General features: G+C 48.3%; 12 protein-coding genes, 2 long non-coding RNA genes and 3 pseudogenes across 29 annotated transcripts; 3 read left to right on the top strand and 14 right to left on the bottom strand.

The window, feature by feature from the left end:
* Window positions 1-24,212: 24,212 nt before the first annotated feature.
* LOC148116177 (H-2 class II histocompatibility antigen, I-E beta chain-like) lies at window positions 24,213-277,079 on the bottom strand. 3 transcript variants are annotated; one of them, XM_087884949.1, is made up of 6 exons: window positions 276,903-277,079; window positions 129,074-129,364; window positions 26,153-26,434; window positions 25,899-26,012; window positions 25,633-25,656; window positions 24,213-24,591 (listed from the first exon to the last, which is right to left on the bottom strand). In XM_087884949.1, exons 1-6 carry the CDS (start codon window positions 276,985-276,987, stop codon window positions 24,578-24,580), a joined length of 810 nt encoding a protein of 269 aa, XP_087741075.1. In that variant the 5' UTR covers window positions 276,988-277,079; the 3' UTR covers window positions 24,213-24,577. The 3 variants fall into 3 exon arrangements, with proteins under 3 accessions (XP_087741075.1, XP_087741074.1, XP_087741076.1); XM_087884948.1 differs by lacking the exon at window positions 276,903-277,079 and adding an exon at window positions 130,533-130,701; XM_087884950.1 differs by lacking the exons at window positions 129,074-129,364; window positions 276,903-277,079 and adding an exon at window positions 30,663-31,428.
* Window positions 34,158-39,689, bottom strand: LOC148116178 (rano class II histocompatibility antigen, A beta chain pseudogene; annotated as a pseudogene). Its single transcript, XR_015732836.1, has 3 exons — window positions 39,407-39,689; window positions 39,137-39,250; window positions 34,158-34,180 (listed from the first exon to the last, which is right to left on the bottom strand). The product of XR_015732836.1 is annotated as a rano class II histocompatibility antigen, A beta chain pseudogene (transcript).
* On the bottom strand, window positions 90,064-90,690 carry LOC148116179 (rano class II histocompatibility antigen, A beta chain pseudogene; annotated as a pseudogene). Its single transcript, XR_015732837.1, has 2 exons — window positions 90,409-90,690; window positions 90,064-90,248 (listed from the first exon to the last, which is right to left on the bottom strand). The product of XR_015732837.1 is annotated as a rano class II histocompatibility antigen, A beta chain pseudogene (transcript).
* On the bottom strand, window positions 100,142-118,677 carry LOC148116180 (H-2 class II histocompatibility antigen, A-K beta chain-like). The gene is made up of 3 exons (XM_087888756.1): window positions 118,532-118,677; window positions 101,500-101,790; window positions 100,142-100,152 (listed from the first exon to the last, which is right to left on the bottom strand). The coding sequence occupies exons 1-3, from the start codon at window positions 118,614-118,616 to the stop codon at window positions 100,142-100,144; spliced, it is 387 nt and encodes a 128-aa protein (XP_087744882.1). The 5' UTR covers window positions 118,617-118,677.
* LOC148116181 (H-2 class II histocompatibility antigen, E-S beta chain-like) lies at window positions 171,460-211,796 on the bottom strand. The gene is made up of 4 exons (XM_087888757.1): window positions 211,682-211,796; window positions 204,070-204,342; window positions 172,049-172,330; window positions 171,460-171,888 (listed from the first exon to the last, which is right to left on the bottom strand). Exons 1-4 carry the CDS (start codon window positions 211,794-211,796, stop codon window positions 171,704-171,706), a joined length of 855 nt encoding a protein of 284 aa, XP_087744883.1. The 3' UTR covers window positions 171,460-171,703.
* LOC148116182 (H-2 class II histocompatibility antigen, A-Q beta chain-like) lies at window positions 212,194-253,316 on the bottom strand. Its single transcript, XM_087888758.1, has 8 exons — window positions 253,142-253,316; window positions 244,113-244,403; window positions 240,526-240,656; window positions 222,882-222,897; window positions 221,862-222,134; window positions 215,274-215,555; window positions 215,019-215,132; window positions 212,194-212,357 (listed from the first exon to the last, which is right to left on the bottom strand). Exons 1-8 carry the CDS (start codon window positions 253,314-253,316, stop codon window positions 212,194-212,196), a joined length of 1,446 nt encoding a protein of 481 aa, XP_087744884.1.
* LOC148116183 (H-2 class II histocompatibility antigen, E-S beta chain-like) lies at window positions 253,981-267,063 on the bottom strand. The gene is made up of 6 exons (XM_087888759.1): window positions 266,938-267,063; window positions 263,471-263,837; window positions 261,282-261,388; window positions 259,490-259,769; window positions 259,228-259,341; window positions 253,981-254,147 (listed from the first exon to the last, which is right to left on the bottom strand). Exons 1-6 carry the CDS (start codon window positions 267,061-267,063, stop codon window positions 253,981-253,983), a joined length of 1,161 nt encoding a protein of 386 aa, XP_087744885.1.
* A 10,406-nt stretch (window positions 277,080-287,485) lies between the features above and the next one.
* On the bottom strand, window positions 287,486-380,916 carry LOC148116184 (H-2 class II histocompatibility antigen, E-S beta chain-like). The gene is made up of 5 exons (XM_087885415.1): window positions 380,912-380,916; window positions 378,688-379,082; window positions 288,091-288,372; window positions 287,836-287,949; window positions 287,486-287,595 (listed from the first exon to the last, which is right to left on the bottom strand). Exons 1-5 carry the CDS (start codon window positions 380,914-380,916, stop codon window positions 287,543-287,545), a joined length of 849 nt encoding a protein of 282 aa, XP_087741541.1. The 3' UTR covers window positions 287,486-287,542.
* LOC148116185 (DLA class II histocompatibility antigen, DR-1 beta chain-like) lies at window positions 295,218-298,505 on the bottom strand. Its single transcript, XM_087888760.1, has 3 exons — window positions 298,228-298,505; window positions 296,936-297,226; window positions 295,218-295,249 (listed from the first exon to the last, which is right to left on the bottom strand). Exons 1-3 carry the CDS (start codon window positions 298,475-298,477, stop codon window positions 295,218-295,220), a joined length of 573 nt encoding a protein of 190 aa, XP_087744886.1. The 5' UTR covers window positions 298,478-298,505.
* Window positions 306,330-316,144, bottom strand: LOC148116186 (H-2 class II histocompatibility antigen, E-S beta chain-like). The gene is made up of 4 exons (XM_087888761.1): window positions 315,955-316,144; window positions 314,637-314,927; window positions 306,679-307,065; window positions 306,330-306,514 (listed from the first exon to the last, which is right to left on the bottom strand). Exons 1-4 carry the CDS (start codon window positions 316,037-316,039, stop codon window positions 306,330-306,332), a joined length of 948 nt encoding a protein of 315 aa, XP_087744887.1. The 5' UTR covers window positions 316,040-316,144.
* On the top strand, window positions 322,241-327,125 carry LOC148116187 (uncharacterized). The gene is made up of 2 exons (XR_015732725.1): window positions 322,241-324,104; window positions 326,019-327,125. It is a non-coding gene; the product is annotated as an uncharacterized LOC148116187 (long non-coding RNA).
* LOC148116188 (rano class II histocompatibility antigen, A beta chain pseudogene) lies at window positions 353,891-369,528 on the bottom strand (annotated as a pseudogene). The gene is made up of 3 exons (XR_015732838.1): window positions 369,249-369,528; window positions 356,607-356,720; window positions 353,891-354,033 (listed from the first exon to the last, which is right to left on the bottom strand). The product of XR_015732838.1 is annotated as a rano class II histocompatibility antigen, A beta chain pseudogene (transcript).
* Window positions 380,917-388,373: 7,457 nt separating the features above from the next.
* Window positions 388,374-413,497, bottom strand: LOC148116189 (uncharacterized). Of its 2 annotated transcripts, XM_087884992.1 has the most exons (7): window positions 410,264-411,825; window positions 409,917-410,031; window positions 409,733-409,800; window positions 407,599-407,728; window positions 392,050-392,340; window positions 388,722-389,003; window positions 388,374-388,565 (listed from the first exon to the last, which is right to left on the bottom strand). In XM_087884992.1, the coding sequence occupies exons 1-7, from the start codon at window positions 410,675-410,677 to the stop codon at window positions 388,381-388,383; spliced, it is 1,485 nt and encodes a 494-aa protein (XP_087741118.1). In that variant the 5' UTR covers window positions 410,678-411,825; the 3' UTR covers window positions 388,374-388,380. The 2 variants fall into 2 exon arrangements, with proteins under 2 accessions (XP_087741118.1, XP_087741117.1); XM_087884991.1 differs by lacking the exons at window positions 388,374-388,565; window positions 388,722-389,003; window positions 392,050-392,340 and adding an exon at window positions 402,090-404,143 and having other exon boundaries at window positions 410,264-413,497.
* A 4,840-nt stretch (window positions 413,498-418,337) lies between these two features.
* Window positions 418,338-453,706, bottom strand: LOC148116190 (uncharacterized). 4 transcript variants are annotated; one of them, XM_087884960.1, is made up of 6 exons: window positions 453,556-453,706; window positions 452,765-453,369; window positions 452,418-452,532; window positions 452,234-452,301; window positions 422,912-423,041; window positions 418,338-422,395 (listed from the first exon to the last, which is right to left on the bottom strand). In XM_087884960.1, the coding sequence occupies exons 2-6, from the start codon at window positions 453,176-453,178 to the stop codon at window positions 419,967-419,969; spliced, it is 3,156 nt and encodes a 1,051-aa protein (XP_087741086.1). In that variant the 5' UTR covers window positions 453,179-453,369; window positions 453,556-453,706; the 3' UTR covers window positions 418,338-419,966. The 4 variants fall into 4 exon arrangements, with proteins under 4 accessions (XP_087741086.1, XP_087741085.1, XP_087741083.1 ...); XM_087884959.1 differs by having other exon boundaries at window positions 453,470-453,593; XM_087884957.1 differs by lacking the exons at window positions 452,234-452,301; window positions 452,418-452,532; window positions 452,765-453,369; window positions 453,556-453,706 and adding exons at window positions 423,610-423,677; window positions 423,794-423,908; window positions 424,141-424,745; window positions 425,554-427,235.
* LOC148116191 (uncharacterized) lies at window positions 428,065-466,363 on the top strand. 5 transcript variants are annotated; one of them, XM_087884964.1, is made up of 7 exons: window positions 428,065-428,167; window positions 428,551-429,149; window positions 429,287-429,401; window positions 429,518-429,585; window positions 430,214-430,343; window positions 431,968-433,614; window positions 463,236-466,363. In XM_087884964.1, exons 2-7 carry the CDS (start codon window positions 428,736-428,738, stop codon window positions 465,020-465,022), a joined length of 4,161 nt encoding a protein of 1,386 aa, XP_087741090.1. In that variant the 5' UTR covers window positions 428,065-428,167; window positions 428,551-428,735; the 3' UTR covers window positions 465,023-466,363. The 5 variants fall into 5 exon arrangements, with proteins under 5 accessions (XP_087741090.1, XP_087741087.1, XP_087741089.1 ...); XM_087884961.1 differs by lacking the exons at window positions 428,065-428,167; window positions 428,551-429,149; window positions 429,287-429,401; ... (1 more) ...; window positions 430,214-430,343; window positions 431,968-433,614 and adding exons at window positions 455,856-456,970; window positions 457,758-458,362; window positions 458,595-458,709; window positions 458,826-458,893; window positions 459,521-459,650 and having other exon boundaries at window positions 462,849-466,363; XM_087884963.1 differs by lacking the exons at window positions 428,065-428,167; window positions 428,551-429,149; window positions 429,287-429,401; ... (1 more) ...; window positions 430,214-430,343; window positions 431,968-433,614 and adding exons at window positions 455,915-457,377; window positions 457,758-458,362; window positions 458,595-458,709; window positions 458,826-458,893; window positions 459,521-459,650 and having other exon boundaries at window positions 462,849-466,363.
* On the bottom strand, window positions 454,784-455,755 carry LOC148116192 (uncharacterized). The gene is made up of 2 exons (XR_015731865.1): window positions 455,695-455,755; window positions 454,784-455,232 (listed from the first exon to the last, which is right to left on the bottom strand). It is a non-coding gene; the product is annotated as an uncharacterized LOC148116192 (long non-coding RNA).
* A 7,698-nt stretch (window positions 466,364-474,061) lies between the features above and the next one.
* Window positions 474,062-484,253, top strand: LOC148116193 (uncharacterized). 3 transcript variants are annotated; one of them, XM_087885000.1, is made up of 6 exons: window positions 474,062-474,827; window positions 476,207-476,811; window positions 477,044-477,158; window positions 477,271-477,338; window positions 478,671-478,800; window positions 480,352-484,253. In XM_087885000.1, the coding sequence occupies exons 2-6, from the start codon at window positions 476,398-476,400 to the stop codon at window positions 481,536-481,538; spliced, it is 1,914 nt and encodes a 637-aa protein (XP_087741126.1). In that variant the 5' UTR covers window positions 474,062-474,827; window positions 476,207-476,397; the 3' UTR covers window positions 481,539-484,253. The 3 variants fall into 3 exon arrangements, with proteins under 3 accessions (XP_087741126.1, XP_087741124.1, XP_087741125.1); XM_087884998.1 differs by lacking the exon at window positions 474,062-474,827 and adding an exon at window positions 475,882-476,090; XM_087884999.1 differs by lacking the exon at window positions 474,062-474,827 and adding an exon at window positions 475,921-476,002.
* The last annotated feature ends 6,836 nt before the right edge of the window (window positions 484,254-491,089 follow it).

Consider the following 491,089-nt stretch of genomic DNA (forward strand, 5'->3'; position numbering starts at 1 on the left):
GGACAGGAGGGGCGGACTAGATGCCCTCTGAGTTCCCACAGTGACCAGAAGGAGCCTAAGCTGGAGCTGCCGAGAGTCCAGGAGGGCAAAGTGGATCCAGAGCTCGAGGGTCCTTCGGGGCTCAGAAGGGGAGGAGGGAGCCCCCAGCAGCTGCCCTGGATGACAAGGGGGGAGGGGCAGCCCCACAGCCAGCCAGGACTTGGGGGTCACACGCTCCCCCCAATCCGAAGGGAAGCCAGGAAAACCCTCAGCTGACAGTCCACGCAAGAAGAGGCGGAGGGGATCTGCAGGGATCCCTCCTAATCCATCCGGTCCATCCGTAGGGATCTCTTGGCTTTACAAGAGAAAAGGGAACCCCGGTTGTGTAGGAATCTCCCTCTTCCTTTCTGTGGGTGGGGATCCCCCTTTTCCTTGCAAAGCAGCCCCGGATGAAGATCCCGGAATGAAGTTTGGCCGTTTCTCCTCCGCTTTCCGCTCCTTTCCTCGGAGAACGTCCACATCTTCTCCCATAATGCACAACAATCTCTACTTTCAGCAGAAAAATATATAAAGTGACATTTTGGAAGAAATTTTGCCATCTGATTGTGCAGATCATGATGAGATTTGGATATTTTGACTGTGGGACAGGAAGGCCCCTAAAACAAAAGGCTCCTTTTTATGTTTTTTTTTTTTTAAGATTATAAGGGCATCAAAGAGAGAATAAAAGTCTTAGGGAAATGGGGAAGGGAAAGAAAAGGGAAGGAGAAGTGGGGGATAAAGGACAAAAGGAAAAAAGAGAGGAAATTTTTTTTCCCCAGCACAATAAAATACAAAGTGAAACTGTAGCCTCGGTTTTTATTTCTTCTGTAAGAAAATATTAACCATTTCTATAACAACAACTTAATTTAATCAGTAAATCCCAAAGTCCAGATTTCATTTTTTTTCTGCCTCAAGCACAAAATCCAGAATTGGCTTCCAGGTAGAAAAACAGCTGGAAATCTCTTCTTTCCTCTGCTCAAAAAGTTTATTTTGCCATTTCTGCCACATTTTTCATTCCATCACTTTGTCCATCCTGGGGATGGAGGTTTCTTTCCATTTTTGCATATAAGGAATTCTTGCTGCAGTCAGCATGTGCAGTAATAAAGTCATAAATTTATATTTCAAGTTCCTTGTCCAGGAATCCTGAAAGGAAAACTTCTGGTTTTCAACAGACCCAGAGAGATAAATCACATTTACACCCCATTCGAAAAAGACAATAACAAAGCTCTGAAGGGAAGAAAAAGACCTGCCTCCCCTCCAACAGACAACAGATATGCAGGATCCATAAATCTCACAAACATTTTATATTATGAATGAGCCGGATTCTCCATTCTGGCCGTTTGTTCTTTTTTTCTAGTCTTTGGGAGAGATTCGGGTTCTGCTCAGTTACGCAAAGGCGGCTTAGAGAGATCCTGAATTCCGGATCCTGTTTCAAGAGCTTTGGGGGTCCAGAGGTGGCCTGGGTCCTTTCCAGGGATGGGGGGGGGGCTGGAGGGGTCAAACTCCCCCCTGGCCCAGCACCAGCCTCAGCAGCCCAGAGCCAGGTCCCCCCCAGCATCTGCCCCACAGTTGTGTATCTGACACAGCCACTCACACACAGTCAGCCCCAGATCCAGGCAGCCTCTGTGGGGCCTCCCTCCCTCACCTGACCCAGGCAGAACCTCTGGGCCCCTTTCATGCTTCCAACCCCCCAAATATTGTGCTCTTCTCCGAGTTCCCTCTGTCCCCCCCCACACAGTTTCTTTCTCCATCCCCCAAGAGCTGCAGAGGCGCTTGGGCTTCGCTTCCCCAGCCTGAAGCTTTGGGCTCCTCCGAAGCGGAACTGAGGAACCGGCCAGGATCCAGCAGGCAACAAGCCTCCATTCTCCCTCAGGGCAGCTCAGGGACTCCCCTCCTCCTCCTCCTCCTCCTCCGCCCCATGGCTGAGTCTGCAGGTGGGGCAGCCACAAGGTCCTCTGCCCCATTGGAGGAGGCTGAAGGGGCCCTTCCTGACCCCCGAGGAGACCCTGGAGAGCCCAGGAAAGAAACCGATGGAGGGTTGGAGAAATGTCACTCAAAGGACCCACATTCTCCCCCTTGGGACCCTTTGTGGGGAGACTCTCCCGGCTCTCTGGGGAGGCTCTGACGGAGGAAGGAAGGGAGGGAAGAGGGGAAAAGGGGACCAGCATGGAGGGGGAGGGGCTCAGTGGCAGATCCATAGGGATCCTGAGCTTCTCTTCTGGGGTTGTGGCTACTCCTGCCAACTTAGCCTCCTCTGCAAATCTGACGAGTTCCCCCCTCCCCACTTGGGACTCCAGGACTCTGACTTTGTTGCTTCTTCCTTGCGGTTTATATGGATTTTGATATTGTTTCCCAGGATGATTTGATTGCTTCTTGTGCCGTATGACTGTCACTGGGTGTTGTGCCCTCTGATTCTGGACGAATGTATCTTGTCTTTTAGAATAGAATAGAATAGAATAGAATAGAATAGAATAGAATAGAATAGAATGGAATGGAATGGAACGGAACGGAACGGAACGGAACGGAACGGGACGGGACGGGACGGGACGGGACGGGACGGGACGGGACGGGACGGGACGGAACGGGACGGGACGGAACGGAACAGAACAGAATAGAATAGAATAGAATAGAATAGAATTCTTTATTGGCCAAATGTGATTGGACACACAAGAAATTTGTCTCTGGTGCATACGCTCTCAGTGTACATAAAAGAAAAGATACATTCGCCAAGAATCATCAAGTACAACACTTGAGGATAGTCACAGGGAACAAATAAGCAATCAGGAAACAATATCAATATAAATCAAAAGGATACAAGCAACAAAATTACAGTCAGGCAGTGATAAGTGGGGGGAGATGGGTGGTGGGAACAATGAGAAGATTAATAGTTGTGCAGGTTTAGTAAATCAATCAAGGGTTGAGGGAATTATTTGTTTAGCAGAGTAATGGCGTTTGGGAAAAAACTGTCTTGCATCTAGTTGTTCTGGTGTGCTCTATAGCGTCCGTCATTTTGAGGGTAGGAGTTGAAACAGTTTATGTCCAGGATGCGAAGGGTCTGTAGATATTTTCACAGCCCTCTTTTTGACTCGTGCAGGATACAGGTCCTCCATGGAAGGCAGGTTGGTAGCCCTTGTTTTTCTGCAGTGCTAATTCTCCTCTGAAGTCTGTGTCTGTCTTGTTGGGTAGCAGAGCCAAACCAGAGAGTTATGGAGGTGCAGATGACAGACTCCATCATTCCTCTGTAGAACTGGATCAGGAGCTCCTTGGACAGTTTGAGCTTCCTCGGTTGGAGCAGAAAGAACATTCTCTGTTGAGCTTTTCTGATGAGGTTTTTGATGTTAGGTGTCCATTTTAGGTCTTGAGATATGGTAGAACCTAGAAATTTGAAGGTCTCTACTGTTGATACTGGGTTGTCTCATACTGTGAGAGATGGAAGGATGGGAGGGTTTCTCCTAAAGTCCACCACCATTTCTACGGTTTTGACTGTGTTCAGTTCCAGGTTGTTCCGGTCGCACCATGAGGCTAGTTGTTCAACCTCCCGTCTGTATACGGATTCATCGTTGTCTCGAATGAGACTGATGACTGTTGTGTCATCTTGCAAACTTCAGTAGTTCAACAGATGAAGGGGGGGTCTCTGCTGGTTGGGGGGTCCGGGGTGACAGGCAAGCCTGGGCCAGACTAGATGGCCTCCACTCCCTCCTCCCTCAGAAGAAAGAGAGGAGGCCGGGGAGCCTCAGCAGGAGAAGCTCCATCCGTGATTCCAAGCAGCTGTGGAAGAAGGGGAGATCCGTCTCCCAGAGACTGAGGTTCTTGGGCTATGCCCCTGGCTCCAAGGCCTACCGATTCCTGGGAGAAGGGGGCAGGATTGTGACCTCCCAATCTGCCTCCTTCGAAGACAACTCCAATTCGACCCAGATCCACTCAAATGATCTGGGTCCAGCAAAGCTGTACCAACCATGACACCGCCTGAGACAACCACAGACCCTGCCACCGATGAGAGCGAGGAACAGGACGAAGAGGTTAGCCTACCTGGTCCAGATGAGGAGGGTGAGCCGTCCAGTCCTGAGGGGGGAAGACACGCCATCTTCACCTGACTCTTCGCCTCCAGCGACGCTTCAGAGGCCCATGATGCCCAACGCCTGGGACCGAGGGCCTCCGCATCCCGGTCGTGAACAGCCAGTTGGTGAGGAACCCGCAGAGGAAAAGGGTGGTGAGTGGCAGGAGGTCAGAAGGTCAAAGCGGTCCAACAAAGGGGTCCCACCTAAGAGAATTGACATTGGGCACGTCGCATCCGTCAACAGCGTTGTGGTCACCCCAAAGACTTTCTCTGCAATCCAAGAGCTGCCCATTAAAGAACAGGAGAGGTGGCAGGACACCTGCTCACCCTCTCAGACATATTCACCGTCACCTGTCATTGGCTGGCAAGAAGGGGAATTGTTAGGTGTTTTGTGCCAGCCATGGCAGTCCCTTCAAAGGCCACCAGATGGGGGCAAAGAGGCACCTTTGATCCCACTGGTGGGTCAAGGGACTCCGGCCCCTGCAGCCCTATTAGGGAAAGTTAATGGCCCTCCGGCCCCCTCACACACCTTGTAAGGGAGGGGCCAGGGGCCCCTATAAGAACCCCTGCACAGGGGCTGCTCTCCCTTTTTCTTCCCCTTTTTGCCCTTTTTACCCTTTTCCCTTTTGCCTTCTCTTGTTCTAGTCTCCGATGGGACTGAGCCATGGGCTCAATCCAGGCATGGATGCCTCCATGCCTGGGACCTTATTTTACTCCACTTTTACTTCTCAATAAAGACTTAATTTGATTGCATTCTTGCGTGCTGACCTTTTCTTGGAAGCGCCCTCAACGAACCATCATTCTTCGTGAGATCCCTCACAGGCAGGGAGGACTGTGGGGCGGCTGTGGGGCTGAGTGGGGAGTCCTGGAAAAGGCCTCTCAGGGGGTCTCAGGTGACTGAAGGGCCTTCATTGCTGCTTCTCCAAGGAGAGTCTCTCCTCTGTGTGTGTGTGTGTGTGTGTGTGTGTGTGTGTGTGTGTGAAGACCTGTGTGCCTGTTCAGCAGAGCCTTTCCTGAGATACAAATATGGGGAGGGGGGCTGAGTTTTCCCCCCTCATCCCCCTCGATGGCTTCTCTGCCCTCCCAGCGTCTCTCAAGGGACCCGTTTTCTGCTCCTCCTTCCCAGAGTGAGGGGAGTTCTGTTGTTTTTTGGGGGGGCTCATAAAGGTTGTGGGGGAAGAATGGGGGATCCCAGCCGAAGTATTTTATGGGCATAATTATGGGGAGATGTTGAGGAACCTGTCAGTAGAGGAAAGAGATCACGTGGTCTCTCAAAGTCGCTTGGGATTAGCCGGGATCAGTCACTGGATCCGATGGAGGAGAGGCGTGGGGGGGGGGAGGCGTGGGGATAGGGATCTATCAAATGGAATCTTTTTGAAACTTCAGGTGAGGCTTCCTGGCCCAAACTCCTTATTGAGGTCTCTCCTGGGATCCCCCCCTATTTTATTATTTTCTTTGAATAAAGTCTCTTTGTTTTCATCAACCGAAGTCTTTGTTGCCTGGATTCATTTCCAACAATGGGAGTTGCTGGAAGGAGAAAAAAGAGCCAATCAGGGCCCTTCCAGGGGGTTGGACTGGATGTCCTCCAAGGTCCCTCTCCACTCTGTTATTCTGGATCCCGTGTGTTGCATTTCCAGGTGTCAGAAAAATCCCCAAATACATTTCTCCACCCTGACCTCGACCTACCTAGGCAGGGTGGATCTCCCAGGGGTCAGACTTCCTGGCCCAACAAGACCTTCCTCCACCAGAGGACCCCCTTCCTCTCCAGCCCCACAGACTCCCCTTTCCTGCCCTTCAGGGTGAGGGTCAGGCATTGACCAAATCCCCCTCAGTCAATTGCGGAAGGCAGCTCTGCTTGCAACTGCTGAAATCCCGCCAGGAGGAGACCTTTGGCGCCATCAAACTCCCACCTCCGCCTCTCCCGGGTCCTCGGAAGGGCTCGATGGGCGGACAAAAAGGCCAAATCCAGGCTGAAGAGCTGAACATCCCCCGGCCCCTCCGAGAACCATCTCCCCCAAAGGACCCCTCGGAGGCTCCCCTGCCTGGAGACGGATGACGCTCACAAAGCTCCATTTTTCATTGGGTGAATCCGATGTTTGAGTTTCTGGAAGTCAGAAAGAGAATTCCGCGGCTCTGCTGTTCCCCCCTCTTGATTTCACCTCCCTCTCTCCCCCCTCGCTTTTCCCCTCCCCCTCACTCTCCTCCCTCCCCCTAACTCTCCTCCCTCCCTCGGCCCTCCACTCCTCATCCCTCCCCCTCACTCTTCCCTCTGGCTCCCTCCCCACTCCCTCCCACCCCCAGTTCTCTGTCCTGCTCTGCGTGGGCAGCCTTTCCTCCCTCTTGGCCCAGGACTGGGGGTCGGCTTCCTCATGCACCTGAGGCTGGCAGGAAAGGGGGGAGGGCTCCCAGGGGAGGAGCATAAAGAGGGTCTTGGAGACCCCCAATTTCCTCCCTTGCACCCTGAGCCTCAGGAAGGTGGGAAAGACTAAAAGGCTACTGTGTTTAGAGGTGGGGGCAAGGACCAAGGAAGGTGAGACCCCCACTCATTTTAACCTTGTCCCCTCTCTCTGGACAAGGGGAATTGGGTTCCCACGAGGTCTCCCAAAGGGCAGGAACTGAGAAAGGGGGGAGGGGGAGGAGAGATCCAGGGAGATCAGGCAAGACTGAGAGAGGAATGGGAAGGGAATCTTTTGAGGGAGGGGAGTTCGAGGAGGGCCTGAAGCTTCTCCCTCCTTGTCTTGGAGGAGTTTCAGCCTCTACAGCAGCCCAGAGGCTTCCTGGTGGTCTCCCATCCTCAGGCTCACCAGGCCCATCTCTCTCAGCTGGGTGAGGGCATCGGAGGCTGGGCAGCTGCCAGCTGTTGAGGGCTGAGGATCAAATGCCAGCTAATGGTTGGTGAGGCCAGATCAGAGCCCCCACCCTCTCCCAGCTGCAGCAGGCAGACATCCCACAGGGCGCCTATCCTGAGGCGGCCTGGATCCTCTCCTGGGATGGGGGGAGGGGCAGCACCAGCCTCAGCAGGCCAGAACTGGGTCCCCTCCTGCAGCTGAAGGAGGCGGCAGAGTCCGAAGCTGCCCCACAATTGTGTGTTTGGACCCAGCCAGTCACACAAAATTGGCCCCAGATCCAGAGAGACTCTGGTGGGATCCCATCGCTCTCCTGATCAAAGCAGAACTTCTGGGCTCTTCTCAGGTTTCCCCTCCCCCACAAGAGTTTGATTGAGTTCTTCCTGACATCACATACACACATACACACACACACACACAAACAAACACAGACACACACACACACAGAGCAGCCCTCCTTTCTCCAGCCCCCAAGAGCTGCAGAGGCGCTTGGGCTTCGCTTCCCCAGCCTGAAGCTTTGGGCTCCTCCGAAGCGGAACTGAGGAACCGGCCAGGATCCAGCAGGCAACAAGCCTCCATTCTCCCTCAGGGACTCCCCTCCTCCTCCTCCTCCTCCGCCCCATGGCTGAGTCTGCAGGTGGGGCAGCCACAAGGTCCTCTGCCCCATTGGAAGTGGCTGAAGGGGCCCTTCCCCACCACCTCATTAGAGCTCTCCATCAGTTAAAGCCCATTGAAGAAAGGAGTCCCTGGCTTATGACGGTTCATTTAGTGACCATTGGAAGTTAAAATGGCACTGAAAAAAGTGACTCTTTGCCTAATATTCCTTCTTTTTAAAATATTTTTATTTGAGAAGAGACAGTAGAAGCTTATTCGTTCACATCAGTATGTTGTCTGTTCGTTGCAGCCTCTTTAAATATGTTCCAATTTCTGCCCTTGAAGGAATCTCCTCGTAGAGCCTCCACGGCTTCTGCCGGCCACAGCCTCCCTAGTTCTCTCCTGGGTCCTCTCTGATGAACCTCAAAGGCTTCTCTGCTGACCGGAGCCTCCCAGAGAGAGGATCGGAGGGGCCAGGAGGAGGAGGGGGAGGGGCGGCTTCAGAGGCTCCCTGGGGGTTGGAGAAGGCCCCGTCCAGGGTCTCCCCTCCCCTGGTGGCAAAGGCCCCGTATGGGGGGAAAGGAGGGGGGGCTGCTTCCAAGGCGGCCTCTGGTCTGCTGGGTTTCCCAGGAGCCTCTTTCCTCTTCCACCAGGCCCAGAACCTGCCTCCCAGGTGAGGCCAGGGGAGTCCAAGCCCCCCATGACTCTTGGGGGGAGCTTCCTCCGGGCCTTGGCTAAGTAACAGAAACTTCCATCTCTTTCCTCTGGTTGGTTGGGAGGCTCCGAATATTCCCCCATCCCTCTTTTCCCCCTTTTATCTCAACCCAAATGCATTGAAGGAGGTTTTTCTTTCTTCTGTTGAGTTCAGTTGGTTATTTCTTATACAGTATATAGAGGCTCAGTTGGAGGGCTGTCTAGGGGCATCTAGAGGTGATGGGGAGAAGGGAGAGGTCTTCCACTTAGGGCTGCCCCATTGAACTCCCCCCCTTTTATTCCCACAGAGCAGGTCTTCCCCTCCGTGACAATGTCTTCTGCACCAGGAACGGCTTCAGATGGATTCCTTGGAGGTCATCTAGTCCAACCTCCTGCTCAGGCCTACACCATTTATACCATCGAGCAGGAGACTCTATACCATTGGAATCTGAGCCCCAAAGAGGCAGGGAGGCATTGGGTGCCCAAATGGGGCAGGACCCTCCAGTTGTGAAGGAGAGAAATGGCTGAAATGGCTGGGTGAATGTAGGGGAGTCTCGGGTGCCCCCCAATGGCTCCCCACAAACGCTCAGGGAGGACCGTGCCTGCTGCCCTTCTGCTCCTCCAAAGGGGGCTTGAGGGGAAGCAGAGCAAGGGGGCCTCTGAGCAGAAAGGGGGGTCCTGCCCCTTCGCCTCCCTGGATCTGCCCACCCTCCTCCTGAACCAGTTCTGGCTTCGGACCAAAAGTAGCCTGGATGGTGGATCCAGAGGCAGCGGAGGGAGGAGCCTCCTGCGGGGGCAGCAAAGAGGAAGAGGAGGAAGAGGAAGGAAGGATTCCAGGGTTTTCTTACATCTGAAGTTTATTCTTTGATAGCAAAGCGAAGGGAAGGGAAGTGAGTGGGAGGAAGAATAATGTGGATGAAGCTGCTGTGGGTTCAAAGCCAGGAGAGTTGAGGGTTCTGGAGTGACAGGTCCACCTAGCATCCCTGGGGACAGTCTAGATGGTCTCCACCCCTCCCTCACAAGGAAGAGCGGCCCTGAAAGGAAGCTGGGGTGTATATGTGTGTCTCAGCAGGAGAAGGTCCAGGCTGCCATTCTCCTCCTCCCCCCAAACTGCCACCTTCAGCCTCCATTTCTCACAGGTTGCAAACAGGACAAAGAGTCATCAGCTGTTAAATAAAAAATATGCTTTTGCATCGGAGAGCAGGATTAATTCATGAGTGCTGTAGAAAAAGAGATGGGGGAGAAAATCAGAATATAAAGAGACACTTTTCCTGTAAATAACATATTCTTCTTCCCTTTCATCCCCCACCCCCAAGGCAGACCCACACTGCAGGGGGGTGGTTGACAGGCAGGGACACATAGAGAGAGAATCCGCCCATTTCAGGGAGGAAAAGGCTGGGATGCTTCATATGAAGAAAGAAGACGGGGCTTCGATGGGGGTGGCAGCTAAGGGGGGAGCCTGGGCTCACTTGGCCAGAAATTGTGGGAATTCTCACAAGGAGAAGGGGGGTCAGGAAGAAGAGCCTGTCCAGGTTCCAACTAATGAACCCAAAGGAGTCTGCATGGGGTGCCAAGAAGGATCCTCTCGGACCGGAGGGTGGGGTGCAGTTCAGGGAGAAGTTTTGGAGGGAGTTCATTAAGTTGATAGGTTCATCTCAAGGGCTTAGCTCCACCTCCCACCCGAGGACGAACGGAGGTATAGAACGAGCGAACGCAATGATAGAACAATACCTGAGATGCTATGTTAATTATCAGCAGTTTAGCTGGGCAGATCTCCTGCCATTTGCTGAAGTGGCCTACAATACCGCAGTGCATATAGCACGGGATTCACCCCTTCTAAAATAGCCACAGGGTGGAATTTGTCTCCTGAATACCCTCGGGAACCCCCCTCCACAGTGACCCTAACAGAATGGGTGGGGTGTTTACAAAATCCGTGGGGGAATCTAAACCTGGGGTGCTCCCTCCCCAAGGGAGGAATGGGAAGGAATGCCCCCCACCTTCCCTTCCCTTTTGCAATTTCCCAAAACTTGAAAAAATTTTGGGCAAGATTTTAGCATTTGGGTGTGTTTTGTTTTTGATTGCAATACTTTTTCAGATCTCTGTAAAGAAATGTTGCCCAAAATCCAAAAAACTGCTCTATCCACAACAAGGAGGCAAGTTTTTTTTTTTTAAAAAGGAACAATTAATGTATTAAAAAAAGCCACCTATAATTTGTAGGAGAGGTTGAGATGAGGGGGAAGAGGAGAAACTCACCTGCAGGAGGTTGGATGGGAATTGCTGGAAGGAGAAAAAGACCCAATCAGGACCCTTCATGGGCTGGAGGACTCAGGGGGACCCCCTCCCCATTGATAGCCCATAATGGGTTGTGTGATCCTCACTTATAGCCCCTCAAATAAGTGAAGCTGCCAAAAACATTCCTCAGGGAGACCCTCTTGGCCACCTGCTAAGCTTGAGGAGAGGCCTCCCCTAGATGGTCCCCTCCCCACAACCTCCCCTCCAGGCCCCCAGACTCACCTTTCTTGCTCTTCAGGTAGGAGAAGAGCCCCACAGCCAGGAAGGCCACTCCTATCACGGCCCCCATGATCCCCGTCCAGAGTTTGCTCCTGGCAGAGCTGGAGGAACGGGGCTCTGGGGAAGGAGAAGGAGCCTCACCTGAGCAGGAGGATCAGGCCCACCTTCCCCCAGGAGGCTCCATTCCGGCTCTCCCCACAGGGAGGGTCTCTCCCCTTTCTCACGGCAGGATGGGGTCCCCAGACCGGGAGGGGAGGGAGGGGAGGGAGGGGCTTACCCCACTGGACAGTGATGGGCGCCTCCAGGCTGGCATGCCCCACCTTGCAAGTGTAGACGTCCCCCCGTTGGGGCTGGGTCTCCAGCATCACCTGGAGCTGATAGGTCCAGTCCCCGTTCTGGAGCTCCTCCCCAAAGGCCACGCCCTCCTCCTCCAGCCGCCCATTCTTCAGCCACTGGACCTCGATCTCCACGGGGTAAAAGCCGGTCGCGGTGCAGAGGAGGATGGTGTTGGGGGAAGAGGGCTCCATCTTGGTGGGGGAGATGGAGACGGTGGGCTTGGCTGGAGGGAAGGAGGAGAAAGAGCCACATGAGAGACACAACAGGAAAGAAATAACACAGAAGATGGGAAGGACAGACGCAGCACGAGTCGGATGATTCTTGGGATCTCGTTGAAAATGAAACCACACTTTTAATTAAGTGTAATACCACAATATTTGTTTGTTTGTTGTTTGCTTAGTAAATTTAGTTATTTATTAAATTTATTTCCCAAAGTGGCCACAACTAACCCAAAGTCTTACAGACACTCTCCTAGCCGTGACTGCCACCTGCTCTCCGGGAGTCCAGGAGAATCTCCAGAATTGCCAACTGGGTCTCTGGGACAATGCAGCTCCACCCAGAAGGAAGTTGGTTAAAGTCCCCCATCTTGGGGCTCCCAACACCCAAAGCCCCTTTGGCCTTTCCAGGGTTCAGCCGAAGCCCCTAATCCCCCACTCAGCCCCTCCCCCCACAGCCTCCGGGACCCTCGAGGGGGCAGCCTCAGCATCTCCTGGGTCCCCAGAGGTGGAGATGAAACCTTATCACATCAGCAGACGGAGGAGACCTCCAGCCCTGGTGACGGATGGCCTCACCCAGCGGCTTCATGCGGAGGTTATAGAGGAGAGGAGAGAGGACGGAGCCAAACGCCTCTGGGCAGCCCTGAAGGTGATCAACCAAGTTTGCCAAAGAAAGAAAGAGAAAGAGAAAGAGAAAGAGAAAGAGAAAGAGAAAGAGAAGAGGAGAGGAGAGGAGAGGAGAGGAGAGGAGAGGAGAAGAGAAGAGAAGAGAAGAGAAGAGAAGAGAAGAGAAGAGAAGAGAAGAGAAGAGAAGATCTTTGTCCCAATTTTCTTTGGTGTTTCAATCACTTTTCAAAAAGTTTTATTTGGAGAGAGAAAATTTCTCCTTCCACTTTTCCTTTTCTCCCTTTAGGATCCACAAGATACACAAAAAATCAGCAGAAGATTTCAGGGGGAAAAGTGCAAAATGTGATGTGGCTGCAAAACCCCCCAATTTTAGGCAGCCTCAACAGAAAGAGGCATTTTGAAGGAAAGGGCAAAGGAGGCCAATGGGGGGGGCAGCCCTTTGCTCCCCATAACTGCCAGAATCCCCTGAAGGAAAAGTTTCTCCCCCATTGAAGATGAGAGACCCTGGATCCCCCCTTCAGAGCAGGAAGGACAGAAGAGGTTTTGGGGGATCTCATGATCTCTCTCAAGGATCCTTCCTGGGGGGGGGGCTTTGGGGGGATTCAGAGGGAGACCCACCTCAGACCAGGCTCTGCCTGCACCCAGCCGGCCTCCTTCCCAGCCGCAGGAACCGGCCATTCCTGGGGAAGGAGGTGGGGAGGGGTCCCTCTGACTCCCAGAGGGAAGCTTCTGCCCTGGATGAGGGGGGCAGGGAGTGGGGAAGGGATCCAGAGGGGATCTGGGATCTTGATCTCCTCCTTCAGCAAATGCTCCAACTGGCACAACTCTTGGATGGATTAATGGGGGGGGGGTTTAGTCTGGATGAGCCCCCCAAGAGAGTTGACAATAGATCCATTCCAACTCTTGAGTCCTTTGCTAACCATTTTTTTTTTCTCTTGAGGGATTTTCTTATTAACAGTAAATTCTATGATGCTTAAGAAGAACCCATTTTTAAATGGTTATTTGTAATTCCAACCTGGGATCTGGTCAGGTTTCCACGCAGACAAATAGCAGCATTTCAGGTGTGAGTTTTTTTTATTTTCCAGGAAAATCCCATTTGCCTCTTGGGACATTAAAGGCCTTTGTGGAATTGCTAAAAGAAGGCAGAGGCTTTACAAACTGAAAATGGCTTTTTTTTTTCTCAACAGGAAATGCAAATTTTGGATGAGAAAAAGTCTTTTAGCAAGAAAATGGAAGGATCAGATTTTAAAGCTGCAATTTGGTATTTTTCCATGTTTATTTTTATAGCCCATCCCAAACCTCCTTATTTACAAGACTGCCGTGTGAAGATTTTGGGGTTCCTATTTGGCCAGATGGGAGTTGCTGGAGATTTTAATTGGATCGGAAAAAGGTATTTTTTCCCCTTTTAAATACCTCCCAAGGGACACAACTTTCTCCCTCTGCCCATCCAAGAATCCAATTTAATAGACAAATAGAGACCTCTTGATTTAAAACAGCAGGAGGACAAAGTACATTTTACCTGCCCCACATCATGTCATTCAAGATTTCTTTTTGATATCAAGCTTGATGCCTAATGTAGTAAAATAATGTAGTAAAATAGGAGACAGATATAAATCAGAGTTTCTTGTAAAAATCAAATCCAGAAAGCACCCACAGGCAGACTGATTCAGCTGGATTCATTAAGTTCTTTATATACATATATATAATTGTGGGGAGAGTTCAGGGAAGGTTGAGAGCCTCTCTTGGTGGCCGGAGAAAAGCTTTGGCCTCTCGGGGGAAGGAGACGCCCGGATCTCTCCGGAGAGAAAAGTCAGCTCAGAAGTCAAAGAAAAAGGAAGAGAAAATCCCCCCAAAGAGACTCAAGAAACATCCGATGATTTCAGGTCTCCTCAACTGGAGCCTGACCAACAATTGGCTCTAAATACATGGAATATTTATTCAAAGAACTGGAGAATTATTGGCCTCTTGTCTGAAGTATTTTCATGGAAGTAAAAATAATACTTTTGATGAAGAAGAAATTATATGAATCACAATGAAATTCAGGATCACCATTTTGGATTTATAATAAAAATTCATTCTATTTATGTGGATGAAGCTTCTGAGCAGCTAAAGCAACAAAACATCCAGAGATTTTGGTCCTGTCCCTGAACCAGGTAGGGAGGAAGGGAGGAGGGAAAGGAGAAAAAGAGGAGGGGAGGATGGTCTTTGGAGTCTTTGGGCAGCTGATGAAGCTCCTTTCCCTGAAGGTAAAATCCCCCCAGAGACCCTCAAAAGGAGGGAGGAGGTTTACCATATGATAAGAAAGTGGATAAGACTTTTAAAAGTCACATATTAAGGAATGCTTTATTGCGTGTCTGGAAAAAGTATAAGTATAAATTAAACGAATAGTTACCAATGTGGGCAATACCCAGACACGTGATAGACAATATAAGTGTAGAACAAAAACAAGATGTGATTACATACAAAGAGCTTCTTAACAAGGAAAGAGGTATACTACAACTAAAATCTTTGAATCAACTAAGAGAAGAAAGGATAATTCAAACATGGTTTCAATATGTACAGTTGCAAGCTAGATGGAAAGAAGATCACAAAATTGGTATTTTGCAAAATGAGGAGAACTTGGTAAAACAGATTAGAGATCAAAGTCAAATGCATATAAAAAGGTTGCATAATGCATTGGTAGAAATAGATTCAGAAACGGAGTTAGTTAAGGACTTTATGATAAAATGGGCACAAAACATTGAAGAACCAATAATGATGGAAACGTGGGAAAAAATATGGGTTAGAAATGTGAAGTTTAAGCAAGCCCAAAACTTAAGAGAGATTTTTTATAAAATGTTTTATAGGTGGCATCTGGATCCTAAAAAGCTAGCCTGTATGTATCCAAGTGTGCAACCCAAGTGTTGGAGATGTGAATGTGATGATGCCACGTATTATCATATATGGTGGACATGTAAAAAAATTAAGGCATTTTGGATAAAAATATGGTGGATTATTCAAAATATTCTCAAAAAGAAGATAAAATTTACTCCACAGTTCTTTTTGTTAGGCATAATTAGAGATTGTACGGTTATAGAGACTAAGTTGATTTTAAATTTAATAAGAGCAGCCAGACTTTTGGTGGCACAGTACTGGAAGAAGGAAGACTTACCTACTATTGAAGAATGGACACTAAAAGTAGTGAATTTAGCAGAGATGGCAAAAATTTCAGCGTATTTGAAGGACCATTCAAATGAAAGATATATATCGGAATGGAGAAGATAGATTGACTATATTCAAAACAAATATCGGGCTAAAAAGCTTCAAATAGCTTATGAATGAAACCAACTTTTTCTTTTTGAATTATGTTTTGTTAGTTGAAAGGGGAGTTAAAGAGCAAGAGGGAATTAAGAGCCTACAGAAAGTTAGCATATTTTAGTTTATGTTTGTTAAATGTTACACCCTGTATTTGCTCTGGGAAGTCTGAGGTGGGGGGAGGGGGGTTGGAGGGAGAGGGGGGATGGGGGATGGGTGGTGGGGAGGAGGGAAGGGGGGGAGGAGGGACAGGGAAAAATGTTGTAATGTTTGATAAAACTTTTTAATAAAAAAAAAAAAGGAGGGAGGAGGGTGGGAGGCCCTGAGAGGCCCACAAAAGAGACACACTCACAACACCAACACAATTGGCACTTGGGGCACTTTCGGAGGTTATCAAAAATCACTAGATAAATGAATAAAAGTGAAGGTGAAATCTCCATATTAAATATTATTGGAATGAGAATTATTTCAAGTACTGTGCCAGATGATAAGAATGTTGGGCTGTTTGTAGGGGAAAAATGAACTTTAAATATCATCCAGAAACAAATTAAATAGCTGAATATTATTATCTCCATGAAAATATCCTCTTTGGTAGTAAAAACATTTCCAAATGCATCTTATGTGGCAGGTGAAAATCCTCCCAGGTTTCGCAGGGAAGAATTTAGGAGTGAAAATGAGTTTTGCCTCCAGACTGAATAAGTGGAGAGCAAAATCTCTGTCGGTTCCACTAAAACATTCAATAATTTCCGGAAGGAGCAAATGCTCCAAGAGGCTTTTCTCTCTTAGGATCTGGAGGTTTTCCTCTTATGGAAGAAAGATCTCATTGGATTCTATGTTGAGTCGTTATTTTTGGAGAATCTCTGCAGTTACAATGGGAACATTCAACTTAACCAGTTCTTAAGTGATGATGCTTTCAAGACTTCTCTGATTCGAATAAAAGGAATATAATTTCCCTGGAATGGCCGAATGGCAACAAGGGCAGCTAAAATCCTTGATTGGCCTCTGAAACCCCATCAGTCGATAGAAATATAGAAGATTTTTATTAGGGAAAGAAATAAAAGGAGAAAAAGAAATGTAGGCAACATTGAAGGAATCTGGAAGAGAGAATGAAAGAATCTGAGGCTTCAGGGCTGAATGGAGGCCCAATTTCTTTCTTGTGACCCCAAATTCAGTTTTAAGGTTTGTGGGTGTTTTTGGATTCTCCCCCCAAATCAGGAAGGAAGACGGAAGCGATCAGGGTTCCTATCATTGGGGTTTTTACATCTCGGTTTAAGCATTGAATCATGATTACAAATTCTAGCCTGCTTCCATTACTCATCTGTTTCTTTATTGGATTGAAAAGCTGCTGGACTGGAAATGACTCTGACTGAAGAAAGATGAAAAAAAAGCAGAAGATCCATAGAAAGGGGTCGACAGGTGAAAAAGTGTCCACTAATTCTTTTTTTTTATTTTGGGTAAAAAATAAGGTTTTATCCCAAAGTGCCAAAAAGTGAATCACTGCAGTTGTTAAATGAGTAACAGGGTTGTTAAGTGAATCCAGCTTCCTCATGGACTTTGTTTATGGGAAGGTCGCTAAAGGGGATGACGTGACTCCGGGACGCTGTGACCGTCACAAGTACAAGTGTGTTGCCAAGCATCTGGATTTGGATCACGTGGCCCTGGGGAGACTGCAACGGTCGTAAGTGTGAAAAACAGTCACAAGTCATTTTTTTTCACTGCTGTTGTAACTTTCAACGGTCACTAAACGAACTGTTGTTAAGTGGAGGACTGCCAGTATTGAGCAGGAGAGAGAGAGACCTGGCTGGATTCCCCTCCCCCACCCCCACCCAAAAAACCCTTATCTGGATGGATTTTCTTGTGGGGGGGAAATGGATCAAAGGGATCCCAGATTCCAGGCAGGAGGAGAGTTTGGAGCCTGGGAAGAAGATTTTGTCCATCTGAGAGTGCAGAATAAATAAATAAATGAGGAGTAAAACCTCCATCCGGGAGGATCCCAAGGAATGAAAGGAATGAAATGAAAGGGGGGGTCCCCTCCCAGGGAAGAGCCCCCCTCCCCCAGACTCACCTCTCCGGCCAATCAGGCGCTCCTGGTAGTTGTACACTGTATACAACTGTTGTATAAATTCTATCTGGATTGATTGATTGATTTTATTGTTTAGTTTATTTATTGCTATTATTAGTTCATTATTTATTCTATCATTTAGTTAGTTTATTATTTATTAAATTTATTTTATTATTTAGTTAATTTATTATTATTCTTTCTTTTAGTTTATTTTATTAGTTATTTATTTTATTTATTAGTTATTTCTTTATTTATTTAGCTTTTCATTTATTGATTCTTCATTTATTTATTTAATTTTATATATTTGTTTATTTTACTTACTTACTTATTTATTTATTGGATTGAAAAGATGCCGGAGTGGAAATGACTCCAAATGAAGAACAGAGAGAATGGAGACCTGGAGAGAAAGGATTTTTTTAATCCCAAAATCCCAAAGACCCCAGAGGAGGAGGGAGCCCCCCCCTTATTGGCCTTCTGGAAAGGGCTCCCAATGGGGCTCTGGGGCTTTGCTGGGGGGGGGCAGAGAGGGGGAGGCAGCCTGAATCCCCTGAAGCCTTTTGATTAATCTTTTCATTAATTGATTGATTTTTCCACTGAATTGGAGTCATCCTTCCTTTTGAAACCACCACTAAATCTTCATCCGGGAGAGTCTCAATCAAGGGAAGGAAAAGGGGGTCCCCTCCCCCAAACTCCCCCCCCCCCACGAACTCACCTCTCCGGCCAACCACAGAATTGCTCTGGGCCACCTGGTAGTTGTTCCGGCAGAAGCGATCCACTTCGGCCTTCCGGTGCTGCAGCTCGACCTCATCCCTGTTCCACCTGTCCACATCCACCTTCCCCAACTCCGTGACGGCCACGTATTTCCCGAGGTCACTGTCGAAGCGGAAAAACTCCTGCCGGTCGTAGAGTTGCCTGTACAGGTATCTCACCCGCTGCGTCCCGTTGAGGAAGCGGCACTCGCCCTTCTCCTGGGCCAAGAAATGGGCTGCGAGGGGAAGGAGGACGGGAAGGAAGGCCGTCAGGAGGGACTCCAGGGCCCATCGTTCCCAGCCGCTGGGAGAGGAGGGGGGATCCTAGCGGGAGGGGGGAGTTGCGGGAGTCCTTCCGAGAGAGACTGGGGGAAGACGCCCCCTGGAGGAGGGAACGGGATCTCTCTCAGTCCCAGAGAGGAAGGGAGGCTTCCTGGGGGGTCTGGAGGGGGGAGGGGAGGAAAGAGGGGGAGGGGTGGGAAAAGGCAGGCAGAAGCTCAACCGGTCCAGCGATCCCATTCAGTCTCTGCAGGGAAGGTGGGATCTCAACGGGCAGGAAGGATGGGGGGGGGGCTGGAGGGAAAGTAGCTTCCATCCCCCCCACTCTCTCTTCCTTTGGGAGGGGATCTGGGGAGGGGCCACAATGAGGACATCTAGACCGACTCTCCTGGGGTCTCCCAGCCCTTCAACCCCCACTTTCCCTCCCTCTCACCCCCCCTTTCTTCTTCCCCCCAATCTTCGGCCCAGCTCCCTCCCTTTGGGGGACTGTGGAGGATCACCCCCCTTTCCTTTCCTCTCCCCCTCCCCAAAAAGACCCCCAAGAGCCTCTCAAAGGGAGGGTCTCCCGCCCCCTTCACAAAAGACCCCCAACATCCTCCAAGCTCACTTCCCCCTCCCCTCCAGGGGGATTATGGGGGTTCTTGGTCTCCTCCCCAAATTCAGGGCCTCCCCAGAAGGGCCGTAAACCCCCCTCTTGCCTGACCTTCAGAGCCCCAAATCTGAGATTGAGAAGAAAAACGGAAGTTTCTGAAGAAGGAAAAAGACTTTTGCTCAAATGCCTCTTTTCCCTTCTGGGGATTCAGGGCTGAAAATGCCTCAGTTTCCCTCTTTCACTTTCGCTTTTCCTCCCCTTCCTCTTTCCATGCAGCCCCCTCCCACCCAGACCGTGGGGGTGCGACCCCCACTGCGGTTACAATCGTGGAAGGGGGGAAGGGGTCCCTCTCCGTCCTCCTGGGGGGTGGGGGATGGTGGATGTGGGGAGGAAGGGAGAGGAGACCACGCAGAGATCGAGGTTGTTGGAGGCTCCGGAGACCCATCGGCTTTCTTCCCCTCTCCGGGGTCCTTCCCAGCCCCCTCCTCCCCCCAACCCCCCCTCCCCCGCCCAGCCCCCTCCTTACCGGGGGTCTCCTCCCCCCCTTCGCTCCCGGGGATCCGGGCCAGCGCCCCCAGCAGCAGCATCAGGGGGAGCCCAGCCAAAGCCATGGAGGCTCCCCACAAGCGCCCCAAAGGGGGGAGAAAGACGCTCCCAGCCCCAGAGGAGGAATCGGAGGGTCTGGAGGGGGGGAGGAGTTTTCCTGGGACTTCGGAAGAGGGAGAGTCCAGAAAGAGCAGGAGGACCAATGGGAATCCTCCCTTCTGCAGCGTCATCGGTCTCCGGGCAGAGCCTCCCTTGACTTCGCCCGATGCAGGAGAGAGTTCTGCGCAGAGAGAGAAGCGGAGAAAGTGGGGGAGGGGGATCCCTTCAGTCTTGGGGGGCTGCAATCTGGGGGGTCTTTCATGCCAGCCCCGGAGGAGAATCTCGTCTTCCTTTTGCCCCCCCCCATGATTCTCCTCCAACCTCCCTTTCTCTGGGCGCCTGGACTGGAGGGGCGGACTAGATGCCCTCTGAGCTCCCACAGTGCCCAGAAGGAGCCTAAGCTGGAGCTGCGGAGAGTCCAGGAGGGCAAAGTGGATCCAGAGCTCGAGGGGTCCTTCGGGGCTCAGAAGGGGAGGAGGGACCCCCAGCAGCTGCCCTGGATGACAAGGGGGGAGGGGCAGCCCCACAGCCAGCCAAGACTTGGGGGTCACACGCTCTCCCCAATCCGAAGGGAAGCCAGGAAAACCCTCAGCTGACAGGCCACGCAGGATCTGCAGGGATCCCTCCTAATCCAGCCGGATCTTGTGGGATCCCAAGTGAGCGAGGGAGATCCCAAGGGCTGGAGGCCAGCCAAGACCCTCCATCCCCCCTTCTCTTCCGGCCCAAGCCCAGAATTCAGGGAGTCCCCCCCCCCCGTCTGAGCAGCAGCTCTTCCTCCGCCCCCCCCCCCCCCAATTCTCAGCCAAAGGGCCCTCAAGGCACTTTTTCCTCCCTGGAAATTTTGAGGGCGTTTTTGTCCTCCAACTTTTGTAGGTGTGTTCATACAAAATGTCTTTTGAAGAGAAATATCGTTTTCACATAAATGCAGCTTTTCCCTCCTTTCCAAATCTCTGCCGTGATTTGAAATAAACCTTTAAGCTCCATAAATCTCAGAAACATTTTATATTATGAAGGAGCAGATTCTCCTTTCCTCCCTTTTGTTCTTTGCCAGGGAACTCAACTCACTCATTTTGCCTGCAGGGATCGTGTGAGAAAAGGGGATTTTAGGGGGAAAGGAATCAGTCCTGGGACTCCCAAGTCCTAAGAATCAGCCTCTGAGATGAATTTAGTTCTTCTGGAGGGAAGTTGGAGGAAACATTTTCCCAAAAGACGGAGAAGAAAATCCATATCCACGGATATGATGTGTCAGAGGATCTGAGTGGATTTTTTTCCTTGTAAAAGATTTCAGGAAGGATGGAGGGACAGTATATTAAACCGAAGAATAAATTTATAATTTATAGAACAACCTGGAATTTTAATAGAAATCCTGGGGACTTCAGGGATCCTATTTCCTCCACTATAGGATTACACCCTTTTCACCATCACAGTCAGGAAATCTCGCCCCCCCCTCAAACTATCCCAAAAGGAAACCTTCTGTTTCTTCTTCTCCTCTTTCACTTCATCCATAGAAAACATTTTTTCTAGTCTTTGCGGGAGATTCGGGTTCTGCTCAGTTACGCAAAGGCGGCTTAGAGAGATCCTGAATTCCGGATCCTGTTTCAAGAGCTTTGGGGGTCCAGAGGTGGCCTGGGTCCTTTCCAGGGATGGGGGGGGCTGGAGGGGTCAAACTCCCCCCTGGCCCAGCACCAGCCTCAGCAGCCCAGAGCCAGGTCCCCCCCAGCATCTGCCCCACAGTTGTGTATCTGACACAGCCACTCACACACAGTCAGCCCCAGATCCAGGCAGCCTCTGTGGGGCCTCCATCCCTCACCTGACCCAGGCAGAACCTCTGGGCCCCTTTCATGCTTCCCCCCCCCCAAATATTGTGCTCTCCTCCGAGTTCCCTCTGCCATCCCCAGCTTCACACACACACAAATACACACACACACATACACAGAGTTTCTTTCTCCAGCCCCCAAGAGCTGCGGAGGCGCTTGGGCTTCGCTTCCCCAGCCTGAAGCTTTGGGCTCCTCCGAAGCGGAACTGAGGACCTGGCCAGGATCCAGCAGGCAACAAGCCTCCATTCTCCCTCAGGGACTCCCCTCCTCCTCCTCCTCCTCCGCCCCATGGCTGAGTCTGCAGGTGGGGCAGCCCCTTGGTCCTCTGCCCCATTGGAGGAGGCTGAAGGGGCCCTTCCTGACCCCCGAGGAGACCCTGGGGAGCCCAGGAAAGAAACCGATGGAAGGTTGGAGAAATGTCACTCAAAGGAGCCACATTCTCCCCCTTGGGACCCTTTGTGGGGAGACCCTCCCTGCTCTCTGGGGAGGCTCTGACGGAGGAAGGAAGGGAGGGAAGAGGGGAAAAGGGGGACCAGCATGGAGGGGGAGGGACTCAGTTGCAGTGAGGGGGGGGAGGACACTGTTCAGAGGACCTGGAGTAGGGGGATGGGGAGGGGTCTCCCCAGAGAAAGTCTATCCATGGGTGGCTAAACATTGACACCAACTTGAAGGCACGAAACCATCATCCAACAAGCTGATTAGAGGAGTTCTCCCGTCCTTTTCTCCCTCCGTTGAAGCAGATTGAAGAAAGGAGTCCTTGATTTACATCGGTTCATTTAGTGACCGTTTTACGTTGGGTTGGGTGGCTTCCAATGGCTCCATCCTTCTTTTCCCCCTTTTATATTATCTGAAATGCATGGAAGGTTTTCGTCTTTCTTCTGTTGCTTTTCTAGAGCGGTTTGGTTATTTCTTACCTATCCTGCAATTTCACCTCCTCTTTTTTTAGGTCTGTTTCTTATTTGTTTATTTATTTATTTCATAAACCGCAAAGAAAAACAGAAATAGGAAATCAGGGGAAGGAGAAAAAGAGGGGAAAAGAAAGTCTGAGGTTCAAGGGGCAAAAGGGAAAAAAGGCTTTGACTTCCGGCTCTTTTCAGCACAGTTGAAGATTTTTTAAAAAAACAACTTTTTGCTTTTACACCTTAATATGTCAGCAGCCATTTCTAGAAGGACAATTCAATCTAAGGGACAAAAGCAAAGTCATTTTAGGTCCGTTTCCTTTGAACACTTTAAATGTGTTCAATTTAACAGCTGGGGAAGGAAAGTCTAGAATGATCCAGAACACCCCTTTGTGGCTGAGGGAGGGAGGGAGGGAGGGAGGGCTCCCGCCTGAGGGAATCTGCGCTCTGATTGGTTGCTGTGGGTGGAAAGGGGGCGTTTCCCTTTTTTCCCGCCATTTTCTTCTAGGCGCCTTTGAGAAGGAGATAGATAATAATATGGAATAAGATGAAGTAAAAATTTGTATAAATAGTAAACAATAAGGAAGGATCACTACGAAAGAGCTGTAAAAAGAGTTTGTATATATAAATGTTGTATGTTTTGTTTTAATGTTTCATAATAAAAATTATTTTTTTAAAAAGAAAACAGCGCTGAGCTGCGGAGAGCGGGAAACTCCGGAGCCGAAGGAGGCTGAGGAGCGGCAGGGCCGGGATCGGAGTCAGCCGGGGGGAAAGGGAGGGAGGTGTGTGGTGCCGCTTCCCCCTACAAGCGCAGCGTCCGCCTGCCCGTTTCTCGGCGAGGAAACTTCCCAGCCGCTCGCTTCGAAGTAGCCGAGCCGTTCCCGTGGAAGAGAAACAAGCGGCTCCTGGGCTCGTGATTGGCGGCCTCTGCATGGAGCTTTCGGCCGCCTCTCCCCAGAGCTCCTAGGCATAGCAGCTGCCTGCTCCTCCCTCTCCGCCTCCCACCCGCCCTCAGCCCCGCCCCAAAGTTTGGGAAGCACCGGGGCAGCTTGTGCGCTGTGCTCGGGGCAGGAAAGCTCATGGTGAGCAGGCCAGCTGGCTCCTTCCCCAGAGAAGGGAGGGCGGCATGCAGCGGAAGTGCTCTCGGCCCCAACAGGGAAGCTCCGAATGCGCGGCTTGCTTGGGCTCCTCTCTGCTGGGAGCTGCAGGCTGCACGGGGAAGGGTAGGAGTGACCGGCCAGATCAGGCGCACGGGGGAGCATTTGCTGGCTGGGCAGAGGCTGCCCCGCCCGCTCTTCCTTCCCTGGTGTTGCCTCGAGCTCTGGACAGCATCCAGCATGGCCATTCACGCCGGCAAAGGTTGGTGCAACCCTCTCTTGCCACTTCTTCCAAGGGAGCATGACTGCTTTCCAGCCGGTGTGCCTCTTACCGCTTACCGCACTCTCCTCCAGTCCTCCTGGAGGCAGCTCGCTTCTCCTTCTCCTGGCTGACAGGGGTGAGAGGGCACGCCGGAACCCAGAAGAAGAAAAGGAGCAGAGCTGCCCGCTAGGCTGGGGCTTCCCTTCCTCTCTGCGGCATCCCATGTGGATCCCAGGCAGTGCAGCTTCGGGGCCTTTCCTTGCAGTGTCGATGACAAGGTAGGCAGGCAGGCGAGCGGGTACAGGGGAGCGACTGGGGCAGTGATCCTGGCTGGCAAGGGGGTGGATGTCCTGGGGCACGCATGTGCACCGGCCAGCTAGTCTTCTGTTTACTAGCACGCATGCGTGCGCGACAATCAGGACGATGCACATGCGAGTGCCAGAAACCCAGAAGAGGAATGGGTGTGCCCTGCATGCCAGGTGAAATGGCTCTGCGTGCCACCAGTTCTGACTTCGGACCCAAAGTAGCCTGGATGGTGGATCCAGAGGCAGCGGAGGGAGGAGCCTCCTGCGGGGGCAGCAAAGAGGAAGAGGAGGAAGAGGAAGGGAGGATTCCAGGGTTTTCTTACATCTGAAGTTTATTATTTTATAGCAAAGCGAAGGGAAGGGAAGTGAGTGGGAGGAAGAATAATGTGGATGAAGCTGCTGAGGGTTCAAAGCCTGGAGAGTTGAGGGGTCTGGAGTGACAGGTCCACCTAGCATCCCTGGGGACAGTCTAGAGGGTCTCCACCCCTCCCTCAGAAGAAAGGGAGGCCCTGAAAGGAAGCTGGTGTGTATGTGTGTCTCAGCAGGAGAAGGTCCAGGCTGCCATTCTCCTCCTCCCCCCAAACTGCCACCTTCAGCCTCCATTTCTCACAGGTTGCAAACAGGACAAAGAGTCTTCAGCTGTTAAAGAAAAAATATGCTTTTGCATCGGAGAGCAGGATTAATTCACGAGTGCTGTAGAAAAAGAGATGGGAGAGAAAATCAGAATATAAAGAGACACTTTTCCTGTAAATAATATATTCTTCTTCCCTTTCATCCCCCACCCCCAAGTCAGGCCCCCACTGCAGGGGGGTGATTGACAGGCAGGGACACATAGAGAGAGAATCCGCCCATTTCAGGGAGGAAAAGGCTGGGATGCTTCATATGAAGAAAGAAGACGGGGCTACGATGGGGGTGGCAGCAAAGGGGGGAGCCTGGGCTCACTTGGCCAGAAATTGTGGGAATCTTCAGAAGGAGAAGGGGGGGTCAGGAAGAAGAGCCTGTCCAGGTTCCAACTAATGAACCCAAAGGAGTCTGCATGGGGAGCCAAGAAGGATCCTCTCGGACCGGAGGGTGGGGTGCAGTTCAGGGAGAAGTTTTGGAGGGAGTTCATTAAGTTGATAGTTTCATCTCAAGGACTCACCTCCACCTCCCACCCGAGGACGAATGGAGGTATAGAACGAGCGAATGCAATGACAGAACAATACCTGAGATGCTCTGATAATTATCAGCAATTTAGCTGGGCAGATCTCCTGCCATTTGCTGAAGTGGTCTACAATATCGCAGTGCATAGTAGCATGGGACTCACCCCTTCTAAAATAGCCACAGGGTGGAATTTGTCCCCATGCCTGAATACCCTCAGGAACCTCCCTCCACAGTGACCCTAACAGAATGGGGGGGTGCTTACAAAATCCGTGGGGGAATCTAAACCTGGGGTGCTCCCTCCCCAAGGGAGGAATGGGAAGGAATGCCCCCCACCTTCCCTTCCCTTTTGCAATTTCCACAAACTTGGAAAAATTCTGGGCAAGATTTTAGCATTTGGGTGTGTTTTGTTTTTGATTGCAGTACTTTTTCAGAGTTCTGTAAGGAAAAGCTGACAAAAATCAAAAATCTGCTGTATCTACAGCAAGGAGATATTGCCCAGGCATGTTTTTTTAAAGGAACAATTAAGGAAATTTAAAAACCTCCAATAACTTGTAGGAGGGGTTCAGATAAGGGGGAAGAGGAGAAACTCACCTGCAGGAGGTCGGATGGGAATTGCTGGAAAGTGAAAAAGACTCAATCAGAAACCTTTATGGGCTGGAGGACTGGGGGGGGTAGTCCCTATCCCCTTTGATAGCCCATAATAGTTTGCAGGATCTTCACTTAATAACCGCTTGAGGAACAGAAGTTCCCACAAATATTCCTCCAGGGGCCCCTCCTGGCCACCTGCTAAGCTTGATGAGAGGCCTCCCCTAGAGGGTCCCCTCCCCACCACCTCTCCTCCAGCCCCCCAGACTCACCTTTCTTGCTCTTCAGGTAGGAGAAGAGCCCCGCAGCCAGGAAGGCCACTCCTATCACGGCCCCCATGATCCCCGTCCAGAGTTTGCTCCTGGCAGAGCTGGAGGAACGGGGCTCTGGGGAAGGAGAAGGAGCCTCACCTGAGCAGGAGGATCAGGCCCACCTTCCCCCAGGAGGGTCCATTCCATCTCCCCCATGGGGTGGGTTTCTCCCCCTTCTCAGGGCAGGAAGAGAGGGAGGGGAGGGAGAAGCTTACCCCACTGGATGGTAATGGGGGCCTCCAGGCTGGCATGCCCCACCTTGCAAGTGTAGACATCCCCCCATTGGGGCTGGGTCTCCAACATCACCTGGAGCTGGTAGGTCCAGTCTCCGTTCTGGAGCTCCTCCCCAAAGGCCACGCCCTCGTCCTCCAGCCGCCCGTTCTTCAGCCACTGGACCTCGATCTCCATGGGGTAAAAGCCGGTCGCGGTGCAGAGGAGGATGGTGTTGGGGGAAGAGGGGTCCATCTTGGTGGGGGAGATGGAGACGGTGGGCTTGGCTGGAGGGAAGGAGGTGAAGGAGGCACATGAGAGACACAACAGGGCCCAGAATGGAAGACCAAGTTGGTTAGTTCAGGCCAAGATCCCTTTTCACTCCTGAAAATATACTGTGTTTTAAGTCATCTTCCAAAGTAAATTGCAGCAAGAAATTAAAAGGGATCCTGAAAGAGGGAAAAACGTTAAATCCTTCCTGATTGGGACCAATTACAGTCTCCAAAAAGAATTCCCCCAATAGGCATGTCTGACAGGGATAAATGCTGGAAACGCCCAGAGGTGGAAGGAACCTTCTGCCAGATGTGGTGGACATGGAAATAAGTAACGCAGAAGACAGGAAGGACAGACGCAGCACGAGTCGGATGATTTATGGGATCTCGTTGAAAATGAAACCACACTTTTAATTAGGTGTAATACCACAACATTTATTTGTTTGTTTGCTTAGTAAACTTAGTTATTTATTAAATTTATTTGCCAAAGTGGTCACAACTAACCCAAAGTCTTACAGACACTCTCCTAGCCGTGACTGCCACCTGCTCTCCGGGAGTCCAGGAGAATCTCCAGAATTGCCAACTGGGTCTCTGGGACAATGCAGCTCCACCCAGAAGGAAGTTGGTTAAAGTCCCCCATCTTGGGGCTCCCAACACCCAAAGCCCTTTGGCCTTTCCAGGGTTCAGACGAAGCCCCTAATCCCCCACTCAGCCCCTCCCCCCACAGCCTCCGGGACCCTCGAGGGGGCAGCCTCAGCATCTCCTGGGTCCCCAGAGGTGGAGATGAAACCTTATCACATCAGCAGACGGAGGAGACCTCCAGCCCTGGTGACGGATGGCCTCACCCAGCGGCTTCACGCGGAGGTTATAGAGGAGAGGAGAGAGGACGGAGCCAAACGCCTCTGAGCAGCCCTGAAGGTGATCAAGCAAGTTTGCCAAGGGAAAGAAAGAAAAAGAGAGAGAGAGAGAGAGAAGAGGAGAGAGAGGAGAGGAGAGAAGAGAAGAGAAGAGAAGAGAAGAGAAGAGAAGAGAAGAGAAGAGAAGAGAAATAAGAGAAGGGAAGGGAAGGGAAGGGAAGGGAAGGGAAGAGAAGAGAAGAGAAGAGAAGAGAAGAGAAGAGAAGAGAAGAGAAGAGAAGAGAAGAGAAGAGAAGATCTTTGTCCCAATTTTCTTCGGTGTTTCAATCACTTTTCAAAAAGTTTTATTTGGAGAGAGAAAATTTCTCCTTCCACTTTCCCTTTTCTCCCTTTAGGATCCACAAGATGCAGAAATAAACAAAAAAATCAGCAAAAGATTTCAGGGGAAAAAGTGCAAAATGTGATGTGGCTTCAAAACCCCCCAATTTTAGGCAGCCTCAACAGAAAGAGGCATTTTGAAGGGAAGGGCAAAGGAGCCCAATGGGGGGGGCAGCCCTTTGCTCCCCATAACTGCCAGAATCCCCTGAAGGAAAAGTTTCTCCCCCATTGAAGATGAGAGACCCTGAATCCCCCCTTCAGAGCAGGAAGGACAGAAGAGGTTTTGGGGGATCTCATGATCTCTCTCAAGGATCCTTCCTGGGGGGCTTTGGGGGGATTCAGAGGGAGACCCCCCCTCAGACCAGGCTCTGCCTGCACCCAGCCGGCCTCCTTCCCAGCCGCAGGAACCGGCCATTCCTGGGGAAGGAGGTGGGGAGGGGTCCCTCTGACTCCCAGAGGGAAGCTTCTGCCCTGGATGAGGGGGGCAGGGAGTGGGGAAGGGATCCAGAGGGGATCTTGGATCTTGATCTCCTCCTTCCGCAAATGCTCCAACTGGCACACCTCTTGGATGGATTAATGGGGGGGGGGTTTAGTCTGGATGAGCCCCCCAAGAGAGTTGACAAGAGATCCATTCCAGCCCAGAGTCCTTTGCTAACCTTTTTTTTTCATTGAGTTTTTTTTAGTAACAGTAAATTCTATGATGCTTAAGAAGAACCCATTTTTAAATGGTTCTTTGTAATTCCAACCTGGGATCTGGTCAGGTTTCCACGCAGACAAATAGCAGCATTTCAGGTGTGAGTTGTTTTCTTTTCTCAGGAAAATCCTATTTGCCTCTTGGGACATTAAAGGCCTTTGTGGAATTGCTAAAAGAAGGCAGAGGCTTTACAAACTGAAAATGGCTTTTTTTAAAAAAAACAGGAAATGCAAATTTTGGATGAGAAAAAAAGTCTTTTAGCAAGAAAATGGAAGGATCAGATTTTAAAGCTGCAATTTGGTATTTTTCCATGTTTATTTTTATAGCCCATCCCAAACCTCCTTATTTACAAGACGGCAGTGTGAAGATTTTGGGGTTCCAATTTGGCCAGATGGGAGTTGCTGGATTTTAATTGGATCAGAAAAAGTTTTTTTTTCTCCTTTTAAATACCTACCAAGGGACACAACACAGCTGAATATTATTATCTCCATGAAAATATCCTCTTTGGTAGGAAAAACATTTCCAAATGCATCTTATGTGGCAGCTGAAAATCCTCCCAGGTTTGCAGGGAAGAATTTAGGAGTGAAAATGAGTTTTGCCTCCAGACTATGAATATGTGGAGAGCAAAATCTCTTTTGGTTCCCCTAAAACATTCAATGATTTACGGAAGGAGCAAATGCTCCAAGAGGCTTTTCTCTCTTAGGATCTGGAGGTTTTCCTCTTATGGAAGAAAGATCTCATTAGATTCTATAGTGAGATGTTATTTTTGGAGAATCTCTGGAGTTAAACTTAACCAGTTCTTAAGTGATGATGCTTTCAAGACTTCTCTGATTCTAATAAAAGGAATATAATTTCCCTGGAAAGGCCGAATGGCAACAAGGGCAGCTAAAATCCTTGATTTGTGCAATGCTTTTGGCCTCTGAAACCCCATCAGTGGATAGAAATAGAGAAGATTTTTATTAGACAAAGAAATAAAATGTAGAAAAAGAAATGTAGGCAACATTGAAGGAATCTGGAAGGGAGAAGGAAAGAATCTGAGGCTTCAGGGCTGAATGGAGGCCCAATTTCTTTCTTGTGACCCCAAATTCAGTTTTAAGGCTTGTGGGTGTTTTTGGATTCTCCCCCCCAAATCAGGAGCCTACCCAGGAAGGAAGACGGAAGCGATCAGGATTCCTGTTATTGGGGGTTTTAGATCTCGGTTTAAGCATTGAATCATGATTACAAATTCTAGGCTGCTTCCGTTACTCATTTGTTTCCTTATTGGATTGAAAAGCTGCTGGACTGGAAATGACTCTGAATGAAGAAAGATGAAAAAAAAGCAGAAGATCCATAGAAAGGGGTCAACAGGGGAAAAAGAGTCCACCAATTCTTTTTTTTTTTATTTTAGGTAAAAAATAAGGTTTTATCCCAAAGTGCCCAAAACAGCATTTCTGGAGCAGAGGAAGGGAGGGAGGGGCTTCTGGGTGGGAAGAGGGAGGGAGACGGGAGGTTCCTGAATAGGATAGAAATGAATCAGGGATAGAGAGAAATATATATGTAGATACAGGGAGTCCTCGACTTATGACCACAATTGGGCCCAAGATTTCTGTTGCTAAGTGAGACGTTTGTTCAATGAATGTTGCCCCATGTTACGATCTTTCTTGCCACAGTCATTAACTGAATCACTGCAGTTGTTAAATGAGTAGCAGGGTTGTTAAGTGAATCCAGCTTCCCACGGACTTTGCTTATCGGAAGGTCGCAAAAGGAGATCACGTGACTCCGGGACGCTGTGACTGTCACAAGTATAAGTCAGTTGCCAAGTATCTGGATTTGGATCACGTGACCCTGGGGAGGCTGCAACGGTCGTAAGTGTGAAAAAGGGTCAGAAGTCATTTGTTTTCACTGCTGCTGTAACTTTCAACTAAACGAACTGTTGTTAAGTGGAGGACTCCCTGCATTGAGCAGGAGAGAGAGAGAGAGAGACAGAGAGAGAGAGAGAGAGAGACAGAGAGACAGAGAGAGAGAGAGAGAGAGAGAGAGAGAGAGACCTGGTTGGATTCCCCTCCCACCGGAAAAAAACAATATTTGGATGGATTTTGTTGGGGGTGGATGGGAAATGGATCGAAGGGATCCCAGATTCCGGGCAGGAGGAGAGTTTGGAGCCTGGGAAGAAGATTTTGTCCATCTGAGAGTGCAGAATAAATAAATAAATAAATGAGGAGCAAAACCTCCATCAGGGAGAATCGAAAGGAATGAAAGGAAATGAGGGGGGGGTCCTGGCCTCCCCCTCCCAGGGAAGAGCCCCCCTCCCTCCCTCCCTCCCCCTCAGACTCACCTCTCCGGCCAATCATGCGCTCCGCCTTGGGCGCCTGGTAGCTGCCCACCTTGTAGGCCCGTCGGCAGAAGGAATCCACTTGGGCCTTCTTGTACTGCAGGAGCTGCTCATCCCTGTTCCACCTGTCCACATCCCCCTTCCCAAACTCTGTGACGGCCACGAACTTCCCGAGGTCGCTGTCGAAGTGGGCGAACTCCTGCCGGTCGTAGATGTATCGGTCCAGGAACCTCACCCGCTGCATCCCGTTGAGGAAGCGGCACCCGTGCTTCCACTGGAGCAGGAAAAGGGCTGCGGGGAGGAAAAGGAAGAAAGCCGCTGGGAGAGGAGGGGGGGTCTACGCGGGAAGGGGGAGGGTGGCGGGGGACTTTCCTTGGAGGGACTGGCGGAAGACGCCCCCTGGAGGAGGGAACGGGAACTCTCTCAGTCCCAGAGAGGAAGGGAGGCTTCCTGGGGGGTCTGGAGGGGGGAGGGGAGGGAAGAGGGGGAGGGGTGGGAAAAGACAGGCAGAAGCTCAACTGGTCGGCCAGATCTCCTCTCTGCAGGGAAGGTTGGATCCAAACAGTCAGGAATTGGGGGGGGAGGGGCTGGAGGGAAAGTAACGTCCATCTCCCCCATTCTCTCTTCCTTTGGGAGGGGATCTGGGGAGGGGGCACAATGAGGACATCTAGACCGACTCTCCCAGGGTCCCCCCCTTTCTTCTTCCCCCATATCTTCAGCCCAGCTCCCTCCCTTTCAGGGACTCCTGATTCCTCTCCCCCTCCCCAAAAACAGCCTCTCAAAGGGAGGGTCTCCTGCCCTCTCCTTCTCCCTTACTTCCCCCTCCCCTCCAGAGGGATTATGGAAGTTCCTGGCCTCCTCCCCAAATTCAGGGGCTCCCCAGGAAGGGCCCGAAGCCCCCCTCTTGCCTGACCTTCACAGCCTCAAAGTTGAGATTCAGGAGAAAAAGTGAAGTTTCTGAAGAAGCCCAAAGACTTTTGCTCAAATGCCTCTTTTCCCTTCTGGGGATTCAGGGCTGAAAATGCCTCAGTTTCCCTCTTTCGCTTTTCCTCCCTTCCTCTTTCCCTGCAGCCCCCTCCCACCCAGGCACAGGAGAGGCTGAGACCCCCACCTGGCTACATGGGGGAAGGGTTAGGATTAGGGTCCCTCCCCGTCCTCCTGGGGGGGGGCATGTGGGGAGGGAGGGGGAGGAGACCACGCAGAGATCGAGGCTGGTGGAGGCTCTGGGGACCCATCGGCTTCCTTCCCCCTTCCCAGCCCCCTCCTCCCCCGCCCAGCCCCCTCCTTACCGGGGGTCTCCTCCCCCCCTTCGCTCCCGGGGATCCGGGCCAGCGCCCCCAGCAGCAGCATCAGGGGGAGCCCAGCCAAAGCCATGGAGGCTCCCCACAAGCGCCCCAAAGGGGGGAGAAAGACGCTCCCAGCCCCAGAGGAGGAATCGGAGGGTCTGGAGGGGGGGGAGGAGGTTTCCCCGGACTTCGGAAGAGGGAGAGTCCAGAAAGAGCAGGAGGACCAATGGGAATCCTCCCTTCTGCAGCGTCATCGGTCTCCGGGCAGAGCCTCCCTTGACTTCGCCCGATGCAGGAGATAGTTCTGCGCAGAGAGAGAAGCGGAGAAAGTGGGGGAGGGGATCCCTTCAGTCTTGGGGGGCTGCAATCTGGGGGGTCTTTCATGCCAGCTCCGGAGGAGAATCTCCTCTTCCTTTTGCCCCCCTCCCCCCCCGATTCTCCTCCACTCTCCCTTTCTCTGGGCGCCTGGACTGGAGGGGTGGACTAGATGCCCTCTGAGTTCCCACAGTGCCCAGAAGGAGCCTAAGCTGGATCTGCCGGGAGTCCAGAGGGGCAAAGTGGATCCAGAGCTCGAGGGGTCCTTCGGGGCTCAGAAGGGGAGGAGGGAGCCCCCAGCAGCTGCGCTGGATGACAAGGGGGGAGGGGCAGCCCCACAGCCAGCCAGGACTTGAGGGCCACACGCTCCCCCCAATCCGAAGGGAAGCCAGGAAAACCCTCAGCTGACAGTCCAGGCAGGATCTGCAGGGATCCCTCCTAATCCAGCCAGATCCTCTCCCCAGCCCCCCCCCCTCTTCACGGGGGAATCTCCGTAGGGATCTCTTGGCTTCACAAGAGAAAAGGGCGATTTCCTTCCTTGAAACACGCGTCTCCCTTGCTCAGAACGTCTGGACGGACCGGCTCCTTCAGGTTTCCGGCCCTTGAATCCCGGTTGTGTAGGAATCTCCCTCTTCCTTCCTTTCTGTGGGTGGGGATCCCCCTTTTCCTTGCAAAGCAGCCCCGGATGAAGATCCCGGAATGAAGTTCGGCCGTTTCTCCTCCGCTTCCCGCTCCTTTCCTCGGAGAACGTCCACATCTTCTCCCATAATGCACCACAATCTCTACTTTCAGCAGAGAAATATATAAAGTGACATTTTGGAAGAAATTTTGCCATCTGATTGTGCAGATCCTGATGAGATTTGGATATTTTGACTGTGGGACAGGAAGCGCCCTAAAACAAAAGGCTCCTTTTTATGTTTTTAAAATTAAGATTATAAGGGCATGAAAGAGAGAATAAAAGTATTAGGGAAATGGGGAAGGGAAAGGGAAAGAAAGGGGAAGGAGAAGTGGGGGATAAAGGGCAAAAGGAAAAAAGAGAGGAAATTTTTTTCCCCAGCACAATAAAATAGAAAGTGAAATTGTAGTCTCTGTTTTTATTTCTTCTGTAAGAAAATATTAACCATTTCTATAACAACAACTTAATTTAATCAGTAAATCCCAAAAGTCCAGATTTCATATTTTTTCTGCCTCAAGCACAAAATCCAGAAGTGGCTTCCAGGTAGAAAAACAGCTGGAAATCTCTTCTTTCCTCTGCTCAAAAAGTTTATTTCGCCATCTCCGATCCCTTCCAGGTCAGATCTCCCTCGGAGGATGATCCCATTTTCCCTTCCAGGCAGATCGACCTTCTCTGGGCTTCAGCTTCTGTCAGTTGAGGGGTGATCCCTGGAGACGCTGCCCTACTCCGGGATCTGCTTGTGAGATCCCAAGTGAGGGAGGGAGATCCCAAGGGCAGGAGTGGGACTCCAGTCGGTCTTCCCCTCCAGGAAGGGTCCCAAGTGGAGTTTCCCCCCACCCAGAGCCCAGCCAAGACCCCCCCATCCCCCCTTCTCTTCCGGCCCAAGCCCAGAATTCAGGGAGGTCTCCCCCCGTCTGAGCAGCGGCTCTTCTTCCGTCCCCCCCCCCCCAATTCTCAGCCAAAGGGCCCTCAAGGCACTTTTTCCTCCCTGGAAATTTTGAGGGCGTTTTTGTCCTTAAGTCCCTCCAACTTTTGTAGGTGTGTTCATAAAAAACGTCTTTTGAAGAGAAATGTCGTTTCCAAATAAATGCAGCTTTTCCCACCTTTCCAAATCTCTGCCGTGATTTGAAATAAACCTTTAAGCTCCATAAATCTCAGAAACATTTTATGTTATGAAGGAGCAGATTCTCCTTTCCTCCCTTTTGTTCTTTGCCAGGGAACTCAACCTTTTGCCTGCAGGGATCCTGAGAGAAAAAGAGATTTTATGGGGAGAGAAATCAGCCCTGGGACTCCCAAGTCCTAATAATCAGCCTCTGAGATGAATTTAGTTCTTCTGGAGGGGAGTTGGAGGAAACATTTTCCCAAAAGAAGGAGAAGAAAATCCATATCCACGGATATGATGTGTCAGAGGATCTGAGCGGATTTTCTTCCTTGTAAAAGATTTCAATATTATTTAGGAAGGATGGATGGAAGGACAGTATATTAAACTGAAGAATAAATTTATAATTTATAGAATAACCTGGAATGTTAATAGAAATCCTGAGGACTTCAGGGATCCTACTTCCTCCACTATAGGATTACAGCCTTTTCACCATCACAGTCTGGAAATATCTCTCCCCCCCCCAAACTATCCCAAAAGGAGACCTCCTGTTTCTTCTTCTCCTCTTTCACTTCATCCATAGAAAACTTTTTTTTCTAGTCTTTGGGGGAGATTCGGGTTCTGCTCAGTTACGCAAAGGCGGCTTAGAGAGATCCTGAATTCCGGATCCTGTTTCAAGAGCTTTGGGGGTCCAGAGGTGGCCTGGGTCCTTTCCAGGGATGGGGGGGCTGGAGGGGTCAAACTCCCCCCTGGCCCAGCACCAGCCTCAGCAGCCCAGAGCCAGGTCCCCCCCAGCAGCTGCCCCACAGTTGTGTATCTGACACAGCCACTCGCACACAGTCAGCCCCAGATCCAGGCGGCCTCTGTGGGGTCTCCATCCCCCACTGACCCAGGCAGAACCTCTGGGCCCCTTTCATGCTTCCAGCCCCCCAAATATTGTGCTCTTCTCCAAGTTCTTTCTTACACACACACACACACACATACACACACACACAGACACACACACAGAGCAGCCCTTCCTTCTCCAGCCCCCAAGAGCTGCAGAGGCGCTTGGGCTTCGCTTCCCCAGCCTGAAGCTCTGGGCTCCTCCGAAGCGGAACTGAGGACCCGGCCAGGATCCAGCAGGCAACAAGCCTCCATTCTCCCTCAGGGACTCCCCTCCTCCTCCTCCTCCGCCCCATGGCTGAGTCTGCAGGTGGGGCAGCCCCTTGGTCCTCTGCCCCATTGGAAGCGGCTGAAGGGGCCCTTCCCCACCACCTCATTATAGTTCTCTGGTCCTTTTCTCCCTCAGTTAAAGCCCATTGAAGAAAGGAGTCCTTGACTTATGACGGTTCATTTAGTGACCGTTCGAAGTTACAATGGCTCTTCGCCCAATATTCCTTCTTTTTAAAATATTTTTAATACTTTCATGTAAATACCTGTTTTTATTTTTGTTGTATGTGACCCAGAGTCACTTGTTGTGAGATGGGTGGCTACATAAATTTGATAGATAGATAGACAGACAGACATATATATACTGTAGATGGATGGATGGATAGATAACTCCAACCCATATACTTTGAATATAAGCAGAGACAGTAGAAGCTTATTCGTTCCCATCCGTGTCTTGTCCGTTCGTTGCAGCCTCTTTAAACACCTTCCAATTTCTGCCCTTGAAGGAATCTCCTCATAGAGCCTCCACGGCTTCTGCCGGCCACAGTCTCCCTAGTTCTCTCCTGGGTCCTCTCTGATGAACCTTAAAGGCTTCTCTGCTGACCGGAGCCTCCCAGAGAGAGGATCGGAGGGGCCAGGAGGAGGGGGAGGGGGAGGGGCGGCCTCAAAGGCTCCCTGGGGGTTGGAGAAGGCCCCGTCCAGGGTCTCCCCTCCCCTGGTGGCAAAGGCCCCGTATGGGGGGAAAGGAGGGGGGGCTGCTTTCAAGGCGGCCTCTGGTCTGCTGGGTTTCCCAGGTGCCTCTTTCCTCTTCCACCAGGCCCAGAACCTGCCTCCCAGGTGAGGCCAGGGGAGTCCAAGCCCCCCATGACTCTTGGGGGGAGCTTCCTACGGGCCTCAACTAAGTAACAGAAACTTCCATCTCTTTCCTCTGGTTGGTTGGGAGGCTCCGAATATTCCCCCATCCCTCTTTTCTCCCCTTTTATCTCAACCCAAATGCATTGAAGGAGGTTTTTGTCTTTCTTCTGTTGAGTTCTGTTGGTTATTTCTTATAATTATTCTTCCTGTGGTGGCCCCAAGACCCCAGATGAGGAAGGGGAGGGGGAAATTCTGCCTCGGTGGTTGAGGCCACTGGAGTCCTGCAGAGTCAGTCTGGATGACCTCTGGAGGGGGAGAGGCTCAGTTGGAGGGCTGTCTAGGGGCATCTAGAGGTGATGGGGAGAAGGGAGGGGTCTTCCACTTAGGGCTGCCCCATTGAAATCCCCCCCTTTTTCCCCCAGAGCAGGTCTTCCCCTCCGTGGCAATGTCTTCTGCACCAGGAACGGCTTCAGATGGATACCTTGGAGGTCATCTAGTCCAACCTCCTGCTCAGGCCTACACCATTTATACCATCGAGCAGGAGACTCTATACCATTGGAATCTGAGCCCCAAAGAAGGAGGGAGCCATTGGGTGCCCAAATGGGGCGGGACCCTCCAGTTGTGAAGGAGAGAAATGGCTGAAATGGCTGGGTGAATGTAGGGGAGTCTCGGGTGCCCCCCAATGGCTCCCCACAAATGCTCAGGGAGGACCGTGCCTGCTGCCCTTCTGCTCCTCCAAAGGGGGCTTGAGGGGAAGCAGAGCAAGGGGGCCTCTGAGCAGAAAGGGGGGTCCTGCCCCTTCGCCTCCCTGGATCTGCCCACCCTCCTCCTGAACCAGTTCTGGCTTCGGACCAAAAGTAGCCTGGATGGTGGATCCAGAGGCAGCGGAGGGAGGAGCCTCCTGCGGGGGCAGCAAAAAGGAAGAGGAGGAAGAGGAAGGGAGGATTCCAGGGTTTTCTTACATCTGAAGTTTATTCTTTTATAGCAAAGCGAAGGGAAGGGAAGTGAGTGGGAGGAAGAATAATGTAGATGAAGCTGCTGTGGGTTCAAAGCCAGGAGAGTTGAGGGGCCTAGAGTGACAGGTCCACCTAGCATCCCTGGGGACAGTCTAGATGGTCTCCACCCCTCCCTCACAAGAAAGAGCGGCCCTGAAAGGAAGCTGGGGTGTATGTGTGTCTCAGCAGGAGAAGGTCCAGGCTGCCCTTCTCCTCCTCCCCCCAAACTGCCACCTTCAGCCTCCATTTCTCACAGGTTGCAAAGAGGACAAAGAGTCATCAGCTGTTAAATAAAAAATATGCTTTTGCATCGGAGAGCAGGATTAATTCATGAGTGCTGTAGAAAAAGAGATGGGGAAGAAAATCAGAATATAAAGAGACACTTTTACTGTAAATAATAAATTCTTCTTCCCTTTCATCCCCCACCCCCAAGGCAGACCCACACTGCAGGGGGGTGGTTGACAGGCAGGGACACATAGAGAGAGAATCCGCCCATTTCAGGGAGGAAAAGGCTGGGATGCTTCATATGAAGAAAGAAGACGGGGCTACGATGGGGGTGGCAGCAAAGGGGGGAGCCTGGGCTCACTTGGCCAGAAATTGTGGGAATCCTCACAAGGAGAAGGGGGGGGTCAGGAAGAAGAGCCTGTCCAGGTTCCAACTAATGAACCCAAAGGAGTCTGCATGGGGTGCCAAGAAGGATCCTCTCGGACCGGAGGGTGGGGTGCAGTTCAGGGAGAAGTTTTGGAGGGAGTTCATTAAGTTGATAGGTTCATCTCAAGGACTTAGCTCCACCTCCCACCCGAGGACGAACGGAAGTAGAGAACGAGCGAACGCAATGACAGAACAATACCTGAGATGCTACGTTCATTATCAGCAATTTAGCTGGGCAGATCTCCTGCCATTTGCTGAAGTGGCCTATAATATCACAGTGCATAGTAGGGGTGAAATGTAAAATTTGTTACTACTAGTTCTGTGGGCGTGGCTTGGTGGGTGGGTGTGACTGGGTGGGTGTGGCCAACTTTTTTTTTTAACTTTTGAAAGCATTTTTTAACCACCTCTTCAGCCAAAGAGGTTATAAAAAAATTCTTTGAAAAGTCTCTGATGATCCCAGCTGAGCCGCGCGATCATCAGAGGCTTTTTAAAAAAACTTTTAAAAGCATTTTTTTGGCGGAAGAGGTTGTAGAAAAAAATGCTTTTAAAAGTAAAAAAAAAAGCCTCTGATGATCATGCGGCTCAGCTGGACATGGGGGGGAGAGGGATTTTCGCTACCGGTTCTCTGAACCACCCGCTCCCATCGCTAGCGGATCGGGTGATCCGGTTCAAACTGGGAGCATTTCACCCCTGGTGTCACCCCTTTTAAAATAGCCACAAGGTGGAATTTGTCCCCATTCCTGAATACCCTCAAGAACCCCCCTCCACAGTGAGCCTAACAGAATGGGTGGGTTGCTTACAAAATACGTGGGGGAATTTAAACCTGGGCTGCTCCCTCCCCAAGGGAGGAATGGGAAGGAATGGCCCCCTCCTTCCCTTCCCTTCCCTTCCCTTCCCTTCCCTTCCCTTCCCTTCCCTTCCCTTCCCTTCCCTTTGGCAATTTCCCAAAACATGGAAAAATTCTGGGCAAGATTTTAGCATTTGTGTGTGTTTTGTTTTTGATTGCAATAATTTTTCAGATGTCTGTAAAGAAACGTTGCCAAAATCCAAAAAACTGCTCTATCCATAACCAGGAGATATTGTTCAGGCAAGTTTTTTTTTTTTTTTTAAAGGACCAATTAAGGAATTTTAAAAGCCACCTATAAGTTTTAAGAGAGGTTGAGATGAGGGGGAAGAGGAGAAACTCACCTGCAGGAGGTTGGATGGGAGTTGCTGGAAGGAGAAAAAGACCCAATCAGGACCCTTCGTGGGCTAGAGGACTCAGGGGGACCCCTCCCCATTGATAGCCCATAATAGGTTGTGTGATCTTCACTTATAGCCCCTCAAACAAGAGAAGTTCCCATAAATATTCCTCAAGGGGCCCCTCTTGGCCACCTGCTAAGCTTGAGGAGAGGCCTCCCCTAGAGGGTCCCCTCCCCACCACCTCTCCTCCAGCCCCCCAGACTCACCGTTCTTGCTCTTCAGGTAGGAGAAGAGCCCCACAGCCAGGAAGGCCACTCCTATCACGGCCCCCATGATCCCCGTCCAGAGTTTGCTCCTGGCAGAGCTGGAGGAACGGGGCTCTGGGGAAGGAGAAGGAGCCTCACCTGAGCAGGAGGATCAGGCCCACCTTCCCCCAGGAGGCTCCATTCCGGCTCCCCCCACAGGGAGAGTTTCTCCCCCTTCTCAGGGCAGGGTGGGGTCCACAGACCAGGAGGGAAGGGAGGGGAGGGGCTTACCCCACTGGACAGTGATGGGGGCCTCCAGGCTGGCATGCCCCACCTTGCAAGTGTAGACGTCCCCCCGTTGGGGCTGGGTCTCCAGCATCACCTGGAGCTGGTAGGTCCAGTCTCCGTTCTGGAGCTCCTCCCCAAAGGCCACTCCCTCCTCCTCCGGCCGCCCGTTCTTCAGCCACTGGACCTCGATCTCCACGGGGTAAAAGCCGGTCGCGGTGCAGAGGAGGATGGTGTTGGGGGAAGAGGGCTCCATCTTGGTGGGGGAGATTGAGACGGTGGGCTTGGCTGGAGGGAAGGAGGAGAAGGAGCCACATGAGAGACACAACAGGAAAGAAATAACGCAGAAGACGGGAAGGAGAGACGCAGCACGAGTCGGATGATTCTTGGGATCTCGTTGAAAATGAAACCACACTTTTAATTAGGTCTAATACCACAATATTTGTTTTTTTGTTTGTTTAGTAAACTTAGTTATTTATTAAATTCATTTGCCAAAGTGGCCACAACCAACCCAAAGTCTTACAGACACTCTCCTAGCCGTGACGGCCACCTGCTCTCCGGGAGTCCAGGAGAATCTCCAGAATTGCCAACTGGGTCTCTGGGACAATGCAGCTCCACCCAGAAGGAAGTTGGTTAAAGTCCCCCATCTTGGGGCTCCCAACACCCAAAGCCCTTTGGCCTTTCCAGGGTTCAGCCGAAGCCCCTAATCCCCCACTCAGCCCCTCCCCCCAGAGCCTCCGGGACCCTCGAGGGGGCAGCCTCAGCATCTCCTGGGTCCCCAGAGGTGGAGATGAAACCTTATAACATCAGCAGACGGAGGAGACCTCCAGCCCTGGTGATGGATGGCCTCACCCAGCGGCTTCATGCGGAGGTCATAGAGGAGAGGAGAGAGGACGGAGCCAAATGCCTCTGGGCAGCCCTGAAGGTGATCAACCAAGCTTGCCAAGAGAAAGAAAGAAAGAAAGAGAAGGAGAAGGAGAAGGAGAAAGAGAAAGAGAAAGAGAAAGAGAAAGAGAAAGAGAAAGAGAAGAGAAGAGAAAAGCCGATATTTGTCTCAATTTTCTTTGGTGTGTCAATCACGTTTCAAAAAGTTTTATTTGGAGAGATAAAATTTCTCCTTCCACTTTTTCTTTTCTCCCTTTAGGATCCACAAGATGCAGAAATAAACAAAATAATCAGCAGAAGATTTCAGGGCGAAAAAGTGCAAAATGTGATGTGGCTTCAAAACCCCCCAATTTTAGGCAGCCTCAACAGAAAGAGGCATTTTGAAGGGAAGGGCAAAGGAGCCCAATGGGGGGGGCAGCCCTTTGCTCCCCATAACTGCCAGAATCCCCTGAAGGAAAAGTTTCTCCCCCATTGAAGATGAGAGACCCTGAATCCCCCCTTCAGAGCAGGAAGGACAGAAGAGGTTTTGGGGGATCTCATGATCTCTCTCGAGGATCCTTCCTGGGGGGGCTTTGGGGGGATTCAGAGGGAGACCCTCCCCAGACCAGGCTCTGCCTGCACCCAGACCAGCCTCCTTCCCAGCCGCAGGAACCGGCCATTCCTGGGGAAGGAGGTGGGGAGGGGTCCCTCTGACTCTCTCAGGGAAGCTTCTGCCCTGGATGAGGGGGGCCGGGAGTGGGGAAGGGATCCAGAGGGGATCTTGGATCTGGATCTCCTCCTTCAGCAAATGCTCCAACTGGCACACCTCTTGGATGGATTAATGGGGGGGGGTTAGCCTGGATGAGCCCCCCAAGAGAGTTGACAATAGATCCATTCCAGCCCAGAGTCCTTTGCTAACCATTTTTTTTTCTCTTGAGGGATTTTCTTATTAACAGTAAATTCTATAATGATTAAATGCTCCAAGAGGCTTTTCTCTCTTAGGATCTGGAGGTTTTCCTCTTATGGAAGAAGGATCTTGTTGGATTCTATGGTGAGACGTTATTTTTGGAGAATCTCTGTGCTCCCAATGGGAACATTCAACTTAACCAGTTCTTAACTGATGATGCTTTCAAGACTTCTCTGATTCTAATAAAAGGAATATAATTTCCCTGGAAAGGCCGAATGGCAACAAGGGCAGCTAAAATCCTTGATTTGCGCAATGCTTTTGGCCTCTGAAACCCCATCAGTTGATAAAAGAAATATAGAAGATTTTTATTAGACAAAGAAATAAAAGGAGAAAAAGAAATGTAGGCAACATTGAAGGAATCTGGAAGAGAGAAGGAAAGAATCTGAGGCTTCAGGGCTGAATGGAGGCCCAATTTGTTCCTTTATTGTTCCAAATTCTAGCCTGCTTCCATTACTCATTTCTTTCTTTATTGGATTTCAAAGCTGCAATCCAATTCCAATCCAATGGAAATAACTCTGAATGAAGAAAGATGGAAAAAGAAAAAGCAGAAGATCCATAGAAAGGGGTCGACAGGTGAAAAAGCGTCCGCTAATTCTTTTTTTTATTTTGGGTAAAATGAAACCTGTTATGTAAATAGGTTTGTTTGGCGGGAAGTTCGAAATAACTGACCCTCAGCTGATTGGCTGACCACTACTGCTGTAAGGTATATAAAGGGAGCTGGCTCCCTGGTTTAGTTGCTGGAGTCTCACCATACAATAAAGAGCTGTTGTCACGAACTACTCTGGCTTGCTGCGTCCTCATTCACCCAACGTAACAAAACCCACATTTTTTTATCCCAAAGTGCCAAAAACAGCATTTCTGGAGCAGAGGAAGAGAGGGAGGGGCTTCTGGGTGGGAAGAGGGAGGGAGACGGGAGGTTCCTGAATAGGATAGAAATGAATCAGGGATAGAGAGAAATATATATGTAGATACAGGGAGTCCTCGACTTAGGACCACAATTGAGCCCAACATTTCTGTTGCTAAGTGAGACCTTTGTTCAATGAATTTTGCCCCATGTTACGACCTTTTTTGCCACAGTCATGAAGTGAATCACTGCAGTTGTTAAATGAGAAACAGGGTTGTTAAGTGAATCCGGCTTCCCCATGGACTTTAGTTTGATATTTGATGATATTTGTGTAATAGGGGATTATAATGCAATAGTAAATGCAAAGAAAGACTACAAAACTGGGGAAAAAAAACAAAAGAAAAAAGAAATACTTCCAAAAGAATTCTTTACTATGGCTGAAGAACTAAACTTGGCAGACGTATGGAGGGAAACACATGAAGAAGAGGCCCAATACACCTTTTACTCCCATCCGCATAACTCCTGGTCAAGATTGGACATGGCATGGATGACCCCAAGTATCAAAACAGAAGTAGAAAAAATTGAGATAGGCACAAACCAATGGGCAGACCACAATCCACTATTCATAAACTGGAAAGGGGAAAGAAGACGTAAGAGATGGACAATGAACCAAAGATTATGTAAAGAAAAAGAATTTAATTTGATGTTAGAAAAGGAAGTAAAAATATTCTTTCAGATAAATAAAATAGAGGAAACCTCTTTACAAAACACATGGGATACTTTAAAAGCATATATAAGGGGCCTAGTAATAGCATATACGAGGAAAAAGAATAAAGAGAAGAAAAAACAATTAGATAAATTAGAGAAAGACCTAAAACAAATAGAACAAAAACTCCAGGAAAAGCCCCAGAACAAAACAATAAGAGAAGAATGGGAAATGATTAAGCATAAATTGAATTTGATAAACCAAATAGAACTAGCCCAAAAAATAAAAATGGCGAAACAAAACTATTTTGAGCACGCAAATAAAACGGGCAGATGGCTAGCCTATAAACTGAAAAAAGAACAGAAAAAAAGAATGATATACCAATTGAAAGATGATAAAGGAGAAATTCAACATAGTAAAGAGGCCAAAAAAGATATTATTAAGAAATTTTATGCGAATCTATATAATCAGGGGAAAATAGAGGAAGATAAAATAAAACAGTACATAGAGAAATCAGAAATGCCAAAAATCACAGAAGAACAAAGAATTACTCTCAATAGGCCAATAACCAAATTAGAACTAGACGAAGTACTGAAAAAGCAAAAAAACAATAAAACACCGGGTCCTGACGGGCTACCGGTAGAAATATATAAAACAATGCAAGAAGTATTGGGAGAGAATATGTTGCGATTATATAATGAAGCTATGGAGAAAGCCAAGATACCAAATTCATGGACAGAAGCCATAATAACAATGATTCCAAAAGAAGACACAGATCTCCAGTTAATACAAAACTATAGACCTATTTCATTATTGAATGCCGATTACAAAATATTTGCAGCAATCTTGGCAGAAAGAATTAAATTAGTATTAAATACATATATACACCCAGACCAAAATGGATTTCTGCCGGGACGCCAAATAAAGAACAACATGAGAATAATACTTAATGCTTTAGAATACTATGAATCACACCCGGAGAAGCAGGCAGTGTTGGTTTTTCTTGACGCCCAAAAGGCCTTCGATAACCAAAATTGGAAATTTATGATTGAACAACTACAAAATATGCAAATTGGGGAAAAATTTGGGAAAATTATAGCAGAAATCTATACCAAGCAATCAGCAAGGATAATTATGAATGATGATATAACAGACAAATTTAATATAACAAAAGGAGTTAGACAAGGCTGTCCACTTTCCCCCTTACTATATATTCTATCATTGGAAACCCTGTTGAAAAAAATCAGAGAAGATCAAGGAATTGAAGGTTTAAGGATTAATAGAGAAGAATACAAAGTTCAAGCCTTTGCTGATGACTTAGTGTTTTTGACAGAAAATCCTATGGAATCTATACCTAATTTGTTTCAAAAAATAGAAGAATTTGGAGAAGTGGCTGGACTAAAAATTAATAAAAATAAATCGAAGCTAATTGTTAAAAACCTTACGGAAATCCAAACAAAAGATTTGATAGATAATATACAAATTCAAACAACAAAAAAAATAAAATATCTAGGAATCTGCTTATCCACAAGAACATCAGCAATTAAAGAAAATAATTATGATAAATTACTAGAACAAACAAAGAAAGATTTAGAAAAATGGGAAAATTTACACATTTCATTCCTAGGAAGAATTTCGGCTATCAAAATGATTATATTACCTAAATTTCTATATTTGTTTCAGGTCACCCCAATTAAAATAGATAAACCGTTTTTTGAAAAGCTGAATAAAATAACATCTAAATTTATTTGGCAAGGGAAAAGGCCACGAATAAAATTTAAACTGCTTCAGGATACAAAAGATAGAGGAGGAGCTGCACTCCCTGACTGGGAGATATACTACCAAGCAGCAGTACTATCGTGGGTCAAAGATTGGATAGAATTAAAGGACTCTAGAACTTTAACAATGGAGGGACACGAACTTCAAACTGGCTGGCACTCCTTTATGTGGGATGAGAAATACAAAACACATTCATATTTTAAAACACATACAATAAGGAACTCACTATTACAAATTTGGCTTAAAATTAAAAAACAACATTATATGAAGATACCAAATTGGCTAGCACCGGCGGAATCAATTAGACACCCAAACTTAACAGATAAGACAAAAATAATTAGATATAAAGATATAATTGACTATCAAGGCAAACTAAAGACAAAACAACAATTGGAGACAGATTTACACAGAGGAATAGACTGGTGGACTTACACTCAAATACAATCTAAATATAGAGAGCATATAAAAACATATGAAATTTACAATCAAAAACAAGAAATAGATAAAATTATATTAGATTCAGAAAATAAATTAATTAGTAGAATTTATAAATTTCTCCTACGCTATAAATTGGAAGAAGAGACAGTCAAAGAAACGATGATCAAGTGGGCTCAAAATATCAAACACACAATACCTTTGGAAAAATGGGAAAAGTTCTGGCAGGTAAACCTAAAGTTAACGAAAGCAACGGCGTACAAGGAAAACCAACTGAAAATGTTTTATCGGTGGCATATGTCTCCAACCAGATTGGCAAAAATACAACCTAAAAATAGCCCAATTTGTTGGAAGTGCAAAAAGGCGCAAGGGACTTTCTATCATTTATGGTGGACGTGCCCGGCAGCAAAGAAATTTTGGTCTAACATCAAAAAATGGTTGGAACAAATAACAAAAACACAGATTGAAAAAGAACCAGAAACATTTTTATTAGGAATATTTAACAAATCATACCCTAAGGATATCAAATATCTTACAATCCACATATTAACTGCTGCAAGAATAACCTACGCAAGAAATTGGAAGCAAGAAAAAACACCAAGTGAAACAGAAGTAATAGAAATTTTTTTAGAATGCGCTGAAATGGATAGGTTAACCAAAGAATTACAAGAAAGAGAAGAATCAGACTATTATAAAATATGGAATAATTGGTATAATTGGTTAAAAATTAGAAATATACAAAAAATATAGGGGATATATTACCGATTGATACATATATATGTAATAAAAAATATTATTAGATTAAAGAGAGGTGAAGGAATATATTATAAGTAGAATTGTAGAACGTCACTCTGAAAAAATGCTTAAGAAGAAATTACACTCTTTTTGTGTATATGTTGTATAAATGTTTGTTGTGTATATGTTACGTATGTCTTTTTTAATATTTATATTCAATAAAAACTATTTTAAAAATAAAAAAATAGAGGGTTAATCAAGAGGGGAAGCCCCCCTCCCTTCAGACAATTCATGTGAACAGAGAAGATGGGGCTGGGATGGGGGTGGAGCAAAGGGGAGCCTGGGGGTCACTTGGCCAGAAACTGAGTGAAGTGTCACAAGGAGAAGGGGGGGTCAGGAAGAACAGCCCACAAACTTGGGGCGCTCCCTCCCTGAGGGAGGAGTGGGAAGGAATGGCCCCCTCCTTCCTTTCCCTTCTGCAATTTCCCAAAACGTGGAAAAATTCTGGGTGAGATTGTAGCATTTGTATGTGGTTTTGTTTTGATTGCAATACTTTTTCAGGTCCCTGTAAGGAAAAGCAGCCCAAAATCTCTAACATTTGCTGTATCCACAGCAAGGAGATTTTGTTCAGGCACGTTTTTTTTTTTTTAAAAAGGAACAAATATGGCATCTTAAAAACCACCAATAACTTTTAGGAGGGGTTCAGATAAAGGGGAAGAGGAGAAACTCACCTGCAGGAGGTTGGATGGGAATTGCTGGAAGGAGAAAAAGACTCAATCAGGACCCTTCATGGGCTGGAGGACTCAGGGGGACCCCCTCCCCATTGATAGCCCATAATAGGTTGCATTATCTTCACTTATAGCCCCTCCAAGAACAGAAGTTTCCATAAACGTTCCTCAAGGGGCCCCTCTTGGCCACCTGCTAAGCTTGAGGAGAGGCCTCCCCTAGAGGGTCCCCTCCCCACAACCTCCCCTCCAGCCCCTCAGACTCACCTTTCTTGCTCTTCAGGTAGGAGAAGAGCCCCACAGCCAGGAAGGCCACTCCTATCACGGCCCCCATGATCCCCGTCCAGAGTTTGCTCCTGGCAGAGCTGGAGGAACGGGGCTCTGGGGAAGGAGAAGGAGCCTCACCTGAGCAGGAGGATCAGGCCCACCTTCCCCCAGGAGGGTCCATTCTGGTTCCCCCCACAGGGAGGGTCTCTCCCCCTTCTCAAGGCAGGATGGGGTCCCCAGACCGGGAGGGAAGAAAGGGGAGGGGAGGGGCTTACCCCACTGGACGGTGATGGGGGCCTCCAGGCTGGCGTGCTCCACCTTGCAAGTGTAGACGTCCCCCCGTTGGGGCTGGGTCTCCAGCATCACCTGGAGCTGGTAGGTCCAGTCTCCGTTCTGGAGCTCCTCCCCAAAGGCCACGCCCTCCTCCTCCAGCCGCCCGTTCTTCAGCCACTGGACCTCGATCTCCACGGGGTAAAAGCCGGTCGCGGTGCAGAGGAGGATGGTATTGGGGGAAGAGGGCTCCATCTTGGTGGGGGAGATGGAGACGGTGGGCTTGGCTGGAGGGAAGGAGGAGAAGGAGGCACATGAGACACTTTTGAGGGTCTGTGGAGATTTTCAGTCATGCAGGTCATGGTTCTCCCAAAGGGGCTTTTTTTCCAAAAGGCAACTGGATTTTGTTTTTCCTTGAAGACATTTCGCTTCTCATCCGAGGAGCTTCTTCAGTTCTGACTGTCCCAGTTGAAGCTTCTTGGGTGAGAAGCAAAAGGTCTTCAAGGGAAAACAAAGTCTATTTGCCGTCTGAAGAAACTCCTGTGGGACGGTGTTTGGAGTCCTCTTCCAAAGCGAATGGCAGCAGGGAATGAAAAGGGATCCTGAAAAATGGGAAAACCTAAATCCTTCCGGTTGGGATCAGGTGATCTCATCCAAAGGGAAGAATCCTCAAAATAGGCAAATCCGACAGCAGAATAAGAGAATAAGAGAGTTGGAAGGGACCTTGGAGGTCTTCTAGTCCAGCCCCCTGCTCAGGCAGGAAACCCTCCACCACTTCAGACAAATGGTTGTCCAATCTCTGCTTAAAGACCCCCAGTGATGGAGCCCCCACGATCTCTGGTGGCAAGCAGTCCCACTGGTTAATTCTCCTCACTGTTAGGAAGTTTCTCCTTAGTTCCAGGTTGCTTCTCTCCTTGATGAGTTTCCATCCGTTGTTTTTTCTCTCAGTCAAAATGAAGCCACATTTTTTAAAATTAGGTGTAATATTGGAATATTTATTTACTTATTAAAAGTATTTGTCAGCCATCTTATGATGAAATGTCTCTAGGCGGTTTACAGAATTAAAACATTACAATCCTCACATAAATGTTTCCATAGCAACAAAACTGGAACTCCCAATCGAGATAAAATCCTAGGGAAAAGAAGGGGAGGGGGAAGAGGAAGTGTTGGGGGAGGGGAGATTGCCTCTTAATTCAACAACCACCTTCAGTGTGAGGCTCCCCATGAGGGTCTCAGGTCATCCAGCAGAGCCAGGTCTCCGGCTTCTAAAGGGGGGGCATCCCACCTCGGGGGGGGGGGGGGGGACCAAGTGTTCCAGGGGGAGGAGCCACGGGAAAGAAGGCCCTTCTCCTGGACCCCCAGCTGGAATTCCTTGACCAAGTGGGTCAAGGTGAGGTGGGCCAGGCCCAGTGGGGTGAAAGGGTCCCTGAAGGAGCCTGGACTCAGGCCGTGCAGGGTTTGGGAGGCCACGGCCAGCACCTTGACTTGCACCTGGAAGGAGACTGGCAGTCGGTGCACCTCACGGAGCAGTTGTGGCACATGGGTCCCCTTAGTGACTGCAAAAATGGCTCATGTGGGGGCAATAAGCTGACTTTGTATAAAAAAGAACACCGCTTGTGGGGGGGGGGGGCAAGCCATACTAAGCAGGTATATACAAAAGTATGAAGGCTATTGCTTAACACATTGTAAGCCGCCCTGAGTCTCCGGAGAAGGGCGGCATATAAATTTAACCAATAAATAAATTGAACCAATAAATTCCTGGGGGAGGAGGTGGGGAGGGGTCCGACTTCTTGATGGCAGCCTCTGCCTGGATTGGGGACGGCAGGGGTAGGGATCTTTAGGGGGAAAGGGAAGGTGGGGGCAGTAGGAGCCTGAGATCAGGCAGAACCCAGGATCACATCTGAGCCTTGGAGAGGATCCCTCTTGATCTCCTCCTTCCCCAAATGCTCCCACTGGCACAACTCTTGGACGGATTAATGGGGGGGGCGGTCTGGGTGACTATTTGTTTGAACAAAAATGCAAATTCTGGATGAGAAAAAAATCTTTAAGCAAGAAAATGGATGGAGCAGATTTAAATCCGTGGAAATTGAAAAGTTTGAATTTGGCATTTTTATTGAAAACATCTTCAATTCATATAGATTATTTTTAGTAGGTAAACAAGGAGACTATCAGGTGGCAGGAATAATTTTTATGGCCCAACCCAAAATAAATTTAATTTTATACAAAAATGTACTATTAACATTTGGTGGTTCCAATTGGATCAGATGAGAGTTGCTGGAGAAAGGTTTTAATTCAATTATGCATCCACTGTTGGATCAGAAGAAGATCTTTTCTTCTTTTTAAACACCCCTCCCCCCCCCAGACACACAACTTTCTCCTTCTGTCCATCCAGGAATTTAGTTTAATCAACATTTGGAGACCTCTCAACTTCAAACAGCAGGAATACACAATACATTTTGTCTGCCTCACACTGTGATATTCAAGATTTATTTTTAATATCCCCTTTGATGCCTAATGCAGTAAAAAAATGGGACCCAGAATTACATTTTTCTTTCTGGTCAAGAACATATAGATTCAATGCTGATTTTGGAAGATTTGGGATAAAAGTATTGCCATTAGGGAGATGCTCCTTTGTTCGGGTCCATTGAATATAGATAAAGTAACAGAAGTGAGGAAATTTCCATGTTAAATATTGCTGGAATGAGAATTATTTCAAATGTGCCAGACAACAAGAATGTTGAATTGATAGTAAGAAATAATTAAATCTTGAATATTATCAATGAGGGGATTATTATCTCCAGGGAAACATCCTCTTTGGAGGTAAAGATATTTCAAACCATCTCTCAAATTGGAGAGAATATCGTTTATTTCTTTACTAAATTATATGCACCAAGACAAATTCCTTGTGTCTCCAATCACACTTGGCCAATAAAGAATTCTATTCTATTCTAAATTCCAATATCCTATTCCAGGGATGTGATCCTCCTCCTAGCTTTGCTGGGAAGAATTTAGGAGTGAAAATGAGTTTTGCCTCCAAATTAAATATCTGGAGAATAAAATCTCTGTCGGTTCTCCTGAAAAGTTCAATAATTTAGGGAAGGAGCGAAAGGATCTCCCTCTAAAAAATCTTTCTCTCTTAGGATGGGCTGTTTTTTTTTCTCTTATGGAAGAAATTTCTTATTTCATTCTGTGGCAAGAGATTATGTTTCCAGAGTTTCCTGGGCTCCCAATGGGAAGCTGAGATTTAGGCAATTCTTAAGTGGGGATGCTTGAAAGATTTTTCCATCAAAGGGGTAAAATTTCCCTGGAAAGGCCGAATTGCAAAAAGTGCAGCTGAAATCCTTGATTTCCACAATGCTTGGCCTGTGAGTCTCTTATCAATTGAGAGAAATAAATAAAATTATGATTACACAGAGAATGTAAATTACAAAAACAAATCTAGGCAATTTGCAAGGAATCTGGAAGAGAATTAAACAATCCCTGCTTCAGGGCTGAAAGGAAGGAGGATGTGTTTCTTAGGACCCAAAATTCAGATTTAAGGTTTGTGGGAGTTTTTGGAGTCTCCCCCACAAATCCGGAGCCTCCCCAGGAAGGAAGACGGAAGGGATTTGGCTGCAGGGGAAGCCGAGTCTGTGACCAAAAAGGGGGCTTCAAGGGGGGCTTTTCTCTCAGACCCCCAAAATTGGCTGAAGGAAATTTCTCAGCCTCTGAATCAGCTTCTGCTCAAGGCAGAGGAAACGCCAGACCAGGATTCCGCCTGATCTGGGTTTGATTCACAATTATAAATTCTATCTGGATTGATTGATTTTATTCTTTAGTTTATTTATTGCTACTATTAGTTTATTATTTATTCTATTATTTAGTTAGTTTATTATTTAGTTAATTTCTTTTATTATTTAGTTAATTTATTATTATTCTTTCTTTCTTTAGTTTATTTTATTAGTTATTTATTTTATTTATTAGTTATTTATTTTATTTATTAGTTTTTTATTTATTTATTTAGGTTTTCATTTATTTATTTAATTTATTTATTTAATTTTATATATTTGTTTATTTTACTTACTTACTTATTTATTTATTGGATTGAAAAGATGCCGGAATGGAAATGACTCAGAATGAAGAATAGAGAGAAGTGAGACCAGGAGAGAAAGGATTTCATGGATTCCCTTTGAAGATTCTTTTTTTTTAATCCTAAAATCCCAAAGGCCCCAGAGGGGGAGAGAGCCCCCCCCCTTATTGGCCTTCTGGAAAGGGCTCCCAATGGGGCTCTGGGGCTTTGCTGGGGGAGGGGCAGAGAGGGGGAGGCAGCCTGAATCCCTTGAAGCCTTTTGATTAATCTTTTCATTAATTGATTGATTTTTCCACTGAATTGGAGTCATCCTGGCTTTTGAAACAACCACGAAATCTTCATCCGGGAGAGTCTCAATCATGGGAAGGAAAAGGGGGTCCCCTCCCCCAAACTCCCCCCCAAACTCTCCCCCCCCCACAAACTCACCTCTCCGGCCAACCACAGACATCCTCTGGAGAATCCCGTAGTTGTACCGGCAGAAGGGATCCACTTCAGCCTTCTTGATCTGCAGGAGGAGCTCATCCCTGTTCCACCTGTCCACATCGGGTTGCGCCAACGGAGTGACGGCCACGTATTTCCCGAGGTCGCTGTCGAAGTAGTCGGTCTCCTGCCGGTCGTAGAAGCTCCTCTGCAGGAGCCTCACCCGCTGCGTCCCGTTGAGGAAGCGGCACTCGGACTTCACCTGGGCCAGGAAATGGGCTGCGAGGGGGAGGAAGGCGGTCAGGAGGGACTCCAGGGCCCATCGCTCCCAGCCACTAGTAGAAGAGGGGGGGCGGGGCGGGGGACCTTCCGAGAGAGACTGGGGGAAGACGCCCCCTGGAGGAGGGAACGGGAACTCTCTCAGTCCCAGAGAGAAAGGGAGGCTTCCTGGGAGGGTCTGGGGTGGGGGGAAGAAAGTGGGAGGGTGGAGAGGGACCTCCTCCAGCGTCCCACGGAGGAAAAAGGCAGGCAGAAGCTCAACTGGTCGGGCAGATCTCCTCTCTGCAGGGAAGGTTGGATCTCAAGGGGCAGGAATTGGGGGGGGGGAGGGCCGGAGGGAAAGTAACGTCCATACCCCCCCCACTCTCTCTTCCTTTGGGAGGGGATATGGGGGAGGGGACACAATAAGGACATCTACACTGACTCTCCCGGGGTCTCCCAGCCATTCGAACCCCCACCTTCCCTGGGTCCCCCCAGCTTTTCTTCTTCCCCCCAATCTTCAGCCCAACTCCCTCCCTTTGGAGGATTCTCGGGGATCACCCCTGTTTCCTCTCCCCCTCCCCAAAAAGACCCCCTGCCACCCCTGTACCTAAAAGGGAGGGTCTCCAGCCCCCTTCGCAAAGGGGAGCCCCCAATCTCCTTCTCCCTCAGTACTCCCCCCTCCCCTCCAGGTCCCGATACAGCAGTGGGAGATTATGGGGGCTGGGGTGTTCTGTGTCTCCTCCCCAAATTCAGGGTCTCTCCCAGAAGGGCCCGAAGCCCCCCTCTTGCCTGACCTTCAAAGCGTCAAATCTGAGATTCAGGAGAAAAAGTGAAGTTTCTGAAGAAGGAAAAAGACTTTTGCTCAAATGCCTTTTTTCCCTTCTGGGGATTCAGGGCTGAAAATGCCTCAGTTTCCCTCTTTCGCTTTTCCTCCCTTCCTCTTTCCCTGCAGCCCCCTCCCACCCAGGCACAGGAGAGGCTGCCACCCCCACCTGGCTACATGGGGGAAGGGTTAGGATTAGGGTCCCTCTCCGTCCTCCTGGGGGGGGGGGCTGTGGGGAGGAAGGGAGAGGAGACCACGCAGAGATCAAGGCTGCTGGAGGCTCTGGGGACCCCTTCCCAGCCCCCTCCTCCCCCGCCCAGCCCCCTCCTCACCGGGGGTCTCCTCCCCCCCTTCGCTCCCGGGGATCCGGGCCAGCGCCCCCAGCAGCAGCATCAGGGGGAGCCCAGCCAAAGCCATGGAGGCTCCCCACAAGCGCCCCAAAGGGGGGAGAAAGACGCTCCCAGCCCCAGAGGAGGAATCGGAGGGTCTGGAGGGGGGGAGGAGTTTTCCTCGGACTTCGGAAGAAGGAGAGTCCGCAAAGAGCAGGAGGACCAATGGGAATTCTCCCTTCTGCAGCGTCATCGGTCTCCGGGCAGAGCCTCCCTTGACTTCGCCCGATGCAGGAGAGAGTTCCGCGCAGAGAGAGAAGCGGAGAAAGTGGGGGAGGGGATCCCTTCAGTCTTGGGGGGCTGCAATCTGGGGGGTCTTTCATGCCAGCTCCGGCTTCCTTTTGCCCCCCTCCCCCCTCCACGATTCTCCTCCAATCTCCCTTCCTCTGGGCGCCCTGACTGGAGAGGTGGACTAGATGCCCTCTGAGTTCCCAGAGTGCCCAGAAGGAGCCTAAGGTGGATCAGCCAGGACTTGGGGGTCACACGCTCCCCCCAATCCGAAGGGAAGCCAGGAAAACCCTCAGCTGACAGTCCACGCAGGATTGCAGGGATCCCTCCTAATCCAGCCGGATCTTCTCCATTCACGGGGGAATCTCCGTAGGGATCTCTTGGCTTCACAAGAGAAAAGGGCGATTCCCTTCCTTGCAACACGCGTCTCCCTTGCTCAGAACGTCTGGACGGACCGGCTCCTTCAGGTTTCCCTCCCCTGAACCCCAAATGTGTAGGAATCTCCCTCTTCCTTTCTTTCTGTGGGTCGGGATCAGTGGTGGGATTTTTTTAACAACCGATTCTGTGGGCGTGGCTTAGTTAGGGGTGTGGCTAGCTGGTCATGTGACCGGGTGGGCGTGGCTAGCTGGTCATGTGACCGGGTGGGCGTGGCTATCTACATAGGGACTACAGAGGGCTGAAAAAAGTCATTTCTGACTCGTCCTCGCACTTATGACCATCCTCACATTTTTGCCCATTGTGGCATTCTTAACAACCATGTCACTCATTTCACCACTACTTCTCTTCACCACGGTGACAAGATAGGGCGTAAAATGTAAAATGTGAGGACAGTCGTAAGTTCAAGGACTGGTCAAAAGTGCAAGGACCAGTCAGAAATAACTTTTTCAGCCCTCTGAGTAGTCCATGTGCATAAAAGGATACAGCAATAGAGTGGGATGAAGGAAGGAGAAGAGAGATGGAAGAAAGAAGGAGAGAGAGGGAAGGAAGAGAAGGGAGGAAGGAAGGGAAATTAGAGTAGGAGTGAGGGTAAGAGAGGGAGGAAGAGAGGAGGAGAAGGAGAAAGGAAGAGGAAGTAGGGAGGAGAAGAAGCGGGGAGGAAGAGAAAGTAAGAAGGAAAGAAAAGAGAGAGATGGTAGGTTTGAGGAGAAAGATTGCTGTACAGTAAAAAAGATGAAATGGAAGAAAGGCAACCCCAAACAAATATAAAGATATTAAGATAAAGGATGAATTGTTAAACTTTAAAGAATAAAAGAGAACAAATAGCAATAAATAGCAATAATTAGAAACACACATACAAACATACAATGTATTTTCTTTGAACAGAGTATTTGGCCGGTTCACAAATTTAAACAGTATTTAATCATTTCAATTAAATTTACAATTTCTATATTTCCTTTTTGCCATATTTAGTCCTCATCTATTTTTTAAAAAAACCAATATTACCCTTCATCCTCATCTCTAATCTTAATCAAATTCAATTTTTCCCTTCTATTCTATTTTATACCCCTTCCCATTGTCATCTATTTTTATATCCATCCTCACATTGGTTAATTATGTAATATTACAGTTGTTTAATATGAATTCAACATTTTAATATAAATCAATTAGTTATATAACTATCTTTTTTGTATATTAATCAATATGAACATGAATATTCCAATTATTTCCATGCCATCCAATTTCTTACAAATCAATTAATTATATTTACCAATAATAATAAACCAAATAATTTCCCCCATATATTCCTCCAAACCACAACTTAACCATTTCTGCTTTCAACACAATATACAATTAATAGTATCTCAATTATTACAATTCCCTAGTTAAATAGAGCTTTTTTCTTTTGTGTTTTAAAATCTTGAACTCTTCTCTTTTTCCCTAAATTTCCCATTGTTTGCACCTACCTTTTTTGGTGAGGAAAAAGAAAAGAAATCTACCTGCCTAATTTTCCAACGTTGCAGGAACAGCAAAGCCAACAGCCTGCTTTACTTTCAGTTTCGTTTTTCAGCATAGCTGGGGGAAAAAAATCTGCTCTTTGCAAGCAAGCAGCAGAGCCCTGAGCAAAACAGCTGAGAGTCGGGAGGCCGATCTAATCAAGGGGCTAATTAGCCTATGCTGAAGCTCCGCGGGCCAATAAAATTACAAAAAAACACCGAACCGTTTGTTAAATTGCTGGCTCGCCCGCCCCTCGCCCACCACTATTTATTGGCAATAGAAGAAATTTTGCCATCTGATTGTGCAGATCCTGATGAGATTTGGATATTTTGGCTGTGGAACAGGAAGCGCCCCTAAAACAAAAGGCTCCGCTTTATGATGTTCCATGAAGATTATAAGGGCATAAAATAGAAAATAAAAGTAATAAGGAATTGGGAGAGGGAAAGAAAGGGGAAGGAGAAGTGGGAGATAAAGGGCAAAAGGAAAAAAGAGAGGAAAAAAACTTTCCCCCAGCTCAATAAAATACAAAGTGAAATTGTAGTCTCTGTTTTTATTTCTTCTCTAAGTAAATATTCACCATTTCTATACCAACAACTTAATTTAGTCAGTAAATCCCAAAAGTCCAGATTTCATTTTTTTTCTGCACAAAGTTCAGAAGGGACTTCCAGGTAGGGTTAGGAATAAATCTATTCTTTCCTCTGGTCAAAAAGTTTATTTTGCCATCTCTGCCACATTTTTCATTCCATCACTTCGTCCATCCCTTTGTGTGTGTCTGTTCTGGTGTTTGAGGGCACCTCATGGTGGAGTTTTGGGTAAGGAAAATCTGGCTGAAATTTCAAGGCTTTCCTTCGTCTGGAGCACGGAGGCCCTGCAGGGAGAGCTTGAGGGCGGTTCGATCTGTTCAGAAACCATTTTTTGTAAAGAAAATGGAAGAATTAAAGGGTTTTTAGAAACTGGGGTGGGGGAGGGGTTCAGGTGAGGGAGGAAGAGGAGAAACTCACCTGCAGGAGGTCGGATGGTACAGGAGATGAGAAACTCCAAAAATAAGACAGTGTGTAGGTATATAGGTTAGAAATACATATTTCAATTTTGCTCAGGCAGGGGTTGGACTGGATGACCTCCAGGGTCCCTCTCAACTCTGTTATTCTGTGTTACATTTCCAGGTGTCAGAAAAATCCCCAAATCCATTTCTCCACCCTGACCTCGACCTACCTAGACGGGGTGGATCTCCCAGGGGTCAGACTTCCTGGCCCAACAAGACCTTCTGTGCCACCTTGATGAGAGGCCTCCACCAGAGGACCCCCTTCCTCTCCAGCCCCACAGACTCCCCTTTCCTGCCCTTCAGGGTGAGGGTCAGGCATTGACCAAATCCCCCTCAGTCAATTGCGGAAGGCAGCTCTGCTTGCAACTGCTGAAATCCCGCCAGGAGGAGACCTTTGGCGCCATCAAACTCCCACCTCCGCCTCTCCCGGGTCCTCGGAAGGGCTCGATGGGCGGACACAAAGGCCAAATCCAGGCTGAACAGCTGAACATCCCCCGGCCCCTCCGAGAACCATCTCCTCCAAAGGACCCCTCGGAGGCTCCTCTGCCTGGAGACGGATGACGCTCCCAAAGCTCCATTTTTCATTGGGTGGGACGGACGTTCGACTTTCTGGAAGTCAGAAATAGAATTCCACAAAGCTGCTGTTCCCCCCTCTTGATTTCCCCTCCCCCCTCACTTTTCCCCTCCCCCTCACTCTCTTCACTCCCCCTAACTCTCCTCCCTCCCTCGGCCCTCCAATCCTCATCCCTCCCCCTCACTCTTCCCCCTGGCTCCCTCCCACCCCCAGTTCTCCCTCCTGCTCTGCGTGGGCAAAATTGCCTCCCTCTTGACCCAGGACTGGGGGTCGGCTTCCTCGTGCACCTGAGGCCGGCAGGAAAGGGGGGGTGGCTCCCGGGGGAGGAGTGTAAAGAGGGGCTTGGAGACCCCCAATTTCCTCCCTTGGGCCCTGAGCCTCAGGAAGGTGGGAAAGGCTAAAAGGCTACTGTGTTTAGAGGTGGGGGCAAGGACCAAGGAAGGTGAGACCCCCCACTCATTTTAACCTTGTCCCCTCTCTCTGGACAAGGGGAATTGGGTTCCCAGGAGGTCTCCCAAACTGTAGGAACTGAGAAAGTGGGGAGGGGGAGGAGAGATCCAGGGAGATCAGGCAAGGCTGAGAGAGGAATGGGAAGTGAATCTTTTGAGGGAGGGGAGTTCGAGGAGGGCCTGAAGCTTCTCCCTCCTTGTCTTGGAGGAGTTTCAGCCAATTTATTTTATTTTTATTTTATTTTATTGAATTTCTATACCGCCCTACTCCCGAAGGACTCAGGGCGGTGCACAGCCATGAAATAAAACACATACATATACAAAATTTAAAATTGAATAAAATGAATTAAATAAATTTGGCTGAATTAATACCCATAATTTAAAATACCCATATTTTAAAATACAGTAAAAATTTAAAATTTACACTTAAAAGCGAGAAGATTTAGGCGAGGCCAGCTTGATGGAATAAAAGAGTCTTCAGCTCGCGGCGGAAGGTGCGCAGATCCGGAATCCTCCGTATCTCTGGGGGGAGCTCATTCCAGATCGTCGGTGCCCCCACAGAGAAGGCTCTCCCCCTAGGGGCCGACAGCCGACATTGTTTGGCTGACGGCACCTGGAGGAGCCCCTCTCTGTGGGAGCGTACTGGTCGGTGGGAGGCTATTGATGGTAGTAGGGGGTCCCGTAAGTAACCAGGTCCTAAGCCATGGAGCGCTTTAAAGGTGGTAACCAGAACCTTGAAGCGCACCTGGAAGACCACCGGGAGCCAGTGCAGCTCGCGCAGGAGAGGTGTTACATGGGAGCTCCACGCTGCTCCCATAACCACCCGCGCGGCCGCACTCTGCGCCAGTTGGAGCCTCCGGGTGCACCTCAAGGGGAGCCCCATGTAGAGAGCGTTACAATAGTCCAGACAAGAGGTGACGAGGGCATGAGTGACTGTGCGTAACGAGTCCCGATTTAGAAAGGGACACAACTGGCGAATCAGGCGAACCTGATGAAAAATCCTCCCGGTCACGGCCGTCAAGTGCTCTTCTAAAGACAGCCGTGAATCCAGGAGGACGCCCAAGTTACGAGCCCTTTCCGTGGGGGCCGATGATTCGCCCCCAATAGCCAGCGATGGCGCCAGCTGACTATATCGGGACGTCGGAAACCACAGCCACTCGGTCTTGGATGGGTTGAGCCTGAGCCCGTTTCTCCTCATCCAGATCCGTACGGCCTCCAGGCACTGGGACATCACTTCAAGGGCATCGTTGGGGTGGTCCGGGGTGGAGATGTACAGCTGGGTGTCGTCAGCATACAGATGGTACTTCACCCCGAAACCATGGATGATCTCGCCCAGAGGCTTTACATAAATGTTGAACAAAAGGGGCGAGAGAACCGATCCCTGCGGCACCCCACATATAAGGGGCCTCGGGGTCGATCTGTGCCCCCCTGTCAACACAGACTGTGATCGGTCAGAGAGAAAGGAGGAGAACCACCGTAAAATGGTGCCTCCCACCCCCAACCCTTCCAGCCGGTGCAGCATGATACCATGGTCGATGGTATCAAAAGCCGCTGAGAGGTCTAACAGGACCAGGACAGAGGAACAACCCCTGTCCCGAGCCCTCCGGAGATCATCAACCAACGCGACCAATGCCGTTTCCGTGCTGTACCCAGGCCTGAAGCCCGACTGGAATGGATCTAGATACGACGCTTCATCCAGGTACTGGGGAAGCTGTCGCGCAACCACACTCTCAACAACCTTCGCAACGAAGCAAAGGTTGGAGACTGGACGATAATTAGCCAATACTGCCGGGTCCAGGGAAGGCTTCTTGAGGAGGGGCCTTACCACCGCCTCTTTCAGGGCAGCGGGGAAGACACTCTCACCCAACGAAGCATTTATAATCCCCTGGAGCCAGCCTCGCGTCATCTCCTGGGAAGCCAGCACTAACCAGGAGGGGCACGGGTCCAACAAACATGTGGTCGTGTTCAATTTGCCCAGAATCCTGTCCACGTCATCTGGGGTCACAGGATCAAACTCATCCCAGATAACAGTCTCAAGACCTGCCTCCGTCACCCTCGCTGGATCTATCCAGTCAGAGTCCAGACCTGCCCGAATCTGAGTGATTTTGTCATGCAGATACTGAACAAAATCCTCGGCTCTTCCCTCCAAGGGGTCCTCCCGCGCTTCTTGGTGGAGCAGGGAGCGGGTCACCCTAAACAGGGCGGCCGGGCGATTATCTGATGACGCAATAAGAGCAGTAAAATGGGTACATTTTGCTGCTTTTATCGCCACTAGGTAACTCCTAATATGAAATCTTACCAATGTTCGGTCAGATTCAGAAAGACTAGCCCTCCAACAGCTCTCTAGGCATCTTTTCTGGCGCTTCATCTCCCTCAGCTCCTCGGTAAACCAAGGAGCCAGGCGAGATCAGCGCCGGGTCAGAGGCCGCAAAGGCACGACTCGGTCCAGGGCTCCAGCAGCCGCCCTATCCCAGGCAGCCACTAGGTCCCCAGACGAGGCGTGAGCCAGAACCTCCGGGATTGGCCCAAGCTCCATCTGGAACCTATCAGGTTCCATCAGGCGCCTGGGGCGGTACCATCTTATCAGTTCCGCCTCCCTGCAGCGGGGTGCCGCGGTTCGAAGGTCAAGGCGAAGGAGAGAGTGATCTGACCATGACAATATCGATGACTATATCCCCTATCTCGAGATCACTCAACCACTGTCCAGAGACAAAAACCAAGTCCAGTGTGTTTCCCCCAGTGTCAGTAGGGCCATGAATTAGTTGGGTCAGGTCCATGGCTGTCATGGAAGCCATGAACTCCCGAGCCACCTCAGACCTCACCCACGGATGGCAGGTTGAAATCCCCCATGACCATAAGTCTGGGGGTATCAACCGCCACCGCGGCAATAATGTTGAGTAGCTCGGGCAGAGCTGCCGCCACGTGGCAGGGACCCAGGTACGTGATCAGCAAACCCATCTGAACCCCGTGGCCCCACTTCACAAGGAGGGACTCACAACCAGCTGTCTGAGGTGCAGTGGTCTCCCTCGGCCTAAGGCCTTCTCTAATAATAACCGCTACTCCCCCGCCCCTCCCCTGTGACCTTGGCTGATGGAATGCGTGGAAACCTGGTGGGCACATTTCTACCAGAGGGACCCCTCCCTCTGGGCCCAACCAGGTCTCCGCAATACCCGCCAGGTCCGCTCCCCCCTCATAAACAAGATCACAGATGAGGGGGGTTTTATTTACTACGGACCTGGCGTTGCACAACATCAGGCGAAGGCCCGGGCCCTGAAGGTCTGTACTACCTGGAGAACAGGTGGAGCCTTGGGGGCCGGAGCACCCTACCGCTTGAAGAAAGCAGGTGCGTGCTCCCTTAACATGATATGGCCCCCTGCTCCCGCCATATCTACCTCTCCCACACATAGTACCGATGGTAAAAACATAGCTTGGACCAGCTAGACCCCCTCCGGATACCCCCCCGCCGAACGTCCTGGCCAAGCCCGACTCTCCCCCTAGAGGCTTCCTGGTGGTCTCCCATCCTCAGGCTAACCAGGCCGATCTCTCTCAGCTGGGTGAGGGCATCGGAGGCTGGGCAGCTGCCAGCTATTGAGGGCTGAGGATCAAATACCAGCTAACGGTTGGTGATGCCAGATCAGAGCCCCCACCCTCTCCCAGCTGCAGCAGGCAGACATCCCACAGGGCGCCTATCCTGAGGCGGCCTGGATCCTCTCCTGGGATGGGGGGAGGGGCAGCACCAGCCTCAGCAGGCCAGAACTGGGTCCCCTCCTGCAGCTGAAGGAGGCGGCAGAGTCCGAACCTGCCCCACAATTGTGTGTTTGGACACAGCCAGTCACCCAAAACTGGCCCCAGATCCAGAGAGACTCTGGTGGGATCCCATCGCTCTCCTGATCAAAGCAGATCTTCTGGGCTCTTTTCAGGTTTCCCCTCCCCCACACAGAGTTTGATTCTGAGTTCTTCCTGACATCACATAAACACACACACACACACACACACACACACACACACACACACACACACACCCAGAGCAGCCCTTCCTTCTCCATCCCCCAAGAGCTGCAGAGGCGCTTGGGCTTCGCTTCCCCAGCCTGAAGCTCTGGGCTCCTCCGAAGCGGAACTGAGGACCTGGCCAGGATCCAGCAGGCAACAAGCCTCCATTCTCCCTCAGGGCAGCTCAGGGACTCCCCTCCTCCGCCTCCGCCCCATGGCTGAGTCTGCAGGTGGGGCAACCCCTTGGTCCTCTTCCCCATTGGAGGAGGCTGAAGGGGCCCTTCCCCACCACCTCATTATAGTTCTCTGGTCCTTTTCTCCCTCAGTTAAAGCCCATCGAAGAAAGGAGTCCTTGACTTGTAACGGTTCATTTAGTGACCTTTCAAAGTTACAATGGCACTGAAAAAAGTGACTCTTTGCCTAATATTCCTTCTTTTTAAAATATTTTTATTTGTGAAGAGACAGTAGAAGCTTATTCGTTCACATCAGTGTGTAGCAAAGCGAAAGGAAGGGAAGGGAGTGGGAGGAAGAATAATGTAGATGAAGCTGCTGTGGATTCAAAGCCAGGAGAGTTGAGGGGTCTGGAGTGACAGGTCAGCCCAGTATTCCTGGGGACAGTCTAGATCAGGGGTCCTCAAACTTTTGAGCAGGGGGCCACTTCAGGGTCCCTCAGACTTTTGAGGGCCGGACTGGCTAGGTGGGTGTGGCTGGGGGGGAATGTGACTTGGTGGGCGTGGCTAGGTGGCCATGTGACTGGGTGGGTGAGGCTGGGTGGGCGCATCCAATTTAGCAGTCCATTAAATAATACACACAAATGAAACTTTAATTGGTTTTCCTCCTGGGAGTCTTTTATTTGCTTTTGTTTGACTTTTCTTTTGACTAGATTGTTTTTTAAATTGTTTACAAGTCTAGTGGGCCACTTCAAAAAACTCAGTTTTGCAGCAATTCACATCCATCTCTCTCTCTCTCTCCCTCTCCTTCTCTCTCCCTCCTAGAAGAGCAAATGGGGATGGGGAAGACAAACCTTGCTCCATCCCATCCCATTCGCTCTCTCCCTCCCATCTCTCTCTCAGGAAAGAAACGTCAGCCGCTTGCCCAGGTCCATTAGGCTGCGGCCACCGCAAGTGGGGAAGCCAGATCCCCATCCGAGTCTTGGCTGCCCAGGCTCAGCAGAGATCGGGTGGGGGGTGGGGGGTGGAGGAACGCAATCCCGGCTGGACTTGGGCAGCCATAGCACCAATGGGGATTGAGCTTTCCCCACTCGTGGCCGCAGCCTAATGGACCTGGGCAAGCTGCTGACAGCCTTGGTGGTTTTTCGAGAGGAACACGCCTTTCTAACTGGCCTCTTCGCCTCCTTCAGGCTGCACAGGTCGGCTGAGTGGCAGTGGAGTTGCCACCCAGGAGCTGCCAGGAGTAGAGACCCCCAATGATGTGCCTCTTTCACTGCGGCTGTTCAGCAGAGAGAGCAGCACCCCGCCCTGTCCTGCCAGGCAGCAGCTCCACAGTGCTTTCGGGACGCTGCCCGAGTGACACAGCTCCTCCTGCGGTCCCTTCCCTGGACTGAAGGCAGCCTTCAGCCTTGCAGCCCTCCCCCACCACCACCGCATCTCCATTCCGAGCTCATGCACCTCTTGGCAAAGCGGGACTGGTGAGAGGCGAGCGAGCTAAGGAGTGGGCGCTGCAACAGCTGCTGCCTTCTCCCTCCCCCCACCGTCGCTCAGCTGCCCGCTCCTGAAAGAGTTCAGCCGTCTCCGCCACTGGAGAGGGAGGGTGGCAGCCAAATTCCGGGAAGGCATGGCTCGGGAGTAGCCGGGCCTCCTTCCGTGTGAGCAGGCGAGTTGGCAAGGCGCCACCCAAACTGGTGCCTAAGGCTCAAAGGCTCTCTTCCTCCAGCCTTGGGGTGAGTGCTGCTTCTTAACACGCCCCCGTCCCCCGATGCTCAGGGAAGCCCAGATGGCCCCACATGTTCTGTCTGGTAGCAGAGAGGGAAAGGCCGGGCTCCCCTCCCCATTTCCTGCAGGGTCTGCTGGCAAAGCGCCCCTCTTGTGCACCCACGGCTGCAGTTGGGTGCGTGAGGGGAACATGCTTCATGCATAGGCCAAGGGCAAGACCCTCGAGGGGACCAAGGAGATGACCAGCAGTGACGTGATCTCCAACTGCAGGGCAAAAGAGATGGGAGGCAGTAGGCAGCAGCCCCCCCACCCACTCCTCACCTTGTCTTCCCCCGCAATGGGAGCAGTAGCCAAAGACAGAGGCGCAGGGGAGAGGAATGCCGTCCCGCGGGCTGGATGCCTCGGACAACCATGTGCCTTGTCCCAACCACATGGGATGGAGCAGGCGTGTGATCCGTATCACGTGCCTCACCCGCCCCCGCCCCTCGGCCTGCTGCCGCCACCTTGCCTGTTTCTCGGAGGGCCAGCTGCGGAGTCCCTGCTGCCACACAAGGACCGTGCAGTCCCTGGCCGTCCCCCGGACCCTCTGACAGCCACAGCAGGTGAGGCACCTCTTCCCCGGGCACCTGTCAGCTAGGAAAAGCCAGCCATGCGAGGAGTGGGTGGGAGTGGTGGGGCAGCGGGCGGGGCTGAATCCCACCACTGTGTGGGCTGGATACATTGTGTCAGTGGGCCGTACTCGGTCCGCGGGCCGTAGTTTGAGGACCCCTGGCCTAGATGGTCTCCACCCCTCCCTCACAAGGAAGAGAGGCCCTGAAAGGAAGCTGGGGTGTATGTGTGTGTCTCAGCAGGAGAAGGTCCAGGCTGCCATTCTCCTCCTCCCCCCAACCTGCCACCTTCAGCCTCCATTTCTCACAGGTTGCAAACAGGACAAAGAGTCTTCAGCTGTTAAATAAGAAAAATGCTTTTGCATCGGAGAGCAGGATTAATTCATGAGTGCTGTAGAAAAAGAGATGGGGAAGAAAATCAGAATATAAAGAGACACTTTTACCGTAAATAATAAACTCTTCTTCCCTTTCATCCCCCACCCCCAAGGCAGACCCACACTGCAGGGGGGTGGTTGACAGGCAGGGACACATAGAGAGAGAATCCACCCATTTCAGAGAGGAAAAGGCTGGGATGCTTCATATGAAGAAAGAAGACGGGGCTACGATGGGGGTGGCAGCAAAGGGGGGAGCCCGGGCTCACTTGGCCAGAAATTGTGGGAATTCTCACAAGGAGAAGGGGGGTCAGGAAGAAGAGCCTGTCCAGGTTCCAACTAATGAACCCAAAGGAGTCTGTATGGGGTGCCAAGAAGGATCCTCTTGGACCGGAGGGTGGGGTGCAGTTCAGGGAGAAGTTTTGGAGGAAGTTCATTAAGTTGATAGGTTCATCTCAAGGACTCAGCTCCACCTCCCACCCGAGGACGAACGGAGGTGTAGAACGAGCGAACGCAATGACAGAACAATACCTGAGATGCTATGTTCATTATCAGCAATTTAGCTGGGCAGATCTCCTGCCATTTGCTGAAGTGGCCTAAAATATCGCAGTGCATAGTATGGGTTGACAAATGCAAAATTTGTTACGACCGGTTCTGTGGGCGTGGCTTGGGGGGGGGGTAATATGACTTGGGCGTGGCCTAACAGAATGGGTGGGTTGCTTACAAAATGCCTGGGGGAATGTAAACCTGGGATGCTCCCTCCCTAAGGGAGGAATGGGAAGGAATGCCCCCCACCTTCCCTTCCCTTTTGCAATTTCCCAAAATGTGGAAAAATTCTGGGCAAGATTTTAGCATTTCTGTGTGCTTTTGTTTTTGATTGCAATACATTTTCAGATCTCTGTAAAGAAACATTGCCCAAAATCCAAAAAACTGCTCTTATCCACAACAAGGAGATATTGTTCAGGCAAGTTTTTTTTTTTAAAAAAAGGAACAATTAAGGAATTAAAAAAAACACCTATAATTTGTAGGAGGGGTTGAGATGAGGGGGAAGAGGAGAAACTCACCTGCAGGAGGTTGGATGGGAGTTGCTGGAAGGAGAAAAAGACCCAATCAGAACCCTTCATGGGCTGGAGGACTCAGTGGGACCCCCTCCCCATTGATAGCCCATAATAGGTTGTATGATCTTCACTTATAGCCCCTCAAATAAGTGAATCTGCCAAAAATATTCCCCAAGGGGCCCCTCTTGGCCACCTGCTAAGCTTGAGGAGAGGCCTCCCCTAGAGGTTCCCCTCCCCACCACCTCCCCTCCAGCCCCCCAGACTCACCTTTCTTGCTCTTCAGGTAGGAGAAGAGCCCCACAGCCAGGAAGGCCACTCCTATCACGGCCCCCATGATCCCCGTCCAGAGTTTGCTCCTGGCAGAGCTGGAGGAACGGGGCTCTGGGGAAGGAGAAGGAGCCTCACCTGAGCAGGAGGATCAGGCCCACCTTCCCCCAGGAGGCTCCATTCCAGCTCTCCCCACAGGGTGGATCTCTCCCCCTTCTCAGGGCAGGATGGGGTCCACAGACCAGGGAGGGAGGGAAGAAAGGGGAGGGGAGGGGCTTACCCCACTGGACGGTGATGGGGGTCTCCAGGCTGGCATGCCCCACCTTGCAAGTGTAGACATCCCCCCGTTGGGGCTGGGTCTCCAGCATCACCTGGAGCTGGTAGGTCCAGTCTCCGTTCTGGAGCTCCTCCCCAAAGGCCACGCCCTCCTCCTCCGGCCGCCCGTTCTTCAGCCACTGGACCTCGATCTCCATGGGGTAAAAGCCGGTCGCGCTGCAGAGGAGGATGGTGTTGGGGGAAGAGGGCTCCATCTTGGTGGGGGAGATGGAGACGGTGGGCTTGGCTGGAGGGAAGGAGGAGAAGGAGCCACATGAGAGACACAACAGGAAAGAAAGACGCAGAAGACGGGAAGGACGGACGCAGCACGAGTCGGATGATTCTTGGGATCTTGTTGAAAATGAAACCAGATTTTTAATTAGGTCTAATACCACAACATTTGTTTATTTGTTTGTTTAGTAAATTTAGTTATTTATTAAATTTATTTGCCAAAGTGGCCACAACTAACCCAAAGTCTTACAGACACTCTCCTAGCCGTGACTGCCACCTGCTCTCCGGGAGTCCAAGAAAGAAAGAAAAAGAGAGAGGGGAGGGGAGGGGAGGGGCAGAGGCAGAGGGAGGGGAGACAAGAGGAGAGAAAAGCTTATCTTTGTCCCAATTTTCCTTGGTGTTTCAATCACTTTTCAAAAAGTTTTATTTGAGAGAGAAAATTTCTCCTTCCACTTTCCCTTTTCTCCCTTTAGGAGCCACAAGATACAGAAATAAACAAAAAAATCAGCAGAAGATTTCAGGGGGGAAAAGTGCAAAATGTGATGTGGCTACAAAACCCCCCAATTTTAGGCAGCCTCAACAGAAAGAGGCATTTTGAAGGAAAGGGCAAAGGAGCCCAATGGGGGGGGGGCAGCCCTTTGCTCTCCATAACTGCCAGAATCCCCTGAAGAAAAAGTTTCTCCCCCATTGAAGATGACAGACCCTGAATCCCCCCTTCAGAGCAGGAAGGGCAGAAGAGGTTTTGGGGGATCTCATGATCTCTCTCGAGGATCCTTCCTGGGGGGCTTTGGGGGGATTCAGAGGGAGACCCACCCCAGACCAGGCTCTGCCTGCACCCAGCCGGCCTCCTTCCCAGCCGCAGGAACCGGCCATTCCTGGGGAAGGAGGTGGGGAGGGGTCCCTCTGACTCCCTCAGGGAAGCTTCTGCCCTGGATGAGGGGGGCAGGGAGTGGGGAAGGGATCCAGAGGGGATCTTGGATCTTGAGCTCCTCCTTCAGCAAATGCTCCAACTGGCACAACTCTTGGATGGATTAATGGGGGGGGGTTTAGTCTGGATGAGCCCCCCAAGAGAGCTGACAATAGATCCATTCCAGCCCAGAGTCCTTTGCTAACCATTTTTTTTTTCTCTTGAGGGATTTTCTTATTAACAGTAAATTCTATGATGCTTAAGAAGAACCCATTTTTAAATGGTTCTTTGTAATTCCAACCTGGGATCTGGTCAGGTTTCCATGCAGACAAATAGCAGCATTTCAGGTGTGAGTTGTTTTTATTTTCCAGGAAAATCCCATTTGCCTCTTGGGACATTAAAGGCCTTTGTGGAATTGCTAAAAGAAGGCAGAGGCTTTACAAACTGAAAATGGCCTTTTTTTTTTCAACAGAAAATGCAAATTTTGGATGAGAAAAAGACTTTTAGAAAGAAAATGGAAGGATCAGATTTTAAAGCTGCAATTTGGTATTTTTCCATGTTTATTTTTATAGCCCATCCCAAACCTCATTATTTACAAGACTGCAGTGTGAAGATTTTGGGGTTCCAATTTGGCCAGATGGGAGTTGCTGGAGATTTTAATTGGATCAGAAAAAGGGTTTTTTTTTCCTTTAAAATACCTACCGAGGGACACAACTTTCTCCCTCTGCTCATCCAGGAATCCAATTTAATAGACAAATAGAGACTTTTGATTTAAAACAGCAGGAGGACAAAGTACATTTTATCTGCCCCACATCATGTCATTCAATGTTTATTTTTGATATCAAGCTTGATGCCTAATGTAGTAAAATAGGACACAGATATAAATCAGAGTTTCTTGTAAAAATCAAATCCAGAAAGCAGGCAGACTGATTCAGCAGGATTCATTAAGTTCTTTATATACATATATATAATTTTGGGGAGAGTTGAGGGAAGGTTGGGAGCCTCTCTTGGTGGCCAGAGAAAAGCTTTGGCCTCTCGGGGGATGGAGACGCCCGGATCTCTCCGGAGAGAAAAGTCGGCTCAGAAGTCAAAGAAAAAGGAGCAGCTAAAGGTTTTTAACAAACTATCCAGACAGAAATTTAGGTCCTGTCCCTGAACCAGAGGAAGGAAGGAAGGAAGGAAGGAGGGGAGGGAGGAAAAGAGGAGGGGAGGATGGGCTTTGGAGTCTTTGGGCAGCTGATGAAGTTCCTTTCCCTGAAGGGAAAATCCCCCCAGAGACCCTCAAAAGGAGGGAGGAGGGAGGGAGGCCCTGAGAGGCCCACAAAAGAAACACACTCACAACACCAACACAATTGGCAGTTGGGGTACTTTCGGAGGTTATCAAAAATCATTAGATAAATTAATCAAAGTGGTGAAATCTCTATATTAAATATTATTGGAATGAGAATTATTTCAAGTACTGTGCCAGATGACAAGAACGTTGTGCTGTTTGTAGGGGAAAAATAAACATTAAATATCGTCCAGGAACAAATTAAACAGCTGGATATTATTATCTCCATGAAAATACCCTCTTTGGTAGGAAAAACATTTCCAAATGCATCTTATGTGGCAGGTGAAAATCCTCCCAGGTTTGCAGGGAAGAATTTAGGAGTGAAAATGAGTTTTGCCTCCAGACTGAATCTACGGAGGACAAAATCTCTGTTGGTTCCCCTGAAATAAGAATAGTAAAGACAAAAAGAAAAAAAGGGATAAATTACCAAGAACCTTCTTCGATTTAGCGGATGAATTAAACTTAGTAGATATTTGGCAGATCTTACATCCAATCAAGAAACAATATTGAAGACATGGGTCTTCCGTCAACTCAACTGATCCGTTTGGGGGTATACTGTCATAATTTTAAACTGTTTTAATAGGGTTGCTGATTTTAATTTTATTTCATTGTGATTTGTATTGGAATTTGTCATTTTGTAAGCCGCCTTGAGTCCCCAGGGAGAAAGGCGGCATATAAATCGCAATAATAAATAAATAAATATACTTTCTACTCGAATCCCCAAAAATCGTGGTCGAGAATTGATATGATGTGGGTTAGTAGGAGCTTGGGGATGGAAATCGAATCTGCAGAAATAACACCGAACATATGGGCAGACCATAACCTTTTAGAAATAAGATGGAAAAATTTACAGAGGAAAAAGCATAACAGATGGAAGTTAAGCACACAATTTTTGAGGGATAAGGAATACATTGGGAAAGTAAAGGGAGAATTAAAACTATTCTTCGAAGAAAATGAAAATCAAGTAACACCTCGAGTAATTATATGGGTCACGATGAAGGAATAGTTAAGAGGGTTGGCAATATCACACAGTGTATATAAAAATAAAGAAAAAAGGAAGATACAGAAGGAATTTTTAGAGAAACTGGGAGAAGCAGAAAAGAACCTGCAGCAAAACCCAGGAGATAAGGTGGCAAAAGAAAGCTGGATGATATTAAGACACATATTGAATATTTTGGATCAGGAAGAATTGGCTTACAAGATAAAACGATCAAAACAATATTACTTTGAAAACGCTAACAAACTGGGCAGATGGCTGTCTTATAAATTAAAAAAGGAGAATGAGAAAGGGATCATTTACCAATTGGAAGATACAGAGGGACATATATTAAATAAAGAAGAGGACAAGCTAGAAATTGCCCGGGATTACTACGTTGCACTATATAAGGAGGAAGAAATCCCAAGAAAAAAAATTGAACAATATTTGGCAGAGGAAGAACTCCCTTTGATAGGAGAGGGGAAAATGCTGAATAGGGAAGTCACAATAGCGGAATTAAAGACGACAATCTCTAAACTTAAAAATAATAAATCACCAGGCCCAGATGGTTTCCCAGGAGAATTGTATAAAAATTTGGATTTGGAGGAAATACTTTTACCGAAACTATTGGAAATTTGTAATGAGGCCTTGATAGGATCCAAAATTCCGGACTCGTGGAGGGAGGCATATATCACGCTATTGCAAAAAGAAGGTACCGATCCAAAACAAATAAAAAATTATAGGCCAATTTCCCTTTTAAATACGGATTACAAAACCTTTATGAGTGTAATGGCAGAAAGAATAAAGAAAATATTAAATAATTTGATACACACTGACCAAAATGGATTTCTCCCCGGAAGACAGATAAGGAACAATATAAGAGTAGTGATTGATATGCTAGAATACTATGAAGCCCATTCGGATAAGCAAATGGCACTTGTTTTCTTAGACGCCCAGAAAGCATTCGATAATTTGAATTGGGAATTCATGGTTCAACAAATTAAAATGATGACATTCGGAGTAAATTTTGAGAAAATGATAACAATCTATGACAAACAAAGAGTGAATATTTTATTAAATGGAGATAGGACAAAAACTTTTCAAATCAGAAAGGGGGTAAGACAAGGATGCCCATTGTCACCACTGCTGTTTATATTGGCCTTAGAAGCTCTATTAAGAAGAATTAGGAATAATAACGAAATAAAAGGATTGAAAATTAGGAAAGAAGTATACAAAGTCCAGGCATTTGCCGACGACATAACTTTGATTATGGAGGAACCATTCGAAACGGGACGAAAAAATTTGGAGGAATTGGGAAGGTATGGAGAAGTGTCTGGATTTAAATTAAAAAAACCAAAACTAAAATGTTGACCAAAAACCTGTCGGAAGAGCAAAAGAAAGCACCAGAAGAAACCCTGGGTTTGCAAATAGTTAAAAAAATAAAATATTTGGGAGTCTGGATAACGGCAAGATGTTCGGCTTTAAAAGAAGATAATTACGTGCCCCTGATTAAAAGCATCAAACGAGATCTGGAAAGGTGGGGGAAATTACAGTGATCACTTCTAGGCAGGAGAGCCTCAAGAAAGATGAGCGTCCTGCCTAAGATGCTATATTTGTTCCAAACTACGCCAGTTAACCTAGACAAAAAAATTTTCTTAGAACTGAACAGCATTACTAGGAAATTTATCTGGGGAGGGAAAAAACCTAGGATTTCAATCCGAACACTACAGGATAAAAGGAATAGGGGTGGATTTGGACTCCCAGCATGGGAAGTGTACCATAAAGCAGCCAGCTTGGTGTGGCTAAGGGAATGGGCTACCTTGGAAAACAAAAGAATTTTGGCCTTGGAAGGGCACGATCTGCAGAAGGGTTGGCATGCTTACCTATGGGATAAAGCAAAAGGACAAGGACATACAGTATTTTCACAGGCATAAAATAAGAGATACATTAATGCAGACCTGGAGGGAAATTAGGCAAAAGCAGTACACGAAAGTCCCGAAATGGCTCTCTATGGAAATTGGGATCGTAGAAACACCCAGGAGCATAGAAGAGTCCAAAGGCAGATGCATGGATAACTGTGATAAGTGTATTTATTCATATAACAAAACATATTAACTATATACAAAGGCTGTCTTAATATCCATTAGGATAGGGGGCACACAGCGTGTGTGACCACCCCTGTCAAAGATCATGTCTCATGGAGAACAAACGTATAAGAGAGCGCGTGGTGGAAAGGTTAGAGGGGGTTTTATACTCAGTGTAAGCCCCTCCTCTCCACATAGGGGTGGGGGCACTTTCTGCCTCCACTAGTGTCTGTATGATATATGTGCCAATGGCTTGCAAATACTTGACAGTTCCCCTCCTTGCGAGCCGATGGCATGCAAACATACAAATGCAATGCACAACAGATTTTACCCTGTGAGACATAACTTTTTACACAGATCTTTGTGCCTATCTGCTGGTAGAGGTTTTGTGAAAATATCAGCTGTTTGATATTCGGTCTGACAATGTGATAAAGATATAAACCCCATCTCTACTAGTTGCCTAACATTTTGATAGCGGATATCAATATGTCTGGACCTTTTTCCCACCGCATAGGCTTTGGCAATGCCTATGGCCCCGGTGTTGTCTTCTATAATTTGGATGGGCAAAGTCGGTGGTGTCCAGATGCTAGAAATTAAGGCATCAAACCATATCAGATCGTTCCCTGCCTCTGATAAGCATGCATATTCGGCCTCAGCAGTGGAGCACGAAACAAATTTCTGTTGCCCCACATGCCAATGGATGGGTGCCTCATTTAATAGTACCAAGAAGCCTGAAGTACTCCTACGTGTCTTGGTATCTCCGGCCCAGTCCGCATCTGCGAAGCATTTTAATTGGCCCTTGTCTCTATTCTCAGGTTCCAAGCGAAGCACGTAATCTGCTGTGGTCTTGAGATACCTTAATAGCTTTTTAATGGCCAACTAGTGGAACTGGGTAGGATGTTCCACTTGTCTAGATAGCAGGTTTACGGCCAGGGCAATATCTGGACGGCTCCAGTTACTTATATATAGTAATGAGCCGATCACTGACCTAAATAGAGTATTATTTTGGAACTCTGGGCTATCCTTGTGTGCCAATCCATAATAGTCGGTCTGCATTGGGATAGCTGTTGGCTTGCTATCTTCCATTTTACATTTCACCAAGAGTTCCTCTATCTTTTCCTTTTGTGAGAGAGCAAAACCTTTTGGTGTAGTGATGATTTGTACGCCTAGGTACTTGTCCACATATCCTAAAGACTTTAGAGTGAACTTTTTTTGTAGGGTCCTGGCAAATATAATACTTCCCCCCTTGTCAGGCCCTATATATAAAAGATCATCGACATACACTAGGACTTTCTCCAGCCCCCCTTTGGTATCCCTTGTGAAGGTACATTTATCAGCTGGAGATGGATGGAAACCCAGTGATGTGAGAGTTTTAGTCAGGCATTTGTACCACAGTCTGCCTGATTGTTTGAGGCCGTACAAACTTTTCTTCAGAAGCCAGGTGCGGCCTTCCTGCCGTTGAAATCCGGGGGCACCTCTGACGTAAATTTCTTGTTTTAGATGTGCGTGTAAATAAGCAGTTTGCACATCAAATTGAAAAATGTGTTCCCCATGTGCTGCTGCGGTGACCAAAGCAGCCCTCACACTTTCCGCTCTCACGGTGGGGGAGTATGTTTCATCAAAGTCCTGCAAGTAGCGCTGTGCGTAGCCTTGTGCTACCAGCCGGGCCTTATAGAGGAGTTTGTTGTTGGGCATTGGCTTGACCTTGTAGACCCAATGGGTGCCAATTGCTTTCCTCTTTTTGGGGACTTCCATGGGGATGAAGACTTTCAATTTTTTGAGACTGTCCATTTCCCGCTCCATTGCCACCCTCCACCTGCGCTGTTCTTCCTCGGGAAGCTGAAGGACATCTGAGTACGTTTTAGGGGCCATGGTAATGCTGTTGACCGAGGCAACACAGCCAATGTCCAACCCTTTGGGTGGCACCCCTTTATTGGAGCGTTTTGACCGTCTGGGAAATTGCCACTCACCATCATCATTGTCATCCGGAGCATTGGTGTCAGAATTGGAGCTGCTGGAAGTATCTTTCCAATCAAAATGGGGCGGGCCTCTGTCCCAGGCGCTGCGAAGATATGGTCGTTTAGGTGAGGCAGGAGGTGTGAAGTCACCCAGGGATTCCTTGTCTGAATCGTCAGAGTCAGGTAGGGATTCATCACCATCTGGATCTTCGCTGGTCAGTTGCTTGGAGTTTGTTGGTTCATCCTCTTCAGGTGGTGCTGCTTGTTCAGTGTCGCTTCTAATAGGGGAATAACCGGGTTCATTGGAATGAATTTTTGACCAATTTGACCCCTCCTCAAAGGAAGCTGATCTAGAGACAATGACAAGGTTGTTTTTGTCTACAAACCTAGAGGCCTTGCTGCCGGTTGCATAACCTATAAATCTGAGCCTCCTTGATGCCTTGCCCCCCTTTCTTCTGAGGTGCTTGGGAATATGGACCCAGGCATAGGAACCAAAAATTCTCAGGTGTGAGAGGCTAGGTTTCCTTCCATGGACCAGGAAGTATGGGGTTTGGTTAATGGCGCTACTCCACGTCCTGTTGACTAGATAATTAGCCATTTTGACCGCTTCTGCCCAAAAAACTTGGCTCATGTCAGCATCTGCAAGTAGGCAGTTCATGACATTCTGCAGCACGCCATTTCTCCTTTCTACAATGCCATTCTCGGATGGAGTTCGAGGGGATGATTTAAAATGGAGGATACCTCTCTCCTTCATCCACTTTTCAAAAATTTTGGATGTAAACTCAGTCCCCCTATCACTCTGTACCTGGGCGATGCACACCTTGTGTTGCGTTTGGATCTGGTTGTAAAGATATTTGAAGTTGGTAAAGACTTCAGTTTTGTCCTTTAAAATAAATACATGGCCATAACGAGAGTAATCATCTACTACCGTTAAAAAATAACGCCCCCTACCGAGGGAGGGTCTAAAAGGACCAACCAAATCCATGTGTACCAGCTGATAAGGATACCTTGCACGACGGGAAGAGACCTTAGGTATAGCAGCAGGTTTAGATTTTGCTGCCTTACAGATGGCACATTCCAAATAGGTATTACAATTTTTTATCTTAAGCCCATTAGAAAAATCTTGCATTTTCTTAATAACCGGGAAGCTGGCATGGCCAAGCCTGCGGTGTAATATATGAGCACAATCCAAATGTAAAGGTTTACCCATGCATACTTTGTCAACCTTATGTATCTTACTATTACAAGCCTTGGTGTGTTCAGTAATGAGAGTAGGCACTGGATTAATGGTCACCTTAGAGTTCCTCAGGGTTGGCTGAGGAGTTGTGACCTTAATGGGCTCAGCCTTAATGGCTTTGGATGTCCTAGGAGCTGGTTTAAAAGCTTCATTGGTTTTAGGTCCAGGGTCCTTGAGTTTGGACAACCTGGGGGCTGGCACAGAAGCTTTCTGCTCTATCTGGGCGTTAGCTCCCTGAGCCCTCTTGTTAGGTTTCTTGTGCCTTTTGACCTGTGCTTTTGGGGAAAAATAAGGCAAATTGTTGATTTTTACAATATCGCCAACAACACCCCCATTTTCGGAAACATAACCTCCACCCTTCTCAAAAACCAGTTTTACATTTTTATCCTCAGTCAATTTTAAGATGCTTAAAAGGTTGTTCTTGATTGAGGGAACATACAGTGCCCCTATGACATCTCCTATCCCAGGCACATTGATCACGCCTTCCCCAGTTACCTCTGCCTTGTCCCCAGTGGCAACTTTTACTGAGGACTTGAGTGGGTGTAAAACCTTAAATTGTTGCTTCGTGTTGGCTATATGCGTTGATGCACCTGAATCAAGAAGCCACAGCCCCTCAGCATCCTTTACCTGGGAGGTGTGATTGTCACTAGTGATACTACAGAATTGGTATCCTTTATGACCACCTCCCCCTCTTCCACGGCCTCTTTTATTTTTATTGTGCTTAAGTCCAGCCGTGTTGGCCCTAGAGCGAGGGCACTCCCTTGTAAAGTGACCTTGTATGCCACAGTCAAAGCAGGTGGGAAGGGTATTAATCCTTTCACTTGTGTCCTGGCGCCTCCTCTGAGGCCTAGGCCTGTGATATGCCTCCTTCATTTCTTGTTGTTCCTCATCTCTGCGCCTTAAATCTTCCTCAATAAAGCGGCCAGAAAAGTATTCTATATTTCTTTGTTCCCTAGAAACCCCTTCTAGAGAAATAATAAAGGGACTCCAGGATTTGTCTAGGGAGTTCAACATCACACTAATTAAAGTGGATTCAGGAACAGGCTCCCCCCTCTGTATAAGCTCATCCCTCATGGCTTTAAGCGTTGCCAAATGTTCCCCCATTTTGACACCAGGTTTGAGTTTATAGTTATGGAAAATTCTTGACAATCTGCTGGTTGCAGCCATATTGTCACTATGGAACAAATTATATAGGGCAGTCCAAACTTCCTGAGCTGTGAGGCCATCTGAAAGACTGGCATACAGAGCTGTGTCTATAGAACTTAACAGGGTTGTGTAAGCTCTTTTATGCAGGAACTCAATTTCAGGGCTCCAAGGTAAAGGGGGTGGTCTTTTGATTATGTCCAGAGTATTTTCTCTTAAGAGAATTATCTGAATCTCTTTACACCATTTTTTAAAATTCTGACCACTTAAATGTAATTTTTCAAAATTATTTGGCAAAGTTACAAAATTATTGCCATTAAACTGCATGGGGAGTTGTTTAAATGGCTGAAAAAAGCCTGTTGTGAATGGCATTGGGATCCCTAAGCCTGGGATCGATTGCATAGGTCTGGCTCCTTTTTGTAGTCCTTCTGTAGTTTGAAGCAACTGGGCACGTGCAGGAAATGGAGCATGCTCCAAAGCCTTTTCTTGTTGGAGCTCCGATCTCCCTCTCTGAGCTCTGAAGTCAGGTCTGGCTGGAGCCTCAGAATAGGCCCGAACATCAGCTGTGTGGCGGGGAAACCTTGGAGGAGTGGGAAGAAGGCCTGGAGATCTTTCTGGAGACTGGAGGCCCATCAGATGAGGTCCATGGGCTGGATAGGCCTGGAAATGTCTCTGGATCTCCTCTTCTCCATCAGAGGAGCAGGATTGCAGCTCCGGATCATCCCAGCAGGGCCGGAAAGGTGCGGAGGCCTCAGCCTGGGCCTCCCTGGAGCATTCAGTGAATGGTGAGCGCCTCTGCAGTGGGGGGTGGGAGGTTGCAGGTCCATCTGGGTTCCTCCGGGGGTGGGAGGTTGGATTTGGGGCCCTCCTTGAGTGGGCAGCTGGGTCTGGGGCCTCGGGGGGGCCAGTGGGTGGTTGCTCCATAAGTTGCAGAGCAGCGACCAGGGCCTCTATGGCCTCTTTGATGTTTGCCATGGCAGGCGGGGCCTGGCAAGGGGCTTGTGGGTTCGGAGTGGTCCTCTGGGCCGCTGGAATGCTGAACTGGCTGGCTGGCGTTGTAGGCCTGGGCTGTGGAGCTGGGGATGGCCTGGCTCGTGGTTCTGGCAAAGTGCCCAGGGGAGCAGCCATCTTGGAGGAAGTTGCCTCCGGAAGTGGCCTGGCGGCCATTTTGTTTGGCGGGAAACCGGGTGGGGGGGCAGTCTCTCTGGCGGCAGGCGCCATCTTGGAGAGATCAGGCAGGGGAGTCCTTACCGGGATGGCAGGCATCTCTGGTGCTGCTTCCTCAGGCCTCTTTCTGGCTGCTGCCCTTGTCTTCAGGAGGCAGGCGAGCGCTGCTCGGCACTCCTCTTCTGACATCTCAGCCACTTGCCTGTCCAGGCTTTCATCTGGTCCTTCTGCCCCCTCTTCGTCAGTGCTGAAGAAGCCTTCTCCAACATTGCCTGGCTCGGCCCCTGGGATCTCTTGCTGCATCTGGGTGGCCTCTGGCTGCCAGGGTGTAGCTGGATGGAAACCCCCTTCAATGTTTTCCATCGTTGATTCAGGCTGGGGCTGCTGTGAAGTTCTCCTCCGTTGAAGGCCTCTGGTCACAACAGGGGAGCTTCTCTCACAGGTTATTTTGGAGGGCATCTCGCCTTTTCAACAGCTCCTGGAGTGGAGTTCTGCTACCATTCCCTCTGCTACCATTCTGTGGAAATTGGAGTCGTAGAAACACCCAGGAGCATAGAAGAGTCCAAAGGCAGGTGCATGAATAAATGTGATAAATGTATTTATTCATATAACAAAACATATTAACTATATACAAAGGCTGTCTTAATATCCATTAGGGTAGGGGGCACACAGCGTGTGTGACCACCCCTATCAAAGATCATGTCTCATGGAGAACAAATGTAAAAGAGAGCGTGGTGGAGAGGTTAGAGAGGGTTTTATACTCAGTGTAAGCCCCTCCTCTCCACATAGGGGTGGGGACACTTTCTGCCTCCACTAGTGTCTGTATGATATATGTGCCAATGGCTTGCAAATACTTGACATAGTAAAATAGGAGACAGATATAAATCAGAGTTTCTTGTAAAAATCAAATCCAGAAAGCACCCACAGGCAGACTGATTCAGCAGGATTCATTAAGTTCTTCATATACATATATATAATTTTGGGGAGGGAAGGTTGAGAGCCTCTCTTGGTGGCCAGAGAAAAGCTTTGGCCTCTCGGGGGAAGGAGATGCCCGGATCTCTCCGGAGAGAAAAGTCCGCTCAGAAGTCAAAGAAAAAGGAAGAGAAAATTCCCCCAAAGAGACTCAAGAAACATCCTGTGATTTCAGGTCTCCTCAACTGGAGCCGCACCAACAATTTGCTCTAAATACACGTAATTTAATAAATATTCCTGTTCTTTTAATAAAGAACAGGAACCCCTGGAGAATTATTGGCCTCTTGTCTGAAGTATTTTCATGGAAGTAAAAATAATACTTTTGATGAAGAAGAAATTATATGAATCACAATGAAATTCAGGATCACTATTTTGGATTTATAATAAAAATGCATTCTATTTATGTGGATAAAGCTTGTGAGCAGCTAAAGGTTTTTAACAAACTATCCAGACAGAGATTTCGGTCCTGTTCCTGAACCAAAGGAAGGAAGGAAGGAGGGGAGGGAAGGGAGGAAAAGAGGAGGGGAGGATGGGCTTTGGAGTCTTTGGGCAGCTGATGAAGCTCCTTTCCCTGAAGGGAAAATCCCCCCAGAGACCCCCAAAAGGCGGGAGGAGGGAGGGAGGCCCTGAGAGGCCCACAAAAGAGACACACTCACAACACCAACACAATTGGCACTTGGGGCACTTTCGGAGGTTATGAAAAATCACTAGATAAGTTAATAAAAGTGAAAGTGAAATCTCTATGTTAAATATTATTGGAATGAGAATTATTTCAAGTACTGTGCCAGATGACAAGAATGTTGGGCTGTTTGTAGGGGAAAAATAAACTTTAAATTTCATCCAGAAACAAATTAAACAGGTGAATATTATTATCTCCACGAAAATGTTTTGGAAATGGAAATGTTTTAAATTATGGGCCAAATCTTATTTAATTATTTTAAACTTATTTTAATGTTTGTGCACAAATGTTTTATTTTTGGCTGTTCATCGCCCTGAGTCCGAAAGGAGAAGGGCAGTATAGAAATTTGAATAATAAATAAATAAATAAATATCCTCTTTGGTAGGAAAAACATTTCTAAATGCATCTTATGTGGCAGCTGAAAATCCTCCCAGGTTTCGCAGGGAAGAATTTAGGAGTGAAAGTGAGTTTTGCCTCCAGACTGAATATGTGGTAAGTGTGAAAAACAGTCATAAGTCATTTTTTTTCACTGCCGTTGGAACTTTCAAGGGTCACTAAACGAACTGTTGTTAAGTGAAGAAGTGCCTGCATTGAGCAGGAGAGAGAGAGAGAGAGACCCCCCCCAAAAGAAACATATCTGGATGGATTTTCTTGGGGGGGGGGAATGGATCAAAGGGATCCCAGATTCCAGGCAGGAGGAGAGTTTGGAGCCTGGGAAGAAGATTTTGTTCATCTGAGAGTGCAGAATAAATAAATAAATAAATGAGGAGCAAAACCTCCATCCGGGAGGATCCCAAGAAATGAAATCAAATGAAAGGGGGGTCAGGTGTCCCCCTCCCAGGGAAGCCCCCCCTCCCTCCCTCCCCCCCCCCCGACTCACCTCTCCGGCCAACCACCCGCTCCTCCCTCTTGGCCGCCTGGTAGCTGTTCACCCCGTAGTTGTATCGGCAGAAGCGATCCACTTGGGTCTTCTCGTACTGCAGGAGCTGCTCATCCCTGTTCCAATAGTCCGCACTCGCCTTCCCCAACTCCTTGAGGACCACGAACTGCCCGAGGTCGCTGTCGAAGCGGGCGATCTCCTGCCGGTCGTAGATGTACCTGATCAGGAGCCTCACCCGCTGCGTCCCGTTGAGGAAGCGGCACTCGGACTTCCCCTGGACCAGGAAATGGGCTGCGAGGGGGAGGAAGGCGGTCAGGAGGGATTCCAGGGCCCATCGCTCCCAGCCACTAGTAGAAGAGGAGGGGGCGGGGCGGGGGACCTTCCGAGAGAGACTGGGGGAAGATGCCCCCTGGAGGAGGGAACGGGAACTCTCTCAGTCCCAGAAAGAAAGGGAGGCTTCCTGGGGGGGTCTGGAGGGGGGGGAAGAAAGTGGGAGGGTGGAGAGGGACCTCCTCCAGCGTCCCACGGAGGAAAAAGGCAGGCAGAAGCTCAACTGGTCGGGCAGATCTCCTCTCTGCAGGGAAGGTTGGATCTCAAGGGGCAGGAATTGGGGGGGGAGGGCCGGAGGGAAAGTAACGTCCATACCCCCCACTCTCTCTTCCTTTGGGAGGGGATATCGGGGAGGGGACACAATGAGGACATCTAGACTGACTCTCCTGGGGTCTCCCAGCCATTCGAACCCCCACCTTCCCTGGGTCCCCCCAGCTTTTCTTCTTCCCCCGAATCTTCAACTCAATTCCCTCCCTTTGGAGGATTCTCTGGGATCACCCCTGTTTCCCCTCCCCCTCCACAAAAAGACCCCCTGCCACCCCTGCACCTCAAAGGGAGGGTCTCCAGCCCCCTTCACAAAGGGGACCCCCAATCTCCTTCTCCCTCAGTACTCCCCCTCCCCTCCAGGTCCCGATACAGCAGTGGGGGATTATGGGGGCTGGGGGGTTCTTGGCCTCCTCTGCAACTTCAGGGGCTCCCCAGAAGGGCCCGAAGCCCCCCCCCCCTTGCCTGACCTTCACAGCCTCCAATCTGAGATTCAGGAGAAAAAGTGAAGTTTCTGAAGAAGGAAAAAGACTTTTGCTCAAATGCCTCTTTTCCCTTCTGGGGATTCAGGGCTGAAAATGCCTCAGTTTCCCTCTTTCGCTTTTCCTCCCCTTCCCCTTTCCATGCAGCCGACTGAGACCCAGACGCTGCGGGGGGGGGCAGAAAGGGGCCCGGCTGAGACCCCCACCTTGGCTACAATTGGGAAAGGGGGGGATATGGGGAGGAAGGGGGAGGAGACCACGCAGAGATCGAGGCTGTTGAAGGCTCTGGAGACACAGCAGCTTTCTTCCCCACATCCAGGGGTCCTTCCCAGCCCCCTCCTCCCCCCAGCCCCCTCCTCCCCCCCAGCCCCCTCCAGCCCCCTCCTTACCGGGGGTCTCCTCCCCCCCTTCGCTCCCGGGGATCCGGGCCAGCGCCCCCAGCAGCAGCATCAGGGGGAGCCCAGCCAAAGCCATGGAGGCTCCCCACAAGCGCCCCAAAGGGGGGAGAAAGACGCTCCCAGCCCCAGAGGAGGAATCGGAGGGTCTGGAGGGGGGGAGGAGTTTTCCCCGGACTTCGGAAGAGTCCAGAAAGAGCAGGAGGACCAATGGGAATCCTCCCTTCTGCAGCGTCATCGGTCTCCGGGCAGAGCCTCCCTTGACTTCGCCCGATGCAGGAGATAGTTCGGCGCAGAGAGAGAAGCGGAGAAAGTGGGGGAGGGGAATCCCTTCAGTCTTGGGGGGCTGCAATCTGGGGGGTCTTTCATGCCAGCTCCGGAGGGGAATGTCCTCTTCCTTTTGCCCCCCTCCCCCCCCCATTCTCCTCCAATCTCCCTTTCTCTGGGCGCCTGGACTGGAAGGGTGGACTAGATGCCCTTTGAGTTCCCACAGTGCCCAGAAGGAGCCTAAGGTGGATCTGCCGAGAGTCCAGAAGGGCAAAGTGGATCCAGAGCTCGAGGGGTCCTTCGGGGCTCAGAAGGGGAGGAGGGAGCCCCCAGCAGCCGCGCTGGATGACAAGGGGGGAGGGGCAGCCCCACAGCCAGCCAGGACTTGGGGGTCACACGCTCCCCCCAATCCGAAGGGAAGCCAGGAAAACCCTCAGATGATAGTCCATGCAGGATCTGAAGGGATCCCTCCTAATCCAGTCGGATCCTCTCCCTTCACGGGGGAATCTCCATAGGGATCTCTTGGCTTCACAAGAGAAAAGGGCGATTTCCTTCCTTGAAACACGCGTCTCCCTTGCTCAGACCGTCTGGACGGACCGGCTCCTTCAGGTTTCCCGCCCCTGAACCCCGATTGTGTAGGAATCTCCCTCTTCCTTTCTGTGGGTCGGGATCCCCCTTTTCCTTGCAAAGCAGCCCCGGATGAAGATCCAGGAATGAAGTTCGCCGTTTCTCCTCCGCTTCCCGCTCCTTTCCTCGGAGAGGAAAAAGTTACATTTATAAAGTTACATTTTGGAAGAAATTTTGCCATCTGATTGTGCAGATCCTGATGAGATTTGGATATTTTGGCTGTGGGACAGGAAGGCCCCTAAAACAAAAGGCTCCTTTTTATGATGCTCCATGAAGATTATAAGGGCGTGAAAGAGAGAATAAAAGTCTTAGGGAAATGGGAAAGGGAAAGGAAGGCAAAGGAGAAGTGGGGGATAAAGGGCAAAAGGAAAAAAGAGAGGAAAAAAACTTCTTCCCAGCACAATAAAATAGAAAGTGAAATTGTACCCTCGGTTTTTATTTCTTTTCTAAGTAAATATTAACCATTTCTATAACAACAACTTAACTTAATCAGTAAATCCCAAAACTCCAGGTTTCATTTTTTTTCTGCCTCAAGCACAAAGTCCAGAAGTGGCTTCCAGGTAGAAAAACAGCTGGAACTCTATTCTTTCCTCTGCTCAAAAAGTTTATTTTGCCATCTCTGCCACATTTTTCATTCCATCACTTCGTCCATCCTGGGGATGGAGGTTTCTTTCCATGTTTGCATATTAGGAATTCTTGCTGCAGTCAGGAGGTGCAGTAATAAAGTCATAAATTTAGATTTCAAGTTCCTTGTCCAGGAATCCTGAAAACCCAACCCTCAAAAAAGACAATAATAAAGCTCGGAAGAGAAGAAAAAGAGACGCCTCCCCTCCAAGAGCCAACGGATAAGCAGGGATCAGCACCAGACAAAGAGGAAGGCAGGAAACAGGAATTCCAATCGAGGCTCCATCCAGGACGGAAAGACACCAACTCTGGCAGGGCGGAGAAACAGGCAGGAAACCCCCCTCGCCTTGGCCCTCAGGATCTTCCCTAGGGAGCCTCAGCCCTTCGACTTATACACCGCTTTCTACGCGGCTTTTACAGCCCTCTCTAAGCGCTTGACAGAGTCAGCCTCTCCCCCCAACAATCTGGCTCCTCCTTTTACCCACCTCGGAAGAAGAGAAGTCTGAGTCCAGCCTTGAGCACCCTCAGGATCGAACTCCTGGCTGTGGGCAGAGGTTGCCTGGTGGACTAGATGCCCTTTGAGTTCCCGCAGTGCCCAGGGGGAATCCAGGTTGGGGCTGCCGAAACTCCAGAAGGGCAAAGAGGAGCCAGGCTCAATTTGGGGGGAGGGAGGGAGCCCCCAGCAGCACCTGGACTCTGCAGGGGGTGGGGATGAGCTGGTGACTGTGGACACGAACACACACACGCACACTGACCCCTCCCCACATTTCCTGGCCCCCAGGTGAAACCCCCAGGGAAGCCTCTGACCTTTGACCCCCTTCCTTCCTGGCACAGGGGCTGCCGTAGGGGAGGTCTGACCCCCAGCGCTGTGGGGTTTAGGTCGGTTTGGGTTCCAGAATGGCTGCTGTTGAGCTCAATGGGGGGAGGGGGTGAATCAGAAGGGGGGGGAAGAATCTCCCCCTGAAGGACTGCTGGAGCGGAGCCTGTCGGGGGTTCAGCCCAGAGTCTGGAGGGTCTCCGGCTGCTTCCTCTTTTATGGACAGTCCCAGCCTTTCCTCCCCCTCCCCCCACAAGCAGGAGGGGGTGGGTGGGTGGGTGGAAGGCTGGGGGGGAGGGCCGATGGGGAGACTCAAAGGCAGGAAGGGACCTTAGAGACCTTCTAGTCCAATCTGGTGGCCTCCAGGGATGCAGCCCCCCCTCCTCCCCGCACAATTCCAGGTGGGGGGGGCGCTCCATTGAATCATTGGTTCTCAGGGTCAGGAAATCCCTCCTGATCCCTTCCAGGTCGGATCCCCCTCGGAGGATGATCCCATTTTCCCTTCCAGGCAGATCGACCTTCTCTGGGCTTCGGCTTCTGTCAGTTGAGGGGTGATCCCTAGAGATGCTGCCCCACTCCAGGATCTGCTTGTGAGATCCCAAGTGAGCGAGGGAGATCCCAAGGGCAGGAGTGGGACTCCAGTCGGTCTTCCCCTCCAGGAAGGGTCCCAAGTGGAGTTTCCCCCCACCCAGAGCCCAGCCAAGACCCCCCCATCCCCCCTTCTCTTCCGGCCCAAGCCCAGAATTCAGGGAGGTCCCCCATCTGAGCAGCGGCTCTTCCTCCGTCCCCCCCCCCCCAATTCTCAGCCAAAGGGCCCTCAAGGCACTTTTTCCTCCCTGGAAATTTTGAGGGTGTTTTTGTCCTTAATTCCCTCCAACTTTTGTACGTGTGTTTGTACAAAACTTCTTTTGAAGAGAAATATCGTTTCCACATAAATGCAGCTTTTCCCACCTTTCCAAATCTCTGCCGTGATTTGAAATAAAACTTTAAGCTCCATAAATCTCAGAAACATTTTATATTATGAACGAGCCGGATTCTCCATTCCAGCTGTTCTTGAACTCAACTCAACCCAAAAACGTGAACTCAACCTTTTGCCTGCAGGGATCCTGAGAGAAAAGGGGATTTTACGGGGAAAGGAATCAGTCCTGGGACTCCCAAGTCCTAAGAATCAGCCTCTGAGATGAATTTAGTTCTTCTGGAGGGAAGTTGGAGGAAACATTTTCCCAAAAGGAGGAGAAGAAAATCCATATCCACGAATATGATGTCTCAGAGGATCTGAGCGGATTTTCTTCCTTGTAAAAGATTTCAGGATTATTTAGGAAGGATGGATGGAGGGACAGTATATTAAACCAAAGAATAAATTTATAATTTATAGAATAACCTGGAATTTTAATAGAAATCCTGGGGACGTCAGTGATCCTATATCCTCCATTATAGGATTACAGCCTTTTAACCATCACAGTCTGGAAATCTCTCCCCCCCAAAAACTATCCCAAAAGGAGACCTCCTGTTTCTTCTTCTCCTCTTTCACTTCATCCATAGAAAACATTTTTTCTAGTCTTTGTGGGAGATTCGGGTTCTGCTCAGTTACGCAAAGGCGGCTTAGAGAGATCCTGAATTCCGGATCCTGTTTCAAGAGTTTTGGGGGTCCAGAGGTGGCCTGGGTCCTTTCCAGGGATGGGGGGGCTGGAGGGGTCAAACTCCCCCCTGGCCCAGCACCAGCCTCAGCAGCCCAGAGCCAGGTCCCCCCCAGCATCTGCCCCACAGTTGTGTATCTGACACAGCCACTCACACACAGTCAGCCCCAGATCCAGGCAGCCTCTGTGGGGCCTCCATCCCTCACCTGACCCAGGCAGAACCTATGGGCCCCTTTCATGCTTCCCCCCCCAAATATTGTGCTCTTCCCCAAGTTTTCTCTGACATCCCCAGCTACACACACACACAAATACACACACCCAGAGTTTCTTTCTCCAGCCCCCAAGAGCTGCAGAGGCGCTTGGGCTTCGCTTCCCCAGCCTGAAGCTTTGGGCTCCTCCGAAGCGGAACTGAGGAACCGGCCAGGATCCAGCAGGCAACAAGCCTCCATTCTCCCTCAGGGCAGCTCAGGGACTCCCCTCCTCCTCCTCCTCCTCCTCCTCCTCCGCCCCATGGCTGAGTCTGCAGGTGGGGCAGCCACAAGGTCCTCTGCCCCATTGGAAGTGGCTGAAGGGGCCCCTCCCCACAACCTCATTATAGCTCTCTGGTCCTTTTCTCCCTCAGTTGAAGCCCATTGAAGAAAGGAGTCCTTGACTTATAACAGTTCATTTAGTGACCATTCAAAGTTACAATGGCACCGAAAAAAGTGACTCTTTGCCTAACATTCCTTCTTTTTAAAATACTTTTTATTGTTTGAATGTTTTTTAATACTTTCATGTAAATACCTGTTTTTATTTACCTCACTTGTTGTCAGATGAGGGGCTACATAAATGTGAGAGAGAAGATGAGAGAGAGAGAGAGATTTGATGGGTGGATGGATAACCTTATTATTTTGAATATAAGCAGAGACAGTAGAAGCTTATTCGTTCCCATCAGTGTCTTGTCCATTCATTGAAACCTCTTTAAATACCTTCCAATTTCTGCCCTTGAAGGAATCTCCTCATAGAGCCTCCACGGCTTCTGCCGGCCACAGTCTCCCTAGTTCTCTCCTGGGTCCTCTCTGATGAACCTTAAAGGCTTCTCTGCTGACCGGAGCCTCCCAGAGAGGATCGGAGGGGCCAGGAGGAGGAGGGGGAGGGGCGGCCTCAAAGGCTCCCTGGGGGTTGGAGAAGGCCCCGTCCAGGGTCTCCCCTTCCCTGGTGGCAAAGGCCCCGTATGGGGGGAAAGGAGGGGGGGCTGCTTCCAAGGCGGCCTCTGGTCTGCTGGGTTTCCCAGGAGCCTCTTTCCTCTTCCACCAGGCCCAGAACCTGCCTCCCAGGTGAGGCCAGGGGAGTCCAAGCCCCCCATGACTCTTGGGGGGAGCTTCCTCCGGGCCTCGGCTAAGTAACAGAAACTTCCATCTCTTTCCTCTGGTTGGTTGGGAGGCTCCGAATATTCCCCCATGGCTCCATCCCTCTTTTCCCCCTTTCCCCCCCTTTTATCTCAACCCCAAATGCATTGAAGGAGGTTTTTCTTTCTTCTGTTGCGTTTCTAGATCAGTTTGTTTATTTTTTATATACATAGTGCAACTCCACCTCCTCTTTTATTAGGTCTGTTTCTTTGGAGCACTTTAAATGTGAAGATATTAAATGGAATAGCTGGAAGAGAAAAATGCACAATGGTCCAGAACACACCGTTGTGGCAGGCTCCTATATGAGGTGATCTGCGCTCTGATTGGTTGCTTTGGGTGGAAAGGGGGAGTTTCCCTTTTTTCCCGCCTTTTTCTTCCATGGGCTCAGAATGCTGTTTGAGATTTACCTCACAATCTCCCGGCATTCCCGACTATCTTGTCTGCTGTGAATGTAGATGTGAAATACATTTATTTACATAAAACTACAAGTTTGTGTCCGTGTCTCCCACTTCCTTTGGACAGCTGCTGCCTGATTCCTCCGCATTAAATCTCTTTAGTTGCACCTTCCAATTTTGGGTTTCATCCCCTGAAGTTTTGGTGATTGCAACAATGTCACACCTGCCTTTGGGCTCCACCTTCACCCCGTTTATTCCTCGTACTATGAACATCCGTGCAGAGGCATCCGAGTCCCTCTTTGACTGACCCCATATTTGCTTTCTACATCTCCTGCTCTGTCTCCGAGTTTCCCTTCTTTCTTTCCATTCGGTTGATTCCCCTGAGATTTGAGCTTGAAATTTGCTTCTAAAACTTTGTCTCCCTCTCACTTCGGTCTCACTTTCAAGCCCTTCAGATGAGGAGAGCCGGTTGGTGTCCAAAGCCGACCTTCTGGGTTCTTCTGAGGGGCAGCTCATCTCCTGCCAGAAGCCCCCCATGTGGGTGTTGTGGACCATGGTCCAAGAATCCCAATTTCCCTCGAGAGAACCATCCCCTAAGCCAGGCTTGACTTCCAAGGTGCTGCCTTCCCTCCTTGTATGGTTCCCTTTATTGGGAGAGTGGAAGAGAAATCCCCCTGTGCCCCCAACTCTTGGGCTCCCTTGCCCACCTGCTCCGAGTCTCTTGGCATCGTTTCCAGGGACTTTTTCATTCCTCCCAACATGAAAGAGGAAAAAGGGATCAAAGAATCTGTGGGCTTCATTATTTCTGTAAGCCCCTCAGTCACGTCTTTGATAGTTGCTCCTGGGAAACAACCAACCACCTTAGTTTGATTGTCCATCTTAGAAACGGCTGTTTCAGTTCCCCTAAACAATGAATCAACACAAGACTTTCTTTTTTTCATAAGGAAGAGGAAGGAAGGATTCCAGGGTTTTGTTACATCTGAAGTTTATTCTTTTATAGCAAAGCGAAGGGAAGGGAAGTGAGTGGGAGGAAGACTAATGTAGATGAAGCTGCTGTGGGTTCAAAGCCAGGAGAGTTGAGGGATCTAGAGTGACAGGTCCACCTAGCATCCATGGGGACAGTCTAGATGGTCTCCACCCTTCCCTCAGAAGAAAGAGAGGCCCTGAAAGGAAGCTGGGGTGTATATATGTGTCTCAGCAGGAAAAGGTCCAGGCTGCCATTCTCCTCCTCCCCCCAAACTGCCACCTTCAGCCTCCATTTCTCACAGGTTGCAAACAGGACAAAGAGTCATCAGTTGTTAAAGAAAAAATATGCTTTTGCATCAGAGAGCAGGATTAATTCATGAGTGCTGTAGAAAAAGAGATGGGGAAGAAAATCAGAATATAAAGAGACACTTTTACTGTAAATAATAAATTCTTCTTCCCTTTCATCCCCCACCCACAAGGCAGACCCACACTGCAGGGGGTCTTCTGTCCCCAACCCATGCACACCTACCAACAGACGTTCAGGAGTTAAAGACCAAACCAGTCGGCAAAATCCTTTTCCTTATGATAACGGAACTTGGCAACAACCTAGTGGCTGCCTGCCAAGAGTTTATTATTTACAAAGAGGAGAGATAACTTCTCCCCAATTCTGATACATCAAAGGAAAGCAGCTCAATAATTACGGAACTAATCAAGTCCAGAGATACTCCAGCAAAGTCTTAAAGCTAGCAATGCAGAATGGCGTGGAAGCTTTCAGCTTTGTTCGTCACAAGGTTTGACTGGGCCCTATCTCTTGCCCTTCGGCGGACACCGAAGGCATTGCCAGAGAAGAGGGTCCTGGAGAGGGAGGCCTTGCCAACTCCTCCCCTTCACTCTCGGAGTCCTCTCCTGACGATGACACAGGCTCCGGTAACGGAGCCACAACAGGGGGGTGGTTGATAGGCAGGGACACATAGAGAGAGAATCCACCCATTTCAGGGAGGAAAAGGCTGGGATGCTTCATATGAAGAAAGAAGACGGGGCTATGATGGGGGTGGCAGCAAAGGGAGAAGCCTGGGCTCACTTGGCCAGAAATTGTGGGAATTCTCACAAGGAGAAGGGGGGGGTCAGGAAGAGGAGCCTGTCCAGGTTCCAACTAATGAACCCAAATGAGTCTGTATGGGGTGCCAAGAAGGATCATCTCGGACCGGAGGGGGGAGGGAGTGCAGTTCAGGGCGAAGTTTTGGAGGGAGTTCATTAAGTTGATAGGGTCATCTCAAGGACTTAGCTCCCCCTTTCATCCAAGTACGAATGGAGGTATAGAACGAGCTAACGCAATGACAGAACAATACCTGAGATGCTATGTTCATTATCAGCAATTTAGCTGGGCAGATCTCCTGCCATTTGCTGAAGTGACCTACAATACCGCAGTGCATAGTAGGGGTGAAATGCAAAATTTGTTACTACCGGTTCTGTGGGCGTGGCTTGGGGAGGTAATGTGACTGGGTGGGCATGGCCAACTTTTTTTTTTTTACTTTTAAAAGCATTTTTTTGGCGGAAGAGGTTGTAGAAAAAATGCTTTGAAAAGTAAAAAAGAGCCTTGGTACTACAGGGGTTTAAGGGGTTTAAGGCACCCTGTTATTAAGCTTATTAAGACCAGCTGCCTGCAATTACTGCAGGGTTCGAATCTCGCCAAGGCTCAAGGTTGACTCAGCCTTCCATCCTTTCTAAGGTAGGTGAAATGAGGACCCAGTTTGTGGGGGCAATAAGCTGACTTTGTATAAATATACAAAAGGATGAAGGCTATTGCTGAGCACATTGTAAGCCGCCCTGAGTCTTCGGAGAAGGGCGGCATATAAATCAAATTAAAAAAAAAAAAAGCCTCTGATGATCATGTGGCTCAGCTGGGAATGGTGGGGGAGGGGGGCGCGGGGCTTTTTGCTACCAGTTCTCCGAACCACCCACTCCCATCGCTACCGGATCGGGCTATCCAGTCCGAACTGGGAGCATTTCACCCGTGGTGTCACCCCTTTTGAAACAGCCACAGGGTGGAACCCCCCTCCACAGTGAGCCTAACAGAATGGGTGGGTTGCTTACAAAATGCGTGGGGGAATGTAAACATGGGGTGCTCCCTCCCCAAGGGAGGAATGGGAAGGAATGGCCCCCTCCTTCCCTTCCCTTTTACAATTTCCCAAAACGTGGAAAAATTCTGAGCAAGATTTTAGCGTTTGTGTGTGCTTTTGTTTTTGATTGCAATACTTTTTCAGATCTCTGTAAAGAAACGTTGCCCAAAATCCAAAAAACTGCTCTATCCACAACAAGGAGGTTTTGTTCAGGCAAGTTTTTTTTTTTTTTTTTTAAAGGAACAATTAAGGAATTTTAAAAGCCACCTAAAACTCTTAGGAGGGGTTGAGATGAGGGGGAAGAGGAGAAACTCACCTGCAGGAGGTTGGATGGGAATTGCTGGAAGGAGAAAAAGACCCAATCAGGACCCTTCATGGGCTGGAGGACTCAATGGGACCCCTCCCCATTGATAGCCCATCATAGGTTGCATTGTCTTCACTTAAAGCCCCTCCAAGAACAGAAGTTCCCATAAACATTCCTCAAGGGTCCCCTTTGGCCACCTGCTAAGCTTGAGGAGAGGCCTCCCCTAGAGGGTCCCCTCCCCACCACCTCTCCTCCAGCCCCCCAGACTCACCTTTCTTGCTCTTCAGGTAGGAGAAGAGACCCGCAGCCAGGAAGGCCACTCCTATCACGGCCCCCATGATCCCCGTCCAGAGTTTGCTCCTGGCAGAGCTGGAGGAACGGGGCTCTGGGGAAGGAGAAGGAGCCTCACCTGAGCAGGAGGATCAGGCCCACCTTCCCGCAGGAGGGTTCATTCCAGCTCTCCCCATAGGGTGGGCTTCTTCCCCTTCTCAGGGCAGGGTGGGGTCCCCAGAACAGGAGGGGAGGGAGGGGAGGGAGGGGCTTACCCCACTGGAAGGTGATGGGGGCCTCCAGGCTGGCATGCCCCACCTTGCAAGTATAGACGTCCCCCCGTTGGGGCTGGGTCTCCAACATCACCTGAAGCTGGTAGGTCCAGTCTCCGTTCTGGAGCTCCTCCCCAAAGGCCACGCCCTCCTCCTCCAGCCGCCCGTTCTTCAGCCATTGGATCTCGATCTCCACGGGGTAAAAGCCGGTCGCGGTGCAGAGGAGGATGGTGTTGGGGGAAGAGGGCTCCATCTTGGTGGGGGAGATGGAGACGGTGGGCTTGGCTGGTGGGAAGGAGGAGAAGGAGCCACATGAGAGACACGACAGGAAAGAAACGACGCAGAAGACGGGAAGGACAGATGCAGCACGAGTCAGCCCCTCCCCCCACAGCCTCCAGGACCCTCGAGGGGGCAGCCTCAGCATCTCCTGGGTCCCCAGAGGTGGAGATGAAACCTTATAACATCAGCAGACGGAGGAGACCTCCAGCCCTGGTGACGGATGGCCTCACCCAGCGGCTTCATGCGGAGGTTATAGAGGAGAGGAGAGAGGACGGAGCCAAATGCCTCTGAACTGCCCTGAAGATGATCAACCAAGCTAGCCAAAGAAAGAAAGAGAAAGAGAAAGAGAAAGAGAAAGAGAAAGAGAAAGAGAAAGAGAAAGAGAAAGAGAAAGAGAAAGAGAAAGAGAGAGAAAGAGAAAGAGAAAGAGAAAGAGAGAGCGAGAGGAGGGGAGGGGAGGGAGGGGAGAGGAGCGGAGCGGAGCGGAGCGGAGCGGGGAGCGGAGCGAAGCGAAGCGAAGCGAAGCGAAGCGAAGAGAAGAGAAGAGAAGAGAAGAGAAGAGAAGAGAAGAGAAGAGAAGATCTTTGTCCCAATTTTCTTCAGTGTTTCAATCACTTTTCAAAAAGTTTTATTTGGAGAAAGAAAATTTTTCCTTCCACTTTTCCTTTTCTCCCTTTAGGAGCCACAAGATACAGAAATAAACAAAAAAATCAGCAAAAGATTTCAGGGGGAAAAAGTGCAAAATGTGATGTGGCTGAAAACTCCCCAATTTTGGGCAGCCTCAACAGAAAGAGGCATTTTGAAGGAAAGGGCAAATGCTCCAACTGGCACACCTCTTGGATGGATTAATGGGGGGGGGTTAGTCTGGATGAGACCCCCCAAGAGAGTTGACAATAGATCCATTCCAGCCCAGAGTCCTTTGCTAACCATTTTTTTTTTCTCTTGAGGGATTTTCTTATTAAGAGTAAATTCTATGATGCTTAAGAAGAACCCATTTTTAAATGGTTCTTTGTAATTCCAACCTGGGATCTGGTCAGGTTTCCATGCAGAGAAATAGCAGCATTTCAGGTGTGAGTTGTTTTTATTTTCCAGGAAAATCCCATTTGCCTCTTGGGACATTAAAGGCCTTTGTGGAAGTGCTAAAAGAAGGCAGAGGCTTTACAAACTGAAAATGGATTTTTTTAAAAACAGGAAATGCAAATATTGGATGAGAAAAAGACTTTTAGCAAGAAAATGGAAGGATCAGATTTTAAATCAGTGGAAATTCAAAATCTGCAATTTGGTATTTTTCCATGTTTATTTTTATAGCATATCCCAAAGCTAATTATTTACAATACTGCAGTGTGAAGATTTTGGGGTTCCAATTTGGCCAGTTGGGAGTTGCTGGAGATTTTAATTGGATCGGAATTTTTTTTTTCTTTTTAAATATCTACCGAGAGACACAACTTTCTCCCTCTGCCCATCCAGGAATTCCATTTAATAGACCTCTTGATTTAAAACAGCAGGAGTACAAAATACAGAATGCAAAATTAACACTAGTGGCGGCATACAAGGAAAATCAGTTGAAGATGTTCTACAGATGGCATCTGTCACCGACAAGACTGGCAAAGATACACCCAAACAATAGGGCAACATGTTGGAAATGTAAGAAATCTCAAGGAACATCTATGGTGGACGTGCCCGGCAGCAAGAAAAAATGGGTCAAACATTAAGAAATGGATTGAACAAATAACAAAACAGCAAATAGAAAGGAAGCCAGAAACATTCTTGTTAGGAATTTTTACAAAATACTCCAAAGAAATATAATATTTGATGCTACACATCTTAACAGCAGCACGAATAACATATGCAAAAAATTGGAAACAGGAAAAACTCCCAATGGAGGAAGAACTGATAGATAAGATCTTAGAATGCGCTGAGATTGACAGATTAAGAAAAGAAATTAAGGAAAAAGAAGAGAGAGATTATTATAGAGTATGGAATAAATGGTATATTTGGCTCAAGACTAACAATAAAGAACAATAAAGAACAATAAATATAATATAAACTTTGCGAGTTCATTTTCCTGATCCGAAATAAGGTTCCAGATAACCTTATGGCACTCATCAGATCCAAGAGAAATAAAATACGATTTTAGAGGTATCCAGTTTAAAAGAAGTCTTTCGACCGCTTTAAACAAACTTAACCAACGTGTTGGAACATGGCGCAAAACTTCATGGAATTCTGACTCGCAAAACTCAAAAAATGATTTCAACTCTTCTCGTTTCTTCGCAGAATTCGAAAATTCGGCAAAAAACTTCAGCACTACGTTTTCGATATCAAAAGATAACTGCTTTAATGCATTTTTTGCGCTGTTGTGTAAAATGTGATTATTGCAATGAGCAGCTACAATATTGTCATTTTCCAGCAATAATTTTTGGTAAACAGATTTATTCACTCCATAATTGACCGATGCATTATCTGCTGAGTAAGCTGAAACATTATTTATTTCCAATTCGTTATCACTAAGAACTCGACACAGCTGATTTTTTATTGATGTAGAATCTTCGAAAGAATCCTCATAAAAGTCTAAAATTTTCACACACAGTCCTTCTTCACAAGTAAAATATTGTGCAACAACGGGATACATTTTGCGATTTCCCTTGTTTGATGTGTCAGTAGAGAGAGAAAATGGAATTCCAGTTTTAAGATCATTGAGCACCAACTCAATAGAAAAAGGATACAAAACCTCATTGACAATAGCTGATGATTTGGTTCTTCCACAAGACATCTTTTTTACAATTTCTGAATCATCAAAAATTTGCTTCATTAACTTAATACCGCAATCTTGAGCCAGGAAAGAAATATGGTGTTTGATCCCATGGTAAGTTTTAGCCATTTCAGCTACAGTCACTTTCTCACTGAAAGAGGAGTCTTTAACAATGAAAAACGAATTGATTCACTTGTTGCTGGAAGCTATTTTCTCCTTATTTAAATGATTTTCTGTGCTTGCATGCTGTGTGACAGCTTTTATACCATTATATTCAATTGTGAACGATTTCTGACACAATTTACAGTAGGCCGTCATATTTGTTCTGTCGGTTTCGTTGTTGGTAATCCATGCAAAAGTAGCTTCCCAGTCTTTGGTGTATTTGCACTCTCCTCTCTTTCGTTTTAAAGAATTCTAAATCTCGCCGCTGTCACTCTCATCACTCAACGCCATTTTAGGTCAGTCGACACAAGCTACAATACATTTTAAAAATGTGAACTGTACATAATTTTATAATATATTTTTATTTTAATCTCATCATTAATTTTTTCGGAGAATCGAGCTCAATGGATATTCGATCTTTGTCTCATTCTAACTTATGAAAAAAAAAGACAAGACGCGATTCTCCTATCCTTATTCTCTTAGACTGTACAGCTTTAGATTACGTACCATTTCACCATAAAGCTTTTGAATAAAAAAAATGTCCACTATTTTGTGAAAAAAAATAGTGAACATAATGTGGAAAAAGCGGACTGTCCGCTCAAATAGTGTGTTGCTAGTTTGGTTATCCTGGTTAGGCCCATATATAAGAGACTGTAGGCTTTCTTGTAATAGTAATATTTATTTCTTTTCTTCCTCAGGAACACAATTAGACAGGCACTAATCTGGGAGGAGCAAGAACTTATATACAGAGAAGGCGGGGCTAATGGTAAGTACTAACCAATGGTAAGTGACACAATGACATCACACAATGACATATAAACAAGCACACATATTTACAGATATCAGGTTAGGTATTTTCATCTGTAACAAATCCCCCTCTAAAATACCTAACTAATGGTGGGTTATTAAGATTATATATGCACATCAAGTTTGGAAGTCAAATACATATGTTGTTTGGTTGGCAATGGCTTAGTGAGGATATCAGCAATTTGTTCACTAGTATTGCAATGGATAGCTTTAATAAATCCTATACTTGACAGTTGTCTTACATGTTTATATTTTATATCGATATGTCGAGATCGTTGACCTATTGCTTCGGAAGCTGATATATCAATTGCTGCCTTATTGTCCTCATTGATAATAATTGGATAAACAGGTTCATCCCACACATTGGTTAACAAGTCATCGAACCAAGTTAGATTGTTGACCGCTTTGGATAAACAAACATATTCGGCTTCCGCTGTGGAAGTGGCAATTAAATTCTGTTTGCCTGTGTACCAGTGCACCGCACAGCCATTTATAAGAAAAACATATCCAGAAGTACTTTTTCTGGTTTTTGAATCAGTAGCCCAATCAGCATCAGCGTAGCAGGTCAAAGTTGGTTTTTCAGAAATGAATGGTTCTAAGAATAAGCACATATCAATGCTAGACTTTAGATATTTTAGAATCCTCTTAATTCCTTCCCAGTGGTATGAGTTAGGATTGCTTACATGTCTTGACAACAAATTTACAGCAAGGGTGATATCAGGCCTGGTCCAATTAGATATGTATAATAAGGACCCAATAATTGATCGATATAACGTGTTATCCTTGAATGGTTCGTACTCATTATACACATTCCTAAAAAAATCAGTTGACATAGGAGTATCACAAATTTTTGAATTAATTAAGTTACATTTTTGTATGAGTTCCATAATCTTGTCTTTCTGAGATAATTTGAACCCCTTATCTGTTTTGTCAATTTGGACTCCTAGATACTTATTTACCTTTCCTAATATTTTTAAGTTGAAATTTTTGCCTAGTTGTTCAGCGAAATTATCACATTTAATTTTGTCGTGTCCAAAATACAATATATCATCAACATAAATCAAAACATATTCAATAGAATCATTATTTTTTTTTGTGAAAAAACAAAAATCAGATGAAGTAGCTACAAAACCCATATTTTTAAGTATCTTTGATAAGCACTCATACCACCGCTTACCGGACTGTTTTAGTCCATAAAGGCTCTTGTTTAATAGCCAAATTTCTCCCTTTTTTGTATCCTTTCCTGGGGGTGCTTTCACATAAATTTCTTTATCTAGATCAGCGTGCAGATAGGCTGTCTGCACGTCAAATTGATATACTTCCAGATTTAAGATAGAAGCTAACACTAGTGCTGTTTTCACGCTTTCTGATCTAACGGTTGGGGAGTAAGTGTCTTCATAGTCATCCGGAAATCTTTGGGCAAAGCCTTGAGCCACCAACCTGGCTTTGTATAGGAATTTACCATCCTCTAGCTCCTTGATTTTATAGATCCACCTAGTGCCAATAGGGGATTTCTCAGTGGGCAGGTCTGTTGGTGTATATACATTTAGTTCTCTCAAACTGTCCATCTCTTTTTTCATTGCTTCCTCCCACTTACTTTTTTCTTCTAGGGGTAGCTTAAGTATGTCATCATATGTGTTAGGAGTCAGGTGTTTAGCTTGGATAGACAGTACGTAATCATCTAATCTTTTAGGAATTATGCCCCTATTGGATCTAATGGGCCTATTCTGGGGATGTTCATCGCTATGCATATACTTAGCTTCTTTTTCGGTTAATTGGTCTACTTTCAAAGTGGGGTGTCCTTTTTTCCATTCATCATTAACTATTACTGGGCATTTGATTCTGTTAGTAGATGTGGATTTGGGGTTCGTATCTGATGTGTGATGTTTTGCGTGCGTGTGTGTAATATTTTTTGATTCTGGGTAAATTTCATTGAGATGTAATTTTGACCAGTTCATGTGTTCATGAAACACGGCAGATCTGGATACAATGAAGTGATTATTTTTATCAATGAAGCGATATCCCTTGGTTCCTGATTCGTACCCCATAAATATCAGTCTTTTGGATACTTTCTCTCCTTTGCGCCTTAACTGTGAGGGCACATATACATCAGCAGATACACCAAATACGTGTAAATGCCCAATTTTTGGTTTCCTTCCATACATGAGTTCGTATGGGGTCTTATTGATTGTACTGGACCATAAGCGATTTATAGTGTAATTGGAATAATTAAGGGCTTCAGCCCAGAATGACTGGTTTAAACCAGCATCATCTAACACACATTTAACCATGGTTTGTAGCAAACCATTCTTCCTTTCAGAGACTCCATTTTGGAATGGGGAAAATGGACAAGATTTAAAGTGCAATATTCCTTGTGATTTTAGCCAAGTTGAAAATTCGTTGGATAGGAATTCCGACCCCCTGTCAGTCATTATTTGTTTGATTTTGGTATTGTATTGTGTTTCTACCATTTTAAAGAACTCCTTAAATTTTTTGAAAACCTCACTTTTGTGGTTAAGGGTGTATACAAAACCAAATCTACTATAGTCATCGACTATGGTCAGGAAGTATCTTTTTTTGTATTTAATTGAAGGTTTTAATGGGCCTACTACATCCATATGAATTAGTTGAAAGGTTGATTGTGTGGTGCGGGTGGCTTTTTTGGGTTTTGGCTTGTTTTTAATTTTGGAAGAATTGCATACAGAGCATTCTAAGTAATTTTTACAGTTCTTTATTTTTAAATCTTCGGAACACTCTAACATTTTTCGTATGACTGGAAAGCTCGCGTGTCCTAGCTTTCTGTGGAGTAAGTGACTACAATTATCGTGAATAGGTTTTCCATTGTTTAAATTTTCAGACATATTAGTATCAGTGTTTGATGCATTCTTATCATTATTTTCATCATGGCTATCTGAATTTGGTTTTTTGTTTCTTAATTGATAGTTTGCATAGACTAGTTCGTTATCTTGTGGCAGTAGGTATGTTAGTCCATCATTTGTAAATAGTTTACCTATGTTTCTGTTGTTCTTAGTCATGAATACCTTTCCACCTCTGAAAGTGGTTTCTATTGCATTGTCTATGCTTAACTTTAGGGTTGCCAATATGTTATTTGGAATTTCGGGCACAAATAGTACCCCCTCTATTTTTCCTATACCTTTTATATGCGTGTCTCCTATTCCTCTCACTAGGACTCTATTTTGGTTTGCTACTTTAATATAATATTTCTTTTCAGTGAAGTTACTTAATATTTCTCTATTATGAGTTGTATGGCATGTGGCTCCTGAATCTATGAGCCAGGTGTTGAGTGAATCAGATATCAAAGTGTTATTATTTCTTATTCCATATAGTGATCCTTTCTTATTTTTTCTAGGGTTATTTCTGTATGTTTGTCTTTCTCTAGAGTGTGGTGATTCTCTTCTCTTATACCTGTAATCTGGGGAGGTTCTGTCTAAAAAGTGTATTCTTCTATCCTTGTGTTTATATGAGTCACTGTATCCTATATTCTTGGGACAGTCTCTACTCTGATGTCTTTCAGATCCACATGTGAGACATTCATGTGGGTATCTGTCTCTGGCCCTGAAATCAGTCCTTCTTTGATTTCTACCTTCTCTTTGTTGTGTATATCGCTCTCTTCTAAGTCTATCTTCAGTAATAAGCTTATTGGTAAGGTTTTCTAAAGTAATTTGCTCTATACTTAGGTTATCTATTAGTGTAATGTAGTTATCCCAGCTGTGATCTAGTGAGTTAATTATAATGCTTTTCATGGTGTTGTCAGAAATGGTTTCTCCCCTTTGAATAAGGTCTGCTCTTACAGCGTTTAAATTCAAGATATGCTCACTCATGGATGTATCATGTTTTAGTTTGGCAGAATAGAATTCCCTAGAGATTTTTGTGGTAGTGGCTACATTTTTGCTATAGAACAGTCTGAATAATTTTTGATATACTTCAAATACAGTTAAATTATGCTCTATACTGGGGAGTATACTTGGGGAAATAGAAACAATTAACATATAGTATGCTTTGTGGTGGAGGCAGTCTATTTCATAGGTCCAAGGCTTATTTGGTGGGTTATCAATAAAAAATAAAACATTTTCTTTCATATATACAATCTGTAAACACTGATCCCATTCCATTAAGTTGCTTCCATCTAATTTCAATTTTATAAAGTCTGGAGGTATTGTCCCTGAGTGTAGTGAGGTGTTATTCATGTTTAGTAGCTGTCCATGATTTAAGACCTTAGCATACTCACAATAAGGCCTGGGTATGGTAGATGTATGTCTGTATTTACTTATCTCTATGTTGCGCTGACTCTGCTTTGTTTCCGGAGGGCCTCTGGTGACTGAAGAATGCCTGGGGTGCTGCTCTGCTCATCGGGGAGTCTTCTCTGAGGTCGTCAGTAAGTGGAGCTTGAGGCGGGCCACCATTGCCAATGGAGCCGGGTTGTTCAGGGAGCTGCTCTTCAGTAGGTAAGTATGATTGCCAGCTTGTCTTTCTTCGGGTGGCTAGGCCTTTCTTTAGACAGTCTATTTCTTTTTGGCCTTTGGTAGATGGTAGTTTAGAATTTTCTATTTCATTTTCTGGTTGTTTGTTTGGTATTGTTAGTTTAGTCCCGAGTGCTGCAGTTAGCACCTGTATAGCATTGTCTATTTCTACTTCAGTAGGTTGAGCTTTGTTTTGTTTAAATAATTGTTTTTTATTTGTTTTTGGACTCGGGTAATCATCTTCTTGGTAGGTTTTGTTTTTTATTTCGTAGTTTGAGGTTTGGAATTCTTTTAGTAATTGGTCAGGCATTTTAGAGGTATTAGGTGGGTAAGATGGCTGCCATGAAAAAGGCGGGAAGCTGTCGCCATCTTTGGTGTCATTTTTGAAGTCAGGGGTTGAATTTCTTACCTTGCAGTTTTCTTGTTTGTTATTTTCGTTATCTGCTGCTGTTCCGTGGTCGTTTATTATGCTGCGGATTTTCACAAGCAGATTTGATTCAGCTGTAGTTGTTTCTATTAATTCTAGTATTTTACTTTTTACCTCATCTTCTTTGTTTGGTGTTAGCAGTTCATTTTCTTGTAATTGCGTTTGTTTCTTAATATTTTCAAGTGGTGTATATTTGTCAGGAGTTAGTTGAGCTGCCATTCTTTTCGTTATGTATCTGGTGGCAGGTCTTCTTTTGTCGTTATGTGAGTCTTGCATCTTTATGTTCGGTTGGGCCTACCAAACCATCCTCTTGCTACCAATTTGTTGCTAGTTTGGTTATCCTGGTTAGGCCCATATATAAGAGACTGTAGGCTTTCTTGTAATAGTAATATTTATTTCTTTTCTTCCTCAGGAACACAATTAGACAGGCACTAATCTGGGAGGAGCAAGAACTTATATACAGAGAAGGCGGGGCTAATGGTAAGTACTAACCAATGGTAAGTGACACAATGACATCACACAATGACATATAAACAAGCACACATATTTACAGATATCAGGTTAGGTATTTTCATCTGTAACATAGTGGACACCTGGCAAGGGTACAGACTGAATATGTGGAGAGCAAAATCTCTGTCGGTTCCTCTAAAACATTCAATAATTTCCGGAAGGAGCAAATGCCCCAAGAGGCTTTTCTCTCTTAGGATCTGGAGGTTTTCCTCTTATGGAAGAAAGATCTCATTGGATTCTATGGTGAGACGTTAGTTTTGGAGAATCTCTGGAGTCACAATGGGAACATTCAACTTAACCAGTTCTTAAGTGATGATGCTTTCAAGACTTCTCTGATTTGAATAAAAGGAATATAATTTCCCTGGAAAGGCCGAATGGCAACAAGGACAGCTAAAATCCTTGATTGGCCTCTGAAACCCCATCAGTGGATAGAAATATAGAAGATTTTTATTAGACAAAGAAATAAAATGAGAAAAAGAAATGTAGGCAACACTGAAGGAATCTGGAAGGGAGAATGAAAGAATCTGAGGCTTCAGGGCTGAATGGAGGCCCAATTTCTTTCTTATGACCCCAAATTCAGTTTTAAGGTTTGTGGGTGTTTTTGGATTCTCCCCCCCAAATCAGGACCCTCCCCAGGAAGGAAGACGGAAGCGATCAGGATTCCTCTAATTGGGGTTTTTACATCTCGGTTTAAGCATTGAATCATGATTACAAATTCTTAAACTGCTTTTGTTACTCATCTGTTTCTTTATTGGATTGAAAAGCTGCAGGACTGGAAATGACTCTGAATGAATAAAGAGGGAAAAAAAGCAGAAGATCCATAGAAAGGGGTCGACAGGTGAAAAAGTGTCCACTAATTCTTTTTTTTTGTTTTGGGTAAAAAATAAGGTTTTATCCAAAGTGCCAAAAGCAGCATTTCTGGAGCAGAGGAAGAGAGGGAGGGGCTTCTGGGTGGGAAGAGGGAGGGAGACGGGAGGTTCCTGAATAGGATAGAAATGAATCAGGGATAGAGAGAAATATATATGTAGATACAGGGAGTCCTCGACTTAGGACCACAATTGAGCCCAAGATTTCTGTTGCTAAGTGAGACGTTTATTCAATGAATTTTGCCCCATGTTACGACCTTTCTTGCCACAGTCATTAAGTGAATCACTGCAGTTGTTAAATGGACTTTGCTTGTTGGAAGGTCGCAAAAGGGGATCACGTGACCCTGGGACGCTGTGACCGTCACAAGTCCGAGTCTGTTGCCAAGCATCTGGATTTTGACCACGTGATCCTGGGGAGGGTACAACGGTCGTAAGTGTGAAAAATAGTCATAAGTCTGTTTTTCACTGCTGTTGTAACTTTCAATGGTCACTAAATGAAATGTTGTTAAGTGGAGGACTGCCTGCATTGAGCAGGAGAGAGAGAGAGAGACCTTGTTGGATTCCCCTCCCCCACCCCAAAAGAAACATATTGGGATGGATTTTCTTGGGGGGGGGAAATGGATCGAAGGGATCCCAGATTCCAGGCAGGAGGAGAGTTTGGAGCCTGGGAAGAAGATTTTGTCCATCTGAGAGTGCAGAATAAATAAATAAATAAATGAGGAGCAAAACCTCCATCCGGGAGGATCCCAAGGAATGAAAGGAAAGGAAAGGGGGGTCCTGGCCTCCCCCTCCCTCCCTCCCCCCCAGACTCACCTCTCCGGCCAACCACCCGCTCCTCCCTCTTGGCCGCCTGGTAGCTGTACACCCAGTAGTTGTGCCGGCAGAAGAAATCCATAGCCGCCTTTGCATCCTGCAGGTAGAACTTATTTCTGTTCCACCTGTCCGCACTCGCCTCCCCCAACTCCGTGAGGGCCACGACCTTCCCGAGGTCGCTGTCGAAGCGCACGAACTCCTGCCGGTCGTAGAACCACCTGATCAGGAGCCTCACCCGCTGCGTCCCGTTGAGGAAGCGGCACTCGGACTTCTGCTGGTACAGGAAATGGGCTGCGAAGGGGAGGAAGGCCGTCAGGAGGGACTCCAGGGCCCATCGCTCCCAGCAGCTAGTAGAGGAGGGGGGACCCACGGAGGAGGGTGGCGGGGGACCTTCCTTTGAGGTACTGGCAGAAGACGCCCCCTGGAGGAGGGAGCGGGAACTCTCTCAGTCCCAGAGAGGAAGGGAGGCTTCCTGGGGGGTCTGGAGGGGGGAGGGGAGGAAAGAGGGGGAGGGGTGGGAAAAGGCAGGCAGAAGCTCAACCGGTCCAGCAATCCCATTCAGTCTCTGCAGGGAAGGTTGGATCTCAAGGGGCAGGAAGGATGGGGGGGGGCTGGAGGGAAAGTAAACTCCATCCCCCCCACTCTCTCTTCCTTTGGGAGGGGAAATGGGGAGGGGCCACAATGAGGACATCTAGACCGACTCTCCTGGGGTCTCCCAGCCCTTCAGTCTTCACCTCCCCTCCGTCTCTCCCCTCCCCTTTCTTCTTCCCCCGAATCTTCAGCCCAGCTCCCTCCGTTTGGGTCACTGTCGAGGATCACCCCTCTTTCCTGTCCCCCTCCCCAAAAAGACCCTGCAGTGCAGCCCCCCCAAAGAGCCTCTCAAAGGGAGGGTCTCCCACCCCCTCCTTCTCCCTCCCTTCCCCCTCCCCTCCAGGGGGATTATGGGGGGTGGGGGTGTTCTGTGTCTCCTCCCCCAATTCAGGGTCTCTCCCAGAAGGGCCCGAAGCCCCCCTCTTGCCTGACCTTCACAGCCTCCAATCTGAGATTCAGGAGAAAAACTGAATTTGTGAAGAAGCCCAAATGCCTCAAATGCCTCTTTTCCCTTCTGGGGCTACAGGGCTGAAAATGCCTCAGTTTCCCTCTTTCGCTTTTCCTCCCCTTCCTCTTTCCCTGCAGCCCCCTCCCACCCAGGCACAGGACAGGCCGCGACCCCCACCTGGCTACATGGGGGAAGGGTTAGGATTAGGGTCCCTCTCCATCCTCCTGGGGGGGGGCTGTGGGGAGGAAGGGGGAGGAGACCACGCAGAGATGGAGGCTGCTGGAGGCTCTGGGGACCCATCGGCTTCCTTCCCCCTTCCCAGCCCCCTCCTCCCCCGCCCAGCCCCCTCCTTACCGGGGGTCTCCTCCCCCCCTTCGCTCCCGGGGATCCGGGCCAGCGCCCCCAGCAGCAGCATCAGGGGGAGCCCAGCCAAAGCCATGGAGGCTCCCCACAAGCGCCCCAAAGGGGGGAGAAAGACGCTCCCAGCCCCAGAGGAGGAATCGGAGGGTCTGGAGGGGGGGAGGAGTTTCCCTCGGACTTCGGAAGAGGGAGAGTCCAGAAAGAGCAGGAGGACCAATGGGAATCCTCCCCTCTGCAGCGTCATCGGTCTCCGGGCAGAGCCTCCCTTGACTTCGCCCGATGCAGGAGAGAGTTCTGCGCAGAGAGAGAAGCGGAGAAAGTGGGGGAGGGGATCCCTTCAGTCTTGGGGGGCTGCAATCTGGGGGGTCTTTCATGCCAGCTCCGGAGGAGAATGTCGTCTTTCTTTTGTGCTCCCCCCGCCCACTCCCCATGATTCTCCTCCAATCTCCCTTTCTCTGGGCGCCTGGACTGGAGGGTGGACTAGATGCCCTCTGAGTTCCCACCGTGTCCAGAAGGAGCCTAAGATGGATCAGCCGAGAGTCCAGGAGGGCAAAGTGGATCCAGAGCTCGAGGGGTCCTTCGGGGCTCAGAAGGGGAGGAGGGACTCCCAGCAGCTGCGCTGGATGACAAGGGGGGAGGGGCAGCCCCACAACCAGCCAGGACTTGGGGGTCACATGCTCCCCCCAATCCGAAGAGAAGCCAGGAAAACCCTCAGCTGACAGTCCACGCAGGATCTGCAGGGATCCCTCCTAATCCATCCGGATCCTCCCCCTTCACGGGGGGAATCTCCGTAGGGATCTCTTGGCTTCACAAGAGAAAAGGGCGATTTTCCTTCCTTGAAACACGTGTCTCCCTTGCTCAGAACGTCTGGACGGACCGGCTCCTTCAGGTTTCCCTCCCCTGAACCCCGGTTGTGTAGGGATCTCCCTCTTTCTCTCTGTGGGTCGGGATCCCCCTTTTCCTTGCAAAGCAGCCCCGGATGAAGATCCCGGAATGAAGTTCGGCCGTTTCTCCTCCGCTTCCCGCTCCTTTCCTCGGAGAACGTCCACATCTTCTCCCATAATGCACCACAATCTCTACTTTCAGCAGAGAAATATATAAAGTGACATTTTGGAAGAAATTTTTTCCATCTGATTGTGCAGATCCTGATGAGATTTGGGTATTTGGGCTGTGGGACAGGAAGGCCCCTAAAACAAAAGGCTCCATTTTATGATGCTCCATGAAGATTATAAGGGCGTGAAAGAGAAAATAAAAGTCTTAGGGAAATGGGGAAGGGAAAGGAAGGAGAAGGAGAAGTGGGGGATAAAGGGCAAAAGGAAAAAAGAGAGGAAAAAAACTTTTTCCCAGCATAATAAAATACAAAGTGAAATTGTACCCTCGGTTTTTATTTCTTTTCTAAGTAAATATTAACCATTTCTATAACAACAACTTAACTTAATCAGTAAATCCCAAAACTCCAGATTTCCTTTTTTTCCTGCCTCAAGCACAAAGTCCAGAAGTGGCTTCCAGGTAGAAAACCAGCTGGAAATCTATTCTTTCCTCTGGTCAAAAAGTTTATTTTGCCATTTCTGCCACATTTTTCATTCCATCACTTCGTCCCTCCTGGGGATGGAGGTTTCTTTCCATTTTTGCACATAAGGAATTCTTGCTGCAGTCAGCAGGTGCAGTAATAAAGTCATAAATTTATATTTCACGTTCCTTGTCCAGGAATCCCGAAAGGAAAACTTCTGGTTTTCAACAGACCCAGAGAGATAAATCACATTTACACCCCATTCGAAAAAGACAAGAATAAAGCTCTGAAGGGAAGAAAAAGACCCACCTCCCCTCCAACAGCCAACAGATATACAGGATCCATAAATCTCACAAACATTTTATATTATGAATGAGCCGGATTCTCCATTCTGGCCGTTTGTTCTTTTTTTCTAGTCTTTGGGGGAGATTCGGGTTCCTGTGAGTTACGCAAAGGCGGCTTAGAGAGATCCTGAATTCCGGATCCTGTTTCAAGAGCTTTGGGGGTCCAGAGGTGGCCTGGGTCCTTTCCAGGGATGGGGGGGCTGGAGGGGTCAAACTCCCCCCTGGCCCAGCACCAGCCTCAGCAGCCCAGAGCCAGGTCCCCCCCAGCATCTGCCCCACAGTTGTGTATCTGACACAGCCACTCGCACACAGTCAGCCCCAGATCCAGGCAGCCTCTGTGGGGCCTCCACCCCTCACCTGACTCAGGCAGAACCTCTGGGCCCCTTTCATGCTTCCAATCCCCCAAATATTGTGCTCTTCTCCAAGTTCTCTCTTACACACACACACACACACACACACACACACACACACACACACACACCGAGCAGCCCTTCCTTCTCCATCCCCCAAGAGCTGCAGAGGCGCTTGGGCTTCGCTTCCCCAGCCTGAAGCTTTGGGCTCCTCCGAAGCGGAACTGAGGACCTGGCCAGGATCCAGCAGGCAACAAGCCTCCATTCTCCCTCAGGACAGCTCAGGGACTCCCCTCCTCCTCCTCCTCCTCCGCCCCATGGCTGAGTCTGCAGGTGGGGCAGCCACAAGGTCCTCTGCCCCATTGGAGGAGGCTGAAGGGGCCCTTCCTGACCCCCGAGGAGACCCTGGAGAGCCCAGGAAAGAAACCGATGGAGGGTTGGAGAAATGTCACTCAAAGGACCCACATTCTCCCCCTTGGGACCCTTTGTGGGGAGACCCTCCCTGCTCTCTGGGGAGGCTCTGACGGAGGAAGGATGGGAGGGAAGAGAGGAAAAGGGGACCAGTATGGAGGGGGAGGGGCTCAGTGGCAGATCCATAGGGATCCTGAGCTTCTCTTCTGGGGTTGTGGCTACTCCTGCCAACTTAGCCTCAGCTGCAAATCTGACGAGTTCCCCCCTCCCCACTTGGGACTCCAGGACTCTGACTTTGTTGCTTCTTCCTTGCGATTTATATGGATTTTGATTGTTTCCCAGGATGATTTGATTGCTTCTTGTGCCGTATGACTGTCACTGGGTGTTGTGCCCTCTGATTCTGGACGAATGTATCTTGTCTCTTAGAATGGAATGGAATGGAATGGAATGGAATGGAATGGAATAGAATAGAATAGAATGGAATGGAATGGAATGGAACGGAACGGAACGGAACGGAACGGAACGGAACAGGACAGAACAGAATTCTTTATTGGCCAAATGTGATTGGAGACACAAGGAATTTGTCTCTGGTGCATAGGCTCTCAGTGTACATAAAAGAAAAGATACATTCGCCAAGAATCGTCAGGTGCAACACTTGAGGATAGTCACAGGGAACAAATAAGCAATCAGGAAACAATATCAATATAAATCGTAAAGATACAAGCAACAAAATTACAGTCAGGCAGTGATAAGTGGGAGGAGATGGGTGGTGGGAACGATGAAAAGATTAATAGTAGTAGAGATGTAGTAAATCAATCAAGGGTTGAGGGAATTATTTGTTTACCTTATCCCCGCTGAGGCCATACAAACCCATAAGGACTGGTGGATTACTGTCCTTACTGAGGTATTTAATGCGATTAATCAAACAGGCATTATCCCTAAGGTCTGGGAGGATGCCATCATCATGCCAATTCATAAGAAAGGTTCCCCCTCCAATCCAGGCAATTTTCAAAACATCCGTTTATTGTCAGTACTGGGGAAACTCTATGCCCGGTTCCTCCTGTCCAGGCTGGAGTGCTGGGTCGAGGAGGCCGGTCTGCTCGGTCATGAGCAGGCGAGGTTCAGAGCAGATCATTCTACTGTTGACCATGCTCTGATCCTATACCATCTAGCCTTAAAATACTCTACCCCTAGGAAAGGCCGTCTCTGTGTTGCCTTTATAGACTTAAAGGCTGCTTTTGATAGTATTCCCAGATACAAACTGTGGGGCAAACTCCTTTCCTGGGGCATTGATAGAAGACTTCTCTGGCTCATCTCCCAACTGCACGAGGGAACGGAGGCAAAAGTGCGCCTTACCCCCCAAGGGGACCTTTCCAACGCCATCCCTGTTAATAAGGGGGTCAGACAGGGATGTATATTGGCACCCCTTCTTTTTAACTTATATATTAGCGATTGGAGAAGGGCATTAATGGTCCAACTGGAGTATATCCATGCCCCCAGATTAGCTGACTACAGGTGCCCGCTCCTGCTCTATGCGGACGATGCTGCGATTCTTTCATTCTCTCGGGTGGGTCTGCTTAGAGCCCTTAAAATCCTTTCCAACTATTGTTGCGCCAACCAACCGTTTATCAACCATTCTAAGTCTAAGATTATGATCTTCTCAAGAAGCAGGAAAAACTATCAGTGGAAGCTCGCTGGCATACCAGTGGAACAGGTCCATAGATTCCAATATTTAGGCATTCTTTTCCAATCTAATGCCATGTGGCTTACGCAGGTCAAGTCCGTCCGCACCAAGGCCAAGGCGATTACGCATGCCCTTCTGCAATTCTTTTACACGGAGGGAGCCCAACAGATTCCCTCAGTATTGAAAGTATATAGGGCAAAGGTGATAGCTGCCATTACATACGGCGCCCCCCTTTGGGTTCAAACAAATATTTCCCTCCTCGAGTCAGTTCAAAGCCAGTTCTTACGCTGCCTAATGGGAGTCCCCCCCACTGTGTGAGCAATGCTGCAATCCGCTTGGAACTGGGCGCACCATCTCTCGCTACTGTTCTGTGGAAGCGTGCCATTGGCTACTGGCTGACCCTGTGGGTCAGACTTCCAGACTACTATTTAGGCCAGTGCTTATGGCGGGACGACTTCCACGGTCCTTGGGCCCGCAATATTCACACCAAACTTATGAAGATAGGTATTCCCCCTATTGAAGCCCTTATGCTTGGCCCAGATGCAGCCAAATCGCTGATATTTCAGCGATTGGATGATATTGAAAGACAACAGAATCTGGCACTTGGTGCGGGAGTATGTTCTCTGTTGTCTCTTGGTATTACTCCCCGAATGCACCCCCCCCCCAAATACCTCTCTACGCTATCCTTTGTTAAATACAGGTTGGCCTTTCTAAAGGCACATTTTAATGTGATCCCCTCGAATGTCCTAGATAGCAGGTGCTCGGGGTGTGTGAAATCCACCCACTGTTCATGTGACGGCCGATCTCCGGAATCGTTGGCTCACATCGTATTTACATGCCCCCATTATCGGGAGGTAAGGTCAGAACTTATCTCCCCCATTTGCCAAAGATTTCCTGGATTATCTGAAAATCTCAGTCTTCGCTTCTTACTCCAAGATACTGATTCTAAGATTACACTAAAGGTAGCAAAATTTTTTGCTGCAGTCTTGGGATGTAAGAGCTGGGGAAAGGGACGGGCTGGACCCATTGACTGAGGTTAGCTTTATTGATTGTCAGCGGTTGAGTTAGCTGGTGGCTGTATAAAGTACCGATGTGTGGATTTTATGTAAATTGCAATATGGTATTTTCTACCTATGTAAAATTTTAATTGACTATAGTACATAAAGATTGGAGCAAAAAATTTAAAATACATGAACTGTGAGTTTCACGGAGTGGTTTTCACCACTGATCTTGTCGCAGTTTTGCACTTCAGTCTGGTCGTGTGCCAGCTATGTGTCTTGGATGTTTTGGGTTTTTTTTGGTCTATGACCGCAATAAAATATGCTGCTGCTGCCCTGCTGGAGTGATTGATGGCAGTCATTCTGCTCACAGTGTTTGGACTGGAGTATCTGCAGCCAGAAGCTGCTGCAGGTTTGTGGGAGAGCTTTCCTCCAGGTTGGAGAGTAAACGGGACGTTGGGGGCAAAGTCGGTGCCAATAAAGGGACTCATACTTGTTCTCTGGCTATGTTGCCTTCGTGCCACGCCCTGGGTCATCACAGGGGAGACCCTACACCATTTATACCATCAAGCAGGAGACCCTATACCCATGATGGGGAACCTATGGCACGCGTGCCACAGGTGGCATGCGTAGCTGTAACAGTGGGCACGCGAGCTCAGCTCTGGAGTGCACACGCACGCTGGCCAACTGGCAAAAACAGCCTTCCCCACCCCCCGGAAGCCCTCCAGAGGCCAGAAACGGCCTGTTTACCAATTTCCGGTGGGACGTGTGCGAGTGCCCCCCCTTGCTCCTGGCACACGATGGCAAAAAGGTTAGCCATCACTGCCCTACACCATTAGAATCTGAGCCCCAAAGAGGGAGGGAGGGAGCCCAAAACGGGGCAGGACCCTCCGTTTGTGAAGGAAATGGCTGAAATGGCTGGGTGAATATAGAGGGAGCCTCTGGCTCCCCACAAGTGCCTGGGGAGGACTGTGTCTGCTGGCCTTCTGCTCCTCAAAGGGGGGCTTGAAGGGAAGCAGAACAAGGGGACCTCCGAGTAGGGGGGTGGGTTCAGCTCCTTCCCCCTCCCTTGATCTGCCCATCCTCCTCCCAAACCAGTTCTGGCTTCGGATCCGAAGGAGCCAGGATGGTGGATCTAGAGGCAGCGGAGGGAGGAGCCTCCTGTGGGGTTCAAAAAAGAGGAAGAGGAAAGAAGGAAGGAAGGAAGGATTCCAGGGTTTTCCTCCTTCTGAAGTTTATTCTTTTATAGCAAAGCGAAGGGAAGGGAAGTGATGGAGATGAAGCTGCTGTGGGTTCAAAGCCAGGAGTGATGAGGGGGCTAGAGTGACAGGTCAGCCCAGCATCCCTGGAGACAGTCTCCATCCCTCCCTCCCAAGAAAGAGAGGACCTGTATGAAAGGGGGGGGCAGTCTCAGCAGGAGAAGGTCCAGGCTGTCATTCTCCTCCTCTCCCCGACCTGCCACCTTCAGCCTCCATTTCTCAGAGGCTGCAAATAGGACGAAGAGTCATACTTGACTAAAGGAAAAATTATCCTTTTGCATCGGAGAGCAGGATTAATTCATGAGTGCTGAAGAAAAAGAGATGGGGAAGAAAATCAGAATATAAAGAGAATCTTTTAGTATCAATAACATATTTTTCTTCCCTTTCAGCCCCCACCTTCAAGGCAGGCCCACACTGCAGGGGGGTGATTGATAGGCAGAGACAGATAGAGGGAGAATCCGCCCATTTCAGGGAGGAAAAGGCTGGAATGGACCAGGGATTCCTCACCATTTCATCTCCAGGGGCTTCTGGAATTTTCCCTGACTTAATTAAAGGGTTCATCAAGAGGGGAGGGCCCCCTTCCCAGCTCCCTCCCTGCAGATGATTCATATGAAGAGAGAAGACGGGGCTACGATGGGAGTGGCAGCAAAGGGGGGAGCCTGGGCTCACTTGGCCAGAAGTCGTGGGAATTCTCACAAGGAGAAGGGGGGTCAGGAAGAAGAGCCTGTCCAGGTTCCAACTAATGAACCCAAATGAGTCTGTATGGGGTGCCAAGAAGGATCCTCTCAGACCGGAGGGTGGGGTGCAGTTCAGGGAGAAGTTTTGGAGGGAGTTCATTCAGTTGATATGTTCATCTCAAGGACTCAGCTCCACCTCCCACCCGAGGACGAATGGAGGTATAGAACGAGCGAATGCAATGATAGAACAATACCTGAGATGCTATGTTAATTATCAGCAGTTTAGCTGGGCAGATCTCCTGCCATTTGCTGAAGTGGCCTAAAATACCGCAGTGCATAGTAGGAGTGAAATGTAAAATTTGTTACTACCGGTTCTGTGGGCGTGGCTTGGTGGGGGGGTAATGTGACTGGGTAGGCGTGGCCTAACAGAATGGGTGGGTTGCTTACAAAATGCGTGGGGGAATTTAAACCTGGGGTGCTCCCTCCCGAAGGGAGGAATGGGAAGGAATGGCCCCCACCTTCCCTTCCCTTCCCTTCCCTTCCCTTTGGCAATTTCCCAAAACCTGGAAAAATTCTGGGCAAGATTTTAGCGTTTGTATCTGCTTTTGTTTTTCATTGCAATACTTTTTCAGATCTCTGTAAAGAAACGTTGCCCAAAATCCAAAAAACTGCTCTTTCCACAACAAGGAGGTTTTGTTCAGGCAAGTTTTTTTTTTAAAGGAACAATTAAGGAATTTTAAAAGCCACCTATAATTTGTAGGAGGGGTTGAGATGAGGAAGAAGAGGAGAAACTCACCTGCAGGAGGTTGGATGGGAATTGCTGGAAGGAGAAAAAGACCCAATCAGAACCCTTCATGGGCTGGAGGACTCAGGGGGTCCCCCTCCCCATTGATAGCCCATAATAGGTTGCATTGTCTTCACTTAAAGCCCCTCCAAGAACAGAAGATCCCATAAATATTCCCCAAGGGGCCCCTCTTGGCCACCTGCTAAGCTTGAGGAGAGGCCTCCCCTAGAGGGTCCCCTCCCCACCACCTCCCCTCCAGCCCCCCAGACTCACCTTTCTTGCTCTTCAGGTAGGAGAAGAGCCCCACACCCAGGAAGGCCACTCCTATCACGGCCCCCATGATCCCCGTCCAGAGTTTGCTCCTGGCAGAGCTGGAGGAACGGGGCTCTGGGGAAGGAGAAGGAGCCTCACCTGAGCAGGAGGATGAGGCCCACCTTCCCCCAGGAGACTCCATTCCAGCTCTCCCCATGGGGTGGGCTCCTTCCCCTTCTCAAGGCAGGATGGGGTCCCCAGAGCAGGAGGGGAGGGAGGGGAGGGAGGGGCTTACCCCATTGGACGGTGATGGGGGCCTCCAGGCTGGCATGCCCCACCTTGCAAGTATAGACATCCCCCCGTTGGGGCTGGGTCTCCAGCATCACCTGGAGCTGGTAGGTCCAGTCTCCGTTCTGGAGCTCCTCCCCAAAGGCCACGCCCTCCTCCTCCGGCTGCCCGTTCTTCAGCCACTGGACCTCGATCTCCACGGGGTAAAAGCCGGTCGCGGTGCAGAGGAGGATGGTGTTGGGGGAAGAGGGCTCCATCTTGGTGGGGGAGATGGAGACGGTGGGCTTGGCTGGAGGGAAGGAGGAGAAGGAGCCACATGAGAGACACAACAGGAAAGAAAGATGCAGAAGACGGGAAGGACAGACGCAGCACGAGTCGGATGATTCTTGGGATCTCGTTGAAAATGAAACCAGATTTTTAATTAGATCTAATACCACAACATTTGTTTGTTTCTTTGTTTAGTAAACTTAGTTATTTATTAAATTTATTTGCCAAAGTGGCCACAGCTAACCCAAAGTCTTACAGACACTCTCCTAGCCGTGACTGCCCCCTGCTGTCCGGGAGTCCAGGAGAATCTCCAGAATTGCCAACTGGGTCTCTGGGACAATGCAGCTCCACCCAGAAGGAAGTTGGTTAAAGTCCCCCATCTTGGGGCTCCCAACACCCAAAGCCCTTTGGCCTTTCCAGGGTTCAGCCGAAGCCCCTAATCCCCCATTCAGCCCCTCCCCCCACAGCCTCCGGGACCCTCGAGGGGGCAGCCTCAGCATCTCCTGGGTCCCCAGAGGTGGAGATGAAACCTTATAACATCAGCAGATGGAGGAGACCTCCAGCCCTGGTGACGGATGGCCTCACCCAGCGGCTTCATGCGGAGGTTATAGAGGAGAGGAGAGAGGACGGAGCCAAATGCCTCTGGGCAGCCCTGAAGGTGATCAAGGAAGCTAGCCAAGAGAAAGAAAGAGAGAGAGTGGGGGGGGGGAAAGAGAGGAGAGGAGAGGGGAGGAGAGGGGAGGAGAGGAGAGGAGAGGAGAGGAGAGAAGAAAAGAGAAGAGAAGAGAAGAGAAGAGAAGAGAAGAGAAGAGAAGAGAAGAGAAGAGAAGAGAAGAGAAGATCTTTGTCCCAATTTCTTCGGTGTTTCAATCACTTTTCAAAAAGTTTTATTTGGAGAGAGAAAATTTCTCCTTCCACTTTCCCTTTTCTCCCTTTTGGAGCCACAAGATGCAGAAATAAACAAAAAAATCAGCAGAAGATTTCAGGGGGAAAAGTGCAAAATGTGATGTGGCTACAAAACCCCCCAATTTTAGGCAGCCTCAACAGAAAGAGGCATTTTTAAGGAAAGGGCAAAGGAGCCCAATGGGGGGGGCAGCCCTTTGCTCCCCATAACTGCCAGAATCCCCTGAAGGAAAAGTTTCTCCCCCATTGAAGATGAGAGACCCTGGATCCCCCCTTCAGAGCAGGAAGGACAGAAGAGGTTTTGGGGGATCTCATGATCTCTCCCAAGGATCCTTCCTGGGGGGGCTTTGGGGGGATTCAGAGGGAGACCCCCCCCTCAGACCAGGCTCTGCCTGCACCCAGCCGGCCTCCTTCCCAGCCGCAGGGACCGGCCATTCCTGGGGAAGGAGGTGGGGAGGGGTCCCTCTGACTCCGACAGGGAAGCTTCTGCCCTGGATGAGGGGGGCAGGGAGTGGGGAAGGGATCCAGAGGGATTCTTGGATCTGGATCTCCTCCTTCAGCAAATGCTCCAACTGGCACAACTCTTGGATGGATTAATGGGGGGGGGTTTAGTCTGGATGAGCCCCCCAAGAGAGTTGACAAGAGATCCATTCCAGCCCAGAGTCCTTTGCTAACTATTTTTTTTTTCTCTTGAGGGATTTTCTTATTAACAGTAAATTCTATAATGCTTAAGAAGAACCCATTTTTAAATGGTTCTTTGTAATTCCAACCTGGGATCTGGTCAGGTTTCCACGCAGACAAATAGCAGCATTTCAGGTGTGAGTTTTTTTTATTTTTCAGGAAAATCCCATTTGCCTCTTGGGACATTAAAGGCCTTTGTGGAATTGCTAAAAGAAGGCAGAGGCTTTACAAACTGAAAATGGCTTTTTTTAAAAAAACAGGAAATGCAAAGTTTGGATGAGAAAAAGACTTTTATCAAGAAAATGGAAGGATCAGATTTTAAAGCTGCAATTTGGTATTTTTCCATGTTTATTTTTATAGCCCATCCCAAACCTCCTTATTTACAAGACTGCCATGTGAAGATTTTGGGGTTCCTATTTGGCCAGATGGGAGTTGCTGGAGATTTTAATTGGATCGGAAATTTTTTTTTCCTTTTAAATACCTCCCAAGGGACACAACTTTCTCCCTCTGCCCATCCAGGAACCCAGTTTAATAGACAAATAGAGACCTCTTGATTTAAAACAGCAGGAGGACAAAGTACATTTTAGCTGCCCCACATCATGAAAATTCCCCCAAAAGGACTCAAGAAACATCCTGTGATTTCAAGTCTCCTCAACTGGAGCCTGACCAATAATTGGCTTTAAATACACGGAATTTAATAAATATTCTTGTTCTTTTAATAAAGAACAGGAACCTCTGGAGAATTATTGGCCTCTTGTCTGAAGTATTTTCATGGAAGTAAAAATAATACTTTTGAGGAAGAAGAAATTATATAAATCAAAATGAAATTCAGGATCACTATTTTGGATTTATAATAAAAATGCATTCTATTTATGTGGATAAAGCTTGGGAGCAGCTAAAGGTTTTTAACAAACTATCCAGACAGAAATTTTGGTCCTGTCCCTGAACCAGGTAGGGAGGAAGGAAGGAAGGAGGGGAGGGAGGAAAAGAGGAGGGGAGGATGGGCTTTGGGGTGTTTGGGCAGCTGATGAAGCTCCTTTCCCTGAAGGGAAAATCCCCCCAGAGACCCCCAAAAGGAGGGAGGAGGGAGGGAGGCCCTGAGAGGCCCACAAAAGAGACACACTCACAACACCAACACAATTGGCACTTGGGGCACTTTCGCAGGTTCTCAAAAATCACTAGATAAATGAATAAAAGTGAAAGTGAAATCTCTATATTAAATATTATTGGAATGAGAATTATTTCAAGTACTGTGCCAGATGACAAGAACGTTGTGCTGTTTGTAGGGGAAAAATAAACTTTAAACATCGCCCAGAAACAAATTATATAGCTGAATATTATTATCTCCATGAAAATATCCTCTTTGGTAGTAAAAACATTTCCAAATGCACCTTATGTGGCAGGTAAAATCCTCCCAGGTTTGCAGGGAAGAATTTAGGAGTGAAAATGAGTTTTGCCTCCTGACTGAATATGTGGAGAGCAAAATCTCTGCAGGTTCCCAGAAAATATTCAATTATTTACCAAAGGAGCAAATGCTCCAAGAGGCTTTTCTCTCTTAGGATCTGGAGGTTTTCCTCTTATGGAAAAAGGATCTTATTGGATTCTATGGTGAGACGTTATTTTTGGAGAATCTCTGGAGTTACAATGCGAACATTAAACTTAACCAGTTCTTAAGTGAAGATGCTTTCAAGACTTCTCTGATTCTAATAAAGGAATATAATTTCTCTGGAAAGGCCGAATGGCAACAAGGGCAGCTAAAATCCTTGATTGGCCTCTGAAACCCCATCAGTGGATAGAAATATAGAAGATTTTTATTAGACAAAGAAATAAAAGGAGAAAAAGAAATGTAGGCAACATTGAAGGAATCTGGGAGGGAGAAGGAAAGAATCTGAGGCTTCAGGGCTGAATGGAGGCCCAATTTCTTTCTTATGACCCCAAATTCAGTTTTAAGGTTTGTGGGTGTTTTTGGATTCTCCCCCCAAATCAGGAGCCTCCCCAGGAAGGAAGAACAGAAGCGATCAGGATTCCCATTATTGGGGTTTTTACATCTCGGTTTAAGCATTGAATCATGATTACAAATTCTAAGCTGCTTCCGTTACTCATCTGTTTCTTTATTGGATTGAAAAGCTGCTGGACTGGAAATGACTCTGAATGAAGAAAGAAGAAAAAAGAAAAAGCAGGAGATCCATAGAAAGGGGTCGACAGGTGAAAAAGCGTCCGCTAATTCTTTTTTTTTATTTTGGTTAAATTAAACCCACATTTTTTTATCCCAAAGTGCGAAAACCAGCATTTCTGGAGCAGAGGAAGAGAGGGAGGGGCTTCTGGGTGGGAAGAGGGAGGGAGACGGGAGGTTCCTGAATAGGATAGAAATGAATCAGGGATAGAGAGAAATATATATGTAAATACAGGGAGTCCTCGACTTAGGACCACAATTGAGCCCAACATTTCTGTTGCTAAGTGAGACGTTTGTTCAATGAATGTTGTCCCATGTTACGACCTTTCTTGCCACAGTCATTAAGTGAATCACTGCAGTTGTTAAATGAGTAGCAGGGTTGTTAAGTGAATCCAGCTTCCTCATGGACTTTGCTTATGGGAAGGTCGCTAAAGGGGATGACATGACTCCGGGACACTGTGACCGTCACAAGTACGAGTGTGTTGCCAAGCATCTGGATTTGGATCACGTGACCTTGGGGAGACTGCAACGGTCGTAAGTGTGAAAAACAGTCATAAGTCATTTGTTTTCACTGCTGTTGTAACTTTCAACGGTCACTAAACGAACTGTTGTTAAGTGGAGGACTGCCAGTATTGAGCAGGAGAGAGAGAGACCTGGCTGGATTCCCCTCCCCCACCCCCACCCCAAAAAAACCTTATCTGGATGGATTTCCTTGTGGGGGGGGAAATGGATCGAAGGGATCCCAGATTCCAGGCAGGAGGAGAGTTTGGAGCCTGGGAAGAAGATTTTGTCCATCTGAGAGTGCAGAATAAATAAATAAATAAATGAGGAGTAAAACCTCCATCCGGGAGGATCCCAAGGAATGAAGTGAATGAAAGGAAAGGGGGGTCCCCTCCCAGGGAAGAGCCCCCCTCCCCCAGACTCACCTCTCCGGCCCATCAGGCGCTCCTCCGCCTTGGGCTCCTGGTAGTTGTACACTGTATACAACTGTTGTATAAATTCTATCTGGATTGATTGATTGATTTTATTGTTTAGTTTATTTATTGCCATTATTAGTTTATTATTTATTCTATTATTTAGTTAGTTTATGATTTATTAAATTTATTTTATTATTTAGTTAATTTATTATTATTCTTTCTTTCGTTAGTTTATTTTATTAGTTATTTATTTTATTTATTAGTTATTTATTTATTGATTTAGCTTTTCATTTATTTATTCTTCATTTATTTATTTAATTTTATATATTTGTTTATTTTACTTACTTACTTATTTATTTATTATAGAGAGAAGGGAGACCTGGAGAGAAAGGATTTCGTGGATTCCCTTTGAAGATTCTTTTTTTTTAAAATCCTAAAATCCCAAAGGCCCCAGAGGGGGAGGGAGACCCCCCCCTTAATTGGCCTTCTGGAAAGGGGTCCCAATGGGGCTATGGGGCTTTCCTGGGAGGGGGGGCGGAGAGGAGGAGGCAGCCGTGGGGCTGGCCAGAGCCCTGAATCACCTGATGTCTTTTAATTAATCTTTTCATTAATTGATTGATTTTTCCACTGAATTTGAGTCATCCTTGCTTTTGAAACCACCACGAAATCTTCACCCGGGAGAGTCTCAATCAAGGAAAGCAAAAGGGGGTCCTGTCCCCCAAACTCCCCCCAAACTCTTCTCCCCCCCACGAACTCACCTCTCCGGCCAACCACCCGCTCCTCCCTCTTGGGCGCCTCGTAGTTGTACACCCCGTAGTTGTGTCGGCAGAAGGAATCCACTTGGGCCTTCTCGTACTGCAGGATGTGCTCGTCTCTGTTCCAGGCGTCCGCATCCACCTTCCCAAACTCCGTGACGGCCACGAACTCCCCGAGGTCGCTGTCGAAGCGGAGAATCTCCTGCCGGTCGTAGAAGTTCCTGTACAGGAGCCTCACCCGCTGCGTCCCGTTGAGGAAGCGGCACTCGCCCTTATGCTGGTAGAGGAAATGGGCTGCGAGGGAGAGGAAGAAAGCCGTCAGGAGGGACTCCACGGCCCATCGCTCCCAGCTGCTGGGAGAGGAGGAGGGGGGATCTACGTGGGAGGGGGGAGTTGCTGGAGTCCTTCCGAGAGAGACTGGGGGAAGACGCCCCCTGGAGGAGGGAGCGGGAACTCTCTCAGTCCCAGAGAGGAAGGGAGGCTTCCTGGGGGGTCTGGAGGGGGGAGGGAAGAGGGGGAGGGGTGGGAAAAGGCAGGCAGAAGCTCAACCGGTCCAGCGATCCCATTCAGTCTCTGCAGGGAAGGCTGGATCTCAAGGGGCAGGAAGGATGGGGGGGGCTGGAGGGAAAGTAGCTTCCATCCCCCCCACTCTCTCTTCCTTTGGGAGGGGATCTGGGGAGAGTCACAATGAGGACATCTAGACCGACTCTCCTGGGGTCTCCCAGCCCTTCAACCCCCACCTTCCCTCCGTCTCTCCCCCCCTTTCTTCTTCCCCCGAATCTTCAGCCCAGCTCCCTCCCTTTGGGTGACTCCTGATTCCTCTCCCCCTCCCCAAAAAGACCCTGCAGTGCAGCCCCCCAAAGAGCCTCTCAAAGGGAGGGTCTCCCGCCCCCTCCTCCTCCCTCACTTCCCCCTCCCCTCCAGGGGGATTATGGGGGTGACAGGAGTTATGTGTCTCCTCCCCAAATTCAGAGCCCCCCCCAAGGCACCGAAGCCCCCCTCTTGCCTGACCTCCAAAGCCCCAAATCTGAGGAGAAAAAGTGAAGTTTCTGAAGAAGCCCAAAGACTTTTGCTCAAATGCCTCTTTTCCCTTCTGGGGATTCAGGGCTCAAAATGCCTCAGTTTCCCTCTTTCGCTTTTCCCCCCTTCCTCTTTCCCTGCAGCCCCCTCCCACCCAGGCACAGGAGAGGCTGCGACCCCCACCTGGCTACATGGGGGGAGGGTTAGGATTAGGGTCCCTCTCCGTCCTCCTGCGGGGGGGCTGTGGGGAGGAAGGGAGAGGAGACCACGCAGAGATGGAGGCTGCTGGAGGCTCTGGGGACCCATCGGCTTCCTTCCCCCTTCCCAGCCCCCTCCTCCCCCGCCCAGCCCCCTCCTTACCGGGGGTCTCCTCCCCCCCTTCGCTTCCGGGGATCCGGGCCAGCGCCCCCAGCAGCAGCATCAGGGGGAGCCCAGCCAAAGCCATGGAGGCTCCCCACAAGCGCCCCAAAGGGGGGAGAAAGACGCTCCCAGCCCCAGAGGAGGAATCGGAGGGTCTGGAGGGGGGGAGGAGGGACTTCGGAAGAGGGAGAGTCCAGAAAGAGCAGGAGGACCAATGGGAATTCTCCCTTCTGCAGCGTCATCGGTCTCCGGGCAGAGCCTCCCTTGACTTCGCCCGATGCAGGAGAGAGTTCTGCGCAGAGAGAGAAGCGGAGAAAGTGGGGGAGGGGAATCCCTTCAGTCTTGGGGGGCTGCAATCTGGGGGGTCTTTCATGCCAGCTCCGGGGGGAGAATCTCCTCTTCCTTTTGCCCCCCTCCCCCCCCATGATTCTCCCCCGATTCTCATCCTTCCTCTGGGCGCCTGGACTGGAGGGGTGGACTAGATGCCCTTTGAGTTCCCAGAGTGCCCAGAAGGAGCCTAAGCTGGATCTGCCGAGAGTCCAGAAGGGCAAAGTGGATCCAGAGCTCGAGGGGTCCTTCGGGGCTCAATCTGGGAGGAGGGAGCCCCCAGCAGCTGCCCTGGATGACAAGGGGGGAGGGGCATCCCTACAGCCAGCCAGGACTTGGGGGTCACACGCTCCCCCCAATCCGAAGGGAAGCCAGGAAAAGCCTCAGCTGACAGTCCAGGCAGGGTCTGCAGGGATCCCCCCTAATCCAGCCGGATCCTCTCCCCAGCCCCTCCCCCTTCACGGGAGAATCTCCGTAGGGATCTCTTGGCTTTACAATTTCCCTTCCTTGAAACACGTGTCTCCCTTGCTGAGAACGTCTGGACGGACCGGCTCCTTCAGGTTTCCTGCCGCTGAACCCGAATTGTGTACGAATCTCCCTCTTTCTCTCTGTGGGTCGGGATCCCCCTTTTCCTTGCAAAGCAGCCCTGAATGAAGATCCCGGAATGAAGTTGGGCCGTTTCTCCTCCGCTTCCCGCTCCTTTCCTCGGAGAACGTCCACATCTTTGCCATAATGAACCACAATCTCTACTTTCAGCAGAAAAATATATACAGTGACATTTTGGAAGAAATTTTTGCCATCTGATTGTTCAGATCCTGATGAGATTTGCCTATTTTGACTGGGGAACAGGAAGGCCCCTAAAACAAAAGGCTGCTTTTTATTGTTTTCTTATTAAGATTATAAGGGCGTGAAAGAGAAAATAAAAGTCTTGGGGAAATGGGGAAGGGAAAGAAAAGGGAAGGAGAAGTGGGGGTTAAAGGGCAAAAGGAAAAAAGAGATGAAAGAAACTTTTTCCCAGCACAATAAAATACAAAGTGAAATTGTAGCCTCAGTTTTTGTCGAATGCCTTCCTGAAGTCTAAGTCTATCGTGTCCACAGCATTTCTCTGGCCTACTAATTTAGCCACTTTGTGAAAGAACAAAATAAGATTTCTTTGGCATGATCTGTTTTTGGGAAAGATCTGCCAAAATCTGATCTGTCTTTGGCTATACTGGTTCTACTGGTCATATCCTTCTTCCGCTCCCTGGGATCTGCCCACTCCCCTCCCAAGCGAGTTCTGGCCCCAATCCAGGGAAGATCCACCTGCAGGTTCAGGGAAGAGGAGGGGGGGAGGGAGGGGATTCCAGGGTTTTCCTAAAGTCTAAAGTTTATTCTTTTATAGCAAAGGGAAGTGAAGCGAAGGGACTCGGAGGACGAGGAGGAGGAGGAGGAGGAGAGCAATGGAGACGAAGCTGCTGTGGATTCAGAGCTGGAAGCAGATTCGGACAGTGAGGAGGCTGGGGGGGAACCTGGGCCACTCCTGGAGTCTGGGGAAGGCTCGGATGAGGGCTCTGCGTCGGAGGCAGAGAGGGGGCCAGGGCCGTATGACAGATATCAGCTGCCTTTGGAGTCAGACATCAGTGGGGCAGAGGAACAGCTGGGGCCTGTTCCCAGTGTGGGCGTGCGCAGAGTTCCCAGGCGAAGGGAACAGCTAAGGAACAAGGGTCGACTCGGGAGTAAGGCCACAGGTGGACAATGAAGGGCCCCTCCCAGAGGGAATAAAAGAGGAGCGAACGGGGAGTGGAGTTTGCAGGAGGCAATTAGTTCATTCCTGCATTCTTGCCAAGTATTGGGGCGTCTGGAAGACCTCGGCCTGGCCGCTCCCCAATAAAGGTCGGTAACTGTGAACTGTCTAGAAAGACTGTGGGAGAGGAAAGACTTTGCTGGAGAGGAATTCACTGCCAATTAAAGAAAAGGGGGTTTTGTGGGGACAAGGACTTGGCTTCCTGCTGCTGGGGAAGCCTAGGTCAGAACAAGAGAGCGGCCCTGCAAGGAAACTGGGGAGGGGTCTCGGCAGGAGAAGGTCCAGGCTGCCATCCTCCTCTCCCCCACCTCCAACCCTGAACCTCCATCCTTCACAGGCGGAAATTCCCCAGCTCCTCCTAAAAAATGCCTTTCCCCTCGGAAAGCAGGAAGGAGGGCAGGATTAACTCCGGAGCCCTGGGGGGAAAAGAGACGGGGAAGAAAATAATATTATCACAGAATATAAAGTGAAACCCTCAGTGGGAACAAGCTCTTCCGCCTCTCCTACTGCCCCCCCCCAGGAAGGCCTACACTGCAGCGGGGGCTGATGGGCAGGGACCGGATGGAGGGAAGCTCCGCCCCTTTGGGGGAAGAAAACGCTGGGAGGGGCCAGGGGTTCCCCCCCATCTCCTCTCCTGGGACTCCAAGGGGCTCTGAGCTCAGCCGAGGGGCTGCAAAGGGGGGAACGTGAGAAGATGGGATTCTCCCCAATTGACTTAATGGGGGGGGTCAATCAAGAGGGGGGCCTCCCTCTCTCCCTCCCTCCCTCCTTCTCGGCAGAGGTTTCCTAGCAGCAGAGAAGATGGGAGGAATCCCTTCAATGCTGAGGGGAGCAAATGGGGGGGGGAGGAATCGGGTGAAATGTCATGGGGGGGGGTTGAGGAAGGGCTATGCATGACCTTGGCCAGGCTGCCCCACAAAGGGGGCCGGGGGGGGGGAGTGAGTGTTGTGGCCAGTACAGAGCTTTTATTTGGAAGTCAAATAAAAAGGGAGGGAGGGTCCCTGCAAATCTGATTCCGGAAAGTGACATCTCTGCACACCTGAGACCCCCAAGGTCCTGAGTTCAAATTCAGATTTGAGAGTGGCAGACTTGATGAGGCCTGGCCTAGATGATGTGAGTCGGGAGGGGGGTTGCTGGGGGGGTCCTGGGGAGGAGGGAGGGGCTTTCCTCTTGGGGCTGCCCCCTTGATCCCCCCCCTCTCCCACAGAGCTGGTCTTCCCCCCCCCCCATGGCGAACGTCTTCTGCACCAGGAACGGCTTCAGCCTGGACTTCCTCTTCCAAGGGGCCACCAAGGAAAACAGCCCTCCAACCCCCCCACCCACCCAGGCTAACTAGGCCCACCTCTCTCAGCTGGGTGAGGGCATCGGAGGCTGGGCAGCTGCCAGCTGTTGAGGGCTGAGGATCAAATACCAGCTAAAGGTTGGTGATGCCAGACCAGAGCCCCCACCCTCTCCCAGCTGCAGCAGGCAGACATCCCACAGGGCGCCTATGCTGAGGGGGCCTGGATCCTCTCCTGGGATGGGGGGAGGGGCAGCACCAGCCTCAGCAGGCCAGAACTGGGTCCCCTCCTGCAGCTGAAGGAGGCGGCAGAGTCCGAACCTGCCCCACAATTGTGTGTTTGGACACAGCCAGTCACACAAAATTGGCTCCAGATCCAGAGAGACTCTGGTGGGATCCCATCGCTCTCCTGATCAAAGCAGAACTTCTGGGCTCTTTTCAGGTTTCCCCTCCCCCACACAGAGTTTGATTCTGAGTTCTTCCTGACATCACATAAACACACACACACACACACACACACACACACACACACAGAGCAGCCCTTCCTTCTCCAGCCGCCAAGAGCTGCAGAGGCGCTTGGGCTTCGCTTCCCCAGCCTGAAGCTTTGGGCTCCTCCGAAGCGGAACTGAGGACCTGGCCAGGATCCAGCAGGCAACAAGCCTCCATTCTCCCTCAGGGACTCCCCTCCTCCTCCTCCTCCTCCCCATGGCTGAGTCTGCAGGTGGGGCAGCCACAAGGTCCTCTGCCCCATTGGAGGCGGCTGAAGGGGCCCCTCCCCACCACCTCATTATAGCTCTCTGGTCCTTTTCTCCCTCAGTTAAAGCCCATTGAAGAAAGGAGTCCTTGACTTATGACAGTTCATTTAGTGACCATTTGAAGTTACAATGGCACTAAAAAAAGTGGGGGAGCTTCCTACGGGCCTCTGCTAATTAACAAAACCTTCATCCGTTTCCTCTGGTTGGTTGGGAGGCTCCGAATATTCCCCCATCCCTCTTTTCTCCCCTTTTATGTCAACCGAAATGCATTGAAGGAGGTTTTTCTTTCTTCTGTTGCATTTCTAGATCAGTTTGTTTATTTTTTATGTACATAGTGCAACTCCACCTCCTCTTTTATTGGGTCTGTTTCTTTTGAACCCTTTAAATGTGAAGATATTAAATGGAATAGCTGGAAGAGGAAAATGCACAATGGTCCAGAACACACCATTGTAGTCAAGTGAGGGCGGGGCTCCTGAATGAGGTGATCTGCGCTCTGATTGGTTGCTGTGGGTGGAAAGGGGGAGTTTCCCTTTTTCCCGCCTTTTTCTTCCATGGGCTCAGAATGCTGTTTGAGATTTACCTCACAATCTCCCTGCATTCCCGACTCTCTTGTCTGCTGTGAATGTAGATGTGAAATACATTTATTTACATAAAACTACAAGTTTGTGTCCGTGTCTCCCACTTCCTTTGGACAGCTGCTGCCTGATTCCTCCGCATTAAATCTCTTTAGTTGCACCTCCCAATTTTGGGTTTCATCCCATGAAGTTTTGGTGATTGCAACAACGTCACACCTGCCTTTGGGCTCCACCTTCACCCCATTTATTCCTCGTACTTTGAGCATCTGTGCAGAGACATCTGAGTCCCTCTTTGACTGACCCCATATTTGCTTTCTACATCTCCTGCTCTCTCTCCGAGTTTCCCTTCTTTCTTTCCATTCGGTTGATTCCCCTGAGATTTGAGCTTGGAATTTGCTTATAAATCTTTGTCTCCCTCTCACTTCGGTCTCACTTTCAAGCCCTTCGGATGAGGCGAGCCGGTTGGTGTCCAAAGCCGACCTTCTGGGTTCTTGTGAGGGGCAGCTCATCCCCTGCCAGAAGCCCCCCATGTGGCTGTTGTGGACCATGGTCCAAGAATCCCAATTTCCCTCAAGAGAACCATCCCCTAAGCCAGGCTTGACTTCCAAGGTGCTGCCTTCCCTCCTTGGATGGTTCCCTTTATTGGGAGAGTGGAAGAGAAATCCCCCTGTGCCCCCAACTCTTTGGCTCCCTTGCCCACCTGCTCCGAGTCTCTTGGCATCGTTTCCAGGGACTTTTTCATTCCTCCCAGCATGAAAGAGGAAAAAGGGATCATACTCTGTGGGCTTCGTTATTTCTGTAAGCCCCTCAGTCACGTCTTTGATAGCTGCTCCTGGGAAACAACCAACCACCTTAGTTTGATTATCCGTCTTAGAAACGGCTGTTTCAGTTCCCGTAAACAATGAATCAACACAAGACTTTCTTTCTTTATTAAGGAGGTCCGGTCTAATTTTCCCCCCCTGCCATTGGTACATTTGGTGTTGTCCCTTCTCCAGGTTCTTGCACACTGTCTTGCAAGGGGAGGCATTGCTCAAAGGAGCCCAAATCTTCTCAGGCAATTTCAGACAATTCCTACAATCACACTCCGACCTATTTTTCCTGTGGTGGCCCCAAGACCCCAGATGAGGAAGGGGAGGGGGAAATTCTGCCTCGGTGGTTGAGGCCACTGGAGTCCTGCAGAGTCAGTCTGGATGACCTCTGGAGGGGGCGAGGCTCAGTTGGAGGGCTGTCTAGGGGCATCTAGAGGTGATGGGGAGAAGGGAGGGGTCTTCCACTTAGGGCTGCCCCATTGAACTCCCCCCCTTTTTCCCACAGAGTAGGTCTTCCCCTCCGTGGCAATGTCTTCTGCACCAGGATCGGCTTCAGATGGATTCCTTGGAGGTCATCTAGTCCAACCCTCTGCTCAGGCCTACACCATTTATACCATCGAGCAGTAGACTCTATACCATTTGAATCTGAGCCCCAAAGAGGGAGGGAGCCATTGGGTGCCAAAATGGGGCAGGACCCTCCAGCTGTGAAGGAGAGAAATGGCTGAAATGGCTGGGTGAATGTAGGGGAGTCTCGGGTGCCCCCCAATAGCTCCCCACAAATGCTCAGGGAGGACCGTGCCTGCTGCCCTTCTGCTCCTCCAAAGGGGGCTTGAGGGGAAGCAGAGCAAGGGGGCCTCTGAGCAGAAAGGGGGGTCCTGCCCCTTCTCCTCCCTGGATCTGCCCACCCTCCTCCTGAACCAGTTCTGGCTTCGGACCCAAAATAGCCTGGATGGTGGATCCAGAGGCAGCGGAGGGAGGAGCCTCCTGCGGGGGAAGCAAAAAGGAAGAGGAGGAAGAGGAAGGGAGGATTCCAGGGTTTTCTTACATCTGAAGTTTATTCTTTTATACCAAAGCGAAGGGAAGGGAAGTGAGTGGGAGGGAGAATAATGTAGATGAAGCTGCTGTGGGTTCAAAGCCAGGAGAGTTGAGGGGTCTGGAGTGACAGGTCCACCTAGCATCCCTGGGGACAGTCTAGATGGTCTCCACCCCTCCCTCAGAAGAAAGAGAGGCCCTGAAAGGAAGCTGGGGTGTATATGTGTGTCTCAGCAGGAGAAGGTCCAGGCTGCCATTCTCCTCCTCCCCCCAAACTGCCACCTTCAGCCTCCATTTCTCACAGGTTGCAAACAGGACAAAGAATCTTCAGCTGTTAAATAAAAAATATCCTTTTGCATCGGAGAGCAGGATTAATTCATGAGTGCTGTAGAAAAAGAGATGGGGAAGAAAATCAGAATATAAAGAGAAACTTTTACTGTAAATAACATATTCTTCTTCCCTTTCACCCCTCACCTCCAAGGCAGACCCACACTGCAGGGGGGTGATTGACAGGCAGGGACACATAGAGAGAGAATCCGCCCATTTCAGGGAGGAAAAGGCTGGGATGCTTCATAGGAAGAAAGAAGACGGGGCTACGATGGGGGTGGCAGCAAAGGGGGGAGCCTGGGCTCACTTGGCCAGAAATTGTGGGAATTCTCACAAGGAGAAGGGGGGTCAGGAAGAAGAGCCTGTCCAGGTTTCAACTAATGAACCCAAAGGAGTCTGTATGGGGTGCCGAGAAGGATCCTCTCGGACCGGAGGGTGGGGTGCAGTTCAGGGAGAAGTTTTGGAGGGAGTTCATTAAGTTGATAGGGTCATCTCAAGGACTCAGCTCCACCTCCCACCCGAGGACGAACGGAGGTAGAGAACGAGCGAACGCAATGACAGAAGAATACCTGAGATGCTATGTTCATTATCAGCAATTTAGCTGGGCAGATCTCCTGCCATTTGCTGAAGTGACCGAAAATACAGCAGTGCATAGTAGGGGTGAAATGTAAAATTTGTTACTACTGGTTCTGTGGGCGTGGCTTGGTGGGAGGGATGTGACTGGGTGGGCGTGGCCTAACAGAATGGGTGGGTTGCTTACAAAATGTGTGGGGGATTTTAAACCTGGGATGCTCCCTCCCCAAGGGAGGAATGGGAAGGAATGCCCCCCCTTCCCTTCCCTTCCCTTCCCTTCCCTTCCCTTTTGCAATTTTCCAAAACATGGAAAAATTCTGGGCAAGATTTTAGCATTTGTGTGTGCTTTTGTTTTTGATTGCAATACTTTTTCAGATCTCTGTAAAGAAACATTGCCCAAAATCCAAAAAACTGCTCTATCCACAACAAGGAAGTTTTGTTCAGGCAAGTTTTTTTTTAAAAAAAGGAACAATTAAGGAATTTTAAAAGCCACCTAAAACTTTTAGGAGGGGTTGAGATGAGGGGGAAGAGGAGAAACTCACCTGCAGGAGGTTGGATGGGAATTGCTGGAAGGAGAAAAAGACCCAATCAGAACCCTTCGTGGGCTGGAGGACTCAGGGGGACCCCCTCCCCATTGATAGCCCATCATAGGTTGCATTATCTTCACTTATAGCCCCTCAAACAAGAGAAGTTCCCATAAATATTCCTCAAGGGGCCCCTCTTGGCCACCTGCTAAGCTTGAGGAGAGGCCTCCCCTAGAGGGTCCCCTCCCCACCACCTCTCCTCCAGCCCCCCAGACTCACCTTTCTTGCTCTTCAGGTAGGAGAAGAGCCCCACAGCCAGGAAGGCCACTCCTATCACGGCCCCCATGACCCCCGTCCAGAGTTTGCTCCTGGCAGAGCTGGAGGAACGGGGCTCTGGGGAAGGAGAAGGAGCCTCACCTGAGCAGGAGGATCAGGCCCACCTTCCCCCAGGAGGGTCCATTCCAGCTCTCCCCATGCGGTGGGTCTCTCCCCCTTCTCAGGGCAGGATGGGGTCCCCAGAGCAGGAGGGGAGGGAGGGAGGGGAGGGGCTTACCCCACTGGACGGTGATGGGGGCCTCCAGGCTGGCATGCCCCACCTTGCAAGTGTAGACATCCCCCCGTTGGGGCTGGGTCTCCAGCATCACCTGGAGCTGGTAGGTCCAGTCTCCGTTCTGGAGCTCCTCCCCAAAGGCCACGCCCTCCTCCTCCGGCCGCCCGTTCTTCAGCCACTGGATCTCGATCTCCACGGGGTAAAAGCCGGTCGCGGTGCAGAGGAGGATGGTGTTGGGGGAAGAGGGCTCCATCTTGGTGGGGGAGATGGAGACGGTGGGCTTGGCTGGAGGGAAGGAGGAGAAGGAGCCACATGAGAGACACAACAGGAAAGAAACGACGCAGAAGACGGGAAGGACAGACGCAGCACGAGTCGGATGATTCTTGGGATCTCGTTGAAAATGAAACCAGATTTTTAATTAGGTGCAATACCACAACATTTGTTTGTTTGTTGTTTGTTTAGTAAGTTTAGTTATTTATTAAATTTATTTGCCAAAGTGGCCACAACTAACCCAAAGTCTTACAGACACTCTCCTTTCCCTGAAGGGAAAATCCCCCCAGAGACCCTCAAAAGGAGGGAGGAGGGAGGGAGGCCCTGAGAGGCCCACAAAAGAGACACACTCACAACACCAACACAATTGGCACTTGGGGCACTTTCGGAGGTTATGAAAAAATCACTAGATAAATGAATAAAAGTGGTGAAATTTCTATGTTAAATATTATTGGTATGAGAATTATTTCAAGTACTGTGCCAGATGACAAGAATGTTGAGCTCTTTGTAGGGGAAAAATGAACTTTAAATATCATCCAGAAACCAATTATATAGCTGAATATTATTATCTCCATGAAAATATCCTGTTTCAGTAGGAAAAACATTTCCAAATGCATCTTATGTGACAGGTGAAAATCCTCCTAGATTTGCAGGGAAGAATTTAGGAGTGAAAATGAGTTTTGCCTCCGGACTGAATATGTAGAGAGCAAAATCTCTGCAGGTTCCCCTAAAATATTGAATAATTCCCGGAAGGAGCAAATGCTCCAAGAGGCTTTTCTCTCTTAGGATCTGGAGGTTTTCCTCTTATGGAAGAAGGATCTCATTGCATTCTATGGTGAGACGTTATTTTTGGAGAATCTCTGGAGTTACAATGGGAACATTAAACTTAACCAGTTCTTAAGTTATTGATAAGACTTCTCTGATTCGAATAAAAGGAATATAATTTCCCTGGAAAAGCCGAATGGCAACAAGGGCAGCTAAAATCCTTGATTTGCGCAATGCTTTTGGCCTCTGAAACCCCATCAGTTGATAAAAGAAATATAGAAGATTTTTATGAGACAAAGAAATAAAACGAGAAAAAGAAATGTAGGCAACATTGAAGGAATCTGGAAGAGAGAAAGAAAGAATCTGAGGCTTCAGGGCTGAATGGAGGCCCAATTTCTTTCTTATGACCCCAAATTCAGTTTTAAGCTTTGTGGGTGTTTTTGGATTCTCCCCCCAAATCAGGAGCCTCCCCAGGAAGGAAGAACGGAAGTGATCAGGGTTCCTGTTATTGGGGGTTTTACATCTCGGTTTAAGCATTGAATCATGATTACAAATTCTAGGCTGCTTCCGTTACTCATTTCTTTCTTTATTGGATTGAAAAACTGCTGGACTGGAAATGACTCTGAATGAAGAAAGACCAAAAAAAGAAGGAAATGAAAAAGGAAGAAAAAGAAGCAGAAGATCCATATTAAGGAGACAAGCAGGATTGAGCAGGAGAGAGAGAGAGACCCCCCCCAAAAAACATATCTGGATGGATTTTCTTGGGGGGGGGGAAATGGATCAAAGGGATCCCAGATTCCAGACAGGAGGAGAGTTTGGAGCCTGGGAAGAAACAGAGGATTTTGCACCTCTGAGAGGGTAGAATAAATAAATGAGGAGAAAAACCTTCATCTGGGAGGATCCTAAGAAATGAAATGAAATGAAAGGGGGGTCCTGGCACCCCCCTCCCAGGGAAGAGCCCCCCCCGACTCACCTCTCCGGCCAATCGCCCGCTCCTCCCTCTTGGGCGCCTGGTAGCTGTTCACCTCGTAGTTGTGCCGGCAGAGGCGATCCACTTCGGTCTTCATGAGCTGCATGACCTGCTTGTCTCTGTTCCACCTGTCCACATCGGGCTGAGACAACGGAGTGACGGCCACGAACTTCCCGAGGTCGCTGTCGAAGTAGCTGATCTCCTGCCGGTCGTAGAAGTGCCTGAGCAGGTATCTCACCCGCTGCGTCCCGTTGAGGAAGCGGCACTCGGACTTCTCCTGGTACAGGAAATGGGCTGCGAGGGGGAGGGGGAGGGGAAGGAGGAAAGCGGTCAGGAGGGACTCCAGGGCCCATCGTTCCCAGCCGCTAGTAGAAGAGAAGGGGGCGGGGTGGGGGACCTCCCGAGAGAGACTGGGGGAAGACGCCCCCTGGAGGAGGGAAAGGGAACTCTCTCAGTCCCAGAGAGGAAGGGAGGCTTCCTGGGGAGGGGTCTGGAGGGGGGGAAGAAAGGGGGAGGGAGGGGAGGGACCTCCTCCAGCCTCCCAGGGTGGGAAAAGGTAGGCAGAAGCTCAACTGGTCGGGCAGATCTCCTCTCTGCAGGGAAGGTTGGATCTCAAGGGACAAGAATTTGGGGGGGGGGGGAGGGCCGGAGAGAAAGTAACGTCCATACCCCCCACTCTCTCTTCCTTTGGGAGGGGATATGGGGAGGGGCCACAATGAGGACATCTAGACTGATTCTCCCGGGCTCTCCCAGCCATTCGAACCCCCACCTTCCCTGGGTCCCCCCAGCTTCTCTTCTTCCCCCTAATCTTAAACTCAACTCCCTCCCTTTGGAGGATTCTCGGGGATCACCCCTGTTTCCTCTCCCCCTCTCCAAAAAGACCCCCTGCCACCCCCGCACCTCAAAGGGAGGGTCTCCCACCCCCTTCACAAAGGGGAGCCCCCAATCTCCTTCTCCCTCAGTACTCCCCCCTCCCCTCCAGGTCCCGAAAGAGCAGTGGGGTGGGGGGTTCCTGGTCTCCTCCCCAAATTCAGGGGCTCCCCATGAAGGGCCCGAAGCCCCCCTCTTGCCTGACCTTCACAGCCTCAAAGTTGAGATTCAGGAGAAAAACGGAAGTTTCTGAAGAAGGAAAAAGACTTTTGCTCAAATGCCTCTTTTCCCTTCTGGGGATTCAGGGCTCAAAATGCCTCAGTTTCCCTCTTTCGCTTTTCCTCCCCTCCCTCTTTCAATGCAGCCCACTCCGACCCAGACGCTGTGGAGGGGGGCGAGAGGGGGCCCCGGCTGCGACCCCAACCTTGACTACAATCGGGGAAGGGGGGAGGGGTCCTCCTGGGGGGTGGCGGATGTGGGGAGGAAGGGGGAGGAGACCACGCAGAGATCGAGGTTGTTGGAGGCTCTGGGGACCCATCGGCTTCCTTCCCCCTTCCCAGCCCCCTCCTCCCCCGCCCAGCCCCCTCCTTACCGGGGGTCTCCTTCCCCCCTTCGCTCCCGGGGATCGGGGCCAGCGCCCCCAGCAGCAGCATCAGGGGGAGCCCAGCCAAAGCCATGGAGGCTCCCCACAAGCGCCCCAAAGGGGGGAGAAAGACGCTCCCAGCCCCAGAGGAGGAATCGGAGGGTCTGGAGGGGGGGAGGAGTTTTCCTCGGACTTCGGAAGAGGGAGAGTACTCAAAGAGCAGGAGGACCAATGGGAATCCTCCCCTCTGCAGCGTCATCGGTCTCCGGGCAGAGCCTCCCTTGACTTCGCCCGATGCAGGAGAGAGTTCGGCGCAGAGAGAGAAGCGGAGAAAGTGGGGGAGGGGAATCCCTTCAGTCTTGGGGGGCTGCAATCTGGGGGGTCTTTCATGCCAGCCCCGGAGGAGAAGGTCCTCTTCCTTTTGCCTCCTTCCCCCCCCCCATGATTCTCCTCCACTCTCCCTTTCTCTGGGCGCCTGGACAGGAGGGGCGGACTAGATGCCCTCTGAGTTCCCACCGTGCCCAGAGGGGCCCAGGGTGGATCTGCCGAGAGTCCAGGAGGGCAAAGTGGATCCAGAGCTCGAGGGGTCCTTCGGGGCTCAGAAGGGGAGGAGGGAGCCCCCAGCAGCTGCCCTGGATGACAAGGGGGGAGGGGCAGCCCCACAGCCAGCCAGGACTTGGGGGCCACACGCTCCCCCCAATCCGAAGGGAAGCCAGGAAAACCCTCAGCTGACAGTTCAGGCAGGATCTGCAGGGATCCCTCCTAATCCAGCCGGATCCTCGCCCTTCACGGGGGATTCTCCGTAGGGATCTCTTGGCTTCACAAGAGAAAAGGGCGTTTCCCTTCCATGAAACACGCGTCTCCCCTGCACCTCCTTCCGATTCCCCAAACCCAAATGGGTAGGAATCTCCCTCCCTCTTTCTTTCTTTCTTTCTTTCTTTCTTTCTTTCTTTCTTTCTTTCTTTCTTTCTTTCTTTCTTTCTTTCTTCCTTCCTTCCTTCCTTCCTTCCTTCCTTCCTTCCTTCCTTTTTCTTTCTTTCTTTCTTCCTTCCTTCCTTCCTTCTCTTTCTTTCTTTCTTTCTTTCTTTCTTTCTTTCTTCCTTCCTTCCTTCCTTCCTTCCTTCCTTCCTTCCTTTTTCTTTCTTTCTTTCTTTCTTCCTTCCTTCCTTCTCTTTCTTTCTTTCTTTCTTTCTTTCTTTCTTTCTTTCTTTCTTTTCTTTCTTTCTTTCTGTGGGTCGGGATCCCCCTTTTCCTTGCAAAGCAGCCCGGGATGAAGATCCCGGAATGAAGTTGGGCCGTTTCTCCTCCGCTTCCCGCTCCTTTCCTCGGAGAACGTCCACGTCTTCGCCATAATGCAGAACAATCTCTACTTTCAGCAGAAAAAAATATATAAAGTTACATTTTGGAAGAAATTTTTTCCATCTGATTGTGCAGCTCTAGAATGGAATCGTGATGAGATTTGGATATTTTGGCTGTGGGACAGGAAGGCCCCTAAAACAAAAGGCTCCTTTTTATGATGTTTCATGAAGATTATAAGGGCATAAAAGAGAAAATAAAAGTCTTAGAGAAATGGGAAATGGGGAAGGGAAAGGAAGGGAAGGAGAAGTGGGAGATAAAGGGCAAAAGGAAAAAAGAGAGGAAAAAAATCTTTTCTCAGCAAGTGAAATTGGAGCCTCGGTTTTTATTTCTTCTGTAAGTAAATTTTAACCATTTCTATATCAACAACTTAACTTATTCACTAAATCCCAAAAGTCCAGATTTCACTTTTTTTCCTGCCTCAACATAAAAGTCCAGAAGTGGCTTCCAGGTAGAAAAACAGCTGGAAATCTCTTCTTTCCTCTGGTCAAAAAGGTTTTTCCGCCATCTCTGCCCACTTTTTCATTCCATCACTTCGTCCATTCTGGGGATGGAGGTTTCTCTCCATTTTTGCCTATGAGGAATTCTTGCTGCAGTCAGCAGGTCCAGTAATAAAGTCATAAATTCATATTTCAACTTCCTTGTCCAGGAATCCCGAGAGGAAAACTTCTGGGTGTCAATAAGAGCTGTGGGGTTTTCTGACCCACCGCATAGAGGTCGGCTTCAGTTCCAGAATGGCTGCTGGTGAGCTGGGGGGGGGGGAGAGAATGGGGGGGGGCGTCTTCCCCTTTTAAGGAGAGTCCCAGGGTTTCTCCCCCTTCCCCCTATGCAGGAGGGGCTGGGGGGGCCGAAGGCTTTGGGTGGGGGGAGGGCCGAGGGGGAGAGGGAGACTCAAAGGCTGAAGGGGGCCTTAGAGATCTTCTAGTCCAGCCCCCCCTGGCCGAGGCAGGAGCCTTTATCCCACCCCGGACAAATGGCTCTCCGACCTCTTGAAGACCTCCAGGGATGGAGCCCCCCCTCCTCCCCCCCCGATTCCAGATGGGGGAGGGGCTGCTGCATTGATTCATTGGTTCTCAGGTGATGCCTCCCCATCTCCTCCCCTGGGACTTCCAAGGGGGGGGTCTGAGTTCAGCCATGAGGCTGCCAAGGGGGGCTCCAGGGAGAAGAGGGAAATTGTCCCTAATTGACTTAATTAGGGGGTTAATCAAAGGGGAGGCCTCCCTCCCTCCCTTCCTCCCTCCCTCCAGAGGTTTCCTATTGAGCAGGAGGAAGATGGGGCGGCCATGGGGGAGGCAGCAAAGGGGGGAGCCAGAAATGTCAGAAGGAAAAGTGGGGAGGGGACAGGAAGGGCAGTTTAGAGCCTGCAGTGCTCCCTCCCCCTCCCCCAAGGACAGGGATCCTCCCCCCCTTCCCTCCTGCAGCCTCCCAGAACCTGGAGGAAGTTTTCGTGCTTTGTGTGTGTCTGTTTTGGTGTTTGAGGGCACCTCATGGTGGAGTTTTGCGTAAGGAAAATCTGGCTGAAATTTCAAGGCTTTCCTTCGTCTGGAGCACGGAGGCCCTGCAGGGAGAGTTTGAGGGCGGTTCGATCTGTTTAGAAAGAATTGTTCTTTTTTAAAAAAGGAAGAATGAAAGGATTTTTAGAAACTGGGGGGAGGGGGAGGGGTTCAGGTGAGGGAGGAAGAGGAGAAACTCACCTGCAGGAGGTCGGATGGGAGTTGCTGGAAGGAGAAAAAAAGAGCCAATCAGGAGCCTTCCTGGGCTGGGGGAGTCAGGGGAGCCCCCTCCCCATCGAGAGATCCCATGAGGTTTCCTGATGGGAGGAAGCTCTCCAAATAGATTTCTCCCCACTGCTTCCTACCTACCCAGACAGGCTGGATCCCTCCATCATGTGAAGAAGGGATCATCCAGATCACACCCAGCCCTTCAAGATCAGACTTTGCCCTGCAGGTGTTAGAGAGCCGGCTCCCCTCCAGAGGTTGTGGCTGCTCCATCCCTGGAGGCTTTGAGGGAGAAACTGGGCAGCCCTTTGACCAGAGGGGCATAAGCTCTCCTGCTTGAACAGGGGGTTGGACTGGATGACCTCCAAGGTCCCTCTCAACTCTCTTATTCTGGATCCCGTGTGTTGCATTTCCAGGTGTCAGAAAAATCCCCCAATACATTTCTCCCCACTGACCTCGACCTACCTAGGCAGGGTGGATCTCCCAGGGGTCAGACTTCCTGGCCCAACAAGACCTTCCTCCACCAGATGCCCCCCTTCCTCTCCAGCCCCACAGACGCCCCTTTCCTGCCCTTCAGGGTGAGGGTCAGGCATTGACCAAATCCCCCTCAGTCAATTGCGGAAGGCAGCTCTGCTTGCAACTGCTGAAATCCCGCCAGGAGGAGACCTTTGGCGCCATCAAACTCCCACCTCCGCCTCTCCCGGGTCCTCGGAAGGGCTCGATGGGCGGACAAAAAGGCCAAATCCAGGCTGAACAGCTGAACATCCCCCGGCCCCTCCGAGAACCATCTCCTCCAAAGGACCCCTCGGAGGCTCCTCTGCCTGGAGACGGATGACGCTCCCAAAGCTCCATTTTTCATTGGATGTGACAGACGTTCAACTTTCTGGAAGTCAGAAATAGAATTCCGCAGCGCTGCTGTTCCCCCCTCTTGATTTCCCCTCCCCCTCTCCCCCCTCGCTTTTCCCCTCCCCCTCACTCTCCTCCCTCCCCCTAACTCTCCTCCCTCCCTTGGCCCTCAACTCCTCATCCCTCCCCCTCACTCTTCCCCCTGGCTCCCTCCCCACTCCCTCCCACCCCCAGTTTTCCCTCCTGCTCTGCGTGGGCAGCCTTTCCTCCCTCCTGACGCAGGACTGGGGGTCTGGCTTCCTCATGCACCAGAGACCGGCAGGAAAGTGGGGAGGGCTCCCAGGGGAGGAGGGTAAAGAGGGGCTTGGAGACCCCCAATTTCCTCCCTTGGGCCCTCAGCCTCAGGAAGGTGGGAAAGGCTAAAAGGCTACTGTGTTTAGAGGTGGGGGCAAGGACCAAGGAAGGGGAGACCCCCACTCATTTTAACCTTGTCCCCTCTCTCTGGACAAGGGGAATTGGGTTCCCACGAGGTCTCCCAAAGGGCAGGAACTGAGAAAGGGGGGAGGGGGAGGAGAGATCCAGGGAGATCAGGCAAGACTGAGAGAGGAATGGGAAGGGAATCTTTTGAGGGAGGGGAGTTCGAGGAGGGCCTGAAGCTTCTCCCTCCTTGTCTTGGAGGAGTTTCAGCCTCTACAGCAGCCCAGAGGCTTCCTGGTGGTCTCCCATCCTCAGGCTCACCAGGCCCATCTCTCTCAGCTGGGTGAGGGCATCGGAGGCTGGGCAGCTGCCAGCTGTTGAGGGCTGAGGATCAAATGCCAGCTAATGGTTGGTGAGGCCAGATCAGAGCCCCCACCCTCTCCCAGCTGCAGCAGGCAGACATCCCACAGGGCGCCTATCCTGAGGCGGCCTGGATCCTCTCCTGGGATGGGGGGAGGGGCAGCACCAGCCTCAGCAGGCCAGAACTGGGTCCCCTCCTGCAGCTGAAGGAGGCGGCAGAGTCCGAACCTGCCCCACAATTGTGTGTTTGGACCCAGCCAGTCACACAAAATTGGCCCCAGATCCAGAGAGACTCTGGTGGGATCCCATCGCTCTCCTGATCAAAGCAGAACTTCTGGGCTCTTCTCAGGTTTCCCCTCCCCCACAAGAGTTTGATTGAGTTCTTCCTGACACCCCCCACGCCCCTCCCCCCCCAGAGCAGCCCTCCTTTCTCCAGCCCCCAAGAGCTGCAGAGGCGCTTGGGCTTCGCTTCCCCAGCCTGAAGCTTTGGGCTCCTCCGAAGCGGAACTGAGGAACCGGCCAGGATCCAGCAGGCAACAAGCCTCCATTCTCCCTCAGGGACCCTCCTCCTCCTCCTCCTCCGCCCCATGGCTGAGTCTGCAGGTGGGGCAGCCACAAGGTCCTCTGCCCCATTGGAAGTGGCTGAAGGGGCCCTTCCCCACCACCTCATTAGAGCTCTCCATCAGTTAAAGCCCATTGAAGAAAGGAGTCCCTGGCTTATGACGGTTCATTTAGTGACCATTGGAAGTTAAAATGGCACTGAAAAAAGTGACTCTTTGCCTAATATTCCTTCTTTTTAAAATATTTTTATTTGAGAAGAGACAGTAGAAGCTTATTCGTTCCCATCAGTGTATTGTCTGTTCGTTGCAGCCTCTTTAAATATGTTCCAATTTCTGCCCTTGAAGGAATCTCCTCGTAGAGCCTCCACGGCTTCTGCCGGCCACAGCCTCCCTAGTTCTCTCCTGGGTCCTCTCTGATGAACCTCAAAGGCTTCTCTGCTGACCGGAGCCTCCCAGAGAGAGGATCGGAGGGGCCAGGAGGAGGAGGGGGAGGGGCGGCTTCAGAGGCTCCCTGGGGGTTGGAGAAGGCCCCGTCCAGGGTCTCCCCTCCCCTGGTGGCAAAGGCCCCGTATGGGGGGAAAGGAGGGGGGGCTGCTTTCAAGGCGGCCTCTGGTCTGCTGGGTTTCCCAGGAGCCTCTTTCCTCTTCCACCAGGCCCAGAACCTGCCTCCCAGGTGAGGCCAGGGGAGTCCAAGCCCCCCATGACTCTTGGGGGGAGCTTCCTCCGGGCCTCGGCTAAGTAACAGAAACTTCCATCTCTTTCCTCTGGTTGGTTGGGAGGCTCCGAATATTCCCCCATCCCTCTTTTCCCCCCTTTTATCTCAACCCAAATGCATTGAAGGAGGTTTTTGTCTTTCTTCTGTTGAGTTCTGTTGGTTATTTCTTATAATTATTCTTCCTGTGGTGGCCCCAAGACCCCAGATGAGGAAGGGGAGGGGGAAATTCTGCCTCGGTGGTTGAGGCCACTGGAGTCCTGCAGAGTCAGTCTGGATGACCTCTGGAGGGGGAGAGGCTCAGTTGGAGGGCTGTCTAGGGGCATCTAGAGGTGATGGGGAGAAGGGAGGGGTCTTCCACTTAGGGCTGCCCCATTGAAATCCCCCCCTTTTTCCCCCAGAGCAGGTCTTCCCCTCCGTGGCAATGTCTTCTGCACCAGGAACAGCTTCAGATGGATTCCTTGGAGGTCATCTAGTCCAACCTCCTGCTCAGGCCTACACCATTTATACCATCGAGCAGGAGACTCTATACCATTGGAATCTGAGCCCCAAAGAGGCAGGGAGGCATTGGGTGCCCAAATGGGGCAGGACCCTCCAGTTGTGAAGGAGAGAAATGGCTGAAATGGCTGGGTGAATGTAGGGGAGTCTCGGGTGCCCCCCAATGGCTCCCCACAAACGCTCAGGGAGGACCGTGCCTGCTGCCATTCTGCTCCTCCAAAGGGGGCTTGAGGGGAAGCAGAGCAAGGGGGCCTCTGAGCAGAAAGGGGGGTCCTGCCCCTTCGCCTCCCTGGATCTGCCCACCCTCCTCCTGAACCAGTTCTGGCTTCGGACCAAAAGTAGCCTGGATGGTGGATCCAGAGGCAGCGGAGGGAGGAGCCTCCTGCGGGGGCAGCAAAAAGGAAGAGGAGGAAGAGGAAGGAAGGATTCCAGGGTTTTCTTACATCTGAAGTTTATTCTTTGATAGCAAAGCGAAGGGAAGGGAAGTGAGTGGGAGGAAGAATAATGTAGATGAAGCTGCTGTGGGTTCAAAGCCAGGAGAGTTGAGGGGTCTGGAGTGACAGGTCCACCTAGCATCCCTGGGGACAGTCTAGATGGTCTCCACCCCTCCCTCACAAGAAAGAGCGGCCCTGAAAGGAAGCTGGGGTGTATATGTGTGTCTCAGCAGGAGAAGGTCCAGGCTGCCATTCTCCTCCTCCCCCCAAACTGCCACCTTCAGCCTCCATTTCTCACAGGTTGCAAAGAGGACAAAGAGTCATCAGCTGTTAAATAAAAAATATGCTTTTGCATCGGAGAGCAGGATTAATTCATGAGTGCTGTAGAAAAAGAGATGGGGGAGAAAATCAGAATATAAAGAGACACTTTTACTGTAAATAATAAATTCTTCTTCCCTTTCATCCCCCACCCCCAAGGCAGACCCACACTGCAGGGGGGTGGTTGACAGGCAGGGACACATAGAGAGAGAATCCGCCCATTTCAGGGAGGAAAAGGCTGGGATGCTTCATATGAAGAAAGAAGACGGGGCTTCGATGGGGGTGGCAGCAAAGGGGGGAGCCTGGGCTCACTTGGCCAGAAATTGTGGGAATTCTCACAAGGAGAAGGGGGGTCAGGAAGAAGAGCCTGTCCAGGTTCCAACTAATGAACCCAAAGGAGTCTGCATGGGGTGCCAAGAAGGATCCTCTCGGACCGGAGGGTGGGGTGCAGTTCAGGGAGAAGTTTTGGAGGGAGTTCATTAAGTTGATAGGTTCATCTCAAGGGCTTAGCTCCACCTCCCACCCGAGGACGAACGGAGGTAGAGAACGAGCGAATGCAATGATAGAACAATACCTGAGATGCTATTTTAATTATCAGCAGTTTAGCTGGGCAGATCTCCTGCCATTTGCTGAAGTGGCCTACAATACCACAGTGCATAGTAGCACGGGATTCACCTCTTCTAAAATAGCCACAGGGATGGAATTTGTCCCCTGAATACCCTCGGGAACCCCCCTCCACAGTGACCCTAACAGAATGGGTGGGGTGCTTACAAAATCCGTGGGGGAATCTAAACCTGGGGTGCTCCCTCCCCAAGGGAGGAATGGCAAGGAATGCCCCCCACCTTCCCTTCCCTTTTGCAATTTCCCAAAACTTGGAAAAAATTTGGGCAAGATTTTAGCATTTGGATGTGTTTTGTTTTTGATTGCAATACTTTTTCAGAGTTCTGTAAGGAAAAGCTGCCAAAAATCAAAAATCTGCTGTATCTACAGCAAGGAGATATTGTCCAGGTATGTTTTTTTTAAGGAACAATTAAGGAAATTTAAAAACCACCAATAACTTGTAGGAGGGGTTCAGATAAGGGGGAAGAGGAGAAACTCACCTGCAGGAGGTTGGATGGGAATTGCTGGAAAGTGAAAAAGACTCAATCAGAAATCTTTATGGGCTGGAGGACTGGTGGGGTGTCCCTATCCCCTTTGATAGCCCATAATAGTTTGCAGGATCTTCACTTAATAACCGCTTGAGGAACAGAAGTTCCCACAAATATTCCTCCAGGGGCCCCTCCTGGCCACCTGCTAAGCTTGAGGAGAGGCCTCCCCTTGAGGGTCCCCTCCCCACAACCTCTCCTCCAGCCCCCCAGACTCACCTTTCTTGCTCTTCAGGTAGGAGAAGAGCCCCACAGTCAGGAAGGCCACTCCTATCAATGCCCCCATGATCCCCGTCCAGAGTTTGCTCCTGGCAGAGCTGGAGGAACGGGGCTCTGGGGAAGGAGAAGGAGCCTCACCTGAGCAGGAGGATCAGGCCCACCTTCCCCCAGGAGGGTCCATTCCGTCTCCCCCCACAGGGAGGGTCTTTCCCTCTTCTCAGGGCAGGATGGGGTCCACAGACCAGGAGGGGAGGGAGGGAGGGGAGGGACTTACCCCACTGGACGGTGATGGGGGTCTCCAGGCTGGCGTGCCCCACCTTGCAAGTGTAGACATCCCCCCGTTGGGGCTGGGTCTCCAGCATCACCTGGAGCTGGTAGGTCCAGTCTCCGTTCTGGAGCTCCTCCCCAAAGGCCACGCCCTCCTCCTCCAGCCGCCCGTTCTTCAGCCACTAGACCTTGATCTCCACGGGGTAAAAGCCCATCGCGGTGCAGAGGAGGATGGTGTTGGGGGAAGAGGGGTCCATCTTGGTGGGGGAGATGGAGACGGTGGGCTTGGCTGGAGGGAAGGAGGAGAAGGAGCCACATGAGAGACACAACAGGAAAGAAACGACGCAGAAGACGGGAAGGACAGACGCAGCACGAGTCGGATGATTCTTGGGATCTCATTGAAAATGAAACCAGATTTTTAATTAGGTCTAATACCACAACATTTGTTTGTTTGTTTGTTTAGTAAATTTAGTTATTTATTAAATTTATTTGCCAAAGTGGCCACAACTAACCCAAAGTCTTGCAGACACTCTCCTAGCCGTGACTGCCACCTGCTCTCCGGGAGTCCAGGAGAATCTCCAGAATTGCCAACTGGGTCTCTGGGACAATGCAGCTCCACCCAGAAGGAAGTTGGTTAAAGTCCCCCATCTTGGGGCTCCCAACACCCAAAGCCCTTTGGCCTTTCCAGGGTTCAGCCGAAGCCCCTAATCCCCCACTCAGCCCCTCCCCCCACAGCCTCCGGGACCCTCGAGGGGGCAGCCTCAGCATCTCCTGGGTCCCCAGAGGTGGAGATGAAACCTTATAACATCAGCAGACGGAGGAGACCTCCAGCCCTGGTGACGGATGGCCTCACCCAGCGGCTTCATGCGGAGGTTATAGAGGAGAGGAGAGAGGACGGAGCCAAACGCCTCTGAGCAGCCCTGAAGGTGATCAAGCAAGTTTGCCAAGAGAAAGAAAGAAAGAAAGAGAAAGAGAAAGAGAGAGAGAGAGAGAAAGAGAGAGAGAGGAGAAAAGAGAGGAGAGGAGGGGAGAGGAGAGGAGGGGAGAAGAGAGGAGAAGAAAAGAGGAGATGAGAGAAGAGAAGAGAAGAGAAGAGAAGAGAAGAGAAGAGAAGAGAAGAGAAGAGAAGAGAAGAGAAGAGAAGAGAAGATCTTTGTCCCAATTTTCTTCGGTGTTTCAATCACTTTTCAAAAAGTTTTATTTGGAGAGAGGAAATTTCTCCTTCCACTTTCCCTTTTCTCCCTTTAGGATCCACAAGATGCAGAAATAAACAAAAAAATCAGCAGAAGATTTCAGGGGGAAAAGTGCAAAATGTGATGTAGCTGCAAAACCCCCCAATTTTAGGCAGCCTCAACAGAAAGAGGCATTTTGAAGGAAAGGGCAAAGGAGCCCAATGGGGGGGGGAGCCCTTTGCTCCCCATAACTGCCAGAATCCCCTGAAGGAAAAGTTTCTCCCCCATTGAAGATGAGAGACCCAGAATCCCCCCTTCAGAGCAGGAAGGGCAGAAGAGATTTTGGGGGATCTCATAATCTCTCGAGGATCCTTCCTGGGTGGGGGTTAGTCTGGATGAGCCCCCCCAAGAGAGTTGACAATAGATCCATTCCAGCCCAGAGTCCTTTGCTAACCATTTTTTTTTCTGTTGAACTGTATTATTAACAGTAAATTCTCTTATTAACAGTAAATTCTATGATGCTTAAGAAGAACCCATTTTTAAATGGTTCTTTGTAATTCCAACCTGGGATCTGGTCAGGTTTCCATGCAGACAAATAGCAGCATTTCAGGTGTGAGTTGTTTTCTTTTCTCAGGAAAATCCCATTTGCCTCTTGGGACATTAAAGGCCTTTGTGGAATTGCTAAAAGAAGGCAGAGGCTTTACAAACTGAAAATGGCCTTTTTTTTTAAAACAGGAAATGCAAATTTTGGATGAGAAAAAGACTTTTAGAAAGAAAATGGAAGGATCAGATTTTAAAGCTGCAATTTGGTATTTTTCCATTTTTATTTTTATAGCCCATCCCAAACCTCATTATTTACAAGACTGCCGTGTGAAGATTTTGGGGTTCCAATTTGGCCAGATGGGAGTTGCTGGAGATCTTAACTGGATCGGAAAAAGATTTTTTTTCCTTTTAAATACCTCCCGAGGGACACAACTTTCTCCCTCGGCCCATCCAGGAATCCAATTTAATAGACAAATAGAGACTCTTGATTTAAAACAGCAGGAGGACAAAGGATATTTTATCTGCCCCACATCATGTCATTCAAGATTTCTTTTTTATATCAAGCTTGATGCCTAATGTAGTAAAATAGGAGACAGATATAAATCAGAGTTTCTTGTAAAAATCAAATCCAGAAAGCACCCACAGGCAGACTGATTCAGCCGGATTCATTAACTTCTTTATATACATATATATAATTTTGGGGAGAGTTGAGGGAAGGTTGGGAGCCTCTCTTGGTGGCCGGAGAAAAGCTTTGGCCTCTCGGGGGAAGGAGACGCCCGGATCTCTCCGGAGAGAAAAGTCAGCTCAGAAGTCAAAGAAAAAGGAAGATAAAATTCCCCCCAAATGACTCAAGAAACATCCTGTGATTTCAGATCTCCTAAACTGGATCCGGACCAACAATTTGCTCTAAATACATGGAATTTAATAAATATTCCTGTTCTTTTAATAAAGAACAGGAACCCCTGGAGAATTATTGGCCTCTTGTCTGAAGTATTTTCATGGAAATAAAAATAATACTTTTGATGAAGAAGAAATTATATGAATCACAATGAAATTCAGGATCACCATTTTGGATTTATAATGAAAATGCATTCTATTTATGTGGATGAAGCTTCTGAGCACCTAAAGGTTTTTCACAAACCATCCAGAGATTTTGGTCCTGTCCCTGAACCAGAGGAAGGAAGGAAGGAGGGGAGGGAGGAAAAGAGGAGGGGAGGATGGGCTTTGGAGTCTTTGGGCAGCTGATGAAGCTCCTTTCCCTGAAGGGAAAATCCCCCCAGAGACCCTCAAAAGGAGGGAGGAGGGAGGGAGGCCCTGAGAGGCCCACAAAAGAGACACACTCACAACATCAACACAATTGGCACTTGAGGCACTTTTGGAGGTTATCAAAAATCATTAGATAAATTAATCAAAGTGGTGAAATTTCTATATTAAATATTATTGAAATGACAATTATTTCAAGTATTATGCCAGATGACAAGAATGTTGTGTTCGTTGTAGGGGGAAAATACACTTTAAACATCACCCAGAAACAAATTATATAGCTGAATATTATTATCTCCATGAAAATATCCTCTTTGGTAGTAAAAACATTTCCAAATGCATCTTATGTGGCAGGTGAAAATCCTCCCAGGTTTGCAGGGAAGAATTTAGGAGTGAAAATGAGTTTTGCCTCCAGACTGAATCTACAGAGGACAAAATCTCTGTTGGTTCTCCTGAAATAAGAGTAGACAAAAAGAAAAAAAGGGATAAATTACCAAGAACCTTCTTCGACCTAGTGGATGAATTAAACTTAGTAGATATTTGGCAGATCTTACATCCAATCAAGAAACAATATTGAAGACATGGGTCTTCCGTCAACTCAACTGATCCGTTTGGGGGTATACTGTCATAATTTTAAACTGTTTTAATAGGGTTGCTGATTTTAATTTTATTTCATTGTGATTTGTATTGGAATTTGTCATTTTGTAAGCCGCCTTGAGTCCCCAGGGAGAAAGGCGGCATATAAATCGCAATAATAAATAAATAAATATACTTTCTACTCGAATCCCCAAAAATCGTGGTCGAGAATTGATATGATGTGGGTTAGTAGGAGCTTGGGGATGGAAATCGAATCTGCAGAAATAACACCAAACATATGGGCGGACCATAACCTTTTAGAAATAAGATGGAAAAATTTACAGAGGAAAAAGCATAAGAGATGGAAGTTAAACACACAATTTTTGAGGGATAAGGAATACATTGGGAAAGTAAAGGGAGAATTAAAACTATTCTTCGAAGAAAATGAAAATCAAGTAACACCTCGAGTAATTATATGGGTCACGATGAAGGAATAGTTAAGAGGGTTGGCAATATCACACAGTGTATATAAAAATAAAGAAAAAAGGAAGATACAGAAGGAATTTTTAGAGAAACTGGGAGAACCAGAAAAGAACCTGCAGCAAAACCCAGGAGATAAGGTGGCAAAAGAAAACTGGATGATATTAAGACACATATTGAATATTTTGGATCAGGAAGAATTGGCTTACAAGATAAAACGATCAAAACAATATTACTTTGAAAACGCTAACAAACTGGGCAGATGGCTGTCTTATAAATTAAAAAAGGAGAATGAGAAAGGGATCATTTACCAATTGGAAGATACAGAGGGACATATATTAAATAAAGAAGAGGACAAGCTAGAAATTGCCCAGGATTACTACGTTGCACTATATAAGGAGGAAGAAATCCCAAGAAAAAAAATTGAACAATATCTGGCAGAGGAAGATAGGAGAGGAAGATAGGAGAGGAAGAGAGGGAAATGCTGAATAGGGAAGTCACAATAGCGGAATTAAAGACGACAATCTCTAAATTTAAAAATAATAAATCACCAGGCCCAGATTGTTTCCCAGGAGAATTGTATAAAAATTTGGATTTGGAGGAAATACTTTTACCGAAACTATTGGAAATTTGTAATGAGGCCTTGATAGGATCCAAAATTCCAGACTCGTGGAGGGAGGCATATATCACGCTATTGCAAAAAGAAGGTACCGATCCAAAACAAATAAAAAATTATAGGCCAATTTCCCTTTTAAATACGGATTACAAAACCTTTATGAGTGTAATGGCAGAAAGAATAAAGAAAATATTAAATAATTTGATACACACTGACCAAAATGGATTTCTTCCCGGAAGACAGATAAGGAACAATATAAGAGTAGTGATTGATATGCTAGAATACTATGAAGCCCATTCGGATAAGCAAATGGCACTTGTTTTCTTAGACGCCCAGAAAGCGTTCGATAATTTGAATTGGGAATTCATGGTTCAACAAATTAAAATGATGAAATTCGGAGTAAATTTTGAGAAAATGATAACAATTTATGACAAACAAAGAATGAATATTTTATTAAATGGAGATATGACAAAAACTTTTCAAATCAGAAAGGGGGTAAGACAAGGATGCCCATTGTCACCACTGCTGTTTATATTGGCCTTAGAAGCTCTATTAAGAAGAATTAGGAATAATAACGAAATAAAAGGATTGAAAATTAGGAAAGAAGTATACAAAGTCCAGGCATTTGCCGACGACATAACTTTGATTATGGAGGAACCATTCGAAATGGGACCAAAAAATGTGGAGGAATTGGGAAGGTATGGAGAAGTGTCTGGATTTAAATTAAAAAAACCAAAACTAAAATGTTGACCAAAAACCTGTCGGAAGAGCAAAAGAAAGCACCAGAAGAAACCCTGGGTTTGCAAATAGTTAAAAAAATAAAATATTTGGGAGTCTGGATAACGGCAAGATGTTCGGCTTTAAAAGAAGATAATTACGTGCCCCTGATTAAAAGCATCAAACGAGATCTGGAAAGGTGGGGGAAATTACAGTGATCACTTCTAGGCAGGAGAGCCTCAAGAAAGATGAGCGTCCTGCCTAAGATGCTATATTTGTTCCAAACTACGCCAGTTAACCTAGACAAAAAAATTTTCTTAGAACTGAACTGTCAGGATTTTGATCGATCCCATCCTGGCTATGAGATAATCACCCTGATTAATTAGAGGATGGACCGTGGCTTTCTCCAAGTTGCAATATTCTGAAAATAAAACCCGAAGAAGTATTCTCTAATAAAACTCTTTTATTTGTAAAAGTAACAAAATATCTATCTATCTAATTAGCTACATCTTGGCAGCGTTCCTTCTGCCGGACCATTCCTGGCAGAGAGAACAAAGGAAAAAAAGTGTGAAGCAAGTGAAAGAATGCGGATACACGTAGCTTACTGATAAGAAGTTGGCAAGCTACGGAAAGTCTGACAGTCCAGAAATAATGAGCTCAGTTGGTAAATAAAAGAACGCAGTGACATGAACAGCATTACTAGGAAATTTATCTGGGGAGGGAAAAAACCTAGGATTTCAATTCAAATACTACAGGATAAAAGGAATAGGGGTGGATTTGGACTCCCAGCATGGGAAGTGTACCATAAAGCAGCCAACTTGGTGTGGTTAAGGGAATGGGCTACCTTGGAAAACAAAAGAATTCTGGCCTTGGAAGGGCACGATCTGCAGAAGGCATGCTTACCTATGGGATAAAGCATAAGGACAAGGACATACAGTATTTTCACAGGCATAAAATAAGAGACACATTAATGCAGACCTGGAGGGAAATTAGGCAAAAGCAGTACACGAAAGTCCCGAAATGGCTCTCCACAATGGAGGCCATAATATACCCTAACATGCTAGAAATTGGAAAAATGTTCAGGTACAAGGACATTTTAGATAGCAGTGGGAATCTTAAAATGAATGAGGCGTTGAAAGAACAAGGCATTGATATTGACTGGTGGCCGTATTTACAAATTACGTCCCGATATCAAAAAGACAAGGAGGAATTTGGTATAGAAACAGGAGCCAATGGATTTGACAAGATATGGATAGGAACAGAAAATAAGCTATTAGCCAAATTATGTAACTATTTGCTTGAATATAATAGGGTAGAGGAGATAGTCAAAGAGCAAATGATTGCATGGGCAAAAAACATCAGACACAATATACACCTAGATGAATGGGAAACAATTTGGAATAGTAATCTTAAATTGACAAGGGCGGTAGCGTATAAAGAAAAGCAATACAAAATGCTATATAGGTGGCATTTAGCCCCTATTAGGATAGCAAAAATTTACCCAAACACGAGCCCAAACTGTTGGAAATGTGGCCATCATCATGGTACCTTCTACCATATGTGGTGGACATGCCCCGAAGCGACGAAATTTTGGAAAATGATTCAAAGATGGATTCAAGAAATAACAGAGGAAAATATTGATTTGGCACCCGAAACCTTTCTCCTGGGAATACTAAAAAGGACATATGAAAAAAAATAGAGAGAAAAATATATGTAGATACAGGGAGTCCTCGACTTAGGACCACAATTGGGCCCAAGATTTCTGTTGCTAAGTGAGACCTTTGTTCAATGAATGTTGCCCCATGTTACGATCTTTCTTGCCACAGTCATTAAGTGAATCACTGCAGTTGTTAAATGAGTAACAGGGTTGTTAAGTGAATCCAGCTTCCCCACGGACTTTGCTTATGGGAAAGTTGCAAAAGGGGATCACGTGACTCTGGGATGCTGTGACCGTCACAAGTACGAGGCCGTTGCCAAGCATCTGGATTGGGATCACGTGACCCTGGGGAGGCTGCAACGGTCGTAAGTGTCAGAAACAGAAGTCATTTTTTTTCCTCTGCCGTTTTAACTTTCAACGGTCACTAAATGAACTGTTGTTAAGTGGAGGACTGCCTGCATTGAGCAGGAGAGAGAGAGACCTGGCTGGATTCCCCTCCCCCACCCCCACCCAAAAAACCCTTATCTGGATGGATTTTCTTGTGGGGGGGAAATGGATCAAAGGGATCCCAGATTCCAGGCAGGAGGAGAGTTTGGAGCCTGGGAAGAAGATTTTGTCACTCTGAGAGTGCAGAATAAATAAATAAATGAGGAGAAAAACCTCCATCCGGGAGGATCCCAAGGAATGAAATGAATGAAAGGAAAGGGGGGGTCCCCTCCCAGGGAAGAGCCCCCCTCCCCCAGACTCACCTCTCCGGCCAATCAGGCGCTCCTCCGCCTTGGGCTCCTGGTAGTTGTACACTGTATACAACTGTTGTATAAATTCTATCTGGATTGATTGATTGATTTTATTGTTTAGTTTATTTATTGCCATGATTAGTTTATTATTTATTCTATTATTTAGTTAGTTTATTATTTATCAAATTTATTTTATTATTTAGTTAATTTATTATTATTATTCTTTCTTTCTTTAGTTTATTTTATTAGTTATTTATTTTATTTATTTATTATTTATTTATTTATTTAGCTTTTCATTTATTTATTTTTCATTTATTTATTTAATTTTATATATTCGTTTATTTTACTTACTATTTATTTATTGGATTGAAAAGATGCTGGAGTGGAATTGACTCAGAATGAAGAATAGAGAGAACTGAGACCTGGAGAGAAAGGATTTTTTTAATGAGCCCCCCCTTACTGGCCTTCTGGAAAGGGCTCCCAAGGGGGCTCTGGGGCTTTGCTGGGGGGGGGCGGAGAGGGGGAGGCAGCCTGAATCCCCTGAAGCCTTTTAATTCGTCTCTTAATTAATGAACTGATTTTTCCACTGAATTGGAGTCATCCTTGCTTTTGAAACAGCCACTAAATCTTCATCCAGGAGAGTCTCAATCAAGGGAAGGAAAAGGGGGTCCCCTCCCCCAAACTCCCCCCCCAACTCTCCCCCCCCCGAACTCACCTCTCCGGCCAACCACAGAAATACTCTGGAGAACCCCGTAGTCGTGTCGGCAGAGGCGATCCACTTCGGCCTTCTTGACCTGCAGGAGCTGCTCATCCCTGTTCCACTTGTCCGCATCCGCCTTCCCCAACTCCGTGACGGCCACGAACTTCCCGAGGTCGCTGTCGAAGCGGAGAAACTCCTGCCGGTCGTAGAGGTAGCTCTCCAGGTATCTCACCTGCTGCGTCCCGTTCAGGAAGCGGCACTCGATCTTCCCCTGGTACAGGAAATGGGCTGCGAGGGGGAGGGGGAGGAGGAAGGCCGTCAGGAGGGACTCCAGGGCCCATCGCTCACAGCGCTAGCAGTGGAGGGGGGGTCTACGCGGGAGGGGGGAATTGCGGGGGACCTTCCAAGAGAGACTGGCGGAAGACGCCCCCTGGAGGAGGGAGCAGGAACTCTCAGTCCCAGAGAGGAAGGGAGGCTTCCTGGGGGGTCTGGAGGGGGGAGGGGAGGAAAGAGGGGGAGGGGTAGGAAAAGGCAGGCAGAAGCTCAACCGGTCCAGCGATCCCGTTCAGTCTCTGCAGGGAAGGTTGGATCTCAAGGGGCAGGAAGGATGGGGGGGGGCTGGAGGGAAAGTAGCGTCCATCCCCCCCACTCTCTCTTCCTTTGGGAGGGGATCTGGGGAGGGTCCACAATGAGGACATCTAGACCGACTCTCCTGGGGTCTCCCAGCCCTTCAACACCCACCTTGCCTCCATCTCTCCCCCCCCTTTCTTCTTCCCCAGAATCTTCAGCCCAGCTCCCTCCCTTTGACGGCTCCTGATTCCTCTCCCCCTCCCCAAAAAGACCATGCAGTGCAGCCCCCCCCAAAGAGCCTCTCAAAGGGAGGGTCTCCCACCCCCTCCTTCTCCCTCCCTTCCCCCTCCCCTCCAGGGGGATTATAGGGGTGGGGGCTTCTTGGTCTCCTCCCCAAATTCAGGGGCTCCCCAGAAGGGCCCGAAGCCCCCCTCTTGCCTGACCTCCAAAGCCTCAAATTTGAGATTCAGGAGAAAAAGTGAAGTTTGTGAAGAAGCCCAAAGACTTTTGCTCAAATGCCTCTTTTCCCTTCTGGGGATTCAGGGCTGAAAATGCCTCAGTTTCCCTCTTTCGCTTTCGCTTTTCCTCCCCTCCCTCTTTCCCTGCAGCCCCCTCCCACCCAGGCACAGGAGAGGCCGCGACCCCCACCTGGGCTACATGGGGGGAGGGTTAGGATTAGGGTCCCTCTCCGTCCTCCTGGGGGGGGCTGTGGGGAGGAAGGGGGAGGAGACCACGCAGAGATCGAGGCTGCTGGAGGCTCTGGGGACCCATCGGCTTCCTTCCCCCTTCCCAGCCCCCTCCTCCCCCGCCCAGCCCCCTCCTTACCGGGGGTCTCCTCCCCCCCTTCGCTCCCGGGGATCCGGGCCAGCGCCCCCAGCAGCAGCATCAGGGGGAGCCCAGCCAAAGCCATGGAGGCTCCCCACAAGCGCCCCAAAGGGAGGAGAAAGACGCCCCCAGCCCCAGAGGAGGAATCGGAGGGTCTGGAGGGGGGGAGGAGTTTCCCTCGGACTTCGGAAGAAGGAGAGTCCTCAAAGAGCAGGAGGACCAATGGGAATCCTCCCTTCTGCAGCGTCATCGGTCTCCGGGCAGAGCCTCCCTTGACTTCGCCCGATACAGGAGATAGTTCGGCGCAGAGAGAGAAGCGGAGAAAGTGGGGGAGGGGAATCCCTTCAGTCTTGGGGGGCTGCAATCTGGGGGGTCTTTCATGCCAGCTCCGTCTTCCTTTTGCCCCCTCCCCCCTCCATGATTCTCCTCCAATCTCCCATCTAGTCTCTGGTTTTATTTCTTCTGTAAGTAAATATTAATCATTTCTATACCAACAACTTAACTTAATCAGTAAGTCCAGATTTCATTTTTTTCTGCCCAAAGTCCAGAAGGGGCTTCCAGGTAGAAAAACAGCTGGAAATCTCTTCTTTCAAAAAGTTTATTTCTCCATCTCTGCCCACTTTTTCATTCCATCCCTTCCTCCATCCTGGAGGTTTCTTTCCATGGAAGGAATTCTTGCTGCAGTCAGCATGTCCAGTAATAGAGACTCTGGACTCTGCAGGGGGCGGGGATGAGTTGGTGACTGTGGACACACACACACACACGCACACACACACACACACCTCCCCACATTTCCTGGCCCCCAGGTGAAACCCCCAGGAAGCCTCTGACCTTTGACCCCCTTCCTTCCTGGCACAGGGGCTGCCGGAGGGGAGGTCTGACCCCCAGCGCTGTGGGGTTCAGGTCGGTTTGGGTTCCAGAATGGCTGCTGTTGAGCTCAATGGGGGGGGGTGAATCATAAGGGGGGGGAAGAATCTCCCCCTGAAGGACTGCTGGAGCGGAGCCTGTCGGGGGTTCAGCCCAGAGTCTGGAGGGTCTCCGGCTGCTTCCTCTTTTATGGAGAGTCCCAGCCTTTCCTCCCCCTCCCCGCACAAGCAGGAGGGGGCGGATGGGTGGAAGGCTTGGGGGGAGGGCTGATGGGGAGACTCAAAGGCTGGAAGGGACCTTAGAGATCTTCTAGTCCAATCCCGTGGCCTCCAGAGATGCAGCCCCCCTCCTCCACACACAATTCCAGATGGGGGACTGCCCCATTGATTCATTGATTCTCAGGGTCAGGAAATCCCTCCTGATCCCTTCCAGGTCGGATCCCCCTCAGAGGCTTTGGAGGATCCCATTTTCCCTTCCAGGCAGATCGACCTTCTCTGGGCTTCGGCTTCTGTCAGTTGAGGGGTGATCCCTAGAGATGCTGCCCCACTCCGCGATCTACTTATGAGATCCCAAGTGAGCGAGGGAGATCCCAAGGGCAGGAGTGGGAGTCCAGTCGGTCTTCCCCTCCAGGAAGGGTCCCAAGTGGAGTTTCCCCCCACCCAGAGCCCACCCAAGATCCCCCCATCCCCCCTTCTCTTCCAGCCCAAGCCCAGAATTCAGGGAGGTCTCCCCCCCGTCTGAGCAGCGGCTCTTCCTCCGTCCCCCCCCCCCAATTCTCAGCCAAAGGGCCCTCAAGGCACTTTTTCCTCACCTGGAAATTTTGAGGGCGTTTTTGTCCTTAATTCCCTCCAACTTTTGTACGTGTGTTTGTACAAAACGTCTTTTGAAGAGAAATATCATTTCCACATAAATGCAGCTTTTCCCTCCTTTCCAAATCTCTGCCGTGATTTGAAATAAACCTTTAAGCTCCATAAATCTCAGAAACATTTTATATTAGGAAGGAGCAGATTCTCCATTCCTCCCTTTTGTTCTTTGCCAGGGAACTCAACCTTTTGCCTGCAGGGATCCTGAGAGAAAAGGGGATTTTAGGGGGAAAGGAATCAGTCCTGGGACTCCCAAGTCCGAAGAATCAGCCTCTGAGATGAATTTAGTTCTTCTGGAGGGGAGTTGGAGGAAACATTTTCCCAAAAGACGAAGAAGAAAATCCATATGCACGGATATGATGTGTCAGAGGATCTGAGCGGATTTTCTGCCTTGGAAAAGATTTCAGGATTATTTAGGAAGGATGGAGGGAGGGACAGTATATTAAACCGAAGAATAAATTTATAATTTATAGAACAACCTGGAATTTTAATAGAAATCCTGGGGACTTCAGGGATCCTATTTCCTCCACTATAGGATTACAGCCTTTTAACCATCATAGTTTGGCAATCTCCCCCCCCCCTCAAACTATCCCAAAAGGAGACCTTCTGTTTCTTCTACTCCTCTTTCACTTCATCCATAGAAAACTTTTTTTCTAGTCTTTGTGGGAGATTCGGGTTCTGCTCAGTTACGCAAAGGCGGCTTAGAGAGATCCTGAATTCCGGATCCTGTTTCAAGAGCTTTGGGGGTCCAGAGGTGGCCTGGGTCCTTTCCAGGGATGGGGGGGCTGGAGGGGTCAAACTCCCCCCTGGCCCAGCACCAGCCTCAGCAGCCCAGAGCCAGGTCCCCCCCAGCATCTGCCCCACAGTTGTGTATCTGACACAGCCACTCACACACAGTCAGCCCCAGATCCAGGCAGGCTCTGTGGGGCCTCCATCCCCCACCTGACCCAGGCAGAACCTCTGGGCCCCTTTCATGCTTCCAACCCCCCAAATATTGTGCTCTTCTCCGCGTTCTCTCTTCCACACACACACACACACACACACACACAAATACACACACACAGAGCAGCCCTTCTTTCTCCAGCCCCCAAGAGCTGCAGAGGCGCTTGGGCTTCGCTTCCCCAGCCTGAAGCTTTGGGCTCCTCCGAAGCGGAACTGAGGAACCGGCCAGGATCCAGCAGGCAACAAGCCTCCATTCTCCCTCAGGGACTCCCCTCCTCCTCCTCCTCCGCCCCATGGCTGAGTCTGCAGGTGGGGCAGCCACAAGGTCCTCTGCCCCATTGGAAGTGGCTGAAGGGGCCCCTCCCCACCACCTCAGTATAGCTCTCTGGTCCTTTTCTCCCTCCGTTAAAGCCCATTGAAGAAAGGAGTCCCTGACTTACAACGGTTCATTTAGTGACCATTAGAAGTTACAATGGCACTGAGAAAAGTGACTCTTTGCCTAACATTCCTTCTTTTTAAAATATTTTTTTATTTGTGAAGAGACAGTAGAAGCTTATTCGTTCCCATCAGTGTATTGTCCGTTCGTTGCAGCCTCTTTAAATACCTTCCAATTTCTGCCCTTGAAGGAATCTCCTCGTAGAGCCTCCACGGCTTCTGCCGGCCACAGTCTCCCTAGTTCTCTCCTGGGTCCTCTCTGATGAACCTTAAAGGCTTCTCTGCTGACCGGAGCCTCCCAGAGAGAGGATCGGAGGGGCCAGGAGGAGGAGGGGGAGGGGTTGGAGAAGGCCCCGTCCAGGGTCTCCCCTCCCCTGGTGGCAAAGGCCCCGTATGGGGGGAAAGGAGGGGGGGCTGCTTCCAAGGCGGCCTCTGGTCTGCTGGGTTTCCCAGGAGCCTCTTTCCTCTTCCACCAGGCCCAGAACCTGCCTCCCAGGTGAGGCCAGGGGAGTCCAAGCCCCCCATGACTCTTGGGGGGAGCTTCCTCCGGGCCTCGGCTAAGTAACAGAAACTTCCATCTCTTTCCTCTGGTTGGTTGGGAGGCTCCGAATATTCCCCCATCCCTCTTTTCTCCCCTTTTATCTCAACCCCAAATGCATTGAAGGGTTTTTCGTCTTTCTTCTGTTGCGTTTCTAGATCAGTTTGTTTTTTATATATACATAATGCAACTCCACCTCCTCTTTTATTGGGTCTGTTTCTTTTGAACCCTTTAAATGTGAAGATATTAAATGGAATAGGTGGAAGAGGAAATTGCACAATGGTCGAGAACACACGTTGTGGCTGAGTGTGTGCAGGCTCCTGTATGAGGTGATCTGAGCTCTGATTGGTTGCTTTGGGTGGAAAGGGGGAGTTTCCCTTTTTCCCGCCTTTTTCTTCCATGGGCTCAGAATGCTGTTTGAGATTTACCTCACAATCTCCCGGCATTCCCGACTCTCTTGTCTGCTGTGAATGTAGATGTGAAATACATTTATTTACATCAAACTACAAGTTTGTGTCCGTGTCTCCCACTTCCTTTGGACAGCTGCTGCCTGATTCCTCCGCATTAAACCTCTTTAGTTGCACCTTCCAATTTTGGGTTTCGTCCCATGAAGTTTTGGTGATTGCAACAATGTCACACCTGCCTTTGGGCTCCACCTTCACCCCGTTTATTCCTCGTACTATGAACATCCGTGCAGAGGCATCCGAGTCCCTTTCTGACTGACCCCATATTTGCTTTCTACATCTCCTGCTCTGTCTCCGAGTTTCCCTTCTTTCTTTCCATCCGGTTGATTCCCCTGAGATTTGAGCTTGGAATTTGCTTCTAAAACTTTGTCTCCCTCTCACTTCGGTCTCACTTTCAAGCCCTTCGGATGAGGAGAGCCGGTTGGTGTCCAAAGCCGACCTTCTGGGTTCTTCTGAGGGGCAGCTCATCCCCTGCCAGAAGCCCCCCATGTGGGTGTTGTGGACCATGGTCCAAGAATCCCAATTTCCCTCGAGAGAACCATCCCCTAAGCCAGGCTTGACTTCCCTCCTTGGATGGTTCCCTTTATTGGGAGAGTGGAAGAGAAATCCCCTTGTGCCCCCAACTCTTTGGCTCCCTTGCCCACCTGCTCCGAGTCTCTTGGCATCGTTTCCAGGGACTTTTTCATTCCTCCCAGCGTGAAAGAGGAAAAAGGGATCAAAGAATCTGTGGACTTCATTATTTCTGTAAGCCCCTCAGTCACGTCTTTGATAGTTGCTCCTGGGAAACAACCAACCACCTTAGTTTGATTGTCCGTCTTAGAAACGGCTGTTTCAGTTCCCCTAAACAATGAATCAACACAAGACTTTCTTTTTTCCTTAAGGAGGTCCGGTCTAATTTTTTCCTCTCCTGCCATTGGTACATTTGGTGTTGTCCCTTCTCCAGGTTCTTGCACACTGTCTTGCAAGGGGAGGCATTGCTCAAAGGAGCCCAAATCTTCTCAGGCAATTTCAGACAATTCTTACAATCACACTCCAACCTATTTTTCCTGTGGTGGCCCCAAGACCCCAGATGAGGAAGGGGAGGGGGAAATTCTGCCTCGGTGATTGAGCCACTGGAGTCCTGCAGAGTCAGTCTGGATGACCTCTGGAGAGGGCGAGGCTCAGTTGGAGGGCTGTCTAGGGGCATCTAGAGGTGATGGGGAGAAGGGAGGGGCCTTCCACTTAGGGCTGCCCCATTGAATTCCCGCCCTTTTTCCCAGAGAGCAGGTCTTCCCCTCCGTGGCAATGTCTTCTGCACCAGGAACGGCTTCAGATGGATTCCTTGGAGGTCATCTAGTCCAACCTCCTGCTCTGGCCTACACCCTTTATACCATCGAGCAGGAGACTCTATACCATTCGAATCTGAGCCCCAAAGAGGGAGGGAGCCATTGGGTGTCCAAATGGGGCAGGACCCTCCAGTTGTGGAGGAGAGAAATGGCTGAAATGGCTGGGTGAATGTAGGGGAGTCTCGGGTGCCCCCCAATGGCTCCCCACAAATACTCAGGGAGGACCGTGCCTGCTGCCATTCTGCTCCTCAAAAGGGGGCTTGAGGGGAAGCAGAGCAAGGGGGCCTCTGAGCAGAAAGGGGGGTTTTGCCCCTTCGCCTTCCTGGATCTGCCCACCCTCCTCCTGAACCAGATCTGACTTCGGACCAAAAGTAGCCTGGATGGTGGATCCAGAGGCAGTGGAGGGAGGAGCCTCCTGCGGGGGCAGCAAAAAGGAAGAGGAGGAAGAGGAAGGGAGGATTCCAGGGTTTTCTTACATCTGAAGTTTATTCTTTTATAGCAAAGCGAAGGGAAGGGAAGTGATTCGTTGGAAGAATAATGTAGATGAAGCTGCTGTGGGTTCAAAGCCAGGAGAGTTGAGGGGTCTGGAGTGACAGGTCCACCTAGCATCCCTGGGGACAGTCTAGATGGTCTCCACCCCTCCCTCACAAGAAAGAGAGGCCCTGAAAGGAAGCTGGGGTGTATGTGTGTGTCTCAGCAGGAAAAGGTCCAGGCTGCCATTCTCCTCCTCCTCCCCCCAAACTGCCACCTTCAGCCTCCATTTCTCACAGGTTGCAAAGAGGACAAAGAGTCATCAGCTATTAAATAAAAAATATGCTTTTGCATCGGAGAGCAGGATTAATTCATGAGTGCTGTAGAAAAAGAGATGGGGAAGAAAATCAGAATATAAAGAGACACTTTTATCGTAAATAATAAATTCTTCTTCCCTTTCATCCCCCACCCCCAAGGCAGACCCACACTGCGGGGGGTGTTCTGTCCCCATCCCCACTAACAGACGTTCAGGAGTTAAAGACCAAACCAGCTGGCAAAATCCTTTTCCTTATGATAACGGAACTTGGCAACAACCTAGTGGCAGCCTGCCAAGAGTTTATTATTTACAAAGAGGAGAGATAACTTCTCCCCGCTTCTGATACATCAAAGGAAAGCAGCTCAATAATTACGGAACTAATCAAGTCCAGAGATACTCCAGCAAAGTCTTAAAGCAAAAGTCCAGCAATGCAGAATGGCATGGAAGCTTTCAGCTTTGTTCGTCACAAGGTTTGACTGGGCCCTATCTCTTGCCCTTCGGCGGACACCGAAGGCATTGCCAGAGAGGAGGGTCCCCTTCACTTTCGGAGTCCTCTCCTGACGATGACACAGGCTCCGGTAACGGAGCCACAACAGGGGGGTGGTTGATAGGCAGGGACACATAGAGAGAGAATCCGCCCATTTCAGGGAGGAAAAGGCTGGGATGCTTCATATGAAGAAAGAAGACGGGGCTACGATGGGGGTGGCAGCTAAGGGGGGAGCCTGGGCTCACTTGGCCAGAAATTGTGTGAATTCTCACAAGGAGAAGGGGGGTCAGGAAGAAGAGCCTGTCCAGGTTCCAACTAATGAACCCAAATGAGTCTGCATGGGGTGCCAAGAAGGATCCTCTCGGACCGGAGGGGGGAGGGGGTGCAGTTCAGGGCGAAGTTTTGGAGGGAGTTCATTAAGTTGATAGGATCATCTCAAGGACTTAGCTCCCCCTTTCATCCGAGTACGAACGGAGGTAGAGAACGAGCGAACGCAATGATAGAACAATACCTGAGATGCTACGTTAATTATCAGCAATTTAGCTGGGCAGATCTCCTGCCATTTGCTGAAGTGGCCTACAATACCACAGTGCATAGTAGGGGTGAAATGCAAAATTTGTTACTACCGGTTCTGTGGGCGTGGCTTGGGGGGGTAATGTGACTGGGTGGGCATGGCCAACTTTTTTTTTTTTTACTTTTAAAAGCATTTTTTCGGCGGAAGAGGTTGTAGAAAAAATGCTTTGAAAAGTAAAAAAAAAAAGCCTCTGATGATCGTGTGGCTCAGCTGGGCATGGTGGGGGAGGGGGGCGCAGGGCTTTTTGCTACCAGTTCTCTGAACCACCCGCTCCCATCGCTACCGGATCGGGCTATCCAGTCCGAACTGGGAGCATTTCACCCGTGGTGTCACCCCTTTTGAAACAGCCACAGAGTGGAACCCCCCTCCACAGTGAGCCTAACAGAATGGGTGGGTTGCTTACAAAATGCATGGGGGAATTTAAACCTGGGCTGCTCCCTCCCCAAGGGAGGAATGGGAAGGAATGGCCCCCTCCTTCCCTTCCCTTTTACAATTTCCCCAAACGTGGAAAAATTCTGAGCAAGATTTTAGCATTTGTGTATGCTTTTGTTTTTGATTGCAATACTTTTTCAGACCTCAGTAAAGAAACGTTGCCCAAAATCCAAAAAACTGCTCTATCCACAACAAGGAGGTTTTGTTCAGGCAAGTTTTTTTTTTTTTAAAGGAACAATTAAGGAATTTTAAAAGCCACCAATAACTTGTAGGAGAGGATGAGATGAGGAGGAAGAGGAGAAACTCACCTGCAGGAGGTTGGATGGGAATTGCTGGAAGGAGAAAAAGACCCAATCAGGACCCTTCATGGGCTGGAGGACTCAGCGGGACCCCCTCCCCATCGATAGCTTATAATAGGTTGTGTGATCTTCACTTATAGCCCCTCAAACAAGAGAAGCTGCCAAAAATATTCCCCAAGGAGCCCCTCTTGGCCACCTGCTAAGCTTGAGGAGAGGCCTCCCCTAGAGGGTCCCCTCCCCACAACCTCTCCTCCAGCCCCCCAGACTCACCTTTCTTGCTCTTCAGGTAGGAGAAGAGCCCCACAGCCAGGAAGGCCACTCCTATCACGGCCCCCATGATCCCCGTCCAGAGTTTGCTCCTGGCAGAGCTGGAGGAAGGGGGCTCTGGGGAAGGAGAAGGAGCCTCACCTGAGCAGGAGGATCAGGCCCACCTTCCCCCAGGAGGGTCCATTGCAGCTCTCCCCATGGGGTGGGTTTCTCCCCCTTCTCAGGGCAGGATGGGGTCCACAGACCAGGAGGGGAGGGAGGGGAGGGGCTTACCCCACTGGACGGTGATGGGGGCCTCCAGGCTGGCGTGCCCCACCTTGCAAGTGTAGACATCCCCCCGTTGGGGCTGGGTCTCCAGCATCACCTGGAGCTGGTAGGTCCAGTCTCCGTTCTGGAGCTCCTCCCCGAAGGCCACGCCCTCCTCCTCCGGCCGCCCGTTCTTCAGCCACTGGACCTCGATCTCCATGGGGTAAAAGCCCGTCGCGGTGCAGAGGAGGATGGTGTTGGGGGAAGAGGGCTCCATCTTGGTGGGGGAGATGGAGACGGTGGGCTTGGCTGGAGGGAAGGAGGAGAAGGAGCCACATGAGAGACACAACAGGAAAGAAATGACGCAGAAGACGGGAAGGACAAACGCAGCACGAGTCGGATGATTCTTGGGATCTCGTTGAAAATGAAACCAGATTTTTAATTAGATCTAATACCACAACATTTGTTTGTTTGTTTAGTAAATTTAGTTATTTATTAAATTTGTTTGCCAAAGTGGCCACAACTAACCCAAAGTCTTACAGACACTCTCCTAGCCGTGACTGCCACCTGCTCTCCGGGAGTCCAGGAGAATCTCCAGAATTGCCAACTGGGTCTCTGGGACAATGCAGCTCCACCCGGAAGGAAGTTGGTTAAAGTCCCCCATCTTGGGGCTCCCAACACCCAAAGCCCTTTGGCCTTTCCAGGGTTCAGCCGAAGCCCCTAATCCCACTCAGCCCCTCCCCCCACAGCCTCCAGGACCCTCTAGAGGCAGCCTCAGCATCTCCTGGGTCCCCAGAGGTGGAGATGAAACCTTATCACATCAGCAGACGGAGGAGACCTCCAGCCCTGGTGACGGATGGCCTCACCCAGCGGCTTCATGCGGAGGTTATAGAGGAGAGGAGAGAGGACGGAGCCAAATGCCTCTGGGCAGCCCTGAAGGTGATCAACCAAGTTTGCCAAGGGAAAGAAAGAAAAAGAAAGAAAGAGAGAGAAAAGAGGAGAGGGGAGGAGAGGAGAGGAGAGGAGAGGAGAGGAGAGGAGAGGAGAGGAGAGGAGAGGAGAGGAGAGAAGATCTTTGTCCCAATTTTCTTTGGTGTTTCAATCACTTTTCAAAAAGTTTTATTTGGAGAGAAAAAATTTCTCCTTCCACTTTCCCTTTTCTCCCTTTAGGATCCACAAGATGCAGAAATAAACAAAAAAATCAGCAGAAGATTTCAGGGGGAAAAGTGCAAAATGTGATGTGGCTGCAAAACCCCCCAATTTTAGGCAGCCTCAACAGAAAGAGGCATTTTTAAGAAAAGGTTTTTTTTTCCTTTTAAATACCTACCAAGGGACACAACTTTCTCCCTCGGCCCTTCCAGGAATCCAATTTAATAGACAATATCTGCCCCACATCATGTCATTCAAGATTTCTTTTTGATATCAAGCTTGATGCCTAATATAATAAAATAGGAGACAGATATAAATCAGAGTTTCTTGTAAAAATCAAATCCAGAAAGCACCCACAGGCAGACTGATTCAGCCGGATTCATTAAGTTCTTTATATACACATATATAATTTTGGGGAGAGTTGAGGGAAGGTTGGGAGCCTCTCTTGGTGGCCGGAGAAAAGCTTTGGCCTCTCGGGGGAAGGAGACGCCCGGATCTCTCCGGAGAGAAAAGTCAGCTCAGAAGTCAAAGAAAAAGGAAGAGAAAATTCCCCCCAAAAGGACTCAAGAAACATCCTGTGATTTCAGGTCTCCTAAAATGGAACCTGACCAACAATTGGCATTAAATACATGGAATTTAATAAATATTCCTCTTCTTTTAATAAAGAACAGGAACCCCTGGAGAATTATTGGCCTCTTGTCTGAAGTATTTTCATGGAAGTAAAAATAATACTTTTGATGAAGAAGAAATTATATGAATCACAATGAAGTTCAGGATCACCATTTTGGATTTATAATAAAAATGCATTCTATTTATGTGGATGAAGCTTGTGAGCAGCTGAAGGTTTTTCACAAACTATCCAGACAGAGATTTTGGTCCTGTCCCTGAACCAGAGGAAGGAAGGAAGGAAGGAGGGGAGGGAGGGAAGAAGAAAGGAAGGAAGGAAGGAAGGAAGGAAGGAAGGAAGGAGGGAGGGGAGGGAGGAAAAGAGGAGGGGAGGATGGGCTTTGGAGTCTTTGGGCAGCTGATGAAGCTCCTTTCCCTGAAGGGAAAATCCCCCCAGAGACCCCCAAAAGGAGGGAGGAGGGAGGGAGGCCCTGAGAGGCCCACAAAAGAGACACACTCACAACACCAACACAATTGGCACTTGGGGCACTTTCGGAGGTTATGAAAAAATCACTAGATAAATTAATAAAAGTGGTGAAATCTCTATATTAAATATTATTGGAATGAGAATTATTTCAAGTACTGTGCCAGATGACAAGAATGTTGGGCTATTTATAGGGGAAAAATAAACTTTAAATATTGTCCAGAAACAATGTAGCTGGATATTATTATCTCCAAGAAAATATCCTCTTTGGTAGTAAAAACATATCCAAATGCATCTTATGTGGCAGGTAAAATCCTCCCATGTTTGCAAGGAAGAATTTAGGAGTGAAAATGAGTTTTGCCTCCAGACTGAATCTGTGGAGAGCAAAATCTCTGCAGGTTCCCAGAAAATATTCAATTATTTACCAAAGGAGCAAATGCTCCAAGAGGCTTTTCTCTCTTAGGATCTGGAGGTTTTCCTCTTATGGAAGAAGGATCTCATTGGATTCTATGGTGAGACGTTAATTTTGGAGAATCTCTGGGCTCCCAATGGGAACATTAAACTTAACCAGTTCTTAAGTGATGATGCTTTCAAGACTTCTCTGATTCTAATAATGTACAATAATTTCCCTGGAAAGGCCAAATGGCAACAAGGGCAGCTAAATGATTTGCGCAATGCTTGGCCTCTGAAACCCCATCAGTCAATAAAAAAAATATAGAAGATTTTTATGAGACAAAGAAATAAAAGGAGAAAAAGAAATGTAGGCAACGTTGAAGGAATCTGGAAGAGAGAATGAAAGAATCTGAGGCTTCAGGGTTGAATGGAGGCCCAATTTCTTTCTTATGACCCCAAATTCAGTTTTAAGCTTTGTGGGTGTTTTTGGATTCTCCCCCAAATCAGGAGCCTCCCCAGGAAGGAAGACGGAAGTGATCAGGATTCCTGTTATTGGGGGTTTTACATCTCGGTTTAAGCATTGAATCATGATGACCAATTCTAGGCTGCTTTTGTTACTCATCTGTTTCTTTATTGGATTGAAAAGCTGCTGGACTGGAAATGACTCTGAATGAAGAAAGACGAAAGAAAAACAGGAGATCCATAGAAAGGGGTCAACAGGTGAAAAAGCGTCCACTAATTCTTTTTTTTTATTTTGGGTAAAATGAAACCCACATTTTTTATCCCAAAGTGCCAAAAGCAGCATTTCTGGAGCAGAGGAAGAGAGGGAGGGGCTTCTGGGTGGGAAGAGGGAGGGAGACGGGAGGTTCCTGAATAGGATAGAAATGAATCAGCGATAGAGAGAAATATATATGTAGATACAGGGAGTCCTCGACTTAGGACCACAATTGGGCCCAAGATTTCTGTTGCTAAGTGAGGCGTTTGTTTAATGAATTTTGCCCCATGTTACGACCTTTCTTGCCACAGTCATTAAGTGAATCACTGCAGTTGTTAAATGAGTAACAGGCTTGTTAAGTGAATCCAGCTTCCCCACGGACTTTGCTTATGGGAAGATCGCAAAAGGGGATCACGTGACCCTGGGATGCTGTGACCGTCACAAGTACGAGTCCGTTGCCAAGCATCTGGATTCTGATCATGTGACCCTGGGGAGGCTGCAACGGTCATAAGTGTGAAAAAGGGTTATAAGTCATTTTTTTTCACTGCTGTTGTAACTTTCAACGGTCACTAAACGAACCGTTGTTAAGTGGAGGACTGCCTGCATTGAGCAGGAGAGAGAGAGACCTGGCTGGATTCCCCTCCCCCACCCCAAAAGAAACATATGTGGATGGATTTTCTTGTGGGGGGGAAATGGATTGAAGGGATCCCAGATTCCAGGCAGGAGGAGAGTTTGGACCCTGGGAAGAAGATTTTGTGAATCTGAGAGTGCAGAATAAATAAATAAATGAGGAGCAAAACCTCCGTCCGGGAGGATCCCAAGGAATGAAAGGAAATGAAGGGGGGGGCTGGCCTCCCCCTCCCACGGAAGAGCCCCCCTCCCTCCCTCCCCCCCAGACTCACCTCTCCGGCCAATGAGGCGCTCCTCCCTCTTGGGCGCCTGGTAGTTGTACACCCCGTAGTTGTGCCGGCAGAAGTAATCCACATGGGCCATCCCATGCTGCAGGTACTGCTCGTCCCTGTTCCACTTGTCCACATCGGGCTGCATGAACGGAGAGACGGCCACGTACTTCCCGAGGTCGCTGTCGAAGTAGTCGATCTCCTGCAGGTCGTAGATCTGCCTGTACAGGAACCTCACCCGCTGCGTCCCGTTGAGGAAGCGGCACTCGCCCTTCGCCTGGTACAGGAAGTGGGCTGCGAGGGGGAGGAAGGCCGTCAGGAGGGACTCCAGGGCCCATCCTTCCCAGCCGCTGGGAGAGGAGGGGAGGATCTACGCGGGAAGGGGGAGTTGCTGGAGTCCTTCCGAGAGAGACAGACTGGCGGAAGACGCCCCCTGGAGGAGGGAACAGGAACTCTGTCAGTCCCAGAGAGGAAGGGAGGCTTCCTGGGGGGTCTGGAGGGGGGAGGGGAGGAAAGAGGGGGAGGGGTGGGAAAAGGCAGGCAGAAGCTCAACCGGTCCAGCGATCCCGTTCAGTCTCTGCAGGGAAGGTTGGATCTCAAGGGGCAGGAAGGATGGGGGGAGGGGCTGGAGGGAAAGTAACGTCCATCCCCCCCACTCTCTCTTCCTTTGGGAGGGGATCTGGGGAGGGGCCACAATGAGGACATCTAGACCGACTCTCCTGGGGTCTCCCAGCCCTTCAACACCCACCTTCCCTCCCTCTCCCCCCCCCTTTCTTCTTCCCCCCAATCTTCGGCCCAGCTCCCTCCCTTTGGGTGACTGTGGAGGATCACCCCTCTTTCCTCTCCCCCTCCCCAAAAAGAGCCTCTCAAAGGGAGGGTCTCCCGCCCCCTTCACAAAAGACCCCCAACATCCTTCTCCCTCACTTCCCCCTCCCCTCCAGGGGGATTATGGGGCTGGGGGGTTCTTGGTCTCCTCCCCAAATTCAGGGTCTCCCCATGAAGGGCCTGAAGCCCCCCTCTTGCCTCCCCTTCAGAGCCTCAAATCTGAGATTCAGGAGAAAAACGGAAGTTTCTGAAGAAGCCCAAAGACTTTTGCTCAAATGCCTCTTTTTCCCTCTTTCACTTTTCCTCCCCTTCCTGTTTCCATGCAGCCCCCTCCCACCCAGACCCTGGGGGAGGGGCGAGAGAGGCCGCGACCCCCACCTGGGCTACATGGGGGAAGGGTTAGGATTAGGGTCCCTCTCCGTCCTCCTGGGGGGGGCTGTGGGGAGGAAGGGGGAGGAGACCACGCAGAGATGGAGGCTGGGGGAGGCTTCCTTCCCCCTTCCCAGCCCCCTCCTCCCCCGCCCAGCCCCCTCCTTACCGGGGGTCTCCTCCCCCCCTTCGCTCCCGGGGATCCGGGCCAGCGCCCCCAGCAGCAGCATCAGGGGGAGCCCAGCCAAAGCCATGGAGGCTCCCCACAAGCGCCCCAAAGGGGGGAGAAAGACGCCCCCAGCCCCAGAGGAGGAATCGGAGGGTCTGGAGGGGGGGAGGAGGTTTCCCCGGACTTCGGAAGAGGGAGAGTCCTCAAAGAGCAGGAGGACCAATGGGAATCCTCCCTTCTGCAGCGTCATCGGTCTCCGGGCAGAGCCTCCCTTGACTTCGCCCGATGCAGGAGAGAGTTCTGCGCAGAGAAGAAATTCACGTTGGTTACTCAGGCCCCTTTTCACTCCTCAATAATATTCTGTGCTTTAAGTTCTGTTTTCAAGCCAATTGCAGCAAGAAATGAAAAGGGATCCTGAAAGATGGAGAAAAGATTCCTAGTGGGGATAATAAGTTGCAATTTCCTGTCCTGCCCCAAAACCTCCCCAGAGGCCCCCTAAGACCCCCTCAAAGGGAGGGTCTCCCGCCCCCTTCACTAAAGGGAGAGTTTGGGGGAGTTAATTTCCGAGGAGCAACTCAGACCCCCAAATACCCTTCTCTCAAAGCCCCCCTCCCCCCACCCTCCAGGTCCTGATTGAGGAATTGGGGATTATGGGGTGGGGGAGGGGTTTCTTGATCTTCTCCCCAAATTCTCCCCCGAAGAAGCTCCACTCTTGCTTGACCTTCAAAGTCTCAAATCTGAGATTCAGACGAAAAAGTTAAAATTCTTTTTCTTATATTTTTGGTGACATTTATGGATTCAGGTCTGAAAGTGCCTCAGTTTCCCTCTTTCGCTTTCCCTCCCCTTCCGCTTTTAGCGGAGAAACTTTGGGGGCTCCAAATTGATTCGGGCTTGGAAACTCTGCCTCTCTTGCCCCCGACCCCTTTCCCAAAGTCTCCCCTGGGGGTCTCCTCCCCATTTTTCCCCCTTCGGCCCCCAGCATCCGTGGGTCCCTCCCAGCCCCCTCCTTACCCGGCGTCTCCTTCCCCCCTTCTCTTCCAGGGATCCCCGACAGCGCCGCCCCCCCTGCAGAGCCCATGGATGCTGCCCCACAAACGCCCCAGTGGTGTGATTCCCAAATTTTTACTAGCGGTTATGTGGGCGTGGCTTGGTGGGCGTGGCAGGGGAAGGATACTGCAAAATCCCCATTTCCTCCTGATCAGCTGGGACTCGGGAGGCAGAGAATAGATGGGGGCGGGGCCAATCAGAGGTGGTATTGACTGGTTCTCTGAACGACTTAAAGTTTCTGCTACCGGTTCTCTAGAACTGGTCCGAACCGGCTGAAACCCACCTCTGAAGCAGCCCCAAAGGGAGAGGAGAAAGGCACGGATGCTCCCTGAAGCCGACTCCACTTGCCTTGGCACTGAGGGGGTTCCCTAGAGAGCAGAAGCCCTTAGACTTCTATCCCGCTTCCCAGGGCTTCCCGGCCCTCTCTCGGCAGTTTAGGGAGTCAGCCTCTGGCCCCCAACAATCTGGGCCCTCCTTTAACCCAGGGGTCCCCAACCTTTGGTGGCCTGGACCAGGGGGAGGGGGAAAGAGGGGATGAGCTTGTGGGAGGGGCTAGTGCTTGTGGGGCCGCAGGGGTCTCTGATGATGCTCGTGCAAGGACAGGACAGGACAGGACAGGACAGAACAGAACAGAACATTCTGTTTTGGCCAAGTGTGATTGGACACATAAATCATTTGTCTCTGGTGCAGAAGCTCTCAGTGTCAATGCAAAGCAACAGAGGAATAATAATCGCATAATCATAATTCCAATAAGAGGGTCAGTCAAAACCCTGATCGTCTCGGTTGCTCTTCTCTGCACTCCTTCTAGAGTCTCGAGATCTTTTTTCTATCCTGGTGACCAGAACTGGATTTGGGATTTCCATAGATAGCGGTAGGTGGATCTCATCATGCGGATCCTCGGGAATCTCCCTGGATCCAGTGGCCTCCACACTTGACTAAGCGCCAGGTGGATTTCAGGTGAAGCGGCTGTGAGGTCTGAATGGGGGTCTCAGCTGAGCAGGAGAGATGGGGGAGGGGGGTCTGGAGGGACAGGCAGGCCAAGAGTTCCCGGGTCAGTCTAGAGGATCTCCACCCCCTTCCTGTCCCCCCCCATTGTAAGAAAGGGAGGCCCTGAAAAGAAGCTGGTAGGTCTCAGCAGGAGAAGGCCCGCCGTCCACTCCCCCTCCCTTACCCCCAACTTCCCCTCCCACCCCCTGGACCGCAGCAGCCGCTTGAGTTCCAGAGGCCTGAGCGGTCTCTTCCGGGGCTTGGGCTCTCTCTTCCACACAAACAGCCGCCTCCGTTTCACCCCCGGGGCCTCCATCCCCCCCCCCCTCGCAGGCAATGCGTACCTTTCACGGGCTCTACGACTCTCGGTCGCCTCTCTCAGGCGTTGCAGAGCCTGGGTGGTCAGAAGAGTTTCTTTCTGCTCTTCCTGCCAGGCAGCATCTCCGCCTCGGCCTCTGGTAGTTGTTGCTCCTTGGGGGGGTCTTCTCCAGCTCCAGTAACCTCCCCACGCCCAGCGACCATCGGGCTCTCTCCGGCTTCTCCTCCGGCTGTGAATCAGCCATCCGTCCCGAAGCCTCCCAGCCACGGGGAAGTCGCGGAAGCAGCAGCTCCCATCTGCTCCTGGTCTTTGCTCAGCCCCCACGGGAGTTTTTCCGGGATGGCTGTTAATTGCAGACCTCGCTTAATGCCAGGCGTGCCTCCTCTCAGCACTCACGAAAGAAACACCCCGACTCCCGTTTCATAGAGAAAGGGACTTTTCCTGAGCATGAACTGAAGGCAACCAGAGAAAAGCAAACTCTGAGGCAAAAGGCGCGAAAATCACATATAGAAAGCAATCCTTAACCCCCCCCCCCCCAATCGTCCGGTCAGGATTATCCAATCCACATCCCCCCCAGGGGTCATGTGGGGTGCAGCTTCCATGAGCCTCGGTGGAGCAGCGGACTAAGTGCTGTTAAGTGCTAGTGACCCGAAGTTGTGTCAAATGTCACAAGGAGAGGGCCGGTCAGGAAGTGCAGCCCATGAACCTGGGGTGCTCCCTCCCCTTCCCCCAGTGAGAAGAAGCCCCCCTCCTTCCCTTCCCTTCCCTTCCCTTCAGCAATTTCCCAAAAGGTGGAAACGATCCAAGTGAGATTTCACTGCGTTTTATTGCACTGAATTTTGGGGTCCCTTCAGGAAAAGCTGCCCAAAATTTCAGCAACTTGTCTCATCCACAGCAAGCGGGCTTTGCGGGGTCATTTCAAAGGTGCTTCGTTTACCTCAGAGAAAGAGAAACAGAAGAAGATTGAAGGAATTTGAAACCCCTGGGGTTCAGGTGAGGGAGGAAGAGGAGAAACTCACCTGCAGGAGGTTGGAACCGATCCCAAAACATCTGGAGCAGCCCTTGTGACACCACGGGCATTGACCAAATCCCCCTCAGTCAATTGCGGAAGGCAGCTCTGCTTGCAACTGCTGAAATCCCGCCAGGAGGAGACCTTTGGCGCCATCAAACTCCCACCTCCGCCTCTCCCGGGTCCTCAGAAGGGCTCGATGGGCGGACACAAAGGCCAAATCCAGGCTGAACAGCTGAACATCCCCCGGCCCCTCCGAGAACCATCTCCTCCAACGGACCTGGCGGTGGATCCCCTGCCTGGAGACGGATGACGCTCACAAAGCTCCATTTTTCATTGGGTGGGACGGACGTTCGATTTTCTGGAAGTCAGAAATAGAGTTGCACAGCGCTGACGCTCCCTCCTCTTGCTTTCCCCTCCCCCAGCTCCCCCTCACTCCCCCCTCAATTTTCCCCTTCCCTCCCCCTCGCTCTCTTCGCTCCCCCTCCCTCTCCTCCCTCCCTCTCCTTTGCCCCTCCCACTTCCTCCCTTCCCCCTCCCTTTCCCCTCTCCCTAATTCCCCCCTTGCTCTTCCTTCCTACCCCTTACTTTCCCCTCCCCTCCCCCTTACTCTTCCCCCTCGCTTTCCCCTTCCCTCCCCCTCCCTCTCCTCCCTCCCTCCTCCTTCGCCACTCCCGCTTCCTCCCTCCCCCTCCCTTTTCCCTCTCCCTAATTCCCCCCTTGCTCTTCCTTCCTACCCCTTACTTTCCCCTCCCCTCCCCCTCACTCTTCTCCCTCGCGCCCTCCGCACTCCCTCCCACCCCCAGTTTTCCGTCCTGCTCTCCGTGGGGAGCCTTTCCTCTCTCCTGATGCTTCCTCATGCATCTGACTTGAGACTGGCAGGAAAGGGGGGAGGGCTCCCTGGGGAGGAGCGTAAAGAGGGGCTTGGAGACCCCCAATTTCCTCCCTTGCACCCTGAGCCTCAGGAAGGTGGGAAAGGCTAACAGGCTACTGTGTTTAGAGGTGGGGGCAAGGACCAAGGAAGGGGAGACCCCCACTCATTTTAACCTTTTCCCTCTCTCTGGACAAGGGGAATTGGGTTCCCACGAGGTCTTCCAAACGGCAGGAACTGAGAAAGGGGGGAGGGGGAGAGTTCCAGGGAGAGGAATGGGAAGTGAATCTTTTGAGGGAGGGGAGTTCGAGGAGGGCCTGGAGCTTCTCCCTCCTTGTCTTGGAGGAGTTTCAGCCTCTACAGCAGCCCAGAGGCTTCCTGGTGGTCTCCCATCCTCAGGCTCACCAGGCCCATCTCTCTCAGCTGGGTGAGGGCATCGGAGGCTGGGCAGCTGCCAGCTGTTGAGGGCTGAGGATCAAGTGCCAGCTAATGGTTGGTGATGCCAGACCAGGCCAAGGCTCAGAGCCCCCACCCTCTCCCAGCTGCAGCAGGCAGGCATCCCACAGGGCGCCTATCCTGAGGGGGCCTGGATCCTCTCCTGGGATGGGGGGAGGGGCAGCACCAGCCTCAGCAGGCCAGAACTGGGTCCCCTCCTGCAGCTGAAGGAGGCGGCAGAGTCCGAACCTGCCCAACAATTGTGTGTTTGGACACAGCCAGTCTCACAAAATTGGCCCCAGATCCAGAGAGACTCTGGTGGGATCCCATCGCTCTCCTGATCAAAGCAGAACTTTTCCCTCCCCCACAAGACTTTGATTCTCTCTTGAGTTCTTCCTGACACCCCCACCCCTCATACACACACACACACACACACACACACACACACACACACACACACCCAGAGCAGCCCTTCTTTCTCCAGCCCCCAAGAGCTGCGGAGGCGCTTGGGCTTCGCTTCCCCAGCCTGAAGCTTTGGGCTCCTCCGAAGCGGAACTGAGGACCTGGCCAGGATCCAGCAGGCAACAAGCCTGGATTCTCCCTCAGGGCAGCTCAGGGACTCCCCTCCTCCTCCTCCTCCTCCTCCTCCGCCCCATGGCTGAGTCTGCAGATGGGGCAGCCACAAGGTCCTCTGCCCCATTGGAAGCGGCTGAAGGGGCCCTTCCCCACAACCTCATTACAGGTCTCTAGTCCTTTTCTCCCTCAGTTAAAGCCCATTGAAGAAAGGAGTCCTTGACTTATGATGGCTCATTTAGTGACCATTTGAAGTTACAATGGCAGAGTCAGTCTGGATGACCTCTGGAGGGGGCGAGGCTCAGTTGGAGGGCTGTCTAGGGCCATCTAGAGGTGATGGGGAGAAGGGAGAGGTCTTCCACTTAGGGCTGCCCCATTGAACTCCCCCCCTTTTTCCCACAGAGCAGGTCTTCCCCTCCGTGGCAATGTCTTCTGCACCAGGAACGGCTTCAGATGGATTCCTTGGAGGTCATCTAGTCCAACCTCCTGCTCAAACTTACACCCTTTATACCATCGAGCAGGAGACTCTATACCATTGGAATCTGAGCCCCAAAGAGGGAGGGAGCCATTGGGTGCCCAAATGGGGCAGGACCCTCCAGTTGTGGAGGAGAGAAATGGCTGAAATGGCTGGGTGAATGTAGAGGGGGGGTCTCGGGTGCCCCCCAATGGCTCCCCACAAATGCTCAGGGAGGACCGTGCCTGCTGCCCTTCTGCTCCTCCAAAGGGGGCTTGAGGGGAAGCAGAGCAAGGGGGCCTCTGAGCAGAAATGGGGGTCCTGCCCCTTCACCTCCCTGGATCTGCCCACCCTCCTCCTGAACCAGTTCTGGCTTCGGACCAAAAGTAGCCTGGATGGTGGATCCAGAGGCAGCGGAGGGAGGAGCCTCCTGCGCGGGCAGCAAAAAGGAAGAGGAAGGAAGGGAGGATTCCAGGGTTTTCTTACATCTGAAGTTTATTCTTTGATAGCAAAGCGAAGGGAAGGGAAGTGAGTGGGAGGAAGAATAATGTAGATGAAGCTGCTGTGGGTTCAAAGCCAGGAGAGTTGAGGGGTCTGGAGTGACAGGTCCACCTAGCATCCCTGGGGACAGTATAGATGGTCTCCACCCCTCCCTCACAAGGAAGAGAGGCCCTGGAAGGAAGCTGGGGTGTATATGTGTGTCTCAGCAGGAGAAGGTCCAGGCTGCCATTCTCCTCCTCCCCCAAACTGCCACCTTCAGCCTCCATTTCTCACAGGTTGCAAACAGGACAAAGAGTCTTCAGCTGTTAAATAAAAAATATCCTTTTGCATCGGAGAGCAGGATTAATTCATGAGTGCTGTAGAAAAAGAGATGGGGAAGAAAATCAGAATATAAAGAGACACTTTTACCGTAAATAATAAATTCTTCTTCCCTTTCATCCCCCACCCCCAAGGCAGACCCACACTGCAGGGGGGTGGTTGACAGGCAGGGACACATAGAGAGAGAATCCGCCCATTTCAGGGAGGAAAAGGCTGGGATGCTTCATATGAAGAAAGAAGACGGGGCTTCGATGGGGGTGGCAGCAAAGGGGGGAGCCTGGGCTCACTTGGCCAGAAATTGTGTGAATTCTCACAAGGAGAAGGGGGGTCAGGAAGAAGAGCCTGTCCAGGTTCCAACTAATGAACCCAAAGGAGTCTGTATGGGGTGCCAAGAAGGATCCCCTCGGACCGGAGGGTGGGGTGCAGTTCAGGGCAAAGGTTTGGAGGGAGTTCATTAAGTTGATAGGGTCATCTCAAGGACTCAGCTCCACCTTTCATCCAAGTACGAACGGAGGTATAGAACGAGCGAACGCAATGACAGAACAATACCTGAGATGCTAAGTTCATTATCAGCAATTTAGCTGGGCAGATCTCCTGCCATTTGCTGAAGTGACCTACAATACCGCAGTGCATAGTAGGGGTGAAATGCAAAATTTGTTACTACCGGTTCTGTGGGCGTGGCTTGGGGAGGTAATGTGACTGGGTGGGCATGGCCAACTTTTTTTTTTTTACTTTTAAAAGCATTTTTTTGGCGGAAGAGGTTGTAGAAAAAATGCTTTGAAAAGTAAAAAAGAGCCTTGGTACTACAGGGGTTTAAGGGGTTTAAGGCACCCTGTTATTAAGCTTATTAAGACCAGCTGCCTGCAATTACTGCAGGGTTCGAATCTCGCCAAGGCTCAAGGTTGACTCAGCCTTCCATCCTTTCTAAGGTAGGTGAAATGAGGACCCAGTTTGTGGGGGCAATAAGCTGACTTTGTATAAATATACAAAAGGATGAAGGCTATTGCTGAGCACATTGTAAGCCGCCCTGAGTCTTCGGAGAAGGGCGGCATATAAATCAAATTAAAAAAAAAAAAAGCCTCTGATGATCATGTGGCTCAGCTGGGAATGGTGGGGGAGGGGGGCGCGGGGCTTTTTGCTACCAGTTCTCCGAACCACCCGCTCCCATCGCTACCGGATCGGGCTATCCAGTCCGAACTGGGAGCATTTCACCCGTGGTGTCACCCCTTTTGAAACAGCCACAGGGTGGAACCCCCCTCCACAGTGAGCCTAACAGAATGGGTGGGTTGCTTACAAAATGCGTGGGGGATTGTAAACATGGGGTGCTCCCTCCCCAAGGGAGGAATGGGAAGGAATGGCCCCCTCCTTCCCTTCCCTTTTACAATTTCCCAAAACGTGGAAAAATTCTGAGCAAGATTTTAGCGTTTGTGTGTGCTTTTGTTTTTGATTGCAATACTTTTTCAGATCTCTGTAAAGAAACGTTGCCCAAAATCCAAAAAACTGCTCTATCCACAACAAGGAGATATTGTTCAGGCAAGTTTTTTTTTTTTTTTTTTAAAGGAACAATTAAGGAATTTTAAAAGCCACCTAAAACTCTTAGGAGGGGTTGAGATGAGGGGGAAGAGGAGAAACTCACCTGCAGGAGGTTGGATGGGAATTGCTGGAAGGAGAAAAAGACCCAATCAGGACCCTTCATGGGCTGGAGGACTCAATGGGACCCCTCCCCATTGATAGCCCATCATAGGTTGCATTGTCTTCACTTAAAGCCCCTCCAAGAACAGAAGTTCCCATAAACATTCCTCAAGGATCCCCTCTTGGCCACCTGCTAAGCTTGAGGAGAGGCCTCCCCTAGAGGGTCCCCTCCCCACCACCTCTCCTCCAGCCCCCCAGACTCACCTTTCTTGCTCTTCAGGTAGGAGAAGAGACCCGCAGCCAGGAAGGCCACTCCTATCACGGCCCCCATGATCCCCGTCCAGAGTTTGCTCCTGGCAGAGCTGGAGGAACGGGGCTCTGGGGAAGGAGAAGGAGCCTCACCTGAGCAGGAGGATCAGGCCCACCTTCCCCCAGGAGGGTTCATTCCAGCTCTCCCCATGGGGTGGGCTTCTTCCCCTTCTCAGGGCAGGGTGGGGTCCCCAGAACAGGAGGGGAGGGAGGGGAGGGAGGGGCTTACCCCACTGGATGGTGATGGGGGCCTCCAGGCTGGCATGCCCCACCTTGCAAGTATAGACGTCCCCCCGTTGGGGCTGGGTCTCCAACATCACCTGAAGCTGGTAGGTCCAGTCTCCGTTCTGGAGCTCCTCCCCAAAGGCCACGCCCTCCTCCTCCAGCCGCCCGTTCTTCAGCCATTGGATCTCGATCTCCACGGGGTAAAAGCCGGTCGCGGTGCAGAGGAGGATGGTGTTGGGGGAAGAGGGCTCCATCTTGGTGGGGGAGATGGAGACGGTGGGCTTGGCTGGAGGGAAGGAGGAGAAAGAGGCACATGAGAGACACAACAGGAAAGAAACAACGCAGAAGACGGGAAGGACAGATGCAGCACGAGTCAGCCCCTCCCCCCACAGCCTCCAGGACCCTCGAGGGGGCAGCCTCAGCATCTCCTGGGTCCCCAGAGGTGGAGATGAAACCTTATAACATCAGCAGACGGAGGAGACCTCCAGCCCTGGTGACGGATGGCCTCACCCAGCGGCTTCATGCGGAGGTTATAGAGGAGAGGAGAGAGGACGGAGCCAAATGCCTCTGAACTGCCCTGAAGATGATCAACCAAGCTAGCCAAAGAAAGAAAGAGAAAGAGAAAGAGAAAGAGAAAGAGAAAGAGAAAGAGAAAGAGAAAGAGAAAGAGAGAGAAAGAGAAAGAGAAAGAGAAAGAGAAAGAGAAAGAGAGAGCGAGAGGAGGAGAGGGGAGGGAGGGGAGAGGAGCGGAGCGGAGCGAAGCGAAGAGAAGAGAAGAGAAGAGAAGAGAAGAGAAGAGAAGAGAAGAGAAGAGAAGAGAAGAGAAGATCTTTGTCCCAATTTTCTTCGGTGTTTCAATCACTTTTCAAAAAGTTTTATTTGGAGAAAGAAAATTTTTCCTTCCACTTTTCCTTTTCTCCCTTTAGGAGCCACAAGATACAGAAATAAAAAAAATCAGCAGAAGATTTCAGGGGGAAAAAGTGCAAAATGTGATGTGGCTGAAAACTCCCCAATTTTGGGCAGCCTCAACAGAAAGAGGCATTTTGAAGGAAAGGGCAAATGCTCCAACTGGCACACCTCTTGGATGGATTAATGGGGGGGTTTAGTCTGGATGAGACCCCCCAAGAGAGTTGACAATAGATCCATTCCAGCCCAGAGTCCTTTGCTAACCATTTTGTTTTTCTCTTGAGGGATTTTCTTTTTTTTTCTTTTTTTTTTTTTTTATTGAAAGAGTTTTACAACAAATACAATTTCCCCACAACCCCCACCCCGCCTCCCCTTCCCCGACTTCCCAGAGCAGAACACAAGGTATTTCTATTAAGCTTTAACAGTAAGCTAAATTGCATAACCAATTATGCTAACACCCCTAAAAGAAAAATTCCCTTAACCCCCCATATATGAAATCCTATTTCTTAAACATAATATTTCTAATATCACTTATATAGCACTTGTACAAATAATAAGAAAAAAAACATCATTCGTAAGCTATTTGATATTTTTTGGTCTGATACTTATTTTGTATATAATCAATCCATCTTCTCCAGTCCTGTATATATCTTTCTTGTGTGTGATCCTTCAAAAATGCTGAGATTTTAGCCATTTCAGCTAAATTAGTTACTTTCAATATCCAATCATCAATAGTAGGCAAAAAATCCTTCTTCCAATGTTGTGCAACCAACAATCTTGCTGCTGTTATCAAGTTCAAAATCAATTTAGTCTCTACAACTGTACAATCTGTGGTTATACCCAATAAAAACAACTGTGGAGTAAATTTCAGTTTCTTTTTAAGAATATTCTGCATCACCCACCAAATCTTTATCCAAAATGCTTTGATTTTTCTACAAGTCCACCATATATGATAATAAGTTGCGTCATCACAGTCACATCTCCAACATTTAGCTTGCACATTAGGATACATACATGATAACTTTTTGGGATCTAAATGCCATCTATAAAACATTTTGTAAAAATTTTCTCTTAAATTTTGTGCTTGTGTAAATTTCACATTTCTAATCCAAATTTTTTCCCAAGTCTCCATCATTATTGGTTCCTGAAAGTTTTGTGCCCATTTAATCATACAGTCTTTGACCAATTCCGTCTCGGAATCTATTTCTAATAAAACATTATACAACCTTTTAATATGCATTTGTTTTTGATCTCTAATTTGTTTTACCAAATTCTCCTCATTTTGCACAAAGCCAGTTTTTTGATCTTCCTTCCATCTAGCTTGAAGCTGACCATACTGAAACCATGTATAAATTATACCTTCTTCTCTCAACGTATCTAGAGATTTCAAGTACATTACCCCCCTTTCCATAGTAAGAAGCTCTTTATAAGTAATCACCTCCTGTTTTTGTTCTATACTTATATTTTCTATTGCATGTCTAGGATTTGCCCATACAGGTATCTTGTAATTTAACTTATACTGATATTTTTTCCAAATCCTTAACAAAGCATTTCTTAATATATGAACCTTGAATACTTTATCCACTTTTTTATCATATAACAAATAAGCATGCCATCCATATAACAAATCATAACCTTCTACATTCAGAACTCTACCCTCAGTTAGATTAAACCAATCACTAATATGTGATAACACCGCTGCTTCATAATACAATCTTAAATTAGGCATTTTAAGACCCCCTCTTTCACGTGTATCTTGTATAATTTTCATTTTTATTCTGGGTTTTTTCCCAGCCCAAATAAAAGTATTAACACCTTTCTGCCATACTTTTAGATTTTCGTCTTTCTTAAGCACAGGTATCATTTGGAACAAAAATAAAAATCTAGGTAAAACATTCATTTTAATTGCTGCAATTCTTCCCAATAAAGACAACTGTAGTTTTTTCCAATTTTCCATATCCTTCTGTACCTTCTGCCAAAGTACCTCATAGTTGTTTTTATATAATTTTGCATTTGAAGCTGCTATATATACCCCTAAGTATTTAACCTTTTTAACTATTTCAAAGTCTGTCAATCTTACTAATTTATCTCTTTCCAGTATAGTCATATTTTTAACTATCATCTTTGTCTTATATGGATTAACTTTAAATCCTGATACTTTCCCATATTGATTGATTAAATTCAATATATGTGGAGCCGACTCTATAGGTTGGGATAAAGTAATAACCAGGTCATCTGCGAAAGCTCTTAATCTATAGTCTTGTTGTCTAATTACAATACCCTTCACTTTTTCTGAGTCACGTATCTTATTCAATAATATCTCCAAAGTCAAAATAAATAATAATGGAGACAGAGGACACCCCTGCCTTGTTCCTTTCTCAATTTTAAAAGCCTCTGTTAAACCTCCATTAACTATGATTTGTGCTGTTTGCTGCTGATATATCGCTCTAATTGATTGTATAAAATATTCCCCAAAGTGCATTTTCTCTATTATTTTAAACAAAAATTGCCAGTTCAAACGATCAAATGCCTTCTCTGCATCCAAAAATATAAACGCTGCAGGGACTTGATTGTTTTTTTCCAAGTATTCCAGTAAATCTACGATTTGTCTAACATTATATCTCATTTGTCTCCCTTTTATAAACCCTGATTGATCATTGTGAATTATTTGTTGCATGACTGGCATTAATCTATTAGCTAATATTTTAGCGAAAATCTTATAATCAGTATTCAAGAGTGAGATTGGCCTAAAATTCTCAGGTTTAATGGAATTATGATCCTCCTTTGGGATTAGTGAAACAAAGGCTGTTTTCCAAGAAGGTGGTACTCCTCCTCCTAGTTGTATTTTATTAAATAAAATTTTAAGTGGTTCTAACATTTCAGATTGTAGATGTTTATAAAAAACAGCTGTTAATCCATCTGTTCCCGGAGCTTTACCTATTTTTAATTGTTTGATTGCCTCAACTATTTCCTCAGAAGTTATTGGCTGATTCAATCTCTCTCTCTGCTCCAACGTTAATTCAGGAATCTCCATCTTTAAATATCTATCAATATCACCATCTTGAATTAAATCTTTAGCATATAACTTTGTATAAAACTCCAAAAAAGCCTTTTTTATTAAATTCTGTTGATAAATCTCTTTACCTCTAAATTCTATCTTATCTATGACACGTGATTTCTGTTTTTTCCTCATCGTATAAGCCAACCATCTCCCAGGTTTATTAGCATTACAAAATGTATTATGTCTGGCATATTGTATGCTAGTTGCTACTTGCCCAGCCATTAACATATTAAATTGCTCTCTTAAAATATTAATCATATCTTTTGCCTTTTTATCTCCCGGGTTATTTATAAGCAGTTGTTCTTTCTTTTTAATTTCCTCCTCTATCTCTTTTCGTCTATTTTGTTGTTTTAATCTATATTTATTATTCAAAAAAATTAATGTTCCCCTCATATATGCCTTACACGCATCCCATACCATCTCCATCGAGGTTCCTTTATTCATATTATTAATAAAAAATTCTTTCAATTGTTTTTTGAGCTCAAAGAGATTATCTTCATATCTAAATAAGTTCTCGTTTAGCCTCCAAGACCTCCTTTCCCCTCTTTCCTGCTCTAGTTCCACCCAAACCGGACTATGATCAGTTAATGTTCTTGGACATATCTTCGTACTCTTCACCCTAGAAAAAAGATCATTTGTAGTTAATATAAAATCAATCCTAGAAAAAGATTGATGCCTATCTGAAAAAAAAGTAAAATCACTCTCCAACTCATTCCTTTCTCTCCATATATCTCTGAGTTCGATATCCTCCAAAATATCAAAAAAAGATTTAGGCAACTTGGCACGCATGGTGGTCTTGGAAAGACTTTTTTTATCCTTCTGGGTATTTAATACCCCATTCCAATCACCCATTAAAAGTAAAGATCTGTAATCCCATTGTAAAATTTTGGTATGTAAAAGTTTGTAAAATTTTTCTTGTTGTTGATTAGGTGCATATACTCCAACTACTAGCATCTTCCCATTCTGTGTTATTAATTCAATTGCAATATATCTACCTTGAATATCAGCCTCAATTAAATTAGCCACTAAGCCTCTTTTAACATATATAACTAGGCCATTTTTCTTTTCTGGTGCTGAAGCCACAAAATGTATACCTAATTTCGAATTTATCAAATACTTTTGATCTGAAGATTTAATATGGGTTTCTTGCAAACAAATAACATCGTTCTGAAATTGTTTCAAGTAATGAAATATTTTCTTTCTTTTTTGTGGAGAATTTAAACCATTGACATTCCAGAATAAAAATTTATTTGCCATCTCTGGGCATTCCAAGCTTTGAGAGCATCAGCTGAACCTCCTCCGCCATCTTAGATTTCGGCCTAGCTCCTCCCACTGCTTGTGTTTTTTGGACTTGTTGAGTTGGATCTTGAGGTTGTTGTGCCAAATGTTGTTTGTAAGTAGCTCTTGTAATTCGTTGATCTTCTGGCAGTTGTATCTTCGTTAGTGCCTCAAGGGTTGGTGGTTGACCCCCACTCAGTAATGAATCTTCCAAGTTAGCTCCTCCAGCTAGTGCTTGAGCATAGGTTTGTAGTTGTGCTCCACCTTTCTCTTGCTGCGTAACTTCCAGTTGCTTTCCAGCACCCCCTGGTGAGGGTGGCCTTCCAGCCTTTAAAATATTAGCATAAAAGTCTTTTGCCTTTCCAACTGTGTTTAAACGATGCCTTTGCCCAGCATATGTCACTATTATCCCAAATGGGACGTCCCATCTGTACTGGAGCTGTTGATTTCTTAATTCGTTCACCAAAAAACCAAACTGCTTTCTGTCTCTTAACATTTTAGGAGGAAGCTCTTTCAAAACCACCAATTCTTGTCCCTCCACTTTAATCTTATTTCTGTAAGAGGCTTGCAAAATGTCATTTCTAAATCTCCTTGTTGTAAAATAAATCACCACATCCCTTGGTAGTTGCTTTTGTTTTGCCAGCCAGGAATTAACCCTGTAAATTTTGTCCATTTGGAATGCCAAATCTTCTGGCCTTTCTAAAATCAGCTCTGCTAAGGCGTTGGAACAAACATCTTTTAAATTTTCACCACTCTTCTCTTTCAACCCTCTCAGCCTCAGGGCAAATTCCATTGATCTGTACTGTAACATGACCATCTCGTCATCCACTTTCTCTGTCTGTGTCATAATCTCTCCTACTTTAGCTTCAAGATCTAAGTTAGCATCATCAATCTCCCGTACTCTCTCCTCAATCTTTAACATGTGAGTAGCCAGTCCTGAAACTGCAAAAACAATGTCATCTCTTATTTCATCATGTTTTTCTTTCACCACGTTTGTAAGTTTCTTTAACTCCTCTGAGAATCCTTTCATCATTTCTGCCTGATTGTTCAGGGCACTCATTATAAATTCTTTAAGGTCTTGTGACTGTGCATCAGCCGGAAGTTGTTGTTTTGGAGTCACTACAGGAGAGCCTCCTCCCCCTTTAGAAGTTGGTGGCTTTAGTTGTTTAGCAGCCATTTTTATTTTAAAAAGAATTTTTCCTTTTTGCAGCCAGAAAGTCTTATAAACAGTCTTACAAAGTGTATTTCAAAGTTTTTCCAAAATAAACAGTCCTCTCTTCCAACTGTAATCAATCCCCAGCAGTTTATTCTTCAGGCAAAGGGTTCTTAACAAGCAATTTCCTTTTAACTTTCACTTTCCCTTCCGCCCTTAACAAAGGCTTCCTCTCCAGCCTCCAGCTCAAGAGAGCTCCGTTTGCAACAATGTATTCACGGGGTTAAGCTCAGTTTATTATTTAAAGAGGCTTGCACTCTTGCTTCCGCTCTGTCTGCCTTAAGAAATCATTAGAACTCACTGTTTGCCGGCAGAATTGGACGCAGACGTCTTGCTCTGTGAATCAGAGGCACCAGCGATCCGGAGCAAAGGGAGGGGTGAACTGGGGAGCTCTCGCCCTCCGAGTCCCTGGAATTAATCCAGTGACAATCGGGGAGCTCTACCCACCCCCTCCGACTCTCCTCTCCTTCTTTGCCCGAAGGAGAGTTTTTTCAAACCGCCAGACAGCTGTTCAGCGCTGTCAGGGCGGTTTTTTACAGATCGGGTGGCTGGCGGTCTATGGAGACCGTCTTCGAACGTCTGCGGAGCCACCGGAAGTCAGGGATTTTCTTATTAACAGTAAATTCTATGATGCTTAAGAAGAACCCATTTTTAAATGGTTCTTTGTAATTCCAACCTGGGATCTGGTCACGTTTCCATGCAGACAAATAGCAGCATTTCAGGTGTGAGTTGTTTTTATTTTCCAGGAAAATCCCATTTGCCTCTTGGGACATTAAAGGCCTTTGTGGAAGTGCTAAAAGAAGGCAGAGGCTTTACAAACTGAAAATGGATTTTTTTAAAAACAGGAAATGCAAATATTGGATGAGAAAAAGACTTTTAGCAAGAAAATGGAAGGATCAGATTTTAAATCAGTGGAAATTCAAAATCTGCAATTTGGTATTTTTCCATGTTTATTTTTATAGCATATCCCAAAGCTAATTATTTACAATACTGCAGTGTGAAGATTTTGGGGTTCCAATTTGGCCAGTTGGGAGTTGCTGGAGATTTTAATTGGATCGGAATTTTTTTTTTCTTTTTAAATATCTACCGAGAGACACAACTTTCTCCCTCTGCCCATCCAGGAATTCCATTTAATAGACCTCTTGATTTAAAACAGCAGGAGTACAAAATACAGAATGCAAAATTAACACTAGTGGCGGCATACAAGGAAAATCAGTTGAAGATGTTCTACAGATGGCATCTGTCACCGACAAGACTGGCAAAGATACACCCAAACAATAGGGCAACATGTTGGAAATGTAAGAAATCTCAAGGAACATCTATGGTGGACGTGCCCGGCAGCAAGAAAAAATGGGTCAAACATTAAGAAATGGATTGAACAAATAACAAAACAGCAAATAGAAAGGAAGCCAGAAACATTCTTGTTAGGAATTTTTACAAAATACTCCAAAGAAATATAATATTTGATGCTACACATCTTAACAGCAGCACGAATAACATATGCAAAAAATTGGAAACAGGAAAAACTCCCAATGGAGGAAGAACTGATAGATAAGATCTTAGAATGCGCTGAGATTGACAGATTAAGAAAAGAAATTAAGGAAAAAGAAGAGAGAGATTATTATAGAGTATGGAATAAATGGTATATTTGGCTCAAGACTAACAATAAAGAACAATAAAGAACAATAAATATAATATAAACTTTGCGAGTTCATTTTCCTGATCCGAAATAAGGTTCCAGATAACCTTATGGCACTCATCAGATCCAAGAGAAATAAAATACGATTTTAGAGGTATTATTTTATTTTATTTATTTTATTTATTAGATTTTTATACCGCCCCCTCTCCCGAAGGACTCGGGGCGGTGAACAGCCAAAGTTAAAAACATACAATATAAACAATTAAAAATACGTATCCAGTTTAAAAGAAGTCTTTCGACCGCTTTAAACAAACTTAACCAACATGTTGGAACATGGCGCAAAACTTCATGGAATTCTGACTCGCAAAACTCAAAAAATGATTTCAACTCTTCTCGTTTCTTCGCAGAATTCGAAAATTCGGCAAAAAACTTCAGCACTACGTTTTCGATATCAAAAGATAACTGCTTTAATGCATTTTTTGCGCTGTTGTGTAAAATGTGATTATTGCAATGAGCAGCTACAATATTGTCATTTTCCAGCAATAATTTTTGGTAAACAGATTTGTTCACTCCATAATTGACCGATGCATTATCTGCTGAGTAAGCTGAAACATTATTTATTTCCAATTCGTTATCACTAAGAACTCGACACAGCTGATTTTTTATTGATGTAGAATCTTCGAAAGAATCCTCATAAAAGTCTAAAATTTTCACACACAGTCCTTCTTCACAAGTAAAATATTGTGCAACAACGGGATACATTTTGCGATTTCCCTTGTTTGATGTGTCAGTAGAGAGAGAAAATGGAATTCCAGTTTTAAGATCATTGAGCACCAACTCAATAGAAAAAGGATACAAAACCTCATTGACAATAGCAGATGATTTGGTTCTTCCACAAGACATCTTTTTTACAATTTCTGAATCATCAAAAATTTGCTTCATTAACTTAATACCGCAATCTTGAGCCAGGAAAGAAATATGGTGTTTGATCCCATGGTAAGTTTTAGCCATTTCAGCTACAGTCACTTTCTCACTGAAAGAGGAGTCTTTAACAATGAAAAACGAATTGATTCACTTGTTGCTGGAAGCTATTTTCTCCTTATTTAAATGATTTTCTGTGCTTGCATGCTGTGTGACAGCTTTTATACCATTATATTCAATTGTGAACGATTTCTGACACAATTTACAGTAGGCCGTCATATTTGTTCTGTCGGTTTCGTTGTTGGTAATCCATGCAAAAGTAGCTTCCCAGTCTTTGGTGTATTTGCACTCTCCTCTCTTTCGTTTTAAAGAATTCAAAATCTCGCCGCTGTCACTCTCATCACTCAACGCCATTTTAGGTCAGTCGACACAAGCTACAATACATTTTAAAAATGTGAACTGTACATAATTTTATAATATATTTTTATTTTAATCTCATCATTAATTTTTTCGGAGAATCGAGCTCAATGGATATTCGATCTTTGTCTCATTCTAACTTATGAAAAAAAAAGACAAGACGCGATTCTCCTATCCTTATTCTCTTAGACTGTACAGCTTTAGATTACGTACCATTTCACCATAAAGCTTTTGAATAAAAAAAATGTCCACTATTTTGTGAAAAAAAATAGTGAACATAATGTGGAAAAAGCGGACTGTCCGCTCAAATAGTGGACACCTGGCAAGGGTACAGACTGAATATGTGGAGAGCAAAATCTCTGTCGGTTCCTCTAAAACATTCAATAATTTCCGGAAGGAGCAAATGCCCCAAGAGGCTTTTCTCTCTTAGGATCTGGAGGTTTTCCTCTTATGGAAGATCTTATTGGATTCTATGGTGAGATGTTAGTTTTGGAGAATCTCTGGAGTCACAATGGGAACATTCAACTTAACCAGTTCTTAAGTTATGATGCTTTAAAGACTTCTCTGATTCTAATAAAAGGAATATAATTTTTCTGTAAAGGCTGAATGGCAAAAAGGGCAGCTAAAATCCTTGATTTGCACAATTGTTGGCCTCTGAAACCCCATCAGTCGATAGAAATAGATAATATTTTTATTAGACAAAGAAATAAAATGAGAAAAAGAAATGTAGGCAACTTTGAAGGAATCTGGGAGAGAGAAGGAAAGAATCTGAGGCTTCAGGGCTGAATGGAGGCCCAATTTGTTCCTTCTGACCCCAAATTCAGTTTTAAGGTCTGTGGATGTTTTTGGGTTCTCCCCCCCAAATCAGGAGTGTTGCAATATTTTTAGGATCAGACTCAATAATAATAATGAGAGTTAGAGGTTTAAATATATTTCTCTTTAATTATAATAGGCATTCTATATTCACTGAATATTCACAGATAGAAGCAAAGAAAATGGTGAAGGTGGCTCCTTATATATACAAAGGGTGGAGCCAAGAGTGGGAGTGGTGAATTATGAATACATTAAGAGTCAAAGAATAAGTTAACCCCTGATATCCCATATATACATTATTTACACATTAGGGAATAAGGCATTTACATCTGACAAATCCCCCTCTAAATGCCGGTTCGCTATACAACACCAATTACATTCAGATTCAGGACAATATAATACATACAATTTGGAAGTTAAGTATTTGTGCTGTTTAGAAGGTAAAGGCTTCGTCAATATGTCAGCTAATTGTTCAGAGGTATCACAATGCACTGCTTTGATAAATCCATCTTGAGACAATTGTCTCACATGCTTAAATTTTATATCTATATGCCTGGATCTTTGTCCAATGGCATCGGATCTAGATATTTCAATGGCCGCTTTATTGTCTTCATGCATAACAAAAGGCAAAGCAGGTTTTTTCCAAACATCTGAAATTAAATCATTAAACCATACAAGGTTATTTGCAGCTTTGGATAAACAAACATATTCCGCTTCTGTGGTTGAAGTGGCTACCAGTTCTTGTTTACCAGTGTACCAGTAAACTGGACAGTCATTTAACAGAAAAATATAACCAGAAGTACTTTTTCTGCATGATATATCTCCAGCCCAATCCGCATCTGCGTAGCATGTAAGTCTTGGTTCTTTATTATCACTAGGTTCTAATACTAGGCAAAAGTCTAATGTACTTTTCAGATATCTTAAAATTCTTTTGACAGCTTCCCAGTGATACATTGTTGGTTTGCTAACGTGCCTTGATAATAAATTGAGTGGTAATGCAATATCTGGCCTGGTCCAATTAGATATATAAAGAAGTGAACCTATGACTGATCTATAAAATGTATTATCCCTGAATTCAGGGGAAGATTCATCAGTATTTCTAAGGAAATCAGTTTGCATAGGAGTGTCACAGGGTTTGGCATTGTTTAAATTGCATTTGTTTAGAAGTTCAATAATCTTATCTTTCTGAGTAAGTTTGAATCCCCTTCTAGTTTTGTTAATTTGTACACCAAGGTATTTGTTTACTTTACCTAGAGATTTCAACGAGAAATGTTCATTTAACTTGTTTACAAAGATTTCTCTTCTCTCTTTGTGTTTTCCTATATATAAAATATCATCTACATAAATCAATACAAATTCAATGTGATCATCACTCTTTTTGACAAAGAAACAGTTATCAGCAGTGGTAGCGTTGAAATCCATGGTCTTAAGTACTTTTACCAAGCAATCGTACCATCTTTTGCCAGATTGCTTTAATCCGTATAAACTCTTGTTCAATAGCCAAATTTCATTTTTATTAGTGTATTGACTGTGAGGTGCTCTTACATATATTTCCTTATCTAGTTTTGCGTGTAGATACGCAGTCTGTATGTCATATTGGAATACATCAAGATTGAGTGCGGATGCTACTACTAGAGCTGTTTTAACACTCTCTGTTCTTACTGTGGGGGAGTATGTGTCAGTATAGTCCTCCGGATATTTTTGTGCATAACCTTGTGCAACCAATCTAGCTTTGTATAAGGTATTGCCTCCTTCTAGGTTCTTAATTTTATAAATCCACCTGGTACCAATAATTGTTTTATCTTTAGGTGCAATCGTAGGTGTGAATACATTTAATCCTTGCAAACTTTCCATCTCTTTTTTCATAGCTAGTTCCCATTTTTCCTTTTCTTCACGAGGGAGTTTTAATACTTCCTCATATGTATTAGGTGTTATTTGTTCACCATCCATATGCATTATGTAATCTCTGTATTTATTTGGTATTTGATTTCTGTTGTTCCTAATAGCTCTTTCTGGTTTGCTATGGTAGTCATGCAAATATCTTGCTTCCTTTTTTGTTAATGTGTCTGTCTTTATTTTGTGTTGACTATTTGTCCATGTTTTGGTTTTGTTTTTATTTTTGTTGACATTTTGATTTTCTATTGTCCCTTCCTCACGAGATTTGGTATCTTTGCATTTATTTGGAAATATTTCATTAAGATGTAATTTAGACCAGTTGGCCTGTTCATGGAACACAGCTGTTCTGGAAACTATAAATTTATTATTATTATCAATGAATCTGTACCCTTTGGTGCCAGTTTCATATCCCATAAATCTTAGTCTTCTGGATACGTTTTCTCCCTTTCTTCTCAACTGTTTGGGTATGTGTACGTCTGCAGTGACCCCAAATATGTGCATGTGTGCTAATTTTGGTTTCCTATTATACATCACCTCATATGGTGTCTTATTCACAATACTGGACCAGGTTCTATTTTGAGTGTAATTTGAATAATGTAGGGCTTCTGACCAAAATTGTTTGCCTAAACCAGCATCCTCTAATGTGCACCTAATCATGGTTTGTAATGTGGAATTCTTTCTCTCTGCAATCCCGTTCTGGAACGCAGAAAATGGACTAGACGTGTAATGTAGCATTCCTCTATCCTTTAACCATTGGGAGAATTCTTTAGACATGAATTCACATCCCCTATCTGTCATAATTTGTTTTATTCTGATATTATGTTGTGTTTCTATGCGTTTGTAAAATTCCTTAAATTTTTGAAAGGTTTCATCCTTGTGTTTTAATGTGTAAACAAAACCATAGCGACTGTAATCGTCTACTATTGTTAGGAAGTAACGTTTTCTATAAGTGATTGATGGAGTTAATGGGCCAACTAAGTCCATGTGTACTAAGTCAAAAATTTTGTTAGTTGATCTGGTGGATTTTTTTGGCCTGGGACTAGTTTTTAATTTAGTAGATTTACATACTGAGCATTCCAAATAATTTTCACAATTTTTTATTTTGACACCTTCTGCGTGTTCAGTCATTTTTTGTACTACAGGAAAACTTGCATGTCCTAACTTCCTATGTAAGATATGAGCACACTCGTCATGAATTGGTTTACCTATTTTTGGTTTCTTCTCATTGTGTGTATCTGTGTGATCATGAGATATTTTACATTCATCATTGTCACTGTTACTAATATTTTCATTATCTGCCTCAATACAATCTTCCATATTTGAATCAATGTTATGTAACCATCTTTCTTTTGTTATCAGATAGGGTAGGCCTCCTTTAATCATCACAGTGCCTACATTTGTTTTATTCTTCTCTAAAGTTGCTTTTCCCTTTGAGAAAACTATATTGATGTCAGAATCTCTGCTTAGTTTTATGGCACTTAGTATGTTATGAGGTATTTCTGGTATTAACAATACCCCCTCTATTTTTCCTAGACCAGGCAAGGTCACATTCCCTCTGCCTAATACTTGAACTTTTTCTTGATTAGCTACCTTTATTACAAACTTATCTTCTGTAAATGAAGACAATATATTTTTGTTATTAGTGGTGTGATTAGTTGCCCCAGAATCAATAAGCCAATTATTGTTCTCATTTTGTTGCGTTTTAGTGCTGTCTTGTTTATTTAGTCCATTCAGTGAACCAGATTTTCTCTCTTTTGAATTTTCTCTGCCCCCTCTACTTTCTCTGTAATTTGGTGGGCTTCTATATTTATGTCTATCTGTGGAAGACTGTCTATAATTGTATTTGTTCCTATATTCTGACCTATGTCTTTCCTTTGAAATTTTGGGACAATCTCTTCTATTGTGTTCCCTGGACCCACAATTGTGGCATTTAAAAGTTTCATTATATTTTTCTTGGAAAGCTACCTTCCTAAAAGATTTGTGTTCTGTGTGATTGCTATAACGATTTTTTCTTGAATTGTCTTCTGCTATCAATTTGTTAGACAGACTTTCTATTGATAAATATCCTAGATTGATGGTGTCTAAGTGTGACATAAAACTATCCCATGATGAATCAAGTGAGTTGATAATAACACTTTTCATTGTTTGATCTGAAATCACTTCCCCCCTCAAATGCAGCTCAGCTCTTATTTTGTTTAAAGATATTAAATGCTCACTTATGGAAACCCCTGGTTTTACTCTGGAAGAAAAGAAGTCCTTAGACATTCTTGTGGTGGTAGCTACACTATCGCTGTGAAACAAATTAAACATGCATTGAATTATTTCTGAAACAGTTAGATTTGGTTTGATGCTATGATACATTGCAGGAGACACGCTAGATATTATTAAGAAAAATGCCTTATGGTGTAAACAATCTATTTTTAAAGTCCAAGGTCTTCTTGGGGGACTAGTGATAAAAAATAGTAAATTTTCTTTCATAAAGACAACCTGGAGCTGTTGATACCATTCTTGTAAATTAATGCCATCAACCCTAAGTTTTGGGAAGTCACTGGGTAAGTTACCCACATTATTTTGTCCATTACTTACAACCTGAGGTAGTCCGTGGTCTCGCAAGTGTAGGAAATTGCAAAACGGCATGGGGATGCTCGCAACGAGTCTGCGCGGTTCTCTGGCCAGTTCAAGTCTTTCCGGACCGTCTACGTAGTTTCGCACATGCGCGTTGTTCATTTCTTCTTTGACGTCGTCGTGGAAGGTTCTCTCCATTGTAGCTCGCTCGCTCCGCTCCTCTTCAGACGAGTCGGTCTCTGGCTCGGTCTTAGGAGTTCTGATGGCGGCGACTGTTCTTCTCTTTCTTTTGGGTGCGTTGGCACTTGCTTCGGTCTGCGGTGTAGGGCGGAATCAACATGGCTCTCTGGGCTCGGGCGTCGTCGTTCTCGAAGTCAGGATGGGAGCGTGCAGGTCTTGAAGTATCGGCTTGTTCGCTTGCTTCTTCGTTGGCGCTTTGGAAATTTTTAATTTTGGCCCAAATGCAGCAAAAAGCGTCTTCATTGCTGACTTTACTTGGGATTTCGTTAAGTCGTCTTCATTTTCTGATTCTGGCTCTTCCGAAGAGTTTGAATCCTCCTTTTCACTTTCGTTGTCTGATAACGTTTTTCGCGCCAGAAATTTTGAACTGAGCATTTTGATTGGCTCTGCTTCGCTCACTTTGGAGGCTTGTTGAAACCAAGATGGCTGCCATTCAAAATTTCGCGCGGGATCACATTTTTTCTTTTTCATAACGACTTTCTCTGTAGTCATATCACTCACAGTTTTTTGGTCTTTGGGTTTCTCTTTAGCGATGTTTTTCTCTCTCGCTGCTCCGCTGTTCTTCAGCATTTCTTGGAGGTTCGCGATGAGGCTTTCATCATTCTTCTGGCTTTTTAATAACTTCAATATCTCTGACCTGAGTTCGTTATTTTCTATTTCGATTTCCTCCTGGCCATCATTTTCATTTATTAATTCTTCTTCTTCAGTGGTGTATTCTTCGGATTCTCTCGAAATCGCGTTTGTGGATTCGTTGATTATTTCTTGTTCAGTTTCTATTTCTTTGCTGTAGGCCCTGGTGTTGGGCCTATCTTTCTTAGACATTTTTAGGTATTTATTGAGTCAATTAACCATCCTCTGCTACCAGCTTGTTGCAATATTTTTAGGATCAGACTCAATAATAATAATGAGAGTTAGAGGTTTAAATATATTTCTCTTTAATTATAATAGGCATTCTATATTCACTGAATATTCACAGATAGAAGCAAAGAAAATGGTGAAGGTGGCTCCTTATATATACAAAGGGTGGAGCCAAGAGTGGGAGTGGTGAATTATGAATACATTAAGAGTCAAAGAATAAGTTAACCCCTGATATCCCATATATACATTATTTACACATTAGGGAATAAGGCATTTACATCTGACAAGGAGCCTCCCCAGGAAGGAAGACGGAAGCGATCAGGATTCCTCTAATTGGGGTTTTTACATCTCGGTTTAAGCATTGAATCATGATTACAAATTCTAGGCTGCTTCTGTTACTCATCTGTTTCTTTATTGGATTGAAAAGCTGCAGGACTGGAAATGACTCTGAATGAATAAAGACGAAAAAGAAGCAGAAGATCCATAGAAAGGGGTCGACAGGTGAAAAAGTGTCCACTAATTCTTTTTTTTTGTTTTGGGTAAAAAATAAGGTTTTATCCAAAGTGCCAAAAAGAGCATTTCTGGAGCAGAGGAAGAGAGGGAGGGGCTTCTGGGTGGGAAGAGGGAGGGAGACGGGAGGTTCCTGAATAGGATAGAAATGAATCAGGGATAGAGAAAAATATATATGTAGATACAGGGAGTCCTCGACTTAGGACCACAATTGAGCCCAAGATTTCTGTTGCTAAGTGAGATGTTTATTCAATGAATGTTGCCCCATGTTACGACCTTTCTTGCCACAGTCATTAAGTGAATCACTGCAGTTGTTAAATGGACTTTGCTTGTTGGAAGGTCACAAAAGGGGATCACGTGACCCTGGGACGCTGTGACCGTCACAAGTCCGAGTCCGTTGCCAAGCATCCTGATTTTGACCACGTGATCCTGGGGAGGGTACAACGGTCGTAAGTGTGAAAAACAGTCATAAGTATGTTTTTCACTGCTGTTGTAACTTTCAATGGTCACTAAATGAAATGTTGTTAAGTGGAGGACTGCCTGCATTGAGCAGGAGAGAGAGAGAGAGACCTTGCTGGATTCCCCTGCCCCACCCCAAAAGAAACATATTGGGATGGATTTTCTTAGGGGGGGGAAATGGATCAAAGGGATCCCAGATTCCAGGCAGGAGGAGAGTTTGGAGCCTGGGAAGAAGATTTTGTCCATCTGAGAGTGCAGAATAAATAAATAAATAAATGAGGAGCAAAACCTCCATCTGGGAGGATCCTGTTGGAAGAAACATCCTTCTGGGTTCTGCTCCAAGTGGGGAAACAGACACTGGAGACATGGAGGCTGCTTGGAAAGATGGTTTAATGGTGGACAGGATCACATGGCTTGAGTTCCTGAACAGAAAAGGGCAGATACAGTAAATCCTCGGGTTTTTATGCTCTCTCTGGCTCTGCATTTCTTGGGGCCACGAAAGAGTATCCTGATTGGTTGTCAGACTCCCAGGGGGTGGGGGTCTTGCTGGCTGATGCAATCTTCCCAGGTGCCATGTGGTGAGCCTCGTCTAGATGGGTCCCATTGTGTTAGTTTCTGTTGCTATTGTGTAGAGGGCTAATCCTATCTTTCGCAATTCCTACTATGGCTCTGCCTGAAGGAGGTAGATCTTTGTTATGTAGAATAGACTGGCCCAAGCCTTAATGGCCCATTGACAAAGGGTGGGGGGGGCAGAAAGATGGGAGCTGCTTCAAAACATGCTTATCCCAGGGAAATATAATATTCTGCCTTTTTCGTATTTCCTAAAATTTCACTCTTCCAGGAGAGGGGTGGGTGCTAACTTCCTACAATCCCAAGGAATGAAAGGAAAGGAAAGGGGGGTCCTGGCCTCCCCCTCCCTCCCTCCCCCCCAGACTCACCTCTCCGGCCAACCACCCGCTCCTCCCTCTTGGCCGCCTGGTAGCTGTACACCCAGTAGTTGTGCCGGCAGAAGAAATCCATAGCCGCCTTCGCATCCTGCAGGTAGAACTTATTTCTGTTCCACCTGTCCGCACTCGCCTCCCCCAACTCCGTGAGGGCCACGACCTTCCCGAGGTCGCTGTCGAAGCGCACGAACTCCTGCCGGTCGTAGAACCACCTGATCAGGAGCCTCACCCGCTGCGTCCCGTTGAGGAAGCGGCACTCAGACTTCTGCTGGTACAGGAAATGGGCTGCGAAGGGGAGGAAGGCCGTCAGGAGGGACTCCAGGGCCCATCGCTCCCAGCAGCTAGTAGAGGAGGGGGGACCCACGGAGGAGGGTGGCGGGGGACCTTCCTTTGAGGTACTGGCAGAAGACGCCCCCTGGAGGAGGGAGCGGGAACTCTCTCAGTCCCAGAGAGGAAGGGAGGCTTCCTGGGGGGTCTGGAGGGGGGAGGGGAGGAAAGAGGGGGAGGGGTGGGAAAAGGCAGGCAGAAGCTCAACCGGTCCAGCGATCCCATTCAGTCTCTGCAGGGAAGGTTGGATCTCAAGGGGCAGGAAGGATTGGGGGGGAGGGCTGGAGGGAAAGTAGCTTCCATCCCCCCACTCTCTCTTCCTTTGGGAGGGGATCTGGGGAGGGGTCACAATGAGGACATCTAGACCGACTCTCCTGGGGTCTCCCAGCCCTTCAACCCCCACCTTCCCTCCCTCTCTCCCCCCCTTTCTTCTTCCCCTGAATCTTCAGCCCAGCTCCCTCCGTTTGGGTCACTGTCGAGGATCACCCCTCTTTCCTGTCCCCCTCCCCCAAAAGACCCTGCAGTGCAGCCCCCCCAAAGAGCCTCTCAAAGGGAGGGTCTCCCACCCCCTCCTTCTCCCTCCCTTCCCCCTCCCCTCCAGGGGGATTATGGGGGGTGGGGGTGTTCTGTGTCTCCTCCCCCAATTCAGGGTCTCTCCCAGAAGGGCCCGAAGCCCCCCTCTTGCCTGACCTTCAAAGCTCCAAATCTGAGATTGAGAAGAAAAAGTGAAGTTTCTGAAGAAGGAAAAAGACTTTCGCTCAAATGCCTCTTTTCCCTTCTGGGGATTCAGGGCTGAAAATGCCTCAGTTTCCCTCTTTCGCTTTTCCTCCCTTCCTCTTTCCCTGCAGCCCCCTCCCACCCAGGCACAGGAGAGGCTGCGACCCCCACCTGGCTACATGGGGGAAGGGTTAGGATTAGGGTCCCTCTCCGTCCTCCTGGGGGGGGGCTGTGGGGAGGAAGGGGGAGGAGACCACGCAGAGATCCAGGCTGGGGGAGGCTCTGGGGACCCATCGGCTTCCTTCCCCCTTCCCAGCCCCCTCCTCCCCCGCCCAGCCCCCTCCTTACCGGGGGTCTCCTCCCCCCCTTCGCTCCCGGGGATCCGGGCCAGCGCCCCCAGCAGCAGCATCAGGGGGAGCCCAGCCAAAGCCATGGAGGCTCCCCACAAGCGCCCCAAAGGGGGGAGAAAGACGCTCCCAGCCCCAGAGGAGGAATCGGAGGGTCTGGAGGGGGGGAGGAGTTTCCCTCGGACTTCGGAAGAGGGAGAGTCCAGAAAGAGCAGGAGGACCAATGGGAATCCTCCCTTCTGCAGCGTCATCGGTCTCCGGGCAGAGCCTCCCTTGACTTCGCCCGATGCAGGAGAGAGTTCCGCGCAGAGAGAGAAGCGGAGAAAGTGGGGGAGGGGAATCCCTTCAGTCTTGGGGGGCTGCAATCTGGGGGGTCTTTCATGCCAGCTCCGGAGGAGAATGTCGTCTTTCTTTTGTGCTCCTCCCGCCCACCCCCCACCCCCGATTCTCCTCCAATCTCCCTTTCTCTGGGCGCCTAGACTGGAGGGTGGACTAGATGCCCTTTGAGTTCCCACCGTGTCCAGAAGGAGCCTAAGCTGGATCAGCCGAGAGTCCAGGAGGGCAAAGTGGATCCAGAGCTCGAGGGGTCCTTCGGGGCTCAGAATGGGAGGAGGGAGCCCCCAGCAGCTGCCCTGGATGACAAGGGGGGAGGGGCAGCCCCACAGCCAGCCAGGACTTGGGGGTCACACGCTCCCCCCAATCCGAAGGGAAGCCAGGAAAACCCTCAGCTGACAGTCCAGGCAGGATCTGCAGGGATCCCTCCTAATCCAGCCAGATCCTCTCCCCAGCCCCCCCCCTCTTCACGGGGGAATCTCCGTAGGGATCTCTTGGCTTCACAAGAGAAAAGGGCGATTTCCTTCCTTGAAACACGCGTCTCCCTTGCTCAGAACGTCTGGACGGACCGGCTCCTTCAGGTTTCCGGCCCTTGAATCCCGGTTGTGTAGGAATCTCCCTCTTCCTTCCTTTCTGTGGGTGGGGATCCCCCTTTTCCTTGCAAAGCAGCCCCGGATGAAGATCCCGGAATGAAGTTCGGCCGTTTCTCCTCCGCTTCCCGCTCCTTTCCTCGGAGAACGTCCACATCTTCTCCCATAATGCACCACAATCTCTACTTTCAGCAGAAAAATATATAAAGTGACATTTTGGAAGAAATTTTGCCATCTGATTGTGCAGATCCTGATGAGATTTGGGTATTTTGACTGTGGGACAGGAAGCGCCCTAAAACAAAAGGCTCCTTTTTATGTTTTTAAAATTAAGATTATAAGGGCATAAAATAGAAAATAAAAGTATTAGGGAAATGGGGAAGGGAAAGGGAAAGAAAGGGGAAGGAGAAGTGGGGGATAAAGGGCAAAAGGAAAAAAGAGAGGAAATTTTTTTCCCCAGCACAATAAAATAGAAAGTGAAATTGTAGTCTCTGTTTTTATTTCTTCTGTAAGAAAATATTAACCATTTCTATAACAACAACTTAATTTAATCAGTAAATCCCAAAAGTCCAGATTTCATATTTTTTCTGCCTCAAGCACAAAATCCAGAAGTGGCTTCCAGGTAGAAAAACAGCTGGAAATCTCTTCTTTCCTCTGCTCAAAAAGTTTATTTCGCCATCTCCGATCCCTTCCAGGTCAGATCTCCCTTGGAGGATGATCCCATTTTCCCTTCCAGGCAGATCGACCTTCTCTGGGCTTCAGCTTCTGTCAGTTGAGGGGTGATTCCTGGAGACGCTGCCCCACTCCGGGATCTGCTTGTGAGATCCCAAGTGAGCGAGGGAGATCCCAAGGGCAGGAGTGGGACTCCAGTCGGTCTTCCCCTCCAGGAAGGGTCCCAAGTGGAGTTTCCCCCCACCCAGAGCCCAGCCAAGACCCCCCCATCCCCCCTTCTCTTCCGGCCCAAGCCCAGAATTCAGGGAGGTTCCCCCCCATCTGAGCAGCGGCTCTTCCTCCGTCCCCCCCCCAATTCTCAGCCAAAGACCCTCAAGGCACTTTTTCCTCCCTGGAAATTTTGAGGGCGTTTTTGTCCTTAATTCCCTCCAACTTTTGTAGGTGTGTTTGTACAAAACGTCTTTTGAAGAGAAATATCGTCTCCAAATAAATGCAGCTTTTCCCTCCTTTCCAAATCTCTGCCGTGGTTTGAAATAAACCTTTAAGCTCCATAAATCTCAGAAACATTTTATATTATGAATGAGCAGATTCTCCTTTCCTCCCTTTTGTTCTTTGCCAGGGAACTCAACGTTTTGCCTGCAGGGATCCTGAGAGAAAAGGGGATTTTAGGGGGAAAGGAATCAGTCCTGGGACTCCCAAATCCTAAGAATCAGCCTCTGAGATGAATTTAGTTCTTCTGGAGGGGAGTTGGAGGAAACATTTTCCCAAAAGAAGGAGAAGAAAATCCATATCCACGGATATGATGTGTCAGAGGATCTGAGCGGATTTTCTTCCTTGTAAAAGATTTCAATATTATTTAGGAAGGATGGATGGAAGGACAGTATATTAAACTGAAGAATAAATTTATAATTTATAGAATAACCTGGAATGTTAATAGAAATCCTGAGGACTTCAGGGATCCTATTTCCTCCACTATAGGATTACAGCCTTTTCACCATCACAGTCTGGAAATCTCCCCCCCCCAAACTATCCCAAAAGGAAACCTTCTGTTTCTTCTTCTCCTCTTTCACTTCATCCATAGAAAACTTTTTTTCTAGTCTTTGCGGGAGATTTGGGTTCCTGTGAGTTACGCAAAGGCGGCTTAGAGAGATCCTGAATTCCGGATCCTGTTTCAAGAGCTTTGGGGGTCCAGAGGTGGCCTGGGTCCTTTCCAGGGATGGGGGGGCTGGAGGGGTCAAACTCCCCCCTGGCCCAGCACCAGCCTCAGCAGCCCAGAGCCAGGTCCCCCCCAGCATCTGCACCACAGTTGTGTATCTGACACAGCCACTCACACACAGTCAGCCCCAGATCCAGGCAGCCTCTGTGGGGCCTCCACGCCTCACCTGACCCAGGCAGAACCTCTGGGCCCCTTTCATGCTTCCAACCCCCAAATATTGGGCTCTTCTCCGAGTTCCCTCTGACATCCCCACCTACATACACACACACACACACACACACCCAGAGCAGCCCTTCCTTCTCCAGCCCCCAAGAGCTGCGGAGGAATTTGGGCTTCGCTTCCCCAGCCTGAAGCTTTGGGCTCCTCCGAAGCGGAACTGAGGAACCGGCCAGGATCCAGCAGGCAACAAGCCTCCATTCTCCCTCAGGGACTCCCCTCCTCCTCCTCCTCCTCCGCCCCATGGCTGAGTCTGCAGGGGGGGCAGCCACAAGGTCCTCTGCCCCATTGGAGGAGGCTGAAGGGGCCCTTCCCCCCACAACCTCATTGTAGCTCTCTAGTCCTTTTCTCCCTCAGTTAAAGCCCATTGAAGAAAGGAGTCCTTGACTTACGATGGTTCATTTAGTGGCTGTTTGAAGTTACAATGGCACCGAAAAAGGTGACTCTTTGCCTAATATTCCTTCTTTTTAAAATATTTTTTATTGCTTGGAATGTTTTTTTAATATTCATGTAAATACCTGTTTTTATTTACCTCACTTGTTGTCAGATGAGGGGCTACATAAATTTGAGAGAGAAGATGAGAGAGAGAGATTTGATGGGTGGATGGATGGATAATCTTATTATTTTGAATATAAGCAGAGACAGTAGAAGCTTATTTGTTCACATCAGTGTGTTGTTCGTTCGTTGCAGCCTCTTTAAATACCTTCCAATTTCTGCCCTTGAAGGAATCTCCTCGTAGAGCCTCCACGGCTTCTGCCAGCCACAGTCTCCCTAGTTCTCTCCTGGGTCCTCTCAGATGAACCTTGAAGGTTTCTCTGCTGACCGGAGCCTCCCAGAGAGAGGATCGGAGGGGCCAGGAGGAGGAGGGGGAGGGGCGGCCTCAAAGGCTCCCTGGGGGTTGGAGAAGGCCCCGTCCAGGGTCTCCCCTCCCCTGGTGGCAAAGGCCCCGTATGGGGGGAAAGGAGGGGGGGCTGCTTTCAAGGCGGCCTCTGGTCTGCTGGGTTTCCCAGGAGCCTCTTTCCTCTTCCACCAGGCCCAGAACCTGCCTCCCAGGTGAGGCCAGGGGAGTCCAAGCCCCCCATGACTCTTGGGGGGAGCTTCCTCCGGGCCTCGGCTAAGTAACAGAAACTTCCATCTCTTTCCTCTGGTTGGTTGGGAGGCTCCGAATATTCCCCCATCCCTCTTTCCCCCCTTTTATCTCAACCCAAATGCATTGAAGGAGGTTTTCGTCTTTCTTCTGTTCAGTTCTGTTGGTTATTTCTTATAATTATTGTTCCTGTGGTGGCCCCAAGACCCCAGATGAGGGAGGGGAGGGGGAAATTCTGCCTCGGTGATTGAGGCCCCTGGAGTCCTGCAGAGTCAGTCTGGATGACCTCTGGAGGGGGCGAGGCTCAGTTGGAGAGCTGTCTAGGGCCATCTAGAGGTGATGGGGAGAAGGGAGGGGTCTTCCACTTAGGGCTGCCCCATTGAATTCCCCCCCCCTTTTTCCCAGAGAGCAGGTCTTCCCCTCCGTGGCAATGTCTTCTGCACCAGGAACAGCTTCAGATGGATTCCTTAGAGGTCATCTAGTCCAACCTCCTGCTCAGGCCTACACCATTTATACCATCGAGCAGGAGACTCTATACCATTGGAATCTGAGCCCCAAAGAGGGAGGGAGCCATTGGGTGCCAAAATGGGGCAGACCCTCCAGTTGTGAAGGAGAGAAATGGCTGAAATGGCTGGGTGAATGTAGGGGAGTCTCGGGTGCCCCCCAATGGCCCCCCACAAATGCTCAGGGAGGACCGTGCCTGCTGCCCTTCTGCTCCTCCAAAGGGGGCTTGAGGGGAAGCAGAGCAAGGGGGCCTCTGAGCAGAAAGGGGGGTCGTGCCCCTTCGCCTCCCTGGATCTGCCCACCCTCCTCCCGAACCAGTTCTGGCTTCGGACCAAAAGTAGCCTGGATGGTGGATCCAGAGGCAGCGGAGGGAGGAGCCTCCTGCGGGGGCAGCAAAAAGGAAGAGGAGGAAGAGGAAGGAAGGATTCCAGGGTTTTCTTACATCTGAAGTTTATTCTTTTATAGCAAAGCGAAGGGAAGGGAAGTGAGTGGGAGGAAGAATAATGTAGATGAAGCTGCTGTGGGTTCAAAGCCAGGAGAGTTGAGGGGTCTGGAGTGACAGGTCCACCTAGCATCCCTGGGGACAGTCTAGATGGTCTCCACCCCTCCCTCACAAGAAAGGGAGGCCCTGAAATTGTGGGAATTCTCACAAGGAGAAGGGGGGTCAGGAAGAAGAGCCTGTCCAGGTTCCAACTAATGAACCCAAATGAGTCTGTATGGGGAGCCAAGAAGGATCCTCTCGGACCGGGGGGGGGGTGCAGTTCAGGGCGAAGTTTTGGAGGGAGTTCATTAAGTTGATAGGTTCATCTCAAGGACTCAGCTCCACCTCCCACCCGAGGACGAACGGAGGTAGAGAACGAGCGAATGCAATGACAGAACAATACCTGAGATGCTATGTTCATTATCAGCAGTTTAGCTGGGCAGATCTCCTGCCATTTGCTGAAGTGGCCTACAATACTGCAGTGCATAGTAGGATGGGTGTCACCCAGGGGTGAAATGCAAAATTTGTTACTACTGGTTCTGTGGGCGTGGCTTGGTGTGTGTGTGGGGGGGGGTAATGTGACTGGGTGGGCATGGCCAACTTTAAAAAAAAAAACTTTTCAAAGCATTTTTTTAACTTTTCAAAGCATCGGCCGAAGAGGTTGCAGAAAAAAATGCTTTGAAAAGCCTCTGATGATCCCAGCTGAGCCGCACGATCATCAGAGGCTTTTTTTTTTACTTTTAAAAGCATTTTTTCGGCGGAAGAGGTTGTAGAAACAATGCTTTTAAAAGTAAAAAAAAAAAGTCTCTGATGATCGTGCGGCTCAGCTGGGCATTGCGGGGGGGGGAGGGATTTTTGCTACCGGTTCTCCGGACCACCTGCTTCCATCGCTACTGGATTGGGCGATCTGGTCCGAACTGGGAGGATTTCACCCCTGGTGTCACCCCTTTTAAAATAGCCACAGGGTGGAATTTTCCTCATGCCTGGATACCCTCAAGAACCCCCCTCCACAGTGAGCCTAACAGAATGGGTGGGTTGCTTACAAAATGTGTGGGGGAATTTATACCTGGGGTGCTCCCTCCCCAAGGGAGGAATGGGAAGGAATGGCCCCCTTCTTCCCTTCCCTTCCCTTCCCTTCCCTTCCCTTTGGCAATTTCCCAAAACATGGAAAAATTCTGGGCAGAATCACAGAAAGGGACATACTACCATCTCTGGTGGCTATGCCGAAGGGCAAAACAATACTGGCAACAAATTAAAACAATGATTGAAGAAATTACGAAACAAAAACTTGAAATGAGACCGGAAACCTTTTTATTGGGAATCATCACAGCAAATTATACCAAAGAAATAAAATATCTAATCATTCATATCCTCACAGCAGCACGTATACTCTTTGCCCAGCATTGGAAATCTGAACAGTTACCTACAGAAGACAAAATAATAACTAAAATTACAGAATGTGCAGAATTAGATAAGCTTACAAAAGAAATACAAGAGAAGGATGATACTGATTATTATTTAGTATGGCAAAAATGGTACGGCTGGCTGGAGGCAAAAATAGGAATACAAAGATAGTTTATGACTAATCAATAGAAATGTATGGAAGTAAATAAGGAATCAATTATATATATATATATATAACCGTGTAAATAGATGATTATAGACATTAATATAAATACAAAAATGGAAAATACTCCACCGTTATAGTAACTTCTAAGAGTCAGTCATTGGACTGAATCGATGTTTGTTAGTTTTGTATGTTATTTTATGTATTTATGTTGGTTTTGTTTTTTCTTTTTATTATTAATAAAAATTTAAAAAAAAAAAAAAAAGGAAAAATTCTGGGCAAGATTTTAGCTTTTGTGTGTGCTTTTTATTTTTAATTGCAATACTTTTTCAGATCTCTGTAAGGAAAAGCTGCCCAAAATCCAAAAAACTGCTCTATCCACAACAAGGAGATATTGTTCATGCAAGTTTTTTTTTAAAAAAAGGAACAATTAAGGAATTTTAAAAGCCACCTATAATTTTTAGGAGGGGTTGAAATGAGGGGGAAGAGGAGAAACTCACCTGCAGGAGGTTGGATGGGAATTGCTGGAAGGAGAAAAAGACCCAATCAGAACCCTTCATGGGCTGGAGGACTCAGGGGGTCCCCCTCCCCATTGATAGCCCATAATAGGTTGCAGGATCTTCACTTATAGCCCCTCAAATAAGTGAATCTGCCAAAAACATTCCCCAAGGGGCCCCTCTTGGCCACCTGCTAAGCTTGAGGAGAGGCCTCCCCTAGAGGGTCCCCTCCCCACCACCTCTCCTCCAGCCCCCCAGACTCACCTTTCTTGCTCTTCAGGTAGGAGAAGAGCCCCACAGCCAGGAAGGCCACTCCTATCACGGCCCCCATGATCCCCGTCCAGAGTTTGCTCCTGGCAGAGCTGGAGGAACGGGGCTCTGGGGAAGGAGAAGGAGCCTCACCTGAGCAGGAGGATCAGGCCCACCTTCCCCCAGGAGGCTCCATTCCAGCTCTCCCTATGGGATCGGTTTCTCCTCCTTCTCAGGGCAGCAAGGGAGGGAGGGGAGGGAGGGGCTTACCCCACTGGACGGTGATGGGGGCCTCCAGGCTGGCATGCCCCACCTTGCAAGTGTAGACGTCCCCCCGTTGGGGCTGGGTCTCCAACATCACCTGGAGCTGGTAGGTCCAGTCTCCATTCTGGAGCTCCTCCCCAAAGGCCACGCCCTCCTCCTACAGCCGCCCGTTCTTCAGCCACTAGACCTTGATCTCCACGGGGTAAAAGCCCATCGCGGTGCAGAGGAGGATGGTGTTGGGGGAAGAGGGCTCCATCTTGGTGGGGGAGATGGAGACGGTGGGCTTGGCTGGAGGGAAGGAGGAGAAGGAGCCACATGAGAGACACAACAGGAAAGAAACAACGCAGAAGACAGGAAGGACAGATGCAGCATGAGTCAGCCCCTCCCCCCACAGCCTCCAGGACCCTCGAGGGGGCAGCCTCAGCATCTCCTGGGTCCCCAGAGGTGGAGATGAAACCTTATAACATCCGCAGACGGAGGAGACCTCCAGCCCTGGTGACGGATGGCCTCACCCAGCGGCTTCATGCGGAGGTTATAGAGGAGAGGAGAGAGGACGGAGCCAAATGCCTCTGAGCAGCCCTGAAGGTGATCAAGCAAGCTAGCCAAAGAAAGAAAGAAAGAGAAAGAGAGAGAAAAGCGGAGAGGAGAGGAGAGGAGAGGAGAGGAGAGGAGAGGAGAGGAGAGGAGAAGAGAAGAGAAGAGAAGAGAAGAGAAGAGAAGAGAAGAGAAGAGAAGAGAAGAGAAGAGAAGAGAAGAGAAGAAGATCTTTGTCCCAATTTTCTTCGGTGTTTCAATCACTTTTCAAAAGGTTTTATTTGGAGAGAGAAAATTTCTCCTTCCACTTTCCCTTTTCTCCCTTTAGGATCCACAAGATGCAGAAATAAACAAAAAAATCAGCAGAAGATTTCAGGGGGAAAAGTGCAAAATGTGATGTGGCTGCAAAACCCCCCAATTTTAGGCAGCCTCAACAGAAAGAGGCATTTTGAAGGACAGGGCAAAGGAGCCCAATGGGGGGGGGGCAGCCCTTTGCTCCCCATAACTGCCAGAATCCCCTGAAGGAAAAGTTTCTCCCCCATTGAAGATGAGAGACCCTGAATCCCCCCTTCAGAGCAGGAAGGACAGAAGAGGTTTTGGGGGATCTCATGATCTCTCCCAAGGATCCTTCCTGGGGGGGCTTTGGGGGGATTCAGAGGGAGACCCCCCCTCACACCAGGCTCTGCCTGCACCCAGCCGGCCTCCTTCCCAGCCGCAGGAACCGGCCATTCCTGGGGAAGGAGGTGGGGAGGGGTCCCTCTGACTCCCAGAGGGAAGCCTCTGCCCTGGATGAGGGGGGCAGGGAGTGGGGAAGGGATCCAGAGGGGATCTTGGATCTGGATCTCCTCCTTCAGCAAGTGCTCCAACTGGCACAACTCTTGGATGGATTAATGGGGGGGGTTAGTCTGGATGAGCCCCCCAAGAGAGTTGACAATAGATCCATTCCAGCCCAGAGTCCTTTGCTAACTATTTTTTTTTTTCTCTTGAGGGATTTTCTTATTAACAGTAAATTCTATAATGCTTAAGAAGAACCCATTTTTAAATGGTTATTTGTAATTCCAACCTGGGATCTGGTCAGGTTTCCATGCAGACAAATAGCAGCATTTCAGGTGTGAGGTTTTTTTATTTTCCAAGAAAATCCCATTTGCCTCTTGGGACATTAAAGGCCTTTGTGGAATTGCTAAAAGAAGGCAGAGGCTTTACAAACTGAAAATGGCCTTTTTTAAAAAAAAACAGGAAATGCAAATTTTGGATGAGAAAAAAAGTCTTTTAGCAAGAAAATGGAAGGATCAGATTTTAAAGCTGCAATTTGGTATTTTTCCATGTTTATTTTTATAGCCCATCCCAAACCTCCTTATTTACAAGACTTCAGTGTGAAGATTTTGGGGTTCCAATTTGGCCAGATGGGAGTTGCTGGAGATTTTAATTGAATTGGAAAAAGGTTTTTTTTTTTTTCCTTTTAAATACCTACTCAGGGACACAACTTTCTCCCTCGGCCCTTCCAGGAATTCCATTTAATAGACCTCTTGATTTAAAACAGCAGGAGGACAAAGTACATTTTATCTGCCCCACATCATGTCATTCAAGATTTCTTTTTGATATCAAGCTTGTTGCCTAATGTAGTAAAATAGGACACAGATATAAATCAGTTTCTTGTAAAAATCAAATCCAGAAAGCACCCACAGGCAGACTGATTCAGCAGGATTCATTAAGTTCTCTATATATACATATATATAATTCTGGGGAGAGTTGAGGGAAGGTTGGGAGCCTCTCTTGGTGGCCAGAGAAAAGCTTTGGCCTCTCGGGGGAAGGAGACGCCCGGATCTCTCCGGAGAGAAAAGTCGGCTCAGAAGTCAAAGAAAAAGGAAGAGAAAATTCCCTCAAAGAGACTCAAGAAACATCCTGTGATTTCAGGTCTCCTAAAGTGGATCCGGACCAACAATTGGCATTAAATACACGGAATATAATAAATATTATAACCCCTGGAGAATTATTGGCCTCTTGTCTGAAGTATTTTCATGGAAGTAAAAATAATACTTTTGATGAAGAAGAAATTATATGAATCACAATGAAATTTAGGCTCACTATTTTGGATTTATAATAAAAATGCATTCTGTTTATGTGGATAAAGCTTGTGAGCAGCTAAAGTAACAAACCATCCAGAGATAGGAAGGAAGGAAGGAAGGAGGGGAGGGAGGAAAAGAGGAGGGGAGGATGGGCTTTGGAGTCTTTGGGCAGCTGATGAAGCTCCTTTCCCTGAATGGAAAATCCCCCCAGAGACCCCCAAAAGGAGGGAGGAGGGAGGGAGGCCCTGAGAGGCCCACAAAAGAGACACACTCACAACACCAACACAATTGGCACTTGGGGAACTTTCGGAGGTTATGAAAAATCACTAGATAAATGAATCAAAGTGGTGAAATTTCTATATTAAATATGATTGGAATGAGAATTATTTCAAGTACTGTGCCAGATGATAAGAATGTTGAGCTGTTTGTAGGGGAAAAATGAACTTTAAATATCATCCAGAAACCAATTATATAGCTGAATATTATTATCTCCATGAAAATATCCTGTTTCAGTAGGAAAAACATTTCCAAATGCATCTTATGTGGCAGGTGAAAATCCTCCTAGATTTGCAGGGAAGAATTTAGGAGCGAAAATGAGTTTTGCCTCCAGACTGAATATGTGGAGAGCAAAATCTCTGTTGGTTCCCCTAAAATATTCAATAATTCCCAGATGGAGCAAATGCTCTAAGAGGCTTTTCTAAAATCATTGATTTGCGCAATGCTTGGCCTCTGAAACCCGATCAGTCAATAAGATTTTTATTACACAAAGAAATAAAATGTAGAAAAAGAAATGTAGGCAACATTGAAGGAATCTGGAAGAGAGAAGGAAAGAATCGGAGGCTTCAGGGCTGAATGGAGGCCCAATTTCTTTCTTAGGACCCCAAATTCAGTTTTAAGGTTTGTGGGTGTTTTTGGACTCTCTCCCCCCAAATCAGGAGCCTCCCCAGGAAGGAAGAACGGAAGCGATCAGGATTCCTGTTATTGGGGGTTTTACATCTCGGTTTAAGCATTGAATCATGATTACAAATTCTAGCCTGCTTCCGTTACTCATTTCTTTCTGTATTGGATTTCAAAGCTGCAATCCAATTCCAATCCAATGGAAATAACTCTGAATGAAGAAAGATGAAAGAAAAGCAGAAGATCCATAGAAAGGGGTCGACAGGGGAAAAAGCATCCGCTAATTCTTTTTTTTATTTTGGGTAAAATGAAACCCACATTTTTTTATCCCAAAGTGCCCAAAACAGCATTTCTGGAGCAGAGGAAGAGAGGGAGGGGCTTCTGGGTGGGAAGAGGGAGGGAGACGGGAGGTTCCTGAATAGGATAGAAATGAATCAGGGATAGAGAGAAATATATATATGTAGATACAGGGAGTCCTCGACTTAGGACCACAATTGAGCCCAACATTTCTGTTGCTAAGTGAGACGTTTGTTCAATGAATGTTGTCCCATGTTACGACCTTTCTTGCCACAGTCATGAAGTGAATCACTGCAGTTGTTAAATGAGTAGCAGGGTTGTTAAGTGAATCCGGCTTATGGGAAGGTCGCAAAAGGGCATCACGTGACTCCGGGACACTGTGACCGTCACAAGTACGAGTGTGTTGCCAAGCATCTGGATTTGGATCACGTGACCCTGGGGAGACTGCAACGGTCGTAAGTGTGAAAAACAGTCATAAGTCATTTGTTTTCACTGCTGTTTCAACTTTCAATGGTCACTAAACGAACTGTTGTTAAGTGGAGGACTGCCTGCATTGAGCAGGAGAGAGAGAGACCTGGCTGGATTCCCCCCCACCCCAAAAAAAACCTTATCTGGATGGATTTTCTTGGGGGGGGGAATGGATCAAAGGGATCCCAGATTCCAGGCAGGAGGAGAGTTTGGAGCCTGGGAAGAAGATTGTGTCCCTCTGAGAGTGCAGAATAAATAAATAAATAAATGAGGAGTAAAATCTCCACCTGGGAGGATCCCAAGGAATGAAAGGAAAGGAAAGGAAAGGGGGGTCCTGGCATCCTCCTCCCAGGGAAGAGCCCCCCCCAAGACTCCGGCCAATCAGGCGCTCCTCCCTCTTGGCAGCCTCAAAATCTCCTGGCCAGGAGCGGGCACTGGGGAGACTTATTTATTTTATTAATTTTTCATTTCATTTCATTTATTTATTTATTTAATTTTATATATTCATTTATTTTACTTACTTATTTATTTACTTATTTATTTCCTGGATTGAAAAGATGCCTGAGTGGAAATGACTCAGAATAAAGAATAGAGAGAAGTGAGACCAGGAGAGAAAGGATTTCGTGGATTCCCTTTGAAGATTCTTTTTTTTTTTTATCTAAAAATCCCAAAGGCCCCAGAGGGGGAGAGAGCCCCCCCCCTTATTGGCCTTCTGGAAAGGGCTCCCAAGGGGGCTCTGGGGCTTTGCTGGGGGGGGGCAGAGAGGAGGAGGCAGCCTGAATCCCCTGAAGCCTTTTGATTAGTCCCTTCACTAATCAATTCATTGATTTTCCACTGAATTGGAGTCATCCTTGCTTTTGAAATCACCACTAAATCTTCATCCGGGAGAGTCTCAATCAAGGGAAGGAAAAGGGGGTCCCCTCCCCCAAACTCCGCCCCAAACTCCCCCCCCCAAACTCTTCCTCCCCCACGAACTCACCTCTCCGGCCAACCACAGAATTCCTCTGGGCAATCCCGTTGTTGTGCCGGCAGAAGCGATCCACTCCGGACTTCTGGTACTGCATGATGCCCTCATCCCTGTTGAAAGCCTCCGCATCCCCCTTCCCCAACTCCGTGACGGCCACGTACTTCCCGAGGTCGCTGTCGAAGCGGACGTATTCCTCCCGGTCGTAGAAGTAGCGGTCCAGGTATCTCACCCGCTGCGTCCCGTTGAGGAAGCGGCAGTCGGTCTTATACTGGTACAGGAAATGGGCTGCGAGGGGGAGGAAGGCCGTCAGGAGGGACTCCAGAGCCCATCGTTCCCAGCCGCTGGGAGAGGAGGGGGAGGACCCATGTGGGAAGGGGGAGGGGCAGGGACCTTCCTTGGAGGTCCTGGTGGAAGACGCCCCCTGGAGGAGGGAAGGGGAACTCTCTCAGTCCCAGAGAGGAAGGGAGGCTTCCTGGGGGGTCTGGAGGGGGGAGGGGAGGGAAGAGGGGGAGGGGTGGGAAAAGGCAGGCAGAAGCTCAACCGGTCCAGCGATCCCATTCAGTCTCTGCAGGGAAGGTTGGATCTCAAGGGGCAGGAAAGGGGGGGTGGGCTGGAGGGAAAGTAGCGTCCACCCCCCCCACTCTCTCTTCCTTTGGGAGGGGATCTGGGGAGGGGGCACAATGAGGACATCTAGACCGACTCTCCCGGGGTCTCCCAGTCCTTCAACCCCCACCTTCCCTCTGTCTCTCCTCCCCCCCTTTCTTCTTCCCCCGAATCTTCAGTCCAGCTCCCTCCCTTTGGGGGACTGTCGTCGATCACCCCTCTTTCCTCTCCCCGTCCCCAAAAAGACCCCCAAGAGCCTCTCAAAGGGAGGGTCTCCCGCCCCCTTCACAAAAGACCCCCAACATCCTCCAAGCTCACTTCCTCCTCCCCTCCAGGGGGATTATGGGGGTTCTTGGTCTCCTCCCCAAATTCAGGGCCTCCCCAGAAGGGCCGTAAACCCCCCTCTTGCCTGACCTTCAGAGCCCCAAATCTGAGATTGAGAAGAAAAACAGAAGTTTCTGAAGAAGGAAAAAAATTTTTGCTCAAATGCCTCTTTTCCCTTCTGGGGATTACGGGCTGAAAATGCCTCAGTTTCCCTCTTTCACTTTCGCTTTTCCTCCCCTTCCTCTTTCCATGCAGCCCCCTCACACCCAGACCGTGGGGGTGCGACCCCCACTGCGGTTACAATCGGGGAAGGGGGGAAGGGGTCCCTCTCCGTCCTCCTGGGGGGTGGGGGATGGTGGATGTGGGGAGGAAGGGAGAGGAGACCACGCAGAGATCGAGGCTGCTGGAGGCTTCCTTCCCCCTTCCCAGCCCCCTCCTCCCCCGCCCAGCCCCCTCCTTACCGGGGGTCTCCTCCCCCCCTTCGCTCCCGGGGATCCGGGCCAGCGCCCCCAGCAGCAGCATCAGGGGGAGCCCAGCCAAAGCCATGGAGGCTCCCCACAAGCGCCCCAAAGGGGGGAGAAAGACGCTCCCAGCCCCAGAGGAGGAATCGGAGGGTCTGGAGGGGGGGAGGAGGTTTCCCAGGACTTCGGAAGAGGGAGAGTCCAGAAAGAGCAGGAGGACCAATGGGAATCCTCCCTTCTGCAGCGTCATCGGTCTCCGGGCAGAGCCTCCCTTGACTTCGCCCGATGCAGGAGATAGTTCCACGCAGAGAGAGAAGCGGAGAAAGTGGGGGAGGGGGATCCCTTCAGTCTTGGGGGGCTGCAATCTGGGGGGTCTTTCATGCCAGCTCCGGAGGAGAATCTCCTCTTCCTTTTGTGCTCCTCCCGCCCACCCCCCACCCCCGATTCTCCTCCAATCTCCCTTTCTCTGGGCGCCTGGACTGGAGGGGCGGACTAGATGCCCTCTGAGTTCCCACAGTGCCCAGAAGGAGCCTAAGCTGGAGCTGCCGAGAGTCCAGGAGGGCAAAGTGGATCCAGAGCTCGAGGGGTCCTTCGGGGGTCAGAAGGGGAGGAGGGACCCCCAGCAGCTGCCCTGGATGACAAGGGGGGAGGGGCATCCTCACAGCCAGCCAGGACTTGGGGGTCACACGCTCTCCCCAATCCGAAGGGAAGCCAGGAAAACCCTCAGCTGACAGTCCACGCAGGAAGAGGCGGAGGGGATCTGAAAGGATCCCTCCTAATCCATCCGGATCCTCCCCCTTCGCGGGGGAATCTCCATAGGGATCTCTTGGCTTTACAAGAGAAAAGGGCCTTTTCCTTCCTTGAAACACGCGTCTCCCTTGCTAAGAACGTCTGGACGGACCGACTTCTTCAGATTTCCCGCCCCTGAACCCCGATTGTGTAGGAATCTCCCTCTTCCTTCCTTTCTCTCTTTGGGTCGGGATCCCCCTTTTCCTTGCAAAGCAGCCCCGGATGAAGATCCCGGAATGAAGTTCAGCCGTTTCTCCTCCGCTTCCCGCTCCTTTCCTCGGAGAACGTCCACATCTTCGCCATAATGCACAACAATCTCTACTTTCAGCAGAAAAAAATATAAAGTTACATTTTGGAAGAAATTTTGCCATTTGATTGTGCAGATCATGATGAGATTTGCCTATTTTGACCATGGAACAGGAAGGCCCCTAAAACAAAAGGCTCCTTTTTATTATTTTTATTAAGATTATAAGGGCATGAAAGAGAGAATAAAAGTCTTAGGGAAATGGGGAAGGGAAAGGAAGGGGAAGGAGAAGTGGGGGATAAAGGGCAAAAGGAAAAAAGAGAGGAAAAAACTTTCCCCAGTTCAATAAAATAGAAAGTGAAATTGTAGCCTCAGTTTTTATTTCTTCTCTAAGTAAATATTAACCATTTCTAAACCAACAACTTAATTTAATCAGTAAATCCCAAAAGTCCAGATTTCATTTTTTTTTCTGCACAAAGTCCAGAAGTGGCTTCCAGGGAGGGTTAGGAATCAATCTCTTCTTTCCTCTGGTCAAAAAGTTTATTTCTTCATTTCTGCCACAGTTTTCATTCCATCACTTCGTCTATCCTGGGGATGGAGGTTTCTTTCCATTTTTGCATATGAGGAATTCTTGCTGCAGTCAGCATGTCCAGTAATAAAGTCATAAATTTATATTTCAAGTTCCTTGTCCAGGAATCCCGAAAGGAAACTTCTGGTTGTCAACAGACCCAGAGAGATAAATCACATTTACACCCCATTCAAAAAAGACAAGAACAAAGCAGGGAAGGGAAGAGAAAGACCCGCCTCCCCTCCAAGAGCCAACGGATAAGCAGGGATCAGCACCAGACAAAGAGGAAGGCAGGAAACCAGAACTCCAATCGAGGCTCCATCCAGGAGGGAAAGACACCAACTCTGGCAGGGCCTAGAAACAGGCAGGAAACCCCCCTGGCCTTGGCCCTCAGGATCTTCCCTAGAGAGCCTCAGCCCTTCGACTTATACACCGCTTTATACGCTGCTTTTACAGCCCTCTCTAAGCGCTTGACAGAGTCAGCCTCTCCCCCCAACAATCTGGCTCCTCCTTTTACCCACCTCGGAAGAAGAGAAGTCTGAGTGAAGCCCTGAGCACCCTCAGGATCGAACTCCTGGCTGTGGGCAGAGTCTGCCTGGTGGACTAGATGCCCTTTGAGTTCCCGCAGTGCCCGGGGGAATCCAGGCTGGGGCTGCTGAGACTCCAGGAGGGCAAAGAGGAGCCAGGCTCAATTTGGGGGGAGGGAGGGAGCCCCCAGCAGCACCTGGACTCTCCAAGGGGTGGGGATGAGCTGGTGACTGTGGACATGAACACACACTGACCCCTCCCCACATTTCCTGGCCCCCAGGTGAAACCCCCAAGGAAGCCTCTGACATTTGACCCCCTTCCTTCCTGGCACAGGGGCTGCCGGAGGGGAGGTCTGACCCCCAGCGCTGTGGGGTTCAGCTCGGTTTGGGTTCCAGAATGGCTGCTGTTTAGCTCAATGGGGGAGGGGGGGTGGATCAGAAGGGGGGGGAAGAATCTCCCCCTGAAGGACTGCTGGAGCGGAGCCTGTCAGGGGTTCAGCCCAGAGTCTGGAGGGTCTCCGGCTGCTTCCTCTTTTATGGACAGTCCCAGATTTTCTTCCCCCTCCCCCACAAGCAGGAGGGGTGGGTGGGTGGAAGGCTGGGGGGGGGGAGGGCCGATGGGGAGACTCAAAGGCTGGAAGGGACCTTAGAGATCTTCTAGTCCAACCCCGTGGCCTCCAGGGATGCAGGCCCCCTCCTCCCCACACAATTCCAGGTGGGGGGGGCTGCTCCATTGATTCATTGGTTCTCACAGTCAGGAAATCCCTCCTGATCCCTTCCAGGTCGGATCCACCATCTCTGGGCTTCGGCTTCTGTCAGTTGAGGGGTGATTCCTGGAGACGCTGCCCCACTCCGGATCTGCTTGTGAGATCCCAAGTGAGCGAGGGAGATCCCAAGGGCAGGAGTGGGAGTCCAGTCGGTCTTCCCCTCCAGGAAGGGTCCCAAGTGGAGTTTCCCCCCACCCAGAGCCCAGCCAAGACCCCCCCATCCCCCTTCTCTTCCAGCCCAAGCCCAGAATTCAGGGAGGTTCCCCCCCATCTGAGCAGCGGCTCTTCCTCCGTCCCCCCCCCCCCAAATTCTCAGCCAAAGACCCTCAAGGCAGTTTTTCCTCCCTGGAAATTTTGAGGCTGTTTTTGTCCTTAATTCCCTCCAACTTTTGTACCTGTGTTCATACAAAACGTCTTTTGAAGAGAAATATCGTTTCCAAATAAATGCAGCTTTTCCCTCCTTTCCAAATCTCTGCCGTGATTCCACCTTTAAACTCCATAAATCTCACAAACATTTTATGTTATGAAGGAGTTTGTTCTGCTGTTTGTTCTTTGCCAGGGAACTCAACGTTTTGCCTGCAGGGATCGTGAGAGAAAAAAAGAGATTTTATGGGGAAAGGAATCAGTCCTGGGGCTCCCAAGTCAGCCTCTGAGATGAATTTAGTTCTTCTGGAGGGGAGTTGGAGGAAACATTTCCCCAAAAGAAGGAGAAGAAAATCCATATCCACGGATATGATGTGTCAGAGGATCTGAGCAGATTTTCTTCCTTGGAAAAGATTTCAGGATTATTTAGGAAGGATGGAGGGAGGGACAGTATATTAAACCGAAGAATAAATTTATAATTTATAGAACAACCTGGAATTTTAATAGAAATCCTGAGGACTTCAGGGATCCTATTTCCTCCACTATAGGATTACAGCCTTTTCACCATCACAGTCTGGAAATCTCCCCCCCCCAAACTATCCCAAAAGGAAACCTTCTGTTTCTTCTTCTCCTCTTTCACTTCATCCATAGAAAACATTTTTTTCTAGTCTTTGTGGGAGATTCGGGTTCTGCTCAGTTACGCAAAGGCGGCTTAGAGAGATCCTGAATTCCGGATCCTGTTTCAAGAGCTTTGGGGGTCCAGAGGTGGCCTGGGTCCTTTCCAGGGATGGGGGGGCTGGAGGGGTCAAACTCCCCCCTGGCCCAGCACCAGCCTCAGCAGCCCAGAGCCAGGTCCCCCCCAGCATCTGCCCCACAGTTGTGTATCTGACACAGCCACTCGCACACAGTCAGCCCCAGATCCAGGCAGCCTCTGTGGGGCCTCCCTCCCTCCCCTGACCCAGGCAGAACCTCTGGGCCCCTTTCATGCTTCCCCCCCCCCAAATATTGTGCTCTTCTCCAAGTTGTCTCTGCCACACACACACACACACACACACACACACACACACACACACAGAGCAGCCCTTCCTTCTCCAGCCCCCAAGAGCTGCAGAGGCGCTTGGGCTTCGCTTCCCCAGCCTGAAGCTTTGGGCTCCTCCGAAGCGGAACTGAGGAACCGGCCAGGATCCAGCAGGCAACAAGCCTCCATTCTCCCTCAGGGACTCCCCTCCTCCTCCTCCTCCGCCGCCCCATGGCTGAGTCTGCAGGTGGGGCAGCCCCTTGGTCCTCTGCCCCATTGGAGGAGGCTGAAGGGGCCCCTCCCCCCACCACCTCATTATAGCTCTCTGGTCCTTTTCTCCCTCAGTTAAAGCCCATTGAAGAAAGGAGTCCTTGACTTAAGACGGTTCATTTAGTGACTATTTGAAGTTACAATGGCACTGAAAAAAGTGACTCTTTGCCTAATATTCCTTCTTTTTAAAATATTTTTTATTGCTTTGAATGTTTTTTAATACTTTCATGTAAATACCTGTTTTTATTTTTGTTGTATGTGACCCAGAGTCACTTGTTGTCAGATGAATGGCTACATAAATTTGAGAGAGAAGATGAGAGAGAGAGATTTGATGGATGGATGAATGGATAACCTTATTATTTTGAATATAAGCAGAGACAGTAGAAGCTTATTCGTTCCCATCAGTGTGTTTTCCATTCGTTGCAGCCTCTTTAAATACGTTTCAATTTCTGCCCTTGAAGGAATCTCCTCGTAGAGCCTCCACGGCTTCTGCCGGCCACAGTCTCCCTAGTTCTCTACTGGGTCCTCTCTGATGAACCTTGAAGGTTTCTCTGCTGACCGGAGCCTCCCAGAGAGAGGATCGGAGGGGCCAGGAGGAGGAGGGGGAGGGGCGGCCTCAAAGGCTCCCTGGGGGTTGGAGAAGGCCCCGTCCAGGGTCTCCCCTCCCCTGGTGGCAAAGGCCCCGTATGGGGGGAAAGGAGGGGGGGCTGCTTCCAAGGCAGCCTCTGGTCTGCTGGGTTTCCCAGGAGCCTCTTTCCTCTTCCACCAGGCCCAGAACCTGCCTCCCAGGTGAGGCCGGGGGAGTCCAAGCCCCCCATGACTCTTGGGGGGAGCTTCCTCCGGGCCTCGGCTAAGTAACAGAAACTTCCATCTCTTTCCTCTGGTTGGTTGGGAGGCTCCGAATATTCCCCCATCCCTCTTTTCCCCCCTTTTATCTCAACCCAAATGCATTGAAGGAGGTTTTTCTTTCTTCTGTTGTGTTTCTAGATCAGTTTATTTTTTATATATACATAGTGCAACTCCACCTTCACCTCTTTTATTGGGTCTGTTTCTTTGGAGCACTTTAAATGTGAAGATATTAAATGTTGAGAGCTGGAAGAGGAAAATGCACAATGGTCCAGAACACACCGTTGTGGCTGAGTGCGTGCAGGCTCTGGTATGAGGTGATCTGCGCTCTGATTGGTTGCTTTGGGTGGAAAGGGGGAGTTTCCCTTTTTCCCGCCTTTTTCTTCCATGGGCTCAGAATGCTGTTTGAGATTTACCTCACAATCTCCCGGCATTCCCGACTATCTTGTCTGCTGTGAATGTAGATGTGAAATACATTTATTTACATAAAACTACAAGTTTGTGTCCGTGTCTCCCACTTCCTTTGGACAGCTGCTGCCTGATTCCTCCGCATTAAATCTCTTTAGTTGCACCTTCCAATTTTGGGTTTCATCCCATGAAGTTTTGCTGATTGCAACAATGTCACACCTGCCTTTGGGCTCCACCTTCACCCCGTTTATTCCTCGTACTATGAGCATCCGTGCAGAGGCATCTGAGTCCCTCTTTGACTGACCCCATATTTGCTTTCTACATCTCCTGCTCTGTCTCCGAGTTTCCCTTCTTTCTCTCCATTTGGTTGATTCCCCTGAGATTTGAGCTTGGAATTTGCTTCTAAATCTTTGTCTCCCTCTCACTTCGGTCTCACTTTCAAGCCCTTCGGATGAGGGGAGCCGGTTGGTGTCCAAAGCCGACCTTCTGGGTTCTTCTGAGGGGCAGCTCATCCCCTGCCAGAAGCCCCCCATGTGGGTGTTGTGGACCATGGTCCAAGAATCCCAATTTCCCTCGAGAGAACCATCCCCTAAGCCAGGCTTGACTTCCAAGGTGCTGCCTTCCCTCCTTGGATGGTTCCCTTTATTGGGAGAGTGGAAGAGAAATCCCCCTGTGCCCCCAACTCTTTGGCTCCCTTGCCCACCTGCTCCCAGTCTCTCGGCATCATTTCCAGGGACTTTTTCATTCCTCCCAGCATGAAAGAGGAAAAAGGGATAAGAATCTGTGGGCTTCATTATTTCTGTAAGCCCCTCAGTCACGTCTTTGATAGTTGCTCCTGGGAAACAACCAACCACCTTAGTTTGATTGTCCGTCTTAGAAACGGCTGTTTCAGTTTTCCTAAACAATGAATCAACACAAGACTTTCTTTTTTGCTTAAGGAGATCCGGTCTAATTTTTCCCCCCATTGGATGCCAAAATGGGGCAGGACCCTCCAGTTGTGAAGGAGAGAAATGGCTGGGTGAATGTAGGGGAGTCTCGGGTGCCCCCTAATGGCTCCCCACAAACGCTCAGGGAGGACCGTGCCTGCTGCCATTCTGCTCCTCCAAAGGGGGCTTGAGGGGAAGCAGAGCAAGGGGGCCTCTGAGCAGAAAGGGGGGTCCTGCCCCTTCGCCTCCCTGGATCTGCCCACCCTCCTCCTGAACCAGTTCTGGCTTCGGACCCAAAGTAGCCTGGATGGTGGATCCAGAGGCAGCGGAGGGAGGAGCCTCCTGCGGGGGCAGCAAAAAGGAAGAGGAGGAAGAGGAAGGGAGGATTCCAGGGTTTTCTTACATCTGAAGTTTATTCTTTTATAGCAAAGCGAAGGGAAGGGAAGTGAGTGGGAGGAAGAACAATGTAGATGAAGCTGCTGTGGGTTCAAAGCCAGGAGAGTTGAGGGGTCTGGAGTGACAGGTCCACCTAGCATCCCTGGGGACAGTCTAGATGGTCTCCACCCCTCCCTCACAAGAAAGAGCGGCCCTGAAAGGAAGCTGGGGTGTATATGTGTGTCTCAGCAGGAGAAGGTCCAGGCTGCCATTCTCCTCCTCCCCCCAAACTGCCACCTTCAGCCTCCATTTTTCACAGGTTGCAAACAGGACAAAGAGTCTTCAGCTGTTGAATAAAAAATATGCTTTTGCATCGGAGAGCAGGATTAATTCATGAGTGCTGTAGAAAAAGAGATGGGGAAGAAAATCAGAATATAAAGAGACACTTTTACTGTAAATAATAAATTCTTCTTCCCTTTCATCCCCCACCCCCAAGGCAGACCCACACTGCAGGGGGGTGGTTGACAGGCAGGGACACATAGAGAGAGAATCCGCCCATTTCAGGGAGGAAAAGGCTGGGATGCTTCATATGAAGAAAGAAGACGGGGCTACGATGGGGGTGGCAGCAAAGGGGGGAGCCTGGGCTCACTTGGCCAGAAATCGGACCGGAGGGTGGGGTGCAGTTCAGGGAGAAGTTTTGGAGGGAGTTCATTAAGTTGATAGGGTCATCTCAAGGGCTTAGCTCCACCTTCCATCCAAGTACGAACGGAGGTAGAGAACGAGCTAACGCAATGATAGAACAATACCTGAGATGCTATGATAATTATCAGCAATTTACCTGGGCAGATCTCCTGCCATTTGCTGATTTTTTTAACTTTTCAAAGCATCGGCCGAAGAGTTTGCAGAAAAAAATGCTTTGAAAAGCCTAGCCTCTGAAGATCAGGCAACTCAGCTGGGATCGTCAGAGGCTTTTCAAAGTATTTTTTTTACCACCTCTTCAGCCAAAGAGGTTGTAAGAAAATGCTTTGAAAACCCTCTGACTATCCCAGCTGAGCCACGCAATCATCAGAGGCTTTTTTTAAAAAAAATCTCTAACGATCCCAGCTGAGTTGCCTGATCGGCAGAGGCTTTTTTTTTTCTTTTAAAAACATTTTTTCTAGAACATACAAGGCTCTGATGATCAGACAACTCAGCTGGGATCGTCAGAGGCTTTTAAAAGCATTTTTCTACAATCTCTTTGGCTGAAGAGGTTGTAGAAAAAATGCTTTTAAAAGCCTCTGACGATCCCAGCTGAGCCGCGGGATTATCAGAGGTTTTCTTTTTACTTTTAAAAGCATTTTTTCAGCCAAAGAGGTTGTGGAAAAAATGCTTTTAAAAATTAAAAAAAAGCCTCTGATGATTGCGTCACTCAGCTGGGCATTGGGGGGGGGGGCGCTGGGAGTTTTGCTACCGGTTCTCCGAACCACCCGCCACCATCGCTACCGGATTGGGCGATCCGGATCGAACCGGGAGCATTTCATCCCTGGTGTCACCCCTTTTAAAATAGCCGCAGGGTGGAATTTTCCTCATGCCTGGATACCCTCAGGAACCCCCCTCCACAGTGAGCCTAACAGAATGGGTGGGTTGCTTACAAAATGCGTGGGGGAATTTAAACCTGGGGTGCTCCCTCCTTCCTTCCCTTCAATTCAAGGAGCCTGGATAGCTCTGCAGACTAAGCACTGTAATTTAACACCAGCTGTCTGCAATTAAAGTAAGTTCGAATCTTGCCAGGCTCAAGGTTGACTCAGCCGTCCATCCTTTCTAAGGTAGGTAAATTGAGGACCCAGTTTGTGGGGTCAATAAGCTGACTTTATATAAAATATACAAAAGTATGAAGGCTATTTTTTAACTCACTGTAAGCTGCCCTGAGTCTCCGGAGAAGGGCGGCATATAAATCAATTTTTTTAAAAAAAAAACCTTTGGCAATTTCCCAAAACTTGGAAAAATTCTGGGCAAGATTTTAGCATTTCTGTGTGCTTTTGTTTTTGATTGCAATACTTTTTCAGGTCTCTGTAAGGAAAAGCTGCCAAAAATTCAAAAAACTGCTCTATCCACAGCAAGGAGATATTGTCCAGGCTTGTTTTTTTTAAAAAAGGAACAATTAAGGAATTTTTAAAGGCCACCTAAAACTCTTAAGAGAGGTTGAGATGAGGGGGAAGAGGAGAAACTCACCTGCAGGAGGTTGGATGGGAATTGCTGGAAGGAGAAAAAGACTCAATCAGAAACCTTCATGGGCTGGAGGACTCAGCGGGACCCCCTCCCCATCGATAGCCCATAATAGGTTGCATTATCTCCACTTATAGCCCCTCCAAGAACAGAAGTTCCCATAAATATTCCCCAAGGGGCCCCTCTTGGCCACCTGCTAAGCTTGAGGAGAGGCCTCCCCTAGAGGGTCCCCTCCCCACAACCTCCCCTCCAGCCCCCCAGACTCACCTTTCTTGCTCTTCAGGTAGGAGAAGAGCCCCGCAGCCAGGAAGGCCACTCCTATCACGGCCCCCATGATCCCCGTCCAGAGTTTGCTCCTGGCAGAGCTGGAGGAACGGGGCTCTGGGGAAGGAGAAGGAGCCTCACCTGAGCAGGAGGATCAGGCCCACCTTCCCCCAGGAGGCTCCATTCCAGCTCTCCCCATGGGGTGGGTTTCTCCCCCTTCTCAGGGCAGGAAGGGAGGGAGGGGAGGGAGGGGCTTACCCCACTGGATGGTGATGGGGGCCTCCAGGCTGGCATGCCCCACCTTGCAAGTGTAGACGTCCCCCCGTTGGGGCTGGGTCTCCAACATCACCTGGAGCTGGTAGGTCCAGTCTCCGTTCTGGAGCTCCTCCCCAAAGGCCACGCCCTCCTCCTCCAGCCGCCCGTTCTTCAGCCACTGGACCTCGATCTCCACGGGGTAAAAGCCAGTCGCGGTGCAGAGGAGGATGGTGTTGGGGGAAGAGGGCTCCATCTTGGTGGGGGAGATGGAGACGGTGGGCTTGGCTGGAGGGAAGGAGGAGAAGGAGGCACATGAGAGACACAACAGGAAAGAAACAACGCAGAAGACAGGAAGGACAGATGCAGCATGAGTCAGCCCCTCCCCCCACAGCCTCCAGGACCCTCGAGGGGGCAGCCTCAGCATCTCCTGGGTCCCCAGAGGTGGAGATGAAACCTTATAACATCAGCAGACGGAGGAGACCTCCAGCCCTGGTGACGGATGGCCTCACCCAGCGGCTTCATGCGGACGTTATAGAGGAGAGGAGAGAGGACGGAGCCAAATGCCTCTGGGCAGCCCTGAAGGTGATCAACCAAGCTTGACAAGAGAAAGAAAGAAAGAAAAAGAGAAAGAGAAAGAGAAAGAGAGCAAGAGGGGAGGGGAGGGGAGAGGAGAGGAGAGGAGAGGAGAGGAGAGGAGAGGAGAGGAGAGGAGATCTTTGTCTGAATTTTCTTTGGTGTTTCAATCACTTTTCAAAAAATTTTATTTGGAGAGAGAAAATTTCTCCTTCCACTTTCCCTTTTCTCCCATTAGGATCCACAAGATACACAAAAAATCAGCAGAAGATTTCAGGGGGAAAAGTGCAAAATGTGATGTGGCTACAAAACCCCCCAATTTTAGGCAGCCTCAACAGAAAGAGGCATTTTGAAGGAAAGGGCAAAGGAGGCCAATGGGGGGGGCAGCCCTTTGCTCCCCATAACTGCCAGAATCCCCTGAAGGAAAAGTTTCTCCCCCATTGAAGATGAGAGACCCTGAATCCCCCCTTCAGAGCAGGAAGGACAGAAGAGGTTTTGGGGGATCTCATGATCTCTCTCAAGGATCCTTCCTGGGGGGGGGGGCTTTGGGGGGATTCAGAGGGAGACCCACCTCAGACCAGGCTCTGCCTGCACCCAGCCGGCCTCCTTCCCAGCCGCAGGAACCGGCCATTCCTGGGGAAGGAGGTGGGGAGGGGTCCCTCTGACTCCCAGAGGGAAGCTTCTGCCCTGGATGAGGGGGGCAGGGAGTGGGGAAGGGATCCAGAGGGGATCTGGGATCTTGATCTCCTCCTTCAGCAAATGCTCCAACTGGCACAACTCTTGGATGGATTAATGGGGGGGGGGTTAGTCTGGATGAGCCCCCCAAGAGAGTTGACAATAGATCCATTCCAGCCCAGAGTCCTTTGCTAACCATTTTTTTTTTCTCTTGAGGGATTTTCTTATTAACAGTAAATTCTATAATGCTTAAGAAGAACCCATTTTTAAATGGTTATTTGTAATTCCAACCTGGGATCTGGTCAGGTTTCCACGCAGACAAATAGCAGCATTTCAGGTGTGAGTTTTTTTTATTTTCCAGGAAAATCCCATTTGCCTCTTGGGACATTAAAGGCCTTTGTGGAATTGCTAAAAGAAGGCAGAGGCTTTACAAACTGAAAATGGCTTTTTTTTTTCTCAACAGGAAATGCAAATTTTGGATGAGAAAAAGTCTTTTAGCAAGAAAATGGAAGGATCAGATTTTAAAGCTGCAATTTGGTATTTTTCCATGTTTATTTTTATAGCCCATCCCAAACCTCCTTATTTACAAGACTGCCGTGTGAAGATTTTGGGGTTCCTATTTGGCCAGATGGGAGTTGCTGGAGATTTTAATTGGATCGGAAAAAGGTATTTTTTTCCCCTTTTAAATACCTCCCAAGGGACACAACTTTCTCCCTCTGCCCATCCAAGAATCCAATTTAATAGACAAATAGAGACCTCTTGATTTAAAACAGCAGGAGGACAAAGTACATTTTACCTGCCCCACATCATGTCATTCAAGATTTCTTTTTGATATCAAGCTTGATGCCTAATGTAGTAAAATAATGTAGTAAAATAGGAGACAGATATAAATCAGAGTTTCTTGTAAAAATCAAATCCAGAAAGCACCCACAGGCAGACTGATTCAGCTGGATTCATTAAGTTCTTTATATACATATATATAATTGTGGGGAGAGTTCAGGGAAGGTTGAGAGCCTCTCTTGGTGGCCGGAGAAAAGCTTTGGCCTCTCGGGGGAAGGAGACGCCCGGATCTCTCCGGAGAGAAAAGTCAGCTCAGAAGTCAAAGAAAAAGGAAGAGAAAATTCCCCCAAAGAGACTCAAGAAACATCCGATGATTTCAGGTCTCCTCAACTGGAGCCTGACCAACAATTGGCTCTAAATACATGGAATATTTATTCAAAGAACTGGAGAATTATTGGCTTCTTGTCTGAAGTATTTTCATGGAAGTAAAAATAATACTTTTGATGAAGAAGAAATTATATGAATCACAATGAAATTCAGGATCACCATTTTGGATTTATAATAAAAATTCATTCTATTTATGTGGATGAAGCTTCTGAGCAGCTAAAGCAACAAAACATCCAGAGATTTTGGTCCTGTCCCTGAACCAGGTAGGGAGGAAGGGAGGAGGGAAAGGAGAAAAAGAGGAGGGGAGGATGGTCTTTGGAGTCTTTGGGCAGCTGATGAAGCTCCTTTCCCTGAAGGTAAAATCCCCCCAGAGACCCTCAAAAGGAGGGAGGAGGTTTACCATATGATAAGAAAGTGGATAAGACTTTTAAAAGTCACATATTAAGGAATGCTTTATTGCGTGTCTGGAAAAAGTATAAGTATAAATTAAACGAATAGTTACCAATGTGGGCAATACCCAGACACGTGATAGACAATATAAGTGTAGAACAAAAACAAGATGTGATTACATACAAAGAGCTTCTTAACAAGGAAAGAGGTATACTACAACTAAAATCTTTGAATCAACTAAGAGAAGAAAGGATAATTCAAACATGGTTTCAATATGTACAGTTGCAAGCTAGATGGAAAGAAGATCACAAAATTGGTATTTTGCAAAATGAGGAGAACTTGGTAAAACAGATTAGAGATCAAAGTCAAATGCATATAAAAAGGTTGCATAATGCATTGGTAGAAATAGATTCAGAAACGGAGTTAGTTAAGGACTTTATGATAAAATGGGCACAAAACATTGAAGAACCAATAATGATGGAAACGTGGGGAAAAATATGGGTTAGAAATGTGAAGTTTAAGCAAGCCCAAAACTTAAGAGAGATTTTTTATAAAATGTTTTATAGGTGGCATCTGGATCCTAAAAAGCTAGCCTGTATGTATCCAAGTGTGCAACCGAAGTGTTGGAGATGTGAATGTGATGATGCCACGTATTATCATATATGGTGGACATGTAAAAAAATTAAGGCATTTTGGATAAAAATATGGTGGATTATTCAAAATATTCTCAAAAAGAAGATAAAATTTACTCCACAGTTCTTTTTGTTAGGCATAATTAGAGATTGTACGGTTATAGAGACTAAGTTGATTTTAAATTTAATAGCAACAGCCAGATTCTTGTTGGTGCAGTATTGGAAGAAGGAAGACTTACCTACCATTGAAGAATGGACACTAAAAGTAGTGAATTTAGCAGAGATGGCAAAAATTTCAGCGTATTTGAAGGACCATTCAAATGAAAGATATATATCGGAATGGAGAAGATAGATTGACTATATTCAAAACAAATATCGGGCTAAAAAGCTTCAAATAGCTTATGAATGAAACCAACTTTTTCTTTTTGAATTATGTTTTGTTAGTTGAAAGGGGAGTTAAAGAGCAAGAGGGAATTAAGAGCCTACAGAAAGTTAGCATATTTTAGTTTATGTTTGTTAAATGTTACACCCTGTATTTGCTCTGGGAAGTCTGAGGTGGGGGGAGGGGGGTTGGAGGGAGAGGGGGGATGGGGGATGGGTGGTGGGGAGGAGGGAAGGGGGGGAGGAGGGACAGGGAAAAATGTTGTAATGTTTGATAAAACTTTTTAATAAAAAAAAAAAAGGAGGGAGGAGGGAGGGAGGCCCTGAGAGGCCCACAAAAGAGACACACTCACAACACCAACACAATTGGCACTTGAGGCACTTGCGGAGGTTATCAAAAATCACTAGATAAATGAATAAAAGTGAAGGTGAAATCTCCATATTAAATATTATTGGAATGAGAATTATTTCAAGTACTGTGCCAGATGATAAGAATGTTGGGCTGTTTGTAGGGGAAAAATGAACTTTAAATATCATCCAGAAACAAATTAAATAGCTGAATATTATTATCTCCATGAAAATATCCTCTTTGGTAGTAAAAACATTTCCAAATGCATCTTATGTGGCAGCTGAAAATCCTCCCAGGTTTCGCAGGGAAGAATTTAGGAGTGAAAATGAGTTTTGCCTCCAGACTGAATAAGTGGAGAGCAAAATCTCTGTCGGTTCCACTAAAACATTCAATAATTTCCGGAAGGAGCAAATGCTCCAAGAGGCTTTTCTCTCTTAGGATCTGGAGGTTTTCCTCTTATGGAAGAAAGATCTCATTGGATTCTATGTTGAGTCGTTATTTTTGGAGAATCTCTGCAGTTACAATGGGAACATTCAACTTAACCAGTTCTTAAGTGATGATGCTTTCAAGACTTCTCTGATTCGAATAAAAGGAATATAATTTCCCTGGAATGGCCGAATGGCAACAAGGGCAGCTAAAATCCTTGATTGGCCTCTGAAACCCCATCAGTGGATAGAAATATAGAAGATTTTTATTAGGGAAAGAAATAAAAGGAGAAAAAGAAATGTAGGCAACATTGAAGGAATCTGGAAGAGAGAATGAAAGAATCTGAGGCTTCAGGGCTGAATGGAGGCCCAATTTCTTTCTTGTGACCCCAAATTCAGTTTTAAGGTTTGTGGGTGTTTTTGGATTCTCCCCCCAAATCAGGAAGGAAGACGGAAGCGATCAGGGTTCCTATCATTGGGGTTTTTACATCTCGGTTTAAGCATTGAATCATGATTACAAATTCTAGCCTGCTTCCATTACTCATCTGTTTCTTTATTGGATTGAAAAGCTGCTGGACTGGAAATGACTCTGACTGAATAAAGATGAAAGAAAAGCAGAAGATCCATAGAAAGGGGTCGACAGGGGAAAAAGTGTCCACTAATTCTTTTTTTTTATTTTGGGTAAAAAATAAGGTTTTATCCCAAAGTGCCAAAAAGTGAATCACTGCAGTTGTTAAATGAGTAACAGGGTTGTTAAGTGAATCCAGCTTCCTCATGGACTTTGTTTATGGGAAGGTCGCTAAAGGGGATGACGTGACTCCGGGACGCTGTGACCGTCACAAGTACAAGTGTGTTGCCAAGCATCTGGATTTGGATCACGTGGCCCTGGGGAGACTGCAACGGTCGTAATTGTGAAAAACAGTCACAAGTCATTTTTTTTCACTGCTGTTGTAACTTTCAACGGTCACTAAACGAACTGTTGTTAAGTGGAGGACTGCCAGTATTGAGCAGGAGAGAGAGAGACCTGGCTGGATTCCCCTCCCCCACCCCCACCCAAAAAACCCTTATCTGGATGGATTTTCTTGTGGGGGGGAAATGGATCAAAGGGATCCCAGATTCCAGGCAGGAGGAGAGTTTGGAGCCTGGGAAGAAGATTTTGTCCATCTGAGAGTGCAGAATAAATAAATAAATGAGGAGTAAAACCTCCATCCGGGAGGATCCCAAGGAATGAAAGGAATGAAATGAAAGGGGGGGTCCCCTCCCAGGGAAGAGCCCCCCTCCCCCAGACTCACCTCTCCGGCCCATCAGGCGCTCCTGGTAGTTGTACACTGTATACAACTGTTGTATAAATTCTATCTGGATTGATTGATTGATTTTATTGTTTAGTTTATTTATTGCTATTATTAGTTCATTATTTATTCTATCATTTAGTTAGTTTATTATTTATTAAATTTATTTTATTATTTAGTTAATTTATTATTATTCTTTCTTTAGTTTATTTTATTAGTTATTTATTTTATTATTTATTTATTTATTTATTTATTTAGCTTTTCATTTATTGATTCTTCATTTATTTATTTAATTTTATATATTTGTTTATTTTACTTACTTACTTATTTATTTATTGGATTGAAAAGATGCCGGAGTGGAAATGACTCCAAATGAAGAACAGAGAGAATGGAGACCTGGAGAGAAAGGATTTTTTTAATCCCAAAATCCCAAAGACCCCAGAGGAGGAGGGAGCCCCCCCCTTATTGGCCTTCTGGAAAGGGCTCCCAAGGGGGCTCTGGGGCTTTGCTGGGGGGGGGCAGAGAGGGGGAGGCAGCCTGAATCCCCTGAAGCCTTTTGATTAATCTTTTCATTAATTGATTGATTTTTCCACTGAATTGGAGTCATCCTTCCTTTTGAAACCACCACTAAATCTTCATCCGGGAGAGTCTCAATCAAGGGAAGGAAAAGGGGGTCCCCTCCCCCAAACTCCCCCCCCCCACGAACTCACCTCTCCGGCCAACCACAGAATTGCTCTGGGCCACCTGGTAGTTGTTCCGGCAGAAGCGATCCACTTCGGCCTTCCGGTGCTGCAGCTCGACCTCATCCCTGTTCCACCTGTCCACATCCACCTTCCCCAACTCCGTGACGGCCACGTATTTCCCGAGGTCGCTGTCGAAGCGGAAAAACTCCTGCCGGTCGTAGAGTTGCCTGTACAGGTATCTCACCCGCTGCGTCCCGTTGAGGAAGCGGCACTCGCCCTTCTCCTGGGCCAAGAAATGGGCTGCGAGGGGAAGGAGGACGGGAAGGAAGGCCGTCAGGAGGGACTCCAGGGCCCATCGTTCCCAGCCGCTGGGAGAGGAGGGGGGATCCTAGCGGGAGGGGGGAGTTGCGGGAGTCCTTCCGAGAGAGACTGGGGGAAGACGCCCCCTGGAGGAGGGAACGGGATCTCTCTCAGTCCCAGAGAGGAAGGGAGGCTTCCTGGGGGGTCTGGAGGGGGGAGGGGAGGAAAGAGGGGGAGGGGTGGGAAAAGGCAGGCAGAAGCTCAACCGGTCCAGCGATCCCATTCAGTCTCTGCAGGGAAGGTGGGATCTCAACGGGCAGGAAGGATGGGGGGGGGGGCTGGAGGGAAAGTAGCTTCCATCCCCCCCACTCTCTCTTCCTTTGGGAGGGGATCTGGGGAGGGGCCACAATGAGGACATCTAGACCGACTCTCCTGGGGTCTCCCAGCCCTTCAACCCCCACTTTCCCTCCCTCTCACCCCCCCTTTCTTCTTCCCCCCAATCTTCGGCCCAGCTCCCTCCCTTTGGGGGACTGTGGAGGATCACCCCCCTTTCCTTTCCTCTCCCCCTCCCCAAAAAGACCCCCAAGAGCCTCTCAAAGGGAGGGTCTCCCGCCCCCTTCACAAAAGACCCCCAACATCCTCCAAGCTCACTTCCCCCTCCCCTCCAGGGGGATTATGGGGGTTCTTGGTCTCCTCCCCAAATTCAGGGCCTCCCCAGAAGGGCCGTAAACCCCCCTCTTGCCTGACCTTCAGAGCCCCAAATCTGAGATTGAGAAGAAAAACGGAAGTTTCTGAAGAAGGAAAAAGACTTTTGCTCAAATGCCTCTTTTCCCTTCTGGGGATTCAGGGCTGAAAATGCCTCAGTTTCCCTCTTTCACTTTCGCTTTTCCTCCCCTTCCTCTTTCCATGCAGCCCCCTCCCACCCAGACCGTGGGGGTGCGACCCCCACTGCGGTTACAATCGTGGAAGGGGGGAAGGGGTCCCTCTCCGTCCTCCTGGGGGGTGGGGGATGGTGGATGTGGGGAGGAAGGGAGAGGAGACCACGCAGAGATCGAGGTTGTTGGAGGCTCCGGAGACCCATCGGCTTTCTTCCCCTCTCCGGGGTCCTTCCCAGCCCCCTCCTCCCCCCAACCCCCCTCCCCCGCCCAGCCCCCTCCTTACCGGGGGTCTCCTCCCCCCCTTCGCTCCCGGGGATCCGGGCCAGCGCCCCCAGCAGCAGCATCAGGGGGAGCCCAGCCAAAGCCATGGAGGCTCCCCACAAGCGCCCCAAAGGGGGGAGAAAGACGCTCCCAGCCCCAGAGGAGGAATCGGAGGGTCTGGAGGGGGGGAGGAGGGACTTCGGAAGAGGGAGTGTCCAGGAAGAGCAGGAGAACCAATGGGAATCCTCCCTTCTGCAGCGTCATCGGTCTCCGGGCAGAGCCTCCCTTGACTTCGCCCGATGCAGGAGATAGTTCCGCGCAGAGAGAGAAGCGGAGAAAGTGGGGGAGGAGGAATCCCTTCAGTCTTGGGGGGCTGCAAACTGGGGGGTCTTTCATGCCAGCTCCGTCTTCCTTTTGCCGCCCCCCCCAATTCTCCTCCACTCTCCCTTTCTCTGGGCACCTGGACTGGAGGGTGGACTAGATGCCCTTTGAGTTCCCACAGTGCCCAGAAGGAGCCTAAACTGGAGCTGCAGAGAGTCCAGGAGGGCAAAGTGGATCCAGAGCTCGAGGGGTCCTTCGGGGCTCAGTCTGGGAGGAGGGAGCCCCCAGCAGCTGCGCTGGATGACAAGGGGGGAGGGGCAGCCCCACAGCCAGCCAGGACTTGGGGGTCACATGCTCCCCCCAATCCGAAGGGAAGCCAGGAAAACCCTCAGCTGACAGTCCACGCAGGAAGAGGCGGAGGGGATCTGCAGGGATCCCTCCTAATCCAGCCGGATCTTGTGAGATCCCAAGTGAGTGAGGGAGATCCCAAGGGCAGGAGTGGTCTTCCCCTCCAGGAAGAGTCCCAAGTGGAGTTTCCCCCCCCCCCCACCCAGAGCCCAGCCAAGACCCCCCCATCCCCCCTTCTCTTCCGGCCCAAGCCCAGAATTCAGGGAGGTCCCCCCCCGTCTGAGCAGTGGCTCTTCCTCCGTCCCCCCCCCCAAATTCTCAGCCAAAGGGCCCTCAAGGCACTTTTTCCTCACCTGGAAATTTTGAGGGTGTTTTTCTCCTTAAGTCCCTCCAACTTTTGTAGGTGTGTTCATAAAAAACGTCTTTTGAAGAGAAATATCGTCTCCAAATAAATGCAGCTTTTCCCTCCTTTCCAAATCTCTGCCGTGATTTGAAATAAACCTTTAAGCTCAATAAATCTCAGAAACATTTTATATTATGAAGGAGCAGATTCTCCATTCCTCCCGTTTGTTCTTTGCCAGGGAACTCAACGTTTTGCCTGCAAGGATCGTGAGAGAAAAGGGGATTTTAGGGGGAAAGGAATCAGTCCTGGGACTCCCAAGTCCTAAGAATCAGCCTCTGAGATGAATTTAGTTCTTCTGGAGGGGAGTTGGAGGAAACATTTTCCCAAAAGAAGGAGAAGAAAATCCATATCCACGGATATGATGTGTCAGAGGATCTGAGCGGATTTTCTTCCTTGGAAAAGATTTCAGGATTATTTAGGAAGGATGGATGGAGGGACAGTATATTAAATCGAAGAATAAATTTATAATTTATAGAATAACCTGGAATTTTAATAGAAATCCTGGGGACTTCAGGGATCCTATTTCCTCCACTATAGGATTACAGCCTTTTCACCATCACAGTCTGGAAATCTCCCCCCCCCCAAACTATCCCAAAAGGAAACCTTCTGTTTCTTCTTCTCCTCTTTCACTTCATCCATAGAAAACATTTTTTTCTAGTCTTTGCGGGAGATTCGGGTTCTGCTCAGTTACGCAAAGGCGGCTTAGAGAGATCCTGAATTCCGGATCCTGTTTCAAGAGCTTTGGGGGTCCAGAGGTGGCCTGGGTCCTTTCCAGGGATGGGGGGGCTGGAGGGGTCAAACTCCCCCCTGGCCCAGCACCAGCCTCAGCAGCCCAGAGCCAGGTCCCCCCCAGCATCTGCCCCACAGTTGTGTATCTGACACAGCCACTCGCACACAGTCAGCCCCAGATCCAGGCAGCCTCTGTGGGTCCTCCGTCCCTCACCTGACCCAGGCAGAACCTCTGGGCCCCTTTCATGCTTCCCCCCCCCAAATATTGGGCTCTTCTCTTGAGTTCTCTCTTCCACACACACACACACACACACACACACAGAGTTTCTTTCTCCAGCCCCCAAGAGCTGCAGAGGCGCTTGGGCTTCGCTTCCCCAGCCTGAAGCTTTGGGCTCCTCCGAAGCGGAACTGAGGACCTGGCCAGGATCCAGCAGGCAACAAGCCTCCATTCTCCCTCAGGGACTCCCCTCCTCCTCCTCCTCCGCCCCATGGCTGAGTCTGCAGGTGGGGCAGCCACAAGGTCCTCTTCCCCATTGGAGGAGGCTGAAGGGGCCCTTCCCCACCACCTCATTATACTTCTCTGGTCCTTTTCTCCCTCAGTTGAAGCCCATTGAAGAAAGGAGTCCTTGACTTATAACAGTTCATTTAGTGACCATTCGAAGTTACAATGGCACTGAAAAAAGTGACTCTTTGCCTAATATTCCTTCTTTTTAAAATATTTTTTATTGCTTTGAACTTTGGGGTTGAGTGGCTTCCAATGTACACCCAAGGTTCTGTCCTTCTTTCCCCCCCTTTATCTCAACCCAAATGCATGGAAGGAGGTTTTCGTCTTTCTTCTGTTGCATTTCCAGAGTGGTTTGGATATTTCTTATACATAGTGCAACTCCACCTCCTCTTTTATTAGGTCTGTTTCTTTGGAGCACTTTAAATGTGAAGATATTAAATGTTGAGAGCTGGAAGAGGAAAATGCACAATGGTCCAGAACACACCGTTGTGGCTGAGTGCGTGCAGGCTCCTGTATGAGGAGATCTGCGCTCTGATTGGTTGCTGTGGGTGGAAAGGGGGAGTTTCCCTTTTTTCCCCGCCTTTTTCTTCTCTGCACTGTTTGAGATTTACCTCAGGATGTTCCTGACTGTTTTCTCTGCTGTGAATGTTAAATACATTTATTGACATAAAACCAGTGGTGGGATTCAAATTTTTTAACAACTGGTTCTGTGGGTGTGGCTTATTTGGGGGTGTGGATTGGTGGTCATGTGACTGGGTGGGCGTGGGTAGCTGGTCATATGATCGGGTGGCCATGGCTATGTGCATAGGGACTACTTAGAGGGTTGAAGAATGTCATTTCTGACCGGTCCTCGCACTTTTGACTGGTTCTCGCACTTATGACCATCCTCACATTTATGCCCGTTGCAGCATTCTTAACAACCGTGTCACTCATTTCACCACTGCGGTGCTTCATGTGACCGGGTGGGTGTGACCAGGTGGTCATGTGACATCGCTTCTTTGCCCTAATGTGTTTGCTGCAACGGTCATAAGTGTGAAAAACGGTCGTAAGTCACTTTTTTCAGTGTCATTTTAACTGTTGTAAATCAAGGATTACCAGTACAAAAATACAAAAAGCCTCTTTGCTTGCAAAAAGCTGCCCTAAATACCAATCATTAGATTAGAAATACCTGGAAACTGGAATTAAAAATCACGTTGAAGTCCACAAGCCTTAAAGCTGCCAAGTTTGAAGACCTCTGGTATAGATTGTTGTGCATTACGGCAAAGATGACAAAGTTCTCCGAGGAAAGGAGCGGAAAGTGGAGGAGAATTGGCCGAACTTGATTATGGGATCTTCATCTGGGGCTGGTTTGCAAGGAAAAGGGGAATCCCAACCCACAGAGAACCTCTGGAACCGGAAGTGACAGTAAGTCTAAGCATACTGCCAAAAATGTAATAAGGGTTAATGGAGAGGCAGTTTCTGGAAGCAGGGCACCAGAATGTTGTAATTCCTTACAGGATTAACCTTGTAAAGTGGAAAAAATAAAAGGAGATTTCTTCTAACAACAGGTTCTCTGAACTGCTTAACTACTTAACTACCAAACCGGTGTGAACCGGTAGAATCCCACCACTGCATAACACTACAAGTTTGTGTCCGTGTCTCCCACTTCCTTTGAACAGCTGCTGCGTGATTCCTCCGCATTAAATCTCTTTAGTTGCACCTTCCAGTCGTCGATTTCATCCCACAGTTTCAGTGATTGCAACAATGTCACACCTGCCTTCTGGCTCCACCTTCACCCCATTTATTCCTCGTACTTTGAGAATTACAGGCATCTGAGTCCCTTTTGACTGACCCCAAATTCAGTTTCTACATCTCCTGTTTTGCCTCCGAGTTTCCCTTCTTTCTTTCAATTTGGCTGACTCTTATGAGATTTGAGTTTGGAATTTGCTTCTAAAACTTTGTCTCCCTCCCACTTCGGTCTCACTTTCAAGCCCTTCGGATGAGGAGAGCCGGTTGGTGTCCAAAGCCAACCTTCTGGGTTCTTGTGAGGGGCAGCTCATCCCCTGCCAGAAGCCCCCCATGTGGGTGTTGTGGACCATGGTCCAAGAATCCCAATTTCCCTTGAGAGAACCATCCCCTAAACCAGAGTTGACTTCCAAGGTGCTGCCTTCCCTCCTTGGATGGTTCCCTTTATTGGGAGAGTGGAAGAGAAATCCCCCTGTGCCCCCAACTCTTTGGCTCCGTTGCCCACCTGCTCCGAGTCTCTTGGCATCGTTTCCAGGGACTTTTTCATTCCTCCCAGCATGAAAGAGGAAAAAGGGATAAGAATCTGTGGGCTTCATTATTTCTGTAAGCCCCTCAGTCACGTCTTTGATAGCTGCTCCTGGGAGACAACCAACCCCCTTAGTTTGATTGTCCGTCTTAGAAACGGCAGTTTCAGTTCCCCTAAACAATGAATCAACACAAGACTTTCTTTTCTTCTTAAGGAGGTCCGGTCTAATTTTTCCCCTCTGCCATTGGTACATTTGGTGTTGTCCCTTCTCCAGGTTCTTGCACACTGTCTTGCAAGGGGAGGCATTGCTCAAAGGAGCCCAAATCTTCTCAGGCAATTTCAGATAATTCCTACAATCACACTCCGACCTATTTTTCCCCTGGTGGCCCCAAGACCCCAGATGAGGAAGGGGAGGGGGAAATTCTGCCTCGGTGATGGAGGCCACTGGAGTCCTGCAGAGTCAGTCTGGATGACCTCTGGAGAGGGCGAGGCTCAGTTGGAGGGCTGTCTAGGGGCATCTGGGGGTGATGGGGAGAAGGGAGGGGTCTTCCACTTAGGGCTGCCCCATTGAACTCCCCCCCTTTTTCGCACAGAGCAGGTCTTCCCCTCCGTGGCAATGTCTTCTGCACCAGGAACGGCTTCAGATGGATTCCTTGGAGGTCATCTAGTCCAACCTCCTGCTCAGGCCTACATCATTTATACCATCGAGCAGGAGACTCTATACCATTGGAATCTGAGCCCCAAAGAGGGAGGGAGCCATTGGGTGCCAAAATGGGGCAGGACCCTCCAGTTGTGAAGGAGAGAAATGGCTGAAATGGCTGGGTGAATGTAGGGGAGTCTCGGGTGCCCCCCAATGGCTCCCCACAAATGCTCAGGGAGGACCGTGCCTGCTGCCCTTCTGCTCCTCCAAAGGGGGCTTGAGGGGAAGCAGAGCAAGGGGGCCTCTGAGCAGAAAGAGGGTTTTTGCCCCTTCGCCTCCCTGGATCTTGGCATCCTTTCCAGGGACTTTTTCATTCTTCAACAGAAGATTTCAGGGGGAAAAAGTGCAAAATGTGATGTGGCTGCAAAACCCCCAATTTTAGGCAGCCTCAACAGAAAGAGGCATTTTGAAGGAAAGGGCAAAGGAGCCCAATGGGGGGGGCAGCCCTTTGCTCCCCATAACTGCCAGAATCCCCTGAAGGAAAAGTTTCTCCCCCACTGAAGATGACAGACCCTTCAGAGCAGGAAGGGCAGAAGAGTTCTGGGGGATCTCATGATCTCTCTCAAGGATCCTTCCTGGGGGGGATTCAGAGGGAGACCCACCCCAGACCAGGCTCTGCCTGCACCCAGCCGGCCTCCTTCCCAGCCGCAGGGACCGGCCATTCCTGGGGAAGGAGGTGGGGAGGGGTCCCTCTGTCTCCCAGAGGGAAGCTTCTGCCCTGGATGAGGGGGGCAGGGAGTGGGGAAGGGATCCAGAGGGGATCTTGGATCTTGAGCTCCTCCTTCAGCAAATGCTCCAACTGGCACAACTCTTGGATGGATTAATGGGGGGGGGTTAGTCTGGATGAGCCCCCCAAGAGAGTTGACAATAGATCCATTCCAGCCCAGAGTCCTTGGCTAACCATTTTGTTTTCCTGTTGAGGGATTTTCTTATTAACAGTAAATTCTATAATGCTTAAGAAGAACCCATTTTTAAATGGTTATTTGTAATTCCAACCTGGGATCTGGTCAGGTTTCCACGCAGACAAATAGCAGCATTTCAGGTGTGAGTTGTTTTTATTTTCCAGGAAAATCCCATTTGCCTCTTGGGACATTAAAGGCCTTTGTGGAATTGCTAAAAGAAGGCAGAGGCTTTACAAACTGAAAATGGCCTTTTTTAAAAAAAACAGGAAATGCAAATTTTGGATGAGAAAAAAAGTCTTTTAGCAAGAAAATGGAAGGATCAGATTTTAAAGCTGCAATTTGGTATTTTTACATTTTTATTTTTATAGCCCATCCCAAACCTCCTTATTTACAAGACTTCAGTGTGAAGATTTGGGGGTTCCAATTTGGCCAGATGGGAGTTGCTGGAGATTTTAATTGAATTGGAAAAAGGGTTTTTTTTTTCCTTTTAAATACCTCCCAAGGGACACAACTTTCTCCCTCGGCCCTTCCAGGAATTCCATTTAATAGACCTCTTGATTTAAAACAGCAGGAGGACAAAGTACATTTTATCTGCCCCACATCATGTGATTCAAGATTTCTTTTTGATATCAAGCTTGATGCCTAATGTAGTAAAATAGGAGACAGATATAAATTAGAGTTTCTTGTAAAAATCAAATCCAGAAAGCACCCACAGGCAGACTGATTCAGCAGGATTCATTAAGTTCTCTATATATACATATATATAATTTTGGGGAGAGTTGAGGGAAGGTTGAGAGCCTCTCTTGGTGGCCAGAGAAAAGCTTTGGCCTCTCGGGGGAAGGAGACACCTGGATCTCTCCGGAGAGAAAACTCAGCTCAGAAGTCAAAGAAAAAGGAAGAGAAAATTCCCCCAAAGAGACTCAAGAAACATCCTGTGATTTCAGGTCTCCTCAACTGGAGGCTGACCAACAATTGGGTTTAAATACATGGAATTTAATAAATATTCCTGTTGTTTTAATAAAGAACCGGAACATTCTACCATATGTGGTGGATGTGCCCCATCACAAGGAAGTATTGGTGTCAAATTCAAAAATGGTTAGTAGAAATTACAAAGCAAAAAATAGATATGAAACCTGAATGGTTTTGATTAGGAATACTGGACCTGAAAATGAATAAAAACCTTCAATACATTATATTGTATATACTTACCGCAGCAAGAATCACATTCGCAAAAAATTGGAAACAAAAAAATATACCATCAAACGAAATTGTAATAAGGAAAATTCTAGAATGCGCGGAGATGGATAAAATGACTATAGAGTTGAAAGAGAGAGAGGATTCGGACTTTATGAAATATGGAATAAAATGTACAGTTGGCTCAAAAATAGAAATCAGAACAAGAAATGTTTAACTTAATATTGATGAAACTTAAAGTAACTGAACAACATTAAATAGAGGTAAATATAAACGAATATAAATGTGTAGATAAGAACCAATGAATATTATAATGTGTGTGTGTATATATATATATATATATATATATATATATATATATATATATATATATATATATATATATGTTTTCTCAGGTTTTCGCGGGTGTTTGTATGTAGGTCTTTGGTTATTCGGGTCTTCTCCCACGTAAAATTGGAAGTGTCTTGGCGACGTTTCGACGAAGTCTCATTCATCATCTTCAGGCTGGTGTTCTCGGCTTCGTGCTTCCAGGAGCAATGTGAGATCGCAGCTGTCTCTTCCTTTTAACTGCTAGTGGGGCTGTGAGCTGATTGGGTGGGAACTTGGCTGTGTTCTGATTGGGTGGAGGTGTGTTCTGATTGGTTAGGGGCTTGGCTGTGCTCTGATTGGATGGGGGGTTTGTTGTGCTCTGATTGGCTGGGGGGGTGTTCTGTTTGGGTGGGGGCTTGGTTGTGCTCAGCTTAGTCTGAGTTGCAGGGGGATTTGAGCTGGTGAGCTGCGTTGTTGTTGTTTGGCTTCGTGTTTGTGGCCGTGCGAGCTCTTCATGGTGGGTGTCAGTCTGCTTCAGACACCAGATCCAAAATAAAAGCCTCCCCCATCAGCGAAGAGATTCAGCAAAGAATCATTCCCAGAGAGAAATCATCCAGATGCCCTAAGCTTTATGGTCTCCCCAAGATACACAAAGAAGGAACCCCACTTAGACCCATAGTCAGCTCCATAGGCTCACCTCTACAAAACCTAGCCAAATTTCTCGCCAAACAACTACAGCCCTATGCAGAATCCATCACCTCATACGTAAAAAACTCATTCCAGTTCATAGACATCATAAAGCAACAAAACTTACAGCCCAGTGACCTACTCGTGAGCTTCGATGTCATATCCCTCTTCACCCAAGTACCAATCAAAGAAGCCTTGACAGTTATCCAAAACAAATATAACCCCCCCAAGCACATCTTAGATCTGACCAACCACTGCCTATCCAACACATACTTCATCTATAATGGACAGAAATACAAACAAACAGAAGGACCTGCCCCACAATTGTGTGTTTGGACACAGCCAGTCACACAAAATTGGCCCCAGATCCAGAGAGACTCTGGTGGGATCCCATCGCTCTCCTGATCAAAGCAGAACTTCTGGGCTCTTTTCAGGTTTCCCCTCCCCCACAAGACTTTCATTGAGTTCTTCCTGACACACCCACCCCACCCACACACCCACACACCCACACACCCACACACACACACACACACACACACACAGAGCAGCCCTTCCTTCTCCAGCCCCCAAGAGCTGCAGAGAAATTTGGGCTTCGCTTCCCCAGCCTGAAGCTTTGGGCTCCTCCGAAGCGGAACTGAGGACCTGGCCAGGATCCAGCAGGCAACAAGCCTCCATTCTCCCTCAGGGCAGCTCAGGGACTCCCCTCCTCCTCCTCCTCCACCCCACGGCTGAGTCTGCAGGTGGGGCAGCCACAAGGTCCTCAGCCCCATTGGAAGCGGCTGAAGGGGCCCCTCCCCACAACCTCATTATAACTCTCTAGCCCTTTTCTCCCTCAGTTCAAGCCCATTGAAGAAAGGAGTCCTTGACTTATAATGGCTCATTTAGTGACCGTTCGAAGTTACAATGGCACTAAAAAAAGTGGGGGAGCTTCCTACGGGCCTCAGCTAATTAACAAAACCTTCATCTGTTTCCTCTGGTTGGTTGGGAGGCTCAGAATATTCCCACATGGCTCCATGAGACATGAGACTCTCCACATGAGACAGTAGAAGCGTATTCGTTCCCATCAGTGTGTTGTCCATTCGTTGCAGCCTCTTTAATTTAATAGTTCCAATTTCTGCCCTTGAAGGAATCTCCTCGTAGATCCTCCATGGCTTCTGCCGGCCACAGTCTCCCTAGTTCTCTCCTGGGTCCTCTCTGAGGAACCTTAAAGGCTTCTCTGCTGACCGGAGCCTCCCAGAGAGAGGATCGGAGGGGCCAGGAGGGGGAGGGGGAGGGGCGGCCTCAAAGGCTCCCTGGGGGTTGGAGAAGGCCCCGTCCGGGGTCTCCCCTCCCCTGGTGGCAAAGGCCCCGTATGGGGGGAAAGGAGGGGGGGCTGCTTCCAAGGCGGCCTCTGGTCTGCTGGGTTTCCCAGGAGCCTCTTTCCTCTTCCACCAGGCCCAGAACCTGCCTCCCAGGTGAGGCCGGGGGAGTCCAAGCCCCCCACGACTCTTGGGGGGAGCTTCCTCCGGGCCTCGGCTAAGTAACAGAAACTTCCATCTCTTTCCTCTGGTTTGTTGGGAGGCTCCGAATATTCCCCCATCCCTCTTTCCCCCCTTTTATCTCAACCCAAATGCCTTCAAGGAGGTTTTCCTCTTTCTTCTGTTCAGTTCTGTTGGTTATTTCTTATACATTATTCTTCCTGTGGTGGCCCGAAGACCCCAGATGAGGAAGGGGAGGGGGAAATTCTGCCTCGGTGATGGAGGCCACTGGAGTCCTGCAGAGTCAGTCTGGATGACCTCTGGAGGGGGCGAGGCTCAGTTGGAGGGCTGTCTAGGGGCATCTAGAGGTGATGGGGAGAAGGGAGGGGTCTTCCACTTAGGGCTGCCCCATTGAACTCCCCCCCTTTTTCCCCCAGAGCAGGTCTTCCCCTCCGTGGCAATGTCTTCTGCACCAGGAACGGCTTCACATGGATTCCTTGGAGGTCATCTAGTCCAACCTCCTGCTCTGGCCTACACCATTTATACCATCGAGCAGGAGACTCTATACCATTGGAATCTGGGCCCCAAAGAGGGAGGGAGCCATTGGGTGCCAAAATGGGGCAGGACCCTCCAGTTGTGAAGGAGAGAAATGGCTGAAATGGCTGGGTGAATATAGGGGAGTCTCGGGTGCCCCCCAACGGCTCCCTACAAATGCTGAGGGAGGACCGTGCCTGCTGCCCTTCTGCTCCTCCAAAGGGGGCTTGAGGGGAAGCAGAGCAAGGGGGCCTCTGAGCAGAAAGGGGGGTCCTGCCCCTTCGCCTCCCTGGATCTGCCCACCCTCCTCCTGAACCAGTTCTGGCTTCGGACCCAAAGTAGCCGGGATGGTGGATCCAGAGGCAGCGGAGGGAGGAGCCTCCTGCGGGGGCAGCAAAAAGGAAGAGGAGGAAGAGGAAGGGAGGATTCCAGGGTTTTCTTACATCTGAAGTTTATTCTTTTATAGCAAAGCGAAGGGAAGGGAAGTGAGTGGGAGGAAGAATAATGTAGATGAAGCTGCTGTGGGTTCAAAGCCAGGAGAGTTGAGGGGTCTGGAGTGACAGGTCCACCTAGCATCCCTGGGGACAGTCTAGATGGTCTCCACCCCTCCCTCACAAGGAAGAGAGGCCCTGAAAGGAAGCTGGGGTGTGTGTGTGTCTCAGCAGGAGAAGGTCCAGGCTGCCATTCTCCTCCTCCCCACAACCTGCCACCTTCAGCCTCCATTTCTCACAGGTTGCAAAGAGGACAAAGAGTCATCAGCTGTTAAATAAAAAATATGCTTTTGCATCGGAGAGCAGGATTAATTCACGAGTGCTGTAGAAAAAGAGATGGGGAAGAAAATCAGAATATAAAGAGACACTTTTCCTGTAAATAATAAATTCTTCTTCCCTTTCATCCCCCACCCCCAAGGCAGACCCACACTGCAGGGGGGTGGTTGACAGGCAGGGACACATAGAGAGAGAATCCGCCCATTTCAGGGAGGAAAAGGCTGGGATGCTTCATATGAAGAGAGAAGACGGGGCTACGATGGGGGTGGCAGCAAAGGGGGGAGCCTGGGCTCACTTGGCCAGAAATTGTGGGAATCTTCAGAAGGAGAAGGGGGGTCAGGAAGAAGAGCCTGTCCAGGTTCCAACTAATGAACCCAAAGGAGTCTGCATGGGGTGCCAAGAAGGATCCTCTCGGACCAGAGGGTGGGGTGCAGTTCAGGGAGAAGTTTTGGAGGGAGTTCATTAAGTTGATAGGGTCATCTCAAGGACTGAGCTCCACCTCCCACCCGAGGACGAACGGAGGTATAGAACGAGCGAACGCAATGATAGAACAATACCTGAGATGCTAAGTTCATTATCAGCAATTTAGCTGGGCAGATCTCCTGCCATTTGCTGAAGTGGCCTATAATATCACAGTACATAGTAGGGGTGAAATGTAAAATTTGTTACTACTGGTTCTGTGGGCGTGGCTTGGTGGGGGTGTGTGACTGGGTGGGTGTGGCCAACTTTTTTTTTTTTTTAACTTTGAAAGCATTTTTTTAATCACCTCTTCGGCCAAAGAGGTTATAAAAAAATTCTTTGAAAAGCCTCTGATGATCCCAGCTGAAGTGGCCTAGAATACTGCAGTGCATAGTAGCTGGAACTCTCTTCTTTCCTCTGGTCAAAAAGTTTATTTTGCCATCTCTGCCACATTTTTCATTCCATCACTTTGTCCATCCTGGGGATGGAGGTTTCTTTCCATTTTTGCACATAAGGAATTCTTGCTGCAGTCAGCAGGTGCAGTAATAAAGTCATAAATTTATATTTCAAGTTCCTTGTCCAGGAATCCCGAAAGGAAAACTTCTGATTTTCAACAGACTCAGAGAGATAAATCACATTTACACCCCATTCGAAAAAGACAACAATAAAGCTCGGAAGGGAAGAAAGAGACCCGCCTCCCCTCCAACAGCCAACAGATATGCCAGGATCCATAAATCTCACAAACATTTTATATTATGAATGAGCCGGATTCTCCATTCTGGCCGTTTGTTCTTTTTTTCTAGTCTTTGGGAGAGATTTGGGTTCCTGTGAGTTACGCAAAGGCGGCTTAGAGAGATCCTGAATTCCGGATCCTGTTTCAAGAGCTTTGGGGGTCCAGAGGTGGCCTGGGTCCTTTCCTGGGATGTGGGGGGGGCTGGAGGGGTCAAACTCCCCCCTGGCCCAGCACCAGCCTCAGCAGCCCAGAGCCAGGTCCCCCACAGCAGCTGCCCCACAGTTGTGTATCTGACACAGCCACTCACACACAGTCAGCCCCAGATCCAGGCAGCCTCTGTGGGGCCTCCCTCCCTCACCTGACCCAGGCAGAACCTCTGGGCCCCTTTCATGCTTCCAACCCCCCAAATATTGGGCTCTTCTCTTGAGTTCTCTCTTCCACACACACACACACACACACACACACACAGAGTTTCTTTCTCCAGCCCCCAAGAGCTGCGGAGGAATTTGGGCTTCGCTTCCCCAGCCTGAAGCTTTGGGCTCCTCCGAAGCGGAACTGAGGAACCGGCCAGGATCCAGCAGGCAACAAGCCTCCATTCTCCCTCAGGGCAGCTCAGGGACTCCCCTCCTCCTCCTCCTCCGCCCCATGGCTGAGTCTGCAGGTGGGGCAGCCACAAGGTCCTCTTCCCCATTGGAAGCGGCTGAAGGGGCCCCTCCCCACCACCTCATTATAGCTCTCTGGTCCTTTTCTCCCTCAGTTAAAGCCCATTGAAGAAAGGAGTCCCTGACTTATGACGGTTCATTTAGTGACCCTTTGAAGTTACAATGGCACCGAAAAAAGTGACTCTTTGCCTAATATTCCTTCTTTTTAAAATATTTTTTATTGCTTTGAATGTTTTTTAATACTTTCATGTAAATACCTGTTTTTATTTACCTCCCTTGTTGTCAGATGAGTGGCTACATAAATTTGAGAGAGAAGATGAGAGAGAGAGATTTGATGGGTGGATGGATGGATAACCTTATTATTTTGAATATAAGCAGAGACAGTAGAAGCTTATTCGTTCCCATCAGTGTCTTGTTCGTTCGTTGCAGCCTCTTTAAATACCTTCCAATTTCTGCCCTTGAAGGAATCTCCTCATAGAGCCTCCACGGCTTCTGCCGGCCACAGTCTCCCTAGTTCTCTCCTGGGTCCTCTCTGATGAACCTCAAAGGCTTCTCTGCTGACCGGAGCCTCCCAGAGAGAGGATCGGAGGGGCCAGGAGGAGGGGGAGGGGGAGGGGTTGGAGAAGGCCCTGTCCAGGGTCTCCCCTCCCCTGGTGGCAAAGGCCCCGTATGGGGGGAAAGGAGGGGGGGCTGCTTTCAAGGCGGCCTCTGGTCTGCTGGGTTTCCCAGGAGCCTCTTTCCTCTTCCACCAGGCGCAGAACCTGCCTCCCAGGTGAGGCCAGGGGAGTCCAAGCCCCCCATGACTCTTGGGGGCAGCTTCCTCTGGGCCTCGGCTAAGTAACGGAAACTTCCATCTCTTTCCTCTGGTTGGTTGGGAGGCTCCGAATATTCCCCCATCCCTCTTTTCTCCCCTTTTATCTCAACCCCAAATGCATTGAAGGAGGTTTTTGTCTGTCTTCTGTTGCGTTTCTATGGCAGTGTGGTTATTTTTTCTATATACATAGTGCAACTCCACCTCCTCTTTTATTGGGTCTGTTTCTTTTGAACCCTTTAAATGTGAAGATATTAAATGGAATAGCTGGAAGAGGAAAATGCACAATGTTCCAGAACACACCGTTGTGGCTGAGTCCGTGCAGGCTCCTGTATGAGGTGATCTGCGCTCTGATTGGTTGCTTTGGGTGGAAAGGGGGAGTTTCCCTTTTTCCCGCCTTTTTCTTCCATGGGCTCAGAATGCTGTTTGAGATTTACCTCACAATCTCCCGGCATTCCCGACTCTCTTGTCTGCTGTGAATGTAGATGTGAAATACATTTATTTACATAAAACTACAAGTTTGTGTCCGTGTCTCCCACTTCCTTTGGACAGCTGCTGCCTGATTCCTCCGCATTAAACCTCTTTAGTTGCACCTTCCAATTTTGGGTTTCATCCCATGAAGTTTTGGTGATTGCAACAATGTCACACCTGCCTTTGGGCTCCACCTTCACCCCATTTATTCCTCGTACTATGAACATCCGTGCAGAGGCATCTGAGTCCCTCTTTGACTGACCCCATATTTGCTTTCTACATCTCCTGCTCTGTCTCCGAGTTTCCCTTCTTTCTCTCCATTTGGTTGATTCCCCTGAGATTTGAGCTTGGAATTTGCTTCTAAAACTTTGTCTCCCTCTCACTTCAGTCTCACTTTCAAGCCCTTCGGATGAGGCGAGCCAGTTGGTGTCCAAAGCCGACCTTCCGGGTTCTTGTGAGGGGCAGCTCATCCCCTGCCAGAAGCCCCCTGTGTGGGTGTTGTGGACCATGGTCCAAGAATCCCAATTTCCCTCGAGTGAACCATCCCCTAAGCCAGGCTTGACTTCCCTCCTTGGATGGTTCCCTTTATTGGGAGAGTGGAAGAGAAATCCCCCTGTGCCCCCAACTCTTTGGCTCCCTTGCCCACCTGCTCCGAGTCTCTTGGCATCGTTTCCAGGGACTTTTTCATTCCTCCCAGCATGAAAGAGGAAAAAGGGATAATACTCTGTGGGCTTCATTATTTCTGTAAGCCCCTCAGTCACGTCTTTGATAGCTGCTCCTGGGAAACAACCAACCACCTTAGTTTGATTGTCCGTCTTAGAAACGGCTGTTTCAGTTCCCCTAAACAATGAATCAACACAAGACTTTCTTTTTTTCATAAGGAAGAGGAAGGAAGGATTCCAGGGTTTTCTTACATCTGAAGTTTATTCTTTTATAGCAAAGCGAAGGGAAGGGAAGTGAGTGGGAGGAAGACTAATGTAGATGAAGCTGCTGTGGGTTCAAACCCAGGACAGTTGAGGGATCTAGAGTCACAGGTCCACCTAGCATCCATGGGGACAGTCTAGATGGTCTCCACCCTTCCCTCAGAAGAAAGAGAGGCCCTGAAAGGAAGCTGGGGTGTATATATGTGTCTCAGCAGGAAAAGGTCCAGGCTGCCATTCTCCTCCTCCCCCCAAACTGCCACCTTCAGCCTCCATTTCTCACAGGTTGCAAACAGGACAAAGAGTCATCAGTTGTTAAAGAAAAAATATGCTTTTGCATCGGAGAGCAGGATTAATTCATGAGTGCTGTAGAAAAAGAGATGGGGAAGAAAATCAGAATATAAAGAGACACTTTTACTGTAAATAATAAATTCTTCTTCCCTTTCATCCCCCACCCCCAAGGCAGACCCACACTGCAGGGGGTGTTCTGTCCCCAACCCCACACACACACACCAACAGACGTTCAGGAGTTAAAGACCAAACCAGCCGGCAAAATCCTTTTCCTTATGATAACGGAACTTGGCAACAACCTAGTGGCTGCCTGCCAAGAGTTTATTATTTACAAAGAGGAGAGATAACTTCTCCCCACTTCTGAGACATCAAAGGAAAGCAGCTCAATAATTACGGAACTAATCAAGTCCAGAGATACTCCAGCAAAGTCTTAAAGCAAAAGTCCAGCAATGCAGAATGGCATGGAAGCTTTCAGCTTTGTTCGTCACAAGGTTTGACTGGGCCTTATCTCTTGCCCTTCGGCGGACACCGAAGGCATTGCCAGAGAGGAGGGTCCCCTTCACTCTCGGAGTCCTCTCCTGACGATGACACAGGCTCCGGTAACGGAGCCACAACAGGGGGGTGGTTGATCGGCAGGGACACATAGAGAGAGAATCCGCCCATTTCAGGGAGGAAAAGGCTGGGATGCTTCATATGAAGAAAGAAGACGGGGCTATGATGGGGGTGGCAGCAAAGGGGGGAGCCTGGGCTCACTTGGTCAGAAATTGTGGGAATTCTCACAAGGAGAAGGGGGGTCAGGAAGAAGAGCCTGTCAAGGTTCCAACTAATGAACCCAAATGAGTCTGTATGGGATGCCAAGAAGGATCCTCTCGGACCGGAGGGTGGGGTGCAGTTCAGGGTAAATTTTGGAGGGAGTTCATTAAGTTGATAGGTTCATCTCAAGGACTTAGCTCCCCCTTTCATCCGAGTACGAATGGAGGTATAGAACGAGCTAACGCAATGACAACAATACCTGAGATGCTATGTTAATTATCAGCAGTTTAGCTGGGCAGATCTCCTGCCATTTGCTGAAGTGACCTACAATACCGCAGTGCATAGTAGGGGTGAAATGTAAAATTTGTTACTACCGGTTCTGTGGGCATGGCTTGGGGGGGGGTAATGTGATGGGGTGGCTGTGGCCTAACAGAATGGGTGGGTTGCTTACAACATGCGTGGGGGAATTTAAACCTGGGGTGCTCCCTCCCCAAGGGAGGAATGGGAAGGAATGGCCCCCACCTTCCCTTCCCTTCCCTCCCCTTTGGCAATTTCCCAAAACGTGGAAAAATTCTGGGCAAGATTTTAGCGTTTGTCTGTGCTTTTGTTTTTGATTGCAATACTTTTTCAGATCTCTGTAAAGAAACGTTGCCCAAAATCCAAAAAACTGCTCTATCCACAACCAGGACATATTGTTCAGGCAAGTTTTTTTTTTTTTTTTAAAGCAACAATTAAGGAATTTTAAAAGCCACCTATAACTCTTAGGAGGGGTTGAGATGAAGGAAGAAGAGGAGAAACTCACCTGCAGGAGGTTGGATGGGAATTGCTGGAAGGAGAAAAAGACCCAATCAGAACCCTTCGTGGGCTGGAGGACTCAGGGGTCCCCCTCCCCATTGATAGCCCATAATAGGTTGTGTGATCTTCACTTATAGCCCCTCCAAGAACAGAAGTTCCCACAAATATTCCTCAAGGGGCCCCTCTTGGCCACCTGCTAAGCTTGAGGAGAGGCCTCCCCTAGAGGGTCCCCTCCCCACAACCTCCCCTCCAGCCCCCCAGACTCACCTTTCTTGCTCTTCAGGTAGGAGAAGAGCCCCACAGCCAGGAAGGCCACTCCTATCACGGCCCCCATGATCCCCGTCCAGAGTTTGCTCCTGGCAGAACTGGAGGAACGGGGCTCTGGGGAAGGAGAAGGAGCCTCACCTGAGCAGGAGGATCAGGCCCACCTTCCCCCAGGAGGCTCCATTCCAGCTCTCCCTATGGGGTGGGTGATGAAACCTTATCACATCAGCAGACGGAGGAGACCTCCAGCCCTGGTGACGGATGGCCTCACCCAGCGGCTTCATGCGGAGGTTATAGAGGAGAGGAGAGAGGACGGAGCCAAATGCCTCTGGGCAGCCCTGAAGGTGATCAAGCAAGTTTGCCAAGAGAAAGAAAGAAAAAGAAAGAGAAAGAGGAGAGAGGAGAGGAGAGGAGAGGAGAGGAGAGGAGAGGAGAGGAGAGGAGAGGAGAGAAGAGAAGAGAAGAGAAGAGAAGAGAAGAGAAGAGAAGAGAAGAGAAGAGAAGAGAAGAGAAGAGAAGAGAAGATCTTTGTCCCAATTTTCTTTGGTGTTTCAATCACTTTTCAAAAACTTTTATTTGGAGAGAGAAAATTTCTCCTTCCACTTTCCCTTTTCTCCCTTTAGGATCCACAAGATGCAGAAACAAACAAAAAAAATCAGCAGAAGATTTCAGGGGAAAAAGTGCAAAATGTGATGTGGCTACAAAACCCCCCAATTTTAGGCAGCCTCAACAGAAAGAGGCATTTTGAAGGAAAGGGCAAAGGAGCCCAATGGGGGGGGGAGCCCTTTGCTCCCCATAACTGCCAGAATCCCCTGAAGGAAAAGTTTCTCCTCCCACTGAAGATGACAGACCCTGAATCCCCCCTTCAGAGCAGGAAGGGCAGAAGAGGTTTTGGGGGATCTCATGATCTCTCTCGAGGATCCTTCCTGGGGGGGCTTTGAGGGGATTCAGAGGGAGACCCCCCCCCAGACCAGCCTCTGCCTGCACCCAGCCGGCCTCCTTCCCAGCCGCAGGAACCGGCCATTCCTGGGGAAGGAGGTGGGGAGGGGTCCCTCTGACTCCCAGAGGGAAGCTTCTGCCCTGGATGAGGGGGGCAGGGAGTGGGGAAGGGATCCAGAGGGGATCTTGGATCTTGATCCAAGCAAATGATCCAACAGGCACAACTCTTGGATAGATTAATGGGGGGGGGTTTAGTCTGGATGAGCCCCTCAAGAGAGTTGACAATAGATCCATTCCAGCTCAGAGTCTTTTGCTAACCATTTTTTTTTCTCTTGAGGGATTTTCTTATTAACAGTAAATTCTATAATGCTTAAGAAGAACCCATTTTTAAATGGTTCTTTGTAATTCCAACCTGGGATCTGGTCAGGTTTCCATGCAGACAAATAGCAACATTTCAGGTGTGAGTTTTTTTCTTTTTTCAGGAAAATCCCATTTGCCTCTTGGGACATTAAAGGCCTTTGTGGAATTGCTAAAAGAAGGCAGAGGCTTTACAAACTGAGAATGGCCTTTTTTTTTCTCAACAGAAAATGCAAATTTTGGATGAGAAAAAGACTTTTAGCAAGAAAATGGAAGGCTCAGATTTTAAAGCTGCAAATTGGTATTTTTCCATGTTTATTTTTATAGCCCATCCCAAACCTCCTTATTTACAAGACTTCAGTGTGAAGATTTTGGGGTTCCAATTTGGCCAGATGGGAGTTGCTGGAGATCTTAACTGGATCGGAATTTTTCTTTTTCCTTTTAAATACCTACCGAGAGACACAACTTTCTCCCTCAGCCCTTCCAGGAACTCAATTTAATAGACAAATCGAGACCTCTTGATTTAAAACAGCAGGAGGACAAAGTACATTTTAGCTGCCCCACACCATGTCATTCAAGATTTCTTTTTGATATCAAGCTTGATGCCTAATGTAGTAAAATAGGAGACAGATATAAATCAGAGTTTCTTGTAAAAACCAAATCCAGAAAGCACCCACAGGCAGACTGATTCAGCAGGATTCATTAAGTTCTTCATATACATATATATAATTCTGGGGAGAGTTGAGGGAAGGTTGGGAGCCTCTCTTGGTGGCCAGAGAAAAGCTTTGGCCTCTCGGGGGAAGGAGACGCCCGGATCTCTCCGGAGAGAAAAGTTGGCTCAGAAGTCAAAGAAAAAGGAAGAGAAAATTCCCCCAAAAGGACTCAAACAAACATCCTGTGATTTCAGGTCTCCTAAACTGGAGCCAGACCAACAATTGGCTTTAAATACACGGAATTTAATAAATATTCCTGTTCTTTTAATAAAGAAGAGAATTATTGGCCTCTTGTCTGAAGAATTTTCATGGAAGTAAAAATAATACTTTTGATGAAGAAGAAATTATATGAATCACAATGAAATTCAGGATCACCATTTTGGATTTATAATAAAAATGCATTCTATTTATGTGGATGAAGCTTGTGAGCAGCTAAAGGTTTTTCACAAACTATCCAGACAGAAATTTAGGTCCTGTCCCTGAACCAAAGGAAGGAAGGAAGGAGGGAAGGGAGGAGAAGAGGAGGGGAGGATGGGCTTTGGGGTCTTTGGGCAGCTGATGAAGCTCCTTTCCCTGAAGGCAAAATCCCCCCAGAGACCCCCAAAAGGAGGGAGGAGGGAGGGAGGCCCTGAGAGGCCCACAAAAGAGACACACTCACAACACCAACACAATTGGCACTTGGGGCACTTTCGGAGGTTATGAAAAATCACTAGATAAATGAATAAAAGTGGGGAAGAATTTAGGAGTGAAAATGAGTTTTGCCTCCAGACTGAATCTGTGGAGAGCAAAATCTGTGTTGGTTCCCAGAAAATATTCAATAATTTCCAGAAGGAGCAAATGATCCAAGAGGCTTTTCTCTCTTAGAATCTGGAGGTTTTCCTCTTATGGAAGAAAGATCTTATTGGATTCTATGGTGAGACGTTATTTTTGGAGAATCTCTGGAGTTAAACTTAATCAGTTCTTAAGTAATGATGCTCTCTGATTCTAACAAATAAATATAATTTCCCTGGAAAGGCTGAATGGCAACAAGGGCAGCTAAAATCCTTGATTTGCGCAATGCTTTTGGCCTCTGAAACCCCATCAGTTGATAAAAGAAATATAGAAGATTTTTATTAGACAAAGAAATAAAATGAGGAAAAGAAATGTAGGCAACATTGAAGGAATCTGGAAGAGAGAATGAAAGAATCTGAGGCTTCAGGGCTGAATGGAGGCCCAATTTATTCCTTATGACCCCAAATTCAGTTTTAAGGTCTGTGGGTGTTTTGCCTGCATTGAGCAGGAGAGAGAGAGAGAGAGAGACCTGGCTGGGTTCCCCTCCCCCCCCCAAAAAAACATACCTGGGTGGATTTTCTGGGGGGGAAATGGATCAAAGGAGGAGAGATTTTGGGAATCTGAGAGTGCAGAATAAATAAATAAATAAATAAATAAATAAATAAATAAATAAATAAGGAGCAAAACCTCCATCTGGGAGGATCCCAAGGAATGAAAGGAAAGGAAAGGAAAGGGGGGTCCTGGCCTCCCCCTCCCAGGGAAGAGCCCCCCCCTCCCTCCCCCCCACACTCACCTCTCCGGCCAATCATTCGCTCCTCCCTCTTGGCCGCCTCGTAGCTGCACACCTTGTAGGCTTGTCGGCAGAAATAATCCACAGCCGCCTTCTTGTCCTGCAGGTAGAACTTGTTTCTGTTCCAGGCGTCCGCATCCCCCTTCCCAAACTCCGTGAGGGCCACGAACTTCCCGAGGTCGCTGTCGAAGTGCACGAACTCCTGCCGGTCGTAGATGTATCTTTGCAGGTATCTCACCCGCTGCGTCCCGTTCAGGAAGCGGCACTCGTTCTTTCCCTGGACAAGGAAATGGGCTGCGCGGGGGAGGAAGAGGGGAGGGAAGGCCGTCAGGAGGGACTCCAGGGCCCATCGTTCCCAGCCGCTAGCAGAGGAGGGGGGATCTATGCGGGAGGGGGGAGTTGTGGGAGTCCTTCCGAGAGAGACTGGCGGAAGACGCCCCCTGGAGGAGGGAACGGGAACTCTCAGTCCCAGAGAGGAAGGGAGGCTTCCTGGGGGGTCTGGAGGGGGGAGGGGAGGAAAGAGGGGGAGGGGTGGGAAAAGGCAGGCAGAAGCTGAACCGGTCCAGCGATCCCATTCAGTCTCTGCAGGGAAGGTTGGATCTCAAGGGGCAGGAAGGATGGGGGGGGGCTGGAGGGAAAGTAGCTTTGAGGACATCTAGACCGACTCTCCTGGGGTCTCCCTGCTGTTCAAGCCTCACCTTCCCTTCCTCTCTCCTCCCTTTTCTCCTTCCCCCCAATCTTCAGCCCAGCTCCCTCCCTTTGGGGGATTATCTCAGATCACCCCTGTTTCCTCTCCCCCTCCCCAAAAAGACCCCCAAGAGCCTCTCAAAGGGAGGGTCTCCTGCCCCGTTCACAAAAGAGCCCCAACATCCTCCTCCCTCCCTTCCCCCTCCCCTCCAGGGGGATTATGGGGCTGGGGGTGTTCTTGGTCTCCTTCCCCAATTCAGAGGCTCCCCATGAAGGGCCGTAAACCCCCCTCTTGCCTGACCTTCACAGCCTCAAATCTGAGATTCAGGAGAAAAAGTGAAGTTTCTGAAGAAGCCCAAAAACTTTTGCTCAAATGCCTCTTTTCCCTTCTGGGGCTTCAGGGCTGAAAATGCCTCAGTTTCCCTCTTTCACTTTTCCTCCCCTTCCTCTTTCCCTGCAGACCCCTCCCACCCAGGCACAGGAGAGGCCGCGACCCCCACCTGGCTACATGGGGGGAGGGTTAGGATTAGGGTCCCTCTCCGTCCTCCGGGGGGGGGGCTGTGGGGAGGAAGGGGGAGGAGACCACGCAGAGATCGAGGCTGCTGGAGGCTTCCTTCCCCCTTCCCAGCCCCCTCCTCCCCCGCCCAGCCCCCTCCTTACCGGGGGTCTCCTCCCCCCCTTCGCTCCCGGGGATCCGGGCCAGCGCCCCCAGCAGCAGCATCAGGGGGAGCCCAGCCAAAGCCATGGAGGCTCCCCACAAGCGCCCCAAAGGGGGGAGAAAGACGCTCCCAGCCCCAGAGGAGGAATCGGAGGGTCTGGAGGGGGGGAGGAGTTTTCCTTGGACTTCGGAAGAGGGAGAGTCCAGAAAGAGCAGGAGGACCAATGGGAATTCTCCCTTCTGCAGCGTCATCGGTCTCCGGGAAGAGCCTCCCTCGACTTCGCCCGATGCAGGAGATAGTTCGGCGCAGAGAGAGAAGCGGAGAAAGTGGGGGAGGGGAATCCCTTCAGTCTTGGGGGGCTGCAATCTGGGGGGTCTTTCATGCCAGCTCCGTCTTCCTTCCCCCCCCCCCCATTCTCCTCCACTCTCCCTTTCTCTGGGCGCCTGGACTGGAGGGGCGGACTAGATGCCCTCTGAGTTCCCAGAGTGCCCAGAAGGAGCCTAAGGTGGAGCTGCGGAGAGTCCAGGAGGGCAAAGTGGATCCAGAGCTCGAGGGTCCTTCGGGGCTCAGAATGGGGGGAGGGAGCCCCCAGCAGCTGCCCTGGATGACAAGGGGGGAGGGGCAGCCCCACAGCCAGCCGGGACTTGGGGGTCACACGCTCCCCCCAATCCGAAGGGAAGCCAGGAAAACCCTCAGCTGACAGTCCAGGCAGGATCTGCAGGTATCCCTCCTAATCCAGCCGGATCCTCGCCCTTCACGGGGGAATCTCCGTAGGGATCTCTTGGCTTCACAAGAGAAAAGGGCGTTTCCCTTCCTTGAAACACGCGTCTACCTTGCTCAGAACGTCTGGACGGACCGGCTCCTTCCGATTTCCCTCCCCTGAACCCCAAATGTGTAGGAATCTCCCTCTTCCTTTCTGTGGGTCGGGATCCCCCTTTTCCTTGCAAAGCAGCCCCGGATGAAGATCCCGGAATGAAGTTCGGCCGTTTCTCCTCCGCTTCCCGCTCCTTTCCTCGGAGAACGTCCACATCTTCTCCCATAATGCACCACAATCTCTACTTTCAGCAGAAAAAATATATAGAAAGTGACATTTTGGAAGAAATTTTTTCCATCTGATTGTGCAGCTCTAGAGTGGAATCGTGATGAGATTTGGGTATTTTGGCTGTGGGACAGGAAAGCCCCTAAAAGAAAAGGCTCCTTTTTATGATGTTTCATGAAGATTATAACGGCATAAAATAGAAAATAAAAGTAATAAGGAATTGGGAAAGGGAAAGGGAAAGGGAAAGAAAGGGGAAGGAGAAGTGGGAGATAAAGGGCAAAAGGAAAAAAGAGAGGAAAAAACTTCTTCCCAGCAAAATAAAATACAAAATGAAATTGTAGTCTCTGTTTTTTTTTCTTCTCTAAGTAAATATTAACCATTTCTATACAAACAACTTAATTTAATCAGTAAATCCCAAAGTCCAGATTTCATTTTTTTTCTGCCTCAAGCACAAAGTCCAGAAGTGGCTTCCAGGTAGAAAAACAGCTGGAAATCTATTCTTTCCTCTGGTCAAAAAGTTTATTTCTCCATCTCTGCCCATTTTTTCATTCCATCCTTTCCTCCATCCTGGGGATGGAGGTTTCTCTCCATTTTTGCATATAAGGAATTCTTGCTGCAGTCAGCATGTCCAGTAATAAAGTAATGAATTTATATTTCACGTTCCTTGTCCAGGAATCCTGAAAGGAAAACTTCTGGTTGTCAACAGACCCAGAGAGATAAATCACATTTACACCCCATTCAAAAAAGACAATAACAAAGCTCGGAAGGGAAGAAAAAGACCCGCCTCCCCTCCAAGAGCCAACAGATAAGCAGGGATCAGCACCAGAGAAAGAGGAAGGCAGGAAACAAGAACTCCACTCGAGGCTCCATCCAGGAGGGAAAGACACCAACTCTGGCAGGGCCTAGAAACAGGCAGGAAACCCCCCTCGCCTTGGCCCTCAGGATCTTCCCTAGAGAGCCTCAACCCTCTCTAAGCGCTTGACAGAGTCAGCCTCTCCCCCCAACAATCTGGCTCCTCCTTTTACCCACCTCGGAAGAAGAGAAGTCTGAGTCGAGCCCTGAGCACCCTCAGGATCGAACTCCTGGCTGTGGGCAGAGTTTCCCTGGTGGACTAGATGCCCTTTGAGTTCCCGCAGTGCCCAGGGGGAATCCAGGCTGGGGCTGCGGAGACTCCAGGAGGGCAAAGAGGAGCCAGGCTCAATTTGGGGGGAGGGAGGGAGCCCCCAGCAGCACCTGGACTCTCCAAGGGGTGGGGATGAGCTGGTGACTGTGGACACACACACACACACACACACACACACACGCACACTGACCCCTCCCCACATTTCCTGGCCCCCAGGTGAAACCCCCAGGGAAGCCTCTGACTTTTGACCCCCTTCCTTCCTGGCACAGGGGCTGCCAGAGGGGAGGTCTGACCCCCAGCGCTGTGGGGTTTAGGTCGGTTTGGGTTCCAGAATGGCTGCTGTTGAGCTCAATGGGGGCTGGGGGGGTGAATCAGAAGGGGGGGAAGAATCACCCCCTGAAGGACTGCTGGAGCGGAGCCTGTCGGGGGTTCAGCCCAGAGTCTGGAGGGTCTCCGGCTGCTTCCTCTTTTATGGACAGTCCCAGCCTTTCTTCCCCCTCCCCCACAAGCAGGAGGGGGTGGGTGGGTATGTCGAAGCATGAATCAGACTCGTTCCCCCCCACTTGGGAAACTAATTAATTAGAGGTGAATGGATCTTGTTTTCCATGGTGTATACTCTCAAAGAAAGAAAACCCGAAGTATATATTCTAAGAAAACATTTTTGTTATAAAAGTAAAAAAACCTAGCTAACTACATTTTACCAGCAGTTTATCAGCAGATGGACAAAGGAAGAAGTAAATCAGGAAGTTAGAAAAGAAAGAATGTAGACATGCGCAGTGGTTCAAAAATCACAAGACAGTCTTATCTCAGAGATAAGGTTCTCTGGCAAGCTACCGTAATGTTCAGAATGGAAGCTCAGCTGGCAAATACAAATAACGCAGTGACAGGGTGGAAGGCTTGGGGGGGGGAGGGCCGATGGGGAGACTCAAAGGCTGAAGGGACCTTAGAGATCTTCTAGTCCAACCCCTTGGCCTCCAGGGATGCAGCCCCCCTCCTCCCCACACAATTCCAGGTGGGGGGCTGCTCCATTGATTCATTGGTTCTCAGGGTCAGGAAATCCCTCCTGATCCCTTCCAGGTCGGATCCCATTTTCCCTTCCAGGCTGATCCACCTTCTCTGGGCTTCGGCTTCTATCAGCTGAGGGGTGATCCCTGGAGATGCTGCCCCACTTCGCGATCTGCTTGTGAGATCCCAAGTGAGTGAGGGAGATCCTAAGGGCAGGAGTGGGAATCCAATCCCCTCCAGGAAGAGTTTCCCCCCACCCAGAGCCCAGCCAAGACCCCCCCGTCCCCACTTCTCTTCCGGCCCAAGCCCAGAATTCAGGGAGGTTCCCCATCTGAGCAGTGGCTCTTCCTCCGTCCCCCCCCCCCAATTCTCAGCCAAAGGGCCCTCAAGGCAGTTTTTCCTCCCTGGAAATTTTGAGGGCGTTTTTGTCCTTAATTCCTTCCAACTTTTGTACGTGTGTTTGTACAAAACGTCTTTTGAAGAGAAATATCGTTTCCAAATAAATGCAGCTTTTCCCTCCTTTCCAAATCTCTGCCGTGATTCCACCTTTAAACTCCATAAATCTCACAAACATTTTATGTTATGAAGGAGTTTGTTCTGCTGTTTGTTCTTTGCCAGGGAACTCAACGTTTTGCCTGCAGGGATCGTGAGAGAAAAAAAGAGATTCTATGGGGAAAGGAATCAGTCCTGGGGCTCCCAAGTCAGCCTCTGAGATGAATTTAGTTCTTCTGGAGGGGAGTTGGAGGAAACATTTTCCCAAAAGAAGGAGAAGAAAATCCATATCCACGGATATGATGTGTCAGAGGATCTGAGCAGATTTTCTTCCTTGGAAAAGATTTCAGGATTATTTAGGAAGGATGGATGGAGGGACAGTGTATTAAACCGAAGAATAAATTCATAATTTATAGAACAACCTGGAATGTTAATAGAAATCCTGGGGACTTCAGGGATCCTATTTCCTCCACTATAGGATTACAGCCTTTTCACCATCACAGTCTGGAAATCTCCTCCCCCCCCCCGCATATTATCCCCCAAACAGACCTTCTCTTTCTTCTTCTCCTCTTTCACTTCATTCATAGAAAACTTTTTTTCTAGTCTTTGCGGGAGATTCAGGTTCTGCTCAGTTACGCAAAGGCGGCTTAGAGAGATCCTGAATTCCGGATCCTGTTTCAAGAGCTTTGGGGGTCCAGAGGTGGCCTGGGTCCTTTCCAGGGATGGGGGGGCTGGAGGGGTCAAACTCCCCCCTGGCCCAGCACCAGCCTCAGCAGCCCAGAGCCAGGTCCCCCCCAGCATCTGCCCCACAGTTGTGTATCTGACACAGCCACTCACACACAGTCAGCCCCAGATCCAGGCAGCCTCTGTGGGGCCTCCCTCCCTCACCTGACCCAGGCAGAACCTCTGGGCCCCTTTCATGCTTCCAACCCCCCAAATATTGTGCTCTTCTCCGAGTTCCCTCTGTCCCCCCCCACACAGTTTCTTTCTCCATCCCCCAAGAGCTGCAGAGGCGCTTGGGCTTCGCTTCCCCAGCCTGAAGCTTTGGGCTCCTCCGAAGCGGAACTGAGGAACCGGCCAGGATCCAGCAGGCAACAAGCCTCCATTCTCCCTCAGGGCAGCTCAGGGACTCCCCTCCTCCTCCTCCTCCTCCGCCCCATGGCTGAGTCTGCAGGTGGGGCAGCCACAAGGTCCTCTGCCCCATTGGAGGCGGCTGAAGGGGCCCTTCCTGACCCCCGAGGAGACCCTGGAGAGCCCAGGAAAGAAACCGATGGAGGGTTGGAGAAATGTCACTCAAAGGACCCACATTCTCCCCCTTGGGACCCTTTGTGGGGAGACTCTCCCGGCTCTCTGGGGAGGCTCTGACGGAGGAAGGACGGGAGGGAAGAGAGGAAAAGGGGAGGAGCATGGAGGGGGAGGGACTCAGTGGCAGATCCATAGGGATCCTGAGCTTCTCTTCTGGGGTTGTGGCTACTCCTGCCAACTTAGCCTCAGCTGCAAATCTGAGGAGTTCCCCCTTCCCCACTTGGGACTCCAGGACTCTGACTTTGTTGCTTCTATCCTTGAGATTTATATGGATTTTGATTGTTTCCCAGGATGATTTGATTGCTTCTTGTGCCGTATGACTGTCACTGGGTGTTGTGCCCTCTGATTCTGGACGAATGTATCTTGTCTTTTAGAATAGAATAGAATAGAATAGAATAGAATAGAATAGAATAGAATAGAATAGAATGGAATGGAATGGAATGGAATGGAATGGAATAGGATAGGATAGGATAGGATAGGATAGGATAGGATAGGATAGGATGGAATGGAATGGAATGGAATGGAATGGAATGGAATGGAATGGAATGGAATGGAATAGAATAGAATAGAATAGAATAGGATAGGATAGGATAGAATAGAATAGAATAGAATAGAATAGAATAGAATAGAATAGAATAGAATAGAATAGAATAGAATAGAATAGAATAGAATAGAATAGAATAGAATAGAACAGAATTCTTTATTGGCCAAGTGTGATTGGAGACACAAGGAATTTGTCTCTGGTGCATACGCTCTCAGTGTACATAAAAGAAAAGATACATTCGCCAAGAATCATAAACTACAACACTTGAGGATAGTCACAGGGAACAAATAAGCAATCAGGAAACAATATCAATATAAATGGAAAGGATACAAGCAACAAAATTACCGTCAGGCAGTGATAAGTGGGAGGAGATGGGTGGTGGGAACGATGAGAAGATTAATAGTAGTGCAGATTTAGTAAATCAATCAAGGGTTGAGGGAATCATTTGTTTAGCAGAGTAATGGCGTTTGGGAAAAAACTTGTGTCTAGTTGTTCTGGTGTGCAGTGCTCTAGAGCGTCGTTTTGAGGGTAGGAGTTGAAACAGTTGATGTCCAGGATGTGAGGGGTCTGTAGATATTTTCCCAGCCCTCCTTTTGACTCATGCAGTAGACAGGTCCTCCGTGGAAGCAGGTTGGTAGGAATTGTTTTTTCTGCAGTTCTAATGATCCTCTGAAGTCTCTGTCTGTCTTGTTGGGTTGCAGAACCAGACCAGAGAGTTATGGAGGTGCAGATGACAGACTCCATCATTCCTCTGTAGAACTGGATCAGCAGCTCCTTGGACAGTTTGAGCTTCCTGACTTGGAGCAGAAAGAACATTCTCTGTTGAGCTTCTTTAATGACGTTTTTGATGTTAGGTGTCCATTTTAGATCTTGCGATATGGTAGAACCTAGAAATTTGAAGGTCTCTACTGTGGATACTGTGTTGTCTAGCATTGTGAGAGGTGGAAGGATGGAAGAATTTCTCCTAAAGTCCACCACCATTTCTACGGTTTTGTCTGTGTTCAGTTCCAGATTGTTCCGGTCGCACCACGAGGCTAGTTGTTCAACTTCCCGTCTGTATGCGGATTTATCGTTGTCTTGAATGAGACCGATGACTGTTGTGTCATCTATGAACTTCAGTAGTTCAACAGATGGATGGCTAGAGATGCAGCCATTGGCATACAGAGAGAAGAGAAGTGGGGAGAGGACACAGCCTTGGGGGGCCCCTCTGCTAACTGTACAGGTCTCTGATGCGATTCTGCTTAGCTTCACCTGCTGCTTCCTGTGTGTTAGGAAGCTTATGATCCCCTTGCCAGTGTCTTCAGGTCCCTGTCGCTGGTTGAGCTCAGTTAGGAGAATGTCCGGAATGATGGGGTTGAATGCTGAACTAAAGTCTACACAGAGGACCCTTGCGTAGGTCTCTGGGGATTCAAGATGTTTTTAGGTACCCTGAGAGCTTATGCACCAAAGACAAATTCCTTGTGCGTCCAATCACTTTTGGCGAATAAAGATTTCTATTCTATTCTATTCTATTCTATTCTATTCTATTCTATTCTATTCTATTCTATTCTATTCTATTCTATTCTATTCTATTCTATTCTATTCTATTCCTATTCCTATTCCTATTCCTATTCCTATTCCTTTCTCTTCTCTTCTCTTCTCTTCTCTTCTCTTCTCTTCTCTTCTCTTCTCTTCTCTTCTCTTCTCTTCTCTTCTCTTCTCTTCCCTTCCCTTCCCTTCTCTTCTCTTAAGTCATTCATGAAGATATGGAAGAGTCCTGGGCCTAAGATGGAGCCTTCTGCTACCCCACTGCTTCCTTCCCTCCATGTGGATGTCGTCCTGTTAAGGACAACGCATTGAGTACGGTTGGTCAGCCACATTCAAATCCACCCGGTGGTGGTGCTGTCTATCCCGTGTTTTTCTAGCTTAGCAAGAAGGAGGTTGTGGTCTACTTGGTCGAATGCCTTTACTGAAGTCTAAGCATGCTATGTCCACAGCACTTCGCTGGTCTCCTAATTTAGTCACTTTGTCAAAGAATGAAATAAGATTTCTTTGGCATGATCTATTTTTGACAAAGCCATGTTGGCTACTGGTTATACTGGTTATATCCTTCCCCTCCCTCTGTCAATTGCGGAAGGCAGCTCTGCTTGCAACTGCTTAAATCCCGCAAGGAGACTTTTGGCGCCATCAAACACCCACATCTGTTCTTGGAAGGGCTCGATGGGTGGACAAAAAGGCCAAATCCAGGCTGAACATCTGAACATCCCCACATGCCTCTGAGAACCATCTCCTCCAAAGGACCCCTCGGTGGCTCCTCTGCCTGGAAACGGATGACACTCACAAAGCTCCATTTTTCATTGGATGGGACGGACATTCGACTTTCTGGAAATCATAAATGGAATTCCGCAGAGCTACCGTTCCCTCCTCTTGATTTCCCCTCCCCCTCCTCACTCCCCACTCACTTTTCCCCTCCCCCTCACTCTCTTCACTCGCCGTAACTCCCCTCCCTCGCTCCCTCCCCACTCCCTCCCACCCCCAGTTTTCCCTCCTGCTCTACGTGGGCAGCCTTTCCTCCCTCCTGACGCAGGACTGGGGGTCTGGCTTCCTCATGCACCTGAGGCCGGCAGGAAAGGGGGGAGGGCTCCCAGGGGAGGAGGGTAAAGAGGGGCTTGGAGATCCCCAATTTCCTCCCTTACACCTGAGCCTCGGGAATGTGGGAAAGGCTAATAGGCTACTGTATTTAGAGGTGGGGGCAAGGACCAAGGAAGGTGAGACCCCCACTCCTTTTAACCTTTTCCCCTCTCTCTGGACAAGGGGAATTGGGTTCCCACGAGGTCTTCCAAAGGGCAGGAGCTGAGAAAGGGGGGAGGGGGAGGAGAGATCCAGGGAGAGGAATGGGAAGTGAATCTTTTGAGGGAGGGGAGTTCGAGGAGGGCCTGAAGCGTCTCCCTCCTTGTCTTGGAGGAGTTTCAGCCTATACAGCAGCCCAGAGGCTTCCTGGTGGTCTCCCATCCTCAGGCTCACCAGGCCGATCTCTCTCAGCTGGGTGAGGGCATCGGAGGCTGGGCAGCTGCCAGCTGTTGAGGGCTGAGGATCAAATGCCAGCTAATGGTTGGTGATGCCAGATCAGAGCCCCCACCCTCTCCCAGCTGCAGCAGGCAGACATCCCACAGGGCGCCTATCCTGAGGCGGCCTGGATCCTCTCCTGGGATGGGGGGAGGGGCAGCACCAGCCTCAGCAGGCCAGAACTGGGTCCCCTCCTGCAGCTGAAGGAGGCGGCAGAGTCCGAACCTGCCCCACAATTGCGTGTTTGGACACAGCCAGTCACCCAAAATTGGCCCCAGATCCAGAGAGACTCTGGTGGGATCCCATCGCTCTCCTGATCAAAGCAGATCTTCTGGGCTCTTTTCAGGTTTCCCCTCCCCCACAAGACTTTGATTCTCTCTGAGTTCTTCCTGACACCCCCCACCCCTCATACACACACACACACCCAAATACACACACACACACACACACACACACACACAGAGTTTCTTTCTCCAGCCCCCAAGAGCTGCAGAGGCGCTTGGGCTTCGCTTCCCCAGCCTGAAGCTTTGGGCTCCTCCGAAGCGGAACTGAGCAACTGGCCAGGATCCAGCAGGCAACAAGCCTCCATTCTCCCTCAGGGACTCCCCTCCTCCTCCTCCTCCGCCCCATGGCTGAGTCTGCAGGTGGGGCAGCCACAAGGTCCTCTGCCCCATTGGAAGCGGCTGAAGGGCCCCTTCCCCATAACCTCATTATAGCTCTCTGGTCCTTTTCTCCCTCAGTTAAAGCCCGTTGAAGAAAGGAGTCCCTGACTTACGACGGTTCATTTAGTGACCATTTCAAGTTTCAATGGCACTGAAAAAAGTGACTTTTTGCCTAATATTCCTTCTTTTTAAAATATTTTTATTTGTGAAGAGACAGTAGAAGTGTATTTGTTCACATCAGTGTGTTGTTCGTTTGTTGCAGCCTCTTTAAATACCTTCCAATTTCTGCCCTTGAAGGAATCTCCTCGTAGAGCCTCCATGGCTTCTACCGGCCACAGTCTCCCTAGTTCTCTACTGGGTCCTCCCTGATGAACCTTAAAGGCTTCCCTGCTGACCGGAGCCTCCCAGAGAGAGGATCGGAGGGGCCAGGAGGAGGAGGGGGAGGGGCGGCTTCAGAGGCTCCCTGGGGGTTGGAGAAGGCCCCGTCCAGGGTCTCCCCTCCCCTGGTGGCAAAGGCCCCGTATGGGGGGAAAGGAGGGGGGGCTGCTTTCAAGGCGACCTCTGATCTGCTGGGTTTCCCAGGAGCCTCTTTCCTCTTCCACCAGGCGCAGAACCTGCCTCCCAGGTGAGGCCAGGGGAGTCCAAGCCCCCCATGACTCTTGGGGGGAGCTTCCTCCGGGCCTCCGCTAATTAACGGAAACTTCCATCTCTTTCCTCTGGTTGGTTGGGGGGCTCCGAATATTCCCCCATCCCTCTTTCCCCCCCTTTTATCTCAACCCAAATGCCTTGAAGGAGGTTTTCGTCTTTCTTCTGTTGCGTTTCTAGATCAGTTTGTTTATTTTTTATACATAGTGCAACTCCACCTCCCCTTTTATTAGGTCTGTTTCTTTTGAACCATTTAAATGTGAAGATATTAAATGGAATAGCTGGAAGAGGAAAATGCACAATGGTCCAGAACACCCCGTTGTGGCTGAGTGCGTCCAGGCTCCTGTATGAGGTGATCTGCGCTCTGATTGGTTGCTGTGGGTGGAAAGGGGGAGTTTCCCTTTTTCCCGCCTTTTTCTTCCATGGGCTCAGAATGCTGTTTGAGATTTACCTCACAATCTCCCGGTATTCCCGACTATCTTGTCTGCTGTGAATGTAGATGTGAAATACATTTATTTACATAACACTACAAGTTTGTGTCCGTGTCTCCCACTTCCTTTGGACAGCTGCTGCCTGATTCTCCGCATTAAATCCCTTTACTTGCACCTTCCAATTTTGGGTTTCATCCCATGAAGTTTTGGTGATTGCAACAATGTCACACCTGCCTTTGGGCTCCACCTTCACCCCGTTTATTCCTCGTACTTTGAGCATCCGTGCAGAGGCATCCAAGTCCCCTTTGACTGACCCCATATTTGCTTTCTACATCTCCTGTTTTGTCTCCGAGTTTCCCTTCTTTCTTTCCATTCGGTTGATTCCCCTGAGATTTGAGCTTGGAATTTGCTTCTAAATCTTTGTCTCCCTCTCACTTCGGTCTCACTTTCAAGCCCTTCGGATGAGGGGAGCCAGTTGGTGTCCAAAGCCGACCTTCTGGGTTCTTGTGAGGGGCAGCTCATCCCCTGCCAGAAGCCCCCCATGTGGGTGTTGTGGACCATGGTCCAAGAATCCCAATTCCTCTCGAGTGAACCATCCCCTAAGCCAGGCTTGACTTCCAAGGTGCTGCCTTCCCTCCTTGGATGGTTCCCTTTATTGGGAGAGTGGAAGAGAAATCCCCCTGTGCCCCCAACTCTTTCCAAGGACTTTTTCATTCCTCCCAGCATGAAAGAGGAAAAAGGGACCATACTCTGTGGACTTCATTATTTCTGTAAGCCCCTCAGTCACGTCTTTGATAGTTGCTCCTGGGAAACAACCAACCCCGTTAGTTTGATTGTCCGTCTTAGAAACGGCTGTTTCAGTTCCCCTAAACAATGAATCAACACAAGACTTTCTTTTTTTCTTAAGGAGGTCCGGTCTAATTTTCCCCCCCTGCCATTGGTACATTTGGTGTTGTCCCTTCTCCAGGTTCTTCCACACTGTCTTGCAAGGGGAGGCATTGCTCAAAGGAGCCCAAATCTTCTCAGACAATTTCAGACAATTCCTACAATCACACTCCGACCTATTTTTCCTCTAGTGGCCCCAAGACCCCAGATGAGGAAGGGGAGGGGGAAATTTTGCCTCGGGGATTGAGGCCACTGGAGTCCTGCAGAGTCAGTCTGGATGACCTCTGGAGAGGGCGAGGCTCAGTTGGAGGGCTGTCTAGGGGCATCTAGAGGTGATGGGGAGGAGGGAGGGGTCTTCCACTTAGGGTTGCCCCATTGAATTCCCCCCCTTTTTCCCCCAGAGCAGGTCTTCCCCTCCATGGCAATGTCTTCTGCACCAGGAACGGCTTCAGATGGATTCCTTGGAGGTCATCTAGTCCAACCTCCTGCTCAAACTTACACCATTTATACCATATAGCAGGAGACTCTCTACCATTTGAATCTGAGCCCCAAAGAGGGAGGGAGCCATTGGGTGCCCAAATGGGGCAGGACCCTCCAGTTGTGAAGGAGAGAAATGGATGAAATGGCTCCATGAATGTAGGGGAGTCTCGGGTGCCCCCCAATGGCTCCCCACAAATGCTCAGGGAGGTCCATGCCTGCTGCCATTCTGCTCCTCAAAAGGGGGGTCCCGCCCCTTCGCCTCCCTGGATCTGCCCACCCTCCTCCTGAACCAGTTCTGGCTTCGGACCCAAAGTAGCCGGGATGGTGGATCCAGAGGCAGCGGAGGGAGGAGCCTCCTGCGGGGGCAGCAAAAAGGAAGAGGAGGAAGAGGAAGGGAGGATTCCAGGGTTTCTTTACATCTGAAGTTTATTCTTTTAGCAAAGCGAAGGGAAGGGAAGTGAGTGGAAGGAAGAATAATGTGGATGAAGCTGCTGTGGGTTCAAAGCCTGGAGAGTTGAGGGGTCTGGAGTGACAGGTCCACCTAGCATCCCTGGGGACAGTCTAGATGGTCTCCAACCCTCCCTCACAAGGAAGAGAGGCCCTGAAAGGAAGCTGGGGTCTATGTGTGTCTCAGCAGGAGAAGGTCCAGGCTGCCATTCTCCTCCTCCCCCCAAACTGCCACCTTCAGCCTCCATTTCTCACAGGTTGCAAAGAGGACAAAGAGTCATCAGCTGTTAAATAAAAAATATGCTTTTGCATCGGAGAGCAGGATTAATTCATGAGTGCTGTAGAAAAAGAGATGGGGAAGAAAATCAGAATATAAAGAGACACTTTTACCGTAAATAACATATTCTTCTTCCCTTTCATCCCCCACCCCCAAGGCAGACCCACACTGCAGGGGGGTGATTGACAGGCAGGGACACATAGAGAGAGAATCCGCCCATTTCAGGGAGGAAAAGGCTGGGATGCTTCATATGAAGAAAGAAGACGGGGCTACGATGGGGGTGGCAGCAAAGGGGGGAGCCTGGGCTCACTTGGCCAGAAATTGTGGGAATTCTCACAAGGAGAAGGGGGGTCAGGAAGAAGAGCCTGTCCAGGTTCCAACTAATGAACCCAAAGGAGTCTGTATGGGGTGCCAAGAAGGATCCTCTCGGACCGGAGGGTGGGGTGCAGTTCAGGGCAAAGTTTTGGAGGGAGTTCATTAAGTTGATAGGTTCATCTCAAGGACTCAGCTCCACCTCCCACCCGAGGACGAACGGAGGTAGAGAACGAGCGAATGCAATGACAGAACAATACCTGAGATGCTATGTTCATTATCAGCAATTTATCTGGGCAGATCTCCTGCCATTTGCTGAAGTGGCCTATAATACCGCAGTGCATAGTAGCATGGGTGTCACCCAGGGGTGAAATGTAAAATTTGTTACTATTGGTTCTGTGGGCGTGGCTTGGTGGGGGATTAATGTGACTGGGTGGGCGTGGCCTAACAGAATGGGTGGGTTCCTTACAAAATGCCTGGGGGAATTTAAATCTGGGGTGCTCCCTCCCCAAGGGAGGAATGGCCCCCTCCTTCCCTTCCCTTCCCTTCCCTTCCCTTCCCTTTTGCAATTTCCCAAAACTTGGAAAAATTCTCTGTGTGTGCATTCTGTGCATTTGTGTGTGTTTTGTTTTTGATTGCAATACTTTTTCAGATCTCTGTAAAAAAATGTTGCCGAAAATCCAAAAAACTGCTCTATCCACAACAAGGAGATATTGTTCAGGCAAGTTCTTTTTTTAAAAAAAGGAACAATTAAGGAATTTTAAAAGCCACCTATAACTCTTAGGAGAGGTTGAGATGAGGGGGAAGAGGAGAAACTCACCTGCAGGAGGTTGGATGGGAGTTGCTGGAAGGAGAAAAAGACCCAATCAGGACCCTTCATGGGCTGGAGGACTCAGGGGGACCCCTCCCCATCGATAGCCCATAATAGGTTGCAGGGTCTTCACTTAAAGCCCCTCCAAGAACAGACGTTCCCATAAATGTTCCTCCAGGGGCCCCTCCTGGCCACCTGCTAAGCTTGAGGAGAGGCCTCCCCTAGAGGGTCCCCTCCCCACCACCTCCCCTCCAGCCCCCCAGACTCACCTTTCTTGCTCTTCAGGTAGGAGAAGAGCCCCACAGCCAGGAAGGCCACTCCTATCACGGCCCCCATGATCCCCGTCCAGAGTTTGCTCCTGGCAGAGCTGGAGGAACGGGGCTCTGGGGAAGGAGAAGGAGCCTCGCCTGAGCAGGAGGATCAGGACCACCTTCCCCCAGGAGGGTCCATTCCAGCTCTCCCCATGGGGTGGGTTTCTCCCCCTTCTCAGGGCAGGATGGGGTTCCCAAACCAGGAGGGGGAGGGGCTTACCCCACTGGACGGTGATGGGGGCCTCCAGGCTGGCGTGCCCCACCTTGCAAGTGTAGACATCCCCCCGTTGGGGCTGGGTCTCCAACATCACCTGGAGCTGGTAGGTCCAGTCTCCATTCTGGAGCTCCTCCCCAAAGGCCACGCCCTCCTTCTCCGGCCGCCCGTTCTTCAGCCACTGGACCTCGATCTCCACGGGGTAAAAGCCGGTCGCGGTGCAGAGGAGGATGGTGTTGGGGGAAGAGGGCTCCATCTTGGTGGGGGAGATGGAGACGGAGGGCTTGGCTGGAGGGAAGAAGGGGAAGGAGCCACATGAGAGACACAACAGGAAAGAAACGACGCAGAAGACGGGAAGGACAGACGCAGCACGAGTCAGATGATTCTTGGGATCTCGTTGAAAATGAAAACAGATTTTAAATTAGGTGTAATACCACAACATTTGTTTGTTTGTTGTTTGCTTAGTAAATTTAGTTATTTATTAAATTTATTTGCCAAAATGGCCACAACTAACCCAAAGTCTCACAGACACTCTCCTAGCCGTGACTGCCACCTGCTCTCCGGGAGTCCAAGAAAGAAAGAAAACGAGAGAGGGGAGGGGAGGGGCAGAGGCAGAGGGAGGGGAGACAAGAGGAGAGAAAAGCTGATCTTTGTCCCAATTTTCTTCGGTGTTTCAATCACTTTTCAAAAAATTTTATTTGGAGAGAGAAAATTTCTCCTTCCACTTTCCCTTTTCTCCCTTTAGGATCCACAAGATACACAAAAAATCAGCAGAAGATTTCAGGGGGAAAAGTGCAAAATGTGATGTGGCTGCAAACCCCCCAATTTTAGGCAGCCTCAACAGAAAGAGGCATTTTGAAGGACAGGGCAAAGGAGCCCAATGGGGGGGGGCAGCCCTTTGCTCCCCATAACTGCCAGAATCCCCTGAAGGAAAAGTTTCTCCCCCATTGAAGATGAGAGACCCTGAATGCCCCCTTCAGAGCAGGAAGGGCAGAAGAGGTTTTGGGGGATCTCATGATCTCTCTCGAGGATCCTTCCTGGGGGGGCTTTGGGGGGATTCAGAGGGAGACCCACCCCAGACCAGGCTCTGCCTGCACCCAGCCGGCCTCCTTCCCAGCCGCAGGGACCGGCCATTCCTGGGGAAGGAGGTGGGGAGGGGTCCCTCTGACTCCCAGAGGGAAGCTTCTGCCCTGGATGAGGGGGGCAGGGAGTGGGGAAGGGATCCAGAGGGGATCTGGGATCTGGATCTCCTCCTTCAGCAAATGCTCCAACTGGCACAACTCTTGGATGGATTAATGGGGGGGGGTTAGTCTGGATGAGCCCCCCAAGAGAGTTGACAATAGATCCATTCCAGCCCAGAGTCCTTTGCTAAGCATTTTGTTTTCTGTTGAGGGATTTTCTTATTAACAGTAAATTCTATGATGCTTAAGAAAAACCCATTTTTAAATATTTATTTGTAATTCCAACCTGGGATCTGGTCAGGTTTCCACGCAGACAAATAGCAGCATTTCAGGTGTGAGTTGGCTTTTATTTTCCAGGAAAATCCCATTTGCCTCTTGGGACATTAAAGGCCTTTGTGGAATTGCTAAAAGAAGGCAGAGGCTTTACAAACTGAAAATGGCCTCTTTTTTAAAAAAACAGGAAAAGCAAATTTTGGATGAGAAAAAGACTTTTAGAAAGAAAATGGAAGGATCAGATTTTAAAGCTGCAATTTGGTATTTTTCCATTTTTATTTTTATAGCCCATCCCAAACCTCCTTATTTACAAGACTGCCGTGTGAAGATTTTGGGGTTCCAACTTGGCCAGATGGGAGTTGCTGGTTGAGAGCCTCTCTTAGTGTCCAGAGAAAAGCTTTGGCCTTTCGGGGGAAGGAGACGCCTGGATCTCTCTGGAGAGAAAAGTTGGCTCAGAAGTCAAAGAAAAAGGAAGAGAAAATTCCGCGAAAGAGACTCAAGAAACATCCGGTGATTTCAGGCCTCCTAAACTGGAACCGCACCAACAATTTGCTCTAAATACATGGAATTTAATAAATATTCCTGTTCTTTTAATAAAGAACAGGAACCCCTGGAGAATTATTGGCCTCTTGTCTGAAGTATTTTCATAGAAGTAAAAATAATACTTTTGATGAAGAAGAAATTATATGAATCACAATGAAATTCAGGATCACCATTTTGGATTTATAATAAAAATGCATTCTATTTATGTGGATGAAGCTTGTGAGCAGCTAAAGGTTTTTCACAAACCATCCAGAGATTTTGGTCCTGTCCCTGAACCAGAGGAAGGAAGGAAGAAAGGAGGGGAGGGAGGAAAAGAGGAGGGGAGGATGGGCTTTGGAGTCTTTGGGCAGCTGATGAAGCTCCTTTCTCTGAAGGGAAAATCCCCCCAGAGACCCCCAAAAGGAGGGAGGAGGGAGGGAGGCCCTGAGAGGCCCACAAAAGAGACACACTCACAACACCAACACAATTGGCACTTGGGGCACTTTCGGAGGTTATGAAAAATCACTAGATAAATGAATAAAAGTGGTGAAATCTCTATGTTAAATATAATTGGAATGAGAATTATTTCAAATATTATACCAGGTGACAAGAACGTTGTGCTGTTTGTAGGGGAAAAATAAACTTTAAATATTATCCAGAAACCAATTAAACAGCTGAATATTATTATCTCCATGAAAATATCCTCTTTGGTAGGAAAAACATTTCCAAATGCATCTTATGTGGCAGCTGAAAATCCTCCCAGGTTTGCAGGGAAGAATTTAGGAGTGAAAATGAGTTTTGTCTCCAGACTGAATATGTGGAGAGCAAAATCTCTGCAGGTTCCCAGAAAATATTTAATAATCTCCAGAAGGAGCAAATGCTCCAAGAGGCTTTTCTCTCTTAGGATCTGGAGGTTTTCCTCTTATGGAAGAAGGATCTCATTGGATTCTATGGTGAGACGTTATTTTTGGAGAATCTCTGAAGTTACAATGGGAACATTAAACTTAAACAGTTCTTAAGCGATGATGCTTTCAAGACTTCTCTGTTTCTTTATTGGATTTAAAAGCTGCTGGACTGGAAATGACTGTGAATGAAGAAAGATGAAAAAAAAGCAGAAGATCCATAAAAATGGGTCAACTAATTATTATTTTTATTTTGGGTAAAAAATAAGGTTTTATCCCAAAGTGCCAAAAGCAGCATTTCTGGAGCAGAGGAAGAGAGGGAGGGGCTTCTGGGTGGGAAGAGGGAGGGAGACGGGAGGTTCCTGAATAGGATAGAAATGAATCGGGGATAGAGAGAAATATATATGTAGATACAGGGAGTCCTCGACTTAGGACCACAATTGAGCCCAAGATTTCTGTTGCTAAGTGAGATGTTTGTTCAATAAATTTTGCCTCATGTTACGACCTTTCTTGCCACAGTCGTTAAGTGAATCAGTGCAGTTGTTAAGTGAGTAACAGGGCTGTTAAGTGAATCCAGCTTCCCACGGATTTTGCTTATGGGAAGGTCGCAAAAGGGGATCACGTGACCCTGGGACGCTGTGACCGTCACAAGTACAAGTCCGTTGCCAAGCATCTGGATTTGGATCACGTGACCCTGGGGAGGCTGCAACGGTCATAAGTGTGAAAAAGGGTTATAAGTCATTTTTTTTCACTGCTGTTGTAACTTTCAACGGTCACTAAACGAACCGTTGTTAAGTGGAGGACTGCCTGCATTGAGCAGGAGAGAGAGAGACCTGGCTGGATTCCCCTCCCCCACCCCAAAAGAAACATATGTGGATGGATTTTCTTGTGGGGGGGAAATGGATTGAAGGGATCCCAGATTCCAGGCAGGAGGAGAGTTTGGACCCTGGGAAGAAGATTTTGTGAATCTGAGAGTGCAGAATAAATAAATAAATGAGGAGCAAAACCTCCGTCCGGGAGGATCCCAAGGAATGAAAGGAAATGAAGGGGGGGGCTGGCCTCCCCCTCCCACGGAAGAGCCCCCCTCCCTCCCTCCCCCCCAGACTCACCTCTCCGGCCAATGAGGCGCTCCTCCCTCTTGGGCGCCTGGTAGTTGTACACCCCGTAGTTGTGCCGGCAGAAGTAATCCACATGGGCCATCCCATGCTGCAGGTACTGCTCATCCCTGTTCCACTTGTCCACATCGGGCTGCATGAACGGAGAGACGGCCACGTACTTCCCGAGGTCGCTGTCGAAGTAGTCGGTCTCCTGCAGGTCGTAGATCTGCCTGTACAGGAACCTCACCCGCTGCGTCCCGTTGAGGAAGCGGCACTCGCCCTTCGCCTGGTACAGGAAGTGGGCTGCGAGGGGGAGGAAGGCCGTCAGGAGGGACTCCAGGGCCCATCCTTCCCAGCCGCTGGGAGAGGAGGGGAGGATCTACGCGGGAAGGGGGAGTTGCTGGAGTCCTTCCGAGAGAGACAGACTGGCGGAAGACGCCCCCTGGAGGAGGGAACAGGAACTCTGTCAGTCCCAGAGAGGAAGGGAGGCTTCCTGGGGGGTCTGGAGGGGGGAGGGGAGGAAAGAGGGGGAGGGGTGGGAAAAGGCAGGCAGAAGCTCAACCGGTCCAGCGATCCCGTTCAGTCTCTGCAGGGAAGGTTGGATCTCAAGGGGCAGGAAGGATGGGGGGAGGGGCTGGAGGGAAAGTAACGTCCATCCCCCCCACTCTCTCTTCCTTTGGGAGGGGATCTGGGGAGGGGCCACAATGAGGACATCTAGACCGACTCTCCTGGGGTCTCCCAGCCCTTCAACCCACACCTTCCCTCCCTCTCTCCCCCCTTTCTTCTTCCCCCCAATCTTCAGCCCAGCTCCCTCCTTTTGGGTGACTGTGGAGGATCACCCCTCTTTCCTCTCCCCCTCCCCAAAAAGAGCCTCTCAAAGGGAGGGTCTCCCGCCCCCTTCACAAAAGACCCCCAACATCCTTCTCCCTCACTTCCCCCTCCCCTCCAGGGGGATTATGGGGCTGGGGGGTTCTTAGTCTCCTCCCCAAATTCAGGGTCTCCCCATGAAGGGCCTGAAGCCCCCCTCTTGCCTCCCCTTCAGAGCCTCCAATCTGAGATTCAGGAGAAAAACGGAAGTTTCTGAAGAAGCCCAAAGACTTTTGCTCAAATGCCTCAGTTTCCCTCTTTCACTTTTCCTCCCCTTCCTCTTTCCCTGCAGCCCCCTCCCACCCAGGCACAGGAGAGGCTGCGACCCCCACCTGGCTACCTGGGGGAAGGGTTAGGATTAGGGTCCCTCTCCGTCCTCCTGGGGGGAGGGGTAATATGGGGAGGGAGGGGGAGGAGACCACGCAGAGATCGAGGCTGCTGGAGGCTTCCTTCCCCCTTCCCAGCCCCCTCCTCCCCCGCCCAGCCCCCTCCTTACCGGGGGTCTCCTCCCCCCCTTCGCTCCCGGGGATCCGGGCCAGCGCCCCCAGCAGCAGCATCAGGGGGAGCCCAGCCAAAGCCATGGAGGCTCCCCACAAGCGCCCCAAAGGGGGGAGAAAGACGCCCCCAGCCCCAGAGGAGGAATCGGAGGGTCTGGAGGGGGGGAGGAGGTTTCCTCGGACTTCGGAAGAGGGAGAGTCCAGAAAGAGCAGGAGGACCAATGGGAATCCTCCCTTCTGCAGCGTCATCGGTCTCCGGGCAGAGCCTCCCTTGACTTCGCCCCATGCAGGAGATAGTTCCGAGCAGAGGAGAAACTTAAGTCGGTTATTCAGGCCCCTTTTCACTCCTCACTAATATTCTGTGCTTTAAGTTCTGTTTTCAAGCCAATTGCAGCAAGAAATGAAAAGGGATCCTGAAAGATGGAGAAAAGATTCCTAGTGGGGATAATAAGTTGCCGTTTCCTGTCCTGCCCCAAAACCTCCCCAGAGCCCCCCTAAGACCCCCTCAAAGGGAGGGTCTCCTGCCCCCTTCACTAAAGGGAGAGTTTGGGGGAGTTAATTTCCGAGGAGCAACTCAGACCCCCAAATACCCTTCTCTCAAAGCCCCCCCTCCCCCCACCCTCCAGGTCCTGCTTGAGGAATTGGGGATTATGGGGTGGGGGAGGTGTTTCTTGGTCTTCTCCCCAAATTCTCCCCCGAAGAAGCTCCACTCTTGCTTGACCTTCAAAGCCTCAAATCTGAGATTCAGAAGAAAAAGTGAAAATTCTTTTTCTTATACTTTTAGTGGCATTTGTGGATTGAGGTCTGAAAGTGCCTCAGTTTCCCTCTTTCACTTTCCTTCCCCTTCCTCTTTTAGCGGAAGAAACTTTGGGGGCTCCAAATTGATTCAGGCTTTGAAATTCTGCCTCTCTTGCCCTCGACCCCTTTCCCAAAGTCTCTCCTGGGGTCTCAACCCCCCCTTTCCTCTCTCCAACCCCCCAGCATCCGTGGGTCCCTCCCAGCCCCCTCCTTACCAGGCGTCTCCTTCCCCCCTTCAGTCCCAGGGATCCCCGACAGCGTCGCCCCCATCAACAGCTGGAGGAGCCCAGCAGAGCCCATGGATGCTGCCCCACAACGCCCCCCCCCAAGAATGGGGAGACCTAGACGTTTCCAGCCCCAGAAGCGGAACTGGTGGGTCTGGACTGGGGGGCAGATAAAGAGTTTGGGGGGGAGAAGGTTTGTTCTCTAAACTTGTGGGTCGCTTTCCGAAGGTTTCCTTCCCAGGCTGGGTCCCGTCATCTTCAGCGGAGTGGAGGGGAAAGGGTTAAAAAGGAGCTTCCTTCTCTCAGTCAGGCTGGAGAGAAGCAGAACCAATCAGAATTCCCCCTTATGCAGTGTCATTGGTCTCCGGGCAGGGTCTCTCTTGATTTTACCCATTGGAGGAGACAGTTCGAAGCAGAGACAGAAGCGGAGAACCCAGAATTACAGAGTTGGGAGGGGCCTCGGAGGTCTTCTAGTCCAACCCCCTGCTCGGGCAGGAGACCCTAGGCCAATCCCACCAAATGGGCAAGAACACAGAGTTGTAGTTGATTGGTTGGAGAGTGTGGGCTCCTAGATGAGGTAATCTGCGCTGTGATTGGTTGCTTTGGGTGGAAAGGGGGAGTTTCCCCTTTTCCCGCCTTTTTCTTCCATGGGCTCAGAATGCTGTTTGAGATTTACCTCACAATCTCCCGGCATTCCTGACTCTCTTGTCTGCTGTGAATGTAGATGTGAAATACATTTATTTACATAAAACTACAAGTTTGTGTCCGTGTCTCCCACTTCCTTTGGACAGCTGCTGCCTGATTCCTCCCCATTAAACCTCTTTAGTTGCACCTTCCAATTTTGGGTTTCATCCCATGAAGTTTTGGTGATTGCAGCAATGTCACACCTGCCTTTGGGCTCCACCTTCACCCCATTTATTCCTCGTACTATGAGCATCCGTGCAGAGGCATCTGAGTCCCTCTTTGACTGACCCCATATTTGCTTTCTACATCTCCTGCTCTGTCTCCGAGTTTCCCTTCTTTCTCTCCATTCGGTTGATTCCCCTGAGATTTGAGCTTGGATTTTGCTTCTAAAACTTTGTCTCCCTCTCACTTCGGTCTCACTTTCAAGCCCTTCAGATGAGGAGAGCCGGTTGGTGTCCAAAGCCGACCTTCTGGGTTCTTGTGAGGGCAGCTCATCCCCTGCCAGAAGCCCCCCCATGTGGGTGTTGTGGACCATGGTCCAAGAATCCCAATTTCCCTCAAGAGAACCATCCCCTAAGCCAAGCTTGACTTCCAAGGTGCTTCCTTCCCTCCTTGGATGGTTCCCTTTATTGGGAGAGTGGAAGAGAAATCCCCCTGTGCCCCCAACTCTTTGGCTCCCTTGCCCACCTGCTCCGAGTCTCTTGGCATCGTTTCCAGGGACTTTTTCATTCCTCCCAGCATGAAAGAGGAAAAAGGGATCAAAGAATCTGTGGGCTTCATTATTTCTGTAAGCCCCTCAGTCACGTCTTTGATAGCTGCTCCTGGGAAACAACCAACCACCTTACTTTGATTGTCCGTCTTAGAAACGGCTGTTTCAGTTCCCCTAAACAATGAATCAACACAAGACTTTCTTTTTTTCATAAGGAAGAGGAAGGAAGGATTCCAGGGTTTTCTTACATCTGAAGTTTATTCTTTTATAGCAAAGCGAAGAGAAGGGAAGTGAGTGGGAGGAAAAATAATGTAGATGAAGCTGCTGCGGGTTCAAAGTCAGGAGAGTTGAGGGATCTAGAGTGACAGGTCCACCTAGCATCCCTGGGGACAGTCTAGATGGTCTCCACCCCTCCCTCAGAAGAAAGAGAGGCCCTGAAAGGAAGCTGGGGTGTATATATGTGTCTCAGCAGGAAAAGGTCCAGGCTGCCATTCTCTTCCTCCCCCCAAACTGCCACCTTCAGCCTCCATTTCTCACAGGTTGCAAACAGGACAAAGAGTCATCAGTTGTTAAAGAAAAAATATGCTTTTGCATCAGAGAGCAGGATTAATTCATGAGTGCTGTAGAAAAAGAGATGGGGAAGAAAATCAGAATATAAAGAGACCCTTTTACTGTAAATAATAAATTCTTCTTCCCTTTCATCCCCCACCCCCAAGGCAGACCCACACTGCAGGGGGTGTTCTGTCCCCAACCCCACGCACACCCACCAACAGACGTTCAGGAGTTAAAGACCAAACCAGCCGGCAAAATCCTTTTCCTTATGATAACGGAACTTGGCAACAACCTAGTGGCTGCCTGCCAAGAGTTTATTATTTACAAAGAGGAGAGATAACTTCTCCCCAATTCTGCGGAACTAATCAAGTCCAGAGATACTCCAGCAAAGTCTTAAAGCTAGCAATGCAGAATGGCGTGGAAGCTTTCAGCTTTGTTCATCACAAGGTTTGACTGGGCCCTATCTCTTGCCCTTCGGCAGACACCGAAGGCATTGCCAGAGAAGAGGGTCCTGGAGAGGGAGGCCTTGCCAACTCCTCCCCTTCACTCTCGGAGTCCTCTCCTGACGATGACACAAGCTCCGGTAACGGAGCCAGAACAGGGGGGTGGTTGATAGGCAGGGACACATAGAGAGAGAATCCGCCATTTCAGGGAGGAAAAGGCTGGGATGCTTCATAGGAAGAAAGAAGACGGGGCTACGATGGGGGTGGCAGCAAAGGGGGGAGCCTGAGGTCACTGGGCCAGAAATTGTGGGAATTCTCACAAGGAGAAGGGGGGTCAGGAAGAAGAGCCTGTCCAGGTTCCAACTAATGAACCCAAATGAGTCTGCATGGGGTGCCAAGAAGGATCCTCTCGGACCGGAGGGTGGGGTGAAGTTCAGGGAGAAGTTTTGGAGGGAGTTCATTAAGTTGATAGGGTCATCTCAAGGACTCAGCTCCCCCTTCCATCCGAGTACGAACGGAGGTATAGAACGAGCTAACGCAATGATAGAACAATACCTGAGATGCTAAGTTCATTATCAGCAATTTAGCTGGGCAGATCTCCTGCCATTTGCTGAAGTGATCTACAATACCGCAGTGCATAGTAACATGGGGTGAAATGCAAAATTTGTTACTACCGGTTCTGTGGGCGTGGCTTGGGGGGGTAATGTGACTGGGTGGGCGTGGCCAACTTTTTTTTTTACTTTTAAAAGCATTTTTTTGGCGGAAGAGGTTGTAGAAAAAATGCTTTGAAAAGTAAAAAAAAAAGCCTCTGATGATCATGTGGCTCAGCTGGGCATGGTGGGGGAGGGGGGCGCGGGGCTTTTTGCTACCAGTTCTCCGAACCACCCGCTCCCATAGCTACCAGATTGGGCTATCCAGTCTGAACTGGGAGCATTTCACCCGTGGTCTCACCCCTTTTGAAACAGCCACAGGGTGGAATTTGTCCCCGTGCCTGAATACCCTCAGGAACCCCCCTCCACAGTGAGCCTAACAGAATGGGTGGGTTGCTTACAAAATGCGTGGGGGAATGTAAACATGGGGTGCTCCCTCCCCAAGGGAGGAATGGGAAGGAATGGCCCCCTCCTTCCCTTCCCTTTTACAATTTCCCAAAACGTGGAAAAATTCTGAGCAAGATTTTAGCATTTGTGTGTGCTTTTGTTTTTGATTGCAATACTTTTTCAGTTCTCTGTAAAGAAACGTTGCCCAAAATCCAAAAAACTGCTCTTATCCACAACAAGGAGATATTGTTCAGGCAAGTTTTTTTTTTTTTTTTAAAGGAACAATTAAGGAATTTTAAAAGCCACCTATAATTTTTAGGAGGGGTTGAGATGAGGGGGAAGAGGAGAAACTCACCTGCAGGAGGTTGGATGGGAATTGCTGGAAGGAGAAAAAGACCCAATCAGGACCCTTCATGGGCTGGAGGACTCAGGGGGACCCCCCCCCATCGATAGCCCATCATAGGTTGTGTGATCTTCACTTATAAGCCCCTCAAACAAGAGAAGCTGCCAAAAATATTCCCCAAGGGGCCCCTCTTGGCCACCTGCTAAACTTGAGGAGAGGCCTCCCCTAGAGGGTCCCCTCCCCACCACCTCTCCTCCAGCCCCCCAGACTCACCTTTCTTGCTCTTCAGGTAGGAAAAGAGCCCCACAGCCAGGAAGGCCACTCCTATCACGGCCCCCATGATCCCCGTCCAGAGTTTGCTCCTGGCAGAGCTGGAGGAACGGGGCTCTGGGGAAGGAGAAGGAGCCTCACCTGAGCAGGAGGATCAGGCCCACCTTCCCCCAGGAGGGTCCATTCTAGCTCTCCCCATGGGGTGGGCTTCTTCCCCTTCTCAGGGCAGGGTGGGGTCCCCAGAGCAGGAGGGGATGGAGGGGAGGGATGGGCTTACCCCACTGGACGGTGATGGGGGCCTCCAGGCTGGCATGCCCCACCTTGCAAGTATAGACGTCCCCCTGTTGGGGCTGGGTCTCCAACATCACCTGGAGCTGGTAGGTCCAGTCTCCGTTCTGGAGCTCCTCCCCAAAGGCCACGCCCTCCTCCTCCAGCCGCCCGTTCTTCAGCCACTGGATCTCGATCTCCACGGGGTAAAAGCCGGTCGCGGTGCAGAGGAGGATGGTGTTGGGGGAAGAGGGCTCCATCTTGGTGGGGGAGATGGAGACAGTGGGCTTGGCTGGAGGGAAGGAGGAGAAGGAGCCACATGAGAGACACAACAGGAAAGAAATGACGCAGAAGACGGGAAGGACAGATGCAGCACGAGTCAGCCCCTCCCCCCACAGCCTCCAGGACCCTCGAGGGGGCAGCCTCAGCATCTTCTGGGTCCCCAGAGGTGGAGATGAAACCTTATAACATCAGCAGACGGAGGAGACCTCCAGCCCTGGTGAAGGATGGCCTCACCCAGCGGCTTCATGCGGAGGTTATAGAGGAGAGGAGAGAGGACGGAGCCAAACGCCTCTGAGCAGCCCTGAAGGTGATCAAGCAAGCTAGCCAAAGAAAGAAAGAAAGAGAAAGAGAGAGAAAAGCGGAGAGGAGAAAAGAGAAGAGAAGAGAAGAGAAGAGAAATCAGCAGAAGATTTCAGGGGAAAAAGTGCAAAGTGTGATGTGGCTGCAAAACCCCCCAATTTTAGGCAGCCTCAACAGAAAGAGGCATTTTGAAGGAAAGGGCAAAGGAGCCCAATGGGGGGGGGCAGCCCTTTGCTCCCCATAACTGCCAGAATCCCCTGAAGGAAAAGTTTCTCCCCCATTGAAGATGAGAGATCCTGAATCTCCCCTTCAGAGCAGGAAGGGCAGAAGAGGTTTGGGGGATCTCATGATCTCTCTCGAGGATCCTTCCTGGGGGGGCTTTGGGGGGATTCAGAGGGAGACCCACCCCAGACCAGGCTCTGCCTGCACCCAGCCGGCCTCCTTCCCAGCCGCAGGAACCGGCCATTCCTGGGGGAGGAGGTGGGGAGGGGTCCCTCTGACTCCCTCAGGGAAGCTTCTGCCCTGGATGAGGGGGGCAGGGAGTGGGGAAGGGATCCAGAGGGGATCTGGGATCTTGATCTCCTCCTTCAGCAAATGCTCCAACTGGCACAACTCTTGGATGGATTAATGGGGGGGGGGTTTAGTCTGGATGAGCCCCCCAAGAGAGTTGACAATAGATCCATTCCAGCCCAGAGTCCTTTGCTAACCATTTTGTTTTCTGTTGAGGGATTTTCTTATTAACAGTAAATTCTATAATGCTTAAATGGTTCTTTGTAATTCCAACCTGGGATCTGGTCAGGTTTCCATGCAGACAAATAGCAACATTTCAGGTGTGAGTTGTTTTTATTTTCCAGGAAAATCCCATTTGCCTCTTGGGACATTAAAGGCCTTTGTGGAATTGCTAAAAGAAGGCAGAGGCTTTACAAACTGAAAATGGCCTTTTTTAAAAAAACAGGAAATGCAAATTTGGATGAGAAAAAGACTTTTAGCAAGAAAATGGAAGGATCAGATTTTAAAGCTGCAATTTGATATTTTTAGATTTTTATTTTTATAGCCCATCCCAAACCTCCTTATTTACAAGACTGCCGTGTGAAGATTTTGGGGTTCCAATTTGGCCAGATGGGAGTTGCTGGAGATTTTAATTGGATCGGAAATTTTTCTTTTTCCTTTTAAATTCCTACCAAGGGACACAACTTTCTCCCTCGGCCCTTCCAGGAATCCAATTTAATAGACAAATAGAGACCTCTTGATTTAAAACAGCAGGAGGACAAAGTACATTTTATCTGCCCCACATCATGTCATTCAAGATTTCTTTTTGATATCAAGCTTGATGCCTAATGTAGTAAAATAGGACACAGATATAAATCAGAGTTTCTTGTAAAAATCAAATCCAGAAAGCAGGCAGACTGATTCAGCCGGATTCATTAAGTTCTTTATATATATACTCGCTGTACCCGACCATGCGCTGCTGTGGCCCAGTCTGGTGCTTCTGCTGGGCTAAAAGAGTGAGGCTGAAGTTCCAAACTCTCCACGAACATTTGGTGGGCGTGGCCAACCCTCTGTCTCCCCGTCTCTCTTTGTATCTCTCTATGTCTCTCTCTCCCTGTCTGTATCTCTGTATGTCTCTCTCTCTCCCTCCCTGTATCAATGTGTCTCTCTCTCTCCCCCTCTATGTATCTCTGTCTCTCTCTCTCCCGCCTGCCAAGGGCAGGGGAATGATTAAATCCCCTGCTCTTCTAGGCAAAACAAAGGAGGGCCGGCCAACCTCCCTCCCACCCGTTTCCGCCCCCCCGAAGCCTCCCCGGAGCCCCTTTTCTGCCAGAGGCTGAAATTTTCGTGTAGACTCTGTGAACTGCCAGAGCACCCACCTGGGAATCAAAGGCAGCGCTGGTCAAAGACGACCCCAAGGCTCCAGTTGTCTCCATCTCCCGCTCACCGACCGGATTCGCATAGCGTCGGTTAGCGGCTGATCTTTCTGACCTCAGGGCCTGTGGTAATGCTGGGCCAGGCACGATTCAGGCCAGGCGAGGGATGGAGGGTTCCCACTTGGTGGACCCAGGCAGCCTCGTTGCCAGGTGTTCTTTGGAGGGAGCCCCGAGAGCGGCTGGCGAGGGGGATGGGCAGCAGCGGCGGGTGAAGCTAGTTCGTGGGGTGGCTGGGGGAGGGGGAGGTCAGAGCCAGGCTCGGGCGGGCCTCGCCCGGCCCTAGAAGCGCTGGCTGCGAGGGCTTCCTGGCGGGGAGCCAGCTGCCTACCTGCTGAGCCTGGTGGCAGGATACGGCCCTCGGGCGTCTCTGCCTTCCAAATGCGCAGTTTCTTGGAAGCAATAGGGAGAATCTAAATATAAGGAGCAGAAATCTGTTGAGCGTAATCAGGGCTGGGAGGCTGCCATGTTGCTTTTACATCCAGCAGATGGCGCTGTTTTTCAATGTTTTTCAATGTTTGTCAATGTCTTTCAATGTTTTCCAAAGTTTTTCATGTTTTTACCTGTCACAGGTGTGACATGTATATAATATAGGTATATAAAAACACGCCCGTAGTTGAATGCAATGTTGTGTCAAAATTTGAAAGCAATCGGTGAAGAACTTTCGGAGATGTGCGGTTATGTACAAACGGACATTTACATTTTTATTTATATAGATATATAATTTTGGGGAGAGTTGAGGAAAGGTTGAGAGCAGGAGTGGGTTCTAAATTTTTTTACTACCGGTTCTGTGGGCGTGGCTTATTTTGTGGGTGTGGCTTGGAGGTCATGTGACTACGTGGGCATGGCTAGCTGGTCAGAGTCATTTCTGGAAGGTCCTCGCACTTACGACCCGACTCATTTGTTTGCTTTTAACACTGATCAGCTGTAGGGCGGCCCTTTGAAGCCCCGCGGCAAGAGTTTAAACAGTTTTTTTCCCTCTAGTCATCAGCTGGGACTCAGGAGGCAGCAATAGATTGGGGGTTGGGCCAAATAAAAGGTAAGAATAATGTGCGGGGGTGGGGGGGAGGGCGGGGGGGGGAGAACCGGTTCGGTGACATCATATCACCGGAGCCTTGGTAGTACAGTGGTCTAAAGCACCCTGTTATTAAGACCAGCTGCCTGCAATTACTGCAGGTTTGAATCTCGCCAGGCTCAAGGTTGACTCAGCCTTCCATCCTTTTTAAGGTAGGTAAATTGAGGACCCAGATTGTGGGGGCAATAAGCTGATTTTGTATAAATATACAAAAGGATGAAGGCTATTGCTTAACACATTGTAAGCCGCCCTGAGTCGTCGAACCGGACCGAACTGGGAGGAACCCACCACTGATTGAGAGCCTCTCTTGGTGGCCAAAAAAAAGCCTCTTGGGGGAAGGAGATGCCTGGATCTCTCTCAAAAGTCAAATAAAAAGGAAGAGAAAATTCCCCCAAAGAGACTCAAGAAACATCCTGTGATTTCAGGTCTCCTCAACTGGAGCCTGACCAACAATTTGCTCTAAATACACAGAATTTAATGAAGAACAGGAACCCCTGGAGAATTATTGGCCTCTTGTTTGAAGTATTTTCATGGAAGTAAAAATAATACTTTTGATGAAGAAGAAATTATATGAATCACAATGAAATTCAGGATCACCATTTTGGATTTATAATAAAAATGCATTTTATTTATGTGGATGAAGCTTCTGAGCAGCTGAAGGTTTTTCACAAACTATCCAGACAGAAATTTAGGTCCTGTCCCTGAACCAAAGGAAGGAAGGAAGGAAGGAGGGGAGGGAGGAAAAGAGGAGGGGAGCATGGGCTTTGGAGTCTTTGGGCAGCTGATGAAGCTCCTTTCCCTGAAGGGAAAATCCCCCCAGAGACCCCCAAAAGGAGGGAGGAGGGAGGGAGGCCCTGAGAGGCCCACAAAAGAGACTCACTCACAACACCAACACAATTGGCACTTGGGGCACTTTCGGAGGTTCTCAAAAATCACTAGATAAGTTAATAAAAGTGGTGAAATCTCTATGTTAAATATTATTGGAATGAGAATTATTTCAAGTACTGTGCCAGATGACAAGAATGTTGGGCTGTTTGTAGGGGAAAAATAAACATTAAATATCGTCCAGGAACAAATTAAATAGCTGAATATTGTTATCTCCATGAAAATATCCTCTTTGGTAGTAAATTAATAAGGAGCAAAACCTCCATCCAGGAGGATCCTAATGAGTGAAAGGAAAGGGGGGTCCTGGTGTCCCCCTCCCAGGGAAGAGCCCCTCCCTCCCTCTCTCCCAGACTCACCTCTCCGGCCAATCGCCCGCTCCTCCCTCTTGGGCGCCTGGTAGTTCAACACCTTGTAGGCCTGTCGGCAGAAGTGATCCACTCCGGCCTTCTGGTACTGCAGGATGCGCTTGTCCCTGTTCCACTTGTCCACATGGGGCTGAGCCAATGGAGTGACGGCCACGTACTTCCCGAGGTCGCTGTTGAAGTAGTCGATCTCCTGCCGGTCGTAGAAGTCCCTGTGCAAGAACCGCACCCGCTGCGTACCGTTGAAGAAGTGGCACTCGGCCTTACGCTGGAAGAGAAAATGGGCTACGAGGGGGAGGAGGAGGAAGGCGGTCAGGAGGGACTCCAGGGCCCATCGCTCCCAGCCATTGGTAGAAGAGAAGGGGGAGGGTGGCGGGGGACCCTCTGAGAGAGACTGGAGGAAGACGCCCCCTGAAGGAGGGAAAGGGAACTCTCTCAGTCCCAGAGAGGAAGGGAGGCTTCCTGGGGGGTCTGGGGGGGGAGAGAAAGGGGGGAGGGGAGGGACCTCCTCCAGCCTTCCAGGGTGGAAAAAAGGAAGGCAGAAGCTCAACTGGTCAGGCAGATCTCCTCTCTGCAGGAAACGTTGGATCTCAAGGGGCAGGAAGGATGGGGTGAGGGCTGGAGGGAAAGTAACGTCCATACCCCCCCACTCTCTCTTCCTTTGAGAGGGGATATGGGGGAGGGTACACAATGAGGACATCTGGACGGACTCTCCCGGGGTCTCCCAGCCATTTGAACCCCCACCTTCCCTGGGTCCCCCCAGCTTATCTTCTTCCCCCGAATCTTCAACTCAACGCCCTCCCTTTGGAGGATTCTCTGGGATCACCCGTTTCCCCTCCCCCTCCCCAAAAAGACCCCCTGCCACCCCCGCACCTCAAAGGGAGGGTCTCCAGCCCCCTTCACAAAGGGGAGCCCCCAACTACTGATCCCCCAAAGAGATCAGGCCAAGCCCGCCTACTACCACCAATAGCCTCCCACCGGCCAGTACGCTCTCATAGAGAGGGACTCCTCCGGGTGCCGTCAGCCAAACAGTGTCGACTGGCAGCCCCTAGGGGGAGAGCCTTCTCTGTGGGGGCACCTACCATCTGGAATGAGCTCCCCCCGGAGATACGGAGGATCCCGGATCTGCGCTCCTTCCGCCGTGCTGTGAAGACCTTTTTATTCCATCAAGCGGGCTTGGCCTGATCTCTTCCCTTTTTAAATACGTAAATTTTAATCTGTTTTTAAATTATTGGGGTATTTTAATTTGTCTGGGCCAAATAATTTAATTTGATTTTATCGGGTTTTTAAATTTTGTGTATTTATGTATTTTATTGTTGGCTGTTCACCGCCCTGAGTCCTTCGGGAGTAGGGCGGTATACAAATCAAATAAACTAAACTAAACTAAACTAAACTAATCTCCTTCTCCCTCAGTACTCCCCCCTCCCCTCCAGGTAGAGCAGTTGGAGATTATAGGAGGTGGGGGGTTCTTGGTCTCCTCCCCAACTTCAAGGTCTCCCCCAGAAGGGCCCGAAGCCCCCCTCTTGCCTGACCTCCACAGCCTCCAATCTGAGATTGAGGAGAAAAAGTGAAGTTTCTGAAGAAGCCCAAAGACTTTTGCTCAAATGCCTCTTTTCCCTTCTGGGGATTCAGGGCTGAAAATGCCTCAGTTTCCCTCTTTCGCTTTTCCTGCCCTTCCTCTTTCCCTGCAGCCCCTCCCACCCAGACGCTGTGGGGGGGCGAGAGGGGGCCCCGGCTGCGACCCCCGCTTCGGCTACAATCGGGGAAGGGGGGAGGGGTCCTCCTGGGGGAGTTGTGGAGAGAAAGGGGGAGGAGACCACGCAGAGATCGAGGCTGGGGGAGGCTCTGGAGACCCAGCAGCTTTCTTCCCCCCTCCGGTCTTTCCCAACCCCCTCCTCCCCCCCAGCCCGCCCAGCCCCCTCCTTACCGGGGGTCTCCTGCCCCCCTTCGCTCCCGGGGATCCGGGCCAGCGCCCCCAGCAGCAGCATCAGGGGGAGCCCAGCCAAAGCCATGGAGGCTCCCCACAAGCGCCCCAAAGGGGGGAGAAAGACGCTCCCAGCCCCAGAGGAGGAATCGGAGGGTCTGGAGGGGGGGAGGAGGTTTCCTCGGACTTCGGAAGAGGGAGGGTCCATAAAGAGCAGGAGGACCAATGGGAATCCTCCCTTCTGCAGCGTCATCGGTCTCCGGGCAGAGCCTCCCTTGACTTCGCCCGATGCAGGAGAGAGTTCCACGCAGAGAGAGAAGCGGAGAAAGTGGGGGAGGGGATCCCTTCAGTCTTGGGGGGCTGCAATCTGGGGGGTCTTTCATGCCAGCTCCGGAGGAGAATCTCCTCTTCCTTTTGCCCCCCCCCCCATGATTCTCCTCCACTCTCCCTTTCTCTGGGCGCCTGGACTGGAGGGTGGACTAGATGCCCTCTGAGTTCCCACAGTGCCCAGAAGGAGCCTAAGCTGGAGCTGCGGAGAGTCCAGGAGGGCAAAGTGGATCCAGAGCTCGAGGGGTCCTTCGGGGCTCAGAAGGGGAGGAGGGACCCCCAGCAGCTGCCCTGGATGACGAGGGGGGAGGGGCAACCCCACAGCCAGCCAGGACTTGGGGGTCACACGCTCCCCCCAATCCGAAGGGAAGCCAGGAAAACCCTCAGCTGACAGTCCAGGCAGGATCTGCAGGGATCCCTCCTAATCCATCCGGATCCTCCCCCTTCACGGGGGAATCTCCGTAGGGATCTCTTGGCTTCACAAGAGAAAAGGGCGTTTCCCTTCCTTGAAACACGCGTCTCCCTTGCTCAGAACGTCTGGACGGACCGGCTCCTTCAGGTTTCCCTCCCCTGAACCCCGATTGTGTAGGGATCTCCCTCTTTCTGTCTGTGGGTCGGGATCCCCCTTTTCCTTGCAAAGCAGCCCCGGATGAAGATCCCGGAATGAAGTTTCGCTCCTTTCCTCGGAGAACGTCCACATCTTCTCCCATAATGCACCACAATCTTTCAGCAGAAAAAAATATATAGAAAGTAACATTTTGGAAGAAATTTTGCCACCTGATAGTCCAGGAATCCCGAGAGGAAAACTTCTGCTTGTCAATAAGTGCTGTGGGGTTTTCTGACCCACCGCATAGAGGTCGGCTTCAGTTCCAGAAGGGCTGCTGGTGAGCTGGGGGGGGGGGAGAATCGGGGGGGGGGAAATCGGGGGGAGGGGGAGAATCATCCCCCTGAAGGACCGGAGGAGGGGAGCCCATCGGGGGTTCAGCCCAGCGCCAGGAGGGTCCCCGGCAGCTTCCCCTTTTAAGGACAGTCCCAGGGTTTCTCCCCCTTCCCCCTATGCAGGAGGGGCTGGGGGGGCGAAGGCTTCGGGTGGGGGGAGGGCCGAGGGGGAGAGGGAGACTCAAAGGCTGAAGGGGGCCTTAGAGATCTTATAGTCCAGCCCCCCCTGGCCGAGGCAGAAGCCCTTATCCCACCCCGGACAAATGGCTCTCCGACCTCTTGAAGACCTCCAGGGATGGAGCCCCCCCTCCTCCCCCCCCGATTCCAGATGGGGGAGGGGCTGCTGCATTGATTCATTGGTTCTCAGGTGATGCCTCCCCATCTCCTCCCCTGGGACTTCCAAGGGGGGGGTCTGAGTTCAGCCATGAGGCTGCCAAGGGGGGCTCCAGGGAGAAGAGGGAAATTGTCCCTAATTGACTTAATTAGGGGGTTAATCAAAGGGGAGGCCTCCCTCCCTCCCTTCCTCCCTCCCTCCAGAGGTTTCCTATTGAGCAGGAGGAAGATGGGGCGGCCATGGGGGAGGCAGCAAAGGGGGGAGCCAGAAATGTCAGAAGGAAAAGGGGGGGAAACAGGAAGGGCAATTTAGAGCCTGCAGCGCTCCCTCCCCCTCCCCCAAGGACAGGGATCCTCCCCCCCTTCCCTCCTGCAGCCTCCCAGAACCTGGAGGAAGTTTTCGTGCTTTGTGTGTGTCTGTTTTGGTGTTTGAGGGCACCTCATGGTGGAGTTTTGCGTAAGGAAAATCTGGCTGAAATTTCAAGGCTTTCCTTCGTCTGGAGCACGGAGGCCCTGCAGGGAGAGTTTGAGGCGGTTAGATTTGTTCAGAAACGATTTTTTTTGTAAGGAAAATGGAAGAATTAAAGGGTTCTTAGAAACTGGGCGGGGGGAGGGGTTCAGGTGAGGGAGGAAGAGGAGAAACTCACCTGCAGGAGGTCGGATGGGAGTTGCTGGAAGGAGAAAAAAGAGCCAATCAGGAGCCTTCCTGGGCTGGGGGAGTCAGGGGAGCCCCCTCCCCATCGAGAGATCCCATGACGTTTCCTGATGGGAGGAAGCTCTCCAAATAGATTTCTCCCCACTGCTTCCTACCTACCCAGGCAGGCTGGATCCCTCCATCATGTGAAGAAGGGATCATCCAGATCACACCCAGCCCTGAAAGATCATATTTGGCCCTGCAGGTGTTAGAGAGCAGCTCCCCTCCAGAGGTTGTGGCTGCTCCATCCCTGGAGGCTTTGAGGGAGAAACTGGGCAGCCCTTTGACCAGAGGGACATAAGCTCTCCTGCTTGAACAGGGGGTTGGACTGGATGACCTCCAGGGTCCCTCTCAACTCTGTTATTCTGGATCCCGTGTGTTGCATTTCCAGGTGTCAGAAAAATCCCCCAATACATTTCTCCCCACTGACCTCGACCTACCTAGGCAGGGTGGATCTCCCAGGGGTCAGACTTCCTGGCCCAACAAGACCTTCTGTGCCACCTTGATGAGAGGCCTCCACCAGAGGACCCCCTTCCTCTCCAGCCCCACAGACTCCCCTTTCCTGCCCTTCAGGGTGAGGGTCAGGCATCGACCAAATCCCCCTCAGTCAATTGCGGAAGGCAGCTCTGCTTGCAACTGCTGAAATCCCGCCAGGAGGAGACCTTTCACTCCATCAGACTCCCACCTCCGCCTCTCCCGGGTCCTCGGAAGGGCTCGATGGGCGGACACAAAGGCCAAATCCAGGCTGAACAGCTGAACATCCCCCGGCCCCTCCGAGAACCATCCCCTCCAAAGGACCCCTCGGTGGCTCCTCTGCCTGGAGACGGATGACGCTCCCAAAGCTCCATTTTTCATTGGGTGAATCTGATGTTTGACTTTCTGGAAGTCAGAAATAGAATTCCTCAGCCCTGCCGTTCCCCCCTCTTGATTTCCCCTCCCCCCTCCCTCCCCCTCAGTCTCTTCACTCCCCCTAACTCTCCTCCTTCCCTCGGGAGGATGGGGGGATGGCTCCCAGGGGAGGAGGGTAAAGAGGGGCTTAGAGATCCCCAATTTCTTCCCTTGCACCCTGAGCCTCGGGAAGGTGGGAAAGGCTAACAGGCTACTGTGTTTAGAGGTGGGGGCAAGAACCAAGGAAGGTGAGACCCCCACTCATTTTAACCTTGTCCCCTCTCTCTGGACAAGGGGAATTGGGTTCCCACGAGGTCTTCCAAACGGCAGGAACTGAGAAAGGGGGGAGGGGGAGAGTTCCAGGGAGAGGAATGGGAAGTGAATCTTTTGAGGGAGGGGAGTTCGAGGAGGGCCTGGAGCTTCTCCCTCCTTGTCTTGGAGGAGTTTCAGCCTCTACAGCAGCCCAGAGGCTTCCTGGTGGTCTCCCATCCTCAGGCTCACCAGGCCCATCTCTCTCAGCTGGGTGAGGGCATCGGAGGCTGGGCAGCTGCCAGCTGTTGAGCGCTGAGGATAAAATGCCAGCTAATGGTTGGTGATGCCAGATCAGAGCCCCCACCCTCTCCCAGCTGCAGCAGGCAGACATCCCACAGGGCGCCTATCCTGAGGGGGCCTGGATCCTCTCCTGGGATGGGGGGAGGGGCAGCACCAGCCTCAGCAGGCCAGAACTGGGTCCCTCCTGCAGCTGAAGTAGGCGGCAGAGTCCGAACCTGCCCCACAATTGTGTGTTTGGACACAGCCAGTCACGCAAAATTGGCCCCAGATCCAGAGAGACTCTGGTGGGATCCCATCGCTCTCCTGATCAAAGCAGAACTTCTGGGCTCTTCTCAGGTTTCCCCTCCCCCACAAGACTTTGATTCTCTCTTGAGTTCTCCCAGACACCCCCCACCCCTCACACACACACACACAGAGTTTCTTTCTCCAGCCCCCAAGAGATGCAGAGGAATTTGGGCTTCGCTTCCCCAGCCTGAAGCTTTGGGCTCCTCCGAAGCGGAACTGAGGACCTGGCCAGGATCCAGCAGGCAACAAGCCTCCATTCTCCCTCAGGGACTCCCCTCCTCCTCCTCCTCCGCCCCATGGCTGAGTCTGCAGGTGGGGCAGCCCCTTGGTCCTCTGCCCCATTGGAAGTGGCTGAAGGGGCCCCTCCCCACAACCTCATTATAGTCCTTTTCTCCCTCAGTTAAAGCCCATTGAAGAAAGGAGTCCTTGACTTACAACAGTTCATTTAGTGACCATTAGAAGTTACAATGGCACCGAAAAAAGTGACTCTTTGCCTAATATTCCTTCTTTTTAAAATATTTTTTATTGCTTTGAATGTTTTTTAATACTTTCATGTAAATATCTGTTTTTACCGGGTCCTCTCTGATTCACCAAGGCTTCTATGCTGACCGGAGCATCCCAGAGAGAGGATCGGAGGAGCCAGGAGGAGGGGGAGGGGCAGCCTTCAAGGCTTCCTGGGGGTTGGAGAAGGCCCCGTCCAGGGTCTCCCCTCCCCTGGTGGCAAAGGCCCCGTCCTAGTAAGATCCCATATTAGGAATTACCTAGTGGCGATAAAAGCAGCGAAATGTAGTTATTTCGCTGCTCTTATTGCATCATCAGATAATCGTCTGGCCGCCCTGTTTAGGGTGACCCCCTCCCTGCTCCACCAGGAAGCGCGGGAGGACCTCTTGGAGGGTAGAGCCGAGGATTTTGCTCAGTATCTGTATGACAAAATCACTCAGATTCGGGACGATCTGGACTCCAACTGGGTAGTCTCAGGGGGAGGGACTGGGGCAGGTCTTGAGAATGTTATCTGGGATGAGTTTGATCCTGTGACCCCTGAGGACGTGGACAGGATTCTGGGCAGACGGAATGCGACCACTTGTTTATTGGACCCGTGTCCTTCCTGGTTAGTGCTGGCTTCTCGGGAAGTGACCCGAGGCTGGCTCCAGGGGATTATAAATGCTCGTTGGGTGAGGGTGACTTTCCCGCCGCCTTGAAAGAGGCGGTGGTGAGGCCTCTCCTCAAGAAGCCTTCCCTGGACCCGGCAATGTTGGTAAACTATCGTCCGGTCTCCAACCTTTGCTTTGTGGCGAAGGTTGTTGAGAGTGTGGTTGCGCAACAGCTCCCCCAGTACCTGGATGAAACAACGTATCTGGATCCATTCCAGTCGGGCTTCAGGCCCGGGTACAGCACAGAAACGGCATTGGTCGCGTTGGTTGATGATCTCTGGAGGGCTCAGGACAGGGGGTGCTCCTCTGTCCTGGTCCTGTTAGATCTCTCAGCAGCTTTTGATACCATCAACCATGGTATCGTGTTGCACCAGTTGGAAGAGTTAGGGGTGGGAGGCACTGTGTTGCAGTGGTTCTCCTCCTTTCTCTCTGACCGGTCGCAGTCTGTGTTGACAGGGGGGCAGAGGTCGACCCCGAGGCCCCTCATATGCAGGGTGCCGCAAGGGTCGGTCCTCTCGCCCCTCCTGTTCAACATTTATGTGAAGCCGCTGGGTGAGATCATCCGTGGTTTCGGGGTGAAGTACCACCAGTACGCTGATGACACCCAGCTGTACATCTCCACTCCAGACCACCCCAACGATGCCCTTGAAGTGATGTCCCGGTGCCTGGAGGCCGTGCGGATCTGGATGGGGAGGAATAGGCTCAGGCTCAATCCATCCAAGACCGAGTGGCTGTGGTTTCCGATGTCCCAATATAGTCAGTTGGTGCCATCACTGACTATCGGGGGCGAATCATTGGCCCCCACGGAGAGGGCGCGCAACTTGGGCGTCCTCCTGGATTATGGCTGTCTTTAGAAGATCACTTGACGGCTGTGACCAGGACGATTTTTCATCAGGTTCGCCTGATTCGCCCTTTCTAGATCGGGACTCCTTACGCACGGTCACTCATGCCCTCGTCACCTCCTGCCTGGACTATTGTAACGCTCTCTACATGGGGCTCCCCTTGAGGAGCACCCGGAGGCTCCAACTGGCGCAGAGTGCGGCCGCGCGGGTGGTAATGGGAGCGACATGGCGCTCCCATGTAACACCCCTCCTGCGCAAGCTGCACTGGCTCCCGGTGGTCTTCCGGGTGTGCTTCAAGGTTTTGGTTACCACCTTTAAAGCGCTCCATGGCTTAGGACCTGGTTACTTACGGGACCACCTACTACCACCAATAGCCTCCCACCGGCCGGTACGCTCTCATAGAGAGGGGCTCCTCCGGATGCCATCGGCCAAACAATGTCGACTGGCGGCCCCCAGGGGGAGAGCCTTCTCTGTGGGGGCACCTACTATCTGGAACGAGCTCCCCCCGGAGATACGGAGGATCCTGGATCTGCGCACCTTCCGCCGCGCTCTAAAGACTTTTTTATTTCACCAGGCGGGCCCAGCCTAACTTTCTCCCTCTTTTTAAACAATTTTAATATTTTAATATTTTCAATTTTAATACTCAAAGTTTAATTTTGTTTTAAATTGATTGGGGTTTTAATCTGTCTGGGCCAAACTATTTAATTCAATTTTATTTCTGCTTTTAAATTTTGTATGTATGTATTTTATTGTTGGCTGTTCACCGCCCTGAGTCCTTCGGGAGTAGGGCGGTATACAAATTATACTTTTACAAATAAAAGTAAAAAAAAGTAAAGTCTGGGGGGAAAGGGGGGGCTGCTTTCAAGGCGGCCTCTGGTCTGCTGGGTTTCCCAGGAACCTCTTTCATCTTCCACCAGGCGCAGAACCTGCCTCCCAGATGAGGTTAAGGGAGTCAAAGCCCCCCATGACTCTTGGGGGGAGCTTCCTCCGGGCCTCGGCTAAGTAACAGGAACTTCCATCTCTTTCCTCTGGTTGGTTGGGAGGCTCCGAATATTCCCCCATGGCTCCCTCCTTCTTTTCCCCCCTGTGATATCAACCCAAATGCCTTCAAGGAGGTTTTTCTTTCTTCTGTTGCGTTTCTAGATCAGTTTGTTTATTTTTTATATACATAGTGCAACTCCCTCTCTTCTTTCATTGGGTCTGTTTCTTTGGAGCACTTTAAATGTGAAGATATTAAATGGAAAAGCTTTTCAGGTTTCCCCTCCCCCACAAGACTTTGATTGAGTTCTTCCTGACATCACATAAACACACACACACACACACACAAAACCCCCAAGAGCTGCAGAGGCGCTTGGGCTTCGCTTCCCCAGCCTGAAGCTTTGGGCTCCTCCGAAGCGGAACTGAGGACCTGGCCAGGATCCAGCAGGCAACAAGCCTCCATTCTCCCTCAGGGCAGCTCAGGGACTCCCCTCCTCCTCCTCCTCCTCCGCCCCATGGCTGAGTCTGCAGGTGGGGCAGCCACAAGGTCCTCTGCCCCATTGGAGGAGGCTGAAGGGGCCCCTCCCCACCACCTCATTATAGTTCTCTGGTCCTTTTCTCCCTCAGTTAAAGCCCATTGAAGAAAGGAGTCCTTGACTTACAACGGTTCATTTAGGGATTTTTCTGATTCATCTGTGCAGAGGCAGATTTGTGTCCGTGTCTCCCACTTCCTTTGGACAGCTGCTGCCTGATTCCTCCGCATTAAATCTCTTCAGTTGCACCTTCCAATTTTGGATTTCATCCCATGAAGTTTTGGTGATTGCAACAATGTCACACCTGCCTTTGGGCTCCACCTTCACCCCGTTTATTCCTCGTACTATGAACATCCGTGCAGAGGCATCTGAGTCCCTCTTTGACTGACCCCATATTTGCTTTCTACATCTCCTGCTCTGTCTCCGAGTTTCCCTTCTTTCTTTCCATTCGGTTGATTCCCCTGAGATTTGAGCTTGGAATTTGCTTCTAAAATTTCATCTCCTTCTCCCTTCGGTCTCACTTTCAAGCCCTTCGGATGAGGCGAGCCGGTTGGTGTCCAAAGCCGACCTTCTGGGTTCTTGTGAGGGGCAGCTCATCCCCTGCCAGAAGCCCCCCATGTGGGTGTTGTGGACCATGGTCCAAGAATCCCAATGTCCCTCGAGAGAACCATCCCCTAAGCCAGGCTTGACTTCCAAGGCGCTGCCTTCCCTCCTTGGATGGTTCCCTTTATTGGGAGAGTGGAAGAGAAATCCCCCTGTGCCCCCAACTCTTTGGCTCCCTTGCCCACCTGCTCCCAGTCTCTTGGCATCGTTTCCAGGGACTTTTTCATTCCTCCCAGCATGAAAGAGGAAAAAGGGATAAGAATCTGTGGGCTTCATTATTTCTGTAAGCCCCTCAGTCACGTCTTTGATAGCTGCTCCTGGGAAACAACCAACCACCTTAGTTTGATTGTCCGTCTTAGAAACGGCTGTTTCAGTTCCCCTAAACAATCAATCAACACAAGACTTTCTTTTTTTCTTAAGGAAGTTCAGTCTAATTTTTCCTCTCCTGCCATTGGTACATTTGGTGTTGTCCCTTCTCCAGGTTCTTGCACACTGTCTTGCAAGGGGAGGCATTGCTCAAAGGAGCCCAAATCTTCTCAGGCAATTTCAGACAATTCCTACAATCACACTCCGACCTATTTTTCCCCTGGTGGCCCCAAGACCCCAGATGAGGAAGGGGAGGGGGAAATTCTGCTTCGGTGATTGAGATGGATTCCTTGGAGGTCATCTAGTCCAACCTCCTGCTCGGGCCTACACCATTTATACCATCAAGCAGGAGACTCAATACCATTCGAATCTGAGCCCCAAAGAGGGAGGGAGCCATTGGGTGGCAAAATGGGGCAGGACCCTCCAGTTGTGAAGGAGAGAAATGGCTGAAATGGCTGGGTGAATGTAGGGGAGTCTCGGGTGCCCCCACAATTTCTCGCCACAAATACTCAGGGAGGACCGTGCCTGCTGCCATTCTGCTCCTCCAAAGGGGGCTTGAGGGGAAGCAGAGCAAGGGGGCCTCTGAGCAGAAAGGGGGGTCCTGCCCCTTCACCTCCCTGGATCTGCCCACCCTCCACCTGAACCAGTTCTGGCTTCGGATACAAAATAGCCGGGATGGTGGATCCAGAGGCAGCGGAGGGAGGAGCCTCTTGCGGGGGCAGCAAAAAGGAAGAGGAGGAAGAGGAAGGAAGGATTCCAGGGTTTTCTTACATCTGAAGTTTATTATTTTATAGCAAAGCGAAGGGAAGGGAAGTGAGTGGGAGGAAGAATAATGTAGATGAAGCTGCTGTGGGTTCAAAGCCAGGAGAGTTGAGGGGTCTGGAGTGACAGGTCCACCTAGCATCCCTGGGGACAGTCTAGATGGTCTCCACCCCTCCCTCACAAGGAAGAGAGGCCCTGAAAGGAAGCTGGGGTGTATATGTGTGTCTCAGCAGGAGAAGGTCCAGGCTGCCATTCTCCTCCTCCCCCCAAACTGCCACCTTCAGCCTCCATTTCTCACAGGTTGCAAACAGGACAAAGAGTCTTCAGCTGTTAAATAAAAAATATGCTTTTGCATCGGAGAGCAGGTTTAATTCATGAGTGCTGTAGAAAAAGAGATGGGGGAGAAAATCAGAATATAAGGAGACACTTTTCCTGTAAATAATATATTCTTCTTCCCTTTCATCCCCCACCCCCAAGGCAGACCCACACTGCAGGGGGGTGGTTGACAGGCAGGGACACATAGAGAGAGAATCCGCCCATTTCAGGGAGGAAAAGGCTGGGATGCTTCATATGAAGAAAGAAGACGGGGCTACGATGGGGGTGGCAGCAAAGGGGGGAGCCTGGGCTCACTTGGCCAGAAATTGTGGGAATTCTCACAAGGAGAAGGGGGGTCAGGAAGAAGAGCCTGTCCAGGTTCCAACTGATGAACCCAAAGGAGTCTGTATGGGGAGCCAAGAAGGATCCTCTCGGACCGGAGGGTGGGGTGCAGTTCAGGGAGAAGTTTTGGAGGGAGTTCATTAAGTTGATAGGTTCATCTCAAGGACTCAGCTCCACCTCCCACCCGAGGACGAACGGAGGTATAGAACGAGCGAATGCAATGTTAGAACAATACCTGAGATGCTACGTTCATTATCAGCAATTTAGCTGGGCAGATCTCCTGCCATTTGCTGAAGTGGCCTACAATATCACAGTGCATAGTAGCACGGGATTCACCCCTTCTAAAATAGCCACAGGGGTGGAATTTGTCCGCTGAATATCCTCGGGAACCCCCTTCCACAGTGACCCTAACAGAATGGGTGGGGTGCTTACAAAATCCGTGGGGGAATCTAAACCTGGGGTGCTCCCTCCCCAAGGGAGGAATGGGAAGGAATGCCCCCCACCTTCCCTTCCCTTTTGCAATTTCCCAAAACTTGAAAAAATTTTGGGCAAGATTTTAGCATTTGGGTGTGTTTTGTTTTTGATTGCAATACTTTTTTCAGAGTTCTGTAAGGAAAAGCTGCCAAAAATCAAAAATCTGCTGTATCTACAGCAAGGAGATATTGTCCAGGTATGTTTTTTTAAAGGAACAATTAAGGAAATTTAAAAACCACCAATAACTTGTAGGAGGGGTTCAGATAAGGGGGAAGAGGAGAAACTCACCTGCAGGAGGTCGGATGGGAATTGCTGGAAAGTGAAAAAGACTCAATCAGAAACCTTTATGGGCTGGAGGACTGGTGGGGTGTCCCTATCCCCTTTGATAGCCCATAATAGTTTGCAGGATCTTCACTTAATAACCGCTTGAGGAACAAAAGTTCCCACAAATATTCCTCCAGGGGCCTCTCCTGGCCACCTGCTAAGCTTGATGAGAGGCCTCCCCTAGAGGGTCCCCTCCCCACCACCTCTCCTCCAGCCCCCCAGACTCACCTTTCTTGCTCTTCAGGTAGGAGAAGAGCCCCGCAGCCAGGAAGGCCACTCCTATCACGGCCCCCATGATCCCCGTCCAGAGTTTGCTCCTGGCAGAGCTGGAGGAACGGGGCTCTGGGGAAGGAGAAGGAGCCTCACCTGAGCAGGAGGATCAGGCCCACCTTCCCCCAGGAGGGTCCATTCCATCTTCCCCCATGGGGTGGGTTTCTCCCCCTTCTCAGGGCAGGAAGGGAGGGAGGGGAGGGAGAAGCTTACCCCACTGGATGGTAATGGGGGCCTCCAGGCTGGCGTGCCCCACCTTGCAAGTGTAGACATCCCCCCGTTGGGGCTGGGTCTCCAGCATCACCTGGAGCTGGTAGGTCCAGTCTCCGTTCTGGAGCTCCTCCCCAAAGGCCACGCCCTCCTCCTCCAGCCGCCCGTTCTTCAGCCATTGGACCTCAATCTCCACGGGGTAAAAGCCGGTCGCGGTGCAGAGGAGGATGGTGTTGGGGGAAGAGGGCTCCATCTTGGTGGGGGAGATGGAGACGGAGGGCTTGGCTGGAGGGAAGGAGGAGAAGGAGCCACATGAGAGACACAACAGGGCCCAGAATGGAAGACCAAGTTGGTTAGTTCAGGCCAAGATCCCTTTTCACTCCTGAAAATATACTGTGTTTTAAGTCATCTTCCAAAGTAAATTGCAGCAAGAAATTAAAAGGGATCCTGAAAGAGGGAAAAATGTTAAATCCTTCCTGATTGGGACCAATTACAGTCTCCAAAAAGAATTCCCCAAATAGGCATGTCTGACAGGGATAAATGCTGGAAACGCCCAGAGGTGGAAGGAACCTTCTGCCAGATGTGGTGGACATGGAAATAAATAACGCAGAAAACAGGAAGGACAGATGCAGCACGAGTCGGATGATTCTTGGGATCTCGTTGAAAATGAAACCACACTTTTAATTAGGTGTAATACCACAACATTTGTTTGTTTGTTTGATAAATTTAGTTATTTATTAAATTTATTGTGCACAAAGTGGCCACAACTAACCCAAAGTCTCACAGACACTCTCCTAGCCGTGACTGCCACCTGCTCTCCGGGAGTCCAGGAGAATCTCCAGAATTGCCAACTGGGTCTCTGGGACAATGCAGCTCCACCCAGAAGGAACTTGGTTAAAGTCCCCCATCTTGGGGCTCCCAACACCCAAAGCCCTTTGGCCTTTCCAGGGTTCAGACGAAGCCCCTAATCCCCCACTCAGCCCCTCCCCCCACAGCCTCCAGGACCCTTGAGGGGGCAGCCTCAGCATCTCCTGGGTCCCCAGAGGTGGAGATGAAACCTTATAACATCAGCAGACGGAGGAGACCTCCAGCCCTGGTGACGGATGGCCTCACCCAGCGGCTTCATGCGGAGGTCATAGAGGAGAGGAGAGAGGACGGAGCCAAATGCCTCTGGGCAGCCCTGAAGGTGATCAAGCAAGTTTGCCAAGAGAAAGAAAGAAAAAGAAAGAGAAAGAGAAAGAGGAGAGAGAAGAGATGAGATGAGAAGAGAAGAGAAGAGAAGAGAAGAGAAGAGAAGAGAAGAGAAGAGAAGATCTTTGCCCCATTTTTCTTTGTGTTTCAATCACTTTTCAAAAAGTTTTATTTGGAGAGAGAAAATTTCTCCTTCCACTTTCCCTTTTCTCCCTTTAGGATCCACAAGATGCAGAAATAAACAAAAAAATCAGCAGAAGATTTCAGGGGGGAAAGTGCAAAATGTGATGTGGCTGCAAAACCCCCCAATTTTAGGCAGCCTCAACAGAAAGAGGCATTTTGAAGGAAAGGGCAAAGGAGCCCAATGGGGGGGGCAGCCCTTTTCTCCCCATAACTGCCAGAATCCCCTGAAGGAAAAGTTTCTCCCCCATTGAAGATGAGAGACCCTGGATCCCCCCTTCAGAGCAGGAAGGGCAGAAGAGCTTTTGGGGGATCTCATGATCTCTCTCGAGGATCCTTCCTGGGGGGGCTTTGGGGGGATTCATAGGGAGACCCACCCCAGACCAGGCTCTGCCTGCACCCAGCCGGCCTCCTTCCCAGCCACAGGAACCGGCCATTCCTGGGGAAGGAGGTGGGGAGGGGTCCCTCTGACTCCCCGAGGGAAGCTTCTGCCCTGGATGAGGGGGGCAGGGAGTGGGGAAGGGATCCAGAGGGGATCTTGGATCTTGATCTCCTCCTTCAGCAAATGCTCCAACTGGCACAACTCTTGGATGGATAATTTGGGAGGGGGGTTTAGCCTGGATGAGCCCCCCAAGAGAGTTGAGAGTATATCCATTCCAGCCCAGAGTCCTTTGCTAACCAATTTTTTTTTCTGTTGAGGGATTTTCTTATTAACAGTAAATTCTATAATGCTTAAATGGTTCTTTGTAATCCCAACCTGGGATCTGGTCAGGTTTCCACGCAGACAAATAGCAGCATTTCAGGTGTGAGTTTTTTTCTTTTCTCAGGAAAATCCCATTTGCCTCTTGGGACATTAAAGGCCTTTGTGGAATTGCTAAAAGAAGGCAGAGGCTTTACAAACTGAAAATGGCCTTTTTTAAAAAAAACAGGAAATGCAAATTTTGGATGAGAAAAAAAGTCTTTTAGCAAGAAAATGGAAGGATCAGATTTTAAAGCTGCAATTTGGTATTTTTATATTTTTATTTTTATAGCCCATCCCAAACCTCCTTATTTACAAGACTGCAGTGTGAAGATTTTGGGGTTCCAATTTGGCCAGATGGGAGTTGCTGGAGATTTTAATTGGATCGGAATTTTTTTTTTTCTTTTTAAATACCTACCGAGAGACACAACTTTCTCCCTCTGCCCATCCAGGAATCCAATTTAATAGACAAATAGAGACTTCTTGATTTAAAACAGCAGGAGGACAAAGTAGATTTTAGCTGCCCCACATCATGAAAATTCCCCCAAAGAGACTCAAGAAACATCCTGTGATTTCAGGTCACCTAAACTGGACCTGGACCAACAATTTGCTCTAAATACACGTAATTTAATAAATATTCCTCTTCTTTTAATAAAGAACAGGAACCCTGGAGAATTATTGGCCTCTTGTCTGAAGTATTTTCATGGAAGTAAAAATAATACTTTAGATGAAGAAGAAATTATATAAATCAAAATGAAATTCAGGATCACTATTTTGGATTTATAATAAAAATGCATTCTATTTATGTGGATGAAGCTTGGGAGCAGCTAAAGGTTTTTAACAAACTATCCAGACAGACATTTCGGTCCTGTCCCTGAACCAAAGGAAGGAAGGAAGGAGGGAAGGGAGGAAAAGAGGAGGGTAGGATGGGCTTTGGAGTCTTTGGGCAGCTGATGAAGCTCTTTTCCCTGAAGGGAAAATCCCCCCAGAGACCCCCAAAAGGAGGGAGGAGGGAGGGAGGCCCTGAGAGGCCAAAAAAGAGACACACTCACAACACCAACACAATTGGCACTTGGGGCACTTTCGGAGGTTCTCAAAAATCACTAGATAAATGAATAAAAGTGAAAGTGAAATCTCTATGTTAAATATTATTGGAATGAGAATTATTTCAAGTACTGTGCCAGATGACAAGAATGTTGTGCTGTTTGTAGGGGAAAAATAAACTTTAAATATTATCCAGAAACCAATTAAACAGCTGAATATTATTATCTCCATGAAAATATCCTCTTTGGTAGTAAAAACATTTCCAAATGCATCTTATGTGGCAGCTGAAAATCCTCCCAGGTTTGCAGGGAAGAATTTAGGAGTGAAAATGAGTTTTGCCTCCAGACTGAATATGTGGAGAGCAAAATCTCTGCAGGTTCCCAGAAAATATTCAATTATTTACCAAAGGAGCAAATGCTCCAAGAGGCTTTTCTCTCTTAGGATCTGGAGGTTTTCCTCTTATGGAGGAAAGATCTTATTGGATTCTATGGTGAGACGTTATTTTTGGAGAATCTCTGGAGTTACAATGGGAACATTAAACTTAACCAGTTCTTAAGTTGTTGATAAGACTTCTCTGATTTGAATAAAAGGAATATAATTTCTCTGGAAAGGCTGAATGGCAAAAAGGGCAGCTAAAATCCTTGATTTGCACAATGCTTTTGGCCTCTGAAACCCCATCAGTCGATAGAAATATAGAAGATTTTTATTAGACAAAGAAATAAAAGGAGAAAAAGAAATGTAGGCAACATTGAAGGAATCTGGAAGGGTGAATGAAAGAATCTGAGGCTTCAGGGCTGAATGGAGGCCCAATTTCTTTCTTATGACCCCAAATTCAGTTTTAAGGTTTGTGGGTGTTTTTGGATTCTCCCCCCCAAATCAGGAGCCTCCCCAGGAAGGAAGAACGGAAGCGATCAGGGTTCCTATTATTGGGGTTTTTACATCTCGGTTTAAGCATTGAATCATGATTACAAATTCTAAGCTGCTTTTGTTACTCATCTGTTTCCTTATTGGATTGAAAAGCTGCTGGACTGGAAATGTCTCTGAATGAAGAAAGATGAAAGAAAAGCAGGAGATCCATAGAGAGGGGTCGACAGGTGAAAAAGCGTCCGCTAATTCTTTTTTTTGTTTGTTTTGGGTAAAAAATGAGGTTTTATCCCAAAGTGCCAAAAAGTGAATCACTGCAGTTGTTAAATGAGTAGCAGGGTTGTTAAGTGAATCCGGCTTCCCCACAGACTTTGCTTATGGGAAGGTCGCAAAAGGGGATCACGTGACTCTGGGACGCTGTGACCGTCACAAGTACGAGTGTGTTGCCAAGCATCTGGATTTGGACCACGTGACCCTGGGGAGACTGCAACGGTCGTAAATGTGAAAAACAGTCATAAGTCATTTGTTTCCACTGCTGTTGTAACTTTCAACGGTCACTAAACGAACTGTTGTTAAGTGGAGGACTGCCAGTATTGAGCAGGAGAGAGAGAGACCTGGCTGGATTCCCCACCCCCACCCCAAAAAAACCTTATCTGGATGGATTTCTTTGTGGGGGGGAAATGGATCAAAGGGATCCCAGATTCCAGGCAGGAGGAGAGTTTGGAGCCTGGGAAGAAGATTTTGTCCATCTGAGAGTGCAGAATGAATGAATAAATGAGGAGCAAAACCTCCATCCGGGAGGATCCCAAGGAATGAAAGGAATGAAAGGGGGGTCCCGGCGTTCCCCTCCCAGGGAAGAGCCCCCCTCCCCCAGACTCACCTCTCCGGCCAATCAGGCGCTCCTCCGCCTTGGGCTCCTGGTAGTTGTACACTGTATACAACTGTTGTATAAATTCTATCTGGATTGATTGATTGATTTTATTGTTTAGTTTATTTATTGCTATTATTAGTTTAGTATTTATTCTATTATTTAGTTAGTTTATTATTTATTAAATTTATTTTATTAATTAGTTAATCTATTATTATTCTTTCTTTCGTTAGTTTATTTTATTAGTTATTTATTTTATTTATTTATTTATTATTTATTTATTTATTTAGCTTTTCATTTATTTATTTTTCATTTATTTATTTAATTTTATATATTCGTTTATTTTACTTACTTACTTATTTATTTATTGGATTGAAAAGATGCCGGAGTGGAAATGACTCCGAATAAAGAATAGAGAGAACTGAGACCGGGAGAGAAAGGATTTTTTTTATCCTAAAATCCCAAAAGCCCCAGAGGGGGAGAGAGCCCACCCCCCTTACTGGCCTTCTGGAAAGGGCTCCCAAGGGGGCTCTGGGGCTTTGCTGGGGGGGGGCAGAGAGGAGGAGGCAGCCTGAATCCCCTGAAGCCTTTCAATTAAGTCTCTTCATGAATTTATTCATTGATTTTTCCACTGAATTGGAGTCATCCTTGCTTTTGAAACAACCACTAAATCTTCATCTGGGAGAGTCTCAATCAAGGGAAGGAAAAGGGGGTCCCCTCCCCCAACCCCCCTCCCCCAACCCCCCCAAACTCTCCCCCCCTCACGAACTCACCTCTCCGGCCAAGAAGAGAAGAGAAGAGAAGAGAAGAGAAGAGAAGAGAAGAGAAGAGAAGAGAAGAGAAGAGAAGAGAAGAGAAGAGAAGAGAAGAGAAGAGAAGATCTTTGTCCCATTTTTCTTCGGTGTTTCAATCACTTTTCAAAAAGTTTTATTTGGACAGAGAAAATTTCTCCTTCCACTTTCCCTTTTCTCCCTTTAGGAGCCACAAGATGCAGAAATAAACAAAACAATCAGCAGAAGATTTCAGGGGGGAAAGTGCAAAGTGTGATGTGGCTGCAAAACCCCCCAATTTTAGGCAGCCTCAACAGAAAGAGGCATTTTGAAGGAAAGGGCAAAGGAGCCCAATGGGGGGGGCAGCCCTTTGCTCCCCATAACTGCCAGAATCCCCTGAAGGAAAAGTTTCTCCCCCATTGAAGATGAGAGACCCTGAATCCCCCCTTCAGAGCAGGAAGGGCAGAAGAGGTTTTGGGGGATCTCATGATCTCTCTCTCAAGGATCCTTCCTGGGGGGGCTTTGGGGGGATTCAGAGGGAGACCCACCCCAGACCAGGCTCTGCCTGCACCCAGCCGGCCTCCTTCCCAGCCGCAGGAACCGGCCATTCCTGGGGAAGGAGGTGGGGAGCGGTCCCTCTGACTCCCAGAGGGAAGCTTCTGCCCTGGATGAGGGGGGCAGGGAGTGAGGAAGGGATCCAGAGGGGATCTTGGATCTGGATCTCCTCCTTCAGCAAATGCTCCAACTGGCACAACTCTTGGATGGATTAATGGGGGGGGGGGTTAGTCTGGATGAGTCCCCCAAGAGAGTTGACAATAGATCCATTCCAGCCCAGAGTCCTTTGCTAACCATTTTGTTTTTCTCTTGAGGGATTTTCTTCTTAACAGTAAATTCTGTAATGCTTAAGAAGGACCCATTTTTAAATGGTTATTTGTAATTCCAACCTGGGATCTGGTCAGGTTTCCATGCAGACAAATAGCAGCATTTCAGGTGTGAGTTGTTTTTATTTTCCAGGAAAATCCCATTTGCCTCTTGGGACATTAAAGGCCTTTGTGGAATTGCTAAAAGAAGGCAGAGGCTTTACAAACTGAGAATGGCCTTTTTAAAAAACAAAACAAAACAGGAAATGCAAATTTTGGATGAGAAAAAGACTTTTAGCAAGAAAATGGAAGGAGCAGATTTTAAAGCTGCAATTTGGTATTTTTACATTTTTATTTTTATAGCCCATCCCAAACCTCCTTATTTACAAGACTGCAGTGTGAAGATTTTAGGGTTCCAATTTGGCCAGATGGGAGTTGCTGGAGATTTTAATTGGATCAGAAAAGGTATTTTTTTTCCCTTTTAAATACCTCCCAAGGGACACAACTTTCTCCCTCTGCCCATCCAGGAATCCAATTTAATAGACAAATAGAGACCTCTTGATTTGAAACAGCAGGAGGACAAAGTACATTTTATCTGCCCCACATCATGTCATTCAAGATTTCTTTTTGATATCAAGCTTGATGCCTAATGTAGTAAAATAGGACACAGATATAAATCAGAGTTTCTTGTAAAAATCAAATCCAGAAAGCACCCACAGGCAGACTGATTCAGCAGGATTCATTCAGTTCTTTATATACATATATATAATTTTGGGGAGAATTGAGGGAAGGTTGGGAGCCTCTCTTGGTGGCCGGAGAAAAGCTTTGGCCTCTCGGGGGAAGGAGACGCCCGGATCTCTCCGGAGAGAAAAGTCGGCTCAGAAGGAAAAAAAAAATAAAGAGAAAATTCCCCCAAAGAGACTCAAGAAACATCCGATGATTTCAGGTCTCCTAAACTGGAGCCGCACCAACAATTTGCTCTAAATACATGGAATTTAATAAATATTCCTGTTCTTTTAATAAAGAAGAGAATTATTGGCCTCTTGTCTGAAGTATTTTCATGGAAGTAAAAATAATACTTTTGATGAAGAAGAAATTATACGAATCACAATGAAATTCAGGATCACCAATTTGGATTTATAATAAAAATGCATTTTATTTATGTGGATGAAGCTTGTGAGGAGCTAAAGAAAGAAACAATCCAGAGATTTAGGTCCTGTCCCTGAACCAGGGAGGGAGGAAGGGAGGAAGGGAGGAGGGAAGGGAGGAAAAGAGGAGGGGAGGATGGGCTTTGGAGTCTTTGGGCAGCTGATGAGGCTCCTTTCCCTGAAGGGAAAATCCCCCCAGAGACCCCCAAAAGGAGGGAGGAGGGAGGGAGGCCCTGAGAGGCCCACAAAAGAGACACACTCACAACACCAACACAATTGGCACTTGGGGAACTTTCGGAGGTTATGAAAAAATCACTAGATAAATGAATAAAAGTGGTGAAATCTCTATGTTAAATATTATTGGAATGAGAATTATTTCAAGTACTGTGCCAGATGACAAGAATGTTGGGCTCTTTGTAGGGGAAAAATGAACTTTAAATTTCATCCAGAAACAAATTAAACAGGTGAATATTATTATCTCCACGAAAATGTTTTGGAAATGGAAATGTTTTAAATTATGGGCCAAATCTTATTTAATTATTTTAAACTTATTTTAACTTTTGTGCACAAATGTTTTATTTTTGGCTGTCCGAAAGGAGAAGGGCGGTATAGAAATTTGAATAATAAATAAATAAATAAATATCCTCTTTGGTAGGAAAAACATTTCCAAATGCATCTTATGTGGCAGCTGAAAATCCTCCCAGGCTTGCAGGGAAGAATTTAGGAGTGAAAATGAGTTTTGCCTCCTGACTGAATATGTCGTAAGTGTGGAAAAGGGTCATAAGTCATTTTTTTTTCACTGCTGTTGGAACTTTCAAAGCTCACTAAACGAATGGTTGTTAAGTGAAGAAGTGCCTGCATTGAGCAGGAGAGAGAGAGACCCCCCAAAAGAAACATATCTGGATGGATTTTCTTGTGGGGGGGGAATGGATCAAAGGGATCTCAGATTCCAGGCAGGAGGAGAGTTTGGAGCCTGGGAAGAAGATTTTGTCCATCTGAGAGTGCAGAATAAATAAATAAATAAATAAATAAATAAATAAATAAATAAATAAATAAATAAATAAATAAAGAGCAAAACCTCCATCTGGGAGGATCCCAAGGAATGAAAGGAAAGGAAAGGAAAGGGGGGTCCTGGTGTCCCCCTCCCAGGGAAGAGCCCCCCCCTCCCTCCCTCCCAGACTCACCTCTCCGGCCAATCAGGCACTCCTCCCTCTTGGCTGCCTGGTAGTTGTACACCCCGTAGTTGTGCCGGCAGACGCGATCCACTTGGGCCTTCCGGTACTGCAGATCGACCTCATCCCTGTTCCACTTGTCCGCATCCCCCTTCCCAAACTCCGTGACGGCCACGAACTTCCCGAGGTCGCTGTCGAAGCGCACGAACTCCTGACGGTTGTAGAAGTAGCTCTCCAGGTATCTCACCTGCTGCGTCCCGTTGAGGAAGCGGCACTCGAACTTCCACTGGTGCAGGAAATGGGCTGCGAGGGGGAGGAGGGGGAGGGGAAGGAAGGCCGTCAGGTGGGACTCCAGGACCCATCGTTCCCAGCCGCTAGTAGAAGAGGGGGGGTCTACGCGGGAGGGGGGAGTTGCGGGAGTCCTTCAGAGAGAGACTGGGGGAAGACGCCCCCTGGAGGAGGGAGCGGGAACTCTCAGTCCCAGAGAGGAAGGGAGGCTTCCTGGGGGGTCTGGAGGGGGGAGGGGAGGGAAGAGGGGGAGGGGTGGGAAAAGGCAGGCAGAAGCTCAACCGGTCCAGCGATCCCATTCAGTCTCTGCAGGGAAGGTTGGATCTCAAGGGGCAGGAAGGATGGGGGGGGGAGGCCAGAGTGTCTTCACCTTCCCTCCGTCTCCCCCCCCTTTCTTCTTCCCCCGAATCTTCAGTCCAGCTCCCTCCCTTTGGGGGACTCCTTATTCCTCTCCCCCTCCCCAAAAAGATCCTGCAGTGCAGCCCCCCCCCCGAAGAGCCGCTCAAAGGGAGGGTCTCCCGTGCCCAATATCCTCCTTCCTCACTTCCCCCTCCCCTCCAGGGGATTATGGGGGTTCTTGGTCTCCTCCCCAAATTCAGAGTCTCCACATGAAGGGCCCGAAGCCCCCCTCTTGCCTGACCTTCACAGCCTCCAATCTGAGATTCAGGAGAAAAAGTGAAGTTTCTGAAGAAGGAAAAAGACTTTTGCTCAAATGCCTCTTTTCCCTTCTGGGGATTCAGGGCTGAAAATGCCTCAGTTTCCCTCTTTCGCTTTTCCTCCCCTCCCTCTTTCCCTGCAGCCCCCTCCCACCCAGGCACAGGAGAGGCTGCGACCCCCACCTGGCTACATGGGGGGAGGGTTAGGATTAGGGTCCCTCTCCGTCCTCCTGGAGGGGGGCTGTGGGGAGGAAGGGGGAGGAGACCACGCAGAGATCGAGGCTGCTGGAGGCTCTGGAGACCCATCGGCTTCCTTCCCCCTTCCCAGCCCCCTCCTCCCCCGCCCAGCCCCCTCCTTACCGGGGGTCTCCTTCCCCCCTTCGCTCCCGGGGATCCGGGCCAGCGCCCCCAGCAGCAGCATCAGGGGGAGCCCAGCCAAAGCCATGGAGGCTCCCCACAAGCGCCCCAAAGGGGGGAGAAAGACGCTCCCAGCCCCAGAGGAGGAATCGGAGGGTCTGGAGGGGGGGAGGAGGTTTCCTCGGACTTCGGAAGAGGGAGAGTCCTCAAAGAGCAGGAGGACCAATGGGAATCCTCCCTTCTGCAGCGTCATCGGTCTCCGGGCAGAGCCTCCCTTGACTTCGCCCGATGCAGGAGAGAGTTCGGCGCAGAGAGAGAAGCGGAGAAAGTGGGGGAGGGGAATCCCTTCAGTCTTGGGGGGCTGCAATCTGGGGGGTCTTTCATGCCAGCTCCGGAGGAGAATCTCCTCTTCCTTTTGCCCCCCCCCCGATTCTCCTCCAATCTCCAATCTAGTCTCTGGTTTTATTTCTTCTGTAAGTAAATATTAACCATTTCTATACCAACAACTTAACTTAATCAGTAAATCCCAGAAGTCCAGATTTCATTTTTTTTCTGCCCAAAGTCCAGAAGGGGCTTCCAGGTAGAAAAACAGCTGGAAATCTCTTCTTTCAAAAAGTTTATTTCTCCATCTCTGCCCACTTTTTCATTCCATCCCTTCCTCCATCCTGGAGGTTTCTTTCCATGGAAGGAATTCTTGCTGCCGTCAGCATGTCCAGTAATAGAGACTCTGGACTCTGCAGGGGGCGGGGATGAGTTGGTGACTATGGACACACACACACACACACACACGCTGACCCCTCCCCACATTTCCTGGCCCCCAGGTGAAACCCCCAGGAAGCCTCTGACCTTTGACCCCCTTCCTTCCTGGCACAGGGGCTGCCGGAGGGGAGGTCTGACCCCCAGCGCTGTGGGGTTCAGGTCGGTTTGGGTTCCAGAATGGCTGCTGTTGAGCTCAATTGCGGGGGGGGGGGTGTTGAATCAGATGGGGGGGGAAGAATCTCCCCCTGAAGGACTGCTGGAGCGGAGCCTGTCGGGGGTTCAGCCCAGAGTCTGGAGGGTCTCCGGCTGCTTCCTCTTTTAATGTAAATTTTAATTTGTTCTTAACTTGGGGTTTTAAATTTGTCTTGGGCTAAATTGATTTAATTCGATTTTACTTCTGCTCTTATATTTTTGTATTCTATGTGTTTTATCTTGTGCCTGTTCACTGCCCTGAGTCCTTCGGGAGTAGGGCAGTATATAAATCAAATAAAATGAAAATGAAAAATGAAATGGCCAGTCCCAGGCTTTATTCCCCCTCCCCCCACAAGCAGGAGGGGGTGGGGGGGTGGAAGGCTGGGGGGGGGAGAGCCGATGGGGAGACTCAAAGGCTGGAAGGGACCTTAGAGATCTTCTAGTCCAACCCCGTGGCATCCAGGGATGCAGCCCCCCCTCCTCCCCGCACAATTCCAGGTGGGGGGCTGCTCCATTGATTCATTGGTTCTCAGGGTCAGGAAATCCCTCCTGATCCCTTCCAGGTCGGATCTCCCTTGGAGGCTTTGGAGGATCCCATTTTCCCTTCCAGGCTGATCGACCTTCTCAGGGCTTCGGCTTCTGTCAGTTGAGGGGTGATTCCTGGAGACGCTGCCCCACTCCGGGATCTGCTTGTGAGATCCCAAGTGAGGGAGGGAGATCCCAAGGGCAGGAGTGGGACTCCAGTCGGTCTTCCCCTCCAGGAAGGGTCCCAAGTGGAGTTTCCCCCCACCCAGAGCCCAGCCAAGACCCCCCCGTCCCCCCTTCTCTTCCGGCCCAAGCCCAGAGTTCAGGGAGGTCCCCCGTCTGAGCAGCGGCTCTTCCTCCGTCCCCCCCCCCCAATTCTCAGCCAAAGGGCCCTCAAGGCACTTTTTCCTCCCTGGAAATTTTGAGGGTGTTTTTCTCCTTAAGTCCCTCCAACTTTTGTAGGTGTGTTCATAAAAAACGTCTTTTGAAGAGAAATATCGTTTCCAAATAAATGCACCTTTTCCCTCCTTTCCAAATCTCTGCCGTGATTTGAAATAAACCTTTAAGCTCCATAAATCTCACAAACATTTTATATTACGAAGGAGCAGATTCTCCTTTCCTCCCTTTTGTTCTTTGCCAGGGAACTCAACGTTTTGCCTGCAAGGATCCTGAGAGAAAAGGGGATTTTAGGGGGAGAGGAACCAGTCCTGGGACTCCCAAGTCCTAAGAATCAGCCTCTGAGATGAATTTAGTTCTTCTGGAGGGGAGTTGGAGGAAACATTTTCCCAAAAGAAGGAGAAGAAAATCCATATCCACGGATAGGATGTGTCAGAGGATCTGAGTGGATTTTCTTCCTTGGAGGGACAGTATATTAAACTGAAGAATAAATTTATAATTTATAGAATAACCTGGAATTTTAATAGAAATCCTGGGGACTTCAGGGATCCTATTTCCTCCACTATAGGATTACAGCCTTTTCACCATCACAGTCTGGAAATCTCCCCCCCCCAAACTATCCCAAAAGGAAACCTTCTGTTTCTTCTTCTCCTCTTTCACTTCATCCATAGAAAACATTTTTTTCTAGTCTTTGGGGGAGATTCAGGTTCCTGTGAGTTACGCAAAGGCGGCTTAGAGAGATCCTGAATTCCGGATCCTGTTTCAAGAGCTTTGGGGGTCCAGAGGTGGCCTGGGTCCTTTCCAGGGATGGGGGGGCTGGAGGGGTCAAACTCCCCCCTGGCCCAGCACCAGCCTCAGCAGCCCAGAGCCAGGTCCCCCCCAGCATCTGCCCCACAGTTGTGTATCTGACACAGCCACTCACACACAGTCAGCCCCAGATCCAGGCAGCCTCTGTGGGGCCTCCACCCCTCACCTGACCCAGGCAGAACCTCTGGGCCCCTTTCATGCTTCCAACCCCCCAAATATTGTGCTCTTCTCCGAGTTCTCTCTTCCACACACACACACACACACACACACACACACACACACACACACCCAGAGCAGCCCTTCCTTCTCCATCCCCCAAGAGCTGCAGAGGCGCTTGGGCTTCGCTTCCCCAGCCTGAAGCTTTGGGCTCCTCCGAAGCGGAACTGAGGAACCGGCCAGGATCCAGCAGGCAACAAGCCTCCATTCTCCCTCAGGGACTCCCCTCCTCCTCCTCCTCCGCCCCATGGCTGAGCCTGCAGATGGGGCAGCCACAAGGTCCTCTGCCCCATTGGAGGCGGCTGAAGGGGCCCTTCCTGACCCCCGAGGAGACCCTGGAGAGCCCAGGAAAGAAACCGATGGAGGGTTGGAGAAATGTCACTCAAAGGACCCACATTCTCCCCCTTGGGACCCTTTGTGGGGAGACCCTCCCTGCTCTCTGGGGAGGCTCTGACGGAGGAAGGAAGGGAGGGAAGAGGGGAAAAGGGGACCAGCATGGAGGGGGAGGGGCTCAGTTGCAATGAGGGGGGGGAGGACACTGTTCAGAGGACCTGGAGGAGGGGGATGGGGAGGGGTCTCCCCAGAGAAAGTCTATCCATGGGTGGCTAAGCATCGACACCAACTTGAAGGCATGAAACCATCATCAAACAAGCTGATTAGAGGAGTTCTCCAGTCCTTTTCTCCCTCCGTTGAAGCAGATTGAGGAAAGTAGTCCTTGACTTACATCGGTTCATTTAGTGACCGTTTGACTTTGGGGTTGGGTGGCTTCCAATATACCCCCATGGCTCCATCCTTCTTTTCCCCCTTTTATATTATCTGAAATGCATGGAAGGTTTTCGTCTTTCTTCTGTTGCTTTTCTAGAGCGGTTTGGTTATTTCTTACCTATCCTGCAATTTCACCTCCTCTTTTTTTAGGTCTGTTTCTTATTCATTTATTTATTTCATAAACCGCAAAGAAAGACAGAAATAGGAAATCAGGGGAAGGAAGGAGAAAAAGAGGGGAAAAGAAAGTCTGAGGTTCAAGGGGCAAAAGGGAAAAAAGGCTTTGACTTCCGGCTCTTTTCAGCACAGAAGAAGATTTTTTTAAAAAACAACTTTTTGCTTTTACACCTTAATATGTCAGCAGCCATTTCTAGAAGGACAATTCAATCTAACGGACAAAAGCAAAGTCATTTTAGGTCCGTTTCCTTTGAACACTTTAAATGTGTTCAATTTAACAGCTGGGGAAGGAAAGTCTAGAATAATCCAGAACACCCCTTTGTGGCTGAGGGAGGGAGGGAGGGAGGGAGGGCTCCCGCCTGAGGGAATCTGCTCTCTGATTGGTTGCTGAGGGTGGAAAGGGGGCGTTTCCCTTTTTTCCCGCCTTTTTCTTCTAGGCGCCTTTGAGAAGGAGACAGATAATAATATGGAATAAGATGAAGTAAAAATTTGCATAAACAGTAAATAATAAGGAAGGATCACTACGAAAGAGCTGTAAAAAGAGTTTGTATATATAAATGTTGTATGTTTTGTTTTGTTTTAATGTTTCATAATAAAAATTATTTTTTAAAAAAAGAAAAGAGCGCTGAGCTGTGGAGAGCGGGAAACTCCAGAGCGGAAGGAGGCTGAGGAGCGGCAGGGCCGGGATCGGAGTCAGCCGGGGGGAAAGGGAGGGAGGTGTGTGGTGCCGCTTCCCCCTACAAACGCAGCGTCCGCCTGCCCGTCTCTCAGCGAGGAAGCTTCCCAGCCGCTCACTTCGAAGTAGCCGAGCTGTCCCCGTGGAAGGGAAGCAGGCGGCCCCGGGGCTCGTGATTGGCGGCCTCTGCATGGAGCTTTCGGCCGCCTCTCCCCAGAGCTCCGATGCATAGCAGCTGCCTGCTCCTCCCTCTCCGCCTCCCACCTGCCCTCAGCCCCACCCCAAAGTTTGGGAAGCACCGGGGACAGTTTGTGCGCTGCGCTCGGGGCAGGAAAGCTCATGGCGAGCAGGCCAGCTGGCTCCTTCCCCAGAGAAGGGAGGGCAGCATACAGAGGAGGTGCTCTCGGCCCCAACAGGGAAGCTCCGAATGCGCGGCTTGCTTGGGCTCCTCTCTGCTGGGAGCCGCAGGCTGCACGGGGAAGGGTAGGAGCGACCGGCCGGCTCAGGCGCACGGGGGAGCATTTGCTGGCTGGGTGGCAGCTGCCCCGCCCGCTGCTCCTTCCCTGGTGTTGCCTTGAGCTCTAGACAGCATCCAGCATGGCCATTCACGCCAGCAAAAGATGATACAACCCTCTCCCACCACTTCTTCCAAGGGAGCATGACTGCTTCCCAGCCGGCGTGCCTCTTACCGCGCTCTCCTCCGGTCTTCCTGGAGGCAGCTCGCTTCCGCTTCTCCTGGCTGAGAGGGGTGAGGGGGCACGCAGGAACCCAGAAGAAGAAAAGGAGCAGAGCTGCCAGCTAGGCTGGGGCTTCCCTTCCTCTCTGCGGCAGCCCATGTGGATCCCTGGCAGTGCAGCTTCGGGGCCTTTCCTCGCAGTGTCGATGACAAGGTAGGCAGGCAGGCGAGCGGGTACAGGGGAGCGACTGGGGCAGTGATCCTGGCTGGCAAGGGGGTGGATGTCCTGGGGCACGCATGTGCTCTGGCCAGCTAGTCTTCTGTTTACTGGCATGCATGCGTGCACGACAATCAGGACAATGCACATGCGTGTGCCAGAAACCCAGAAGAGGAATGGGTGACGCCTTGCATGCCAGGTGAAATGGCTCTGCGTGCCACTTCCGGCACGCGTGCCATAGGTTTGCCATCATGGACCTATACCGAATCTGAGCCCGAAGAGGGAGGGAGGGAGGCGTTGGATGCCAAAATGGCACAACCCTAAAGTTGTGAAGGAGAGAAATGGCTGAAATGGCTGGGTGAATGTAGGGGAGTCTCAGGTGCCCCCCAATGGCTCCCCACAAACGCTCAGGGAGGACCGTGCCTGCTGCCCTTCTGCTCCTCCAAAGGGGGCTTGAGGGGAAGCAGAGCAAGGGGGCCTCTGAGCAGAAAGGGGGGTCCTGCCCCTTCACCTCCCTGGATCTGCCCACCCTCCTCCTGAACCAGTTCTGGCTTCCGACCCAAAGTAGCCAGGATGGTGGATCCAGAGGCAGCGGAGGGAGGAGCCTCCTGCGGGGGCAGCAAAGAGGAAGAGGAGGAAGAGGAAGGGAGGATTCCAGGGTTTTCTTACATCTGAAGTTTATTCTTTGATAGCAAAGCGAAGGGAAGGGAAGTGAGTGGGAGGAAGAATAATGTAGATGAAGCTGCTGTGGGTTCAAAACCAGGAGAGATGAGGGGGATAGACTGACAGGTCAGCCCAGTGTCCCTGGGGACAGTCTGGATGGTCTCCACCCCTCCCTCACAAGAAAGAGCGGCCCTGAAAGGAAGCTGGAGGGGGGTCTCAGCAGGAGAAGATCTAGGCTGCCATTCTCCTCCTCCCCCAAACTGCCACCTTCAGCCTCCATTTCTCAGAGGCTGCAAACAGGACAAAGAGTCATCAGCCACTAAAGAAAAAATATCCTTTTGCATCAGAGAGCAGGATTAATTCATGAGTGCTGTAGAAAAAGAGATGGGGAAGAAAATCAGAATATAAAGAGAATCTTTTAGTGTAAATAACATAATTTTCTTCCTTTTCAGCTCCCACCCCCAAGGCAGGCCCACACTGCAGGGGGGTGGTTGACAGGCAGGGACAGATAAGAGGGAGAATCTGCCCATTTCAGGGAGGCCCCGCCCACCGCCCCGGATGTCGTCATCGGCGATCTGCACATGCACAGAAGCAAGGCGTACATGTGAGCAAAACAAGAGTGCGCACGCAATCCCGTTGTGAACCAGTAGTAAAGGTAAGTAGACCCCTCCCCTGCCTGAGATGCTGTGTTAATTATCAGCAATTTAGCTGGGCAAAATCTCCTGCCGTTTGCTGAAGTGGCCTCCAATACCCCAGTGCAGAGGTGGGATTCACTTACCTTCCCTACCGGACTGCAAATGTGAGTGTGCTCAAGCACTCGCTTCGCTCACATGTGCCACCTCTGCGCATGCACACGGCCTTCTGCGCATGTGCAGTAGTCGCGCATTACGTCTGGGAGGGTGGGCAGAGCCTCCCACAGTCATCGCTAGACAGAACCGGCCGAATCCCACCACTGCCGCGGTGCATAGTAGCCTGGGACTCACCCCTTTTGAAATAGCCGCAGGGGTGGAATTTGTCCCCATGGCTGAATACCCTCGGGAACCCCCCTCCACAGTGAGCCTAACCGAATGGGTGGGTTGCTTACAAAATGCGTGTGGGAATGTAAACCTGGGGTGCTCCCTCCCCAAAGGGGGGACCGGGAAGGAATGGCCCCCTCCTTCCCTTCCCTTTGGCAATTTCCCAAAACGTGGAAAAATTCTGAAAAAATTCTTCAGGAAGTGAGGGGAGCCGAATGTCAAGTGGCAAATCATCCCTGGCCTGCTCTCGAGTTGCCATAAGCAAGGGGGATGAGAAATTGATGAAACAGCATGGCAGCCAAAGACAGATGCACATTCCAGACTTATCTCTCTCAAGGCTGCATCCCAGGGTTACCCACAGCAGTTGGAGGGGAGGGATCTCTACAACCCGCAAAATTGCTCCGTTGGCAGATGTGATTGATGACACACCCTTGGGAGAGGGGGGAAGCAGGGTCATGACTGGGGCGTAAATTATGTAGGGTCAGAGCTGTCTTCACTTGGGAACGTGCGGACATGAAGCTCCTAATCAATAACTGGATTTCTTTGGAAGCTTGGCTCGAGGCTCATGATTTAATGAGGGCATCCGTCAGAACCCTGAGACTCTCCTCTTTTGCAATTTCCCAATACTTGGAAAAATTCTGGGCAAGATTTTAGCGTTTGTGTCTGCTTTTGTTTTTGATTGCAATACTTTTTCAGGTCTCTGTAAGGAAAAGTTGCCCAAAATCCAAAAATTGTTTTTTTTTTTAAAAAAAAAAGAACAATTAAAGAATTTAAAAAAACCACCTATAACTCTTAGGAGAGGTTGAGATGAGGGAAGAAGAGGAGAAACTCACCTGCAGGAGGTTGGATGGGAATTGCTGGAAGGAGAAAAAGACCCAATCAGGACCCTTCATGGGCTGGAGGACTCAGGGGAACCCCCTCCCCATCGATAGCCCATAATAGGTTGCATTGTCTTCACTTATAGCCCCTCCAAGAACAGAAGTTCCCATAAACATTCCCCAAGGGGCCCCTCTTGGCCACCTGCTAAGCTTGAGGAGAGGCCTCCCCTAGAGGGTCCCCTCCCCACCACCTCTCCTCCAGCCCCCCAGACTCACCTTTCTTGCTCTTCAGGTAGGAGAAGAGCCCCACAGCCAGGAAGGCCACTCCTATCACGGCCCCCATGATCCCCGTCCAGAGTTTGCTCCTGGCAGAGCTGGAGGAACGGGGCTCTGGGGAAGGAGAAGGAGCCTCACCTGAGCAGGAGGATCAGGCCCACCTTCCCCCAGGAGGGTCCATTCCAGCTCCCCCAACAGGGAGGGTCTTTCTCCCATCTCAGGGCAGGATGGGAGTTCCCAGACCAGGAGGGAAGAAAGGGGAGGGGAGGGGCTCTTACCCCACTGGACGGTGATGGGGGCCTCCAGGCTGGCATGCCCCACCTTGCAAGTGTAGACATCCCCCCGTTGGGGCTGGGTCTCCAGCATCACCTGGAGCTGGTAGGTCCAGTCTCCGTTCTGGAGCTCCTCCCCAAAGGCCACGCCCTCCTCCTCCGGCCACCCATTCTTCAGCCACTGGACCTCGATCTCCACGGGGTAAAAGCCGGTCGCGGTGCAGAGGAGGATGGTGTTGGGGGAAGAGGGCTCCATCTTGGTGGGGGAGATGGAGACGGTGGGCTTGGCTGGAGGGAAGGAGGGGAAGGAGGCACATGAGAGGCACAACAGGAAAGAAACGACGCAGAAGACGGGAAGGACTGACGCAGCACGAGTTGGATGATTCTTGGGATCTCGTTGAAAATGAAACCAGATTTTTAATTAGGTGTAATACCACAACATTTGTTTGTTTGTTTGTTTAGTAAGTTTAGTTATTTATTAAATTTATTTGCCAAAGTGGCCACAACTAACCCAAAGTCTTACAGACGCTCTCCTAGCCGTGACTGCCACCTGCTCTCCGGGAGTCCAGGAGAATCTCCAGAATTGCCAACTGGGTCTCTGGGACAATGCAGCTCCACCCAGAAGGAAGTTGGTTAAAGTCCCCCATCTTGGGGCTCCCAACACCCAAAGCCCTTTGGCCTTTCCAGGGTTCAGCCGAAGCCCCTAATCCCCCACTCAGCCCCTCCCCCCACAGCCTCCAGGACCCTCGAGGGGGCAGCCTCAGCATCTCCTGGGTCCCCAGAGGTGGAGATGAAACCTTATCACATCAGCAGACGGAGGAGACCTCCAGCCCTGGTGACGGATGGCCTCACCCAGCGGCTTCATGCGGAGGTTATAGAGGAGAGGAGAGAGGACGGAGCCAAACGCCTCTGAGCAGCCCTGAAGCTTGACAAGAGAAAGAAAGAAAGAAAAAGAGAAAGAGAAAGAGAGCAAGAGGAGAGGGGAGAGGAGAGAGGAGAGGAGAGGAGAGGAGAAGAGAAGAGAAGAGAAGAGAAGAGAAGAGAAGAGAAGAGAAGAGAAGAGAAGAGAAGAGAAGAGAAGAGAAGATCTTTGTCCCAATTTTCTTCGGTGTTTCAATCACTTTTCAAAAAGTTTTATTTGGAGAGAGAAAATTTCTCCTTCCACTTTCCCTTTTCTCCCTTTAGGATCCACAAGATGCAGAAATAAACAAAAAAATCAGCAGAAGATTTCAGGGGGAAAAAGTGCAAAATGTCATGTGGCTGCAACCCCCCCCCAATTTTAGGCAGCCTCAACAGAAAGAGGCATTTTGAAGGAAAGGGCAAAGGAGCCCAATGGGGGGGGCAGCCCTTTGCTCCCCATAACTGCCAGAATCCCCTGAAGGAAAAGTTTCTCCCCCATTGAAGATGAGAGACCCTGGATCCCCCCTTCAGAGCAGGAAGGGCAGAAGAGGTTTTGGGGGATCTCATGATCTCTCTCTCGAGGATCCTTCCTGGGGGGGCTTTGGGGGGATTCAGAGGGAGACCCACCCCAGACCAGGCTCTGCCTGCACCCAGCCGGCCTCCTTCCCAGCCGCAGGATCCGGCCATTCCTGGGGAAGGAGGTGGGGAGGGGTCCCTCTGACTCCCAGAGGGAAGCTTCTGCCCTGGATGAGGGGGGCAGGGAGTGGGGAAGGGATCCAGAGGGGATCTGGGATCTGGATCTCCTCCTTCAGCAAATGCTCCAACTGGCACACCTCTTGGATGGATTAATGGGGGGGGGTTTAGTCTGGATGAGCCCCCCAAGAGAGTTGACAATAGATCCATTCCAGCCCAGAGTCCTTTGCTAACCATTTTGTTTTCTGTTGAGGGATTTTCTTTTTTTTTTTTTATTGAAAAGTTTTACAAAAAGTTTACATATTTCCCCCCCCCTTCCCTACCTCAACCTCCCCCCTCCACCCCTCCCCTTCCCAGAACAAATTACAGGGTATAAACTTCAACAATCATAATCAATCCTAGTCTAAATAATTATGACATTCCACATCTCTTGTTCCTTCAATTCCCTAATTACCCGCCTAGCTTTATTACTTAAAGACACACTAAATATCTATATAATCATTCATAACCTATCTGCAATTTCTTATTCCAGTATTTATTTTGAATATAATCTATCCATCTTCTCCAGTCTCTTAAATATCTTTCATTTGAATGATCCTTCAAATACGCCGAGATTTTTGCCATTTCCGCTAGGTTTGTAACTTCCATTGTCCACTCTTGGATTGTAGGTAAATCTTGCTTCTTCCAATATTGTGCCACCAACAGTCTTGCTGCAGTTATTAAATTCAAAATCAATTTGGTCTCTATAACTGTACAATCCGTAATTTGTCCATTTAATAGACAAATAGAGACCTCTTGATTTAAAACAGCAGGAGGACAAAGTACATTTTATCTGCCCCACATCATGTCATTCAAGATTTCTTTTTGATATCAAGCTTGATGCCTAATGTAGTAAAATAGGACACAGATCTACCTTTCATTTTTGATTGCGCATCCATAGAACTGATGCTCATTTTGGGACATTTTGCATAAAAATATTAGCGAAAGATGGGAAGTTGATGCTCCTTTGCTGGGGTCCATTGAACAAGAAACAAGACTCAGATGTGATTTTTCCCAGAGAAATGGAGGCTGAACTAATTCTGGGGAGAGTTGACCGAAGGATGAGAGCCTCTCCTGTCCCTGAACCACGTAGGTAGGAAGGGAGGAAAAGAGGAGGGGAGGATGGGCTTTGGAGTCTTTGGGCAGCTGATGAAGCTCCTTTCCCTGAAGGGAAAATCCCCCCAGAGACCCCCAAAAGGAGGGAGGAGGGAGGGAGGCCCTGAGAGGCCCACAAAAGAGACACACTCACAACACCAACACAATTGGCACTTGGGGCACTTTCGGAGGTTCTCAAAAATCGCTAGAGAAATGAATAAAAGTGGTGAAATATCTATATTAAATATTATTGGAATGAGAATTATTTCAAGTACTGTGCCAGATGACAAGAATGTTGGGCTGTTTGTAGGGGAAAAATGAACTTTAAATATCGTCCAGAAACAAATTATATAGCTGAATATTATTATCTCCATGAAAATATCCTGTTTGGTAGTAAAAAACATTTCCAAATGCATCTTATGTGGCAGGTGAAAATCCTCCCAGGTTTGCAGGGAAGAATTTAGGAGTGAAAGTGAGTTTTGCCTCCAGACTGAATATGTGAAGAGCAAAATCTCTGTTGGTTCCCCTAAAATATTTAATAATTTCCGGAAGGAGCAAATGCTCCAAGAGGCTTTTCTCTCTTAGGATCTGGAGGTTTTCCTCTTATGGAAGAAAGATCTTATTGGATTCTATGGTGAGACGTTATTTTTGGAGAATCTCTGGAGTCACAATGGGAACATTAAACTTAACCAGTTCTTAAGTAATGATGCTTTCAAGACTTTTCTGATTCTAATAAAGGAATATAATTAAATATTCCTTTATATAATATAATATAAAGGAATGAACTTATAAATAAATATTTAGAAGAAAGGAGAGTTATGAAAATTTCTAGTGATCAAAAGGAAAGAACGAGTTTACCAATAACAGCTGAGGAGATTATTGCTGCTATCAAACAACTGAAAACAGCTAAAGCTCCAGGAACGGATGGTTTAACTGCGGTGTATTATAAAACTTTACAAGTAGAAATGATTGAACATCTTAAAGATTTATTTTGTAGCATACAACAAGGGGGTAAAATACCCCCTTCATGGAAAGCAGCTTTTATCTCTGATACCGAAAGAGGAGGCAGGCTCTACAAAACCGGAAAATTTTAGACCAATATCTCTCCTGAATACGGATTATAAAATTTTTGCGAAAGTATTAGCCAACAGATTAATGCCAGTTATTCAAGAGGTGATTCATCATGATCAAGCAGGATTTATAGAAGGCAGATACATGAAGGACAATGTGAGGCAAATTATAGATTTATTGGAATATCTTGAGAAGAATAAACAGACCTCTGCAGTGCTGGTGTTTTTGGATGCGGAGAAGGCCTTTGATTGAGTGAACTGGAACTTTCTATTAAACACTTTAAGAAAGATGAACTTTGGGGAGCAGTTTGTGCAGGCGGTTTCAGCAATTTATCAAGAGCAAACGGCACAAATTATCATTAATGGAAGCTTAACCACAAACTTCAGTATAGAAAAAGGCACAAGACAAGGTTGTCCGTTATCCCCGTTGTTGTTTATTCTAACTCTAGAAGTCTTGTTGAATACAATACAGGATTCGAGTACTTTGAAGGGAATAGTGATAAGGCAAGAGGATTACAGAACAAGGGCATTTGCAGATGATCTGGTTGTTACCCTATGGAATCCGATGGCCGATGGAATCAATAATCCAGATGAAAGACATTATAGAAGAATATGGTATGGTATCAGGATTTAGACTGAATCAGAAAAAAACCAAGATGATAGTTAAAAATATGACAATTGATCAAAAGAAGGAACTGGAAAGGAAGGCAGGCTTTGAAATAGTACCAAAGGTGAGATATCTAGGAGTTCAAGTTGCAGATTCAAATATAAAATGGTTCCAAAACAATTATGAGGTGTTGTGGCGAAAGGTACAAAAGGATATGGAAACCTGGAAAAAACTGCAGCTGTCTCTACTTGGAAGAATAGCAGCAGTTAAAATGAATGTTCTACCTAGATTTTTATTTTTGTTTCAAATGATTCCGGTGCTTAAAAGTGATAAACAGTTGATGGAATGGCAAAAAGGAGTGAATAAGTTTGTTTGGAATGAGAAAAAGCCAAGAGTGAAATTGAAAATTATGCAAGATGTTCGTGAAAGGGGTGGTCTTAAACTTCCAAACCTGCGATTGTATTATGAAGCAGCAGCGTTGACACAAGCAAGTGACTGGTTTGGAAGAACAAAGACTGGAATATTGAATATAGAAAGTCATGATCTTGAATTTGGTTGGCATGCATATTTATTCTATGAAAATACAGTGGATAAATATTCAACAGCCATATGCTTAGAAACTCCTTGATGAGAGTATGGAAGAAGCACCGGTTCAAATGGGATTATAAAATACCGTTGTGGTTGGATCTTGGCCATATTATACGGAATATAAATATAAACTTACTCGGGGGGTTTTTATACAAAGAAGTACTTTTTAATGATGGGGGCAAATGGCAACTAAAGACATTAAACACACTGTTGGAAGAAGGGATTAATGTAACTTGGTTACAGTATAATCAACTTCAACTGAGATGGAGAGAAGATCAAAAAACTGGTTTAATGTTGCATGAAGAAGAATCGGTTAGACAGATAAAAGAGAAAGGCCCAATGCATATTAAAAGGTTATATAATGTTTTGTTAGAAAGGGATTCAGAAACTGAATTGGTTAAAGATTGCATGATTAAGTGGGCACAGAATTTTGCAGAACCAGTGATGCTGGAAACATGGGAAAAAATATGGGTTCAGAATGTTAAATTTACGCAGTCACAGAACTTGAGGGAAAATTTTTATAAAATGTTTTATAGGTGGCATTTAGATCCTAAGAAATTGTCATGCATGTAGCCTAATGTTCATCCAAAATGTTGGAGATGTGATTGTTTGGATGCTACATATTATCATATATGGTGGACTTGCAAGAAAGTGAAGGCTTTCTGGATAAAAATTTGGTGGGTCATGCAAAATGTTCTGAAGAAAAAACTCCAATTTTCTCCTCAATTGTTTTTGTTGGGTATAGTTAAGGGTTTTTCAATGGGTGAAACAAAATTGATGTTGTACATGGTGACAGCAGCTAGCTTACTGATTGGTCAATATTGGAAAAGGGATGTCTTGCCTACTATTGATAAATGGACTTTGAAGGTGGCCAGTTTTGCAGAAATGGCGAAGATATCAGCATACCTAAAAGACCGGACTCAAGAGACTTATGCATGGGAGTGGAAGAAATGGATAGATTATGTGCAGAATAAATATCAAACTAGGAAGTATCAGATAGCTTTTAGTTGAATGTTGTGTAGAAATGTATAGTACACAGGGGGGAGAATAGAAGGGAGGTAAGGTATGATGTAATATGATGTGGATTTGGATTTCACCTTGGGGAAGTCGTGGGAGGAGGGGAGGGCTAGGGAGGGTTAGGGAGGGAAAGGGGGGGGAATGAGAAAATTTGTATTTGTAAAACTTTTTCAATTAAAAAAAAAAGGAATATAATTTCCCTGGAAAGGCCGAATGGCAACAAGGGCAGCTAAAATCCTTGATTGGCCTCTGAAACCCCATCAGTCGGTAGAAATATAGAAGATTTTTATTAGACAAAGAAATAAAATGAGAAAAAGGAATGTAGGCAACACTGAAGGAATCTGGAAGAGAGAAGGAAAGAATCGGAGGCTTCAGGGCTGAATGGAGGCCCAATTTCTTTCTTATGACCCCAAATTCAGTTTTAAGGTCTGTGGGTGTTTTTGGACTCTCTCCCCCAAATCAGGAGCCTCCCCAGGAAGGAAGATGGAAGTGATCAGGATTCCTATCATTGGGGTTTTTACATCTCGATTTAAGCATTGAATCGTGATGACCAATTCTAGGCTGCTTCCATTACTCATTTCTTTCTTTATTGGATTGAAAAGCTGCTGGACTGGAAATGACTCTGAATGAATAAAGATGAAAGAAAAGCAGGAGATCCATAGAAAGGGGTCGACAGGGGAAAAAGTGTCCACTAATTCTTTTTTTTATTTTGGGTAAAATGAAACCCACATTTTTTTATCCCAAAGTGCCCAAAAGCAGCATTTCTGGAGCAGAGGAAGAGAGGGAGGGGCTTCTGGGTGGGAAGAGGGAGGGAGACGGGAGGTTCCTGAATAGGATAGAAATGAATCAGGGATAGAGAGAAATATATATGTAGATACAGGGAGTCCTCGACTTAGGACCACAATTGAGCCCAAGATTTCTGTTGCTAAGTGAGACCTTTGTTCAATGAATTTTGCCCCATGTTACGACCTTTTTTGCCACAGTCATGAAGTGAATCACTGCAGTTGTTAAATGAGTAACAGGGTTGTTAAGTGAATCCAGCTTCCCCACGGACTTTAGTTTAGTTTAGTTTAGTTTATTGGATTTATATACTGCCCTACTTCCCGGGTGGTGAACAGCCACAAAATAAAACACATAAATACAAAAATTTAAAAGCAGAATAAAACCAAATTAAACAATTTGGCCCAAGAACAGATTTAAAACAGGCCAGTAATTTAAAACAGATTAAGATTTACATTAAAAAGAAAAAGGGGGAAAAAGATTAGGCTAGGCCAGCTTGATGGAATAGAGAGGTCTTGAGAGCGCGACGGAAGGTGCGCAGGTCCGGGATCCTCCGCATCTCCGGGGGGAGCTCGTTCCAGATAGTAGGTGCCCCCACAGAGAAGGCCCTCCCCCTGGGGGCCGCCAGTCGACACTGTTTGGCCGACGACTTTGCTTATCAGAAGGTCGCAAAAGGGGATCAAGTGAACCTGGGACGCTGTGACCGTCACAAGTACGAGTCCGATGCCAAGCATCTGGATTTTGATCACGTGACCCTGGGGAGGCTGCAACAGTCGTAAGTGTGAAAAACAGTCATAAGTCATTTTTTTTCCACTTCTGTGGTAACTTTCAATGGTCATTAAACGAACTCTTGTTAAGTGGAGGACTGCCTCTATTGAGCAGGGGAGAGAGAGAGAGAGAAACATCTGGCTGGATTCCCCCCACCTGCCCCCCCCCCAAAATATATCTGGATGGATTTTCTTGGGGGGGGGGATGGATCAAAGGGATCCCAGATTCCAGAGAGGAGGAGAGTTTGGAGGCTGGGAAGAAGATTTTGTCCATCTGAAAGTGCAGAATAAATAAATAAATGAGGAGCAAAATCTCCATCCGGGAGGATCCCAAGGAATGACAGGAAAGGAAAGGGGGGGTTCTGGTGTCCCCCTCCCAGGGAAGAGGCCCCTCCCCCCCAGACTCACTTCTCCGGCCAATCGCCCGCTCCTCCCTCTTGGGCGCCTGGTAGCTGTACACCCCGTAGTTGTACCGGCAGAAGGAATCCACTCCGGCCTTCAGGTACTGCAGGCGCTGCTCATCCCTGTTCCACCTGTCCACATCGGGCTGCCCCAATGGAGTGACGGCCACGAACTTCCCGAGGTCGCTGTCGAAGTAGTCGATCTCCTGCCGGTCGTAGAAGCTCCTGTACAGGTATCTCACCCGCTGCGTCCCGTTGAGGAAGCGGCACTCGCCCTTCTCCTGGTACAGGAAATGGGCTGCAAGGGGGAGGGGGAGGAAGGCTGTCAGGAGGGACTCCAGGACCCATCAGCCACTGGGAGAGGAGGGGGGATCTATGCGGGAAGGGGGAGGGGTGGGGGACGTTCCGAGAGAGACTGGTGGAAGACGCCCCCTGGAGGAGGGAGCGGGAACTCTCTCAGTCCCAGAGAGGAAGGGAGGCTTCCTGGGGGGGGGGTCTGGAGGGGGGAGGGGAGGAAATAGGGGGAGGGGTGGGAAAAGGCAGGCAGAAGCTCAACCTGTCCAGCAATCCCATTCACTCTCTGCAGGGAAGGTTGGATCTCAAGGGGCAGGAATGAGGGGGGGGGGCTGGAGGGAAAGTAGTTTCCATCCCCCCCTCTCTCTTCCTTTGGGAGGGGATCTGGGCAGGGGGCACAATGAGGACATCTAGACCGACTCTCCCGGGGTCTCCCCCCTTTCTTCTTCCCCCGAATTTTCAGCCCAGCTCCCTCCCTTTGGGGGACTCCTGATTCCTCTACTCCTCCCCAAAAAGAGCCTCTCAAAGGGAGGGTCTCCTGCCCCTCCTTCTCCCTCCCCTCCTTCCCCCTCCCTTCCCCCTCCCCTCCACGGGGATTATGGGGGTTCTTGGTCTCCTCCCCAAATTCAGGGTCTCTCCCAGAAGGGCCCGAAGCCCCCCTCTTGCCTGTCCTTCAAAGCCTCAAATCTGAGATTGAGAAGAAAAAGTGAAGTTTCTGAAGAAGCCCAAAGACTTTTGCTCAAATGCCTCTTTTCCCTTCTGGGGATTCAGGGCTGAAAATGCCTCAGTTTCCCTCTTTCGCTTTTCCTCCCTTCCTCTTTCCCTGCAGCCCCCTCCCACCCAGGCACAGGAGAGGCCGCGACCCCCACCTGGGCTACATGGGGGGAGGGTTAGGATTAGGGTCCCTCTCCGTCCTCCTGGGGGGGGGGATGTGGGGAGGAAGGGGGAGGAGACCACGCAGAGATCGAGGCTGCTGGAGGCTTCCTTCCCCCTTCCCAGCCCCCTCCTCCCCCGCCCAGCCCCCTCCTTACCGGGGGTCTCCTTCCCCCCTTCGCTCCCGGGGATCCGGGCCAGCGCCCCCAGCAGCAGCATCAGGGGGAGCCCAGCCAAAGCCATGGAGGCTCCCCACAAGCGCCCCAAAGGGGGGAGAAAGACGCTCCCAGCCCCAGAGGAGGAATCGGAGGGTCTGGAGGGGGGGAGGAGTTTTCCTCGGACTTCGGAAGAGGGAGAGTCCAGAAAGAGCAGGAGGACCAATGGGAATCCTCCCTTCTGCAGCGTCATCGGTCTCCGGGCAGAGCCTCCCTTGACTTCGCCCGATGCAGGAGATAGTTCCGAGCAGAGAGAGAAGCGGAGAAAGGGGGGAGGGGAATCCCTTCAGTCTTGGGGGGCTGCAATCTGGGGGGTCTTTCATGCCAGCTCCGTCTTCCTTTTGCCCCCTCCCCATGATTCTCCTCCACTCTCCCTTTCTCTGGGCGCCTGGACTGGAGGGGCGGACTAGATGCCCTTTGAGTTCCCACAGTGCCCAGAAGGAGCCTAAGGTGGAGCTGCCGAGAGTCCAGGAGGGCAAAGTGGATCCAGAGCTCGAGGGGTCCTTCGGGGCTCAGAAGGGGAGGAGGGACCCCCAGCAGCTGCCCTGGATGACAAGGGGGGAGGGGCAGCCCCACAGCCAGCCGGGACTTGGGGGTCACCCGCTCCCCCCAATCCGAAGGGAAGCCAGGAAAACCCTCAGCTGACAGTCCAGGCAGGAAGAGGCGGAGGGGATCTGCAGGGATCCCTCCTAATCCAGCCGGATCCTCTCCCCAGCCCCTCCCCCTTCACGGGGGAATCTCCGCAGGGATCTCTTGGCTTTACAAGAGAAACGGCGTTTTCCCTTCCTTGAAACACGCGTCTCCCCTGCACCTCCTTCCGATTCCCCAACCCCAAATGGGTAGGACTCTCCCTCTTCCTTCCTTCCTTCCTTTCTGTGGGTGGGGATCCCCCTTTTCCTTGCAAAGCAGCCCCGGATGAAGATCCCGGAATGAAGTTCGGCCGTTTCTCCTCCGCTTCCCGCTCCTTTCCTCGGAGAACGTCCACATCTTCGCCATAATGCACAACAATCTTTACTTTCAGCAGAAAAAATATATAAAGTAACATTTTGGAAGAAATTTTGCCATCTGATTGTAGGAAGTTAGCACCCACCCCTTTCCTGGAAGAGTGAGATATTTTAGGAAATATGAAAAAGGCAGAATATTATATTTCCCTGGATGAGAAATATGAGAAGCATATTTTACAGACAAAGCAGCTCCCACCTTCCTGCCCCCCACCCTTTGTCAATGGGCCATTAAGGCCTGGGCCAGTCTCCTCTACATAACAAAGATCTGCCTCCTTCAGGCAGAGCCATAGTAGGAATTGCCCAAGATCCAACAAAGATAGGATTAGCCCTCTACACAATAGCAGCAGAAACTCACCACATGTGACCTGGGAAGCACATGTGACCATCAGCCAGCAAGGCCCCCACCCCCTGGGAGTCTGACAACCAATCAGAGTACTCTTTCGGGGCCCCAAGAAATGCAAAGCCAGAGAGAGCATAAAAACCGGAGGATTTACTGTATCCAGGGCCGGATTTTCCTATAGGCTAACTAGGCTTCGGCCTAGGGCCTCAAGATCAAGAGGGGCCTACACAGTGGTGGGATTCTGGGGATTTTTAGCAATTTGTCCCGCGTCCCGCGGCGTTTCAAAAAAGTCCCGATTTTTCATTCTGCCTCCTCAGTCCCGCTGCCTCTTGAGCCCCAGCTGATGGCTAGAAGAAAAAAAAACTGTTTAAACTCTTGCCCGGGCTTCAAAGGGCTGCCCTACAGGCAATCAGTGTAAAGAGTTCCTGAAGCAGTTTTTTTTCCCCCTAGCTAAGCTGCAGAAACGAAACCGAAACCAGGATCTTTGGTGCAACGTGACAAAATGAGGCAGAGAGAGATTTATTTTTATTTTTATTTTTCCTCCCCAAAAAAGGTAGGTGAAAAACTGCAAACAATGGGAAATTTAGGAGGAGAGTTCAAGATTTTAAAACACAAAAGAAAAAAAAGCTGTATTTAACTAGGGAATTGTAATAATTGAGATACTATTAATTGTATATTGTGTTGAAAGCAGAAATGGTTAAGTTGTGGTTCAGAGGAATATATGGGGGAAATTATTTGGTTTATTATTATTGATAAATATAATTAATTGATTTGTAAGAAATAGGATTGCAGGGAAATAATTGGAATATTCATGTTCATATTGATTAATATACAAAAAAGATAGTTTTATAACTAATTGATTTATATTAAAATGTTGAATTTGTATTAAACAACTGTATTACATAATTACATAATTAAACAATGTGAGGATGGATATAAAAATAGATGACAATGGAAAGGGGTATAATATAGAATAGAAGGGAAAAATTGAATTTGATTAAGATTAGAGATGAGGATGAAGGGTAATATTGGTTTTTTTTAAAAAATAGATGAGGAATAAATATGGCAAAAAGGAAATATAGAAATTGTAAATTTAATTGAAGTGACTGAACACTGTTTAAATTTGTGAACCAGCCAAATACTCTGTTCAAAGAAAATAAATTGTATGTTTGTATGTGTGTTTCTAATTACTGCTATTTATTCATATTTGTTCTCTTTTATTCTTTAAAGTTTAACCATTCATTCTTTATCTTAATATCTTTATATTTGTTTGGGGTTGGCTTTCTTCCCTTTCATCTTTTTTATTGTATAGCAATCTTTCTCCTCAAACCTACCACCTCTCTCTTTTCTTTCCTTCTTACTTTCTCTTTCCCCCACCCTCTTTTTCTCCTCCCTACTTCCTCTTCCTTTCTCCTTCTCCTCCTCTCTTCCTCCCTCTCTTACCCTCCCTCCTACTCTAATTTCCCTTCCTTTCCTTCATCCCTCTCTATTGCTGTAATCCTTTAATGCATATGGACTACTCAGAGGGCTGAAAAAGTTATTTTTGACTGGTCCTCGCACTTTTGACCAGTCCTCGAACTTACGACTGTCCTCACATTTTACGTTTTTGCCCTATCTTGTCATCATGGTGAAGAAAAGCAGTTGTGAAATGAGTGACATGGTTGTTAAGAAAGCTGCACGGGCATAAATGTGAGAATGGTCATAAGTGTGAGGACCGGTCAAAAGTGCGAGGCCCAGTCAGAAATGACTTTTTTCAGCCCTCTGAAAAAAGTCTATGCACATAGCCACGCCCACCCGGTCACATGACGAGCTACCCACGCCTACACAGTCACGTGACCAGCTAGCCACGCCCACCCAGTCACATGATTGCCAAGCCACACCCCCAACTAAGCCACGCCCACAGAACCTGTTGTTAAAAAATTGAATCCCACCACTGGTGAAAGGGCCTCATAAGTGGAATAGCCTAGGGCCTCTTTTCATCTAAATCCGGCCCTGACTGTATCTGCCCTTTTCTGTTCAGGAACTCAAGCCATGTGATCCTGTCCACCATTAAACCATCTTTCCAAGCAGCCTCCATGTCTCCAGTGTCTGTTTCCCCACTTGGAGCAGAACCCAGAAGGATGTTTCTTCCAACGTGATTGTGCAGATCCTGATGAGATTTGGATATTTTGGCTGTGGGACAGGAAGGCCCCTAAAACAAAAGGCTCCTTTTTATGATGTTTCATGAAGATTATAAGGGCATCAAATGGAAAATAAAAGTCTTAGGGAAATGGGGAAGGGAAAGGAAGGGGAAGGAGAAGTGGGGGGGAAAGGGCAAAAGGAAAAAAGAGAGGAAAAAAACTTCTTCCCAGCACAATAAAATAGAAAGTGAAATTGTACCCTTGGTTTTTATTTCTTTTCTAAGTAAATATTAACCATTTCTATAACAACAAGTTAATTTAATCAGTAAATCCCAAAATTCCAGATTTTATTTTTTTTCTGCACAAAGTCCAGAAGTGGCTTCCAGGTAGGGTTAGGAATAAATCTATTCTTTCCTCTGGTCAAAAAGTTTTTTTCGCCATTTCTGCCACATTTTTCATTCCATCACTTTCTTTCCATTTTTGCACATAAGGAATTCTTGCTGCAGTCAGCATGTGCAGTAATAAAGTCATAAATTTATATTTCAAGTTCTTGTCCAGGAATCCAACAGATAAGCAGGGATCAGCACCAGACAAAGAGGAAGGCAGGAAACAAGAACTCCAATCGAGGCTCCATCCAGGAGGGAAAGACACCAACTCTGGCAGGGCGGAGAAACAGGCAGGAAACCCCCCTCGCCTTGGCCCTCAGGATCTTCCCTAGAGAGCCTCAGCCCTTCGACTTATACACCGCTTTATACGCTCCTTTTACAGCCCTCTCTAAGCGCTTGACAGAGTCAGCCTCTCCCCCCAACAATCTGGCTCCTCCTTTTACCCACCTCGGAAGAAGAGAAGTTTGAGCCGAGCCCTGAGCACCGTCAGGATCAAACTCCTGGCTGTGGGCAGAGTCTGCCTGGTGGACTAGATGCCCTTTGAGTTCCCGCAGTGCCCAGGGGGAATCCAGGCTGGGGCTGCTGAGACTCCAGGAGGGCAAAGAGGAGCCAGGCTCAATTTGGGGGGAGGGAGGGAGCCCCCAGCAGCACCTGGACTCTGCAGGGGGTGGGGATGAGCTGGTGACTGTGGACACACACACACACACACACTGACCCCTCCCCACATTTCCTGGCCCCCAGGTGAAACCCCCAGGGAAGCCTCTGACCTTTGACCCCCTTCCTTCCTGGTACAGGGGCTGCCGTAGGGGAGGTCTGACCCCCAGCGCTGTGGGGTTTAGGTCGGTTTGGGTTCCAGAATGGCTGCTGTTGAGCTCAATGGGGGCGGGGTGTTGAATCAGAAGGGGGGGGAAGAATCTCCCCCTGAAGGACTGCTGGAGCGGAGACTGTCGGGGTTCAGCCCAGAGTCTGGAGGGTCTCCGGCTGCTTCCTCTTTTATGGACAGTCCCAGCCTTTCTTCCCCCTCCCCCCACAAGCAGGAGGGGGCGGATGGGCAGAAAGCTTGGAGGGCAGGGCCGATGGGGAGAAGGAGACTCAAAGTCTGGAGGGGACCTTAGAGATCTTCTAGTCCAACCCCGTGGCCTCCAGGGATGCAGCCCCCCTCCTCCCCACACAATTCCTGGTTGGGGGCTGACGCTGTCTCACTCCAGGATCTGCTTGTGAGACTCCAGTGAGGGAGGGAGATCCCAAGGGCAGGAGTGGTCTTCCCTTCCAGGAAGGGTCGCAAGTGGAGTTTCCCCCCACCCAGAGCCCAGCCAAGACCCCCCCATCCCCCCTTCTCTTCCGGCCCAAGCCCAGAATTCAGGGAGGTCCCCCCCCCCCGTCTGAGCAGCGGCTCTTCCTCCGTCCCCCCCCCCAATTCTCAGCCAAAGGGCCCTCAAGACAGTTTTTCCTCCCTGGAAATTTTGAGGGTGTTTTTGTCCACAACTCCCTCCAACTTTTGTTCATACAAAATGTCTTTTGAAGAGAAATATTGTTTCCAAATAAATGCAGCTTTTCCCTCCTTTCCAAATCTCTGCCTTGATTTGAAATAAACCTTTAAGCTCCATAAATCTCAGAAACATTTTATATTATGAAGGAGCAGATTCTCCTTTCCTGCAGTTTCTTCTTTGCCAGGAAACTCAACGTTTTGCCTGCAAGGATTGTGAGAGAAAAGGGGATTTTAGGGGGAAAGGAATCAGTCCTGGGACTCCCAAGTCCTAAGAATCAGCCTCTGAGATGAATTTAGTTCTTCTGGAGGGGAGTTGGAGGAAACATTTTCCCAAAAGAAGAAGAAGAAAATCCATATCCACGGATATGATGTGTCAGAGGATCTGAGTGGATTTTCTTCCTTGTAAAAGATTTCAGGATTATTTAGGAAGGATGGACGGAGGGACAGTATATTAAACCAAACAATAAATTTATAATTTATAGAATAACCTGGAATTTTAATAGAAATCCTGGGGACTTCAGGGATCCTATTTCCTCCACTATAGGATTACAGCCTTTTAACCATCACATGTAGGGTTATTACAATGTTCATCTGTATGGTTTTTGGAACTGCAGTTACACGAAATTGCAAACATCAGCAATTCTCATCTTTGAGCAGTGTTTCTAGCATGTACAAGGACACAGGGTGAAACAATGTATAACCTGTAACATTTACCGCTTTCAGTGTATCTTGTGTAACTATCATTGTGTGTGAATACATGCATTTTCTCATGAAAACCAATGATGTAATTACTAACCAATTATTGTGCCTTGGAGATTTGTTAACCAATAATAAAGTAACACGCATAGTGAGAACTGAGAAACTTAGAAACTCCTCATAGGTGAGAACTGAGAAACTTAGAAACTATATAAGAATAATAAGAATAATTTATATTCTGATGCTCAATAAAGTTGCTGTTGATTCTGCTGTTGATTCTACTCTCAACTCTGCTATCCGTGGATGTTTTCCTTTCATACATCACACACATCTTCAGCCTCCGGGAAACGAATGAACATTTGGCGCCCGGAACAGGGACCCATATTTCGTCCGGCAAGGACAGGCGCGCCGTCTCGATCTTATCTCTTATAAGATTTTTGTAAGTATGGGCTCTTCGCTTTCTCAAGAACAAAGGAAGCATGTAGATGATTTACTTTATCTTCTTAAAAAGTCTGAACTTTCTGTTTCACAGAAGGCTCTTTATCGGCTGGTACGAGAAATTGCCTTAACTTGTTCTTTCTATCCTGATAGGGGTTCTTTGAAATTGTCAGATTGGGATAAGGTTGGCAAGGTTTTGCATTCTAATACAAGCTTAAAGGTAGATATTTTGCATGCTTGGCATCTATGTAGACATGCTATAGTAATGTTTGGTAGGAAGGAAGAGGAGTTTTCTTCTCCTTTAACACCTCCTTCTGAAGTTTTGATTTCTGATTCTAAAATACCTCCTTCTGACACTCTGCCTGAAAAGGAAGCTTTGACTTCTGATTCTAAAGCTGAAGTTTCTAAATCTGAAGTATTTCCTTCTGTTTCTTCTGATAAAGCTGAAGTTTCTAAATCTGACATTCTTCAATCTCCTGTAACTGTTTTAACTTCTGATTCTAAAGCTGAAGTTTCTAAATCTGAAGTATTTTCTTCTGCTTCTTCTAATATAGTAATACCTTCTGCTCCCTCTGACACTGAAATATCTTCTGCTCCTACTGACACTAAAATACCTTCTGCTACTACTGATCTTGAAAAAATTTTGAAGCCTCTTTCTGAGATTCTAAAACCTCCTTCTGATTCTTCTGTTCCTTCTGCTATTGAACAAAAGAATTTAAAATCTCCTTCTATTTCTTCTGATATTGAACAGAAGCTTTCTAACATTGAACTGAAACCTCCTCCTTCTAATAATGTTCTAAAGTCTCCTTTTCAAAAGATGGTTGAAAGTTGTAAGGCAGATGTTGCTATATCTGGGGAAGAGTTAGCTGAATTGTTGTCAGTATGTCCAGTGCAATATCAACCAGGACCACAAGATGGACAACAGATTGCAGAATGGGAAGGTTTGCCATTTCAAATTTTGCGAGAGTTGAAGAAGGCTATTTCTGCTTATGGAATTACGTAAATCTTCTCCCCCTTCCTCCTCCTCCCTCTCTTGTGCCTCCTCAGCCACAACAGGTAGCGCTGGGATCGATCTAATTACTCAAGAAGACTTGGATTTTAAATTTCCTTTAGAAGTTAAACTTGTTTCTTCTCAATACACTGGTCCTCTCCTTTCTGGATTAGTTGGTATTATTTTACCTCGCTCTTCTGCTCATAAAATAGGATGTTTTGTAGTTCCAGGAGTTATTGATTCTGATTACACTGGAGTTATTCTTATGCAAATTTGGGTTAATATTCCACAATTTCTTCCTAAAGGATCTTCTGTTGCACAACTTCTTTTTCTTCCTTATAAGGTACCTAATCCAGGTACTGGACAACGTGGTAATTCTGGCTTTGGTTCAACTCTTAATTCTATAGGACTTCTTCAGTCTATTAATTCTTTTAGACCACTTCTTAGTTTATATCTTAATAAACAACCTTTTCAAGGTCTACTAGACACAGGTGCCGATGTTACTGTCATCTCCCTTTTACAGTGGCCTGTGCAATGGCCTAAATGTGATGTTCATTCCTTGTGGGGCATTGGTGGGTCTACAACTGCTTGGCAAAGCATTCATCCTATAGTCATCACAACTTCTGCTGGTAAGTCTGTCTCTTTACATCCTTATATTTTAGATATTCATACTAACATCTGGGGCAGGGATCTTCTTTCTCTTCTAATGCTCATTTGATTCTAGATGATGGCATTTCCTCTTAAATGGCTTTGTTCTACACCTGTTTGGATTGAGCAATGGCCTTTATCTTCTGAAAAATTGATTGCTCTTCATTCCCTGGTACAGGAACAATTGATCTTCTTCCATTCCTATCTTACCTGAACTGAAAGTGCAATCTTCATATACTTTGGTCCAATGGCAAAAACTTTTAGGTACACTTAATTGGGCTCGTCCATATTTTCAAATTTCTACAGGAGAAATGTTACCTCTCTTTTCCTTGTTAAAAGGTTCTAAGCATCCTAATGATATGGTTTCTCTTACTGCTTTGCAAAAGAAATGTCTTCAAAACATTCTAAATAAACTTAAACTGAGATATGTTGATAGAATTGTCTCTATAGCTACTAAATTATGGTTAGCAATTCTTCCTACTTCACCTTTACCTACTGGTTGTCTTTATTCTCCTTTTACTGAAAAAACAATTCATATTCATGAATGGTTGAATTTGTCTGCTTCTCCTCCTAGAAATATTTTTCCTTATCAACAAGCCTTAGAATAATTGATCATGAAAGCACGACGAAGATCTTTGCAATTAATAGGTCATGATTTGGATGGTATTGCTTTCACTCGTACTAAACTTGAACATGAACATTTAATGACTGTTTCTGATTCCTATCAAATTGCTTTTTCTCAATATCTTGGTGATATTCAATATTCTTTACCTAAAGATCCTAGAATAGTTATTACAAATACATTAAATTTTTCATTTTCTTCTATTTTTACTCGTTCTCCTCTTTCTGAAGCTTTAACAGTGTTCACAGATGGATCACCTACTCGTGGTGTTGTGGTTTGGACGGATGGTCAACAATGGTTTTCTAAATTCACTTCTACTCAGACATCTGCCTAACGTTCTGAGTTGGCAGCTGTTATTTTGGCTCTGAGATTGTTTTCTGATCAGCCTATTAACTTAATTGTTGATACAAAATATGTCTTTCTTGCAATGCAATCTCTTCCTTATGCATATTGTTCTGTTTCTCTTGATGTCAATCTTTTGTCTTTATTTTTATCTTTAAAACATGTTTTGGAAGACCGTGTCTTTCCTTTATATGTTGAGCACATTAGGAGCCATACTCCTTTTCAAAATTCTTTGACTGAAGGAAACAGACAAGCTGATGAAACTCTAAAAGATGTCACAATTCTTTTTTCTGATCCTGTTGCTAGTCATTCATATTTTCATCAAAATGCTAAATCTTTGGCTAAACAATTTTCTGTTCCTATCTCCCAGGCTCGTGATATTGTTCGGGGATGTACTTCTTGTCAACAATTTGCAGTTCCTTTTCCTATGGGAGTAAATCCTCGAGGAACAAAAGCCAACCAAATTTGGCAAATGGATGTCACACAATTTGCTACTTTTAAGCCATACACATATTTACATGCAACAATTGACACATATTCTCATTTTTTATGGGTTACTGCTTCTAGACATGAACGCACTTCTGATGCAGTGTCTCATTGTCTTTCTGCTTTTTCTGTCATGGGAAGACCAAGTCAATTGAAAACTGACAATGGTCCAGCATATACTAGTAAGGAATTTACTTCTTTCTGTCAACAATGGAACGTTCAATTGATACATGGAATTCCTTACAATCCCCAAGGGCAAGCTATCATTGAGCGAGCTCATCGTACATTCAAAGCTACATTGACTAAATTAATAAAAACTGAATCTGGTCCATTCCATTTGCGAAAGATTCAAAATTTGATCTCTATTGCTTTGTATGCATGGAATTACTTAACATTTTTAGATTCCTTTTCAGAAATTCCAGTCAATTTACATTTTCATATTCAGGATCCTGTTTCACGACCTTTGGTACTCTATCGTCAACTTCCTGATCCGGCCTGGCGTGGACCTACAAAACTTATAACCTGGGGTCGTGGTTACGCTGCAATTGAAGATCTGCAAACGAAAAAAGCTGTGTGGATTCCAGGCCGATGTGTTCGTCCTTATCATGGAAAAACAAATGAAAACTCTCAAGTCACAACATCCTCCACTTTTGAATTGGGACCAATTTGAAGTTCAACAACGATTCAACAAGTCCTTTCTTATGTGCTGTTTTTTCCTTTGTTTTCTCTCTCTATTCTCTCCTAATTCTAAAGCTATTATTGATTTTCCCCTTAGTCCTAATCTTTGGATTCGTCATGCTCAATATATGTTTTTGATTCATGGTAATAATGTAACTTTATATTATGAACCTCCTATGGCTTTTGGTCAAGTTGCCTTTATTCCTAATTTAATTAAGTCTTCTGCTTTCATTGTTTCGCAACTTCAACATATTTCTTCTTCTTGGTTATTTTCTCCTTTTGCTTGGTTAACTGATTGGTTATATGATCTTGCTTGGTTAAAACAATTGTTTTTCTATGGTGTAATCGTACTTGCATTACTTATACTTTTTTGTTGTTGTCTGCAATGTATTCCTACATTTTTTGCAATGTTTCGTAAGTCACCTCAACCTACTTTAAATGTGATTCAATTGCGTACTCTTGATAAATTTCGTTTTCCTTCATTAAAATAAAAAGCGAGGAAATGTAGGGTTATTACAATGTTCATCTGTATGGTTTTTGGAACTGCAGTTACACGAAATTGCAAACATCAGCAATTCTCATCTTTGAGCAGTGTTTCTAGCATGTACAAGGACACAGGGTGAAACAATGTATAACCTGTAACATTTACCGCTTTCAGTGTATCTTGTGTAACTATCATTGTGTGTGAATACATGCATTTTCTCATGAAAACCAATGATGTAATTACTAACCAATTATTGTGCCTTGGAGATTTGTTAACCAATAATAAAGTAACACGCATAGTAGGTGAGAACTGAGAAACTTAGAAACTATATAAACTATGTCTGATGCTCAATAAAGTTGCTGTTGATTCTGCTGTTGATTCTACTCTCAACTCTGCTATCCGTGGATGTTTTCCTTTCATACATCACACACATCTTCAGCCTCCGGGAAACGAATGCAACAATCACAGTCTGGAAATCTCTCCCCCCCCCAAACTATCCCAAAAGGAGACCTTCTGTTTCTTCTTCTCCTCTTTCACTTCATCCATAGAAAACATTTTTTCTAGTCTTTGGGGGAGATTCGGGTTCTGTTCAGTTACGCAAAGGCGGCTTAGAGAGATCCTGAATTCCGGATCCTGTTTCAAGAGCTTTGGGGGTCCAGAGGTGGACTGGGTCCTTTCCAGGGATGGGGGGCTGGAGGGGTCAAACTCCCCCCTGGCCCAGCACCAGCCTCAGCAGCCCAGAGCCAGGTCCCCCCCCAGCAGCTGAATTCCGCATCTGCCCCACAGTTGTGTATCTGACACAGCCACTCACACACAGTCAGCCCCAGATCCAGGCAGCCTCTGTGGGGCCTCCATCCCTCACCTGACCCAGGCAGAACCTCTGGGCCCCTTTCATGCTTCCAACCCCCCAAATATTGTGCTCTTCTCTTGAGTTCCCTCTGTCCCCCCCCCCAGTTTCTTTCTCCAGCCCTCAACAGCTGCAGAGGCGCTTGGGCTTCGCTTCCCCAGCCTGAAGCTTTGGGCTCCTCCAAAGCGGAACTGAGGAACTGGCCAGGATCCAGCAGGCAACAAGCCTCCATTCTCCCTCAGGGCAGCTCAGGGACTCTCCTCCTCCTCCGCCCCATGGCTGAGTCTGCAGGTGGGGCAGCCTCTTGGTCCTCTGCCCCATTGGAGGCGGCTGAAGGGGCCCTTCCCCACAACCTCATTATAGCTCTCTGGTCCTTTTCTCCCTCAGTTAAAGCCCATTGAAGAAAGGAGTCCCTGACTTACGACGGTTCATTTAGTGACCATTTGAAGTTACAATGGCTCTTCGCCCAATATTCCTTCTTTTTAAAATATTTTTTAATACTTGTTTTCCATTTGTTGCAGCCTCTTTAAATATGTTCCAATTTCTGCCCTTAAAGGAATCTCCTAGTAGAGCCTCCATGGCTTCTGCCGGCCACAGTCACCCTAGTTCTCTCCTGGGTCCTCTCTGATGAACCTTAAAGGCTTCCCTGCTGACCGGAGCCTCCCAGAGAGAGGATCGGAGGGGCCAGGAGGAGGAGGGGGGAGGGGTTGGAGAAGGCCCCGTCCAGGGTCTCCCCTCCCCTGGTGGCAAAGGCCCCGTATGGGGGGAAAGGAGGGGGGGCTGCTTCCAAGGCGGCCTCTGGTCTGCTGGGTTTCCCAGGAGCCTCTTTCCTCTTCCACCAGGCGCAGAACCTGCCTCCCAGGTGAGGCCAGGGGAGTCCAAGCCCCCCATGACTCTTGCGGGGAGCTTCCTCCGGGCCTCGGCTAAGTAACGGAAACTTCCATCTCTTTCCTCTGGTTGGTTGGGAGGCTCCGAATATTCCCCCATCCCTCTTTTCCCCCCTTTTATCTCAACCCAAATGCATTGAAGGAGGTTTTTCTTTCTTCTGTTGCGTTTCTAGATCAGTTTATTTATTTTTTATATACATAGTGCAACTCCACCTCCTCTTTTATTAGGTCTGTTTCTTTGGAGCACTTTAAATGTGAAGATATTAAATGTTGAGAGCTGGAAGAGGAAATTGCACAATGGTCCAGAACACACCGTTGTGGCTGAGTGCGTGCAGGCTCCTGTATGAGGTGATCTGCGCTCTGATTGGTTGCTTTGGGTGGAAAGGGGGAGTTTCCCTTTTTCCTGCCTTTTTCTTCCATGGGCTCAGAATGCTGTTTGAGATTTACCTCACAATCTCCCTGCATTCCCGACTATCTTGTCTGCTGTGAATGTAGACGTGAAATACATTTATTTATTTATTTATTTATTTATTTATTTATTTATTTATTAAATTTATATACCGCCCTATTCCTAAGGGACTCAGGGCGGTGAACAGCGAACGATAAAAATACATGTAATACAAACATTAATAAAAAACCAATTAAAATATACTAAACACTCTGGTCCTAGATAATTCAAGACATCCCAGTTTAAAATAAAATCAAAAAAGCAATATAAAGGGAAAGTTAGGCCAGGCCGGCCTGCTGAAACAGGAATGTTTTGAGGGCACGGCGGAAAGTGCGCAGATCCGGAATCTTCTGTATCTCTGGGGGGAGCTCATTCCAGATGGTGGGAGCCCCCACAGAGAAGGCCCTCCCCCTGGGGGCCGCCAGTCGACACTGTTTGGCTGACGGCACCCTGAGAAGCCCCTCTCTATGGGAGCGTACTGGGCGGTGAGAGGCTATTGGTGGCATTTACATAAAACTACAAGTTTGTGTCCGTGTCTCCCACTTCCTTTGGACAGCTGCTGCGTGATTCCTCCGCATTAAACCTCTTTAGTTGCACCTTCCAATTTTGGGTTTCATCCCATGAAGTTTTGGTGATTGCAACAATGTCACACCTGCCTTTGGGCTCCACCTTCACCCCATTTATTCCTCGTACTATGAACATCCGTGCAGAGGCATCTGAGTCCCTTTTTGACTGACCCCATATTTGCTTTCTACATCTCCTGCTCTGTCTCCGAGTTTCCCTTCTTTCTTTCCATTCGGTTGATTCCCCTGAGATTTGAGCTTGGAATTTGCTTCTAAAATTTCATCTCCTTCTCCCTCGGTGTCACTTTCAAGCCCTTCGGATGAGGAGAGCCGGTTGGTGTCCAAAGTCGACCTTCTGGGTTCTTGTGAGGGGCAGCTCATCCCCTGCCAGAAGCCCCCCATGTGGCTGTTGTGGACCATGGTCCAAGAATCCCAATTCCTCTCAAGAGAACCATCCCCTAAGCCAGGCTTGACTTCCAAGGTGCTGCCTTCCCTCCTTGGATGGTTCCCTTTATTGGGAGAGTGGAAGAGAAATCCCCCTGTGCCCCCAACTCTTTGGCTCCCTTGCCCACCTGCTCCCAGTCTCTTGGCATCGTTTCCAGGGACTTTTTCATTCCTCCCAGCATGAAAGAGGAAAAAGGGATAAGAATCTGTGGGCTTCATTATTTCTGTAAGCCCCTCAGTCACGTCTTTGATAGCTGCTCCTGGGAAACAACCAACCACCTTAGTTTGATTGTCCGTCTTAGAAACGGCTGTTTCAGTTCCCCTAAACAATCAATCAACACAAGACTTTCTTTTTTTCTTAAGGAAGTTCAGTCTAATTTTTCCTCTCCTGCCATTGGTACATTTGGTGTTGTCCCTTCTCCAGGTTCTTGCACACTGTCTTGCAAGGGGAGGCATTGCTCAAAGGAGCCCAAATCTTCTCAGGCAATTTCAGACAATTCCTACAATCACACTCCGACCTATTTTTCCCCTGGTGGCCCCAAGACCCCAGATGAGGAAGGGGAGGGGGAAATTCTGCTTCGGTGATTGAGATGGATTCCTTGGAGGTCATCTAGTCCAACCTCCTGCTCGGGCCTACACCATTTATACCATCAAGCAGGAGACTCAATACCATTCGAATCTGAGCCCCAAAGAGGGAGGGAGCCATTGGGTGGCAAAATGGGGCAGGACCCTCCAGTTGTGAAGGAGAGAAATGGCTGAAATGGCTGGGTGAATGTAGGGGAGTCTCGGGTGCCCCCACAATTTCTCGCCACAAATACTCAGGGAGGACCGTGCCTGCTGCCATTCTGCTCCTCCAAAGGGGGCTTGAGGGGAAGCAGAGCAAGGGGGCCTCTGAGCAGAAAGGGGGGTCCTGCCCCTTCACCTCCCTGGATCTGCCCACCCTCCACCTGAACCAGTTCTGGCTTCGGATACAAAATAGCCGGGATGGTGGATCCAGAGGCAGTGGAGGGAGGAGCCTCCTGCGGGGGCAGCAAAAAGGAAGAGGAGGAAGAGGAAGGAAGGGAGGATTCCAGGGTTTTCTTACATCTGAAGTTTATTCTTTTATAGCAAAGCGAAGGGAAGGGAAGTGAGTGGGAGGAAGAATAATGTAGATGAAGCTGCTGTGGGTTCAAAGCCAGGAGAGTTGAGGGGTCTGGAGTGACAGGTCCACCTAGCATCCCTGGGGACAGTCTAGATGGTCTCCACCCCTCCCGCACAAGAAAGAGTGGCCCTGAAAGGAAGCTGGTGTGTATATGTGTGTCTCAGCAGGAGAAGGTCCAGGCTGCCATTCTCCTCCTCCCCACAAACTGCCACCTTCAGCCTCCATTTCTCACAGGTTGCAAACAGGACAAAGAGTCTTCAGCTGTTAAAGAAAAAATATGCTTTTGCATCAGAGAGCAGGATTAATTCATGAGTGCTGTAGAAAAAGAGATGGGGGAGAAAATCAGAATATAAAGATACACTTTTACTGTAAATAATAAATTCTTCTTCCCTTTCATCCCCCACCCCCAAGGCAGACCCACACTGCAGGGGGGTGGTTGACAGGCAGGGACACACAGAGAGAGAATCTGCCCATTTCAGGGAGGAAAAGGCTGGGATGCTTCATATGAAGAAAGAAGACGGGGCTACGATGGGGGTGGCAGCAAAGGGGGGACCCTGGGCTCACTTGGCCAGAAATTGTGTGAATTCTCACAAGGAGAAGGGGGGGGGGTCAGGAAGAAGAGCCTGTCCAGGTTCCAACTAATGAACCCAAATGAGTCTGCATGGGGTGCCAAGAAGGATCATCTTGGACCGGAGGGGGGAGGGAGTGCAGTTCAGGGTGAAGTTTTGGAGGGAGTTCATTAAGTTGATAGCGTCATCTCAAGGACTCACCTCCACCTCCCACCCGAGGACGAACGGAGCTGCAGAACGAGCGAACGCAATGATAGAACAATACCTGAGATGCTATGTTAATTATCAGCAGTTTAGCTGGGCAGATCTCCTGCCATTTGGTGAAGTGGCCTACAATATCACAGTGCATAGTAGCACGGGATTCACCCCTTCTAAAATAGCCACAGGGGTGGAATTTGTCCGCTGAATATCCTCGGGAACCCCCTTCCACAGTGACCCTAACAGAATGGGTGGGGTGCTTACAAAATCCGTGGGGGAATCTAAACCTGGGGTGCTCCCTCCCCAAGGGAGGAATGGGAAGGAATGCCCCCCACCTTCCCTTCCCTTTTGCAATTTCCCAAAACTTGAAAAAATTTTGGGCAAGATTTTAGCATTTGGGTGTGTTTTGTTTTTGATTGCAATACTTTTTTCAGAGTTCTGTAAGGAAAAGCTGCCAAAAATCAAAAATCTGCTGTATCTACAGCAAGGAGATATTGTCCAGGTATGTTTTTTTTAAGGAACAATTAAGGAAATTTAAAAACCACCAATAACTTGTAGGAGGGGTTCAGATAAGGGGGAAGAGGAGAAACTCACCTGCAGGAGGTTGGATGGGAATTGCTGGAAAGTGAAAAAGACTCAATCAGAAACCTTTATGGGCTGGAGGACTGGTGGGGTGTCCCTATCCCCTTTGATAGCCCATAATAGTTTGCAGGATCTTCACTTAATAACCGCTTGAGGAACAAAAGTTCCCACAAATATTCCTCCAGGGGCCCCTCCTGGCCACCTGCTAAGCTTGATGAGAGGCCTCCCCTAGAGGGTCCCCTCCCCACCACCTCTCCTCCAGCCCCCCAGACTCACCTTTCTTGCTCTTCAGGTAGGAGAAGAGCCCCGCAGCCAGGAAGGCCACTCCTATCACGGCCCCCATGATCCCCGTCCAGAGTTTGCTCCTGGCAGAGCTGGAGGAACGGGGCTCTGGGGAAGGAGAAGGAGCCTCACCTGAGCAGGAGGATCAGGCCCACCTTCCCCCAGGAGGGTCCATTCCATCTTCCCCCATGGGGTGGGTTTCTCCCCCTTCTCAGGGCAGGAAGGGAGGGAGGGGAGGGAGAAGCTTACCCCACTGGATGGTAATGGGGGCCTCCAGGCTGGCGTGCCCCACCTTGCAAGTGTAGACATCCCCCCGTTGGGGCTGGGTCTCCAGCATCACCTGGAGCTGGTAGGTCCAGTCTCCGTTCTGGAGCTCCTCCCCAAAGGCCACGCCCTCCTCCTCCAGCCGCCCGTTCTTCAGCCATTGGACCTCAATCTCCACGGGGTAAAAGCCGGTCGCGGTGCAGAGGAGGATGGTGTTGGGGGAAGAGGGCTCCATCTTGGTGGGGGAGATGGAGACGGTGGGCTTGGCTGGAGGGAAGGAGGAGAAGGAGCCACATGAGAGACACAACAGGGCCCAGAATGGAAAACCAAGTTGGTTAGTTCAGGCCAAGATCCCTTTTCACTCCTGAAAATATACTGTGTTTTAAGTCATCTTCCAAAGTAAATTGCAGCAAGAAATTAAAAGGGATCCTGAAAGAGGGAAAAATGTTAAATCCTTCCTGATTGGGACCAATTACAGTCTCCAAAAAGAATTCCCCAAATAGGCATGTCTGACAGGGATAAATGCTGGAAACGCCCAGAGGTGGAAGGAACCTTCTGCCAGATGTGGTGGACATGGAAATAAATAACGCAGAAAACAGGAAGGACAGATGCAGGACGAGTCGGATGATTCTTGGGATCTCGTTGAAAATGAAACCACACTTTTAATTAGGTGTAATACCACAACATTTGTTTGTTTGTTTGATAAATTTAGTTATTTATTAAATTTATTGTGCACAAAGTGGCCACAACTAACCCAAAGTCTCACAGACACTCTCCTAGCCGTGACTGCCACCTGCTCTCCGGGAGTCCAGGAGAATCTCCAGAATTGGCAACTGGGTCTCTGGGACAATGCAGCTCCACCCAGAAGGAAGTTGGTTAAAGTCCCCCATCTTGGGGCTCCCAACACCCAAAGCCCTTTGGCCTTTCCAGGGTTCAGCCGAAGCCCCTAATCCCCCATTCAGCCCCTCCCCCCACAGCCTCCAGGACCCTCGAGGGGGCAGCCTCAGCATCTCCTGGGTCCCCAGAGGTGGAGATGAAACCTTATAACATCAGCAGACGGAGGAGACCTCCAGCCCTGGTGACGGATGGCCTCACCCAGCGGCTTCATGCGGAGGTTACAGAGAGAGACAGAGAGAGAGAGAGAGAGAGGAGAAAAGAGAGGAGAGGAGAGGGGGGGAGAGGAGAGGAGAAGAAAAGAGGAGATGAGAGAAGAGAAGAGAAGAGAAGATCTTTGTCCCAATTTTCTTCGGTGTTTCAATCACTTTTCAAAAAGTTTTATTTGGAGAGAGAAAATTTCTCCTTCCACTTTCCCTTTTCTCCCTTTAGGATCCACAAGATGCAGAAATAAACAAAAAAATCAGCCGAAGATTTCAGGGGGGAAAGTGCAAAATGTGATGTGGCTGCAAAACCCCCCAATTTTAGGCAGCCTCAACAGAAAGAGGCATTTTGAAGGAAAGGGCAAAGGAGCCCAATGGGGGGGGGCAGCCCTTTGCTCCCCATAACTGCCAGAATCCCCTGAAGGAAAAGTTTCTCCCCCATTGAAGATGAGAGACCCTGAATCCCCCCTTCAGAGCAGGAAGGGCAGAAGAGGTTTTGGGGGATCTCATGATCTCTCTCGAGGATCCTTCCTGGGGGGGCTTTGGGGGGATTCAGAGGGAGACCCTCCCCAGACCAGGCTCTGCCTGCACCCAGCCGGCCTCCTTCCCAGCCGCAGGGACCGGCCATTCCTGGGGAAGGAGGTGGGGAGGGGTCCCTCTGACTCCCAGAGGGAAGCCTCTGCCCTGGATGAGGGGGGCAGGGAGTGGGGAAGGGATCCAGAGGGGATCTTGGATCTTGATCTCCTCCTTCAGCAAATGCTCCAACTGGCACAACTCTTGGATGGATTAATGGGGGGGGGGGTTAGTCTGGATGAGCCCCCCAAGAGAGTTGACCATAGATCCATTCCAGCCCAGAGTCCTTTGCTAACCATTTTTTTTTTCTCTTGAGGGATTTTCTTATTAACAGTAAATTCTATAATGCTTAAATGGTTCTTTGTAATTCCAACCTGGGATCTGGTCAGGTTTCCACGCAGACAAATAGCAACATTTAAGGTGTGAGTTGTTTTCTTTTCTCAGGAAAATCCCATTTGCCTCTTGGGACATTAAAGCCCTTTGTGGAATTGCTAAAAGAAGGCAGAGGCTTTACAAACTGAGAATGGCTTTTTTTTTAACAAGAAATGCAAATTTTGGATAAGAAAAAGACTTTTAGCAAGAAAATGGAAGGCTCAGATTTTAAAGCTGCAATTTGGTATGTTTACATTTTTATTTTTATAGCCCATCCCAAACCTCATTATTTACAAGACTGCAGTGTGAAGAATTGGCCAGATGGGAGTTGCTGGTTGAGAGCCTCTCTTGGTGGCCAGAGAAAAGCTTTGGCCTCTCGGGGGAAGGAGACGCCCGGATCTCTCCGGAGAGAAAAGTCGGCTCAGAAGTCAAAGAAAAAGGAAGAGAAAATTCCCCCAAAGAGACTCAAGAAACATCCGGTGATTTCAGGTCTCCTAAACTGGAACCGCACCAACAATTTGCTCTAAATACATGTAATTTAATAAATATTCCTCTTCTTTTAATAAAGAACAGGAACCCCTGGAGAATTATTGGCCTCTTGTCTGAAGTATTTTCATGGAAGTAAAAATAATACTTTTGAGGAAGAAGAAATTATATGAATCACAATGAAATTTAGACTCACTATTTTGGATTTATAATAAAAATGCATTCTATTTATGTGGATAAAGCTTTTGAGCAGCTAAAGTAACAAACCATCCAGAGATAGGAAGGAAGGAGGGAAGGAGGGAGGGAGGAAAAGAGGAGGGGAGGATGGGTTTTGGAGTCTTTGGGCAGCTGATGAAGCTCCTTTCCCTGAAGGGAAAATCCCCCCCGAGACCCCCAAAAGGAGGGAGGAGGGAGGGAGGCCCTGAGAGGCCCACAAAAGAGACACACTCACAACACCAACACAATTGGCACTTGGGGAACTTTCGGAGGTTATGAAAAATCACTAGATAAATGAATCAAAGTGGTGAAATTTCTATATTAAATATTATTGGAATAAGAATTATTTCAAGTACTGTGCCAGATAACAAGAATGTTGTGCTGTTTGTAGGGGAAAAATGAACTTTAAATATCATCCAGAAACCAATTATATTGCTGAATATTATTATCTCCATGAAAATATCCTGTTTCAGTAGGAAAAATATTTCCAAATGCATCTTATGTGGCAGGTGAAAATCCTCCTAGATTTGCAGGGAAGAATTTAGGAGTGAAAATGAGTTTTGTCTCCAGACTGAATATGTGGAGAGCAAAATCTCTGTTGGTTCCCCTAAAATATTCAATAATTCCCGGATGGAGCAAATGCTCTAAGAGGCTTTTCTAAAATCATTGATTTGCGCAATGCTTGGCCTCTGAAACCCGATCAGTCAATAAGATTTTTATTACACAAAGAAATAAAAGGAGAAAAAGAAATGTAGGCAACTTTGAAGGAATCTGGAAGAGAGAAGGAAAGAATCGGAGGCTTCAGGGCTGAATGGAGGCCCAATTTCTTTCTTAGGACCCCAAATTCAGTTTTAAGGTTTGTGGGTGTTTTTGACTCTCTCCCCCCAAATCAGGAGCCTCCCCAGGAAGGAAGACGGAAGCGATCAGGATTCCTGTTATTGGGGGTTTTACATCTCGGTTTAAGCATTGAATCATGATTACAAATTCTAGGCTGCTTCCGTTACTCATTTCTTTCTGTATTGGATTTCAAAGCTGCAATCCAATTCCAATCCAATGGAAATGACTCTGAATGAATAAAGATGAAAGAAAAGCAGGAGATCCATAGAAAGGGGTCGACAGGGGAAAAAGCATCCGCTAATTCTTTTTTTTATTTTGGGTAAAATGAAACCCACATTTTTTTATCCCAAAGTGCCAAAAAGAGCATTTCTGGAGCAGAGGAAGAGAGGGAGGGGCTTCTGGGTGGGAAGAGGGAGGGAGACGGGAGGTTCCTGAATAGGATAGAAATGAATCAGGGATAGAGAGAAATATATATGTAGATACAGGGAGTCCTCGACTTAGGACCACAATTGAGCCCAAGATTTCTGTTGCTAAGTGAGACCTTTGTTCAATAAATTTTGCCCCATGTTACGACCTTTCTTGCCACAGTCATGAAGTGAATCACTGCAGTTGTTAAATGAGTAACAGGGTTGTTAAGTGAATCCGGCTTCCCCACGGACTTTAGTTTAGTTTAGTTTAGTTTATTGGATTTATATACTGACCAGCCACAAAATAAAACACATAAATACAAAAATTTAAAAGCAGAATAAAACCGAATTAAACAATTTGGCCCAAGAACAGATTTAAAACACGCCAGTAATTTAAAACAGATTTAGATTTACATTAAAAAGAAAAAAGGGGGAAAAGATTAGGCCAGGCCAGCTTGATGGAATAGAGAGGTCTTGAGAGCGCGACGGAAGGTGCACAGGTCCGGGATCCTCCGCATCTCCGGGGGGAGCTCGTTCCAGATAGTAGGTGCCCCCACAGAGAAGGCCCTCCCCCTGGGGGCCGCCAGTCGACACTGTTTGGCTGACGACTTTGCTTATCGGAAGGTCGCAAAAGGGGATCAAGTGAACCTGGGACGCTGTGACTGTCACAAGTACGAGTCCAATGCCAAGGATCTGGATTTTGATCACGTGACCCTGGGGAGGCTGCAACAGTCGTAAGTGTGAAAAACAGTCATAAGTCATTTTTTCCCCACTTCTGTTGTAACTTTCAATGGTCATTAAACGAACTCTTGTTAAGTGGAGGACTGCCTCTATTGAGCAGGGGAGAGAGAGAGAGAGAGATCTGGCTGGATTCCCCCCACCAGCCCCCCCAAAAATATATCTGGATGGATTTTCTTGGGGGGCGGGAATGGATCAAAGGGATCCCTGATTCCAGACAGGAGGAGAGTTTGGAGCCTGGGAAGAAGATTTTATCAATCTGAGAGTGCAGAATAAATAAATAAATAAATGAGGAGCAAAACCTCCATCCGGGAGGATCCCAAGGAATGAAAGGAAAGGAAAGGGGGGGTTCTGGTGGGAAATATAGAGTTCTATAAATATAGAGTCTTCAGGGAAGAGCCCCTCCCTCCCCCCCAGACTCACTTCTCCGGCCAACCACCCGCTCCTCCCTCTTGGGCGCCTGGTAGCTGTTCACCCGGTAGTTGTGCCGGCAGACGCGATCCACTTCGGCCTTCATGACCTGCAGGCGCTGCTTATCTCTGTTCCACCTGTCCACATCGGGCTTCCCCAACGGAGAGACGGCCACAAACTTCCCGAGGTCGCTGTCGAAGTAGTCCGTCTCCTGCCGGTCGTAGAAGCTCCTGCTCAGGTATCTCACCCGCTGCGTCCCGTTGAGGAAGCGGCACTCGTACTTCTCCTGGTACAGGAAATGGGCTGCGAGGGGGAGGGGGAGGAAGGCTGTCAGGAGGGACTACAGGGCCCATCAGCCACTGGGAGAGGAGGGGGATCTATGCGGGAAGGGGGCGGGTGGCGGGGGACCTTCCTTGAAGAGACTGGTGAAAAACGCCCCCTGGAGGAGGGAGCGGGAACTCTCTCAGTCCCAGAGAGGAAGGGAGGCTTCCTGGGGGGTCTGGAGGGGGGAGGGGATGGAAGAGGGGGAGGGGTGGGAAAAGGCAGGCAGAAGCTCAACCGGTCCAGCGATCCCATTCAGTCTTTGCAGGGAAGGTTGGATCTCAAGGGGCAGGAAGGATTGGGGGAGGGGCTGGAGGGAAAGTAGCTTCCATCCCCCCCACTTTCTTTTCCTTTGGGAGGGGATATGGGGAGGGGCCACAATGAGGACATCTAGACCGACTCTCTTGGGGTCTCCCTGCTGTTCAAGCCCCACCTTCCCTTCCTCTCTCCTCCCTTTTCTCCTTCCCCCGAATCTTCAGCCCAGCTCCCTCCCTTTGGGGGACTGTGGAGGATCACCCCTCTTTCCTCTCCCCCTCCCCAAAAAGACCCTGCAGAGCAGCCCCCCCGAAGAGCCTCTCAAAGGGAGGGTCTCCCGCCCCCTCCTTCTCCCTCCCTTCCCCCTCCCCTCCAGGGGGATTATGGGGGGTTCTTAGTCTCCTCCCCAAATTCAGGGGCTCCCCCAGAAAGGCCCGAAGCCCCCCTCTTGCCTGACCTCCAAAGCCTCCAATCTGAGATTGAGAAGAAAAAGTGAAGTTTCTGAAGAAGCCCAAAGACTTTCGCTCAAATGCCTCTTTTCCCTTCTGGGGATTCAGGGCTGAAAATGCCTCAGTTTCCCTCTTTCGCTTTTCCTCCCCTTCCTCTTTCCCTGCAGCCCCTCCCACCCAGGCACAGGAGAGGCTGCCACCCCCACCTGGCTACATGGGGGAAGGGTTAGGATTAGGGTCCCTCTCCGTCCTCCTGGGGAGGGGGCTGTGGGGAGGAAGGGGGAGGAGACCACGCAGAGATCGAGGCTGCTGGAGGCTTCCTTCCCCCTTCCCAGCCCCCTCCTCCCCCGCCCAGCCCCCTCCTTACCGGGGGTCTCCTCCCCCCCTTCGCTCCCGGGGATCCGGGCCAGCGCCCCCAGCAGCAGCATCAGGGGGAGCCCAGCCAAAGCCATGGAGGCTCCCCACAAGCGCCCCAAAGGGGGGAGAAAGACGCTCCCAGCCCCAGAGGAGGAATCGGAGGGTCTGGAGGGGGGGAGGAGGTTTCCTCGGACTTCGGAAGAGGGAGAGTCCAGAAAGAGCAGGAGGACCAATGGGAATCCTCCCTTCTGCAGCGTCATCGGTCTCCGGGCAGAGCCTCCCTTGACTTCACCCGATGCAGAAGATAGTTCAACGCAGAGAGAGAAGCGGAGAAAGTGGGGGAGGGGAATCCCTTCAGTCTTGGGGGTCTTTCATGCCAGCTCCGGAGGAGAATGTCCTCTTCCTTTTGCCCCCGCCGCCCCAATTCTCTCTCTTTTTTTTTTATTGTAAAAGTTTTACAATTACATTTTCACCCCATTTTCGCCCCCCTAACCCACCCCAAACTCCCCAACCCACCCTCCCTAACCCCCCCTAACCCTCCGCCCCCCGGACTTCCATAGAATATACCCCATCATTATCCCCTGTATATAAAAAACCTTGAGCTCTAAACCCCCCCAACCCCCGTATTATTTTTCATCTTCACATAGTTCAAATATTTCTATCTTAATATAATATAATACAATACTATCAATAAAAAGCTATTTGATACTTCCTAGTTTGATATTTGTTCTGCACATAATCTATCCACTTTTTCCATTCACATTCATAAGTCTCTTGTGAGCGGTCTTTTAAATATGCTGAAATCTTCGCCATCTCAGCGAAACTGGCCATCTTCAAAATCCATTCTTGAACAGTAGGCAAAGCTTCATTTTTCCAATATTTACCTATCAACAATCTCACTGCTGTAATCATATACAAAATCAACTTTGTTTCGTCCACTGTAAAACCCTTAGCTATACCCAATAGAAACAATTGTGGAGAAAATTGAATTTTTTTCTTCAAAATATTCTGCATGACCCACCAAATTTTTATCCAAAAAGCCTTAACTTTCTTACAGGTCCACCAAATATGATAATATGTAGCATCTGTACAATCACACCTCCAACATTTTGGCTGAACATTAGGGTACATGCACGACAGTTTCTTAGGGTCTAGATGCCATCTATAAAACATTTTGTAAAAATTTTCCCTCAAATTCTGCGACTGTGTAAATTTGACATTCTGAACCCAAATTTTTTCCCATGTTTCCAACATCACTGGTTCTTCAAAATTTTGTGCCCACTTAATCATACAATCTTTAACTAATTCAGTTTCTGAGTCCCTTTCTAACAAAACATTATAAAGTCTTTTAATATGCATTGGACCTTTCTCTTTTATATGTCTAACCAGTTCTTCCTCATGCAACATAATACCAATTTTTTGGTCCTCTTTCCATCTCAGTTGTAGTTGATTATATTGAAACCAAGTTAAGTTAATCCCTTCGTCCAACAGTGTCTGTAATGTCTTCAATTGCCATCTGCCCGCATCTGTAAAAAGAACCTCTTTGTATAAAAACCCCCCGAGTGACATTATATTTGTATTCCACATAATATGACCAAGATCCAGCCATAGCGGTATTTTATAATCCCATTTGAATCGGTGCTTCTTCCAAACTCTCATCAAAGAATCTCTAAGTATATGGCTTTTAAACACTTTATCCACTTTGTTATCATAGAATAAATAAGCATGCCATCCAAATTCAAGATCAAAACTTTCTATATTCAGTATTCCAGTCTTTTTCCTTCCAAACCAATCACTTGCTAAAGTCAAAGCTGCTGCTTCATAATATAACTGTAGGTTTGGAAGTTTAAGACCTCCCCTTTCTGGAACATCTTGCATGATTTTCAATTTCACTCTCGGTTTTTTCTCGTTCCAGACAAACTTATTCACTCCAGTTTGCCACACTTTCAATTGTTTATCACTTTTAAGCACCGGAATCATTTGAAACAAAAAAAGAAATCTTGGCAAAATGTTCATCTTAACTGCTGCTATTCTCCCAAGTAAAGACAGCTGCAGTTTTTTCCACATCTCCATATCTTTCTGCACCTCTCGCCACAACACCTCATAGTTATTTTGAAACAATTTAATGTTTGATTCTGCAACCTGAACTCCTAGATATTTAACCTTTGGTACAATCTCAAAACCTGCCTTGTTTTGAAATTCATGTCGTCGATCTTGTGTCATATTTTTAACTATCATCTTAGTTTTTTTCTGATTCAACCTAAAACCTGATACTGTACCATAATCTTGTATAATGTCTTTCATCTGGATTATTGATTCCATTGGCTGTGTTAGGGTAACAACCAGATCATCTGCGAATGCCCTTATTCTGTAATCCTCTTGCCTTATCACTATACCTTTCAAGTTATTCGAATCCCGTATTGTGTTCAACAAGACTTCTAGTGTTAAAATAAATAACAATGGGGATAACGGACAGCCTTGTCTGGTCCCTTTTTCAATATTGAACTCTGATGTCAAACTTCCATTAATAATAATCTGTGCCTTTTGTTCTTGGTAAATTGCTGAGACCGCCTGTATAAATTGGTCTCCAAATCCCATTTTCCTTAAAGTCTTTAGTAGAAAATTCCAATCCACTCTATCAAAGGCCTTCTCCGCATCCAAGAAGACCAGCACTGCAGGAATCTGTTTATTCTTCTCAAGATATTCCAATAAATCTATAACTTGCCTTACATTGTCCTTCATGTATCTGCCCTCTATAAATCCCGCTTGGTCATCGTGAATCACCTCTTGGATTACTGGCATCAATCTGTTGGCTAATACTTTTGCATAAATTTTATAGTCATTATTTAAAAGAGATATTGGTCTATAATTTTCCGGTTTTTTAGGACCTACTTGTTCTTTTGGTATCAAAGTAATATATGCTGATTTCCATGATGAGGGTATTTTACCGCCTTGTTGTATATTGCAAAATAGATCTCTAAGTTGTTCCACCATTTCTGCTTGTAAAGTTTTATAATACACTGCAGTCAATCCATCTGTTCCAGGAGCTTTAGCTGTTTTCAATTGTTTAATTGCTGCGATTATTTCCTCGACTGTTATAGGATAGTTCATTCTTTCTTTTTGTTGGCTAGTAATTTTTGAGACTCTTTTCTCTTCTAGATATTTTTCTATAAGTCCATTCTGTATATCATCTTTAGCATATAATTTAGTGTAGTAGTCTACGGAGACTTCTTTAATCAATTTTTGTTGAGAAATTTCTTTCCCTCCAATATCAATACTCTCAATAGTCCGTATACTCTGCTTCTTCCTTAAGGTGTAGGCCAACCATCTTCCCGGTTTATTAGCATTACAGAACGTATTATGTTTCGCATATTGTAAGTTTGTTGCAGCTTGCTCCGCCAAAAGCATTTGAAATTGATCTTTCAAAAGTTTTATAGCACCAGATATTCTTTCATCTGTTGGGTTTTTAATGAGTAGCTGTTCCTTATTCTTTATTTCTACTTCCAATTCGAGTCTTTTCTTTTGTCGATTCTGTTTGTGTTTAGAGTTCATATAAATGAGTACCCCTCTCATATACGCTTTACTCGCATCCCATACAATTTCAATTGGGGTGCCCTTATTCAAGTTCATCTCAAAAAATTCTTTCATCTGTTTTTTAAGTTCTGTTATATTTTTTTTCATATCTAAACAAATTTTCATTTAATCTCCATGACCTTCTCTCAGTCTTTCCCATCTCAATTTCTATCCATACAGAACTATGATCAGTTAAAGTTCTTGGAAATATCTTTGTTCTTTTTGTTTTAACAAGTAAATCGTCTGATAACAAAATAAAGTCAATCCTGGAAAAAGATCTATGTCTATCAGAGAAAAAAGTATAGTCCAATTCTTTTGGGTTATGAATTCTCCAAATATCTTTTAATTCCAAATCTTCTTTCATATCAAAAAAAGTCTGTGGTAGTCTGATCCTTACTTTCGCCAAACTCTTTTTATCTAGTTTAGAATCAATTACTCCATTCCAATCTCCCATTATTAAAATAGATCTGTAATCCCATTGCAATATTTTATTATGTAAAGTCTTATAAAAATGATCCTGTTGTTGGTTCGGAGCATAAATTCCAATCAAAAGAATTTGACCGTTTGCTGTATGCAATTCAATTGCGATAAACCTACCACCTTCATCTGCTTCTATAATTTTAGCAAACAATCTTTTATTTACATAAATAACCACACCATTCTTTTTTTCCGAAGTTGAAGCTATAAAATGTGTTCCTAATTTAGAGTTTATCAGGTATTTATGATCTTGAGTTCGAATATGAGTTTCTTGTAAACAAATTATGTCATTATTAAATTGTCTCAGATATGTAAGTAACTTCTTCCTTTTTTGTGGTGAATTTAATCCGTTAACATTCCAAGATAAAAGCCTAATTGTCATCTTGACCTTTCTGAAGCGATGAGCTGCCTTGCCTCGTTTCTTCTGAGGTCTTCGGCCTTGCTCCCCCCAAGGCTTCACTTTGTGTGGTGCTTTTAGTTCCCCTTTTATGTTGACTTTCTTGTTGTTGTTTTTCTTTTATTTGCTTGGAAATTGCACGAGTTATACGCTGGTCCTTAACTTCAGGCATCCGAGCTAGATCCAAAGCAGCATCTCTTGTTGACAAAATTGGTGAAGATTCTAACAGGGATTCCTCCATAAGGCCTCCTCCTCCAACAGCTCCCTGCATTTCCACTAATTCCATCTGCTTGGACTGTTGTTCCCTCTCATGCTGAAATTGCTTTCCCTTATCACTTTTTGTCTCCAGCATTGTAGATGTACGTGGGGATGATGATCTTTCTTTAAGAATATTATAGTAAAAATATTCCGCCTTCTGAAAAGTATTCAATCGGTGGCTCTCTCCATTATATTTCAAAATTATACCAGTTGGGGCATCCCACCGGAATGGTATTTCTTGCTTTTGCAATTCATTCACTAGAAACCTATATTCTTTCCGATCTTTTAACATCTTAGGTGGTAATTCCTTGTAGATTCCAATTTGAGCTCTCTCCACTTGCACAGAGGAAAGAAAGGATCTTTGCAAAATATCATTTCTTATTCTTCTGTTAGTAAAATATATCACCACATCTCTGGGCAATTTTCTTTGTCTAGCCACCCATGAATTCACTCTGTAAATTTTGTCTATTTTATAGACCACATCTGCGGGATCAATTTTTAACAATACAGCCAGGGCATCAGAACAAATCTGTCTCAAATCTTGCCTATCATTCTCTTTTATTCCTCGAAGCCTAATAGCAAATTCCATGGATCGAAACTGTATCATTGTAATTTCATTTTCAACTCTCTGCACTTTATTATCCACATCAACAATTTTAGAATCAGTATCCTTCATTTTGACATTAACTTCTGATTTGAATTCTTCCAGTTTGGAATCCACTTTGGTAATGGTTTCTGCCAAATCAGAAACCACATTTGACAATTTGTTAGACACCTTGTCATAATTCTCTTTCATTGCCTCTTTAAATTCATTAATTTCTTTCTTCATTTCCTGTTGTGATTTTTGAAATTTATCATCCAGAGCCTGGGTAATAAAATCTTTCAAACTTTGCACATCAAAATCCTTTCCCTCACTCTGCTGACTGGGAGGGGGCTGCTGTTCCGGTTTGTGAGTGGGAGATCCCTCCCCTGCAGCCTTTCCTTCCTGTTTCTTTGAAGCCATTCTGCCACGTAAATTAACTTTTCTGAAAAAAGGAAGTCTTTTTTTCCCCCTTTGCACCTCCACAAAGTCCTTTGAAAAAGTCCCCCAGATTTAATCAAATTAGAAATTAAATAAGCTGAAGCAAGCTCAGGTTTATTTTAAAAAGGAATTTTTCTTCCACTCTTCTCTGTTCGCTTGCTACAAGCAGTGCTACAATGTAGCTTATTGAGATAGCTTTGCGAGATCACTCTCCCTTTCAGCTCGTTAACACTGGAACGGCGCTATTTTTTCAAGCCGTTTCCGCTCGCTCTAACTTTTCCCGAATCAGAAGTTCAAAAGCAAAGAAATACTTGCAGTTTCTTGGTTTAGGGGTTGAGGTTGTGTTATAACAAAATTATTTTCCAATCAATTTAGATGTTTGCTGCAGCCGGCTTGCTCTGACAGGCAGAGTCGTCCCACGCCGTCCGGAGTCTCTGCAAGTTGAAAGGGAGCCGCGCCCGTTTCCTCCCCAGTAGCAGACTTCTGGGGGTTCACGGGGGCTCGACCTGCCTCTTGCTTCCCTCTTCTCCTCAAATCCTCAGGATTTTGGAGTTTTCAAGCCGCTCCCCTCACTCGGAGCGGCTCTACAGGCGGCGGGGCTGGCGGTCCTTCAAAAGCGACCGTCTTCGCCGGTGGCAAACAAACCCGGAAGTCCCCCCCGCCCCAATTCTCCTCCAAACTCCCTTTCTTTGGGCGCCTGGACTGGAGGGGCGGACTAGATGCCCTCTGAGTTCCCACAGTGCCCAGAAGGAGCCTAAGGTGGATCTGCCGAGAGTCCAGAAGGGCAAAGTGGATCCAGAGCTCGAGGGTCCTTCGGGGCTCAGAAGGGGAGGAGGAAGCCCCCAGCAGCTGCGCTGGATGACAAGGGGGGAGGGGCAGCCCCACAGCCAGCCAGGACTTGGGGGTCACACGCTCTCCCCAATCCGAAGGGAAGCCAGGAAAACCCTCAGCTGACAGTCCATGCAGGATCTGCAGGGATCCCTTCTAATCCAGCCGGATCCTCTCCCCAGCCCCCCCCCTTCATGGGGGAATCTCTTGGCTTCACAAGAGAAAAGGGCGTTTCCCTTCCTTGAAACACGCGTCTCCCTTGCTGAGAACGTCTGGACGGACCGGCTCCTTCAGATTTCCCGCCCCTGAACCCCGATTGTGTAGGAATCTCCCTCTTCCTTTCTGTGGGTCGGGATCCCCCTTTTCCTTGCAAAGCAGCCCCGGATGAAGATCCCAGAATGAATGCTCCCCTCGTTCCCCAGGTTGCACAGACCCTCAGGCCCTGGGCCTTCGGCTGATGCTGTGCAACGCCCGGTCCGTGGTAAATAAAGCCCCCCTCATTTGTGATCTTGTTCAGGAGGGGGAAACGGACCTGGCGGGTATTACGGAGACCTGGTTGGGCCAGGAGGGGGGGTCCCCCTCGTTGAGATGTGCCCACCCGGTTTCCACGCATTCCATCAACCGAGGACACAGGGGAGGGGCGGGGGGGTGGCGGTTGTCATTAGAGAAGGTCTTGGTCCGAGGGAGGTCACTGTTCCTCAGACGGCTGGTTGTGAGTCCCTCCTTGTGAAGTGGGGTCATGGGGTGCAGATGGGTGTGCTGGTTACGTACCTGGCTCCCTGCCACATGACGGCAGCCCTGCCCGAGCTGCTCAACGTTATAGCCGCGGTGGCGGTTGACACCCCCAGGCTTATGGTCATGGGGGATTTTAACCTGCCATCCGTCGGTGAGGCGTCTGAGGCAGCTCGGGAGTTCATGGCTTCCATGACGGCTATGGACCTGACCCAGTTAGTTCATGGCCCTACTCACACGGGGGGAAACACGCTAGATCTGGTTTTTGTCTCTGGTCAGTGGTTGAGTGATCTTGAGATAGGGGATATAGTGATCGAGCCCTTGTCATGGTCAGATCACTCCCTCCTTCGCTTTGACCTTCGAACCGCTGCACCCCGCCGCAGGGAGGCGGAACCATTGAGGTGGTACCGCCCCAGGCGCCTGATGGATCCTGATAGGTTCCAGACGGAGCTTGGGCCATTTCCTGAGGCTCTGGCACACGGCTCGACTGAGGAGCTGGTGGCCGCCGGGATAGGGCGGCCGCTGGAGCTTTGGATCGGGTCGTGCCTTTGCGGCCTCTGACCCGGCGTTGATCTCGCCTGGCTCCTTGGTTCACCGAGGAGCTGAGGGAGATGAAGCACCGGAAAAGACACCTGGAGAGTGGTTGGAGGGCCAGCCATTCTGAATCTGACCGAACACTGGTAAGGTCTCAAATTAAGACCTACCTGGTGGCGATAAAAGTGGCGAAGTATAACTATTTTGCCACTCTTATTGCGTCATCAGATAATCGCCCGGCCGCCCTGTTTAGGGTGACCCGCTCCCTGCTCCACCAGGAAGCGCGGGAGGACCCCTTGGAGGGTAGAGCTGAGGATTTTGTACAGTATCTGTATGACAAAATCGCTCAGATTCGGGAACATTTGGACTCTGACTGGGTAGATTCAGCGGGGAGGACAGAGGCAGATCTTGTGAGTATTATCTGGGAAGAGTTTGATTCTGTGACGCCCGAAGACGTGGACAGGATACTGGGCAGACTGAGCGCAGCCACATGTTTACTGGACCTGTGTCCCTCCTGGTTGGTGCTGGCCTCTCGGGAGGTTACACGAGGCTGGCTCCAGGGGATTATAAATGCTTCCTTGAGTGAGGGTGTCTTCCCTGCCGCCTTGAAAGAGGCGGTGGTGAGGCCTCTCCTCAAGAAACCTTCCCTGGACCCGGCAGTGTTGGCAAATTATCGTCCAGTCTCCAACCTTCGCTTCGTTGCGAAGGTTGTTGAGAGTGTGGTTGCGCGACAGCTCCCCCAGTACCTGGATGAATCGTCGTATCTGGATCCATTCCAGTCGGGCTTCAGGCCTGGGTACAGCACGGAAACGGCATTGGTCGCGTTGGTTGATGATCTCTGGAGGGCTCGGGACAGGGGTTGTTCCTCTGTCCTGGTCCTGTTAGACCTCTCAGCGGCTTTTGATACCATCGACCATGGTATCATGCTGCACCGGCTAGAGGAGTTAGGGGTGGGGGGCACCGTCCTACGGTGGTTCTCCTCCTTTCTCTCTGACCGGTCGCAGTCTGTGTTGACAGGGGGGCAGAGGTCGACCCCGAGGCCCCTTGTATGTGGGGTGCCACAAGGGTCGGTCCTCTCACCCCTTCTGTTCAACATTTATGTGAAGCCGCTGGGTGAGATCATCCGTGGTTTCGGGGTGAAGTACCACCAGTACGCTGATGATACTCAGGTGTACATCTCCACCCCGGACCACCCCAATGATGCCCTTGAAGTGATGTCCCGGTGCCTGGAGGCCGTGCGGATCTGGATGGGGAGAAACAGACTCAGGCTCAACCCATCCAAGACCGAGTGGCTGTGGTTTCCGACATCCCGATATAGTCAGTTGGTGCCATCACTGACTATTGGGGGCGAGTCACTGGCCCCCACGGAGAGGGTTCGCAACTTGGGTGTCCTCCTGGACTCACGGCTGTCTTTAGAAGAGCACATGACGGCCGTGGCCAGGGGGACTTTTTATCAGGTCCGCCTGATTCGCCAGTTGCGTCCCTTTCTGGATCGGGACTTGTTAAATACGGTCACTCATGCTCTCGTTACTTCCCGCTTGGACTACTGCAATGCTCTCTACATGGGGCTCCCCTTGAGGAGCACCCGGAGGCTCCAGCTGGTCCAGAATGCGGCCGCGCGGGTGGTTATGGGAGCGACGTGGCGCTCCCATGTGACCCCCCTCCTGCGCGAGCTGCACTGGCTCCCGGTGGTCTTCCGGGTGCGCTTCAAGGTTTTGGTTACCACCTTTAGAGCGCTCCATGGCATTGGACCGGGGTATCTACGAGACCGCCTTCTGCTACCAATAGCCTCTCACCGACCAGTACGCTCCCATAGAGAGGGGCTCCTCAGGGTGCCGTCGGCCAAACAGTGTCGACTGGCGGCCCCCAGGGGGAGAGCCTTCTCTGTGGGGGCACCTGCCATCTGGAACGAGCTCCCCCCAGAGATACGGAAGATCCCGGACCTGCGCATGTTTCGCCGTGCTCTCAAAACTTTTCTATTTCAGCAAGCTGGCCTGGCCTAACTCCCATCTTTTAAATTTTTAAATTTTTTAATTCATGATTTTACAAATTGGGTGTTTTAATCTGTGTTTCGGCCAAAATATTTAATAATTTTAAGGGATTTTTTAATATTTGTATTATCTGTATTTTATCTTGGCTGTTCACCGCCCTGAGTCCTTCGGGAGTAGGGCGGTATAGAAATTTGATTAATAAATAAATAAATAAATAAGTTCGGCCGTTTCTCCTCTGCTTTTTTTTTGCCATCTGATTGTGCAGATCGTGATGAGATTTGCCTATTTTGGCTGTGGGACAGGAAGGCCCCTAAAACAAAAGGCTCCTTTTTATGATGCTCCATGAAGATTATAAGGGCGTGAAAGAGAAAATAAAAGTCTTAGGGAAATGGGGAAGGGAAAGGAAGGCAAAGGAGAAGTGGGGGATAAAGGGCAAAAGGAAAAAAGAGAGGAAAAAAACTTCTTCCCAGCACAATAAAATAGAAAGTGAAATTGTACCCTCGGTTTTTATTTCTTTTCTAAGTAAATATTAACCATTTCTATAACAACAACTTAACTTAATCAGTAAATCCCAAAATTCCAGATTTCCTTTTTTTCCTGCCTCAAGCACAAAGTCCAGAAGTGGCTTCCAGGTAGAAAACCAGCTGGAAATCTCTTCTTTCCTCTGCTCAAAAAGTTTATTTTGCCATTTCTGCCACATTTTTCATTCCATCACTTCCTCCATTCTGGGGATGGAGGTTTCTTTCCATTTTTGCATATAAGGAATTCTTGCTGCAGTCAGGAGGTGCAGTAATAAAGTCATAAATTTATATTTCAAGTTCCTTGTCCAGGAATCCCGAAAGGAAAAACTCTGGTTTTCAACAGACCCAGAGAGATAAATCAGATTTCGATCACACCATTGGAAAAAGACAATAATAAAGCTCGGAAGGGAAGAAAAAGAGACGCCTCCCCTCCAAGAGCCAACGGATAAGCAGGGATCAGCACCAGACAAAGAGGAAGGCAGGAAACCAGAACTCCAATCGAGGCTCCATCCAGGAGGGAAAGACACCAACTCTGGCAGGGCCTAGAAACAGGCAGGAAACCCCCCTCGCCTCGGCCCTCAGGATCTTCCCTAGAGAGCCTCAGCCCTTCGACTTATACACCGCTTTATACGCTGCTTTTACAGCCCTCTCTAAGCGCTTGACAGAGTCAGCCTCTCCCCCCAACAATCTGGCTCCTCCTTTTACCCACCTCGGAAGAAGAGAAGTTTGAGCCGAGCCCTGAGCACCGTCAGGATCAAACTCCTGGCTGTGGGCAGAGTCTGCCTGGTGGACTAGATGCCCTTTGAGTTCCCGCAGTGCCCAGGGGGAATCCAGGCTGGGGCTGCAGAGACTCCAGAAGGGCAAAGAGGAGCCAGGCTCAATTTGGGGGGAGGGAGGGAGCCCCCAGCAGCACCTGGACTCTGCAGGGGGTGGGGATGAGCTGGTGACTGTGGACACGCACACACACACGCACACACACTGACCCTTCCCCACATTTCCTGGCCCCCAGGTGAAACCCCCAGGGAAGCCTCTGACCTTTGACCCCCTTCCTTCCTGGCACAGGGACTGCCGGAGGGGAGGCCTGACCCCCAGCGCTGTGGGGTTTAGGTCGGTTTGGGTTCCAGAATGGCTGCTGTTGAGCTCAATGGGGGGGGGTGAATCAGAAGGGGGGGGAAGAATCTCCCCCTGAAGGACTGCTGGAGCGGAGCCTGTCGGGGGTTCAGCCCAGAGTCTGGAGGGTCTCCGGCTGCTTCCTCTTTTATGGACAGTCCCAGGTTTTCTTCCCCTCCCCCCACAAGCAGGAGGGGGTGGGTGGGTGGAAGGCTGTGGGGGAGGGCCAATGGGGAGACTCAAAGGCTGGAAGGGACCTTAGAGATCTTCTAGTCCAACCCCGTGGCCTCCAGGGATGCAGCCCCCCCTCCTCCCCTCACAATTCCAGGTGGAATCAGCCTCTGAGATGAATTTAGTTCTTCTGGAGGGGAGTTGGAGGAAACATTTTCTCAAAAGACGAAGAAGAAAATCCATATCCACAGATATGATGTGTCAGAGGATCTGAGCGGATTTTCTTCCTTGTAAAAGGAAAAGGATGGATGGAGGGACAGTATATTAAACCGAAGAATAAATTTATAATTTATAGAATAACCTGGAATTTTAATAGAAATCCTGGGGACTTCAGGGATCCTATTTTCTCCACTATAGGATTACGGCCTTTTAACCATCACAGTCTGGAAATCTCCCCCCCCCAAACTATCCCAAAAGGAAACCTTCTGTTTCTTCTTCTCCTCTTTCACTTCATCCATAGAAAACATTTTTTTCTAGTCTTTGGGGGAGATTCAGGTTCCTGTGAGTTACGCAAAGGCGGCTTAGAGAGATCCTGAATTCCGGATCCTGTTTCAAGAGCTTTGGGGGTCCAGAGGTGGACTGGGTCCTTTCCAGGGATGGGGGGGCTGGAGGGGTCAAACTCCCCCCTGGCCCAGCACCAGCCTCAGCAGCCCAGAGCCAGGTCCCCCCCAGCATCTGCCCCACAGTTGTGTATCTGGACACAGCCACTCACACACAGTCAGCCCCAGATCCAGGCAGCCTCCGTGGGGCCTCCCTCCCTCACCTGACCCAGGCAGAAACTCTGGGCCCCTTTCATGCTTCCCCCCCCCCAAATATTGTGCTCTTCTCCAAGTTCTCTCTTACACACACACACACACACACACACACACACACACACACAGAGAGCAGCCCTTCCTTCTCCAGCCCCCAAGAGCTGCAGAGGCGCTTGGGCTTCGCTTCCCCAGCCTGAAGCTCTGGGCTCCTCCGAAGCGGAACTGAGGACCTGGCCAGGATCCAGCAGACAACAAGCCTCCATTCTCCCTCAGGGACTCCCCTCCTCCTCCTCCTCCGCCCCATGGCTGAGTCTGCAGGTGGGGCAGCCACAAGGTCCTCTGCCCCATTGGAAGTATTTTTTATTGCTTTGAATGTTTTTTAATACTTTCATGTAAATACCTGTTTTTATTTTTGTTGTATGTGACACAGAGTCACTTGTTGTGAGATGAGGGGCTACATAAATGTGAGAGAGAAGATGAGAGAGAGAGATTTGATGGATGGATGAATGGATAACCTTATTATTTTGAATATAAGCAGAGACAGTAGAAGCTTATTCGTTCTCATCAGTGTGTTTTCCATTCGTTGCAGCCTCTTTAAATACCTTCCAATTTCTGCCCTTGAAGCAATCTCCTCGTAGAGCCTCCACGGCTTCTGCCGGCCACAGTCTCCCTAGTTCTCTCCTGGGTCCTCTCTGATGAACCTTGAAGGCTTCTCTGCTGACCAGAGCCTCCCAGAGAGAGGATCGGAGGGGCCAGGAGGAGGAGGGGGAGGGGGAGGGGGTTGGAGAAGGCCCCGTCCAGGGTCTCCCCTCCCCTGGTGGCCAAGGCCCCGTATGGGGGGAAAGGAGGGGGGGCTGCTTTCAAGGCAGCCTCTGGTCTGCTGGGTTTCCCAGGAGCCTCTTTCCTCTTCCACCAGGTGCAGAACCTGCCTCCCAGGTGAGGCCGGGGGAGTCCAAGCCCCCCATGACTCTTGCGGGGAGCTTCCTCCGGGCCTCGGCTAAGTAACAGAAAGTTCCTCCGTTTCCTCTGGTTGGTTGGGAGGCTCAGAATATTCCCCCATCCCTCTTTTCCCTCCTTTTATCTCAACCCAAATGCATTGAAGGAGGTTTTTCTTTCTTCTGTTGTGTTTCTAGATCAGTTTATTTTTTATATATACATAGTGCAACTCCACCTCCTCTTTTATGGGGTCTGTTTCTTTGGAGCACTTTAAATGTGAAGATATTAAATGTTGAGAGCTGAAAGAGGGAAATGCACAATGGTCCAGAACACACCGTTGTGGCTGAGTGCGTGCAGGCTCCTGTATGAGGTGATCTGCGCTCTGATTGGTTGCTGTGGGTGGAAAGGGGGAGTTTCCCTTTTTCCCGCCTTTTTCTTCCATGGGCTCAGAATGCTGTTTGAGATTTACCTCACAATCTCCCTGCATTCCTGACTATCTTGTCTGCTGTGAATGTAGATGTGAAATACATTTATTTACATAAAACTACAAGTTTGTGTCCGTGTCTCCCACTTCCTTTGGACAGCTGCTGCCTGATTCCTCCGCATTAAATCTCTTTAGTTGCACCTTCCAATTTTGGGTTTCATCCCATGAAGTTTTGGTGATTGCAACAATGTCACACCTGCCTTTGGGCTCCACCTTCACCCCGTTTATTCCTCGTACTATGAACATCCGTGCAGAAGCATCTGAGTCCCTCTTTGACTGACCCCATATTTGCTTTCTACATCTCCTGCTCTGTCTCCGAGTTTCCCTTCTTTCTCTCCATTTGGTTGATTCCCCTGAGATTTGAGCTTGGAATTTGCTTCTAAATCTTTGTCTCCTTCTCCCTTCGGTCTCACTTTCAAGCCCTTCGGATGAGGAGAGCCGGTTGGTGTCCAAAGCCGACCTTCTCGGTTCTTCTGAGGGGCAGCTCATCCCCTGCCAGAAGCCCCCCATGTGGGTGTTGTGGACCATGGTCCAAGAATCCCAATTTCCCTCAAGAGAACCATCCCCTAAGCCAGAGTTGACTTCCCTCCTTGGATGGTTCCCTTTATTGGGAGAGTGGAAGCGAAATTCCCCTGTGCCCCCAACTCTTTGGCTCCCTTGCCCACCTGCTCCGAGTCTCTTGGCATCGTTTCCAGGGACTTTTTCATTCCTCCCAGCATGAAAGAGGAAAAAGGGACAATACTCTGTGGGCTTCATTATTTCTGTAAGCCCCTCAGTCACATCTTTGATAGTTGCTCCTGGGAAACAACCAACCACCTTAGTTTGATTGTCCGTCTTAGAAACGGCTGTTTCACTTCCCCTAAACAATGAATCAACACAAGACTTTCTTTTTTTCTTAAGGAGGTCCGGTCTCATTTTTCCCCCCTGCCATTGGTACATTTGGTGTTGTCCCTTCTCCAGGTTCTTGCACACTGTCTCGCAAGGGGAGGCATTGCTCAAAGGAGCCCAAATCTTCTTCAGACAATTCCTACAATCACACTCCGACCTATTTTTCCCCTGGTGGCCCCAAGACCCCAGATGAGGAAGGGGAGGGGGAAATTCTGCCTCGGTGATTGAGATGGATTCCTTGGAGGTCATCTAGTCCAACCTTCTGCTCGGGCCTACACCATTTATACCATCAAGCAGGAGACTCAATACCATTCGAATCTGAGCCCCAAAGAGGGAGGGAGCCATTGGGTGGCAAAATGGGGCAGGAGCCTCCAGTTGTGAAGGAGAGAAATGGCTGAAATGGCTGGATAAATGTAGGGGAGCCTCGGGTGCCCCCACAATTTCTCGCCACAAATACTCAGGGAGGACCGTGCCTGCTGCCATTCTGCTCCTCCAAAGGGGGCTTGAGGGGAAGCAGAGCAAGGGGGCCTCTGAGCAGAAAGGGGGGTCCTGCCCCTTCTCCTCCCTGGATCTGCCCACCCTCCTCCTGAACCAGTTCTGGCTTCAGACCAAAAGTAGCCGGTATGGTGGATCCAGAGGCAGCGGAGGGAGGAGCCTCCTGCGGGGGCAGCAAAAAGGAAGAGGAGGAAGAGGAAGGAAGGATTCCAGGGTTTTCTTACATCTGAAGTTTATTCTTTTATAGCAAAGCGAAGGGAAGGGAAGTGAGTGGGAGGAAGAATAATGTAGATGAAGCTGCTGTGGGTTCAAAGCCTGGAGAGTTGAGGGGTCTGGAGTGACAGGTCCACCTAGCATCCCTGGGGACAGTCTAGATGGTCTCCACCCCTCCCTCACAAGGAAGAGAGGCCCTGAAAGGAAGCTGGGGTGTGTGTGTGTCTCAGCAGGAGAAGGTCCAGGCTGCCATTCTCCTCCTCCCCACAAACTGCCACCTTCAGCCTCCATTTCTCACAGGTTGCAAACAGGACAAAGAGTCTTCAGCTGTTAAATAAAAAATATGCTTTTGCATCAGAGAGCAGGATTAATTCATGAGTGCTGTAGAAAAAGAGATGGGGAAGAAAATCAGAATATAAAGAGACACTTTTACTGTAAATAATAAATTATTCTTCCCTTTCATCCCCCACCCCCAAGGCAGACCCACACTGCAGGGGGGTGGTTGACAGGCAGGGACACATAGAGAGAGAATCCGCCCATTTCAGGGAGGAAAAGGCTGGGATGCTTCATATGAAGAAAGAAGATGGGGCTACGGTGGGGGTGGCAGCAAAGAGGGGAGCCTGGGCTCACTTGGCCAGAAATTGTGTGAATTCTCACAAGGAGAAGGGGGGGTGTCAGGAAGAAGAGCCTGTCCAGGTTCCAACTAATGAACCCAAAGGAGTCTGTATGGGGTGCCAAGAAGGATCCTCTCGGACCGGAGGGTGGGGTGCAGTTCAGGGCGAAGTTTTGGAGGGAGTTCATTAAGTTGATAGCGTCATCTCAAGGACTCACCTCCACCTCCCACCCGAGGACGAACGGAGCTGCAGAACGAGCGAACGCAATGATAGAACAATACCTGAGATGCTATGTTAATTATCAGCAGTTTAGCTGGGCAGATCTCCTGCCATTTGCTGAAGTGGCCTACAATATCACAGTGCATAGTAGCACGGGATTCACCCCTTCTAAAATAGCCACAGGGGTGGAATTTGTCCGCTGAATATCCTCGGGAACCCCCTTCCACAGTGACCCTAACAGAATGGGTGGGGTGCTTACAAAATCCGTGGGGGAATCTAAACCTGGGGTGCTCCCTCCCCAAGGGAGGAATGGGAAGGAATGCCCCCCACCTTCCCTTCCCTTTTGCAATTTCCCAAAACTTGAAAAAATTTTGGGCAAGATTTTAGCATTTGGGTGTGTTTTGTTTTTGATTGCAATACTTTTTTCAGAGTTCTGTAAGGAAAAGCTGCCAAAAATCAAAAATCTGCTGTATCTACAGCAAGGAGATATTGTCCAGGTATGTTTTTTTTAAGGAACAATTAAGGAAATGTAAAAACCACCAATAACTTGTAGGAGGGGTTCAGATAAGGGGGAAGAGGAGAAACTCACCTGCAGGAGGTTGGATGGGAATTGCTGGAAAGTGAAAAAGACTCAATCAGAAACCTTTATGGGCTGGAGGACTGGTGGGGTGTCCCTATCCCCTTTGATAGCCCATAATAGTTTGCAGGATCTTCACTTAATAACCGCTTGAGGAACAGAAGTTCCCACAAATATTCCTCCAGGGGCCCCTCCTGGCCACCTGCTAAGCTTGATGAGAGGCCTCCCCTAGAGGGTCCCCTCCACACCACCTCTCCTCCAGCCCCCCAGACTCACCTTTCTTGCTCTTCAGGTAGGAGAAGAGCCCCGCAGCCAGGAAGGCCACTCCTATCACGGCTCCCATGATCCCCGTCCAGAGTTTGCTCCTGGCAGAGCTGGAGGAACGGGGCTCTGGGGAAGGAGAAGGAGCCTCACCTGAGCAGGAGGATCAAGCCCACCTTCCCCCAGGAGGGTCCATTCCATCTCCCCCATGGGGTGGGTTTCTCCCCCTTCTCAGGGCAGGAAGAGAGGGAGGGGAGGGAGGGGCTTACCCCACTGGATGGTGATGGGGGCCTCCAGGCTGGCATGCCCCACCTTGCAAGTGTAGACATCCCCCCGTTGGGGCTGGGTCTCCAGCATCACCTGGAGCTGGTAGGTCCAGTCTCCGTTCTGGAGCTCCTCCCCAAAGGCCACGCCCTCCTCCTCTGGCCGCCCGTTCTTCAGCCACTGGACCTCGATCTCCACCGGGTAAAAGCCGGTCGCGGTGCAGAGGAGGATGGTGTTGGGGGAAGAGGGCTCCATCTTGGTGGGGGAGATGGAGACGGTGGGCTTGGCTGGAGGGAAGGAGGAGAATGAGCCACATGAGAGACACAACAGGGCCCAGAATGGAAGACCAAGTTGGTTAGTTCAGGCCAAGATCCCTTTTCACTCCTGAAAATATACTGTGTTTTAAGTCATCTTCCAAAGTAAATTGCAGCAAGAAATTAAAAGGGATCCTGAAAGAGGGAAAAACGTTAAATCCTTCCTGATTGGGACCAATTACAGTCTCCAAAAAGAATTCCCCAAATAGGCATGTCTGACAGGGATAAATGCTGGAAACGCCCAGAGGTGGAAGGAACCTTCTGCCAGATGTGGTGGACATGGAAATAAATAACGCAGAAAACAGGAAGGACAGATGCAGCACGAGTCGGATGATTCTTGGGATCTCGTTGAAAATGAAACCACACTTTTAATTAGGTGTAATACCACAACATTTATTTGTTTGTTTGCTTAGTAAACTTAGTTATTTATTAAATTTATTTGCCAAAGTGGTCACAACTAACCCAAAGTCTGGGATCTTGATCTCCTCCTTCAGCAAATGCTCCAACTGGCACAACTCTTGGATGGATTAATGGGGGGGGGTTAGTCTGGATGAGCCCCCCAAGAGAGTTGACAATAGATCCATTCCAGCCCAGAGTCCTTTGCTAACCATTTTTTTTTTCTCTTGAGGGATTTTCTTATTAACAGTAAATTCTATAATGCTTAAGAAGAACCCATTTTTAAATGGTTCTTTGTAATTCCAACCTGGGATCTGGTCAGGTTTCCACGCAGACAAATAGCAACATTTCAGGTGTGAGTTGTTTTCTTTTCTCAGGAAAATCCCATTTGCCTCTTGGGACATTAAAGGCCTTTGTGGAATTGCTAAAAGAAGGCAGAGGCTTTACAAACTGAAAATGGCTTTTTTTAAAAAAAACAGGAAATGCAAATTTTGGATGAGAAAAAAAGTCTTTTAGCAAGAAAATGGAAGGATCAGATTTTAAAGCTTCAATTTGGTATTTTTCCATGTTTATTTTTATAGCCCATCCCAAACCTCCTTATTTACAAGACTGCCGTGTGAAGATTTTGGGGTTCCAATTTGGCCAGATGGGAGTTGCTGGATTTTAATTGGATCAGAAAAAGTTTTTTTTTTCCCTTTTAAATACCTACCAAGGGACACAACACAGCTGAATATTATTATCTCCATGAAAATATCCTCTTTGGTAGGAAAAACATTTCCAAATGCATCTTATGTGGCAGCTGAAAATCCTCCCAGGTTTGCAGGGAAGAATTTAGGAGTGAAAATGAGTTTTGCCTCCAGACTATGAATATGTGGAGAGCAAAATCTCTTTTGGTTCCCCTAAAACATTCAATGATTTCCGGAAGGAGCAAATGCTCCAAGAGGCTTTTCTCTCTTAGGATCTGGAGGTTTTCCTCTTATGGAAGAAAGATCTCATTAGATTCTATGGTGAGATGTTATTTTTGGAGAATCTCTGGAGTTAAACTTAACCAGTTCTTAAGTGATGATGCTTTCAAGACTTCTCTGATTCTAATAAAAGGAATATAATTTCCCTGGAAAGGCCGAATGGCAACAAGGGCAGCTAAAATCCTTGATTTGCGCAATGCTTTTGGCCTCTGAAACCCCATCAGTGGATAGAAATATAGAAGATTTTTATTAGACAAAGAAATAAAAGGAGAAAAAGAAATGTAGGCAACATTGAAGGAATCTGGAAGAGAGAAGGAAAGAATCTGAGGCTTCAGGGCTGAATGGAGGCCCAATTTCTTTCTTGTGACCCCAAATTCAGTTTTAAGGCTTGTGGGTGTTTTTGGATTCTCCCCCCCAAATCAGGAGCCTCCCCAGGAAGGAAGAACGGAAGCGATCAGGATTCCTGTTATTGGGGGTTTTAGATCTCGGTTTAAGCATTGAATCATGATTACAAATTCTAGGCTGCTTCCGTTACTCATCTGTTTCCTTATTGGATTTAAAAGCTGCAGGACTGGAAATGACTCTGAATGAAGAAAGATGAAAAAAAAGCAGAAGATCCATAGAAAGGGGTCAACAGGGGAAAAAGAGTCCACCAATTCTTTTTTTTTTTATTTTAGGTAAAAAATAAGGTTTTATCCCAAAGTGCCCAAAACAGCATTTCTGGAGCAGAGGAAGAGAGGGAGGGGCTTCTGGGTGGGAAGAGGGAGGGAGACGGGAGGTCCCTGAATAGGATAGAAATGAATCAGGGATAGAGAGAAATATATATGTAGATACAGGGAGTCCTCGACTTATGACCACAATTGGGCCCAAGATTTCTGTTGCTAAGTGAGACGTTTGTTCAATGAATGTTGCCCCATGTTACGACCTTTCTTGCCACAGTCATTAACTGAATCACTGCAGTTGTTAAATGAGTAGCAGGGTTGTTAAGTGAATCCAGCTTCCCACGGACTTTGCTTATCGGAAGGTCGCAAAAGGAGATCACGTGACTCCGGGACGCTGTGACTGTCACAAGTATAAGTCAGTTGCCAAGTATCTGGATTTGGATCACGTGACCCTGGGGAGGCTGCAACGGTCGTAAGTGTGAAAAAGGGTCAGAAGTCATTTGTTTTCACTGCTGCTGTAACTTTCAACTAAACGAACTGTTGTTAAGTGGAGGACTGCCTGCATTGAGCAGGAGAGAGAGAGAGAGAGACAGAGAGAGAGAGAGAGACAGAGAGAGAGAGAGAGAGAGAGAGAGAGAGAGACCTGGTTGGATTCCCCTCCCACCGGAAAAAAACAATATTTGGATGGATTTTGTTGGGGGTGGATGGGAAATGGATCGAAGGGATTCCAGATTCCGGGCAGGAGGAGAGTTTGGAGCCTGGGAAGAAGATTTTGTCCATCTGAGAGTGCAGAATAAATAAATAAATAAATGAGGAGCAAAACCTCCATCAGGGAGAATCGAAAGGAATGAAAGGAAATGAGGGGGGGGGGTCCTGGCCTCCCCCTCCCAGGGAAGAGCCCCCCTCCCTCCCTCCCTCCCCCTCAGACTCACCTCTCCGGCCAATCGTGCGCTCCGCCTTGGGCGCCTGGTAGCTGCCCACCTTGTAGGCCCGTCGGCAGAAGGAATCCACTTGGGCCTTCTTGTACTGCAGGAGCTGCTCATCCCTGTTCCACCTGTCCACATCCCCCTTCCCAAACTCTGTGACGGCCACGAACTTCCCGAGGTCGCTGTCGAAGTGGGCGAACTCCTGCCGGTCGTAGATGTATCGGTCCAGGAACCTCACCCGCTGCGTCCTGTTGAGGAAGCGGCACCCGTGCTTCCACTGGAGCAGGAAATGGGCTGCGGGGAGGAGAAGGAAGAAAGCCGCTGGGAGAGGAGGGGGGGTCTACGCGGGAAGGGGGAGGGTGGCAGGGGACCTTCCTTGGAGAGACTGGCGGAAGACGCCCCCTGGAGGAGGGAACGGGATCTCTCTCAGTCCCAGAGAGGAAGGGAGGCTTCCTGGGGGGTCTGGAGGGGGGAGGGGAGGGAAGAGGGGGAGGGGTGGGAAAAGACAGGCAGAAGCTCAACTGGTCGGCCAGATCTCCTCTCTGCAGGGAAGGTTGGATCCAAACAGGCAGGAATTGGGGGGGGGAGGGGCTGGAGGGAAAGTAAGGTCCATCCCCCCCATTCTCTCTTCCTTTGGGAGGGGATCTGGGGAGGGGGCACAATGAGGACATCTAGACCGACTCTCCCAGGGTCCCCCCCTTTCTTCTTCCCCCATATCTTCAGCCCAGCTCCCTCCCTTTCAGGGACTCCTGATTCCTCTCCCCCTCCCCAAAAACAGCCTCTCAAAGGGAGGGCCTCCTGCCCTCTCCTTCTCCCTCCCTTCCCCCTCCCCTCCAGGGGGATTATGGAAGTTCCTGGCCTCCTCCCCAAATTCAGGGGCTCCCCAGGAAGGGCCCGAAGCCCCCCTCTTGCCTGACCTCAAAGTTGAGATTCAGGAGAAAAAGTGAAGTTTCTGAAGAAGCCAAAAGACTTTTGCTCAAATGCCTTTTTTCCCTTCTGGGGATTCAGGGCTGAAAATGCCTCAGTTTCCCTCTTTCGCTTTTCCTCCCCTCCCTCTTTCCCTGCAGCCCCCTCCCACCCAGGCACAGGAGAGGCTGCGACCCCCACCTGGCTACATGGGGGAAGGGTTAGGATTAGGGTCCCTCTCCGTCCTCCTGGGGGGAGGGGCTGTGGGGAGGAAGGGGGAGGAGACCACGCAGAGATGGAGGCTGGGGGAGGCTCCGGAGACCCATCGGCTTCCTTCCCCCTTCCCAGCCCCCTCCTCCCCCGCCCAGCCTCCTCCTTACCGGGGGTCTCCTCCCCCCCTTCGCTCCCGGGGATCCGGGCCAGCGCCCCCAGCAGCAGCATCAGGGGGAGCCCAGCCAAAGCCATGGAGGCTCCCCACAAGCGCCCCAAAGGGGGGAGAAAGACGCTCCCAGCCCCAGAGGAGGAATCGGAGGGTCTGGAGGGGGGGAGGAGTTTTCCTAGGACTTCGGAAGAGGGAAGAGTCCAGAAAGAGCAGGAGGACCAATGGGAATCCTCCCTTGTGCAGCGTCATCGGTCTCCGGGCAGAGCCTCCCTCGACTTCGCCCGATGCAGGAGAGAGTTCTGCGCAGAGAGAGAAGCGGAGAAAGTGGGGGAAGGGAATCCCTTCAGTCTTGGGGGGCTGCAATCTGGGGGGTCTTTCATGCCAGCTCCGGGGGAGAATCTCCCTTCCTTTTGCCCTCCTCCCCCCCCCCCAAGATTCTCCTCCACTCTCCCTTTCTCTGGGCGCCTGGACTGGAGGGTGGACTAGATGCCCTCTGAGTTCCCACAGTGCCCAGAAGGAGCCTAAGCTGGAGCTGCGGAGAGTCCAGGAGGGCAAAGTGGATCCAGAGCTCGAGGGGTCCTTCGGGGCTCAGAAGGGGAGGAGGGACCCCCCAGCAGCTGCCCAGGATGACAAGGGGGGAGGGGCAGCCCCACAGCCAGCCAGGACTTGGGGGTCACACGCTCCCCCCAATCCGAAGGGAAGCCAGGAAAACCCTCAGCTGACAGTCCACGCAGGAAGAGGCGGAGGGGATCTGCAGGGATCCCTCCTAATCCAGCCGGATCTTGTGGGATCCCAAGTGAGCGAGGGAGATTCCAAGGACAGGAGTGGTCTTCCCCTCCAGGAAGGGTCGCAAGTTGACTTTCCCCCCCACCCAGAGGCCAGCCAAGACCCTCCATCCCCCCCTTCTCTTCCGGCCCAAGCCCAGAATTCAGGGAGTCCACCCCCCCGTCTGAGCAGTGGCTCTTCCTCCGTCCGTCCCCCCCCCCCCCCAATTCTCAGCCAAAGGGCCCTCAAGGCACTTTTTCCTCCCTGGAAATTTTGAGGGCGTTTTGTCCTTAATTCCCTCCAACTTTTGTACGTGTGTTTGTACAAAACGTCTTTTGAAGAGAAATATCGTCTCCACATAAATGCAGCTTTTCCCTCCTTTCCAAATCTCTGCCGTGATTTGAAATAAACCTTTAAGCTCCATAAATCTCAGAAACATTTTATATTAGGAAGGAGCAGATTCTCCATTCCTCCCTTTTGTTCTTTGCCAGGGAACTCAACGTTTTGCCTGCAGGGATCCTGAGAGAAAAGGGGATTTTAGGGGGAAAGGAATCAGTCCTGGGACTCCCAAGTCCTAAGAATCAGCCTCTGAGATGAATTTAGTTCTTCTGGAGGGGAGTTGGAGGAAACATTTTCCCAAAAGAAGGAGAAGAAAATCCATATCCACGGATATGATGTGTCAGAGGATCTGAGTGGATTTTCTTCCTTGGAAAAGATTTCAGGATTATTTAGGAAGGATGGATGGAGGGACAGTATATTAAACCGAAGAATAAATTTATAATTTATAGAATAACCTGGAATTTTAATAGAAATCCTGGGGACTTCAGGGATCCTATTTCCTCCACTATAGGATTACGGCCTTTTCACCATCACAGTCTGGAAATCTCCCCCCCCCCCCAAACTATCCCAAAAGGAGAACTTCTGTTTCTTCTTCTCCTCTTTCACTTCATCCATAGAAAACATTTTTTTCTAGTCTTTGCAGGAGATTCAGGTTCTGCTCAGTTACGCAAAGGCGGCTTAGAGAGATCCTGAATTCCGGATCCTGTTTCAAGAGCTTTGGGGGTCCAGAGGTGGCCTGGGTCCTTTCCAGGGATGGGGGGCTGGAGGGGTCAAACTCCCCCCTGGCCCAGCACCAGCCTCAGCAGCCCAGAGCCAGGTCCCCCCCAGCATCTGCCCCACAGTTGTGTATCTGACACAGCCACTCACACACAGTCAGCCCCAGATCCAGGCAGCCTCTGTGGGGCCTCCCTCCCTCACCTGACCCAGGCAGAACCTCTGGGCCCCTTTCATGCTTCCAATCCCCCAAATATTGTGCTCTTCTCCAAGTTCTCTCTTAAACACACACACAAATACACACACACAGAGCAGCCCTTCCTTCTCCAGCCCCCAAGAGCTGCAGAGGAATTTGGGCTTCGCTTCCCCAGCCTGAAGCTTTGGGCTCCTCCGAAGCGGAACTGAGGACCTGGCCAGGATCCAGCAGGCAACAAGCCTCCATTCTCCATCAGGGACTCCCCTCCTCCTCCTCCGCCCCATGGCTGAGTCTGCAGGTGGGGCAGCCACAAGGTCCTCTGCCCCATTGGAAGTGGCTGAAGGGGCCCTTCCCCACAACCTCATTATAGTTCTCTGATCCTTTTCTCCATCACTTAAAGCCCATTGAAGAAAGGAGGCCCTGACTTATAACTTCATTTAGTGACTTTTCAAAGTTACAATGGCACTAAAAAAAGTGACTCTTTGCCTAATATTCCTTCTTTTTAAAATATTTTTTATTTTTGAAGAGAGAATATCTCCTCGTAGAGCCTCCATGGCTTCTGCCGGCCACAGCCTCCCTAGTTCTCTCCTGGGTCCTCTCTGATGAACCTTAAAGGCTTCCCTGCTGACCGGAGCCTCCCAGAGAGAGGATCGGAGGAGCCAGGAGGAGGGGGAGGGGCGGCCTTCAAGGCTCCCCGGGGGTTGGAGAAGGCCCCGTCCAGGGTCTCCCCTCCCCTGGTGGCAAAGGCCCCGTATGGGGGGAAAGGAGGGGGGGCTGCTTCCAAGGCGGCCTCTGGTCTGCTGGGTTTCCCAGGAACGTCTTTCATCTTCTCTGATCACGGTCACTCATGCCCTCGTCACTTCCCGCCTGGACTACTGCAACGCTCTCTACATGAGGCTCCCCTTGAGGAGCACTCGGAGGCTCTAACTGGTGCAGAATGCGGCCGCGCGGGTACTTATGGGGGCGACATGACGCTCCCACGTGACACCTCTCCTGCGCGAGCTGCATTGGCTTCCGGTGGTCTTCTGGGTGTGCTTCAAGGTATTGGTTCTCATCTTCAAAGCGCTCCATGGCTTAGGGCCTGGTTATTTACGAGACCACCTTCTGCCTCCGATAACCTCCCACCGGCCAATACGCTCCCACAGAGAGGGCCTCCTCAGGGTGCCGTCGGTCAGGCAATGTCGGCTGGCGACCCCCTGCGGAAGAGCCTTCTCTGTGGGGGCACCCGCCCTCTGGAATCAACTACCCCCAGGGATACGACTGATCCTGGACCCCCGTACCTTCCGCCGGGCCCTGAAGACTTTTTTATTTCAGCAAGCCGGGCTGGGTTAAAAATCTTTTAATTGTTGAATTTTATGGGTAAGGGGTTTTATATTGGGGGAAGCCAATTTAAATTTAATTTTGTTTTTATAGTATTTTAATGTTTATATTGTATGTTTTTTAATTTTGGCTGTTCACTGCCTCGAGTCCTTCGGGAGAGGGGGCGGTATAAAAATTTAATAAATAAATAAATAAATAAAAAATCTTCCACCAGGCGCAGAACCTGCCTCCCAGGTGAAGTCAGGGGAGTCCAAGCCCCCCATGACTCTTGGGGGGAGCTTCCTACAGGCCTTCGCTAATTAACGGAAACTTCATCTGTTTCCTCTGGTTGGTTGGGAGGCTCCGAATATTCCCCCATGGCTCCATCTTTCTTTTCTCCCCTTTTATAGTAACCCAAATGCATTGAAGGAGGTTTTCGTCTTTCTTCTGTTGGGTTTCTATGGCGGTGTGGTTCTTTTTTTTATACGTAGTGCAACTCCACCTCCTCTTTTATTAGGTCTGTTTCTTTAGAGCACTTTAAATTTGAAGATATTAAATGTTGAGAGCTGGAAGAGGAAAATGCACAATGGTCCAGAACACACCGTTGTAGTCGAGTGAAGGCGGGGCTCCTATATGAAGTGATCTGCACTCTGATTGGTTGCTTTGGGTGCAAAGGGGGCGTTTCCCTTTTTTCCCACCTTTTTCTTCTCTGCACTGTTTGAGATTTACCTCAGGATGTTCCTGACTCTTTTCTCTGCCGTGAATGTTAAATACGTTTATATGGATATGAAATAACAAGTTTGTGTCCATGTCTCCCACTTCCTTTGGACAGCTGCTGCCTGAATACTCCACATTAAACCTCTTCAGTTGCACCTTCCATTTGTTGGTTTCATCCCACGAAGTTTCGGTGATTGCAACAATGTCACACCTGCCTTTGGGCTCCACCTTCACCCCGTTTATTCCTCGTACTTTGAGCATCCGTGCAGAGGCATCTGTGTCCCTCTTTGACTGACCCCATATTTGCTTTCTACATCTCCTGCTCTGTCTCCGAGTTTCCCTTCTTTCTTTCCATTCGGTTGATTCCCCTGAGATTTGAGCTTGGAATTTGCTTCTCAAACTTTGTCTCCCTCCCACTTCGGTCTCACTTTCAAGCCCTTCGGATGAGGCGAGCCGGTTGGTGTCCAAAGCCGACCTTCTGGGTTCTTGTGAGGGGCAGCTCATCCCCTGCCAGAAGCCCCCTATGTGGGTGTTGTGGACCATGGTCCAAGAATCCCAATTTCCCTCAAGAGAACCATCCCGTAAGCCAGGCTTGACTTCCCTCCTTGGATGGTTCCCTTTATTGGGAGAACATAAGAGAAATCCCCCTGTGCCCCCAACTCTTTGGCTCCCTTGCCCACCTGCTCCGAGTCTCTTGGCATCGTTTCCAGGGACTTTTTCATTCCTCCCAGCATGAAAGAGGAAAAAGGGATAAGAATCTGTGGGCTTCATTATTTCTGTAAGCCCCTCAGTCACGTCTTTGATAGCTGCTCCTGGGAAACAACCAACCCCCTTAGTTTGATTGTCCGTCTTAGAAACGGCTGTTTCAGTTCCCCTAAACAATGAATCAACACAAGACTTTCTTTTTTTCTTAAGGAGGTCCGGTCTAATTTTCCTCCCCTGCCATTGGTACATTTGGTGTTGTCCCTTCTCCAGGTTCTTGCACACTGTCTTGCAAGGGGAGGCATTGCTCAAAGGAGCCCAAATCTTCTCAGGCAATTTCAGACAATTCCTACAATCACACTCCGACCTATTTTTCCTGTGGTGGCCCCAAGACCCCAGATGAGGAAGGGGAGGGGGAAATTCTGCCTCGGTGATGGAGGCCACTGGAGTCCTGCAAAGTCAGTCTGGATGACCTCTGGAGAGACCGAGGCTCAGTTGGAGGGCTGTCTAGGGGCATCTAGAGGTGATGGGGAGAAGGGAGGGGTCTTCCACTTAGGGCTGCCCCATTGAACTCCCCCCCTTTTTCCCAGAGAGCAGGTCTTCCCCTCCGTGGCAATGTCTTCTGCACCAGGAACGGCTTCAGATGGATTCCTTGGAGGTCATCTAGTCCAACCTCCTGCTCAAACTTCCACCATTTATACCATCGAGCAGGAGACTCTATACCATTGGAATCTGAGCCCCAAAGAGGGAGGGAGCCATTGGGTGCCAAAATGGGGCAGGACCCTCCAGTTGTGAAGGAGAGAAATGGCTGAAATGGCTGGGTGAATGTAGGGGAGTCTCGGGTGCCCCCACAATTTCTCCCCACAAATGCTCAGGGAGGTCCGTGCCTGCTGCCATTCTGCTCCTCCAAAGGGGGCTTGAGGGGAAGCAGAGCAAGGGGGCCTCTGAGCAGAAAGGGGGGTCCTGCCCCTTCGCCTCCCTGGATCTGCCCACCCTCCTCCTGAACCAGTTCTGGCTTCGGACCAAAAGCAGCCTGGATGGTGGATCCAGAGGCAGCGGAGGGAGGAGCCTCCTGCGGGGGCAGCAAAAAGGAAGAGGAGGAAGAGGAAGGAAGGGAGGATTCCAGGGTTTTCTTACATCTGAAGTTTATTCTTTTATAGCAAAGCGAAGGGAAGGGAAGTGAGTGGGAGGAAGAATAATGTGGATGAAGCTGCTGTGGGTTCAAAGCCAGGAGAGTTGAGGGGTCTGGAGTGACAGGTCCACCTAGCATCCCTGGGGACAGTCTAGATGGTCTCCACCCCTCCCTCACAAGAAAGAGAGGCCCTAAAAGGAAGCTGGTGTGTATATGTGTGTCTCAGCAGGAGAAGGTCCAGGCTGCCATTCTCCTCCTCCCCCCAAACTGCCACCTTCAGCCTCCATTTCTCACAGGTTGCAAACAGGACAAAGAGTCTTCAGCTGTTAAATAAAAAATATGCTTTTGCATCGGAGAGCAGGATTAATTCATGAGTGCTGTAGAAAAAGAGATGGGGAAGAAAATCAGAATATAAAAAAAACACTTTTCCTGTAAATAATATATTCTTCTTCCCTTTCATCCCCCACCCCCAAGGCAGACCCACACTGCAGGGGGGTGGTTGACAGGCAGTGACACATAGAGAGAGAATCCGCCCATTTCAGGGAGGAAAAGGCTGGGATGCTTCATATGAAGAGAGAAGATGGGGCTACGATGGGGGTGGCAGCAAAGGGGGGAGCCTGGGCTCACTTGGCCAGAAATCGTGGGAATTCTCACAAGGAGAAGGGGGGGTCAGGAAGAAGAGCCTGTCCAGGTTCCAACTAATGAACCCACAGGAGTCTGTATGGGGAGCCAAGAAGGATCCTCTCGGACCGGAGGGGGAGTGTGAAGTTCAGAGCCAAGTTTTGGAGGGAGTTCATTAAGTTGACAGGTTCATCTCAAGGACTTAGCTCCCCCTTCCACCCGAGGACGAACGGAGGTAGAGAACGAGCGAATGCAATGATAGAACAATACCTGAGATGCTCTGATAATTATCAGCAGTTTAGCTGGGCAGATCTCCTGCCATTTGCTGAAGTGACCTACAATACCGCAGTGCATAGTAGGGGTGAAATGTAAAATTTGTTACTACCGGTTCTGTGGGTGTGGCTTGGTGGGGGGGGTTGTTAATGTGACTGGGTGGGCGTGGCCTAACAGAATGGGTGGGTTGCTTACAAAATGCGTTGGGGAATTTAAACCTGGGATGCTCCCTCCCCAAGGGAGGAATGGGAAGGAATGGACCCCCCCTTCCCTTCCCTTCCCTTCCCTTTGGCAATTTCCCAAAACTTGGAAAAATTCTGGGCAAGATTTTAGCATTTGTGTGTGCTTTTGTTTTTGATTGCAATACTTTTTCAGATCTCTGTAAAGAAACGTTGCCCAAAATCCAAAAAAACTGCTCTATTCACAACAAGGAGATATTGTTCATGCAAGTTTTTTTTTTTTTTTAAAGGAACAATTAAAGAATTTTAAAAGCCACCTATAACTCTTAGGAGGGGTTGAGATGAGGGGGAAGAGGAGAAACTCACCTGCAGGAGGTTGGATGGGAATTGCTGGAAGGAGAAAAAGACCCAATCAGGACCCTTCATGGGCTGGAGGGCTCAGCGGGACCCCTCCCCATTGATAGCCCATAATAGGTTGTGTGATCTTCACTTATAGCCCCTCCAAGAACAGAAGTTCCCATAAATATTCCTCAAGGGGCCCCTCTTGGCCACCTGCTAAGCTTGAGGAGAGGCCTCCCCTAGAGGGTCCCCTCCCCACAACCTCTCCTCCAGCCCCCCAGACTCACCTTTCTTGCTCTTCAGGTAGGAGAAGAGCCCCACAGCCAGGAAGGCCACTCCTATCACGGCCCCCATGATCCCCGTCCAGAGTTTGCTCCTGGCAGAGCTGGAGGAACGGGGCTCTGGGGAAGGAGAAGGAGCCTCACCTGAGCAGGAGGATCAGGCCCACCTTCCGCCAGGAGGCTCCATTCCAGCTCCCCCCCCATGGGATGGGTCTTTCTCCCTTCTCAGGGCACGATGGGGTTCCCAGACCAGGAGGGAAGAAAGGGGAGGGGAGGGGCTCTTACCCCACTGGACAGTGATGGGGGCCTCCAGGCTGGCATGCCCCACCTTGCAAGTGTAGATGTCCCCACGTTGGGGCTGGGTCTCCAGCATCACCTGGAGCTGGTAGGTCCAGTCTCCGTTCTGGAGCTCCTCCCCAAAGGCCACGCCCTCCTCCTCCAGCCGCCCGTTCTTCAGCCACTGGACCTCGATCTCCACGGGGTAAAAGCCTGTCGCAGTGCAGAGGAGGATGGTGTTGGGGGAAGAGGGGTCCATCTTGGTGGGGGAGATGGAGACGGTGGGCTTGGCTGGAGGGAAGGAGGAGAAGGAGCCACATGAGAGACACAACAGGAAAGAAACGACGCAGAAGACGGGAAGGTCAGATGCAGCACGAGTCGGATGATTCTTGGGATCTCGTTGAAAATGAAACCAGATTTTTAATTAGGTGTAATACCACAACATTTGTTTGTTTGTTTGTTTAGTAAACTTAGTTATTTATTAAATTTATTTTCCTAGGTGGCCACAACTAACCCAAAGCCTTACAGACCCTCTCCTAGCCGTGACTGCCCCCTGCTCTCCGGGAGTCCAGGAGAATCTCCAGAATTGCCAAATGGGTCTCTGGGACAATGCAGCTCCACCCAGAAGGAAGTTGGTTAAAGTCCCCCATCTTGGGGCTCCCAACACCCAAAGCCCTTTGGCCTTTCCAGGGTTCAGCCGAAGCCCCTAATCCCCCACTCAGCCCCTCCCCCCACAGCCTCCAGGACCCTCGAGGGGGCAGCCTCAGCATCTCCTGGGTCCCCAGAGGTGGAGATGAAACCTTAGAACATCAGCAGACGGAGGAGACCTCCAGCCCTGGTGACGGATGGCCTCACCCAGCGGCTTCATGCGGAGGTTATAGAGGAGAGGAGAGAGGACGGAGCCAAATGCCTCTGGGCAGCCCTGAAGGTGATCAACCACGCTTGCCAAGAGAAGAGAAGAGAAGAGAAGAGAAGAGAAGAGAAGAGAAGAGAAGAGAAGAGAAGAGAAGAGAAGAGAAGAGAAGAGAAGAGAAGATCTTTGTCCCAATTTTCTTCGGTGTTTCAGTCACTTTTCAAAAAGTTTTATTTGGAGAGAGAAAATTTCTCCTTCCACTTTCCCTTTTCTCCCTTTAGGATCCACAAGATGCAGAAATAAATAAAAAAATCAGCAGAAGATTTCAGGGGAAAATGTGCAAAATGTGATGTGGCTGCAAAACCCCCCAATTTTGGGCATCATCAATCGAAAGAGGTATTTTGAAGGAAAGGGCAAAGGAGCCCAATGGGGGGGGGGGCAGCCCTTTGCTCCCCATAACTGCCAGAATCCCCTGAAGGAAAAGTTTCTCCCCCATTGAAGATGAGAGACCCTGGATCCCCCCTTCAGAGCAGGAAGGGCAGAAGAGGTTTTGGGGGATCTCATGATCTCTCTCGAGGATCCTTCCTGGGGGGGCTTTGGGGGGATTCAGAGGGAGACCCACCCCAGACCAGGCTCTGCCTGCACCCAGCCGGCCTCCTTCCCAGCCGCAGGAACCGGCCATTCCTGGGGAAGGAGGTGGGGAGGGGTCCCTCTGACTCCCCGAGGGAAGCTTCTGCCCTGGATGAGGGGGGCAGGGAGTGGGGAAGGGATCCAGAGGGGATCTGGGATCTGGATCTCCTCCTTCAGCAAATGCTCCAACTGGCACAACTCTTGGATGGATTAATGGGGGGGGGTTTAGTCTGGATGAGCCCCCCAAGAGAGCTGACAATAGATCCATTCCAGCCCAGAGTCCTTTGCTAACCATTTTGTTTTCTCTTGAGGGATTTTCTTATTAACAGTAAATTCTATGATGCTTAAGAAGAACCCATTTTTAAATGGTTCTTTGTAATTCCAACCTGGGATCTGGTCAGGTTTCCACGCAGACAAATAGCAGCATTTCAGGTGTGAGTTGTTTTTATTTTCCAGGAAAATCCCATTTGCCTCTTGGGACATTAAAGGCCTTTGTGGAATTGCTAAAAGAAGGCAGAGGCTTTACAAACTGAAAATGACCTTTTTTTTTTTTTTTTAACAAGAAATGCAAAGTTTGGATGAGAAAAAGACTTTTATCAAGAAAATGGAAGGATCAGATTTTAAAGCTGCAATTTGGTATTTTTCCATGTTTATTTTTATAGCCCATCCCAAACCTCCTTATTTACAAGACTGCAGTCTGAAGATTTTGGGGTTCCTATTTGGCCAGATGGGAGTTGCTGGAGATTTTAATTGGATCGGAAATTTTTCTTTTTCTTTTTAAATACCTACCGAAAGACACAACTTTCTCCCTCTGCCCATCCAGGAATCCAGTTTAATAGACAAATCGAGACCTCTTGATTCAAAACAGCAGCAGGACAAAGTACATTTTATCTGCCCCACATCATGAAAATTCCCCCAAAAGGACTCAAGAAACATCCTGTGATTTCAGGCCTCCTAAAGTGAAGCCTGACCATCTATTTCCTCTAAATACACGGAATTTAATAAATATTCCTGTTCTTTTAATAAAGAACAGGAACCCCTGGATAATTATTAGCCTCTTGTCTGAAGTATTTTCATGGAAGTAAAAATAATACTTTTAATAAAGAAGAAATTATATGAATCACAATGAAATTCAGGATCACTAATTTGGATTTATAATAAAAATGCATTCTATTTATGTGGATGAAACTTGTGAGGAGCTAAAGGAACAAACCATCCAGAGATTTTGGTCCTGTCCCTGAACCAGAGGAAGGAAGGAAGGGAGGAGGGGAGGGAGGAAAAGAGGAGGGGAGCATGGGCTTTGGAGCCTTTGGGCAGCTGATGAGGCTCCTTTCCCTGAAGGGAAAATCCCCCCAGAGACCCCCAAAAGGAGGGAGGAGGGAGGGAGGCCCTGAGAGGCCCACAAAAGAGACACACTCACAACACCAACACAATTGGCACTTGGGGCACTTTCGGAGGTTATGAAAAATCACTAGAGAAATGAATAAAAGTGAAAGTGAAATCTCTATGTGAAATATTATTGGAATGAGAATTATTTCAAGTATTATGCCAGATGACAAGAACGTTGTGCTCTTTGTAGGGGAAAAATAAAATTAAACATCATCCAGAAACAAATTATATAGCTGGATATTATTATCTCCATGAAAATATCCTCTTTGGTAGGAAAAACATTTCCAAATGCATCTTATGTGGCAGCTGAAAATCCTCCCAGGTTGCAGGGAAGAATTTAGGAGTGAAAATGAGTTTTGCCTCCAGACTGAATATGTTGTAAGTGTAAAAAACATTCATAAGTCATTTTTTTTCACTGCACTAAATGAAATGTTGTTAAGTGGAGCAGGAGAGAGAGAGAGAGAGAGAGAGAGAGAGAGAGAGAGAGAGAGAGAGAGAGAGAGAGACCTGGATGGATTCCCCTCCCCCCCAAAAGAAACATATCTGGATGGATTTTCTTGTGGGGGGGGAATGGATCGAAGGGATCTCAGATTCCAGACAGGAGGAGTTTGGAGCCTGGGAAGAAGATTTTGTCAAGCTGAGAGTGCAGAATAAATAAATAAATAAGGAGCAAAACCTCCATCCGGGATGTTGCAATATTTTCAGGATCAGACTCAATAAGATTAGTAAGAGTTGAAGGTTTAAATATATTTCCTTTTATTTACAATAGGCATTCTATATTCACTGAATATTCACAGATAGAAGCAAGGAAAAGGGTGCATGTAGCTCCTTATATATACAATGGGTGGAGCTATATGTGGGAGTGGTGAATTATGAATACATTAACAAGTGAAGAATAAGTTAACCCCTGATACCCCGTTCATATACTATTTACACATTAGAGAATAAGGCATTTACATCTGACAAATCCCCCTCTAAATGCCGATTCGTTATGCAACACCAATTACATTCAGATTTAGGACAATACAAAACATACAACTTAGAAGTTAAATATTTATGTTGCTTAGAAGGTAAAGGCTTTGTCAATATGTCAGCTAATTGTTCTGAAGTATCACAATGCACTGCTTTGATAAATCCATCCTGAGATAATTGTCTCACATGTTTAAATTTTATATCTATGTGTCTGGACCTTTGTCCAATAGCATCAGATCTAGATATTTCAATGGCTGCTTTATTGTCTTCATGCATAACAAAAGGCAAAGCAGGTTTTTTCCAAACATCTGAAATTAAATCATTAAACCATACAAGGTTATTTGCAGCTTTGGATAAACAAACATATTCCGCTTCTGTCGTTGAAGTGGCCACTAGTTCCTGTTTACCAGTGTACCAGTAAACTGGACAGTCATTTAAGAGGAATATATAACCAGATGTACTTTTTCTACATGAGGTGTCTCCAGCCCAGTCCGCATCTGCGTAACATGTAAGCTTTGGTTCTTTATTGTCATTAGGTTCTAACATTAAACAAAAGTCTAGTGTACTTTTCAGATATCTTAAAATTCTTTTAACAGCTTCCCAGTGATACATTGTTGGTCTGCTGACATGTCTGGATAATAAATTGAGTGGTAAGGCGATATCTGGTCTTGTCCAATTAGATATATAAAGAAGTGAACCTATGATTGATCTATAAAATGTGTTATCCTTGAATTCGGGGGAAGATTCATCAGTATTTCTTAGAAAATCAGTTTGCATAGGAGTATCACAAGGTTTGGCATTGTTTAAATTGCATTTATTTAAAAGTTCTATGATCTTATCTCTCTGAGTAAGTTTGAATCCCCTTCTAGTCTTATTAATTTGAACACCAAGATATTTGTTTACTTTGCCTAGGGATTTTAACGAGAAATGTTCATTTAGCTTAGTTACAAAAGTTTCTCTTCTCTCTTTATGTTTTCCTATGTATAAAATGTCATCCACATAAATCAATACAAATTCAATGTAATCATCACCCTTTTTGACAAAGAAACAGTTATCAGCAGTGGTGGCGTTGAAGTCCATGGTTTTAAGTACTTTTACTAAACAATCATACCATCGTTTACCAGATTGTTTTAACCCGTATAAACTCTTGTTTAACAACCAAATCTCATTTTTGTTTGTGTATTGACTGTGAGGTGCTCTTACGTATATTTCCTTATCTAGTTTTGCGTGTAGATACGCAGTCTGTATGTCATATTGAAATACATCAAGATTGAGTGCTGATGCTACCACTAGAGCTGTTTTGACACTCTCTGTTCTTACTGTGGGGGAATACGTGTCAGTATAGTCCTCCGGATATTTCTGTGCATAACCTTGTGCAACTAGTCTAGCTTTGTATAGAGTATTGCCTCCCTCTAAGTTCTTAATTTTATATATCCACCTGGTACCAATAATTGTTTTATCTTTAGGTGCAATTGCAGGTGTAAATACACTTAATCCTTGTAAACTTTCCATCTCCTTTTTCATCGCTAATTCCCATTTTTCTTTTTCTTCACGAGGGAGTTTTAACACTTCCTCATATGTATTAGGTGTTGTTGGCTCACCATCCATGTGCATTATATAATCCTTGTATTTATTTGGCATTTGATTTCTGGTGTTTCTAATAGTTTTTTCAGGTTTACTATCGTTATCATGCAAATATCTTGCTTCCTTTTTTGTTAGTGTGTCTGTCTTTATTTTGTGTTGGCTATTTGTCCAAGTTTTGGTTTTGTTTTTATATTTGTTGATATTTTGCTTTTCCATGGTCCCTTTCTCATGAGATTTTGTATCTTTGTATTTATTTGGAAATATTTCATTAAGATGTAATTTAGACCAGTTGGCCTGTTCATGGAACACAGCTGTTCTGGAGACTATAAATTTGTTATTATTATCAATGAATCTGTACCCTTTAGTGCCAGTCTCATATCCCATAAATCTGAGTCTTCTGGATACGTTTTCTCCCTTTCTTCTTAATTGCTTAGGTATGTGTACGTCTGCAGTGACTCCGAATATGTGCATGTGTGCTAATTTTGGTTTCCTATTATACATCACTTCATATGGTGTCTTATTTACAATGCTGGACCAGGTTCTATTTTGTGTGTAATTTGAATAATGTAAGACTTCTGACCAGAATTGTTTGCTTAAGCCAGCATCTTCCAATGTGCATCTAATCATGGTTTGTAATGTTGAATTCTTCCTCTCCACAACCCCGTTCTGGAACGCAGAAAATGGACTAGATGTGTAATGTAACATTCCTTTGTCTTTTAACCATTGGGAGAATTCTTTAGACATGAATTCACATCCCCTATCTGTCATGATTTGTTTTATTTTGATATTGTGTTGTGTTTCTATGCGTTTGTAAAATTCTTTAAATTTTTGAAAGGTTTCATCTTTGTGTTTTAATGTATAAACAAATCCATAGCGGCTATAATCGTCTACTATTGTCAAGAAGTAACGTTTTCTATAAGTGATTGATGGAGTTAATGGACCAACTAAGTCCATGTGTACTAAATCAAAAATTTTGTTAGTTGATCTAGTAGATTTTCTTGGCCTGGGACTAGTTTTTAGTTTTGTAGATTTACATACTGAGCATTCCAAATAGTTTTCACAATTTTTTATTTTAACACCTTCTGCGTGTTCAGTCATTTTTTGTACTACAGGAAAACTGGCATGTCCTAACTTCCTATGTAAGATGTGAGCACATTCATCATGAAGTGGCTTACCTATTTTTGGTTTTTTTTCATTGTGTGCATCTATGTGATCATGAGATATTTTACATTCATCATTATCACTGTTGCTAATATTTTCATCATCTACTTCAATACAATCTCCCATATTTGAATCAATGTTATGCAACCATTTTTCCTTTGTTATCAGATAAGGTAGGCCTCCTTTAATCATCACAGTGCCTATATTTATTTTATTCTTCTCCAAAGTCGCTTTTCCTTTTGAAAAAACAATGTTAATGTCAGAATCTCTACTTAGTTTTATGGCACTTAGTATGTTATGAGGTATTTCAGGTATTAGCAATACCCCCTCTATTTTTCCTAGACCAGGCAGGGTTACATTCCCTCTACCTAATACTTGAACCTTTTCTTGGTTAGCTACCTTTATTACAAATTTATCTTCTGTAAATGAAGACAATATATTTTTGTTATTAGTGGTGTGATTAGTTGCTCCAGAATCAATAAGCCAATTATTGTTCTCATTTTGCTGTATGTTAGTGTTGTCTTGTTTATTTAACCCATTAAGTGAACCAGGTTTTCTATCCTTTGAATTATCTCTGCCCCCTCTATTCTCTTTGTAATTTGGTGGGCTTCTATATCTATGTCTATCTATGGAAGACTGTCTATAATTGTATTTGTTTCTATATTCTGACCTATGTCTTTCCTTTGAAATTTTGGGGCAATCTCTTCTATTGTGTTCCCTGGATCCACAATTGTGACATTTAAATGTTTCATTATATTCTTCTTGGAAAGCTACTTTCCTATATGATTTGTGTTCTGTGTGATTGTTAGAACGATTTCTTCTTGAATTGTCTTCTGCTATCAATTTATTGGATAGACTTTCTATGGATAAGTATCCTAGATTGATTGTGTCTAAATGTGACATAAAATTGTCCCATGATGGATCAAGTGAGTTGATAATAACACTTTTCATTGTTTGGTCTGAAATCACCTCCCCCCTCAAATGCAGCTCAGCTCTTATTTTGTTTAAAGATATTAAATGCTCACTTATGGAAACCCCTGGTTTTACCCTAGATGAAAAGAAATCTTTAGACATCCTTGTGGTGGTAGCTACACTATCACTGTGAAACAAATTAAACATGCATTGAATAATTTCTGAAACAGTCAGATTTGGCTTAATGCTGTGATACATTGCAGGAGACACGCTAGATATTATTAAGAAAAATGCTCTATGGTGTAAACAATCTATTTTTAGAGTCCAAGGTCTTTTTGGGGGACTAGTGATAAAAAATAGTAAGCTTTCCTTCATAAAGACAACCTGGAGCTGTTGATACCATTCTTGCAAGTTAATGCCATCAACCCTTAGCTTCGGGAAGTCACTGGGTAAATTTCCGACATTATTGGGTCCATTACTTACAACCTGAGGTAGTCCGTGGTCTCGTAAATGCAGAAAATTGCAAAACGGCGTGGGGATGCTCGCAATGAGTCTGCGCGGTCTTCTTGTCAGTTCATGTCTTCCCGGGCCGTCTGCGTAGTCTTGCGCATGCGCGTTGTCCATTTCTTCTTTGGAGTCGTCGTGGAAGGTTCTCCCCATTTCGGCTCGCTCGTTCTGCTCCTCCTCGGACGAATCGGTCTCTGGTTCGATTTTGGGAGTCCTGACGACGGCTGCTGTTCTTCCTCTTCTTTTGAGGGCGTTGGTGCTTGCTTCGGTCTGTGGCGTAGGGCGGTATCGGCAGGGCTCTCTGGGTTCGGGCGTCAGCGCTCTCGTAGTCAGGATGGGAGCGGGCAGGTCTTGAGGCATTGGCTTGCTCGCTCGCTTCTTCGTTAGTTTTTTAGTAATTTTTAGTTTTGGCCCAAATGCGGCAAAAAGCGTTTTCATTGCTGATTTTATTTGGTAGTTTGTTGAATCACCTTCACTTTCTGATTCTGATTCTTCTGAGGTGTTTGAATCTTCTTTTTCATTTTCGTTGTCTGGTAATGTTTTTCGCGCCAGAAATTTTGAATTGAGCTTTTTGATTGGCTCTGCTTCGCTCATCTTGGAGGCCTGTTGAAACCAAGATGGCTGCCATTCAAAATTTCGCGCGGGATCACCGTTTTTCTTCTTCGCAATGATTTTCTCTGCAGTCATATCACTCACTATTTTTGGGTCTTTAGACTTTTCATTAGTGATGTTTTTCTCTCTCGCTGCTCCGCTGTTCTTCAGCATATCTTGGAGGTTCGCGATGAGGCTTTCATCATTCTTCTGGCTCTTTAATAATTTTAATATCTCTGACCTGAGTTCGTTATTCTCTATCTCGATTTCCTCCTGGTCATCATTTTCATCTATTATTTCTTCGTCTTCAGTGGTGTATTCTTCGGATTCTCTCGAAATTGCGTTTGTGGATTCGTTGATTATTTCTTGTTCTGTTTCCATTTCTTTGCTGTAGGCCCTGGTGTTGGGCCTATCTTTCTTAGACATTTTTAAGTTTTTATTGAGTTAATTAACCATCCTCTGCTACCAGCTTGTTGCAATATTTTCAGGATCAGACTCAATAAGATTAGTAAGAGTTGAAGGTTTAAATATATTTCCTTTTATTTACAATAGGCATTCTATATTCACTGAATATTCACAGATAGAAGCAAGGAAAAGGGTGCATGTAGCTCCTTATATATACAATGGGTGGAGCTATATGTGGGAGTGGTGAATTATGAATACATTAACAAGTGAAGAATAAGTTAACCCCTGATACCCCGTTCATATACTATTTACACATTAGAGAATAAGGCATTTACATCTGACACGGGAGGATCCCAAGGAATGAAAGGAAATGAAGGGGGGGTCCTGGCCTCCCCCTCCCAGGGAAGAGCCCCCCCTCCCTCCCTCCCTCCCCCCCAGACTCACCTCTCCGGCCAACCACCCGCTCCTCCGCCTTCGGCGCCTGGTAGCTGTACACCCCGTAGTTGTGCCGGCAGAAGTACTCCACAGCCGCCTTCGCGTCCTGCAGCTCGACCTCATCCCTGTTCCAGGTGTCCGCCTCCACCTTCCCCAACTCCGTGACGGCCACGAACTCCCCGAGGTCGCTGTCGAAGCGGAGATATTCCTGCCGGTCATACAAGTAGCTCTGCAGGAGCCTCACCCGCTGCGTCCCGTTCAGATAGCGGCACTCGGACTTCACCTGGTGCAGGAAATGGGCTGCGTGGGGGAGGAAGGCCGTCAGGAGGGACTCCAGGGCCCATCGTTCCCAGCCGCTGGCAGAGGAGGGGGGATCTACGCGGGAAGGGGGAGTTGCTGGAGTCCTTCCGAGAGAGACGGGCGGAAGACACCCCCTGGAGGAGGGAAGGGGAACTCTCTCAGTCCCAGAGAGGAAGGGAGGCTTCCTGGGGGGTCTGGAGGGGGGAGGGGAGGGAAGAGGGGGTGGGGTGGGAAAAGGCAGGCAGAAGCTCAACCGGTCCAGTAATCCCATTCAGTCTCTGCAGGGAAGGTTGGATCTCAAGGGGCAGGAAGGATGGGGAGGGGGGGGCCTCTCTTCCTTTGGGAGGGGATCTGGGGAGGAGCCACAATGAGGACATCTAGACCGACTCTCCCGGGGTCTCCCCCCTTTCTTCTTCCCCCCAATCTTCAGCCCAGCTCCCTCCCTTTGGGGGACTCCTGATTCCTCTCCCCCTCCCCAAAAAGAGCCTCTCAAAGGGAGGGTCTCCCGCCCCCTCCTTCTCCCTCACTCCCCCCTCCCCTCCGGGGGGATTATGGGGGTTCTGGGTCTCCTCCCCAAATTCAGGGGCTCCCCAGAAGGGCCCGAAGCCCCCCTCTTGCCTGACCTTCAAAGCCCCAAATCTGAGATTCAGGAGAAAAAGTGAAGTTTCTGAAGAAGGAAAAAGACTTTTGCTCAAATGCCTCTTTTCCCTTCTGGGGATTCAGGGCTGAAAATGCCTCAGTTTCCCTCTTTCGCTTTTCCTCCCCTTCCTCTTTCCCTGCAGCCCCCTCCCACCGAGGCGCTGCGGGGGGGGGCGAGAGGGGGCCCCGGATGAGACCCCCCCCGTTGGCTACAATCGGGGAAGGGGGGAGGGGTCCTCCTGGGGGAGATGTGGAGAGAAAGGGGGAGGAGACCACGCAGAGACCGAGGCTGCTGGAGGCTTCCTTCCCCCTTCCCAGCCCCCTCCTCCCCCGCCCAGCCCCCTCCTTACCGGGGGTCTCCTCCCCCCCTTCGCTCCCGGGGATCCGGGCCAGCGCCCCCAGCAGCAGCATCAGGGGGAGCCCAGCCAAAGCCATGGAGGCTCCCCACAAGCGCCCCAAAGGGGGGAGAAAGACGCTCCCAGCCCCAGAGGAGGAATCGGAGGGTCTGGAGGGGGGGAGGAGGTTTCCCAGGACTTCGGAAGAGGGAGAGTCCAGAAAGAGCAGGAGGACCAATGGGAATCCTCCCTTCTGCAGCGTCATCGGTCTCCGGGCAGAGCCTCCCTTGACTTCGCCCGATGCAGGAGAGAGTTCAGCGCAGAGAGAGAAGCGGAGAAAGTGGGGGAGGGGATCCCTTCAGTCTTGGGGGGCTGCAATCTGGGGGGTCTTTCATGCCAGCTCCGTCTTCCTTTTGCCCCCCCCCCGATTCTCCTCCAATCTCCCATCTAGTCTCTGTTTTTATTTCTTCTGTAAATAAATATTAACCATTTCTATAACACTAACTTAATTTAATCAGTAAATCCCAAAAGTCCAGATTTCACTTTTTTTTCTGCCTCAACATAAAAGTCCAGAATTGGCTTCCAGGTAGAAAAACAGCTGGAAATCTCTTCTTTCCTCTGGTCAAAAAGTTTATTTCTCCATCTCTGCCCACTTTTTCATTCCATCACTTCGTCCCTCCTGGGGATGGAGGTTTCTCTCCATTTTTGCACGTGAGGAATTCTTGCTGCAGTCAGCAGGTCCAGTAATAAAGTCATAAAGTCTGGTCCCTTGGCCAGAAATTGTGTGAAATGTCAGAAGGAAAAGGGGGGGTCAGGAAGGGCAATTTAGAGCCTGCAGTGCTCCCTCCCCCTCCCCCAAGGACAGGGACCCTCCCCCCCTTCCTTCCCTCCTGCAGCCTCCCAGAACCTGGAGGAAGTTTTCGTGCTTTGTGTGTGTCTGTTCTGGTGTTTGAGGGCACCTCATGGTGGAGTTTTGCTTAAGGAAAATCTGGCTGAAATTTCAACGCTTTCCTTCGTCTGGAGCAATGAGGCCAGGCAGGGTGGTTCAATTTATTTAGAAAGATTCTTTTTTTTTTAAAGGAAGAATGAAAGGATTTTTAAAAACTGGGGGTGGGGGGGAGGGGTTCAGGTGAGGGAGGAAGAGGAGAAACTCACCTGCAGGAGTTCGGATGGGAGTTGCTGGAAGGAGAAAAAAGAGCCAATCAGGAGCCTTCCTGGGCTGGGGGAGTCAGAGGAGCCCCCTCCCCATCGATAGATCCCATGACGTTTCCTGATGGGAGGAAGCTCTCCAAATAGATTTCTCCCCACTGCTTCCTACCTATCCAGGCAGGCTGGATCCCTCCGTCATGTGAAGAAGGGATCATCCAGATCACACCCAGCCCTTCAAGATCAGACTTTGCCCTGCAGGTGTTAGAGAGCCGGCTCCCCTCCAGAGGTTGTGGCTGCTCCATCCCTGGAGGCTTTGAGGGAGAAACTGGGCAGCCCTTTGACCAGAGGGGCATAAGCTCTCCTGCTTGAGCAGGGGGTTGGACTGGATGACCTCCAAGGTCCCTCTCCACTCTGTTATTCTGGATCCCGTGTGTTGCATTTCCAGGTGTCAGAAAAATCCCCAAATACATTTCTCCACACTGACCTCGACCTACCTAGGCAGGGTGGATCTCCCAGGGGTCAGACTTCATGGCCCAACAAGACCTTCTCTGCCACCTTGATGAGAGGCCTCCACCAGATGACCCCCTTCCTCTCCAGCCCCACAGACTCCCCTTTCCTGCCCTTCAGGGTGAGGGTCAGGCATCGACCAAATCCCCCTCAGTCAATTGCGGAAGGCAGCTCTGCTTGCAACTGCTGAAATCCCGCGAGGAGGAGACCTTTGGCGCCATCAAACTCCCACCTCCGCCTCTCCCGGGTCCTCGGAAGGGCTCGATGGGCGGACAAAAAGGCCAAATCCAGGCTGAACAGCTGAACATCCCCCGGCCCCTCCGAGAACCATCTCCTCCAAAGGACCCCTCGGTGGCTCCTCTGCCTGGAGACGGATGACGCTCACAAAGCTCCATTTTTCATTGGGTGGGACGGACGTTCGACTTTCTGGAAGTCAGAAATAGAATTCCGCAGCGCTGCTGTTCCCCCCTCTTGATTTCCCCTCCCCCTCCTCACTCCCCACTTGCTTTTCCCCTCCCCCTCACTCTCTTCGCTCCCCCTAACTCTCCTCCCTCCCTCGGCCCTCCACTCCTCATCCCTCCCCCTCACTCTTCCCCCTGGCTCCCTCCCCACTCCCTCCCACCCCCAGTTCTCCGTCCTGCTCTTCGTGGGCAGCCTTTCCTCCCTCCTAATGCAGGACTGGGGGTCGGCTTCCTCGTGCACCTGAGGCCGGCAGGAAAGGGGGGAGGGCTCCCGGGGGAGGAGCGTAAAGAAGGGATTGGAGACCCCCAATTTCCTGAGCCTCAGGAAGGTTGGAAAGGCTAACAGGCTACTGTATTTTCCAGCGTATAAGACGACCCCCAACTTTTCCTGTTAAAATATAGGGTTTGGGCTATACTCGCCGTATAAGACTACCCCTCTTCCAACGCACACCAAATAAAAATTAAAAAAACATCAACTGGCTCACCCACAATGTAAAAGCAGCTGTGCTAGACCCAAAATGGCCCCTGAAACAAGCAGGAACCTCACACAGCCACAAAAGCCCCAAAAAACAACTTTCACACTTTACACACACACAACACAACACAACACAACACAACACAACTGGCTCACCCACAATGTAAAAGCAGCTGTGCGAGTCCCAAAATGGCCCCTGCAACAAGCAGGAACCTCACACAGCCACAAAAAGTCCAAAAAACCAACTTTCACACTTTACACACACAAAATTCCACATACAGCTTTGTGAGATTTTGTGTGTTTGTGTAGTTAGAGTGAAACACTACAGAAACACACTAAATTTCAGAAAGCTGCACAAATATTATTTTATTTTATTTTATTTTTATTTTTATATGAAAGCTAAATTTAAAACTTCCTAAACTTTAAATGGCTAAGTCTAAAAAAGAACAACTAAAAAAAACCCCAATTAACTATTTTTTTAAAGCTCCCAAAGAGGAAAAAAACTTACCCAATAGAACAGGGGTCTCCAACCTTGGCAACTTTAAGACTTGTAGACTTCAACTCCCTTGCTTGCTTGATTGCAGGCAGGGAGTGGCTTGCTGATGGAATGGATTCAGGCAAGCCAAGCAAGGCAAGCGTTGAGACTAGCAGCTGAGGTAAGCAAGCTGGAGGGGGAAAAGTTTTTTCCTTTTACATGGCTCTGGCGATCCCAGCTGAGTTCCCTGTAACTCAGCTGGGATCGTGGGATCGTCAGAGCTGGGATCGTCAGAGCCATGTAAAAGAAAAAAACTGTTTTCCTTTTACATGGCTCTGGCGATCCCAGCTGAGTTCCCTGTAACTCAGCTGGGATCGTGGGATCGTCAGAGCTGGGATCGTCAGAGCCATGTAAAAGAAAAAAACTGTTTTCCTTTTACATGGCTCTGGCGATCCCAGCTGAGTTACAGGGAACTCAGCTGGGATCGTGGGATCGTCAGAGCTGGGATCGCCAGAGCCATTTAAGGCTCGTCAGAGCCTTTCGGGCTGGTCTGCCTGGTTACAGGAGAACAACACCCGGTGTATAAGGCGACACCCGAATTTTGAGAAGATTTTCATGTGTTAAAAAGTCGTCTTATACGCCGGAAAATACGGTACTGTGTTTAGAGGTGGGGGCAAGGACCAAGGAAGGTGAAACCCCCCACTCATTTTAACCTTGTCCCCTCTCTCTGGACAAGGAGAATTGGGTTCCCACGAGGTCTTCCAAACGGCAGGAACTGAGAAAGTGGGGAGGGGGAAAGTTCCAGGGAGATCAGAGAAAGAAGAATGTGAAGATCAGAGCCCCAACCCTCTCCCAGTTGCAGCAGGCAGACATCCCACAGGGCGCCTATCCTGAGGTGGCCTGGATCCTCTCCTGGGATGGGGGGGAGGGGCTGGAGGGGTAAAACTCCACCCTGGCCCAGCACCAGCCTCAGCCGGCCAGAACTGGGTCCCCTCCTGCAGCTGAAGGAGGCGGCAGAGTCCGAATCTGCCCCACAATTGTGTGTTTGGACACAGCCAGTCACACAAAATTGGCCCCAGATCCAGAGAGACTCTGGTGGGATCCCATCGCTCTCCTGATCAAAGCAGAACTTCTGGGCTCCTTTCAGGTTTCCCCTCCCCCACAAGACTTTGATTGAGTTCTTCCTGACATCACATAAACACACACACACACACACACACACACACACACACACAGAGCAGCCCTTCCTTCTCCAGCCCCCAAGAGCTGCAGAGGCGCTTGGGCTTCGCTTCCCCAGCCTGAAGCTTTGGGCTCCTCCGAAGCGGAACTGAGGACCTGGCCAGGATCCAGCAGGCAACAAGCCTCCATTCTCCCTCAGGGCAGCTCAGGGACTCCCCTCCTCCTCCTCCTCCGCCCCATGGCTGAGTCTGCAGGTGGGGCAGCCACAAGGTCCTCTGCCCCATTGGAAGTGGCTGAAGGGGCCCCTCCCCACAACCTCCTTATAGCTCTCTTGTCCTTTTCTCCCTCAGTTAAAGCCCATTGAAGAAAGGAGTCCCTGACATATGATGGCTCATTTAGTGACCGTTCGAAGTTACAATGGCACTAAAAAAAGTGGGGGAGCTTCCTACGGGCCTCAGCTAATTAACAAAACCTTCATCTGTTTCCTCTGGTTGGTTGGGAGGCTCAGAATATTCCCCCATCCCTCTTTTCCCCCCTTTTATCTCAACCCAAATGCATTGAAGGAGGTTTTTGTCTTTCTTCTGTTGCGTTTCTAGATCAGTTTATTTATTTTTTTATATACATAGTGCAACTCCACCTCCTCTTTTATTGGGTCTGTTTCTTTGGAGCACTTTAAATGGGAAGATATTAAATGGAATAGCTGGAAGAGGAAAATGCACAATGGTCCAGAACACACGTTGTGGCTGAGTGCGTGCAGGCTCCTGTATGAGGTGATCTGCGCTCTGATTGGTTGCTTTGGGTGGAAAGGGGGAGTTTCCCTTTTTCCCGCCTTTTTCTTCCATGTGCTCAGAATGCTGTTTGAGATTTACCTCACAATCTCCCGGCATTCCCGACTATCTTGTCTGCTGTGAATGTAGATGTGAAATACATTTATTTACATCAAACTACAAGTTTGTGTCCGTGTCTCCCACTTCCTTTGGACAGCTGCTGCCTGATTCCTCCGCATTAAATCTCTATAGTTGCACCTTCCAATTTTGGGTTTCATCCCATGAAGTTTTGGTGATTGCAACAATGTCACACCTGCCTTTGGGCTCCACCTTCACCCCATTTATTCCTCGTACTTTGAGCATCCGTGCAGAGGCATCTGAGTCCCTTTTTGACTGACTCCATATTTGCTTTCTACATCTCCTGTTTTGTCTCCGAGTTTCCCTTCTTTCTTTCCATTTGGTTGATTCCCCTGAGATTTGAGTTTGGAATTTGCTTCTAAATCTTTGTCTCCCTCTCACTTCGGTCTCACTTTCAAGCCCTTCGGATGAGGCAAGCCGGTTGGTTCCCAAAGCCACCTTCTGGGTTCTTGTGAGGGGCAGCTCATCCCCTGCCAGAAGCCCCCCATGTGGGTGTTGTGGACCATGGTCCAAGAATCCCAATTTCCCTCAAGAGAACCATCCCCTAAGCCAGAGTTGACTTCCCCCCTTGGATGGTTCCCTTTATTGGGAGAGTGGAAGAGAAATCCCCCTGTGCCCCCAACTCTTTGGCTCCCTTGCCCACCTGCTCCGAGTCTCTTGGCATCGTTTCCAGGGACTTTTTCATTCCTCCCAGCATGAAAGAGGAAAAAGGGATCATACTCTGTGGGCTTCGTTATTTCTGTAAGCCCCTCAGTCACGTCTTTGATAGCTGCTCCTGGGAAACAACCAACCACCTTAGTTTGATTGTCCGTCTTAGAAACGGCTGTTTCAGTTCCCCTAAACAATGAATCAACACAAGACTTTCTTTTTTTCATAAGGAAGAGGAAGGAAGGATTCCAGGGTTTTCTTACATCTGAAGTTTATTCTTTTATAGCAAAGCGAAGGGAAGGGAAGTGAGTGGGAGGAAGACTAATGTAGATGAAGCTGCTGTGGGTTCAAAGCCAGGAGAGTTGAGGGATCTAGAGTGACAGGTCCACCTAGCATCCGTGGGGACAGTCTAGATGGTCTCCACCCCTCCCTCACAAGGAAGAGAGGCCCTGAAAGGAAGCTGGGGTGTATGTGTGTCTCAGCAGGAGAAGGTCCAGGCTGCCATTCTCCACCTCCCCCCAAACTGCCACCTTCAGCCTCCATTTCTCACAGGTTGCAAACAGGACAAAGAGTCATCAGCTGTTAAAGAAAAAATATGCTTTTGCATCGGAGAGCAGGATTAATTCATGAGTGCTGTAGAAAAAGAGATGGGGAAGAAAATCAGAATATAAAGAGACACTTTTACTGTAAATAATATATTCTTCTTCCCTTTCATCCCCCACCCCCAAGGCAGACCCACACTGCAGGGGGTGTTCTGTCCCCAACCCCACACACCAACAGACGTTCAGGAGTTAAAGACCAAACCAGTCGGCAAAATCCTTTTCCTTATGATAACGGAACTTGGCAACAACCTAGTGGCTGCCTGCCAACAGTTTATTATTTACAAAGAGGAGAGATAACTTCTCCCCAATTCTGCTACATCAAAGGAAAGCAGCTCAATAATTAAGGAACTAATCAAGTCCACAGATACTCCAGCAAAGTCTTAAAGCTAGCAATGCAGAATGGCGTGGAAGCTTTCAGCTTTGTTCGTCACAAGGTTTGACTGGGCCCTATCTCTTGCCCTTCGGCGGACACCGAAGGCATTGCCAGAGAAGAGGGTCCTGGAGAGGGAGGCCTTGCCAACTCCTCCCCTTCACTCTCGGAGTCCTCTCCTGACGATGACACAAGCTCCGGTAACGGAGCCACAACAGGGGGGTGGTTGATAGGCAGGGACACATAGAGAGAGAATCCGCCATTTCAGGGAGGAAAAGGCTGGGATGCTTCATATGAAGAAAGAAGACGGGGCTACGATGGGGGTGGCAGCAAAGGGGGGAGCCTGGGCTCACTTGGCCAGAAATTGTGGGAATTCTCACAAGGAGAAGGGGGGTCAGGAAGAAGAGCCTGTCAAGGTTCCAACTAATGAACCCAAACGAGTCTGCATGGGGTGCCAAGAAGGATCATCTCGGACCGGAGGGGGGAGGGAGTGCAGTTCAGGGCGAAGTTTTGGAGGGAGTTCATTAAGTTGATAGGGTCATCTCAAGGACTTAGCTCCCCCTTCCACCCGAGGACGAACGGAGGTAGAGAACGAGCGAATACAATGACAGAACAATACCTGAGATGCTATGTTAATTATCAGCAGTTTAGCTGGGCAGATCTCCTGCCATTTGCTGAAGTGGCCTACAATACCGCAGTGCATAGTAGGGGTGAAATGCAAAATTTGTTACTACCGGTTCTGTGGGCGTGGCTTGAGGGGGGTAATGTGACTGGGTGGGCATGGCCAACTTTTTTTTTTTTTACTTTTAAAAGCATTTTTTCGGCGGAAGAGGTTGTAGAAAAAATGCTTTGAAAAGTAAAAAAAAAAGCCTCTGATGATCGTGTGGCTCAGCTGGGCATGGTGGGGGAGGGGGGCGCAGGGCTTTTTGCTACCAGTTCTCTGAACCACCCGCTCCCATCGCTACCGGATCGGGCGATCCAGTCCGAACTGGGAGCATTTCACCCCTGGTGTCACCCCTTTTGAAACAGCCACAGGGTGGAATTTGTCCCCATTCCTGAATACCCTCAGGAACCCCCCTCCACAGTGAGCCTAACAGAATGGGTGGGTTGCTTACAAAATGCGTGGGGGAATTTAAACCTGGGCTGCTCCCTCCCCAAGGGAGGAATGGGAAGGAATGGCCCCCTCCTTCCCTTTCCTTCCCTTCCCTTTTACAATTTCCCCAAACGTGGAAAAATTCTGAGCAAGATTTTAGCATTTGTGTATGCTTTTGTTTTTGATTGCAATACTTTTTCAGACCTCTGTAAAGAAACATTGCCCAAAATCCAAAAAACTGCTCTACCCACAACAAGGAGATATTGTTCAGGCAAGTTTTTTTTTTTTTTTTTAAAAGGAACAATTAAGGAATTAAAAAAAACACCTATAATTTGTAGGAGAGGTTGAGATGAGAGAAGAAGAGGAGAAACTCACCTGCAGGAGGTTGGATGGGAATTGCTGGAAGGAGAAAAAGACTCAATCAGAAACCTTCATGGCCTGGAGGACTCAGCAGGACCCCTCCCCATCGATAGCCCATAATAGGTTGTGTGATCTTCACTTACAGCCCCTCAAATAAGTGAAGCTGCAAAAAATATTCCTCAAGGGGCCCCTCTTGGCCACCTGCTAAGCTTGAGGAGAGGCCTCCCCTAGATGGTCCCCTCCCCACAACCTCTCCTCCAGCCCCCCAGACTCACCGTTCTTGCTCTTCAGGTAGGAGAAGAGTCCCACAGCCAGGAAGGCCACTCCTATCACGGCCCCCATGATCCCCGTCCAGAGTTTGCTCCTGGCAGAGCTGGAGGAACGGGGCTCTGGGGAGGGAGAAGGAGCCTCACCTGAGCAGGAGGATCAGGCCCACCTTCCCCCAGGAGGGTCCATTCTGTCTCCCCCCATGGGGTGGGTTTCTCCCCCTTCTAAGGGCAGGATGGGGTCCACAGAGCAGGAGGGCAGGGAGGGGAGGTGCTTACCCCACTGGACAGTGATGGGGGCCTCCAGGCTGGCATGCCCCACCTTGCAAGTGTAGACATCCCCCCGTTGGGGCTGGGTCTCCAGCATCACCTGGAGCTGATAGGTCCAGTCTCCGTTCTGGAGCTCCTCCCCGAAGGCCATGCCCTCCTCCTCCGGCCGCCCATCCTTCATCCATTGGATCTCAATCTCCACGGGGTAAAAGCCGGTTGCGGTGCAGAGGAGGATGGTGTTGGGGGAAGAGGGCTCCATCTTGGTGGGGGAGATGGAGACGGTGGGCTTGGCTGGAGGGAAGGAGGAAAAAGAGGCACATGAGAGACACAACAGGAAAGAAATGACGCAGAAGATGGGAAGGACAAACGCAGCACGAGTCGGATGATTCTTGGGATTTCATTGAAAATGAAGACAGATTTTTAATTAGGTCTAATACCACGACATTTGTTTGTTTGTTTGTTTAGTAAACTTAGTTATTTATTAAATTTATTTGCCAAAGTGGCCACAACTAACCCAAAGTCTTACAGACACTCTCCTAGCCGTGACTGCCCCCTGCTCTCCGGGAGTCCAGGAGAATCTCCAGAATTGCCAACTGGGTCTCTGGGACAATGCAGCTCCACCCAGAAGGAAGTTGGTTAAAGTCCATCTTGGGGCTCCCAACACCCAAAGCCCTTTGGCCTTTCCATGGTTCAGCCGAAGCCCCTAATCCCCCACTCAGCCCCTCCCCCCACAGCCTCCAGGACCCTCGAGGGGGCAGCCTCAGCATCTCCTGGGTCCCCAGAGGTGGAGATGAAACCTTATAACATCAGCAGATGGAGGAGACCTCCAGCCCTGGTGACGGATGGCCTCACCCAGCGGCTTCATGCGGAGGTTATAGAGGAGAGGAGAGAGGACGGAGCTGCTTTTATATAAAAATAAAAATAAAATAAAATAATATTTGTGCAGGTTTCTGAGATTTTGTGTGTTTCTGTAGGGTTTCACTCTAACTACACAAACACACAAAATCTCACAAAGCTGTATGTGGAATTTTGTGTGTGTAAAGTGTGAAAGTTGGGTTTTTGGGGGGCTTTTTGTGGCTATGTGAGGTTCCTGCTTGTTTCAGGGGCCATTTTGGGTCTAGCACAGCTGCTTTTACATTGTGGGTGAGCCAGTTGGTGTTTTTTAATTTTTATTTGGTGTGCGTTGGAAGAGGGGTAGTCTTATACGGCGAGTATAGGCCAAACCCTATATTTTAACAGGAAAAGTCAGGGGTCGTCTTATACGCTGGAAAATACGGTACATATATATAATTTTGGGGAGAGTTGAGGGAAGGTTGAGAGCCTCTCTTGGTGGCCAGAGAAAAGCTTTGGCCTCTTGGGGGAAGGAGACGCCCGGATCTCTCCGGAGAGAAAAGTCCGCTCAGAAGTCAAAGAAAAAGGAAGAGAAAATTCCCCCAAAGAGACTCAAGAAACATCCTGTGATTTCAGGTCTCCTAAACTGGATCCGGACAAAGAATTGGCTTTAAATACACGGAATATAATAAACATTCCTGTTCTTTTAATAAAGAAGAGAATTATTGGCCTCTTGTCTGAAGTATTTTCATGGAAGTAAAAATAATACTTTTGATGAAGAAGAAATTATATGAATCACAATGAAATTCAGGATCACCATTTTGGATTTATAATAAAAAGGCATTTTATTTATGTGGATAAAGCTTGTGAGGAGCTAAAGGTTTTTAACGAACTATCCAGACAGAGATTTTGGTCCTGTCCCTGAACCAGGTAGGGAGGAAGGAAGGAAGGAGGGAAGGGAGGAAAAGAGGAGGGGAGGATGGGGGGGTAAGTAGTAAAAAAATTAAAAAAAAATTTACAATTAAATTATATATTTTCTTACAAATATTTTAACACGTATTAAAATAATCACTTCAAAACTTTACTTAAAATTCAAAACATCAAATATATTATAATAATATGTAAAATATTAAATTACATTTTACTTTGCTGTCGTGTGTATTTTTTATTTGACTGCGCAGCTTTGATCAATTCTTTGTGTTTAAGGAATAATTCTTTAATTTCAGTACAATGTTGAGAAAGATTAAAAAATATACAAAGTTTTGAATAAAAAAAATGTCCACTATTTTGTGAAAAAAACATAGTGAACATAATGTGAAAAAAGTGGACTGTCCGCTCAAATAGTGGACACCTGGGAACCTCAGGCCTCAGGGCTGAATGGAGGCCCAATTTGCTCCTTCTGACCCCAAATTCAGTTTTAAGGTTTGTGGGTGTTTTTGGATTCTCCCCCCCAAATCAGGAGCCTCCCCAGGAAGGAAGAAGGAAGCGATCAGGGTTCCTATCATTGGGGTTTTTACATCTCGGTTTAAGCATTGAATCATGATGACAAATTCTAGCCTGCTTCCGTTACTCATCTGTTTCTTTATTGGATTGAAAAGCTGCTGGACTGGAAATGACTCTGAATGAATAAAGATGAAAAAAAAGCAAAAGATCCATAGAAAGGGGTCAACTAATTCCTTTTTTTTATTTTGGGTAAAAAATAAGGTTTTGTCCCAAAGTGCCAAAAACAGCATTTCTGGAGCAGAGGAAGAGAGGGAGGGGCTTCTGGGTGGGAAGAGGGAGGGAGACCGGAGGTTCCTGAATAGGATAGAAATGAATCAGGGATAGAGAAAAATATATATGTAGATACAGGGAGGCCTCGACTTAGGACCACAATTGAGCCCAAGATTTCTGTTGCTAAGTGAGACGTTTGTTCAATCAATGTTGCCCCATGTTAGGACCTTTCTTGCCACAGTCATTGTGAATCACTGCAGTTGTTAAATGAGTAACAGGGTTGTTAAGTGAATCCAGCTTCCCCACGGACTTTGCTTATCAGAAGGTCACAAAGGGGGTCATGTGACTCCGCGATGCTGTGACCGTCACAAGTACGAGTCCGTTGCCAAGCATCTGGATTTTGACACGTGACCCTGGGGAGGCTCCAACGGTCGTAAGTGTGAAAAACAGTCATAAGTCTTTTTTTTTTCACTTCTGTTGTAACTTTCAATGGTCACTAAACGAACTGTTGTTAAGTGGAGGACTGCCTGCATTGAGCAGGAGAGAGAGAGAGAGAGAGAGATCTGGCTGGATTTCCCCCCATATTGGGATGGATTTTCTTGGGGGGCGGGGGGGAAATGGATCAAAGGAGGAGAGATTTTGTGAATCTGAGAGTGCAGAATAAATAAATAAATAAATAAATAAATGAGGAATAAAACCTCCATCTGGGAGGATCCCAAGGAAGGAAAGGAAAGGAAAGGGGGGTCCTGGCCTCCCCCTCCCAAGGAATAGCCCCCCTCCCTCCCAGACTCACCTCTCCGGCCAATCGCGCGCTCCTCCCTCTTGGGCGCCTGGTAGCTGTTCACCTCGTAGTTGTGTCCGCAGAAGAAATCCACAGCCGCCTTCGCGCGCTGCAGGTAGAACTTGTCTCTGTTCCACTTGTCCGCATCCGCCTTCCCCAACTCCGTGACGGCCACGAACTTCCCGAGGTCGCTGTCGAAGCGCACGAACTCCTGACGGTCGTAGAAGTAGCTCTGCAGGAACCTCACCCGCTGCGTCCCGTTGAGGAAGCGGCACTCGGACTTCACCTGGTACAGGAAATGGGCTGCGAGGGGGAGGAGGAGGGGGAGGAAGGACGTGAGGAGGGACTCCAGGGCCCATTGTTCCCAGCTGCTAGCAGAGGAGGGGAATCTACATGGGAGGGGGGAGTTGCTGGAGTCCTTCTGAGAGAGACTGGCGGAAGACGCCCCCTGGAGGAGGGAGCGGGAACTCTCAGTCCCAGAGAGGAAGGGAGGCTTCCTGGGGGGTCTGGAGGGGGGAGGGGAGGAAAGAGGGGGAGGGGTGGGAAAAGGCAGGCAGAAGCTCAACCGGTCCAGCGATCCCATTCAGTCTCTGCAGGGAAGGTGGGATCTCAAGGGGCAGGAAGGATGGGGGGGGCTGTAGGGAAAGTAGCTTCCATCCCCCCCTCTCTCTTCCTTTGGGAGGGGCCACAATGAGGACATCTAGACCAACTCTCCTGGGGTCTCTCACCCCTTCAACCCCCACCTTCCCTCCGTCTCTCCCTCCCCTTTTCTCCTTCCCCCGAATCTTCAGCCCAGCTCCCTCCCTTTGGGGGACTCCTGATTCCTCTCCCCCTCCCCAAAAAGACCCCCTGCAGTTCACAGAAAGTGAAGTTTCTGAAGAAGGAAAAAGACTTTTGCTCAAATGCCTCTTTTTTCCCTTCTGGGGATTCAGGGCTGAAAATGCCTCAGTTTCCCTCTTTCGCTTTTCCTCCCTTCCTCTTTCCCTGCAGCCCCCTCCCACCCAGGCACAGGAGAGGCTGCGACCCCCACCTGGCTACATGGGGGAAGGGTTAGGATTAGGGTCCCTCTCCGTCCTCCTGGGGGGGGCTGTGGGGAGGAAGGGGGAGGAGACCACGCAGAGACCGAGGCTGGTGGAGGCTTCCTTCCCCCTTCCCAGCCCCCTCCTCCCCCGCCCAGCCCCCTCCTTACCGGGGGTCTCCTCCCCCCCTTCGCTCCCGGGGATCCGGGCCAGCGCCCCCAGCAGCAGCATCAGGGGGAGCCCAGCCAAAGCCATGGAGGCTCCCCACAAGCGCCCCAAAGGGGGGAGAAAGACGCTCCCAGCCCCAGAGGAGGAATCGGAGGGTCTGGAGGGGGGGAGGAGGGACTTCGGAAGAGGGAGAGTCCAGAAAGAGCAGGAGGACCAATGGGAATCCTCCCTTCTGTAGCGTCATCGGTCTCCGGGCAGAGCCTCCCTTGACTTCGCCCGATGCAGGAGATAGTTCTGCGCAGAGAGAGAAGCGGAGAAAGTGGGAGGGGGGGAGGTGCAGCTTCAGGTGTGGACTTCCTTTTGCACCCACCCCAGTCTTCCTTTGTCTGTGCGCCTGGGCTGGAGGGGTGGACTAGATGCCCTCTGAGTTCCCACAGTGCCCAGAAGGAGCCTAAGCTGGAGCTGCGGAGAGTCCAGGAGGGCAAAGTGGACCCAGAGCTCGAGGGGTCCTTCGGGGCTCAGAAGGGGAGGAGGGAGACCCCAGCAGCTGCCCTGGATGACAAGGGGGGAGGGGCAGCCCCACAGCCAGCCTGGACTTTATGTATTTATGTATTTATTTATTTAGTCAAACATGTACAAGATAGCAGGTATACGTATAACATAAACATAATCACAGGAAGTAAATACAAATAAATGGGAAGTGGTGGGTTCCACTTACCTTCGCTACCAGTTTGCTCTCATTAATGTGTGCGCACTTTGCATGCGCACATCACTTCTGTGCATGCACAGAACCTTCTGCGTTTTTGATGATGTCACGGCCCCCATGATCCCCGTCCAGAGTTTGCTCCTGGCAGAGCTGGAGGAACGGAGCTCTGGGGAAGGAGAAGGAGCCTCACCTGAGCAGGAGGATCAGGCCCACCTTCCCCCAGGAGGCTCCATTCTGGCTCTCCCCACAGGGTGGGCTTCTCCCCCTTCTCAGGGCAGGATGGAGTCCCAAGAGAAGGAGGGGGCTTACCCCACTGGATGGTGATGGGGGCCTCCAGGCTGGTGTACCCCACCTGGCTGGCAAGCAGAGAGGTCCCCCTGCTGGGGTTGGGTAGGTCCAGTTTCCGTTTTGGAGCTCCTCCCCGAAGGCCACAGTGCAGGAGGAGGAGGAGGCACATGAGAGGCACATAAGGACCCAGAAGAGAACACCAACTTGGTTACTTCAGATGCCACATGGGACTGACCATGTCCAGAGCCCTGACCACCCTCTGATTCCAGGATGCACCAAGGCTTTGGCAGGGCCATGCCAAGATCCTTTCTGAGGGGGGGATTTGGGGGGATTCTGAGGGAGACCTCTCCCTGACCACGGTCTGCCTGCCCCTGCCTGGCCTCCTTCCAACGGAAGGAACTGGCCGTTCCCAGGGAAGGAGGTGGGGAGGGGTCAGAGTCCCAAGTGGCAGCTTGCCTGGGATTGTTGTGGCTCCGTTACCTGAGCCTGTGTCATCGGCAGGAGAGGACTCCGAGAGTGAAGGGGAGGAGTTGGCAAAGCCTCCCTCTCCAGGACCCTCCTCTCTGGCAATGCCTTCGGTGTCCGCCGAAGGGCAAGAGATAGGGCCGGGGCCAAGCATGTCCACGCATCCACAGATGGACAGTGATGAAGGTAATGAGTCTTGGCTGGATCCACGCCAGCGTCGCAGAGATAAGCGTGCGCAACAGAAGAAAAGGCGTGCCCAAGATTAGGCTGAGGCACTGGACCACACCCCACAGGATATAAAAGGGAGCGTGGTGGCCAGTCAAACCTTGTGACGAACAAAGCTGAAAGCTTCCACGCCATTCTGCATTGCCAGACTTTTGCTATAGACTTTGCTGGATTATCTCTGGAATTGATTAACTCCGTAATTATTGAGCTGTTTCTTTTGATGTATCAGAAGTGGGGAGAAGTTATCTCTCCTCTTCGTAAATAATAAACTCTTGGCAGGCAGCCACTAGGTTGTTGCCAAGTTCCGTTATCATAAGGAAAAGGATTTTGCCGGCTGGTTTGGTCTTTAACTCTTGAACGTCTGTTGGTGTGTGTGCGTGTGGTTGGGGACAGAACAGGGATGGGGGTGGTAGGGAATGTGGAAGGGATGGGGGAGGATCTTGAGGAAAGAGAAGGAGGGGGCAGATAGAGGCTGAGGAGATCAGGCAGATCCCTGGAGCACTGTAGAGCATTGGATGGGATCCCTCTTGATCTCCTCCTTCACCAAATCCTCTAACTGGCACAATTCTTAGATGGATTAATGGGGTTGGGGCAGGGGTGAAATGCTCCTGGTTCGGACTGGATCGCCCGATCCGGTAGCGATGGAGGTGGGTGGTTTGGAGAACCGGTAGCAAAAATCCCTGCCCCCCCCCCAATTGCCCAGCTGAGCTGCACAATCATCCGAGACTTTTTTTTAATTTTTAAAAGCATTTTTTTCTACAACCTTTTTGGCCGAAAAAATGCTTTTAAAAGTAAAAAAAAAAAAGCCTCTGATGATTGCACGGCTCAGCTGGGATCATCAAAGGCTTTTTTTTAAAAAAAGAAAGCCTCTGCCAAGCTGGCAAGTCAGCTGGGATCGTCAGAGGCTTTTAAAGCATTTTTTTTTTACAACCTCTTCAGCCGAAGAGGTTGTAAAAAAAAATGGTTTTAAAAGTTAAAAAAAAAAGTTGGCCACACCCACTCAGTCATATTACACCCCACCACCACCAAGCCACGCCCACAGAACCGTTAGTAACAAATTTTACATTTCACCACTGGGTTGGGGGGTCTGGGTGACACCCCCCCCCAAGAGGATCCTTTAAATGTTCAGCTCAGAGTACTTTGCTAACAATGTTTCTCTCTGTTGAGGGTTTTTGTTTAATAACAGTTAATTTTATGATGCTGAAGAACATTCAATTTGTTATTGGTAATTTAAAGCCGGGCTCTAAACTGGATGCCACCCAGACAAAGAACAACATTTCCGGTGTGGGTTGTTGTTTTTTTTCCATAATAAGCCCATTTGCATCTTGGAACATTAAAGATCTTTGTGGAATAGCTAAAAAAAAAAAAAAAAAGGTAGCGTCTTTACGAAGTGAAAATTGTGACTATTTTTTTGAACAAAAAATGCAAATTCCGGATGAGAATAAATATTTCAGCAAGAAAATGGATGGAGCATTTTTAAATAACTGGAAATTGAAAACTTTCAATTTGGCATTGTATTTGAAAACATCTTCAACTCGTATAGATTACTCTTAGTAGCTGATTCATCCTTTCATCCTTCTGAGGTCGCTAAAATGAGGACCCAGATTGCTGGGGACAATATGCTGACTTTGTAAACTGCTCAGAGATAAAGTGGTAAAGCATTGTGTATATAAATCTAAGTGGAATTGCTATTGCAATATGGTTTCTCCCGAGCGTGGATCCTTTTACTTCTCCAAAGAACACAGTCCGTACAAACCTTAGTTTACTAATTAAGGACTACTAATGAGCTTTCTTAGTAGTTGTTCAAACACAAGTACATTTTAAATCAGTCTTTTCTGAACAAGGGCTGTTAATTTTTTTTATTTTTTTTATTTTTAAAACAAAACTTGATTGTTAAAAAACATTTAAAACATACAAGTTTCTCTCAATCAAGAAACAAATTTACATATACAGTACAGTATATTTACATATACAGTAAATTCACCTATTGACTGATTTCTGCTACTCTATATACATATATTATATATATTATATATACAAATATACAAACATACAGTAACATATTTCATATTCTATCCCTCTAACAGTGCTGTTTTTAATTATATTAATTTCTTCTAAATTTCATCTCTACCCATTTCCTTTCCTCTGGTTTATCCATTGGTACCATCTATTCCATGTTTCATAATATTTAGAGTCCTCCTTATTCTGTAACTCTAAAGTTAGTTTGTCCATTTCTGCGCATGTGTATATTTTTTGTATTAGTTCCTGGTCAGTTGGCAGTCGGTTTCTTTTCCAAAATTGTGCTAGCGCTAATCTAGCCGCCGTGATTATATGAAGCATTAGGTATTTTATGTCATTTCGGATGCTCTTTTTAATCATGCCTAGTAGAAAAATCTCAGGTTCTAATTCAATTTCATAATCTGTTATTTCTCTTATCCATGTTCTTACCTTATTCCAATATTTCTTAATTACCGGGCAGAGCCACCAAGCATGGTAAAAAGTTCCCTGTGTTTTCCTGTACTTCCAACAGGTCGGATTTACATTTGGGTACATTTTCGCTAATCTTGCGGGGGCCAGATGCCATCGATACCACATCTTATAATGATTTTCTTTGTAGGCTACCGATTTTGTCATACTGTAGTTGTTTTCCCACACTCTTTCCCATTCTTCTAGCTGTATACTGTGCCCAATGTTTCTCGCCCATGCTATCATCTGCCCTTTAACCAATTCTTCTGCCAAATCATATTCAAGTAAGTATTTATAAATTTTCAAAATTAATTTCCCTTCTTTAGATTCTAATAGTTTATCCAGTCTGTTTTGTTTCAAATCTATTCCCCCCTCCTCCTGATATTTCCTGTATCTTATTTTTATTTGTGAGTAGGGCCACCAGTCTATTACTATTCCTTGTTCTTTTAATTCTTCCCTAGTTTTTAATTTACCCTGTATATCTAATATTTCTCTGTATCGTAATATTTTTTGTTTTGATAATATATTGGGGTGGGTGATTGCTTCTATTGTTGACAACCAACCGGGGACTTTCATGTAATGTTTGCGTTGGATTTGTTGCCATGTATTAATTAAATATTTCCTAATGGTGTGATTGTTAAAATGTTTATATGTCTTATTTCCGGAGTTCCAAATAAAGGCATGCCATCCCTGCATTAGGTCATGTCCTTCCAGATTTAACAGTCTTTGATTATCCAGAGTTATCCATTCCTTGATCCATAGTAAGCTTGCAGCCTTATAATATTTTTGCCATGCCGGAAAACCGAAACCGCCTCTAATTTTATCATCTTGTAATATATATAGCCCGAGTTTCCGGCTGATGTTGTGTAATGCCAGGTCCGTAGTAAATAAAGCCCCCCTCATTTGTGATCTTATTCAGGAGGGGGGAGCGGACCTGGCAGGTATTACGGAGACCTGGTTGGGCCATGAGGGGGGGGTTCCCCTCGTGGAGATGTGCCCATCAGGCTTCCGTGCATTTCATCAGCCGAGAGCTCAGGGCAGGGGCGGGGGGGGTGGCGGTCATTATAAGAGAGGGTCTTGATCCGAGGGAGACCACTGTGCCTCAGATAGCCGGATGTGAGTCCCTTTTCGTGAAGTGGGGTCGTGGGGTGCAGATGGGTCTGTTGATCACGTACCTGGCTCCCTGCCACGTGGCGACGACCCTGCCCGAACTCCTCAATGTTATAGCCGAGGTGGCGGCTGATACCCCCAGACTTCTGGTCATGGGGGATTTCAACTTGCCATCCATTGGTGAAACTTCTGAGGTAGCTCGGGAGTTCATGGCTTCCATGACGGCCATGGACCTGACCCAAGTAATTCACGGCCCTACTCACATGGGGGGACACACTCTGGACTTAGTTTTTGTCTCTGGTCAGTGGTTGAGTGGCCTTGATATAGGGGATATAGATACTGAACCCTTGTCATGGTCTGACCACTCGCTCCTTCGACTTGACTTTCTGACCGCCGCACCCCGTCGCAGGGAGGTGGAGCCGACCAGGTGGTTCCGCCCCAGGCGCCTGATGGATCCTGATAGGTTCCAGATGGAGCTTGGGCCATTTCCTGAAACTCTAGCTCACGACTCGGCTGATGACCTGGTGGCCGCCTGGGATAGTGCGGCTGCCGGGGCTTTGGACCGGGTCGTGCCTTTGCGGCCTCTGACCCGGCACCGAACTCACTTAGCTCCTTGGTTCTCCGAGGAGCTGAGAGAGATGAAGCGCCGGAAAAGACGCCTAGAGAGCGGTTGGAGGGCCAGTCGTTCCGAATCCGACTTGACACTGGTAAGGGCTCATATTAAGACCTACCTAGTGGCGATAAAAGCGGCGAAATCTAGCTATTTTGCCGCTCTTATCGCGTCATCAGATAACCGCCCAGCCGCCCTGTTCAGGGTGACCCGCTCCCTTCTCCATCTGGGAGTGCGGGAGGACCCCTTGCAGGGCCGAGCTGAGGATTTTGTACAGTATCTGGATGATAAAATAACTCAGATTCGGGAAAACTTGGCCACTGACTGGGTTAGTTCAGACGAGATGACTGAGGCAGGCCTTGAGAATGTTATCTGGGAGGGGTTCGATCCTGTGGCTCCCGAGGACGTGGACAGGATCTTGGGACGGCTGAACGCCACCACATGTTTATTGGACCCGTGTCCCTCCTGGTTGGTGCTGGCTTCCCGGGAGGTTACACGAGGCTGGCTCCAGGGAATTATCAACGCTTCTTTGAGTGAGGGTGTCCTGCCGGCCGCCTTGAAAGAGGCGGTGGTGAGGCCTCTCCTCAAGAAGCCATCCCTGGATCCGGCTGTTTTGGCTAACTATCGTCCAGTCTCCAACCTTCGCTTTATTGCGAAGGTTGTTGAGAGTGTGGTGGCACGACAGCTTCCACAGTACCTGGATGAAGCTGTCTATTTGGATCCGCTCCAGTCCGGTTTCAGACCTGGGTACAGCACGGAAACGGCATTGGTCGCGTTGGTGGATGATCTCTGGAGGGCTCGGGATAGGGGTTACTCCTCTATCCTGGTCCTGTTAGACCTCTCAGCGGCTTTTGATACCATCGACCATGGTATCATGTTGCGCCGGCTGGAGGGACTGGGAGTGGGGGGAACCGTTTTGCGGTGGTTCTCCTCCTATCTCTCCGACCGGTCGCAATCCGTGTTGACAGGGGGGCAGCGGTCGACCCCGAGGCGCCTTGTTTGTGGGGTGCCACAAGGGTCGGTCCTCTCGCCCCTCCTGTTCAACATTTATGTGAAGCCGCTGGGTGAGATCATCCGTGGTTTTGGGGTGGAGTTCCATCAGTACGCTGATGATACTCAGCTGTACATCTCCACCCCAGACCATCCCAACGATGCCTTGGAAGTGATGTCCCAGTGCCTGGAGGCCGTGCGGGTCTGGATGGGGAGAAACAGGCTCCGACTCAACCCTTCCAAGACCGAGTGGCTGTGGCTGCCGGCGTCCCCGTATAGCCAGCTGACGCCATCGCTGGTTATTGGGGGTGACTCATTGGCCCCCACGGAAAGGGCCCGCAACTTGGGCGTCCTCCTGGATGCACGGCTGTCCTTAGAAGGGCATCTGACGGCCGTGGCCAGGGGGGCTTTTTATCAGGTTCGCCTGATACGCCAGTTGCGCCCCTTTCTGGATCGGGACTCCCTACGCACAGTCACTCAAGCACTCGTCACTTCTCGTCTGGACTATTGTAACGCTCTCTACATGGGGCTCCCCTTGGGGTGCACCCGGAGGCTCCAACTGGTGCAGAATGCGGCCGCGCGGGGGATTATGGGAGCGACTGGGCGCTCCCATGTGACTCCTCTCCTGCGCGAGCTGCATTGGCTTCCGGTGGACTTCCGGGTGCGCTTCAAGGTGTTGGCGACCACCTTTAAAGCGCTCCATGGCTTAGGGCCGGGGTACTTACGGGACCGCCTTCTGCCACCAATTGCCTCCCACCGGCCAGTTCGCTCCCACAGAGAGGGCCTCCTCAGGGTGCCGTCGGCTAGACAATGCCGGCTGGCGACCCCCAGGAGGAGAGCCTTCTCTGTGGTGGCACCTACCCTTTGGAACAATCTACCCCCAGAGATACGAGTGATCTCCGACCTCCGGACCTTTCGTCGGGCCCTAAAAACTCATCTCTTTCAGTTAGCCGGTCTCTCTTGATTTTATGATTTTATGGTTGGTTTTAAATTTTGATATGGATTTTAAATTGATAAATTTTAAACTATGGGCCAAATTTAATTATTTTAAATCTATTTTTAATCGTATTTATGTATAAATGTTTTTATTTTGGCTGTTCACCGCCCTGAGTCCGAAAGGAGAAGGGCGGTATAGAAATTCGAATAATAAATAAATAAATAAATAAATTTAATTTTATTCTCGATTTTTTCCCCTCCCACACAAATTTTGTAGTTATTTTATCCAAATTGTCAAAAAATTTCTTATCCAATTTTATTGGAATCGTTTGGAATAAATAAAGGAGCCTTGGAAGTATATTTGATTTTATTGCTGCTATCCTCCCCAGCAAAGACAACCTTAGTTTCCTCCATTTATCTAAGTCTTCTTTGATTTTCTGGACTAAAGGTTCATAATTGTCCTGTTTTATTGTTGCTATTCTAGCCGTCAAATGTATCCCTAGATATTTCACTTTTTTAACTGCCTGTAATTGTGAGTCATTTACTAATTGCTCTACTTGTTTTGTTGTCATATTTTTTGTTATCATATTTGTTTTTTCTTTATTAATTTTTAGGCCTGCTACTTTTCCAAATTTTTCAATTTCTTTTATTAATTTGGGGGTTGTTTCTATTGGATCTTCTATGAAGAAGACAAGGTCGTCCGCAAAAGCTTGGACCTTGTACTCCTCTCTCTTAATCTTTAGTCCTTGTATTTCTTTATTTGCCCTAATTCTAATTAACAAGTTTTCTAGCGTTAAGATAAAAAGTAGAGGGGACAGCGGGCATCCCTGCCTTACTCCTTTATTTATTCCAAAAAATTTTGTTGGATCCCCATTTACCAATATACATGCTTTTTGGTCCTGGTATATTGATGATATCATTTTCGTAAATTTATCACCGAAAGTCATACTTTTAATTTGTTCTTTCATAAATTGCCAGTTTACTTGGTCAAACGCTTTTTGTGCATCCAGAAAGATCAGGGCCACCTGTCTCTCTGAATGCACTTCGTAATACTCTAAAACATCCATTACCATCCTTAAATTGTTTTTTATTTGTCTTGTGGGCAACAAACCGTTTTGGTCCTGATGTATTTTGTTATGTAATATTTTTTTCATTCTATTAGCAATTATATTCATAAAAATCTTGTAGTTGGTATTCAACAAAGAAATCGGCCTATAATTTTTTATTAATGTGGCATCTGCCCCTTCTCTTGGTATTAGGGCTTCATTAACTTCATTAACATTAACTGTTAACTTCATTAACAGCCGACAAGAATCCAAAGAATAATAACTCAATTCTGAGGCACAGTATTTCAGATAACCGTAATCTTACTGTGGTTGGCAGAATGCCAAGAAGCAATCTGCAGGAAAACTGACAAGAGAGAAGCAAGAGCCAATTAGACGTTTCTGGAATCAAGACACGAAGAAGTATGAACAAAGTTGTTTCCTGCAAATTGCCTCAGTCGTCGTCCTTCCTTAAATAGGCTAGGGGAGTGGCCAATTAGCCCCAAGCCTTACTCTCAAGGAGACCTCCTCCTGAGGAGCCACTCCTGCCTTTTCGCACCTCTGCGTGCTCATGCATCGAGAAGAGACTCCTCCTCTTCTTCCTCTTCACTTATGGGAGCTTCTGGAGGTTCTGAAGGCCCTGGCTGAATCCCTGCCTCTGGCACCAAATCTTCTCCAGCCTCCTCATTGTCTGACTCGAGTGCCAGCTGCACAGGCTGCTGGCACATCACCACACCAGCTTCCTCACTGTCGGAATCAGCTACTAGCTGCACAGGCCGCTGATGGGCCACAACATCTTCTAAGTCCACTGCTCTGAGTAAATGTCTTCCCACACTCCATGCATTTATATACGGCTTCTCCCCTGTGTGGATCATCTTATGGGAAATAAGATAACGTTTTTGAGCAAAGCTCTTTTCACATTCCATGCATTTATATGGCTTCTCTCCTGAGTGGATCTTTTTGTGGGTAGTAAGTCCACTGCCATGAGCAAACGTCTTTCCACACTGCATGCATTTATACGGCTTCTCCCCTGTGTGGATCATTTTATGGGAAATAAGATTATTTCTTTGAGCAAAGGTCTTTCCACATTCCATGCATTTATATGGCTTCTCTCCTGAGTGGATCATTTTGTGGCTTCTAAGTCCACTCCTCTGAGTAAACGTCTTTCCACACTCCATGCATTTATACGGCTTCTCCCCTGTGTGGATCATCTTATGGGAAATAAGATAACGTTTTTGAGCAAAGCTCTTTTCACACTCCATGCATTTATATGGCTTTTCTCCTGAGTGGATCTTTTTGTGGGTAGTAAGTCCACTGCCATGAGCAAACGTCTTTCCACACTCCATGCATTTATACGGCTTCTCCCCTGTGTGAATCATCTTATGGGAAATAAGATGATTTCTTTGAGCAAAGGTCTTTCCACACTCCATGCATTTATACAGCTTCTCCTCTGCGTGGATCATCTTATGGGAAATAAGTGTACTGCCATGAGCAAAGGTCTTTCCACACTCCGTGCATTTATATGGTTTCTGCCCTGTGTGGATCATCTTATGGTAAGTAAGTGTACTACTATGAGCAAAGGTCTTTCCACACTCTATGCATTTATATGGTTTCTCCCCTGTGTGGATCCTGTTATGGATAGTAAGTTGCCAGCTTGTTCTAAAACATTTTCCACATTCCAAACATTTATAAGGCTTCTCTTTTGTGTCAATCGCTTTTTCAGATGTAAGGGAATTATTTCCAAGAGAAAGAATGAATGTACCATTGTAATTTTGTCCATTGTGTCTTCTTATAGCATCTTCTCCTTTGTTTTGGGTTAAATAATGTTCATTTACCTGTACTTTAGCTTTGATTAGATTCACACTTTTCCCAACATATTTTTTCCTTATTCTCTCTTTTTGGGCAAGAAAGTCTTGCATCGGAGCATCAGTGGAAGATGAGCTTTCCTGATTCCAATTCTTTGACTGATTTCTCTCATGGCTTTCGAATTCCATTCGAATTCCAAACTTCTCCGTTCCATCTTTAGCATTGATCAGTTGGAACAGTTCACAGGAATCTTGATTCTCCTGCCCATTATTACCTTCAAAGCAAAAGGGAAATGAAAATGATAACAAGGTTAGAGAAAAAGATCAAAGTGTAGAAAATCAAGTGAACTTCCTTCTGAATTTCTCCAAAATTCCATTAGGTTGTATGTTTGCATGCTTATAGTGGTCTGATATAGACATGATGATTTCTATATTCATGAGTCATGAAAGCTTTGAAAATATCTAGAAAACATCTCTTTCTTTACAATTATCTATGGTATATATATGCAAATCTCAGTCAGTCAGTTTTGAGTTAAGGAATAGAATAGAATAACAAGAGTTGGAAGGGACCTTGGAGGTCTTCTAGTCCAGAGGTCCCCAACCTTTTGGACCTCAGGGACCACAAAGTTCATAATTTTAATGTTTTAATAATTTTAATCAGTAGGAGAGTTTTGGGTTTTACAGCCAGCCAAAGTGGTTAACTGAGGAATGTGATTTATGACATGGCCAGGGAGGAGGGGAGAGACAGGGTCATAGGGAAACGTAAATCTACGTGGGATTAGTTCTAACTGCATCCGAATACTGCCGAAATGGTGCTCATAATAAATGACTGTATTTCTTTTGAAGTTTGGCTTGTGGCTCATGAATTAATTAATTAGGGCATCTTTCGGAAACTTCCCATTGAAATCCTGCGGACCACTAATACTAATAGTCAGTTTTAAGTTAAGGAATAGAATGGAATAACAGAGTTGGAAGGGACCTTGGAGGTCTTCCAGTCCAACCCCCTGCTTAGGCAGGAAACCCTACACCACTTCAGACAAATGGTTATCCAACATCTTCTTAAAAACTTCCAGTGTTGGAGCATTCACAACTTCTGGAGGAAGGTTGTTCCACAGATTAATTGTTCTAACTGTCAGGAAATTTCTCCTTAGTTCTAAGTTGCTTCTCTCCTTGATTAGTTTCCACCCATTGCTTCTTCTCCTGCCCTCAGGTGCTTTGGAGAATAGCTTGACTTCCTCTTCTTTGGGGCAGCCCCTGAGATATTGGACCACTGCTATCATGTCAGCCCTAGTCCTTCTTTTCATTAAACTAGACATACCCAGTTCCTGCAACTGTTCTTTGTTTTAGCCTCCAGTCCCCTAATCATCTTCATTGCTCTTCTCTGCACTCTTTCTAGAGTCTCAACATCTTTTTTGCATTGTGGTGACCAAAACTGGATGCCGTATTCCAAGTGTGGCCTTACCAAGGCCTTATAAAATGGTCTTAACACTTCACGTGATCTTGATTCTCTCCCTCTGTTTTTGCAGCCTAGAACTATGTTTGTTGGCTTTTTTGGCATCTGCTGCACACAGCTGGCTCATATTTAAATGGTTGTATAGTATAGTTCCTGGGTCGGCAAACTGCATCTTACAGTCTGAAAAATACGATAAGTCCCTGCGGGGTGGGGGAATAGGTACGGTGAATGTTGCAGCGCCTCTGCTGTCATTCGTAAGTATGAACAATGGCTGTGGTGCTGCAACTCTCATAATTTCAGGACTCAGTCTTAAGTACTTGGTGGAGGGCTGGTCGTAACGTGGAATGGTTGCTAAGTGAACTGTCGTAACTCGGGGATTACCTGTACTTTGGGATGCTCTGAGTGACATTGCATGAGGCCTTTGTTCTTGAACTGGATTGGGAGAATGCTCTTCCATGGGCTGAGTGTGAAAGTTCTGTTCTCACACAATTTTGGATGTTTCAGAGGACAAATGACAACACACTCCTCTCACATGACCTCCAGAGGACACATAAAAGCACACCTCGTTCTTTTCAGCCTCCACAGGTAAATCCAAATAGAAATAGAGTGTGGTCGCGCGACAGTTTCCACAATTCTTGGAGGAAACATCCTATCTAGATCCGTTCCAGTCGGGTTTCAGGCCTGGACACAGCACGGAAACGGCATTGGTCGCGTTAGTTGATGATCTCTGGAGGGCTCGGGACAGGGGTTGTTCCTCTGTTCTGGTCCTGTTAGACCTCTCAGCGGCTTTTGATACCATCGACCATGGTATCATGCTGCACCGGTTGGAAGAGTTGGGGATGGGGGGCACCGTATTACGGTGGTTCTCCTCCTTTCTCTCCGACCGGTCGCAGTTCGTGTTGGCAGGGGGGCAGAGGTCGACCTCAAGGCCTCTTATATGTGGAGTGCCTCAGGGGTCGGTCCTCTCGCCCCTCCTGTTCAACATTTATGTGAAGCCGCTGGGCGAGATCATCCGTGGCTTTGGGGTGAGATACCACCAGTACGCTGATGACACCCAGCTGTACATCTCCACCCCAGGCCACCCCAACGATGCCCTTGAAGTGATGTCCCAGTGCCTGGAGGCTGTGCGGATCTGGATGGGGAGGAACAGGCTCAGGCTCAACCCTTCCAAGACTGAGTGGCTGTGGCTCCCGGCATCCCGATATAGTCAGTTGACTCCATCACTGACTATTGGGGGCGAGTCGTTGGCCCCCACAGAGAGGGCTCGCAATCTGGGAGTCCTCCTGGATAGGCAGCTGTCCTTGGAGGAACATCTGACGGCTGTAACCAGGGGGACCTTTTGTCAGGTTCGCCTGATCCGCCAGTTGCGGCCCTTTCTTGATCGGGATTCCCTGTGCACAGTCACTCATGCCCTCGTCACCTCTCGCCTTGACTACTGCAACGCTCTCTACATGGGGCTCCCCTTGAGGAGCACCCGGAGGCTCCAACTGGTCCAGAATGCAGCAGCGCGGGTAGTGACGGGAGCAGCTTGGCGCTCCCATGTAACACCGCTCCTGCGCGAGCTGCACTGGCTCCCAGTGGTCTTCCGGGTGCGCTTCAAGGTGTTGGTTATCACCTTTAAAGCGCTCCATGGCATAGGGCCTAGCTATCTTCAAGACCGCCTGCTGCCACCGACGATCTCCCATCGACCCGTGCGCTCCCACAGAGAGGGCCTCCTCGGGGTGCCATCAGCCAAACAGTGCAGGCTGGTGACCCCCAGGGGGAGAGCCTTCTCTGTGGGGGCACCTACCCTCTGGAATCAATTGCCTCCAGAGATAAGGAGAATCCAAGACCTCGGTGCCTTCCGCCGTGCCCTTAAAACCATCCTTTTCCAGCAAGCCGGGCTGGCCTAATTTTTTAAGTGTTTTTAAGTGTTTTGTTTATTGTTTTTAATTAATGGGGCCAAATTTATATATGTATATTTTAACTGTATTTTAATATTTGTATTTGATGTTTTTACTTGGCTGTTCACCGCCCTGAGTCCTCAGGGAGAAGGGCGGTATACAAATTCAAAAATAAATAAATAAATAAATAAATAAATAAATGGAAAATTACAGATAAGAAATGGCACAGAAAACATCTAAGCAGAGACATTGACTCTTTCCTTCCTTGGGAGTACGAGAAGATCCTTTCCTTCTCCCTCCCAGGAGACGATATCTGATTAGTGGTTTTTTAATAAAAAAGCTAACCATAATCTGTCTTCTTGACCTCTCTTATTGGGGACTAGAAAACTCTTACCCAGAGAGACCACGTTCCTATGGTTTTCAAGCATGACTTCCGAATGCAGCGCTTTCTGGTCAGGATCCAGCTGAGACCATTCCTCCTCAGAGAAAGACACAGCCACCTCCTCGAAGGACACAAGACTCTCCTGAACACGGAAAAAACAGAGCAGAACAGGAGGATTCGCAAGATCTGTTCATCAATGATTTAGACAAGAGGAGAGAAGGGGAACTCATCAAATTTGCAGACTAGACCAAATTGACAGGAATAAAAACACTCCAGAAGATAAGCTCGAGATACAGAAGGATCGACAGATTGAGCCCCATCTAACAAAATGAAATCAACATTGAGAAATGTTAGGTCCTAAATTTGGGAAAGAAAAACCAAATGCGCTGGCATAGAATAAGTGATACCTGGCTCAACAGTAGTAAGGCAGTAGTAAGGCAACAGGGATCTTGTTGGGATCCGCCGTGCCCTTAAAACCCACTTTTTCCAGCAAGCCGGGCTGGTTTAAGAAGAAATTTTTAAATTTTTTAAATGTTTTAATTGGTTTGTGATTTTTAAATTTTTGGGCCAAATTTATATATATTTTAATTGTTCTTAATATTTGTATTTCATGTTCTTAATTCTGGCTGTGCACCGCCCTGAGTCCTTAGGGAGAAGGGCGGTATATAAATTGAAAAATAAATAAATAAATAAATAAATAAATAAATAAATAAATAAATAAATAAATAAATAAATAAATAAAATCTTGGTCCTAGTGGATAACCATTTAAACATGAGCCAGCAGTAGGCTACATTTGCCAAAATAACCAATAACCCAATCATAGGTTGCATTAAGAGGGATAGAATCAAGATCACATGAAGTGTTAATACCATTTTATAAGGCCTTGGGAAGACCACACTTGGAATATTGCATTCAGTTTTGGCTGCCAGATGTAAAAAAGATCTTGGGACTCTCGAAAGAGTGCAGAGAAGAGTGGACTGGAGGCTAAAACATATAAAGAAGGTTGCTGGAATTGGGTATGTCTGGTTTCATGAAAAGAAGGACTAGATGGGGTGACATAATAGCAGTGTTCCAAGAAGCAGTGAATGGAAACGATTCAAGGAGAGAACCAACCTACAAGTAAAGAGAAATTTCCTGACAGTGAGAACAATTAATCAGTGGAATGACTTTGCCTCCAGAAATTGTGGGTGCTCCAGCACTGGAGGTGATTATGAAGAAAATTGACAGCCATTTATCTGAAATGTTATAGGGCTTCCTGTCTGAGCAGGGGGTTGGACTAGAAGACCTCCAAGATCCCTATAAACTCTGTTATTCTGTTCCATTGTTCCCAAATTACCAAGTCCTAATATTAGGTGAGAAAATGGGCAAATCTGAAAATTGCTTTCACTGAAGAAATATTTGGGGAAGTTTTATCAAGATCATTGATTCTGCAGAAGTTTCAGTGCTTTTCAGTAAAGTAATCCCACTTCTGGATCAGCTGATTTATCGCTCTGTCTATCACTGATTGATCTAGTAGTCTGAGCCATTGGCTGAAAGGAGGAAAAGAAAGAAGAGAAAATTCCCTGGGAAAATCATTTCTCAGCCTTTGCAAAGCGGGAATGTTTGATCTCCTAATCGAGGCGCAAATCAGAGGATTAGAAATTATTTGTAATCCAAAGTACCATGATTACATGCTCAACAGGGCCACTCCCTTTGGATTTTAATACTCGGCTTTATTTTTTAATACAATTGGGCTTATTTTTGAACTACAGGTTATAAATAAGGCTTTTTAAAAATCGTAATGTGGCAATATATTTATTTTTCATTAACCTTGCACAATTCCAAGTCAAAGAATTACCAAAAAAAAAAAGAGTCTCTAGCAGTTCTTGCCACTGTAATACGTTTATTTCCATTTCTTGAAGGACTTTTTAAAAATTGCTTCTTGTAAATTCAAAGTTGGAGGAGTACCTAGCAGAGCAAGATAACCAGAGGAAGCTATGCTGGCTGACAGGAACTTGAACCTGCTATTCTGCTCTGCATGTTGTGGAAGAACACAAAAATAATCCAGGCCAAACAAGGGGGGGAAATAGAAGGAGGGAGCTCTCTGCATACCCGCTTCACTTCCTGAAGGGAGAATAGAAATCTAATATTTTTTCCCTTTCTTACTTGATTTGGAGGTTCAGCTACTGATTCATCTCTGTCATAAAAACCAGAAATCCTTGTTCTTTGTTCCTCTGTAAGGAATAAATAATTTCAAAATGCATAATTAACAAAATAGAAGGAGATATTCTATAGAAAAGAAGAGATAGCGAAGTTAAGACAGATAGGAAATCGGAGGATCTTCCATTACCTCCTGAGGTGTCCGGACTTGGATCTTCCCAAGGGATCCTCCTGAAAATTACCTCCTGAGGGGGATTTGATGGGTTCTTCTTTCCCTCAGGATCTCTGATCTCCACAGTGCAGCACTTCAAATAGGAGGAAGGAAAAAAGAAGCAGAATTAATGCACCTCACATGAGATAAAGTAGATTCTTATATTTGGAACACAACCTCAAAGCCCCCAATATCCATCCGTGAGGTTGAGTGAGAAAACAAGGGAACAATTGCCACATGTGATGAATGCCAGAGAAGTTTGGGAAGGAGGGTGAAGTATTCAACCACTTTCTCTATTCCCTTCTGAGCTCCCTAAAGTCTCTCACCTGCAACTGGACCTGCTCCTTCTGCTCCTCCGCCTGGCTGAGGAGGAGGCCTTCCGCCAGGGCCACCGCCTGGGAGCTGGTCTCTGCTCCACACTCCCGCACCCAGCTCTCCATCTCTGGGGGCAGAAGGAACAGGAGCTGCTGCAGAACCACCAGGTCCAGCATCTGGGCTTTGGTGAGCTTTTCTGGTCTCAGCCATCGCCTGCAAAAGCCATGGAGTCGGCTGCAAAGTCCTCGGGGACCCTCAGCCTCCCGGTATTGGATGGAGGTCCAGGGTGGAACTTCTGAAGGGAGGATGGTTTCCTCCTCCAGGATCTCCTGCCCGGTTCTTGTCCAGAGCTTTTCCCCCTTCCCAGGCTGAGCAGCTGAAGGGCCTTTTCCGCTTCCCTCCTTTGCAAAAGGTTGTGTCTCCATCCTTTCTCTGTCCTGCAGAGGAACTGCAAATGGCTCCAAGGACTCTGGTGGGTCTCCAGATGCCTTTTCCTTCACGGGACCATTTCTGGTGCTGCAGGACTGATCCTTGCAAGGGATTCCGCTCTTTTTCTTCTTCCCCCAAGAGGAAAGTTTGCCTTGCAAAGACCACAAATGTAATTTAATTTAATTTAATTTCCAATATATATTTGGCTTCCAGTTTCTGTATCTGAGATGGGAAGAAAAAGAAACGCCAAGAATTAGAAAGTGGAATTCAGCCACTGAGCGACCTTCCCCCAACCTGCCTGGAGGCCCCTCCCCTTTTTGCCAGGAAGGGACTCCCACCTTGAGAAGTTTGTGTTGTCACTTCCTCCACAGCCTCCTGTACAAAGGCAACCATGACGTTCTCTTGGAAGAGGACGCCCCCTGGTGGATTTGGGGCAAAGCACCAGGATTATAGAAAGGGCGGGAAGGAGCGCATGGGAGGGGGAAGGGAGAGGGCGGGGAGGATGGGCTTGGGAGTAGGAGGAAAGGCCCCTCCCAATGGCTCCCTGCCAGACAAAGGCTTCGACCTCTGTGCTTCTTTTCCCCCTTTTATATCAACCCAAATGCATTGAAGGAAGTTTTTGCCTTTCTTCTGTTGCGTTTCTAGAGCGGTTTGGTTATTTCTTCTATATAGTGCAACTCCACCTCCATCTCTTTAATTTGGTCTGCTTCTTATTTAGAGAAGAGAATAAAGAATAGAGTAAAAAAGAATAGAAAAGAAAAAAAGAGAAAAGGAAAGGAAAGGAAAGGAAAGGAAAGGAAAGGAAAGGAGAAAGAAAAACTCTTTCTGGCAGCCCCTGAGATATGGGAAGATGCCATCATGTCTCCCCTTGTCCTTCTTTTCATCAGACTAGAAAATACCCAGTTCCAACAACTGTTTTTTTTATGTTTTAGCCTCCATCTTTGTTGCTCTTCTCTGCACTCTTTCTAGAGTCTCAAGATCTTATTTATTATACAAAACACAAAGAAAAATAGAAATGGGAAATTGAGGGAAGGAGAGAGAGAGGGGAAAAGAAAGTCTGAGGTACAAGAAAAAAAGGAAAAAAGACGTTGACTCCTTTTTAGCACAGTGCAAGGAAAAAAAATCATTCCAACCTGACAATTAAATCAAATGGACAAAAGGAAAGTCATTTTATCTCTGTTTACTTTGAACACGTTAAAAGTTAAAATATCCAATTTAGCAGCTGGAGAAGGAAAGTCTAGAATGGTTCAGAACATCCCATTGTGGCTGAGGGAGGGAGGGAGGGCTCACACCTGAGTGGATCTGCGCTCTGATTGGTTGCTGCGGGTGGAAAGGGGGCGTTTCCCATTTTCCCGCCTTTTCCTTCTGGGCGCCGTTTGAGATTTACCTCAGGATCTTCCTGTCTTCTCTGCTGCGAATCTTAAATACGTTTATAGGGAAATAAAAGTAAGTTTGTGTCCGTGTCTCCCTCTTCCTTTGGACAGCAGCTGCCTATTTCCTCCACATTAAACCTCTTCAGTTACCGCTTCCAGTCAGGGGTTTCTATTTTATCCCCTAAGAGTGTCGGAAGAAAAATCAGACCCAGTTCCAGGAAGGGAAGAAAATGGAGGCTGCTTAAGAAAGGCTGATTGACGGGCAGAACCAACAACGGCCTGCAGTCAGAAGAGAAGAGAGCTGGAAGGGACCTTGGAGGCCATCTAGTCCAGCCCCTGCTCAGGCAGGAGATCCATCCTATACCATCTCTGACAAGGGGCTGTTCAGTCTCTTCTTAAAACCCTCCAGTGATGAAGTGCCCACGACTTCTGGTGGCAAGGAGTTCCACCGGTTAATTCTCCTCCCTGTCAGGCAGTTTCTCCTTAGTTCCAGGTTGCTTCTCTCCTTGGTTCCTTTCCACCCATTTACCTTCTGGGGCTTTGGGGGATAATTTGGCCCCCTTTCCCTTCTCTGGGGCAGCACCCCAAACGCTGTTCCGGGACAGCTGGGAAAGGAGCCGAATGAGGCCTCCCCTAGATGGTCCCCTCCCCACAATCTCTCCTCCAGCCCCCCAGACTCACCTTTCTTGCCAACAGAGGAGGCTATTATAAAAAAAAAATTTAGAATGTGCGGAAGCAGATACGCTAACTAAAAAACTACAGGATAGAGAGCAAACACAAGTAGGTCTGGCTTGGGACAAATTCTATAAATGGTTAGAAAAGGGGAAATTATAACCCACATCAGATGAGGAATGGTATTTAAAGAGAAATTTATATTATATAAGTGTGGTCGGATAGACCTAAGTGATGTACTAAGAAATATAAGATGTTCTGTCTTCTCCGGAATATAATTTAGAGCTATAGTACCAAATACCTGTTCATTAAGGTACTATATGGAAGTATGTATGTTTATTGTTGTATTGTGTTTTGTGTGTCACTTTATGTTGTGTTGTTTTTTCTTTGTAAATAAAGATATTTTTTTTTTAAAGTAATTATTCAGGTTTTCCCTCTATTGAATGCTGGATTATTTCTTCGATCCAATTTTTTATTTTCTTCCGAAATTTTTTCGCCACTGGGCATGTCCACCATTGATGATAGAATATTCCATAACTAATCTTACACTTCCAGCATTTCGGAGAGTTGCTGGGGAACATTTTCGCTATTCTTGCTGGTGGAAGATGCCATCTGTGAAACATTTTCATCTGGTTTTCCTTGTATGCAGTTGAGATTGTTAATTTCATATTTGTTTTCTACATCTTCTCCCACTTCTCCAACTCTATCGGATAATTAAAATTTTGGGCCCATTTGATCGTTTCTTTCACAGTTTCCTCTTCCAGTTTATACCGTAATAGAAATTTGTATATTTTACTAATTAGTTTTTGTTCATTCTTTAACAGAATTTTATCAAGGTCGGTTAGTTCTACTCTAATTTGATCAGTTTTCTCTCCTCAATATATTTTAATCTTATTCATAGGTATGACCACCATTGTATTTCCCTACCTAAGTCCTGTTCCAATTCGTGTTTTGCTTTTAGAGTTCCCCCTTCATTAACAATATCCCTATATCTAATAATTTTGGACCAGTCTACTAAATTTGGGTGTGTTAATATTTCTTCTGGGGAGATCCAGGACGGTACTCCTATATAGTGATGTTTCTTAATTTTGTTCCAAATTGTTAAGAGTGAATTCCTAATTACATGTCTTTTGAAATATCCATGAGTGCTTTGTTTCCACCACCCCCCATAGAAATGTGTGCCACACGACATGAAGATTGTGTCCTTCTAATATAAAGAGTCTTTTATTTTCTAATTCTATCCACTCCTTTATCCAGACTAAGCCAGCTGCTTGGTAATAGGTCTCCCAGTCCGGGAAAGCTATTCCTCCTCTGTCTCTTGTGTCTTGTATTACTTTTAATCTGATTCTGGCTTTCTTCCCTTGCCAAATAAATTTTGTAGTCATTCTGTTTAATAAACCAAAAAAAATTTTTCCCATTCTAATCGGTAGAATTTTTTTTTCTTTTTAAAGACCCTCCAGAGACACAACTTTCTCCTTCTGTCCATCCACGAAATGACAGAGCCCTGGTGCCTGAAGTCCTAAGCCCAGTATGAGTATTTGGCAGCTGGTACCCCTATCCATATTTTCGGCTCAAGCAGGAGATCCTATACCATTTCAGGATCTATTGATATTCCTACAGGATCTATTTCAGACAAGTGACTATCCAGTCTCTTCTTTAAAATGTCCAGAGATGAAGCAACCACAATGTCTGAAGGAAAGCTGTTCCACTGGTTAATTGTCTTCATGGTAAGGAAGATTCTCCTTAATTCGAGGTTACTTCTCTCCTTGATTAGTTCACATGCATTGTTTCTTGTCCTGCCCTCTCGTGCTCTGGAAAATAAATTGACTTTCCTTCTCTTTGTGGCAGCCTCTCAAGTACTGGAATACTGCTATCCTGTCACTCCTAATCCTTCTTTTCTGTAGACTAGCCACACCCAAATCCTGCGACCGTTCTTCATATGATTTAGTCTTCAGGTCTTTAATCAACTTAGCTGCTCTTCTTTGCATTTTCTCCAAAACTTAAACATCTTTTTTGTAATGTGATGACCAAAAGTGGATGCAGTATTCCAGGTGTGGTCTTACTAAGGCTTTATAAAACGGTACTAATACTTCACGTGATTGTGATTAAACAGGCATTCTATGCCTCTGTTTATACAATCAAGGATTATATTTATTAATTATTTATTTATTAATTAAATTTCTATACCGCCCTTCTCCAAATAGGACTCAGGGCGGTGCACAGCCAAGATAAAAACAAAGCATACAAAATTTAAGAACAGTATTAAAATAATTAAATATTTTGGCCGAAATTAAGATAACCCAATTTAAAATCAATTTAAAATTTAACTCAGGCCAGCCCAGCTTGTTGAAATAAATAGGTTTTCAGGGTCCGACGAAAAATCCGGAGGTCTGTTATTATACGTAACTCTGGGGGAAGGTTGTTCCAGAGGGTGGGCGCCGTCACAGAGAAGGCTCTCCCCCTGGGGGTCGCCAGCCGACATTGTCTGGCGGACGGCACCCTGAGGAGGCCCACTCTGTGCGAGCGTACTGGCCGGTGGGAGGCTATTGGTGGCAGAAGGTGGTCTCGTAAATACCCCGGCCCTAAGCCATGGAGCGCTTTAAAGGTGGTCACCAACACCTTGAAGCGCACCCGGAAGACCACTGGGAGCCAGTGCAGCTCGCGCAGGAGAGGTGTCACATGGGAGCGCCTCGTCGCCCCCATAATCCCCCGCGCGGCCGCGTTCTGGACCAGCTGGAGCCTCCGGGTGCACCCCAGGGGGAGCCCCATGTACAGAGCGTTGCAGTAGTCCAGGCGGGAAATGACTAGTGCCTGAGTGACTGTGCGTAGAGAGTCCCGATCTAGAAAGGGGCGCAGCTGGCGTATCAGGCGAACCTGATAAAAAGCCCCCCTGGCCACGGCCGTCAAATGATCTTCTAAAGACAGCCGTGCGTCCAGGAGGACGCCCAAGTTGCGAGCCCTCTCCGTGGGGGCGAATGATTCGCCCCCAATAGCCAGCGATGGTGTCAGCTGGCTATATCGGGACGCTGGAAGCCACAGCCACTCGGTCTTGGAGGGGTTGAGTCGGAGCCTGTTTCTCCCCATCCAGGCCCGCACGGCCTCCAGGCACTGGGACATCACTTCAAGGGCATCGTTGGGGTGGCCTGGGGTGGAGATGTACAGCTGGGTGTCATCAGCGTACTGATGGAACTCCACCCCAAAGCCACGGATGATCTCACCCAGCGGCTTTACATAAATGTTGAACAGAAGGGGCGAGAGGACCGACCCTTGTGGCACCCCACAAGCAAGGTGCCTCGGGGTCGACCGCTGCCCCCCCGTCAACACAGATTGCGACCGGTCAGAGAGGTAGGAGGAGAACCACCGCAGAACGGTGCCCCCCACCCCCAACCCCGCCACCTGGTGCAACATGATACCATGGTCGATGGTATCAAAAGCCGCTGAGAGGTCTAACAGGACCAGGATAGAGGAGCAACCCCTATCCCGAGCCCTCCAGAGATCATCCACCAACGCGACCAATGCCATTTCCGTGCTGTGCCCAGGCCGGAAGCCGGACTGGAGCGGGTCTAGATAGACAGCTTCATCCAGGTACCGGGGAAGCTGTTGCACCACCACACTCTCAACAACCTTCGCAACAAAGCGAAGGTTGGAGACTGGACGATAGTTAGCCAAAACAGCCGGATCCAGAGAGGGCTTCTTGAGGAGGGGCCTCACAACCGCTTCTTTCAAAGCGGCCGGCAGGACCCCCTCACTCAAAGAAGCGTTAACAATCTTCTGGAGCCAGCCTCGTGTCACCTCCCGGGAAGCCAGTACCAACCAGGAGGGACACGGGTCCAATAAACATGTGGTCGCGTTCAGCCGTCCCAGGACCCTGTCCATGTCCTCAGGAGCCACAGGATCGAACTCCCCCCAGATAACACTCTCAAGACCTGCCTCAGTCATCCCGTCCGGACATACCCAGTCAGAGGCCAGTCCTTCCCGAATCTGAGCGATTTTGTCATACAGATACTGCACAAAGTCCTCGGCTCGGCCCTGCAAGGGGTCATCCCGCGCTTCCAGATGGAGGAGGGAGCGGGTCACCCTAAACAGGGCGGCCGGGCGATTATCTGATGACGCGATAAGAGCGGCAAAATAACTAGATTTCGCCGCTTTTATCGCCACTAGGTAGGTCTTAATATGAGACCTCACCAGTGTTCGGTCGGATTCGGAGCGACTGGTCCTCCAACTACTCTCCAGGCGTCTTTTCCGGCGCTTCATCTCCCTGAGCTCCTCGGAGAACCAAGGAGCTAGGTGAGTTCGGTGCCGGGTCAGAGGCCGCAAAGGCACGACACGGTCCAAGGCCCCGGCAGCCGCACTATCCCAGGCGGCCACCAGGTCCTCAGTCGAGTCATGAGCCAGAGTCTCAGGAAATGGCCCAAGCTCCATCTGGAACCTATCAGGGTCCATCAGGCGCCTGGGGCGGAACCACCTGGTCGGTCCCGCCTCCCTGCGGCGGGGTGCAGCGGTTAGAAAGTCCAGTCGAAGGAGCGAGTGGTCAGACCATGACAAGGGTTCGATGACTATATCCCCTGTATCAAGGCCACTCAACCACTGACCAGAGACAAAAACTAAGTCCAGAGTGTGTCCGCCCGTGTGAGTGGGGTCATGAATTAACTGAGTAAGGTCCATGGCCGTCATGGAAGCCATGAACTCTCGAGCCACCTCAGACGTTTCGCCGACAGATGGCAGGTTGAAATCCCCCATGACTAGAAGTCTGGGGGTACCAACCGCCACCTCAGCTATGACGTTGAGCAGCTCGAGCAGGGCCGTTGCCACGCGGCAGGGAGCCAGGTACGTGATCAACAAGCCCATCTGTACTCCACGACCCCACCTCACAAAAAGGGACTCACATCCGGCTATCTGTGGAACAGTGGTCTCCCTCGGATCAAGACTTTCCTTTATAATAACCGCCACCCCCCCGCCCCTGCCCTGAGCTCTCGGCTGATGGAATGCTCGGAAACCTGGTGGGCACATATCCACGAGGGGAACCCCCCCCTCATGGCCCAACCAGGTCTCCGTAATACCTGCCAGGTCCGCTCCCCCCTCCTGAATAAGATCGCAAATGAGGGGGGCTTTATTTACCACGGACCTGGCATTGCACGACAGCAGCCGAAGGCTCGGGCCCTGAGAGTCTGAACAGCCTGGGATACGAGAAGGGCTATGGGGACCGGGGCGTGCCACCGGTCGAAGATAGCGAGTGCGCGCCCCCACTACATGATGTGGCCCCCTGCTCCCACCATATCTGCCCCTCCCACTCAACACATTGATAGAAAAGCCCTCGACAGAATGGACTCTGATGTCCCCCTTACCCCCGGAATCTGCACCCTCCGTGGCCCCACTAACAGCTGGGCCGGACCCCTCCCCCTGTGAGTTAACCCCCAAACCCACACAACCCTCCCGCCCCTTAAAAATCTATCAAAAAGTTTCCCTAAAAAACCCCTTAATCCCCTTTTTGCAGCATGCCACCTCTCGGGGTGCCAAAGCCCGTCATAAAGGTAGGCCCTTGATAAAGTGGAGGGCCACACCTGCGAGAGGGGGGAGTCTCGCAGAATAAGAAGTTCTGTTGGCGAATACATCTAATCAATCAATTAATTAATCAATCAATCGGGGGAAAATCAACGGCCTGGGGGTAATCAAGATAGTCCAAGTCTGGAAAGGGATATTCAATCAATTCCAAGTCAGTAAACTCCACTGCTCTCTCACAGCAGTGGATGGAGTCTTAGGCCGCTTCGAGGCCAGATGTTAACACCAGCTGCCCTCTCACGAAAGCTGGGAAGGGCCAGAAACCGCAGTCATCGACCGGCACCATGAAAGACTTGAAATCCGAATATTTCCCTCTTACAATTGGGGGCATTGATGACAAACCACCAATCTACAGGTTCACGGGCCCAGAGAAGACTCCGATAACTCTAGCGGCTGCACCTTAGGTGAGTAGGGAGGCGAATCGGGAGGCTATAGATGTCCATGTCCATGGGAGGCAGGTATCATAACAAGTATCGTATCATATTATTTATTCAGAGGCATCTCCAGATGATAAGTGGCCTCCTGGAGGCTGATAGACCACGTAAGGCATAAAAGCCTGGCCCAAGGTCTTTTGTGACCATCAAACAGCAATGTTTCTAGCTCACCCCCATCCAAATGAGGGAGGGGGGGGAGCCTCTGGAAGGACCAGGAGTGGGCCCCCTCCAAGTGGGCCTCCCATCCATAGCTGTAACCGGCAGTTCCAAGAAACAAACATTGATGGTCTGATTCAAATCATGGTCAGGATGCCCCTCGCTCTCCCTATTCAGGCTCCTGTCCCTTTCCGGCCTCTCTGATGTTATCTCTCCCAGCCGCTCGTCCCAGTGTTAAAGCGAGTGCCAATCCCGACGATGCCAGCTCTTAAAACATCCCCGTCCACCGTTGGGTCTAACAGGAAGCCCCTGTCATCCCCTCGGAGTCCCTGAAGCTCCAGGGAGGGGCTGCATCGCCGACGCCGCCACCGCCCGTTCCACTAGCTCGGCAGCTGCGGGGAGATGCCGAGGACGCTGAGGGCGCTCTCCCCGCTCATAGAGCCGCAGCGCAGCCGTCTCCGTCTCGTTCCTGGCCATCGTGTCCTGGAGAGCTGCCAGCTCTCAAGAAGATGACACAGACTGGTGAGAAGCTCCCCTCACCAGACATGGGGGTCAATTAGCTGGTCGAGCCCCCGGAACCCCCAAAACCCGGGGGATATCCCCCGAGTATCGCCGCCGCTCAGCTGGGAGCGGCCATCTTGGACATGCGCAGAGGAGGAATCCCTATATTAGCTTTTTTGGCTGCTGCTGCACACACGTGACTCATGTTTAAGTGATCATTGATTCAGACTCCCAAGGTCCCTCTCCCAATTACTGTTTTTGAGCCAGGTTTCAAGTAATCTGTTTTTCCTGCCCAGGTGTAAAATCTTACTTTTCTCCTAAGTTTCATTTTGTTGAATTCAACCTTGTCTCATTTGGATCAGAAAGGCACAATATGCACACACATACAAATCTAGAGAGATAGGGTGGGTCAGTGGTTAGAATGCAGTACTACAGGCTAATTGTCCACAGCCAGGAGTTCGATCCTGACCAGCTCATGGTTTCATTCTTCTGGGGTGGGTAAAATGAGGATCCAGATTGCTGGGGACAATATGCTGACTTTGTAAACTGTTCAGAGACTGTGGTAAAACATTGTGGAGTGGTATATAAGTCTAAGTGGAATTGCTATTGCAATATAGTTTCTCCTGAGCGTGGATCCTTTTATGAGAAGTAAGATTACCTTTTTGAGCAAAGGTCTTTCCACATTCCATGCATTTAAATGGTTTCTCTCCTGTGTGGAGCTTTTTGTGTCTTCTAAGGTCACTACTATAAGCAAAGGTCTTTCCACACTCCATGCATTTATATGGCTTCTCTCCTGTGTGGATTTTCTTATGGGAAGTAAGATGACTTCTTTGAGCAAAGGTCTTTCCACATTCCATGCATTTATATGGCTTCTCTCCTGTGTGGATTTTCTTATGGGAAGTAAGATTACTTCTTTGAGCAAAGGTCTTTCCACATTCCATGCATTTATATGGCTTCTCTCCTGTGTGGATTTTCTTATGGGAAGTAAGACTACCTCTTCGAGTAAAGGTCTTTCCACATTCCATGCATTTAAATGGTTTCTCTCCTGTGTGGATTTTCTTATGGGAAGTAAGGTTACCTCTTTGAGCAAAGGTCTTTCCACATTCCATGCATTTATGTGGTTTCTCTCCAGTGTGGAGCTTTTTGTGTCTTCTAAGGTCACTACTATAAGCAAAGGTCTTTCCACATTCCATGCATTTATATGGTTTCTCTCCTGTGTGGATCTTTTTGTGTCTTGCAAGTCCAGTGCTCTGAGCAAACGTCTTTCCACATTCCATGCATTTATATGGCTTCTCCCCTTTGTGGATCATCTTATGGAAAGTAAAAGTACGTTTTTCAGCAAAGGTCCTTCCACACTGCATACATTTATATGGCTTCTCCCCTGTGTGGATTCTTTTATGGGAAATAAGATTACCTCTTTGAGCAAAGGTCTTCCCACACTCCATGCATTTATATGGCTTCTCCCCTGTGTGGATCCTTTTATGGATAATAAGTTGCCTGCTTGTTCTAAAACATTTTTCACATTCTATGCATTTATATGGTTTCTCTCCTGTGTGGATCTTTTTGTGTCTTGCAAGTCCAGTGCTCTGAGCAAACGTCTTTCCACATTCCATGCATTTATATGGCTTCTCCCCTTTGTGGATCATCTTATGGAAAGTAAAAGTACGTTTTTCAGCAAAGGTCCTTCCACACTGCATACATTTATATGGCTTCTCCCCTGTGTGGATTCTTTTATGGGAAATAAGATTACCTCTTTGAGCAAAGGTCTTCCCACACTCCATGCATTTATATGGCTTCTCCCCTGTGTGGATCCTTTTATGGATAATAAGTTGCCTGCTTGTTCTAAAACATTTTTCACATTCCAAACATTTAAATGGCTTTTCCCCTGTGTGGATCTTTTTGTGTCTTGTAAGTTCAGTGCTCTGAGTAAACGTCTTTCCACACTCCATGCATTTATACGGCTTCTCCCCTTTGTGGAACATCTTATGGGAAATAAGAGTAACTCTAAGAGCAAAGGTCTTTCCACACTCCATGCATTTATATGGTTTCTCTCCTGAGTGGATCCTTTCATGGGAATTAAGTCTACAGCTACGAACAAAGGTCTTTCCACAGTCCATGCATTTATATGGCTTCTCTCCTGTGTGGATCCTTTTATGGATAGTAACTTTACTGCTATGAGCAAAGGTCCTTCCACACTCCATACATTTATATGGCTTCTCCCCTGTGTGGATTCTTTTATGGGGAATAACATTATATCTATGAGCAAAGGTCTTTCCACATTCCATGCATTTATATGGTTTCTCCCCTGTGTGGATCTTTTTGTGTCTTGTAAGTCCAGTGCTGTGAGTAAACGTCTTTCCACATTCCATGAATTTATATGGTTTCTCTCCTGTGTGGATCTTTTTGTGTCTTGTAAATCCAGTGCTATGAGCAAAGGTCCTTCCACACTCCATACATTTATATGGCTTCTCCCCTGTGTGGATTCTTTTATGGGGAATAAGATTATATCTATGAGCAAAGGTCTTTCCACACTCTATGCATTTATATGGTTTCTCCCCTGTGTGGATCCTGTTATGGATAGTACATTGCCAGCTTGTTCTAAAACATTTTCCACATTCCAAACATTTATAAGGCTTCTCTTTTGTGTCAATCGCTTTTTCAGATGTAAGGAAATTATTTCCAAGAGAAAGAATGAATGTCCCATTGTAATTTTGTCCGTTGTGTCTTCCTATAGCATCTTCTCCTTTGTTTTGGGTTAAATCCTGTTCATTTACTTCTACTTTATCTTTTAATAGCTTCACTCTTTTTCCAGTATATTTTTTCCTTATTTTCTCTTCTTGGGCATGGAAGTCTTGCATCGGAGCATCAATGGAAGATGAGCTTTCCTGATACCAATTCTTTGAGTGGTTCCTCTCATGGCTTTTGAATTCCATTCGAATTCCAAACTTCTCCGTTCCATCTTTAGCATTGATCACTTGGAACAGTTCACAGGAATCTTGATTCTCCTGCCCATTATTACCTTCAAAGCAAAAGGGAAATGAAAATGATAACAAGGGTTACAAGAGAAAAAGATCAAACTGTAGAAAGTCAAGTGAATTTCCTTCTGAATTTCTCCGAAATTCCATTAGGTTTTATATTTCCATGCCTACAGTGGTGTATATAGATATGATTTCTATATTCATGAGTCATGAAAGTTTTGAAAATATCTAGAAAACATCTCTTTCTTTACAATTATCTATGGTATATATATATGCAAATCTCACTCAGTCAGTTTTGAGTTAAGGAATAGAATAGAATAACAGAGTTGGAAGGGACCTTGGAGGTCTTCTAGTCCAGGGGTCCCCAATCTTTTGACCTCAGGGACCACAAAGTTCATAATTTTAATTGACTCCTTCCTTCCTTGGAGTACAAGAAGGCCAGATCCTTTCCTTCTCCCTCCCAGGAGACGATATCTGATTAGTGGTTTTTTTTAATAAAAACCCTAATTAAAATCTGTCTTCTTGAACTCTCTGATTGGGGACTAGGGAACTCTTACCCAGAGAGCCCACATTCCTATGGTTTTCAAGCATGACTTCCGAATGCAGCGCTTTCTGGTCAGGATCCAGCTGAGACCATTCCTCCTCCGAGAAAGACACAGCCACCTCCTCGAAGGACACAAGACTCTCCTGAACCCAGGGGGAAAAAAAAGAACAGGAGGATTCACAAGATCTGTTCATCTTCATCAATGATTTAGACAAGAGGATAGAAGGGGAACTCATCATATTTGCAGACAAGACCAAGTTGACAGGAATAACAACGTTCCAGAAGATAAGCTCCAGATATGGAAGGATCAACAGATTAGGGTTAGGGTTGAAATCAACTGTGAGAAACGTAAGATTCTACATTTAGGAAAGAAAAACCAAATGCACTAGAATAGGTGATACCTGGCTCAACAGTAGTAAGGGCAACAGAGATCTTGGAGTCCTAGTGGACAACCACTTAAACATGGGTCAACAGTATGCTACAGTTGCCATTAAAACCCCCAACAGAATCATAGGCTGCATTAAGAGGGATAGAATCAAGATGACATGTGTTGGTAGGACTTTATAATGCCTTCTTCCATGTTGTGGAAGAAGACAAAAATAATCCAGGCAAAACAAGGGAGGTGGGGGAAATAGAAGGAGGGAGCCCTCTGCACACCCGCGTCATTTCCTGAAGGGAGAATAGAAATCTAATAACTTTTCGCTTTCTTACTTGATTTGGAGGTTTAACCGCTATTTGATCCCCGTCATAAAAACCAGAAATCCTTGTTCTTTGTTCCTCTGTAAGGAATAAATAATTTCAAAATGCATCATTAACAAAATAGAAGGAGATATTCTATAGAAAAGAAGAGATAGCGAAGTTAAGACAGATAGGAAATCGGAGGATCTTCTATTACCTCCTGAGATGTCCCGACTTAGATCTTCCAAAGGGATCCTCCTGAAAAATAGCTCCTGAGGGGGATTTGATGGGTTCTTCTTTCCCTCAGGATCTCTGATCTCCACAGTGCAGCACTTCAAACAGGAAGAAGGAAAAAAGAAGCAGAATTAATATACATCACATGAGATAAAGTGGATTCTTATATTCGGAACACAATCTCAAAACCCCCAATATCCATCCGTGAGGTTGAGTGAGAAAACAAGGGAACAATTGCCACATATGATGAATGCCAGAGAAGTTTGGGAAGGAGGGTGAAGTATTCAACCACTTTCTCTATTCCCTTCTGAGCTCCCTAAAGTCTCTCACCTGCAACTGGACCTGCTCCTTCTGCTCCTCTGCCTGGCTGAGGAGGAGGCCTTCCGCCAGGGCCACCGCCTGGGAGCTGGTCTCTGCTCCACACTCCCGCACCCAGCCCTCCATCTCTGGGGGCAGAAGGAACAGGAGCTGCTCCAGAACCACCAGGTCCAGCATCTGGGCTTTCGTGTGCTTTTCTGGTCTCAGCCATTGTCTGAAAAAACCATGGAGTCGGCTGCAAAGTCCTCGGGGACCCTCAGCCTCCTGGTACTGGATGGAGTTCCAGGACTGAACTTCTGAAGGGAGGATGGTTTCCTCCTCCAGGATCTTCTGCCCGGTTCTTGTCCAGAGCTTCCCACCCTTCCCAGGCTGAGCAGCTGAAGGGCCTTTTCTGGCTCCCTCCTTTCCAAAAGCTTGTGTCTCCATCCTTTCTCTGTCCTGCAGAGCAACTGCAAATGGCTCCAAGGACTCTGGTGGGTCTCCAGATGCCTTTTCCTTCACGGGACCATTTCTGGTGCTGCAGGATTGATCCCTGCAAGGGATTCCGCTCTTTTTCTTCTTCCCCCAAGAGAAACGTTTGCCTTGCAAAGACCACAAATGGCTTCCAGTTTCTGTATCTGAGATGGGAAGAAAAAGAAACGCCAAGAATTAGAAAGTGGAATTTAGCCGCAGAGCAACCTTCCCCCAACCTGCCCCAAGCGGCTCATCCCAGCGCAGGGCCCAGGTCCTCACGAGCAGGGCCGGGAAGGAGGCAGCTGGAGAGGTCGCCCTGCTTCTCTCCCCTCCGGGGACAGGATGGGGCCCTCGGGGAGCCTGGTGCGAATCCTGCCTCCACCTCGCCCGGCTTCTCTCCTCTCCTGCTGGGCCTCCCCTCATCCCACTCGGCTCTTCCCTGGATCCCCACCGCCTTCCCGGCATCCCCACTTCCTCCTGCAAGGAGAGGGCGGCTGGGGAGGATTGGACCCTCCCCTCACCAGGGGCACGTCTCGATGTCCCCCCGCCAGACTCTCTCGCAGCCTCTCCGCCTCCTCCAGGGCCCCAAGGGTTAAAGAGAGGGAGTGCAAATTTCTAGAGAGGCAAGCGTTTGTGATGTCAAATCCTTCGCAACTTCCTCTGGAAAGCTAGCTGGAATGTTTGCCTTCCGATGGACCAATGAGGGAGCGCCTGGAGTTCCCTTCCGTTGGTGGAGGCCGCCCCCTGGTGGATTTGGGACAAAGTGCCAGGATTATAGAAAGCGCAGGAAAAAAGAGCGCATGGGAGGGGGAAGGGAGAGGGCGGGGAGGATGGGCTTGGGAGTAGGAGGAAGAAAGGCCCGTCCATGGTGCTCGCCTGAGGGGATCTGCGCTCTGATTGGTTGCTGCGGGTGGAAAGGGGGCGTTTCCCTGTTTTCCCGCCTTTTCCTTCTGGTCGCCGTTTGAGATTTACCTCAGGATCCTGACTGTCTTCTCTGCTGCGAATCTTAAATACGTTTATAGGGAAATAAAAGTAAAAGTTTGTGTCCGTGTCTCCCTCTTTCTTTGGACAGCAGCTGCCTATTTCCTCCACGTTAAACCTCTTCGGTTGCCGCTTCCAGTCTGGGGTTTCTCTTTTATCCCCTGAGAGTGTCGGAAGAAAAATCAGGTCCAGTTCCAGGAAGGGAAGAAAATGGAGGCTGCTTAAGAAAGGAGGTTGATTGACGGGCGGAACCAACAACGGCCTGCAGTCAGAAGAGAAGAGAGCTGGAAGGGACCTTGGAGGCCATCTAGTCCAACCCCCTGCTCAGGCAGGAGATCCATCCTATACCATCTCTGACAAGGGGCTGTTCAGTCTCTTCTGAAAACCCTCCAGTGATGAAGCGCCCACGACTTCTGGTGGCAAGGAGTTCCACCGGTTAATTCTCCTCCCTGTCAGGCAGTTTCTCCTTAGTTCCAGGTTGCTTCTCTCGATGAGTTGCCTTCTGGGGCTTTGGGGGATAATTTGGGCCCCTTTCCCTTCTCTGGGGCAGCCCCCCAAACGCTGTTCCGGGACAGCCGGGAAAGGAGCCGGATGAGGGGGAGGATTCTGGTGCCGTTTCTGCAGCGCCTGGAGATCCAGAGGCTCCTTTGGTGGGTCTTTTGTCCTCTGAGGCGGTGAGGGCTGATCCCCGGCCCTCCTTTCCCCTCCGGCCAGCCTTCCTCTCGGGGACGCCGCCTCCCGGGTCTCCGCCTCCTGCAACCGCCGCCGCCATCCGGGCTTCCGAGGCACAAATAAGGCAGCCTGGGGGAGGGGTTGGTTTCTTTACGTCCAGCGGCTTTTGCGTTTCTCTTCTTGGCTTCTCGGTTTCTTTTGGGGTGCAGAGAAGGGGGGGCTTTTTGTGGGGGACCTGTGTTTTCTTCTTCCAAGTACCCTGAGCCAGGGTATCTTGGGCCAGGGTATCCTGACGAAAGGAAGGAAGGAAGGAAGGAAGGAAGGAAGGAAGGAAGGAAGGAAGGAAGGAAGGAAGAAAGAAAGAAAGAAAGAAAGAAAGAAAGAAAGAAAGAAAGAAGAAAGAAAGAAAGAAAGAAAGAAAGAAAGAAAGAAAGAAAGAAAGAAAGAAAGAAAGAAAGAAAGAAAGAAAGAGGGGTTCCTACACATTTGGGGTCGAGGAGGGAATCCTGAAGGGGCCGGTTCGTCCAGACGTTTCGAGAAAGAGACGCGGATTTCAAGGAGGGAAATCGCCTCTTTCTCGGACTTTTGAGTTGGGAGGGGCCAGAAGGAGCTGAAGCACCAATGGGAAGTCTCTCTGCTTAGCCGTCATCAGTCTCCGGGCAGATTCCTTTCTGACGTCACCTGAAGGAGGTGGGAGAGTTCGGCGCAGAGAGCGAAACTGAAAATGGGAGGGGGGATCCCTTCAGTCTTGGGGGGGGCTGCTGTTCAAGGTGGGGTTCAGGGCAGGCCCAGAAGGGACCCTCCATTTTCTTTGCTCTCTTCACGACCCTCAGCCAGACTTCCCTCTGGGTGCATGGAGGGGTGGACTAGATGTCCGCTTAGGTTCCCAAACTGCCCCAGGGGACTTGGTCCTTCTCTGAAAGGGGCTTCCGGGCTCTTTCTAGTTAACTCGGGGGAAGGGAAGGGTCCCTGACACGGGGACTGGGGGGGCTGACTAAGGAGGAGAAGGGGATGAAGGGGGCAGCTCCACAGTCAGGGAGGGGCTGGAGGCCAACGGGCTGCAGCTGAGAGAGGCCAAATCCAGGAAAGGCTCTTTCTCCAAGTCTGAGTATCCCAAGGATTCTCTGGCAGCTCTGGTGTCCCAGTCCCCCCCACCCCACTCTCGGCATGGATCCAGATTGGAGCCCCCCACCCCTCCCCAAAGAGCTACTCTTCTCTTCTGACTGCAGGCCGTTGTTGCTTCCGCCCGTCAATCAACCTCCTTTCTTAAGCAGCCTCCATTTTCTTCCCTTCCTGGAACTGGACCTGATTTTTCTTCCGACACTCTCAGGGGATAAAATAGAAACCCCCGACTGGAAGCGGCAACCGAAGAGGTTTAACGTGGAGGAAATAGGCAGCTGCTGTCCAAAGGAAGAGGGAGACACGGACACAAACTTTTACTTTTATTTCCATATAAACGTTTTTAAGATTCGCAGCAGAGAAGACAGGAAGATCCTGAGGTAAATCTCAAACGGCGCCCAGAAGGAAAGGCGGGAAAATGGGAAACGCCCCCTTTCCACCCGCAGCAACCAATCAGAGCGCAGATCCCCTCAGGCGGGAGATGCCTTTCTTCCTCCTACTCCCAAGCCCATCCTCCCCGCCCTCTCCCTTCCCCCTCCCATGCGCTCTTCTTTCCTGCGCTTTCTACCATCCTGGTACGTCGCGCCAAATCCACCAGGGGGCGCCCTCCGCCAAGGGAAGGGAATCCCAGGCGCTTCCCCATTGGGCCACTGGAGTGCAAACGTCACGGCTGGCTTTGTGCAGGAAGCTGGGAAGGAGGTGACATCAAAAACGCTTGCCTCTCTAGGATTTTGCACTCGCTCGCCTTAACCCCTGGTGCTCCATAGAAGGCGGAGATGCTGCGGGAGAGTCTGGCGGGGGGGACACACCCCGGGTGAGCGGAGGGGTCAATTCCCGGGTCCCATACTCCCCAGCCGCCTTCTCCCTGCAGGGGGAAGCGGGGATGCCGGGAAGGCGGTGGGGATCCAGGGAAGAGCCGAGTGGGGGGAGGGAGGCCCAGCAGGAGAGGAGAGAAGCCGGGCGAGGTGGAGGCAGGATTCGCACCAGGCTCCCCGAGGGCCCCATCCTGTCCCCGGAAGGGAGAGAAGCAGGGCGACCTCTCCAGCTGCCTCCTTCCCGGCCCTGCTCGGGGATGGGGGGGGGGAACCTAGGCCCTCCGCTGGGATGAGCCGCTTGGGGCTCCGGGCAATTTGGGTGAAGGTCGCTCAGTGGCTGAATTCCACTAATTCTTGGCGTTTCTTTTTCTTCCCATCTCAGATACAGAAACTGGAAGCCATTTGTGATCTTTGCAAGGCAAACTTTTCTCTTGGAAGAAAAAGAGCAGAATCCCTTGCAGGGATCAGTCCTGCAGCCCCAGAAATGGTCCCGTGAAGGAAAAGGCACCTGGAGACCCACCAGAGTCCTTGGAGCCATTTGGAGTTGCTCTGCAGGACAGAGAAAGGATGGAGACACAACCTTTTGGAAAGGAGGGAAGCGGAAAAGGCCCTTCAGCTGCTCAGCCTGGGAAGGGGGGGAAGCTCTGGAGAAGGACTGGGCAGGAGATCCTGGAGGAGGAAACCATCCTCCCTTCACAAGTTCCGCCCTGGACCTCCATCCAATACCGGGAGTCTGAGGGTCCCCGAGGACTTTGCAGCCGACTCCATGGCTTTTGCAGGCGATGGCTGAGACCGGAAAAGGTCACCAAAACCCAGATGCTGGACCTGGTGGTTCTGGAGCAGCTCCTGGCTCTCCTGCCCCCAGAGATGGAGGGCTGGGTGCGGGAGTGTGGAGCAGAGACCAGCTCCCAGGCGATGGCCCTGGCGGAAGGCCTCCTCCTGAGCCAGGTGGAGGAGCAGAAGGAGCAGGTCCAGTTGCAGGTGAGGGACTTTAGGGAGCTCAGAAGGGAATAGAGGAAGTGTTTGAATACTTCACCCTCCTTCCCAAACTAAGAATCCACTTTGTGTCGTGTGATGCACATTAATTCTGCTTCTCTTTTCCTTCCTCCTGTTTGAAGGGCTGCACTGTGGAGATCAGAAAGCCTGAGCGAAAGAAGAACCCATCAAATCCCCCTCAGGAGCTATTTTTCAGGAGGATCCCTTGGGAAGATCTAAGTCAGGACATCTCAGGAGGTAATGGAAGATCCTCCGATTTCCTATCTATCTTACCTTCACTCTCTCTTCTCATCTATGTAATATCTCCTCCTATTTTGTTAATTATGCATTTTGTAATAATGTATTCCTTACAGAGAAAAAAAGAATGAAGCTTTCTGGTTTTTATGACGGGGATCAAACACAAGTTGAACCTCCAAATCAAGTAAGAAAGGGAAAAGTTATTAGATTTCTATTTTCCCTTCTGGAAGTGAAGCGGATGTGCAGAGGGCTCCCTCCTTCTATTTCCCCCCCTTGTTTGGCCTGGATTATTTTTGTGTTCTTCCACAACATGGAGAGCAGAATAGCAGGTTCAAGTTCCTGTCAGCCAGCATAGCTTCCTCCGGTCTTATCAAGGCATTATAAAGTCCTACCAGCACATGTTATCTTGATTCTGTCCCTCTTAATGCAGCCTATGATTCTGTTGGGGTTTTTTTTGGCAACTGTAACATAGTCCTGACCCATGTTTAAGTGGTTGTCCACTAGGACTCCAAGATCCCTGTTGCCCTTACTACTGTTGAGCCAGGTATCGCCTATTCTATGCCAGTGCATCTGGTTTTTCTTTCCTAAATTTAGAACCTTACATTTCTCACAATTGATTTCATTTTGTTAGAAGGTGCCAATTTGTCAATCCTTCTATATCTCGAGCCTATCTTGTGGAGTGTTGCTATTCCTGTCAATTTGGTCTAGTCTGCAAATTTGATGAGTTCCCCTTCTATCCTCTTGTCTAAATCATTGATGAAGATGAACAGATCTTGTGAATCCTCCTGTTCTGTTCTTTCTTCTGTGTTCAGGAGAGTCTTGTGTCCTTCGAGGAGGTGGCTGTGTCGTTCTCTGAGGAGGAATGGTCTCAGCTGGATCCTGACCAGAAAGCCCTGCATTCGGAAGTCATGCTTGAAAACCATAGGAACGTGGCCTCTCTGGGTAAGAGTTCTCTAGTCCCCAATCAGAGAGTTCAAGAAGACAGATTATAATTGGGTTTTTTATTAGAAAACTACTAATCAGATACTGTCTCCTTTGAGGGAGAAGGAAAGGATCTGGGTGTCTCGTGCTCCAAGGAAGGAAAGAGTCAATGTCTCTTTGTGTAGATGCTTTCTGTGCCATTTCTTATCTCTATTTTTCCATTCCTATTTCAGTTTATTGCCCTCCCCCAAGTACTTAAGACTCAGTCCCAAAATTACAAGTGTTGCAGCACCACGGCTGTCATTCACATTTACGAATGACAGCAGAGGCACTGCAACATTCGTCCTACTTATTCCCCCACTCCACCCCCCCAGGACTTACCATATTTTTCAGAATATAAGGCACACTTCCTCCCCCCCCCCCAATAAAAGTGGGTGGAAATGTCTGTGCATTTTATAGAGCGAATACGGGCCTGTGTTTGGCCTCCCAAATCCTCTGTGCATTCCGTTTTGCCCTCCCTGGAGTCCAGAAGCACCCTGCAGGCTAAAAACGGCCCCGCTTTTGGCCTCTGGAGACCTCCTTGGGTCCCGTTTTTGCCCTCCCTGGCATCGGGGAGGCTGAAAATGGGATGCGCAGAGGGTTTGGGAGGCAGAGTGCTTCCAGACGCCAGAGAGGGCAAAATTGGGACGCATGGAGGATTTGGCTTGCAGAGCGCTTCTGGACACCGGAGAGAGCAAAAACTTTTTTTTCTTGTTTTCCTTCTCTAACCTTTGGTGTATCTTACTGTCCGAAAAATACGATACCTTGCAACAATGTGGCGACCTGTCAGTTCCTTTGCCTACTTTGGGGCATTTGTAGAAGAAGAGGCCTAAAGTAGTGAGAGATACGCAAGATCAGCAGTGGGAAATCTAACATTATTGAGCTCACGTGATCTCGCACTACAGTGCTTTAGGCCTCTGTTCAATGCTAATGAAGGCCTACATGAGGTCCAGAGCAAAATGCTTTGCAAAGAGAGGGAAGGCCTCTCTAGTTTTCAGAGACTTTTGCCCTGGATCTCATGCAGTCCTCAGCCAAACTTCAAAAGAAATACAGTCATTTATTAGGAGCACCATTTTGGCAATATTCGGATGCAGTTAGAACTAATCCCACATAGATTTACGTTCCCCTATGACCCTGTCTCTCCCCTCCTCCCTGGCCATGTCATAAATCACATTCTCCAGTTAACCACTTCGGCTGGCTGTGAAACTCAAAACACTCCTACTGATTAAAACTATTAAAACATTGAAATTTTGAACTTTGTGGTCCCTGAGGTCCAAAAGATTGGGGACCCCTGGACTAGAAGACCTCCAAGGTCCCTTCCAACTCTGTTATTCTATTTTATTCCTTAACTCAAAACTGACTGAGTGAGATTTGCATATATATACCATAGATAATTGTAAAGAAAGAGATGTTTTCTAGATATTTCCAAAACTTTCATGACTCATGAATATAGAAATCATCATATCTATATCACACCACTGTAGGCATGCAAACATACAACCTAATGGAATTTTGGAGAAATTCAGAAGGAAATTCACTTTACTTTCTACGCTTTGATCTTTTTCTCTAACCTTGTTATCATTTTCTTTTCCCTTTTGCTTTGAAGGTAATAATGGGCAGGAGAATCAAGATTCCTGTGAATTGCTCCAAGTGATCAATGCTAAAGATGGAAGGGAGAAGTTTGGAATTCGAATGGAATTCGGAAGCCATGAGAGAAACCAGTCAAAGAATTGGAATCAGGAAAGCTCATCTTCCACTGATACTCTGAAGCAAGACTTTCTTGCCCAAGAAGAGAAAATAAGGAAAAAATATACTGGAAAAAGTGTGAAGCTAATAAAAGCTAAAGTACAAATAAATGAACAGGACTTAGCCCAAAACAAAGGAAAAGATGCTATAAGAAGATACAGCGGACAAAATTACAATAGGACATTCATTCTTTCTCTAGGAAATAAGTGCCTTACATCTCAAAAAGTGATTGACACAAAAGAGAGACATTTATGTTTGGAATGTGGAAAATGTTTTAGAACAAGCAGGCAACTTACTATCCATAAAAGGATCCACACAGGGGAGAAACCATATAAATGCATGGAATGTGGAAAGACCTTTGCTCATAGATGTAATCTTATTTCCCATAAAAGAATCCACACAGGGGAGAAGCCATATAAATGCATGGAGTGTGGAAGGACCTTTGCTCATAGCAGTACACTTACTATCCATAAAAGGATCCACACAGGGGAGAAACCATATAAATGCATAGACTGTGGAAAGACCTTTGCTCGTAGCTGTAGACTTAATTTCCATGAAAGGATCCACTCAGGGGAGAAGCCATATAAATGCACGGAGTGTGGAAAGACCTTTGCTTTAAGAGTTACTCTTATTTCCCATAAGATGTTCCACAAAGGAGAGAAGCCGTATAAATGCACGGAGTGTGGAAAGACGTTTACTCAGAGCACTGGACTTAGAAGACACAAAAAGATCCACACAGGAGAAAAGCCATATAAATGCATGGAATGTGGAAAATGTTTTAGAACAAGCAGGCAACTTACTATCCATAAAAGGATCCACACAGGAGAGAAACCATTTAAATGCATGGAATGTGGAAAGACCTTTGCTCAAAGAGGTCATCTTATTTCCCATAAAATGATCCACACAGGGGAGAAACCGTATAAATGCATGGAGTGTGGAAAGACCTTTGCTCAAAGAGGTAATCTTATTTCCCATAAAATGATCCACTCACGGGAGAAGCCATATAAATGCATGGAGTGTGGAAAGACCTTTGCTGAAAAACGTAATCTTATTTTCCATAAGATGATCCACAAAGGGGAGAAGCCGTATAAATGCATGGAGTGTGGAAAGACGTTTACTCAGAGTATTGGACTTACAAGACACAAAAAGATCCACACAGGAGAGAAACCATATAAATGCATGGAGTGTGGAAAGACTTTTGCTTATAGTAGTGGCCTTAGAAGACACAAAAACATCCACACAGGAGAGAAACCATTTAAATGCATGGAATGTGGAAAGACCTTTGCTCAAAGAGGTAATCTTACTTCCCATAAGAAAATCCACACAGGAGAGAAGCCATTTAAATGCATGGAATGTGGAAAGACCTTTGCTCAAAGAGGTAATCTTACTTCCCATAAGAAAATCCACACAGGAGAGAAGCCATATAAATGCATGGAGTGTGGAAAGAGCTTTTCTCAGAATGGTCATCTTACTTCTCATAAAAGGATTCACGCTCGGGAGAAACTACATAGCAATAGCAATTCCACTTAGACTTATATACCAGTCCACAATGCTTTATCACACTCTCTGAGCAGTTCACAAAGTCAGCATATTGTCCCCAGCAATCCAGATCCTCATTTTACCCACCTCAGAAGGATGAAACCATGAGCTGGTCAGGATCGAACTCCTGGCTGTGGGCAATTAGCCTGTAGTACTGCATTCTAACCACTGACCTACCCTGTGTCTGTAGATTTTTGTGTGTATGCATATTGTGCCTTTCTGATCCAAATGAGACAAGGTTGAAGCCAACAAAATGAAACTTAATGTGGAGAAAAGTAAGATTTTACACCTGGGCAGGAAAAACAGATTACATGAAACCTAGCTCAAAAACAGTAATTGGGAGAGGGACCTTGGGAGTCCCAATCGATGATCACTTACACCAAAAAACTAATATAATCCTTGATTGTATAAACAGAGGCATAGAATCAAAATCACGTATTCTGTTCCTCTTATATTCTAACTTCTCTATTTCAATTTTTATGTATCTATAACAAATTCTTCTCATATTCATATTCATTCTTATTCCTCTATAAAAATCTCCTTTTTATTATTACTATCCATCTGTACATTGCTTTTTCATTTTTAATCAAATTGTTTTTATCTTCTTTTTTCCAGCCATGTGTATCTTATTCCTCATTTCCTTGTTTGTTAGCGTATATTTCATTTCAATTTCAATGTTCTCAATTAAATTCTCCATATATCAATTTAGTTATTTTTCTTACTTCTATTTCAAGGAAATCACATCAATTTTCTTCTTTTGTTCCTGCGCCATTTGACTTCTTTTGTTCCTGCGCCAATTAGTCCAATTATAGGAGTTCCATTATATTTTCCCTTTCTTTTCACCAAAGTCAGCTGCCTGTAGACAAAGAAAAAACAGCTCCACCGCCAAAATCCCACGGTTGTTATCTGTAATATTCATAATGTTCCCAAGCAAAGAGCAAGTTACAATGTTTCTTTTGAACCAGAAGGTGTCTCTCTACAATCCACAATTTCCATTAGTCATGCAAATTGCCATTTTATTTCAATTATATAACGTTCCTGCTTGATTCTCTCCTGTGTTTTAAAAATAATATTTTTTCCCCTTCTTTTCTTTAATTATTTATTTATTTATTATTTATTTATTATTTCTATTTCTATACCGCCCTTCTCCCGAAGGACTCAGGGCGGTGTACAGCCTATTTAAAAACACAGAAACAAAAACAACAAAATTTAAAATCATTAAATAATTAGGCTCCAATTAAAATCCCAGAAATTTAAAATACCCCAATTTAAAACGTTATGTCGATAGCCCAGCCTGGCGGAACAACAGTGTCTTCAGAGCGCAGCGAAACACCCGGAGGTCGGAGATCTTACGTATTTCCGGGGGCAGTTCATTCCACAGGGCTGGGGCTCCCACAGAGAAGGCCCTCCCCCTGGGTGTCGCCAGCCGACATAACTTGGCCGATGGCACCCTGAGGAGACCCTCTCTGTGGGAGCGGACTGGTCGGTGGGAGGCTATTGGTGGCAGAAGTCGGTCTCGAAGGTACCCGGGTCCTATGCCATGGAGCGCTTTAAAGGTGGTAACCAACACCTTGAATCGCACCCGGAAGACCACTGGGAGCCAGTGCAGCTCGCGCAGGAGGGGTGTCACGGCGCAACGAGTTGCACCCATAACCACCCGCGCGGCCGCATTCTGGACCAGTTGGAGCCTCTGAATGCTCTTCAAGGGGAGCCCCATGTAGAGAGCATTACAGTAGTCCAACTGGGAGGTGACAAGGGCATGAGTGACCGTGTGCAAGGCGTCCCGATCCAGAAAGGGCTGCAACTGGCGAATCAGGCGAACCTGATAAAAGGCCCCCCTGGCCACGGCCGTCATGTGCTCTTCTAAAGACAGCCGTGCGTCCAGGAGGACACCCAGATTGCGAGCCCTCTCTGTGGGGGGCAAAGATTCACCCCCAATAGTCAGCGATGGCACCTGCTGACTATATCGGGGCGCCGGAAGCCACAGCCACTCGGTCTTGGAGGGGTTGAGTCTGAGTCTGTTCCTCCCCATCCAGGCCCGCACGGCCTCCAGGCAGCGGGACATCACATCAAGGGCATCGTTGGGGTGGTCTGGAGTGGAGATGTACACCTGCGTATCGTCAGCGTACAGATGACACTTCACCCCAAAACCACGGATGATCTCACCCAGTGGCTTCACATAAATGTTGAACAGGAGAGGCGAGAGGACCGACCCTTGCAGCACTCCCCATGCGAGATGCCTCGAGGTCGACCTCTGTCCTCCTGCCAACACAAACTGCGAGCGGTCGGAGAGGAAGGAGGAGAACCACCGCAAAACGGTGCCCCCTATTCCTAACCCCCTCAACTGCTGCAGCATGATACCATGGTCGATGGTATCAAAAGCCGCTGAGAGGTCTAATAGGACTAGGACAGAGGAGCAACCCCTGTCCCGAGCCCTCCAGAGATCATCCACCAACGCGACCAATGCCGTTTCTGTGCTGTACCCCTGCCTGAAGCCCGACTGGTACGGGTCCAGATAGATAGCTTCATCCAGGTGCCGGGGAAGTTGTCGTGCCACCACGCTCTCAACAACCTTCACCACAAAACGAAGGTTGGAGACTGGACGATAGTTGGCTAATTCAGCCAGGTCCAGGGAAGGCCTCTTGAGGAGGGGCCTCACTACCACCTCTTTCAAGGCGGCAGGAAAGGCACCCTCACTCAAAGAAGCACTTATAATCCCCTGGAGCCAGCCTCGTGTAACCTCCCGGGAGGCCAGCACCAACCAGGAGGGACACGGGTCCAATAAACACGTGGCGGCACTAATCTTACCCAGGAATCTAATTCCTATTAGATTTAAGAATCTAATTCAAATTTAAAGCTTGATCAGTTTTGAACCAGGTCTCAATGTTTATTTTTCCAATTTGGTATATTCAAACATCAATTTTCAGTTGGATCTTTTTCTTTTCTTTTAAAAATTTCATCCTAAAATCTTCTATGCCCCATAGTTCCTCAGCCCCTGTTTTAAGGCTAGGGGTCTTACAAATAAAAAGCCATTACTCCAAACATTGTTTCTAGCCTGGGTTGGTTGTCACTCACCCGGCTTTAAAGAGCATCGTTCCTTTCCGCTTTTCTTCTGCACATCACTTAGCCCGGTTTGTCCCAGCTTCGTAGCAGCCGCCATGGCTGCCGCCCCCCACTGCTGACTTACAGAGAGTTCCCTCCGACCTCTGAGGAACTTGCCTGTTCCTCTTGGTCGTCCAATGTGCCTCTCTTTCTACCCCATCTCTGCAGGACAGTTCTGGTCCGGAGTCCCATCAGTGGCGGTTCAGCAGTCGGGGTTTTCGCTGGGCTCCTCAGAGCCCGCTGTTTCCCCGGCTGTATCACCGCGATGCCAAACTGGACATTTATTTATTATATCAATTTATTTTCCAAAACACCAGAGGGCAGGACAAGAAACAATGCCTGTAAAATAATCAAGGAGAGAAGCAATCTTGAATTAATGAGAATCTTCCTTACAGTAAAGACAATTAACCAGTGGAACAGCTTTGCTTCAGACATTGTGGTTGCTTCATCTCTGGACTTTTTAAAGAAGAGACACTTGTCTGAAATAGATCCTATAGGAATACCAATAGATCCTGAAATGGTATAGGATCTCCTTGAGCCGAAAGTGCGGATAGGGGCACCAGCCGCCAAAGACTTGTACTGGGCTTAGGACTTCAGGCACCAGGACTCTGTCATTTTGTGGATGGACAGAAGGAGAAAGTTGTGTCTCGGGGGGGTCTTTAAAAAGAAAAAAAAATCTTTCAATTCACTAGTGGATCCAGAAGTGAATTAAAATCTCTCTCCATCAACTCCCATCTCATCAAATTGGAACCCCAAAATGTTATCAGTACATTTTTGTCTAAAATTATGTTAATTTTGGGTTGGGCCACAAAAATGATTCATGTCATCTGATAGTCTGTTTACCTACTAAAAGTAATCTATATGAGTTTTCCAATAAAAATGCCAAATTAAAACTTTTCAATTTCCACTTATTTAAAATTGCTCCATCCATTTTCCCTCAACAGTGAGAAACGTTGTTAGCAAAGTACTCGGAGCTGGAATGGACGTTTTAAGGACCCTCTTGGGGAAGGCTCACTCACACACACACACACCCATTAATCCATTTAAGAATTGTGCCAGTTAGAGCATTTGGTGAAGGAGGAGATCGAGAGGGATCCCGTCCAAGGCTCTGCGGTAATCCTGGGATCTGCCTGATCTCGTCAGCCTCCAATTGCCCCCACTTTCCCTTCTACACTCCCTGCCACCCCTATCCCGGGCAAGTTGTATCTAGGACTGGAACCCCTCCCCACCTTCCCTGGAAATCGCCGGTTCCTTCAGCAGGAAGTAGGCCAGACAGTTGCAGGCGTAGCTTGATCTGGGCGGGTGTCTCCCTCTGATTCCCCCAAATGTTCCCCCTCAGCAAGGATCTTGACATACAGTCAGGTCCAGAAATATTGGGACATCGACACAATTCTAGCATCTTTGGCTCTATACACCACCACAATGGAGTTGGAATGAAACAAACACAATGTGCGTTAACTGCAGACCGTCAGCTTTAATTTGAGGGTATGTACATCCAACTCAGGTGAACGGTGTAGGACTTACAGCAGTTTGCATATGTGCCTCCCACTTGTTAAGGGACCAAAAGTAATGGGACAGAATAATAATCATAAATCAAACTTTCCCTTCTTAATACTTGGTTGCAAATCCTTTGCAGTCAATCACAGCCTGAAGTCTGGAACACATAGACATCACCAGACGCTGGGTTTCATCCCTGGTGATGCTCTGCCAGGCCTCTACTGCAACTGTCTTCAGTTCCTGCTTGTTCTTGGGGCATTTTCCCTTCAGTTTTGTCTTCAGCAAGTGAAATGCATGCTCAATGGGATTCAGGTCAGGTGATTGACTTGGCCATTGCATAACATTCCACTTCTGTCCGTTCAAAAACTCTTTGGTTGCTTTTGCAGTATGCTTTGGGTCATTGTCCATCTGCACTGTGAAGCGCTGTCCAATGAGTTCTGCAGCATTTAGCTGAATGTGAGCAGATAATATTGCCCGAAACATTTCAGAATTTGTCCTGCTGCTTTTGTCAGCAGTCACATCATCAATAAATACAAGAGAACCAGTTCCATTGGCAGCCATACATGCCCACGCCATGACACTACCACCACCATGCTTTACTGATGAGGTGGTATGCTTAGGATCATGAGCAGTTCCTTTCCTTCTCCATACTCTTCTCTTCCCATCACTCTGGTACAAGTTGATCTTGATCTCATCTGTTCATAGGATCTTGTTCCAGAACTGTGAAGGCTTTGTTAGATGTTGTTTGGCAAACTCTAATCTGGCCTTCCTGTTTTTGAAGCTCACCAATGGTTTACATCTTGTGGTGAACCCTGTGTATTCACTCTGGTGAAGTCTTCTCTTGATTGTTGAATTTGACACACATACACCTACCTCCTGGAGAGTGTTCTTGATCTGGCCGACTGTTGTGAAGGGTGTTTTCTTCACCAGGGAAAGAATTCTTCGGTCATCCACCACACTTGTTTTCCATGGTCTCCCAGGTCTTTTGGTGTTGCTGAGCTCACCGGTGCATTCCTTCTTTTTGAGAATGTTTCAAACAGTTGTTTTGGCCATGCCTAATGTTCTTGCTATCTCTCTGATGGGTTTGTTTTGTTTCTTCAGCCTAATAATGTCTTGCTTCACTGATAGTGACAGCTCTTTGGATCTCATCTTGAGAATTGACAGCAACAGATTCCAAATGCAAATAGCACACTTGAAATGAACTCTGGGCCTTTTATCTGCACATTGTAATTGGGGTAATGAGGGAATATCACACACCTGGCCATGGAACAGCTGAGAAGCCAATTGTCCCATTACTTTTGGTCCCTTAACAAGTGGGAGGCACATATACAAACTGCTGTAAGTCCTACACTGTTCACCTGAGTTGGATGTACATACCCTCAAAGCTGACAGTCTGCAGTTAACGCACATTGTGTTTGTTTCATTCCAACTCCATTGTGGTGGTGTATAGAGCCAAAGATGTTAGAATTGTGTCGATGTCCCAATATTTCTGGACCTGACTGTAGCCCTGTCAAAGCCTTGGTACATCCTGGAATCAGAGAGTGGCCAGGGCTCTGGACAGGGTCAGTTCCATGTGGCATCTGAAGTAACCAACTTGGACTTCTCTTCTGGGTCCTGTTGTGTCTCTTCCGTCCCTCCTTTTCCTCCTTTGAGGGGGGGCACAAAAACGCCCCAGCAGGATCCAAAGTTCCCGGCCGACAAGAGGTCTGCTGGACCAGTTGAACTTCTGCCTGCCTTATAAGGTTGAAAATTAAATTACAGTGTAAACATTTGAAAATTGTACCATAGCGACAATTAAACATGAAAATGGAGGAAAATATTCCTTCTCCCCTCCTGTCCAGAATCTGGGATCCTTTTGATCTCCTCTCATAAATCCACCCAAATAGGATTTCTAAATGATTTATTTGTCAAGTGTTTGAAACTCTCTGTCTCTGTCTCTGTCTCCCCCCTCCCCTCACACACACACAGATCCTGGGTGGCGTTCAGATAAAATATCAAACCACAAAAACAGTCTATACAATTTAAGATTTAAAAAGCGATGATTACAGTTGAGTGATAAAAACTTAATGAAAGCATGGGGGCTTTCAGGGCACTGACCATCCCCATGGCTGCCTCCTCCTCTGTGCCCCGCAAGCAAGGCCCCCGAGCCCCATTTGGACCCCTTTCCCGAAGGCCAGGAGGGGCGGCTCCTTCTACCTCTGGTGCCTTTGGGATTTCAGGATAAAGAACAAACTTCCAAAGGTCTGGAAAGGGGCATCCATGAAGGCTCTTTGCCTGCTGTGCCCTTTCTATCCAGCCTTTAGTTCTTCTTGTTTATTCAGAGTCATCTGTAGCTTTCAATCCAACGAACAAATAAAAGAAGGCAGATGGAATTTATAATCACAATTCAGTGCTTAAACCAATATGTAAAACCCCCCATCACGCGGAATCCTGGTCTGGCGTTTCCTCTGCCTTGAGCAGAAGCTGATTCAGAGGCTGAGAAATTTAGTTCAGCCAATTTTGGGGGTCTGGGAGAAAAGCCCCCCTTGAAGCCCCCTTTTTGGTCACAGACTCAGCTTCACCTACAGCCAAATCCCTTCCGTCTTCGTACCTGGGGAGGTTCTTGATTTTGGGGGGAAGAGTCCAAAAACACCCACAAACATTAATAGTGAATTTTGAGTCATAAGAAACACACTTCAGCCCAGAAGCCAGGAATTGTTTAATTCTCTTTTCTGATTCCTTGCAAATTGCCTAGATTTGTGTCTGTAATTTTATTTCTTTGTCTAATATTAAACATTCATTTCTATCAACTGACAGGGTTTCAGAGGCCAAGCACTGTTCAAATCTAGGATTTCAGCTGCACCTTTTGCAATTTGGCCTTTTCAGGGAAGTTTTACCCCTTTGATGGAAACTGAAAAATCTTTCAAGCATCCTCACTTAAGAATTGCTTAAGTCAGAGGTTCCCATTGGGAGCCCAGGAGGTTCTCCAGAAATAATGTGTTGCCACAGAATGAGATAAGATGTTTCTTCCATAAGAGTAAAAAACAGCCACATCCTAAGACAGAAAGTCTTGCAATTCACAGCTAGAAATGCACAACTTTGGGTTACTTGTGCAACTTTGGCAAATAAATTCAATAAATTATTTTTATTTTATTTTATTTTATTTTTGGATTTATATACCGCCCTACTCCCGGAGGACTCAGGGCGGTGAACAGCCAAAAGATAAAACACACATAATACAAAATTTTAAAAACCATATAAAAACACATTAAATAATTTGGCCCATACAGATTAAAACACCCCTATTGTTTTAAAACAAATTTAAAATTAACAATTAAGAGGAAGTTAGGCCAGGCCAGCCTGTTTGACCACCAAAGCGCAGGCAGTACTACAGCAGCAACAAGTAGAACAAACACCCGAGAATTTGTGTGCTGCCATTTTTGCGTTATAACTGCCAATTCCTTAGTCATAATTTGTTTCTGTTTGATTGTTAATAATTGTACTTTGGCAACAGCAGCTGTCATCTCACCTAAACAACACATGAAACAAAACTTATGGGTGCAGCTTGCAAGCATCACAAAAATGGATGCCTTTTGTTTGTCTGAAGTTTATGATATGGAAAAATTGCTTTCTACATGTTTAATCCCTGTATGTACCCCTGCTGTAGTAATTCAAAACTTTACTAATTTGAGTGAGTATTTGTTCAAAGGGAACTTTGATTGGAAGAATATAGCTCGTTGGGGGAAAGCTGTAGATTATTCACCCTTTAATGCAATTGATTTTGTTTCAGTTCCTGAAAATGTAACTTTGTTGCTTTAACATTTTAGATGAGTCAAGAAACATTCAGCATCAACTTAAAATTTTGTATAATCTGTCCTATCATTTGTGTTAATTTAATTGGAGGATGCTGTTTTGTTCAGTGTATTTCTTCTTTTTGTAACATATGTATTACTGCATTTCGCCCCAAACCGCCTCTCGCGCTGCCTCAGGGTCAGGTTTATGCCTTGAATAAGCAACTGCAGGGATATTCCTCTCCTGATAATAACCCCTTTTCTGGCCCCTCGTGACAAACAAAACAAAAAAGAGTGGAATGTAGAGGTAGGTCAAAGGTCACGGTGCCAGGCTTCGAGCAGCACACTGCCTTAGCTCATGGACTTCCCGCCTGGACTACTGCAATGCTCTCTACATGGGGCTCCCCTTGAGGAGCACCCGGAGGCTCCAGCTGGTCCAGAATGCGGCCGCGCGGGTGGTTACGAGAGCGACGTGGCGCTCCCATGTGACTCCCCTCCTGCGCGAGCTGCACTGGCTCCCGGTGGTCTTCCGGGTGTGCTTCAAGGTTTTGGTTACCACCTTTAGGACCGGGGTACGTATGAGACCGCCTTCTGCCACCAGTAGCCTCTCACTGACCAGTATGCTCCCATAGAGGGTCTTTTCAGGGTGCCGTCGGGCAAACAATGTCGACTGGCGGCCCCCAGGGGGAGAGCCTTCTCTGTGGGGGCACCTGCCATCTCGAATGAGCTCCCCCCCAGAGATACGGAGGATCCCAGATTTGCGCACTTTCCGCCATGCCCTCGAAACATTCTTATTCCAGCAGGCTGGCCTGGCCTAACCGCCCTTTTATTTGCTTTTAAATTTGTTTTATAAATTGGGGTGTTTTAAATTTGTTTTGGGCCAAAGTATTTAATGTATTTTTAAATGGTTTTTTAACGTTTGTACTATGTATTTTTTACCTTTTGGCTGTTCGTTGCCCTGAGTCCTTCGGGAGTAGGACGGTATATAAATTAAATAAATAAATAAGTAAATGCGCTGTAGATCTTTCCTGCTTCTATGATCTAATTCTTGGCTTTGATCTGCATTATCTCACCTTCAGAGGATGGCATCTTGAGAGGGGGGTGAATATTTTCTAACCAATTAGGATGCTGTTACTGTCCAGTCTTTTATCTGCTTCTGTAAAAGTGTAAAAAAATAAAGCTCTCTACAAAAACAGGAGAGACATCTTGGAACAGAGCAAAAGCCTGGATCTCTGATTTACAACACATTCTTTGTTGTTCTTTTTTGTTATTCAAAATTTCCCCAAATCCCTCCCCCCAGGGACCCAGATTGAATGTCCAATCCCCGCCCAACATAGTGTCCTGCGGGGCAAATCTTCAGATCTTTTCATCCATCTGGAGATCCAGGACGGTTGGCCTTGACTGGCTGTAAACAATTCCACTCAACAGCTCAGTAATTCGTGAGAGTGAACCTCCTTTATTCACATAGGCCATCTTCACACCAGCTCTCTTCCCAAACCCCAATGCCATGCCCCCCCTCCCTGTTACTATGGCAGCCAATAGCAGGCAAGCATCAAAGGGAAAACCCATGCTGGAGATCCAGTTGACACTCCTAATCCTTCTTTTCTGTAGACTAGCCACACCCAGATCCTGCAACCGTTCTTCATACGTTTTAGTCTTCAGGCCTTTAATCAACTTAGCTGCTCTTCTTTGCACTTTCTCCAAAGTCTAAACATCTTTTTTGTAATGTGATGTGTTAGACTTAGCAGCAATCCAACCAGCACACAAGTAAATAATTCAGCAGGATTCATTTATACAAGAAACTTCTTTATATGCAATAACATACAGTATGATGCATGTATACAATTCTCATGCAGCAGAAGTCAGAACCAGAACTCAGAATCCAGAAGTCATAATCATAGAAGCAATATCATACAGAGGCAATATTGCAAGGACAAAGTAACTCTTATATACAAAGTCAAGCTAAGCCACGCCCAGGCTCTGAGCTATCTGGGTCACCAAACAGTCCCCATTGACTGACGTGTTACCATGTCTATTCCAATTAATGAACTCTTATACACTGACATGATGACCAAAACTGCATGCAGTATTCAAGGTGTAGTCTTACTAAGGCTTTATAAAACGGTACATGATTCTGATTCTATGCCTCTGTTTATATAATCATGGATTATATTAGCTTTTTTGGCTGCTGCTGCACACACGTGACTCATGTTTAAGTGATCATCCATTCGGACTCCCAAGGTCCACCTCACAATTACTGTTTTTGAGCCAGGTTTCAAGTAATCTGTTTTTCCTGCCCAGGTGTAAAATCTTACTTTTCTCCACATTAAGTTTCATTTTGTTGGATTCAACCTTGTCTCATTTGGATCAGAAAGACACAAAATGCTTTCACATAAAAATCGACAGAGACATGGCGGATCAGTGGTTAAAATGCAGTACTACAGGCTAATTGCCCACAGCCAGGAGTTCGATCTTGACTGATCATGGTTGATTCAGCCTTTCATCTTTCTGAGGTTGTTAAAATGAGGACCCAGATTGCTGGGGACAATATACCAACCTTGTAACCTGCTCAGAGAGTGTGGTAAAGCATTGTGGAGTGGTATATAAGTCTAAGTGGAATTGCTATTGCTATATAGTTTCTCCCGAGCGTGGATCCTTTCATGAGAAGTAAGATGACCATTCTGAGCAAAACTCTTTCCACATTCCATGCATTTATATGGTTTCTCTCGTGTGGATCATCTTATGGGAAACAAGATTACCTCTTCGAGCAAAGGTCTTTCCACACTCCATGCAGTTATACGGCTTCTCTCCTGAGTGGATCTTTTTGTGGCTTCTAAGACCACTGCTCTGAGTAAACGTCTTTCCACAATCCATGCACATATACGGCTTCTCCCCTGTGTGGATCATCTTATGGGAAACAAGATAAGTACTTTGAGTAAAGGTCTTTCCACACTCCATGCATTTAAATGGCTTTTCTCCTGTGTGGATCATCTTATGGGAAATAAGATAAGCTCTTTGAGCAAAGGTCTTTCCACATTCCATGCACTTATATGGTTTCTCCCCTGTGTGGATCCTTTTATGGGAAATAAGATTACTGTTATGAACAAAGGTCTTTCCACACTCCATGCATATATATGGTTTTGCTCCCGAGTGGATCCTTTTATGGGAAATAAGATTACTATTATGAACAAAGGTCTTTCCACACTCCATGCATTTAAATGGCTTCTCTCCCGAGTGGATCCTTTTATGGGAAATAAGATTACTGTTATGAGCAAAAGTCTTTCCACACTCCATGCATTTATATGGTTTCTCCCCTGTATGGATCCTTTTATGGATCGTAAGTGTATTGCTCTGAGCAAAGGTCTTTCCACACTCCATGCATTTGTAGAGCATCTCCCCAGTGTGAACCCTTTCATGGGAAGTAAGTTCCCTGCTTGTTCTAAAGCATTTTCCACATTCCAAACATTTATTAGGCTTCTCTTTTGTGTCAATCGCTTTTTGAGATGTAAGGAAGTTATTTCCCAGAGAAAGAATGAATGTCCCATTGTAATTTTGTCCATTGTGTCTTCTTATAGCATCTTCTCCTTTGTTTTGGGTTAAATCCTGTTCATTTACTTCTACTTTAGCTTTTATTTGGTTCACACTTTTTCCAATATATTTTTTCCTTATTTTCTCTTGTTGGGCAAGAAAGTCTTGCTTTGGAGCATCAGTGGAAGATGAGCTTTCCTGATTCCAATTCTTTGAGTGGTTTCTCTCATGGCTTCCTAGTTCCATTCGAATTCCAAACTTCTCAGTTCCATCTTTAGCATTGATCACTTGGAACAGTTCACAGGAATCTTGATTCTCCTGCCCATTATTACCTTCGAAGCAAAAGGGAAAAGAAAATGATAACAAGGTTAGAGAAACAGATCAAAGTGTAGAAAGTCAACTGAATTTCCTTCTGAATTTCTCCAAAATTCCATTAGGTTGTAAGTTTGCATGCCTACAGGGGTGCGATATGGACAGTATGATTTCTATATTCATTTATTTTATTTGTTTCAATTTATATGCTGCCCCTCTCCGAGGACTCATGAGTCCAGAAAGCTTTGGAAATATCTAGAAAACATCTCTTTCTTTATAATTATCTATATATAAGCAAATCTCACTCAGGAATCAGTTTTGAGTTAAGGAATAATCAGGGGAAACATCCAAGGAGGAATTAGGAGAAAACTTAAGAATTATTGGGGTGGGTTAATTTCAGCAGAGACCTTTGGGAAATGAAACAATTTTGAAACAAACTTTCTTCCACAGTGTACCTTCCAGCAGTTGTTCCACGGTGTCTGTTTGGCGGGCGGGACCCCTGCTCGGCCCATTCCTTGATCCCAACGATGAGACTTTGGAGCGAAATCCCTTGCTGAAGCCTCCCATTGGCTTGTAAATGCCCTTCGTGCTGAGACTGGAAAGGTTGGGAGGCTTCAAGAATGGCTATTTCGCTTCCCCAAAGTCTCATTGGCTTGGAAGGGCTCTTTGGCCGGATCTGGTACAGGCTTTAGTTTGCAGAGAACGGAAGGCCTAAACTACTTTAATGCGAGATCATATGAGACCAGTAGTGCAAGATCTCAGGCTACTAATCTTGCGTGATCTCACACTGCAGTACTTTAGGCCTGCGTTCGTTTAAGAACTGAGGACTGCACGAGATCCAGGACAAAATTCACTGAAAACGAAGAGGCCTTCCCTCTCTTTGCAAAGCATTTTCCCCTGGATCTCATGCCGGCCTTGGTTAGCAGAGAAAAGACGCCTAAAGCACTGTAGTGCGAGATCACGTGAGATCTTTTGTGCAAGATTTCCCACTACTGATCTTGCGTATCTCTCACTACTTTAGGCCTCTTTTTTCTGCAAATTCACCAAAGTAGGTAAAGAAACTGATGCCTCACCACATCCTCTCAAGGTAAATCCCGGCAGGATGGGGTGGGGGAACAGGTAGGGCGAATGTTGTTGCAGCGCCTCTGCTGTCTTTCATAAGTGTGAATGATGGCTGTGGTGCTGCAACATTCGTAATTTCAGGACTGAGTCTTAAGTACTTGGGAGTGGGCTGGTCGTAACTTAGAACGGTCGCTAAGTGAACTGTCGTAACTCGCGGATTATCTGTACCTTAGGATGCTCTGAGTGATATTGCATGAGGCCTTTGTTCTTGAACTGGATTGGGAGAATGCTCTTCCATGGGCTGAGTGTGAAAGTTCTGTTCTCACACAATTTTGGAGGTTTCAGAGGACAAATGACAACATACTCCTCTCACATGACCTCCAGAGGACACATAAAAGCACACCTCGTTCTTCTCAGCCCCCACAGGTAAGTTCAAATAGAAATGGAAAAATAGAGATGAGAAATGGCACAGAAAGCATCTAAGCAAAGAGACATTGACTCTTTCCTTCCTTGGAGTACAAGAAGATCCTTTCCTTCTCCTTCCCAGGAGACGATATCTGATTAGTGGTTTTTTATTAAAAAAGCTAACTAGAATCTGCATTTTTGAACTCTCTGATTGGGGACTAGAGAACTCTTACCCAGAGAGGCCACGTTCCTATGGTTTTCAAGCATGACTTCCGAATGCAGCGCTTTCTGGTCAGGATCCAGCTGAGACCATTCCCCCTCAGAGAAAGACACAGCCACCTCCTCGAAGGACTCAAGACTCTCCTGAACACGGAAAAAATAGAACAGAACAGGAGGATTCACAAGATTTGTTCATCTTCATCAATGATTTAGAGAAGAGGATAGAAGGAGAACTCATCGAATTTGCAGACTAAACCAAATTGACAGGAATAAAAACATTCCAGAACTGCGGTCACCAACCGCAGTGGTCGGGGAGAAAATTTTGGTAGTCCGCAGAGAAATTGTTGCATTTCTCTCGGGGAGCCCAGCCAAGGTTTCCTGCGCCGCTTGCCCTTCAGGACTTTGACTCCCATAGACAGAATGGGGTCCTTCAGGCAGTTAGCTTGGCCGCCTGTTAGCAGAGAGAAGCAGCTGGAGTCAACCCTGGCTTTGCTGTCCATTGCAGATGCTAGATCAGCCCCCTGCAAACTCTCGTCTCTCAAGAAGCACTCGCTGAAGAGGCACGGCAAATTTCGGTCCGGGCTCCTCAAGAGACGAGAGTTTGAACGGGGCTGATCTAACATCTGCAATGGACAGCAAAGCCAGGATTGACTCTGGCTCCTTCCCTCTGCTGTAGTGCTTCCTGGACATGGTTTACCGCTCTGAGCCCCAAGGGCCCCCTCATCAGTCTCCCGCAGCAGCTCTCCTCCAGCTGGCAGGTCGAGCCCAGCGCCAGCTCTCGTATGCCAAGTCGAGCCCTTCATCCACTTCAAGCCATCCCCACAAAGCCTTCATCACCCCTTCCATCCTTCTGCCCCCAGCCTTTTGGGTGAGGTGGAAATACTGGATCTTCAGAGGTTGGGTGGCTATGGCCGCGAAGAAAAGGAAGAACAGCAGCGGTTCCAGGAGGAGGAGGAAACCTTCCCCTCTTCCTCCTGGAGATATCTTTGAGGTATCTTTGAGTGACTTTTCTGTACAAAGCCGACTGGCTCTTTCCCCTTCTTTCCCTGTGGCTCTTTCTGGGGGGGGGGGAAAGACCCCTTCTTCTTTTTGTATCCAGCTGGCAGGGCCGGATTTAGATGAAAAGAGGCCCTAGGCTATTCCACTTATGAGGCCCTTTCACCTATAGTGAAAGTGTAATTTTAATTTTGCTAACAATTTGAATGTAGGCCCCTCTTGATCTTGAGGCCCTAGGCTGAAGCCTAGTTAGCCTATAGGAAAATCTGGCCCTGCCAGCTGGCGCTTTCCAAAGTTGGCTTTTCCAGCGTTTTTTTTTATTTGGAAAAAACTTGTAGTGCTTCCTGGATCCGGTTTACCACTCTGAGCCCCAAACGGCAGGAGACAAGGGCAAAAGAGGTTTCCAGGCTGTGTGCCTGGACCAGGCACTTTCTCTCGGCCTCCCACCTGAAGGCCTCGCAGAAGCAGATAGGTAGACCCGAAAGACAGCTGAGCCTCCACACCCCAGTGGTCCATGGGATTTAAAATTATGAGTTTGGTGGTCCATGAGGTCCAAAAGGTTGGAGACCCCTGCTCCAGAAGATAATAGAAGGATCAACATATTTGGGCCCCATCTAAAAAAATGAAATCAACAATGAGAAATGTGAGGTTCTACATTTAGGAAAGAAAAACCAAATGGACTGGCACAGAAGAGGTGATACCTGGCTGAAGAGTAGCAAGGCCAACAGGGGTCTTGGAGTCCTAGTGGACATCCACTTAAACAGGAGTCAGCAGTAGGCTACAGTTGCCAAAAAGAAAGAAAAAAACCCCAACAGAATCATAGGCTGCATTAAGAGGGATAGAATAAAGATGACATGAAGTGTTAGTACCACTTTATAAGGCCTTGGGAAGACCACACTTGGAATTCTGCATCCAGTTTTGTCTGCCAGATGTAAAAAAGATATTGAGACTCTAGAAAGAATGCAGAGAAGAGCAACAAAAATTATTAGTGGACTGGAGGCTAAAACATATAAAGAACGGTTGCTGGAATTGGGTAAGTCTGGTTTCATGAAAAAGTAGGACTAGATGGGGTGACATGATAGCAGTGTTCCAAGAAGCAATGGATGGAAACCATTCAAGGAGAGAACCAACTTACAAGTAAAGAGAAATTTCCTGACAGTGAGAACAATTAATCAGTGGAATGACGTCTCTCCAGAAATTGTGGGTGCTCCAACACTGGAGGTGTTTAAGAAGAAATTGGACAGCCATTTATATGTAATGGTATAGGGCTTCCTGTCTGAACAGGGGGTTGGACTAGAACAGGGGTCCCCAACCTTTTGGACCTCAGGGACCACCAAGTTCATAATTTTAAATTTCATGGACCACTAATACAAATCCAGCGTGCCGCTTGCTGAAGCACCTGGATTCCCAGTGATGGGATGGGGTCCTTCAGGCACTCTCTCTCTCTCTCCTCTCTCCACCACTCTTTCTCTCTTTCTCTTCCCCCCCCCCCTCTCCCACTCTTTCTCTTTCATTCTCTCTTTCTCTTTCTTCCCCCCCTCTCTACCACTCTTTCTCTCTCTCTCTCATTCTCTTTCTGTCTCTCGGCCTTAAGAGTGGTGACTGGTGTGTGGGCGGGGTGATGTGGGCAGTGGAGCCGTGTGTTCCCATGTGTGGGCCAGATTAATTGCTCTCGGGCCATAGCTGGCCCAGGGGCCATAGCTTGAGGATGAGTGCAATATAAAAAATACAAAAATACAAAATTTTCTCGCGGACCACCAATGGTCTGCGGACCACCAGTTGGTGACCACTGGACTAGAAGACCTCCAAGATCCCTACCAACTCTGTTATTCTGTTCCATTGTTCCCAAATTCCCAAAGCAGAGATATTTACTAACTTAAATTGCTACACAAGTCCTAATTTTAGGTGAGAAAATGGGCAAATCTGAAAACTACTTTCACTGAAGAAATATTTGGGGAAGTTTTATCAAGTCCATTGATTCTGCAAAACCTTCAGTGCCTTTCAGTAAAGTAATCCCACTTCTGGATCAACTGATCTATCATTTGTATGTCATTGATTGATCTAGTAGTCTGAGCCATTGGCTGAAAGGAAGAAAAGAAAGAAGAGAAAATTCCCTGGGAAAATCATTTCTCAGCCTTTGCAAATCGGGAATGTTTGATCTCCTAATCGAGGCGCAAATCAGAGGATTGGAAATTATTTTGTAGCCCAAAGTACCTTAATTACATGCTCAACACGGCCACTCCCTTTGGATTTTAATAGTCTGCTTTATTTTTTAATTCAATTTGCTTATTTTTTAAAATGTTATTTACACATATCAATGTGTGAATGGTGTGATACCTGGGGATCATACATTTCAATACCAATAAACATAGTATTGTTACTCATAGTTCTTACATTTCCTTTTCACTATTTCATATCATTTAAACATACCCCTTGCTACCGCCCTTCAGTTCCTAAACCTCCTCCTCCTTCTTTCATATATCTTAATATCTAATATGCCGCCCTGAGTCTTTGGAGAGTGGCGGCATATAAATTGAATTAATTAAATAAATAAATAATAAATATATATGTACTATTATTTCCCTCTTATTTCTATCTCTATTTTAACGTTTCCCCCCCCATATCACTATAATATTCAAAGACGTTTCTTTTCTATTTTCCATCTTTCACCTGTTTTATTATTTATATTTCCCTTATTTAGCTCTTCACATCTATTTATGTTAAAGTTTCATCCTTCATTCTTTCATTATTCAATGTCTGAATGTACGCTTCTAATACCAATCACAATCATTTATACATTTAAGGTACAGTGCCTTAAATTCATGTTCTTTCCAATCCTTCAATCTCTGTAATTCTACTATTGATAAACCTTTACATTAAAATATATTCTTTCATTTTCTGATCACCCATAGTTTAATTCTAGCATTTCACTAATCATATTTTTATACATTATTTCATAATATCATCATTCAAACTGTAATTTTCCAATTAATGCTTAATTCTTACTTAGTTACTTACTTGCTTACTTAGAAAGTATTCATAATTTCTATATTTTACTCTTCATACCTATTTATATTAAGATATTACCCTAACATCTGTTGCACTACATACAAAATAATTATCCAACCTATATAATTCTAATATTAATACACATTATTGAAATATATTCATAGAATATCTTTTACTCTCTTTTCCCCACCTTATCCATCATCTCTTATCTCCGTAAAAACTTTTAGTCTTTTTTTTTGGCTCGCCTCCCATATTCTTCTCTTACTCCATCTGCTTATTTTTGAACTACAGTTTATAAATACGGCTTTTTAAAAATGGTATTGTGGCAATGTATTTAATTATCTTTCATTAGCCTTGCACAATTCCAAGTCAAAGAATTAAAAAAAAAATGGGACTCTAGCAGTTCCTCCCACTGTGATATGTTTATACCTATTTCTTGAAGGACTTTTTAAAAAATTGCTTTTCGTAAACTCAAAGTTGGCAGAGTACCTAGCAGAACAAGATAAACAGAGGAAGCTATGCTGGCTGACAGGAACTTGAACCTGCTATTCTGCTCTGCATGTTGTGGAAGAACAGAAAAATAATCCAGGCCAAACAAGGGGGGAAAATAGAAGGAGGGAGCCCTCTGCACACCCGCTTCACTTTCAGAAGGAAAAATAGAAATCTAATAACTTTTCCCTTTCTTACTTGATTTGGAGGTTCAACCGCTGTTTGATCCCCGTCATAAAAACCAGAAATCTTTGTTCTTTGTTTCTCTGTAAGGAATAAATAATTTCAAAATGCATAATTAACAAAATAGGAGGAGCTATTCCATAGATGAGAAGAGAGAGCGAAGGTAACACAGATGGGAAATCGGAGGATCTTCCATTACCTCCTGAGATGTCCAGACTTGGATCTTCCCAAGGGATCTTCCTGAAAAATAGCTCCTGAGGGGGATTTAATGGGTTCTTCTTTCCCTCAGGATCTCTGATCTCCACAGTGCAGCACTTCAAACAGGAGGAAGGAAAAAAGAAGCAGAATTAATGAATGTCACACGAAATAAAGTAGATTCTTATATTTGGAATACAACCTCAAAGCCCCCAATATCCATTTGTGAGGTTGAGTGAGAAAACAAGGGAACAATTGCCACATATGATGAATGCCAGAGAAGTTTGGGAAGGAGGGTGAAGTATTCAAACACTTTCTTTATTCCCTTCTGAGCTCCCTAAAGTCTCTCACCTGCAACTGGACCTGCTCCTTTTGCTCCTCCACCTGGCTCAGGAGGAGGCCTTCCGCCAGGGCCACCGCCTGGGAGCTGGTCTCTGCTCCACACTCCCGCACCCAGCCCTCCATCTCTGGGGGCAGAAGGAACAGGAGCTGCTCCAGAACCACCAGGTCCAGCATCTGGGCTTTGGTGTTCTTCTCTGGTCTCAGCCATCGCCTGCAAAAGCCATGGAGTCGGCTGCAAAGTCCTCGGGGACCCTCAGCCTCCCGGTATTGGATGGAGTTCCAGGACTGAACTTCTGAAGGAAGGATGGTTTCCTCCTCCAGGATCTCCTGCCCGGTTCTTGTCCAGAGCTTCGCCCCCTTCCCAGGCTGAGCAGCTGAAGGGCCTTTTCCGGCTCCCTCCTTTCCAAAAGGTTGGGTCTCCATCCTTTCTCTGTCCTGCAGAGCAGCTCCAAATGGCTCCAAGGACTCTGGTGGGTCTCCAGATGCCTTTTCCTTCACGGGACCATTTCTGGTGCTGCAGGACTGATCCCTGCAAGGGATTCCGCTCTTTTTCTTCTTCCCCCAAGAGGAAAGTTTGCCTTGCAAAGACCACAAATGGCTTCCAGTTTCTGTATCTGAGATGGGAAGAAAAAGAAACGCCAAGAATTAGAAAGTGGAATTCAGCCACTGAGGACTTTCCCCCAACCTGCCCGGAGGCCCCCCCCCGTCCCCCACCTTCCCGGCATCCTGCTTCTTCCGCTTTCCCCTGCAGGGAGAGGGAGGATGGGGAGGATGGGACCCGGGAAGAGCTCCCCCCTCACCCGGGGCACGTCTTGATGTCCCCCCTCCAGCCTCTACTGCAGCCACTCCACCTCCTCCGGGGCCCCAGGGGTTAAGGAGAGCGAGTGCAAAGTCGTAGAGGGGCGTTTGTGCTGTCAATTCCTTCGACACCTCCTGTACAAAGGCAGCTGTGACGTTGGCCCTCCAGTGGACCAGTGGGGAAGCACTTGGAGTTCCCTTCCATTGGCGGAGGGCGCCCCCTGGTGGATTTGGGGCAAAGCGTCAGGATCATAGAAAGGGCGGGAAAGAGGAGCGCCTGGGAGGGGGAAAGGAGAGGGCGGGGAGGATGGGCTTGGGAGTAGGAGGAAAGGCCCCTCCCAATGGCTCCCTGTCAGACAAAGGCTTCCACGTCTCTGCTTCTTTTCCCCCTTTTATATCAACCCAAATGCATTGAAGGAAGTTTTCGCCATTCTTCTGTTGCATTTCTAGACCTGTTTGGTTATTTCTTCTATATAGTGAAACTACAACTCTACCTCTTTCATTCTCTCTGCTTCTTATTTAGAGGAGAGGAGAGGAGAGGAGAGAAGAGAAGAGGAGAAGAGAAGAGGGAAATGTTCTTTCTGGCAGCCCCTTGGATATGGGAAGATGCCATCATGTCTCCCCTTGTCCTTTTCTTCAGGCTCGAAAATATCTAGTTCCAGTAACCGTTTTTTAATATGTTTTTGCCTCCAACTTTGTTGCTCTTCTCTGCACTCTTTATTTATTTATTATACAAAACACAAAGAAAAACAGAAATGGGAAATTGAGGGAAGGAGAAAGAGAAACAGAGGGGTAGAGTCTGAGGCGCAAGAGAGAAAAGAAAAAAAAAGACGTTGATTTCTTTTTAGCACAGTGCAAGATTTTTTTTAAAAAGCCATTCTAGCCTGACAATTCTATCTAATACACAAAAGCAAAGTCATTTTCTCTCTCTTTCCTTTGAACACTTTAAATGTGAAAATGCCCAATTTAACGGCTGTTCCCCAGCCGTTAAGGACAGAATGGTCTTGAAGACCCCGTTGTGGCTGAGGGAGGGCGGGCTCCCGCCTGAGGGGATCTGCGCTCTGATTGGTTGCTGCTGGTGGAAAGGGGGCATTTCCCTGTTTTCCCGCCTTTTCTTTCTAGGCGCTTTTTGAGATTTACCTCAGGATCTTCCTGCCTGTCTTCTCTGCTACTAATCTTAAATACGTTTATTTAGTTTATTGGCGTGGCAATAATTGTCAGAGGCTCGGCTGCAGTTTAACACCAACTTTATTTAACAGTTAATAGAACAACAAGAACGATCGTAACGAGAGCAACAACTGACAGCTCCTTAAATAGGAGCCTGACATACGGGGTGGACCAATACGCGAGCAGGAATTTCCCGCGACTTCTTTGCTCGCGTCTTAGCCAATCCGCATTGGTTAGCAATAGCTCCGGGGCTTGAAAACGTAGCCGCGAGGACTCAACAACGTTTATATGGAAATAAAAGTAAAAGTTTGTGTCCGTGTCTCCCTCTTCCTTTGGTCAGCAGCTGCGCAATTACTTCACATTAAACCTCTTCAGTTGCAGCTTCTAGTCAGGGGTTTTCTCTTTTATCCCCTGAGAGTGTCAGAAGAAAAATCAGGTCCAGTTCCAGGAAGGGAAGAAAATGGAGGCTGCTTAAGAAAGGAGGTTGATTGACGGGCGGAACCAACAACGGCCTGCAGTCAGAAGAGAAGAGTAGCTCTTTGGGGAGGGGTGGGGGGCTCCAATCTGGATCCATGCCGAGAGTGCGGTGGGGGGGACTGGGACACCAGAGCTGCCAGAGAGAATCCTTGGGATACTCAGACTTGGAGAAAGAGCCTTTCCTGGATTTGGCCTCTCTCAGCTGCAGCCCTTTGGTCTCCCAGCCCCTCCCTGACTGTGGAGCTGCCCCCTTCATCCCCTTCTCCTCCTTAGTCAGCCCCCCCAGTCCCCGTGTCAGGGCCCCTTCCCTTCCCCCGAGTTAGCTAGAAAGAGCCCGGAAGCCCCTTTCAGAGAAGGACCAAGTCCCCTGGGGCAGTTTGGGAACCTAAGCGGACGTCTAGTCCACCCCTCCATGCACCCAGAGGGAAGTCTGCCTGAGAATCATGAAGAGAGCAAAGAAAATGGAGGGTCCCTTCTGGGCCTACCCTGAACCCTACCTTGAACAGCAGCCCCCCCCAAGACTGAAGGGATCCCCCCTCCCATTTTCAGTTTCGCTCTCTGCGACGAACTCTCCCACCTCCTTCAGGTGACGTCAGAAAGGAGTCTGCCCGGAGACTGATGACGGCTAAGCAGAGAGACTTCCCATTGGTGCTTCAGCTCCTTCTGGCCCCTCCCAACTCAAAAGTCCGAGAAAGAGGCGATTTCCCTCCTTGAAATCCGCGTTTCTTTCTCGAAACGTCTGGACGAACCGGCCCTTCAGGATTCCCTCCTCGACCCCAAATGCTTTCTTTCTTTCTTTCTTTCTTTCTTTCTTTCTTTCTTTCTTTCTTTCTTTCTCTCCCTCCCTCCCTCCCTCCCTCCCTCCCTCCTTCCTTCCTTCCTTCCTTCCTTCCTTCCTTCCTTCCTTCCTTCCTTCCTTCCTTCCTTCAGGATACCCTGGCTCAGGTTGAAAGGGAGAAGAAACTCTTATTTGTGCCTCGGAAGCCCGGATGGCCGCGGCGGTTGCAGGAGGCGGAGACCCGGGAGGCGGCGTCCCCGAGAGGAAGGCTGGCCGGAGGGGAAAGGAGGGCCGGGGATCAGCCCTCACCGCCTCAGAGGACAAAAGACCCACAAAAGGAGCCTCTGGATCTCCAGGCGCTGCAGAAACGGCACCAGAATCCTCCCCCTCATCCGGCTCCTTTCCCGGCTGTCCCGGAACAGCGTTTGGGGGGCTGCCCCAGAGAAGGGAAAGAGGCCCAAATTATCCCCCAAAGCCCCAGAAGGCAACTCATCGAGAGAAGCAACCTGGAACTAAGGAGAAACTGCCTGACAGTGAGGAGAATTAACCGGTGGAACTCCTTGCCACCAGAAGTCGTGGGCGCTTCATCACTGGAGGGTTTTCAGAAGAAACTGAACAGCCCCTTGTCAGAGATGGTATAGGATGGATATCCTGCCTGAGCAGGGGGTTGGACTAGATGGCCTCCAAGGTCCCTTCCAGCTCTCTTCTCTTCTGACTGCAGGCCGTTGTTGGTTCCGCCCGTCAATCAACCTCCTTTCTTAAGCAGCCTCCATTTTCTCCCCTTCCTGGAACTGGACCTGATTTTTCTTCCGACACTCTCAGGGGATAAAAGAGAAACCCCCGACTGGAAGCGGCAACCGAAGAGGTTTAATGTGGAGGAAATAGGCAGCTGCTGTCCAAAGGAAGAGGGAGACACGGACACAAACTTTTACTTTTATTTCCATATAAACGTTTTTAAGATTCGCAGCAGAGAAGACAGTCAGGAAGATCCTGAGGTAAATCTCAAACGGCGCCCAGAAGGAAAAGGCGGGAAAACAGGGAAACGCCCCCTTTCCACCCGCAGCATCCAATCACAGCGCAGATCTTCGCAGGCGGGAGCCATGCCTTTCTTCTTCGTACTCCCAAGCCCATCCTCCCCACCCTCTCCCTTCCCCCTCCCATGCGCTCTTTTTTCCTGCGCTTTCTATAATCCTGGCACTTTGCCCCAAATCCACCAGGGGGCGCCCTCCGCCAACGGAAGTGAACGCCAGGCGCTTCCCCATTGGCCCACTGGAGGGGGAACGTCACGGCTGGCTTTGTGCAGGAGGCTGAGAAGGAAGTGACATCACAAACGCTTGCCTCGCTAGAACTTTGCACTCGCTCTCTTTAACCCCTGGGGCCCCGGAGGAGGCGGAGAGGCTGCGTAAGAGTGTGGCGGGGTTACATCCAGACGTGCCCCTGGTGAGGGGAGGTCCCAGCCTTCCCAGCCGCCCTCTCCTTGCAGGGGGAAGCGGGGATGCCGGGAAGGCGGTGGGGATCCAGGGAAGAGCCGAGTGGGGGGAGGGGAGGCCCACCAGGAGAGGAGAGAAGCCGGGCGAGGAGGAGGCAGGATTCGCACCAGGCTCCCCGAGGGCCCCATCCTGTCCCCGGAGGGGAGAGAAGCAGGGCGACCTCTCCAGCTGCCTCCTTCTCGGACCTGGGCTCTGCGCAGGAATGAGCCGCTTGGGGCAGGTTGGGGGAAGGTCGCTCAGTGGCTGAATTCCACTTTCTAATTCTTGGCGTTTCTTTTTCTTCCCATCTCAGATACAGAAACTGGAAGCCATTTGTGGTCTTTGCAAGGCAAACTTTTCTCTTGGGGGAAGAAGAAAAAGGGCGGAATCCCTTGCAGGGATCAGTCCTGCAGCCCCAGAAATGGTCCCGTGAAGGAAAAGGCATCTGGAGACCCACCAGAGTCCTTGAAGCCCTTTGCAGTTGCTCTGCAGGACAGAGAAAGGATGGAGACCCAACCTTTTGGAAAGGAGGGAGCCGGAAAAGGCCCTTCAGCTGCTCAGCCTGGGAAGGGGGGGAAGCTCTGGACAAGACCCTGGCAGAAGATCCTGGAGGAGGAAACCATCCTCCCTTCACAAGTTCAGCCCTGGAACTCCATCCAATACCTGGAGGCTGAGGGTCCCCGAGGACTTTGCAGCCAACTCCATGGCTTTTGCAGGCGATGGCTGAGACCAGAGAAGAACACCAAAGCCCAGATGCTGGACCTGGTGGTTCTGGAGCAGCTCCTGTTCCTTCTGCCCCCAGAGATGGAGGGCTGGGTGCGGGAGTGTGGAGCAGAGACCAGCTCCCAGGCGGTGGCCCTGGCGGAAGGCCTCCTCCTGAGCCAGGCGGAGGAGCAGAAGGAGCAGGTCCAGTTGCAGGTGAAAGACTTTAGGGAGCTCAGAAGGGAATAGAGAATCTGTTTGAATACTTCATCCTCCTTCCCAAACTTCTCTGGCATTCATCATATGTGGCAATTGTTCCCTTGTTTTCTCACTCAACCTCACAGATGGATATTGGGGGCTTTGAGATTGTGTTCCAAATATAAGAATCCACTTTATTTTATGTGATGTATATTAATTCTGCTTCTTTTTTCCTTCCTCCTGTTTGAAGGGCTGCACTGTGGAGATCAGAGATCCTGAGGGAAAGAAGAACCCATCAAACCCCCCTCAGGAGCTATTTTTCAGGAAGATCCTTTGGGAAGATCCAAGTCAGGATATCTCAGAAGGTAATGAAAGATCCTCCGATTTCCCATCTGTCTTAACTTCGCTCTCTCTTCTCATCTATGGAATATCTCCTCCTATTTTGTTAATTATGCATTTTGTAATAATTTATTCCTTACAGAGAAACAAAGAATGAAGCTTTCTGGTTTTTATGACGGGGATCAAACAGCGGTTGAACCTCCAAATCAAGTAAGAAAGGGAAAAGTTATTAGATTTCTATTCTCCCTTAAAGAAGTGAAGCGGGTGTGCAGAGGGCTCCCTTCTTCTATTTTCCCCCCTTGTTTGGCCTGGATTATTTTTGTATTCTTCCACAACATGGAGAGCAGAATAGCAGGTTCAAGTTCCTGTCAGCCAGCATAGCTTCCTCCGGTCTTACCAAGGCATTATAAAGTCCTACCAACACATGTCATCTTGATTCTATCCCTCTTAATGCAGCCTATTATTCTGTTGGGGTTTTTTGGGGGGGCAACTGTAGCATAGTGCTGACCCATGTTTAAGTGGTTATCCACTAGGACTCCAAGATCCCTGTTGCCCTTACTACTGTTGAGTCAGGTATCACCTATTCTATGCCAGTGCATTTGGTTTTTCTTTCCTAAATGTAGAATCTTACGTTTCTCACAATTGATTTCAACCCTAACCCTAATCTTTTGATCCTTCCATATCTGGAGTTTATCTTCTGGAATGTTGTTATTCCTGTCAACTTGGTCTTGTCTGCAAACTTGACGAGTTCCCCTTCTATCCTCTTGTCTAAATCATTGATGAAGATGAACAGATCTTGCGAATCCTCCTGTTCTGTTCTGTTTTTTCCATGTTCAGGGGAGTCTTGTGTCCTTCGAGGAGGTGGCTGTGTCTTTCTCTGAGGAGGAATGGTCTCAGCTGGATCCTGACCAGAAAGCGCTGCATTTGGAAGTCATGCTTGAAAACCATAGGAACGTGGCCTCTCTGGGTAAGAGTTTTCTAGTCCCCAATCAGAGAGTTCAAGAAGACAGATTTTAATTAGGGTTTTTATTAAAAAACCACTAATCAGATATCGTCTCCTGGGAGGGAGAAGGAAAGGATCTGGCCTTCTTGTACTCCAAGGAAGGAAAGAGTCAATGTCTCTTTGCTTAGATGCTTTCTGTGCCATTTCTCATCTGTATTTTTCCATTTCTATTTGAATTTACCTGTGGGGGCTGAGAAGAACGAGGTGTGCTTTTATGTGTCCTCTGGAGGTCAAGTGAGAGGAGCATGTTGTCATTTGTCCTCTGAAACCTCCAAAATTGTGTGAGAACAGAACTTTCACTCAGCCCATGGAAGAGCATTCTCCCAATCCAATTCAAGAACAAAGGCCTCATGCAATGTCAGTCAGAGCATCCTAGGGTTACAGGTAATTCCCAAGTTATGACAGTTCACTAAGTGACTATTCCAAGTTACAACTAGCCCTCCCCCAAGTACTTAAGATTTAGTCCTGAAATTACAAATCTTGCAGTATCACAGACGTCATTCACACTTACGAATGACAGCAGAGGCGCTGCAACATTCCCCCACCCTATCCCACCGGGACTCACCATATTTTTCAGAGTATAAGGGGCACTTCCCCCCCCTCCCAAAAAAAGTGGGTGGAAATGTCTGTGCATTTTATAGAGTGAATACAAGCCCGTTTTTGGCCTCCCAAATCCTCTGTGCGTCCTGTTTTTGCCCTCCCTGAAGTCCAGAAGCACCCTGCAGGCCAAAAATGGCTCCGCTTTTGGCCTTTGGATGCCTCCTTGGGTCCCGTTTTTGCCCTCCCCAGTGTCGGGGAGCTGAGAACGGGATGCACAGAGGGTTTGGGAGGGCCAAAAATAAGACCATTTTTGGTCTGCAGATTGCTTCTGGACGCTGGGGAGGGCAAAAACTTTCCCCCCCCCTTTTTTTCCTTCTCTAACCCTTGGTGCATCTTATTGTCTGAAAAATATAGTACCTTGCGACAATGTAGCGAGCCGTCAGTTCCTTTGCCTACCTCAGTGCATTTGCAGAAAAAAGAGGCCTAAAGTAGTGAGAGATACGTGACATCAGTAGTGGGAAATCTAGCACTATTGAGCTCATGTGATCTCACACTACAGTACTTTAGGCCTTCTGTTCTCTGTGAACAGATGCCTGTACCAGATCCGGCCAAAGAGTCCTTGCAAGCCAATGAGACTTTGAGGCAGTGAAATAGCCATTCTTGAAACCTCCCAACCTTTCCAGTCTCAGCATGAAGAGCATTTACAAGCCAATGGGAGGCTTCAGCAAGGGATTTCACTCCAAAGTCTCATAGCTGGGATCAAGGAACGGGCCAAGTGGGGGTCCTGCCCACCAGACGGATACTGTGGAGCAGCTGCTCCAAGGTACATTTGGGAAGAAGGAGCTTGTTTCAAAATTGTTTCATTTTCTCACAAGTCTCTGCTGAAATTAACCCACCCCAATAAATCTTAAGTTTTCTCCTAATTCCTCCTTGGATGTTTCCCCTGATTATTATGAAATTCAGTGTTGAAAAAAATAAGGTCCTACATTTAGGCAAGAAAAACAAAATGCACAGGTATATTATATGTGGTACCTTGCTCAATTGTAGTAACTATGAGATGATTCTTGGAGTCCTAGTGGACAACCATTTAAATATGAGCCAGCAATGTGCAGCAGCTGCCAAAAAAAGCCAACACAGTTCTAGGCTGCATAAACAGAGGAATTCGGCTGCTCCCTGGATCAGACACTGTTTACTGTTATGAGTCCCAAGCAGCAGGAGACGAGGGCTGCTTTGCGCCACCGGCTGGCGCAAATATGCTGAGGCAGAATGCTGATGCCACACAAATCCTGATGCCGCACTACAGCAGAGAGAAGAAGCCGGATTTTGCTTTCTATGGCAGATGCCAGATCGGCCCCTGCAAGCTCTCGTCTCTCGAAGAGTGCTCACTGAAGTGGCGCAGGAAACTTCGGCTGGGCTCCTCGGGAGACAAGAGCTTGTAGGGGCCAATCTGGCATTCACAATGGAGAGCAAAATCTGGTTGGGGCTGTTTTGTGCCACCGGCTGACGCAAATATACCGAGGTGGAATGCTGATGCCGCACAAGTTAAAATTCGGCTTCGCTCCCGCAGTTCTTTCGGCCCTTGGTGCTCTGCACACCTCAGTCTCTCAGGGAGATGCTTGACTTCCTCTCAGCCCCAGGACACTGGCTGGCCCATGAGATGAGAGAGAGAGAGAGAATCAGAGAGAGAATGAAAGAGAGAGAAAGAGACACAGAGAGAAAGTGACAGAGAATGAAAGTGACAGAGAATGAAAGAGAGAGAACGAGAGGAAGAATGAGAGGGAGAGGGAGAAAGAGAATCAGAAAGAGAGTGAGAGAGAGAATGAGAGAGACACACACAATGAAAGAGAGAATCAGAGAGAGAGAATCAGAATGAGAAAGAGAGAGGAAGAGAGAGAGAGAGAAGGAGAGAGAGTGCCTGAAGGACCCCATCCCATCACTGGGAGTCCAGGCACTTCAGCAAGCGGCATGCTGGATTCGTATTAGTGGTCCGCAGGATTTCAATGGGAAGTTTCCGAAAGATGCCCCAATTAATTCATGAGCCACAAGCCAAACTTCAAAAGAAATACAGTCATTTATTAGGAGCACCATTTCGGCAGTATTCGGATGCAGTTAGAACTAATCCCACGTAGATTTACGTTCCCCTATGACCCTGTCTCTCCCCTCCTCCCTGGCCATGTCATAAATCACATTCCCCAGTTAACCACTTTGGCTGGCTGTGAAATCCAAAACACTCCTACTGATTAAAATTATTAAAACATTAAAATTATGAACTTTGTGGTCCCTGAGGTCCAAAAGGTTGGGGACCTCTGGACTAGAAGACCTCCAAGGTCCCTTCCAACTCTTGTTATTCTATTCTATTCCTTAACTCAAAACTGACTAAGTGAGATTTGCATATATATACCATAGATAATTGTAAAGAAAGAGATGTTTTCTAGATATTTTCAAAGCTTTCATGACTCATGAATATAGAAATCATCAGGTCTGTATCACACCCCTGAAAGCATGCAAACGTACAACCTAATGGAATTTCGGAGAAATTCAGAAGGAAATTCACTTGACTTTCTACGCTTTGATCTTTTTCTCTAACCTTGTTATCATTTTCTTTTCCCTTTTGCTTTGAAGGTAATAATGGGCAGGAGAATCAAGATTCCTGTGAACTGTTCCAAGTGATCAATGCTAAAGATGGAAGGGAGATGTTTGGAATTCGAATGGAATTAGGAAGCCATGACAGGAACCACTCAAAGAATTGGAATCAGGAAAGCTCATCTTCCACTGATGCTCCGATGCAAGACTTTCTTGCCCAAAAAGAGAAAATAAGGAAAAAATATACTGGAAAAAGTGTGAAGCTAGTAAAAGCTAAAGTAGAAGTAAATGAACAGGATTTAACCCAAAACAAAGGAGAAGATGCTATAAGAAGACACAACGGACAAAATTACAATGGGACATTCATTCTTTCTCTTGGAAATAAATTCCTTACATCTCAAAAAGTGATAGACACAAAAGAGAGACATTTATGTTTGGAATGTGGAAAATGTTTTAGAACAAGCAGGCAACTTACTATCCATAAAAGGATCCACACAGGGGAGAAGCCATATAAATGCATGGAATGTGGAAAGACCTTTGCTCATAGCAGTACACTTACTATCCATAAAAGGATCCACACAGGAGAGGAGCCATATAAATGCATGGAGTGTGGAAAGACCTTTGCTAGTAGCTATAGACTTAATTCCCATGAAAGGATCCACTCAGGAGAGAAACCATATAAATGCATGGAGTGTGGAAAGACCTTTGCTCTAAGAGTTACTCTTATTTCCCATAAGATGTTCCACACAGAGGAGAAACCGTATAAATGCATGGACTGTGGGAAGACCTTTGCTGAACAAGGTAATCTTACTTCCCATAAGAAAATCCACACAGGAGAGAAGCCATATAAATGCATGGAATGTGGAAAGACCTTTGCTTATAGTAGTGACCTTAGAAGACACAAAATGCTCCACATAGGAGAGAAACCATTTAAATGCATGGAATGTGGAAAGACCTTTGCTCAAAGAGGAAAACTTACTTCCCATAAGAAAATCCACACAGGAGAGAAGCCATATAAATGCACGGAATGTGGAAAGAGCTTTGCTGAAAGAGGTAATCTTACTTCCCATAAGAAAATCCACACAGGAGAGAAGCCATATAAATGCATGGAGTGTGGAAAGATGTTTACTCAGAGCACTGGACTTACAAGACACAAAAGGATCCACACAGGAGAGAAACCGTATAAATGCATGGAGTGTGGAAAGACCTTTGCTTATAGTAGTGACCTTAGAAGACACAAAAAGCTCCACACAGGAGAGAAACCATTTAAATGCATGGAATGTGGAAAGACCTTTGCTCAAAGAGGTTATCTTACTTCCCATAAGAAAACCCACACAGGAGAGAAGCCATATAAATGCATGGATTGTGGGAAGACCTTTGCTCAAAGAGGTAATCTTACTTCCCATAAGATGATCCACACACGGGAGAAGCCATATAAATGCATGGAGTGTGGAAAGACCTTTGCTGAAAATCGTAATCTTATTTTCCATAAAATGATCCACAAAGGGGAGAAGCCGTATAAATGCATGGAATGTGGAAAGACGTTTACTCAAAGCACTGGACTTACAAGACACAAAAAGATCCACACAGGAGAGAAACCATATAAATGCATGGAGTGTGGAAAGACGTTTACTCAGAGCACTGGACTTACAAGACACAAAAAGATCCACACAGGAGAGAAACCATATAAATGCATGGAGTGTGGAAAGACCTTTGCTTATAGTAGTGACCTTAGAAGACACAAAAAGCTCCACACAGGAGAGAAACCATTTAAATGCATGGAATGTGGAAAGACCTTTGCTCAAAGAAGTAATCTTACTTCCCATAAGAAAATCCACACAGGAGAGAAGCCATATAAATGCACGGAATGTGGAAAGAGCTTTGCTGAAAGCGGTAATCTTACTTCCCATAAGAAAATCCACACAGGAAAGAAGCCATATAAATGCATGGAATGTGGAAAGACCTTTGCTCATAGATGTAATCTTATTTCCCATAAAAGAAGCCATACAGGAGAGAAGCCATATAAATGCATGGAGTGTGGAAAAACCCTTACTAAAAAGTGTAATCTTATTTCCCATAAAATGATCCACACAGGGGAGAAGCCATATAAATGCATGGAGTGTGGAAAGACCTTTGCTCAAAAAGGTAATCTTACTTCTCATAAAAGGATCCACGCTCAGGAGAAACTATATTGCAATAGCAATTCCACTTAGACTTATATACCACTCCACAATGCTTTACCACACTCTGAGCAGTTTACAAAGTGAGCATATTGTCCCCAGCAATTTGGATCCTCATTTTACCCACCTCAGAAGAATGAAATCATGAGCTGGTCAGGATCGAACTCCTGGCTGTGGGCAATTAGCCAGTAGTACTGCATTCTAACCACTGACCCACCCTGTCTCTATAGATTTGTATGTGTATCCATATTGTGCCTTTCTGATCCAAATGAGACAAGGTTGAATTCAACAAAATGAAACTTAGGAGAAAAGTAAGATTTTACACCTGGGCAGGAAAAACATAACTTGAAACCTAGCTCAAAAACAGTAATTGGGAGAGGGACCTTGGGAGTCCGAATCGATGATCACTTACACGTAAGTCACGTGTGCGTGGCAGCAGCCAAAAAAGCTAATATAATCCTTGATTGTATAAACAGGCATAGAATGCCTCTGTTTAATCACAATCACATGAAGTATTAGTACCGTTTTATAAAGCCTTAGTAAGACCATACCTAGAATACTGCATCCACTTTTGGTCATCACATTACAAAAAAGATGTTTAAGCTTTGGAGAAAGTGCAAAGAAGAGCAGCTAAGTTGATTAAAGGCCTGAAGACTAAATCATATGAAGAACGGTTGCAGGATTTGGGTATGGCTAGGATTAGAAGTGACATGATAGCAATATTCCAGTAATTGAGAGGCTGCCACAAAGAGGAGGGGGTCAATTTATTTTCCAGAGCACGAGAGGGCAGGACAAGAAACAATGCCTGTGAACTAATCAAGGAGAGAAGCAGCCTCGAATTAAGGAGAATCTTCCTTACAGTGAAGACAATTAACCAGTGGAACAGCTTTCCTTCAGACATTGTGGTTGCTTCATCTCTGGACGTTTTTAAGAAGAGACACTTGTCTGAAATAGATCCTATAGGAATATCAGTAGATCCTGAAATGGTATAAGATCTCCTGCTTGAGCCGAAAGTGCAGATAGGGGCACCAGCCGCCAACGACTCGTACTGGGCTTAGGACTTCAGGCACCAGGGCTGTGTCATTTCGTGGATGCACAGAAGGAGAAAATTGTGTCTTTGGGGAGGGGTCTTTAAAAAGAAAAAAAAATTCTTCCGATTCAGTAGTGGATCCAGAAGTGAATTAAAATCTCTCTCCAGCAACTCCCATCTCATCCAATTGGAAACCAAAAATGTTATCAGTACATTTTTGTCTAAAATTAGGTTTAATTTTGGGTTGGGCCATAAAAATGATTCATGCCATCTGATAGTCTGTTAACTACTAAAAGTAATCTGTATGAGTTGAAGAGGTTTCCAATAAAAATGCCAAATTAAAACTTTTAATTTCCACTTATTTAAAAATGCTCCATCCATTTTCCCTCAACAGTGAGAAACATTGTTAGCAAAGTACTTGGAGCTGGAATGGACCTTTTAAGGACCCTCTTGGGGAAGGCTCACTCAGACCCCCCCCTCCTCCATTAATCCGTCTTTGTTGTAAATCAGATGTCCAGGATTTTGCTCTATTCCAAGATGTCTCTCTGATGTCTCTCCAAGAGTTTTATTCTTATACAGTTTTACACAAGCAGATAAAAGACAGGACAGCAACAGCATCCTAATTGGTTAGAAAATATTCACCCCCCCTCTCAAGATGCCATCCTCTCTAGGTAAGATGAGATCATCCAGATCAGAGCCAAAAATTAGATCATAGAAGCAGGAAAGACCTCCAGCGCATGAGCTAAGGCAGTGTGCTGCTCGAAACTTGGCACCGTGACCTTTGACCTACCTCTACAAGAATGGTGCCAGTTAGAGCATTTGGTGAAGGAGGAGATCAAGAGGGATCCCGTCCAAGGCTCTGCGGTGATCCTGGGATCTGCCTGATCTCGTCAGCCTCCAATTACCCCCACTTTCCGTTCCACACTCCCTGCCGCCCCTATCCCGGGCAAGCTGTATCTGGGCCTGGGACCCCTCCCACCTCCTTCCCTGGAAATCGCCGGTTCCTTTGGTTGGAAGGAGGCTGGACAGTTGCAAGCATAGCCTGATCTGGGCAGGTGGCTCCCTCCGAAACCCCCCAAATCTTCCCCCTCAGCAAGGATCTTGACATAGCCCTGCCAAAGCCTTGGTACATCCTGGAATCAGAGAGTGGCCAGGGCTCTGGATAAGGTAAGTTCCATGTGGCATCTGAAGTAACCAACTTGGACTTCTCTTCTGGGTCCTGTTGTGTCTCTCCCGTCCCTCCAGCCAAGCCCTCTGTCACCATCTACCCCACTACCCCAAGATGGACCCCACTTCCCCCAGCACCATCCTCCTTTGCACCACGATAGGCTTTTACCCCATAGAGATTGATGTCCAGTGGCTGAAGAATGGGCAGCCGGAGAAGGAGGGTGTAGCCTTTGGGGAGGAGCTCCAGTCAGCCCCAGGCCAGAGCTGGGTGTCCCCCCCCCCCCCGCAGCTGAAGGAGGTGGCAGAGTCTGAATCTGCCCCATGGTTGCCCGTCTTTCTCTTTGGGGCGCTTCTGGGGCAGCATCCATGGCTTTTCCTGGGCTCCCCCTGTCACTGCGTTATTTTATTTACCAGCTGAGCTTCATATTTCTGGACTATCAGACTTTCCGTACCTTGCCAAGAATTGTTATCAAAAGCTACTACGCATGTCCATCCACCCACATTCCTTCACACACTTCCCTTTGTTCTCTTGCCACGGGTGCCGGTTGCTGGAAAGCAGCTGGCCCGAACTATTTCAAAATGTAGCAATTATTTTTCTTAGTTAGTGAGATGTTTTATTTTCTTTATAACTAATAAATGAGTTTTATTAGAAAATATTTCTTCGGGTTTTCTTTTCAGAATATTGCAACTTGGAGAAAGCCACGATCTATCCTCTAATTAATCAAGGTGATTTTTCCCAGAGCCAAAGATGGGATTAATAGATGCCCTGACACCCCCTGCTGCTGCTGGTGGGGGCGCTGGCTCGGATGCCTGGAAGCGAAGGGGGGGAAGGAGACCCCCAGTAAGGAGGGGGCTCGTGGTGGGGAGAAGAGGGGCTGGGCGGGACCATCAATACTCCTGGGGAAAGAGGGGGAAGGAAGGGGTTTAAATGCAATTTATTTGAGACAACCTCGAAACCTGACAGCGGGAGCCTCAGAAACCTCAATCTCCACGTGGTCTCCGCTCCCTGCCTCACTCCAATTCGCCCAGAGGGAGTCACTGTTGTGACTACAGTGGGGAGGGGGTCGTGGGAAGGCGGCCGAACTGAGATGGGATGTAGTCGAACCTCCCTCGCTCCCGTTCCCAGGAGTGGGTGGGAGCTTCCGGGCCCCGGATTATGCCCGAATACAGAGCCCACAAAGTCAGTTGCACCTAAAGAGGAAGGCGTTGGAGAGCGAAAGAGGAAAACTGAGGCATTTTCAGACCTGACTCCACAAATGCCCCCCAAAATATAAGAAAAAGAACTTTTGCAACTTCAAAAACATCAGTTTTTTTCTTCTCTTGAGGCTGTGAAAGTCAGACAAGATTTGAGCCTCAATCTATTCTGGGGGACCCTCTGAATTTGGGGAGGAGACCAAGATTCTCCCAACCCATAACCCCCCCATTGCCCGATCAGCAGCTGGGGGGAGGGGGAGCCACAGGCGGGAACTGATGAATGGGGGGAGTTCTGAGTTGCTCCCCTTAATTGGCTCCCCAAATTTATCCCTATTGTGAAAGGAGGTGGAGGCCCTCCCTTTGAGATGGTATTGGGGGGCTATTTAGGGAGGGGGAGAGGAGAGAGCCCCGATTCTACCCCAAATCCTAGAAGAGCTGAAGATTCTGGGAGACCCCAGAAGGAGCAGCCCGGATGTCCTCATTTCCCCCTCTCCATATCCCCCCCCCAAGGAAGAGAGAGAGCGAGGCATACTTGCTTTTATCTATGTATGTTACATTTTTAGGGTGCCCATCTTGTCTGAAATGGTCTGAAGGGTTTTCTGCTTGACTCGAGGAAGGGGTTGGACTAGAAGACCTCCAGGGTCCCTTCCGTTAATCTGTTCTATGATGTGACTCTGGGCAGTTTACAGATTATAATTGAAAACAAAATATATTACAATATTTTAATGCATATATTTTAGTAGATAAATTTAGTAGATAAAATACAAAATTGTGCAAATTTGTTTTACCTCCAGCCCAGAGTATTTGCGGTGGTCTCTTCACCCCCTCCCCCATCCTTCCTGCCGCTTTGAGGGGGGGCACAAAGACGCCCCAGCAGGATCCAAAGTTCTCGGCCGAGAGGAGGTCTGCTGGACCAGTTGAACTTCTTCCTGCCTTTGTCCACCCTGGGAGGAAGGGGGGGGCACAGCAGGATAGTCCCCCCCACTTTCCCCTCTTTTCATCCCCCCTCCGGACCCCCAGCAAGTTCCCCTCCCCCTGGGACCCCTCCAATTCCCCTCCCTCCCTCCAGGGAGCGTCTTCCATCAGTCTCTCGCAGCAGCTCTCCCCCTCCCCCTTTGCGCCTGAGTCCCTGCTTCTCCTCTACTAGCGGCTGGGAACGATGGGCCCTGGAGTCCGTCCTGACGGGCCTTCCTTCCCCTCCTCCCCCTCGCAGCCCATTTCCTGCACCAGACGAAGACCGAGTGCCGCTTCCTCAACGGGACGCAGCGGCTGCGGTTCCTGGACAGGCAGATCTACGGCCGGCAGGAGTTCGTGCGCTTCGACAGCGACCGCGGTGAGTTCGAGGCCGTCACTCCGTTGGGGCAGCCGGATGCGGACAAGTGGAACAGCGACCAGGTCTTCCTGCACTAGACGAAGGACCCCGTGGACTCCTTGTGCCGATACAACCACGAGGGTCTCCACAGCAATTCTGTCATTGGCAGGAGAGGTGAGTCGGGGGAAATGCCGGGATCCCCTTTCATTTACTTATGTATTAAGATTCTCCCGGATAAAGATTGACTCGTGATATATATATTCTAGCCTCTCAGATCTGCGAAATGTATTCATTTGTATTGACTGATATTTATTGATGCTTCTACACCTCCCACCTCCCTCAAAGAGGGGCTCTGAAGGGGGGCTCAATGTAATACAACTCCTAAATAAAAAAAATGTATAAAAATGAAAAGTAAGGTTGAAAATTCAATTGCAGTGTAAACATTTGAAAATTGTACCATAACGACAATTAAACATGAAAAGGAAAAAAGGAATATTCCTTTTTTTCCCCCACCCCCAAGATCCAAAGTCTCTTCCTGTCCAGAATCTGGGATCCTTTTGATCTCCTCCCATAAATCCACCCAAATAGGATTTCTCAATTATTTATTTCTCAAATTTCTCCCCCCCCCCTCTCACGCACACAGATCCTGCGTGGCTACAGATAAAAAACAAACATCAAACCAGATGCTTCAGCCCCAGAGGAGGAATCGGGGCTCTGGATTGGGGGGAAGAAGCCTTTTTCTCGGACTTTTGAGTTGGGCGGGGCCAGAACGAGAAGAAATACCAATGGGAATTCTCCCTGCTTGAGCGTCATCGGTCTCCGGGCAGAGTCCTTTGTGACTTCACCTGAAGGAGGAGAGAGCTCGCCACAGAGAGACAGCGGAGAAAGTGGGAGGGGGATCCGTTCAGTCTTGGGGGGGTCTGCAGCTCATTGGTGGCGGTTCACAGCAGGCCCTGAAGGGACCCTCCACTTGCCTCTTTTCACTATTCTGACCCAGACTTTCCTCTGTGTGCATGGAGGGGTGGACTAGATGCCCGTTTAGGTTCCCAAACTGCCCCAGGCGTTTGAAGGGGCGCCTGGTCCTTCCCTGAAAGGGGCCTTTGGGCTCTCTCAAGATCACTTGGTGGGGGGGAAGGGTCTCTGAAACGGGGGGACTCGGGGAGCTGAGTCAGGAGGAGAAGGGGGGCTCGTGGATGATAAGAGGGAAAGCGCAGCTGCACTGCCTGTTAGGATCCCCTGGCATCCCCCAAAGAAAACGGGGCAGCCCCACAGTCAGGGAGGGGCTGGGAGGCCAAAGGGCTGCGGTTGAGAAAGGCCGAATCCAGGAAAGGCTCTTCCTCCAAGATTCCTTGGGGAAAATCTCTTTTTTTCCTAGGCTGAGTATCCCAAGGATTCTCTCTGGCTGCTGAGGGGTCTTGCCCCCACCCCCCACGGCAGCCTGGAAAAGAATCGGAGGAGTTTTCTCCCCCACCCCACCCCGTAAAGCAGAAACATTTGGAGGTTACACAGGAATCGGGGCCGGTCCAGTTCATCTGTGGAAGCGGTGGAGGAGCAGTTTTATTTCCTTTTTTTCTTATGTCATAGTTTATACTCCTTCAATTCAGAGAGAGGCTAGGAGAGCTTTTCCTCCCACGGAGTGCAAGAAAGTAGAAGGGAGGGAGGGAGGGAGGGAGGGAGGGAAAGGAAGGAAGGAAGGAAGGAAGGAAGGAAGGAAGGAAGGAAGGAAAGAAAGAAAGAAAGAAAGAAAGAAAGAAAGAAAGAAAGAAAGAAAGAAAGAAAGAAAGAAAGAAAGAAAGACCCCAAGACTGAATTCATTCCCCCTCCCACTTCCTCCGCTTCTCTGTCTGCTCGGAACCAGCTCTTCCATCAGGTGAAGTCAAGAGAGACTCTATCCGGAGACCGATGACGCTTGCAGAAGGGAGACTTCCCATTGGTCCTCTTGCTCTTTCTGGGCACTCCCAATTCCGAAGTCCGAGGAAAACGCCCACTCTCCCCCAATCCAGACCCACCGATTACGAGTCTGGGGCTGGGACTCTGGGAGCATCTTCGTCTTTCTCCTCCCCCTTTGGGGGCGCTTGTGGGGCAGCCTCCATGGCTTTTGCTGGGCTCCCCCTGATGCTGCTGGTGGGGGGGCTGGACCGGATCCCCAGAAGCGAAGGGGGAAAGGAGACCCCCGGTAAGAAGGGGGCTGGGCGGGGGAGGAGGGGGCTGGGAGGGAGGGACCCCCGGAGGGGGAAAGAAAGCTGCTGGGTCTCCAGAGCCTCCAACAACCTTGATCTCTGCGTGGCCTCCTCCCCCTTTTTTTCATATCCCCCCCCCCAGGAGGACGGAGAGGGATCCCCCAGTTTCATGATTGTAGCCAAAGTGGGGGTCACAGCCGGGCGCCTCTCTCGACCCCCCTCCCCAGTGCCTGGGTGGGAGGGGGCTGCAGGGAAAGAGGAAGGGGAGGAAAAGCGAAAGAGGGAAACTGAGGCATTTTCAGCCCTGAATCCCCAGAAGGGAAAAGAGGCATTTGAACGAAAGTCTTTTGGCTTTTTCAGAAACTTCCGTTTTTCTTCTGAATCTCAGATTTGGGGCTTTGAAGGTCAAGCAAGAGGGGGGCTTCCATCCCTTCTGGGGGAGCCCCTGAATTTGGGGAGGAGACCAAAACCCCCCCACCCCCATATTGGGACTCCTCCGAAACTTTCTCCTCTCTGAGAGGCTTTTCGGGGGGGGCTGCAAAGGGTATTTTTGGGAGGGGGATAGGAAACAGGGGTGACCCTCTGTCATCTACAGGCAGGTAGTTAGGCTGAAGATTAAGGGGAAGAAGAAAAGCTGGGGGGACCCAGGGAAGGTGAAACTTGAAGGGCTGGGAGACCCCGGGGTGTCAGTTTAGATGTCCTCATTGTGCCCCTTCCCCATATTCCCCACCCCCCAAAGGAAGGGAGAGTGAGGGGTATGGAAATTATTTTCCCTCCAGCCCAGAAAGTTTCGGGAGGTTTCTTTAGAACCCACGTTCCCTGCAGAGAGGAGATCTGGTCGACCAGTTGAACTTCTGCCTGACTTTTTATACGTGGGGAGGATGTTGGAGGTCCCGCATCCCCTCCCGCTCTTTCTACTCCTCCCCGCCTCCCTCCCCGGCCGGCTGGGGCTTTGAAAGTTTCCCCTCTCTACCCCAGGGGGCGTCTTCCATCAGTCTCTCCGGGAAGGTCTCCCACCCCTTCCCCTTCCCCTGTGGATCCCTCCTCCTCTACCTGCGGCTGGGAGCGATGGGCCCTGGAGTCCCACCTGACGGACTTCCTCCTCCTCCCCCTCGCAGCCCATTTCATCTTCCAGCATTAGTCGGAGTGAAGCCAGATTCACTTAACAACCGGGTTACTCATTTAATAAATGCAATAATTCGCTTAATGACTGTGGCAAGAATGGTCATAACACGGGGCAAAATTCATTGAACAAACGTCTCACTTAGCAACAGAAATTTTAGGCTCAATTGTGGTCCTAAGTCGAGGCCTCCCTGCAGGGCCGGATTTTCCTATAGGCTAACTAGGCTTCAGCCTAGGGCCTCAAGATCAAGAGGGGCCTACATTCAAATTGTTAGCAAAATTAAAATTACACTTTCACTATAGGTGAAAGGGCCTCATAAGTGGAATAGCCTAGGGCCTCTTTTCATCTAAATCCGCCCCTGCCTCCCTGTATCTACATATATATTTCTCTCTATCCCCGATTCATTTCTATCCTATTCGGGAATCTCCCGTCTCCCTCCCTCTTCCCAGCCAGAAGCCCCTCCCTCTCTTCCTCTGCTCCAGAAATGCTGTTTTTGGCACTTTGGGATAAAAAAATGTGGTTTTTTTTAACCTGAAATAATAATAAAAAAGAATGGAGTCTCTTCACCTGTTACCCCCTTCTTCAGCTGGCTGAAGAAGTCTCATAAGACAGAAATAGTACTATCCCAGTCTCAGAACACACAACACAAAATGTCTGATAAAGCCTGAAAGTGGTGATTTGAGATATCACCCCACTATGGCTACACAAACATCTTGAGCTACATAGGAAAAAAAACCCTGACTAGAAAAAAAAAAGGGATAAAAAGGAGCCTTTTGGTTCATATATATATATATATGAACCAAAAGGCTCCTTTTTATCCCTTTTTACTTGGAAGAAGAAAACGAAGGTCCCCCACAAAAAGCCCCCCCTTCTCTGCACCCCAAAAGAAACCGAGAAGCCAAGAAGAGAAACGCAAAAGCCGCTGGACGTAAAGAAACCAACCCCTCCCCCACCCCCAGGCTGCCTTATTTGTGCCTCGGAAGCCCGGATGGCGGCGGCGGTGGCAGGAGCCGGAGACCCGGGAGGCGGCGTCCCCGAGAGGAAGGCTGGCCGGAGGGGAAAGGAGGGCCGGGGATCCGGGGAGGGAAATCAGGGCGTTTCTCTGACGGGATCGGGGTCCAAGGCGGCCGCTGCTTCAGCCCTCACCGCCTCAGAGGACAAAAGACCCACCAAAGGAGCCTCTGGATCTCCAGGCGCTGCAGAAACGGCACCAGAATCCTCCCCCTCATCCGGCTCCTTTCCCGGCTGTCCCGGAACAGCGTTTGGGGGGCTGCCCCAGAGAAGGGAAAGGGGCCCAAATTATCCCCCAAAGCCCCAGAAGGCAACTCATCGAGAGAAGCAACCTGGAACTAAGGAGAAACTGCCTGACAGGGAGGAGAATTAACCGGTGGAACTCCTTGCCACCAGAAGTCGTGGGCGCTTCATCACTGGAGGGTTTTCAGAAGAGACTGAACAGCCCCTTGTCAGAGATGGTATAGGATGGATCTCCTGCCTGAGCAGGGGGTTGGACTAGATGGCCTCCAAGGTCCCTTCCAGCGCTCTTCTCTTCTGACTGCAGGCCGTTGTTGGTTCCGCCCGTCAATCAACCTCCTTTCTTAAGCAGCCTCCATTTTCTTCCCTTCCTGGAACTGGACCTGATTTTTCTTCTGACACTCTCAGGGGATAAAAGAGAAACCCCCGACTGGAAGCGGCAACCGAAGAGGTTTAACGTGGAGGAAATAGGCAGTTTCTGTCCAAAGGAAGAGGGAGACACGGACACAAACTTTTACTTTTATTTCCCTATAAACGTATTTAAGATTCGCAGCAGAGAAGACAGTCAGGAAGATCCTGAGGTAAATCTCAAAGGGCGCCCAGAAAGAAAAGGCGGGAAAACAGGGAAACGCCCCCTTCCCTCAGCAGCAACCAATCAGAGCGCAGATCCCCTCAGCCACAACGGGGTCTTCGAGACCATTGTGCCCTTTCCTTCTCCAGCTGTTAAATTGAATTATCTTTCACATTTCAAGTGTTCAAAGGAAAGAGAGAGAAAATGACTTTGCTTTTGTCCATTAGATTGAATTGTCAGGCTAGAATGACTTTTTTTTAAAAAATCTTACACTGCGCTAAAAAGAAATCAACGTCTTTTTTTCTTTTTTCTCTTGCACCTCAGACTCTTTCCCCCACTCTTTCTCTTTCTCCTTCCCTCAATTTCCCATTTCTATTTTTCTTTGTGTTTTGTGTAATAAATAAATAACAGAGTGTAGAGAAGAGGAACAAAGATGGAGGCAAAAATATTAAAAAACGGTTACTGGAACTGGATATTTTCAAGTCTGATGAAAGAAGGACGAGGGAGACATGATGGCATCTTCCCATATCTCAGAGGCTGCCAGAAAGAATATTTCTCCTCTCCTCCTATTCTGTTCTATTCTATTATTCTATTCTATTCTTCTATTCTATTCTTCTTTTCTGTTCTATTCTATTCTATTCATTCCATTCCATTCCATTTCTCTCTCCTCTCCTCTCCTCTCCTTTAAATAAGAAGCAGGCCAAATGAAAGAGATGGAGGTGGAGTTGCACTATATAGAAGAAATAACGCAACAGAAAAAAGGCGAAAACTTCCTTCAATGCATTTGGGTTGATATAAAAGGGGGAAGGGAAGCACAGATGTTGAAGCCTTTGTCTGACAGGGAGCCATTGGGAGGGGCCTTTCCTCCTACTCCCAAGCCCATCCTCCCCGCCCTCTCCCTTCCCCCTCCCATGCGCTCCTCTTTCCCGCCCTTTTTATAATCCTGGCACTTTGCCCCAAATCCACCAGGGGGCTCCTCTGCCAACAGAAGGGAACTCCAGGCGCTTCCCCATTGGCCCACTGGAGGCCGAACTGTTGCCTTTGTGCACAAGGCTGTAGAGGAAGTGACATCAGAAACGCTTGCCTCTCTAGGACATTGCACTCGCTCTCCTTAACCCGTGGTGCTTCATAGGAGGTGGAGAGGTGCGGGAGAGTCTGGCGGGGGAACATCCAGACGTGCCCCGGGTGAGGGGGGGAGGTTCTTCCTGGGTCCCATCCTCCCCAGCCACCCTCTCCCTGCAGGGGGAAGCGGAAGAAGCGGGATGCCGGGAAGGTGGGAGTCCCTTCCCGGCCAAAAGGGGAGGGGGCTCCGGGCAGGTTGGGGGAAGGTCGCTCAGTGGCTGAATTCCACTTTCTAATTTTTGGTATTTGTTTTTCTTCCCATCTCAGATACAGAAACTGGAAGCCATTTGTGGTCTTTGCAAGGCAAACTTTCCTCTTGGGGGAAGAAGAAAAAGAGCGGAATCCCTTGCAGGGATCAGTCCTGCAGCACCAGAAATGGTCCCGTGAAGGAAAAGGCATCTGGAGACCCACCAGAGTCCTTGGAGCCATTTGCAGTTGCTCTGCAGGACAGAGAAAGGATGGAGACCCAACCTTTTGGAAAGGAGGGAGCCGGAAAAGGCCCTTCAGCTGCTCAGCCTGGGAAGGAGGGGAAGCTCTGGACAAGACCCTGGCAGAAGATCCTGGAGGAGGAAACCATCCTCCCTTCAGAAGTTCCACCCTGGACCTCCATCCAGTACCGGGAGGCTGAGGGTCCCCGAGGACTTTGCAGCCGACTCCATGGCTTTTGCAGGCGATGGCTGAGACCAGAGAAGAACACCAAAGCCCAGATCCTGGACCTGGTGGTTCTGGAGCAGCTCCTGTTCCTTCTGCCCCCAGAGATGGAGGGCTGGGTGCGGGAGTGCGGAGCAGAGACCAGCTCCCAGGCGGTGGCCCTGGCGGAAGGCCTCCTCCTGAGCCAGGCGGAGGAGCAGAAGGAGCAGGTCCAGTTGCAGGTGAGAGACTTTAGGGAGCTCAGAAGGGAATAGAGAATGTGGTTGAATACTTCACCCTCCTTCCCAAACTTCTCTGGCATTCATCACATGTGGCAATTGTTCCCTTGTTTTCTCACTCAACCTCACAGATGGATATTGGGGGCTTTGAGGTTGTGTTCCGAATATAAAAATCCACTTTGTGTCCTGTGAGGTACATTAATTCTGCTTCTTTTTTCCTTCCTCCTATTTTAAGTGCTGCATTGAGGAGGTCAGAGATCCTGAGAGAAAGAAGAGCTCATCAAATCCCACTCAGGAGCTGTTTTTCAGGAGGATCCCTTGGGACGATCCAAGTCCGGACACCTCAGGAGGTAATGGAAGATCCTCCGATTTCCTATCTGTTTTAACTTCGCTATCTCTTATTTTCTATAGAATATCTCCTTCTATTTTGTTAATGATGCATTTTGAAATTATTCCTTACAGAGAAACAAAGAATGAAGCTTTCTGGTTTTTATGACGGAGATCAAACAGCGGTTGAACCTCCAAATCAAGTAAGAAAGGGAAAAAGTATTAGATTTCTATTCTCCCTTCAGGAAGTGAAGCAAAGGGTGCAAAGGGCTCCCTCCTTCTCCCTCCCTCTCTTGTTTGGCCTGGATTATTTTTGTGTTCTTCCACAACATGCAGAGCAGAATAGCAGGTTCAAATTGCTGTCAGCCTAGTATAGCTTCCTCTGGTTATCTTGCTCTGCTAGGTACTCCTCCAACTTTGAATTTACAAGAAGCAATTTTTAAAAGTCCTTCAAGAAATGGGAATAAATGTATCACAGTGGCAGGAACTGCTAAGGTCCCATATTTTTCGTGTAATTCTTTGACACAGAATTGTGCAAGGCTAATGAAAAATAACTAAATACTCACATTGCCACATTACCATTTTTTAAAAGCCGCATTTATAAGCAGCAGTTCAAAAGTAAGCAAGTTATATTAAAAAATAAAGCCGACTATTAAAATCCAAAGGGAGTGGCCGTGTTGAGCATGTAATCATGGTACTTTCCCATTTTCTCACTTAAAATTAGGACTTGTGTGAGGCACAGCCATTAAACACCTAAAGTGTTGGGGCACCCACTATTTCTGTAGGCAAGTCATTCCACTGATTAATTGTTTTCAGTGTCAGGAAATTTCTCTTTACTTGTAGGTTGGTTCTCTCCTTGAATCGTTTCCATCCATTGCTTCTTGGAACACTGCTATCATGTCACCCCATCTAGTCCTTCTTTTCATGAAACCAGACTCACCCAATTCCAGCAACCGTTCTTTATATGTCTTAGACTCATGTCCACTAATAATTTTTGTTGGTCTTCTCTGCACTCTTTCTAGAGTCTCAAGATCCTTTTTTATATCTGGCAACCAAAAGTGGATGTAATATTCCAAGTGTGCTCTTAGCAAGGCATTATAGAGTGTTACTAACACTTCATGTTATCTTGATTCTATCCCTCTTAATGCAGCCTATGATTGGGTTATTGGGTTTTTTTGGCAACTGTAGCCTACTGCTGGCTCATGTTTAAGTGATTGTCCACTAGGATTCTAAGATCCCTGTCGCCCTTACTACTGTTGAGCCAGGTATCACCTATTCTATGCCAGTGCATTTGGTTTTTCTTTCCCAAATTTAGGACCTAACATTTCTCACTGTTGATTTCATTTTGTTAGATGGGGCTCAATTTGTCGATCCTTCTGTATCTCGAGCTTATCTTCTGGAGTGTTTTATTCCTGTCAATTTGGTCTTGTCTGCAAATTTGATGAGTTCCCTTTCTATCCTCTTGTCTAAATCATTGATGAAGATGAACAGATCTTGCAAATCCTCCTGTTCTGTTCTGTTTTTTCCGTGTTCAGGAGAGTCTCGTGTCCTTCGAGGAGGTGGCTGTGTATTTCTCTGAAGAGGAATGGTCTCTGCTGGATCCTGACCAAAAAGTGCTGCATTCGGAAGTCATGCTTGAAACCCATAGGAACGTGGCCTCTCTGGGTAAGAGTTCTCTAGTCCCCAATCAGAGAGTTCAAGAAGACAGATTATAATTGGGTTTTTTATTAGAAAACTACTAATCAGATACTGTCTCCTTTGAGGGAGAAGGAAAGGATCTGGGCGTCTCATGCTCCAAGGAAGGAAAGAGTCAATGTCTCTTTGCGTAGATGCTTTCTGTGCCATTTCTTATCTCTATTTTTCCATTTCTATTTGAGTTTATTGCCCTCCCCCAAGTACTTAAGACTCAGTCCCAAAATTACAAGTGTTGCAGCATCACGGCTGTCATTCACACTTACGAATGACAGCAGAGGCACTGCAACATTTGCCCTACCTATTCCCCTACCCCGCCGGGACTTACAGTATTTTTCGGACTATAAAATGCACTTTTCCCCTCCAAAAAAGTGGGTGGAAACGTCTGTGTGCCTTATAGAGTGATAACACTATAACCCTACTAAGCAGGTATATACAAAAGTATGAAGCTATTGCTTAACACATTGTAAGCCGCCCTGAGTCTCTGGAGAAGGGCGGCATATAAATTGAACCAATAAATAAATTGAACCAATAAACCAAAGCCTGCATGAGATCCAGGACAAAATGGTTTACAAACAGACAGTAGGCCTCTTCGTTTTCAAAGACTTTTGCCCTGGATCGCATGCAGTCCTCAGTTCTTAAACGAACACGGGCCTAAAGTACTGCAGTGTGAGATTACATGAGATTTGTAGCCTGAGATCTTGCACTACTGGTCTTGTGTGATCTCCCACTAAAGTATTTTAGGCCTCCGTTCTTTGTGAACTAAAGCCTATACCAGATCCGGCCAAAGAGACCTTGGAAGCCGACGAGACCTTGGATGAGACCTTGGAGCAGTGAAATAGCTATTCTTGAAGCCTCCCCACCTTTCCAGTCTCAGCACGAAGAGCGTTTACACGCCAATGGGAAGCTCCAGCAAGGGATTTTGCTCCAAAGTCTCATCGCTGGGATGAAGGACAGACACCGTGGAGCAGCTGCTCCAAGGTACACTGTGGAAGAAGGAGAACAATTTCAAAAAATTGTTTCGGTTCTCACAGGCCTCTGCTGCAATTAACCCACCCCAATGAAACTTAAGTTTTCTCCTATTTCCCCCTTGAATATTTCCCCTGATGATTCCTTAACTCAAAACAGACTCTGAGTGAGATTTGTATATATATAGATAAATGTAAAGAAAGAGATGTTTTTCTAGATATTTTCAAGGCTTTCATGACTCATGAATATAGAAATCATCATTTCTATGAGGACCCGGATTGTGGCAATAAGCTGACTTTGTATAAAAAAGAACACCGCTTAGAGGGGCCCGAAAGCCCTACTAAGCAGGTATATACAAAAGTATGAAGGCTATTGCTTAATGCATTGTAAGCCGCCCTGAGTCTCCGGAGTAGGGCGGCATATAAATCAAACTAATAAATAAAAAATAAATAAAATCCATGTCTATATCACACCCCTGTAAAATTCACTTGACTTCCTAACTTTGATCTTTTTCTCTAACCTTGTTATCATTTTCTTTTCCCTTTTGCTTCGAAGGTAATGAGCAGGAGAATCAAGATTCCTGTGAACTGTTGCAAGTGATCAATGCTAAAGATGGAACAGAGAGAAACCACTCAAAGAATTTGAATCAGGCAAGTTCATCTTCCACTGATGCTCCGATGCAAGACTCTCTTGCCCAACAAGAGAAAATAGGGAAAAAATATGTTGGGAAAAGTGTGAAGCTAATCAAAACTAAAGTAAATGAACACTATTTAACCCAAAACAAAGGAGAAGACGCTATAAGAAGACATAACAGACAAAATTATAAAGGGACATTCATTCTTTTTCTTGGGAATAACTTCCTTACATCTCAAAAAGTGATTGATACAAAAGAGAAGCATTATAAATGTTTGGAATGTGGAAAATGTTTTAGAAAAAGATGGCATCTTACTTCCCATAACATGATCCACACAGGAGAGAAGCCATATAAATGTATGGAGTGTGGACAGACCTTTGCTCATAACAGTACACTTACTATCCATAAAAGAATCCACACAGGGGAGAAACCATATAAATGCATGGAGTGTGGAAAGACATTTGCTCAGAGCAGTGGACTTAGAAGCCACCAAAAGGTCCACTCAGGAGAGAAACTGTATAAATGCATGGAGTGTGGAAAGACCTTTGCTTATAGTTGTGGATTTAGAAGTCACAAAAAGCTCCACACAGGAGAGAAAACATTTAAATGCACGGAATGTGGAAAGGCCTTTGCTCAAAGAGGTCATCTTATTTCCCATAAGATGATCCACACAGGGGAGAAGCCATATAAATGCATGGAGTGTGGAAAGATGTTTACTCAGAGCAGTGCACTTAGAAGTCATAAAAAGATTCACTCAGGAGAGAAACCGTATGAATGCAAGGAGTGTGGAAAGACCTTTGCTCAGAGCACTGGACTTAGAAGCCACCAAAAGGTCCACTCAGGAGAGAAACCGTATAAATGTATGGAGTGTGAAAAGACCTTTGCTCATAGCAGAACACTTACTATCCATAAAAGAATCCACACAGGGGAGAAACCATATAAATGCATAGAGTGTGGAAAGACGTTTGCTCAGAGCAGTGGACTTAGAAGTCATAAAAAGATCCACACAGGGGAGAAGCCGTATAAATGCATGGAGTGTGGAAAGACATTTACTCATGGCAGTACACTTACTTCCCATAAGATCATCCACACGGGAGAAACCATATAAATGTATAGAGTGTGGAAAGAACTTTGCTGAAAGAGTTACTCTTATTTCCCATAAGATGATCCACACAGAGGAAATATCCGTATAAATGCATGGAGTGTGGAAAGACGTTTACTCAGAGCAGTGGACTTGGAAGATACAAAAAGCTCCACACGGGAGAGAAACCATTTAAATGCATGCAATGTGGAAAGACCTTTGCTCAAAGAGTTACTCTTATTTCCCATAAGATGATCCATACAGGGGAGAAGCCGTATAAATGCATGGAGTGTGGAAAGAGTTTTACTTATGACAGTGGGCATAGAAGCCACAAAAAGGTCCACTCAGGGAGCTTTTGATTGATATGGCTCTGTCGGATACAAAAAGTGGGCTCCACGAACTCACACTGAATCCCTTCATTGAAAGATCCCATAAGGGGCTAAAGTCACTCACTAGAGGTGATGAAGGGTAGTGTGGTGCCCTGCAGGTGAAATAGAGTGTCAGTTCTCCTGCTTGATCCAGGGCTAATTCCCTCTCATCCGGTGAAGAGAGGCAGCCATTATGGCTACCGCGAAGTTTGGGCAGCCGAAGAAACAAAGAATTTGCTGGAGCGGTGTGTGAACAGTGAATGGAACTGGGGGAGGTGACTTTTTTTAATCTAAAACCAACCCTAAAGAAAATAAACTCTGGAAATGGGATTCTTTGAAGAGTTTGTTTAAGTGGCAAACAATTATGGAGAGAACAATTACAGACCCGGAAAAAGAAAAAGAATATTAAGAAGAGAGCGCAAAATCTTTAAAAACATAGAAAGATTGGATCACTAACTTTTATTGGCAATAAGGCATTTTAAAATGCTAATACTATTGTTAGAATTTTGATTATTTGTTTGAATAAACATAGTGGAACTTGTTAGAATATATGCAATGTTGGAGTTAAGCAGAAAGCACCATCTACTGGTGAATGGAATACATACTCCTTTAACCCTGGGAAAATACTGATAAGACAGAAGAGAAAGTGGAAACAACACCTGGAGGACTGCTGTGCTATCTATTGTTCTATATTTAACTACTCCACGACTACTGGACCTCAAATGGTGAAAATACAGAAGACATATAACTAAAGCAATTTTCAACTATTAGGAGTCAGAATTGAATTTATAGAGGGGACTTAAAAATACCTAAAAAGAGCTAAATTGACTATTTGTGGGATATAAAGAACTATTCTTTATTCTTGGAGGAGCAGCAACAGGATTAAGTAAATTGTTTCCAGACTGACTGTCTGAGGAGAAAGGTAATTGAGATTCTGAGGCAGTGATAGACCATTGACAGACTATTTGGATTTATTAAAAAAAAGGCAAGATGATTCAGCAGGGGGAAATAAGTGTGTTGCAAAAAGAATTGGTGGCAATGTTCCAAAGCATTTATGATTCTATGACAAGGAATCACAGGGAGATAATAGATTTAATGAATAATAAAAATGAGAAGCTAGAAAGTGCTTCACAAGGGGTAATGAATAATGATCAAAAAGCCCAGGAAATAGAGGAGATAATTGAGAGAACAGGAGAAATGATAGATCAACAAATAAAACAAGAAGATAGGAAGGAGAAAGTAATAAAAATTAATGAAGTAATTCATTAATTACTTACAGTAAGCACATGCTAAAAGACCAAAAAATTATTTTGGACAAACATTAAGATATTTTTGAAAAGGAAGTTGGGCAGATCCTCTGGAGGCTTGGCAGCAAAAGATAGTAGAGATGGAAGAAATACTTAAGTTAAACAGGAAAGATGTAGATAGAGAAGAAGACCCAAGGGATTAATTTGGGAGGCAAGTAAAAAAACAAATAAGAATTGAAATATTAAAACGGGCAAGAGATGATGGATAGAGGAAATGTTTTGTAATACAAGATTGACATTATTAGGAGCTAGAATAGAGGCAGACACAAGAAATGGGGAATAATAATAATATGCATATTTTTATATAATATATTAAAAGTAATAGATATAAGAATTAGATGTTGAAAGATGGTGACACTATGTTTTAATGATATTGCTTTTGTTATCAGAATGGGGGATTAAAATGTTGAACAAATAATGAAGGCCTATATTTTAACAAATATGTATAATATTACAATTATATAAGTATGACAAATATCAAATAATATTAATATTATCACCACTACTTGTATTTAAAGAAATGATACCCAGAGGCCTCACTGTTCATGTATTGATACTGATGTATATTTAAAAAATTTAAAAAAAAATTAAAAAAAGATCCACTCAGGAGAGAAGCCATTTAAATCCATGGAATGTGGAAAGACCTTTACTGATAAATGTAATCTTATTTCCCATAAGAGAAGCCACACAGGGGAGAAGCCATATAAATGCATGGAGTGTGGAAAGACCTTTGCTGAAAAATATAACCTTATTTCCCATAAGATGATCCACTTCAATAAATCATTAGAAATGTGCCATGTTCCTTCTTGCTTCAAATGCTCCACTATCATAAAGCTAAGCAAAATCACATCAGATACCTGTACAATTACAGGTATCCCCCCCCAAGAATGTACACCCCCCCCAAGAATGTAAACCCCCCCCCCAAGAATGTGTGCTTTTTTCACTTCTCTCTATACACTAATGACTGCATCTCAAAACGATCCATCTGTTAAACTACTGAAGTTTACAGATGATACAACTGTCAGGTTTCGCTGCTATCTTAAATAAACTTCATTTTCAAACGCAAAGTTTCTAATGAATCCTTTTTTTAATTTAAGAATAGAAAGAACGGCATGCCTGACTTCAGTTGCAGCCAAGATTGGCACCTCCTTCCACACCCCTCCTTTTCCGTTCTTCAACCCCAATGTCTCATTGGCCACTATGCAAATCCATCTCTTCGTCCCATTCCCTTTCTCTTCACAAGAATTCCCCCCTCCCTCTGTTGCCCAGGTAACTCTATCTGCTGAAGAGCCAGGAACTAGGTGAAAGTTCATTCCAGCACTAAGCAAGTCTTCCTGTGCCTTTTATGTCAGCGTTGAAAGAGATCACAATTTGGAACGCTGACATCCGGCCCCTCTCCCTTCACTTCTTCGACGTAACCTGCCCCATAGGAAACCCACAACAAGATAAGTATCATTGTCCCCTTCTTTGCTGTGAACCCCCCCCTCCTGGCTTTCCCGGGTGGTCTGCATGGAATTTTGCTACAAGGCGGTCAGCTTGGATGTTTGAACTCTTCACCCAGGAAGCCTCTGATAACGGGTAGCCCTTCCATTTAATTAAGTATTGGAGGCGCCCCCTGTGCCATCTTGAGTCAAGAATTCGTTGCACTTCGTAGTGAGTTTGGCCCCCAACAACCAGGGGCCCAGGGGGCTCACCAGGGGTCGGCCTTAAGGTAGACCCCGCTACGGGTTTCAGAAGGCTACTGTGAAAAACGGGGTGAATCTTCCCCAAGAGCCGTGGCAACTGCAGTTGTACTGTAACGGAGTTAATTATTTTTACTATAGGAAACGGTCCTATAAATTTCGGGCCTAATTTCTTGCTCAGGAGTCTTAAGTCTCAAGTACTTGGTGGAAAGGTAGACTTTTTCTCCCAATTGAAATGGTCTTTGGGGAGTTCGGTGCTTGTCTGCTTGTCTCTTATAAGATTGAGCCACCTTCGCCAACGCCCTCTTGACATTCTCCCAAGTTTCTCTCAACATTGCCATCCAGTCGGTCAAGCTGACTGAGGAAGGGGGCTCCCTCGGGTACTCTGGCATGGGGACAAAATCCATGCCACTCACTACTTTGAACGGGGTTAGCCCCGTGCTGCTGTGGACAGCATTATTATATGCGACCTCTGCAAAAGATAGGAGATCTGCCCAATTGGACTGCTGGTAGTTGACGTAGCAAATACTGTTCTATCATAGCGTTCAGTCTTTCTGCCCCCCCCATTGGTGCTCGGGTGAAATGCTGAGCTGAGCCCTTGCGATGACCCTATGGATCGTAGAAACTCCCTCCAAAACTTTGCTGTGACCTGGATCCCTTGGTCGGAGATGATTCTCCTGGGGACTCTATGCAGGCGGTAGATGTGTTTCAGGAACAGTTTGGATAACTGGTGGGCTGAGGGCAGTCTGCTACAAGGAATGAAGTGTGCCTGTTTGGAGAATAAGTCTATTACAGTCCAGATTACTGTATTTCCACTGCTCCTCGGTAGGTCTACTATGAAGTCCATCACAATCTCCTCCCATGGTCTTGTCGGCTCAGCTACTGGTTGCAACAGTCCAGGCGGGCAACCTGGTCTTGTTTTCATCGTGGCACAAATGGTGCAGCTTTTTACGTAACTGTCCACGTCCTTTCTCATGTGGGGCCACCAGAACTGCCTTCGTACTAGGTGCAGCGTCTTTAGGAAACCGAAGTGTCCTGCTGGTTTAACATCGTGGCTCCTCTTGAGGATCAGGGTGCGTAAAGTCTGTGGGACATAGAGCTTTGTCCCTTTCCATGCTAGGTCGTCCCTTTTTGTCAAGAGATATTGATTGTCTCGGAACCAGGGGTCTGTCAGTGTCTCATTCTTTAATTTTGCAGTTAAGTCACTTGCAAGTTGGCCCTGCTGGTCACGTTGTTGCCGTCTGGTGATCACTTGAGCCGCTGCCTGGGTGGAGGGGATGATGGCATTCACTACTTGCTCCCGCTCACTGTTGTATTGGGGCATTCGGGAGAGGGCGTCAGCCAGGAAATTCCTCCCTCCTGGGATGTGCTTAAGCTCGAAATTGAAGCGATTGAAGTATTGAGTCCACCGGACTTGCCTGGGCGACAGTTTCCGTGGGGTTTTTAGGGCTTCCAGGTTTTTATGATCAGTCCAGACTTCAAACAGTTTCTGGCCTCCCTCTAGCAGGTGCCGCCAGGTCAACAACGCCCACCTTACTGCGAACACTTCCTTCTCCCACGCCGCCCATTGTCTCTCTGTGTCGGTCAGCTTGTGGGAGGTGTAGGCGCAGGGTTGTAGATCACCTTGACTGTTCTTTTGGAGTAACATGGCTCCTACTGTCACATCACTTGCATCTGCTTGGATGACGAAAGGTTGTTCCGGATCAGGGTGTTTTAAGACAGGTTCTTTCGCAAACATTCCCTTTAACGTCTCGAATGCCTGTTGGCAGGTCAGGTCCCATTGCAGGGGTTGTCCCGGGCGGGGTTTTGTCGCTGGGCTTCCTGTCTTTAGGAAGTCTGTCAAAGGTTTGGCAATTTTCGCAAACGAGGGGATGAACTGTCTGTAAAAGTTTGCGAAGCCCAGGAAGCTTTGCAGTTGTCTGCGGGTGCGAGGGGGTTGCCATTGTAGAACTGATTGGACCTTGGCTGGGTCCATTTCTATCCCCTCGTTTGATACTCAGTAGCCTAGGTAGTCTAGCCGTGATTGATGGAAATCGCATTTTGACAGTTTGACATACAGGTTTGCCCTCAGCAGTTTTTTGAGTACTTGGCGGACGAGGGGTATGTGTTCATCCATGGTCTCCGTGTAGATGAGGATATCGTCCAAGTAGACGAGGACCCCATTGTATAGGTGCTCATGTAGGACTTCATTTATCAACTGCATGAACACTGCTGGGGCTCCTTGCAATCCAAAGGGCATTACCTTGAACTGGAAACTACCCAGGGGGCAGTTGAATGCTGTTTTCCATTCATCCCCTGCTTTGATGCGTACTCTGTAATAAGCTTCTCGAAGGTCTAGTTTAGTGAAAACTTTTCCTTTAGCTAGGTGGGCTAGCATGTCCTTCATGAGGGGGAGAGGGTATAAGTTTTGTATGCAAACGGCATTGATACTTCGAAAATCGACTACCAGTCTCATAGAGCCGTCCTTTTTCTCTTTAAACAGGACTGGCGCCGCTATCCTTGGTTTTACTGGCTCAATAAATCCCCTTCATAAGTTCTTGTCTATGTAGTCCCTCATTTCCTGCATTTCACAGGGCGTCATGGCATACATTTTAGGTTTGGGTAGTTTCGCTCCCGGGATAATCTCGATGGCACAATCGGTCTCGCGGTGAGGGGGCAGAATGTCACACTTGGCCTCGCTGAATACCTCTGCAAGGTCTTGGTACTCCCCTGGGATCTGATCTGCATTACCAGCGCTGGTGGGTGCAGCTGCCAATTGCTTTGCTGTATCTTCTGGGAGGGACCCTTGTGTTGGTGGTGTTTTCTTCTGCAGTGGCGGGCTGCTTTGGGGTCTCAGTGTGGTAGGGAATTCTTCTGGTAGGGACGGCAGGGGTTGGGGGCCCTTTGCTATCCTCAGTCTGCGGGTCCCCTCTTGCCACCAAATGATTGAGCCCCATTTGTCCAGCCACGAGAGTCCCAATATGATTGGGTCTGTCATCTTGGGGGCTATTATGAAACGGATCGTTTCCCAGTGATCTGCCAGTTCCAGTCTCACGGGTTCAGTCAAGTGTGTGGCATACGCTCCCCCCACTAGGGATCCATCAACTTGCTCAAAGCGAATTGGTTGTTTAAGCTTTTTAGCTCGGATTCCCAATTTTAGAACTGTGGATAGGTTAATCAGGCACCTTGTGCTACCAGAGTCTATTAAGTCTTGGAAAGTCCCTTGGGTCCCTGTTTTGGGGGCTGTTAGGCGTATGGGAAAAAGAAAAGGATGGACAGGTGCACTCACCATCGGGTCGTCCTCGCCTTCGTCCTCCGTGTCATAGGGTTCGGGGGAGTGATCTCCCTCATCTGGGATTTCTCTGGTTTCGGTCAGGTGAGCGAAAAACTCCGGGATTTGGGGAGCTTTCTGCGGTACATGGGTGGTGCGCTTGGGCCCTCGTTCCGGTCGTGCTTTGGGCGGTGGAGCTGGTCCCGGCCTAGGCGTTCCACATCTTGCTGCTATGTGGCCGCTCCCCCCACATCTGTAGCATTTCAGTGGGCTCCGTGGGGCAGTTGGTCTGTGGGAGGGCTGTGATGTTGGGGTTTCTCGTCTGTTGAGTGATCCCTGTTCTGTTCGGCCTCTCTCCTTTCCCTCTGGCGGTTTCGACGTGTCGCTCGCCCGCAACCCTCTGTCGACTTTTATCACTATCCGGAACCATTCAGAGTCGGTTTGGGATGTCACGATAAGGAGTCACTTGGGAAATTCTCTTATCTAGGCTTGTTCTAAAAAAATACACCAGCAATTGCTCTGGTAGGGGAGGCAGTGTCCCAATGACTCTCCTGAATTCACGGATATGCTCTCTGATGGGCTTCCCCTTCTGCATTAGGTTTCTGAGCTCGTCTTCCACATAGGGGTCCTCCTCCTCCTCATAACGGGCTCTCAATAGTTGCAAGAACCCATCCGCATTTTGCAGCTGGGGGGCCCTGTTTTTATAGAGGGATGCTGACCACCTCTTTGTTTCTCCCTCCAGCCCTTCCGAAATAGCATTCACTAGGGCTCTGGGGAAAGGGTAGAGGTGTCGAAAACGCTCTATGTATATCTCAGCTGAATCGAGGAATTGGGCGAGGTTGTCTGGGTCACCATCAAACTTCCCTCTGAACTGGGGTGGCTCCTCCCTCTCCGCCCTCTCTTCTCTGTGCTGAGCTCTGTAGGGCCGGCCTTGGTGTTGATAGTCCTCTGCCTCGTCTCTCATCTTTGGGGAGTTCGGTGCTGCCTCATCTAGGCTTTGCTGCTTGCTGGGAGGGGGGGGACCCATGGATGCGTCGTTGGGCTCTTCCCCCTCCTGCTGTGGAGGGGGGAAGGGCTGCGCCTTGGCCTATGGCCTCTTGGATCAACAGCCCAGACTGGGTCTCTCTTCTCTTTGGGTCTGCAGGATGGCCCCTCCCCCTGAAGGGTGGCACGGTCAAATTTCTCTTTCAACTCATCTATGGGGCTTTTGAGTGGCTTCCTTAGAATTTCTTGGCGCTTAGTTTGTTTTCTGGCTTGTTCCCATTCCCACAGCCAGGAAGCCCTGCCCAATTCACTTAGAGGTTTCCCTTTGTCTTTCACATTTGGAAAGGGAAATTCAGCCTCAGAGGCTTTTGGCACAGTCAAAAGGGGGGGTTCACGCCAGCCCTGCTTGATGGAAGAAAAAAGTTTTTAGGGCGCGGCGAAAAGCCCGGAGATCTGATATCCTCCGTATCTCCGGGGGCAAATCGTTCCAGAGGGCAGGTGCTGCCACAGAGAAGGCCGTCCCCCTGGGGGTCGCCAGCCGACACTGCCTAGCTGATGGCACCCTGAGGAGTCCCTCTCTGTGGGAGCGTACTGGCCGGTGGGAGGCTATTGGCGGCAGAAGGCGGTCCCGCAAATACCCAGGTCCGATGCCATGGAGCGCTTTAAAGGTGGTAACCAGTACCTTGAAGCACACCCGGAAGTCCACCGGGAGCCAATGCAGCTCACGCAGGAGAGGTGTCACATGGGAGCGCCCTCTCACTCCCACAATCCCCCACGCAGCTGCATTCTGCACCAGCTGGAGCCTTTGGGTGCTCCTCAAGGGGAGCCCCATGTAGAGAGCATTGCAGTAGTCCAGGCGGGAAGTGACGAGTGCCTGAGTGACTGTGCGTAAGGAGTCCCGATCCAGAAAGGGACGCAACTGGCGAATCAGGCGAACCTGATGAAAAGCCCCCCTGGCCACGGCCGTCATATGCTCTTCTAAAGACAGCCGTGCATCCAGGAGGACACCTAAGTTGCGAGCCCTCTCCGTGGGGGCCAATAACTCGCCCCCAATAGCCAACGATGGCGCCAGCTGGCTATATCGGGACGCCGGAAGCCACAGCCACTCAGTCTTGGAGGGGTTGAGTCGAAGCCTGTTACTCCCCATCCAGATCTGCACGGCCTCCAAGCACTGGGACATCACTTCAAGGGCATCGTTGGGATGGCCTGGAGTGGAGATGTACAGCTGAGTGTCGTCAGCGTACTGATGGAATTCCACCCCGAAGCCACAGATGATCTCGCCCAGCGGCTTCACATAAATGTTGAACAGAAGGGGTGAGAGGACCGATCCCTGTGGCACCCCACAGATAAGGTGTATTTGTCAACCAAATACCTAAGATTGAGGTTACCTAGCAAGACGTTCGGACCCAAATTCATAGGTCCCTTCCGTATAGTGAAAGTGATTAACCCAGTGACTGTCCAACTTAGCCTCCCTTGCATATTAGGGAAAGTGTACCCAGTTTTTCACAGCAGCTTATTGAAACCAGTAAAAGAATCTAACTTAAGGCCCTTACCAGCTGCTCCACACCTCCTTTGGTAGTACAAGGGGAGGCTCATTATGAAGTGAAGATCCTTAAGTCTAGACTGTACAGGGGTCAGTTACAGTATTTAGTACACTGTACAATAGTACAATAATATAAAGTATGACGCATGTATACAATACCCATGCAGAATCCAGAAGTCATAAATACAGAAGCAATACAAACACAGAAGGCAAAGATCCAAGGGCAAACTAACTCTTATATACAAACCAGTAACCCTAAGCCATTCCCAGTCTCCAAACTGTCTAGCTCACAACAGATGCTGTTTCTTAGTACCCAAACAGTTCCCATTGGCTGACCTTGTTATGTCTATCCCAGCTCATAATTTATCAGATACTGACACTCATCCCTTTATGACTGGAATAACTTAATATTCTTCCCATGGTGCACTCCACCCAATGGCTTGG

Source organism: Pantherophis guttatus, chromosome 2, assembly GCF_059756535.1.
Source record: "Pantherophis guttatus breed Tessera chromosome 2, ASM5975653v1, whole genome shotgun sequence".
NCBI classification, from domain to species: Eukaryota; Metazoa; Chordata; class Lepidosauria; order Squamata; family Colubridae; genus Pantherophis; species Pantherophis guttatus.

Bases quoted from the DNA above. Each gene is read 5' to 3' on its own strand.
- LOC148116183 (XM_087888759.1), bottom strand. From the start codon at position 267,063: ATGGTCCACAACACCCACATGGGGGGGCTTCTGGCAGGGGATGAGCTG. The intron at 263,838-266,937 runs GTGAGAGGGAGA...CTTCCCGCGTAG, and splicing joins GGCTTGAAAGTGAGACCGAA to ATCCTCCCCTCCTCTCCCAG. The intron at 259,342-259,489 runs GTAAGCCCCTCC...CTCCTTCCCCAG, and splicing joins CCCCATCACCGTCCAGTGGG to AGCCCCGTTCCTCCAGCTCT.
- LOC148116184 (XM_087885415.1), bottom strand. The intron at 288,373-378,687 runs GTGAGTCTGGGG...CCTTCCCTCCAG, and splicing joins GCGGGTGGTTGGCCGGAGAG to CCAAGCCCTCCGTCTCCATC. The intron at 287,950-288,090 runs GTAAGCTTCTCC...CTCCTTCCCCAG, and splicing joins CCCCATTACCATCCAGTGGG to AGCCCCGTTCCTCCAGCTCT.
- LOC148116177 (XM_087884949.1), bottom strand. From the start codon at position 276,987: ATGGCTTTGGCTGGGCTCCCCCTGATGCTGCTGCTGGGGGCGCTGGCC. The intron at 129,365-276,902 runs GTAAGGAGGGGG...TCCCCCTCGCAG, and splicing joins AGGGGGGCAGGAGACCCCCG to CCCATTTCCTGTACCAGGAG. The intron at 25,657-25,898 runs GTGAGTCTGGGG...TTCACTTTCCAG, and splicing joins CTACCTGAAGAGCAAGAAAG to CAATTCCCATCCGACCTCCT.
- LOC148116186 (XM_087888761.1), bottom strand. From the start codon at position 316,039: ATGGCTTTGGCTGGGCTCCCCCTGATGCTGCTGCTGGGGGCGCTGGCC. The intron at 307,066-314,636 runs GTGAGTCTGGGG...ATTTTCAACGAG, and splicing joins GCGGGCGATTGGCCGGAGAA to ATCCCAAGAATCATCCAACT. The intron at 306,515-306,678 runs GTAAGAGCCCCT...CTCCTTCCCCAG, and splicing joins CCCCATCACCGTCCAGTGGG to AGCCCCGTTCCTCCAGCTCT.
- LOC148116182 (XM_087888758.1), bottom strand. From the start codon at position 253,316: ATGTCCGTCCCATCCAATGAAAAATGGAGCTTTGTGAGTGTCATCCGT. The intron at 244,404-253,141 runs GTGGGTGTTTGA...TCCCCCGCGCAG, and splicing joins GAGCCCTTCCAAGAACAGAT to CCCATTTCCTTGTCCAGGGA. The intron at 240,657-244,112 runs GTGAGTGTGGGG...CTCCTTCCCCAG, and splicing joins GCGAATGATTGGCCGGAGAG to AGCCCCGTTCCTCCAGTTCT.
- LOC148116189 (XM_087884991.1), bottom strand. From the start codon at position 410,677: ATGGAGACACAACCTTTTGCAAAGGAGGGAAGCGGAAAAGGCCCTTCA. The intron at 410,032-410,263 runs GTGAGAGACTTT...TCCTATTTGAAG, and splicing joins AGGAGCAGGTCCAGTTGCAG to TGCTGCACTGTGGAGATCAG. The intron at 404,144-407,598 runs GTAAGAGTTTTC...TTTGCTTTGAAG, and splicing joins TAGGAACGTGGTCTCTCTGG to GTAATAATGGGCAGGAGAAT.
- LOC148116193 (XM_087885000.1), top strand. From the start codon at position 476,398: ATGGAGACCCAACCTTTTGGAAAGGAGGGAGCCGGAAAAGGCCCTTCA. The intron at 477,159-477,270 runs GTAATGGAAGAT...TATTCCTTACAG, and splicing joins AAGTCCGGACACCTCAGGAG to AGAAACAAAGAATGAAGCTT. The intron at 477,339-478,670 runs GTAAGAAAGGGA...TTCCGTGTTCAG, and splicing joins CGGTTGAACCTCCAAATCAA to GAGAGTCTCGTGTCCTTCGA.
- LOC148116181 (XM_087888757.1), bottom strand. From the start codon at position 211,796: ATGGTCCACAACACCCACATGGGGGGCTTCTGGCAGGGGATGAGCTGC. The intron at 172,331-204,069 runs GTGAGTTCGTGG...CCTTCCCTCCAG, and splicing joins TTCTGTGGTTGGCCGGAGAG to CCAAGCCCACCGTCTCCATC. The intron at 171,889-172,048 runs GTAAGCCCCTCC...CTCCTTCCCCAG, and splicing joins CCCCATCACCATCCAGTGGG to AGCCCCGTTCCTCCAGCTCT.
- LOC148116185 (XM_087888760.1), bottom strand. From the start codon at position 298,477: ATGACGCTGCAGAAGGGAGGATTCCCATTGGTCCTCCTGCTCTTTGAG. The intron at 297,227-298,227 runs GTAAGGAGGGGG...TCCCCCTCGCAG, and splicing joins AGGGGGGAAGGAGACCCCCG to CCCATTTCCTGCACCAGTGG. The intron at 295,250-296,935 runs GTGAGTCTGGGA...TTACTACATTAG, and splicing joins GTGCCTGATTGGCCGGAGAG to GCATCAAGCTTGATATCAAA.
- LOC148116180 (XM_087888756.1), bottom strand. From the start codon at position 118,616: ATGGCTTTGGCTGGGCTCCCCCTGATGCTGCTGCTGGGGGCGCTGGCC. The intron at 101,791-118,531 runs GTAAGGAGGGGG...TCCCCTTCGCAG, and splicing joins AGGGGGGGAGGAGACCCCCG to CCCATTTCCTGTACCAGCAG.
- LOC148116191 (XM_087884964.1), top strand. From the start codon at position 428,736: ATGGAGACACAACCTTTTGGAAAGGAGGGAAGCGGAAAAGGCCCTTCA. The intron at 429,150-429,286 runs GTGAGGGACTTT...TCCTGTTTGAAG, and splicing joins AGGAGCAGGTCCAGTTGCAG to GGCTGCACTGTGGAGATCAG. The intron at 430,344-431,967 runs GTAAGAGTTCTC...TTTGCTTTGAAG, and splicing joins TAGGAACGTGGCCTCTCTGG to GTAATAATGGGCAGGAGAAT.
- LOC148116190 (XM_087884960.1), bottom strand. From the start codon at position 453,178: ATGGAGACCCAACCTTTTGGAAAGGAGGGAGCCGGAAAAGGCCCTTCA. The intron at 423,042-452,233 runs GTAAGAAAGGGA...CCCTGGGTTCAG, and splicing joins CGGTTGAACCTCCAAATCAA to GAGAGTCTTGTGTCCTTCGA. The intron at 422,396-422,911 runs GTAAGAGTTCCC...TTTGCTTTGAAG, and splicing joins TAGGAATGTGGGCTCTCTGG to GTAATAATGGGCAGGAGAAT.